Source organism: Dama dama, chromosome 11, assembly GCF_033118175.1.
Source record: "Dama dama isolate Ldn47 chromosome 11, ASM3311817v1, whole genome shotgun sequence".
Taxonomy (NCBI): Eukaryota; Metazoa; Chordata; class Mammalia; order Artiodactyla; family Cervidae; genus Dama; species Dama dama.
In genome coordinates this window covers 84,139,260-84,715,975 of record NC_083691.1, presented here as the reverse complement: position 1 = coordinate 84,715,975, position 576,716 = coordinate 84,139,260, and the positions used below count along the sequence as shown (strand labels likewise).

General features: G+C 41.8%; 3 protein-coding genes across 5 annotated transcripts; 2 read left to right on the top strand and 1 right to left on the bottom strand.

Moving 5' to 3' along the window:
• Nucleotides 1-126,699: 126,699 nt before the first annotated feature.
• Nucleotides 126,700-329,667, top strand: CRIM1 (cysteine rich transmembrane BMP regulator 1). 2 transcript variants are annotated; one of them, XM_061155607.1, is made up of 17 exons: nt 126,700-127,045; nt 167,378-167,551; nt 219,978-220,220; nt 221,284-221,404; nt 243,720-243,841; nt 253,517-253,699; nt 256,368-256,565; nt 275,721-275,849; nt 284,043-284,199; nt 286,852-286,973; nt 287,478-287,687; nt 291,225-291,440; nt 294,997-295,218; nt 315,835-316,029; nt 323,044-323,163; nt 325,650-325,837; nt 327,212-329,667. In XM_061155607.1, the coding sequence occupies exons 1-17, from the start codon at nt 126,715-126,717 to the stop codon at nt 327,386-327,388; spliced, it is 3,108 nt and encodes a 1,035-aa protein (XP_061011590.1). In that variant the 5' UTR covers nt 126,700-126,714; the 3' UTR covers nt 327,389-329,667. The 2 variants fall into 2 exon arrangements, with proteins under 2 accessions (XP_061011590.1, XP_061011591.1); XM_061155608.1 differs by lacking the exon at nt 219,978-220,220.
• A 1,193-nt stretch (nt 329,668-330,860) lies between these two features.
• Nucleotides 330,861-374,852, bottom strand: FEZ2 (fasciculation and elongation protein zeta 2). Of its 2 annotated transcripts, XM_061155609.1 has the most exons (9): nt 374,574-374,852; nt 370,047-370,155; nt 363,846-363,962; nt 361,301-361,442; nt 359,969-360,237; nt 339,758-339,838; nt 337,507-337,582; nt 334,656-334,721; nt 330,861-331,800 (listed from the first exon to the last, which is right to left on the bottom strand). In XM_061155609.1, exons 1-9 carry the CDS (start codon nt 374,825-374,827, stop codon nt 331,784-331,786), a joined length of 1,131 nt encoding a protein of 376 aa, XP_061011592.1. In that variant the 5' UTR covers nt 374,828-374,852; the 3' UTR covers nt 330,861-331,783. The 2 variants fall into 2 exon arrangements, with proteins under 2 accessions (XP_061011592.1, XP_061011593.1); XM_061155610.1 differs by lacking the exon at nt 339,758-339,838.
• Nucleotides 374,853-457,738: 82,886 nt separating this feature from the next.
• Nucleotides 457,739-576,453, top strand: VIT (vitrin). Its single transcript, XM_061156308.1, has 15 exons — nt 457,739-457,939; nt 483,268-483,337; nt 495,761-495,826; nt 509,074-509,230; nt 515,398-515,531; nt 520,756-520,833; nt 526,601-526,792; nt 542,371-542,415; nt 543,746-543,778; nt 543,892-543,954; nt 551,079-551,226; nt 563,782-563,885; nt 567,865-568,091; nt 570,481-570,994; nt 574,555-576,453. Exons 2-15 carry the CDS (start codon nt 483,286-483,288, stop codon nt 574,731-574,733), a joined length of 1,992 nt encoding a protein of 663 aa, XP_061012291.1. The 5' UTR covers nt 457,739-457,939; nt 483,268-483,285; the 3' UTR covers nt 574,734-576,453.
• The last annotated feature ends 263 nt before the right edge of the window (nt 576,454-576,716 follow it).

The window sequence follows — 576,716 nt, the reverse complement described above, 5'->3', positions numbered from 1 at the left end:
TATCTTTTTTCTGATTCTCCTTGATATTTGATTCTATCTTCTTTGAGTATTATCCTTTGGACTGGTAAAATTCGTCCAACTTTTCTTGATTCTAATCTCTGACCTTGAGTCTCATTCCCCAAGGCTCTTGCTGGTACTAACCACAACCTCTCCCTGAATTCCCTTAGTGCTCCTAGCTCCTCCAGTGCATCTGCCCTTTAACTTGGCATTATGCTGAGTTACTCTTGGAAATTCCTTTTAATTAGTTATATTTGAATCTGACTTTATGTGAATATTCCCTTAGGTATCATACTGACTGACTCTTTTTTATGAGCCAAATTAATGAAAAAGTCCATTGATTTGATTTGCCTGTATTACTTAGCGAGCCACCCAGTATCAAATGAGGTCCCAGTCAAAGCCACATAGTTTCAAATCACTGGGCTTCTTCACAACGATTCTTTTTTTCCTTCACTCAACCACTATATTCCATTCTTTCCCCAAAATTTAAACAGCAAGGATGTCACTCTATCCTGTCAGTTAAAACCTTAAAAGAAAATTAGGAAAGAAGCTGCAATTTAAGTAAACCCAGTAACAAATATTTAAACTAAAGACTAAGAAAATGTGTAGGTGCTATTGACTATACCAAAATTTTCACTCTCAGAGTTCTCTGGATCCTCCCTCCTCTACTTTCCATAGCTTACTTTTTTAATCGCTGGATTGTGACCATAAAGGGTTTAGAGTTATGTGCTCATGGGGTTTTAGTGAAACTAGGACACAAAGATAGCCAACTCCAAGCTTAGTCAAGTCAAGCAGTGAAAAAAAAGAATTCAGGTCCAGCCACATGTTGACCTGGGAAATCTGGTCTTTCGGATCTGAGGCAGAGCTGATGTAGCAGCTTCAAGATGAGTATAGGAATCCTATCCTAGAAGTCTGGCTCATGTCACCAAGTCTAAGTCACAAGTACAGGATGAAATCAAGGAATTAAGGGAAAACTCCAGGTCCAGCATCAGAAAGAAGTTAAAATTGGAGAATCAAACCGACTACAGACAGGGTACCTGAGGGTCTCAAAACTTATTGTGCTTCTGGTGGGTGTCTTTTCAGCCATATACTTGCAATCAGGCTAAAACCTAGTATCCTTGGAGTCCTTGCAAAAACAAGAACTTCCTGAGGCTGACTGTATTAATATTTAGCTTTACAAATAAGGGTTTATATTTTTGTATATGAATTTACATGAAACATTTATGAATCAGTTCCCTGTTTTTGTGTGGGGGAGGTTTACATGAAATGATAAAGATCTGATGGAAACTGGCACTCAAAATAAATTTTCACAAGAAATAGTGGGAAATAATGTCAGTAAAATGATAAGAGATTGGAGATCTTCTAAACAGGGTTTTTAGGTAGGCGTTTTTGTTAAACAGTTTAAGTTTTAGAAAAATCCATAACATTTGAGACAATGTTTTAAATCAAATAATTTTTAAAACACTGTATTTTTTACTGAATGATATTTTATAATCAAAATTTGGAACTTATAATTACATTCCAAAGTCAGGAGTACCCAGTTTTTCTAAATGTACATTAATATTTAAGCTAAAGAGCCAAGCTTTGTCAAATGCCTAAAATGTACCACACAGATGTACCAGCAAACCAAAGCACCCAAGAGGGCCTGATGTTATACGGTTCCTAAACCATCATGTATATCCCCATTTATGAAGTCACAAAGTTCTTGGTTACTTCATTGTTCCTTCAAGTTACTATAATGATACAGTCTTTAAGACTCTAGTTAGAAAATATATGAATTCTGGTTTTTACATGTCTGTTGGCATTAATAGTTTCCAAGAAACCTGTATGCAGGTCAGGAAGCATCAGTTAGAACTGGACATGGAACAGCAGACTGGTTCCAAATAGGAAAAGGAGTATGTCAAAGCTGTATATTGTCACCCTGCTTATTTAACTTGTATGCAGAGTACGTCATGAGAAACGCTGGGCTGGATGAAGCACAAGCTGGAATCCAGATTGCCGGGAGAAATATCAATAACCTCAGATATGCCGATGACACCACCCTTATGGCAGAAAGTGAAGAAGAACTAAACAGCCTCTTGATGAAAGTGAAAGAGGGGAGTGAAAAAGTTGGTTTAAAGCTCAACATTCAGAAAACTATGATCATGGCATCCGGTCCCATCACTTCATGGCAAATAGATGGGGAAACAATGGCTGACTTTATTTTGGGGGGGGGGGCTCCAAAATCACTGCAGATGGTGACTGCAGCCATGAAATTAAAAGATGATTACTCCTTGGAAGGAAAGTTATGACCAACCTAGATAACATATTAAAAAGCAGAGACATTACTTTACCAACAAGTTCCGTCTAGTCAAGGCTATGGTTTTTCCAGTAATGTATGGATGTGAGAGTTGGACTATAAAGAAAGCTGAGTGCCGAAGAATTGATGCTTTTGAACTGTGGTGCTGGAGAAGACTCTTGAGAGTCCCTTGGACTGCAAGGAGATCCAACCAGTCCATCCTAAGGGAGATCAGTCCTGGGTGTTCATTGGAAGGACTGATGCTGAAGCTGAAACTCCAGTACTTTGGCCACCCGATACAAAGAGCTGACTCATTTGAAAAGACCCTGATACTGGGAAAGATTGAGGTCAGGAGGAGAAGGGGATGACAGAGGATGAGATGATTGGATGGCATCACCGACTCAATGGACATGGGTTTGGGTAAACTCCGGGAGTTGGTGATGGACAGGGAGGCCTGGCGTGCTGTGATTCATGGGGTCGCAAGGAGTCGGACACGACTGAGTGAACTGAACTGAAAGGGTATTTTATAAGCAGATACAGAACATCAATGAATTAAAACTTAGAGGAAAAATACACCAAATCGTTCAAGTTATGGAAATTACAAAATAAAACTTTCCCACTCTAGAGATGACATTGCCAGCCTGTATTTTTAGTCATAAGCAAGTCTCATTTTAGCTTTTCACACAAATCTCCATTGTTGTTGTTCAGTCACCCAGCTGTGTCCAACTCTTTGCGACCCCATGGACTGCAGCACACCAGGCCTCCCTGTCCCTCAAAATCTCCCAAAATTAGCCCAAGTTCATGTCCATTGCATTGGTGATGCCATCCTGCCATTTCATCCTCTGACCCCTCTTCTCCTTCTGCCCTCAATCTTTCCCAGCATCTGGGACTTTTCCAATGAGTCAGCTGTTTGTATCAGATGACCAAAATACTGGCACTTCAGCTTCAGCATCAGTCCTTCCAACGAGAATTCAAGGTTGATTTCCCTTGAGATGGACTGGTTTGATCTCCTTGCTGTCCAAGGGACTTTCAGGAGTCTTCTCTAGCACCATAGTTTGAAGGCATCTATTCTTTAGTATTCTGCCTTCTTTACGGTCCAACTCTCACAACTGTACCTGATCACTGGGAAGACTATAATCACCCTTTTTTTCATAGGACAGAATTGGTCTGCCTTCCCTTTCACGGGAATGTCCCTAAGAGGTCTACTGTGGTTAGGTACTTGTCAGGAAAACAAGTACCCCAGGTGTCAGTCATGAGCAAAGCATCAGGGGAGGTGGAACCAAGGATCACATGTCAAAGACACTGCCATTTTCTACCAAGCCCACCGAAACACACAAGTCAGCACATCCCTTGTTCACTCCATGACTAAGACCACAACTGCTTCAAGGAAATTCTACCAGGTGATCAGGTTTGTCCCAGACTACCTTAGAGAAACTGAAGAAGAGCAAAATAAATAGACCACGTGGACAAGAGAAATTACCATTTCCATGACCATTTCTGGCCCAAAGGGTTGAATTTTTCTTGGTAAGTAGGGATATAATATATTTAGTAATGAGATACTGTGTTCATTTAAAAATACTTGGTCTACCTCTTTTCCCACAGCCTCGTGCTTATCAACACTCTTTAGCCACCAAGTGATAATATTAACAGTGGTAGGATTGCAGAAATATTCTCAGATCTCAGTATCAAAGTATGTTTCTTGGGCATGTACATGGCAGACTGTCAGTTTTACTTATCTGCACCTCCAGCTTTGGTTAGGAAGTTGTTCATTCTTAAAACAGACCCTGAATGGCCCCATGCTACCTTGCAGCAGACATCAGCTCTGTCTCAGGAATTTTTCTTGTTTTCAGTGTAACTTCAATGAGACATTATTTTTAAGTAATTCACATATTTTGAAGCAGTTTTCACTTCACCACTGTGTGAAAATTTAAAGGGCTTCTATTACTAAAAGTAACTTGAAGTCATGAGGTATCAAAAAAGGGTATGGCCCATTTATCCTAACCTGACTCTGTCTGTTTCTCACTGGCCTTTCTTCTTATACACATTTGCTTTACTATCTATGGAGCAGACGTAATGAACAAGTTCCCATGAGCCAGCTTCAGGCAACCTGATGTTATGCAGGCAATGAGAAGCAGAAAGTCTCTCTAAATTCCATTCAGCAAGAATCCACTGAGAACATCATTTCCCTACTCTATGCTAAGTATCTTGAGGCAAATAAATTCCTAAAAAAAAAAGATTCTTTGACTTCAAGTTGCTTATAATCTTGTTTCCGTAATTCATACATCAACCGGCAAACAACAGAGGTAGAATATGATTGATATAACTAAGAAGTCCCCCTACACACACACATGCTCCAGCTTCTGGAATGTGAAAGAATGCCAACACTGTGAATTCCATCTTCCCTCTCTTCTTCCAAAAATGGCCCTATGCTTTCAAAATATACTGGTCCTTCAAAGTCTTAAGGAAAAATGCTTAACATTCCAAAGAATTACCCCCACTTTTCCCTCACATCATTGGGCAGTTGGCATTCTTCTTCATATATGGAGGAATCAGGAGGAGACTAGAAATGGGGTCAGTGTCATGGAGTTCAAGTGAAAGGACTTTGAGAAGCATGAATTCTATGAAAGTACTGTAAGAAACTGTTGGAGAACTGACTGAGGCAAAAACATGAGAACACCAGAAGGCTCATTTTCCTGCTCAGAAAAAAATCAAAAGAGCACGTATCTGATGAGACCGCACTGGAGAATTGGCCCATGGAGTTATAAGGTTGGTAAAACAACAATTATGAAAAAAAACTCACCTCACCTATCAACCATTCTACTTGAGCCAGCATAAGCATAGCTAATTGTGTAAAAGGATTAAACATAATTATCATTTAATCTGTAATAGTGCTTTTCATTTTACTTAGTGGATAACCATAGTACACATGAACACATTATCAACTTAAATTATTACGTACATAAATGCAGTAGAGAACATATCTAGCGTCCTGATTTTTAATTCAAAAAAATAGTATCCATACGGAACCCTCTCCATAAGCTACATCACACCATTATGAACTTTCGTTGAGGGGAATTAATCAACAACTAGCATTTTTAAATCGCCAGAACCAGAATTTGGTTAATTGAGATGTTATGTTCAGGCTAACCTTCCAAATAACATGTACTATGAATCTATCACATAGATAATAGCTATGTGGGTAACTTAAGTATTTCATGGCAGCTTTAAAACCTGATTCAGTAGAGAAGGGATATAGACGGGACAGTGGAAGAGAGGACTACTAACCCATAGGTTTAGTATATAGTAAGAGGTTTCTAAAACTTAACTTCCTTGTACTCATCCAGGGCCCTGAATCCATCCACATACATCACAAGACATGTGACGTCCACACAGAGAGCAGTAGGTTCCTGGGCTTCCCCAGTGGCTCAGACAGTAAGGAATCTGCCCTCAATGCAGGAGACCCAATTTAATCCCTGGGTCGGGAAGATCCCCTGGAGAAGGGGACGGCAACCCACTCCAGTATTCTTGCCTGGAGAATTCCATGGACAGAGGAGCCTGGTGGGCTACAATCCATGGGGTCGGACACATCTGAGCCACTAACACTTTCACTTTCTTTCAGCAATAGATTCATTTTCCAAAATGTCAGCAACTACCAGGAACTGAACACACTGTAGGCTTAGTTTACAAACACTAAGCCGAATCTCAAAGCCTATAACAGGCTTTGTTGTTGTACTCATTTTATAAATAGTAGAGACTGAGAAGAGTTAAATGAGCTGCCCAAGGTCACACAGCTAGTAAATGATCAAGACAGGCCTGGGATGTAGACCCAAGCATAAAGGATATGCACTCCAGCCATGAACACACGCTATACGGCAGGTTGTATTGTTGTTTAGTCTCTAAGTCGTGTCCAACACTTTGCGACCCCGCGGACTATAACCCTCCAGGCTCCTCTGTCCATGGATTTTTCCAGGTAAGAATATTGGGAGTGGGTTGCCATTTCCTTCTCCAGGGGATCTTCCTGACTCAGGGATCAAATTCATGTCTCCTGCATTGGCAGGCAGATTGTTTACCACTGAGCCACCAGGGAAGCCCAGTACAGCAGGTAACAGAGAACAAAAGGATACAGAAGTAAGATTCATCTCTAGGCCAATCTGTCCTGGATGACAAACTCCTAGAGGGCAGGGAAGCACCTGTTCTCACCTGCTTCTTACACAGCTGTGAGCTATGTCAGTAGGTCCTATGGGAATTCACTTTGGTAATGAGAACAAAGAGGCAGCAAGAATGCAGATGACAGAAGAGCCTAATTCTCCGTTTTGCCTCTGAATCTATAAATGGTCTTATGAATGATTTGCAGGGAACAGAAATATATAATCTCTGAGCCTTAGGGACAACATACAACATTCCATGCATCTATCTGTCTACGCTGCTCCATTAATGGACAGATGTCTAAACAAAGGAGGCATCAAATCATTCCAAGAGACCACTTGTTGCACATTTCACTGTATTGTAGGAAGAGAAAGGGTAAACTTCTAAGTGTCCCACCTTCCTCAAACCCAGTGCTCCTCTGCAGTTCAGACATTATTAATCTTAGCATTTTCTGTGGAGCAAAAACCAAAGGTAAAATAAATGCCAAACAGCTATTGCTGTCACTGCCTTCCCTGTAGTCACTTCGCTATCAGCTGTTGGCAGAGCAGACCGTGTAGGATGACGCGATCGCAGGAAGGATGAGGGATTAGGTGTCAAGTCAGGGAACGAGGCTGCCCATACCAAGTGGCTCTGACACATGCAACAGACAGTGCCCATCAGCGCACTGCATCATACACAGATAGCCAACGAACAAACCTAACTGCAGCAGCAGAAAGGAAGAGAAAGCGGAGTTCAAGAAATGATCAGCACACCTCCTTCCAAGCCTCCCCTCCCTCTCTAGCCCCAGACACACATCCCTCAGTATGAACAGCACCAGAAATTGCAGCAGTGATCAAGTTGTCAGGCCAAATATTCCTTTCCAAAGAAGATCCTGGTGGGCTAGCAGCCCCCTAGGCACTCCCCTCACTGTCTACCTGGTCAGAAAATTCTCCAAGGTCAGCAGCCTTGCAGCAATGTCTTACCCTTAAGAAGTGGGAGTGGCATTTCCAGTTTCCCAGAAAAGCAACAGCACATCGTGGGACTTTTCAAAGTATGAATACACACACACACACACACATTCAAAAGAGATAACTAGGCCTAGTCTATGATGTAGGGGACATTCCCTTATTCCTCTTGCTTGAAGCCCTATGCCTGCTACCTCAGCCTTGTTTACCATGACCGTCTACACAAGCACTTAATCACACCATCATATCCTTGACATGGTTAACATCAGTTTTGATGTCAGAGAAATATGTGTCCAGGCTATATTGAAAGAGCTTGAATTCCTAACCTATTCTCAATGAGTTGTTTGTTTGCTGCATAAGGAGTCATTTATCCCATCCTTGGAGAAATATGACTACCACCCACTCCCACCAGTCCACTTCCCAGGTTAGGATTGAAACATTTCCCCAGGAGTCAGAGACAAAGAGTTCCTTCTGAAGATTGATCCATCCTAACCCTAAGGTGAAGAAAAATAAATATTATCATATTAAAATGTGAAGCCCAATCTACTGTCTATTGAAATTCTTCCTGATGAGTCTTCCAGGGCTGCCATGGACAAAAGGAAAGAAAAATATTTTCAAGCTAGTGGACAAGTGTAGGTAGGACTGGAGGACAATAAATGAAAAATACTTGCTCAGATTCTAAGATCATTAATATCACTGGATCATGATCAGAAGAGCTATTTAGCCCCAGAGATTTGCAGTTCTGGGTCCAGGAGTGCCAGGGTCAGGGCCCAAGGACTGAGAGAAGATTGCTGCCAGTGATACCACGTGATGGTCCAGGACGAACCAGGGGTCTGGGCAGCCATTCAAGGTTGTTAAGTCTAACTGTCAGTACCCAATACTTCTGCATTGAGAGCCCTGGGGATGGCAAACCTCCTCTATGACCGCAGATTCAAACAAGGCACCAGAGGCAGGCATTTTTAATAGAGAAAGAGGGCTGGAAACCATTCAGAACCTTGAACACATTCTTCTCTATTTCCTACTCTACTAAAAATAAGAGGAGACTCATGTTTCCACAGCAGTGGGCTTTGTTAACAGGGAAAAACATGTAATTCTCAGAAATTTTGGCTGGAAGTAGCCTTATACATTTTCTATTCCAGGGGCTTTCAAATTTAACCTGCAATAGAGTCACCTGGATGCTTGTTAAACCACAGATTGCAGGGCTTCCATAGGTCTAGGGTGGGGCTGAGCAATTTGCATTTGTAACAAGTTCTTTCAGCTTGTGTTCAGTTGACTCTTTGCAACCCCATGGACTGTAGCCCTCCAGGCAAGTTTCCAGGTGATGGTAATTATTATAGTCTAAGGGATTCCACTGTACATTTTTTTAAAGGAGACAACTAAATTTAACAAATATTAAGTACCTACTACGAGTGAGATTTTAGACCAAATATTAGAGACAAAAAGAATTTTACTTACTAATTCCAGATTGATTAAAGATTTAAATGTTTTTAAAAGTTTATGAAACTGCAAGACTATAATTCCAGAATTACTTTTAGGAAATGACAGCAAAGGTAGACACAATAAAAGAGTATTATAAAATAAAACTAAAAGGGAATTTTTTCTATATAAAATTACTAAATGTCTTGTTGTTGTTCAGTCGCCCAGTCACGTCTGACTCTGCAATCCCATGGACTGCAGCACGCCAGGCCTCCCTGTCCTTCACCATCTCCTGGAGTTTGCCCAAGTTCATGTTCATTGCAATGGTGGTTAAATGTCTAAGCACCAAAAAAATTAAAATTATGATAAAATTTTAAATTGTGAAAAAGAATTTGCAATTCATATGACAGATAAAATTCTATATTCTTAAAATGCAAAGAATCATCAGGAAATACAAACCTCTTCAGAGACATATTAACAGAGAAACAATTGGGCAATTTACAAAAAATAAATACAAATGGCAAATTAGTACATAAATATATCACTATTTACTACAGTAAGAAAGAAAATCAAACATTGCTTTTCAGTAGTGAACTGACACATAAAAATATAAAATGCTGGCATGGTGGTGGGGTTCTAAACTGACTGGTGGGTGGCAAGGCCTGAGAAGTCAGAAATGTCCCAAACAAGGTGCACTGCAAGAGAAAAATCCTAATACCAGTTATGAATTCATTCATGAATCAAGAACGGAGTAACCATATCAGAGGTTAGAGAGAAACCAACATTATCAGGAACACTGGACCACTAGGTTCTCACTCTAAGTATATGAAATACCTGGGTTAGAATGTAAGACTAGTATGGGGGCTTCTAATAATTATTCATGCACTAAGCTATTATTGTGTGCCTACAGCATGCTGGGTTCTGTGATCATTACTGGCAATGCAAAGATGAATAGGGTACAACCTTTAAGTAATTTACCATGTCTATTGGGAGACACATTGAAGAGCCAATGCACTAGGAATTCAGTAAGGAATTCTTCCTAAAAGGAATGAGAGTCTTAACTAAATTTTGGAGGGCCAGGGTGCCTACAGTCAGCAGAAACTGACAACAACTTCTTTTCAAATCTTCCTAAAGTCTACCCTACTCTGAATATAATTCTCTATTTTTTAAAAATTGGGAAACTTTAAAGGAAATGTGAATGAGTAATTGTATTACACAAGTCAACCCCACAAACAGCAATATAAACATAAAAATATATCCTAAATAACCAAGCCCATCTGCATTTATTTTGTTTCCTCCAATAGCACATCACAACTCTATCCCATGGTTCAAAAATGGCAAGTCAATCTGGTCAAGTCAGTCAAATAAAAGTCAAATAAGTTTTGAAAAAAGACACAATTGGAATATTTGATATTTTCATCCTATTATAGGCATAGCCTAAAAACTTGATATTTTTTCTGTTCATTAGCTGTTTGTTTTAATACTGATTCCCAAATCCCTTTCCACCACTATTTTATAAAATGCACAACTTTGCCTGAGTTAAATTGTGTACAGTATCTTACTACATCATCTTCCAATCATTAATTTTCATCAGAGAATGTCAGCAGGGAATTATGTCAGATTACTTGGGCCTGATATCTTCTCATAAATCCATTCTAACCTCTATATACCCTTTCATTCTATCAGACATTTTCCATCTCTCTTGGAAGCTTCTTAAATTTTTTTTCTTGAAATTAAAGCTGGCCTTATCCAAACTGTTCCCATCTTTATTTTTAACAAAGGCTTACTAAGTTCCAATTATTTGAAAAACACTGACTAAAATGTTAAGAGTTAGGGACAAATATTGTCTCTAATTTATAGGTAAAGTGGGATTTTTCTGTGTTATTCTGGACAAAAGGCAAAAGTTATCCCCTGCTGACAAGGAGCTGTCCTCAGCTGGAGCTGGAGCCAGCCACCTCACTGCAGGACTTGTTAAGAGGCACAGTGCAAAGTTTTCACCAAGTGGTCAACCCCCCACTCACTAATCCTCGTATCCTGAAAGAAGAGAGGGGAGCCATATGAGATGGGTGTTGCAGTATTTGTGAAGAAAAGATAGTGGAATCAGGGATGTTCCTCTCTGAAAAGCCAAGGTTATCATTCATGAAGACTGGAGTTTCCAGAAAAAGTTAAAGACATCTAGTTCTCTGGTTGGAGGGTAGCTGAACCAGAGTCCTCAGGCCCTTGCTGGTGATGTCCTGAGAAGGAGCATCATACTAAGGGATTCTTGAAGGAGAGTTCTTTGGAGAACTCTAAAGGTTTGCTTCCCCTACTGTGGAGAGGAGGAGGTAGGTACCTCACCGATTTAAAGTTTAGAGCTTAACCTCGAACATCAAGAATGATGCCTCCTTCTGGTTTAGAGATCCGAATGATGGAGACCCCTGGAGCAGCCCATGCCATGGGAGTTTAAGGGTTTGGTGTTTTAGACACCTTGTCCCAGCTCCCCACAACCCTCAGAGAAGGAAGATAAACATCTCAGCTCCACAGAAAAGGGCAGAGATGGGTTGAGAATGCCCAGGCAGTTGCTGAACCAATAGATGGGATGTCCAATCCAAAGAAGTGGTTGAGGTAGCTACTGCTGGAGAAGAAAAGATGAGACACATCGGCTTCTCTAGGGGATCCTTCAGTGACAGAGAGAGCGGGGATAAAGGTAAATGCCACTCAAAACCAAGCACATCATCTGGATGGAAATATTTATGCCACCAGGTATCAGCTAGAACCTGACTAAGCCTAAGGGAGGACACTGATCTACCTCCAATCTGACACATGGGCACAACAAAAGATTTATGCCTGCCACAGGCTTCCTTCTTGTCCGCAACACCAGAGAAATCGGACTGGTGGGAAGAAAAGACTCAGAGCTGGGTGTCAACCTGCGCCTCCTCCACATCCATCTGCCAAAGCCACAACTGTGGAGAAGATGAGATCCCATCAAGAGTAAGAGAAAAACTTTAAAGTAAATATGTAAGTCTCCAACTGGAAGCCATTATTCAATAAAATAAAACGATTTATTTTATAGGTCAGTGAGGCAATACACACAGAAACTTTAACATTTGCATCAAATATCTAGTTACTTCTACACATTTACAGAGTTGGCATTTCCTACCCCCTCATTAAATTGTTCATCACCATCCCCATTAACCAGTAAATACAACTTGTAACTCAGAAAAGAGCATATAGCATATTTTGCAATTGTTGTTGCTGTTTAGTCGCTAAGTCTTGTCCAACTCTTGTGACCACATGGACTGTAGCCTGCCAGGCTCCTTTGTCCATGGAATTTCCCAGGCAAGAATACTGGAGTGGGCTGCCATTTGCTTCTCCAAGGGGTCTTCCCAACCCAGGGGCTGGACCCACATCTGCTGCATTGGCAGGCAGATTCTTTACCACTGAGCCACCAGGGAAGCCCATATTGGAATTACTAAAAATAAAAACTGATCTTAGAAAATTGATATGGATCAAAGTATTCAAATGTATTTTGCCTGCAGTTTTCCAAAATTTTATGTGTCTAATGTATCCTTTAAAATTATTCACACTAATAATAAATGTTGTATATCAGGAAAAATGTATTTGCTGTAGAAGTAAAATGAAGCAATGAAATAAAAAATGTGAAAAATATTGCTTCTTGAATGCATCCCTGCAAAAATTATTTGTGTTTAAGTAAAACAGATTACTCTAGTATGGCTTAGTTTGGCTGCAAAAAGAAGAAACAAAATTGCAAGTAAAGTGAAATGTACTTTAAAAATACAGTAAGTATCTTGAATCTCAGGACTGATGGTGTATTTTCAAGAGGTTTCCAGATACTAAAAGCGGAGAAGACCTACAGTCTCTCCCTTAGGGCATCTCATCTTCTCTGTGGATGCTCACTCCATTCCCAGCTCTTCACTAAAGAGAAGCCTCATGGTTTGTACTGATTCATACGTTTGCTCCAACTCTCAGGAGCCTCACTCTTGACCTCAGGTTTCACCAGTAACTGGAAACTTCCCTTTATATTTCTCAACTCACATAAACAAGTGAGAAAAGGCTATTGGTTAGTGTTTTTGTCCCAAACCTTGTGATAATAGCCAAAGCATACATGGGCTATCTTTCGGTCCCCATCCACCAGTCTCTTCCAGCAAGAGGGGGAGATGTAGTACTTAAAGAAACTAAGTTTCCAGTGACATCTGGGTTCCCGTGAGATATCCAACATAAAGGATTCTGATTCTTTTAGTATATGATGCGTGGTTTTATTTTTCACTGAATTTTTTACAGGTAAATCAGCCTTTTAAAAATCTTGTAAGCTCACTTTGAGACAGTCTTTTTTTTTTTTTAAGAAAACATTTTCATTCATATATTGGACCATGGCATCATTCTCATTAAAGATCTCAAAGACCCCACAGACCCCATCTGTTCTCATTTGCTAGTTCCCCCAATTTTACCATGGTTCTAAATTTTTTAAATTACAAGTAAATCAGTTATCCAGGCTGTGCTCTGCTCAGTTGCTCAGTCCTGTCTCTTTCAGACCCCATGGACTATAGCCCCCGCCAGGCCCCTGTGTCCATGGAATTCCCCAGGCAAGGATACTGGAGTGGGTTGCCATTTCCTCCTCCAGGGGATCTTCCTGACTCAGGGATCAAACCCATGTCTCCTAATTGGCAGGCAGATTCTTTACCGCTGAGCCAGCTGGGAAACTCATGTATCCACAGTAGAACCCAGATTACAGACACTATCATATATTACTGATAAAACAGCACTTAGGTCACCTGAAGAAAGTGCTCATGGCTCTACATGCTGAAAACCACTTCCCTCATGGAAAAGAGAGCTCAAAAACCACAAAAGAAATCCCAGTCAGAAGGAAACTTTCTGTCATCTAACCTAACCACATCCCCTCATTCTTTACTCAGAGAGAAATAATCTTTCTTGAATGCGTTAAAAAAAGCAACATCCCCTTTCTTACATAGCCATCAGTTACTGAGTGCATACTGAGGTCAAATGTCTTTTGTTAAATATTGCTGGATTTGATTCAAATTGTAGAGGTCCTCTTGAGCTCAATTCTTCCTTATCTTAAACAGTGCTCAAGATCAACTACTAGATTCCCATTAGGAGAATCCAAAGAGCCCGCCCTTTTGGATATAACACTTCTGTTTCATGTAGCATTGTTGACTTAACCTCATGAAACAACTCTTAATAGGAAGGCAAGAATCAGTGGCCTCCAAACTTAAATGTAAGTTTGGGGTTTTTTGTTGTTGTTTTTTTCCATATGATTAACCTGATTGTAACAGATCAACCAAAATAGAAGAATGTGTTTTTATTCCTTCTAACTTTTGAGGGGGAAATGACCAAACTACGAACTATATTTAATTAACAATGCCATATTTATTTCATAATGGTATTTACCAACTGACACACAAAATGAATACACGTCAAGAGAATATTAAAGATGATTTACTTGCAATCTGTTTGCAGTAATAAGGCTCAGCAGCAAAAAGACTGAGGGAATGAATAACACACATTATAGAATTTCTCTACCAATAGGTAGTGGTCTCCAAGGGAAGAAAAGACTGATGGAGAGGACCACATTAAAGAGTTGGGTAGGTTCTAGAGAAAGACCAGAAGCCAATAACCTACCTGAAGGTCACTGACTCAGTTTTAATCAATTGTAAATGAGATAAACCTAAAGGACAGATCGATCCAAGGAAAAAGTTGATTTAAAAAAGTGAGAAAGATCCTGTATTCTTCACATTTATAAGAGAGATACATTACTTTTCATGACTAAAATAAATGTTTTTAAAGAAAATTATCTTCATTCTTGTTTTCCCTGGGGATACCGTTTAATTCCAAAAGAGTATTCAGACTGTACACCAGAAAGCATTTCTGAGGCATTTCCTTCCAAGTTTAAACATCTGTGACTTTTGCGGCCTTTCACCTGGAGAAATCATATAGCTGATTCAGCATTTCCACTTCCTATGACACCTGGCCATGTCTCAGATTTAAGCCAAGCTTGGGCTTCAACTCTTCTGAGTGATTTCTGGTCTTATATCAATGTTACCCCTTATCCAGCCATTCTTAAGTCAAAGGTAAAGTTCTATAAATGTGAGAGTCAGGCCAGCATTTCAGAAAATCAAAGACAAGAAAGCCCAGGTGGGCACATTCCTTCCCTGTGTAACCAACTGTGCTGTCCTGTTAATATTCCCTGCTATCACCTTCTCCAACTCTGCTTCACCTCCCTTCTTAGGTCTAATACACCCTCTCAGTATTGTTTGGATTAAGCAATCACTCATAAAAAGAAGAATATGATCTCTTCTCTGAATAAGAAAAAATATTACTATATATAGCTCTCCTCATTAAAAAAAAAAACAAAAATATTGCTCTACAGTTTTTAGATGTGCCTACTTTTTTATTCAGAAAAATTGCAGCTAGGAAAACATAGAGGTCAGAAAGTTAGACTGCTACCAGGTTGCCAAACATTGCTCTATAATCTCAGGATAAACTGTATTCATGCACAGAGGCCCAGCCTACTACATCTATGGCAGTGGCTAGTCCAGGAAGCAAACAGGAAACACTTTATGTATCAGTCTCCTTGACCTCCATCTGAATAAACAGAGAACCTAAGCAAAAACCAAACCCTTTCTGCACAAACACATCTTCAGCAGAGTATTCTAGGCCCTCATTCAAACCATACTGCTGCTGCACCTAAACTCTATCCACATAAAAATCACGGAGCACTTGTGGCTTGTCCATCCCAAGGGCATGAGAATGTCTTTCTTCAGAGCTAAAGGATCAAAAGACCATAAGAAAACAAAAGGGGTAGGATGAACCAGAGCCAGTAATCTAGACAATCAGGTCACCCAAAGAAGCAGAGTCTGAGGCAGTCCTGAAAAATGAGACCATAGTTTCAAGTGATACAACAGCCAAGGAAATAAAAAGATGATGGCAAGTCTAGTGAGTAATCTGAAGCCAGTCTAGGTGACTAAAAACCACAGGATCTTATCCAATACATGGTTTTGATCTGCTCTCAAGGGCAGGATGCCCAGGTGAGGGACTTCTCTGGTGGTCCAGTGGTTAAGAATCCACCTTGCAATGCAGAAGATGCAAGTTCAATCCCTGGTTGGGGAACTATGATCTCACATGCCAGACAGCAACTAAGGTCACACACGGCAACCACTGAGCCCCCAGCCACGAGTCCCTGTGCTGCAACAGAAGATCTCGTGCCCCGCAACTAAGACCCAACACAGCCAAAAAAATAAATAATCAAAAAACAAAGAGAGCCAAGTGATCCAATTGCATTTGGAGGACTGTGGTTGATGCAGAGATTATCTGATTTATCTCACTATTAATTTATAGACACAGTTGTTGCTTAGTTGCTAAGTCGTGTCCAACTCTTTTGCAGTTCCATGGACTGCAGCCTGCCAGGCTCCCCTGTCCCAGGATTTCCCCGGGAAGAATACTGGAATGGGTTGCCATTTCCTTCTCCAGGGGACCTTCCTGACCCAGGGATCGAAACCTCATCTCCTGCTTGGCAGGTGGATTCTTTACCACTGAGCCACCTGGAAAGCCCAGTAATTGGTCTAATTCTCAAATATTAAGAATGCATCTACTCCTGCATTTATCCATAAGCTTTTGTGTGACACTGGTAGCTGTCTATCCAAATCCTTTCCACCATCTAACCTGACAAAATGCCAAAATAAAAATACTCCCTTTCTTGTACTTGCATGCAATTCTAAATGGCTGCATGACATTATTCAGTGACTGATATTCAAACTGAGGATTTCTGTTATTGGAAAGAAATGATTCCCAACTCCATACAAGCCACACAACACTGTTTCCTCTTCATACTGCCTGGAACGCTGAAGTGAGAGTCACTTAGAGACCATACATCAAAAAGCGTGATAGTAAAGCCTATACACCAAAGAGGTGCATAAGGAAAAGAACCAGGACTCTGCTGGCATCATGAGGGACCATCCCTGGACTTCTTGGTACCAGAGGCAAATAAATCATGTGTTTAATCCAGTTTCCAGGGGATCTCTGTTGCTTGCAGCAGAACACATTTCTCACTGGTTGTAATTAGATAACCACTGTTTCAGTAATGGCTATGATCTTTGAAATTGCAGAAAGTTCCATACTCAGCCTTTACCATTCTACCTGTGTCCTGTGAATGGCTAAGAAAACACATTTCACTCAACCAAAGCACAGGAGTGCAAATATGATCCTAGAGATACATAGATCCTTAGTACAAGAAAAAAATCTGGAAGTTGTAGTTTAAAAATGACCCAGAATCTCATCTGACTGAGGCTGCCAACAGTGCTTTCAAGAAACAAACTGCCGACCTGTGGAACTGTCTTTGTCCAATATCAAGTGTTTATTAGATCCTGTGAGAGTAAAATATGTTTCTTAATCATAATACCAAAAGGAAAAAGAAGATATAAAAAATAGCATTAAGTCAAGAGCAAAATTCAGACAACTAAAGCAATCTGCTCTTGCCTGGCTGAATTCTTCCAGGACTTTGGCCCATCTTGCCTCATTCCATTTCACTTCCAATATCTCTGCCAGCTCTCATCCCCCTATGTTAGCTACCTTTGCTCCTCGAATTCCTTTCTGCATCGACATTTCTGTCTCCTGCTTTTGATCCCTCATTGCTACTGAGGCCTCAATTTTGGAATCTTCCTTCTCTTCAGATTCAGTTTCTAGTTCTTAGAGTATAATAGTTTCTCTGCCCTCATCCTTAGCGATCACCTCAGATTCTGGGTGATTTTTTGGGCCCAGAGGCCAAAATGAGGGTTCTACTTCAGGCGCTGCCTCCCTGCAAGCCCTCCAGCCTGAAGCCTGCAATTCTGTTTACACACAATCCCATCAAGGGAATTAAAATCCGTTGCAAGCCCCTAACCCAGCTTCTCTTCACCTGCCCAACCACTGGCTACATAGCAGGCTCTGACTTTACTTTTTGCTAAATAAAGAAAACAAATGCACTACAAAATTTAGGCAGAAGTTACAGTGTAATTACAACTATGCAGAGTAAAACAAACGGGGGAGTCAAGTCACAGTCTGTATCCCCCCTGTTCAGAATTAAGCTTTTAATTTTTTATTGCATTATTAAAGGCAGATTTAGAGTTCCACAGAAGCTCTCACATAGTTGAGTAATATATCTGCAAGGTATTTCTTTGAAAAATTTGTAGAATTTTGTGGCGACTTAAAGGCCTCCCACTCTATATCCACTGCTGAACTAATCCAAAAGGCAAGTGGTCAAAAATTTGGTGTCTTCCACTTAGTTCCTTGTGGTCAGTCACATCTGACTTTTTATGACCCCGTGGACTGACTGTAGCCTCCTAGGCTCCTCTGTCCATGGGATTTCCCAGACAAGAATGCTGCAGAAGGTTACCATTGCCTACTGCAGGGGATCTTCCTGACCCAGGGTTCAAATCTGTGTTTCTTAAGTCTCCTGTGTTGGCAGGCAGATTCTTTATCACTGCACCACTCAGTAAATCCAATTAGTTCCCTGCCTGTCTCTAAAAATGAGGGCCTACAATCTTGCAGCAGTTTCTGGAGTGGTAGCAAAATTTATATTGGATTATTCTTTCTTGCAAGAGTGATTTTTTTAAAAGCCACCAAGTGAAGAATCAGCATCATTTAAGAGTCCCCTGTGTGGAAGAATTTGTCCTAGTTTATGTCTGTTGATTTGAAAGGGTGCTTGAGAAAGAATGGGAAAATGAGAACAGGAGATCAATATTCTGAACAATTAACCTACAAACAAATAAATAACACAGTATATGGGCTACTTAATGTCACATCTCTATAGACAGACAACAATAAGTTTGTAGGTGAGGTTGACATGATGGATATCACTAGTTTAGCAACACACTTGGCCAAATTCAGAAACAAAAGCACATGCATTCTTGTTCATTGTCCCAATTGTAATCGATGCCCTCTGCCTTCCCCACTCTTTAATCCCCTGACACTGATCTTCATCAATAATTTATATTTATTCTCAAAGGAACAGCATATAATAACCATGTGAATGAAATGGCAAGGACAAACTTAACCACTGTGGCATCAGAGTTCAAGTCATCTCCTAGCACTCCAGGGGATACACCAAAAAATTTAAAAAATGATGTCAAAAAGTTGAGGTTTGCCTGGTGCCATGAAGATGTTTTCACACCTGTGTGTATATCCACAGTTTATCAATCTGATGAAAAATCAATGGTTCACAGTTCCAACTGCATGTTAGAGTCAACTTAGAAATTTTCTAAAATACTCACTCCTTGCCACCTCCCCCAAAGCTAACCAAAATTAAATTTCTGAGAGTTAAGCTCTGGCATCTTATTTTCTGATGTGCTCATGGGGGAAGGTGAGCTCAGGGTCCTCCTACACCACCATCCTGATCCTCCCTCCTGGCATCTGTAGTTTTTATTTAACTCTCCAGATGGTTCTGAGGCACGGGGACAGTTGACAGCAACTACTCTAAATAAATCATTTTTTTTGTTATTTTGGTCCACACACTACATCAACAAGGTCAAAATATTACAAGTCATTAATAGTACCCTTTCCTGTCTGCTGCAAAAGTCTTAACAAAAGTAATATAATTTGGTTGGATCCTAGAAAGGTACAGAGTCAACAAGATATCCAATTATGCCACAAGCAAAAGCTATCATTAAAACTAGAATAGAAAACCTCACTGACCAAAAATTGCAGATAACACATTGAGCTGATGTCTCCTAGAGATAACTCCATTGCTATTTTAAAAATAGATATTTTTTATATTTTAGGAAATATAGTCTAATATTATTACCACCTAAATACTTAGGGCTAAGAATCATATCAATATAGATTTAAGGCATTTATATAAAATTTGAAATCTTACACAATTGTCTTGAATAAAAAGAGAAGAAATACAATAGGTGAAATGGTGTTTTCTTCCTCGCTTATGATCTTTCTCCATTCCTTATGATATTTTCCTTTCCTACGGGTGGTAGGAATTCACAAAATTGAATTCATTGTTTTCAACAAAAAACAAATCTTAGAAGAGGGTGACATTGCTTTTTAAATAACAAAGACTAGATTAATTATTACAGAGAAATCTAAAGAAATTTACAAGAGATATTTCAAGCAAAATAGCTATCTGTTCTTTGAAGGAAAGAAAAGGTGGAGCATATTCTTTATCCACTAGTTTCTCCTCTGGGGTAAAACAGAGGTGAGTGCTTTGACAATATTTACACGAGCAGGATAAAATAAAGGAGACAATGCCAGCTGCCGACAAGATCAAATTCAAGGAAAAGAAAAATACAAGTAGTAGGTTTGGGGGAAAAAAGAAAGACATTAAAAATTAAAAGCCAGATATTAAATGCAGGAGAGAATTTTACATCCGAAAAGACTTTTGAACTACAAATAGTACTAACAGTGGAAGATGCATCTAGGGAAAGTAAAGTAAGAGAAAGCCATCTAAAAGTAGAATGAAGAGTGAAAAAGAAAAGAAAATAGCAGAATAAAAATTACCTCATCCAGTTTTATCATTTTAATGAACATAAGCCAAAGAGTAAGGTCACAGACAAAAGTTTTTTTCATCTCTGTTCTTTCATCAATTCTCAAGTCAACAAATATTTGGGCAGACAATAAGAAAACCTTTAAACCTAGAAATAGAAATGAGAAGAAAACTAAATGCATATGTTGTTGCCAACATTTTTAACCTTTACTTTCAGATCTACTTCTAAATATTTGCTTCTGGCACCTAGTGTCCTAAGCTATAATATATTTTGACTCTACAATCAATGGACCACATTTTTATCCAGGCTTATCCTCAACTTCTTCAGTTCCTTGAGGCAAGGGGACCATTTGGAGTATCGTTCCTTGTGAAGGAAAGTCCAACCCAGCAAACCTTACTCTTGCTTTCCAGGCTGCCTTGGGAAGGGGAAGATGGTGGGGGAGTGGGAGATGGGGGGAAGATTGTGGGGGAGTAGTGGGGGGAGCCTGTTAATGAAAAGAATAGAGTCATCAGTGGGGACCTCCATAATCTGCAAATCAATATTATAGTAAAACTCTGCCTTTAGATAAAGTTGTTGCTAAAATAAAATGATGCTAATAAATAATATTAGCATCATATGGGAATTTTTCAGAAATGTAAATTCTTGCATCCTATCCCAGACTTACTCAGTTAGCAATCTGGTGGTAGAACCGACCAATCTGTAGTTTAATAATCCCTACAGATGAGTCTAATAGAGGCCAAATTTGAGAACCACTGCATTAACCCAAGCACTATGACACAACCAGCATACTATGGATAACTACTGATGTGTTCTTAACTCCCTAGGAGCTAGTTCCTGGTGAAGAAAAGTGCTCTAGTGTTCTTGAAGAGGCAATTTTTGAGACGTGAAAGGTAAGGCAGGTGAAATGGAGGTTCCAGGAAAAAGCAACAGCATAAAGATCTATAAAAATTGTTTTGCACAGACGTTTTAAATGTTAGATACTATTTAAACATTTTTTTTAAACTACATCCTTAAATCAGTTAATTTTTCAACTCCAAGGCCTAAAACAACTTATACTAGGTCTGTAGTTGTTGCTCAAGGGATATATCCTATATGGCAGAAGGGCAAAATTCCACTAAGTTGCCTCCATGCCTTTTGCTCAGTGGACAGCTTATCTGGGGCTGAGAACACTTCTAACTAATAAAAAGTTTGTCATGATCTACATGCCACCGATATGCAAGCATTATACGTCTGTTATTCTCATATTTGGCTTCTGTCTTCAGAAAAAAAATAATCGATGGTAAAGGACCTCAGAATATCTGTTTTTATAGCATACTAAGTGCTCAAGTGTTAAAAGCAGTATTCAGCCGAAGCCAAGGTTGATGCCAGATATCTTATCATAGCCCTTGGATTTGAGAATAAATCTTGAACTCAATAAAAAAAAATTACTAGTACAACTTTATTATTAACAGCTTAGGAATCAAAACACTTGATACAGTGCATGAATAATCATTTTTAAGCCTTGTCAACTGCTGAATGTATTTGTGGTCATAGTATTGGGAATTTATGATACCGATACTTAATTTCAACTGAGATAAGTAGAAGAACAAGGGATCTCTTTTTTCGCTAGCACTTTCTTCTTTTATTCACACTCTTTATATTCTTTACTATTCTGGATCAAAGATGATTTATTATAGATGTTGCATCAGATTTTGAAGATTTCTTCCTTCATAAAATATTGAGATGGCAAAGTTGACATTCTGCTTTAATTCAATCTCAGATGATGTGAAAAATAATCAAATAGAACTTTTTCTTAAAAGACTCAAGACTACTTTACACAGTGACAAAGCAACAAGAGAGCAGAAGTTGGTTGCCCTCACTGATGTTCCCTCCCACTTCCCAGGTGGTGCAGTGGTAAGAGAATCTGCCTGCCAATGCAGGAGACTCAGGTTTGAGCCCTGGGTGGGGAAGAGCCCCTGGAGAAGGAAATGACAACCCACTCCTGTATTCTTGTCTGGGAAATCCCATGGACAGAGGAGACTGGTGGGCTACAGTCCATGGGGTCACAAAGAGTCAGACATGACTGAGCACAAACAGATGTTCCAAAGTATGTAGAAAGTGACTTGAGCACAGAGTAAGTGCTCAAGGTATATTACTAGAATAAAAAGATGATTAAATAGATTTTAATAACTATAAACTAAAAATAATTCTTAAAGATTATTTTGCTCAATGTCATAGTTACAAGTATACCAAATGTTTCTACAAGCATTCAAATCATGGTATACAGCCATGAGAACTCTGAAAGAGAAGAGGATGAAAACAGACCTCATTTCAAGCATAATCTAGAGCCACAATAATTAAAACCATGAAATAGTAGAAGATTATGTGGACAGACCAATATAACAGACTAGAAAAGCTAAGATTAGCTCCAAACATATGGGATTTTGATGTCTAATAAAGATTGAATCTCAATCAATGGAAGTAAAGATGGACTTTTTAATAAGCAGAGTTAGAGCCTCTAGGTACCTATCTGGCCATTCACATACCAGGCCAAACCCCAATGGATCAAAAATATACTTGAAGAAAACATCAAATCCCTTATGATCTTGGAATGGAGAAGACATTTTAACTGACTTAAAATCCATAAGCTATAAATAAATTATAAATTCAAATGCATAGATGATTTAAAAGAAAAACCTCTAAATGGCAAAAAAATTGAAGCTGGAAAATGAATAAGAAAATACATATATTTAAGATATATTTAAAGTACATATCACAGTCAAGAGTTCATCTTCCCAATATATAAAAAGTTCCTAAAAATCTAAAAGAAAGGTATCAAAAATCTAATAGAAAAATGGGTAAAGATAGGCTCAGAAACCTCACAGAATAAAAAAAAAAAAAACACAAATCAGTCTCAACCATAAGAGACATCATTTTTTTTTTAAGAGATATCATTTTTCATCCACTACATTGGCAAAAATTCAAAAATTTGACAACACATTCTGTTGATAAGGCTTTAGGGTAACAGGAACTCACATGTCCACATATCTTGGCCAGTGGGAATGCAGCATTGTACAATCTCTAGAGAGGGAAATTTGACAGTGCACATAAAATTTACAAAAACTTTGACCAGGCAATCAGTTCAGGGAATTTATCCTGTAGGTATTCCTGAACATATATGAAACATATAAGCTCATAGCATTATCTACTTTTGAAAGTTAGGTAAAAGTTCAAGTGTCTATCAAAAGAAAACTGTTTAAATAAGCAATGAAACACCATCCAACCATAAATAATGAGAAAGCTCTCTTACACTGATGTGGAAAGACTTCTAAGTTATATTGTTTAGCAAAGAAAGTAAGTATGAAAAAGTCTTTACAGTATGCTACCATCTGAGTAACAAATTTAGGGAAGTTAGGTATATATTTGCATTTGCTAATATCTGCAATAATAAATACTGAAAGTATATGCAAAAAAAATATAAGGATAGGGAATAAACTAAACAAGCACAGGAGTAATGACATCACAAATTTGAGTCATGAACTTATTCTTTTTTCCTTTTTTTCTTTGAACTATATAGTTGACAAATCTAGATACTGTGTTGAAAAACAGAGACATTGCTCTGCCAACAAAGGCCCATATAGTCAAGGCTATGTTCTTCCCAGTGGTCACACAGGATTGTGAGACTAGGACCTTAAAGAAGGCAGAATGCCAAAGAATTGATGCCTTCGAATTGTGGTGCTGGAGAAGATTCCTGAAAGTCCCTTGGAAAGCAAGGAGATCAAACCAGTCAATCTCAAGGGAGATCAACCCTGACTATTCACTAGAAGGACTGATGCTGAAGCTGAAGCTTCAGTATTTTGGTCATCTGATGTGAACAGACGACTTTTTGGAAAAGCCACTGTTACTGGGAAAGATCAAGGGCAGAAGAAGAGGGCATCAGAGAATGAGATGGCTGGACAGTGTCACCAATGCAATGGACATGAACTTGGGCAAACTCCAGGAGATGGTGAGAGACAGGGAGGCCTGCTGTGCGGCAGTCCATGGGATCTCAGAGAGTCAGACAGGACCGGGCGACTGAACAACAATAGTTGATTTACAATGTATATAGCAAGGTGATTTGGTTATATGCTTAGTCACTCAGTCATGTCTGAGTCTTTGCAACCCCATGGACTATAGCCTGCCAGGATCTTCTGTCCCTGAGGATTCTCCAGGCAAGAATATTGATTGGAGTAGGTTGCCATCTCCTCCTCCAAGGGATCTTCCCAACCCAGGGTTCAAACCCAGGTCTTTCACATTGTAGGAGGATTCTTTACTGTCTGAGCCACCAGGAAACCCTGATTTGGTTATACATAAATATATGTACATAAATATATATCTGTATGTATGTATATAAAATATATATATGTGTATATTCTGGAAGTCAAGTAGTCCTTAGCTTACTTGACTTCTCAATAGCATTTGGCAGAATTGATCTCTCCTTCCTCCTTGAAACTTTTTTCGTTAGGTTTCAGAATACACTCCCTTCCAAAATATATATATATATTTTGTTCAGATTCTTTTCCATTATAGGTTATTATAAGATATTGAATATAGTTCCCTGTACTATACAGTAGGTCCTTGTTGTTGATACAAATTTATTCTTTGCACATAAAGAACTATAAACAATAAAAAGAATTATGATCTAATCTATATAATTCTGCTTTGTACTATTACTTAATACAGATGTTTGTTTCCAAACATCTGTTGGCTCAAAATGACAGCTTTTCTTAAAGTTATCCTGCTAATACACTCCCTTTAATATGTCTTAACCATGATTTCCTCGATTTCAACTCTAAAACAAAAATCCTTTCATAGTCATTATTAAGACTGTAGTGTTTATACTACAATGACCACTATGTCAATGACCCCTATGACCCGCCTTTAGTCCTTAGCTTACTTTACTTCTCAATAACCTTTGGCAGAATTGATCTCTCCTTTCTCCTTGAAACTCTTTTTTCATTAGGTTTCCAGAATATACTCCTTTTGTTTTCTTCTTACTTCACTAGTGGTTCCTCATATTCTTTCTTTTACTTAATTGGAGTATAAGTGCTTTACAATATTGTGTTAATACAATGTAAGTCATCCATATGTATACATATATCCTCTCCCTCTTGAGTCTCCGTCCCACTCTCCCCACCCCTCTAGAAAAATGGTACTGATGAACCTATTGGCAGGGCGGTAATAAAGACGCAGAAGTAGAGAATGGACTTGTGGACACAACAGGAGGAGAGTGGGACAAATTGAGGGAGCAGCACTGACATACATATACACTGCTGCTAAGTCTCTTCAGTCGTGTCTGACTCTACGACCCCATAGACGGCAGCCCACCAGGCTCCCCCGTCCCTGGGATTCTCCAGGCAAGAACACTGGAGTGGGTTGCCATTTCCTTCTCCAATGCAGAAAAGTGAAAGTGAAAGTGAAGTCGCCCAGTCGTGTCCGACTCTTCGCGACCCCATGGACTGCAGCCTACCAGGCTCCTCCATCCATGGGATTTTCCAGGCAAGAGTACTGGAGTGGGGTGCCATTGCCTTCTCTGACATATAAACTACCATGTGTGAAATAGCTAGCTAGTGGGAAGCTGCCGTATAGCACAGGCTCCCCATATTCTTTGCTGATTCCACCTCTTCTGCCCAACCTCACAATGCTGGGACATCTATCCTCACTCCTTTTGTGATTTCATCAGGTCTTATGGCTTTAAATACTCCTTATATGCCAATGGCTCCCAAGTTTAAAACTGTGGCCCTAACCCCTTCTAAACTATAGATTTGTATTCCTCACTGCCTAGTTGAAGTCTCCAATTAGATATCTGACATCTCAAATTTAAGCTCTCCAAAACTGACCACCTAATCCTCCTTCGCAAACTGATCGCCCACAGCTTTTATCATTTTAATTGATGAGGAATTATCTTTGACTCCAGTCTTTCAAATTCCATCAAGTACTGTTGGGAAATTCAGACCACTCCACTCTAAATTTCAGCCTCCGGTTCACCACCTTCACAATGACACTCATTCAAGCCACCACCATCTCTGATCTGCATGATAATAATCTCACTCAGAAGCCACAGTCCAAATGTTCTACAAGGCCCTGTATGATGTGGCTTTCCATTATTCACCTAACTTCATCTCCTATTATTCTTCTCTCATTCCTCAATCCAACTACACTGACCTTAAACACTCCAGATGTCTGCTTGGCTAACTCCCTCTTCTTTAAATATGTTCCCAGAAGTCACCTTCTCAATGAAATCCGTCCTAATGATCCTATATAAAACTGTAGCACTCCTCATCTCCAGTGGTCCAAACACTGTTTGTCTTGCTCATTTTTTCTAAACCACTTATTGTCTTCCATATAATTTGTTTACTATATTTATTGTAAATTTTCTGTCTCCCTTCTCTATAACATAAGATCCTTGAGGGAAGGAATATTGTATGCAAGCACCTCAAGCACTGCCTACCATGTGGTAAGTTCACAGTATAACACGTTAAATGAATATATAAATTCATTTTAAGAATAGAGCAGACAGGTATGCTGCTTGGAAAGGGGAGAGTTAATTATCATATAGAAGAAGTTATTATTTGTTGTTAAATTTAATTAACTCACAAAACTAATACCAAAGGGGTAAATATGGGAAAAATTTAAATTGAGTTTTAAAATAGTATTATTAGGAAATATTTATTAGCAGGCTTCTATTGGTAGACATTTATGTTCAGTCAGTTCAGTCGCTCAGTCATGTCCGACTCTTTGCGACCCCAAGAACGGCAGCATACCAGGCCTCCCTGTTCATCACCAACTACCAGAGTTTACTCAAACTCATGTCCATCTAGTCGGTGGTGCCATCCAGCCATCTCACCCTCTGTCGTCCCCTTCTCCTCCTGCCCCCAATCCCTCCCAGCATCAGGGTCTTTTCAAATGAGTCAGCTCTTCACATCAGGTGGTCAAAGTATTGGAATTTCAGCTTCAGCATCAGTCCTTCCAATGAACACCCAGGATTGATCTCCTTTAGGATGGACTGGTTGGATCTCCTTGCAGTCCAAGGGACTGTCAAGAGTCTTCTCCAACACCACAGATCAAAAGCATCAATTTTTTGGTGCTCAGCTTTCTTCACAGTCCAACTCTCACATCCATACATGACCACTGGAAAAACCATAGCCTTGACTAGATGGACCTTTGTTGACAATAATACCCTCTAATTCCTACAATAAAATAAATACCTGCACATAGAAACCATGTCATTTTAATTACTGGTACTTTTACAAAATATTTCAATAAAGTATAAACACAGTGTCCAAAAAGGAAGTGAAAATTGAATGATGACTGATGACTGATTTAATTAATTAAAAATTAATTAATAGCTAGATGGATTAACAGATGAATGGATGGATGCACTGGACAGATGAATGAATGGATGGATGGATGGATACTGAGTGAGTAGATATCTGGCAAGAAATGTTTAAGAGAAGCAAATGAGAAAACAAGGTTAGTGGTTCTATAGAATGATCAAGGCACCAACAGGAAAGTAACTCAGCTTTGACAGTAAAAAAAAAAAAAAAAAAAATTCAGGGAGACAATTGGAAATCATATTTTGTTTCTCTTCTAATTAATTTGATGAGAATAAAAATAAAAAGTTTTCTTCCTGCAAAACAAAACACTCATGATGGCTTCAATAAAATAAGCATCTGTGTGAGGCTGGCTGGGAATAAGATGGTATGTTTCTGAAATTAAATTGTAAACTATATTCTAACTTCACACCTCCAAGCATAGTTAGGACAGAGTAACTTGGAAGATCTGAGCATGAAAAGTAATCTCTAATCTTCAGCATACTGTACTCACAGCAGCCCAAGGAGGGACTTTGGCGAATGGTGTGTACATCCCTGACCTGTCTGAAGATGTATCTGCTGCCTTGGAGGATATGCAAAATCAAGTGAAAGCCATGTCTAATGAACTGTTGTTATAGTAATCTTGATCATACTGCTTTGTGGACCCTGCTTCCTACAATGCCTTGTGAATTTTGTAACCCAGAGGTTGATAGCATTCTCTCATGTGGGTGGCAGGAGGGCTAAGGTACAACATATCTCAATAAATGATGCTCGTTATGGAAACTAAGAGCATCAAGAGGGGGGAATGAAGAAGGAATTCATAGGGCCTGGACTCCATCTCAGGCCTGTCTGTGCTGATCGTGCGCGACCACCTCTCCAGTGGACTCTGAACTCTGTGCTTAGCGCCTGTGGGAATGACAATGGAAGGATAAGACCCCCCTCTGGGCAGGGGAATCTTGAAGAACAGACACTAATCACCCCTGCCTCCAGACACTATCTATCAGAATGTAAGCACAGGCTTATCAGTTATTAACTATTTGGAATGTAACTGCGGGCTTATTGATTATTGACTGTTTGAACACATAACACGTGAATGATGGGGTTATTGTAGTTGTATTTACCCTTCCTTTGTTTATGTAAGTCTCAAGGGAATTGGGGTAGTGGGTTTGGACACATGGGGTATAAAAGATTTTCACAAATGCTGGTCGGGGTCCTTGGCTAAGAGGAGACTCTGCCTTGGGCCCGCCGGCGTAATAAACTGCACTCCACTAAAAAAAAAAAAAAAAAAAAGAGTGGGAATGTGTCCATAGACATCAAGGATGATGTTTCGAGTCCATAACTCACTCTAGAACACAGCAGAATCCTCCCACACTAACTGGTCACTCACCACTGGCACATCTCAGAGTCCTTCTCCTTCCCAGAAAATCTGATTCCTGGTCTAGGGTATTCTGACCGTGTACTAACTTCTTAAGGGTATATGACAATATAAAGTCCTTTTTTGTTTCTGTTGTTTCTGTAAAAGCCCCAGTTCTTTCTTTTCTTAATCAGCATCAGTAATCTGAGGTAATTAAGAAGGACTTTCGTGAGTCACTTGAACAGTATATATCTTAAGAGAATTATAAGAGAATATTTCCTATGCATTTGTTAGAAAATTTTCATGGAATTATGCATGGCTGGTAGGGTGCTTGCATGCTCAGTCACTTCAGTCTTGTCTGACTCTTGGTGACCCTATGAACGGTAGCCTGTCAGGCTCCTCTGTCCATCATATTCTCCAGGCAAGAATACTGGACTGGGTTGCCATTTCCTTCTCCAAGCTGGTAGGGTAGGTAGGGATAAAATGAACATTCGTTTTGAAGTCACAGAGATTTGAGTTTGAATATTGACTCTGCTCTTTCTAGCTTAATGACCTTAGCATCACTAGCCCTCTGGTTCTTCCTCTTTAAATGGAAATAATAATACTTATATTGATGGGTTATAGATTAAGCTAGTCTGTAGAAGCACCAATTACCATGCATTATAGCCAACACTTTTTGAATAATGGTCTTCAAGATAAAACATAAAGGGAAAGATAAACAGGCCTGTGCAATCTGCCATTGTATATTGATTATTGATTTAAGGAGTTGAATAATTTGTAATTTACTCAAAGAAATTTAATGGTCAAGGAAGCAAAGTACTTATATCAGTTGTTGCATACGCCGAGAGCATTTAGGTGTTCTTTCACTGATAGGGAAGTGCAGGGTATCTTCTAAATTTATGAAACATCTGTTAAAGCAGCTGGTTCTTCATTAAATAAAAATAAAAATGTACACTTTTCCTTGGCAATGCTGATAAATGAGAACAGGTGGTGAACCAAGATGAGATTATGATTATAAATGAACCTATTGAAATTCTTTGGTATTTGTATAGAGGCAACAAAATAAAAATATATGAGAAATGAAAATAGACTTCATGGAGCCCCTGAAATACACTGGGGACCACAGGAGAAGAATGGCTTTCTCATGCCCTAGTCAACTTATATTCCACATTCTAAATGGAAATTCAATAGGATCAAAACTGATACTTTCTGCTGGACTCCCTAAATCTACTACCTGAAATTTCCCAGTTAATAACAATAGAATAATGTCTAAGATTCAAATTCCGATCACAACTATACAAAAAGAAAAGGCAATGTTCCCTGAAAGCTATGTTGAATAGTCTGCCTTTAACCAGTGGGCACCAAGCAATAATTTAGGATACCTTATCCTCATAACTCCTCTGTGAGATAGGAAGGATTACGCTAATTTAATAGATGAGAAAACAGATTGATTAACCTGTAATTCTACTCGTGCTTGTGCTAGGTCATGTCCGACTCTTTGCCACCCCGTGGACTGTAACCCATCCTCTGTCCATGGGATTTTTCAGGCAAGAATACTGGAGTTGGTTTCCATTTCCTCCTCCAGGGGATCTTCCTGACCAGGGATCAAACCTGTATCTCCTTCACTGCAGGTAGATTCTTCACCACTGAGCCACTTGGGAAGCCTGTAGCTCTACTAAGCATTTATTTTAAAAATTATCATATTTAGCTAAAGACTCACGATTCAACCTCCAGCTTTCCATCAGTCAATGCTTTTTTATTAAAAGATACATTAGAAATAAGAAAACAGGTCAGGTCATCTGAAGTTGGCAGTGAAACAGCTGAGAGATGCTTTTGACTTTGTTCCCTATTCTTCTCCTTACGCAAATGACCAACACACTTTTCCAAAGCACACCACTTTCTGAGCAGGTTCCCACCATAATCACAAAACTCAAAAATCCCAAAGCCCCAGAGGGTAAAGCAAGGCCAAGAAAAGTGACAACACTCTCATTGTGAGCCTGGCTCAACAGAGTTGCCTTTAGAATTTAGGAGGGAGACATGCTCAACTTGTTATGAGTTGCTGTGATGATGCATAATTAGCTGGTGATTTAACACAGAGCCAAGAAAAAAAAAAAAATGACAGTAATCATGGGGGGAAGGAAGAAAAGCAGTTAAACGAGCCTAAGTGCCTGGCATTTTTGTGATGTGTATCGGTTAGTAATTTGTCAGATGGTAACAATAGAGGTAATTTCACAAATAACAGGGGTTCATCAATTCACAATAGCAGTCCCTCGTATTTAAGATGGAAGAAAAGGAACTGTATTTGGCTTATCAACTTTAAAGAAATAGTTATCAGATTTAGACATAGCATAGCCATTACAAAGTGAAATGGAGAACTGGTTGTTGATCAGGAAGATTCAAAGCTGCACAAGTCTGACTTTTGATGACTTCTAAGGTAGACAATTGCTTGGGAGAGATTTCACAAAATTAAAAAAAGGTTAATAATGGTTTTTAATGGATAGAACAGAAAGACATAAGAGACATGGGTTTTATCCCTGGGTCAGGAAGATCTCCTGAAGGAGGAAATGGCAACCTACTCCAGCATTCTTGCCTGGAAAATCCCCATGGATAGAGGAGCCTGGTGGGCTACAGTCCACAGAATCGCCAAGAGTCAGACACGACTGAAGCGACTTAGCACACACGCACATTGCTTCCCATCACCTTTGAACTTTCTTTGGCTGCTATATTTCTCTCTGGTTTTACCTGCCACCCCTCAGAGGCATCTGAAGTTTTAGCCAGGGGAAGCCCACACATTATCCCCAAGGAGCTTATCTCTTCCGCACCTGTGCACGATTCTTCCTAACTGAAATACCCTATCTCTTTTTTCCACGCTTCCCACAGGACACTCACCTGACTTGTCTCCTCAAACCCTACAAGGCTCACACACCGTTGCCCGGTATTCCATTCCACGCCAATATACTAATCACTCTCTATTGTAATAACTGGTTTGCATACAAGGTTTTGCTTGGTTTTGCTACAAGGGCAAGGTTTGCATTTCTTTGCTCTTTACCCCTTCCTATAAACATCACAGATATTCAACAAATGTTGATAAATGAATAACTGAATGAACAGTACATGTAAAGCATGATCTGTAAGAAAGATATATACTGAATCTCCTTTCCTCAGTACCTATGAAATCCACAAAATAGGAGAGTCTATAAATTTCTCCTAGTCCAAGCATTGCTTCTAACTCAAGGAATAATTTTAAAAAACTAAGAGAATATTGATTCAAAATATCCCTGCAACAACAATGAACGAAAAATAGGAGAGTGAGAGAAACATATGAAATATGACTTATTTAAATCTGGCATTCGAAAATATTCAGATGGTACCCCAAGATAAAATGAGAGTAGCAAAGTAATCCTAGCTAGTGTTTTCCTTTTTTCTTTGTTATTCAGCTGTATGACAATATATCATATGTGTCCAATTAAGAGTTGCTATAATTTAGGGGAAAAAAAATCTCAAATGGCTTAAAACACATAAATGAGACTTTCACTGTTCTATTTTTCTAAACCTCAAGACATTTTTTTTATCTCTTTGTTGATTCACAAACCTGGACAGTCTTGCAGGTGAAATCTGAAACTAGCCCCCATACAAGGAGGGCAAGGAGAGATGAAAAAGACAGAGCACTTCAGATTGGTAGATGGCAGTATTAATAAACAAGGGAATTTACATAGGAGGCTTGTCTTGGGAGACAGCAAGATAAGTAGATCATTGAACCTGCCCACCAGAATCTCAAAGGTTAGAGGCCTTAACTGGGCTCAGTCACATATACTGTTCAGACAATCTCAACAATACAGTACTCTCAAGGCTGCATCCTTGAAAACAATTCCCACTGCAGGAAAAATGTGGATTCTAAGGAGAGGAGGTAGAGAGCTCCCAGTTATCTGGGTCCAGATCAAGAATCAATGGGTACTCACATCTTCTGGATGATAATTTCAATATTCCTGTAAACCAACACCACCTTGAGTTTCTCGAGGAAAATATAATGAGATGGAAACATAAGAACATATGTAAATAAAAATCAAAATACAAAGTAATATAAGTAATCTTCTTACCTTTTAAAAAGTCATAAACGAGTATGTTTACTTGAAGAAGAAAGGATATCTTATGGTGCCACTATCCTTCCTTCACTATAGGAAGTACAACTTACAATTTATCCATATGGGCCATACAGAAAGATAAACAGTCCTACACTGATGCAAAAGGATTATGCAAATAGATAAACTTTTATATTATTGACTAAAATCTTTCAACATAAGATAATTGGCTTTTCCCCTTTGCCTAAGTCATCTACACATAAGTAATTGTGTTTAAGTTTTTTCATCTTAGTCATAACCTGTTTATCATTTCAGGTTCCTTTTTAAGTATCACCATACTCTTTATACTCATTAACCCCAGTGGAATGATGGGATGATTACCCAGGTGAATCAGTTTTGGATCAAAGAAATAATTTAACACTTCTTACAGTAAAGTGAGCAAGATTCTAGAGGATGGGGTGAGAGAGAATACAGATTGCTCAAATAAGAAGCTGAAACTCCGGGGGATCGTTATACACACAATGGGAAGTACATAAAATTCATAGTCTCATAGAATAAACTGAGGGTCTGGTGCAGTAAAATGGCATTATACCACATTTACTATAACCAAGTTTCTTTTTTTTTAATAAGGACAGAAAGCTACAGAAGGGAAATTATAACGTAGAAAGATAAAATGTTTTATGTGCCATTTAGTTCTAAAAGGTCTTATAGGTCTTCATAGAACCGTACAACTTCAGCTTCTTCAGCGTTACTGGTTGGGGCATAGGCTTGGATCACCGTGATACTGAATGATTTGCCTTGGAAATGAACAGAGATCATTCTGTCATTTTTGAGACTGCATCCAAGGACTGCATTTCAAACTCTTTTGTTGACCATGATGGCTACTCAATTTCTTCTAAGGGATTCCTGCCCTCAGTAGTAGATATAATGGTCATCTGAGTTAAATTCACCCATTCCTTTCATTTTAGTTTGCTGACTCCTAGAATGTCGACATTCACTCTTGCCATCTCCTGTTTGACCACTTCCAATTTGCCTTGATTCATGGACCTAACATTCCAGGTTCCAATGCTATATTGCTCTTTACAGCATCGGACCTTGCTTCTATCACCAGTCACATCCACAACTGGGTATTGTTTTTGCTTTGGCTCCATCTCTTCACTCTTTCTGGAGTTATTTCTCCACTGATCTCCAGTAGCATATTGGGCACCTTCCGACCTGGGGAGTTCCTCTTTCAGTATCCTATCATTTTGCCTTTTCATACTGTTCATGAAACAACATAAGACAACATAAAACAACATGCTCAAGAGGAGCAAGCCATGTCCAAAGAGCGGCAGCTGCGCGGGCGCAGGAGGACCGAGATGAGCTACCCCACGTTCAAGGTCAGGAGGGGCGGCCGTGAGGAGATACCCCTCGTCCAAGGTAAGGAGCAATGGCTGCGCTTTGCGGGAGCAGCCGTGAAGAGATACCCCAAGTCCAAGGTAAGAGAAACTCAAGTAAGACGGTAGGTGTTGCAAGAGGGCATCAAAGGGCATCCACACTGAAACCATAATCACAGAAAACTAGCCAATCTGATCACAGGACCACAGCCTTGTCTAACTCAATGAGACTAAGTCATGCGTGTGGGGCCACCCAAGACGGACGGGTCATGGTGGAGAGGTCTGACAGAGTGTGGTCCACTGGAGAAGGAATGGCAAACCACTCCAGTATTCTTGCCTTGAGAACCCCATGAACAGTATGAACAGTATGAAATGGTACAGCCACTATTAAGAAAGAGTATGGAGGTTCCTCAAAAAGTTAAAAAGAGAACTCACACATGAGTCAGAAATTCCACCTCTGGGTGTATATTCACAAGAACTGAAACAAGTTCTTTCAAAAGATAACCTGCACTCTCATGTCTATTGTAGCGTATTCACAACAGCCAAGATAGTTCAGTCAGTTCAGTCGCTCAGTCGTGTCCAACTCGTTACAACCCCATGAACCGCAGATGAACTCCCTGTCCATCTCCAAATCCCGGAGTTTACCCAAAGTCATGTTCATGGAGTCGGTGATGCCATCCAGCCATCTCATCCTCTGTCATCCCCTTCTCCTCCTGCCCTCAATCTTTCCCAGCATCAGGGTCTTTTCAAATGAATCAGCTCTTCACATCAAGTGGCCAGAGTATTGGAGTTTCAGCTTCAACATCAGTCTTACCAATGAACACCCAAGACTGATGCCCCTTAGGATGGACTGGTTGGATCTCCTTGCAGTCCAAGGGACTCTCAAGAGTCTTCTCCAACACCACAGTTCAAAAGCATCAATTCTTCTGCACTCAGCTTTCTTTATAGTCCAACTCTCACATCCATACATGACCACTGGAAAAACCATAGCCTTGACTAGACGGACCTTTGTTGGCAGAGTAATGTCTCTGCTTTTTAATATGCTGTCTATGTTGGTTATAACTTTCCTTCCAAGGAGTAAGCATCTTTTAATTTCTTGGCTGCAGTCACCATCTGCAGTGATTTTGGAGCCCAAAAAAATAAAGTCTGTCACTGTTTCCACAGTTTCCCCATCTATTTGCCATGAAGTGATGGGACCGGATGCCATGATCTTAGTTTTCTGAATGTTGAGCTTTAAGCCAACTTTTCCACTCTGCTCTTTCACTTTCATCAAGAGGCTCTTTAGTTCTTCTTCACTTTCTGCCATAAGGGTGGTGTCATCTGCATATCTGAGGTGATTGATATTTCTCCCTGCAATCTTGAATCCAGCTTGTGCTTCCTCCAGCCCAGCATTTCTCATGATCTACTCTGCATATAAGTTAAATAATCAGGGTGAAATATACAGCCTTGATGTACTCCTTTTCCTATTTGGAACCAGTCTGTTGTTCCATGTCCAGTTCTAACTGTTGCTTCCTGACCTGCATACAGATTTCTCAAGAGGCAGGTCAGGTGGTCTGATATTCCCATCTCTTTCAGAATTATCCATAGTTTATTGTGATCCACACAGTCAAAGGCTTTGGCATAGTCAATAAAGCAGATAGGAAATATCCTAAATGTCTGACAATCGGTAAGAGGAGAAAGAAACTGTGGTATATTTATACAATGGAATATTATTCAGCCTTTAAAAGGAGGAAATTCTTCCACACAGAACAACTTAGCTAACCCTGGAAGACATTATAGTGAAAAAAATGAAAAAAGCCAATCACGTAAGGATAAATACTACATGATTTCACTTAACAAAGAGTCAGATTCTCGGAAGCAGAGAGTAGAATGGTGAGTTGCCACGGAAAGGGGTGGGGGGATGGGAAACAGCTGTTCAACAGGTATAAAGTTTCACTTGTGCAAGATGAATCAGTTCTAGCAAGCTGCTCCACAATAGAGGGCCTATAACCAACAATAACATATTGTAAACTTTAAAACTTAAGAAGATACGTTTCATGCTCAATGTTCTGAACCCCAGTTTAAAAAAAAAGAAAGAAAAGAAAGAAATTTAAGGATAAGTTCAAGAACTGGGAGGGAAAAAATAAGATAAAGCCAATTTAATCTCAACGGGCATTTACTGAATACAGGCGCACTTGAGTTTGTTTGTTTTTTTTTTTTTTTTCAAGGACTTTAAGAGAGCTGAGACTGAAGTTCACCAAAAGATGGAGAGACACTTGTATAAAGAAGAGCCTTCAGACCTCAAAAAAAGAGTGAAGTAGAAATGTCTGTCTATTCCCACTCATGGCTCCAAACAACAGCAAGTTAAATCACCCATCTTGAACCTTGGCATTGGGTGAAGAAGAACAAAGAAAAATTTCCTGGAAAATTCTCAACCAAAATCAGCCTTTGTATGAGTTCCTAGCCTAAATCCATTCTTCCTGGATAATCCAAAACTCCTCAAGCCAAGAATTTAAATTCAAGTGGTATCAGACTTGAGGCTTTTAAACAGCATAGAATATAAAGTAATTGTGCTTAATATATCTAAGGAAATTTTTTGTTTTGAAAGTACGAACAAAAAACAAAAGAAATAAACAACGAGATTTTAAAATAAATAAATTTCAATAAAAGAAAAATTCAGTAACTGAAATCTAAAACAATGGATAATGGATAGGTTTTAATAACATATTTGACATAGCTGGAGAGATAGTTACTGCTTTGGGAGATGAGTAATAATACACAAATAATGTTTAAATACTTGCTTACTATTCCAAATACTTTAAAAATCTTAATTCATTTAATCCTCAAAACAATCCTACAAGATGGGCACCATTAATTTTCACATTTTCAGATAAAAAAGAGGCATAGGTTAAATAAAGTAGCTGATATCACAAAATTAATGTCTAGAAGAGCCACCACTCAAACAAGTATAAAAGATTCCAGATAAATCATTTAACCTACCTTCAAAATTATTACCTTAAACCCTTAGATTAATTGATAAGAATTAGCTTGTAAGTCTGTTTTATATTTTAAATCATATTCTAAAAGAATAGCTTGGGTATAATTATTCATTGTTTTTAAATTTACAATTATCAATTAGGTTATTTTTCTAGATAAGGAAAAACTTGAATGGCATTAGAGAGATCTGATCATTGAGACCTTAAGGCTATAACCCATTCATCATCTTATCTTATGCATATATATGTTAAAATTTATTCATAAAAAAGATATGAAATAAAATCAAAATATTAACATATCAATAAAAATGTCAAGACCAAGAAAATCTAAATTAGAGTAAAAGTTCAAGTCTCGAGAGAGGTAGAAGCTTCTAGGCTTCTAGGAGGAGTCACTTTGAACAGAGTCTTGGAGAATTCGTGGACCAGTGTAGCCACATTACCAGAACGAACAGAGTAAACACTGTAAAACCCCCTCTTAATCATATATGCCAGTGTGTTATGGGGGTTGTTTTTAGTCTCATTTAGATTTTTTTCCAAACTTTTTGATGCCATTTTTAAGTTGTTTCTCATTGACCACTGATAGCTGGTTTCCCCATTTTAAGCTTCAGACTGGTTACATCAAGTTTGCTTTTCTGAGAGTCTTTATGCAATCAATTATGACAATATCATTTCTCTGATTTAATATGCTTCTCAAAAATATGTTTTTCTGTATTTTTAGTACATTTCACCATTGTTTATTATCCAGGGGAAAACCAATTCTAAAGTTATTTTATACAAAATTGTCTGGTTTTTGAAACTCAATACATTTTATAGTGCTTGAAACATTTCATTGTCCACCATGGTCATTTTGCTTTCCTCAAAAATAAATTTATATTGATTCATGATGTACCACACTTTCCCATTATTCTAGCTAGACACATTTTTAGATTATTTCTCCAAAGTTTACTCTTTACAAAAGTATTAAATATAGCATAAGATGGGGTTTTATGATTTCATCAAAAAAAAAGTTTTCATCTAAAGATGCAGTTTTGGGTTTTACTACAGTTAACATTCTAAATATTATATTTGTAGATTTATGTCAAATTTCCCTATGGATTTTTTTTTAGAAATATGTTACACACAAATGTTGTCAACTTGCAATTCTAAAATTGTAAAAAATGTTTCTGAAGAAAAGATGTATGTGTCACCTTACATCACCCTTAAATGGGGACTTGATAAAAATATACCCATTGGTGAATTAAGCTTTAAACTTAAAGATGAAGAACAAAGTGACAAGAATAAGAAAGAAACTATTTCTTTCCCGGGAAATTAATTTGACTTTAGGTCAGCCTTTTGGAACAGTCAGGAAAACCAGAATAAGAAATGAGATGCAACTGGCAGGAAGACAAAAAAGACAGTAAAAAAAAAAATGGCTCAGTGACTCCAGAGTAAGAAGAGGATAAAGGAACACATTGCCCCTTTATTACATGGAGAGACAAGTAATAACAGAAGATACCAAAAAGCCACAGGTTTAAAATTGTTTTGTTGAGGATATTATTTTTTTCCAAATTGAGTCAAAACTTCACAGCTGAGGAGATTAGAATGGCTAGCACATTGAAGAAACTCTCAAAATGCTTTCAATACTGTGACTTTCTATCATATTTGTCATCTAAACACCATATTTTAAAGCATAACCATATACTATGCTATATTTATCTGATTGTCTCATGTACAAACACACATACACACAAACACCTATTTATTAGGATATTCTAATTAGACTGCAAACTCCTTGAGTGGAGAAACTCTTACACTTACTTCATAAGGCCAGTTTCTAGCTTAGAATAAAGCAAATAATATAGTCTAAAAATATTTGTTACATTGAATTAGGATTAGTAAAATATCTGATGAAATTTATCAAAAGTGTTTTTCAAGGGGAATTGACTTTCAGAAAAGTAAAATAAAATACACAGTGGCAGCGTGAATTTAATCTTGATTATTTAGATGATGCCTGAGGTATTTATTTTCATTATGCTATGTGCTTCAGGTTTTAATTTTTATCAATGTTAGGAAAAATGCAGAAATAGTAACAGAAATGTCTTTAATCAAAACATTATAGACAATCCAGTTTGGATGGTCTGCATTATTTTAAAATCTACATTCATTGTGTAGCTCACACAATTCGTGGACATTAAATGATTGAAAAGCATGTATGTTAGTCACTCAGTTGTGTCCAACTCTTTCCGACCCCAAGGACTGTAGCCCATCAGGCGCTTCTGTCCATGGGGCTTTCACAATCCATGAACATAAAACAATTGAAGCACAGAAACAAAAGTTGCTATATGCAAACAAAGATTTTGGCTGCATTCCACAAGTGTTGTGATGGCAACCATTTATTTTCAGCTTTTGTCCAACCTAGGAGATCCTCTCCCCTCATCACATCCTCCCCAACCCCACCCCAGGCAGGCAGAATGTTGACCAGAAGGAACTCGAGGACAGCCACCAGGGAGCTCAGATACAGAGAGAGATCTTTAGGATCTTGAAACCCAAAAAGAAGTCACTAGCAGAGTGGTAAGTGCTGGAGGCCAGGAGATAACAGGAAGAAAGCATAGGAAAGAAAAAAACGGCATCCCTTCAACAGGTTAGTAAGCAGTATATTTACATTGTGAAATTTCAAGCTATTCCAGACCTAGAGAGTGGTCATTTGTTTGCAGTTAGAAATGAGGGCCCTGATATAGGGAAAGGAGAGCCCCATGAAATAAGACAATGAAGACAATCCTTAAGGTTACCTAAAACAAAGACACAAATTTGAACCCAAATTTGAACCTCAAAAGAGATGAATCATACATATAAAGTGAAGTGGGGGTAGAATAAACTGAGCAAATACTTGTCTCAGATCCTGGTATTTTCTGCATATTTGATCCTGGAAACAGGAAACTAACCACTCTGAATCTCAGTAGCGCTTACTTGACACGTTGTGAAAATGGCCACACCAAGCAACTCACAGGATCTTTTGTTCCCGGACCAGGGATTGAACCCAGGCCCTCAGCAACAAAAGTGGGTAGTCCTAACCACTGGACCACCAGGGAATTCCTGAGATTATTTTAAAAGTCCATGCTCTGGCAGTTCAAGTAGCATCTATTTTTACTATTTCTTTCTTTTGTTGTTCTGGTTCTTTTTAAAAAAAAAAATGAATATAGGACACTTTCATGATTCTCACTCTGTAGAGTCATTTCAATTATTTTCAAATAATGCTATGTTTACGTATCCAGAGTTAAAGAAACTCCTTCAGTCAAGGTCATGAATCAAAATGGATAAATAATGTCAGCTCTAGAAAGGAGGCCTTAAAAAGTCAGTGTTTGGTTGGGTTTCTCAGGGAACAGGGCTGTAAAAAATAGTGACAGGGGCTTTCACTATTTTTAAAACTTGTATTTTGATAATTATGAGTTCAGGAGGCAAGAGATGGTTGTGTTGCAAGGTAGCAAAAGTACTATTCTTTCACCACAATTTTTAGATCTGAGGGCACTGGGCACCAAAAGATCTTTAACATTTACCCGGAGGGTTCAACATAAAGTATGTAGACACGCTGTGTACATAGTACATGCTATTTTGTCTTTAAAAGCAAAGGGAAAATACCATAGCTTTACCAATTTCACATAATTGCATGTTAATTATTAAATGAAATCAGGTACTTGTTCTTCTTCAGATGCTACTGAGTGAAGCTAAACCCGGACTCTAAGGACAACAGTATAATATGAATTACAGCAAAGCATTTAGGATCAGGATTTAACACTTTTAAGTCTCTCCCTGACATACCATCATCTAATACATGAAATTGCTGAATTGTTACTTTCCTTGACCCAGTGCTACTTCAGAAGACACGATTACCAGGAACCCAGTGTCTCTATCACCAAGTATGAATGATTCACTTCTTAGAAAAAGGAGAGCTGGAGGATCTGCAGTAGCAATGACAATCAGCATCGCTGAACTCCTTCCCCACCTCCACTCTATCCTCACCTGCTTCAACCTCATCCTCTGCCAGGAAGGAGTGATGTTGCTGCAATGAGTCATTGGGTTCAGGGCAGCAGCAACCCTAAATTCCAGGAAGAGGTTTTGTCCTCTTGATTCATTTGGACCAATATGTCTATCAAAAATAAAACCAAAAAATAAATTAACATAAGTTCCAAGAATTAAGACTAGACCACAGCTATATTAAAGAAGAGTTCTGTTTTCCACTGTGTGTGCATGGACGTGTTTCTTATTGGTGGTTTCACTGCTCTATCTCTGAGTACTATTCATTCAGACTAGCACAAGGCATTCTACTCTGAGTTCAAATTTGTTTATACACAAAACACATATGTTCAGATTTATTTGTGATGTACTTCAATAAGCTTCATCAAAATGATCAGCTAAGTGCCAGTTGTGTGATCACTTACAGCCTAGTTACTCATAAGTCCAGCTATCTTTATGTTCCTCAAAATAGAGTTGGTTACATTTTTATAATGTACCTACTTACAAAAACAAAGAGTATTTCTTTACCATACCAAGTGTGATTTATTAGAAAAAATAACCCTTGGTTTCAGAATTTCTCAAATCTAGCAACAGTATCCATGAAACCCTCCTAATGACTGGATTAAGAGCAAAACTTCATACAAAAACAGAACTAAAATAACTAACGTCCACACTTTCCACAGATTTTTTGCAGAATTTTGAACCAAGATTTTCCCTGAAAATTATTCACTTGAGAAAGTTTAAACAATTGAGTGGACACAACAATTGACAGAATGTTTTCTTCAAAATAAGTAATTGCCACCTGTAGCTCAGTGTCATTCACATGGAAAGGCTTCAATAAATGCCCACTGATGGGTGTGTAGGTTTCATGTACACACCTCATTAGCATTACTGACCCACATTCTTTGTACTATGACGCTTTAGTTAAATATAAAGTGCCAGTGTTTATAATTGTAGTTTAAGTTTCAGTCAGTCAGCAAGTCAACAAACATTTATTAAGTTCCTGCTATTCATTCATTTATTTATTCATTCATTTAACAGACTGTACTCAATGCTGACAATATGCCACATACGGGGCCTTATCTTGGGATATTCAACAGTGAATCCAACTGATAATTTCCTTTTCTTCCAGACAGTTGCAGACCACTGACGAGAGAGGGAAAATAAACAGGGAAGCAAATAAATATGTAAGTAAGTAAGACTGGTGCTAAGCGCTTAAAATGGGGTAATGGGATGGACAGAGTTTGACTTAAAGGAGAGAGAAGACTTATTTAGCAAACCAAAGAAAGACTGGCTACTGAAATAAATGTAGCCATTCAAATAGCCAAAGAAAGAAATATCCAGGCAAACAGAAGAGTTAAAGCACAGAAATGGGAGTGAATTTAGTCATTTTGAGGAACAAAAACTGATGTGATTGAAACAAGAATAAATATTTTGATTTTATCTTAATTGTAATGAGAAGACATTTGGGCAGTTTTTAAAACCAGATGTATTGAAGAATAATTAATTCAAACAATTTGTGTGAAAAAATTTGCTCATTTTAAGGATGTATTTCAATAAATTTGTCAGAAGTGTATAATCATATAACCATCACCCTACCAACATCATTAAGATATAAAAGAGTTCCATCACTCCATAAGGTTACCTTGTAGTCAATCCCATTCCCCACCACAAGCCCCTGGGAATCATCATAACTTTGTCATATAAATGAAATCACACAGTATACAGTGTGCAGCCTTTTGCTTCTGACATCTTCCACTTAGCACAATGCTTTTGAGATCCATTCACAACGTTGCATGCTGATTTGAAATCCCAAATATCTGAGAAGCAATGTTGACTCAACAGTTAGATATACAAGCCTAGACTCAGGGAAAAGATCAGATCTAGTGTCTCACAATCTAGATGATATTTAAAAGCATGAGATTAGATGTATCACCCAATAGGAGGATGAGGGAGTGACACCTGGGGCCCCGCAATGTGGGAAAGTGGCAAGGAAGCCAATAAATTACAAAGAGAGATCTAGTGAAATAGGAAGAAAATAAGTGATTATCCCAGAAGCCAAACAAAGGTATTTCAAGAAGAGAATGGTCAATTGTGTCAAATGTTAAGTAAGAGGAGGTCTTATCATGGATTTGAAATTGTTGATTACCTTGATAAGAGCTCTGTTAGTGGCTCTGTGCCAGACGTTGAAAATGCTTGGTATGACACAGTGAACAAAGCAGAAGTGATGTTCTCTCTTAGAATTTACTGACTATTATGTGTGCGTTCAGTTTGGTTCTTTTATATAGCTTGCTATTAATATATAGCTAGCTATTTAACAGAAGAGTTTAGAACTTAGAAGAAAATTGGAATTCTTTGATTCTTATTATTTGTTCTCTCAACAAAATTTTGATACAACTAAAGAAGAATAAAACAGTATAATGTTAATGCTAATCATGAGGGAAGGATATCATTTCTTTATCTTATATAAAGGAAGAGATTTACTCCTTTGTAAATTAATAATTCAGGAAATGTTTGAAGACACAACAATTAGCTGCAGTAATTTGCATTTTATGCGCTTTCATTAGTTTCCTAAGTCCTTTTCTGCTGTTTCCGTAATGAAAATGCCATCTTTCAAAGGTGAATGACTTTTTTTTTTTTGTATTTGCTTGGTAATGAGCTTTCTTTAATTAGCGATTGACTAATTTCACAGATTTCAAAGTAAACATAGCTGTTGCTGTTGAAAGACTAGCAAACTCATATAATATTAAGCTTGTTTCTTTAACTTGGTGCACAAATTATTTCTCAACTACTGTTGCAGAAACCAGTAATCAAGCAACCAAACACCACACTCAGAGAACTGGAGAACTCAGGTTTATTACGCTGGCAGGCCCAGAGAAGTTAACACGCCAAGCTCTGAGCCCAAAACAAAAGGGTTACAGTTTTTATACATGGACAGGAATGATTAAGCGGGTTTGCGGGTTTTCAGGGGCTGGGCAAATAAAAAGAGCATCCTTGCATTTGCACCCTTGGGAGTGCAGACCCGCTCTCCGGGTGAGTGAGATAAGCTCCAGTTCCCAGTATTGTAAGTCTCCACTTTCTGAGACTATGTGACCTACGTGATCCAGACTTTGCAAGGAGCAAGCTGAGTTACAGAGGCAGGAGGAGGAGGAGGTTATGTAAAATTTTAATTTTTCCTCTTCATCGCCCCCTCTTGATGCTTCTATCACGCATTGTAGAAAGCATCATCTCATGTTTTGGTAGGACAGTCAGAGCTCCCCATCGTTTAGGGGGCTATAATGAGCTATTACCATTTGTAACTTTATGGATTCATTCTGAGAGGTTATGAACTGGGTAACCGCACTGAGGATACAAAGGCCAAACAAGAGCGCCACGGAGACCATGAAGAGAGGACCTGCTAAAGGGAGAAGCCACGACGCCCAGCTCCAGATGTTGTTCCAATTATCCCAGGAATTAGCTAGTTCTTCTCTCCTTTTTATGATTTGTTCCCCTACCTGTTGGGCCATGTCCCTGACTATTCCTGATTGGTTTACATAAAAGCAGCATTCTTCATTCAAGAAGAGGCAGAGTCCTCTCTTTTCAGCTGTCAGTAAGTCTAGCCCTCTCCTATTCTGTAAAACCACCTCAGCTAGGGAATCTAGTCGGTCCTGTAAGGCCACTAAAGATTTGGCTACTCTCTCAATGTCGTCTGTGAAGTCCTTGGATAATGTATAGTAGAAGGTGGTTGATGAAGCAATTCCTTCTATTCCCATACCTATCTCAGCCATAATTCCCAGACCAGCTAGTTGAGGTATAAACTGGATGACTCTTTTTGACTGTGTATGTGTTGTCAGTGGTACAGTGAGACTCTGGCTGTTAGGGACAGTATTCATCAGGGAGTGAGGAAAACTAAGGTGTGGATACCCATCCCATTGACTGGTAGACATAAGTAAGCATCTGTCCCACAAACAAAGAAAAGGCCTTGATGGGGACAGCACCATATTGTGTTTGTGGGAGGATGAGTGGGCCACTCACTGTTTAAAGTTTGATTACATTCATCCCTGGCTAAATTGCCTAAGGTTCAGTTCCTCCATCATTTGTAAAGCATTCTGGAGCCTTTTGAGTTAACTCAAAATATCCTTAAGACTGGCCCTTGTAAGGGTGGATCTATAGGAGTTCCCATGGCTGTTGCATTATTTAATGGTACTGGTGTAGCTAAGAAGCATGGAGCTCCCAAGGATAAGCAGAGCCAGCAATCCCTGGCCAGCTGGGGGTTGGTGTCTTTAAGAAGGTGACGAGTTGTGTTGAAAGCCTGGTACAGATGAGGGTCTAAGGGGGGAGTTAACTCTGTAACCTGGGTCACACTGCCAACAGGCAGAGCCTGATTTTTTAGGGCAAAGTTGGTCCTTGATTTCATTTGTCTGCATTACCATCCCTGTCCAGTAGGTTTTTCCATTTATTTGGCAGACAGACACCTGTTCTGGCTGTAACATCTCCGTGGCATTTGGGGTAGATGGAGGCACAGGGGCACGATGGCAATGCCATGGTGTTGGGATACCACCCGGGGTTTGGATCCTCTGGTGGGGAAGGGTAGCAGCAGCAGGGGGCATGACTGGAAGACATTTTTGGCACCCCGGCCCCTGGATATACATCGCATGCTTATGAAGGCAGTAGGTGATTGGCCTATAGGATTGGCTGTCTACACGTTGTTCTAGCTGATGGTTAAGTAAGCGATTTTAAGGGTTGACTGTAATGTTGACAGGGGCTTGATGGATAAGGAACAGCACAATCTGTTACAGCAAGGGCACCATCTGTTACAGCAAGGGCACCTTAAGGCTGCAAAGCCGCCTGCACATAACAGGTAACTGAACTCGAGCAAAAGGTTTTCTCCCCGTCTTTGGGTCGTCACGGCTACAGCAACTGAGACCATCATGAAGAAGGGTCAGCTATACGGGGAGCGATTTAGTTAGCAGGGAGAATCGATCATAAGAGACATCTAATAAGAATGAGGCTTCCCACTACAGTGAGATAACATAGCTAACCGCAGCTTCTGACCCAAATCCCAGTCCTGGCATGTGACCGAAGCTCGTTCTGTAGTGAAGAGCATAGCAATAATACCAATCAGGGATAGAAGCCAGGGCTGACTATGAAAATCCATTGATATTTTGATAGCCAGATCCTCAAGCTTCCGCCGTGTGTTGACCAGCCAGCTGCTGGAGCGAGGCTGGAGCAAGGCTGAAGAATCCTCTAGCTTCTGCTATGCATGGACTAGTCAGCTTCCAGAGTGACTCGAGCAGGGCTCAGCGTCCTTCGTGGGTGAGGGCTGTTGTTTTTGGAACCAGACCTTGAGGGGATTTTTGGGGTCCCAAACTGCTTTCCAGGTGTCCTCATCACAGGAAGCCACTGCCTTCTTGACTCTGGTGTGGTGGATCCAAGGGATGACGCCTGTAGCTTTAACAGCAGTAGGGGTTGCCAGGACGACCATGTGAGGACATGTCCAAACTGGCTGAAGTGGTTCTTTTTTCCAGTCTTTAACCCATACCTTGTCTCCTGGCTGATAGGGATGAACCCAACTGCCCAAAGGAATGGGTGTCCTTTCTAAGGTTTCTCAGGCAATATGGGAAAAGACTTTTCCAGAGCCTGGAGGTGTCAGGCCATCTCTAGGTCAGTTAGTTGCTGGTGGTCTCCCTTGAGCCTTTTTTATCACTGGGGTGGTCCCCCATGTAAGATCTCAAAGGGAGAATAGCCCGAGGACCTCAGGGTGCATTTACGGAGGGAGATGAGAGTTCACAGGATGAAAAGGCAGCTTGTTCTAGCATTGTCTGGGTGTTGGCCAGGGATATTCTTGTACTACTACTTGGAGAAACAAACAAGAAAGTTAAAGGTATATGGCCCAAAGATTAATAGACATAGGAAAGCTGCTGAGGGGCTAGCCAGGAAAACATTGATTCGGGACATTAGTGTTTCTCTAAGTATGAGAAGATGCAAGAATTTGGATGCATAAAAATCTTTACCTGAAAACATCTGACTATCTGAAGGCCTGTGTTTTATTTGTTTGTTTGTTTTTCCCAGAGCACAGAGTGCCTTATTTTTTGTATCCATCCTGAACTCCTTTCAAGGGGGTGTTGAAGGCCAGCATCTTGTAGTGGTCATGATTTAATGTTTGTAGAGGCAGCTGGCAAGAGCCAACTTTCAGTCAGCAGGGCCCCTTCATAGCCACATATTTGACCATGTTTTGGGGGCATTTCATGGTCATTGTGTCCCACTGGGCTGGGAAGGCTCATTCCCAGGTCTAACAAAGATTCCATTGATAGGCCACTCAATGTGTTGTCACTAGACCAGGCCTTGTAAGAAGCAAAAGTCTCTGGACCATACCTGTCTTACTAGCCTCTTGGTCCAGGAAAATATTTCCTCTTGTTGCTTCTTTCCATACCTAGAGTTACATTATTACAATTATTGATCTCATATGGAACTGCATATCAGCATTTTATCACAGGCTCAGTCACACATTTGGTAATGTAAGAAATAATTTTCTGAAACAAGATACATAGAAGATAATATAGCTAGGAATCATTAGTAAGGTCACAAGCAAGAATTTAAGTCAAGAGTGTTCATTGGGTATAGCCCAGTGTAACCCAGGTCATCTGATTCAGTTAAATGATTATAGCCAAGTGGTCATCTCCTGGTTGTACATCATGGAGCATCTGACCTTTATCCAAAGATTGGTTAATGAGATAAGCTTGAGAAACAATCTTATGATGTCCTTTTTAATAACTTAATTAAACCTTTTAGCAATATAACATTACAAGGAACTATCAGAAGTGAGTCTTGGTAAACACAGACCTTAATTAACAAAACTAGAACTTAATATTCAGTGAAACATAATTTTTTTTTTTTTCCTTTTTGGAGAACTCATTGTGAGTGCATTAGCACTGTAGCCAGGGAAGGCTTTAACCCATCAAATAAAAATGAGGTCTGTCAGGGAGCTGGGAAAAGCCAAGCGGCCATCTTGGATTTCCCATAGCCCTGGCTCTTTGATTTTCAGCTGTTGCTTATCCATTTTTAATTTCCTAATTTAGGAGCAGACTATTGCCATGTTTTCAGGACATCGGGATAGCAAAAGTCTAACCATGAGGGGTTATTGTTTTGTTGTTGAAGCAGAATGAACTTGTCTACATGTACCATAATCTTAAATAATGTTTATTTACTTTACCAAAGTAACAAAAATATTTTAAAAACAAACGTAAATCACTTAAAGGCAAAGAAATTCATAATCTGTTATCAAAAGCTGCATTCTAAGAAAACTTTATTCTCCAAACAGGGAAAAGACCAAATTCCAGTCTGGTACCAACTTACTGTTAATAACAAAAGTTGCTTATCTGCTTAATCTTAGAAAGTCTTTTCCATAAATTTTGAAGAAATTTAGAAGAATTAGTATTCTTCTAAAAGCATGAAAGTAAAACCATAGAAGGCATGTTTAAAATCTGATTCTATTGTAATTGACAAAGAAACCTGGTCATAACACTTTAATACAACAACTAAAATTATAATTGACCATATTTTATCAGGGAATATCAAATCTATATGAATTTTACATAATTCTAGGATATCTATATTAGTAACATCAACCCTACAGTATAACCTGAAAAGATTTATCACCCCTTCAACATTACTTCTAATGTAAATTAACATGTCCAATGAACCCAGGTGGCTTAACAGCTTTTGGGGATGCCTCAGGGGCCTTCTGAAGCATCCCAAAGTTAGCTAGAGGTCAAGTTATTTAGGAAGTTTTGTCAATAAATGTCAAAGGGTTTAGAACACTCAGTCAGGTAGGATCATATAAGTTACTGTGAAATAATTATTCACTTAGCCAAAGTTAACAAAAGATTTCAAAGGTAAATATAGAACAGATCAATTAAGAGGTAAAGAAACTTAAATCTATTATTAAAAGCAGTTCAGCATCTGAAGAAAGTATGTCCTCTTAATAGAGAGAAAGGCCAAATTGCACCAGCTTACTTTAAACTCATCTAGGTAAACTTAACTAAGTTTATTTTAAATTTAGTCAGTCCTAACCATGCACAAGTTTTTTTCAGGGTCCACTTTCCACAAACTTTTTAATCCCTTTCTGTAACAGCCCCCTGTAATTCAGACCTACTTTCTTTTTCCTTTATAAGATGTAACTTTATTTTTTATATCTTTATTAAAAATATACATCCTATTTCCTTACTAGATTAGCAAACAAACATTAGTACTAGATATTTAATATTGAATGTTTCCCAGTTTACATGAACCTGAAATTTATTTAGGTTAATTTTTCTTGTATTTAGAATTGTTTAATTTGTAAGTCTTTACTTTTTTAGGCCAATTAAATTAGAATTAATTTAAAACTTCAAGAATATTATCAGAAAAAAAAAAAAAAAAAAGACATACACTGAGACAGACATAAATCCAGACAGACAGAGAGAGAGAGATCATACAGTTTTCTGTTTGAGATTTAAAATATCTCTTTGACATCCACCCCCCCCTTTTTTTTTTTGCTTGAAATTCTAATTTGCCCAAGGCTGAGGTCTCAGGTGAAGTTGGCTGTGTATTTCAAGGACATGGAAAGGGTTAATTTCAAGCTTTTCCCTAGACAAGCCTTTTAACAAGCTAGTTGTTTTTAATTGCATATGCAAAAAAGAATTGGTTTTACAGTTTCCAAAAAGAAAAAAATTTTTTTCACTCTGTTCAATCAGCAATCATACACTCACAATCATTCAGAGGCTATCACAATGCCTCCCTTCTCCTGAGTCCCCAGTTTCCTTAACTGTTGCTCCCTTCCTGGGAGCTCCAACGAGGTTATCAGTCACAATGCCTTGCTTCTCCCAAGTCCCCAGTTTTCCCTATCTGATGCTCCCTTCCAGGGAGCCCAAGGAGGTGATCAGTCTCCTCTTCTACCCGCTGGGGTAGGTCCTGACTGGGGACCAGCCTCAGGGCCTTACGGTATCCTGTGGCCATGCCTGGTGAATTGGCCCATCCCTCCAACGAGTCCGGTCGGGGCTTGGCTGTCCGGAGAGTCAGAACACCAGTCAGAAAGAGAACCCGGGATACCGGCAGGTGGCACTTCTCCTTGTTCATCCCGGGGCTCCTTCACTCCAGCCTGGCCGAGCCACCAGTCCGGCGGCTCAAGGGGCTGGCATGGTTGGAATCTGACTGGGGCCTCCAGAAATGTTGCAGAAACCAGTAATCGAGAAACCAAACACCACACTCGGAGAGTTGGAGAACTCAGGTTTATTAAGCTGGTGGGCCCAGAGGAGTTAACACTCCAAGTTCTGAGCCCCAGACAAAGGGGTTACAGAATTTTTATACACGGACAGGCATGATTAAGCAGGTCTGCAGGTTTGCAGGGGCTGGGCAAATGCAAAGAGCAGGACAAGGGTGAGTGAGATAAGCTCCAGTTCCTAGTATTGTGAGTCCCCACTTTCTGAGACTATGTGACCTACAAGATCCAGACTTTGCAAGGAGCAAGCTGAGTTACAGAGGCAGAAGGAACAGGAGATTATATAAATTTTAACTTTTCCTCTTCACTACAAATGTATTGGGTAACTTTTTGTTTCTATAGTTTGTTGTTGTTATTTATTTTACTGTTTTTGCAGAATACTTTATATGAATTTGATTCAGACCAATATTCACCAAACATAAAACTCCACAAAGTACTGTATATTTGACTTGTTTAATCTAAATCTCAGTGGTATATGCCCCCCACAACATTATAGGAAGACAAATAACAAATGAACATAAGACACCACACAAGTTAAAAATTATCATAAATTATTTCTTCCTCCAAACACATACAAATTTTTATTCTCAGGCCTAACCCACCAAGGGCAAAAAGGACTGAGACAGATGTGTCCGGTATATTTTAAATCTAACTGACAAGCTTTAAAAATATAAATCCAACATTATCATTAAGTCATCATAAAGTCCACTTTATTTAGTGGACTACCAAGCACAATATCCAAAGTTGTGTCCTCTCCATCATCTTTCAGGGCTGCCTTCGAATGGGGTTGTAGCGTACCAACAGCAGATAAGGACATTCACAGCAGTCACAAGTGACATTCACAGATAGGCCAGACCAACCCATTCATGAACAATGCTTGGATTTTTTTTTTTTTCCTCCTCTGCTATCTAGTTACAAGGAGCCCCAGCCCACCCCATAAGACCTAGGTGTGAGCAAAATTCAGGGTACTGGCACAACTACAATCGGTGATGCGGGAACTGGAGCATCTGCTCCTGTAGTTTACCTGTGTCCTCTATACCTGCTCAAGCCCACTCCCGGATATACTACTTCAAGACCCACCAAGTTAGATTACCGATGGATCCAATTAGGTGGATATGACAGCATCTAGTTTATGATGGGCAGTTAGCAACCATCACATTAAGTCTGTTGGGGTAGTATCATGGCAGGATCTGATGTTCAAACACTATCTAGCTCTTTGCTGTAGATGGCATATACTTACTCCAGGAATTTATTCCCAGGCTCTCCTATTGTGACTTAGCACAGCCTCCATGGCAACATTCTTCTCTCCCACTGATAATCTCTAGTCCTATGGGATTTACCAATATCATCAGGTCCAAGCCACAAGACTGCTTGTGTAAGTCTAGATATGCTACAGAGTACTTTCTGGGTCTCTCTCAAAATTAACAGTATTTTAAACACAACATTACTCAGCAAATGATTGGAGCACTATTTCCAGGTGCAAAGTGTGCTGCCCCTCAAACCTTAAGGAGGTTTACCAAGAATCTATAAGAGTTTATCTCCTAAATCCAGGACCTCACATCTCTTAGGAAAGCTTTCAGAGTACTTGCCACTTGGAGCTCCTCACATGGGATTTATCAAAATAAAATGACGTTGACATAAAATATTGATGTTGATATGGAAAAAAATATTGATGTAATCAATTTAAAAGAGCACTGTGATATTAACACATATATATGGGATTTAGAAAAATGGTAACAATGACCCTATATGCAAGACAGCAAAAGAGGCACAGATATAAAGAACAGACTTTTGGACTCCGTGGGAGGTGAGGGTGGGATGATTTGAGAGAATAGCATTGAAACATCTATATTACCATATACATGATGACCAGTCCAGTGAAATAGCTGACCAGTCCAAGTTCGATGCATGAGTCACGACACTCAGGGCTGGTGCACTGGGATGACCCTGAGGGATGGGATGGGGAGGGAAGTGGGAGGGGCTTCAGGATGGGGGACAGGTATACACCCATGACTGATTCATGTCAGTGTATGGCAAAAACCACTACAATATTGTAATTAGCCTCCAATTAAAATAAATGAATTATTTTTTAATTTAATAAATAAATAAAAGAGCACTGTGATGTCTCACAGAATAGCTAAATGTTCCAGGTCCTTTTCGACCATATTATGACAGGAGAATTCATAGCCCCAGGGCAGTATTCTGATGGTATAATGTCATTATACATGGGAACTGCTTCTAGTAATTCTTCCTGATTAACAGGAAAACACATTTGACGGGTCAGTAATCAGATGCCACATACCCATGGTTGTGTTAATTTGCTCCATCAAAGAGACCACCTGCAGGCACTTCCTGGCAGTCCAGTGGTTAAGAATCTGCCCTGCAATGCAGGAGTCACAGGTTTGACCCCTGGTCCGGGAACTAAGATCCCAAACGCCACGGAGCAGCTAAGCTCGCCTGCCACAGCTCGCCTCCACTAGCTCCAAAGCCCAGGCGCCACAACTAGTGAGCCCACGAGCTGCAATGAAAGATCCCGGGTGACGCCAAAACCCAGCATGCTGCAACTAAGGCCCAACGCAGCCAAATAAAAAGTCAGGATAGCGACACAAGATGGCGGAGGAGAAAGGACCTCTGCTCTCAGGAGCACACCAGAACCACAACTCTCTGCAGAACAATCACCTGTGAAAAAGACCGAAACCCAGCAGAAAAGATCTTCTACCAAAGATCTACTGGAGACAGAAAGACGGGTGGGTGGGGCAGACTCGTGGTACAGTGGAGTCCAAACCCCCCCGGATGGGCAACCCACTGCCTGGAGAATAACTATGTGCAGGGCTTCTCCCACCGGACCAGCGTTCTGAGCCCCACATAGGCTCCCCAGGTGAGGGTCCCGCACCGGGGAAACCAGCTCCGCAGTGTTTGGCTTTGCAGGCCATGGGGCTTAATTTCCGGAGTCCCCAACGGACTGCGGGAAATAGACTTTACTCTTAAAGGCACACCCGGTCGTCAAGCGCACAGAGACACACGGAAAAGTCGTCCTTTGATAAGATCCTGGGCCAGACCTACCTGCCGGCCTTGGAGAGTCCCCTGGAGTGGCGGGGAGGGGGCTGCAGCTCCTGTGGGGCCACAGTATTCGGGAGCTCATGCTATCTCAGGAAGCCGCACGAAGCCGGTACCAGCGGGCGCCGCCTGGGGGCTCCTCCCTCTCACTCTTGACGCCCAGACCCGCCCCGCCCAAAACTGCAGCAGCTGGGGCTGGGGCCGCAGGCCAAAGAGCTAAGGAGCAGGGCCGCAGGCCCACTCAGTTCAGTTCAGTCGCTCAGTCATGTCCGACTCTTTGGGGCTTCATGGACTTCATCATGCCAGGCTTCCCTGTCCATCACCACCTCCCGGAGCTTGCTCAAACTCATGTCCATTCAGTCGGTGATGCGATCCAACCATCTCATCCTCTGTCAGCCCCTTCTCCTCCTGCCTTCCATCTTTCCCAGCATCAGGGTCTTTTCTAATGAGTCAGTTCTTTGAATCAGGTGGCCCAAGTATTGGAGCTTCAGCTTTCAGCATCAGTCCTCCAGTGAATATTCAGAACTGATTTCCTTTAGGATTGACTGGTTTGATTTCCTTGCAGTCCAAGGGACTCTCAAGAGTCTTCTTCAACACCACAGTCCAAAAGCATCGATTCTTCCGTGCTCAGCTTTCTTTATACTCCAACTCTCACATCCATACATGACTACTGGAAAAACCATAGCTTTGACTAGATGGACCTTTGTTAGCAAAGTTACGTCTCTGCTTTTTAATATGCTGTCTAGGTTGGTCATAGCTTTTCTTCCAAGGAGCAAGCATCTTTTAGTTTCATGGCTGCAGTCACCATCTGAAATGATATGGGAGCCCAAGAAAATAAAGTTTGTCACTGTTTCCATTGGTTCCCATCGATTTGCCATGAAATCATGGGACCAGATGCCATGATCTTCGGTTTTTGAATGTTGAGTTTTAAGCCAACTTTTTCATTCTCCTTTTTCACTTTCATCAAGAGGCTGGCTCTTAGCTCCTCTTCAATTTCTGCCATAAGGGTCATGTCATCTGCATATCTGAGGTTATTGATATTTCTCCTGGAAATCTTGACTCCTTCTTCCAGCCCAGCATTTTGCATGATGTTCTCTGCCTATCAGTTAAATAATCAGGATGACAATATACAGCCTTGACGTACTCCTTTCCCAATTTAGAATCAGTCCATTGTTCCATGTCCGGTTCTAACTGTTGCCTCTTGACCTGCCTACAGAGTTCTCAGGAGGCATACCAGAGGTTGTCTGGTATTCCCATCGCTTTAAGAATTTTCCACAGTTTGTTGTGAGCCACACAGTCAAAGCCTTCGACGTAGTCAATAAAACAGAAGTATATGTTTTTCTGGAACTCTCAGTCCCACTCAGGAGGCCTAAAGACTTCCTGAGCCCATGGCCTCCAGATCCTAGGGTTGCCCCTAGATGAACCACTATGCACAGCCCTGCCTACCTCACCAGAGGCCCAGGACCCAGCTCCAGCCACCAGAGGGCAGACAACAGACCCAAGAAGACCACAGTTCCACAGCAGGCCAGACCCTGCCCACCAGCAGGCCAACACAAGCTTTGGATTACCCCAAACCCCATACCCAACTGTGTTGGAAACTCACACATACACACCAGCAATCTGACACCAGCTCTCAGATGCATGGGCACTGTGGATTACAGGACCCAGCCCTGTCTACCAGTAGTCCAGCACTAGCCCCATGACCTGGCTGCAGTCAGCAGTGCAGAGGTAATAGCCCCAGAGTCTTCTGGACCCCGACTCCACCCACCAGTGAGCAAGTATTACCCCGCAGTCCTTTGAGTTCTGCAGACAGCCACCTAGGCACCACCAACCAGCAACTAGCCCATTTACACAAGAAAGGGCCTGGCAGCCAACCAAACTAGCCAACCAAGCCTATGAGATCGCCCACGCAGTCAGCCAGTCACAACAGAAGGACCACGCAGCCTTCTTAGGGGAAACCCCTAGAATATTATAGCTTGAGTGACAAAAGATGAGTGCGCTGCTGCGATGCATAGGACATGAACTACAGAAGGCCACTTCTCCGGCGTCAAGAAACATAACTAATCTGTCACATACATAAAAATTCACATAGCAACTTGGATAAATTGAGGCAGCAGAACATGTTCTAGATGAAGGAACAAGATAAAACCCCAGAAGAAGAACTAAGTGAAGTGGAGTTAGGCAATCTACCATGAAAGAGTTAAGAGTAATGATCTTAAAGATGATGAAAGAACTTGGGAGGAGAATGGATACACGGAGAGAGAAGTTAGAAGTCTGCAAAGAGTTCGAAAATATAAAGAACAACCAAGTAGAGATGAAATTTGTTTTTTTTTCAGATGAAACTTTTTATCAACCTTTCTGTCCAAGAATTATCCAACAGAAAATTCTATCTGCATGACTATATGTACAAAATTAACTTCATTTTCTACTCAAACTTCACTTCCCTGAAGGTCCAGAGCTGTGTGGATAACACCTCTGCCCTTGCGATAACCCACACTCTAATCTCAAGCATCTCTTTTGACTCCTCAAGAAGTAAAATTCTATCTTGCAATTTTACACTTCCATGACTGCCATTCTTAATTCCTCACTTTCGATTTTGCAATTCCTCATTGTCATCCTCACTTTAATCACCCCATCACTCTAAGCTATGTTCCCTGTTACGGATTTTAACCTCCTAACTGCTCTCCCTGCCTCTCAACAACCTTTATATCCATCTTGTACATGGCTATCAGATTAGCTTCCCTGCAGCCCACCTATGTCATACGCTGAGGCATTTCAAAAACTGTTAATCATAAAAAGTAAAGTACCATCCCTTTAAATATCTTCTCAGTGTTCTCCACGGCCTGATTCTTACCTAACATAACATAGCCTTCCCTTTTACTGTTTGTGATTACTTCTCTTCATGTGCCAGCCACCCTGTGCCCTCCTTGTCCTTTCCTGAGGCTGTCTCTCTGCATGTTCTTCTAGCTCCATGTAAGGAACCACTCCCATCCATCCTTCCTGGCCCAGGCTGGTAAATAGAGCTGTGGTTAAATGATTAGCCTCTAAAGTCAAACTTCAGGCCACTTGCTAGCAGGTCATTTAATCTCTATGACTTGGTTTCTTTTCCTGGAAAATACGGGGTTGGACTATGGGGGCAGTTTGCATCTACCTCATAAAGCTGTTATGAGCATTAAATAAGTTAATATATGCTTAAGGCCTGGTACCTGGTTGGCGATTAAAAGAGGTTAGCTATTAGTAGTTATCGGGCTTCCCTGGTGGCTCAGTGGTAAAGAATCTGCCTGCCAGTGCAGGAGATGCAGGTTCCATCCCTGGGTTGGGAAGATCCCCTGGAGAAGGAAATGGCAACCCACTTCAGTATTCTTGCCTGGGAATCCCATGGGCAGAAGGGCCTGTTGGGCTCTAGTCCATGGGGTTGCAAAGAGTCAGACATGACTTAGCAACTAAAATAACAACATTAATAGTTATTATCACCTTCTTCAGACTCCCCTGATTCCTCCAGTGAAAATAACCTGTTTCTCCTCTCAAATGTCATGATGTTATCTCTGTCCTTCCCTAATGACTTCTATCATCTCCCACCACAGGATATTTATTTGTATAGATATCTTATATTCTCTACAGATTATAAGCTTCAGTTGATCATTATTTATCCCAACTCAGTATGTTTTATATATTTAACATTACATTTAACTAGTGAATGCTTGGTTGTCAGACCGACTATAGTTATAGTGAGAGCGGTAGGGTTTTTTTCACTCCTTTTTAGAGATTATCATCACTGTCACAACCTGGAGAAAATATCAATAAAATCATGGAGTATCTGCATGCCCCACCTCTGCCTACATCCTCGTTTTTGCATTGATTATTATTTCTCACCAAAAATGAGCTGTTTGTACCAAATGGCAGTGATAATGAACCACTGTAATGTGACTGACAAACTCTCTCTCTGGTTCCACCTCCCCATAAACCACAGCAGAAAAAAAAAGGCAAATCTCAACCAGGATCCAAAGAGGAGAGGCTTCTGTGGTTGTCTTCTCCTTTTTATAAATTCTTGTCATGGATTATAATCTCAATAATGTTACTTTTATTCTGCCTCATATTGTAGACATTTTCATGCAGTTTTTATCATGCTCATTCCTTTGCCATTAAATGGAACCTCATAAGATTAGAGGCCTTGGCTCATGTAATTTTGTATCCTCTACAGTACCTTATACTGTGCCACAAGTAGGATGGCCAATATTTTATATTTAGAATACAGAAAAAGGAATCTTGATTTGTGCAGAGACTGAACAATGCTGAAATTTCCTGAGAGTGTAGGAAGAATAGTATTGTCTGGCAAGACAGCCAGATAATATAAAAACAGTATTGGCTTCTACATGAAATAATCCTGCACTCAATAGGCAAAGTTCTTAGTCACCATAGCCTACTGAAGGAGCATGGAATTTATAGTTGAACTGAATTAGTTGCAAGTTTGGGTGTGTACCACTCAGTAGATGTTTAACTTTGACAACAGCATTTAAATTTTTTGAGTTTCAGAATCTCCAATTGTAAAAGGAAGTAATATCAACCTTATGGGCTTGAGACAAGAATTAAATGAAGTAACATATGTGAGGTTTGCTGAACAGCGCTCAGTATACAGAGCATATATAGTAAATGCTTGATAATGGCAGTTACGTTGAGTATGACTTGATATGTCCTAGAATGTCAAAAAGTGAACAATAAAAGGCTAACGATACTTTCAGGAATAGCCAAAAGAGATGACATCAGCTATTAATTGAACAAAAGAACACAAGATAAATGGTATAAGTCATAATAAGCCTGTGCCTTTGTGAGTATGGGGGAAGCCCAGACTTGTGTGTGTTAGATATGATACAATGCTTTTTAGCCTATTCTTCTAGGCTGTACAAAACATTTGAGATATAAAATGGAAATAAATTTTATCAAATCAGTTTGCAGAATACATGAGCCAGCAAATACCTGTTTTACTTTTGCAGAGATATTTTTTATAATGTTCATAGCTGAAATCACTGCAGAAGGTGATTGCAGCCATGAAATTAAAAGACACTTACTTCTCAGAAGGAAAGTTATAACCAACCTAGACAGCATATTAAAAAGCAGAGACATTACTTTGCCAACAAAGGTCCGTCTAGTCAAGGCTATGGTTTTTCCAGTGGTCATGTATGGATGTGAGAGTTGGACTATAAAGAAAGCTGAGTGCCAAAGAATTGATGTTTTTGAACTGTGGTGTTGGAGAAGGCTCTTGAGAGTCCCTTGGACTGCAAGGAGATCCAACCAGTCCATCCTGAAGGAGATCAGTCCTGGGTGTTCATTGGAGAACTGATGCTGAAGCTGAAACTCCAATACTTTGGCCACCTATTGTGAAGAGCTGACTCATTTGAAAAGACCCTGATGCTGGGAAAGATTGAGGGCAGGAGGAGAAGGGGATGACAGAGAATGAGACGATTGGATGGCATCACCGACTCAATGGACATGGGTTTGGGTGGACTCCGGGAGTTGGTGATAGACAGGGAGGCCTGGCATGCTGCGGCTCATGGGGTCGCAAAGAGTTGGACATGACTGAGCAATTGAACTGAACTTAACTGAATTTAAACAATGTAAATTTCTATTATGGATTATAATCCTAATAACGGTACTTTTATTCTGCCTCATATTCTCTTCCATGAGAGTTCCTCATGGAAAGAATAACCACCAACATAAAATTTTTATCTATAACCACAGAAGGGGAGATTGGAAGAGGAGTGAGTATCCATTCACATTAGTAATATCAAGGCAGTTATTAAAAAAAAAAAAAAGAATTCCTGGGACTTCCCTGGCAGTCCAGTGGTTAAGACTCTACTCTTCCAATGCAGGGGGGGTGGGTTTGAGCCCTGGCCAGGGAATTAAGATCCTACATGCCTCATGTCAAGGCCAAAAACTAAGAAAAAAAATTCCTGAGTGCCTCCAGCACAGTAGGAGTGCAAATAGAACACAGGGAAGACTCACATTTCTATGTATTCCCTTAGCTTACCCCCTTCCTGCCTTACATCCCTATCTTTTAATTCTTGGACTGCTCTGGTCATGAAAACTGGGGGCTTCATCCAAAAAAGTGCTTGTTGTCAGGAAATCACAGACACTACATTTTCACAGTTTGAGTGGTCTAACCACCCAGATTCCACTGACACACCTCACTTACCTTGCCTGACTCCATCCCATGCTACTCTCCCGCCTACCCAGATGTGACTGCTACAGCAGAGAGAGCCAGACCTCAGAAACCACTGGTTTTCCAATTGCTTGTTGGTGCTACTGCCAAAGTCCAAAAATCATAGACCAAGAGATTTTTTTTTTCAATGAAAGCCTACCAGTTCAGTTCAGTCAGTTGTGTCCAACTCTTTGTGACCCCATGGACTGCAGCACGCCAGACTTCCCTGTCCATCACCAGCTCCTGGATCCTACTCAAACTCATGTCCATCCAGTCAGCGATGCCATCCAACCATCTCATCCTCTGTCGTCCCCTTCTCCTCCTGCCTTCAGTCTTACCCAGCATCAGGATCTTTTCCAGTGAGTCACTTCTTCACATCAGGTGGACAAAGTATTGGAGTTTCAGCTTCAGCATCAGTCCTTCCAATGAACACCCAGGACTGATCTCCTTTAAGATGGACTGGTTGGATCTTCTTTCAGTCCAAGGGACTCTCAAGAGTCTTCTCCAACACTACAGTTCAAAAGCATCAATTCTTCGGCGCTCAGCTTTCTTTATAGTCCAGCTCTCACATTCATACATGACAACTGGAAAAACCATAGTTTTGACTAGACAGACCTTCTCTGGCAAAGTAGGGCCTCTGCTTTTTAATATGCTGCCTAGGTTGGTCATAGCTTTTCTTCCAAGGAGTAAGTGTCTTTTAATTTCATGGCTGCAGTCACCATCTGCAGTGATTTTGGAGCCCCAAAAAATAAAGTCTGTCACTGTTTCCACTGTTTCCCCATCTATTTGCCATGAAGTGATGGGATCTGAAGCCATGATCTTAGTTTTCTGAATGTTGAGTTTTAAGCCAGCTTTTTCACTCTCCTCTTTCACTTTCATCAAGAGGCTCTTTAGTTCTTCTTCGCTTTCTGCCATAAGGGTGGTGTCATCTGCATATCTGAGGTTATTGATATTTCTCCCAGCAGTCTTGACTCCAGCTTGTGCTTCATCCAGCCCTGAATTTCACATGATGTACTCCGTGTATATGTTAAATAAGCAGGGTAACAATATACAGCCTTGATGTTCTCCTTTCCTGATTTGGAACCAATCTGTTGTTCCATGTCCAGTTCTAACTGTTGCTTCTTGACCGGCATACAGAGTTCTTAGGAGGCAGGTCAGGTGGTCTGGTATTCCCATCTCTTTAAGAATTTTCCACAGTTTTTTTGTGATCCACACAGTCAAAGGCTTTGGCATATTCAATAAAGCAAATTAGGTGTTTTTTCTGGAATGCTCTTCCTTTTTCTATGATCCAGCGAATGTTGACAATTTGATCTCTAGTTCCTCTGCCTTTTCTAAATCCAGCTTGAACATCTGGAAGTTCATGGTTCACGTACTGTTGAAGCCTGGCTTGGAGAATTTTGAGCATTAATTTGCTAGTGTGTGAAATGAGTACAATTGTGCAGTAGTTTGAGCATTCTTTGGCATTGCCTTTCTTTGAGTTTGGAATGAAAACTGACCTTTTCCAGTCCTGTGGCCACTGCTGAGTTTTCCAGATTTGCTGTCATATTGAGTGCAGCACTTTCACAGCATCATCTTTTAGGATTTGAAATAGCTCAACTTGAATTCCATTACCTCCACTAGCTTTGTTCATAGTGATGCTTCCTAAAGCCCACTTGACTTCGCATTTCAGAGTGTCTGACTCTAGGTGAGTAATCACACCATTGTGGTTATCTGGGTCATGAAGATCTTTTTTGTGTAGTTCTTCTGTGTATTCTTGCCACCTCTTCTTAATATCTTCTGCTTCTGTTAGGTCAATACCATTTCTGAAAGCCTATAAATAAATATAAAAAATACTAGAAACACTATTTAAACGATGCCAAATGAAACTTGTTATCTTGTACTATTCTCTTTATTGCTTTAGACAATATTTATTCTAGCAGGATGACTTAAAATATAAGGGGGTGTCTTTGATTTTATTAAACATGTCCTTCATACATTTACTTTTAATATCCAGTAAATCCCTAATCAGTGTATAAGATATGCTTATTCCAAAATTCAAATATTTGTTGGTTAAATTTATTAGGTAGGCAACATAATCTTTACTTCATGCAATAATTACAACATGTAGTAAGAGATTTATTCAGGTATAGTTCAGAACTTTAGTTTTGAACTTTAGTTCAGAAAATAGTTTCAATTTTGTTTGATTTTATTCTATTTTTAGTTAATATTTACTGGATGCTCACTCTGTGGTAGGCACTTCATATGCCTTATCCCACTTATTATTGGAAATCTCTCTCAGGGGTTGGTAATAAAATTACCTCCATTTGACTAATGAGGAAACTGAGGCACTTAGGTAGCTTGCCCAAAGTCATGCACTAGTAAATGGCAGAGTCAGGACTGAAGTAAAGACAGTCTGACTGTAGAGACGCCCCCCCCTCCCGCCCAATCCCGCCAATGCTCCCTCTGCTGGATTGAGTCAGAAAGGCTGGGCTATCCTCAAGTAACACTATCTCAGTTAAGTGTTTCCCCTACATCAGAGCATTATTTCTGTATATTAAACTGTTAAATGAGTTGTATAATATTCAAGAACATTTATGAAATCCAAACAGTTTCATCTCTTAGTGCCTGGCTAATGGCTTGTAATTAAAGCACAATCTGTTAAGCCAAACAAACAAAAAATTAGCTTATTGGTTTGGAATGTAAATAGAGAATTCATTAACTGACTACAGTCTTTTCCTGCTGCTATATTTGGTCTTTTGTTAACACATGGAGTGTATAGCAGGAGGAGGGTAGATTGGTTTTCCTGATAGGAAAACGTACCATACTTTCGACTGTGACCATTATTAAATCCTCCAAATCTCTGATATCCGTGTCAGGTTGAGAAAATGGGTTCATTCCTTCTTAGGAGCTGAAACCTGGCTCTTTTCCTTGACCACAAAAATACCAGAAGATCTTGGCTATCTTTTTTTGTAAATGTCTGCTACTGATTATTAGTAAAATGAGAAAAGAAGCTATGAGTGACATTGCCCAAATACATCAAGACTAATGGAAAAACACTCAGAATGCATGTCAAGCCTAATGGTGGGTTAGTAATAACATTTTGCACACAAACAGCAGAGAGTTATTGTTTGACTTTTCGTTCATTGATGACATTATAGGAAGCCACTAGATATGTGTGAAAATAAATATTTGCTCTCATCTACAGTCATTTCTTCTCCCTTTTGACTGCATTCTCTTCTAACATCTGTTTCTCAAACAAGGGTGGGTTTTAGAATTATAATACAAATACTTAACAGAAATCCATTCCTCAGAGAAAAACAAAAATAAAGCCTGAGGGTTCCGATTAGCATTATTAAAATATCTGGAAATAGGACTGCATTACTGGAAAAACACTTTGAGTTACTGCTCTTTGAAACAGAATTATTAGTATTTGAAAGAAGAGAACCATGCTGTCCTTTTAAATATGCACTACAGAAATTTGCAGAAAATTGTAAGACCCAAACTCTGCTGTCTTCACTGTGATGCAAGGTTGTGAGTTCAAATATAGTGCTCAATTTGGAAATGAACAACAGTGGTGGACAAACTCTTGGACATTAAACTCCAGCTAGACATAAGTCTCATAAGATTGATCTCCATTCAGTAATTTCCTTATCTATCTCGTCATGATCATCTTTATGGTCAGTGGCAAAGATATCCCCCTCCTGCTTTTAGGAACAATATCCTAAAGTTGACACATCCTAGCCAGGAAGCTTGTCAAACTTCAGAAATGCCTCTACAGGTGCAGTAACGGGATTCAAAAATTAAACACAAACTGCAATCCTTAACTTGCCTAAAACAGCACTAACACACTGTGTTTTATGAACATTTATTCCACATGGCAACACCACCAGGCTCACTTGCTTGGATAGACAAACTGCCCCTCTCTGAGTTTGCTAAGACATCCTCTCTGGTGCACCAACTGGACCAGTCTTGGTATCAGCAAAGGAGGGAGCTGACTGCGTGTTTTGTGGGCTCCACTTTCTCTCCTGCCTTGTCCTGAAATCTCCACTATTAAAGTAAATTGAAAGACTCATACAGAAGAGGAATGGCAACAATAAGCTCCAAGGGACTCTAGTGCAATCAACCTGGGATACATTAAGTTAGCACTAGGTCCTAGAGGGGTGTCTCAGGGGAAGGTTGGGACAAGGACCCTTCTCAGAGTCGGGAAATCCATTTCAGGAACCTGAGAGCTGGGTGCTAGAAGGAAAAGATCTAGGAAAATAGTTTAATTCACAGAGTAGCTTTCATGCTATCAGGAAATTCACAAACATGATGCCCTTGAAATGGAATTGCCAGACATAACAACTTAAAATGCAGTATACACAGGCACTCCAGTTAATTTAAATTTCAGATAAGCAATAAATAATTTTTAAGTCTGTCCCATGCAATATTTGGGATGTACATTTAAAAAATTATTTGTTTATCTGAAATTCATATTTAACTGAGAAATTTTACTTTATCTGGTGATCCCTCCCCCCTTTACATGACCTATGTTTCAGCCTGAATTATGTCATTAAGCCTGAGAGCTTTAAGTTACCAGAGAACAGTTCACAAAGTGTGATCCCTGCATCAGCAGCCTCAGCTGCACCTGGAAAGTTGTTCAAAATGCAAATTCTCCTCCCTCCCCTGCAGACCTCTGCTTCCCTGGTGGCTCATTGGTAAGCAATTGGCCTGCAGTGCAGGAGACCAGGGTTCAATCCCGAGGTCAGGAAGATCCCCTGGAGAAGGACATGGCAACCCCCGCCAGTACTCTTGCCTGGAAATCCCAGGGACAGAGGAGCCTGGCCTGCTACAGTCCCTGAGGCTGCAGAGTCGGATACAACTTAGCGACTAAACAGCAACAACATCTGCAGACCTGCTCCATCCCGGAAATTATTAACCGGGACTGCCAGGAGATTCTGCCACATACTCAAGGTGGAAAACCAATTCCCACAGCATCTGAAGGCTGAGGGACAGTCGAGGTTTGGTAAGATAATGGATAAAGGAGGAGAACTTGATGTGGGGAATCGATGAGAAAGAGACAGAAACAATTCCAGGTACATCAACTGTATTGAAGACCCTGAGATTCTTGACCCCTTTGCATTGTGACTGGCTCGTGAGATCTAGTCACTACCATTTCCTAGTCCTGTTACAGAAAGTGGGGTCTGGCTGCTCATGGCTCAAAATCCAATAAAGAGGCCAAGTTGGTGAAAGGAAAATTTGCTTTATTTTGGATGCTGGCAACTGGGAAATATGGGTGGGGGCAGGTGAGAAGGGAGAAAAGCTTATCCAAAGGCCATCTCCACCCCTACCCCCGCCCCCAACAATCAGTTGGCAAGGGCTTTTACAGGCTGATGGGAGGGGCTACGTGTAGAACAAACATAGCTCTGACAGTCATCTCGTAATTTGTCATGCACTGGTCTGACCAGCGTCATCTTGATTGTTTTAAAAACAAACTTCAGTTCCACGGTCAATTTGTTCCCATTTCCCTGGGACCAGTTCTCGGAAATGTGGCAGCTTATGTCATGGCTATCGTCTGCTCATCATGTAGTTAACTTCTTCTACCTGGTGGGGGTTCCAATATCTATAAGACGGCTCACAGGATATGGCTCAGAATATTATCTATAGCCCTTGAAAAGGACTAAAGGTCCTTGACTTTGCGCATTGACTAAACTATTATTATTTGGTCTCATTTGTCTGTTTTCCTTTGTTTCTGCATTTTCTCACTTCTCTGATTAAACTTATTCATTGGCTAAAGTTTTTCCACAGAAAAAAGGCAGGTTGAGGACATGGGAGGGGGGAGGACCATAGGGTGCTGCTCCGTTTCTGCTCCTTTTATTGATTATCAATAACAAGGGGTATAATGAAAGCAGTTGGTGTGTTTCAGGAACACTGAAGCTGGAAACAGCCACCATTTTTTAAATTGAAGTGTAGTTGATTTACAATATTATATTCATTTCAGATGTACAACATAGTGATTCAATATTTTTATAGATTTAGATTGTGCTTCATTTGAAGTTATTGCAAAATAATGGATATATTTCTCTGTGCTATATAATGTATTCGTAATGTCCATCATTTTTGAAGGGAAAGTCATGTAATAGGGGGGGAAAGGGAGTTTTCGGCCCTGAGGCTTCCAAGAAATGGCCCCCAAAGCAAGAGAAATGAGCTGTGGGGGAATTCCAAACAGGAAATTCCATGTGCTTCCTGACAGGAGTATAGTGCTGAGCCTGGGAGACTAGTTTCCCTCAGCTCACAGTCATGCTCTTAGGAGCTAACCACAGCACAGATCTGCTTTCCCCAGGATTCCCACAACACGCCAGCATGTTACAGTGTGATCGGAGAGGGCCTCCGACCACCGTCCAGTACAAACGACCTAATGACACTGTTCCAGGACTATGTGCTGTTTGCCGGGCCTCTCTCCGTCCTCAGCACTCATCTTCCCAGAGGCCAGCCTGGCTCCAGACCTGCCCTTTCCTCCCAATTAGCAGGAGGCTCACTTGAGCCTCATTTTAGTTGAAGTGGTAAAGCCATCTCGCTTCAGCTCCTCTTTGTACTCAATGGTGGTGCCAAAGTGTTCTCCCTGTAAAATCTAGATAATTATAATGGCTATCTGTGAGTATTGCTCTGGGGATTAAAGAGTTAATGTATTTAACGTTTAGAACAAGTCCTGGCTCACAGAAAGGGCTCAGTAAACATTGTTATTAATACTGTTGGTAGTGGTACTACCGCTAGGACTGTTGCTACTAGAAATCATAATTCCAGAGCTCAGTGTTTGGGTTGGAAGGAAGAAAAGAGTAATATAACATCAAGACATCAATTGTGTCCTGCAAGCAGTGCTTTCCCAAAGTTGGTCTATGAACAAACGCTTCCCTGGCCTCCTAAAAATCAACTCAGGAGCGTATTGTATGTTCTGATTCTTCACCCCCAAGGTCTGATCTGGCAAGCAGAGAAAGGAGCTCTTGAATCAACCTGAATAACAAGCACCCTGAGAGTTTCTGGTGGTTTCTGAGGTTTAGGGAACCTCTGCTCAGGAAAACAGCACCCCTCAAGCCACCACTGCCCCACAGCTTTAAGAAAGGCCTTTCTGAAGTGACTCATCCATTCAATCAATTGCTTCCTTCTACTTCAAGTAACTCCTTCAAAGTTAATTGATGGCAAGTGTTAAACGATTTATAATGAGACTCAGTTCTCTTGACGTCAGGTGAAGCTATTTCTTCACGGGGATGCATGAGTAATAATAGCAACTATTACAATTGGTTTACAATTTGCCAGGACCACAATAGGTGGTTTTTATACATGATGTCTAATCTTTCCAGGAAAATACTATTATTCTTGTTTTACAGATGAGGAAGCCAGAACACCAAGAAGTTAAGCATCTGCCTAAGGTCATACTGTTACAAAACAATAGCGTCAAGGTTCAGGTCTGACAGACGGTGAAATTTAGGCCTTTTTCTCTACTCCAGTAGCTCTCAAATATTTGTGAGGGAGGGAAGTGGAAACAGCAGCAAGAGCAACAACAAAGAAAACAACTTTAAAAAATCAATTTTAAAATTTTCTAAACATTTCGACTTCTGGGCCCCAGAAATACAAAGACAAATTTTTAAGGCAGTTTCAGGTTCATAGCAAAAGTGAGAGGAAGGTACTGAGATTTCCTATATCCCCTGCCAACCCCTGACACACAGGTGTAGCCTCCAGCATCAACATCTCCCACCAGAGGGATATATTTATTATAACTGGTGAACCTGCCTTGACACATCGTTATCCCCCAAAGTCCATAGTTTATTTTAGGGTTTATTCTTGGTGTTGTACATTCTAAGGATTATACACAAAGGTACAATGACATATTTGTTATTGTTGTTTAGTCGTTAAGTCATGTCTAACTCTTTGTGACCCCATGGATTGCAGCACACCAGGCTCCCCTGTCCTCCACTATCTCTTGCAGTGTGCTCACATTCACACCCATTGAGTTAGTGATGCTATCTAACCATCTCATCCTCTGCCACCCCCTTCTCTTTTTGCCTTCAGTATTTCCCAGCATCAGGGTCTTGTCCAATAGTGACATATATCTCCCATTATAGTACCACACAGAGTATTTTCACTCCCCTAAAATTTCTCTGTGCTCTTAACACCTTGATTTTAAAATCTCTTCAGCCCCACTGAATATTAAGAGGTTTGAATATGTCCCAAATATTTTCTAAAAGGATAGCTTTGTGTTGATTTTTAAACATCTGAATAAACGTTGTGTGATTAGCACTTGCTGCAAGGAAATCTTAACCCTAGTTGTCACCTCAGATGGCAGCAGATAAACAGCCAAAGTTTCTTTGGATTATGTCTCCAATAGAGACACTCTTCCAAAGAAGATTGTTTTTTAAAAGTGCTAACCCTAACCCTGCACCTCGTTTCCTAACCCTGCACCTAGATGGAATATACTTCCTTTTACGTCATCTGAAAAGTGAAAATTATATTCCGGTTCCTGAATAGAAGACAGACTTTCCCTTTTTTTTTTTTTTTTTTTAAATTCTAAAATAAATAGCAAAATCCTTTAACTATTTGCAGTGCAGACAAATAGAAAATTATTATATGTATGACACAGCATACAATGATATCAATAAAGAAATGCATGTATGGAACCAGAAAAACAATGACTTTTGTTTAACCTCATAGTTCAGACCTGATCTTGACACAACTCCCTTGTACATGGTGATAGTGGGTAGGAGCTTCAGGGTACTAAACATGAATTCTCTTTCTAGAAATCACAGGCCATGGTCTGACCCATATCCCGAGGAAGGAAGAGGAGGTCCTGGCCACAAATCTGCTGAGTGAGGAAAGAACTTGAGGTGTGACCAATGGTCAAATAGAGGAATGTCAAAATATCTCCGAAGGTGAATGCCAAGAGATAGTCCTCTTCTGTATGCTGTTACTACTGTATAATTGCAAAAGCACCAAACTGGGCAGGCTGGCCAGACAGACAGAAAGAGGAAAGACCTAAGTCAAATCTCTTCATCTTTCTCAGCCTCAGTTTCTTCATAAGTAAATTTGGGCAGGGAATTTCCTTCCTCATAGAGTTGTTAAAAGAATTGAATGAGATCATTTTTATGGAGTCCTTAACACACCACCTGGGACAATGGGGTGGAAAAATACTTTAAAATTTTGCCATTATTATCCCTCCAACAATAAATTTTAAAAAACACTGAAAAGGCTACCGGGCACAGTAAAAAGGAAAGGGAAATTGTTAACTAGTGTTCTCTGGAAACCTTTTTACAGCCACTACATGGCCCACATTATCAAAGTGCCTGCCTTTAAAATCAATAGGTGCACAATATGATCAGATAGAAGTACTAAGGTCATTTATACAGGAAGCAGTCTGATGAGTGTACCTTTCATTAATGTTTCAGGCAACAAATTTTACCTAAATACAGATGAGTTCACATCAAGCTCATCCAAACTGCCAACATTCTCTGCTACAGGAAAGCTAAGAAAATCTGTTTATGTTTTTGTGTTGTTTTTTTTTTTAATAGCAAACACCCGGCAATCAAAAGTAAAAGACTCTTCATGGCCCTGCTTCCCAGGTACAAAGCACTATTGCTGGGATTAATGACCCAGGTATCTGCAAGAACCGCAGTGTCAACATTCCCTGGTTCTAACAGGCAGCTACCTCTGCCCAGGTGTTAAACCTATGCCCTCATCCTGGGGGGCATTTGGTAATTAGCAGTGCCAGCGGGTGTTGCATTTGCCACTGTTTCTGGTAGTTGAGCATATGTGTCAGGTCCCTGTTGGAGGGAAGAAAGAGGGTGAAATAAAGGCTTCACCCCAGTTCCAGCAAGGTCAACTTCTTAAAGGGAGAAAAACCTAACTTTCTGTCTCAGTATCAAGCTCTATCCTTGTCCATCTGCTGAAACCTCAGCTAATTTGAAGTCACTTTGGCACTTTCTCCTGCTCCCATTTAACAATACTTCCTCATGTTGGCGGTCTCCAAATACCTCCTAGGAATTCTCTGTACTCTGGGTCTTTATGACCTGATTTTCTGCAGCTGAAACCTCCCTGTCCTGAATCCCACCACATTTTCTCTGACTTTACTTCCTGACTTTCAAGGGAATGCTTAGCTAGGCTGATAAAGTAACTGCTGAAGTATAATGAGTGTCCAAGTGGTGACTTAAAAGAAGAAGAGAATGACCCGGCAGCTCAAAAGAAAGATGGAATATTTCCAGCTTGAGGGAAGAATTGGGCTGCCAAGGCTGCCAGATAAAGCATAGGAGCCGCAGTTAAATTTAAATCCCAGTTAACCCAAACATACTTTTCTTGGCCTAAGTTATAAACATGACCACTGAAGGGGCTGGGTTTTATAGAGCACGTAGGGTCTAAATCACTCTGGAGCCTGGGGACAATGCATTCCAGGCAGAATGGGAAATACAGTTCATTTTTTAGTTTAAATATCACCTTTTCAGAAAGGTGTTTCTTACTGTTTTGTTTAAAATTGCAACTGACCATTCCTAAAGGATTTTTCTCCATAGCACTTATCACCATATGGCATATCGTGCGTTTATTTGTTTTTCTCCCCCTTCTAGAATGCTACGTCGGGAAATTTTGTGCTCACTACTATATCCCTATGTCTACAACAATGGATGGCATGAAATAGATGCTTAATGCATACATGTTGACTGAACTAAAGACAAATTAACTTTAAAATGGATAACCAACAAAGACCTACTGTATAGCACAGAGAACTCTGCTCAATACTATATGCCAACAGAAATGGGAAAAGAATTTGAAAAAGAATAGATACGTGTATATGTATACCTGAATCATCTGCTACACACCTGGACCTAATGTGTGTGATCAACACATTGTTAATCAACTATGCGTGCCAAGTTGTTTCAATCATGTCCAACTCTTTGCAACCCAGTGGACTATAGCCTGCCAGGCTCTTCCATCCATGGAGTTCTCCAGGCAAGAATACTGGAGTGGGTTGCCTTTTCTTCTCCAGGGGATCTTCCCAACCCAGGAATTGAACCCAAGTCTCCCTCATTGCAGGCAGACGCTTTAACCTCTGAGCTACCTGGGAAGCACCTGGGTAGTCAGGGATTATTGGTTGTGTTCTCAGAATCAATCAGTGCTGCAAATCATGTCCATGTCCCGCCCCCCCCCCCCCCCCCCCCGCCATCCCCGACCCACCTCAGGAGAGGCTATACAATAGCAACATCGCCATTAAAGTCAGACCTGGTCCCCATATTACATGTTTTCTGTGAAGAAAGATGCATGTGTCTGTAGATGCTAATTGACAGCCTGGTACCTCAGTGGTAAAGAATCCACCGGCCAATGCTGGAGATGAGGGTTCCACCACTGGTCTGGGAAGATCCCACATACCACAGAGCAACTAAGCCTGTGCACTGCAACGACTGAGCCTGTGCTCTGGAGCCCAGGAGCCACAACTTCAGAGCCCACCCACCAAAACTGCTAAAGCCCACATGCCCTAGAGCCCGTCTCCACAACAAGAGAAGCCGCCACAATGAGTAGCTCACATACGCTGGAACTACAGAGAAACCCCCGCTTGCCTCAAGTAGAGAAAAAGCCTGCACAGCAATGAAGACCCAGCACAGCCATAAATAAATAAATCTTTAAAACAAACAAACAAGAAAGATTCCGAAACTGCATTGTAGGAATCTGTTGAGACTCTCACTTGCTTTTCCTTTCTCTTTGTCGATGAAAATAATAACTTTTATCTGAACATTCAACTTTCATGTACTCCACCTTTCAGGGTTATAAAGTTAAAATAAAATACTGTTCATGAAATATTTCCTGAGTGTCTCCTCTGTGCCCGATGTGGGGCAAGGCCCTGAGGACTCAGAAATGAATAAGATACAAACCTTTCCCCCTGGGACTTCCCAGCGAGGACAAGAATTCACATCCACTATCTACAGACCAGTTGAACATGAATCCAGGGCTATCACTTCTCCTTTCGGAACATTCCACATGACAAATTAGGAAGGGATTTTCTGTAATTTATGGAATCTCCAACCCAGAAGCTTAGTTTTGGACTAGGAGCTCAAAAGACAACTAGATAAACTTAAACATATCAGTTGGCCGTATTACCTAAGGGTTGCCAGTCAATGGACTAGAGAAGTATAAAAAAATTTCCTGGTAGAAATGTAAGCTTTTCCAGGCCTCTTAAATCTATGGGTGCAGATGGCGTCACCAATGCAGCAATAATGCACATCTCATTGGAAAGGGATAAATCCTCCTGTGCTTGTATCTGGAAATGCCCAAGTGTCTCTTGGGATCAGGAACCTGTCAGTGAAGTACATACCTTGCCACGTTCTTCTTATCTTCTGCCCTCCACTTGATGTCCACTTCATCGAGCGTGTCTCTTCTATCAGTGGTACTGGTCCTCTCATGTGAATACCCATGTCCATGACACCTGTGCCCTCCCAAAGATGCCAGCCCTTGAGACTCCAGAATGACCTTGGGAGCAATGAGATGATCATCTCTCATCCACTTATGTCATAGATCATATGTGTCCACGTAACTCACAGAGTCCTCATGGAAAGTAATCCTTCACTTTCTGTCTACCTTTCATCATAGTGCTCCACACAGGAGGTGTGGAGACCATATTTTCATTCCTCTTCCTCCCATGCACATTAACTCAGTAAAATAAATGTAGATTCCAGTGTACTTTCCACCCTCCAAAAAAAGAAGTCCAGATGTGTCTGAACCTGGCAACCGACATAACCCGGGTTTAAAATGGAGGCCTTGATGAAGGTGAATTCTGGACTTCCGTGAGTCACTGAATTTAAATTTGGCTCATTTATTCTTTGAATAATACAGAACACATTAGGTATTGGATACTGGGAATACATTGACAAAATTTTTCTGAAGATATACTTAGGGACTTCCCTGGTGGCAAAGTGGATAAGAATCCACCTGCCAATGCAGGAGACAAGAATTCGTTGCCTGGTCCAGAAAGGTTCCACATGCCACAGAACAAGTAATTCCACATGCTGTGGAACAAGTAAGCCTCAAACAACTACTGAGCCGGCACTCTAGAGCCCATGCTCCACAATAAGAGAAGCCACTGCAATGAGAAGCCCACACACCCCACAAGGAATAGCCCCCACGAGCCACAGCTATAGGAAGCCCATTCAAAGCAACAAAGACCCAGCACAGTTAAAAATTAAATAAATAAATAACAACTGGCATTAAAATTATTAATAAAAAAGATATCCTTGGTCCTGTGCTTATAGAACAAGTAAATCAACAAATAAATTTATAATTGTTAAGGCAAAGGGTTATGAAGGAAGTGAACTGTAAGGGAGAGGAGATTTTCATAGCCTTCTAAAACACAGCCAACACCCTGGAGCCAGTTTGAGAGATAACGCTTTATGGTCTATTGTGTGACAGCTAACGCAAAGCTGTTGAGTTGGAACAAAATGTCAACCAGGTAACTTACAGCTCAACAGTTTCTACAGAATGCAGCACCCTGTACTTTCTGCAATGACAAGCCACAGACTACTGCTATATCGTTGAAGAGGATTTGGAACTGCTCTCAAGCTCATTGACTCAAAAGATTACACTGTGCTCTTTATGTGTGAGTTTTGAGGTGTTAAGCCCTTCCATCCTGATTCTGTCTGCAAACTTGATGATGCTCATAATTGCATTATCCAGGTTGGAGATTAAAAAAATAACATACTAATTTAGTGTCATCTACTGACAGTATCAACCCAGGTGGATAGATAGTGAGTACTACTTAAAAAAAAAAAAAAAAAACACTTCTTGTTGATGTTAATGCCATGAGGAATGGAAATGAAACCCTTCAAGATCCAACTATGCTGTCTGTATTGCCTTCTTCCTAGGTACACTCCCCAAGGGAAACTGAAGCCTTCTCACACGATCAACAATTCCCAGAATGATTGGGATGGCCATGAAGTATTTTCAGGCCTTACCCATACTTACCAATTCAAGTATTTCCTCATTTATGATCCCTCATGACAGGCACATAGTTTTACTTCTGCCTTTTTGAGTCAAACTCTGTATGAATCAGTTTACTGCAGGCTGTTTTCACATTTAACAACACTGTAGCCTTGGTTCTGCATTATATTGCATTCAATATTTTGCTGAGACTTTATGTAAATCAATTCCTTTAAAAACTAATAACATATCCCAATGACTCAATTATAATTTCCAAGAATGTTTCCCAGTGGGACTATGCTGGCCACAACACATATAACCTTCACATTTAGAAAGCAGCCTTTCTTTACCAGTATATGATCTATATGCATTTAGTGGCCTGCTCTATAATATGTTAGGCAAATGGACAAATCAACTTATATGGTCATTAGTCATCAATTGATAGTTCATTTGTTATAATGTGTCACATTAAATCAGTACTGCATTAGATGCTCTCACTGATCTGGAAAACCTGAGTGTTTAAGAAATCACAAAGTTCAGGCTATTCTAGATATTTTATACCACCCAAAACTCTCTTGGCTGAATAAATGTTCTTTTAAGCAATGCTCAGAGTATGCAACAAGATGTTACTGAGCATTTTAGTGCAATTATGCAGTTATTTTTAAATTGTTAAATATTAATTGACCATTTATTTACTGATTGATGAACTTCATGATCAAATTAAATTTCTAATAAAGTGTACTGATGAGTATGTTTCCATCTGGAAACAGCAACTGTTTAACCAAAAAAAAAAAAAAAACAACCACATTTAAAGGAGCACACAATGGATATGGAAGTTAAACATGTAAACAAAAATATAAGTATTGCACATATAATGTGAAACTTACTGATGAAATATTGATTAATCATGGTGAGAAAAAAATACAACCAGAAATAAAATTAGCACTTTATCAGATTATATATTGTCACAGGGGTTGCTGTATTCCCTTCTCCAGGGGCAGATGGAAGAAAAGCCCACGAAGATGAATACACAAACACATACACACACACACCTGCATGCAGAAGAGCTACATGTTGTAAGTTCAGGACAGGAAACTCTCTAGTAGCAGATTTTGAATAAGCACCTTTCAATACTGTTCAGATCCCTCTTTTAGTACAAGTTCATTCCAAGAAGAAAAAAAAAAGGATTCACAAGCTGATAAAGGAACCGGCTCTGAAAATTCTGCTCCGTGTATTCTTGAAATGAACAAAGTAGGCAGTGATTTTTTGCAGGCTAACAATACCCCGTTGTTCACCTAAAAAATTCTTACTCATCCTCAACACTCCAGCCCCTCACTACCTCTTCGGTGATACCTTCAGTGTCCTTGATCTGTAGCCCCAGCAAAAACGAACATTTTATACACATTTTACTTAAATTCCTATTACTCCTTGTAAAATATCCTACCTCCCTCACTGCTCTTAAGAGACTGCATTGGGCTTGCTTATAAATCTGTCTCCCCACTGCTTCAAGAGCCCATTAGGACTATGAATTGTATCCATGTATATCCAACTTCTGTCTCCAGCACCTCTCACAACACCTGGCATGGAATAGACAAGCATTCAATAAGTATTTGTTGAATTTGATAAATAGATAAATTAAATTAAAATTGATTAGAGCCTCATTTCTCACCTCTGCCAGAGAGAATCGAATGGAATTGATCAAATACTTCCACCCTTGACTTCCCTGAGTTGTTCTATATTTCTGTTATAGTTCTCAATTATTTTTGAATACTTCCCTTGCCATTACCATGACATAATCATGCATATTTTTTATGAAAGTGTATTCTCTCTCATCTGTATGGATGAAGTGGAGTGAAATGAAGAGTTGGGGATAGTATCACTGCATGGCAATAGGAATGCAAAATGCAGGCCAAAGGACATCTTTCAAGCCTTGGTATCTGAATATTCACAGGCAGGTCATTTAAGTTCTGTGATCCTCAGTTTCCTGATTTGTAAACTGAGGATGAGAATACTTCCCTTTGGGTGTGGTCGTGGGAATCAGCGCTATTATATAAAAAGCCATGACAGAGCCCCTGATATATAAGAGGTGCTCCATAAATCACAGAACTATAATATACATAAAAGTACTTTGTAAGGTGTAGAGCTTAGTTAGTTACTAAGTTAGTTACTAAGATGTTAGTTACAGTGTTACCCCTCATCCTGGTACTTCAGTGTTCTCCAGCCTCATCACATTGTAAGATAGAGAAAAGTATCCAGGAAGCAGCCATAGTAACGCTCGGTCCCACTGTCATAGTAACCAAAGAAGGGAAGACAGAAAAGAGCACAGTGCATTTCGATCACTTTTTGTTACGTTCATGTCCTTTGTGGATGATCAAAAGCCTCCTCCCCTTTACCACCTAAATGAGTCCTGCTTTAACGCTTTAACAAGTCTTTATATCACTAGAAGTCCCAAGTAATTGTCTCATTCTGCTTCTGCAATGGCCATCACTTTGAAGCAGAGACTCTTCTGCATTTTATCTCCATGCACACAATCACCCTGACTAGCATCTGTCAGTCCTTTCCACTCCTCAGTCCTCCTCCATCAGCCAGAATTGGAGCTTCACTTAGGACACTTTGGGGTGCAAACTACCAAACCCAACTCCAGCTAGTGTCTCAGGAAAGCAGTCAAGCCTCCAGACAGGAGTGGAACCAGAAACTGGAAATTCTTCGGGAATCTGAAGAAGTATCGTCTTTATCAACTCTGCTTGCCTTTCTTGCCTGATTTGTTCATTCTTCCTTCTCCATGACCTGCTTTCTCTGTGTCTCAATTCAGTTGCCAACCTCCCTTCCCACCCTATACCTCTCTGTCTTACCAGTGCTCAATTTTCTCACGTCTCTTCGTTCTCGCCAGAGAGAAATTAACCAGCTTAACTGAATCGGGCATACACTCTGTTCTCATTAAAGTGGAGGAAGGATGGGAGAGTTTCACATGCTATGAACATGGCAGTCAGGCCAGCCCCTATGGATGGCAGTTCTCACAATTCTCACAAGTCATGATGATAACATAGGAAATTCATGTGTACCCAGAGAGTGTGATTCACACAGGACAGCACATCTGAGGGTCCAGAGCATAGGCAACTAAGTGATATCAGAATCATTCAATTTAAGTTATGTAAATTTTAGTATCTTTAACTACCACTCCATTTCCCTGACCAATGGCAGCTCAGTAAGTTGTAGGACAGGCACCCTCTGGCTTTATTCTTTTTAGACACTATCTGTGTGCTGCTAAGTCACACAGATAGACCTGCTTCTGATCTATGGAGGAAGACTGTACAGTCCAATCCTGCATCTGAGTTCTGATTCCACGACCTGAGTAAGTCTCACTGCTCCTCAAAGCTTCAAGGTACACACTAATTTGATGGGATGATAACATCTGCCCTGCCTATGCTTAGAATTGTTAGGGTAGTGTCTACAAATAGGTGTTTAGAAAACTACTAGATACAAAATTGATAACTAGTAAGGACCTACTGTACACACAGGGAACTCTACCCAGTACCCTGTAATGGCCTATACGGGAAAAGAATTTAAAAAGAGTGGATATATGTGTATATACAACTGACTCACTTTGCCATACACCTGAAACTAACACAACATTGTAAGTCCACTATACTCCAATAAAAACTATTTTAAGATACAATCTCTTTCTTTTTTAATTTTATGTATTATTTTTTGCTGAGCTGGGTCTTCGTTGCTGCGTGCAGACTTTCTCTAATTGTGGTGAGTGGAGGCTACTCTCTTGTTGCAGAGCACAGTCTCTAGAGCATGGACTCATTAGCTGTGGTGCATGATGGCTTAGTTGCTTGATGGCACGTGGGATCTTTCCAGACCAGGTATCAAATCCTTGTCTCCTGCATTGGCAGGCAGATTCTTAACCACTGGACCACTAGTGAAGTCCCAATAAAAATTAAAAAGCAAGAACAAAACTTTGAAAAGTACGAAGCATTTTATGAATGTCAGGAAGCACTGAGGCTAGAATACTGCCTCTGGGGTCCCTCCGACCTGAATTTAAATCCTGGCTCTACCATTTTTTAATGTGTCACTTTGAACAAGCTGTCATAGCCCTCGGAGCCTCAGTTTCTTTATCCACAAAATTGGTATTTAAAAAATACTATCTCATAGGTTTATTATGAGTTAAATGTGATGATGTGAATAAAGCACTTCCAAGCCAAGAGGATGCTTGCAGACAGGAGGGCGGGGTCATCATCTGTTGCCAACACTAGAGAGTCAAGTAACACATGAGATCTTTCCATTGTACAGAGCCTGTGATCATCTAAAGGAAAACCTTGATCAGACCCCTTCCAACAACTTACAAAGATAAGCCCTCTCTTGTTTACATACACACATATCAGAGTCGAAGTGAGATCCTGGAAATACAGAGAGTGGTTGAGGTGTCGGGGGGAAGAGTGTCTGTGGCCTGTCTTGGTGAGATTTTTGCTCACGACAAAACAGTGATTAAAACATACCCCTCTTACATGGACATTAACTTAATAATCCTGCTAATATACAATTACAAACTGAGATAAGTGCTCTGAAGAAAAGAAATTTTGAGAGCACTTAAGAAAGAGATGTGACCTAAAGTGGAAGGTCAGGAATGGGTTCCCCTGAGGAAATGACATTTAAGCTTAATTTTCAATCAGAAGTGGCAGTTAATTAGATGAAGAGAGTGGGGAAAATGCATGGCAATAGCCCATGATGTGTTCTAAAACCTGGATAAAGGTCAGTGTGTGTGCAGAGGACAAGGGATACTGACATAGAGTGAAGCTGGGAGGATAATTCAAACCATGCATGAACTAGTAAGAATGTTGGTCATTGGCCCAGGAAAGATGGGAAGTCACTGAAAGAATTTGAGTGGTAGAAAGATCACTCTGGTTGTAACATGGAAAATGAATGAAGAGGCACCACAGTGAAAGCAAGGAGGCTATTGCAGAAATCCAATCAAGAGATAACAGGCAGAATAGCTATAATCCCCACTTTCTATAGATACTTTCGTTATTATTGTTCATGTAATTAATATTTTTGGGACCGTAGCATTTTATTTTAAGTATATATTTATTTGGCTGCACCAGGTCTTAGTTGTGTGGGATCTTCGATCTTCATTGTGACATATGGTATCTTTAGGTGCGGCAATTGAACTCTTAGCTGCTGCAGCATGTCGGGTCTGGTTCCCTGACTAGGGCTCCAACCTGGGCCCCCTGAACTGGGAGTGCAGTTTCTTAAGCCACTGGACCACCAGGGAAGTCCCAGGACCTTTTCATTTTAATTTTGCCCAATATTACTCTCCTTAAAAAAAAAAACAATCTCAGAATTTCTGGGTTGGTGAGCATGTGGAGGTTCTAGGAGGGCAGTGAGCCTGCAGATAGCATCAGAGCCTCCCAGCCCTTCCCCCATACCTTGCCCTATGCATTTTTTCCACTTAACTGTTCCTGAGTCGTATTCTTTTACAATAAACCAATAATCTGGTTTCAGAGTGACGTTTAATAGGTATTAAAATATCAAAGGGTTTCCCAGGTGGCGCTAGCGGTAAAGAACCCACCTGCCAGTGCAGGAGACATAAGAGATGCGGGTTCAATCCCTGGGTGGTGAAGACCCCCTGGAGAAGGAAATGGCAATCTGCTGCAATATTCTGGCCTGGAAAATACCAAAGCTATTTTCAGAAACATAAAGGTTTAAGTTGAATTGTAGATTTCCTCAAGATCTATCCTGAGGGCTTCTGTCATTCCAGATGCAGTAGTAGCTGAACTGGGAGGAGCTAGTACCAACAAAGGGAAGCATGGAGGGGCAGTTTAATTAACTTTGCTTCTTAGATTTGCCATTGATACAAACCAACCAGCACAGAATCAGCTGCCCAAGAATGGGCCACACCAGCCCTCTGGTACCCAAGTACCTTTCCTGCCCGCCAAGGAAATCAGTTGTTCCCCAGCATCCAAAACTATTATTGTCAATGGCAGCTAAATGTGCCTATTAATACTTTTCAAATCTCATTCTATCTCTGTATTTATAACAACCATCTTGGATTTTGAAATACATACTAAAGGAATATAACACCCAAGGATTACTTACCAACATGTCTGACCCCATCTTATTCTAGGTGATTTCACCTTCTTCTCAATCTCTTATTCTTAGAGAATTATGCTTGGTTTTGAGTCCTAAACTTTGAGGATTATTAGAAAACAAGGTGTCCAGAGGATAATGACCAAGACAGGTTCAAACTATGACACAGAAGATTCTGAAAACTGAAAATGGTTTTTCCTTACAAAGGGAAACTTTTGGAATTGACATAACAGAAGCCTTTCAAATGGCATCACTGTAAATAAGCAGTAATTTTTTTCCTGTGTCACCCAAAAAGTCAGAAATAGGACTGATAGGAGGATTCCAAATAGGTGCAGATATCTGCATAAATAGAGCAAAAGTTAAATCTTTATACTGTATTATCTATGGGTAGAAGAGGCAATATTTAATCCTTGGAAATATTGAAACAATCTGGACAGACAAAGTTGGGGAGAATAAAGCACCAGATGGAGGATGGAGCTTGATGATCTTCTAGGTCCATATTGAACTTTCCCCTCTAGCCTACCTATTGCCCCAGCAGCAACACGAATGTGGGAGAGGATAAAGGTGGGCATGATTCCCAGGCTCAAATGGCAGAGAGGAGATTACACCCCTGAGAGAGGCAGGCTGGTGTTTGCATACTGTGAGTCTGCATTTCAAAAATATGTCTACTTTTTTTTTAAACCATTGGTTTGTTATCTAAATCTTAGTCCCTTCCACTATCATGGATTGTCATTTAACTATAAGACATATTCCCTGCTGCTGATTTGTGTAAGAAGCTACACTTAAATCAGTTCTTTGGTGCTCAGCCTTCTTTGTGGGCCGAAGAATTGATGCTCTGGTGGTGCTAGAGAAGACTCTTGAGAGTCCTTTGGACTGCACAGAGATTGAACCAGTCCATCCTAAAGGAAATCAACCCTGAATATTCACTGGAAAGACTGATGCTGAAGCTGAAGCTCCAATACTTTGGCCACTTGATGCAAAGAACTGACTCATTGGGAAAAACCCTGATGCTGGGAAAGATTGAGGGTGGAAGGAAAATAGGGCAACAGAGGATGAGATAGTTGGATGGCATCACCAACTCAATCGACATGACTTGAGCAAACTCCAGGACACAGTGAAGGACAGGGAAGCCTGGTGTGCTGCAGTTCATGAGGTCACAAAGAGTTGGACGTGACTTAGTGACTGGACAACAAGAACAACACTTAAATCAGTCATAATTCGTAAAAGTGAAATTGCTATTTTTCCATTCATTTTTCAAACAAAATTTGTCAGGGAAAACCCATAGAGACCTTAATTTCTTTTAAAAACCTATGTTTTATGTGCTTCAGATAAGCAGATTTGGTAATAGCTATTTAAACCTGGCATGCTTAGCAATTAAAACATAATATTTGATGATGAGGAGATTCTAGTTACAAGTTTCTTTTCCAACATCCGAACCATTTAGTTTAAAGGAAAAAAGCAAAGAAGAACTTGGTCATGTTGACATGACCCAAGTCATTGACATGACTAATGCTTAATTCAGTCATTGTATTCTACCTTTTCCTCACCTCCCCAAGCCGAAAGAATAGTACTAATTATTGCTCTTTAGATATGGTAAATCTCCAATGCTGCTTCTATATATGGAAATGGCCTTAGCAACCGGATGAAGCAGAAGTTGGTCAGTCGTCCTACCTCCCTTATCACTCCACACATACATGCAAGCTCATATTAAGAATCTCTTTCCTCATCTCCTAGCCTTACTTCCTTCACTTCCAATCAACATTTTAAGAAAAAAAGAAATCCCCCTGTTATTACATGTCATTTTTGTTCTCTTTTCACTTTCATTTCTTAGCCTCTCTTCCTTCCCTCTTTGTGTGTGTGTGCGTGTGTAAGATGTGTACACACACATACATACACAAGCCTGTTTCCTTGATACTTGGGTGCAATACTTCAAATGTCTCTTTTCACAATGCTATTTTTCTTTCACAATCAGAGGAGAAGCAAGTAGAGAACAACAAACATAAATGGACCCAAAGATATCCAAACAATAACCTAGCTTTTAAATTTGGGTAAAGTAATGTCTGGAACTTTGGAGTATTTGTATTTTTCATCTGTAAAAACATTACCTTTGAATGTTTTCAAAACTTGGATGACTAAGATATCATTTAAACATAATAAGAACATGAACTTTGGAGATAATAAATGGGTTTTAGAGTAATATGACAATTATACAGTCAGATAAAAAGAACTGGGAAGAACCATCCTGCAGTGTTTTGAACATGCTATGTGATATAGCCATTCCAGGATCAATCGGGCAGTACCTAGTGAAAATAATTACAATATTACACATAGCCCAGCAATCCCACTCCTGCACATATACCCCACATGCCCACATTCCATGTTGTGATATTTACACAGATATTCATCAAGACATCCTTGCAATAGCAGAGAGGTGGAGGCAACTTGGGTGTCCATTACTGGTGAAAGATTATGTAAAGTACAGTGCACTCATATCATAGAATACTAGTCAGCAGAAAGAAACTGAACTCATACAACAACACAAATAGATATTATAAACCTTACCTCCTGGAAGTCCTTAACTTAGACACCTACTTCAACAAGATACAAGAAGTATCTCTAGTTCCAGTTTGCTAACAAAGTTATATTTAATGTATCTTAATCAAATATAATCATGAGAATGACATCCCATCACATCTGCCATAGACTACTGGTTAAAACCCAGTCACAGGTCCTGTCTACAATCAAGGGGAAAGAGATTACACAAAGATGTGAATGCTGGAAGAAGAATAATTAGGGGGTCACCTTGGGGTCTGTCACCACACCAGGATGTTCTAGATAATGAGATTACATCAGTGAACAAAAGAGAAAAAAGTCTGTCTTCAGAGAGAGTACAATTGTGTGTGTGCACCCTCTTTTTAAAACCAGTAGGATATTGTATATAATCCTTTGTGTCTTGCCTTTTATTTTATAACCTAGCTTGGAAATTTTTTCCTTCAAGTACTTATAAGATCAGGTTATTCCTTATAACAGGGGCATAATGTATTCAACCATTTTCCTACTCATGGACTCTGAGGTTGTTTATAGTTTTTCCATTTAACAATGCTACCAAAAATGCCCTCGTACATGTATCACTAGATTCTTATGCAGCTTTATCCAGTTTATTTCCTTAAGGTCAAATAAAGTTTCTACTATGTTCTAGCCTTGGCTCTGCTTCATCTAGCTATGGGAACTTGGGAAAATTACTTAAGACTTTGTATTTAATTTTCTTACTCTTTTGTGGAAGGATAACTGAAATGCACTCGTGTTCAAAATGCACAAAACAGGCACCCAGAGCATGGTAGACAATTTATATATTATTCTGCTTTTTTTGATTACTATGTCAACTACTTTATGAAATATAGCCCAAATCTTTTGTATCTTCCAAATTAGACAAGAGAAAATGGGTGTTCATAGAATGGGTGATAAAGAGAAAAACTGACCAGGGTGATGGAGTGTCTTTTTTATAATAAGGTGACTGGGAGCCTCTAGATAGCTTCAAGAAGGGGGTTGTTTCCCCAAAAGACCAAAATGTGATTAGACAATTGAAACTTTCAGTCTCCCTTGACCCTGGACCTCAGGGGAAGGGGGAAGGGCTGGAAATTGAGTTAATCAACTGTGGCCAATGATGTAATCAATCACAACTGTGTAATGTGAAAGTCACTCAGCTGGGTCCAACTCTTTGCAACCCCATGGACTATACAGTCCATGGAATTCTCCAGGCCAGAATACTGGAGTGGGTAGCTGTTCCCTTCTCCAAGGGATCTTCCAAACCCGGGAATTGAACCAGAGTCTCCTGCATTGCAGGTGGATTATTTACCAACTGAGCTATCAGGGAAGCCCCAAATGAAGATTCCATAAAAACTCTAAATGACAGGGTTCAGAGAGCTCACAGGCTGGTGGGCATGTCGAAGTGCTAGGAGAGCGGTGCTCCTGGAAAGGGCACGGAAGTTCTGCATGCCACCGCCAAATGTTGCTCTATGTGTCTCTCCCATCTGGCAGTCCCTGAGTTGTATCTTAAATGTAGTTTTTATTTTATTTATTTATTTTTGTCCTCACCACATGAAGTAGGGATCTTAGCTCCCCAACCAGGAGTCAAACCTGCACATCCTACTGGAAGCATGAAGTCTTAACCGCTGGACTACAAGGAAGAATCCCTGAGTTGTGAAAAGGTGAGGGGGAAAAAAAGAGAGGGAGAAAGAGAGAAGTAACTTTGAAACAAGGATAGATAATGTCCTTCTATGCTCCCTCATCAACTTGGCCTTGATATTTGCTATGGTCCAGGCCTGTCCAATTTAATTGTCTTAATCAAGACCTATCCCTCCTCCCTTTTTCTTTATTATTTGAAACATATGCCTTCAACTATATATTCTCTGTGCCTTTCTAAAGGACGTGTAGAGTTTAACTTTAACAATATACTTACATAATTTAAAGCTAGTATGCTTGAGAGGGCACCATAAAATGCATGTACATATAAATAACAGTGTTCTTTACTTATTACAATGTGCCCAGCCCAGGGGTGAGATTTCACTGGTGCAGACTTCACTCCAGATAGGAAGGACTCACCAATGAAGTGAATATTTGAGGAAGGGGAAATGCTTGCTGTCATAGCTTCAAATCACACCACAAGAGTGGTCGCCTCTCTTAAATCTTGCTCTGTCCATGATGGCTGATGCATCTGAGGAAATGTTTCACTATATGACCCTCCAAAGGAAGACCTTCACAATGCTCATATAACACGTGATTCTTTAGCCTTCAACATGTGTTTCTTCTTCTTCTTTTTTTTTTTTTTTTTTTAAGGCTTTTCCTTAGCTTTAAACTCAAGAGGGGGGAAAAAAAAGATTGACTTGAGGGGACAGGACTCAAGAAAGTTTTCCTTCAAGATCCAAATAAAAGATAAAGACTTCCCTTGATTAGAAAGGGGCATTAACTCATCGTGCCCAGAATCTTTTCTCTGTCTCCTAAAGAAAAGGAGAGTTTTACCAAGGAATCAAGTTCTTTCTTACCTTTGCATCTGCAAGTGTAGGGATCTGTACAGAGTGACACCTAGTGGCCTCCAGATTGCCTTTAGCAGCAAGAGTCATGAAGACTATAAATGTGTGTGGATTGAGCCTTAGCAGAAGAGCCTTTTCCTTCCCCTCATATCCATAAACTGAACAGACTGAGTTGTTAATTGGTTTTGATTCTAATACCACTACTTTCTGGCCACATATCCATGTACTGTTAAATCATAGGGAAAAATTAATATTTAATATTTGAGGATTGGGTAGAAGTCAGAGAGTAGAAAGGAATAGTGATTCCAACGTGCAAAAGAAAAAAAAAAAAAAATGACTTGTCTACATCTCAAATCTGCAAGGCAGCAACGAAGCACAGTATCCAAACCAATAGATGTCAAAGGAACAATGGCTTTTGCAGTTATATTCTTCTGAGTTCATGCCAGAGTTTATTCCCACATGGTTCCCACTCTGCCATTAAAATCTCACCTGGGTGGACCTCTCCAATTGCCCATCTGTATTCCAGATTGGACTGGGGGATTTAGGGAATGAAGATATTTCAGCTTATCCTGATGATATGTTGCTATTCAGGAAACATTTAAAACTCCTCCTTGGTGCTGTGAAAAAGGAATTTCTACTTTCTCCTCTTATCAATAGATTATCTCTCAAGCAGGTGCAGAAAATTTTGGATTTGGATTCTTATGGCTTGAATTAACAAGGACTTCTTTTTATAGAACCTGCCAAATAAAAATTGAGGAAAGCCATTTAGAACTTATCAAATTTAAATCTTCTTAAAACTCCATTTTTACATATATATGTATGACTGAGTCCCTTTGCTGTTCCCTTGAAACTATCACAACACTGTTAGTTAATCGGTTATACCCCAATACAAAATAAAATTTTTTAAAAAACCAAAACAAAAAACAACCTTCCATTTTGAGAATTTTAAAAGGTGATATATAATAGATATGACTTAATTTGGCCACCAAAACAGATAATGATAGAACATTCTGGGAAATAATAACTGAGGGAAAGAATTTAGTGGGAGAAATTTGAGTAGCTCAAATTCTAATAAAACCTTAGATAACTGGTTTTCCCAACTTGTAAACAAAGGTTAATTGGCCCCAAAATTTGCAGATCCCAGGCTACTTTTTTTTATCTGGGACAAGGGATCATTTCATTATACTTTCTCGTTGATTTTTAAAAACTATTTCCAAAGAGGATCCACAGAATATTTTCAACCACAAAACAGGATGATGGACCCTATCGATTTGCAAATGTGTTTCCCTTTGTAATTTCCACAGGTATGACTCTACCTAATTGGACTTGAACTATGCCTCTCCTAACCCATTACTTTACAAGTTGTCCAACCCCAGTTACATTAGTTTCCTTCTTGATGAGCGTCAAACTCAAGAGAGCAGGCAAGCTTTAGGCACATTTCTTCCTCTACTATCTACATTTTGTGTTTTCTGACACCTTAAAGTAAAATCTCTTTAAAACAGCCTACAATTTTGTCTGTAGAGCACTTCTGACTCTAAAATCAGCCAGTTATGGCCTATGCTGCTTTACCTCAATAGAGAGTCCCCATTTTAGAAACTAACACAGGCACTACGGCAGTCCTGTGGTTAAGACTTCACCTTCCAATGTAGGGAGTGCAGGTTCCACTCCTGGTAAGGGAGCCAAGATCCCACATGACTCATGACCAAAAAAGCCAAAACATAAAGCAGAAACAATATTATAACAAATTCAATAAAGACTTTAAAAAAAATCATTCAAAAAACTAATATGGACCCTGTATTTGATCACGTGGTTAGGGATATAGTTGCTGGCAAAATCTTTTTAAAGAAATAACAGTTTCAAATAGGGTAAAATAAGAACATATCTGAACTTCCTCATTTTTAATCAGTAAGTTAATAAGGTTTTTTAAAATGACCTGGGTGCATACATTCTTTCACCCCCATTCTCAAGTTAATTAATTAAATAATAAAGACAAGAATTTTCACATAGTAGATGGCTTCATTTTATTGTCATGCATTCAGTGGTCTTAAGAAACAGTTGGCCTTACTTTCTACACCAAAAGTTTACAGTCAAACACAAGCCTAGTCATCATTTTTGAAAGAGGTCCACAGCACCAACTTTCACTGGCTTAAGGTTATAAACCTGAAACATCATCATCCATTCAAGTATGTAGGTATACACTTTGTAGGTAATACTTAGATTGCCAACACAATACATTCTTTGGTGTTCCACTGAATTCTTTTGTGTCCCATATGGGGCATTTGAATACACCTCCTATAAAATATTTCTAGACCATTGTGGCTGTAATTAGAGACCAAAGTTTTAGGGTCTTGAATATCCTTCTTTAATAAACTAGAAGGAACCCAAAAATTGCTTCTTGGGGGGAGTTCTGGCCTTTTCAAGGGACACTGTCTCTCCTTATCTTGATGCCTAGCGAAGGCACCTAGGGAGGAATGGTCTTTTACTCTGGCCTTTCTCAGGTTCTTCTACTTTCCTCGGAGGGCATAAACCCTACACCCAACTCTGCCCAGTATAACAGTACACAATTCCCTTCTCCAGCAATATATGCTGGAGAAGGCAACGGCACCCCACTCCGGTACTCTTGCCTGGAAAATCCCATGGGCGGAGGAGCCTGGTGGGCTGCAGTCCATGGGGTCGCGAAGAGTCGGACACGACTGAGCGACTTCACTTTCACTCTTCACTTTCATGCATTGGAGAAGGAAATGGCAACCCACTCCAGTGTTCTTGCCTCGAAAATCCCAGGGACGGGGAGCCTGGTGGGCTGCCTTCTATGGGGTCGCACAGAGTCGGACATGACTGAGGCGACTTAGCAGCCGCAGCAGCAGCAATATATACAAAAAAAGAAACTGAAGAATGTGGTTAGAATGAGGATTAAACATTACATTAAACTACATTTGAAAACGTTGCAAAAAAACCCTAAATCTTCTACCTTTTCACACTAAAGATAAACAATTTGATCTCAAAGCTACTCAATATTTATCAAAAGTTTGGTTGAGGACAATAATACTAACAGGAAAATCCTTAGTAAACTTATGGTCCACTTCTTGAATCAAGAAAGTAAGTTAGAAAAAATGAAACTGAATGAATATAGTAAGTACAATTTTAGAAGGGGGATTAAAAATATAAATCAATATAAGAAAAGTTTAAATATATTCCTAAAATTTTTTACCAGAAATTTTGGGGATACATCTCTAATATTCTGAGAAATAAAATCATGAAAGATAAGCATAAGTACATATCCATGAGAAAAATCATATCTTTCATAGGCCATATTCATCTCACATATTCATGTGCCATTGACAGGTAAAGAATCTTAGTGTGCCTGGAAAATATCAGATCCTGGAAGACAAGTGTCCTAATTTCCCATATTGACATGCACTGGCCTCTTTAGGAATATTAAGCTCAAGGTTCCAAGGTAACTGAACACACATAAGTTCAAACAGCCTTATAGCTTCGTGCACTATAGCTTCCTTCATTTATCCATGGATGTTACAATACTGTGTTCCATATATTTTAATAGAGAGTATAATTCTGTCTTCCACTCCACCCACCTCCCTGATTCTTTGCTCCAACCTGTCTAATTCAAACAGAGAACTGATTGGTGCTTACCTGGAAACTTGTCTAATTGTTGACTAACACTTTCCTAAATGTTCCTTAGGGAGACACAGAACAGAAAAACAGGCTGTTTAAAGGACAATGGGGTGTGTGTGTGAGTGCTCACACATACGGTCATGAATATTTGTGTGTCTGGGGAATGAGCATTTCCTGATGTTCTTTAACTCTTAAGATTCCTAAATCACCAGGCCACCAAATACATGCATGAACAAAGCCTGACAGAATTGAACAGAAAATACACAATTTATTAAGAATAGTTAGAGACTTTAATACCTTACTTCTAATCGAGGAAAGAACAAGACAAAAGATGAACAAGGAAGCAGAAGACTTGGAGAATTCGGTAAACCAACTAGAACTAGCAGGCATCTTAGAACACTCCATCCAGCAACAGTAGAATCTATTTTCTTCTTAATTGTACATGGGACATTCTTCAGGGTAAACCATATGTTAGACCATAACATAATCTCAATAAATCCAAAAGGAGAGAAACATTACAAAGTACAGCCTTCAGCCATGATGGAATGAAACTAGAAATCAAAGAAAACTGGGAAATTAGCAAACATGTGGAAATTAAATAACATAATACAAATGTGCATACGTAATAAATACATACACTAATGATAATCGTGAGCCAAAAAGAATTCACAAGAAAAATTAGAAAATACAGTATATTGAAATGATTAAAATGGAAATACCAGCATTCTAAAATTATGGGAAGCAGTGAAAGTAGCATTTAGATGGTTATTTATAGTTCCTCTGTCCATGGAATTCTCCAGGCAAGAATACTGGAGTGGGTTGCCATTCCCCTCTCCAGGGGATTTTCCCAACCCAGGGATCAAACCTGGGTCTCCTGCATTACAGGCAGATTCTTTACTGTCTTATTTATAGCTATGAAGTTCTATATTTTAAAAGAACGTCAATAACTTAGTCTTCAATCATGAGAAAGTAGAAAAGGACAGCAAATTAAAACAAAAGAAGGGAGGAAATAATAGAGATTGAACTGAAAATTAATGAAATAAATAACAGAAAAATAACAGAGAAAATAGAATTAAAATTCAGCTCCTTGAAAAGAGTAACACAATTAACAAATGTTTATCTAGACTGGACCAAGAAAAAAGCAAGAAGACTCAAATTACTAAAATCATAAATGACATAGGCAGTAGTACTATCAACCTTACAGAAATAAAAAACAGTGGTTATACAAAAATATTTATATACCAGTAAATTAGATAGCCAGATAAAATGGACAAATTCCTAGAAAGACATGAAGTACCAAACTGATTCAAGAAGAATTAGAATATCTGAATAGACCTGTAAGAAGTAAAGAGATTGACTCAGTAATAATATATACATACCTACATACACCTTCCTACAAAGGATTCCCAAGATGAGGTGTCTTCATTGGTGAATTCTACCAAATGTTGAAAGAAGATTGAACACAGGTCCTTCACATGCTTCCACAAAATAGAAGAAGAGGGAATATTGCCTACCTTGCTCTATGAGGCCAGCATTACTGACACAAAACTAGACAAAGACATCACAAGAAAGGAAACAACAGACCAATATTTCTTAGGAATATAAGTGCAAAAATCCTCAACAGAACAAAGGCAAAGTGAATCCAGTAACATATAAAAAGTACACCACAACCAAGGGAGATTTATCCTAGGAATGTAAGGTTGGTTCAGTATATAATAATCAACCATGTAATGTACCATATCAATAGAAAGAATATTGAATAAAACCCACATGATCATCTCAATAGACATAAAAAAGGTACTTGGCAAAATCAATCACCATTTCAAGAATGAAAAGTGTCAACAAGTTAGGAATAACAGCGAACTTCCTCAACCTGATAAGGATCATTTATGAAAAATCCATGGTTAACATTATACTCAATGAAAAAAGAAGGAAAGCTTCCCACCTAAATCAAGAAAGAGGGAATTCCCTCACAGTCCAGTGGTTAGGACTCCAAGCTTTCACTGCTGAGGGCCAGAGTTCAAACCCTGGTTGGGGAACTAAGATCCTGCAAGCTGCTCAGCATGACCAAAAATTTTAAAAAATGAAATAAGATAAAGATATCTATTCTCTACACTTATATTGAACATTCTGCTGGAGGTCCTAGCCAGGACAAGTAAACAAGAAAGGAAATAACAGGCATACAAAAAAGAAAGACATAAAACTATCTTTATTTGCAGATGTCATCATTTTGTACATAGAAAATCCTAAGGAATCCATATTAAAAAAAATTAGAACTAATAAATTCAGCATTTGTAAAATACAAGAGAAATACATAAAAGTCAGTTGTATTTTTATACACTAGCAATAAATACTCTGAAAATGAAATTAAGGAAACAGTTTCACTTACAACAGTATCAAAAACAATAAAATACCTAGAAATAAATTTAGTTTTAAAAAAAAGTGCAAAATACTATTGAAAGATATTGAGAATATCTAAGCAAACAGAAAGAAACCCCATGATCATGAATTGGAAAGCTTAAAATTATTAAAATTATTCTCCAAATTGACCTACAGATTAAATGAAATCCCAGCTGACTATTTTGCAGAAATTGACAAGCTGATCCTAAAATTTATGTATAAATGGGAGAGATCCAAAATAGGAAAGAATAACTTGAAAAAGAGCAACATAACTGAAGAATTCAAATCAAATTTCCTGATTTCAAAACTTATTATAAGTCTTCAGTAATCAAGACAATGTGGTACTGGCATAAAGTGGACAAACATCATGGAATACATTTCAGAGTCCAGAAATAAACCTTACATTATGGTCAGTTTATTCTGAGAATTCAGCTGAGAATAGGGAACTCCATAGAGACATAAAAGAGACTAGTGGTTGTCAGGTGCTAGAGAAATGGAGCGGGGGAAGAGGGTAAGAGCAAATGGTCTTCATGGCTCTTTTCTTTCTCTCTTTAGTTGCTGAGTCGTGTCCAACTGTTGCAACACCATGGATTGTAGCCTGCCAGGCTCCTCTGTCCCTGGGATTCTCCAGGCAAGAATACTGGAATGGATTGCCATTTCCTTCTCTAGGGGATCTTCCCGACCCAGGAGTCGAATCCAGGTCTCCTGCATTGTAGGCAGATTCTTTTTTTTTTTTTTTTCCATTTATTTTTATTAGTTGGAGGCTAGTTACTTTACAATATTGTAGTGGTTTTTGCCATACATTGACATGAATCAGCCATGGATTTACATGTATTCCCCATCCCAATCCCCCCTCCCACCTCCCTCCCCACCCCATCCCTCTGGGTCTTCCCAGTGCACCAGGCCCGAGCACTTGTCTCATGCATCCAACCTGGGCTGGTGATCTGTTTCACCCTTGATAATATACATGTTTCGATGCTGTTCTCTCTAAACATCCCACCCTCGCCTTCTCCCACAGAGTCCAAAAGTCTGTTCTGTATTTCTGTGTCTCTTTTTCTGTTTTGCATATAGGGTTATCGTTACCATCTTTCTAAATTCCATATATATGTGTTAGTATACTGTATTGGTCTTTATCTTTCTGGCTTCCTTCACTCTGTATAATGGGCTCCAGTTTCATCCATCTCATTAGAACTGATTCAAATGAATTCTTTTTAATGGCTGAGTAACATTCCATGGTGTATATGTACCACAGCTTCCTTATCCATTCGTCTGCTGATGGGCATCTAGGTTGCTTCCATGTGTAGGCAGATTCTTTACCGACGGAGCTATGAGGGAACTGGGCTCCTTTTTGAATGCTAAAAATGTTCTGGAAATACATAGTGGTGATGGTTGCACTGTTATAAAAATATACTAAAATTCACTGAACTGCACACTAAGAAATGAATGGAATGGATGGATTAAAACTTTAAATCATTCTTATATTTCTGGACTTTTAAAAAAAAAATTGTCCTATTAGATAATTATTCCTGAACATACATATTCTCCCCATACAGACTGTGTGATTCTTCAGAACAGGAATTTCATAGTATTCACTTCTGTACCAAGCAAAACATTTGTACATATTAGGAGATCAATAAACTCTTTTTAAATAAATTGTTGTCCTCAACACTTCAAGCTTTGCAACTTTTCCCTCGGAGCTTGGGAAGGAGCTATCTCCTTGGAGCTATCTATTTGGAACAAGATAGACTCCAAAACTTCCAATGCAGCTTCTCCCACTCACCTTTGAGATTTGCAGCTATTGTTTGTCCAATAGTTAGAACCAAGCGCTTCTTTATATCAATGCTGATAGTATTCTGTTTCTCATCTGAAGAGCTACTTTGCTAGAATGTTTCTCATCAGAAGTTCAGTCATTCAAATCTCTGTTGTGTTGACCTTCCTGGCCTCCCATGCCTTCCTGACAAGTATATACAGTCTTTCCTGTCCGCCCTCCCTTCCTGCCCCCTCTACCTCTCCTACCCTTCTGCATCTCCTGCTTCCTAAACTGGGAGCTCTGTAGGCAGACAATGGACACTTCCTAGTGCCAGACTGCCAGTTACCTCCACTTTCTGCCTTGGCCATCATTCATGCTCATATTTGTTCAATAAATACATATGGGAGAAGAAAATAGCAGTCCACTCTGGTATTCTTGCCAGGGAAGTCCCATGGACAGAGGAGCCTGGCAGGCTGTAGTCCATGGGGTCTCGAAAGAGTTGGACACAACTAAGCAACTAAACAACAACCCCCTAGTACATACCCTGGATAGTTCTAGTTGCTGTCGCTCTGATTATTTTTTTGTATTTATTTATTTTGGCTGTGCCAGGTCTAAATTGTGGCATGTGGGCTCTAGTTCCCTAACCAGGAATTGAACCCAGGCCCCCTGCCTTGGGAGTGTGGAGTCTTAGCCACTGGACCACCGGGGAAGTCCCACTTTGATTATTTTTCGTCTATTCAACCACACAGAAGTAAGGTGTTTGCTTACACAACTAAAGGAATTTATGCTGCATAGGTAGGAACGTTAGAGGGATTTGTGTTTATAGTGCTAATACCTAGAGATAAACTAGCTGACTCACTGAGTAATAATTTCCATATTTGAAGGATCTTGGGAAATGAATCAACTCCTTTTCATCTACTATAGGCGCTAGTATTTTCATCAGTTCCAATTTCAAATCCATCTTGCAATTTAAGCAAATTACCATCTGCTGCTTGGGCTGTACTGGATATGGCTTCAGTGCTACTGTTACCTTCACAGCTTAAGTCAGGAAAGAAAGAAAATTCTTGAGCATTAACATCTTGCTTATATATGTATTCATGCCGTGTGATTACTGGCAACTCTCTAGAAAATTTGGCCTAGTTTCTGAAAGTCTCTTCAGTCTGTCATATTAAACGATGCACCATAACTTAATCAAGTCAAGAATATGATTATCTGCATCTAATATTTTTTCTTCTTAATAGTGCAACAAAATCCTTCATTCCTGTTTTAAGAATTCCTCAGGGAAGTCAGGGGAAGGACTTCAGAATAAGGTGAGTTCGATCAGCCCAGAAGGGCCCATGTGTTCCCAGTGTGGGACTGCTAGAGTAGAGAAGGATTAGAAAAGCAGGACCCCCAGCTCCCAGGCTGACAGATTCAGTTTCCAAAGAGACAACCTCTGTGTAGTGCTTGCGTTGGCCTGACTTTTTCTCTCACTTTTCCTTAAACCACCATTAGTCCCATTTAATAGCAACTGCCTACAGAGAGAAGGCAATGGCACCCCACTCCAGTACTCTTGCCTGGAAAATCCCATGGATGGAGGAGCCTGGTAGGCTGCAGTCCATGGTGTCGCTAAGAGTCGGACACGACTGAGCGACTTCACTTTCACTTTTTACTTTCATGCATTGGAGAAGGAAATGGTGACCCACTCCAGTGTTCTTGCCTGGAGAATCCCAGGGACGGCGGAGCCTGGTGGGCTACCGTCTATGGGGTCGCACAGAGTCGGACACAATTGAAGTGACTTAGCAGCAGCAGCAGCAGCATACAGAGAAGAGGAACTAAAAAAAAATTTTTTTTTAATCTAGTCTCATTTGGTCTTGATGCACAGCTGCCAACTTTGCTGTGGTGACCCTCAAGTTGAATGTTTGGTCTGTCAGGAAGTGGACTGTGTCCACCTACTCAGACTTCTCTCCAGTCTGGTAGCTGAATGTCTTCCTCTGAAGGTTCAGAGGTTTTTAAAGTCCCAAAAACAATTCAGGTAATCTTAAAACTGGAAGTCCCCTTAGAGTCTTGTTCCTCAAAATTTAGTCCATGGACCAGGAGTAACAGCATCCCATGGGTACTAGTAGAGATGGCAGATTATTGGATCCTACTGCAGATGTTTATAGAATCAGAACTTCTTGGGGTGGGGCCCGGGAGTCTGGACTGTAACAAGCTGTCTGGGTGATTCTGATGCACACCAAATTTTCTGAAGCCCTGGCATTTTATTATCTGGTGCCATTTTAAAAATCAGACCTCTTGCCTAAACCCTGTTCATTCCTCTTCAAGACCCTCTGGTTTGGATGCCTGTTCCATTGTTTCTTGTCTCTCTCATTTTTCTTTTCTCCTGGGTTAGGTTCTTGACTCTACTCTCCATTGACCTCTCTGGACCAGACTCCATTCCTGCATACTGCTTTCTGTCTTTACTCACTTGGCTGGGCTTAATCGCTGGCCTGTTTACTTATGATAGCCACCATCATATTTCCTTTCTAACCTACCTTCCTGCCTACAGTGACTCCTGACCTGACTGCAGAGGGCAAAATCTACACATGAAACCTTTAGGCGTGGTGCCCGTTAGCGCAGGTCTCCACACTGTTTTCTGTGTCATCTGTCTTTCCCTCTTGCTGCCTGTCTTCCACACAGCAGCCACTTATTTTCCTAAAGAACAAAACTGATATTATCCTCTGCTTGATAACTCTGGGAGACTTCCAGTTTTCTGCAGGATAAAGTCTAAACTTCTGAGCCTGACATTCAAAGTCCACCATGGGCTGAAATAATCTATATCCTGAATTTCATCAATGCTGTCCCCCTCAACCCTAGTCTTACTCTTCTGCCAATTTGCTTGTTGACCTTGCACCTGCTATTTCCTCTGCCTGAATCACTCCTCTCCCTACTTCTCCAGCAGGTAAATGTCAATTAGTCTTTTAAGACTCAATCCAGCTACTTCCATGCCTCAATAAGGCTCTTTCTGCCTCCTTCAGCCTGAGTTATCTTTACTTTCCTTTAGGTACTTCTTCACAACTCTTATTTCATCACTTGTGATGTTGTATTAGACTTGTCAGTTTATGCATCTTCTTCACAAACCAATAACTGTTTGTGGGCAGAGATGGTGTCTCATCTTAAAAGAAACACCCAAATCCTAACATAGTGAGGGGCACATTGTAGAAATGAAATAAATATTGTCAAATTATTGTCAATGAATATTCAGATGCTCAAGAAGTATGCCCCAAGGAATATTACAAACCAAGCCCTTTTATCACTGTATTAAGGTATAAAATAAATCCTTTTGTAGGAGTCTAATTTTCTATTGTAAAGAATTGTTTTGTCTTAGCAGCTTGGGCTTGCACCAAAGACAAAGTGGCTTAGACAACAGACATATTTTTTCTGGAGCCTGGGAAGTCTAGAATCCAGGTGGCTGCAGATCTCATTCTTGGTGGGGTCTCTCTCCCTAGCTTGCAGAGAGCATCCTTCTCACTGTGACGTCACATGGCAAAGGGAGATCTCTGGTCTCTCTTCCTCTTTACAAAGGCACCAATTCCATAATAAGGGCCCCACCCTCATGACCTCATTTAAGCCTAATTACCTCCCAAAGGCCTCATCTCCAAACACTATCACATTGGGAGTTGCGGCTTCAGCATATGAACTGGTGGGGGTAGGGGGAGTCAAACATTCATCTACCACACTTTGTAATATCAAATGATCAACCCCTTTTTTTTCCTCTATGAAATGTTTTCATATATCTAATTGTCCTAATAAGGTAATTTGCACATTATTTTTTAAAGAATATCTGAATTTTTGTTGTCTTTCTAATTCAGGAAGTTCTTTGCCAAAATCTTCTGAGTACCACAGGATTGTTTTATTATGACTTTTGATAGAATAGGGTGTCTTAGAAAAAATCAAGAGGTGATATGTGGTTGTGAGTTTGTAGGTATGTGGAATTTTTAACTTTTTAAAAAAATCTTTAATAAATGTAATAAATAATATATGAAATAAAACTTTGTAGGCTTTTGTAAAGAAAAATATCTTCTAAATATTTTAAAGTACTACCCAATTAAAATTATTTAAAGAAAAACACCATGTTGCCTAAAATATATTTATATCTTCACATGTGATTTTACTTGAGGCAGCCAGCAAGGTTGTGGTTTCTAGGAAATGGATGAAGAGTGCCAGAGTCTTTGTGACCATGTGCTGTCTAGGGCTGTGCAATGCACAACCTGTGCAACCATTCTTGACAGTCTTGTTGCAAAATAAAGGGTCTATCCTTTTGCACAGAAAGACCCTTCCTACTTAGGCTTCCTCCATACTGATGATTTAATCCTGGCTGCACATTAGATCAATTAAGCAGACTGTTTGGGGTGGGACTTAAATACCAGTTTTTCTAAATTTATGGGTATCATTTTTGTGGCTATAATGATTGTAAGAATGTGTTGCTCTTGGCATTCAGTAGGCTGGGCCTAGGGATGGTATGTCTCCTATACTTCATGCACCAATCCCTTAAACAAGCAATTGTCTTGTGTCTTGCATTATTTTTTAATGTCTGATTGGATTTTTCATGTTGCTAAAAAGAGTTGTTTATTAAAGATCTCATCCTGGAAACTAAATCTGTATTACATATGCTGCTGCTGGGGCTGCTAAGTCGCTTCAGTCGTGTCCGACTCTGTGCGACCCCATAGAAGGCAGCCCACCAGGCTCCACCATCCCTGGGATTCTCCAGGCAAGAACACTGGGGTGGGTTGCCATTTCCTTCTCCAATGCATGAAAGTGAACAGTGAAAGTGAAGTCGCTCAGTCGTGTCCAACTCTTAGCAACCCCATGGACTGCAGCCCACCAGACTCCTCCTTCCATGGGATTTTCCAGGCAAGTCTACTGGAATGGGATGCCATTGCCTTCTCCGGTATTATATATAAACATATGTAAATATATGTAAAAATATAAAAGCATTTTCATAGTTTTAATATATATTGAGTTTTTTAGGAAGCAGCCATTCATTAATTAGAAGACTTCTCTTTTAAGTTCAGAACTTTACCAAGAGCTCTTAGACATTTTAGGAAAACAAATTAATTTACTCAAAACAATGCTATTCCTGGAATTTAAGTCACCAAAATAGAACATCTGTATCAACCTACATTTGTATCTAAATTCACAAAGGATCTTAGGTATATGTCTATTTTACTGTCTTCTAACGTAATTGTGTCTGTGCATGTGTGTTAGTCACTCAGTCATATCTGACTCTTTGCAACCCCATGGACTATAACCAACCAGGCTCCTCTCTCCATGGAATTCTCTAGGCAAGAATACCTGACTGGGTTGCCATGCCCTTCTCCAGGGTATCTTCCTGACCCAGGGATCAAACCCAGGTCTCCCGCATTGCAGGCAGATTCTTTGGGCTTCCTGGGTAGCTCAGATTGAGCCCCAGAGAGCTCAAATTGTGTCTAAGCCCTAACTAAGTGAAATACATAATATCACATTGTTTTCTTCTAATTACTCCTTGTATTTTAGTTAGAGAATTTACTCAGTTTTTAAATTATGTGTATATGCACTTTATAATTTACCCACGAAGAAAATAGAGCCTTACAAATTATTTCTTATTAAGAGGGGCACTGGGATCTGAAATGTTTGACAATGATTGCCATTGGTTGCACTTTCTCTCTTGAAATTGTTGTCTCATAAGAAATGATTTTTAAAAAGCCCCACCTTCACTGGTTCAAACTCATACCCTTTTCAACGAATTGAAATTAAACCCCAAACATTATTCCCAATTCTTTTTTGATGCTGAACTACAAAGATCCTGAAGACAGTAGCTACAAATTTGAACGAGGGTTTGTTTGCTGCCTATCATTATAGAGTATATCACTGTGTGATATAAGTATTCTAAAAGTATATACCTTTTAGAAGTTCTTAGTTGACTGTTCTAAATGAGTTTTTTGTTCATCTTTCTAAATTTTTTCTTAATAGATATTGGGCAACCAATTCAGTTTTAATAACTTCTTTGAAGTAAATGATCTATTTCTCCAACCCCTCTTCAACCACTCATTGTCATGTCATCCCCTTGACCTTGTCATCACTACAGCTTCTATGAAATCTTAAGTTCAAGAATTCTATTCTCTGCTCACAACCTTCTATCCTTATAGTCACCTGCTCTAGAACACCCATCCCAACAGTTCATTGAGACCTCTAATCCATTAAACTTGTTCTGGCCTCACTATATTCGATTTTCCCATTTTTTCCTGCATTCATCTACCCATCCCCCCACAATGCCCTCGAGTCTTCTCAGCTTAGGAACTGACAGTAGCTATTTCTTCTGCCAGAAATACTTTTATGTCTCATACTTGAATGACTCACTTGGAGTCATTCATAGTTCAGCCTAAAGATCACCTGTTCAAAGAGATCTTCTCTAACTATCCCATCTAAAGCAGCCACTTGGTCTAACTGAGATGACCATCATATCATCTGTTTTAAGTCTCTGTAAAGCACTTACTACCAATAAGAACTTTTCTTGCTGATTTATGATCTGTTTCCATTCATTTCAGTATATACTACATAAAAGCAGAGAGCGTGTCTGTCTTATTCACTGAGAAATTGTGCTTGACAACAAAGTAGGTATTCTATAGATGTATAAAGACATAGGAAGGAAGGATGGAAGGAAGTGCAAAATGAAAGGAGGGAGGTTAGAAGGAAAGAGAGGAAGATAGGAAAAATAAAACAAGTGTTAATAAAGAATTATTCCCTTTTTAAAAGGTGAACACATGAGGACTACATGAAAACAAAAACAAACAAAAAAACATAAAAGTAATAATGATGACAGTAAGACAAGCTTTGACTTCCCTCATCCCCGTTCAGGAAAGCTGATCATCTCGCCTTTGCACCATGACAGTGCTTTTTTGCAAGTCCATATAATAGCACTTCTCATCTTGTGTTATAATTATTTATTGACGTTGCTGTCTCCCCCAATAAAATGTGATCTCCTTGTGGGCAAAGAATGTGCCTGATTCATATTTATAGCCCTACTGGCTGACACAGGAAAATAGTAGAAGCTTAATAAATACTGAGAGAACAAATGGGTGAAGGAAAGAGAGAGAAGAAAACACTAGAATTATAATGTAAAGGATAGAAATTATAACAAATTTCTCTCTTTTGGATGCCATATCTCCTCTAAGTCATTGAAAATGAATGCAGGAAAGCATACTCTTAAAAGATGCACACTTGCAGGACAGCATGGCATGGAGGTTAAGAGCATGGATTCTAGATCCAGTCTGGGATTCAGATCCCAGTGCAACTACTTCTCAGCTAAGTGAGTTTGGACAAAGTATTTAACCTTCCTGGACCTGAATTTCCTCATCTACAGAATAAAGATAAAGATGAAATCCACCTCACAGTATTGTATGAGAAGTAAAGATGTTTTATACATATATATATATATATATATATATATATATATATATGTATTGGTTAGCTCTTGATGCATTAAAACTGACCCAAAACATAAATCTTTATAACAATAATTATTAGCTCATGATTCCTTAGGTTGACAATTTGCACTGGGCTTAGCTAAGCAGTTCTGCCGGTGCCCCCCAGGCACCCAGCTGGCAGTCGGCTGGGGCTGGTTGGCCTCACTTGCATGTCTTATACTTGACTTGGACAACTCAGTTGTGTATCTCTAGCATGTAGCAGGCTGGCCTGGGCCTCTTCATGTGGCAGCTGAGTTCTAAGGCTGGAAACGTGAGATCACACACAAGTACCCAAGCACTCTCTAAACCTTTTCTTGTGTCGTATTTGCTGGTATCTCTTAGGCCAAACAACCCATGTGGCCAAGTCCAGAATTAAGATGTAAAGAAATAGTCTACTTCCTAAAGAGAGGAGCTTCAACATATTGTGGCCTGTTTTGAAAAATATACAAAAAAAAAAAAACAAAACACAGAAAAACACTTCGGACAGCAAGCAGTATGTGAGTACTAGTTAACAGTATATATGGCAATACTTGTTCAGATACTTTAGAACCCTGCTGCTATAGCACTTTAAGTAAAAATGAAAGGGAATTACAAAATTAGAAGTAGAGACAGGAAACAGAACCAGAATATGAAATAGTCTCAACCAGTTTTATCTTATGGAAAATAAAATGGAAATTCTACAAAACTTCCGAAACCTAACTCCACTTCCAAGAGACTGTTTAGTATGGCTTAGGAAGGCAGTATCCTGAGTTCTGGGAACAAATTGCCTACTTCCTGGCTGGCTAACTACCCTAAGCCTCAATGTCAGCATCGGTAGCATTGGGGAAATGTTTAAGTTTTAACTCCTACAGTCCTTGTGAGGATTTCATGAGCCAAAATATGTGAAGTACTTCTGGCACTTGATGAACATGGAATAAAAGTTAGTTATTATCTTTCTTATTATTTTAGAATAAAAATTATCTAGTAGTGCTTAGAGATTTCCAAACACAGTAACACAACGGAATTACCCAGGGAGCATAAAACAACTAACATCTGTCTCACTCCAGAGATCCTGATGTAAATAATCTGGAGGGAGACCCAAGTAGTTCTAATGTGCAACCAAGATTGAGTGCCACGGGTCTACTGGAGAGGATGTTAGAGATGATCCAGAGCAAACACTTTACTGCACAAATGAGAAAACTGAGACCCAACAGAGGTGATAGGAATTGTTTAATGACCCCAGGTAGTTGGTGAGAAAACTGGAAACCAGTATCCATAGACTCCTATCCATGGCTATTTTTTATCTGGTCACTGTGTGGACAGGTTAGCCAGGTCAGCAGGGAAAGAGGACGCTGGTCCCCTGTTAAGGCTACCCAGTGCCAAATTCAAGGCTCCAAAACTAACTCCAAGGCTGATTTGTTCTCCCTTGATCATATAATCTTCTCCCGGCACTTTCAGGTCTGATTCAATAACATTCAGATTCTGCTTTTGGCTGTTGGAATTAGACTTTTATTTCATTTATTAGTGAAGAAATTCCACTGTATTAATAAATACACATTCATGCAAGCTCAGAGCTATATTTCAGAGAGGGCAAGTGAAGGTGTTAGTTCAGTCGTGGCCGACTCTTTGCGACCACATGGACTGTAGCCTGCCAGGCTCCTCTGTCCATGGAATTCTCCAGGCAAGAATACTGGTGTGTGTAACCATTCGCTTCTGCAGGAGATCTTTCCGACCCAGGGATCGAAGCCGGGTCTCCTACATTACAGGCAAATTCTTTACCTTTTGAGCTGCCAGGGAAGCCCATTTCAGGGAGGGGGGCAGACTTCTCTTCATTTCTGTTTTTCTTCTTTCTTTCCACCCTCCCTTCTCTCTCTTCCTCTTCCTCCCCTCTTTCCATTCCTCCCCCAGCTCCACCCTACAAAGGACATTTGTCTCAGATTACTACCTTCCTCAATCCTTGCAAATTATCTTTACTGTAGAGAATTTTCTCCTCCTTTTAAATTGTTTGTGGAAATAGGAATGCCCCTCAGGTCATAATAGTGATTCAGCTGAAATGCCAATAATTCTCAGAATCAGAGGACCAGCCTCCTTGCATTGTCAGGAAAGATGGGGGGAATTCTGTGACTATTCCCTTGGTAAAAGGCTGACACATGAGGGCTGAAAGAAATAGATGGATAGCTGGTGGTGTCAGGAATTCCTAAGGATCAGAGTATTCAAAAAAAAAAAATTATTTTTCTTTTTTCCTCTCCAGCTTTAGCATATACAAACAGTAACCCTTTGTCCTTTTCTTAGAGTTCTTAATTACTAAGATTGAAGGGAACAAATTCAGTGAGCAAGAAAAAGGTGGGTACAGAGCAAGATTCTCAGAATCGTGGCCTTTAAAAAAAAGAAGTATGCTTACATTAATAAAGTTGGATAAAAAATTGAATATACAATATGATCTAATTTTTCATTTATTATACATATATATGTATATATGATTATATTTACCACAGAATGATGGGATTGTAAAGAATTTTTTTATCATTGCTGACCTGAAGCTTCTGATTCTTTTATGATGAATATGTATTACCATGTATCAGAAAAGCAATAAAATAATTATTTTAAAAACAAAACAAATGCTAAACATTGATCTTAGAATGAAACCCTGCAGTCTTTTTTTTTTTAATATTCATTATTCCCAAACTGTTTTCTTATGATGTCAGGATCTTAGGAGAGTCATAAAATTAACTGATTTCTTTAATTGCATATTGATTCATGTGTGTGTATGTGTGTGCATGCATGCTCAGGTCTGTTGTATTTTTGGCCTTTCTTCCAACCCCCGCTTATCACTTTAGGCCAATTCGTATCATTTCCCAGGCCTTCTCAGCATTTGTGACATTTCCAATTCCATCTGCAGATTTAATTAACGTGCTGCTTCTTCATTCTTTCACATCACTGATAACAAGAGACATAAAACTGGACCCAGCACTGAATACTATGCCACCTCACTACCTCCCACAACTGGACACATCCTTCTAGTTTACCTAGTTTTGGAGCCAAGCTGATTGAAACTGATTTTGCAAGTAAGATTCACTCAGACATTGCATCAAATGATTTATGAAGTCCATGCAGCCATGTGGTGTCCCATTAATCACAGACACTACAATAATCTATTTGTGTGCAGCAGTCCTCATAAATTGGAATAAAATAAATTCCACAAGTGCATCTTCAGCTTTTGCGACAGGGCACATGGTATTATTCAGGGCGCAATCCGCATAATGCAATGTTAGCAGAGTTGCAGATTCCTGAGCTTGGTCAAGCAAGTAAAAATATGCATTCATTTACCAGTGCATGCCAAAGCTAAAGAAATTACAGCTTGTTTATCCACTGTGTGAGACAATTTCTTCAGGGCTCAACTCTCTCAAAATTTTCATGAAAACTGATGTAAATAAACAGAGTATAAGAGGCACAACAATAGAAGTGGTGAGATGATTTTGTTAACAAGCAATCCAGAATTATATCTTCAAATAGATGTTGAGGATTTAAATGTCACCACCATTTGGAGACTTATTTCAATGATATTATGAAACAATTCTGTAAATTCTCCCTTGAAATTGATCTGTGCTTCACATAACAAAAGAATGTCTTTAGCTGAGACAAGCTCACTTTATCTGTGAGTGTATTTCTTGTCTTGAATACAGTCCAAAATTATTGAATATCATGTTTGGAAAAGATGCTGAATGACCCAGCTAGGTAATAGTAAATTTTCTTCAAAACATAGACAAATAAATTTTTCACAGAACTAGAACAAAAAATTTCACAATTCATATGAAAACACAAAAGACCCCAAACAGCCAAAGCAGTCCTGAGAAAGGAGAACAGGGCTGGAACAATCAACCTTCCTGACTTCAGATTATACTACAAAGCTACAGTCATCAAGACAGTGTGGTACTGGCACAAAAACAGAAATATAGACCAATGGAACAAGATAGAAAACCCAGAAATAAACCCATGCACCCATGGGTACCTTATTTTGGACAAAGGAGGCAAGAATATACAATGGGGCAAAGACAGCCTCTTCAATAAATGGTGCTGTGAAAACTGGACAGTTACATGTAAAAGAATGAAATTAGAACACTTCCTAACACCATACACAAAGATAAACTCAAAATGGATTAAAGACCTAAATGTAAGACCAGAAACTATAAAAGTCTTAGAGGAACATAGGCAGAACACTCAATGACATAAATCAAAGCAAGATCCTCTATGCCCCACCTCCTAGAGTAACTGAAATAAAGACAAAAGTAAACAAGTGGGACCTGATTAAACTTAAAAGCTTTTGCACAGCAAAGGAAACTATAAGCAAGGTGAAAAGACAACCCTCAGGATGGGAGAAAATAATAGCAAATGAAACAACTGACAAAGGATTAATTTCCAAAATATACAAGCAGCTCATACAACTCAATGCCAGAAAAACAAACAACCCAATCAAAAAGTGGGAAAAAGAGTTAAGTCATTTCTCCAAAGAAGACATACAGATGGCTAACAAACACATGAAAAGATGCTCAACATTGCTCATTATTAGAGAAATGCAAATCACAACTACGATGAGATATCACCTCACACCAGTCAGAATGACCATCATCAAAAAGTCTACAAACAATAAATGCTGGAGAGGATGTGGAGAAAAAGGAATGCTCTTGCACTCTTGGTGGGGATGTAAACTGATACAGCCACTGTGGAAGACGGCATGGAGATTCCTTAAAAAACTAGGAATAAAACCACCATATGACCCAGCAGTCCCACTCCTAGGCATATACCCTGAGGAAACCAAAATTGAAGAAGACACATGTATCCAATTGTTCATTGCAGCACTATTTACAATAGCTAGAACATGGAAGTATCCTAGATGTCCATCGACAGATGAATGGATAAAGAAGCTGTGGTGCATAAACACAATGGAATATCACTCAGCCATAAAAAGGAACCCATTTGAGTCAGTTCTGATGAGGTTGCTGAACCTGGAACCTATTATACAGAGTGAAGTGAGTCAGAAAGAGAAAGATAAATATCATCTTCTAATGCATATATATGGAATCTAGAAAAATGGTACTGAAGAATTTATTTACAGGACAGCAATGGAGAAACAGACATAGAGAATAGGCTTATAGGCATGGGGAGAAGGGAGGAGAGGGTGAGATGTATGGAAACAGTAGCATAGAAACTTACATTACCATATGTAAAATAGATAGCCAACTGGAATTTGCTGTATGGCTCAAGAAACTCAAACAGGGGCTCTGTGTCAACCTAGAGGGGTGGGATGGGGAGGGAGACGGGAGGGAGGTTCAAAAGGGAGGGGATATATGTATACCTATGGCTGATCCATGTTGAGGTTTGACAGAAAACAACAAAATTCTGTAAAGCAATTGTCCTTCAATAAAAAAATAAATTTAAAAAATATATATAAAAAATGTGGACAAATCAATTTTTTCCTAATTATATGAAGAGAATGTTATAAAATTAAAATATAACAATATAAATACATTGCATTACATAATAATTAAACAAAAAAGAACTGCATAAAATCCTAACACACGAAGATAATCACTCTTAACATATTAATAAATAGCTTTTCTAAAATATTATCTGTATGTGTGTTTGTGTCTTGATAGATGGACATGGAGATATAGAGGTAAACAAAACAAGGTAAGATGAGATTCCACCATAATTGTTATATTATTATTTGCTTTAAAATAATCAACACATTATGGATATCTCTCCAATACAGTAAATATAGAACTACACAATCATTTTAATAACTATAATTTTCCATTACGTAGGTTTATTTAATCAGCACTCCATTCAAGGACATTTAGTTTATTTTCAATATTTCAACTATGAATAACACTATGATGGACATCCTGGTTGTTAGATATTTGTATATTTGACCTTAGTCTCTTCTTAGAAAAAGAGTTCTTGGAATAATAAATTTTCTCAGAATAAGAATTATTTTCTTAGAATAAACTCTTGAAATTGTGATATCTGTATCAGGGATATGCCCAGCTAATATTTTGTAGTGTACTGTTAAACTGCCTTCCAGAAAAATTATACCAAGTTATGCTATCACCAATAATTCATGAAAGTTATTTCTTTATCCCATCCTTGTTAATCTTGGATATTGTCAATCTTTAAAAATGTTTGTCAATCTGATAGATGGAATGTATTTTCTCACTATTTTGATTTTCATATATTTGACTATATTTAATTGAACATCTTTTCATATGTTTATTGATCATTTATGTTTCTTCTTTGGGAGTTACCTGTCACATATTTCCATCTGAGAGGCAATGTTCATCAATTTTACTGATTTATGGTGTGATTTTTTTATATTAAAGGTAAGACTACTTTTAATCAAAACCAAGATGTGAGCCTAATGAATCTAGTCTCCTTATAGACTTGTAACTGGATCAGAGGTCAGTTTCAAAAGTATTTTGAGAATTGAAAACATTCTTAGAAATTGGGTTTATTTTCCCAACATGACAGCAAGAGTGCATTTAAAAACAATACTCCTCTGTATATCTGACTTATGTATATTTGTTGAAGAAAAATATAATCCTTAGGCTTGCCTAAATGCCTGTGCTCTGGAATCAGATTGCCTGTCCTCAAATTCTGACTCTTTCATTCAGAATCTGGGTGACCAGTCATGTTATCTAACTATTCTGTGCCTTGGTTTCCTCATCTATAACATGAAGATAATAATAGTCCCTACTGCATAAAGTTGTTGGGAATTTAATGAGAATATGTGTGTGAGGCATTTAGAATTGAACTGAGAACATTTTAAGTGCTCAATACATACTAGCTATTATTAAGTGCAATGATACTGTTTGGTTTCATGACCTGCTCAAACTTATTCTACTTTAAAACATTTCCACTATTCTACTTTAAAACATTTTTTAAACATATGTTTTATTGTTCTCTTTGCAGGTAAGCCATCCTGATGATCTCCTTAGACTCCTCACATTTCAATTTAGGAACTTAAAAGAGAGTTTTAGGGACTTCCTTGTTATTCCGGGGGTTAAGAATCTGCCTAGCAATGCAAGGGACACAGGGTCAATCCCTGGTCGAGGATTCTGAATGATCCAGCTAGGTAATAGTAATTTTTACCTAGATTTAATCTATTACCTAACTGTATTTAATCTATTACCTAAATAGATTTCGCATGCCACAGAGATACTGAGCCCGCGCACTCTGGAGCCCACGAGCCACAACTAGAGAGCCCACGGGCCACAACTGGGATCCGATGTAGCCAAATAAATAAATAAATTAGAGTTCTAGAGTAAAAAACAAATAAGAAACCACAGGAAACTCTCTTCTTGGTTCTCTAGTGGCTTTTAGGATATCACAACATGAGACTAAGGAAAGACTTTCAAATCCTTGCACAGGTCTGAATGACATATACAGTTTGGGCATCACCTAAGTGGGATTTATATAGCTGGGGGGCAGGACCAGCGTGGGCTTTCCAGGTGACACTAGTGGTAAAGAACCCATTTCCAATGCAGGAGATATAAGAGATGCAGGTTCAATCTCTGGGTCAGAAAGATCCCCTGGGGGAGGGAATGGCAACCTACTCCAGTATTCTTGCCTGGATAATCCCATGGACAGAGAAGCCTGGAGGGCTACAGTCCACAGGGTCGAATAGAGTAGGATACAACTGAAGTGACTTGGCATGCATGCAGGACCGGGGTGAGTTGGTTGCAGAGGTGGTGGGAAAGACGTCGAAGGCAGGTTTGAAGGCTTGGGTAAACTCATGGTTCTCAGTAGGTAAATGGCCACTGCTCTAATCTGCGAGTAAGGACATGGAAGCACCAAGCAGCCTAGCGAAGAGGTTCTGATCCCAAAATAAGTCAAGCGGAACAGATGCAACATGTTGTGTGGTAAGTTGGTACTGGATAGAGGGTACGTATAGCATCATGGGCTTCCCGGATAAAGAATCCACCTGCAATGCAGGAGATCCCAGTTCGATTCCTGGGTCAGGAAGACCCCCTGGAGAAGGGATAGGCTACCCACTCCAGTATTCTTGCCTGGAGAATCCCCATGGACAGAGGAGCCTGGTGAGCTGCAGTCCACAGGCTTGCAAAGAGTTGGACAGAATTGAGCAACTAGGCACAGCACAGCACACAGCATAGCATCATAGTGATGCAGGAAGGAAGTCACTGAGACCCAGATCTAAATCCTGACTCAGGCACATAGCTTATGTCCTTGGTATAGTTAGGTAATTTCTCTTAGCTTCAGTTCCTTTTCTGTAAAAATATGTTTGATCATACCCTATAATGAGATTGCTATAAGGATTAAAGTTAAGATATCAAAAGCATGTAGCATCTACTCAATTCCATGTGCTCCATTAATGGAACCTAGCAAGGAAGCAGAGCAGATGTTAAAAATGTTTAGGATCTAAACTGTGTGAACACTGAATAATCAGAACAAACGCCTGAGCAATGAAGCCAATGAAAAGGGATCTCCAGTGAATAGAAAAGCTGGCCCAACCAAAAAGAAAGGATGCAGGTCCACACATATCACTGGTGTTTTATAGGTTCCTTAAAGATGAGAAAGTGGTTTTCATACTAAGTAAGAACTTCCGAGTTTGGAGCTTGGAAAAGGAGTAAATATTCAACAGGTCTGCTTGGCCAATAATCTATAGTCAGATGGAGGAATAAAACAAAAGTTGTGGGGAGTTCTGTTTTCTAGAGACTGTACTTTGGGACTAGGTAAAGTGCCTCAGGGTGGGAGCAACTGGTTTGCATAAAAGCAGGTGGTGCCCACCAGAAGCTCAGACACCATATGCCCAGGCAACAGAGACATCTTTACTCATCGACAGAGGTTAAGAGGCAGACAGCCAAGTATTTAAACAAAAGAGATAAGATTGCAACTGTACCCTGAGTCAGGAAGAAGAGAGGGGGAACTGATAAGAAATTTATTGGCTCTAAGTTGTGGCAGTTGGAGGATGTCCTTTGGTACTGCCTGCTCCGTAGTAGAACTGGAGTCAGAGTAAGAGCAGAGGTAAACAAATAAATGGCTGGGGTCAAGGAGCATGGTGGAGGGTTCCATGCCAGACTCACCATGTAGGAAATGGCAAAGAGCCAGACAATTTAAGATCCTTAGCAGCCAGGACCTCATTTTCCTCATATATAAAGTGAAGGAGTTGTACCTCAGGATCTCTGAGGCCTCTTCCAGTATTATAAGCTTCCTTTATTTCTGTTAGAAATCTCAAGGGGCCTCTAGTTTGAATGGTCTTGTACCTTCCTCACAAAATGCTGTTGCCTGGTAGATGCTGAGTAATACTATTTATACTTGTTATTCATCTGAGAAAATATGGTTTTAATGAAAAGCTAGAAGCTTGTTCTCAGGTTCTAACCAAGTGGCAAATAACAAAATGGAAAACTGAAAGCTAAGTCTAACCCATTAAACTTAGGAACTGCTCCTTTATTTTGGAATTTCAAAATCTACTGTGGCATGTTTGGTTTTGTGTCACAGCTCATTATCACACAGCTCTGCTGTTTGCTGCATCTCCTGACCAGTTTTCTTGCTTCCATTCATTGTTCCTCTCTTACTCTGATGCTATAATGTCAACTTTTTATTAAATATAAGGTGCCATCACTTGTAAGCAATCACATTATTTTATATATTTTTGAGAAAGAAAATAAACAACTGCCAATTAATCTATGACACACCATCAGTTGTGGGATGCTTCTGAGTTTCAGAGTTATTAAACTGTTTCTAAAGTGTTCATTGGAAGGACTGATGCTGAAGCTGAAACTCCCATACTTTGGCCACCTCACGTGAAGACTTGACTCATTGGAAAAGACCCTGATGCTGGAAGGGATTGGGGGCAGGAGGAGAAGGGGACGACAGAGGATGAGATGGCTGGATGGCATCACCGACTCGATGGACATGAGTTTGAGTAAACTCCGGGAGTTGGTGATGGACAGGGAGGCCTGGCGTGCTGCGATTCATGGGGTTGCAAAGAGTCGGACACGACTGAGCGACTGAACTGAACTGAAAGTGTGTCTTGAAATCAATAGTAAATAGTATGTCTATAAAATAGGAATCAACTAAGGTCCCTTGGCTCGGAAGCTTCCAAACAACTGCCCATAGGATGAACTCAGAACTCTTCAACAGATTTGGGGCCTTCACTATCCTACCTACCCAACCTTATTGGACTTGTCTCCTAACACATGCCACCAGCTATCAAGTTGCCTCCAACCATTTTGTAACTTTTCATTTTGTATTGAAGTATGGCCAACTAACAATGCTGTGATAGTGTCAAGTGAACAGCAAAGGGATTCAGCCGTACATACAGATGTATGCATTCTCACCCAAACTCCCCTCCCATCCAGGCTACCACATAACATTGAGCAGAGTTCCCTGTGGTATACAGTAAGTCCTTGTTGGTTATCTGTTTTAAATATAGCAGTGTATACATGTCGATCCCAAACTCTCTAACTATTGCTGCCCCTATTTTCCCCCCTAACAACCTTGAGATCTTTCTCTAAGTCTGTGAGCCTGTTCCTGTTTGGTAAATAAGTTCATTTATATCATTTCTTATAACTGCAAAATCACATGTTCTCTTCCTTCCTTCTACATTTACTAAACACCTACTATATACCAAGTCCTATTTTAAGTATATCACTGTTTTCTTTGTTTTGAATCTCCCTCTCTCAACCCCTAAACCAGATATCTATTTCTCCTTCAAGATTCAAACCAACCATCTTCTCATTCATGAAAAAGTTTTGTGAAACTTTCTCCAGTTTTCCTCATGTAGACTTAACTTTGTAAGCTTCTGTTACACTGTGTTGAAACAGTTAACACACCAGTTGCCCATCCTAGACAGTGGTCCCCTCAAGCACACAAAAAAGTGACATTTATTTTTGTAATCAGGTTAGGGATTAAGAATGTGGAATCCTGCTTCCTGGCTTCAAAGTCCCTTTCCTGCCTAGTGGGAAATCATGCACCCTAAGTGGGGAGACAGACATGAAAAGTGACATTTTTGGACTCTTCTCCAGTAGACCAGTGGTTAAGGCTCTACACTTCCACTGCAAGGGGCACTGGTTCAATCGCTGGTCAGGGAAGTTTTGCATGCTGTGCCCTATGGCAAAAGAAGTAAGTGACATTTTCGAGGAAGTACAGACTGCTGGGGAGTACAGTCACTATGAGATGAAGTTCTTAGGTTTGAACTTCATACAGACCAGAAGTACTATGAACCACAGACTATATAACCCATCTCACAAGTTTTGCAAGTAGCAAACCTTCAGTGAATATCTGAACTTATTACAGGTTAAGAAAAAAAAAATCCCATCCTTAAAAACACTAGAAGATTTATTAAGTACTTATTATATGCACTGAATCCTGCAGATGCTAGCTTCCTGAGTGACTGGTGAGAAAAATGAAACTCTTATTAAATCACATATTCAAAGTCACACAGACAGTGTTAAACACAATCTGAATTTGATCCCAGGTCAATCTGATTACCAAGATCAAACTTTCCATTAGAGTACTTTATGGCATAGTACCTCATCATCACTGAGGAGATTCCTCATTTGGCTAATAATTTGTCAAGGGAAAAAATGGATAGTCTTCTTCAATCACCTGTGATTGGTGTTAATTTATTCTCCCTGGCAAATCTAAAAGGAAATATGACATGATTTTTGGCAATAATCAGTTGATGATGAAGACACTCTTGGCATCTCTGTCCTGTATTTTCTTCCTGCAAGGTTTCATGCCTTATCTTAATCTTCCAATTTTCTTGCTAATCTCAGACCAGTATTCATTTACACAGTCACAGCCTACTGGTAACTAGCAATTGGTCAATGAACTTGATTTCTCCCATGAACTTTAGTTGGAGTTTGAAAAATCTAGTGAAGAACAAATAATGTAGGCAGTAAGATGATCAAGATCTCTAGTTGGAGTTCCAAACAGAATAAACCGAAGGTGAAACACCCCAAGACACATGTTAATCAAGCTAACAAAGATCAAACACAAAGAACAAATATTAAAAAGTAGCAAGGGAAAAGCAACAAATAGCACACAAGGGGATCCCCGTAAGAATAACAGCTGATCTTTCAGTAGAAACTCTTCAGGCCAGTAGGGAATGGCAGGACATACTTAAAGGGATGAGAAAGAAAAACCTACAACCCAGATTTCTATACCCAGGAAGGATCTCATTAAAATATAAAGGAGAAATCAAAAGCTTTACAGACAAGCAAAAGCTGAGAGAATTCAGCACCACCAAAACAGCTCTTCAACAAATGCTAAAGGAGCTTCTTTAGACAGGAAACACAGAAAAGGTTTATAAACTCAAACCCAAAGCAACAAAGTAAATGGCAACAGGATCACACTTACCAGTAATTACCTCAAATGTAAATGGGTTGAATGTCCCAACCAAAAGACAAAGACTGGCTGAATTGATATGAAATCAAGACCCCTGTATATGCTATCTACAAGAGACCCACCTCAAACCAAGGGATACATACAGACTTAAAGTGAAGGGCTGGAAAAATATATTTCATGCAAATGGAGGCCAAAACAAAGCAGGAGTAGCAATATCCATATCAGATAAAATAGACTTTGAAATAAAGACTGTGAAAAGAGACAAAGAAGGACACTACATAATGATCAAAGGATCAATCAAAATACAAGAAGATATAACACTTATAAATATATATCCACCCAACATAGGAGCATCTTAAAACATAAGGCAAAAGCTAACAAGCACAAAAGGCAAAAGCTAACAAGCAGCTTGTTACTGCTAACAAGCAGTAACACAACAATAGTGGGAGACTTTAATACCCCACTCACACCTGTGGATAGATCAACCAAGCAGAAAATTATCAAGGAAACACAAACTTTAAATGATACAATGGATCAGTTAGACCTAATTGATATCTATAGGACATTTCACCCCGAAACAATGAATTACACCTTTTTCTCTCATGCACATGGAACATTCTCCAAGATACATCACATCCTGGGCCATAAATCTAGCCTTGGTAAATTCAAAAAAATTGAAATCATTTCAAGCATCTTTTCTGATTATAATGCAGTCAGATTAGATGTCAACTACAAGAAAAAAACTACTAAAAATACAAACATATGGGGGCTAAACAACACCCTTCTGAATAACCAACAAATCATGGAAGAAATCAAAAAGGAAATCAAAATATGCATAGAAACAAATGAAAATTAAAGCACAACAACCCCAAACCTATGGGATTCAGTAAAAGCAGTGCTAAGGGGAAGATTCATAGCAATACAAGCTTACCTCAAGAAACAAGAGAAAAATCAAATAAACAACCTAACTTTATACCTAAAGCAACTAGAAAAAGAAGAAATGAAGAACCCCAGGGTGAGTACAAGGAAAGAAATCATAAAAATTACAGCATAAATAAATGAGAAAGAAACAAAGGAGACTATAGCAAAAATCAACAAAACTAAAGCCTGGTTCTTTGATAAGATAATTAAAATAGACAAACGATTAGCCAGACTCATCAAGAAAAGAAGGGAGAAGAATCAAATCAACAAAATTAGAAATGAAAATGGAGAAATCACAACAGACAACACAGAAATACAAAGAATCATAAGAGACTACTGTCAGCAACTATGTGCCAATAAAATGGAAAACTTGGAAGAAATGGATGAATTCTTAGAAAAGTATAACCTTCCAAAACTTAACCAGGAAGAGATAGAAAATCTTAGCAGACCCATCACAAGCATGGAAATAGAAACTGTAATGAAAAATCTTCCAACAAACAAAAGCCCAGGACCAGATGGCTTCACAGGTGAATTCTACCAAAAATTTAGATAAAAGCTAATACCTATCCTACTCAAACTCTTCCATAAAATTGCAAAGGAAGGTAAATTCTCAAACTTATTCTAAGAGGCCATCATCACCCTAATGCCAAAACCAGACAAAGATGCCACAAAAAAAGAAAACTACAGGCCAGTATCACTGCTGAACATAGATGCAAAAATCCTCAACAAAATTCTAGCAAACAGAATCCAACAACATACTAAAAAGATCATACATCATGACCAAGTGGGCTTCATCCCAGGGGTGCAAGGATACATCAATATTTGCAAATCAATCAATGTGATACACCACATTAACAAATTGAAAGATTAAAAACCACGTGATTATCTCCATAGATGCAGATAAAGCCTGTGACAAAATTCTACATCCATTTAGATAAAAATCCTCCAGAAAGCAAGCATAGAAGGAACATACCTCAACATAATAAATGCTATATGTGATAAACCCATAGCAAACATTATCCTCAATGGTGAAAAATTGAAAGCATTTCCCCTAAAGTCAGGAACAAGACAAGGATGGCCACTCTCACCACTAATAGTCAACATAGTTTTGGAAGTTTTAGCCACAGCAATCAGAGAAGAAAAAGAAATGACTCCAGATAGGAAAAGAAGAAGTAAAACTCTCACTGTTCGCAGATGACATGATCCTCTACATAGAAAAACCTAAAGACACCACCAGAAAATTACTAGAGCTAATAAATGAATATAGTAAAGTTGCAGGATATAAAATTAATACACAGAAATCCCTTGCATTCCTATATACTAACAATGAGAAAACAGAGAAATTAAGGAAACAATCCCATTCACCACTGTGACAAAAAGAATAAAATATTTAGGAATAAATCTGCCTAAAGAAACAAAAGACCTGTATATATAAAACTATAAAACACGGATGAAAGAAAACAAAGATGACACAAATAGATGGAGAAATATACCATGTTCATGGATTGGAAGAATCAATATAGTGAAAATGAGTATATTACCCAAAGCAATCTGCAGATTCAAAGCAATCCTTATCAAACTACCAATGGTATTTTGCAGAGAACTAAAACAAATAATTTCACAATTTGTATAGAAATTAAAAAAAAAAAAAGAAACACCTCAAAAAGCCAAAGCAATCTTGAGAAAGAAGAATGGAACTGGAGGAATCAACCTGCCTGACATCTGACTATCCTACAAAGCTACAGTCACCAAGACAGTATGGTACTGGTGCAAAGACAGAAATATAGATCAATGAAACAAAATAGAAAGCCCAGAGATAAATCCATGCACCTATAGACACCTTATCTTTGACAAAGGAGGCAAAAATATACAATGGATAAAAGACAATCTCTTTAACAAGTGGCACTGGGAAAACTGGTCAATCACGTGTAAAAGAATGAAACTAGAACACTTTTTAACACCATACACAAAAATAATTTCAAAATGGATTAAAGATCTAAATGTAAGACCAGAAACTATAAAACTCCTAGTGGAAAACATAGGCAGAACACTCTCTGACATAAATCACAGCAAGATCCTCTATGACACACCTCCCAGAGTAATAGAAACAAAAGCAAAAATAAACAAATGGGACCTAATTAAACTTAAAAGCTTTTGCACAACAAAGGAAACTATGAGCAAGGTGAAAAGACAGCTTTCAGAATGGGAGAAAATAATAACAAACAAAGCAACTGACAAAGAATTAATCTCAAAGATATACAAGAAGCTCATGCAGCTCAACACCAGAAAAATAAACAACCCAATCAAAAAATGAGCCAAAGAACGAAACAGACATTTCTCCAAAGAAGACATACAGATGGCTAACAAAAACATGAAAAGAAGCTCAACATCACTCATTATCAGAGAAATGCAAATCAAAACCACAATGAGGTACCATCTTATGCCAGTCAGGATGGCTGCTATCAAAAAGTCTACAAACAATAAATGTTGGAGAGGGTGTGGAGAAAAGGGAACCCTCTTACACTGTTGGTGGGAATGCAAACTAGTACAGCCACTATGGAGAACAGTGTGGAGATTCCTCAAAAAACTGGAAATAGAACTGTCATATGACCCAGCAATCTCACTGCTGGGCATATGCACCAAGGAAACCAGAATTGAAAGAGACACATGTACCCCAAGGCTCATTGCAGCACTGTTTATAATAGCCAGGACATGGAAGCAACCTAGATGACCATCAGCGATGAATGGATAAGAAAGCTGTGGTACATATACATGATGGAATATTACTCAGGTATTAAAAAGGACACATTTGAATCAATCAGTTCTAATGAGGTAGATGAAATTGGAGCCTGTTATACAGAGTGAAGTAAGTCAGAAAGAAAAACACTAATATAGTATATTAACACATATATATGGAATTTAGAAAGATGGTAACGACAACCCTAAACATGAGACAGCAAAAGAAACACAGATATAAAGAACAGACTTTTGGATTCTGTGGGAGAAGGCGTGGGTGAGATGATTTGAGAGAATAGCATCGAAACATTTATATTACCATATATGAAATAGATGACCAGTCCAAGTTCAGTGCATGAAACAGGGCACTCAAAGCTGGTACATGGGGACAACCCAAAGGGATGGGATGGGGAGAGAGGTGGAAGGGGGCTTTGGGATGGGGGACACATGTACACCCATGGCTGATTCATGTCAGTGTATGGCAAAAACCACCACAATATTGTAAAGTAATTAGCCTCCAATTAAAATAAATAATCTAAAATAAAGATCTCTAGTCATTTCTATTCTATTGTTTTCCTCTATTTCTTTGCATTGTTCACTTAAAAATCTTACATTTCCTTGCTATTCTTTGGAACACTGCATTCAGTCAGGTATATCTTTCCCTTTCTCCTTTTCCTTTTGCCTCTCTTCTTTTTTCAGTTATTTGTAAGCCCTCCTCAGACAACCACTTTGCCCTGTTGCATTTTTTTTTTCCCTTGGGGATAGATTTGGTCACCTCTTCCTGTTCAGTATTATGAACTTCTGTATATAGTTCTTAGGCACTCTATCAGATCTAATCCTTTGAATCTAATTGTCACCTCTATAGTGAATAGTCGATAGTCAATCTATTTGTCACTGTATAATCATAAGGGATATGATGTAGGTCGTACCTATATTGTCTAGTGGTTTTCCCTACTTTCTTCAATTTAAGCCTGAATTTTGCAACAAGGAGCTCATGATCTACGCCATAGTCAGCTCTAGGTCTTGTTTTTGCTGACTTCTGACAAAGAGCTTCTCCAACTTTGGCTACAAATAATATAATCAATCTGATTTCAGTATTGACCATCTGGTGGTCAATAACCTCAGATATGCAGATGATACCACTCTAATAGCAGAAGGTGAAGAGGAACTAAAGAGCTTCTTGATGAGGGTGAAAGAGGAAAGTGAAAAAAAACTGGCTTAAAACTAACATTCCAAAAACTAAGATCATTGCATCCAGTCCCATCACTTCATGGCAAATAGATGGGGAAACAATGGAAACACTGACAGATTTTATTTTCTTGGGCTCCAAAATCAATGCAGACAGTGACTGCAGCTATGAAGTTAAAAGACACTTGCTTCTTGGAAGAAAAGTTATGACAAACCTAAACAGCATATTAAAAAGCAGAGACAGCTGACATACGTCCATATAGTCAAAGCTATGGTTTTTCCAGTAGTCATGTATGGATGTGAGGGTTGGACCATTAAGAAGGCTGAGAGCCAAAGAATTGATGCTTTCGACTGTGGTGCTGGAGAAGATGCTTAAGAATCCCTTGAACTGCAAGGAGATCAAACCAGTCAATTCTGAAGGAAATCAACCCTGAATATTCATTGGAAGGACTGATGTTGAAGCTCCAATACTTTGGCCACCTGATTCAAAGAGCTGCATCATTAGAAAAGATTCTGATGCTGGGAAAGATTAAGGGCAGGAGGAGAAGGGGGCAACAGTTGGATTGGAGGGCATCATTGACTCAAGGGACATGAGTTTGAGCAAACTCCAGAAAATAGTGAAGGAAAGGGGAACCTGGTGTGCTGCAGTTCTTGGGATCACCGAGTCAGACCCAACCTAGCAACTGAACAACAACAACAAGATGATCAAGATGCATTAAGCTATCAAAGATAATTAATGACAGAGGATATATATATGATGTCAATATATTAAATATAAAACAAAAATAATAAAATATGCCTTAAGATCCACTGAGAAATCAGAGAAGGTGCTGATTTAAAGTCTGTGGATGTAATGAGGTTGATGCTAGTAGGAAAGCTTCAAAGAGGAGCACACATAGGCAGTCTTGCCAAAGAGGTTTGGAGAGGAAGTAGTATATTCTGAAGGACTTGGAAAAAAGAAGGAAAATGAGGATTTGAAAAGCCTCATTCTTTAACGAGTTGCACAGGACCCAGGATCTTGGTGACCCACAATAAGGTCATGAGTAGAGACTGTCTAAGCCTGTGGAAGCTCAGGAAATAAAACTCACTGGGCAAACATAATATATTTAGATGGCCATCCTCTCATTTGAGTTAGTGGAAAGTTTTGATATTACTTATTTTATTGCCACTAATCAGTACTAACAAAAAGCTAAGGTCTTCTTGGAACACCATAATATTTAAAATATTTTAAATGCCAGGATTGGTAACCTAGTCATTATATATTCATTATACAGTCTACAGACAAATGCAAGTTAGTAATAAGTGCATGTCAAAATTGCATCTTGTCTGAAAATGTATAATAATAGCAAATGTAAGAATAAATGGTTAATGTTATTTCTGTTAAAGCTAAAATAACAGGTTAGGCTAACTGCTATAACAGATAAGCCCCAAATCTCAGTGACTTATCACAGTAAAGATTCATTTCTCATTCAAATTACAGACTCCTGAGATTCCATGAAGTAGGTATATGTGAATATGTCTGTGTATAGGAGGTCTGCTTCATGCAGTCATGCAGGCACCCAGGATCTACCACTTAATGGTTTGAGATTCTTCCAGGGCTTCAGGATCCCCGGTGGTATGCTCAGCAGCCAGCTAGCTGAGAGAGAAGGAAAAAATACACAGGATTGTGGAAAATACACAGGAATAAAGGCAAGCAAGCCTGGACAAGGTCCCCACCACATCGATTTATATTCCAGGTGCCCATCTACTGAAAAGAAAGTGCTAAGTGTTGTCTAGCTGTGTCCCGAATGAAAGAAGGAATATGGATATTGGTAAGCACTATCACTATCCCCAGAAAATAGGTAATAAATTTTCATTTCAGTAACAAAACAGCTGCATGATATATAGCTTATGAATATTAAAAAAAAATCAGGATTCTGATGAACATTATCATATCAGAATTTACATTGAGATAAGTGATGTCTCCTTTCTGCTGTTACTTGGGAAAGCTGTATGTTTATTCCATGAAAGCCACTGATGACTCTCACTTTTTTAAAAATTGTGATATAATTGACATATAACATTATATAATTTACAGGTGTACAACATAATGATTCAATATTTGTATATGTTGTGGAGTTATCACTATATTTTAAACTCTTTTTAAAAAAGATTTTCTCTGGAATATATGTTGGTTCTTTTAAACATTCACAACAAATATCCATTCTTAGAAGATGAATTTGATACCATAAAAACTAAGTTACAATAAGTCGGGTCAGATACAAAGATTAAACAATGAGTTTTATTTTTTCATGAGATTCACGAGGCAATTCCAAAATAAACACTTTCAGGATGCATTGAGTAATGATATTACTGTTGAAAAAAATATAGCTGTATTTCTTAACATAGATACCATTTGTTGTTGTTTAGTCACTAAATTGTGTCTGACTCTTTTGTGACCCTATGGACTATAGTCCGCCAGGCTCCTCTGTCCATGGGATTTCCCAGGCAAGGTTACTGGAGTGGATTGCCATTTCCTTCCCCAGGCACTTCTTCCCAACCTGGCTATCGAACCTGAGTCTCCTGCTTTAGCAGGTGGATTCTTCACCACTGAGCAACCAGGGAAGCCCAGATGCCACTTAGATTTGGAGAAAGGCATCTGCAATTCAGATCTATGAACCTTCAGGCTGTTCAAACCAGGAAACAGAACAGGCGGCTAGGCAGTCAAGAGAATATGGGGAGGTGGGTAGCACTGCAGGAGTGAAAATCTCTCTTTGTCGCCATAGGTCAAGAGTCTCTCCTCAATTTTCTCACTCTTGTTTTTTTCCAGACATTGAGAAGAACGCTCATAAGTAGAGAATATCAACTAAAATAGCTTTACCTTTTGGATGGATCTCAATCATTTATTCCCTTTTGGTTTTGTAAAAAGTCCTTTCTTGGGAGAAAATTTTTAATGAAGGACATAACAATGTCCTTTAAAATCCTACTGCATACAGTTTATCAGGCTACATGATTTGGTAATATGTAATATTAACATATTTGATGATTCATAGTTAAAGCCTCCAAATATTGAACATTTTAAAGCGTCTAATAAAACAATGGATGCAAACGAAAAAGAAAAAAAATTTTTTTTAAGTTAAAAAAAAAGTTTTGCAATGTAATGTACTTTCCAAGCAACAGGGAAAGGTTTTTAACAAGGCCCTCTACCCTGGGGAGATGAGCACTTTCACTAAATGATGGAGGGAATGTGTGCGATAAGAGTTTGTAGGAGGCAATCTGGCAATGCATGTAAAAAGTAGCCCGCTTTTGGACCCACAATTATCAATTCCAATTTAGGAAACGCCCAAAGAAAATCACTAGACAGTTTGTAAATTTGGCTAAATGGGAACCCATTGCAGCTTTGTTTATGACAGTGAAAATGTAAAATAAACAAACAAAAAGTCCTAACAGTATATTATGTCATGATTAAATATAACACAGTATACCCACTCAATGAAATGATATTCAGTGATAAAAAGGATGCAGTTATTGACCCTAAAGATCAATATGCTATGTATATGGATATGTAAAAAAGCAATTATAAATTAGGATGACTAGTCCATCTTTCATTTTATACTGTATAGGGGAAAAGAAGCCTTCAAGATGTATAACAAATGTTATTATAGTGGTTTATGGGTAGTGTTATTTTTTTCCTTTAAAAAAAACCTTATACTTTCTCAACCTCCCCCTCAATGGGTACATATTTGTAAAAAATATATACTAGGAGTAGTATTGCATAATGTGGATTCTGGAGCCATATTGCCTGGTTTTGCATCCCATTTTTTCCTTTTATATAAATATTCTATTGAGCATATCATTTCACCTTTCTGTGTCTCTGGTTTCTCACTGCAAAATGCAAGTAATTCTGTACCTACCTCACCAGGCTGGAGTGAAGATTAGAAGTGGTAATATGCTGTGTTGTGCTAAGTCACTTCAGTCATGTCTGACTCTTTGTGATCATGTGGACTGTAGCCTGCTAGGCTCCTCTGTTCATGGGATTCTCCAGGCAAGAATACTGGAGTGAATTGCCATGCCCTCCTCCAGGGGATCTTCCTGACCCAGGGACTGAACCCGTGTCTCCTGCATTGGCAGGCAGGCTCTTTACCACTGGTGCCACCAGGGAAGCCCCAGAAGTGGTAATATACCCAGGTAATTAGTCAATATGCATAAAGCAAACACTATATATATATAGTAATTCAGTAATTAGGAAAATAATGGAGCTATTTCCATTTTTAGAAAAATACAAATCACTATTTTCATATGCAAATTAGTGAAGAAAGCCAGATACCCTCACAGATACAAACAATTTTAAAGTAGTTTCACAAAAAACAATAAAACTGCAAAGGAAAGCAACCTGCCACTCCTCAAATTACTGCATGAGGCAGTTAAGTACACTAGGTTCCAAACAAGAAAGTCACAAACACAGTTCTGAGCCCTTGCAAATCACACAACCTCCTGTGCCTCCGATTCCTCAGTTATGAAGTGGAGACCACAGAGGTATTGGAGATTCTATAAGGCAATGGCCTTATAGGGCTATTCTCTAGATTCCTTAAAATAAGCCCTGTGAAACGCTTATTAGCAAGCACTCTGTAAAGGTTAGCTATTATTATTATCATTATTATTAGTGACTATCCTTGAAAATAAGTCTTTGACTGGAATGGGTCCAAGAAAATATCACAAACACCCTGAGATTAGACAGAGTGCCAAAGTGGGACCAAACGACTGATCAGAAGAAGAAGAAAAGCGAATTTCTGGTCTGGCAGATGTTGCATAGGAAAAGGTGCTGAGATATCACAGAGCAGGGATCCCAGCTTAAGCATAAAACCCAAGGAGACTCTCAAGTGGAAGGACTCTAAAAATAACAATAGAAAAAGAGAACAGCCATTTTATCCACACTGTACCCTGGGTGACTGGTCCTCTACATTCCGGTCCCCCTTTTACAGAGGAGGAAACAGATTCAGAAAAGATGAATACTTTGTTCAGAATGGTGTGTAAACAGCAAAGAGAGGTGTGTGTGGAGGTGGTGGTAGACAAGATCCTAGGCTAAACCTTAAAGAGAATCTGTGCTCTGTGCACATCCTTGCCAACTCTGGAGCAGCGGTCATAAAAGGGCAGGACACATAAGACAGGGACCACTTCCTCCCTTGGTAAAAATGAGTCCAAGTACCAAGTTCAGAGTTCAATATCAGACGCTTAGCCCCCAGTCTAGGGATCCTCCTGTGTCACTGAAACGGCCCAAGCCTAGTAGACTGAGAACCCACGTATAGTGAGTGAATCCAAGCTGAGGGGGAGAAGAGAGATGGGGGAAGAAGGTGAAAGGAGCTAGGCTGCTTGTCCTGCTTTTGTCCTATCTTTCTTGTATGTATGCAGCATTTTTATAAAATGAGACTTTCCACAACTCAATTCTAAGAGTCTGTGTGTCTGACTCAAAAGATAACTTCTACATTTCTATTTTCGTCTCAAGAACAGAAAATCCGCACAGCAGCTTCCCAGAACTGACTACAGTAGAGAGGCTAGGCTAGATAGACACTGTATCTAGGGAGGAGGGCCCTAACACTAGGTCTGGCTATTACCATTCTCATTTCCACTTGCTGTTAGGCCCCCAAATGGGCACTTGGATTCTCAGTCATTTTCAACGATGTAGCAAACCCCTCCCCTCCAACCCCCGCATCGGCCAATAGAGGGCGGACTGTCTCTTCTTCCAGAAGTCTATCAGCCGCATACTCTTGACTCTTCCTTTCAGACCTGTTCGGTTCAAAACCCACCCCACCCCGGTTTAGAAGACTCTCTCCTTCCCCACCAGCCCTTTCAAGTGCTTTCTGTAAAGAGGCATTTCCTAAAATCTAGAGAGAAGGGTGACAGATGGAAAAGTTCAAACACACTTTTGTCTGTAATTCTTCCATTCCTCTTCCACCCCTGTACGCATGCGTTCTTAGAAGTTCTGGCCTCTCCAATGAGTGACAATCTAATGGGGGTGAATCAGAACTGTCTAGAGAAAGGTTTATATTACAACATATTTATTTACATATTTTATCTATATATATAACATGATAAATGTAAGCAGAGGCGATTACAAAATGCTATAGAACAGCTAAGGGAATAAGCTCAAGACTCTTCCCAGGAGGCATTAAATCATATTCCATGTACACTTCTAACTCTTATATTTGTACATGCCTGTCAGGGTCTCTATAATCCCCGCCAGTTCCCTCTCTCCCTTGACCCCCAGTTGTCACCACGTTGGGCCCACCTAATCTCTCTTCTGAATCCTTAGTCTGGTTTCTGAAGATGAGGGAATCCTTTTGTGTCTGAGCCCCAATCTCATCACCTTGGCTTCTGGCCACCTACTGTCTCTCCTGGATCCCAGAGAGGAAATGGCTATTTCATAACTGAGCTCCTACTTTACACCCTGTTTCAGATAAGCTGCCGGGCCCTTGCAGGTTTCTTATTTGCCACTAGTTACAGGCTTTAAGGAACTATGCTTGTTTTCTCTTTTGTTTCTCTATTAAAGCTAGGGTAAAGGACCATGTGTAAGGAATTTTCTCAGCTGTTACACCCAAATTAGTGTACATTTGACTTCAATGCCTATGAGGAGTCAGACTATCACCTGTGTTGATCTACCTTCCAGAAGGTTCTACCTCTGGAATCCCAGGAACAATGTCCCTTGCTTGTGTTCAATCTCTAGGTTTCTCTAACTTTAATATATTGCCTTTAAAAATAAACAAACATAAAAGCAAGACCATGGCAATGATTCTCTTTTCTTTCAACTACAGTAGCTTTCTCACTTCTGTATTTTTTTTCCATCACCTGACCTTGGCTTTTCCTCTTAAGTCCTACAATGTTATCTGCTACATTTTAATAACGTCTTTATACTTGCATTTGAACAGAAATATAGATAACCTCCTCTGCAAGAGTGGAAAGGGCCTTTTAACACAGCTCAATGATGACAGCTTGTTGGCAAATCCCACGGTGGAGTACTGGTGCCTTGTTGGGGTCCAAGAAACAATCATGTTTAACAGCGTTGTATGTTTTATTGTTCTTGAATTTTGCTAATGGAATATCAAGCATACCTGAAATGATTTTACCACTTAATACTTATAATTATAGAACGTTAGGGTATGAGGTCCTTTGGAGATCATCTAACCTGACCTCCTACACAAGGAAGGAACTGTCTCTACAACATCCCTGGAAAGGAGTCATCTCAACAGCTCTTTAAATGCTTTCAGAAAATGGTATGCTCACTCCCCACTTTCCACTGCTGATAATCAGTGATAATTAATGAGCCTCTTCCCCTTCTCAGGACAAAGAACTATGATTGGAGAAATGTTTCATTTTCTGATTCCAGTGACTGGGGAATATTCCACTGGTACCTTTGGCTTTTCCATTCAGGATTAGAGTGGTTAAATCAAAATGTTTATAAGAAGTATAAATTTGTTCCGCAAACAGAAGATTTCAAAGGCATCTTTGTTTCTTCTCTCCTTACACTGCCCTGCTATAACTTTGGGTTCATTAGTCAGGATTTTCAGATCCACTTGGCTGCCACCTTCCTGCAGCCAGACCATCTTGGATCAAAAGGTCGGCAGGCCATTCCCATCTCACACTGGCCACAAGATCTGATTTTTCTTTTCCCCCACACTGATCCTAGTCACTTTCTGTTAATTCACTAATTTCATTGACCCTGTAACACACCCTGTGAATGGTGGGCCATTACAGAGCCTATCACTTCGAGATGCTGTTTCTGACAGCTACAGATGAGAAACAACCCCCAGACGATGCATTCTGCACCACTTCAGCTGCTTCTTTACCTGGCTTAACACAAAGAACATCTTGTTTATTAGCACATTCACAGAAAATGAAAAAATTAAAAACCACTTCTGTCCACCACCTTGGAGAAAAGGGGGCAATGACAGATGACATTAATGATGCATGAGATATGCAGGTCCAGTCATGTCAAGGGGCTTCAGTAATCCAATTCGGCCTTACTCAAGGGAGGAAAATTCACCTCTACTTTCCATCCGCCCCCTCCTTTAAAGAAGCACTTCGGCACAGACGGCAGAGCGACAAAATACACCAGGATGTGGACAGCTAAAACGCACTCGAGCTACAGCGGCCCCCAACAGTCTTCCCTCCTATCCTCCGGAATATTTACCTAGACCTTTTAAAGCACTTAATTAATTCACCAGCAGCTTCGCTGGAGGCGTCTCGAGCGTTCCGAGACTCCATTACATAATATCTTTTACAAAGTCTATTCCCAGCTCGAGTGGAAGATGGATTCTCATCTAGTCTTGCAGAGGTTCCATGCGTTTTGCTTCCCTTTCCCGGGTCTCGATCCGGCGGGCGCCCCAGCCAAGGGCTGCAGCCTTCCCCTCCGCCCCGAGCTCCAGGTTCCCCGCCACTCTCCGAGCTCAAAGCGTTTCCCGGAGGTGCAGCTGCTTCGCCCTCGGGACTCCCAAGTCAGCCACGGCGGCCCCGAAGGCTGGCGGGCTCTCGGGGACGCCGCGACTCTCGTAGCTCGCCGGTGCGCCCGAGCCGCAGCGCGCCGGCGGTGCCGGAGCGGGAGAGGCGCGCGAAGACTCGGCCGCAGGGCCGGCTCGGTGCGCCGGGCTCGGTGAGGCGGAGTGGGAGGAGGGGGAGGAGGAGGAGGCGTGCGAGGGAGGAAGGGCCCGGCCGCCGGGGAGGGAGGGCGGAGGAGGGGGAGGGGGCCGGCCGGGCCAGGGGGTGGGGGGGCAGCCAATGAGCGGCGCGCGGCGCGGGGCGGGGGGGGCGCGGGTTGGGGGATGAGGTAGGATGGGGGAGGGCGCAGCCCGAGCGGCGGAGGCTCGAGCCATAAACAAGCGCCCGGAGGAGCGGCGCAGGAGTGAGGCGAGCCGGGCGCGCGGAGCGGACGCCGCGGACCTTCTGCTGCGCCACCGCGCCCACTCGGCGGCTCGGGAGGCGGGGACCGGCCCGGAGGCTGCGCCGCTGCCGCCGCCACAACCACCGCCGCCGCGGGGTCGGCCGACGCGGAGGAGGAGAGAGGGAGGAGGCGCCGCCAGCCGGGGCTGGAGCCGAGCGCAGCCGCCGCCGCCGCCAGAAGTTTGGGTTGAACCGGAGCTGCCGGGAGGAAACTTTTTTTCTTTTTTCCCCCTCCCTCCCGGGAGGAGGAGGAGGAGGGGAAGCCACTGCTGGCGCCAACGCTAGTGGGCTCCGGGTCGGCGCGGCCCGCAGGGGGAGCGGGGGCCTCGCCCCGCGAGGGGAGGCGCGCCCCGGGGGCCCCGAGGGGGGCGGCGAGGACCGCGGGCTGCGGGTGCGGCGGCGGCGGCGGCGCGTGTGCCCCGCGCAGGGGAGGGCGCCCGCCCCGCTCCCGGCCCGGCTGCGAGAAGGAGGCGGCGGCGGCGCAGGAGGATGTACTTGGTGGCGGGGGGCAGGGGGCTGGCCGGCTGCGGGCACCTCCTGGTCTCGCTGCTGGGGCTGTTGCTGCTGCTGGCGCGCTCCGGCACCCGGGCGCTGGTCTGCCTGCCCTGCGACGAGTCCAAGTGCGAAGAGCCCAAGAGCTGCCCCGGGAGCATCGTGCAGGGCTTCTGCGGCTGCTGCTACATGTGCGCCCGCCAGAGAAACGAGAGCTGCGGCGGCGCCTACGGGCTCCATGGAGCCTGCGACCGGGGGCTGCGCTGTGTCATCCGCCCCCCGCTCAATGGCGACTCCATCACCGAGTACGAAGTGGGCGTCTGCGAAGGTACGGCCGCCCGCCGCGGGCCCCCTCCCACCTGGCCCGCGCCGGCCCCTCGGCGATGGTGGCGCCGAACAAAGTTTGGCCGAGACTTTCCCGAGGAGAGAGGGCTCTTCGGAAAGGAGGGGCGCCCGCCACCCCCCGGAGTGAGCCCCGCTTCCCTGGGTTCCCAGCTCGCTGCTTCCCCCGGATGCCTGGCCAGCCGCGGGAGAGGTTGGGCTGCGTGGGTGGGGGCCGGCTAGTGGGAGATCGTCCCCGGCCGCGCACAGACGCGCACACGTGTGGCCCATCGGGTTGGGGTTGGGTGGAGTGGCCGGGCTGTGCGCCCGGAGGTGGGGGCGCCGCGGGCAGGGGGCACTGCGGAGGCTCTGGCGAGCCCCTCGGGGAGTAGGGCCCCTGCCGCCCTCCCCGCATAGCGCAGCGTGGAAGCGAGTGCTGCACCGCGTCCACTCAAGTCCATTTTCTGCTGGCGGAGACGTGTCTCCAGCTCACACTCCCTGTGTGACTCTTGTATTATTTTTTCCTTGCGCTTTTCCTTCACCCCCTTCCTCCTCCTGCGCATATAAATCAGTTTCAGCTCCGGAATATGTCAGCCCAGGGGAAGTTACAGACGCTGGTTACTCATTTATTTGCCTATTGAAAGCGGTCAAAGGCTTTCTCTCTTGAATGAAGGGGGGACGGGGGGCGGGCGGGGGGCTTGCACCTAGGAGTGAAAAGTTGTTTCTCTACTATTAGTGGCTGCTTTTTAAGATCAGATATCCGCGTCTTTCCAGTCGTGTTGCTTGTTCTTTTTGTGTGTTTAATAACGGGAATTGTTCTGCTGGTTTCTCCAGTGAAGTATTGTGCACCATGGTGTCTGATGGAAGGAGAAGGATTGGGTTAGCGGAGCCCTCCTCCTTGGGAGAATCACTGTTCATGGGTGTTGGCCTTCAGCCCTGCCCGCCGGCCTCGGGGTGCCTGGTCAGGTTTGGGGTCTAGAGAGATGCAGTGAGTTCTTTTTATTTGGCTAATGCCAAATAGTGAGCACCAGTGAAACGTGGGGTCCCTGCTCGGGCTGGCGTTGGGGCGGTGATGCGGTTCTGGGGCATCCTGGTGTGCGAGCAGCGCGCAGCAGCCTTACTCTGGAGGGGCGGAGGAGGGACAGGCGCCGCTGCTCCTGTCTTCCTCAATACTCACAGCCTGCGCGCCCGAGACCAGGGAGGGGTTTATTCTGAAGCATCTTTCTTTGTGTCTGTTTATTGTGCTAGGAAACTGAGAAAGGGAGTAAATGCCTTAAGGGTCTGTTGAAAGGCTTTCCATTCTGTGATTCTCTTTACATACATGCATGCTTGTTGATTATTGTTGTTTAGTGACTCAGTCCTGCCCCACTTTTTTGAGACCCCATGGGCTATAGCCCGCCAGGCGCCTCTGTCCATGGGATTTCCCAGGCAAGAATTCTGAAGTGGCTTGCCATTTCCTCCTCCAGGGGATCTTCCCGACCCAGGGATGGAACCTGCGTCTCCTGCATTGGCCGGCGGGTTCTTTACCACTGAGCCACCAGGCAGGTTTTCAAGTTTGGACAGTTTTGGAAAATCAGGATGGTCTTTCTGGTTTGGAAGCTAGTGGGCAGTAATGAGTGAAGGGAACTCGTGCGGGGAAGTGCATCGATGCACCCTGAGGACATTGGGTTATAAAGAGTTTGTTTACCTCAAGTACAAAAGCCTCTCACCTGGTGTTAAGTCCCACTGTATAACTTGTTTTTATTTCTCACAAGAAAAATGGCCAGGAGATTAACTTCTGATACAGTTTTATGTGTTTGACTTTGGGAATTCTGAATGAGTTGGACCAAAAGATGTAGCTTTGAACCCTGCTACTTGGAGTGTGTAATTTACTTAAGCCAGCCTCCCATAAATCTGAAAAGAACAAGCACCCTGAAACAAGGTTAAATGTGGTGGAAACTGCTGTGCTCTGAGAAGGACTTGGGAAGGTTCTAAAGATTCTAACCTTTGTTTTGTTACTTCATGATGGATTTCTGGTGAAGGAAATGTGGAGTTCAGGGAACATTCACGCTAATCAAGTGCTTTGGCACCAGTATCCTGGTGTCATAGTATAGAGTTATTTTGGCAGTTTGTTGGTGAGCCTTTTATTCCTCTGAAATGAGGTGATCCCTCAATAGCTTCGTTTCTTCTGTTAACACTCTACACACTTGGTATTAGTCTTGAAAATGCTTGGAAGTATTTATTGGCATGATGATATCACATTGAGTGTTCTTTAACAACACTTTCCATCTAGCCAGCCTGTTTTTAGCTACCAAAATGGTGTGCTCAGGGCATTTTTTTTACTTTATTTTTTTATAGAACTCTAAAAGCAGCAATTAGGTTGCAATCTATGAACCCAAAGGAGAAAGGACAGTGTTACCTAGCATGATGAATGTATTTAGACAGCTATTTCAATAGGGTGTCTAAAATTTCAAGAATTTTCACGTGATTACAAGATTTATGGAAAACAAGATAAGTGAGTGGCCTTTTTTCTTCCTCCTTTTTAAGAATTAGAGGAGTCATTCTATGGCAGTAATTACCCTAGACGATGCTGACATTCTCTTGTTTTTCTCTTAGTTGGCAAAAAATTTCTCAATGGCCAGTGTTTCCCTCAGTTTCCATTTTTATTCGGAAATTTGCGCATAATTATCATAACTAACAAATAGAAATTGATATATTTTGTTCATGAGGAAGTCTTTTGCTGCAATTTTTGCGCTAAAATGACCCCTACTGGTTGTATCTGTTAATGAAAACTCTTTTGAAACTTGTTTAACTGACTATACTGAGGGAAACATATTGCATAGTATAGAAATGTTATCATGACTAACCTGTTTTCGATGACATAATTTAAATACAAATTACATCGCTCTATCTGGCAACTTGCAGTAATTTTTATTTATATCACTCCCCATATTGGCTTTATGAGAGGAAAAAAAATCAGGTTTTTAACTTCAGTTCACAAAGTGAGTAGATAAAGTAGGGTCTGAAATGGACCCCTTCCAAATTGTGGCTCCCTGCCTTAGGTTTTTAAGGCATACTGGCTCATAGTAGGCTCTCAGTGAATGTGCATTGTGAGTACATGGAAGAACAGTTTTTTCCATAGAAAGAACACTGAGGGAAAAATATTTTCTGAAAAGACTAAATGATGCGAAGAGTGAATCATGTGACACATACACCTGGACTTCTTTTCAGCATCATTTAGACTGTTAACTAAGTAAATCCTGACATACTTGTTCCTTTAAAAAAAAAAAAATCTTTGGCTATGTCTATATTTAAAGTTGAGCAGAGAGCCAGATACCTCCATTTTTCTCTACTCTGTGCTTTCTGGCTCCTGGGAAGATCCCCTTCCCATTTCCACTGACTCAGTGAGTCTTCTTGTTGCCCTTTGCAGCTTCCTAAGTGGCCTGCTCCTTGGTTAGGGTGCCTGCCTCTAGGTAAATTGCCTAGAAGCCATAGAAATAAGTTTGTAGTCTGAACTCCTGAGGGAGGGGTGGGAGACCTCTTTGGGAGATGAAAGACAGTTTTGAAAAAATATTCAAATGAGATTTTCTAGGAAGAATGTTTCGATTGGCCAGTGAGGTGTATGTTTCAGACAAGGGGTGAGGTCCGTTTTTCCTCTTCTGTGGACCCGTATTGTATGCTTCTGTAAGGAAGGGGTGGGTGGGGAGCATGGGGAGCATGACCAGCCTTCTCTAAGTAAGGAAACGGCAGCGATGGCTTAGGATCGACGGTCGTGAGGGCAGAGTGCTGAGGAACCTAGGGGACGCAGTAGATTGCTTTGCTCTGAGAACTTTGCATTAGAGCCAGGCGATCCCCGTCACAGAGAAGCACTCTTTTCCCACCTGGTGACTATTTACTCAGTGGTTCGTGTTTATGGAATGGAACTGTGTTTTCACCTCTGCCATGTAAGAACTGTCTCTTTCAAAACTCAATCCTCCTTTGATTTCCCCCAGGTATTTTAACTTTTCTTTCCACCCACTTCTCACGGGGCAGTAAGTAAAACCAAGGATGTGGGGTGGGTATTCCCAGCAGAGAATGGAATGTTTTCTGAAACTGTTGACGTTAGGTTATGGTTTCTTTTCACTCACTGGAGATGACGACTCCTTGGAAGAAAGTTTGTGGAGGATCTGAGGTGAGGCCTAGGCAACAGGCTCTAGGAGGCCAGGGAACAAATCAAACCAGTTGGTTGTACACCAGCCATAGATCTCCTCTCATCCATCTGTAATGTAGGAGTCACAGTTAGAGAGTCCATGGATTTGGGTTTTTACCAGTTAAATAGAAGAGGGGATGGGCAGAGTTAATATTCTTGTACCGATGTTAGAAAAATGAAAACACCCATAGCTCCTTGTTTTTGAGGAAGGTGTTTCAGTTTCCATCCAAAAGTCTTTAGGTAAGGTTCTTAGATGCCAGAGATAGAAGCAATCAGAGGGCCTATGAAATCACCTTAATACGGCATGGGAAGAGGAACCAATGTAAGTAAACAAGGAAATAATTAGTTCCTCCCAGAGTAAATATTGACAAAATGTGGAGAGTCTATTCACTGCACATATTGCAATGACAGGACTTCATGACTTTGATTTTGACTGTCAAGCTTACAGAACCCTCACTGTCGTCGAGGAGTTCAGTCACACAAAACACTTGGCAAGGGGCAGATGAGTGGCATAGCCCTGGAAGGGCAAAAATAGCAGGTCTGGGGATCTTGCTGCCATTAACATGCATTTACTCTACAAGTGCCATGATGAACATACAGGTAAATTTACTGTAATATTATTAATTTATGAAGAAAACCATCTGAATAATTCTTAGAATTTGGGCGTTACAACCAGTTGTGGGAGTTACTGGGCTTCCCTTGTGGTTCAGCTGGTAAAGAATCCGCCTGCAATGCATTCCGCTTGCAATCTGAACTGCAAGACCTGGGTTTGATCCCTGGGTTTGGAAAATCCCCTGGAGAAGGGAAAGGCTACCCACTCCAGTATTCTGGCCTGGAGAACTAGCAATGTGGTACAGGTTTCTGTGTTTATGGCTTAAAATGTGATGATCTGGATGAACAGGGGGATGCTTCAGGGAAGCATGGGGCAGGAATTACAAAGTTGGGGGAAAACAGATAAAACAGATGGCCCCAAAAGATAATGGAGTGGGAGGACTAAAGAATGACAAATGGGAGAAGGGAAAAATACCGAATTCATCTTAGGGCAACTATGTCATCCTTTGAAGAATAATCCAAAGCACATTCCAGACATTAATTGTGAAATTCCTGAAAAATGTGGGTGTGTTTAACGTCGTTCAGGCTAACATGCACCAGCTAACAGGAGAGATGGCATTAACATGAGAGATGGCAGTGCTGCTTTCGTGTGTAAATACCATTAGGTAGATGATGGTAAAATGAGTGGAAGGTAAATACATTTGAAGCAGGTTCCTGTGACACTGTGTACCACAGGGCACATGCAGGATGAGGGTTTTGGAGACACCCCAGCAAAGCTCAATTAATTATCTGAGGAAGAAACAGTGGACTAGCCAAGCATGAATGAATAACAAACTGAAATCCTTCCTTCTCAGAGATTGAATTCTCCAAAGCTGAATTTTTAAAGTTCTGGCTTGTCTCTGCATAGAAATCAATCACTCATTCATTGATTTACTCTGTACAAGGCTTTCTCCTGGGGCGGCAGGGGAGGAGGGGGAGCTGGGAAGCCTGGGGACCTCTCAGACCTGATCCCTACTCTAGCCCCTCTTATAATCAAGATAAAGAATGAGGCAAGACCTTCAAAAGTCTACTTCATAAATAAGTTCAAGCCAAGTAGAAGTGATTTCTCGGGTCAGTATATGATTAGTTGGTGAGTGAGATGTGTGGTTAAAATTTGTTGTAGGAGTCGCAGGATCTGAGGTGATCTTTTCAGGCTCAGGTGGCAAAGCTGAAAAGGAGAATTCAAGGTCCAATAAGGTATGGAAGCCTGAGTAAGAAATCTGTTTCGGTGGGGAATGGGGAAGGGGTCCTACCCATTGTCAGAGTTCTTGTGATGGGTATCAAGAGTGCCTCCCAGCATGTTTGAGAATGAGGCTGCATTCTTAACGCTCTACCAGCTGTTGTTCAAAGTGGCACTTTGTTTTGGGAGCACTTCTCTCTTTGTTCTAGCTTGTTCTGCTAGGCAGGTGAGTGTCGGCAATGAACTGAGAACTGTCTATTTATCAGCATCTCCTGATTTCACCACTCTCTGCTGCTTGTCCTGGCCAGTTAGTCTGATCAAATCATGGAAAACCTCCAAGTTTGGATAAGACCTCATTGGTTTTCCGGACAGGGCAGAGATGTGGTGAACTATTCTTAAGAATGCCCTCAAGGTAAACAGTGGTTCATTTGGGGCCCACATTAAAAAATAAAAATAAAGAGGTTCCTTTTTCTTCTGTAGTTACTAAGTGAACAGGGTTCAATTCCTTATCTCCCTCTCCCAAGCCCAATTAATTCCTTGTGAGAAATACTTATATCTTGATCCAAGAGTGTAACGGTTAGAAACTTGGTTTCTGGGGTCAAATCTACACTCTGCTTCTGTGCGTCTACATTTTCTCCTCTGTTTAGTGGGGTTAACAATAGGGTTTCTGTAAGGACTCAGGGAACCCTGTGAAGCACTTAAAACAACGGCTGCACATGGTAAACCTTAAGGACTACAAAGCTACTAAGCAGTAGAAGTAAAATAATCTGATACGGGCTCATTCTCTTGTTCTGTTTAACCCTCAGCCATCTGAGTATTTCATCACTGGTGGTTAAGGAGTTTGGACTCTTAGAAAGGGAGCAGATTATTATTGAATTCAGGTCCCCTCGTATCCCGACACCATAAATTCATGGAGTTAAAAAACTTAAAAGGCCTCTGAAGCTATTTGCTACCTTTCCTCCTGATGCCCATTTATTATACTTGGTCTAAATAGTTTCTGTAAAAATTGTATATTTGGAGTAAAAATAGAGAAGGGAGGGTTCTGACCCTAATGGACTGTAGCCCTCCAGGCTCCTCTGTCCATGGGATTCCCCAGGCAAGAATACTGCAGTGGGTTGCCGTGCTCTCCTCCAGGGGACCTTCCCAACCCAGAGGATTGAACCTACGTCTCCTGTGTCCCCTGCATTGGCAGGCGGTTCTTTGCCACTAGGTGCCACAGGTTGTAGGAACCATAAATTTAACCATTTGTCTGTGGACTAATATTTGGGGAAGGGGGAACACCTGAACTCACGCTTACTAGCAGTGTGCATCTTCCGTCACATCGTATTCTGGAAGAAGATTTTGCTCCTAGCTCCTGCGGTGTCCACACTGGCGGTCAACATGGGGTTTGGCCTGGCTTGAGCAGAAGAAACAGCTTGTAGAGCTGCAGCTCACCTGCAAAGGGGCCACAGTCTCACTTGTCCCCGAAGTAGGTGCAAATGAGGCAAAACCAGAGGTCAGGCATTCGGCCAGGCCATTCCTCCATTCTTTTTGCAGCCCAGGCCATTCCTCCATTCTTTTTGCAGCCCCACCTGTTTCCAGGCTCTCCTCTGCCCGTAAGTATTTACTGAGCAGCTGCTGAAGCTCTGGTCTTCGTGATACCACTTACTGTCTCTAAGCTTGAGTTTCCCCGGCTGTTAATAGTGACAAGAACCACCTATATTTGCTCTAAGGATTAAATGAGATAAAACTGTGCCTTTGAAACGCTAATGTGCACACAAATCACCTAGGGACCTCATTAAGCATGCAGGTTCCGATGCAGTAGGTCTGGATAGGGCCAGACAGTCCGCAGTTCTAATAAACTCCCAGGTGATGCCAATGCTGCTGGTCTCAGGACTACACTTGAAATAGAAAGATAGTGCATGTAAAGTATATAGCATGAGTATGGATATAATAGTAAGACCTGTGTAATAATTAGTTTTCAACCAAAATAAATGAGATAGGGGCCCGACTTTCACAAAGCTGTGGTCTGAAGGTAGACAGCAAAAACTGGGACCATCTGTTTAGCCCAAGACAATAATTTACAGCTAGTAAGGCCTGAGCTAGGAAGTGCTGGGCATCTCAGGGGCAGCTAAGAGGGGCCCCAACTCCACCTTTGACTACTTAGAAGGATTTAGGGGGGTGCAGCAGCAAGCCAGGCCTGAGGGGATCTCTTCCCCTCCATCCACCTCCTCACTCATCTGTGCAATGTGTGGTAGGGGAAGAGTAGGCCTTGAGGCCAGGCAGACCTGTGTTTAGATCAGCTGTGTTCAACTGTAAGCCACCAGTTTGCTCAACTGTTTTGAGTTTCAGTTTCCTTACCTGTGAAAATGGAATAGTAATAGCTTTTATCAAGTAATTACAGTGAGGGTTGGAGAGAATTATTACATGTATTAAATATATATATGATTACATGTATGTATGTTATGTATATACATGCATAGACACACAAAAATATGTGTAATGGCCAGTAGAGTACCTGGTACTGAAAAAGATAGTTAATATTCCAATTTCCATTCTATTTTTTGTCTTCTCTCTCTCTCTCTAATTTGTTAGCTTTTTCTCTGTATAAGTTAAAAGAAAATTTCTGCTTTGTGGATTGACTACACTTAACTAAATCTCTTTAACAGGGGATTCCGACAATTATGGTCTCTTGATGTTTGTCAGAGAGAAAGGGACAGTGAATCCCCAAGAACGAGGGGTATGAGTTGAGGGTCTCTGTACCAAAAGCACCTTTATAGGTTTGATCCAGTATGATTGTAATTCTCAGTTCCTTTAGTGCTTCAGAGAATGTGGTCATCTGCTCTGTTTTGTGGTTTGAATGCTTACTTCCACATAGCTATTTCAAATTAGTATTTTTTTAAAAAGGTGACCTATGTTAATATGGATGGCATATGGACTCATGGAAGTGCATTAAATGGTATTTTATTGTTAGAAGTTCTCTGTGGGTTTCCAGACATAGCTGGAGACCTCAGAGCCCCCAGGATTATTGCCAAGGCAAGATAGGGTCTCTGGGGTTCCAGAAGAAAGAGCAGCAGGCCTGCTGGCTCAGAGACCAGGGCAGGCGTGGGGATGAGCAGGAGGTGGTGCCCAGGGCACGTTTGCGTTGCTCTGATTGGTCCGACGTGCTCCATCCATCTTCCACGTGGACTGATGCTGCAGCTTTACTGTGGATTTGTGTTGTGGTTTCTCTGGAGAGTCTGTGCTGCAGTGGAAGGCTAGAAAAGAACACCTAGAATTAAAACACCTGGCATTCTTATCTCTGGTTCCTAGTATAGGTGAGGTCTCACTTTGGAAAGACAGAACTGTGACTTTTTTCTTTAAGTCCTCTGTTTATCTGTTTATCTAGTAAATATGGGCTGAGAACTTATAAGGCAAATGCCTTACATTGGCTATTATGCAACATGGAGAAGGAAACACAATGATGATACAGTCCTTAAAATCAGTAGTTTACAACTCTTTGTTTTCTTCATGACAGCCAAAACATATTACACAGTCAAAATTGATTTTTTCTTTTTCCTGAGACTCTCTAGTACCTATCATTGTAGTGCTTCTTTCATCACAAATGTGGATATTCAAATATGCAGCCTACAGGCAAGGTGAGCAACTTCCACATTTCAGAGTTCTGCTTAAGTATATGTTTATCAGATCCAAAAGAACACCTTCATTTTGAAATATCCTGGGAATATTTGTTTTATGAATGTTTACGAAAGAAAGCTAAGGGTTCATTGTGTTTTCGGGTGTTTTACATTTCAAGTCCCTGAGAAGAGAATCACAAGAGTCTGCCCTTTGGAAATTTCAGCTGAGTCCTTAGCAACCAGCCACTCTGGCTGTGGCAAGGTAAAAAAAAAAAAAGTATAGGCTGTAACTAGAGACTGTGCCTATCTGATTTAGCATTTCAAAACAAAAACCATAAACAAACATCTCAGATTCAAAACAGAAAGGAATTTCTGGCAGGGCACAGTGAAACCGGAGCCCGCAAAATCTCAGTCTATAAGTAACTTAGCATCTTATCCAAAGGCCACAAGCGAAACTGTTCACAACCGATAAAACAAAAGGCATCTCAGTATTGGAGACTTGTGATACCTCTTCTTTTTTTCTTAAAAGACTCCAAGAGACCTGCCAAGATAAGGCAAAACTGTCTTGAGAAAGTGTGGCCTGAACTGGACTTTCAATATTGAGGCTTGGTTGGACTACTTGAGCCCTGTAAGTGTGAGGAATCCAGTACAGAGTGTGTGGGCTCGGTCCCCTCAGAGTGTGTGTTTATGACTCCGCAGAGGAAGGACACTCCATCATCTTGTCAGATGCACATCTTGGAAAAACTCCCCTTACTTTCCATAGTTGGAAGCTTTGCCTCTTTTCAAGGAAAGGGCATTTACATTCTGAGGGAGGAAAAAGGGATAGATTTTTAGACAGTTTTCTCGCTGAAGGCCAGAGTCTTTTAAGGATTGTTAAATGATTTGAGAAAGATTGGGTGTGCTGTGTGTTCAGAAATACTGAGTTCTTAGGTTTCAGACAGATTTTAGGAAAATTTGTTACCGTGTCCATTAAATTTAAACATTAAAATGAAAGGCCATATACATGTCCATATTTTAATCAAAAGAGTGAGTGGATTTGTATAGATTCTCATGTGTTGCCAGTAGGATTTAGGGCTCTCAGAAAAGTAGACTTTGCAAGATCCTTGTACATGAATCTAGTATGATTAAGGAGAAAAAATGTAGCCCTGGCTTCCAGGTCTTCCTCCATCCTCTAATCGCCAGTAACTGAAATAAAACCTTCTCAGCTTCCCTTGACTTGACTTTGCCTTGATTTGTTCAAAGAGAATTAAATAGTTACCTACCTGAAGGCAGGGGGACTGAACCAGATGATATCTTAAGGCCCTTCTGGTCATAAGATCAATGTTTTTATAACCTAGAAGTCCTGGACAAGAGTCAACTATTACCTTGTGTCTGCAAAGCCAGAGAAGGAAAAAGCAGTAGTGTCTACATGACTGTATGCCAAATGCCATAGACGGAAGGACTTGGAGGAAGAGATCAGGAGGTCTCCTGTAGTTATATTTATTGTGAGGCGACAGAGACGGCAAAACACAGTTATTGGGAAGTCAGTGACATCTTTTAAACGCTGGTGATCTTTAAGCCACATTAACTGTGGTCTAATCTGGATCCGAGATAGAATTTACACCTCTTTTATGTCTGCATTGGTCTGCTGCCTTCACTCTTTCTCCATTTTCTCATTTACTTCATTAGTTATTATGGCTGTGAGGTGGGTAGGTGACAAATACTGCAAAGGCAGAAGCTTGAGCAAAGACAGGCCAAAACTTGCCCAAATGCACATGCTCGTTTCTGCCTCTGACACTCGGAGAGAGTTGAGTAATTGCTGTTCTTCCTAACACTGCAGGCAGCAGCCAAATTCTCAGCATTCTTTTACCTTTGCTGCTGTTTTCACTTGCCAGGGAGTTTCCTTAAGCAGCAGCTGAATTTAAAGAAGCATAACAGTGATCATGCACAAAAGGAGGGGCCCGGGCTGCACGGGCACGTGGGCGCCTCGTATTGGGAGGGTGAAGTGAAGGAGGCTCTGCGGAGGGCCCCGCCGCCCCCACAGCCCTGGGAAGCTCTCTGCACGTGTGCCAGACGGCAAGTCTTCAGTGACGATGTCTCCCGTCCAGGTCAGCCGTGAAGCTTGGAAAGCTGCCTCCTGGGGTCTGGAAGCTTCGCCCTTACTTTGCACGTTGTCCAGCGACAGGGCATTTTGCTGCTGGTGGCGTGGCCCTGTGGCTCTTAAACTTGATGTGATACGTGTGGTTCTAAAGAACGCGATGCTCAGCCCAGCCCGTGGTGTACACCAGTAGTCAGCCGGCTGTGCCTTGTGAATATTACATTTTTGCCAAGAGCAGCCTTCCAGAATAAGGTACTAGTTAATTCCAGTTGGGCATTTATTCGTTAATAAGTCTGCTGAGTGCTAAATACTCCATTTGGGAGTATGCAACAGGAGAAAACTCAGCAAGGATTATGTAGATCTCTTCCATGAAGCAATGTCAACTTATCTAAGTTCTGGTTTTCTATGACATTCTGCTTTATACACCCAAAGATGATTTTTTTTCTTTCTTTGCTCTAATCTGTAAAACTTTTGTAAGTTTATTAATAACTGAATAGACATTTTATGTTGTTAAATGGAGAACACTTCTAGTGAAGTACTATGGCTTGCTCTGTTTTTCCTCCTTTTCTTTTTTAAAGATAATATTAAAAGTTAAATCCTGTTCCGGCTCTTATCCTCTCTCTTTCAGGGTAGATTTCTGGATAGCTAGTAGTGGTGGCATCTGAAATAGCCATTGAGGGGTGGGTGGTATTCATTTAGTAACCTGAGCTTTTGCCTGAAGAGCTTCTGCTTAACTCTTCTTTGCTGTTTCAATAGGTCTTCATTTGGTTTTCTTCCTGCTTGGTTGATGCATATTAGCTTAAGAACTTTTAAATTGTGGGGGCAGTAAAAAAAACTGAATGCCTGGGGCCCTCCACTTCTCTCTTAGAAGCAGCCAGAGGGTTTAGTGTGTATCTGTTAGCAGGAGAGTCTTCTAGAAGGTCCGTTTGGTACTTCTCACACCCACAGCTTTGTGCTGTGGCTTGGCCCTCCTCCTCTCCTAATGAATCCATGCCATGACCCAGTGTAGCTGAATCTCATGTGCTCTGAAAGCCACTGGAAAGGCATGTGTTCCAGCATCTTCCCATTTGCCTCTACCTCCTCCCCAGCATGGTTGCATGCAGCTCTTTCTCTGTGTACCTTTGAAGAGAAGTTGGTGCCAAGGGTCGCATCCTCGGTGAGGACCCTTCCAATAATGGTGTCCGGGCTAGCAGACTGGCAGAAGAGTCTGTAGAAATGTTTGGAGGGAAAGCAGTGTTTGCCAGTACATAGGACTCGTTTGACACTGTGGAATATGATACCGTGGATTAGAAAGTGCTAAAAAACATAAGAATCTTTATGAAATTGCGGTAGCCTTGCTGGCTTCAGAAGGTGTCCAGGATGATAAAATGTATCTGTAGCATCAGCAGCTGGCCCCTGGTCCAGTGACAGATGTGACTTTGAGAGACAGGAAGTTGTGATAATTCCTTCGTTATGACTTTGCGTATAGAGTGTGTGCATGTGCGTGTGTGTGTTTGGGTGCTGTGGCACAACATGAAGAATACTTTGCATTGTATTATGGACATGCTGAGAACAGCGTCCATGCTTGAAGCAAATTAAGTGGACTGTCTACTCTGTACATCAGCAAACTGAAAATGACTGCTTAATAAATAAAGATGGTGCATAGTTTTATGACATTAAAAAAACAATTTTAATTAAAGTGCTTGGCCTTTAAACTGCCTGGTTAATTGGGATAGCTATCTGGACAAATGGAGCTCAGGAAAATGACTGACTTCATTTCTTGGTGATTGGGACCAAAGTTTTACTATCCTTAAGGCAGTGTGGGCTGATTTATAGTAGATAAACATAACATCACTAAACATAACTTCTGGCCTTATGTGGGAATTTTACATGTGATAGGAAAAGTAGAAATTTAGGGGGAGAATTGGAACACCTCTGGGGGCGGTGGGGGGTTGCGCAGAAAGGGAGAGGTACAAGAAGCCAGAGGCGCGTTTTGTTGGAAAGAGATAAATAATTTCCAAAGACTGTGCTGGGAAAAGGTGAGCCCTTAGCAGGCATTGTTTATTGACTATCTCTTAAGGAAATTGTATTTGATGGTTTGGAAAGAGAAAGGAAAAAGACTCTCTGCCAATAGAGTTCTGGAAAACTTGAGGGAGATAAAGTATTTACATGCTTTATTAACATAAAACATGTCCAAAAGAAATATATAATTACAGCTGCATTTGGCACTGAAGATAGTCCATGTATTATATTTTCTAAACTGTGTGTGAATATGTGAACCTGTGCTTTTGCATCAGAAGTACTATTTCTTGAGAAAATGGAAAAGTAGAAGGTGTCAAGGGTTGCAGAGAGAGAAACAGGAAGAATCATGACCAGGAAGGAAGGAACTGGGAGCTTTATTTTTTTCTTGTCCTATGCATAATGATCCCAACTTTACTTTTTAAAATAATCTTAGTGTAATAAGCATTTAACTTAGAGCCTTAGGAATTTGCATGTTATTACTAAAAGCCCACAGGTAAAGGAAAATCAGACTCCTAAATTCATTCAGTACCTGACTATGATTTATTTCAAGATTATCTTGGACAAACACCCTTTGAGAACTCCGAAAATTAGGAGGTGTGTTTGACAGATACTTCCTGATATCTGTTGCCCTTAAAGGTGTGGAGGCAGAGTAACCCCTGGAAAATCAATGTGGTGCTGACTTTCAGATTCCCCAGAGTTATCTTCACGTAGCCTTCAAAATATATTCTCATCCTCAGCCTCCACAGTTTTTTGCTGCTTCCTTTGTGAAGCCTTCCTGCCCTACTGGAAAAAAATAATGCCATCCTCCGGGTCCTCCCCCTGCCCATAGATAGCACTTTCTCCTTCCCTTGTTATAGCACTTTTCACACTGTGTTAGAGTTCACATTTCAGTCTTTTGGCCTCATTGTGATCCCCTTGAGTGCCAGGATAGTGTGTTATTCTAGAGCTTGGCACACAGGAAGAACTCAACGAGCATTTGTTGACTAAATCTCGATTCAAGGTCATCCAAGATATCCTACAAAAACTTTTCCATCTGAACAGTTTGGTCTGTATTGTGGAAACTAAAATAGATGACACTTACCTGTAAAGAGAATCCTAGGGAGAAGTCTTATATTATTGGCAGAAGACAACTTGAGACTGTCTCATGTCCTCTCCTACCCCTTTTCCCCCAAATCATTCTTTTTCTAAATGTTTATTTTTAAATTAATTAGTTAATCTGGCTACGCTGGGTCTTAGTTGCAGCGTGTGGAATCTTTAGTTGAAGCATGCAGACTCTTAGTTGCCACATACAGGCTGTAGTTCTCAGAGCAGGGATCGAACCTGCCTCCCCCCCACCCCCACCCCTTCATTGGGAGTCTCAGCCACTGGACCACCAGAGAAGTCTCCCCCAAATCATTCTTAGAATTAATTTTTTAAAAGTTTGCTGCAGTGAGTCAGTTTCAGCTGTATTTATTTGGTAAATGTTTAAAGGCAATTTTTATTTGTGGGGACTTTTCTTCTTGCCAGTTTGTCATACACGTGTCATCTTTCATTCACCAAGCCTTCATCCACTGGTAAGAATAATCCTTGTGGGTGGCTGTTCATAAGGTCTTTATCACCCAGGGATGTTGTGTGTGTAGCAGTGGAGATGCTTTGGTGATGCTTGTAACAACTGATGCTTGTAAACAACTGATAAACAAGTGTGAATTAGTTCCAGGTGACCATATGAATAATCGATGATGATAAAACTTCTGGAGTCTCAGCAAATCCAAGACTGGGTCTAAGACAGAATGTTGCACATGAGGAGGGAGTTTAACATGTGTGCACTGAATAGTCTGAGTGCTGTGCCAGCAAATGACACAGCCTGTTTACTGCCCCCAGGTGATCTGCACGTGTCCTCAGGAATTTAACTGTACGGCTTCTTTGAGGAAGGAACAGGAGGGTGGAAGTGTATGACTGTGAATAATAAAAACGCTGCACAATGGTTTTCACAGGAAGTTCATAGGAATGCAATATAAGGAATTTAAAAAGCAAAATCCCATTTGGATTTACTCCAAGCCCTATGACTTCAGAGATGGAGGAATTCTTGATGACTCATGGCTAGAGTCCCAACTTGTTATTGACCAGTGTGGAGTTGTTTTTTCTTTCACCGTTAGCCCTGAACCCATTGCTTGCTTGTTTGTTGGTTTGTTTTTCTGATGATCTGAAAGCGGTTTGCAGATTCAGACAGTGCAACTTGAGACACTTAAGGACACAACAGCAAATTACCATCTTTGGGTCATACATTTGGCGCTAAGCTTTTCAACTGGGAGAGGAAAGAGATTTGGTCAAGATCAAGTATACAGGTTCCTAGACAACATAGAACTATCCTGGGTATAAGCTCGGGCACACAAACCCTTTTATCACTCTAGAGAATGTGCCCAGAAAGCTCCATTGTCTTAGGCTAAGTTTAAGGGCAAGTTTAATTTTGATGTCACCGCTGTAGCGTGTCCCTTCAACTTTCCCGCCTTAAAGAGACTCATCTCGCAACCTGACGGTAATTGTTCATAGTGTGGGTGTTGTGAATTGGTGGCCTTCCAGTAACTCACTTTAGAGCCTTTTATTCTTCAAACTGGTTGTTATACAATGGTGGGAGGAGGGCAAGCTGGAACTGATTGCTAAGTGAAGTTATAAATATAATGCTTAGCTGGCAATGAAAGGTGAAGGTTCTAAGTGAGATAATTTTTGAGAGTCCATTTGATGTTCCTCTAACTCTTTAAAAATACTCTAACTTTCCTGTGGCTTCCTCACTGTTGAAAGTTTAAAGTCTGCTCTCAGACCCTGGGGGCAAGCGTGTTCTCATCAAGTGTGGTCTTGTCTTCCTCTTTATCAGCAGGGGGAGTATTTGACTTAAATGGTGGAGGCTGCTCAACTCAGAGACGTGTGCCCCTGACACCTGGGCTTCCTCGGTTTATTTGAGGTGATGGGTGAAGGTCCAGAGCTGTTCTTGCTGCCGGAACAGCACATTTTATCCTGAGACTTTAATAAAATAAATGAATGGAGGCAGAGGACTGGGAAACACACTTGAAGGAGGGAGGTGCCCCTCAGGTCAGAAGCCAAGGTAAACAGTCCTTGTAACTGACAAGTAGGCTTCCTGGAAGCCACGGACCAGCAGGAGAGGGTGTGAAGTGTGACCCACAAGTACCGTTTCCAGCTGGATAGCTAGCCGTGTTGCTCTGAGTCCGGAAAAGGGACCTCACAGAGCTGTGAAAAATCGGTTTCTTGAACCGGACTCTTACTGGCTGTCCTGCCTACAGCCACACGCAGTGACAGCACTTGGGGGGAAGTTTCATTCTGGTGCCAGAGAAAGCAGGCAGGTGGGGCTCTCTGAGGAGTGGAGACTGACTCGTCAGTGACCTAGGGAAGCCTTGCAGGGGAACCAGTAGACTGGCAGCGGGCAGTGGCAGGCTACACATGTGCCTGTAATTTAGGGTTAATGGAAGCTCAGACCTGTCTTTTGTTCCAGTAGAAAACTGTCATTGCGGTGGACGGCTGTGCACACATTGCAAATGATATGTGCATACACATCCACACATGCAATGCACAGACGTGTAAAAAGATTCCTCCTGGGGTCGGTGTTCTTGTCCTGGTAGTCTGTCTCTTATGTCCATTTCTCTGTGATGATAGCGTTTTCTTCTAATTGGAGTGTTAGGTTCTGTTAATTGTAACAGAAAAAAATTCTGTGTGTGACCATTATTAATCTATACAGATAAACACATGTAGATTGACTCCTAAGCAACTTACATAGAGCTGTGGGCATCTCGCTTCTGTGCCCTGTCTTCTGCAGTTAATAAGGTCCTCATCAGATCTGTGGTGGCTAATGTCCTACCCTTGCCCTGTGTCGAAAAGGTTAGACCATCAAAAGGACTGATACGGAAATTCCCTAGAAATTGTCATACTCAGAGATTCTTGGAGCTTAGTTACATGTGGGAAAAGGCCTTGCCTTGTAAAAAGAGACCCAAATCCCTTTAATGATCAAAAGTGTTACCTAAATTTCCTCTCTGTAGTTGGTATTTCTTGAACATCTTATTTCCCATAACTAAGTATTCTCCCTGAGGCCAAATACTAGGTGCTCTCCCTTCTTTTTAAGAAAACTATTATAAAGGTGACATAACTTTACTAGACAGTTTGGAAAACAGAAGAGAAACAGTGACCCAAAATGCTCATATTCCAAGGACAATCAGTTGTGTGTTTTTATATATATATCTTGTATAGTCTTCCTTTATATGCATATATTTTTGTATCCTACACCTTACATCTTGCTTCTTTCCACTTAAAACTGGTCTCTCTCTCTCTCTCTACACACACACACACACACACACACACACACACATCACATATCTTCTCTCCACTTAAAGTTACACCAAATGCATCTTCCTGTGTTGCTACATAGTCTCTATTGTTATGTCAGCAGATTAATCCAGATGTATGGACTGCAGCTTTCTACTTCACTGCCTCTCCCCAGGACAGTGTAAGAGGCAAGAAGGGAAAAATAAATCGGCATTCAAGATGAATTTACAGGAAAATTCTGTGTAGTCTTAATTTGTTTTCCTGAGTGCCTGGGCTCTCCAATCAGATGCCCATGATTGTCCCCTGTCCCCTTACTAATGATCTGACCTCTTGTGTCTGGGACTTGTGGTGTGAGTTCTGTGGCCCTTCATTGTTCTGTCTTAGATCTTTGCTGCCACCAGAACTGTACTGACTCTGAGGACACTGAAGCTCTGTAATGACTTGTAGGGTTTGTGCAAATAACCAGCCCACTGGGTAGAGACATTTTAATTCTGTTGCTTTTTGGTAGTGCATTATTGGATTACAAATGTTTACTTAGTATGAAAAATGGATATAATTAACTATGCCCTAAATAGGGACTAGATATTTACTCCAAAATTAATTTACAGCCTTTGTGCTTTGCATGCATGTGACATATGTTCTTGTTACCAATGTTACCAGTGATTCTAAGGATTTGAAATAGTTGCCTTCTTCCACCAGAAGACTAGGAGTTAACCAGCAAGGCACACACATAACACTTCAAAAAACTTGGATCATTTTTGCATTTAAGTTTGTTGAAATTTTATCAGGGAAACAGACTTTTTTCCCTTGTATTATTATTGATGATACAATATTAAAAATGGTTTTTACAATTCAGATGCCAGTTTTACATTCAAAAGGGACAGATATTAATGTTTCAGATTCATTTCTGTAATTTTTTAAATTAAAACACAGGTTCTCAGTTGTGCAGACTGTGCAGAATCAAATCACCGGGCTTCAGATAGATTTTATATAAATTCCAAGTGCTTCTTAGATTATCAAAAGGAAGACCTAAATTGTATTACCTCTTTAATATTACAGTTTCTGAATCATAAATCTTTGAAAGTTTGTGACTCTTCATGATGTCTACCAGTCAACATACTTCAGTCCAGAGAGCACTGGACTTAGCTCACCTGACTTCTTGTCGGTTGGAGAAAGTACCTGTTCAGTCTTCTTTAAGCCATAGCATACAGCAAAGCAGTGCATGTACACAAGTAGAATTTAATAAATACTTTTTGTATTGGCATACTGATTTAAAATAAGAGTACACCTTGTATTGAAAAAGTAGTTTGAGGGTGAAATCGCATCACATGTAATAGTTTAACCTTGAATATTTGTGGAATTTTAGTTCTTTCATGAGACAGTAACATTAAAGCCAACAAGTGTGTTGTTAAGGTTTTTTCAAATTAAAGCTCAAAGTTTAATAGATACTTACATTCAACAATAATAAGCAAATAATTTGACATCTGCTACCACCACCAACATATGTGTATTGAAACTGTGTCTCCAGGATGAATATAATGAGGTGTGGGAAGGCGACCGCTCTTTGGAAAAAAGTGTGAGACGGGGGAGGGTCAGTAGCTCCTGTTGTAATCAATTTATAAAACTTTATTTGAAAGTGGGAATCAATAGATTGCCTCCAGTGCTGAACAGTTAATCATTAATCAGTTGATCTTTATTATGAACCCAAACTGCTTATATTTTCTTTTCAGAACTTTCCTAATAATGTGATTGCAAATGTTTAAATCAATGGATAATGAAATTGACGAGTGTGTCCCTGGTCCCATGGTAGAGAGTAGGCCTCTGTGTTCGGAGGAATGTTCCAGCAGCGGCTGCGGGCAGGCGCAGCGTCGCTGGGCTGTGCTTCCCTGCTCACTGGGCCCTGGAGCTTGGCCAGCTTGGGTGAGGGGGAGGACGAGGAAAGGTTTGGGTTTGAGAGCCTTGAGTTTATTTCTGGCTGTTGAGATGTGAGACTGTGGGAGCTGTCATAAATAGAGTTTGAGGGAGGTTGTAGACTCGGAGGTTCTCGCCAGGGTAAGTGCTGGATGGGTCTGTTTTTAGCGGCTTCACGCTTTCACCTTGGTGCTTCCAAGGGGTGAAGCTCAGTGTCTGGATCCCATTGGTATGGGTGTCTCAAAAGTCTTCCCTTCCGTGTACCAATCATGGCCACTGCGTTCCCTTTCTTTCTGCAGTTGCAGTGAAGTAACTTCCTGACCTGTCATGAGACTTTTTAATTTTTTTAAATAATGAATTCCAAGCGCCGCATGCATCGCATTGGGGCAGGAGTGGGGCGGGGTGTGTATGCGAGGCTTTCTGGCTCTGTGTGTATCTGGGTGTATGTTACCGTGTACAGGGGCACCCTGCGCTCCCCCGGATCTTTGGTCTCCTTGTGATCACCGCCTCCTCCGGTGCAGGCTCTGAATCCTTTTCCACCGCTTCCACCCATGTGGGTTCGGGAAGCCTCACTCACGCCCAGGGCCTGCCCTGGGCCAGCCCCGTCCGGCGCACAGGTGCTCCCTGCTGCCGCGAGCTCGGGGACACTGCCCCGCCCGCCCGACCACAGCCCTCCTCATCCTGGGGCAGCTCGCCTGCCTGCGGTGGTGGCCCTGGCCCGGCTCCCGGCGCCGGCCCTGCCTCCTCGGCTCTGTTGCTTGCTCACCAGACCGTGAATCACCCTGGACTTGGGGCATTTTACCCGCCTGAAGGGCTCACAGGCATTGCCAGGCTGCTTTAGGGCTGCGGTCTTCAACACTGCCCAGAGGAAATGACTTCTCAGGAGAAATGTAGATAATAAGCTCCTTAAGGAGAAGCCATGTTTTATTAATGAGAGGCAGTATTGTATACTAGAGGGTGTCCTCCTGGCTCTGAAGTCAGTTCATTGTCCCGCCCAGCGACTTGCCTGGTGCATTATCCTGGCCAAGCCACTTGACCTCTGTGTGCAGTTTCCATCTGTAAAATAGGATTGTTCTGAGGAATCCGCAGGGTGTTAGGGGGAATGACTTAAGTTGACTCATTTGTGTAAAGCACTTGAAGAGTGGCTTATACATAGTAAGTGCATGCTAAATGTCATTTTCTCTGAACACCGTGGTTTATACATAATAGGTGCTCATTAAAGATTTTGTTGAATAGTTGTAACATTCAGAAGATGGAAAAATTATTTCCTCATCTCTTGCCTTGAAAGTAGTAATATTTGGTTGCAACAAAACATTGTAGGCATGGAGACATTTATCCTATGGTTGGGGATAGGGTAGCAGAATATTCCAGATTCATTATCAGTAACCGTGTGCCTATGATTTGTTCATCAGACCTAACATACTCAGTATGGCAGAAGTTTGATTGCTGTTCATAGGCTCCCAAGGTAATTTTGAAAGGGCAAAACAGCTTAATCAGGTGATTTGTTTCCAGTGAGCATTGTTATTGGAAGGTTTCAGACTCCAGCATATTTGATAGCTATATTGAAACAAGGCTGTGTTCTCTCTTTATGGGTTCACCTCTACATTCTAACGTATGTTTGCTTTTGAGGTGGAGATGGGTAGCACGGTGCCCTTTCATTGAATAGGTTCTTGCTTCTTTGTAGCCCACCCAGCGCCTAGCGTGGGGCCTTGAAAGCGGCAGTTGCTCAGTAAATAATGTTTTCAGTTAATAAGTAAATCATGGGACATTCTTCTCTCCGTTACATCACACCAGTGCCTGGAAGGTTCCTTTTAGGAGGCTTTGTTTATGATTTTACCCTTAGGCAGTTGCTACCTGATATGAGTGTTTCTGTCTTGCTGTTGGGGTATTGAATTGAGGGCTTTTCTCAGAGTTACTGCTCATCCACCATGAGAGGAATGAATGGTCTCCACATAAAACCTCGATGAACTGGTGGGAAGAAGGGCACCGTCACTCATCTTTGATGAGGCGTCTGGGCCTTACTCAGGATGAAGATCACAGCTCTAATAGAAAGAGGTGAGTCATGGTGTTTTAAGTTAAGAAAGTTGGTTTTAAAAGTTTATGCTGATAATATTTGCTATGGTAAGAACTGAAGAATATATATCCTTGTGTTCTCTTTGTAGGGACAGTGATCACAAGGACAAGAGCTTTTGACCCAGGACCTAGAGATTACAGTTTGGAAAAGATGATTTCAAAATACCAATCATACCCATAAAGGTGACAAGAACATAATCCTGAAGTCCATTGTCAGTGGTTTATGAGTGCTTATTTCATTCTAAAACTATTTATGGATTCAAAAAACGATTTATGCAACAGGATTGCAACAGCCCTTTTTCTTTATGAAGAAATTGGAAGAGCTTTAAACAAACATACTCACATACTCATTCAAACCAAAAAGCTTGCCCTGCCTTTTAAAAATGCCATTTCTGTTGTCTGTCATCATTTTTTAATCATGGTCCCTCTCCCCATTTTTTTTTTTTAATGTCTCATTGTATTCCAAAAAAAATTTTTTTTAACTGTTGAATTCTCCCCTGGTACCCAACTTCAAAAAAATAAATTTATTCCAATGTAGATGCATGTAGTATGGTTCTTGTATGGCAGGATTATTTCACAGGTGAATCATCTGGATTCATGGTTTTTATAAAAAGAACAGGAGTGTGTGATTGCCTTCCCTCTTTCTCTCTGTCACCCATATTGACGCGGCCCGTTTAAAACCTGGTCTTCATGAAAGGATGCGCTGTGTGGGCCTCCTGACTGCTTCTGCGGCAGCTCCCCCCGTGTTCCTGTGTGGCCGGCAGCCCGGGGAGCACGGGGAGCGCCGTGACGCGCGGCTTGTACTGAGCAGAACTCTGAACTATTTTCCTATGAAAGGTAGTACCTTCGTGGGGGGGAAAGTCCAGGTTCTGGTTAGTTCCAGATGATTTCCCACACAGAATGCGTACTCTCTCACTAGTGCTTGGGTCTTAGTAAATAAAGGGAGTGTTCTGTGTTGACTCCTGGCTTGACCAGAAGACATTGATCAGGCAATCTGTTTTTTCTTTTTCATTTTTTTAACTAAAAGTGATTGCTTAGAGTGAGATGCGTCTACATCAGGATACCTTTTCACAGGTTTGTTTTTATCATCTTATCCACAGAGTTAGTCTTTGCTGTCAGACTTTACTCATAGGGATTTATTAAAAACTGCTTGGTTTAAAAGGAAAAAAAAACAAAAAACGGGGAAAGGTAGACAGTTGGTTGAAGTAGTTGGTAGATTTTGACCACGTGGGAGTGTGTTTTCCACAGAGCATATTTTAGAGGCCGAACCCGGCTAACAAAAGCTGTTTATGACTTTGTCTATCACGTGAATGGAAGCCCTCAGTGGAACCTTCTCCACTGATTTCTCCTCCCCACTCTCCTCAGCCCCACATCTTACTTACCTTCCCTTTCGAATTCTGTTCCCATCTGTCGGGTCGCTGATGAGCAGGCTGGCTCCTGACCTGAGGAGGCTGCATGCCAGCCCTGCACGCCCCAGGAGAGGAAGTCACCCTGACCGTCCCCGGGAGGGTTAGGCGTCCCCAGGCCCAGACTGGACCCGGCTGGTTTCCTCCATTCACACAGCAACCGCGCTGGCCCGCGGCACCTCGCTCCTCCTGGCCCTGACTGTGCGGTGGAGCTTCTGTGTCCGAGGCCCGCAGCAGCACCGGGCCCCAGGCTTCCCGGTGCCCCCGGCGCGGGTGGCGTCGGGTCCCAGCACGCTGTGGCCTGGGATGCAGAGGGTGACCTCGGTGGATGCACATCCAGGAGCCTGGTTTCTCCCTCGGCTCTGCAGAAGTGGGGAAGCCTTTAAGGCAGGGCTTGAGGGCTTGAGTTGAAACCCAAGGGGCCCAGAGATCACAAGAAGGACACGGAGTGACTCTGGGAGATGCGGAGTTGGAGGCCGAGGAATCCAGTATTGCCAGAGGAGAGTTTTGCTTTGGGAGGTTAAAGAGGTTTGGTTGCCCTCTGAATGAGGATGGCATTCTATTTGTAGCTGGAAGTACATCAGACTTTGAAATGTCTGAGGCCAGAGAACCGTTGCTGTAGCAGGGATCAGAATCACAGGCTTGGAAGGGCCCTTGGAAAAGCGTCTCTAGGCCAGCCCCTTCATTTTGCAGATTAAGGAACTGAGGCCCAGCTTTTTATGTTCTCTGACTGCGTTTTACCGTTTCTGCTACTCCTGCCTCTTTCAAGCCCAGCGAGGTTGAGGGGCTCTTTCTTGCCCACTCTGGAGGGAGCTGTGGTACTCCTGTTGCCCTTCCCACCCCCAACCTTGGCCTCAGGGTAACGGGCACAGCAGCCGAGTCAGCCTCTGCGGAACAGTTCTCTCCCCGCCCGCCGCCCTGCCCCACCCCTACCCCCCATGCAGGGATCCCAGCCCTCCCTGTGGGGGTGTGAAGCCACTGGAATGTGGCATTCTGACCCCTGGCAGTGAGTGTCCTGGATGGACCTGGCCTGGGAAACAGGAAAGACTCAGGGGAGGGGTAGCCTGCCCCTTGGCCTTGGGGTGGGACGGAGGGAAAGGAAGTGCTGGCCAGCATTGCCTCCCCACGTAGACCCAGCGGGCTCCCCAGCGCGGGAGAGCAGGTGGCGGGGCGCCGTGTGGAACTGAACCGGCGGGCTTCCTGAGTGCTGGACCAGGGCTGCGCTGCCGGAGCACGTGGGGCCAGGAGGAAGGGGTCTGAGGGAGAAGGGAGGGGCAGACCAGAATGCAGAGGAGACTCGTAGGAGCCGGTGGACGTGAGGGTGGCAGACGGAAGGAAGGGACGTCCAGTCTCCGTTCAGACCAGACACAGTCTCACTTTAGAAACCAAGTATGTCAGAAGGTGGGAAAGACCCCTCTGAAGAAGTCGCCGCCTCATTTGGAGACCCTGGAGCTTTTTCACATGCTCTCTTTTTGCAAGACAGAGTTGGTAAACTGGGGAGGGGGGGATGCTGTCCGTCCAGGTGTGAGATTGATTGGCACTTAGTCATCCCTTTCTGGTTCATGTCAGTAGTGATGGATGCGTGCCTCCCCTCTCCCCCACCCCCCTCCTTTGCACACACTCTGGTCCGTTACCACCTTCGAAGAGATTTTCAGAACCACGAGGCCGAGCTGCAGTGATGGTGTCTGCACGAGCTCCTTGACTGGCTCTGGGATAAGGGCACCTCACACCCTCCACTCCCTCCCTATTAAAGCGCTGTGCGGGATGCGCAGCAAGGGCTTGCGATGCCCCGTGTGGGCCCTTGTGAAACCAGGAGCGTTGCACTGTTGCCAGACTGCTCATGAGCTCTGCCAGGATGGCAGGCCAGTTTTTCATGGGCGGGGGGCAGTGTTTGCAATTAAATTCCATGCTCACGGGAAAAGAATAGAATTGAGAGGTGGCCAAGTGTCTCTGCAACACCCGTTTAAGAAGAGAACCCTCCTGACTGCCGCCATACCTGAAGGGGTTGGGTTTCCTTTGCAGCTGGAATCTCTCCAGGCTGAGTCAGTTCGTTCTTCCCACGCCCAGGGTTGTCTTGAATGATAATTAGTGTTCTGTGGTCCCACACCTCCTGCTGAAATGAGGGCGCTTGTGTGGGCTTTCTCAGGTGACATTGTCCAGAGTCCTGGGAGTCGTGGCCCTGAGGCTAAGTGGAGGTGTCTTGGTTTTCAGACTCACTGGTCCTGCAAAGCCCAGGGTATGTGGCACCTTTCCTCCACCTGACTGATACCAGCCGCCAGGTGAGACCCATGGCATGCTGCAGGCAGTGCAGCGGGTAAGCAGGCCAGTGCCTCACTACTCTCTAGGTGTGCATCTTAGGACTTCTCTGAGAACGCAGCAGTCCTCTAAACTTGAAAGTTTAAAGCAACAGAATTATTAAAGAACATGTTAAGTGCTTGTGTGTAAGTTCAAAGCTATGTATCTCTGTATATTCTAATCCTTTGAAAATTGATGATCCTTGTTAAATAGGATATGGATTTGAGCAGAGCATCCTTTGGGAATGGTCAACATTTAAAGTTTCCTTTCTATCCTAATAACCATTGGTTCTTGAAAGGTATCTTGAACCTAATAAAATAGACAATATATTTTAACCTTTCAGGTAGGAGTTAAGGTAGATATATTTCCATCTATTCCAAGAAATTATGAGTTTTATCATTTGAACATTTTTTTGATGCTTCTTTTACTCTATAAAGACTAACTTTGAATAGAATAACATTACAGAATCGAGATCTTGCAAAATCCACCTACTTAACTGCATGTGGGAATACATGCTGTTGTAGCATGTGGAAAAAGGACTGGGTGATTCATGTGGGTTTTATTTATGTTTCATTTTGGTAGCAAATTAGTTATTCTCTATATGTGTATGTTTATGCATGCATGTGTTTAAATTTGAAATGCAGAAAGAAATTTATCAACTTTTTTTTGACTTTGAAAGAAAGTTAGTTTCTTTGCAATATTTTAAAAGACCAAAATGGTACTTGCTTCCTAAGCCTCTGGTAGTTGTAAATTATTATAAAGCTTATTCTTTTGCAGTTAAAACATTCCAGAAAGATATGAAATATAAGTGCATAAGGATCGAAGAATATAAGTAAACCTGAATCTTACATACCCACAGAACATCTTTAAAGCTGCTACTTCCCACCCTACCGCCCCCTCTCCCCCCATGGGATATTGTTAATAGAGTAGTCCACTAGTCCAGTCTCCCATTCACTTTCACCATTTATCAAGTAAGGATTGGGATCCTACTCAGCATAAAGTGGCTATAGAAATAAGAAAGACACAGTCCCCCACTCCCCCAGCAGCTCAGAATCCAGCTGCAAACACACAGCTGCAGTGTCTTTGGGTAAGTGAAGTGGGAGGGAGAAAATCAAGTTAACTTCAAGGAGAAGATGTTTAAGCCACACAGAGGAGGATGGTAGCAGATTTCCAGCTAGTGTAAGAAAGCTGTGCCTCGCAGAGGGGATGGAAACAGAATACTCAGAATTGATTTAGTAGGTATTTATGGAGGACCTACTGTGATAAGACCTGTTCTAGGTATGGACAACAGAGCTGTGACCAAAAGAGACAAAAATTTCTATCAATCTTGAGCTTTCTGGTAGAGAGGGACAAAATGAACAATATTATAAATAGTGCGTAGGATATGTACTGTGCCAGAGGGATATTAGTCTGTGCAGGAAAATAAAGCCGAGAAGGGGAACAGCTGTGCAGAGGTTTGCAGTTTGAATGGAGTGGTCATGGAACTTCTTGGCAAGTAGTTGAGTTTGATTGGAATCCTGAAGTGGTGGAAGAGTGAATGGGCATGGAAGGGGCAGGGGACATTCTGGGTGGAGGGGACACAGGTCCCCAGGCCCTGAGGCTTCAGTGCTGGAGGTAAGAGGTGCTGGCCACTCAATAGGGGGTAGGTTACTGGGAGGTTAGTTTGGCCCAGGCCCAGGCCCCATTTGTCAGTGTGAGGGGTTAGGCTTGATTCTGGAATCAAATGGGAGCCATTGAAGATGGTGGGGTAGTGTTGATGTCATTGCCAAGACCCCCAGGTCTCAGAACTTGGCATCCATGAGGTGTAGAGGTTCGATCACTACACAGAGGAAACTCCAGTGTTGAGGGAAATGTGAAAATATATTTTTCAAACATGTTCTTAAAATTGCTTAGTTTTTTTTTTTTTTAACTGGTCTTGCTATATTTGCTCATATGGTCTATTTCACGTGAATCTTAGGGATAAAATCATTGCTATATAAAACATAGACCTTCCAAGTGATTAATGTTCATTTTTTGACATACCCTAAGGTAAGAGTCTTAACCCGCCCTTCCCCACCCCCACATACACTGCACAGCCTGTGGGATCTTAGTTCCCCAGTCTAACCCATGCTCTCTGCATTGAAAGTGCAGAGTCTTCACCACTGGACAACTAGGGAAGTCCAAGAGTCCTGTTTTTCATTGCCCCCTTATCTGCATTTTCTTCTAAGAGGAGAGTTCCAGGGTAGATTTCAAAGACTTGATGACCTTAAGAATTAGTGTATCAAAGAGGCCCTGTGTGGTGTGAGATTTCTTAATAGTCCACAGTTGTCACTCTGATTCTCGTTTTTTTTTTTTTTTTTAACCACACCCTACATCTTATGGGATCTTAGTTCCTCAATCGGGGATTGAACCCAGGCCCCTGCAGTGAAAGTGCCCAGCCCTAACCGCTGGACCACCAGAGACTTCTCTGATTCTCATGACTAATTTCGAATACTTCTTCCCATATAAGCATACAGTAGCAATGTGGATTTTAATATTTTTTTAAGAGAAAAGAGATCTCTTACATCAAACATCAAACATTCACTTACAATGAAACGAGGCACATTAAAACAAAAAAAGAAAAGAAAAAAGTGTTCATTGAATATTGCCAGCAAATTGTGTTTTGTTGCCAGGACCAGGTAGTTGGAGATCCAGGGAGTTTGTAGGGATGAATAAGATCACACGTAGAAACTTGCCTCACAGAAAAATTTAAGGTTTGGGTGCGTGATATTCAGGGATGATATTTCTTTGTAGAATAGTATTGGGAGTTAGTGGTAAGGATCAGTTAGAAATATAATTGTTGGAATCAAAGGTGATCACTCTTTGACTTATCATTTTCTACTTGGTTTACTTTGAAAAATTACTAGGTTGAAGTTCACAGCAGTGCCCAAGTTGATTTATAAAGACATTTCTTTCAAAACAGTTGCTAACTGGTTTCACTAATTCATTATCCTGAAAGGATTCCTTAATGCTACTTACAGATCATTACACCTCTGAGAAATCATTACTTTCGCCTCAGGAGTATTGCTTTATGTGGAGGCATTATTCCTTTCACAAGGAAACCCTTGTTTCCTGGATGATAGAATAGTTGAGATCACGTTCATGCTGTCGGGTTTCCAGATGTTTCCAAAGGCACCAGCGACACCATCATCCTGGCTGAGAAGGTGTCGGAGGCTCTGCTGGCCCTCGGGAATGACCATCGGCCACGGACCGTCATGTTCACTTGAGATGGGCTACTCCAGTGTGAGATGAAAGACTAACAGTGTTCCTCCTTTTCTCTGGGGCTTCCCTTGTGGCTCAGCAGGTAGAGAATCTGCCTGCAGTACGGGAGGCCTGGGTTTGATCCCTGGGTTGGGACGATCCCCTGGAGAAGGGAAAGGTTACGCACTCCAGTATTCTGGCCTGGAGAATTCCATGGACTGTATAGTCCACGGGGTCGCAGAGAGTCGGACACGACTGAGGACTTTCACTTGCCTTTCTTTTCCCTGGACTCTTGGGCTTGACATTTTGCCAGCCCTTGCCCACCTCCCTTCCATTTTCTTCAGTTCCTCCTGTTGTCTGCTTGTGTGGAAGTCTGTGGAAAGCACCTCCTAAGGCCCTGGGCTCAGGAAATGTTAGCTGTTACCAGATTTGACTGAAGGGGTGGGACGTGTTGCAAGATGTGTTTCGTTATCTGTGACAGGTGTTCATCTAGTATAATAAAACATTTGTAGCCCTCAGAGTGCTTATTTTCATGCTCATTTTGTTGTTCTTGTTTGAAATTCTGGTCACATTTCTTCTTTTCCCTGTTGTGCTTTATACTTTTGGGTGAGTACAGTCGAGTAAAAATGGCATTCCCATATCTAGTCTTCTGTTTGATTCTTGATCATTTGACTAACAGATTTTAGGTTGGAGCATACATTAATATTTATAAAGTGGTACTGTGTATCATTCATACCCACAAGTACCTGACAAGAAACGTTAACTTGTGTCATATTATCTAATATGGTCATGATAGACAAAAGTGGTAGGAAGGGGGATAACAAGAGTTTATTATTATTTAAGTTATTATTTATCCGATGTTGATTGAGGAATATTACATTCGTTCACCGTTCAACCGTTCACCGTTTACCTTTCAACACGTCACAAATATTTATTGATATTTGGAAGTATTGAGTAATAACATGTTGAGGCTGAAAGAAAACTTGAGTCAGTCTTAATGTTTCACAGGAAATGTTTTCAGTATTAATGTTTCAGCAGAAAAACTGGGATAAAAAGGTGTTTCTCAGTTATTTTTGAATAATTGTCTCTCTTTCCTACCACCAAACTTACTTTCCAAAAACGTTTGGCACTTTGTTGAAATTCAGGTCCTCCTGTTCCTGTTTATTCCTTCTGCAAATATTTATTTTGCTAAGCTACTATTTGCAAGCCCCGTAATAGCCCAACGACAAAAAGAACCTACTTTTTCTGGTGGAGATGAGCAATTTCATTATACTGCCATAGATGAAATAATTCTAATGGATCTGTAATAGAACTCCTACAGAGGAGATAATTCTTGATTTAGTCCCTATAGAGCAGATGAAACCTGGAGAAAGTATTAAAGATTAAATAGGAGCTTTCAAAGCAGGTAAAGAGAAACAGCTTTCTTAGCCAGAGAGAATGGCTTTGCATAAGCCAGGGAGTCACTAACAGTATGGGTCCTTTGGGAACATGCCATTCTAAAGTATTGCTGCAGTGATGGGGAAGAGTGGGAGCAATGATGGTGAAGAGGTGGCCTGCGATTAAATCTAAACAAGGCTTTGTATTCCATGCCAGAGACTTGAATGGCCAGATGTTGGACTTTATTTGGAAATTGCTGTTTCTGGAGTCCACATCCTTAAGAAGTTTGATAGGGCAGTTCTTATAAACACCCTTACTAGGTGTTATTTATACCAAAGCGCTTCTGTAGGAGAATAAAACACTGTGACCCAGGTGCCCAAGGGATAGCTAATCATCTGGCTTAAAGGATGACTTTTAGAGAATTGAGATGAAGAGAGGAAATGTGAAAGAATTAAATACTTCCCCAGGATAATTTTTCCCTCAACTAAGATATATTCATTTGTAAGTAACAGTGCATTAATTAACAGTACCAATATTCTTTAAAGCTGGTTAAACAAGGAAGTTGCATGTTTTAGTGGACATTCACGCTCAGAGAAGCCTGTGTGGCTTAATAATGGCATGTGCCTGACCAGAAGGTCTAACACCGCACAACCATGGGCTAGTGGAGAAGGCCTAAAGAGTTCCTTTAAAAATACTGAGATTCAGTCTCAAAGTAGAAGAAATGTCAGGGGTTGAGTTCTACACCATTGGGTTCAGTCAGACTAGTTGTAGCTAGGGAAGAGTTTCCTTGAGTAATGAAGTATCTTGTTTTGATTATTTAAAAAAATTTCAAAAATGTAACCATTTAATGTCTGACTTTGAGTAACTTCCTGGTAAAACCACCGAAGAGAAACCGATTAAAAAAAGTATTATTATATGTCCAAGTACCTACCTGGATGAGGTAACATGCATAGATGGGACTGTTAGTCATAAACCATTTATGAGATATTGTAATAATCTTTCTGAAGAATCAGTTTTTATTATGTTAATCACCCCTGTTGCTTTTATCTCTATTGCATTTTCTCCATATATTATCTTTGTCTCTTTTGATTTGCTTTATTGCTCTTTTTCTAATTTCAATTGAATGCTTAGTTCATTTTTTTTTACCTTATTTCCTGTGAAATTTCCCTTTAAACACTGCCATAACTGTGTCCCATCAATATCAACATGTGCCATTTCTATTGCTCTTCATTTTAAGTATATGATGAATTTTCCTATAGTCTCTTCCCATTAAATAACATTTTTATCATAGAAATTTCCAAATGTATACGAAGTTGAGGCAACTGTGTAGTAACACAGTGCTTTAGTAGTTATCAATTCAAGTCCAATTCTGTTTTAATCTGTTGAGACCTTAGCCAGTAAATCCTCTAGGACTAGATGTGCTGGAAAGGTCCTGCAAAGTGATATTTGTTATATTAAAAGCATCCTTGGCTTGCCTTATGAGGCATAGTGATTGGTTTCCAAACCTTAAACTGGTCTGATAAATGGGAAATTATTTTAAATTTAAATTATGACCACTATAAGCATGTGGTTCTCTGACACTGTGTCCAGTAAATTGAATTGTACAATTTCAACAAAGTTGCCAGAATTGAGGAAACACAAGGATGAAGTCTAAAGGGACCTCATGGATTATCCATTACACTTCCATATTACTGATGAAATGAATTGGAACCAAGAGGACTAACTGCCTTGCTCAGAGTCAGTCTAATGACAGAACTAAGGTTGTGATTCCCTCTCCATGAGGACAGACCTCTGGGCTATCTGCTTTTCCACTTTCAATTGAGGGTAGACAGTCCCAGCTTTAGGCAGGATTGTGAAACAGAGTTGTGTTCTGCAGCCTCGAGCTCTCTTTTCCTCATCTTGTTTCATGAATTCCTTGTCTAAAGATACTGCTTATCTTCTCTTAAGTTCTTCTCTGTCTCCACCAGCTTTCTATTATCAAAAAGGAAATTATCCTTTCCTTAATCTTTTTCTCTGTCTCAGGATTCCTAGGAACATTTTATTCACATACTTGGTATGATTTTGCTTAGAGTGGTGGGAAACTGTACTGTAAACTCCTCTTTCCTAGTGTTTTAAATTCTTAGTACCTTCCTTGTTCAGTTCTTGATTTTTAATAGAATACCAATAACTGTTTGAGGAATGAATATTTGAAAGGAAGGATGAATGAATGAATGACTTTATAGGGCTATAGTTCCTTATCTGATAGTTGTATTGCTGTGGTGTCTGACAAAAGTTACAGCAATGGAATGTTCACTTTTCATTCACAAATGTTTTACTATAAATTGATTTAGTCAATTGAACCAGCATTGTTTTTCGAAGACTTCCGTACTTGAACATAATATGAATCAATGGTCATGTTTGCTTGTTACATATTTATAGAAGTTTGCATTGGTTTAAGAATCTTTCAGAAAAAAATTGTGTGCATATTTTAATATTTCCATTGTTTTAGATTCAGACTTTGTCCACTCTGGTACATAGCTACATATGCCTAACATAGTTTTATTCTGTGAAAATGCCTGTAAAACAAATGTTTATAGCGTGAGTCGTTTCTGTTGATAACCATAATTTTGCCCTTCCTGCTTTGCGCCGATTGCAGCATGCAGAAGAGGGAGAGGGAAGCACCAGCATTTGGAACAGAACGCCGTAGGCTGGAAGGAGAGAGAATGAAAGCTCGCTGTGTTAGATTCCTCCTCAAGCAGAACAGAATGCCTGATAACAGCCAGCCAGGAGCTGGGGGAGTTAAGAACAGCAATTTTACGTTACAACAGAGTTTCTAGGCTGGCATGGAAAGAGATGCCAGTATTAGCTATTTGCATCTTACTGTAGCCACAGGGATATGTGAACAGCTGGAGAATTAATCTGATATATATTCCCGGCAGCCTCTCTTCTGCCAACAGAATTCCATTACTGTGAGCTTCTGAGGGTGTACTATGAATTTGTGTCTTGCTTTTTAATAGCTGCTATAGCGTGTTTCTGGCAAGTGGAATACCACATAATGGGGTGCAGTTGTATCTGGGTCTGGAGTAAACTACGGTACCCTAAGCTCTCATGAGGGGGGAAAGGTAAGGCTCTGAGTCTTGGACATTTCAGATGAACACGCAGTACTTTGTCCAATATGTGCAGTCATACCTGAAACATTTTTTTCCATGTTAGTGGAATTTCAGACTCCAACAAGCAGATGGAAAGATATTTTGAAGAGTAGAGAAGTGGAATCTAGGTCCAGTTAGGCCAGGGTTGCCATGGCTGGTTCCTGAGCATAGAGTGGATATAACCCCCGAGGCAGGCCGCAGTCCATGGGGTCACAACAGAGTTGGACACGACTTAGTGACTAAACAACAACTGCTGCTTCCCAGATCTGGGGCTGGAGGAGTCTCCGTACATCTTCCAAGATTCCTCCTCTTTCACATCCTTTTCCCCTCCCCTATCCTGAGGATCACAGCTCCTTTCTCACTAGCCTTTGCACTTGGAATCTGTTATATCAACTGCGGGAAGAAGGAATTTCAGGCATCATCAAGAATGTTGGAAAGTAGTCCGTGAAGCAGAAACGCCAAGTCCAGAATAAGACTGAGGGTGGCTGTTGGACGTACAGGTGTTTTAAGTGTTTCTGATTGGGCACCCCATGTACACTCTTAAATTTTTTTTTTTTTTTTTGTAAAATCATTGATTAAACTACAGAGAGCTGTTGGGGACAATAGGGATGGCAGGTTATGCAAAACCTATGGAACTGCATACACAGAGGATAAATATAAACAATAAAAATCCAAATAAAGATCCGGACTCAATTAAGCCACCCTTTACATTTGCATCTGGGCTCTGGCAGCCCATCTCTGCAGCCTCACACGCTCCTGAGTTCATGCTGCTTCCTCTAGGGGGTGGGGCCTCGCAGATACTTACTCTGAATGGAGACTGGTTTCATCAGAATTAAAGATCCAGGGGTAGTTTCTTCATCATGATTTTCAAACACAGGGGAGAATATCTCTAGCTTTTTCATTCACAACCTCCCCAGACAGTTGAATGTAGTGAAAAGTTCAGCCACTGGAGCAGCCATTTTTTGCACTAGAGGAAGAAATTTAAATGAGATTATAAGATTTTCTTAACATATTCATTAACTACAGCCTTTTCCTTTTATTGTGAGAGAACTTGCTCCTGATCTTTTTATAACATTAATGTAGCATTAAAATCACAAACGAACAGCCCACCTTCTGCTTTATACTGACATCATTTTGTTCCAAATTATAAAAGTCACATTAGAGAAACGTGTTTTTATGATTCAGTAGTAGCTTTTAGGAGAAGAGGTACGCGATGTCCTTTTGTTAGTTCTTAAACCTGGCTCCTGTGCTGTCTTGGCCTAAGTGTCCCAGTGAGGCATGCTTTTTAGACCACCAGTTCTCGAAGTGCGGCCTACAGACCCCTGGGGGCACCCCAAGAGGCCTTTTGAGGTAGTGCATGAGGTCAGAGTTATTTTCACAGTAATACTAACATATTATTTGCTTTTATTCTGTGTGTCAGCATTTGCACTGTGGTACAAAAGCAATGCTGGTGAAACTGCGGACATCTTAGCAGGAGCAGAGGCTGTGACCTCAAACTGTTAGTCAGTTCCTACCATGCAGTTGCAGTAAATTAAGACTAATAACCAAGGGAAAAAATCAGTCTCCCTTAACAATGCCCTTTATTGAAGTAGTACAAGTTATTAACTTTATTAAGTCTCTTTTTAAAATATTTTTATTTTTAAATTATTTTTGGTTGCACTGGGTCTTTGTTGCTGCGAGGGGGCTTTTGCTAGTTCGAGTGAGTGGGGGCTACCCCCTAGCTGTAATGCATGGACTTCTCATTGTGTGGCTTCTCTTGTTGCCGAGCACAGGCTCTAGGCTTGCGGGCTCAGCAGTTGTGGCACACAGGCTTAGTTGCCCCATGGCACGTGGAATCCTCCCAGATCAGGGATCGAACCTGTGTCCCATGCATTGGCAGACAGATTCCTAATCACTGGACCACAAGGGAAGTCCTAATTTTCCTAAATTTCAATTGTTGGTTGCACTTCTTATGAATATTCTGTGGAATGAAATGGAAAGTACACATGAAATAACCCTGCCTACTGAAATCCCACAGTTCTCTCGAGGAAAAGTATCACATTGTCTTATTAAACATCCCAGTTGGAGATGTCAGATTAGCCATAGTTACAACTGACTGTTCGCTAGAGTACTCAAATATTTAGTTATATTTGAACATGCATGTATTTTAATCATACATGAAATTATAAAATTTCTCTCATTTTGTATTTAGAAAAAATAGCATTCGGATTTGATGTCTTGCAGAAGTTACAATCTTAAAAATACATTTGCCAGAGGTATCTCAGATATCTTGACCTTTCGGTCTCAAAGACTACTTTTTATCACATGGAGAGCACCAGAGAAAAACTACTTGATATAAATAAAGGGCAGTATTCCTGTTATTCAGTTCAGTTCAGTCGCTCAGTTGTGTCCGACTCTTTGTGACCCCGTGGACTGCAGCACGCCAGGCTTTTCCGTCCATTACCAACTCCCAGAACTTGCTCAAATTCATGTCCGTTGCATCGGTGGTGCCATCCAGCCATCTCATCCTTTGTCGTGCCCTTCTCCTTCTACCTTTAATCTTTCCCAGAAGCAGGATATTTTCCAGTGAGTGGGCTCTTCACATAAGGTGGCCAAAGAATTGTATCTTCAGCTTGAGCATCAGTCTTTCCAATGAATATTCAGGACTGATTTTCTTTAGGACGGACTGGTTGAATCTCCTTGCAGTCCAAGGGACTCAAGAGTCTTCTCAACACCACGGTTCAAAAGCATCGATTCTTCTGCGCTCAGCTTTCTTTATGGTCCGGTTCTCACATTCATACATGACTGCTGGAAAAACCATAGCTTTGACTAGATAGAACTTTGTCAGCAAAGTAATGTCTCTGTTTTTTAATATGCTGTCCAGGTTTGTCATAGCAATTCCTGTTATTAACTCCTTTTTTTTTTCTCCCTTCTTACCCTTGACCAGTCCAAGGAGAAATGAAAAACTATATCAGAATCAGAACCTTGATCCTTGTGCTGTATACATAGATTTACTTAAGAAAAGAGATTTTAAAACATCAAATTTGCCAAGTGCTGTCAGCAGCACTGTTGGGCTCAGATTTGATTTCTGTATAATCAAACCTCACTGAATTTTTGCTTTTCAGTCCCTGTTGGTTGGCTGGTAAATTATTTTAAAGTATAATGTTCTGTAATAGAAAAACACAAAAGCATTTGTCTCGAGCATGTTGTACTTGATCCTATGAAGCAGCGGTTGCTAAGGGAACTATTTGCCAAGAAGAAAAGCAAAGTATTGATTAAGATGGGGGCATAGAATTGAAAGGGTTTCCCCTCAAGAAAGAAAAGAAAAGCATGTAAGACGTTTTTGGCTTTAGAGTCAGATGCCTCCTGACTGGACACAGTGGCCGTGGCATTTCCTGAGGGGGTGGCCAGGCTTACCTGTGCACCATTAGATGCAGCCTGTCATTGCTGCCAAGAGGCTTCTGCTGAGAACAGTAAGGAGCTGGGGCGGGTATTAAGGGAAGTTGCCTTTTAATTCTGACTCCACACTCAGGGAAAATGGTCTTCCTGTGGGGAGGCCAGAGAAAAACATCTGGCAGTGAAAACAAATTGGCCTGAGATGAACTCCTTGCAAGTGCCCTTGATGCCAGGCAGGTGATAAGAGGCTGAAGTCTAGAGCTGACCTGGGAGAGAGATAATGGCAGATGATACCTAAAGGGACCAAAGTATGTCTGAAAATTTCAAAATGCCTGCCTCATTAACACTTTACTAATGAGCTTCTTGAATAAGATTTTTATTGTGTAAACAAGTTCGTTATAATGAAACATAGTTTCCCTTGATATATATCTATATATTTTTTAACAAGACATTTTCTGTTAGTTTGTTTTTTTTTTTAAAAGCATAGACAACAGCATTAACCATACCAGTGACATGAAAAATATGATTATTGAATGTTGTACTAAGTCATGGTGTTAAGGATGGTCAGAGTTGGATAAGACCTGGCTCTTGTGCATGAGGACTCTGTCTAATGGGGAAGTTTGACTTACATGAAGCCATTACTGGAAAGGATAAGAGGTGTGCACAGGTATTTATAGGAACATGGAGGATAGAGCAGCTCAGAGCTGGAGAAGACTTCTCGAAGAAGTGACATTTGACTTGGGTGTGGTTTTTTTTTAATTTTTAAAAAATTTTTATTGGAGTACAGTTGCTTTATAACATTGTGTTAATTTCTGCCGTACAGCAAAGTGAAGCAGCTATGCATATCCCCACTTTTTTGGATTCCCCTCCCGTTTAGGTCACCACAGAGCATTGGGTAGAGGTCCCTGTGCTGCACGGTAGATTTTCGTTAGTTATCTGTTTTACACATAATAGTGTATATAGGTCCATGCAGTCTCCCAACTCATCCCACCCCTTGACTTGGGTCTTGGAATGAATAGGCGTTATCAAGAGGAAGGGGAGAAGGAGGTGTTTTAGGCAGATGATACTCTGTGAGCAAAGGCATGGGAGTGTTTCTTGAGGGTTTGTGGTGAGAATCTGTGTACTTCTGGCACATTAGGTTGTGTGAGGGATTGGTGCACAGTGAGTCTATACAAATAGGTACAAGCTGTATCATGACGAATCGTATCTACAATAAGAAGTTTGGACTTTTTCTTGTTGGCAAGAGAGAGCCAGTGAGCAAGTCTGTCTTTTGAGGAAGATGATTCTGCTGACAGAGTGAGTTAACGGGGTAACGCAAGGAGACAGGTGAGAGGATGCTGCAGTGGTTCAGAAGAGTGATGTGTCAGGGAACTCCAGTTATAATGGAGGGAGGGGTGTTTATTGTGAGGGGAAAATCTGCATCAGAATCCCCTCAACACACTGGTGATATAGTAACGATACATATTTAAAATGATTGTGATAAAAATTTCTTCTTGGAATGAGATAGGAAAGAGGAGAAATACAGATTTTCAGTGGTTTGGATGTTAACTTGAGTTTCTTGCTAGCTTTTACATTCCTAGGGTTGAACTAACTTTTGAATTCCAAATTTGAATATTCAGTCAAAAAATTTCTTCATGGTAAATTTCACAGAACTGGATGAGGCTGGTGGTACTAATAACACGTCAGCAATTAAATATAGAGATAAATTATCTACATGAGCCATTGCATCATGTATTATAACTGAATCACCTATTTTACCTTGTTGAGTTGTTTCAGTGTATTTTTCTGGTTTTCCATCTTGAAGATAGGAGTGTCCCTTTGTGTGTGTACACATTACGTACATGTTATTTCTAAGGGCCAAATACAGACTAAATAGGAAAACAGATCTTCAAACAGGTAACTTTTGTTTTTGTTTAAACTTCTAAAATCATTTTACTGAGAGCTGAAGTTTTGATCAAATAAGAGAACCTGGTCTTCTGAAATCAAAACACAGGGGATTTTCTCTTCTCCCTTTTCAAAGAATCACCCTGAAGCTCTCTGTTTTGTAAATGATATCCTTCTAAAGACACCTTGACAAGAAAATTATTTATTTCAGTGAGGGAAAACAGTCTTTTCCTGACTTAGTAAGTCAACAGTGTCACCAGAAGGAAAAGTTAGCCTTATAAAAATCGTACCCATTTTGTTTGCACTGTCTTCTGCAATAACACATTCTTAAGATGGCTTTATATCTGCCTTACTTTGAGGAACAGGTTTAAGTACCTTAAATTCAAGCACTTTAAAAATATTCTCTCAAGATATGGTTATCAGAAACATGTTTACTATTTAATAGTCAGTACCCAGTTAAGGTGTGATAAAGTATCTATTAAAGATAATGTTAAGAGAGGAGAAAACTAATATAACATACCAGAGACTCAGAGAAATAGTCTGGTTTCCTAAACAGGTGTTTCCACTATGAGGAATTCAATTAAGGATTGAGTCTGCCTGTAGTTCTGTCATGTTTGTTTCATTTTTCTGAGCTGGGTCCCATGAAAGTTGGTTTTAAAATCTATTTTAGGGTCTTCCCTGGTGGCTCAGCTGGTAAAGAATCCGCCTGCAATGTGGGAGACCTGGGTGTGATCCCTGGGTTGGGAAGATCCTCTAAAGAAGGGAAAGGCTACCCACTCCAGTATTCTGGCCTGGAGAATTCCATGGACTGTATAGTCCATGGGGTTGCAAAGAGTCGGACACAACTGAGCGACTTTCACACTGGTGGCTCACTTGGTAAAGATTCTGCCTGCAGTGCCAGAGACCTGACTTCAGTCCCTGGTTTGGGAAGATCTCCTGAAGAAGGAAATGGCAACCCACTCCAGTATTCTTGCCTGGGGAATCCCATGGACAGAGGAGCCTGGTGGGCTACAGTCCACGGGGTCGCAAAGAGTCAGACACGACTGAGTGACTAGCACTTTCACTTTATTTCTTACAGTCAACCCTATTCCTTGACCCGGACATTGATTTGGTCTCAGCTTCAGAATTTGACGACTTCAGCCTCTCCCTAGGCTGTAGCCATTAGTTTTGTTTGTTTTTCCTGTTTTTCCTGACGTTGGTTGTGGGCAGTAATGGACCTTAGCATCTGAACTGAAGTGCATTCATTGGAGGGTGGTGTCTGTTTGCATTTATTAGCACTGCCTTGATGTATGAAGTTTCAGAACTATTTTAAACCCGAAACTAGTCTCTATCAGATGCAGTAAAAAAAAAAAAAAAAAAAAAACGAGTTTTTTGGAATAATTTCGTAGATTGACAGATGCAGCTCCTATAGTTTTATTGAACATGGGAAAATCTTGGAATCTTTGTTTAAAATTAAAAACTTTAAAGGAATCTCAATTGTTACTGTAATAACACATCAGAAGAGTAGTAGTTTTTGATTAGAAATGATTGTAAATATAGCTAACTAATGTTGATGCGACTAGCTGTATTTCAGTCTTCTCGTTTATTAGGTTGGGTTTCATTCATTTGTAAAGTGCAGCCAGACTGCCTTTCCTGAATTGAGGTTCAAAACTGGATGTTAATCTTGACACCTTTGCACATTAATGCTTTCAGACAGGCCTTTGAGTGAAGCTAACAAGCAAACATTATGTGGTTGTTAATTGTTTTCCAGATGAGAACTGGGATGATGACCAACTGCTTGGTTTTGAACCTTGCAATGAAAACCTTGTCTCTGGCTGCAATCTAATCAATGGGAAATGTGAGTGTGACACCATTCGAACCTGTAACAATCCCTTCGAGTTTCCAAGGAAGGATATGTGCCTTTCAGCTTTAAAGAGGATTGAAGGTGAGTACTCATTTTCGGTTGCAAGCCTTATGTCACATAACTCTGAGCACTGATGGTATTTGAGCTGGAAAAGGCAAAGACGAGCTTACAGAGATGAGTAGGAGCTTTGATCTCAAACAAGATTCCAAAAGTTGACCAGGTGCGAATGTGATGGAGTATGCATGCGTGTGTGTCTGCGCACACGTGTGTGTTTCTTAAAAGCTGCGGGATGGTGACGCTGGGGCAGTACAGGCAAAGTAGTTTGCGCCTGCCTGCCTGGGTCACCTGTGTTTAATGGATGATGTCACACGAGGCATGCCTGAGATCAGCATCTGTTGTCCCCATGTCCATTCTGCTTGATTTACCATAGGATGGTGCTCCAGGAGGAGTGCCGATTAGAAATGCAGTCTGGCAAGAACATGCAGTTTAGAGGAGGTGGGGGTGGGAGCTTTGTGCAGTGACTGTTGGAGGCTGAGGTGGGCTTTGCCATGGGGCAAAACCACATAGGTGTGGACAGGTCATTGGGTGTTTCCCTTTTGGAATGAAGTCAGAAATCACATTAAAATAACAAGAAAATTATACTAACGTGGCCCATAACTTTTGTACATTCATGCATAAAACCTAGATAAGAGTTGGAGGACTTGAAAGTATGATTGATGACCGCAGTAATCAGGAGTGACATAGCCAGAGCTGGGTGCCGCGGCTCGTCGCCGGAATTAACAGAGGGTGTGGCCTGGGCTTTGGACTCAGCTCTGCCCCTGGGCAGCAGTGAACTGTCTCAGAGCCCCTGGTTCCACTCGGGGGGAAAGAGGGCTGAATGAGATATTCTTGGTTTGATTGTTTTCTGTAATTCTTTTTGTTGGTGTTCACTTGATTTGCAGTGTTGTGTTCGTTTCTTCTATGCAGCAAAGTGAACCAGTTATACACATGCGTACAGCCACTCTTTTAGATTCTCTTCCCACATAGTTCATTAGAGTACTGAATAGAGTTCCCCGTGCTATGCAGGAGGTTCTCAGTAGTTATCTATTTTATATACAGTAGTGTATATATGTCAACCCTACTCTCCCAGCTTATCACCCCCTTTTCCTCTCTTGGTAACCATGAGTTTTCTACATCAGTGACTCTATTTCTGTTTTGTTAATAAGTTCATTTGTTCCATTTTTTCAGATTTCACATGTAAGTGATGTCACATGATATTTGTCTTTCTCTGACTTCAATCAGTATGACAGTCTCTTGGTTTATCCATGTCACTGCAAAATACACTTTTATATCTCTATAGTGATGGAGAAGCTGGTAATATAGTTTGGAATACCAAGTCCAAAATCAAGCTCATAAAGGCAGTAGAGCAGTACTGAAGTTTTTGAATTGCATTGTTTCCAAGACATATTAAATGGTTGTAAAGAATAAGAAGTGTATATTAAAGTGAAAGTCGCTCATTTGTGTCCAACTCTTTGTGACCCCATGGACTATAGCCTGCCAGGCTCCTCTGACCATGAATTCTCCAGGCCAGAATACTAGAGTGGGTAATCATTCTCTTCTCCGAGAGATCTTCCAAGCCCAGGGATTGAACCCGGGTCTCCCGCATTGCGGGATAATTCTTTACCGTCCAAATCACCAGGGAAGCCCGAGAATCCTGGAGTGAATAGCCCCTCCCTTCTCCAGTGGATCTTCCTAACCCAGGAGTTGAACCGGGGTCCCCTGCATTGCAGGTGGGTTCTTTAGCAGCTGAGCTACTAGGGAAGCCCATTAAGAAATGCATGCTGCTGCTGCTGCTAAGTCGCTTCAGTCGTGTCCAACTCTCTGCGACCCCAAAGACGGCAGCCCACCAGGCTCCCCCGTCCCTGGGATTCTCCAGGCAAGAACACTGGAGTGGGTTGCCATTTCCTTCTCCATAAGAAATGCATAGTAGCCTCTAAAATAGCATTTCTGTTTGTATTTTCCAGTGCTGCTGGATCATTAAGACTATTGAGTAGAAAACAAAAGAAATAAAGTTTTAGAACCTCAGGACTTTTAGATAGCATTTAGTTCAGTCCTTCAGTTTGAAAATTGAAAACTTCAGCTATACACAGTGGATGACTGACAGGCCCGTAAAGTCTTTTCTGAATCATATTATGCCATTGACAGCAGTTAACCAAGCTCGTTTGTATTGTCTTGAGGCCCTTTGCTCACCCCTGTCCTCACCTCTGTTGCCTGCTTTTCAGTATTTTTGCCAACTTCAGTGTATAAATTTTCAGGGGCATAGATGAAGCGGTCAAATATCTATTCAATTCATTTAATTATTCATGCATATTTTAAGTCACATCATATAATATAGCAGTTTAGAGGATTACTTTTTGCTCTTCTTATATTTCACTTAACTGTTTTAGTCACATCTCAAATGCATCTCTGTCACTGTCATTGTCTTTGCTGGAGCTGTTTTCTGTGTCATTTAACACCCATTTCTGAGCACACATTCCTCATTGCCGTCTAAGTTGTTGGAGATAGAGCCGATTTAGAATCCAGGTTAACACAAGTTTTGTTCCAAACAGGGTGTCTTTGCACTTAAAACTAGGACAGTTACAATTTTAATTAGTGAGGTGTATATTTATGATCTTTACAATGTGGCGATTCACTGCATTGATTTTTAAAGTGTTTCTGAAAAGGCTGTTTACAAGATCCAGCACTTCCAATTTTGAGATCATTCCCTCAGGAATAATTACTGTGGCTGATTAAATTTCTTTATGCTCCCCCCCCCCTTTTTTTCCAAACAGATTCTGTCTGATGGCCTCTGTATAAAAAATCCAAAAGTAGGACTGGTAGAGGTCATTCAAGGTTAATGTGTCTTCCACAAATTGTGTGTGCACGCTCAGTTGCTCAGTCGTGTCCAGCTCTTTGCGACCCCGTGGACTGTAGCCCTCCAAGTTCCTCTGTCCATGGAATTTTCCAGGCAGGAATACTGAAGTAGGTTGCCATTTCCTACTCGAGGGGATCTTGTTTGTTTTTTTGTTTTAATTTTTACTGGAGTGTAGTTGACAATGTTGTGTTAGCTTCAGGTGTTCAACAAAGTGACTCAGTTATACATAAACATATGTGAATGTGTACGTATCTCTTTTTTCAGATCCTTTTCCTTCATAGGCCACTATAGAGCATGGAGTAGAGTTCCCTATGCTATACAGCCCATTCTTATTACCTACCTGCTTTATGTATGGTAAGCAGATATGTCAGTCCCAGTCCCCATCCCCTGGTCATCATAAGTTTGTTTTCTATATCCAAATACTCTACTTCTGTTTTGTAAGTAAGCTCATTTGTACCCTTTTTTAGATTCCACATATAAGTGATATTATATGATATTTGTCTTTCTGTGTTGAGACTTCACTCAGTTTGACAATCTCAAAAATGAAATTATTTTATTCTTTTTTTATTGCTGAGTAATATTTTGTTGTGTATATGTACCCACATATTCTTTATCCATTCCTCTGTTGATAGACAATTTAGGTTGCTACCATGTCCTGGCTATTGTAAAGTAGTACTGCAGTGAACATTGGGATGCATGTATCTTTTCAAATTATTGAATTATGGCTTTCTTTGGGTATATGGCCAGAAGTCGAAATGCTGAGTTAATATGGTAGTTCTGTTCTCAGTTTTTTAAAGAACCTCCATACTGTTCTCCATGGCTTCCCAGGTGCCTCAGTGGTAAAGAATCTACCTGCCAGTCTTACAGGAAAACTTAGGCAGAACACTCGATGACATAAATCAAAGCAAGTTCCTCTATGACTCACCTCCTAGAGTAATGGAAATAAAATCAGAAGTAAACAAGTGGGACCTGATTAAACTTAAAAGCTTTTGCACAACAAAGGAAACTATAAGCAAGGTGAAAAGACAGCCCTCAGAATGGGAGAAAATAATAGCAAATGAAACAGCTGACAAAGGATTAATTTCCAAAATATACAAGCAGCTTATACAACTCAATGCCAGAAAAACAAACAACCTAATCAAAAACTGGTAAAAAGACCTAAACAGACATTTCTCCAAAGACAACGTACAGATGTCTAATAAACACATGAAAAGATGCTCAACATTGCTCATTATTAGAAAATGCAAATCAGAACTACAATGAGATATCACCTCACACTGGTCAAAATGGCCATCATCAAAAAGTCTACAAACAATAAATGCTGGAGAGGGTGTGGAGAAAAGGGAACACTCTTGCACTGTTGGTAGGGATGTAAATTGACACAGCCACTATGGAAGATGGTATGGAGACTCCTTAAAAAACTAGGAATAAAACCACCATACGACCCAGCAATCCCACTCCTAGGCATATACCCTGAGGAAACCAAGGTTGAAAAACACACATGTATCCCATTGTTCATTGCAGCACTATTTACAATAGCTAGAACATGGAAGCAACGTAGATGTCCATCAGCAGCTGAATGGGTAAAGAAGTTGCGAAAATATACACAATGGAATATCACTCAGCCATAAAAAGGAACCCATTTGAGTCAGTCCTGATGAGGTGGATGAACCTAGAACCTATTATACAGAGTGAAGTGAGTCAGAAAGAGAAAGATAAATATCATATTCTAATGCACATATACAGAATATAAAAAAATGGCACTGAAGAACTTATTTACAGGGCAGTAGTGGAGAAACAGACATAGAGAATAGGCTTATGGAGATGGGGAGGGGGGAGGAGAGGGTGAGATGTATGGAAAGAGTAGCATAGAAACTTACATTACCGTATGTAAAATAGATAGCCAACTGGAATTTTCTGTATTGCTCAGGAAACTCAAACAGGGGCTCTGTGTCAACCTAGAGGGGTGGGATGGGGAGGGAGACGGGAGGGAGGTTCAAAAGGGAGGGGATATATGTATACCTATGGCTGATCCATGTTGAGATTTGATAGAAAACAGCAAAATTCTGTAAAGCAATTGTCCTTCAATAAGAAAATAAATTAACAAAAAAAAGAAAAAGAATCCACCTGCCAATGCAGGAGACACAGGGAAAGCAGATTTGATCCCTGGGTCGGGAAGATCTCCTGGAGAAGGAAATGGCAACCCATTCCAGTATTTGTGCCTGGGAAATCCCATAGACAGAGAAACTTGGCGGTCTGCAGTCCATGGGGTCACAAAAAATCCGACACGACTGAGCATACACACATGCAATACTGCTCTGCATAGTGGCTGTACAAATTTACATTCCCACCAATAATGTAGGAGGGTTCCCTTTTCTCCACACTCTCTCCAGCATTTAATTGTTTGTAGATTTTTTGCTGATGGTCATTCTAACTGATGTAGGGTGATACCTCATTGTAGTTGTGATTTGCATTTTTCTAATAATTAGTGATGCTGAACATCTTTTCATGTGCTTTTTGGCCATCCGTGTGTCTTCTTTGGAGAAATGTCTGTTTAGATCTGTACTTTTTTAAAAAAAAAAATAAAGCACTCTGTAATATTTGAGGTCATGTAAGAAGTCAGTACTGTGGGGTTTCCTTTCCTGAGAGACAATGTTGAAGAAAAAACTCTATATTCAAGTATATTGCAAATGAAAAAGTTAGTGATGGTGTATCACTGCATATAATTAAATCATTAATAGCATTGAGGACTTGGAATGCTATAAGAACTTAGGACCAAAAAAATGTTACCGGGAATTATATGATAAAGTATTGTGGAGGAGTTGGAGTCTGAACAATTTAGAATTTGGATGGTGATGCATTCCAGGCAGAATGATGTGGACAAAAGAATGAAGTGACCAAGTGAGATTTGCATGACTTACGTGTAAGATACTTGGGAAATGAATGTAGGAGAGCAAGTTTTTATGTCTATAGGTAAATAGGAACTAAAGATGAGGAGTCAGGACAGGACCAGGTGATGAAATACCTTTCATATGGTGCAGGGAACTCAGGCCCAGTGATAGGAGCTATCAAAAGTCACTGTAGGTTTATGAGTGAAGAGCAGCAGAGCATGAAGAAATCAGTGTTAGGCAGATTGGAGTTGTGGGGGTTATGTAATGAATTAGCAGGGAGAGATTCTGCAGTTGAGGCTTGTAGGAGAGCTCTTTACATTATTTAGATGTAGTGCCATAGAGACGGGTCTAGGGGATGGCAAGGGAAAAGCAAGGAAGAGCAATGTCATTTTGATGGAAGAACATGAAGCATCTGCTTATAGGTAAGGGAGGGATGAAAATATACAAAGGTGATTCTCGTTTCCTAACCTGAAATAGTAGAAGAATGATGGTACAAGTAACAGCAATGGGAAAACATCTCAAAACTTGAAACCAACAAGTGAAGTGGTTGTGAAGAAAGTTGAGCGCCAAAAAATTGATGCTTTTGAACTGTGATGTTGGAGAAGACTCTTGAGAGTCCTCCCTTGGACTGCAAGGAGATCCAACCAGTCCATCCTAAAGGAAATCAGTCCTGGGTGTTCATTGGAAGGACTGATGCTGAAGCTGAAACTCCAATACTTTGGCCACCTGATGTGAAGAGTTGACTCATTGGAAAAGACCCTGATGCTGGGAGGGATTGGGGGCAGGAGGAGAAGGGGATGACAGAGAATGAGATGGCTGGATGGCATCACCGACTCGATGGACATGAGTTTGAGTAAACTCTGAGAGTTGGTGATGGACAGGGAGGCCTGGCGTGCTGCAGTTCAGGGGGTCACAAAGAGTCGGACATGACTGAGCGACTGTACTGAACTGAAAGTCAAAAAGGACTTTAAAAATATGGCAAATGTTACAGCATGTTTGGTGACAAGAATGATCTAGTAAAAAGGGAGAAACTAATAGGGTAAGAATGGTGATGATTATAGAATCAAAGGCATTGAGGAGGGAGAGGAGCAAAATTGTTCCTATTTCTCAGAGGTTATAAAACAAGGTCATCAGCTAACATTGAGGTGGAAGAAGGGTGTGAAAAATTGAGGAGGGAGAGGAAATGGAAAATAGAGAAGTCAGAGAGAGGAGGAGTGAATTAAGTAGGGAAGTGTATTAGGGTCGTCTGCTAGTGTTGACAGCATGCTTGAGGTTAGCGGCTATAAATTTGAAGGAAGAACAGCCAGCACAATTGTGTGCTTTTCTCTGACTCTGGCACATGCAGCAGAGGTGGAAAGGTGGATTTAACTAGCGTAAGGGTTTTTCATAGTGAGTCCTCTAGAAAGCGAAGGGCCCTGCGATTGAGTTAGGCAGGAGAGTACTTAGACAGTGACCAGCCAGGCCATCACTGCTGGCAGGAAGGAAGCAGCAGTGAACAGGGAATGAACAAGAGGCAGAAATTCTGCAAGAAGATAATGCACCACTTGTATGGAGGTGGGGCAGGATCTGATTGCATGTGCTTCATGCAAACAAGGTATTTTTTTTTTAAGGAGAAAAGGAAGAATGATCTGAAAGTAGTGATGAAAACCAAGAAGACCCCTCCCCCACCCTCAGGATTTATGGCATGTGGAAGGTGAAGCCATCCCCACTTGGGAGGATTTCACGGGGCAGAGTGCAGTCAGGGAGGACGCAGGTGTTCATTGGAGCACAGAGGTGAAGGAGCATCTGGAGGGGAGAAGGACAGCAAAAGGGATGTTGGTGATGACAGTCTGAGTTCTACAAGGCCCAGTAGAAGTATTCAGGGGGGAGGGTTGTGCAGAGCATGGGTGAGTTTGCAGAGCCAAGTGAGATTAAGTCCCAAGATGATGCATGACCTGATAAATTTAGACTTGGTTTTTGTGGTTTCTTGTGAGAAGGTGACTAGTTAATGAAAGCCTTCCTTTAAGCACCGTTCTCTGGGGCATTCTGTAGTGTGAAGATATATATGTATTTAGGGATAAGGTAGAAGGTCTAGTGTTCTTGCCAGAGCATCATGCTGAAAATCATGGGTCTTCATTTCTATGTTTTGTGAGTGAATTCTGAACATAAATTGAATTTTAAGCATAAATGCAGCAACATTTTTTTAAAAATGCATGAAAGTCATTTTAGTCAATAAAGATTTATGAAGAATAATGACGATTCAGGGTATTTTTTAAAAAAGGTTCCTGGGTATTTTATTTGTTTAAAAGGGAGGTCATTGGTCCTGGATTTTAGTGAATACAACATCATAAAGTTTGTTTGTCACAAATTTAGAGGAAATACCATACTGGATAACAGCCAGTCATGCCTTATGTACGAAATGGTTTGTCTGAATCATTTGTATTTTTCTGAGGAAGGAGAGACAGGGAATGACCTGCAAGTCATCCCACCTTGATCTTAACAAAGCTTGTAGTTTTATGCCATTGCTACCTATTTTTCATTGTCTTGGTGCATGCTGTCCTGAGCTCCCCAAAAGTTAAATTGATAGACCATCAGAAGAGGGGACCACATTAACAAAGACCATCAGAAGAGGGGACCACATTAACAAAGACCATCAGAAGAGGAGACCACATTAATAAGAGCAGTATTAGCCTCTGCAGCTGCCCCAAAGGTTTTCTGGAGGGGCCTCTCTGGGCTTAGTAATGGAAGCTGAAGTTGTTATGAAAGACTTCCATGATACGGTGAATAAGTTGGACTTTAAAGCTTGCATATGACTCCAGATTGGGGTAAGTAGCTTTTATTTTCCAAAAAAAAAAAAATTTACTATAATTCAGAGTGGTTGAAATACATTTGAGAAGTAATCAGGAACATGAAATCATTTCCAATTCAGAGAAGGATGTCAACCACGCTAGAAAACATTCGTCTGCATTGTTCCATCCAGCAGATACTCACTGAGTGCCAAGTGTGTGCTAGTCATAGTTCAGCTGCTGAGGACACAACTCCTGTGGAGCTCACACGCAGAAAGGGAGGGGTGACAGTAGATCAGAAGTGAGAGGGAAGCATCACAAGTGTGATAAGAGCTATGAAGAGTAATCGCCAGGATGATATGGTGGAGAATTACCGGGCCGACTGAGGAAGTTGTTTGAGATATGGACGTCAGTGTCAGGGAAGTTCTCCTTGAAGGAAGAGCATTTGACCTGAAATCCGACTGTAAGAAGGAGCCGAACTGGTAATGATCTGAAGGGAGAGAGGTCCATGCACAGGACACTGCCAGTGTGGAAGCGCTCAGTGAGGGCAAGCTTGGTGTGTGGAAAGAATGTCACGAGAAAGCAGGAAAGGTCAGGGTGCCCGGAAGGTCATGAGAGAGAGTGAGACAGGAGTGAGGGCCAGGTCATGCGCTGCCTTGTAGATGACGCTAAGTATTTTGTGATGAGTTCGTAGGAAAGTGGCTAAAGGATTGTGAACAAGAGTGTCATGTGATTTGATGCATGTTCTCAAACATGAATATGGTGGAGAATTAAGACTTGTGGGGAGACTGGGAAGATGCAAGAATGGGAAAGAGTCCACAGATAGTGGTTCAGATAAGAGATAACAGGAACTCAGACCTGAGAGCTGGAGATGGAGAAGAGGTGTGGATGGGAGGTGATTTGGTACTAGGCTTGTTGATGGATTACATGTAGGGCTGAGAAAAAGAGGAATCCAGGAAAACTCTTAGATTTGGAGTTTAAGCAAATTGTAGTACTTTTTACTAGGTGCCAGAGCAGATTTAAGGGGGAACTCAGGAGCTTTGTTTCAGATAAATTGAACTTGACATCCAAGTAGAGCTATTTGTCATTTAGATAATTTTTGGTGTAATTAACTCATTAGCATTCATACATGCGTATCTTCATGATAAGTATGTTAAGGACTACAAAGATAGACACACATCCTTGAGGAAAAATCTGCCCTTTCTACATGGAGATCTAGCCTTGTGGGGAGCTTCTAGAGAAAAATAAAAACCCAGTTCACACTGATTTATCACCAGGCAGAGTCTAGGCAAAGGGCTATCTGTGTGGGGTCCATAAGATGTGTTCTTAAGTTTACATGTTTGGCACTGCTGTATCATGCGTCACGTGGCTTACTGGAATAGTATGGGTTCTGTGAAACTCATTCCTGTTTGGAGCTACACAATGAATATTTTGCCAAAGGAGGAAGACTCTTGGAACTTAAGAATGTCCTCCTTTGTTTTAGCTGAAAGCCCTTAGAGGTAACGTTTAAAGTTTTTTAATTTTAGCCTATATTATTTTTTTCTCTGTAAGATGTTTTAAGGAAAAGATAGTCAAAAATTGTCTTGAGATACTTTATATCATTGTGTTATGCAGGGTGGACAAATAAGAACTGCTTTAGGGAGGGGTAAAGCCAGGAAGGCATTGTGGAGGAATTGGGGATGGAGTCCAACTCAGAGAGGCATGTCAAGCAGCTCAACAGAAGGGAAAGGAGAATTTAAGAAGAGCCTTGGAGTAGCAAAGAGAGAACGGACAGAGGGGGCCAGGTGGGAAGGATAAAGTGGCAAGTCAGTGGGCTTTAGCAGCTGACTTTGGAGAATGAGGAAGAGAAAGACTCCCAGAATTGGAAGTGAGGGGTGATTGTTTAGCTCCTTGGGGCGGGCACAGTGGTCAGGCTATATAGTGGTGTCATGTACTAGGATGTGGAATATAAGGAGGGCAGCTTTATGGGAGGTAAGATGAGGTAGATATTGAGTCTGCATTGTTATGTTTGAGCTATCTGTGGAGGTTTGTTGTTGTTTAGTCGCTTGGTTGTGTCTGACTCTTTTGCTTCTCTGTCCATGGGATTTCCCAGGCAAGAATACTGGGGTGGGTTGCCATTTCCTTCTCCAGGGGACCTTCCTGACCCAGGGATCGAACTTGCATCTCCTGAATTGGCAGGTGAGTTCTTTACCACTGAGCCAGCTGGGAAGCATCGATGGAAGATCAAGGGAAAAATGGGAGTTATGAGTCTGGAACTCAGAGATCTGGACTGGAGATAAGGAATTTGTGAGCCATCCTCCCAGAGAATATGGTGCTGTCAGTGACCTTGGAGTTTACAAGTAATGGGAGGAGTATGAGCATTTGTAGGAAGACTAATATGACAGTAATATGCAGAATGGGAGAAAAAGAGTGACTATCAGTGTTAACACACCAAAAGTGAGATGAGATGACCGGTGTATTGATGATGGTGCAGGAAGCATTTGGGTGCTCTGTTAGTGTGGTGGAAGAAAGCCTCGGGCCACTGGTGTCAACTGACATCAGGTAACATAGAACACGGATGTTGGCCCCCGTGATAGGGAAGGTATAAAACAGAATATATCATTTTAATTAATGGATTGGTTAATTCGTTTGTTTGTATCCCCTTGTTTGAAGAAGGTTTTAAAGTGTCTGAGTCTGAGAGAGCTGGTCAGATGCAGCTGAGGTTAGAGCCACTCAGAGTAGGAGCACTAAGATTAAATAATGGGATAGAAGGATGAAGAGATGGCAGTGTAGTTGTAGACTCTGAGCCCAGAGCAATCCCTTCCTCAGATTCTTTTCAGGCGCCCTCTGAGGCTGCCACTTTCACTTCAGAGCAACCTTAATTCTTCATTCATTCTTGTGTACGTTAGTTGCTCAGTCGTGTCTCTGTGACTTCCTGGACTGTAGCCCACCTGGCTCCTCTGTCCATAGAATTCTCCAGGCAAGAATCCTGGAGTGGGTTGCCATTTCATTTCTCCAGGGGATCTTCCTGACCCAGGGATCAAACCTGGGTCTCTTGCATTGCAGGCAGATTCTTTACTGTCTGAGGCACCAGGGAAGCCCACATTCATTCCTTTGTTTACTCAAAAGGTAAATATTAATATTTAGCACATGCTTTGTGTCACTGCACATCAGATGCTACTAGTGTGACTTTGTCTTGCCTTTGACTGAGGGACCATTGTCTAAATGGCCTGAAAGATGCAGGATGCATAATTGACACACATTTTAGATCCACTATGGAATTTTGACTTTTTTTAAAAGATATTTTATAGGTGTCTTAAATGATATTTTGAAGTATTTGTCTATCTCCAAAACTTACGTTGCATGATATATATGCTTTGTTGTTGTTCAGCCACTAAGTCATGTCCAACTCCGTGTGACCCCATGGACTGCAGCATGCCAGGCTGCCCTGTCCTTCACTATCTCCTGGAGTTTGCTCAGAGTCATGTCCATTAAGTTGATGATGCTATCCAACCATCTCATCCTGTCACCCACTTCTTCTTTTGCCTTCAGTCTTTCCTAGCATCGAGGTCTTTTTCCAGTGAGTCAGCTCTTTGCCTCAGGTGGCCAAAGCGTTGGAGCTTCAGCATCAGTTCTTATATGCTTAGGCAAAAATTAAAGGTTAGAAAGAATATGTAGGCTTTCATAGCTGTGTTTTCTCTGCTGCTTAAAGCAAAGGGAAGTTTGATTTTTTTACATTGTAAGTCTATATCCTCTGAAGCTAAACTAATTTTGATACAGACAAATGGCTTCTGATTAATAGACTTTTCTTGCAGTTTTTAAAAATCCAAATAGCAGGTGTTTCAGAGCCCTAAGTTTTATTAATTATTCTGTGCCCTAAATTCACTGTCTCAATCCTACCTAGGGAAATGTTAATGTTACGTGAGCATCTTACTCCACTTTTAGTTTTCTACATTACACTTACTTTTTTTCACACAAGTAAAGTGTAAGTGCTAAATGTTATTCTTGGTTGGTGTCTTTTTCTTGGTCTGAAGCTTGCAGTACAACCTGTGCTGTGTGACCCAATCAGATATTCTAGCTCTTGAAGCCATCTGTAATGTTTGTCAGTAGACACACATTTCATTAGTATTTAGATAGAATTGTGATGCCATTCACTTTTATTCACAGAATTTTTTTACTCAGAAGTTCTTGGGTTTTTTGGTGGGAGTAGTAGGATGCTCACAAAAAAACACCCCAAGAAAATGTGATCCAACAGAACTCAGCATGTTATTTAATATCCATTCCATTTTTGAGAAAGTGCAGTGGAGTTTCCTCCTGACCCTCTTCCCACTGGAACAGTGCTGGATGGAGACACTCATCTTCGGCAAGAAGACTGAGGCCATCCCGTAATATAAAAAGAAATAATAATTGCACCCAACTCTGTGCCAGCCTGAGTTTCCACACGGTGTTTGAGGTCCATGGCAAGCCCTGGGTATCATGCAGAGGAAATCGCAGAGGTTTCTTTTTTAAAAAGTAATTTATTTTGGTTGTGCTGGGTCTTGGTTGCTGTGCATGGGCTTTCTCTAGTTGTGGAGAGCGGGGGCTACTCTTGATTGTGGTGTGCGGGCTTCTCACTGTGGTGGCGTTTCTTGTTGCAGAGCACAGGCTCTAGGCTCTAGGCTGTAGCACGCGGGCTTAGTAATTGCAGACAGACTTCGTTGCTCTGTGGCATGTGGAATCTTCCCGGAGCAGGGCTCGAACCCTTGCCTCCCGTGTTGACAGGCGGTTCTGTCCACTGTACCACCAGGGAAGCCCCATGTAGGTTTCTTAACTTTGAGAGAGCTTGACCGTCACACAGATACTCTCATTTACGAGGAGTGGACCAGGGCAGAGGACTCTGCATTTCCAGTCAACCCTCAGGAGGAGCTATTAGTGCTGGCTTTTTACCACACTTTTGAGTAGCAGAGTCATAGAGGGTTTTATATGAATCTGTGTCCCTGGATTTGCTGTGCTGGTGTAAGAGAATATCTTGTCTTTAATTAATCACTAGACTTACTTTCTAATACTTTTTGTTTTTAAAAACAGAGTCTGTATATGAATTACTTTACTTCAAGTATTAATACATGGTAATAGTTTCATTATATGACTTTAAAAGTTTTTTTCCAATTAGTATTAATAAAGATTAAAACCCCACTGAGACATTTCATGGTGCCTGTGTAGGATCACATAGTGAGGAACAAGCAAATCCCCAAATGTGGTTGCTGGGCAAATTGTTTTGTTTTTAGTAGAGATGATCCTCTGTGTAATTTTACCTGTTTGATCTTTGCTAAACTTTAGAAGTATGTTTAGGCCCTTATGTTTATGGATTTTCATACAGTTGTATTGATCTGCATGGTATTAAATATCATCGCAAAATCCTTCATAATACAGTATTGACCATAGTAGAAATGATCCAGTGTAACTATTGACTCACAGACTCAGGCATACAAGAGTCAAATTACATGTTGTCTCAAAATATAACTGCCATGCATTGTAAGATTATGATAGAGCAGCGTTAAATTTATAAGATCCTTACAACTAACCAGTATAATAATTCTCTTAGAAGGAGGATTGAAATGGGAGTGGCTGTTGTACATTTTATGAGGTTGATGAAGTTCAGGGAACTTTGGGAAGCACTTGGCCTTTCAAAACTGCTGTTACATAATCCTTTATAATAAAATATATGTACTGAATTATCAAAAAAAAAAAAAAAAAAGAGAGAGCCTCTCCAACTCTGGTTCTTATTCTGAAGCCAAGGGTTCTGTGTTTAGAGACTCTGTGGTCTCTCTTCCAGACCTTCAGATGTACCGATTCACAGTTTTTAACTTAGTTGTTTACTTCATTAAAATTACTCATCACAGATTCTATTTTTCTTAGGCTAGGTATATCTGAAATCAGTGTTATGTTTGTGAATATATTGCTTTAGCTCATCTAAATTGTTTTTAAAATATATTTTTGAGGAATTCAGTTGACATTGCTTACCAAGTTTGGAAGCACGAACTCTCCCCTTGACCAGATAAACATATTTAACCTTACCTCCCAGGTGGATAAGGTACCTCCTTAGGAGTCGGACATGACTGAGCGACTTCACTTTCACTTTTCACTTTTATGCATTGGAGAAGGAAATGGCAACCCACTTCAGTATTCTTGCCTGGAGAATCCCAGGGATGGGGTCGCACAGAGTCGGACACGACTGAAGTGACTTAGCAGTAGCAGTAGATCTCCCTGATTTTGATTTTTGCTGAGGCTGCCCTAGTGCCATTAAGAATACTTGTTTGATTAAGGCAGTAAGGCTTTTAGGCAACTATAAGTCTGTACTGCTGTTGCCCTCTGTAAAAGCAATCCCAAGTTGATAATGTGATATGTCTTTCTTTTTTGGGTTCATTTATGTAAAATGATTTTGAAATCTAAATACATGTGTTTCACTTTAAATTCCAGCAGTGTCCTGGGGAAAGAAAGTGTAGACAGTTATTTATTTTCATAAGTATTTTTATTTAGGTTGACAACTAAGTCAGTATTTTATAATTTTATGTTTTAGGTACAAGCTGTTGTTCTGATGTCTTGATAATTGGCACAGGGGCGGGGGAGGGAGAAGAAAAACCAAAACAGCTACCAAGAGGTGGAAGCCAGTTTCGAATATCTGGGAAATCAAAACAGGAAACTTGGGGAACTTGGCATAAACCCAGGTGGAGAGGAGCAGTTGGCTGAATATTTATACCTGCATTTTAACTGTTGGAAGTTATACAGTGACCTTCTGGTTGGTGTGATTTCTTGTGCCCAGCAGACAAAAAAGTCATGATAAACATGTTACATCCTTTTGCTAAGAGAGGAGTGTGTGTGTGTTTAGAGGGACATTTCATTCAACCACATTGGGGTTACTATAAACGGTGTAAAAATTTTTCTCAGGCTAACCCTCAGAAGGATGCTTGTGTGCAGTTGTACGTAGCCAGTAGTACTTCGTTCATTTATTCACATCCTTCCCCATTCTTTGTTTTAGCTCTTTATGTGAACTTTCAGTCCATCTCTTCTGTCCCAGGTTGTGTTTAGCTCGGCCATCTGTCTGTCCTATACCTTCTCCCAGGTTAGTGACAGGAGTCCCAGAAATTATAGGTGAACAGTTTTTACTACAACCGTACGCTTGTTTCAAGATTAAATACCATATGCTCAGTAATACTGTTTAAAACACACACACACACACATTTCTTGTTAAAAGACAAAAAAAGCAACCTGACACCTTCAGCCAGAGAAATGCTGTTTTTGGGGGGCCATGCTGAAAACTTTGTATTTCCACCTACCAAGGATGCTTAAGAAGCGTTGGTCTAATGCCGGCCTTCAGCAGGTTAATGTTTGAGCTTCTGGGTAGCGCTGAGCAGTCCCTTGCGGATTTGTGGTTTCCGAGTTGGCTGTAGGTGGCCTCTCAGTTATTCCCAGGGTTTGGCGTGAGCTCCATCCCACTGAGCTGCTGAGTTGCTGCTTTGCCCAGCTGTGTCCATCTGACTGCTGGCCTCCGCAAAGGCTCTTCCTGATGTGAGCGAAGGGTCTGGAATCCTGGACCAGGAGGCCTTCGAGCTTCTACAAAGGGAGCCGGGTGGGGACTACTCCCCAAATCAGGGCCTCTCCCTCTGCAGGGAGCTGGAGCTGCCCCTTCTGTGTCCTGCGGCCCCAGGCCAGCTGTCTCCATCAGCTTTGCAGAGGGTGTGGACCATCAGGAGTTGTCATTCCCAAACTCACGCCATTAAAACCTCATTAATTAGTGTAATCAGTTTTCCCAAACCGTAATCTGGGGTTCTGTACAACTGGGGCAAGCTCGGTGGTTTGCATTAGTTCTGCTCATGGAAAAAAAGAATCTGTTCAAAGGGAAGTTCAAGAAATAGTTTTGGGAGCATAATCACTTTAGCAGGAATTTGCATTCCATCAAAAAGTGATTATTTCAGATGTTCTTAGAATTTTATCAATATAGATAAGGATTTTCTGATAGATGGTGTGTTTTTTTCCATTTTCCAGCCCTGGCAGTATTTACCTAGTACCTTCATTAAGAGATCCTCAGGCAAAAAACAACAGTAAAAAAACTTTTTTGAGTAAAACGAGTTTTAATTTTTAAATACTTTATTGATGGATTACACTCTAGAATGTTGCTTCATCGAGCATTCATTCACATTTCCTTTCTAATTGTGGAATTCCTACTGAAGGGGTTCAGCCCAGAAGGAGGAGAGCTCTTTAGGCTGGAGCAAGGATCCCTAGTGTTAATCCTGCCCCTTTCTGACCATGTCCTGCACACTTGGGGAGCATGGACCGGGTCCAGGACCAGGGCATTCAAGGGGACACGGACAGGACATCACCTCCAGTGGGAGAGATAAGGTGGGCACACAGGCAGTTGTAAGCAGAGCAGAGTGGCCATTCCCAGTCTGAACAGTTGTACGTGGTAGGCAGTCAGTTTACATGCTGTTTGGTGATGCATAAACATGCCATGTTTACTTCCAGAGCTGGGCTGCATTTTTTCTGAAATGGATAGCTTTCTCAAGAAAGGTATTTAAGAGCACTAGCAGTCAGTATTTTTTTTAAAATAGAAATGCTGTAATAAAAATAAAACCTGATTCATTCCCTCATTCGTATTGACCACTGAGATACTGTTCTGAGCATTTGAATAATTTATTTTGAAACTTATGAGACCTTTGTTCTACTGGCACATGGTCTCTGAAACAAGGATAGTGAATTCACATTGGTTGTTGAAACATCGAAAGCTGGGGAAAACACCCTTTTATAGGGTGACTTCCCGCTTTGGGTTTGCGGTCTCTGTTGCTAAGTGTTCTTTGCATCAGGAGGAAGTAGCAGTATAAGTGCCTGTAAAGTTGGAAGGGGGAAGGAATTAACACGTGATGAGTTAATATTTGTGTGGTTTTTTTAGAGACTGGAATGTTCCTTTAAATTGTGAATGTGTTTTTCCTTTCTGGCTGACAACTTCCTGCTTTTCCTACACTTCATTATTCTATTCTCTGTCACTGGGATTTTTTTTTTAAATTTCCCGAAAAGCAAGTAAAGTGCCTTCTCCTTATCAGTAGCCTTTCTTTTTCCTGTTGCAATAACAAAAGAACAATACAGGAATTTAATAATGTTAAAAATTGATACCCCCTTTTCTGAATATATCCATGTATTTGTCTGTAGATAAAATCCAAGTTTTATAGACATAGATAAAAACTGCATGTCAGTAAAATGAGATCATATTTTATCAAGTCCTTCTTAGTCCCTCCCTGCCCCCTCCCTGCCCTTTTATGCAGTTTGAAACATGAAATAAGGGATTTTTTCTTTTTCCTTTTTAAAATCTGTTCCCATGGTTTGTTGTTAAGAGTCGAAGTCCTGAAAATTAGAAAGATAAGTAAGACCAGTTGTCCCCTTAATAGAAGGACATTTTTCAAAGTTGTCTAGAATACATTCTGATCTTATTTATTTATCTGTTTTATAGAAAAAATTGCTATTTACTGTTTCTGCTGTTTTGGCACAAATCAAGTCCAACTGCTTCATAGAGCTTTGTTAAACATCATGGGTGTGTTTTTGCAACAGTGGCCGTGAAGGATGCTTGTGTCAGTGTTTTGATGCAGTTTGAGTTCATGGCAAAGGTGGGTTTACAGTGACTTCCTTAAGTATCCTTGAAACCACACTGAGCAAGGGCACTGGTGACCTGTCATGTGGGGATCCTGCCGTGGCATTAGAGGACCTGGCTGGCTTCCTTTCTAAGGCATGAAACGAATCTAACCATCTCTATTGTGTCTGACCCAGATTGGGGCAATTAGTTTGTTAAAGTGAAATTTTATCTCTGTGGCAGTAAAGGGGAAAGTATGATCCCATTTATATGTCCCTGGTGCCCTTTGACGTTTGGGTTCCTAATCACAGTGGAACCTTCTGAATGTTTCTGATCGAGAGCCGGCTTGTTTCTGTTTCCAGTAGGAATTCTTCAGACCAGTTAGGCTGTGGGGTCACACCTCAGTGCAACATGGAACTCCCAAAAATGTTATCTTTGTGTTCTTGCATGCCTCCTGGCCTGGCTTTGTGTCTCCCTAAATTCAGGGCTTATTATGGTGTTTTCCTTGAGGGTCCTTTAGATACAGCAATAACTAAGCAAACATCTTTAATCCAGAGAGTATATCCTATATGGATTATAAAAGTGTGTGTTCGTGTGCATAGGAAATATGGTTTGCCTATGAAAAAAATACACATCACATGTGCATTTGTGTATTTTCTATGCCAGAAAGTGTAATCTATATGCATAACATCCCATGTGCATGTACAAATCTATAACTTGATGTAGGTAAGCACATGTACAGGCATGGTGGCATTATAATTAATCCATGGAAATAAATGCAGTAATAAATCATAGTAATAATAAATTATCTTTCCTGATACATATATGTCTATATTTACTTATGTTAGTAAATATGACAGTGCCAATAACAGTGGTGCATTCTCTCATTAAGAGTTTTCTGAAAACTTTGTTCATCTTTGATGGTAGAAATTAGTCATACAATCTGAACCCTAGCTCTGCATTCCAACAATTCTTCTTAAGAATTGGTGTAATATTATGCACTTTGTGAATAGCTTATAAAGGAAAAGGCAAGACTCTTCAGATAAATATTATTCAAACTCCTTCCACTTTCATTTCCCTTATCACCATAACAACCACACCCAACTTTGCTATTACACCGTGTTGTCTATCTGCTTCCCACACGCTAGCAAACCTGACCCTTTGAACAGCAGAGGAAATATGAGCGATAACGTTGAAAACTGTCTTCCTTTTGTTGACATTTCTAGAGCAACAAGTCAGAAAGCTTGTCTCCCTCTGGGTAGACAAGAGGCTACAGGTCATGATTAGATGGTATGTCCATTAGTAACTCTGATGACTCCCAACAGAATTATTTAAAACATTCCAATGAATAGCTCAGAATTCTGGTAAACAAAAGGGGAGTGGTTGTTAACTGACAAATGGTTTCAATTTCCTATATATGGGAAGGAGACTGCTAGGGAAGAAGGTAAGGATCAACAGAAAATAGAAGCCTCCACATTTCTGAGGTTAGCTCATTCTGGATCAGCCCAAGTGAAATAGTGTTTTTCCAGAGCCTCCATATATGGCCATTCAGAGCTCTTTCGTGCGTTTTAGTGCTCTGTTGGTTAATGTGAAACCCTTAGACCATCCTTGCCACATCTTACAGTTGCATCACTGCTCAGTTCAGAGAGATTTTAATTAAATCACATACTGAGTTGATGCTTCAAGGTTTTTGAGTTATCCATCTATTCCTCAATCATATTAACCTTTCCATCAAGTTTTGTGTGTGTGTGTGTGTGTTTTGCCAACTTCTAAAAGAATTCCTTTCTTTCAGATATGCTTTGAAGACTTTGACTGGTATGAGTCATATCACCAAATGAGGTGGCCCGTTTGATATATGTTTTCCCAAACATGATAAAACATGGTTGATTTTGTTATATTTCCCATGGGCTGTGATACTGTTTTCTATGACCAGAAAACACATTTGAAGTCTTTATAAAATCTGATGTCAGGTACCTCCTGAGAAAGAAAATGATTATATCTTGCATTATTTACTATTATCTGTAGCATCGAAAATAAATGTCCCCAGAAGAAGGGGTTATGAAATTAAAGCCCATAGACATATGAAAGGATTAGGAGGTAGCAAATGTGGACTGGGCTTTAAAAATGACTTTATTCACTTAGTGGCATTTTGGAAAAACTCAGGCTGTCAGGGAAATGAACCAATCTGTATTAATATAAAGCATTAGAAATTTAAATGAATCGTGTTTGAGAGCAATACCAGGATTTCCCTTGAATGCTGCTGAATAAATTCTGCTTGTTAAATGTCAGTTAAATGTGTGTGGCTGGCACGCAGAAACTGAGAGGGCCACAAAAATACCCACTTGGGGCTTTAAAATATTGAAGTCCTTTCATGTTCCTTTGACCTTCAGTTAAAGGACATAGTCACATAGCAGAGGAAATGCCTCAAATTCTAGCATCTGGGTTTTGTTTCTTTATACTTTCTTGGCACAGTTACAACAGTAGGGCTTTTCTTTCCTTCAAGTTTTTTCACGGTACAGTCAACACAGGCTTCTCACACAAGCGGCAAAGGACAGTGGTGAGGCCAGAAGCAATATGTTTCTGCTCGGCGTTCCACGGCAGGGCCTCACTGAAAGGCTTGTTGTTTCAGAGGGAGCCTAGGACCAGAAAGCAGACAAACAGAATCCCACATAAATATAAATTTTGTATAAAATTAGATACCTACTCAAGACTTAATATGAACAGTCAGTGGCCTATATATCTTTTGAGCTTCTGGAGTCGTTGCCACTGTGTTCAAGGTATTTCATCTGTATCTGGTTTGAGGCTCTTCATCTGCATTTTTAGCTGCTTGAAGCTGTTCTTTCCAAAGTTTCTTCTGTAGCTTGAGAAGAGAACCTAGTTTAATAGAAGAGCATATAAAGTGTGTGTGTTTTCACATGGATACTTTCTTTCAGCTCTATTAGTATTTCAGTCATGTAGAAAGGTCCCTTAGAGCTTCAGGAAATGATTCTGTGGCATCTGATTAGCCATTAATTTAATACTCCATCAAAACAGGCAGGAGCATCTTCATGTTTTCTCAGCTTTACATCCAATAAGCTCCTGTGTGTGTGAGCTTTTCTTGAGATCTTGAATAATATGGAGCAGCGTTCTCCAAGGTGCTCTTTTTTCAGAGGCATTGAGTTTGGTAGCCTGTGTCTTTCTTTACAGTGGTCACTGTAGCCACTCACTGCTACAGACCTTCAAGCTTTGACATCACCCGTTCTTATGGGCCGTTTGTGTAGTTCTCTGAGATGGAGAAGTTAGGAAGCAATACTATTATGCAGAGATGTTAACAGACTTAAAAGTAGCCTTAAAAGTAGTTTTCAAAGCCATCTGACTCATAAAAACTTATTTTATCTGAAGTTTATGTATTGAATATATTTACCCTGTAAACTCAAGTTGAAGGGGATAGTCATCTGCCCTTAGCAGCTGCCTCTGTAGTTTTCCCTAATTCATTCATTCATGCATTCATTTTACAAATATGTGTGGAACCCTCGCTGTGCCACTGTGGTAGATACAGAGCGAACAAGATGGATAAGGTCCCAGTCCCCTCAAGCTTCCAGTCATATGGGGAAAAAGAAAAAAGCCATAAATAAAGTATAATAAAGGGCTTCCCTGGTGGCTCAGAAGGTAAAAGAATCTGTCTACAATGCTGGAACATGCATGCTAAGTCACTTCAGTCATGTCTGACTCTTTGTGATCCCATGGACTGTAGCCCACCAGGCTCCTCTGTCCATGGAATTCTCCAGGCAAGAATACTGGAGTGGGTTGCCATTCCCTTCTCCAGGGATCTTCATAACCCAGAGATGGAACCCGAGTCTCCTGCATTGCAGGTGGATTCTTTACTACTTGAGCCACCACTGAAGCTCACAATGCAGGAGACCTGGGTTCAATTCCTGGGTCGGGAAGATCCCCTGGAGAAGGGAATGGCAACCCACTCCAGTATTCTTGCCTGGAGAATTCCATGGACAGAGGAGCCTGGTAGGCTACATTCCATTGGGAATCAGACACAACTGAGCCACTAACACTTTGACTGTCTAAAGTATAAGAGCAGTTGGATAACAGAATGCCAAGACCAAGATAGGATGGGCTGAGAAAGTCTCTCTGAAGAGATGATGTTTAAGTGGTACTGAAAGTTAAGAAGGAATTAGCTCTGCACGGAGCCTGAGGAAGCACATTCGAGGCAGGTGAACCAGTATTCAGCAACCTCAGTGAGGGATCAGCTTCGTGTGCTGGGAATGAAAGGTTTAGGGGCTGTAGTGGAGTGAGAGGTGGGGAGAAGAAGTGAGAGATGTCGGGAGGGATTAAATCCCAGAGAGTCTAAGGTAAGGAGTTTGGATTTTGTTCCGAGTGTGATCAGAAGCCATCACACGGTTCTGAGCTTCAAGTGGAGATGAGTGGATGCCCTCTGACGGTGATAGGATGGATGAGCTCTGACTGCTCTGAGGAAAGGGTCTTGTCCCAGGAGGGAGGGTCGAACAGGGGGCTGGTGAGGGTCCTGAGAGCCAGGACAGGAGTTTTGGCAGAGGACTTGGAGACAAAGGTGTGGGTTCTGTGTGTCATTTAGAGGTACGGTTAAGAAGCCTCAAGACTTCTCTGGCAGTTTAGTGGCTAAGACTCTAGACTGCTAATGCAGGGGTACAGGTTCCATCCCTGGTCTGGGAACTAAGAGCCCACATGCCATGTGGTGCTACCGTAAAGGCCATAAAGTTAAAAAAAAAAAGAAAAAAGTCTCCAATTGATTGGATTTGAAGATCAGGTTAGGAGGTGGGCTCTAGACCGACACCACACTGCTGGCTTCAACAGTGGGTGCTCTTTGCTGAGATGGGAGAAGGCTGGGCAACAAGTGGGTGGAGTCAGAGTTCCTCTGAAATGGAACAAATATACCAAAGTAGAGGTGATTCTGAATCCTTCTCTTTACTTAGTGATGATGTTTGGAAGTGAAGTCATTAAAGTGTATCACTGTCTGCAACACAGGAGCAAAATTCTAAGACTCCAGCTTGGTTACAGGTCCTCGGCTTGGTATACCACTGTCTCATCCTCTCCCTCTGCCACAGGCAGTGTTTCTCTATGATCTTTGGTGGATGCTTCTATACCTTCCCCAGGAACGTCAGCAGAACCCACACCCAGTTTGCTTAGCTTTTCTTTACAATTGTTCACAGGTTCTCTAGGTTTCTGACAACATGCATCTCCTGTCTCAGGCACGATTTATCCCACATGATTTATCTAGGGGGAACCAGGGCTTCTTAGGGAAATGCAAGTGCATATGTGTTCCTTCTCTTACACACTGCTGAACTTAACAAGGTGGCCTTATATTGTTTAAATCATTTTCTCCTGATCCCCTGTCCAAGGATCTGTGTTTGAATGTGGTTCATTTCAGTCACTCAGTTGTGTCCGACTCTTTGCAACCTCATGGACTGCAGCACACCAGTCTTCCCGGTCCATCACCAACTCCCAGAGCTTGCTCAAACTCATGTCCATTGAGTTGGTGATGCCATCTAACCGTCTCATCCTCTGTTGTCCTCTTCTCCTCCTGCCCTCAGTCCTGCTCAGCATCAGGGTCTTTTCCAATGAGTCAGTTCTTCACAATAAGTAGCTAAAGTATTGGAGCTTCAGCATCAGTCCTTCCAATGAATATTTCAGGACTGATTTCCTTTAGGATTGACTGCTTTGATCTGCTGTCCAAGTGACTCTCAAGAGTCTTTTCCAACACCACAGTTCAAAAGCATTAGTTCTTCGGTGCTCAGCCTTCTCTATGGTCCAACTCTCACATCCATACATGACTACTGGAAAAACCATAGCTTTGACTATACAGGCCTTGGTCAGCAAAATAATGTCTCTGCCTTTTAATATGCTGTCTAGGTTGATCGTAACTTTTCCTCCAAGGAGCAAGCATCTTTTAATTTCATGGCTGCAGTCACCATCTGCAGTGATTTTGGAGCCCTGAAAAATAAAGTCTGTCACTAGTTCCATTGTTTCCCCACCTATTTGCCATGAAGTGATGGACTGGATGCCATGATCTTAGTTTTTTGAATGTTAAGTTTTAAGCCAGCTTTTTCATTCTTCTCTTTTACTTTCATCAAGAGGCTCTTTAGTTTCTCTTCACTTTCTGCCAGAAGGGTGGTGTCATCTGCATATCTGAGGTTATTGATATTTCTCCCGGGAATCTTGATTCCAGCTTGTACTTCATCCAGCCCAACGTTTCTCATGATGTACTCTGCGTATAAGTTAAATAAGCAGGATGACAATATACAGCCTTGACGTATTCCTTTCCTGATTTGGAACCAGTCTGTTGTTCCATGTCCAGTTCTAGCTGTTGCTTCTTGACCTGCATACAGATTTCTCAGGAGGCAGGTCAAGTGGTCTGGTATTCCCATCTCTTGAAGAATTTTCCACAGTTTGTTGTGGTCCACACAGTAAGGGCTTTGGCGTAATCAGTAAAGCAGAAGTAGATGTTTTTCTGGAACTCTCTAGCTTTTTCTGTGATCCAGTGGATGTTGGCAGTTTGATCTCTGGTTCCTCTGCCTTTTCTAAATCCAACATGAACAACTGGAAGTTCACAGTTCACATACTGTTGAAGCCTGGTTTGGAGAATTTTGAGCATTACTTTGCTAGCATGTGAGATGAATGTGGATCTTGAATGTGGTATACTTGGTATACTTTCTCAGGCTGTGTACTTGTACCATATCTTGCTTTCCTTCCTGCCTGACCCTGTCCCCTGAAGGCAAAAACATTGCTTTGCACCTAGGGGGTAATTAATATCTGATGATTCTGAAAACATGGATTAAAACTAATTTATAAAACATCACTCATGATATACTTTAAAAAGTTGAACTTGAGCTTGTAGCCAGGTTGCACAGTCGACTGAAATATAAAAGGAGGAGACTATGGATCCATTGCAGACTTGTAAGAAGAAGGGTTAAGAATAGAACGTCAATAAAGAGATGGTATAAACAGGGTGTGTATCAGAAGGTATCCTCAACTGTAAAAACATATTCAGAATTTAGAAAAATTCAAGGTTGTGATCGTGAATATTGTCATTGACCTGATAAGGAGAGAAGTATGTAATTATTGGAGATTTCCAGGTGATGGCAGACAGGACACCGACTCAACATTGTCATACTCTTATTTGTCCTCTGAAAGGAAGAGACATACAGGTTTAGTATTTTTTTTTTTTCACCCACTTGATTTTACTGATGCCTGATTTCATTGAAGCTTATTACCCTTTTGGCCCTGGTCACATTTCTTTTTGGTATTATTGCTGCCAATTTTTTCAGATACAAAGGCAAAATTATGCTTGCTGTATGCAGTTGGAAGAAACCCTGGCATAGATCCTGCAGAAACCAAGGAGAGAAATTATTAGCAATATCCAAACCAGTAGCTGACTGGCTCGGATTCTTCCTCCCATGACCATTCCTGATTAATGGGAGAATCTGTTCTGTAGCTGAAAAGCCTCTTTCCTGAGCCCAGTCTGTCCTGGCTCCAGAGTGTGGCCAGCTGCACAGCAGACCATTGCCAGGCCTCTGCTTCTGATTCCATCCTCAGCGCCGCAGACATTGGGGTTGAGAACTGGGAGAGCAGAAAGGTGGGAAGAGCAGCCAGATCACTTTAGACATTTCAGCTGATAACAGAAGCACAGCAGCCTCTAATCAAGATCCCTTTACTCACATTGGACACCGTGTCCCCTGCAGAAGCATGTTGTTCTCCTCTGTGTAGATGTTGTAATTCTTCCTTTGTTCTTTTGTTCTTGACTCCTATCCAGGCCACTTAGCTCCTATGTCTTCAGTGATTAATTTGCTCTGTAACTTTTCCTGACATCCTTTTCCTCACCCATCTTCTTTCTTCCTTTATCATCTCTTCCTCCATACTTCTAATTCATTTCCCATCTCTCCCCCCACCATTGCATTTCCCCCAATACGAAGGGGTTGCCTTGTATGGCGGCCTAGTTCCAGCAATGTTAATGCATCTCATTTTTTTTTACCAACTTAAAATATTTGCTCATTTAATAAAGTTAGTGCAGTTTATGGAAGCATTGGTAGCCTGAAATAATAAAATTCTCTTACAGCAGATCATATATTTTATTTACCTTTCTCTCTTGTTTTCATTGTTCTGGATTCCATCTGTTTTATTTCAGGAGATTATTATTTTAGTTGTTGAAGTTTGGGATCCTTCTAAGGTCTTCAGAGGTAAACAGTATCCACTGTATCTGTGATATCTTAAAAACAGTAATAGAAAGATCCAAAATAAATTTGTCACAGTTAAGTTCTTACCAAGATTTTACTGCATTCAATAAACATTCACATATACAACAGTGAATAATGCTCAAGGTGCTTCTGGTTTTCTTGGGGAGGCAGACATGAAAACAATCCAGTAGAATGAAATAAGTTCTTTTGTAATTTAAAGGTACAAGAAAAAGTCTACAAGGATGCTGAGAAAAGAGCAATATTCTGATTGGAAAAGTCTCTTTCCCAGAGAAAGTAGCGTTTTATTTGAACCTTGAAGGGTGGATGGGATTTCAATAGATGAAGAAGGACAAAGGGCCCTCCAGACGTAGGAGATAGGGTGGAGGGTGTAGACAAGCACCCCTCGTGTGCAGGGGGAGTGTGGATGTTCCCGTGGGGCTCACTTGGCTTGCCATAAGTGAGTGCTGATTCTTACTTTCTAAATGGTGAGGAAAGAAACAGGAGCAGCTTAGAATTGTTGCCTTGAAGGTATTATAAGGTCTAAAACAAAATTGTTTTCTAACTTTCTAAATTTTAGAAATTTGAGCATGCTTATAAACAGAAGGGGAAGAGCCAGCAAAGGGGGAGGAAGTCAAGGCACAAAACAAGAGTATAAGGCCCCAGATGCACAGCACTCTCCTTGAAGTACTGATTTTTAGGTGTTGGCTCTTGTTCTGCTGTGTCCCGGCTCCCTTGACAGTGCAAAGTGGGTGAAGCCACTAAGCCAAGGTATCAGCCCCCCAAATGAGGTAAAGTTGTTCAGTAACGTCCGACTCTTTGCCATCCCGTGGACCGCAGCGCGCCAGGCTTCCCTGTCCTCCACTACCTCCCAGAGTTTGCTCAGGTCCACGTCCACTGAGTCAGTGATGCTATCCAACCATCTCATCCTCAGCTGCCCTCTTCTCCTTTTGCCTTCTCTAAATGGGAAAGTTAACCATCTCTAAATAGGCACATCTACAACTGTGTTGGCAGGATTCAGAAAACCAAGGCATGGTTGTCTTGATTGAAAGTTTTATTAGTTTTATTTCTTTTGGGTGCTCGTCCTGAGGTCCTCGTGGATTTGTGACTTGGGCCACAAGTTGACCCTCTTGAAGCCTGTCTTGGCTTTATCTGTTAAAGCAAGATGGTGATCCTGGACTTGTATCCTAGGCCACCACTGTTTAAAGTTGGATGCAAACCCAAGCTCTAGCCTTTCCACCTCATCTCTTCTCCTCACTTCTGTTCCCTCTCCTGCTGTAATTATTAACCTGATTTATCTTGTGATAAATATAAGTGGATGTTTCTGATTCAACACTCACATATTTAAAGAAATTTTCTAACAGTTTAGCAAAATGGCTTGAAGTGTTTAAGCAGAAATTATCCTAAAGTTGAAAACAAAAGTTCCAGGCATACAAATACCTTTTTATTATTTGGACGACATTATAATTTTGTGGACTTAAGAGGACTTAATTGACTCTTTGTACCATTAAAATGTACGTATACTTTAGTTAGATTCATTAGTAGCCTTGTCCTTTTTATTTACATCGAGCACTTGTTTGGAAAGTTGAAACTGCATCAGGGCACACACATGGTTCAATAAAAATCACAGTTTCTTGAAGTACTTGATGTTAGAGTCCCCTATTTGCATTATTAACAAGAGTATTTTATTGCCACTTGAAATGGACTCACTGGCATCCCAGACTGGGTAGTTTTGATGTTGGCAACTTGGTAAAGCTGTACCCAGGGCACTGACGTTCCATGTTCTCTGTAATGTGCCAGCTTCTTTGTTATTTATCACATGGAAGAGATTGAATGCACTTATTTTAAGATAGAGGTCTCTGGCCAGTGGAGCTGTTAGCTTTTTCAGTGTTACTTTTCTTACTCCTGACGCTTAGGTTAGAATCTGAGCATAAGGTTTCATTTTATTTTATCTGGAGCCAATTATTATTTAAAGATGAGAAATGCATGAGTAAATAAATCAAAGAAGGACTTCTGGAAACATTCTGATGTGGGTGCTCTGCACAGCACATTTAAAATACCTGAGATGTGGTCATATACAATGGTTGTATCTGGTGCTGAGATTAAGAAATGATGACAGCCCATAAATAAACTCATACCAAATTGATAGCATTAAGGCCCAATGAGGTGATTGTTTTCTTTGTTCTACTGACCCTGCAACTTTAAAATCCTGTTCCGATCTCTGCTCATTTTCAGTGTTCATCACTTACTTTTGACTCTTATTTCCTCTGTCTCATTGTTCTGTCTTTGTATTTGTTTGAGGCCTTAATTCACACATGTTTAATTCTCTCTCCAACTTCCTGCCCTCTTTCTCCTTATATCTTGTCTTTCAGATCTTTCATGGTTAAAATGTTCTCTTACCTATTTGTTTAAGAATAAGCCTCTTATATCTGAGAATGGGACTGTGATGTAATAATAACTAACATTTCTGGCATGCTTACCATGTTCTTACCATGTACTGGCTGTCACCAGACACTTTTTATGGCTTATTTATTTAATATGCACAAGAACCCCATGAAGTAAGTTAAAGAAGAGAAGTAACGTGCCCATGGTCACACAACCTACCCAGTGGGATCATTCTGGATCCCATGTTCTTAATTGTTGTTACTTTGTCGCAACTGTTAAGTCTGTCGAGATTTAGCAATCACCAGTGAGATTCAGCGATCACCAGTGATGTCACTGTACCGTTCTAAACACATAGACACTAGAACTGTAGCGAAGACCCCCCTCCTCTTACAGGACTGGGTCCTAAGTGTCACTCGAGAGGCAAGTGTGGCTACTTCACTTGTAAGATTAATACAGAGATGTTTTCCAAAGAAGTTTTTATGTAAGCTTAAATGTATGGCTTTTATGCAATTGTGGTTTGTTTCCCAATTAAATTTAAAACATTTTGGAGAAATTATGCATTTAAGTGATGCTATGAAGAAGCGTCTGGACTTCCCTGGCAGCTCAGACAGTAAAGCATCTGCCTACAACGCGGGAGACCCGGGTTCGATCTCGGTCGGGAAGATCCCCTGGGGAAGGAAATGGCAACCCACTCCAGTACTCTTGCCTGGAGAATCCCATGGATGGAGGAGCCTGGTGGGCTAAAGTCCATGGGGTCACAAAGAGTCGGACATGACTGAGCGACTTCACAAAGAGCTATAATCAATACATTTAAAATGCTGATTCTGCATCTGTGTTTAAATGTATAACCTTCATAAAGCTAACAACATATTTCTTGATGGCAGTTTTTTCAAAAAACATTTTTGTTAGTCGTGGTTTGTTTTTTTTTTTTGGTCTTAAAATGATTAGATATGAAACTAGTTGGTTTTTTTTTTCTTTCCCATTTAAAACCCATTCTCTTCTGCTTTCAGTTAGAAAACTGAAGGAAGATAAACATTTCAATCAGGATGCAAAAGTATTGCCTTAGCTTATTCAGGGAAAGAATTTCCTACTGGCCAAAAGAGTAGAATAAAATGTAGTAAGATATACCTCATATTAAGCTTCTTAGGTGGGGACTATTTGAATCAAATTCCAAACATGCTTTGAAATCTAGAAGATGTTCACAGTCAGTACCTTGGAAGCCCATGTGAGTCTGCCTTTGCACAAGGATGATGTCTTCTCTCCTTCCTCTCTTCCTTTTCTCCTTTTCTCCCTTCTGTCTTTTTTTGTTTTGTTTTGTTTTTAGTTGCTTTCAACATTTGTAGCTTTTTTCTTTTGAATGCCTTTGGTAGTGCAACTTTGATCCTTTGTAAGTTGGATTTTTATTTGGGGAAATAATCAAAAGGCATATGGAGTAATTCCTGATTAATAAAATAGGTGAACACTTTGGGGAATTCTATTTTTGTTAAAGTATAAGGTAGAACTATTAACAGTGAAGCTGATCTTGTTGTAATAAATCTCATGAACTGCCTTTAAAGAAAATGTCAAAAGGAACTCTACAGAGAAGTGTGGAGAAATGGCAGAATTGGAATAACTATATAACTCCATAAAGGTGACTTTGCAGAATAACATGATTTGAATGTGTAAGTCCTATTATTTTGTTTCTTGGGGGCTTTATCCCTTTTTTTGCTGTCATACCTTGTACATTAAATATTATATCTTTTAATTCAAAAAGAATATTAATTAGTATATTACTGTATATGTGTGGATATACTTGCACCAGATGGCAGAGGTTTCAGCAGATAGAACTAATAGAATGTGATACGGCAAAACTTTTTTCCCCTGTGTAATTGAATGGTTGTATCACTTGAAACTTTGATTATCCCCAAAACATTGTTTCTGAGAATCTGAGAAGCTTGGCTATCAGTAACTACCAGGGTTTATTCTATACAACTTATTTTACCACTAATTCATCCTCCAGCTCACCCTTAATATAAGTAGTTAACCTCCCCATCTGGAAAGGGGTAAGCTTCTGTAGCTGAAAAGTGTGGTTTTTCAGTGACCATGATGTAATACTATAATAAGTGAAGTGAAAGTCGCTCAGTCGTGTCCGACTCTTTGTGACCCGATGAACTGCAGTCCATGGAATTCTCCAGGCCAGAATATGGGAGTGGGTAGCCTTTCCCTTCTCCAGGGGACAGATTTTTAAATAATGAGGTATTTGTCAGCTTCTTGAATTAGATTATCCGTTGTCTCTCATGTCTCCTCCCCCCAGATTTAATGATGCCAGTTTCGTCTTTGTCACGTTCTCATTGCAGCTCCCCAAATGCTCCATTTAATCCCTCCAGAATGGTTGTTCTCACTGGGATCTGTCATCTTGTGACTGTTGAGTCAATGCTGGTTCTGGGGCTAAAGTTTGTTTTCTTGATTCTTGTTCATTGTCTCCTCTTGTCATATTTTCTCAGCTGCCTTAAATATGTCAGACCCAAGGACTAGTTACAAAAGTACCACAATGTGTTATCCAGACTAAGCCTTTTTTCTTTCAAATGAGCTTTCAAGCATATTAATAGTATATGTAATAGAAACAATATTTAGAATCCTTGGGTGAGAAAGGAATTACTTCCATGCTAGAGTTATTTTACAACTCTGACCGTGGAATCTCTTAATTGTATAGTTCAGAGACTTTTGAGTACTTTAGAATTCAGTTCAATGCACTGTAGCCTTCTAAAAATTGTGAATAAATTTAGGTGTTTGTTTTCAGAACTGATTTTGAGAATTTTATTGTATTTCTCAGGGTAACTAGTGTCATATTCAGTTCAGTTCAGTCGCTCAGTCGAGTCCGACTTTGCGACCCCATGAATTGCAGCACGCCAGGCCTCCCTGTCCATCACCAACTCCCGGAGTCTACCCAAATGCATGCTCATCGAGTCAGTGATGCCATCCAGCCATCTCATCCTCTGTCATCCCCTTCTCCTCCTGCCCCCAATCCCTCCCAGCATCAGGGTCTTTTCCAGTGAGTCAGCTCTTCACATCAGGTGGCCAAAGTATGGGAGTTTCAGCTTTAGCATCAGTCCTTCCAATGAACACCCAGGACTGATCTCCTTTAGGATGGACTGGTTGGATCTCTTTGCAGTCCAAGGGACTCTGAAGAGTCTTCTCCGACACCACAGTTCAAAAGCATCAATTCTTTGGCGCTCAGCTTTCTTCACAGTCCAACTGTCACATCCATACATGACCACTGGAAAAACCATAGCCTTGACTAGACAGACCTTTGTTGGCAAAGTAATGTCTCTGCTTTTTAATATGCTGTCTAGGTTGGTCATAACTTTCCTTCCAAGGAGTAAGCGTCTTTTAATTTCATGGCTGCAGTCACCATCTGCAGTGATTCTGGAGCCCCCAAAATAAAGTCTGACATTGTTTCCACTGTCTCCCCATCTATTTCCCATGAGGTGATGGGACTAGATGCCACGATCTTAGTTTTCTGAATGTTAAGCTTTAAGCCAACTTTTTCACACTCATCTTTCACTTTCATCAAGAGGCTTTTTAGTTCCTCTTCACTTTCTGCCATAAGGGTGGTGTCATCTGCATATCTGAGGTTATTGATATTTCTCCTGGCAATCTTGATTCCAGCTTGTGCTTCATCCAGCCCAGCGTTTCTCATGATGTACTCTGCGTATAAGTTAAATAAGCAGGGTGACAATATACAGCCTTGAGGTACTCCTTTTCCTATTTGGAACCAGTCTGTTGTTCCATGTCCAGTTAGGGGCCTCTAAGCTAAATTCGCCGAAGACACTGAATTGCATGTCTGTGTGAGGCTTTTGTTAGAGCATGTTTTTAACACTTTAAAATAATTATCAGGCTGGATCTGGAGACCTTTGAAAAGTCCTTAAAGTTAATTACATCTTGAGACAGAGCCTCTGTTCAGTCACTTAATTAAGCACTGTATCAATTTTACAGGATTCCTTTGTTAACAAAAATCAATGTGGCTGAAGTACAGTATTCTGGTAATGTGTAGTTCATTGTATGCAGACATTTCTAAAGGAAGATAATAGTAGTAACTACATAGTTATTAAAAAGACCAGGCCTTTTGCTATTGTATAGCTAAGATTGGAAAGCTTGTGCTTTGGGTTGGTGCCACCAACTATTGTGCTAAATTATTTGAGTCCTTTGCCCTTGTATCATTTGATGCTTTGACTTTAATGATTTGGTCCCATGTCTTCTAAAAAGATCCCAGAACCTTTTGTACTTATTTTAAGGCCAGCAGCTAACAAGTGGGTGCTTCTAATACTTATGTGCCAGGTATTAGTGTAAGCTCTTGACATATGTTCCTTATAGCTCTCAACAAACCAGTGAGGTAGAAACTTTTATTATCCTCATTTTACAGATGTGGAAACCAAAGCCATGAGAGATTACCCAGGGCCATACACTAGTAGTAAGGAGTAGAACTCCGTAAGTATAGGTAGGTAGGCAGTAGATAGACAGCTGAAAGAAGTAAAGGCACTAGAAGTAGTAGGGCACATTAATGAGAGAGGTGAGAGTTCATTGGCTATCTGCTGTGGTCCCGGCATTATTTTAGGCAATAGGAAAACAAAGAAGTACAAGACTCAAGTCCAGCCCTCCTGGAAATCACAGTTGGTCATAGAATGCCAAGATTTAAGTAATTAACAATGCAATGTGAAAATTAATATATTATAATTGATACCCATACAGAGTCTGTAAAAATAGAGGAAGGAATCAGACTTGTTGGGGGAAACAGAGGTGAAGGGCTGTTTCACAGAGGAGGTGACTTTTGCTTGAAAATGACCGGGTGCTCTGGGAGAACAGGGACTGTGTATTTTCACGATATAACTCTGAATCCCTAGCAAAGTATGAAGGATGTAGTGAGTGCTCAGTGAGCGTTGGATGGACAGATGGTAGCATCTGGCTAGCGGTGAGCCTGGGGAAGGAACATTGGAGGGTCTGGCTGCCCCAGGTGAGAAAACAGGGCAGGTAAGGGCCCTGCTCTTCGAGCGGGGCTGTGGATGTGTCACAGGGAAGTAAGCGGATGGAGTGTGGTTGGCAGCTACATCAACACCACGGTCCCTTCTCCCTGACCGTGGCCTCTCGGGCCAGCAGTGGTCCCTGTGCCCCACACCCCCCAAACACCCGCATTCCGTCCTATCCATATTTCAGGGCTTTGTTTAAAAAGTGACACTTCCTCGAGGAAGCTTTCTCCACAACTCTCAGGAGCAGTAGCTCTTCCATCTCTTAAATCACAGCCCATTTTGTCTGCAGCACTTATGCACACTTTATAATGTATTGCCTTGGGTCATCTCTTTAATTACAGTTTAATTAGTTTTGTGTTGCTTTTTAAACTTCTCCTGTATTGTTCGCTGCTTCTTGGAGTGGAAAGAACCTTGGAAATTATCTGTTAACCTTCCCATTGATGGAGGAGGAACTGGGAAGCCCAGAGAGAGGCAAAAAGTTATATGAGACCCTGTAAGCAGTCAGTGACTGGCTCAAGTCTGTGGCCAGAGCCAGATCTGGGCTTGTTTTCTCCCATACCCCGTTGAATTTTTGGAGATGAGGAACCGTGTATCACACTGACTGGCGGTCACACAGTTGCTCTAGAAGCTTTCATAAGTGAAAGAGTGAATACCACTTTGGCACTCTTGCTGAAGTGAGGATGGTGTGGTTCGCAGCTTAAAAATATGGCATCTATCTAGTACACTAAACACATAGAGAATGAGGCCTCAACTGTAAGCTATGTTCATTCAGCATTAGTTTCAGAGGAGCAGCTGCCGGCTGGGATTTTTGTTGTTGTTAATTTCACCAGGATACTCTGAAATGTGGCTATTTGATTCATTACTTAAAACTCACTTGAGTGGCTCAGCCAGCTTTCTTTATTTCTGTCAGTTTAAACTTAGTTATGTTTCAGTTGTGATTGTAAGTTAGTCTTATTTTCCAGTACTAGAAAAGCAATTTTCTTAATTTAATAATATTTGCTTCCTATCGACATAATTAAGGATGGAAATTAGACCTCACAGTGCCCTTGAAATTGCTAAGTGAGTAATTCTTCTGTGACTGGAAAGGAGGCTTACTGGTGACAAATTCTATTGTCCTCAACAGTAGAGGCTCAGATGAGGAGTAGCCTTCTGAATGCTTTCTTAAGTGGTTATTGGGGAGGGGGGAGCTAGGTACAAGGTTATTGCTAAATAGAAACAACCCCGACTTATGCAAGATTCATTACACAGAAAGCAACACAGCAGATTCATTGACTTCTCATTCACGAATTTAATTATTTATGAAACAATGACCCAGAAGATCCGTGACATACAGTAATTTGCAGTTTGAATCAGGTGTGCTTGGAATACCTATGCAAGGGCAGATCATTTAGCTGGTGACGAGCTGACTGTCCAGGTGTTTTTAGCTCATTATCATGTATGTAGGAAGTCTTGAACTGGTCAAATTTTCTTTTTTCTTTATAAAACAAAGCCAGTTGGTAGGGCTTGTGGTAAAGACTGAAGAGGAGTGAAGAGGTCCTAGAAGTGAGTTTTTTTAACCAGAAAACAAGCAGAAATCTGGGACAGATTTATAAGCTAGTGTGCTGTGGCTGGCAGTAGATTGAATCTCTGAAATGTATGATTCAAAAATAAGAGCAATTTCTAGGTATATCTCAGGGAGTGCACTGGCCAGAGTGTAAGGTTGCACTTTCTGGGACACCTGTAATCTGTGGCATCCATCGTGCACCCATTAGTGTTTGTGAAGACCTTGGGAATTCTCTTGTGGAATTCTGACTGTAATATATTTCCATCTCTTTTTTTTTTTTTTTATGGAGGTCGAGTAGTGATATGGTGACTGAATAACCTTTTAAAATTACACCATTAATCTTGTAGGTCAGCTAAGACGTCTTTAATCTCTTGTTGTTGAAGTCTTTAAGATCAGGTAAAATTCCTAGCATATATTAGTAGCCACTTGTATTAAACATCTGGCTATGTTTTCCAAAAAGAATATCTGGCTGATCAGGTTCTGCCAGCCTCCTAGGAGGAAATCCTCCTGAAGAGAGAGGGCAGTGAAACAGTGTGTCTCCAAGTAGAACTGGAGATTGGGTCAGTCAGTTCAGTCGTTCAGTCGTGTCCGACTCTTTGCGACCCCATGAATCACAGCATGCCAGGCCTCCCTGTCCATCACCAACTCCCGGAGTTTACTCAAACTCATGTCCATCGAGTTAGTGATGCCATTCAGCCATCTCATCCTCTGTCATCCCCTTCTCCTCCTGCCCCCAATCCCTCCCAGCATCAGGGTCTTTTCCAGTGAGTCAGCTCTTCACATCAGGTGGCCAAAGTATGGGAGTTTCACCTTCAGCATCAGTCCTTCCAATGAACATCCAGGACTGATCTCCTTTAGGATGGACTGCTTGGATCTCCTTGCAGTCCAAGGGACTCTCAAGAATCATCTCCGACACCACAGTTCAAAAGCATCAATTTTTTGGTGCTAAGCTTTCTTCACAGTCCAACTCTCACATCCATACGCGACCACTAGAAAAACCATAGCCTTGACTAGACGGACCTTTGTTGGCAAAGTAATGTCTTTGCTTTTTAATATGCTGTCTAGATGTGTCATAACTTTCCTTCCAAGGAGTAAGCGTCTTTTAATTTCATGGCTGCTGCATCACCATCTGCAGTGATTTTGGAGCCCAGAAAAATAAAGTCAGCCACTGTTTCCCCATCTATTTCCCATGAAGTGACGGGACCAGATGCCATGATCTTAGTTTTCTGAATGTTGAGCTTTAAGCCAACTTTTTCACTCTCCTCTTTCACTTTCATCAAGAGGCTTTTTAGTTCCTCTTCACTTTCTGCCATAAGGGTGGTGTCATCTGCATATCTGAGGTTATTGATATTTCTCCCGGCAGTCTGGATTCCAGCTTGTGCTTCTTCCAGCCCAGCGTTTCTCATGATGTACTCTGCATATAAATTAAATAAGCAGGGTGACAATATACAGCCTTGAGGTACTCTTTTTCCTATTTGGAACCAGTCTGTTGTTCCATGTCCAGTTCTAACTGTTGCTTCCTGACCTGCATACAGGTTTCTCAAAAGGCAGGTCAGGTGGTCTGGTATTCCCATCTCTTGAAGAATTTTCCACAGTTTATTGTGATCCACACAGTCAAAGGCTTATCTTCCCTAAATCCTGGAGGTCTGAGATTCGGCATTAGATCAGGGAGATAGGTGGCCTCTTACTCTGTTGTTGAAAAGTGCTTAGAATAGAAATTCACGTACAGCAAGCCATCAGGCTCCCAGTATCACTATCACTTGTGGGATTACCTTCACCCCCCACCCCACCTAGTTCATATCTAGTTTCCTTCCAAGGCAAGTTTTTAAACTCCCAGTTATAACATGGACAAAAGATAGTATTGACATAAATAAACCCTGAGTTTTAAAGAGTGGCTTTCCTGAGGATAAGGATAGCTATGATTTTTAAACAGGACACTAGTAAGGAAAAGAGGAGAAAAAGGCAGGGAGTAGAGCAGCTGGCTGTCTTCTCGTTGCTGGATAAGGAACCCACAGTGCTCTGACGAGACTGAGCAGGCAGAAGCATACACTCAGTATGAAGACTGAGTCTCTGTACTTATGCACATCCGTAGGGTTTCACTGGGAGCGGATGTACAGGTAAGTCTGTGAGTGCACAGCGTGCTTAGTCGCTCAGCCGTGTGCAGCCCTATGGGCTATAGCCCGCCAGGCTTCTCTGACCATGGGGTTTCTCCAGGCAAGAATCACTGGAGTGGGTTGCCATGCCCTCCTCCAGGGGATCTTCCCAACCCAGGGATCGAACCCAGGTCTCCCACACTGGAGGTGGATTCTTTACCATCTGAGCCACCAGGGAAGCCCGTTCTACCATAGAACCAAGGAGCAGAACTAGAGCAGAGAGCGGTCTGTAGCTTCCACATGAAGCTTTCTACCATCTTCAATGCTGAAAGACCCTGTCTGGTATGATCAGCTCTTCTGGTCTTAGTTTCCACTTTTCTTCTAGCTGGACCTCATATTCTGAACAGGCTGGGGAAATTGCCAGAGCTCTAAATTTCCTGGGGATTGAATTGTTACAGAGAAGTCCCCATGGTATGAAGGCACTAGAGTGTTCCTCACGGGAGTCGTCTCCCTTCACGGCCCAGTCCCAGGGCCTTTGCTGTGCACACAGATGCCCCTGTAGTCCGTCTTGGCAGGCCTGCCATCCCTCCCATTCCCAGCATATTTGTTCTCTGTGTCTCAGAGGGTGAGGCTCTGCGTGTGTGGGTGTGTAGCCTCTCAGCACCTGGGCGGTGGATGGCACCCCAGCCACCCTGTGACCAGAGGTTGCTCTTCTGACCTTTCTGAGCCATTCTCCTTAAAGGTTATTTTTGGTTTGGTTTGGTTTGTATATTTAGCTGATGTCATGATAAAGTTTTATGATCAGATATTTATTAAGCTAGAATCTAAGCAGTTTTTACTATTAAGGAAGAGACGACTCGCAGACTTGAGACTGGAAGATCAGAAAGTTAGGATGATAATGGTGCGTCTTGGTGGAGCCACTGTGGGCTTCCTCAGGAGACCTGGCTTTTGGCCCTTCTAGGTCCAGTGATCTGGGCAAGTCCCCTGGCTTCTCTAGGCCACTGTCTTCTCTACTTATAAGAATTTCTGATGAAGAAAACTTTTTTCCTCCTTCAGCAAGTAAGTCCTATGGATAGAAACATTCCCACATTTTTATGTAAGAACAAGTATATTATTTCCTCTACTCTTTTGCAATTAAACCTTCAAATCTCCAGTCCATCCTTTTTTTTAATACTTTAGTTATAGAAAAGATTAGGTTGATTTGTTGAAAATGGTGAGTTACAGAACATTTCAAAAAAGCCCAGGCTTTCTGCTTGAAGTTTATATGTGTAAAAAATCTAGGCTCACTGATAGCTAAGGGTTTATTAAAATATATAACTTATTACCATGTCTCATTCATGGTAATTGATTATTAAATATTTGTGGAGTTGTTGAATGAATAAGCATCTTCCAGGTACTTTTAACATCTAGATGTGGATCTTTGGTATGAAGCACATGTATTGCTTATTTGAGTGTTTCCCAGGTGATTTTTCAGAATGCTTTTTGTACTTCCATTCCTCAAAGGGCAAGCAAGATACTTCCCTTATTTATACAGTTGACTTTCCTAGGAAACTTACTGTCAAGGTTTCTCCTCCTCATACCCACATGTCCATTCCCCTGTTCTCCCATAGATATACAGTTTTAACTAGAGAGATGGCCACCCAGAATAAAGATGACATTTCCAGACTCCCTCGCAGGTAGGCGTGGCTGTGCGGCTTAGTCCTGGCTACGTAAAGAGAGAAGCAGCAATGGTGTAACTTTTCACATTACACCCTTGAGAGTGGTGCCTTGCTTCCACTCTTCTCCCTTCCCACTGGTTAGAAGACTCTGTGAACACGGGCTAACACAGCAGGGTTTGTTTTTTTTTATCCTTCACCATTACAATTTTTTTTTACTTTTCTGACCACACAGCCTGTGGGATCCTAGTTCCCATGTCAGGAGTTGAACCCCCTGCAGTGGAAGCACAGTCTCAACCATTGGACTGCCGGAGCAGTCCTCTAACACAGCAGGTTTTGAAGAGCCAAAAAATAAAGGAACTTAGGTCCCAAGCAACTTCATGGAGCCGATAATACACATGAAGTTAAATTTCATGGCACTCTTATTCCAAATTGCCACAAATTCCCAATTAGTAGGGTATGCATTTGTGAGAATTGCTTCATCGTAAACTGCTCTGTCCCCTTTAATTTGTTCTGCTTAGACTTATTAATGGAATCATTATGTCCTTTGTTGTATTTGAAAATATTTGGAAATAAGCTGTGTGCCTGAAGTGGGGGAGCAGCTCCAGCACTAAGCATGGTGTTCATTGGCAGCAACACAGCCCTCTCTTGCCGTCCAGCATCCAGGCCTGAACAGAGTGCCTGCTCTCTCCATGAGCCGCTCTCTGAACCCTCGCTCTGGCCTGAGATGGTTGCTCCATGCGGGTTGCTGTTTAATTTGAAACTTGGTGAGACTGGCTGGGACCTCTGTTGTTCAGTTTCATCAAGTTCATCCCGCATGCCTTACTGTCCTCTTGTACCTGAAGCAGGCTCTACCACATCCTTTAGAGGCGGAAACAAAGGTAGAGGACAGCTTTGCCTGGGGCAGGGGAGAGGCTGGCTGAGCTTTGCTGCTGTTGAGCTGCTGAGTCCTGTCCAACTCTTTTGCAACCCCATGGACTGTAGCCCGCCAGGCTCCTCTGTCCATGGGATTTCCCAGGCAGGAATACTGGAGTGGGTTGCCATGCCCTTCTCTAGGGGATCTTCCTGACCCAGGGATCAAACCTGAGTCTCCTGATTGGCAGACGATTTCTTTACCAGTGAGCCACCTGGGAAACCTGGCTGAGCTTACAAGAGGGGAACAACAGATATGGTCCACAGCAGTGGTCCTCAAAGCTTGGTACTCAGACAGCAGCATCAGTAACCTGTGGATTTGTCAGAAATGCATGTTCTCAGGCCCAAACCCAGCAGAACTCAGTCAACAGCTCTGGAGGTGAGGCTCAGAGCCTGCGTTTCTGAAGCCCTCCACCATGTTTAGATGAGACTCTAATGAACGTGGAAGAGCTGAGAGTGTTGGTTACAATGGCTGTATCCTGATGAGAGTTACTGGTCCAGAAAAACTGCAGCTAGAGAAAAAGGACCAGGTGGGGAATGCAGTGAGGAAACATCCTCTTCAGAGAGAGGAGGGAAAGTAAGCTGGGATTCATATGCTGCTCCTAAAGCGGCTCTAAATACTGTACCTCCTGAATGTGGCCACCTGTTTCCACATCTGTCCTCAGCCACTTGTGCAGACGTGCCTTTGTGTCACCCCGTGTACAGACTTTGCTCCTTACCATTGCAAGTACTTTTAAAGTGGCAAAAAGTGCTGTAGCCCCTTGCTGACTGCAAATGAAGAGGGAAGGCTCTTCAGCCACTTACCTCTCAGCCTGGCAGGCTGAGTCCAGTGTTAGTCTGGAAGAGGGTTTTGAGCCAGGAGCCAAGCCCTTTCATGGCTATGAAGAAAAAAAAAGTGGAATTTCCATGTAAGGGCTACCAAGAATATAAGTGCCTATTTAATAAATTATTTTTTTGAGATGCCTTTTCCATTTTGGTAGTTGAAGTTTGAAAAATGTTTGGAGTACTATAATTATCATTTCTGGGAAAAAATACACATTGCAGTATTTTTGTTTTTGCTGCAGGTCAAGTTGTAGTTCAGGATGGAAAGTAAACACATCCCTTTGCTCAGCTGCAGCTCGCATATTTGTAGTCTCCGGGTCCCTTCGTGGTGGACGAGGGTTTACGCCGTGGGTACACAGAGGATACAAAGATGGCATAGAAACGGGGGGCCTTTCAGGGGCTCAGCCCGGTGCACGTCTGATCAGAAAGCTGGAGCTGGAGCCAAAGGAACGGTCAGAGAGAGGTGGAGAAGTCTTCACAGAAAGTCCTGGGAAGGGAGCGAGGCTGTTCTGAGAGGTACTGACCACCAAAGGTGGTCTGCAGTGAAGAGGTGGTCTCTCCCACTGGGAGAGCCTTCCTTCAGGGCACAGGGGTAAATGTCAGGAGGCCTTTGTGTGGGGGAGTCACTTGTTACCGTATATGCCGTCTTGTCAGTCGGGTCTCTGGAAGCAGGGCCCATCCACAATCCTGAATGCAGAAATAGCTGGGGAAGACTCTCCAGGGAACACTACGTGAATAAGTCAGCTGCCTGTCTTCTCTCCAGAGTGAGGAACTAGGCTTTATAAGTAACCTTTACAAAAAAAAAAAAAGAGGAATGAATAAAGTAGTGGAAGCTGACAGAGGAGCAGCACTTGAGCACAACTTTTAGCGTAGTAAGATGACGATGTGTGTTGGGCATGCTACAGTATGTATGTGTGGGGGTGACATATAGCATATTTATGTGCATAATGGTCATCTTTACCTTTGTCTTTCCTGAGCTTCCCTAGTGGCTCAGATGATAAGGAATCTGTCTGTAGTGCAGGAGACCTGAGTTCAATCCCTGGGTCAGGAAGATCCCGTGGAGAAGGGAAAGGCAACCCATTCCTGTATCCTTTCCTGGAGAATTCCATGGATAGAGAAACCTGGTGGGCTACAGTCCATGGGGTCGCAGAGAGTTGGAAACGACTGAGTGACTAACACTTACCTTTGTCATTGAGAGCAAACATTTAATGATCTTATCTGTGTTCATTATGCCCAGGCATCATGTTGGGCGTTAGGTTTAAAACAAAGTGAGACAGAAAGTGGGCTAATCAGAGAGCCTACAAGTGTTGTGTGTGTGTTTTTACACATACATATGCATACATATAAAATATATGAAATACTTTTATATTTATATAATATTTTATATTTGAAAGAATGTGTATATTCTTTTAGTCTCTAAGAAGTTTTGCAAGTTGTTTTTTTTTTTTTGTTCCTTATTATTTTGTATTGGAATATAGCTGATTGACAATGTTGTGGTAGGTTCAGGGGACAGCAAAGGTACTTAGCCATACATACACCTGTATCCATTCTCCCCCAGACTCCCCTCTCATCCAGCTGCCACATAACATTGAGCAGAGTTCCCTGTGCTGTCTTACGGTTTCACAAGAGTCCTTGTGGAACAGGTATTTTTATGCCCTGTTCAGTACACGGATGTATTGAGTATTCTGAGGCCTAATGCAAAGCTGAGACTTTTCCTGATAATTAACAATGGGGATGATAAGAACTACTATTAGTTGGGCACATAGATGTGCCAGGCATAGGCCTACTTGCAATATTTATCTCCTTGACATAACAACCCTGAGGAAATTATGACCCAGAGAGATCACACAGCTAGTTGTAGAAGAGTCAAGATTTGAACATAGTTCTTTCTGGCTCTCAAACAATAGTGGTAGACCCATAGCTTAACTGACTCCCATGTAAGGAAAATTAAAAAGTAACCACTGTTAAATGACAAATAAGTGATACAGACAAGTAGTTTATCTTCAGTAAAACAGAAGTAAGAAAAGTAGGAAGAGGAAGGAAAATATAAATGGCCAAAATATTTTTTCAAAACTGTTTCTATATTTTTAGCCGCATGTGTTTTTTTTCCCCAGAATGTGCAAAGCCTCATGAGAACTACCAGTTGAGCAGTAAGAGAGCTTGCTGTTCTTTATTTGCCTGCTGTCGTCAGCGGAGACAGAGCAGCAGCAGTGTTCTGTAGACTCCACTGTCCTTTATTCATCTGCCTTTTGTGGTTGATTTATCATTTTAACCACATAAATATAGTCCCTTTGAGGAACCTCTGAAGATGTTAGGTTGGCACGTAATATTCTTTGGAGTCCTTCTGAAGATGTTTGAGATCCATATACCACCTCTGGGACTCAGGAAGGTATTGACAGAGCCCTTGGTTTACGGTTCTTTTGGTTTTTAAAATCACATAAGATCACATTTCCTACTATACTGCAAAAGCTCTACAGTGATAACAAATATTAGAGTTCTTAAAAAAAAAAAAAAAGACTGTCCCCTCCTTTAATCCAACATTTAGTTATTTGTTGGTCTTCCTTAAACAAACAGAGGCCAAGAGCCCCTGGAACCTGATTGCATCAGAAGGGCTCACAGGGCTTCTGGTTGGAGTAGGTTCATTAGGCGCCCACAAAGGCCAGTGCCTCGTTTTACAGATGGGACGCCCCAGACAGATCCTTCATTTCACCTTTTAAACATCTGGCGTTTTAGTCTGTTTTCTCAAATCCATGTCACATTTACACAAAGTAACAACCAAGTTAGTAGCAGCATCCTTTTCCTCTGGAGGAAAATTTGAAGTATGGAAAGTGACCCACCCAAAAGTCTCAGAACCACTCAGCACAATAGAGGCTTTGTTTGTGTTTGATAATGGATGTTGCCTTCCATTTACGCCACCCTGGAGAGTTCTTCATTTCTAATGTTTATGCCTGTGTGACATTTTCAAGCTGTTATGAAGATTCCTCTTAAGATGTTGCTGAACTGACTGTACAAATTAAGTTCATTTAAGTCTTTCCTCATTAGTCATTTGTCTCATTCTCTAATAATTTTCATTCATTTTTTGTGGGCTCATGTATATGGCAAGAAGGGGACAAGAAGTATTCAGAAAAGGCTATATAGTTTATTAGGTAAAATTAATCTTTTTGAAACCAATCTTCAGTTCTTTTACATTTATCCAGGCTCTCCTTAGGCCTTATTTTATTGCCAGGATTTTGAAAAAATTAATTCATTGTTATATTTTGAAAACTTGTTTTATATATATATATATATGTGTGTGTGTGTGTGTGTGTGTGTGTGTGTGTGTGTGTGAATATATGAATGTCATTATTTAAATGACAAATCCCTCTGGGAGTAAATTGAATATATGTTCCTGGTGTGAATTAACAGATGATGAAATAAAATGTCTCTGGACTCAACAGTTCTAATACACTTCCATAAACTATGATTTAAAACCCTGGCAGTGCACCAGCCCTGAGCACTTGTCTCATGCATCCAACCTGGGCTGGTGATCTGTTTCACCCTTGATAGTATACTTGTTTCAATGCTATTCTCTCAGAACATCCCACCAAAAACCACTACAATATTGTAAAGTAATTAGCCTCCAACTAATTAAAAAAAAGAAAAAAGAACTTAAAAAATAAAACCCTGGCGGATGCATATGCGGCCCATTTGGGGTCTCTCTCTCCCACTCCCTGCTTCCTTTCCCCAGCACCTACTACCTGACACCGATCCTGGAAACCCCTCCAAGCTTTTTTCATTCCTCCCAGGAAGCTCTGACCTCTTTCAGGAAGATTCCAGAAAAATTGTTGATTCACATTTCCTAAGATTGAAAGCAGCTTTGGATCTCCTGGGAGAAGAGGGGATGGGAGTGCTGTGTGTGTGCTAGTTAAAAAGAAGAAAATGTTGGTCACTCCGTCGTGTCCGACTCTTTGTGAGCCCACTGTAGCCCGCCAGGCTCCTCTGTCCGTGGAGCAGGGGACGGGAGTGGTGTGTGCCTGTGCTAGAGCAGTGAATAAATCCTTACTGTACAGTGAGTCACCAGGGAGACTTTTAAAAATGACTGATACTGGGGTCCCACTAATAGTGATTCTGACTTAAGTGGTTTGGGATGTATCCTGAGCTTTTGAACCTTTAAAAAATTCCACAGGGGATTCTGATGTTGAGAATCAGGATTCTAGCACTGCGGTTCTCAAAGGATAGCACGCATGAGAATCCCCTGGAGGGTTTGTTCAGACAGACTTTGTTCAGCAGAGGGTTTTTGTTCAGGCCGCATGATCAGAGTTTCTGATTCTGCTGGTCGGATGTGGGCCTTAGAATTGCCTCTCTAGCGTAAAGTTCTCGGGAAAAGCTGATGTGCTGGTCCATGGACCACTGTTAGAGAACCACCCATCCAGAGCACTTTGTCGCATCTGGGCATCTTGCTCCAATGGAGATTCAGACACAGTAGGCCTGGCATGAGCGGGCTCTGCGCTTCTGTAGTTCTCACAAGCTCCCAGCTGATACTGTTGCAGGTGCTGCAGGCCTAGCCAGGCTCTAATTGAAAGCATTGTTTACAATTCAGCTCAGTAATATCCTGCTTAGAAAAGATGTGTGGTCTGGAAGACTCATGGAGGTACCAGGGGCTCAGCATATAGCCTGGACCACGCAGTGGCAGGCAGACATCTGGAGGGTTTCGTGCTGCTTTGGCGTTTGGCCAGCTGCCATTTGCCAGGATGTTTGAATGTGCCCCCGGTAAAGCTCTGTTGTCAATAGAGAACTCCACTGTAAAGATTCTCATTTTGCTGGAAGAAGTAACACAGTGGTTCTCAACCCTAATCACAGGATAGACTCACCCAGGGAGCTATTGAAACAAATAGGAATTCCCAGGTTCCTCCCCCAGAAATTCTGATGTAATTGATTTGAGATGGGCTCTAAGACAGTGGCATACTTTAAAAAAAGCTTTGTAAGTGAGCCTAATGCACAGCCAGGGTTGAGAACCACTGAGTAAGAATCACATGTTGTGGTCTTACAGATCATTTAATTATTGTTCTTTATATTGGACTAGTTTATATTCCACTCTGGTACAACTTTATTAGGTATTTGAAAACAATTTAACATGGCAGGCTTAACAAACCACCAAGCAAAGCCTCTACGTGGGTTCCATCGCTGTTAAATTCTAAAAGAAAATGCTGGGAAAGTGCAGCTGGTGTTTCCGAATGAGCTGAAATATGAAATATTTCTGGGACTGTATCAACAAGCCTAATTTTTTCCCCTTGGGGTTATGATTGTGTGGAACAAGTCTTCACTGCAGAGCTTGCCAAAAAAGGTTATGATAAAATCATGGAATGTGAATGAAAAGAATTCACAGTGTAACTTTAAAGGAGTCGGTCTCTAAATTTAAAAACGTAAGGATGACATGTCTCTTGCATTTGTAATAGAAGCCTTCAGAACAAAACAATGCTGGATGTAAGAAAGCCCCTCCTTTATGTCTGTTCGGCCAAGGAGCAAATGAGATGGGGAGAATGGCCAACCAGAAAGTGACGAGGACACAGCCGAAGACCCTGAACCTCTTTTATCTTTGCAAGTGACCTTCGCATTCTGTGTGTGAGCAAAACTGTAGCCATTGACTAAACATGCACATACCGGGAAAGTTGAAGTTTCTCTTGCTTTTCGCATCGTGCACCAGTGTGAAGATTGTGCTTGGGAGGCTCTGCCACTTACTGCGTGACCTCCGCCAAGTTTCTTCGTCTTTCTGTGCCTGTCTCCTCGTCTGCCAAGGAGCGATGCCGAAGTCATCTCCCTCACATGGGAGGGTGAAGGGGTGTGAGCACGAGGGGGCACAGTGCCCCCTCCCCCGGAGAAGGGGTCCAACGGGTAGATGCTGCTTTCAGTGCTCTAGCCTGGTAGTGAGAATTAAATCCTTAATAAGAACTGTCACTCATCAAAATATTTTTCTGGTATTTTCTACTTTTGAATTGTACTAATTCAGATTTCTTCTTAACTATCATGAGATAAATATTTTCTACATGGAGAGTAAGCTTGTTCTTGCCTTGGAACCTTTATTCTTGCTGTTTCCCATATCTGGGACACCACCCCTCCTTCCCGACCCTACTTTTGCCCACCTTCCTCCACCTTTTATCCGGGTCTTCGTGCAGGTGCCATGTCCTCAAGAGAGACCTGACTTCACCTACCTGGCCAGTACTTTATACCCAGATGGCCAACTCTGCTTCCAAGAATTTGTTGCTATCTGGCATGATGCTGCGTAGTTCTTTGTTTATTATGTAACTCCTCTGGAATGGTAAATCCAGGAAGGCAAGCAAGGACTTTGTTTTATTGCCTGCTCAAAGCCCTCTGCCTAGAATCCCTGGTGCATGGAAGTCACTCAGTAAATATGTGTTGAATGAATGGATTAAAAAAGGATTCATGGATTGCCTCTCAACTGGTACCAAGATGTGTCTCCCAGGACCACCTAGTGGCCCCTGTGGTACCCTCCATCAATGCCATAGCTACTCTGGGACTTTGGATTATAAAGGAATTGAGGTTATGATAAAGGAAGGAGATTACCAGTGAGGTGTGGGGAAAACAGTGATCCCAGACTCTTCCCTTCTTAATACCATGCTCTACCTACTACATTAGTTCTAATCCAAATTTGGGTCCCTTGAAATAACTCCATAGTTAGGAATGCCCAAGGATTGTCTCAGAATGACGGTGGGTTCCCTGTGTGCATGTATGCTGTATATATGAGAAGCAGGATAGACTTCAGCAAAGCAGAGTGCCCGGAAGCACTGGCTTTGCAGTTGCCGGTCTCAATTTACTAGTCCATTTTACGTGGCCTTGGGCTTCCCTGGTGGGTCAGATGGTAAAGAATATGCCTACAGTGCAGGAGACCCGGGTTCCATCCCTGGGTTGGGAAGATCCCTGGGGAAGGAAATGGCAACCCACTCCAGTATTCTTGTCTGAAGAATTCCATGGACAGAGGAGCCTGGTGGGCTACAATCCATGGGGTCGCAAAGAGTCGGACACAACTGAGCAACTTTCACTCACTCACGTGGCCTGTTTTCCATTAATAAGTATACAGAGTATCTGCTGTTATTTTTAAGTGACCATTTTAAGAGATTTTGAAAAAGGAAGAAGGTTTCAGTGTCAGATGTGTGAGACTCTACAAAAATTAAATAGAATGAGGATCTGGCAGTAAAATATTTCTTTTTCTATTTAGTCAGTTTTCTTTTGGCTTTGGTTTTATTTAAATCTGTGCTTAAAGCAAAAAAATAAAAAAATAAAACCTTGAATGCGTTTGCTACTTGTAGATCATGATTGTACTTTTCCTCTTGACATATGGACCTGGAGAAAGTCTACACATAGCCAAGATGTAGGCACATGGGTTAAAGTGATGAGGATTGATAGAAACTTGCCATTATTATTGTAATGTCAGTTTAATACTGGGTGACTCTCAGCATTTTGAAGACTCACCTCTTAAAGGAAGATTATTAATATGGTGTTAATGTGATGAAACCAGCTTATTTCCCTTAATTATCTCTGTTGTAAGTGATACTGTCACTTTAGTCTTTCTATATCTGGGGCAGTTTTCTTTTCTTTTTTTTTTAAGATACCAGTTGCGAAGTGTTGCCAGGGGAACCAGCTTGTTAATTAAGTTAAGTATTATATATTGATTTGTTAGACACCATAGGGAAAGAGTTAGGAGAGGCTTCTGTTCAAATGGATAAAACTCAAAATTCAGAGGTAATGTCATAGCAGCTTTCTAAATGATAGAAAAATACATAGTGGGTCTGTAGTTTTCGCCTTATTTTCTCCATGAAAGAGAGATGGAGGAGAGACAAATGAATAAATGAAATCTACTACAGGAATTATTTAGAAACAGGCTGAGAAAGAAGGTATTAGAAAATCAATTCCTGTGTAAATCCATGGCTGATTCATATCAATGTATGACAAAACCCACTGAAATGTTGTGAAGTAATTAGCCTCCAACTAATAAAAAAATTAAAAAAAAAAAAAAGAAAATCAATTCCTGGTGCTATGGTAACCATAGTTTGGGTTTAAGTGACAGATGACTGGTTGCAGGAAGGGAAGAATGCTGGATGAGTAAGTGTTCTAGGTAATCTATTGAAAGGTGAATAGATGGTAGAAGAAAAGAATAAAGCTAAGAACGTTGATGATTACAAAATTTAAAAAATTAATCTTAGAGAAATCTAAATTCCTTGAAAGCATCATCACTTTACAGTTTGCCAAGTCAGTATAACATGCTTGAATCTTATGCCTGCTAGTCATGAAGTTATCAACACAGCCTTGAAGAATTAAAAACTGTTAGAAATACAAGGAGAATTGCTGGTTCATAGTGGGAGATTTTTATAGATACTTCTTGGAAATCAGGTAAAAAGTGTAAGATCTGGGTAAGCGGAGGGTCATAATTAAGCTTGATTTAATAGGTTTGCAGGTTTGTATTCAATAAACAGAATATATGTCCTTTATGAATACTCATGTGTTTTAAAGTTGGCCATTGGCCATGTAAACATACCCCCATGCCAAAAAAAACAAAAAAGGATAAACTCAAGAAATTAACAGAAGTAGAAGATTGTATAGCCTAAATTCTCTGACAATAGGGCAGTGAAACTATAAATTAAACTCAAAAAGAAAGCCAAAGAAAATCTACCCATGCTGAAATTTGGTAATACTGATCTTAAATGTCTTTAAAGAGAAGATCAAATTGAATTAGAAATGATGAGTTATGTTAAAGTAGTACATATCAGAAATTAGAACAAAAACAGCATCTGGCTAAAGTATTAAAATCGTAATTAAAATTATTCACAGTTCTGAGAAAATAAAAGAGAAAGTGAACTAAACATTGGTCTTTAAATTTAGAGGAAAGCCAGTTAAACATTCTGAAAAACAAAGAAGGAATAGATTTGAAAACTTGAAAGAACCCTTGAACATATAAATAAAGAAAGCTTGGTCTGTAAAGCCTGAAGTGAATTAGAAAATCTAGGTGAATGAGATATTTCTTCACTAATATATGTTAGTACAGATAATTCTAAAAGAGGTGGAACACCTGAATAATCTAGTAACCAAAGAAGAAATCTGTTCTTTCCTTCTTTTTAAAAAAAAAAAAAAAAAACTACGGAGTTCAGGTAGTTTCATAAGTGAGTTGTATGAAAACATCAAAGAATAGGTAAATCTTGGGTTACTTGAACTGCCATATAGCCGAGAAAGAGGTAGAATGATAAACATTTCATTAAGAAAGTTCTAAAACTGAGACTGGATGAGGCCAGTGTGCGTGCACACATACACACACACAGAGAGCTCCAGGCTAGTATTACAAACTTATTGATCTAAAATTCTCAAAATGTTAGGAAGTCAAATCCAGCTGGGTCTTTAGAAAGAGGGTTTATCCTCAGACTGGTTTGAAATCTACTAATTGATCATATTAGTAAATTAAAAGGAAAGCCAATATGAATCTTGACAAAAGTTGAAAAAGCATTTAGTAAGATTTAATCCTTATTTTTAACATTCTTAAGTCATTTCAGACTGTGTTTCAGACAGTGTTTGTGGTGGCCTACCTTAATCCCACCTGTGTGACTAAGGCAGGTCTTCAGTAAATCTCTCAAAGCTTGAGCTACAAAATGTACACCAGTAGGTGACAATGTTGGAACTGTTAAAAGAAACTTAAAAGAGCAGAATAAATAGGAAGATCTAATGTGGTGGGTTGTATTGAAGCATATGTTTGAGAAATCTGATCATACATAACAGATATTTTGCGTGATTAGAATGTAGTAGAATGTGATACAGAATAAGTCGATGACAACACATTAACAGGAGTAGAAATTAAGTGCTAGTTGCAGTTAAAGTCATAGCCCTCTTATCAATTATGAGACCATGTGTTTGTATTTGCCAGATCATCCATCAATGTACTTTACATGCTTCGTCTCCCATACAGCTTTCTCCTCCTCAGCTCTTTGATCTGTTCTGCCCACACTGATGGGGATCCAGAACGGAATTCCTTTTAATTATGTTCTCTTCTCAAGGCAGTTGCTCAGGGTTGTGATGTGAAATCGGGTATATGCGCCCCCTGTACATCCTGTTGCTGCCACGCTGGCCTCTTGCTCTTCTTGGGACTCGCAGAAATGCTGTAGCGGTGCCCTCTGCTGGGACGTGCTTCTCTGTGGCCCACCCTTCGCTTCTGTAAACCTGTTCAGACATCAGCTTCCCCGTGATGCCTATTCCGACCAAATTGTAACTGGACCCCCTCGCCCCCGCCACTTCTTCCATGCCCTCTGATTCCCCCTTGCTCTGGTCTGCTCCCCGCCCCCACAGCCAGCACTTACCACCTGCTCCCGCTATAGAGTTTGCTTATTTATTGTACCGATTATTTTATACCACTCTCCTGCATTGTAAACTATGTGAGGGCAGGGATCTGTGTTTTCCTTGTGGAAACAAGGGTGCTGGGACAGCAGGCACTCGGGAAATATCTTTGCATGAATTTGCTAGAACTGTGAGTATGAAGGCTCACCTATGCTGTCTTTTGATTAGACAAGAAATAGTTAGACAAGGGAAATGGACGGTGAAATGAAGGATACAGTGATCAAGGTTGAAAATGACCTGAGGGACACTTAGATTTTGTAAATAGACCTACTTTTGTAATATAAAGAGCTAAGTGGACTAGAAGTGAGGAGGCCTGGATTCTTGCTTTGTTTTTACCACTAACCTTAGATAGATCACTTGAATGCTTGGGCTTTAGGCTCTTTATCTGCAAAACAGACTACAGGTTTTCACTTGGAAGGATAAACTGGGAGACCTCTTGCACCTTACCCAGCTTTGTGATTCTTTGTGGGTCGCTCTAGGAAAGACAGTTTATGAACATACCCCAGTACCACATGGTGTGTTTTCCCCCAACAAGTCCCATACTCTTTTCCCCCAGAGGTCACGGGGCTATGATGATGTGCTTTTGGTTTATTTCAGGGTTTTTCTCCAGGGCCTAATGTAGCTGTAGGTTTCTTGAAAGCTTAAACCAAGAAACTGAGCTGTGGACTGGGGCTTCGTAAACTCGGTCTGTCTTTGCTTGATTTATTTATTTACTCTCTAAAACGGAAGTGCAGCAGTAGGTTGGTGGCACAATACTGGAGAAAGGAGAACGAGATACATCTGATGGACCTCTGCTAGGGACGGAAGCACTCTAGCTGTCATTTAGGGAAAGAACATGGGAATTGGGCTCAATATCCATCTTGCTGAAGCTTTCATATCATCTTAGTACTTCATCGCCTCAAATTTCAGAGCGGGGAGGTCAACTTCCTCCATGCTGACTGCCATGCACCTTGTCTCCAGACCCCAAAATAGCCATTAGGTATTTGTGGGTCTGTTTTTGGTGTTTAAAATGTACACTGTTCACAAAGAACAGCCCTTAAAACTCCTTTCAAACTAAAGATCTTTTCGTTGGTCGGCGACTCAGTCCCATTTTCAGAGTCTCCATGGCACATTCGTATCTTCCCTTGGTCTTTCTTCATCTGGTCCATGTATTAGACATGGATTGTTCAGCACAAGGAAAGGGGATGGGATGATGAGAGAGGCAGTGTCCACCTCTCACTCTGGTGTCATGAGCAGATCTCCGGAGAGAGTCCCACGAGAGGCTCAGCTGCATTTGAGGTTCTTGCTGGGTATCTGTCTCCTCCTCTTGGCTAGTTAGATCATAAAGACTGCCTGCGCTTCTGGGGAAAGTGCTTCACGCTGCCCCCCTGGGCCTGTGCTAAACTCTTTCTCTCCCATTCAGAAGAGAAGCCAGATTGCTCCAAGGCCCGCTGTGAAGTCCAGTTCTCTCCACGTTGTCCTGAAGACTCCGTTCTGATCGAGGGCTACGCGCCCCCCGGGGAGTGCTGCCCCCTCCCCAGCCGCTGTGTGTGTGACCCCGCGGGCTGCCTGCGGAAAGTCTGCCAGCCAGGATACCTGAACATCCTTGTGTCCAAAGCCTCAGGGAAGCCGGGAGAGTGCTGTGACCTCTATGAGTGCAAACCAGGTATGCACAGGTGTGGTCCCAGCAGCCTCGCTGCTTTGCATCAGAGGGTAGCAGCAGCCCACCACCACCTCCCCTGCCCTCCCCCACCCCCCACGCACACGCTCTGCTGATGGGCTCTGCAGCCCGGCTACTTTGAGCTACTGGCAGTCTGACTTCTGCCCTCCAGTCAGAGGACCAGATAATCAACTGGTACATAAGCACCTTCGGAGAGGGATCCTGACTTTTTCTCTCTTCTTTTTTTTTCCTCCTTCAAAGCTTGATAGGGGCAGTAGGGTTAAAATTTATGGTCCTATGGCCGCCTCCTTCATTTCCCCAGAGAAGGGCATCATCCTCATTTGCAGATATATCTGTCATTTTAAAGTACTACATTTAAAACAATCATCATACATAAAACAGAAAATTATTTTTAGATAAATAGATGCATCAAAGTGCCAGCCATCTTACAGTGAGATGCTCAGCCCCTGTCTTTCTTCTTGCCCGCTCCCCACCATTGCTCGGCTGACTTTATAGCATGTACTAAGTCATCTTTGACTATTTACTCAACTTCTCTGCCACATTTGTTCTGTTGTCATGTCCCAGCTGTTCCTTGCTCTGTGGCATTTCTAACATCCTTGTTCTTGTGGCTGCATTGTGGTCTGTGAATAGGTTTGGACTGGAGTGATTGCCTCTTCGAAAGTTTCTAACCATCGGTCAGATTTTTTTTTTTTTAAACTGTTAGTTAAATGCTCAAGCCCCGCCATCCCTTGCTCATCTCTTGAACTGTTTCATCTGAAATACCTCTGGCTGATCGTCACCATCTACAGAACCACCACTGGTCTAACTCTTTGTCTCTCTCTGTGTCTGCATCTTAACTCTTCCGTGTCTTGTTCCCTTCTTTTCTTGAACAGAAAGTTTGGGTCATATTATAGTTCTCTCACATTGACTGAAATGAAAATGCCAGTGCCAAGACAGGGTTTTCAGGAAACAAGGAAACTGCAAAAATGCAAAGAGCCAGGGTTTTCATCTGGGGACTCTTAAGTGCAAGCAAATGTAGCAGTGACCCGTGCCTCTGTTTGCCCCCCAGTTTTCAGTGTGGACTGCAGCACCGTGGAGTGCCCCTCCTTTCAGCAAACCGTGTGCCCCCTGGACAGCTACGAGACCCAGGTCAGACTCACCGCGGACGGCTGCTGCACTCTTCCAACAAGGTTGGTCTGCTGTCTGTTCATCACGCCTTCTCCTCTGTCCAGTGTGGTTGCATCTAAAAATCAGTTTCAAGCATGCAGTTTGCTTTTCCCAAGTGCCAGGGAACCCTAAGATCCTCCTCTTTGTGTGGAGAAGTCACTGATCTGTTCCTGTGACTTGGTAGTTCCACCTATGGGTCAAAGGCAGGTGTCCTCAGGATAAGTCCCTGATCCTTAGAGGGTCCTCAGGCTGGGGCGCCTGGGCACTTTCTAGGCGGGGTCCTGAAAAGGAAGCGTGTCCCTCAGTATCTAGTCAGGTAGGCAGCGAGGTGTGGATCCATGGTAGGCATGTCGTTTGATCCTCCACAGTGAATCTTAAGGTGTTTAACTGTTGTGTCCAATGGGACGAAGCACTGCATGCGTCAGAGAATTGCTCCTCAGGGATCCTTGACGTTTGTTATTACACATCTACCCAGACCCATAACTTGCCTAGGCCACAATGAGTTTAGATTTCTATAATGCTTTCTGGAGTAACAAACAAATCTCTCTTTGGCTTGATAGAGGAAAAACTGCTGTCATTTTAGTCTTAGTAGCATGACGTCTTTTTAACCCTATGGGACTAGGCTTACTCTAGAACTCAGGGGTGCCCAGACCCCATCCTTGCTGGGATTGCCATAGAGCTGGCACTTTGTGCTTTGCTTCTGGAAAGACTGAGCTTGGAAACTTGGGGGTTTCCATGCTGTCTCCCCTGCGGAGTTGCCCTCCCCTCTTCCCTGCCAGGTCCTCCGCTCCAGCTTCCCCAGGTCACTCAGGCATGATTTTGACAAAGTCATCTCATTTCTTTCAGCTGCTGGTCCACAGTTAATATCCAGGGTTAACATGGTGCCTTCCTTAACCCCACTTCAAGCCTCTTTCTCCCCTAGCCCCAGTGCCAAGCACTTAGCACCTAGATCTGTTGCATGAGTAATTGTGATGATACAAATGGTTTGCTAAGATAGGAATCTGTATGGTCTCTAGTTAAGGTAAGTATCAGTGATTTGTCCGTGATTGGAGTAGACATCCAGAATTGATTCTTATTACTGGTTTCTTCTTTCTGCTCTTAAAATGCTTTAATTCTTTGGCATTTCCTAATCATTGTCCCGAGAGAAACCATAGGATTCTCTCAGACATATTTTACAGGACTTGCCCAGTCCTTTATAGTGTATCATAAAACACGTGCAAAGATTTTTATGACACTAACCTACAGTGGCACAGCCCTTTCTTATGACATTACAATGTGTTAATTTATGTGAAATGCTTGGAAAGGGTTGAAGTATCATGCAAACATATTTACTTATCAGTAAAGGAAGAAAATGGAGCATTGCTACCAGCGACAGATGTCCTTTCAAGGTCTTCATGAAAAGAGAGGTGGCACATGATATTAGACCACTTAATCAAAACTGAGCCAGCTGTAGATTCATAACACCTGTAGAGAGGAAAAGGGACAAGTCTCAGTGCACTGTTATGAACATAATGTAGCACCATCTGCATGTAGGAGGCCCAGTAGGCTATTTTTTCAGTCACGCTAGGGAGTCAAAATGGATGGAAGCCACAGGAAGACATATTTAATCTCAATTTAAGGAAAAAATAATTTTTCACAACTAATGATGTACAGTCATGAATTGGGCTGTTTCTGGAGATAAACTGAGCTCCGTGTAGCTGGAGAGCCTTCTCTCCCTCTGGGTGGCCACCTTCCAGAGATGCTTAGAAAGAACATCACTTTGGAAAGGAGGTTCGAGCAGAGGCCTTCCGTTTTATCCCCATGCTTCTGTGAGTCCTGTAAACATAAACCTTGGTATGGTTATTATATGTTGACATAATCTTTACATGGCTTTAATGTAGAAGTTGGAAATAGGGAGAAGGAAGCCATTCAGAAATCCCACGGTAAATTATTTGCAGGGAGGGAGTTCTCACAGCTCTTCGGTTTCCTGTATTTTAAATAGTCAGTGACCCTTGCTCCCGTGCTGCCCCCTGTCCATCTGCATCCTGTGTTCCCACCTGAAACGGCCCCTCTACCTCCCCCGCACCCCGCCCCCCCCCCCCCCCCCCCCCCATCATGCTCTCAGGCTTTGGGCCCTTGCATTTGCCTTCCCCTTCTACAGGCTTCTCCTTTTTCAGGACTACATTTCCTTCTCTTTGAAGTGTTTTTCAGTCTTCAGCCCCTAAAGATGACAGGTGTCTCTTCTCTACTCTTAATGTATTAATAATAATTCCCATGTATCTCTTTATCATAGCAGTTTTCATAATACTTTGAGCTCAGTGATTTTGGGGGGGCAGTCTCTTAAACTCTGTGTGCTTCTCAAGGGATGGGAGTATTTTATAGCTTTCCATATGGTATAAAATATGAACCTACATTTATGAATGAATGAATGAACAGGCCCACTATTGGCCATGATGACTTATATATTGCAGAAGAGAAACATTTTCTTTCTGCCGTTAGGTAGTAATACTCCTCCTTGTCTCACTATAAAACCCTTGCAGTTTTCCCCCACTCCCTTCTTTATGGCCATTACTGCAGGAATCCTCTGCTCCAAGCACAGGGCTCACCTCTCAGTTAAATTCCACTTTATCCACAAGGCCTTTGTTCTGCAGCCAACACCCAGCTCGCTCCCTAGGTACTCCCAACATATCCTGTCCATGTTGCCGATTAATCATATACTTCCTTGCATTGTTATATAACTGTTAACATGGATAAAGCCTTGTCTCACCAGCTAAAGGGCATTTCTACAGGTCAGGAATTGTGTCCTTTCTTTTCCTCTGCATATGCATTAATTTCAAATGAATCAGTAAATGCAGAATGGACTCAGACCATGACTTGACTTGAGCATATTGAGGTTCCTGCTTATTAAGGAGGATGGCGTTTAGGTCATTCTTTGTCAGAAGAATAAAAACCCAAACAATCACATGAAAATGGAAATAGAAAGCCTAATATGTTGTAATAGTGATAGTATTTTAAGGGGAAAAAAGGCTACATAATAATTTTATCCTTGTGTGTGATCCACATCAAAAGTTTTCTCTTTGAGACCATGATTAGATATAAAGAAGATCATTTTAGAATATGCAAAACCCTGTCATGATGACTTGACCTTTACCAGCATATTTATAAAGAGCATTGCTAAGAAGTTAAAGCCATTTGAGATCAGAACTGTGTATATGGAGAATTCTGGGGGAGAAGCCTTTTACAGTCAGGATGGAGTATAAAGTATTGGAAGCTTTAGCAGAAGAGGTCTACCTTAGGTAGAAGTCACAGACCCCTTTTCTGTAGGATTTATTGTACTTGCGTAGACTAGAAAAGGAGTCTGTGGACACGTTTCCCCTTATCTTGAAGAATAAATCCCTCCCACCTTCATTCCCATCCGAATGGAATTGCCACTCTCAGTGAGACTGTCGCCCATTCAGGCCACTGACTGCCCTATTTCAGTACTTGCTCACTTTGTGAACCTTCTTTTGAGTTGCCTATTTTCAGTTCATTTTTTTCACTCAGTTGTCCGTTCACTCATGGAACTCGAGCTGAGCTGGGCTCTTGCAGGTGACAAGACACTCCCTTCCAGGTGTCCTTATCATGCATGGGTGTCCCTTCCCACTTCCATGCCCGCCAACACTGGTTCTCCCACCCGTCCCCGCCCTTTCCAAGGACAGGTGAGCCCTGCTCTCCTTGCTCCATCTCTGCACGCACTTAATCCCCATTCTCCACTGTCGCCTCTTTCTCTGTCTTTTCTCTTGAACTTCATTCTATTTAGGGCTTTCTTGGTGGCTCAGGCAGTAAAGGATGCCTGCCATGCAGGAGACCTGGGTTTGATCCCTTGGTTGGGAACATCTTCTGAAGGGAACAGCTACCCACTCAGTATTCTGGCCTGGAGAATTCCATGGACTGTATAGTACATGGGGTCGCAAAGAGTCAGACGCAGCTAAGCAACTTTCACTTTCATCCTGTTTAGACACTGTTCTTCTGTGTGATATAATTATCATGGTTAATTCTTCCTTCCCTCAGCTTGGTTTAGGCTTCAAGCACCTTGCTGGTACTTTTCATCCTTTTCTGTTCTATTGGAGCTTGACTACATTGTGAGGTAAATGGCAGCTCATCATACCTTTCAGGAGATAGTGGGAAGGAATGAGTCTTAGTGGCTCTGGTCCTGAACCCTGCATGATTATAAAAAGGAAAAATGGGACTATCTGTGGAGCAACCAACATTTCATGGTTCATAAAGCCGTTTGTAGGTGTGCGCAGATATACTTGCCAGTGCCTCCATGAGAAAGAAAACTTAAAAAGAGAAAGCCATGTCAGATGCATTGATCAAATGATGTCTTTGCAAGGAAGAAAAAGCAGGAAGTCTTTAAGTAACATCTAGGTGCAATAATAATGATAGCTTAACTTAAAATGTGCCTTGCCGTTTACAAAGCTTTCTTTGTTTTTTGTTTTTTTTTTAACTTTTGTTGTCCTCATTTTGTCTTTGTGACTCCATGAAGAATTTACAGATATGAAAACAGAGGTCGAGAGACTAAGTGACTTGTGCAAGATCACACGCGTTGTTTGGTACAGGGGACAAAGTAGGTCCAAGTCTTTAGCCCGAGTTCTTTGATTTAAAGGCCTGTACTCTCCACTGCATTTAAAACAAACAATGCTTTGTTGTCTTAAAGCTCAGGAAACACATCAATGAATATGAGTTTGTATCTCAACCATCATATTTGTTTATAACAGTATAGTACATATTAACACAATATACATATGTTTCAGTTACTCACTGCTGTGTAACAAGACACCCTCAAAAGTAATTGCTTAAAACAGTGAAGATTTATTATTTCTCATGCCTCGGTGTGTTACCGGGGCGGTTCCTCTCCAGCTCGCTGGTGGCTCGTCTGGGACTGGATGCTCCAAGGTCATGTCACTCACATGTGTGGGCTGGAAGGGCGAGTCGCCCGCTGTGTGGTCCTTCATCCTGGCGCCTTCATATGATGGCAGGAACAAGGGGGAGGAAGTAGCAAAGGTTTAAAAAGAGACCAGCACGGAAGTCACACAGCACGACCTCCACTACATTCTGCTAATATAAGCAATTCAGAGGGTGAGCCTTGGTCCAAAGGATGGGGCGGTGGATTCCGCCTCTAACTGCAAGAAACTGCAAGGAATTTGAGGCCAATTTTAAGTCACCATAACATACATGTCCCCAAAATAGGGACTCCTTTAGTTTTCCTTTTCTGACGGTGGAGAGCTGGTGGACTGCTACAGCTCTGTGATTTTCTTTTCCAAAGACCAGTGTCCTTCTGGCCCGGGGCTCATGGCCTCCTTTCTCCCAGCCACTCCCTTCCTGTTTCTTCCTTCCCTGGCCAGTCAGCAATTTACCTGGGAGTAGATACAAGATTTAGAAGCCTCTGAGCACTGCCTAAACTTTAAGCATCATTTAGCTGATCATTATTTTTAACTCCTCTCCTTCCGGAATGTTGTAACTACCTAGTTAAACTTAGTTTTGCCCCATCACACAATAGGAAATACCATTTTTGGACATGACAAGATCTGCCTGATAAGACCAGGTCAATTTTTAAAACATCTTACATCTAACAGAAAAATCTGAAAGAATTTTTTGACCAACCCAATACATAGTAATTCCCTTCTAGACTGGTTGATTATAGAATGATTGTCTGAGAGAATTGGACCTACCAGGTGTGGTTGGAGTGTGGAGCCAGCCTGGCCTGTGCCTCTGTGCATCCCATGTCTTCCTGTCAGCCAGCTTAGAATGTCTTAAGGGGAAGGCTCCTAGATCATGATTTTTTTTTCTCTGTGCTCCGTATTCTTTGCTGTCCCCAGTGTACATGCCTCATTTTACAGTTTTTCCTTTGCCCCTGTAATTTTTCACCAGGATTTTTAGGTACAGATTCACAGGAGAGAAGTTAACTAGTTAAAAATCTAAAAAATAATACCTCTCCTGTCTTTCCTTTTTCTGTACTGTGTGTTAAGTGAGTTTTTTTTTTTAATATCATTGTGCCTTTTCTGCTGTGTTATGTGACTCTTCTTATGTTTTTATTAAGAAGATGAATGAATGTAATATGTTATTTACAGTCAGCCATTCTAAATTTATTTTAATGAGATTTGTCCCAAACTGTTTGTTCTGAAACGTTCTGTTATCAATTTCTGTCTTTAAGTATGCATTCTAATAGTTATTGAGAAAAATCCAGTCCAGTTATTTTGAGGTGGAAATAAATGAAGTCATTGTTTATAATGTTCAAAAACTTAAAATAGAGTTTCTCCTGGGTTGTGTGCAGTGTATCACGCCAGGTTCCCAAGCTTCCTCCTGGCTCCAGCCTCTCTCTGACTAAAGGGTCTGATCCTCTTCCAGAGCCTATATCCGGAACATTTATATCACTTGCTTTCTGAGACTCTATACTGAAAATCCTCTTTTATTTTTAAATCAAGATTTGGAAGCATTGGACTAAGCATTACTTAGTCCAAAGTAATTAAAGATTTTAGATTATCTGTTAGTTACAATGTTGACTAATATGTGACTTTGGTTTTCACTATAAAGCTTAACAGAATGTCTTGAGCACATTAGATTCTGAGTACAGTTCCAGAGAAAATGCAGCTGAGCCTGAATCCCAGTGTTCCCCCACCCACCCAGGAGACAGGCTGTGTGGCTGTTTGCTTTCAGGCAGGGTCCTGCTTGCTGAGTGGCAGAGCTCAGCTTTGTGAGCGTGAGTCACAGGGCAGCGCTGACCCCAGTGGCCCTGCGTTCGCTCCCCTCCAGCCCCACCACTCAGGAGACCTGATGTCCCGTGACCCACACTTTGCTTTACGTTGTGGTCTATGAGTAGACAGCTAAAGAACACTCCTCCACACATGACCTGGTGCCGTGCAGAGAGAGCCCGTGTCTAGATCTGAGTTCTAGAATCCATGTCCACTTATGCATGAGTCTGGATAAGCCTCCCACCTCATCTGGGTCTGTTTTCTTACCCGAGAGAGGAGGAGACGAGGAGGGATTTGGTGATCTCAAAAGTAACTTCTACCTTTAAACTCTTGGACTTCTCCCAAACTCTTTAGAATGGGGGTGGGGTGGTGGGGAGAAACCCAACCTGCTGGTGATCAGAGACTTCTGGGAAAGAAGACAAGGAAAATTTTTGGAAAATCCCAAGACTCAGAAGACAATGAGAGAGTGAAAGAGATGGTTTTCATCATGACAGGAAGAGGGTAAAGTCCAAAGGAAGTCATGAAAGAATTACAGTTACTTTTTTTTTTTTTTTCATAAAAAAATTAGGTAAGGCAAAATGAACTAAATTAAAATGCTGTAGACTAATCATTTAAACCAGGATAATCAGAACTGGTTGAATTGTGAATGCTGAATCCAACAAAAGAGATTGCCTGTTGGTTAATGGCTAGCTGAATATCACTAGTTGCTTTTTCTTTTTTTACATCTATAAATAGATAGCCACTTATATAGCAGGAACAGAGACTGTCTGGCCAAAGGCTGAATCCGTAAGATAAGGATTTACTCTATTAAACTGCTTTCTAATAGAATGTGGATATCTCTGCCTGTCAGCCTGCCTTGATGGGTGCATTGTGAGGAGGGTGATGTGTGTAGCATCGTTATAGCCCTGCACACTCACCGGTGTGAGCTCCATCAACCTGTACATGGCTGCCGACTGGCTCCCACAGCCATATTTGTACCTGTCTGTCCCCAGCTATTGCTGCCCCACTTTCTTTAAGGTAAAGTCTGTCTTTGTCTCTCTTCCCTGTCACACCTCTTTATCCGGGTTCTCCATATTTTTATGGCATTTTTCTTTATTTCACACTAAGTTGTGTATACACACACACACACAGAGCATTATATTTGTGGAAGAGTTTTAGATTCTCTAACTTTATGATTAGACCACTTTTTTCTATGTCTCTTCAAGTAAAAAATGGTCTATTGAGTTACAGTCCCTTGTCTTTGAGCCTCAGTTTTATTTCTGTCTCATAAGACACTGACCTTAGAAGATAGTTTCTCACTCATACCCTGTCGTACCATAAAGCTCCGAACACTATAATTCCAGGAAGGGAAATAAGATAAAAAGAAGGATGCCCAACCCTGTTGTATAAGAAAGATACATCAGCTATGCAGCCCATGGCCAGAATAAAGGTCATGAATTTTACTACAGAATCTAAATAGTCATATGCGGCTGCTTCAGGGTGAAAATCCAGGATGCTTAGTTCCCTTTGCTCTATCCTGATCTCTTTGGACTCTCAAGAAAATTTGCCTTGTTGGTACTGTATTGTATTGTGATAATAGAGGCTTGGAGATTGCTGCACATTGGTTTTTGTGACTGGTTGTAGATATTTAGAAAAGAAGCTTTCTGGGGTTTCAGAATTTACAGCCTGAAATTGACTCATCCTGGATGAAGCCAGCAGAGTGGAATCTTTGGCAGGCTGTCCTTTCCTTTCAGAAGCACTTGAGTTACATCAAAATTAATCTAGCCACAAAGCTGCAGTGAGCGAAAACAAGGTGTAGTTTGGGAAGTGCTCGGCTAAATAGCGAAGACTCACTGGGAATCTCGTGGAAGACAGAGAACACTGGGCTTGGTTTGGGGTGTGGTGATGAAGAAGATAAGGCTTAGGCTTGAAGAAACTCAGCACCTCACAAATACCACCTCCACCAGTCTCAGAAGAGTTTCAGACCTTTGGAGGGTAATAAGAAAGGAACACACACAGAGGTAATCTGCCTTCCAGAAAAGAGTCAAATTATAGACTGGATTTCTACCAAATAATGAAAACTGCATTTAAGAAAAAGCAATAAAGCAACCAGCAAGCTTTAAATCCAGACTAAGCAAGCCTTAAATCCAAACCACGAAATCAAGGACCTCAAAAAGCATACACACAGACAGAATCACTGATGATCTTTTTTCATATCCCTCCATATTTGCCTGTAGTTGCAAAGCTTGGAATCTACAGGTCCCAGCTGATAGAGAAGTCACATCTCACTCCTCTGCATCATTTAACATCTATCCACTTTTGCGTAACTGGAGAAGGAAATGGCAACCCACTCCAGTATTCTTGCCTGGAAAACCCCATAGACAGAGGAGCCTGGCAGGCTACAGTTCATAGAGTCGCAAAGAGTCGGACACAGCTGAGCACTTTTGCATAATGGTCTTAAAGGGTCAGTGTCAGAAATACCTTAACTTTCTCTTGGTTCCTACACATGCACTTGGGTGGTTCAGTTTTCTAGAGCTCCCCAGTCAAGTCTTGACTGTAGAACCTCAGCCTGTCTTCAACTGGATGGTGCCTTTCAGAGGGTGCTGGGGACCAGTGGGTAGGCGGGATAATTAATTACACAAGGGTCAGAAACATGGAGGACAGGTCTCATCACGGGCACATCAGCCCAACCAGACAGGGAAGTCAAAGCCAGAAACTTCCTGCAGGTGGCTCAGAAAAACCAGAGCCCCTCTGAGTCCTCTGAGACAGTGTTAAGTTTTAGATCACCCAATAACAGTTTCTGTAGATCCCTGCGCTCCTAACAGTGTGCTGGGTAATTAAGGTGCTTGTATGATGCTTACTGAAACTAACCAGTGAGAATTACCCCTGAATATTCATTTTCAAAAGGACTTGATCAAATTAAAGCCCTGTAATTAATTATAATGTCCATCTGTTCCCAAGACCTTGTCTTGAAGAAGATGGCACTTAATAACAGTTTGGTTTTTTTTTAGACTAATCTGTTAGTAGACAAATTTCTCTAATTCAGTTCATATTTTGGTTGTTCCCTTTCATTTGAATAATTTATCTAGCTGCTTTGGGGATAAATAAAATTAACTTACACAGTATGTAAAATATGCATTAGCATAGAGCAGATTCAAAACATTCCTGACTCTTGACACGCTATCATGCAGCATTCTCTCTGTTTTTAAATACATGCAGAAAAATTTGGAAATATATTTGAAGCCCTTCTTTCTCAACTAAGAAAAGAACTTCTATTCTGTTGCCCTCTGTCACAGTAATTTTTGGCCCAAAGGAGCAAGTCAACTCATGACTAAAAAAGCCAGAGTCTATATTAAACTCTGATGTTTGTAAAACAAAATAATTGTAGGAATTCCATGTTATTATTGGACTTGTCCCCAGAATGAAGAAAATATGCTTTCCTAGAAGTAAAACCCTTGCCCATTGGAGATGAACTATCTCCCTAATAGAGAGTTTAATTTGTCAATAATTCACTTCAGATGTGTAACCCCGCACTTCCTATACTAGTGTCTTACGCTGTTTGTGTTGCATCTGACCAGTGTCTGTTCTTATTTGGTCCTTGTTTTACTCCTGAGACAAAAAGCTTCAGGCTGTCACTCGGGGGCTTTCAGTTTGACATGAGGGAGACTGGCCATCACCAGATGATAAATACGTGGCCCTCTGTCACTGAAAGAACGTCCCTCAGCTGAATTCCATAAGACTTTCATTAAAAATGGAAAACAGAATCCACAGCCTGGATGATATGGCATCTCAGAGGGCTTCACCCACCCACCCTCATTTGATATCGTCATCATCATCATCATGACTCAACCTGTTGGAAGAATAGCTCCAGACAGTGCTACAGAAATGTTTTGTGAAGTTACTTGTGAAACCAACAGGCAAATCTAACCCGTTAAAACCCTCCCTCTTCTAGAAATGCCAAAAGCAACACCCAGTGCTGTGGGCTGTATTTTACTCTTCATTGCCACCTTACGCGGGCTATAGGTGATAAGACTCATCATTGTGGAGACACAGTTTGCAGAGGGTTGAGAGTTATATGAGCTTAGCAGACATTTAACTGTTTGACTGCAACCCTGAAGGTAGAGACGACTGGTTTCTTTCGGACTTTTGCTCCGTCTGTTGTGAATGTATTATCACACAGACAAGTACATTTTAAATGGTCCTTTCCGGTGCCTTTGTTTGTATGCTATGGCTCTTGTGATAAGAGGATGGAGTACTTTGATCTCCATCAACTAGATCATGGATTCTTGAAGACTTTTATGACACTTTCTAAGATGTTAGATTGTGTACTTTTTTGAGGACAAGGATGCACCTGGTAAGTCTCAATCTCATCATTGTCTGTCACAGGTAAATACTCAGCATACTCTTTTAGTTAAATTTATAGGTAGTTAAGCTATAGTAAGCCCTAGCATCAGAATCCCATAATGTTTTTAGTCTGTGTGGAGAACAAATATTTGAGTGTTTATCATGTGCTGGATGTTTTGCTAACCTTGTAGGAATAAGAAGTAGAGACTGATGTCAAGGAGCTTACAGTCTAAAGGGAAGACAGATGTAGATAATTGGAGCAATTTAAAGTGCTACATGCTTTAGAAGTAGAATTGTACAAAAAAACAGTAAGCTTATAAAGAGATACTGATTTCGATTTGGAATTTGACTGTTGGATTTGACTTTTGAGCTCAGTCTTTAAGAATGAGTCAGAGTTCACCAGATGGAGAAAGAGGAAAGGGCATTCTAGGCTATTGTGGTCATCGATTTTTATATTTTTAATGTGTCTTACAACTTAAAAAACACCAATACAGTGTATTAACACATATATATGGAATTTAGAAAGACAGTGACAACAATTCTATATGCAGGGCAGCAAAAGAGATACAGATGTAAAGAACAGACTTGGGACTCTGTGGGAGGAGGCGAGGGTGGGATGATGTGAGAGAATAGCACCGAAACACGTATACTACTGTATGGAAGATAAATGACCAGTGCAAGTTCAGTGCGTGAAGCAGGACTCTCAAAGCCGGTGCTCTGGGACAGGGAGGGTCAGGATGGGGAGACACATGTGCACCCATGGCTGATTCATGTCGATGTATGGCAAAAACCACATCAATATTGTAATTATTCTCAAAGTAATTATTTTTTAAAAATTAGCACTAATCCCACCCATGCGGGTAGTGCTGCTGCTGCTGCTAGTGCAGGAGATGCAAAGAGATGCAGGCTCGATCCCTGGGTCAGGAAGATCCCCTGAAGTAAGAAATGGCAACCTACCTTAATATTCTTGTCCGGAGAATTCCACAGACAGAGGAGCCTGGCGGGCTACAGTCCATGGGGTCGCAAAGAGTCGGACATCAGTGAGCTACTGAGCACACAGCACACGTGATGATTCAAGAAAAATGGAATTCATGCCCATGTTGTTTTTTCTTTTTTCCTTTGGTAATCATCCCTTTTACAAAACTACATCACTAGATCTAAATATTATTTAGTTTCTTACTGCTTTCAATAAATGGTACTTCTTAGTATGGTACACCAGGCCCCTTATTACCCAGCTCTGGCCTATCTCACTAGTTCATGTCTCCCACAAGTTTCCCCCACAATATCCCCCAGTTCCCCAGCCCAGCATATAATATCCTCCTGGTGACTTGAACCATGTACTCCAGCCTAAACACGCTATTCTTTCTTGCCTCTAAATGTGAGTAGTTTCTTCCCCCTTCCAGGAATGTCTTTCCCTCCACCCTCTCTTCCCCATGTGGGATGAACACTTCCCACCTGTGTCCGCTCTCACTACCCTGGTCATACACACACAGACACACAGCATTGGCTCTCTGTGCCTGCAGTTGGAAGAATGATCCTAAGGGTTGAACGGAGGTCTTCAGATGCATGAGGGACTCCAGTGTTGAAGATGTAGAACAGCTACTGCCGGAAGTGTGATTTTTTTTTTTTTTTCCCCTCCACCACCCATCAACAGCTTGGGTATTAAAGGAAGTCACTGGTTTGAATTCCAGTTTGCAGCTGGCTGCCTTGGAGCTGAATTTGACCCCAAGATATGTTTTCTTGACATTGCCTTTTTTTTTTTTTTTTTTTTTGTCCATCTTTAAATTAGTCATCAACATTTAAAACCTGGGATTCTTCATGGAAAAATCTGGTATCTCTTGAGCAGTTGGAAGGTATAGCAACACTGACTATACATTTCTGCATGGAGTGAATAGTGAAGTCCCTTCAGAGGGCACAGACCCTCTAGAGTTGTCCACAGCTTTAGGATGATTACCCTTCCAACCTTTGAAAAAAGACAGTCACGTTTGCCATTTCAGGGTGTATCTGACTTGGGGTTGATGTCAAGGGACAAGATTAAAGGGGCCGGGAATTTAGAGGTATCATGAAGCTGGTGGCTCAGGTAAAATGCCATGGGTTTGGGGGCTGTTTTTTGTGAAGGAGATACCATCAAATGAGGCCCAGGCTTAGAAGAAAAGTGAACCATTTGGGAATAGAAGTCTCAATAAGGTTGAGGAGTCAGTGTGGTGGGAGCCTGGGCCTGAGACAGCTGGAAGGAAAAATGAACCATTATTCTGAAAATTCCAAAATCAACCCCCAATATTGTGGACTATAGGAAGTCTGATTTGACGTTTGAGAGAAGTGTGGCTGGTGAAAGCAGATGGCTGAAGTAGAGGGGCAGCAAGGGTCACTGGAGTCCAAAAGATCAGGTGAGGGGGTCAGGATGGTGAAAAGGCTTCCTCCATATAGACCTGGAAGCTTCCAAATGATAGTGATATGAAGTAGTTCACAGGAGTTCAGTGATTCTATGTTCCACACACTGTGTTGGTTACATCAGTGTATTGAATCCACGTCGCAGTCCCATGAGATAGGGAATCTTGAATCTTCCTTGTCCTACATGCAGAACAGGCGAGCTTGAGAGAGCTGATGGGGTGCCCAAGGTCATACAGCTCCCATGTGGCCAGAACTCACACCTAAGATTCCCACATGTCAGAGCACTCTCTCAGAACCTCCACCCCCCTGTAGGAAATGGGCAGGAGATAAAGCCCCAGGGGGCTAGGGGGGGCTTGCATGGAGGCTTGAGGGAGGCAAGCAGCAGTGAGGGCTGGCCTGTAGTCACTGTGAAGAACAAGCCCAGGGGAAAGGTGAGTGTGGGGACGTTCATGGTCTCACCTTAAGGAAGTAATATTTTCAAGTGAGCCAGGTAAGGGCTAGAACAGATTTGATGGTGCACTTTGTGATGATAATCAGATTCTGGGAGAGGAAAGGGTGGGGGAGGCCGAGCAGTGGGCACGAAAGGATGAGTCCCTGGGAAGCAGGGTGGTCTCTGAGGATGTACATTCCCTTGAGGATGGAAGACCAGAGGACCTTGCACTTTACACTGATGACAAGGATGAGAGGTCTGGGAATCAGCAGCCCCAAGGGATCCAGGGGACGCGTGCTCAAAGTCAGCTCTTTCAGTGCCAGCTCAGGTCGCAAGCAGCTCCGAGGACCTACAGAAGCGTCAGCAGCCCCAGCGGTGGAGGGTCTGTCCACATTTCCAGATAGTCCAGATGTTGGAGTTTGTTCTTCCCGTGATCTAGGGAGGAGACAGAATGGTCCCCATCAGCTTGTGCTCTGGTTTGTTTATATGTATCCGATACCTCCTTAAACCAGACGTCTTGAACCAAGCACCTGTGTATCCCGAGCCCACCCCGCTGAGTGCCTGCTGCGCGCACATACTCGGCAGAGAGTTCCAGGGTCACTGCGTGTTCACCAGCAAGCTGCTCCCACGTCGTGACGCATCCATTCCTAAGGCAGTCGGCGAATCCAGCCCTGAACTGGGAACACCTGATGTTGCTTTGTTGGAACATACTGTCCCCACCAGACCCACTCCTCCTCCTCCCCAGAGTGCAGCGTGCTGGTGTCCCTTCCTCCTGCCTCTCCTGCCTGGGTCTCCACGCACCTCTCACTCCTGTCCCTGCTCTGCAGCTGTCCTGCCCACCATGGAAGCACACACCAGTGTCTTGCCCCGGGCCTGGGGAGGTGAAGGCAGAGAGCTTCTTGTCCTGGGTTGTGGTAGTTATCAGGTTGTTGGGCCGCGCTGAGTTCAGTTCAGGACCCCCACCAGATCCGAGGTCTCGGTGTTTCAACAGGGGCCTGGGCCCTGGGGGTGCTTCCCAGCTGTGTGTCTGTGCCTCTGGTTCCCCCGCTGCCAGGAGGAGTCTCTTGGGAACAGTCCCAACTCTTCTTGTTTAAACAGTCACGTGGGATAGAGGACCTATGCAATGTACACTGGCTTTCTCCTGACCTGACCTGCTTACTGTGGGGCTTGGCTCCGGAGGGTGATTTCTAGGAATGGTGTGAGCCCACAGCTCCTATTGTCTTATGATTTATACCACTTTTCTCTCCAACTTAGCACCTACAGTTAAGTTCCTTGAGCCACAGGCCAGCATTGAGAATCCAGCCATAATCATCCGCCCCTTGATAAAGCTAGGAAGAGGATGGTCATAATGCCTGTGTCATTAAGGGCTTACGGTGGACCTTCCTGTTAGTACCGTGTAGCAGGAAATGCAGAGGACTGTTTTCTCCGTTTGCCCTCTGTTGATGCTGCCCCTTTACTGAAGCATGTCCTTCCGCTGCTCCCCACAGAAACATGCAAAACACAACAGCGACCAAAAGCAGAGTGATTTTACTGTTGTCTTTGAAGGGAAAGTGATGCAGAACATGGGGTTTCTGGCTTTACAGGTGAAAAGAGGAGAGAGGAGGCCCCTGGGAGGAGGCGTGTGGTCCTTGGAGCCAGGCCCTGTGCCTGCTGGTGCAGCTGAGGCACGTGCTGAACTGCCTGGGTGGGGAAATGAAGGAGATGGTGGATGAATGGGCTGGGGATGGCGTAGGGTGGGGGTGTTACTTAGTAGTAAATCTGGCAGATGAAGCAGGAGAAACATGGTAAGATACATAGGGAGGGCAGTTTTCTACCAGGTTAGGCAGGCCCTCAGCTGGGAAACACATTTCTTTTTGGAGGTTTTATTTGCAGTCTTCTTAAAAAACAAAACATAACACAGAACTTACACATAGCTAGAAAGAGGTTAGAAATTTAATCAGTAGAAAGATAGTAGATAGGTCAGATTTAATTAAAATTGAAACTACTTTTTATAGGCTAGGAATATGTTTTATGTGTCATTATAACTTCCGTTACTGACAGTTATTTTATTTTTATGATGTGTGGAATCCTAGTAGTACACGTGCTTTGCCCTTTTAATTCCACGTTTATTCTTGTTTCCTGTGTAAAGAGAGCACTGCCTCCCACCTAAATAGAGTCATTTTTTATTTATAGACAGTGATTTTCTCCTTGCCAAGGGCCCAGGACTCAGTTTGGATGTGGAATGCATCCAGGGTTGGGAGACATGTTTTCAGGGGCCTCAATCAGTGGTGTTTCCTCCACAAACAGGTAGGAATGAGGATCTGCTAGGGGACAATGAGGAGTCTGATAGTTTGCTGCTTTGTTGAGTGGTGGGAGGAAGGCCAAGAGGATTCTTCTCCCCACAGCGTCTTCTGCCATCTCCCTGTGGTTTAGCATCCTTTACGGTTTCTGTCATCATTGTGGTGAAACAGACTGTTGATTCTTCAATGTAGTTATGAAGATGTGCCTGGTAATATGGAGATGCCAGTATTGAGTGTATCATTCCTTTTCCTGCATTCTCCTTGGGGGAAAAAGAAAGAGACAAGGCCCATCATGAGCCAGGTCTGGAGGTTGAGGGGCTTGAAGGGAGAGACTGTGATGTGCTTCGAGGATGAGGTGCAGACAAGGAGAAGCTGCAGACAGGGATGAGCCAAGATCAGACTGTGATGGGAATGACAGTGTTGGAATCCTGGGATTTTATAGTTCGAAGAAAACTCATGAAGGTCCAACCATCTCGTTTTAAGAAGGAGAAAGCTGAGCATCCCACAGTTTAAGTGGCTTGCTAGCAGTCACCATCTTTTGATGGGTTGATGGTATTGGATAGTGAATTCAGTTATTATTTTCTTCATTCTACGTCTCTTAACTTGTAGGCTAGCTGTGTTCAGGCAGGAAGGAGGCTTAGTAAACGATCTAGAGCAAGGGCTGCTGATCAAAATACACTACTCAGTAAAATGACAAAACTAGCTGTACATGGCTTTTGCCGCTGGGAAGTGCAACCTACTTTATTGAAACACGGTACCTTTGTTGTTGTTCAGTCACTTGGTCTTGTCTGACTCTTTGCCACTGAGTGGACTGCAGCACGCCAGGCTTCCCTGTCCTTCACCATCTCCCAGAGCTTGCTCAAACTCATGTCCATAGAGTCGGTGATGCCATCCAACCATCTCATCCTCTGTCGTCCCCTTCTCCTCCTGCCTTCAATCTTTCCCAGCATCAGGGTCTTTTCCAGTGAGTCAGCTCTTCGGCATCAGGTGGCTTCAACTTCAGCATCACTTCCTTTAGGAGCTTTAGGAGCAAATTGTTCAGAAAGTGGGCCCCAGATTCCCAGTGGAATCTCCTGGAGATCTTATCATCCAGGCAGCTTCTAGAGCCCTGCCCCAGACGCTCAGAGAAACAGTCCTTGACAATGGTACCCTGGAATCTGCATTCTAAACAAATCCCATAGTCTTTCCCTCCACATGCTGGTTTTGAAAAGCACGGCACTGAGGAGCTCTGTGTCTAAAATTTATTAAAAATAAAAATTTTAAAAACAATGCATGGTCGAACCTCTGACTTACTAGCCACGAAAAAAAAAAAATCTTATTCCAGATTACTGTTTGGATGTCTTTATATCATTCATTTTTTTCATTACAAGACAAATAAGACATGTCCCTGCACGAGGGGAATTCACAGGAGAAACGGTAGGATTTTGATTTTGTACAAGGAGCAGCTCTATACCAGGAGAGAGAACTAACTAATCCTGGTTGCTTATTTGATGAGAGAAGGCCTTGTGGAGCGAGCGGGTGGCCTTCAGGCTGCATGGAATTTGCCTGGGGAGTAAGAGAGGCAGGCATGGGAGACCGGGTGGATGGCTGAGCCGTGGCACTGAGGAATGGGGTGGGGAGGGAGGATTCAGTGAATCGCAGATTGCCATTGTCACATATGTCCATACACTGTGTCAGCACATGTGGGCAGACACATCTGCTGTCTCCTCCACACGTCACAGAATATGGAAGCTAGAAGATAACTAGAGACTTGGGAGCACCTCGAAAGTTGTTCTGGGACCCCGGCCTGCCTGGGAGTGTCTGTGTAGATCAGGAGGTAAATGACACAAAGGGGAGACTGGCCTGTGCACTGCCTTTCAGCCCAGAGAGCCAGCCCATGCAGGCCTCCGAAGGAGGGGAGTGCCCTCTAGGGGCTTAGATGATTTTTCTGAGTGCTGTTCATCTTTGTGCTTGCCACTAAGCTGGATCCATTACCTACTGGAGAGGGCAAAAAGACAGCTTCACTCACCTACCTGGCTGCAGCTGTGATTACATTATGCAAACATTATTAATGTGGGACCTTGATTGATGATTATCTTAATACCAAGGATAACATTAAAGGCTTGATTTTGCAGGCAGATTGCAAATACAAGTTGCTTCTTGTTGGAGGTTAAAAAGCCCTTAGCCTGTGATTCCTTTTATATGAGCTGACCAGAATAGGAAGATCCATGGAGAAAGAATAAAGACTCGTGATTGCCAGGGGCTGGGAGAAAAGAAATGGGAGGTACAGGGCTTCTTATGAGATGATGAAAATGTTCTAAATTTAGGTAGTGGTAATGGTAGCCCAACCCTGTGAATATAAATACCATCAAATTGTATACTCTACAGGGGTGAATTTTATAGGATGTGAATTGTGTCCCGATAAAGCTGTTGTTTTATTTATTGGTTTTCTTTAAAAAGCCCTTAGCTCTTCTGCTCCAGGTGTCCTAAGAGAAGTGTGGTGTTTAGGGCTGCAGAGAGGAGTTATTATCTAAAGGAATCTAGAAAGACAGATGGTATCTAGACAGACAGCGGGAGATGAAGGCTAGATAAGGAATGTTCAGCAGGGAGTAGAGTAGGCTGCGCGGAGACAGCAGAGGGAGGGCTTGTTTGGAGAAGGTGGCTAGCATCAAGAGAATGAAGAGAAGTACTGCATGGGAATAAAGAGATGCGGAGGACTTGAAAGTGTTGAATGCTAGGCTGACAAGTTTATCAGTTAAATGAAGAGTAACTGAAGGCTTGTGACTACGGAAGTGCAGGAACTGAACCATAGGACGGGTGTGGCATGAATTGGGAGAAGGAGAGATCTAGGTGAGGGGAGACCAGGTCGGAACCTGGAAGTTGGAGGATGGAAGGTTCTAGAAGTCAGGGGTAAGTGTGGACATCGATTTACTTATAGGTTAGTCTGTTTTCTCAGCCACAAACCCGCATGTTTTCCCATTCCATTGCTTGTTCTTTATCCAGGCTTTGGGGTAAAGGGCAAGAAGGAGATTGGGAGGAGGGACCAAAAAAAGAATAAGAATGAAGAGAAAAGGTGATAAGGGCAAGATTCCGCTTGCGTGCTTCAGTTGCTCTGTAATTTAGCATTTCCTCCCCATGACTCACTATAAATAACAGGATAGGAAACCTTACTTGATTTCAGATCAGTTGATGAGGCTGCCTGCCTCACTGTTCCCATCTGTGGAAGGGAACACTCCCCACCTCCAGTGTAGGTAAACCAGAGAATCTAGAGAATTTTGATCAAGCTGCCTTGGACTCAACATTACTTATAATGTAATATATTTCCTTGGGAAAAAGGTTCCTGATCGGCCCTCATTTGTTACCTGAGACAGTACAGACTTTATCCGTCAAAAGAGAACTCACACAAGTTGTCTTTTGTTGAACTGTGTAAAATTGCCGTTTGACTATTTTTGATCTGCAAAGAAGGAAGTTTTGTAAAGCCTCAACCTAATAGATCCTTGCTCAGTAGATATCTGATATGAGCCCAGATTTTTCCCTGTTGGTTTCCTTCATAGGTTCCTTCTTTTTTAAGGTGCTAGTGGTCTTGAACATGTGCTAGTTTCAGGTTCTGAGGACTCAAAGGTGGCAGTAACTACGGAGGGCTTGCCCAAGGGCTGGTCAAGAAGGGGAAGGGAGCAGGAACAAGCCCACCAGCCAAAACCAGGGCGTCAGAATCCTTGGTTCTGTGTTGTGCAGTCCTTCTGGGTTTAGAAATAAAAATTCAGCCTAAAGGGTTTTCCTTTCCCCAGTGGGTTACTAGGCAGTTGTGCAGTTTTAGATCTTCTGCAGCTTGCCAGAGACAACCCATGTGGGTCTCTAAGAAAATCAGAGAGGTATTTTAAAAAGTGGGAAATAGGTTAAATGTAAAAGTGGGAACAGATCAAATGTAAAAGTGGGGGAAGCAGGCTTCCCTGGTGGCTCTGTGGTGAAGAATCCGCATGCAGTGCAGGAGACACAGGTTCCATCCCTGGGTCTGGATGATCCCCTGGAGAAGGAAACGGCAGTCCACTCCAGTATTCTCATCTTGGAAATTCCACAGACAGAGGAGCCTGGCTGGCTACAGTCCATGGGTCACAAGAGTCAGATAAGACTTAGCAACAGACAACAACAAAGTGGGGAGAATAGACTTAAGGTGAACTTAGTTATGTTTTTCAAGTTGATGTGATTTCTGATAGCCTGGCACAAAGCCTGGCACACAAGTGCACATGCATGTTCAGTAAAGATCTCTGAAAGGTCCAAAGACATCACATGAGGTGTTTATTGGTCGGTCGTACACTCCCTGCTGTTTAGCTTAGAGTGATTTCCTAGAACCCAGGAGTGGGAGAGAAGATACCCAATCCCCAAAGACGTGGAAGGGTGGTCAGCTGTTCTTGGAGGATGCTTTCATTGTCATTACATCCAGATACTGGAATCAGGGCGGGTCCTCTCAATGCTCTTTCCCCATTAGTCTGTGAACTCTGAAAAGTTAAAGCTGTACAGAGTGTCAAGTGCAGTAAATGTAAAGGATATATTGTTACTATAATGTCACAGGAATATGATCATCCGTTTAAAACTGCAGTGGCCATGCACATAAAAATGAGAGACTGTCGCATAACCTTTCCAGGGACTGAAAGCTCAGTTCATGTTTACTCAGCCATGGAAGGTGATTGTCCTGTAGGAAAAGAGATTATGAATCGAGAGCTCCTCACGCTGCTCACACCAAACAGCCAAACATTTATTCTAAATCACAGAAATACCATTGCAGCAAAACCTTAATCACCTAACACCCTCAACTCCACCATAAAGCATATATAGCCGTCTCCCCACAAGAACGAGGCCTCAGAGGGGTCACGCACACCTTTCCAGTGGCTTTAATGATCTTTGGTGCAGATTTTATCTGAATTCGTTTCTACTTTAGTTCTACACTTAACTAAATGTCATTAAATCTCTGGGTCTGATTATGGAAGTACTTGTGGAAGACAGACATTTTATTTTAGAAAAAATCTGAAGAAAAATAAGAGAACAAAACAAATAAGAAGAGGGAAAAAACAGAATTAATGAATTGATGTGTTAATAGTTCTTCCCTCCTGGGAATGTTACCCTCCCCGAATCTTGACCTCTCTGGTACATAAATACCCACATGCTTCTGGCAAGGATGTCTCTGTTTAGGAGGCCTTCCCTTCACTCCTGTCAACTGGGAACTTCCTTGGTCATCCTCTCCACCTCTGACCCACACTTCCATTGCCAGGGGAGTCCAGGGCAGAGCCTGGCTGCTCCTCCCTTGTGTTACATTTACATCCTGATGCCCTGCTGCATTGGGCTTCTCATTTCCTGCCTCCGATTTCATTCTGACATCAGGCAGTTGACAACATCTTTTTCTCCCCCTTTTTTTTTTTAACCTGCCTCTTATTTTCTTGCGGTCAAGCAAATTTTGCAGGAGAATTGAAGTTAAGGGTGAGAGCCAACAGAGGTAGTTTGCATTCAGAGGAATGTACACATGCAGCTTAGAAAACCTAAAACATTAAAACTTTCAGCATCCAGATAGCGGTCACAAGATCCATTTGCTACAGCTTATACCCTTTATTTGTCAAGAGTTCCTCGGTCTTCAATCAGAATCTGTTTTTTTATTATATAATTTTAAATTAATGTAGCTCCAAAGGAGGGTGCTACTAGGCACAATTCCACTGAGTAAAAAAAAAAAAAAGCTGAAAAACTAATGACCTATTCGTTGAAAGAAGAGTCAGAAACATTCCTGAGAAACACCTAAAGGTCAACAGCAGCAAAGCAGCATCACAGAATCATTAGAAAATGCAGGAGCACCGTTCTGTGTCAGCCCGTCCAAGCATCACTGATGTCTGGAGAGACAGGATAATGTATGCATAAAAAGATGGCCCTGAGTCATCAAGAAAGTGTCTGTTATGCTCAATACCAGTCTGGTTAAGTAAGAAATGAAGTAATGCATTTTAGGAATTTTTCTGTCCAAATGGTTAATGTTAAATATCTGGGCGTACACTCAGGAGATGAGCCTTAGTTATTTGGAATGCCAATTGCGTTAGGACCCACTCCCCGTGCCCCGGTGACACCAGCTGCACAGGGCAGCGTCCTGGAGAGGGGTGAGGAGTGTGCCGCAGCCGCTTTGTGTGTGGTCTCCCAACTTCTGTGTTGTTGTTTATTCACGGGGTTTTCCTTCCCTTTTCTCTGGTTTCAGATGCGAGTGTCTCTCTGGCTTATGTGGTTTCCCCGTGTGTGAGGTGGGATCCACTCCCCGCATAGTCTCTCGTGGAGATGGGACACCTGGAAAGTGCTGTGATGTCTTTGAATGTGTTAATGGTACGTGGGGTTTCTCTTGTTCTCAGCGAGTGTACATTTGTGGAGGAGGAGGAGGAGGGAGGGTCCAACCTAGCTGCTTCTGTCTTTTAAAAGGCAGACAACATGCTCAGGGCGCTGACGAAACTCAGAATAGTTGCTCAAGATCCCACCATGCAGTAGGGAAAGTTAGGAAGGGACTCCTCATTCCCTCTTTTAGAGAAGGCATTTTTGAAAAGGTCATCGCAGACTGCATATGACCGTCATATTCTGCTGTGTGTCAGTAGTTGAGAAATTCTAGGATTACAGGAAAAGGACCACAGAAAGTGTGGCCGTGTTCTTCCAGTCAGAAGACCTCATCCCGTTGCTCTTGGAAGTAGTCTGTGTAAGTGATGCCACGCTGGAGTGACCACAGTTTGAAAGAGAAAAGACCGTGTTCCTCTAGTTCATCCTTTTTCTGCTTAGAGGAAACGCCTCTGGCCAGCCCCAGTCAGTATTATTGGCCTCATTAAAGCTGGAACCTTGTGGACCAAAAAAGCCATTCTTCAGTCCCAGGATTCCTTCACAGAAAATCCACCTCTCTCCCTCTCACCTCTCAGCAGAGGGTTTGGGGTGTGACAACCTGGTGTTTATTGAATTTAGATGCTAGAAGGGAGGAGAGCCTAAATCATGCCCCTCCAATCAGAATTTTCAGAAGAAAAGCAAAGAATAAACTCAAGCAAGTGAAATGTCAGTGATTTTTAGAGAGCATTATTTAGTCAGTATTTAGACACACAAGGAAAATGACTTTGGATGTGGACAAATATGACAAAATTATACAGGTAGAAGCGTCCATTTTAACCGCTGCCTATAAGAATTCAGGGTTCAGAAGATTTTCTGCCTGTCTCCCAAGCTGCCCCTCCCCAAAAAGAAAGGTTATATAAAAAGTCCAGATTTGTTTCACTGAGTCCTGTAGGTTTTAGGCCAGAGGCTACACGTTTTGTTTTGTTTTTTCCCCACTTTGAAGAAGCACTGGCAGTATGGCTCTGTGGTTAAAAGAGAGCATCGAGTGGAACTGCATGACTTCAGTGTGAAGACCAGCTCCTCCACTTGGTGGCTGTGTGGCTTTGGTCATCCCCGTGGCCTCCCTGAGTCTCAGGTGCCACATGTGTCAGATGGAGAGAATCACAGTAATGAAGTGAGGTTTTGTATGTGAGGCACTAGAAATTGTGCTTCGAGAGCAAACAGTCTCTATGATTCTGTGTGCCTCCTTCCTGTTCACGGTCCTGGGCATTGCAGGACGCTGCTTCTTGACTTCAAGCACGCAGGGAGAGGTGCAGGGCAGGCTCCATGCACATAGATCTTTTCTCGGTGTTTCTCCCCACCTGCAATATCCAGCCGGTAGCAATGTCTGTTCACCACCAGCAAATGACCAAGCCTCTGGTACTTCCTGCTGAAGCTCATTGACTGTAAGTGATATTCTGTGAATATTTAACTCGTACCATTGGGACCAAAATAGTTGGTCCTTGTCCTGAGCTCCCAGCGTCTCAGATGTGCTTCCTTCTGGTACCCACCCCTCTGCATGCCTCTCTCTCACCCTAGAATCTGAACTGCCAGAAAACAGGGAATCTATCCTTGTGTCTGTGACATTAGCACATCACCTGTTTCTTGAGGGGCACCTGGGTTCTGACGCATGGCTGGGTGAGCAAGCAAGTGATCTGATTCATATCATCTTAGTTCCCTCTAGAGTGGCTGTTAATTGTCAGCCCATAGAGGAGTTACTTTGTGAGAATCCGCTATCTTTTACTGCCCCACACTTTAATCTGAAGTCTCTCATACCCTGGAAATAACACCTCTAGTAATACAACTTGCTGTTGTATCCGCTGGGTGAGAAAGTGGAGTATCTTTCTTCTTTCTTTGCTTCTTAATTATAGAAAACCAAGTGTCAGGCCTTCTCATCAGGACATTCACTTTACATCTCACCCCAATGTGATGCAGTTTGGGCAGCTGATTACTGCCCCTGCTTGACCTCAGTGGCCTTGGATAAATCTCCAGGGCCTGCTCCCAGTTTTAGAGCCCTGACTTCAGGAACAGGCCTACTGTGAGAAAATGTTGAGACGACAAAGCAGTAACAGGATTTCAGGTGTTTGCCTCTTTATTGCCACCATAAATTAGTAGGGTGATCTTTGCTTTACTTCTCGTCCTGCTGTAGTTTGTCTATTACTGTATTAGTCATTAATTGTAGGTGAGGCTAGAAACTACAATACTCTGAAGATTTAATTCCACAGGATACTATTTATGGAATTCTACCTCAAAGTCTGTATTTCACTTTTTTTTGGCATACATACACACACTTCCCTCCATACACATGTTTGTATGTGTGTATGTATATTTGATTATTTGGCACCCAGTGCCTTGGGGAAGTCTTACTATTGTCAGAAGATCCCCATTAGAGGGTATCACCTATCAAAAATTCATTATTATTGCCCGGAAGAGCAGGGGTCTATTTTATGTATACATATGTTTAAAAACCTTATATGTGTGTGTGTGTGTGTATATATATATATATATATATATATATATATATATATATAGCCTTACTTATCCACAGAGGACTTGAGGCAAATTTACACTAAGAGCAGACACAATAAAATAGTGGTAAAATATTAATGAGTAAAGAGAGTCAGACTGTAGAGGTGTACGTGAAAGTTGAAAAGGAAAAAGGAAGTGCCCACAGGTATGCAGGCCATAGCATCTGTCTATGTAATTGCTGGAGTTAAATGTCAGGTTAGGCCCCCGGCATCCTGGCCATCAAAATGGAAAGGGAGATAGAATCAGAGCCACAATTCTTATTTTTAGAGACAAGAAACCTGTCAGACAGGGCAGCGCTCCCCTCGTGTGGAAACTTTTGAAGAGAGAGCGCTGGCTGATGCAGTGAATTGTGTCCTAGTTGCTTTACCCCCAGTTTCCTCTGGCTGCTCTTCTTAATAAAAAGTAAAAGCAAAATATTAAAATACACCTCCACGAAAGCAGTTCTCAAGGGTGAGTTGAACACCCATCTGGAACCTGGATGCCCGAAGATCTGTTTGTTGATTTTGAGAACACCACCCAGCCCCCTAGCCCCCACCACCACCGTGCCCCCACAACGTTGTAGGAAGGTATTGGAGTAGATTGGGAACCCCCGTTCAGGAGACAGTGGGTTGCTGTCTAACCCCACGTCAAGAAATGGGGATTACCTGCCAGCACTCAGTTCCCTAGCTGTCATCCAGGTGATCCATATGCTTACATTATTTTTTTTTTAAGATAAGCATTATAGTGAAAACAGAAGATTGAAAACAGAGAATTCAAGAACTCCTGAGTTTTGAAAACATTGGCCTAGATGGATAGATGGAAAGAACATTCTCCATAAATGTTACTCCTCTTTTCTGTTGGGTTTGGTTTTATACTGCTGGGAGGACGACTGAGCTGCCCGTCAGACTGTGCCAGTCTGTGACTGAGGGCCGAGCGGAGGACCGGCACGGTGGTAGTTCAATGAGAACCCTGTTGTGTAGAAACCAAATGAGCAGGTGCTGAGCTGGTGCTCCTTTCGTGTGAACTTGTGAGACATCAGTAGCATCACCTAGAAGGATGACCTCCACAGCAGTGTTGAATAACCCCACATCTTCTTCAGGAAATAGTTCTGTGTCTACTCTGGCTCAAAAACAAGTTTTTTCATCCATCACCAGGGGTTGAGTGATGGCCTCTCTTTAGATGGACATGTGTCCTCTTCCATTTGGTAACAGTGCATCTTACTGCCTTACACTGGCCCGGCTCACTCATTTCTAGAGGCATTTGGGTTTGAATAGGGAAGTCATCCATGCTCAGAGTATAGAAGCAATCATTTGGTTGCTTAGATATGATCAGGTCTCCAACATACAAAAATGCACAGAAATCCAGACTGGAACATTGTGGTTTGAGTGTCACAGCCACTGACTCTTCTGGCATCAGACACTAACATGTAAAATCAATCAATCATAGGAGAGCCAGACCCAGAGTCAGCTTCTCCTTGTGCAAAATCTGGGCCTGGAAAACTCAGACCTTGGGTTTCCCTTGTGGTCCAGTGGGTAAGAATCCGCCTGCCAATGCAGGGGACATGGGTTCAAACCCTGTTCCAGGAAGATTCCACACGCCTCAGAGCCCCTGAGCCTGTGCGCCACAGCTACTGAGCCTGTGCTCTGGAGCCAGGAGCCACAACTACTGAAGCCGAGTGCCCTAGAGCCTCTGCTCCACAAGAGAATCCACCGCAGTGAGAGCCTGACCACTGCCGTCAGAGAGGAGCCCCGCTCGCTGCAACTAGGGAAAGCCGGTACGCAGCAAGGAAGATCTACCACAGCCAAAAAAATAAATGAATCTTTGAGAAAAGAAAAAACTCAGACCTTCAGTTTGTTAATAAAAAAGTTAGTATGAAAACATGTTGAGAACCAGTTGTGTAGCAGTGATGCGCAATAATGTTTCTAGGGATCTAAGGTCTCCTTCTACAGTAATGGAGAGAATATGGCACCTTGAAAGGAATATTTCACACAATGTGCATTTATTGAGCTTCCATGTTGTCCTGGGGGCCTTACCAAGCTGACTTTGCTTAAGAGTGATACAGTGTTTTGCAGTCCTGTTTTGTAAGTACTGTTCCCCTTCTCTTATCCTGAGGTACCCTCTATCCGGTATGCTCCGGCACACACACCCGGTTTCCCCCACACTGAAAAGGTGGTTTCTTCTTTCACGTATCGAGAAGCTCATGTAACCTGCCTTTGTGATTCTATCAGTTTGTTGCTGGTTTATGGAGAAATTGTCAGACATTGCTCATTTGTCATGCAGTTATCTCTTTTTGACTTACTACGTCTGCCCACTTTCTTCCTGTACCACTCACCCCAGAGAAAGGAGACCAGAGGCAAGACATCAGCCATTTTTCACTGAGCTATTAAAGAGAAAAAGCAACAGAAGTATACTTATTTGGACTTTTCCCCTCCATTTTCACATTTGATGTGAAGTTCTACATTTTAATCTTTTCCTTTGCTAAAATTATATATCTATCACCATCTGCCAATCAGCGTGATTTGGCAAGGCAATAGTACTTACTAGCAATCTATACTATAAAATTCCTTTTCAGGAGTTCTGGAATATATTATAGAGGGAAGAGAAGATTCCAGAGCTGAGAAACATAAAATTTAGTTGGGAAGACACAAAAAACGTGCAAAAATCTTTAAAAAGACACTTGTGCATCTCAGTGCATATGCACTTTTATGCATTGAGAAGTACAAGTTGCATAGTAAGGTATTCTATTTGTAATGTTATTCTTTTCTCCATCCATGGAAAATGTCCTCTTACAGAGGTCGTGGTACCCTCCCTATGGTCCTGAGATTCATCTCTATCCCCAGCAGGTGAAGAAGTAATTGGTCATTGCTCCTCAAAGAGCACTGCCAGCCATTTTTATTGTGCACTTTTCTGAAGAGCTTCTCTAAATCTGTCTCAGCATCAAACAAGGATTTCATTATATCATGTGATTTTTTTTTTTTTTTTTTAATCCTAAAGAATCGATTGTGTTTTCAAGGCTGTGTTTGCTGGGACTCGCCATCTCTCTCAGTTCTGCTCCCTTGCTCTCTGCCTGTGCTAGTGAAACGTAACTGCCCCAGCCTTCTTGTCAGTCTCGTCTCCTCCCACTCAGGCTTCCGCACAACCCGCCATAAAAGCGAGTTCATCTGGAGCCACTTTGTTCATAACCACAACCTTTCCTCCTCACTTCTTCAAATCTCACACCGAGATTTGTGGCTTCACCCAGATGGCCGTTGTGGTTGATGAAGGCAAATAGGTAATTAATACTGATTGGTTTCTTAAAAAATGTTCTTCTTCAATTTGAATGGAAGCTCAGCATTTTGATAGAATGCAGTATTTTGCCTCCTTCCACAGCATGAACATTTGATTGGTGAAAAGTGCTTCATTTCCTACACTTTCAAACTTGGGGTCTAACTGCCCAGTTCCTTCCAATCCCAGCTCAGTTTAGTATGTTAGATAAAAGCATATAGACTTCTGAGCTGTAATAAGATGATTCTTTCTGACATGAGTTTTCTGGGGGGAAGAAAATAGTATATCCAGCCAGTACTAGGGAAGAGGTTCAGACATGCACATTTACTGCCTTTGTGAAAATACATGCACACAGATCATCTCACACTAATGATGTGACTTTAGGCAAGCTGCCTGATTGCTTTAAATTTCATTTTCCTCACTGAAGAAGTAGATGTTAATATTTGTTCTCTATTCTCAACAGCATTGTTATAAAGTCAAATTAGAAAACACTAGTTTGTCCAAGTACAAAACAAATGTAAGTATACTCAAAATGCAGTGGAAGTCTCATGTATTCCAAACATGCAAGGTGACACATGGAGAAAAGATGTTAGGACAGAGAAGCCCATGACTTATGTATGTCATAATCCAGTTTTTCCTACCTTATTAAATAGGTTGCATTAGCTCAGGAGAACTTTTTTTTTTTTTTAACCTTGGAATTACTTTTATTTTCCCAGCTTTACAGAGACACATACCATGCAATTCACCAAGTAAAGTTGCACAGTTCCATGATTTTTAATGTATTCACAGTTGTGTGATTGTCATCACAATTTTAGAACACTGTCAATCCCCCCCAGAATTCCCAAGCTCTTAAGTCACCCCACATGTTCCCAAGACTTTCCAGCACTCAGTTCAGTTCAGTTCAGTTCAGTCGCTCAGTCATGTCCAGCACGCCAGGCCTCCCTGTCCATCACCAACTCCCAGAATCCACTCAAACCCATGCCCATCGAGTGGGTGATGCCATCCAGCCATCTCATCCCCTGTCGTCCCCTTCTCCTCCCGGCCCCAGTCCCTCCCAGCATCAGGATCTTTTCCAGTGAGTCAACTCTTCGCATAAGGTGGCCAAAGTACTGGAGTTGCAGCTTCAGCATCAGTCCTTCCAATGAACAGCACTAGGAAACCACTAATCTACTTCCTGTCTCTGTAGATGTGCCTATCATGGGCCTTTCACATAAATAAAATCCTGTATGACATGTGGTATATTTTGACTGACTTCTTTTGCTTAGCATAATGTTCCCCAGGTTCGTTTATGTTGTAGTATATATCAGAACTTCATTCCTTTTTATGGCCAAGCAATATTCCATTGCATGGATATACCACATTTTGTGTATCATACGTCAGTTGGTTGATGTTTAGACTCTTTCCATTTTTTGGCTGCTGCAAATAACAGTAGCCATTGCTGTGAACATTTGTGTACAGGTTTTATGTGGGTAGATGTTTCCATTTCTCCTGGGTGTGTATCTGAGAGTAGAATCGCTGGACCCTCTGGTAATTCTGTTTCATATTCTGAGGAACTGCCAAACAGTTTTTTCAAGACATCCGCACTCACCAAGATGTATGAGAGTCTCCCTTTCTCCATGTCCTCATCAACATTTGTTATTATCTGTATCTTTTTCATGATAGCCACCCTCAGATGTGAACTGATGTCTCATTGTGGCTTTGATTTGTATTCCCTTAATAAGGAATGATGTTAAGCATCTTTTCAGTGCTCATTGGTCATTTCTGTATCTTATTTGGATAAATCTCTGTTCAAATATTTTCTCATTTTTCAGTTGGGTTATTTTTATTCTTCTTTCTGGATGCAAGTTCTTATATATCTCAAATGTCAGATTGTACCCTTGTTAAAGGTCACTAAATATGAGAGTTTATTTGTAAACTCTTAATCAGTTCCGTTGAACTCTGTATTTATCCTGATGCAAGCACTACATTGTCTTGATACTGTGGCTTTGTAGTAAGTCTTAAAATCAGAAAGTGTGAATCCTCTAGCTTTGTTCTTCTTTTCAAGTTTGTCTTGGCAATTCTGGGTTCCTTGAATTTCTTACTGATTTTAGGAGTCACTTAGCAGTTTTTTACAAAAGAAAAAAACTAGAATTTTGATAGAGATTGAATGAATGTGTACATCAGTTGGGGGAATGTTTCCATCTTGCCAGTATTATCTTTCAGTCCATGAACATGGAATATATTTTCATTTACTTAGAGCTTCTGTACCTTCTTTGAACAATGTTTTTTAGTTTTCAGAGTACAAGTTTTGTACTTTATGTTTAGACTTATTATTAAATATTTTTTTCTTTTTCATGCTACTGTGAATGGAATTTTTTAACTTTATTTTCAGATCATTTATTGCTAGTGTGTAGATATACAATTTATTGGAGTTTCAGTTTTACTCTGAAATCTTGCTAAACTTTTTGTTCTAATAGAGTTTTAGTAGATTCTTTAGAATCTTTTTACATTCAAAATCACGTTATTGACAATTAGAGTTTTCATTCTTTCTAATGTGGGTGCTCTTTATGTCAATTTCTTGCCTGATTACCCTGACTGGAGCTTCCAGTACAAAGTTGAGTCAAAGTGGTTACAGTGGACATCATTGTCTTAATCCTGAGCTAAAGGAAAAAGCATTCGGCTTTCACTATTAAGTATGTTGTGCTAATATCATAGATGCTGTTTATCAAGTTGCTGTCTAACACCTCTACTGCTAAGTTGTTGAATGTTTTTATCATGAAAGGGTGTTGAACTCTGTCAGATGTTTTCTCTGCGTCTGTTGAGATGATCCTATGGTCTTGTCCTTTATTCTATAGACATTACATTACATTATAGTCAATTAATTACATTAATTGATTTTTGGATATTAAACCAACCTTGCATTCTTGGTATATGATATTTTTTATATGCTGCTGGATTCAGTCTGGTAGTACTTTTTTGAGTATTTTTATGTTTATATTTATAAAAACTGTAGATCTGTAGTTTTCCTTTTCTTGTGATGTCTTTATCTGGATGGAGTTCTTTTAAGTCAACCAAAATTAGAGTTAAGGAGTGGATTTAGGGGAGAATGTTTTCGTGCAGAGAAAAATTTTAAATCATTGGTATATCATTATCATTCTAAATGCAGGGTTTTGAGTCCTTAGCAGAAAACATAGTCTTGAAACACAGTGGGAGGAGTACCAGGTTTTAGTTGAAGAGCTACTGTTTTGGCTTCTATCATTTGCTAAATGTGTAACTTTGCACAAATTATCTAGGATTTCCTCGCTTCTACACTCAGGATAAGTATTTCTACATCAGACCTTTGTTTTGGGGATTAAGTGAAGTAATGTATGTAGAAAGTGTTTTTTAAAGACCAAGCACTATTATAATTATAGATTATTAACTAAATAGAAAAAAGAATTTCAGAGAAAACACTCGAGAAACATAAACATAACCTAAGAGGCCTAAATAAGTTTTCTGAGGCAGAACAAAATCTAATGTGGATTCAGGATCGTTTACTTGAAATAGACAGTGATTTAACAAAGGAAACATTCTGTTTAACAAAACTAAATCTTTTTAAAGCACATATCAGAAATGTCAGATTCATGGTCAAATGATGACTTTTATTTGGGATAAAGAGAAGCCAGTATAGATTTTACTAAGGGGAATTTTGGTTCCTTGTTATAATGAGGATAATGTGTGTTGTTTATTTTATTGTACTTTACATAGCTTTATTGCGTCTGTTGTAAAAAAAAATTATATTGAGTCTAGTAAAGTTCCATTAAATTTTAACCTTGTGCAGTATTTTCTAGAGGCTGTTTGAGAAACATGAAAGGACACCACTCAGAAATGACTTTGAATGTGCTTTGCTTGTTTTAACTCCTCTAGAAACAAAGCCAGCCTGCGTGTTCAACAACGTGGAGTACAGTGATGGAGACATGTTTCGAATGGACAACTGTCGATTCTGTCGATGCCAAGGGGGCGTTTCCATCTGCTTCACTGCCCAGTGTGGTGAGCTGAGCTGTGAGAGGTACTACATGCCCGAAGGGGAGTGCTGCCCTGTGTGTGAAGGTAAGGAAAGCTGCCAATTAGGGAATAATAAGAACAGGCTTCCCAGCTGGCTCAGTGGTAAAGAATCTGCCTGCCAGTACAGGAGACCCAGGACACATGGGTTCAGTCCCCGGGTTGGGAAAATCCCCTGGAGGAGGGCATGGCAACTCACTCCAGTTTTCTTGCCTGGAGAATTCCGTGGACAGAGGAGCCTGGGGGGCTACAGTCCGTGGTGTCACAGAGTCGGACATGACTGAGCGACTAAACAACAGAGCATAGACATGGTTTAGAGTGTCAACATCAAAACTGACGCAATTCAGTCTCATTCAAAAATAGAGGAAGATTGAAGACCCCGTTTTTGTCACGTTTTACCTTTTAGGTAATGCCAGGTAGACGATGTGGAAACACTTCCCTGAGGGAAATTATCCCCTGGGTGTAGACAGCGGTCGTGTTTCCACAGGTCGACATGAGGTCTCCCGGAGGCACTCTCTTCCTCCTCTGCAGTTCCAGCAGTTTCTTGGCAGGTCCCGGGACTCTCTCTTCATCCTGACAGTAGAATCCCACCCACTCTGCTCCCCTCAGAGCGGGTGGGGAGAGGAGGACAGGTGACTGACAGCCTCAACCAGCCCGCTCAGAGGGGACCCGACCTGCCTCCTTTCTGATACCCGTGCCCCTCCAAGTGAGAGCAGGGCTCCTTGGCCTTTGCACGTGTGTGCCGGGGCGAGTGGGGCCGTGGTGTGGCACCAGTCAAAGCCCAGACAGGTGTCCAGGGTAGCCCTGGGCAGAAGGATGCCCGAGGTCTGCTCTTTTTTTTTATTCCCCTTTTCCCTCCAAGAAATAATAAGTCCATGTTCCTCCAATAGGCTTGACCCTCCTGTCTCTGCTCTCCAGAAATAATAGACATTTCAGAATAATAACTGAATATCACATACTACATCCCACACATTTTAAGGATATAAGGATAGTCAGAAAAGTGGTCACTTCTCTCTTGAGTTTCCGGTAAAGCCAGGAACAGTGCCCAGCTGTGTCTCTGGTCTAACCACACTACAGTTTCCCCAGAAAGGAGGGTCTTGTGAGCATTTCTTCTCTGCCTGGGCCACAGACCTCCAGTCTAGAGTCAGGCATGTACACCTCACGTCTGACGCTCACACCACCCTTAACCTCCGCACGTGAAATGAGAGAACAGAATTTCATGTCATGTCCTATAACTTGCTCTGTTTTCAGAATCCCATTTCTTTCCAGTATATGAGCTTTATTTACCACAGAATCTGAAGATCTGAAATTGCTTAGATTATACAAACTATTGTACATTCGTAACAGCGAACAATTCTACATTTCTAACAGGGAGGCCCGCTCACCTGTTAGAAATTATTTTTGCTAACATAGGAGAAAGGTGGTTCACTTTTTAGGTGTCATAGGGGATTTAAGAAAGTCACATCAAGCTTTTAACCTTCCCAATTGATTTGTCCCCTCACTACTGCCAGTGTATAATAGTCCCTGAAATTGGTGACAGTTGGTGGTATAAAAGGATAGATGTGAACCTCTGTGTAATAATTATAATGAGTTGTCTGACCACAAATCCAGTTATGTCTCACTTCCTGGAATTCAGATCCAGGCTCAAAGTAGAAATGAAGTATGCAATGTAATATTTTTTTTTTAACAAAGAAATTTTATGAAGTCTTATCTAACTCAGGTCTCTTGGCTGCTTCCGTGGCTGACAGACTGCCTTTCTGAAGCTGTGACTGCACGGCCGTCAGTTCTGGCCTTCTGACTCTCTTGTAACTAAACTTTCTTCCTTTTCGAAAGAAAGAGGACCAAACTCACAACTGCCTGGACTTTCCTCCCAGCACAGCAGCACTTGCTTCTCTTGAGGCCAGATTTTATGTGTCTGAAAAAAGAACGTTGAGTGATTTATCTAGTTACTTTGATGTATAAGGATATTTGGGGATTTTGTATTTATGCGCTTGTCAACAACCTCAGAAAACTCTTTCCCAGTAGCCTTGGTTAACTACGTCCCCCAGCCTCAGTTGCTGCTTGACCGCTCAGCTCAGGTGGAGAGAAAGCTGTGTAGGTTCATGGCATTCCCTCCAGGGCACAAGCAGTGCTGTGGTGTATGGTTTAGACAAGGTCTCTCTGCCCTGTCCGGAATAAGCCCCTCAGGGGCCTGCCTACGCCTCACTGTTATCTCAGGGACCTCCAGGCGTCATGAGATAGACTCCAGTTAGCCCTAGAAATAGTAGGCTCACTGTAAGTTAGATGGAGTGGTACTCTTTCTACTTTACAGGGGGCTGAAATTGAGGTATAATAAATTTGTAAATTGACAACTCAGAAGGCATCTGCAGAGCCTAAAATGGATCTGCCTTTTTTTTTTTCCCCCTGATTGCCACCCCACAGCTCTATCCACGAAGTTTTGCACCTTTATGAAACAGCAGCGCCTGCACCCTGGCTTGTATGCCTCAGGTCCCCTGCCCTGTGAACCATATCAGGATGGGTAGGCATAAATTCTGCGTGATGGCTGCCTTTGCATAGCCCCCCTAGAGACACCTCCTGCAGTCCCGAGTTTCTGCTGAGCGCAGCTGGGAAAGAACTGCTGATGAGGAGAACCTGGGGGAAAAAATGTCTCTAGATGCAGGCAGAAATAACATGTAGAATGCCCTCAGTCTTACTTGGAACTCACGTTTTAATTTAGATCCTGTGTATCCTTTGAACAATCCCGCTGGCTGCTATGCCAATGGCCAGATCCACGCCCACGGGGACCGGTGGCGGGAAGATGACTGCACGTTCTGCCAGTGCATCAATGGGGAGCCCCACTGCGTGGCGACGGCCTGTGGACAGAGCTGCATGAACCCCGTCAAAGTGCCTGGGGAGTGCTGCCCCGTATGCGAAGGTAAACCTTGGGGATCCTAGTGAGCCTCTGGTGAATGTCTCGTGTCAGATCAACTTCCACCAGTGTGTGCTTGCTTGTGTTTTATTTCCTCAGGTGTAGTGTCTGCTTCCTGCTGTTAGTTGCAGGTGATTTGATGATACAGCCCAGACTGATCATTTGGAGGAGATGCTGCAGATTTATAGCGAGAGCAGTGTGGCCTTTATTTTACCACTGCAGATAATGCTTAACTGAATACTTTACACTCAGAGAATATATGCATTTGAATTCAGTTCACCGCAAGCCTAATTAACACCTAAAGGTCAAAACAGGGAAATGAAATTGGAAATAAGACCCATACTCAAAGTATAGTTTGTTCAATTTATAATGCTTCTATAAGCCCAAGAGTCCTGGCAGCTAGAAGAAAGACCTGGAACCATCAAAGGCAGTTTTCACTGCCCAGAGTCCTCCCTCTGAGTGTCCATTGTTTCTAATATCATGATGGCTGTGGCTTTGCAGTTCCTCACAGGCTTTCACTTATGTCTTGGTTACCTACATTCGTGACCTTTCTTTCTTTTCAGTGAACAGGCGCCTGAGATATCCTGGACTCGTCTTTCCACTCAACCCCTAAGCCAGGCCATTTTCACCATCCTGGGAAGATTCTTTGCACATTTTTTCAAGCCAGCCTTAATCCCCAGTCCATATCTGTTAATACAAGAGATTGACTATGTGTGCTGATAGGTCTAATAGAGAGTATCCATCACTAAGAAACACGTTTGCATAGTGAAATGAACTAAAGTGGGTCGGAAATTAATCCTTGTGAAGATGGATCCTTCTAGAATTTTTAAAAACAGCTGTTAAGGAAATGACCAGTTTTTTTAGAAATTCAGTCAAGTAGACTGAGTCCTCTGTGGAGAAGGCTTTTGCTTCTACCTCAATTTTAATCAACTCAGTCTTCAGAGTTTCCCTGACTAGCTTCATTAACCTCTGAGGGGTTGGAGTTATTAAAGATCTTAAAAGTCATATAAAAATTTAAACTGGAGGATTCTGGTTCTATTGACATCACCAATTCCCTCACCATTACTCTACTTACAATGCAGCTGCCATACTCCAAAACTTTATAGCTTCCAGATGACCAATTTTATGGAAATCACGCACCCCCCACCCCTCGCAATATACTCCTCCTATCCCCTAAAGGCAGCGTTTCAGTGCTGGAAATGGAGTGCACAGTAGTATGTATGATGGTGTATAGTCAGCTTTACAAGGAAGGATGCCTTGCTGGTGCAGATTAAAATGGGACTATCTATTCCTAAGAATTAGGGACAGTCTGTTGTTGATTTGCAATGTTTAAGTATATATGTATGCATGCTAATGAAGAATTTTTTTTAATTTTAAAAAGTATAAATATATAACCCAATAAGCACTGACCTTTTAACTTCAGGAGTCTTGAATCATAGATTGAAAATAAGACTTAAAAAAAAAACTTGTAAAAAAAAAAAATAGGGCTTCATAGTAAAGAAGGCATGTCGTTTTGCATTCATCTTTTGCAGTCATTAGCAATTCCATGCTGGTGAGCAGAGAAGGGAAGCAGGTGGTGAATAGAAGAAAAAAAAAGTCTATATGAGAAAACTGATTTATTCTTATGTAGATGTTTGGGTAGGAAGGAGATGTTAGTCTGATCACTTAGAGTTTGGTCTCTGCAACATTTGAGTCAGATTGTAATCTTATCTTCCACTGTTTGAGAAAAGTGACAGTTTGAACCAGTTATTAATTCCAAAAAATGTACTAACCACCTTCCGTAATCCAGATACCACATTGGACACAAAGATAAATAAAGTACATCTCCTAGTAAACGTCAAAGAAACTGTTTTGGCTGTTTTAAATTAATCCAGGAAAAAAAAGGAATGTCTACATTCAGATGCTGTGGGATAAGTGCTTTTTATGTGTACCTGATTTCGTTAAACCTCACATCACCACTGTGCTGTAGGCCTTATGATCCCATTTTAGAGATGAGAAAATTAGGTTTTGGAGAGATTCAGGTAAATTCTTGCAAGGTCAGTTGCCAACATGTGGCTGAGCTGGGGCCAACTGCAGTCTGTCAGATTCAGCTACGTCTGTGTCTGTTTTCCTTGCTCCCAGAGGTCATCTCACTGTCCTCATGCCCCTATTTCTAGCTCCCTTATATCTCTCCATCTCTGGCTTTTGGCCATGTGTTGGAGACCTGGAAGTCAGTTGACAGGGAGGAAGGCATTTGCAGTTTGACAGCTGTTCCCTGTGATCTCCCGAATCTGAGGACCTTGCGGGAAGGACACCTTTGAGACTCAGCCTCAATTTGCCTCTCAGACCTCACGTCCAGGCCGTCCCCTCCACCAGACTTGGCATCTTTACTCCAAGCTGTTGGGCTCTGCGGATCTCAGTTCCTTTCTGTCCATCTTGTGCCCCAGCCTTTCAGAAGTTTCCATCGTCTAGTTCTTGGAGAACTACTTTGCCTTCTGTTTCTTGTTTTTGTCTTAAAGTCAGTTAAGTAGTGGGTTTCGTATAAGATTGTGTTTACTCTTGAGTAACGTTCTGATTTTAAGATGTTTTCAGAAGACCGGAAGATTCTTTTGGTCGTGGTTGTTCAGCTGCTAAGCCGTGTTTGACTCTTTGCGACCCCGTGGACTGTATCCCACCAGGTTGTTCTGTCCTCCAGTGTCTCCCAGTTTGCTCAGATTCGTGTCCATGGTGTCGGTGATGCTCTTCTTTTGGTATGGGATCAAAAAAACAGTGCACAGCTTAGGATAATGATCGTAAAAGTTTATTGTTTATGAATAATAGTAAGCTTATTTACTAAAAACAATAAACTTACAAAATTATGCAAGGCAAATAAATCTTACTACTTAGTTTTTAGGATCCAAGAAAGACCCTGAAACTATTTGAAAATATTTTTCTCAGCAGTTATTCAATAGCCTATTTAAATAGAATTTTAAGTGATTTCAGAAGAGCCAAAGGACTAGACAAAATAAGAAAAAATCAAGGTGTTGTTGTTTAATGAATAATCAGCCAGAATTATTTGGAGGAAGACAGAAACAGTGGTATTTATTCAATTTATACACAGTAAATTCCTCGGTGCACAATTGCATAACAAGGTTGACCCTCACCCTTATTAGCTGCAATCCCAAGGTACATAGTCAGGGTCTGAAATTTGATGAAAGGGATCCCACACAAGGATTGTGGGTTTAAATTCTTCCTAAATAAATTACTGCATCAACAAATAGGGTGTGTTAGGTCCTGTAGGGAGGAAAAAACCTTGTTGTGACTGCTGATGTTATTAGAGATACATACCTTCCAAATGACAACATAATGTGCCTGGCTACTGCTGGAGGACTGGGGATGTGAACTTGGGGGCGCTTAAAGACTAGGCTGTTAACTTGACAGCTACCTCAATTCACAAGTACCTAAGTGCTTTTTAAATTGGCACTTAAGTACTCTCATGATTAAGTCTTAGCAAATTAGTGTCAACAGCCAGTTCAGGTACACAGATAAGCCATCTTATTCTGTAAGTGATTGTGTTCTTAGGTTTTGTTCTCTTGGCTCTCTGTTTCTTCTCTTATTCATCAATCACATTATTTCTGTTTTTTGGCCTTTGTAAAAAACCAGAGTGGAAATACACAGAAGAACATGTAGTTTGCAGTTTAAGCGTCCACGTGGGAGATATGTCCATATTGTCTTAAAAACAAACAAGAAATGATAAAGAAGGGCAGCAGAATTGAGTCTTCCTCAGCGTCTAGCACCATTTGCAGTGTCTTATTGTAGCCCTTAATGAGAGCAGCTGCTACCTCTTGCACACTGACTGAGCCAGACCTCAGTGCTTTAAGAGCATCAGCCCATTTGATACTCACACCTTCCCTCTGTGGCAGATTCTGCCATCCCAACTTGTGATTGCAGAACCCAAAATTCAAAAGTTGTGTGACTTGCCCAAGTTCCTACAGCTTGAAAGTTGCAGAGCAGTATCTCCAGAGCCTTGACTGTGGACCCCGCAGGAATACAGTCCCTGAGACAGAATGCTCTACGTCCTCTGGGTTGACCAGTAACCTGAAAGAGGCCACGCCCCCCCCCCCCCCCCCCACCATGACCATGAGCTAGGATTTTACCATATGCTTTTGAATCCCTAAAATGGCACCTGACATGTAAAGTAGGTGCTGAAAAGTAGTTAATTAATGGCTGATGAATGAATGAGTGAGGAAAAGACTGGAGTAAGGCAGCAGACCCTGATCTGGGGTTTCCTTAACCAATGCTGTTAAAGAGGTCAGATGCTGACGAAAGAATAATGTTTAAATGCTTATATTTGACAGTGTGCTCTGAGGACAGAAACCAGAGTGCTGTATGAAGTATGTTTGGCACACACAGGGTCCAGATGGCTGCAGGTGGGCTGACCAGTTAGCTCAGGTTGGCCGCTCACCCTCATGATGAGCACTTAGCTCTCCATCCCCTCCCAGGGACAGCCTTCCAAGCCTGGTTTGTAAACTGCAGTTCATCCTCTCTCAGTTCATCCCCTGCAGTCCAGAATCACAGAGTTCAGGTGGGCCTTCTCCACACCCTCCAAGGCTAATGCTCACTGTCACGTTTTACATGCTGCTTTTCGACCTGCTTTTGAGAATGTATGGGGGCCGCTATCTTGTTTTCAGCTAGACTTTTTAATATCACTTTTCGGTATTGAGAATAATTTGCTTGTTTATTTCCCAGTAATGCAAGGTATAAATGCTGTCTTGGTTGATTCTTAACATCAGAGATACCCTAAGGACAGAGTGCCATTTTCTATCAAAAAAACGAAAAACAAAACTGTTTGTTTTATAATTAAAGTTAAGATAAGGTGTTGGGGAGGGGAATTTGGCTGCGTGATGTAATGGCATGACCTGATGACTCAACAGAAAAATGCAGGCTATGTGGACAACTGTGAGGCCAGCTTGGCTGTGACACCTGATGCAGGAGATAAGGATTTCATCATCCTTGGCGAGCCTTGATGTCAGATCTCATCTGCTGTCTCATCTTGGGCTGTGGCTGGACCCCGCCCCGGTGGCCGTTGTGACCTGAGTGCACCTTAGGTCCGGTGTGTGCAGTCTTCCTGCTGGGAGGAGTTGACGATTTCCATGATCCTGGGGATTTCAGAGCCAATGCCAAGAGTCTCACTTTTCAAGAACTAGAAACAACATAGGTAATAGTTTACTAGGTAGCATTCAGTCTTAGGCTTTGAGTTGCTAGTAAATGAATTCCCTGCTTGTGGTTGGGTACTTTCCAATCACAGTGGGTACTTTCCTTTCTACTATTTCTGTTTCTCTGAAACAAAAGCAAAATCCGTTTCCATATTCACTCCGGAAATCAAATAGTCATAGATTGCTGTGGCTGAGTAGTGGATGTGTGAGGGTCCGTCATGTTATTCTACCTACCTCGGTATTTGAAAGGTTTTTCTGTCATTGAAAACTTTAAATGAATGTTATTTGCAGAATTATTGTCTGAAACTGAACTGAGTTTCAAACAGGCCTTGTAATTTTGCTAACCTCGACTTAACCAACTCTTGAAGTGGGAGAATAGGATTGATTCCCTGCCCGTCGATTCTTTCTAATTCTCAGGACTTAGGATGGAACCAGGCAATGGCTTTCTTCCTGCTTACCTGGCTTTCTTGAATCCCTTATTTTGGAAATCCTTGTCCTACTTGGGACAGTTTTAAAACAAGGACATTAGGCATTCCTTGACCTTGTTGTGGATTTAGTAAGCCACTTCAGCATCAGCACACTGGATAGATCACATGCTGGACTCTTCTAAAGAGCTGGAGGTTTTTGAACTGTCAAATAGACTGTCTTCCTCATCATCAATCCTAATTTTATGGGCGCACTATATTCTTTCCTATAAATCCTGATGATATAGTTTGAATCAAGCCACCCTTCAAATGCGATTTCTACTGGCCTGCCAGAAAAGTCTGTACCAGGCACATATCTGGGTGGGAATTCCTTGAAATAAGAAAAAATGTTTCCAACCCTGCCCATAATACTTCCTCACCAAACAGTATCTCAAATGATTAAGCTACTGCTTCTGTGGCAAGGAATCAGACATAGTTTGGCTGACCCCAGAGTCTGTGAAGTCAAAGATGCCACAGGTCACATGATATTAATGTTCTGGTACACAACAGGGATCAAAACTCAGTTGATGGGTGATATTGCTTCAGTGCCGTATACTCAGCTATTATTAGCAGGCCAAGAATAATAAAATAGTCGTAATATCTGAAAGACTCTTAGGCATGTTCTTTCATCCTTTAACTCTAAGTGTCCTGGAAGCTAGTTCCATAAATGGAGATTAAAATATAGCACTGTGTGTTTTTTGGCTTGTCCAAATAAGGTCATATGTGGGGTAACAAATGCATAGCAGATGACCTTGTGTCAACATCACTGGCCTTGAACCTAAGCATCCGAAATTGTTCATGAATGAATATCATAGTATTTTGATTTTTTTCTGGGAGTTTAAAAAAGCTTTTGGTATTTCAAGTAACTTTAGAATGTTATGGTTCAGAACTGATTCTGAAACACTCGATTAGAAACCTCTGTCTCTGATTGTCCAGCCTTCAGCAGTTCCTGCTCTTAAGTATTTCCCTGTAGCAATGGTCTTGGAAGGGGCTCGTTCCTCTCTGCTTCTTCTGCTGTTCACTTCCCATCCCTAAAAGGGCATTATTGCCAGAAGTCTCATAATTTTCCTACTAAGATAATCATCGAATCTAATAGTTCAGACTTGGGCCTGCTAATTTTCATCTAATCAACAGAGGCAGGAAAACATAGTCTGGAATGCCAGCTATGTGAATGAAAAATATTTAGTCATTCTTGAAATGATAGGAATGTTTTTCCAACAAGCTTAAATAAACACAATCTCTACTGAGACTGTGTTAAACTTTTTTTGGAAAAGAGACAACTCTTAGCCCAAACAGAAGTTAATGAAGGTTATTAAGAGACATGCCCTTCAGAAAAGGCCTGTGGACATTAAAAAGAAAGATTCTGTTTTCTTCATGGTACAGCCATTGACCACAAGTAGCAGAATTGCTTTCCTTTCTGCTTTTGTCAGCCTAACAGAATTTAATATTTTAACTGGTGATCACATTGTCTGCCTTTCCGAGAGATGTCCTGCTTTACTAGCCATGGCTGATTAGACTGTCTTAGGTTACCATCCTCATCTTCATCTTCTTTCACTGTTTGCCTCAGTTCTAAGGAATAGATCAGTCTCAGCACATCTGTATTTAAAGCCCTGACAGCACTTTTTATAGGAAGCTCATTTATTTGTTTCCAGTCATACAAGGTCCAACCATAAAGTAATAAAATTATTTTTAAACATAATGACATTTTAAAACAAACCAAGGTTTACATATCCAAGTGAAGTGTTTCTCCTTTCAAGATAGATATATGGGGAAATTGTACAGCTACTGCAGGGGTGTAGTCATTCAGAGTATTTTGGGTGCTTCTCTGTTGAAACTGACGTTACAGCTTGCAACACATCCTTTTGAGTATCTTTAGCTTTGTAAACCCCTGACTTCAGAGGTTTTATTAGGCCCTTAGAAACAGCCAAAGACATTCACACCTAAGCCTGATGGAAAGGCTGGGTAATCTAGCTGGGAAAAACTGTTCAGAGGAAGCAAAAAGTGACAGGAAAATACAAGCACTCTGTCTTCTATGACAGAGTAATCTCCTCTGACAGCAACTCCGAAGAGAAATTTCAAATAGAATTTTAGCATGAGCAGCATTTTAGTACAAGCATATGACCCCTAAAAGTGAGCATTTTTAGCAATAACACTTATTTGTAAGTACAATCCCTGGTGTGTTTATTGGAAAAAAGAATCAATCCACTTACCACATAGTATTTATATGACTTCTGGGGGCTAGAGGCATATATTTAAATGGTGATCTATTCAGCTTTTTGTGGGATTGCAAGTGCTCCATTCAGACTTATTTTCAAATAAATTATTAGACTAATTCCCTATATATATTGTGCCATTTTAAACTGTCTCATGGTATAGTCTTAACCTTAAAATGAGCAAAGTGATTTCCATCATTTAATACATGAGGGTTAGAGATGGTGAGCTACCCAATGAACTGTTTATAGAGACCCTATTGAAGTATTTGCTGTGTCTGTCCGATTGTTGAGGATAAAATATCTGCTGCAGTATTGCTATAAAACAGCAAAGCAGACGAAAGGAATGAAGCTGTCTGTCAAAGAGCATCCCTTGCCCATTGATGGATCTCCCATCACAGGTGGTTGCTGAGGTGACAGGGAGCTGGATCACACCCACCTGTCACCCTCTCCATTTGAGACTCCTGACATGCTCACTCTCCATCATCGTGCAGACTGGGACAGCTGTTACCAGGGGACTTGGCAACATCAGATCTTGATCGAGGGGTCATAACCATCAGTTTGACCCAAGTTTGATATGAGATAAGCAATAAGGAACCATTAGTGCTTTTTTGAAATTTATTAGAAACATGAGAGGATGGTGATGCATTGCACATTATACATTTTTCAATTTGATATGAATTATTAGCAGTTTGACCAGATTTTCACTTGCCATGTATATTTACAGGATGCCTATTTACCAATCAAGTGAATTTTATTTTCATATCTAAGAGTTTAGCTGGATTTATCACACTTGCCTGAAACAGAGCCCAGTTTAAGGGTCCAGACCACTGGAGACCACAGAATTTAATACTTGCTGTGAGTCAAAAATAAGATTTGATTCAAGGCTCCAGCTTTTACTTTGCAGCATCTTGAACCGAGACTAAGAATCCCCAAGAACCTTTTAAGACCAACAGGGGGACCCTGAGAGTCACGTGGTGCTCTGGGTCTGATTTTCCACCTTGGTTACTAGGGCAGACTGAGTGTGAAGTCTGGGAGCCCCCTCCCCAGCCAGGCAGGACGTCACGGCACGTGCTCAGGGCCTCATCCCTGGCTGCAGTGTCTTCTCTCTACTTAAAAGTTACCTTGGTCTTCGTTTTCTCACTTTAATTACATATACATATATGATAAGGGCTTCCCTGGTGGCTCAGTGGTAGAGAACCTGCCTGCCAATGCAGAAGACGTGGGTTTGATCCCTGGGTCGGAAAGATTCCCTGGAGAAGGAAATGGAAACTCACTCCAGTATTCTTGCCTGGGGAATCCCATGGACAGAGGAGTCTGGAGGGCTACAGTCCATGGGGTCACAAAAGAGTCTGACACAACATAGCAATTAAACAGTGTCATCGATGATATAATTTGAGACTGTCTTGGGTCTGCTTTGGGATCCAGCAGAGTAGATCTAATGCTTGTTTATGTGCTCGGTGCCCACCATTGCCTATGCCCACACCTTGCACTGTGGTCCTGCCACCCATAGTTTGGGTATCTGTAGGAAGACATGGAATAGTATTCTTTTTTACCTTAATTGGAAAGTTATATGTGTTAGTCGCTCAGTCATGTCCAAGTCTTTGTGACACCATGGACTGTAGCCCACCAGGCTTCTCTGTCCATGGAAGTCTCCAGGCAAGAATACTGGAGTGGGTAGCCATCCCCTTCTCTAGGGGATCATCCCAACCAAGAGATCGAACCCGGTCTCCTGCATTGCAGGCAGATTCTTCGTCATCTGAGCCACCAGGGAAGCCCCAAGTTGGAAAGCTATTGCCCTGAAAATCAGCTTACATTTAAAGCAATTCAGGGGTGTTTATTTTATTAGTGAAGCTTAAAAAATATTCAGAGATAATAAACTGTCAGCTGGGGCTAGCCTCAGGCCTTGCATGTTAAGAGAGGACAGCAAGCTTAGATCTTTGCAAAACTATGACTCTCATGCTTTTTGGGAACCAAGTTTTAAAAAGATTCCAGGGAAATTTTAGGTCATAGGAATTCAATAGGGGTGTTCCACATTGCTGTGACAGACACTGAGAACATTATTATTTGAAACACAACTACCTCCCCTCCCCCCCCAACTATTACTAAGAAAGTACTGGTTAAATTGTCTCTTAATATTGATATATTTCGTATCACTGACTTACTGAAACTAAAATTTGCTGATCAAAGACATCTTTTAGAGTTGGGACTTACATACCCTCTTTCAACTTGAGAATGGCAGGACTACTGGCAAAGCTATACCAAAATAGTATACATTGTCCTCTGATGAATTTGCCCTCATCCCCTAAGATCCAGCAAGGCCCCCATCATGAGAGAGGAAGTGCGGGGTCAGCCAGGCACACAGGAGCATTGTCTCAGCTCACACTGGATAAACTGATTATGAAGAGATTTCTCTTCTCTTCGAGACACCATGGACACAGTCAAAAGTCGAAACAATGATGTTCAGACTGCAGCTCAGCAAATGTGAAAGGCGCCAGTGGCCGGTCACTAACACGCTCCAAAGCTTACCAGACCATATGAAAGGATGTCATGGACCCACCCACGACCCAGATGCTTTTCATGTTATCAGTGGAGATAGAAATGATGCTTAAGTTACAATGGACAGTGTTCAGAATGCCAAGCCAGTTGTCAGACCATTTATCAGCTGAACATTTGAGGCCCGCAAAAGGGCTCGTAATTCATCTACCAAGCCATCATCTGAGACCATTTCTGACTCTGAGCTGGCAGGATAGTCATTTCAACAATAATTATAGCAACAGGTAATATTTTTGTCACCCTTTGAGTTTACAGAATAGTCCCCTCTTTACGATGTTATTGGGGTCTTATAATGATCTTGTGAGGTAGAAATAGGGGAAATTCCTACTTTATAGAAGTCCAGAGAGGTTCATCATCACATGTAAGGTAATGAATGAACAGAGACTCACGCTGAGCCTTCTAACCCAAAGCCCATGTCTTTGGTATTGCTTCTCTTGAGACCCAGATCGTAAAGAGGAAAAGAAGTCAGTGGACATGGAAGTACTTGATTGTCATGGCTCAGATTCAAAACCTCTTTGCTCCTGGCTCCGTTCTCATTGCTGAGACCCAGTTGCTGTTATTTTGACCTTTTGTGACCTACCTTTGATCTGGGTTCTTTTCCTGAACCTCCATCTGGAATTTTGACCTTGCCTTTAGACCTCTTGGAAAGCCTGCTCCCCCAGTAGGTTCCTGCCTCTCCCACTTGGGGAAGCGGCTTTTCCCACCCCCTGCAAGCGCTGAGTTGTCTCCCCAGATGTCTTTATCCTCATGCTTGCCACGGGCCCAGCCTCATTCACACCTGCCAGGCTGAAGGCCCTGAGCAGTGATGCTCAAGTCTCCACTGAGTGTGCCCGGCACCGAGATACTACCCTCAACACTTGTGCATCCTGACCTGCCCGCTTCCCTTATCTCCCTCTAATTCCTGGCCAACTATGCTTAATCAGGAGGCAGATTGGCTGAGCCTTCAGCACGAGCGCCCGTCCTTCATGCAGGATGAAATGAGCCGCGGGGTTGAGCGAGTGCCCAGCTATTTTTGAGACTATGTTAATAACACTTTATTCATTTGGCACCATCAAGGAATGAGGTCGTCACAGAGTGAATTCCCCAGATGAGTGAAATTTGGGGTGTCAAGTTTTATGTTCAGCATTTTGAAGGCAGGCCTTCTATAGTGCTCCGTGTACCATTGGGCCTTGTTAGGTCAAAGGTGCGGATCATAATTTAAACATTTCATAGGCTTAAGATGCTTAAGATACTCATAAGCTACTGAGTATCTCATTTGGGACTGTTTGGGTTTGGGGATGTGCATTTAGTTTTCATTGTTATTAGTGTATTGGGTTGACAGCAGACTTCTGATCTAGCTTGCTACTTCAGCAGAGCTCATTTATTGAGTATCTACTGTGTGCAAGAGATCCGGCCATGATGAGGATCCTAAGGAACGTACTGTCCAATCCTGCAAAAGTTAGGAAATAAGAGATTCGGCCGGTAGAGGACAATATTGAATAAGGCTCTTTCTCAGAACATGTGTCCCGACTTTCAGTTGTCAGATGCCTTTTTGTCCTCTTTGTTCATTCATTAAGCGCTCCAGTGGACCAAGCACTGTGTTAAATGCTGAAGTTGTAAACACTGAATAAACCATTGCCCCTAATGGCAAGATCCTACCCCCCTGGACCTCAGCTATTTCCCAGAGGGTTGGGGTGAGATACCAGAATTCTGACACATCTGACACCCCCTCCCAGCTCAATATAGCTATTAAAATATACAGACACACATATACACATGTCCTTATAAATATGGCACATTCTTTCCAGTTAAAACTTACCAAGATATAGTCTCCATGAAAATGAACAGTAAAAATATATATAAAGATAAAATATAAGACAAGAATAAAAGATTATTCTTGGAATCCAATCACTTTGTGAATTCTCTCAAGCTGAATTCCTAGAAAAAGATATCCCATTCTCAATTAGAGGTTTTTTTTACTTTTTTCTTCTTGTGGTCTTTTAATAATCACATAATCATAGTACTGTCTTTTCCTATTAAATGTGAGATTGGTAAAGAAAGAAAAACATGACTGACAGCCAAGATTCCTTGGAAAAAGAATACAAAGTTAATAAATAGGCCTAAAGTAAATATAATGCTTCCCTATCTGCCCATAAAATAATACAAGTCTTGGGAACATTTTCACACCATTCATTTTTAAAATAAAGAAACTGCTCTGAGATAAGTACTTTAGAAATTACAAGGATGTAGGTGTTGTTATGAGAAATATATACAAAGGAAAAAAGGATAACTAAATGTGCGGTGGCTGAAAGAATTTGAAAACTCCGACTGTAGGAGATTTTTTTCCATGACTTAATGAGACTTTCTTAAATACACACCCGTACCCCATGGAAATTCCCACTTCCAGATTAGGGAATTTTTGTATCCTCAGTTTTTTTTTTTTTTTCTTTCATCATCTACATTAATAGAGTTTTCCCCTCTAACTTCATTTGGAAATATTTCATCTTTATTATACCTCTTCCCAGGCTGCAATTATGTTAACAATTTGCTGATTTATTTGAATGGTTTTCTGACTAGTTATGGTCACATTTGAAAAGCAGCTGTGGTAACAGAATGACATACGATGACACAGTAAACCAGATTAGCTGTTGTAAACAGCTCCTTCGGTTCTGACTTGGCCAGCTTTATCTCCAGTTTTATGATCCCGGACAGGCTACCAGTAATTGGTGGACTATAAGGAGGACTGATATATATGGCCGTATAAACCAAGTGAAGCTTTGGAATTTTCCCATTTATTAGATGTTCACATGGCTTAACCAAGTCCAGCCACCACCACCCCTCCACCCCACCACACCCCGGCAAAAAATCTTAAGGAAGAAAATGCCTGAATTAGGTCTGAAAAGACAACATCATTAGTCATCTTTGTCTCCCACAATCAAATAAGCAGGCTTGTGTATTGATATGGAAGAGCTCCATAAGGTAGGCACATCATTAGTAAATCCTCAAAGGAGAAGTAATGAGACAGATAAGAATTAGCTTTGTTTATCTTACCACTTCTATATGAAATTTTTTAACTCATAAAAGAAATATGGGAACATATCTGCCGTAGAGGACTCCTTTACCTATAGTGAGATTTTTCCTGGGAAGACTTCTCTTGGCATGTGTCTGTCTGTGTGCGTGTGTGTGTGCACTTGTATGGATTTGTAGGAATCCAGGACATCGCTACCCCTGGCAGGCCTTCCAGACCTGCCGCTCGCCCGGAGCGCACCTCAGGGAGGGATCAGCGCACCTGGAGACAGTTGGGATCTGGAACCTAAGCTAACTTTTATCCTCCTGATAGAGTCAGTGCTGCATACGGTCCTAAGCACGCTGGCTCTGTATGCTTTACACGAGTGTATTTTTCCAGGATCACCCACTCATCCTCAAGAGCAACTAATGGGCTGTCAGCCTTCCCAGGGTTGCTAATCAGAAAGAGTGCTTCCCACATTTCTCAGTGGAGATAATTAGTATTATTTGCAAGATAAACAGCTCGTAGTAATCAAGGTAATGAGAAGAACCTTGTGTTTATTCAAAACCAGGCACTCAGTGGAGTAACACAGTTTAGACACCAAGTTAAAAAGGATCGATGAACATTTTCACTTATATCTATGTGAAATTTAAAGACCAGTGATTATATACATTGTTCCAGAAGCAAATTCACATTATCATTGCACATTTTTAATTAACTGGTAGTCAAAATACATTCCCTTTTGTTCTGTTGTCATTCCAAACATGTTGAACTATCCAATATGATGATGATAAGACTGATATTAAAACTTTAAATCAAGACCTTAAAAGGTTGGATTGGAGTTTCAACTTAATTCCCTTTCCTTTTTTTGGAAATTTTTCCTTAAAATAAGAAGCAAGAAAGTTTAGAGCTTAGATTTACTCAACACAATTATACCTCCTGAATAATGAAATGTATGTTACTTTATGGTCTAGTGCTGTGGCCTTGGAGTTAAAAATAATGATTTTATTTCAACTTTATACCCTTAACCAAATTCATTGCAATCACAGTGCCTTAATATCTTTACTGAGTGGATTAAATTGCTTCTAGGAAATACCTGAACTTCAGTGCAGAATAGTGGTGGCATTCTTCAGAAACAGTGTCTGTGGCTAAGTCTTGAAAAATGTGATTATTTTCCTGGAAATGTTTTTACTGATAAGAGGTTTGTTGGACTTCTAGGATATGAAGGAAATTTTAATAATCTGTAAAATGAAGAACCGATATGTGTTTGCTTATGTTACTGCATGCTATAATAATTTTTTTCCCAGCATTTTTGTTTTCTGAGATTTGGGATAAGAATTGGTAGCTAAACATCTGCACTCCTGACACAGTCCCAAGGGTTCTTGTGAAAAATAGCTCTTCTGGACAGTGTTAGGTATAGGTACTTGGAAAGTCTTTAAAAATCGTTCAGGAAAAGGACAAGTCGAGGAAAGTAGAGATTCCCACTCAGATGCAGGGTAGGAAACAGCAAATGGATATAGACATAACAAACACCCATTTTTGTTCTTTATTGCTTCTAGGCTCAGAAAATATTTCTAGAGTTCTTCTCCACAAAGAAGCGGTTCCAGGGTTCCCTTTAGAAATAGTTGTAGCCAAAGACAATGAATTCCTGCTGTTTCAAGCCTTCTTCCTTTGGAGGACTTTAAGGTATTTCTTTAATTCCTCAGCTGATTCAATACAAGATGAGATGGAATTTCAGGGTGATCCTGTAAGCAGTACTTGATTGAATTTCTCCTTGCCAAATCCATCTTTGTGCAAGCATTTTCCCATTCTCCTAAATAAGGAGATCCAAGAGCATTTCTTGCCTCTGAAAGAGGCCCACTAAAGACATCTCTGCCCAACCAATTTAAAGGAACACCATTTTATTTGCTTCACACAACAGGCAGATGCATTAATGTCTCCAGAAGTCTTAGTCTTTGTTCAACTGATACCCTCCAAGGACACGGCATCACCATCATCCTTCTAGAAAGGCATATGCTCTCTGGCATTTCATGTCAGTATTTTATCCCCATGGTTGGATGGCATCATTGACTCAATGGACATGAGTTTAAGCAAACTCAGGGAGATGGTGAAGGACAGGCAAGCCTGGCGTGCTGCAGTCTCTGGGGTCACAAAGAGTCAGACAGGACTGAGCAACTAAACAACAACAACGACCATCTAAGAGCCTGGTGGGCTGCCGTCTATGGGGTCGCACAGAGTCGGACATGACTGAAGTGACTTAGCAGTTACCTGTATGCATCTGTTGAAAATGTTAGTCACTCAGTCATGTCCAACTCTTTGAGACCCCATGGACTGCAGCCTGTCAGGCTTCTCTGTCCATGGAATTTTCCAGGCAAGAATACTGGAATGGTTAGCCATTCTCCTCTCCAGGACATCTTCCCGACCCAGGGATTGAACCCCAGTCTCCCGCATTGCAGGCAAATTCTTTACCATTTGAGCCACCAGGGAAGCGGGCATGTGTGTGTGTTACAAATCCGCAGTTACTCCAGTGACAAAGGACAGCAGCAGTAAGTACCCAAAAAACATGCACCTCCACCCTCATAAGGCTTTTAAAATTTGTTCCACTTTGTATTTGAAAACAAAAACCGTAATTATTTGTTTAATGTAATAAAATGAAATGACTAGTGTTAAAATGCTTCTTAAAAATAATTTAGACATCTGCCTGTATTTAACATATCACAGTGAGTATTGTGTTCAGTCTAATCTGTTGAGGGGCAGTTGAATAGTTTTAGAGTAAATAAGTTCTGTTGAATAAATGGTTTTGTTGAGTTTTTCTGTGTTTTCATAGTATATGTTGAGGGAGTCAGAATTTGAGAGCTCTGTGCTTCACAGTTTCTGCCCTCTGATGTACATCACTGATGAATGGGGAAATATTAATTTTAGGCACAAAATCATGTTTTGCTTCTTTACATTCTACCACATTGTCAAAATCTGGAAGACACTCAGCAGGACTTGTTTTGTCTAAAATATTTACAGTGCAGCATTGTTGAACCAGCACCTACTTAAATAGCCCTTCTATGCTTTTTTTTTTTTTTTTTCATTTGGTAAACTGAGCTGAAGTTGTTATCCTGCATGTTATAGGGAGGCATGTTGAATGTATTTCGTCCTAGAGAAATGTGTGCTTGATATACACCTGAGACCTGACTACCTAGCAGATGCAGCCATTGGATAAAGTGTGGGACTGTTAGAGTCAATGTTGTAGTTCTCATCCTCAATGCCGCGGTTTGTTTTGTTTTTTTTTTCTTTTACTTTCTAGCCACAGATCACAATCCTCATCTCATCCATTAGTCAGGTTATGTATCAAAAATAAGATGCACATCACCAATGATACACTTGTACATCACCATTTTTCTTAACAAATCCCTAAAACTCATTGAAAGTAAAACCCCATACTGCCCTGGGATTATTCTGCATTTTCAGTGTCAGTGTCATCTGCCCAGGTATATATTTTTCCATCATACACTTTCTGAAGGCAGAAGTTTCTCATAAACTTAAATATCAGTAAAGAATACAAGCTTTGGGTCTGTGTGGATGTACCCAAGACATTTCTTTACCCATAAGCCATTCACTGAAGCAATAGACAAAGAGTTTAGAACCCACCCCTGATCCTTAACTCTCTGGAATGTAGACCTGACTTGTCTTTCAATGGGATTATCTGTGATGTGGTTTACTCAGATGCGACCCTGGTCCCCTGCTCTGTCTTATATTTGTGGTTAGAATAATTTTGACAAAACCTCAGCAGTCTCATGGCTAAAGGCTGATATAGAGTTATCTTGGATGAGTAGGAATAGTAGTGGTAAAGGAAAGCCTGTAGGTTTAAAAACTGAAGGTGTGGGACTTCGCTGGTGGTCCAGAGGTTAAGAAATCTGTGTTCCTAATGCAGGGGCACAGATTCGATCCCTAGTCATGGAACTGAGGTCACCACAATGCCACAAGGGGCGACATAGATAGATAGATAAAGCGACTGGTCAGCAGTGTTTACAGGAAATTTAAGAGAGGAAAGCAACACTACTGTATTTAATCCACTAATTCTTAAAACTCGCCTGAAAATTAAACCACTTTTTGATATTTATAGTTGCCCATCAAAACAGATACTTTAAGTCATTGAAGAAAATTAGAAATTTTACAGCAGTGGAAATTAGATAAAAATTTCAGGGAGATGTTCTTCAACTGTGCTGTAATAAAAATAGAGAATATGCTACACTGTCTTCATATGTATTTTTGCTGGGAGAATGCTGATGAAAGCATCTCTGTAACAAAGTCCTAGTGCTCACCACCTGTGAAGAGTTGAATCACTGGCCTCTTTTAGCAGGTGGATAAAAACGTAGAACTCTTGATCTTAGCAGTGGCAGCTAAAACACTTATTTTTGGCCTCTCTTCCATGGTAACTGGAGATGAAACTTGAGAAGACAGTGTGGACTAATGGATAGACTGTTGGACAGGAGGTCAGGAACCTCTGTTCTGTTCTATTCACAGCCTGCTGCCGGGTTGCTATGTAAACTCAGATAAGCCACTTACCCTCTCTGCACCTCATATTTTCCGTTTGTGAAAACATAGGTTAGAGACATTCTGTATTTAGCGCTTCCCAAAGATATTGTGAAAACTAGTTTACTCTGAAGAAGTTCATAGCATCTTTGGGTTGAAAAGAGGCCACGTAAATATGTCATTGTCCCCGTTCCCTTGGACAGCACTCTTGCCATGGACTGAGGTTGTATAAACCGTCTATTATCCGTCACTGCAAAACAGGTACCCTTGTGAGGCGCTTTGTATCACTCAGAAGCTGACTGTGTGCCCCTACAGCCAGAACAACTGGATTTGAATCTGGGATCCACCACTTACTAACTCCATGACCTTGGGCAAGTTAGGATGCTAGATTTCCTCATCTGTTAAAATAGGGATAATAGTAACACCCATCTCATTGGACTGTGATCTAAAATGCAAAAGCATTTATGAAGAGCACCTTGGACATTATGTAGATAGGTAATGCACTTGTATATCAGTGTGTGATTACCGCTGTCACCCAGAGCAGTTCTTCATTGTTAGCACAGCAGGGCAAGTCAGGCTCGCCTCTGGCCTTGGTTTCTTCTGGGCATCTCACCCCAGGATGGTTGCACTCTCTTCCTCCTGAATGTGTGTGTCTCACTCCCACTCCCATAAGCCCTGGGCCCTGAGTATAAACTCCCATAGCTGATGTTATCTGCTCTGTCATCTGTAATAATTGACGGAGTGTCACATAACAGATCAAAGAAATCTAAATGTTTTAGAGTGTCAGAAACATCTCTGATTTAGTAACTTGAAAAAAAAAAAAAAAACTCAAATAGATGTCAGAAGTATTGTAGAATGGAGAGTGAGATAATTGACAGTTGGAAGCTGTGTCCTGACTATTATTTAAAAAACTAAGAAAACATCAGGAGGAGATAGAAGAACAGTTAAAAGCTTAAATTCATTTTAACCTTTCTTGCCAGCTTTCTATAGAAGGTACCCAATGTATAAATTGCTCAAACACAAAGAACTAGAGGGTCAGATTTTCAAAAATCTAAATAAAAATATTTCTTTTTCAGGGGTTAACAATATTTATGAAGGTATAAACATTTAGGATCTGATGAAAATTATTGATTAGGTTTTTTCCTATAACTTACCATAGTGTGGGATTTCAAAGATTGAATAGCATTTAAGAGGTAATCATATGTTTCATTGATTTTTTTTTTTTCTCTCTCTCTCTCTGTTGTTAGAACCAACCTACATCACAATTGATCCACCTGCATGTGGGGAGTTATCAAACTGTACCCTGACAGAGAAGGACTGCATTTATGGTTTCAAACTCGATCACAATGGTTGTCGAACTTGTCAGTGCAAAAACAGTGAGTACATGGAAGACTGTGTTTTTTCAGAGCCTAATATGATATTGTCAAAGCACATTATGTGATTGAATTACCTTTTCATTCCTGTTCATGTCATTGCCTTAGCAACCTGAAAGACGGGAAAAAAAGTGTACTTAATGTAAACACACAGTCAGTTGCAGAAGAAGAGCTGCCCTTTATTCTGCTTTTCACCTTCATTTCATTATACATCAGGATACGCCTTATTGTCCAGCTGCTTCGTGGGTGCAGCCTTGGGAGCTCTGGAGCACATGATTCCAAACACTCCGGGCGCTCTCAGTACCACCCTTGTCTGGGTCAGCCGGTGACAAGGAGGTCACTCACACAGAAGTGTCACATTCCACACGTGGGCACCATAATCTTTAGAATGCGCTCCCCTTTTTTGACCCCAACTTTCCTCCATGTAGATTCCAGTCGTGTCTCCACCATGATCTCTGAAACAAGATAGGGTATATTGCATTTCTTCCTGGGGGAAAAAAAATTGCCCTTCATGTTTAAAATGATTTTGAATTCCTCTAAATCTTCTACGAGAATAAACATTTTAGTCATTCTCCAGGTGACATAATTTCTAGAATTCTGTTGGGTCTTTCCATCTTTTGATACACTTAAAATATGTCATGGTTTTTATGTAAATGTATGGCCTAGAAACAAACAGAATACTCCAGAATTTGGTCTGATCACTGCCCTGCTATTGTGTGGCCTAAGTGGGTGTTAGCTCTTTGGATTATACACTATCAGCTAACACTGAGTTTATAAGGATCTAGAACCAGTTGATGCTTTTTGCATTAGCTGCTCTCTTAGGTGGTTCTCATCTGTTCTGTACTTAGACATTTGATTTTTTTTTTTTTTTTTTAATGACACAAATGCAAGGTCGGATTGGACAAGAAATTACCCTGAGCATTTTCAACCGTTTACAAGCTAGTTGGGATATTTTTGAATCTTGTTGATGTGACCTCATACTTTATCTGTGTCTCTCAGTTTATATTAAATAAGCGTAACTTACATGTCCTCATCTAAATCACTGCCCTAGAATAAATTGTACAGAACCAAGGACAGGGCCTTGTTAGCACCAAAGACCTACCTGTGAAATGACTTTGAACACAGTCTTCAGTTTTTCTTTGGAGTTACTCAACTAACATCATATCAGCTCCATCTCCACAAGGAAATATTGAAATTCTTGGCCTGTACCTTATCTAAGATCAAAATACATTCTATTTGCAACATTTCTTTGCTGGAAACCCTACTGTAAATATGATGAAGTTGGTAGGGTATAGATTGTTTTTCAGGAACCTATACTGCCTTGTGGCTCAACTAGTAAAGAATCCGCCTGCAATGCGGGAGACCTGGGTTCGATCCCTGGGTTAAGAAGATACCCCGGAGAAGGGAACTGCTACCCACTCCAATATTCTGGCCTAGAGAATTCCATGGACTTATAGTCCATCGGATTGCAGAGTCGGTCAAGACTGAGCGACTTTCACTTTCACCATATTACCTTCTGGTAGTCATTGGTTTCTTTCCTAAATGTCGAAAATCTCATGTTTAAACGTTCATTTTGCAGAATTTTCAATTGTCAGTATCAAGTTTAGTTTCTGTAGTGTTAGAATCCTTTGTTCCTTTTGAATCGACATTTGGCCTCTTTTAGTTTTCTGAACTCTCTTTCTTTTCTCTCGATGTCTCTAAATATGGACAGTGCTTCTTTAATCAGCAGGTCCTCTGTGAGCCTCTAGGTATAATTACCCTAGGCACAGAGAGTTGGAATCAATTAATGTAGAGAGATGATCACCTTCTGATTTATCAGTTTCCTTGGACTCTGTATTCCCCTTCTCCTTAATTATTCAACACTTTTTTTGGTAAGGATATTTTTGATAAAGACAGATACTTAGTAGAAGTTGCATAATTCAGTTTTCTCAGTTACTTGTTACCATCATACTGTCTGCCAGATGGAGTTAGTGCTGCAAGGGAGATTATCAAACTACTGTGATGCTGGTTGTTCCTACCTTTAAAATTCCCATGAGCCTCCACCAATCGGACTGTCTGCCTTCCTACGCTTGTTTCTGTTCAGAGGAGGGCAGGTCCCTGTCATACACCTATCTGCCTTTTATACCTCCCTTTGGAAGGCCAGGTTCACTAGGCGGCTGCTTTGGCAGCTGTATCTGTTGGCTTAAATAGTCCGCTTGGGTTTTTTGACCCCAAGATAATTGGTGATTATATATAACAAAGAGTTTATATTTTAATCTTTCTCTTGTATCTCTTGAGCTATACACCCATTTTGATCATGGGAGCATACCTAATATTTTTCCCTGAATTTTTTGAAGTCTAAAAATTCATGTTTCATTGTGCCTAATCACCCCACCCACAGTCTTCACCTGGGCTTTGGTGTTGCGAACTTGTGGACACGGGCACACTTACATAAGAATGCAGCTGATTCACAGTGAGCCCTTTGTAAGTTAAATCCAAAGAAGCAATTTCCCTCAGTTGTCAGTGGAGCCAGTCAAAAGCATCTGACTGGCTTTCGCAAGTTGAGGCTCTGAGAACTCTGCTCTGCCTGGCTTTGTCAAAGGAGCAGCCCCACGTCCTGCTTGCTGTGTGCCTTCATTTCATTAACACGTAGGAGGAAAGAAGTACAGGAGAGCGTTGCATTTTGTGTCAACTGGGATTTGTCATTTTGTCTGTATCAAACAAGCGAAAGGACAGGGAACGTGCATGACAAAGCCATAGAGCCTTCCTGCCGTTAGCAGTCCTGACACCGTTTGATAGGTAAGCCAGATTAAACCAAGCTGCCACACCCTCGGTGTCAGAGTCTTGTGAGTGTTTGGGCCCAGCTCCCCACCAAGCCTCTGGCATCAGACTGACTTGTCTCTGGGTGATTGGGTAGATTGCTTTATTTCCCAGAGCCTCTGTGTCTGCATCTATAAAGGGCAGGTAATAATACCAAATTAATGGGTTATTTTGAGGACAACTAATTAATGAATGCAAAGCTAGCTTTAGTACCTGACATATGGTAATTGTTTACTCTACACAATAGCTGTTTTATAACATGCTTTTCTGAGTCAGCTGGAGCTGGCTGACTGGAAAGCCCCCAGCTTCCCCTCCTTTGTTCCGACACCAACCTGCCTCCGGTTCTTTCTGTCCTCTGAGGGCACACACGCAAACAGCTTTCCTTTTGCCTTTTCATTTTAACCCTCGAACATTCTCAGTCTCTTTCACCTGGTTTTAGAAAAACGAAAGTCCCTTGTACTGAAGGATGGCTAAATATGTTCTTTTGCCCATTGCAGCTACATGTTAAGTATGGATTTTATCTAAATCTCTCCTTCACATTATTTTTCTGCATCCCACCGAAGCCTGTTTCACATGCATTGGTCATAACCATCTATACCCAAGTTTTCCCTTAGGAGTTAGACTATATGTACAGACCACTGGTGTCAAGATTTCTTTCTCAAAATTAAGACCAGCACCAAATAACTTCTCCTTTGTGGCTGGTTTGTTGTTTGCTTGTTCATTTCTTTCATTCTTCTAGCATTTATTGAGTGCCTACTATATGCCAAACACTAGGAGTACGAAAAAGATAAAAATGGACCTTATCCCTGACTAGTATTGGTAATATGTTGGTAATATTGGTTATATGCTATTAGGTTGTAGTGCTATTACATTATAGTCAAGTATATCATAGATAGTCACTGAAGATTGAAATCAAAATCCAGTAGAAACACATCCTTAAAAAGAAGGTGGAGGGACTACCTAGTGGTCCAGTGAACCTTCCAATGCAGGGGGTTGCAGGTTCAATCCCTGGTCAGGGAGTTGAGACCCCAAATGCCTCAGGGTCAAAAAACCAAAAAGATAGAAGCAATATTGTAACAAAGTCAATAAGAGCTTCAAAAAATGGTTCACATCAAAAAAAAAAAAAAATCTTTAAAAATAACCTGAAAGATATATGACAAAGGATGATTTTATTTGAACATGTTGTAACTTTGCTTTTTTAACCTGTAACAAATAACATTTCTTATAACACTGCCAAGCAAAGTAATGCATCAGGGGCATACAGACAATTTAAATTGTCCCTGACTCATTTTTTCAAAGACATATTTAGAATAAAGAAAAGAAACATGGTGGAAAACGTTTAAGAATGCTCAATAGAAACAGAGGTCAAAATCATTTGGACAAGCTACTAAAGATAACTTTATTGATACCAAGCTGTTAGTAGCATTACTTTAACCAAAATGTTTGCCGTCATATATTATGCATTTCTGCTTACTATGGGTACTGTATATAGTAAATGACATCCATATGAATTAAATGGTATTGATCATTTAGCATCTTATTTACATTTTAAAATCAAGTGGATTTCATCAAATTATTTGTAACTTCTCTTCCAGTTTTTAACATTCTGTAATTCTAGGGATTAATAATGCTTTTATCTAGAAACTAATGCAGACATAGAAAGCTAATGGTAGCAGGAAGAGGAAAAGCTTTCATAGTTTTCATGAAATATATATCTGAAGCAAGCATCTAATAGAATGGAAGCTTGCAGCTTCAAATGCACAGAGGCAGGCTCCTGTTTTTATGTCATTGTTACTCTGAACAAACACTTATCAAAGGCAAAATTGGGACCACTGTTTGCAGTGTTAACTTCTTTACTTAACAGCCTTAGGAACTTTATTTGTGGTGTCCGTAACTGCTTGCAGACTGGCGGGAACTGCCAGAACCCCAGAGCGTGAAGCCCTGCAGGAGAAGCACGGCACAGCTCCAGGCACCTCCACGCCGTGTTCGGTGTGCGGTCCCCGTGGTGTCCGCTCAGAGCAAAGCACGGACAGTGCTCCCCGCGGCTGGGGCCACACTGTGCCCCTGCGAGCAAAGGCATCTTTTTTTCTCCCAAATAAACAAAATTTACTGCATAGCTGCTGTCAACCAGCCATATCATACAGGCTCTGTAGTTTGCCATTATTTAGCACTTCTCTTCAATGGGAAATTTCCCCTCTGGATTAGAAGGCATTTTTGGATCACAGTGAAGTCACACCATTGAAAAATTATAAACTTAAAGACTTCCTGGTGGCTTAGAGAGTAAAAGCATCTGCCTATAATGCAGGAGACCTGGGTTCAATCCCTGGGTCAGGAAGATCCCCTGGAGAAGGAAATGGCAACCCACTCCAGTACTCTGGCCTGGAAAATTCCATGGATGGGGGAGCCTGGTGGGCTACAGTCCATGGGGTCGCAAAGAGTCAAGACAGGACTGAGCAACTTCATTTTCACTTTCACCATTCTTTCTACCGACACTTTTGAAACAAACCTATAAACCCCACCCATCTATGAATAAGATGTTTCTAATGTATCTGTTCTACTCTTTTTGTAAAATGTTTGCCTTAAAGTTATACTTCTCTGAAGAAAAGTTCATAATTGATACATGGATCTAGGAATACTTTGAAATCTTTAATGTTCCCTATTTCTGAGTTAGCAGATGATATTTGGAGACATTTAGCAAGTTCCAGTATCATTAAACTTTTTTTGATACTAAGTTTTTTCATCCCATTATTTTCTTTTTTTGTTGTTTGTTTTTTTAATTTATTTTTTATTTTTAATTAATTTATTTATTTTACTTTACAACATTGTATTGGTTTTGCCATACTTTGACTTGAATCGCCATGGGTGTACATGTATTCCCCAAGTATTTTCTATGAGCATGTCAGTCTTGATGAGAGTGGAGGAGTAAATAGCAAGAATTTTGACAGGTTCATTCCCTTAGCAAGTCCTTGCTGAGTGCTCGCTCCATGCTGAGCACCATGATAGCATCTGGACTATAAGTGGATCCCTGCCCTAGAGCTCCCTTCTTCTAGGGAGGGAAATGAGATAGCAGGCTGATGAGCTGTCCCAAGTCAGGGCAGCACAGTGGCAACCTGCTCAAGAAGTCACAGCGAGTCTGAAGACCATGAATGTGCTCTATTTTCATTTAAACGCAGCAGCCTTTGCTTGAAGTTCCTGTCTGCTGCAAAGCAGAGGTAAAGACAGACTTAGTTTCTTTCAAAATTTTTAAGCTTAGTGATGCAACAGCTTTTATTCAGGATGAAAGCCCATTCTACTGGGTTGGCCAGAAAGTTTGTTCAGGTCTTTCTGGTTAAACCTGAACACATTTTTTGGCCAACCCAATAAATTTAAGATCTATGGGAAAACTCCTTGACTTTACAGGACCACCAGAAAAATGAAAGCACAGAGGTGCTCAGACTCAGAGTTTCAAGGAATTCGGTCCCCAGGGATGTTCTCAGAGTGGTTTTAATTCATGGATTTCCCACATAATGTACTTGATATCAAGACTTAAAATTTCTGTAATAAGAAAAAATGGATTCACAACTTAGATCTTGGTGTCAGAGAAAGAAGTGTGGCTATGAAAGTCTTCTCCCTCCTTCATCATCTCTGTAATAATGGGGAAGCAATGATGACCTTTCAAGTCATATAATTATAAAATTTCAAATGAGCCATTTAGAATATTGCTTTTAAGGATGCAAATTAGTAATCAGTTGCTTCACTGTGTGATACAGACCCATGAGGTTACATTAAATATGTGTAATGAAAGGTTTATGATGATGACAAACTAGAAAATTATACCATAAATCACATTATCCTTTTTAAAAGATAGCATATTAAATATCAAGTGTTGTCAGCTAAGATTCACAAAAGATGCTCTCTTAAAATATTTATGTAAAACATGAACCCATTTCAACTATTTAATTGTAGTTAAGGTTTAAATCTGGGGGCTTCCCTGGTGGCTCAGTGGTAAAGAATCTGCCTGCAATGCAGGAGACCCAGGTTCAATGCCTGGGTCGGGAATATCCCCTGGAGGAGGGCATGGCAACCCACTCTAGTTCTCCTGCCTAGTGAATCCCACGGACAGAGGAGCCTGGCGGGCTGCAGTCCATAGGGTCGCACAAGTCGGACACGACTGAAGCAACTAAGCAGCAACAAGGTTTAAATTTAGATTAAAAGATTTGTGTGTAGAAGGGACATGTGTTCTGTTTTTCCCAATAACGTGTACATTATTTACAGTGTTTATGCTCAAAGGATATCCACATAAATGCATTTATTATTCCAACAAAAGTAGTCTCTTCCCATTTTACCAGTCCACACAGAACACTGATTAAACATTGCCACACTTTCGCCAGCATCATATCTGCTTCTTTAAATTTGATTCTCTTTCAAATTCTACATTTAATTTAGACAAATCTCAACTTTCTTTAGTTACATCACCAAGCATGCTTTTCTTATTTACTTTAACATGTTTATTGCTTGTGTTACTCTTGTAATCCCTGTGTCATACCTTTTACATTTCTTTAGAAGATTTCCATTAAGCTAATAGAAGTTTCTTGTGCCAGCCACTATTTCTTCTTCCCTCTTTTCCCCTCTTCTACAGTGAGTTATGACTGACTCAGAGGACAGTTAGCCATCACTCCAGGTTCTGCCAACAGGGGAGAGTTTGAACATTTCAAATAGTGGATAAACATTAATCTAGATATTTCTTTGGCACATACACTTTTTGTCAATTAGCCAAGTGTATCTAAATAGCTGAATATTTTTCAGCAGTGGGGAAAAAGTATCTAGTTGAAACACTGATTGTTTCACTTTGTATTAGTTATTAGAAATATACCTCTTAAGGAAAAGGTAAGCAGTCCTTTATGCTCCATACAGTATACAGTATTATACAGTAACGTCTAAAACTCATAAAAGTAAACATATGTGAATGTGCTTCTCATGGCATGTATTAGGAACAAAATGCATAATGAATTTTGAGGTGTAAGCTTCCAGTTCTCACGTTTGAATGATAAATAGTAATCAGTGGTTTGAAGTGACCAATAAGAACAAATTTCATGAGAAAGCGCACTCCGTTTTATCCACATCTTAAATAGTAGTTGCCAGCCTGCTTTTCAGCCCTAGATTGGAGTAACATCAGAAACTATTATTCAAGAGCTGAACTTTATTCTGTGTATTAGTACCAAAGCGTGAAGCTGCATTCCGATAACCATGATAAACACGAAATGGCACCATCTGTAGTTTTTAACCATTGCTGATGCTGTGGCAGACCTGAGAACCTCACATCTGTGGAGGACTGGACGGTCGGGGGATCTTGAAGCGTCGGATGTGTTCTGGTCCCTTCATCCTTGGGAGAAACGTGCTGTCCATGTGTCTTCACAGGGGAGGAGCTCTGCATGGGCCTCAAACGAGGCTGCACCCTGAACTGCCCCTTCGGCTTCCTAACAGACGCCTATGGCTGTGAGATCTGTCAGTGCCGCCCGCGCCCCAGGAAGTGCAGACCCGTAGTCTGTGAAAAGCATTGTCCATTTGGATATCTGTACGTATTTCTTAATCAGAAGAGCTCTTCTCCGTTGTCTGTAACTTGACGAAGTGTGTTACCTATTTTTGGAGGCTGTTTTTGTGTGTTTGTGAACAAATCAGTGATGTACTGAAGTCCGAAGTATCTATGCTTGTTTTGTTAGAGGAATCAGAAAGTGGGAAAAGGAGGTATGTCCAAGGGTAAGAATCAGGTTTTACTCTTCTTTGAAGACGGGCCAGAGCCTTGTTATGACACTGCCCTTGGGCCTGTTGGGTGAGATTCCCTATAGGCAGGGCCTTCGGACACTGCTGAAGGGAGTGGACCTGTCATGAGGCCCCAGAGATGTAAACTCTTCGACTCTGCACAGCTGTCCCAGCGACTCTTTTGTAATAACCTATTTAGTCCATACTTTAGGATGCCAAGCTGCTGATTTGCAATATGGAGCATCCTTACCTGCCTCCCTATCTTACCTTGATGTTTGTCTACAGTTTACACTATCCTTTTTTTTCAGTAGCAGTAGATTTTATGAATTTCCTTGGAGATAAGAATTATGACTTATATTTTCAAATATTCTTGATTGACTCAAACCCCATGAACACTCAGATTATTCTCGGGGGAAAATAGATATTTCACATTTGTTACTTTGCTGTCTGTCTTAGCATCTCCTTCTGCATGTGTCAAGTTGGTTCCTTAAAAATAGCCTTTCAGAATTTTTCTTTCTCATTCCTGCCTTGGTTCCTTCCATTTTAGTCTCTCTCCCTTTCCAATATGATATGTTTATATAATGCTAGTAGTATAAGGGACTTGGAGCCATCATCTCTTGCCCAGCACCTTAAAGGCACTGTTTTTATTCTTCCCCCTGGAAATTCATGTTTAACAGGGAGAAGGGAACCTTAATTTTAATTGGATAATTAAAGTTGGGAGACATTATTCTTTAAAATTCCCCAAGTTAACTAATAAATCATCATTTTTCTTAATCCTAAAATATGAATGCAAAACTAATAAAAGTAGAGTTATTTCTTAGCTTACTTGCTAATGTAGAATAAAGGATTATTATCATAATAGTACCTACAACCTCTTCCTGCAGCATTATAACAGTTTAGAACCCAGGCTGCACTCAAGTCCAAGCTTCATTTTGGAGAGGACTCTCTAGAAGATTGTAGATTCCACTTGATATTCCTGTCATTAAGCACATTCAAGGAGGACCAAGTTGAATGGCTAGCACATGTGTTTCAAGGACAGCCTCTGAAGGAGAAATCCTGGCCAGACACCACATGGGAGTATTAGGTTAATGCTCATGTATACCTGCTGGGTGGATCATTACTGTGTCTGTGCAGCAAATGCTCACACAAGGGAGGGGGGTGGAGAGAAGGAATGGATAGGTGAATAAATGAGTGTACAAACAAACCCATTAAAGACTTGTTAGGGCTCAAAAATGGCAGAGTCTATGGCATGAGTATGAACCATCCATTTAATCCGTTGTTTTCATTATATTGATGTAAACATGTAAACTCTGGTGTTGGTTCTCATTTCACTTAGCAGATAATAGTTTGTCACTGGGCAGGTATATACCAACATTTCCCACAGGGCTGTTTTCTTTTAGAACCTCTTAATTTGCCCAACATAAGAAAAAACAGGGTTTATTTATTTATTTATTTTTAGTTGAGCACACCGTTGCCTTTTAGGGCTCCCTGGGATGAAACCTGAAGGTAGCTAGACTTAACCCCTCCTTCTCTGCTGCCCAGGAAGCCCAGCTAGGGCAAAGCGTGTGGAGGAGATGTTAAGTCTAAGAGAGGACCCGGAGCTGCAGATAGTGAACAGAAGGAAGAGGAGAGCAGATGAACACCTTTTGTAGCAGAGAAGATCATTCTCCTTTTAGAGAAAACAAGGAATTGTTGCTAAGAATTTTTTTGTCCACTTGAACCATGGTGATATTTTAATAAGCACGTAATTATTTAATATCATCTTCCTGGTCAGCGCAAAATTTAGGCACCCTGGTTTATTAAAGGGAAAAAAAAATTATTCATCCAGCCATTTTCCTTTATTCTCTGTGCCTCAGTCATGCCCCATAGTTTTTCAATTGGTATTCTTTACTGGTTAATGAAATAACTATTGGACATTGAGTATAGAACTTCTCAGATGTTTTATTCTTCATCATGTCTGTGTGTCCTTTAGCTCTGTCTATCTACTACAAGATTCTATAGATATCTCAATAAAATGTTTACTGATGTCTGAAATTTCTTAAGAGAATGTGGTCATGTGAGGAAGGCAGTGGCCCTAACAAAAGAAGGACTTCTGCCTTTAATGCTGGCCTCCAACATTGACCAGCCATCTGTCCTTCACCTTCTTATTCATGAAGTTGCACGTTCATCTTCTTTTGTACTTGGTACCACTTTTCCTAATCAAATCAACAGTCATATCATTGAGATTCTGATAGTCATATCCTAGACTCCTCATTGCTTGGACAATTCTAACCCTTGGCCATGGGTGGATGGTGGTCATGGCCCCAGGGAGCTAATTACACGTCGCTCCAGAGGGTCGTGAGAGAAGAAGGTCAAGTCATTCTGCTTAATGACAACAATACCACTTCCGTGACCCTGGGGGTGAGCACTGGGGCGTCATTTGAGACTTTCGGATTTTCTGACCTCTGACAAAATTTTAATTACTCAGGAAGAATAAGCACGGCTGTGACATCTGTCGCTGTAAGAAATGCCCAGAGCTCCGGTGCAGTAAGATCTGCTCCCTGGGTTTCCAGAAGGACAGTCATGGCTGTCTCATCTGCAAGTGCAAAGGTAAGTGCCAGTGCATGCCCTTTCCCCAGGAACCAAGAAAAAGACAGCCTGTCAATGAAACAGTTTCACTGGTCATTGTCCGCTCTGACAACACCATCACTCTCTAGGGGACCATCTCTTGCCACTCCGTGGACTGTAGCCCCCACTGCCCACCCCACTTGGTTTTAGAGAACCCCATGGATAGAGGAGCCTGGCGGGCTACGGTCCATGGGGTCTCAAACAGTTGGACAGACAGCACATAAGACAAAGTAGAGCGAAAGGAGGAAAATTCAGTTATAAGCCTGCCAGTAGGAGAGACACGGATTTGTAAGGGTTTTTTCCTTCCATTTTTCAAAATTGAGGGCATATTTACATGAATTATTTTCACGGTCCTGTCCCGTATCACGAACCGTGCTATGTAGACGGGATTTTTGGTGACTGAGTAGCGTTGCCTGTCCAGACACTGCAGGCTGTTTCTCCTGTGTAGTAGCTGCTGCTTCACCAGCCTGCCTTCTGTCTGTCCAGAGGTCTCTGCCTCCGCCGGGCCACCCGTCCTATCCGGCACATGTCTGTCCATGGATGGCCATCACCATAAAAATGAGGAGAGCTGGCATGATGGGTGTCGGGAATGCTACTGTCACAGCGGACGGGAGATGTGCGCTCTGATCACCTGCCCCGTGCCTGCCTGTGGCAACCCCACCATTCACCCGGGACGCTGCTGCCCATCGTGTTCAGGTAAAGGCTGGCTGACGGCCCGTTTGCTCCCTGAGCAAGCGACTTCCGCCTGCTAGCGCCTCATCACGTCTCTCACTCGGGGGGGAGTGCAGGGGACGACCCCTGGAACACACTTCACCTCTCTGGTTTTCATCAGCAGTAGCCACAAGCGTCAACAGGGCATGATAAATGATTAGCCAGAAACCACTAGACTATTCTAGAGCTCTAAAAGCACTCTCCTAAGTTTTGAAGATTTGAACTCCCTAATATTGGTCTTTGAACTCCATTTGTATAAAGGTTTGTGGTCTTACGTACTTAAAACTCCAGCTCTCCACTTTATGGATAGTGTATTGAGGCTGAGTGTGTTAGTTTATTGGAGGGGCTTGGTGCTGATCTTATTCCATGAAAGCTTTTTATTTATAAAGTAGTAATCGAGAGGGAGAGAATTACTAAAGTCTGTGGCTATTGCTTTTTTTTATTCCTAATTAATAGACATATGGCAGTCTTGCCAAATGGAGATGTTTAGAGTGACCACATATCCAAAACATTTAAAATCATAATAATGCTCATCAAGATAAGTTAGTAGAAGAACAGATTTATAATTCACAGTGCTCCAAATTATGGTTGTCCATAACAGTAATTATTACGATAATACCTCATCTAGTACCTTACATGCAAAGAGCTCAGCACGGTTTTATATTTATTATTTCTTCCACTAAGTGGAGGCCACTGAGTTAGGGAAAAATAAACTCAGGCAGATTTTCATTTGGAAAACAGACACAGAGATTAACTCTCTTAACCAAAGTAAAATAGTGCGTCAGCTGGCAGGCCAGAGAGACGTGAAGTCTCCTGAGTCTTGCATCAGATTTCTTTTACAGTTGAAATGTACTGTCTGAGTTTGGAGTAGTGAAGGTATTTCCCCTGGTCAGTCCTGGTTCTGTATCTCCCTCTGCCTGTGCAACAGGTACACTCAAGAACCTGAGACCTGGGCCTTTGGCAGCAAGGCAGGCTCCGCCTGGGAGGGAAGGCGCCACACACTAGCACCTGGGTCTGCACCTGCTTTGCCTGCCAGGGTGGGAGTGGGCAGAGGGGCACTGGAAGTCCTTCTCAGCCCTGAGAGTCTGCGTACCTCGATACCTAAGGAAAGTGCCAGGCAGCCTCCATGCCCCTATGATAGTGGCCAGATTGGTTCTGTTTCCCCTGGTTAAGCCAGATGCGCTCTGTATCAGAACTGTTTCCTGGTTCATGTTTTGCTAGTTAAATATGAAAAACCACCAGTGTCTACCGAAACAGAAGATAAATGAACAAATGTAATGAGACAGAACTGATTTGACTCTTAGGGGAAAGAAAAATCATTTATTCCAGTGAAGACCCCCGTGCTTTAATTATGAGCATGAAAGTGTAGAGTGTGGCCTGCATCTGGGTCTTTGCTAAACTTGGTACTCAGTGAAGAACTCTAACTGGTGGAAATGCAAAGATATTACTGAGAATAGATGACTGACTTGAGTATTGAAAGTCAGTGAAACCAAATGTAGTTTTCTCTATTACAGAGATATGAAAAGTTCTTACATGAACACACACAGAATTAGCGGTGTGTAATTGTGGATGAGTGACTATCTAGATAACACATACAAAAACATATAGGTATTAACATATATAGATATGTAGGTATGTTTTCTTCCAGAAATCTTTAGTGAGTTGCCATGTATGGAACTTTCTGAATAGATACCCCTGCACTGATACATTCATGGACTCCTACTCCTACTTTAAAGAGTATTTTCTTCTGTCTTCTATTCAAAGATCAGCTATTTTTCCTTCTGAGATAAGTAAGCAACTCTGAACTCTTCTGATAGACGATTCATTAGATGATATGGTTTCTCAGATTTTTTTCCCCTATCTCTCTTACCTTCTACCTTTTACTTTTTCTACCTTTCAGTTTTTCTGTCACATCTGATCACTCATGTTTTGCCTTGAGGTACATGGATGTATATAGCAAAGGAAATCAGAGGGTAAGGCACCTGCAGACACATGTCATTTTTCTTCTGACCATTTTCCCGAGTCATCCACATTTAAAAGGGCAGCAATTCTCAACCCTCTGCAAGTCCTTTCCAAAGGGAGCCTCTTTCCAACATTAGTGCACTGATACTGTTTGGAACAATTTTATCTTTTCCTGTAAGCCATGAGAAATGTACTTTATCTCATACCAGCCCAATTTTTATTCTAATTATCTTCCTCTCTACTTCCCTCATATACTAGAATGTCTGGCCCAGTTGCTTATGCACATAAGTGTTGGCTGATGTCAGTTTTCTGTGGTATGTACACTTGGTCAAAGTTCCAGTCTTTACTAGCTCCCTGGAGACAAAGCTGTCTTAAAAGTTACCTTCTTAGCTGGACCTGGGCCCACACCACTGTATCTCCTCAGTATTGCTAACTCTCAGGCTGAACACTACTTTGAAAGACATAGCCCATGAGTTCTTAGGAGATGTCAGCTCCGAGCATCTCTGCACAAACAGCGTAGTTCTTCTGGGGCCCGATCTCCGCTGAGCTCCAGGCTTGAGCCCGCCGCAGTGTCTGCAGACGGCTGCTCTTCAGGGTTCCCCCCTGTCAGCACCTTCTGGAAACGCCTGTTGTGTTTGGATGATACGAACATGGTTAATATCTTCATATTTCTCATTTCCTCAGCACAACTTCAGGGCAACTCCCAGTGCCTCTTCAGACATTTCCAGCATTAAATTCACTATCATTATCATCTCACCAGGAGCTCCAAATCACCCCTCCACTGGGGAAAAAGACCTCATACTTACTGTCAACCTCTAAGCGTTTACCTCTCTTGATCGTATCTCCGAATGTTTAGTCTCAGGTGAGGTTTCACACTGTAGATTCTGAAAAAGCATTCCTGCTCACTGGGCTGACAGCTGGTCTATAGTGGGGTGTGTCCCGCTTAACAGTAGGACTTATTTCTGAGCCTAAAAGGACTCAGGGCCCCAAAGATAATGAAGAGGATGAAGCACAAATCAGTTGGCAGTTCTGTTTAATCTATAGGCACGTTCATGATGCAAAGAAGCATAGACTTAGGTTCAAATCCCTTGTCTCCCCTCAATATTCTGAGTTCTCAGTTTCGTCATAAGTAAAATAGGATAACGCTACCTGTTCACACAGCTGGTGTAAGGAATAAACGAAGTACCATATGTAAAGTACTAAACATGGAAACCGGACCATAGTGAACATTCAGTTAGTGAGAGATCTTTATTCTAGACAGTCCTACACATTCACAGACATCCCCTAAGAGGCTCCTGTTTCCTTCCACAGTGAGAGTCCCTGTAATTTAATTGTCTCAACAGATTCTGTCATTCCATGTTGACAGACTCGAACCATTTCCTGAAAAAATAGCTCTTCTGCCTTTATTTCTGTGCATGGAACGTTTTCTTCCTGTCCTCGGGGTAGGAGCCACCAGCTCGTCTCCTCTGTCCCTCAAAGCCCACAGCGCCGGGTTCTTCACCAGCTGGTGAGACTGCAGCCGGATCATTTCCTGTGTTTGGATCTTCTCTCGTTCCCCAGATGACTTCGAGGTGCAGAAGCCGGAGCTCAGCACGCCCTCCGTCTGCCACGCCCCCGGGGGCGAGTACTTTGTGGAGGGGGAGACGTGGCACATTGACGCGTGCACCCAGTGCGCGTGCCACGGCGGCCGGGTGCTGTGTGAGACGGAGGTGTGCCCGCCGCTGCTCTGCCAGGACCCCGCCCGCACCCAGGACTCCTGCTGCCCGCAGTGCCCAGGTAACGGGCGCGCGCCTCGGGAGGCTGGGCCTCGGGGAGGCGCGGGGCGGGCAGCGCGGGGGCCGCAGCCCGAGCCTCGTCCTCCTGCAAGACCAGGGGGCCGGGTGGAGCCCCATGTGGGAGCGTGCCAGGCCCAGTCACCAGTATCCCGGGCGGGAGCGACCCGGGCAGCCGGCTTCCTAAATCCACTCCCTTCTGTCGGTCACATGTTTATGCCATCAGTATGCTTTGCACCAGAGATGACTTTGAACAATAACAGAAAATTGTTTCTGTCTTTTTTTTCTCTTAACCGTAAATCTGAGACTCAAGAGAGAGTCCTGCTGCACCAAATTATTCCAAATGATTTTGCTATTGTGAAAAGTCATCTTTGTCATTGCAAAATGTGAAGAGCAGTAATTGATAAAGAATGTAACTTAAATTCTTTGAAAAATGTAAGATATATGTGTTTGATGAAGAGCCTTTGTTAAACAGAAGAATTGCTAAAATATGCATAACACCCACATTTTCAAATCTGCAGTGCTTAAGATCCAAAAGTATTAAGTGACCAGCACTGCATATGTACAAAGAACACTACTGTTGTCTTTTTTTTTCCAGTCCTCAGATAATCTGGCCTTAGCAGATGAATTTATAGTCATGTAACAAATACAATGAAATTTTGTCAGACTTTTAAACATAAGTTGCTGATCTTGCAACTAAAGTAGCAATTCTAATACTAGAATATATAACTTTTTTCCAGAATATACTTAATTTGTACATTTATCATTACCAAGTAGATAGCACACTAGTGTTGTTTTGCTGTTGCTTAGTCTTTTATCTTTTCAACTTAAATCATTTATTTTCTAAATGTATATTCTTAAAGCATTTCTGCTCAGTAAAACAAAAACCCTTGCATTTGATTAGTTTCTTTACATTGGATTGTCTAGTCAACCAACTGGAATCTCTTATTCTGTCATTATATAACCAGCATAGTTGATGTCCAAAATCTTCCTGGGTTCACATTGATGATATTTTAAATTGCATCAGGTGAAATTGTAGGGATAGCCACATTTTTGCTGTTATCATCATGCCCTGCTGCTCAGGTATTATCTTAGTACAGAGTCTTTGGTGTAATTTTCAACCATGTTAGTCTGAAAAGCTTAGTTAGTGTGACATCTTTTCTAATATAAGTAATCATTCAGATGTGTTATGTTATTAGGATATACCCTGGAAATGACAGAGCTAGTCACTTAGTCATGTCTGACTCTTTGCGACCCCCATGGACTGTAGCCCACCATGCTCCTCTCTCCATGGGATTCTCCAGGCAAGAATACTGGAGTGGGGTTGCCATACCCTCCTCCAGGGGATCTTCCCCACTCAAGAGATCAAACCTCGTCTCTAACGTCTCCTGCATTGGCAAGTGGATTCTTTACCACTAGTGCCACCTGGGAAGCCCGATCTTAGGATACTTGTATTATAATATTGTCCCAAAATGATATATAGGCAATAAAACCAGAAGAATTGCGTCCCTTGTAGTGATTGTGTCTCCTCGGATGCTTTGTCAGTCCCTCTCTCCTTAACTTACACTCTCATCTGGCCTGGTTTAGAACAAGGTCTAGAAGTGGACTCATGAAGAAAGATTGAGCATCCCTGTAGGTGAAGATAAAGGGAGAAAATAGAAGAGCACTTCTTTCTTTTCCACACTTTTAAAATTCTCATTCATTTTTGATATTTTAAAGTTGGAGAGAAGCATAGCACAGAAGAAAGAGGGGGCTGGAATAGAAATAAAAAGAATGAATGAACGCCAGTGAAAGAACTGGTAAAAAACAGAATAAGTTAGTTAACACACTATTGACCGGGGGATTTTTGTAGAAACTAATGCCTATGACCGGCAATTTATTATGTAAGTGAACATTGAAACATCTCTAGTCAATAATGTTTGGGTCACAGAAAACATACTTATATGTTTCTAGTCAGTAACTTGTTAATATTTGGAATCAGAGGTATAAAGAGGGGTTCTCCTTTCTTCCTAAAAATGGAAAGAGGCCCAACGAAGGAAGATACCATGGGCAAGATACCAGATGACACCTTCATCAGGGTTCAGTTAGTCTGCTGCCCTTGGGGCAGACGCTGCATCTCAGCTGCAGCTCTCACTCCAACTCTGCTGGCCCTCCCCTGAGGTCCCCTCCAGACTCAGGGGACCTCACTAAGAGGTGTGTGAGATATTCGTTTCAGCTGCTAGTTCATGATTTCATCGCTGCTTCCTCTTGTGAGTTTTCAGACACCAGGTTGGGTGTTGCTTGCAAGAGCTAAGCTGTCATAACCCACAGAAACCTCGTGCCAGTTTGCAGAACCTCATGTAGACTAGTGTGAGTTGCCCTGATTGCCAGCCACATCAAAAGTTAACGTCAGTCAGTCTCTTAAAAAGAACTTAGCCCTCAACATGGATGACCCAGAAAAGGTCCCTGAGAAAGCAGTCCCGTCTTCCCATCTTTAACTCACATGCATGTGATCCAGTTTTCCTAAAACTGAGCCTGGAGCACTTTTGGAGCAGTGGAAACCAGTGGCTGTTCTTTCTCTGTCGCTGCCTTCAGGACTGGCAGTAGGAGATACAGTTACACAATTTGGTCTCTCAGCCCCAAAACAAAGCAGCTACCCCACTTCTCATAGACACTCTCCTTGTCCAGTCAAACTTGTTGCTGGGGGGTGTACTCATGAGGGAAACAGAAAGTGAAGCACTGAGAGCTTCTGCAGGACTGTGATAACTACATGTTTATTAAAGAGGAGACTTTATGAAGTTGATTCTGAGAAGAACAGATGATACTTCTGTCCCTGTGTCCATTGAGAAAATGGGATTCTCTTCAAGAATTGCACCTTCTAGACTCAAGTGCAGAGGTGGTTAGAAGAGCTCTCTTGTCGGTGACATTGCTCAACCAGGAACCTCACCCACTTGTACTTTGCTTTGTTATATCCCATCAGCTTTCTGCTTGAGTTAACAGTTCTCAAGTCACTTCAGTGAATGCCAAGACCCAGAGAGAGATCCGGGGTTTTCTGGCAACGTTCTTTTCTGTTAAGTTGTTGCAAGATCTCAAGACCCTCTGGTCTGTCTATACGTAGGAAAAACATACAAGACTTGCAGCTAGTTTCTCTGTAGGTACATCCTCAGGAGTTACTACATTCCCCATTCACCTTTTAGCCATTAATGTGAATACCTAAACATTGAAGTGTCACATGCGGTTTAGAAGTCTGTTTGGGTGTTGGTTGGTTAGGACTGCATGGGGCTGCAAATAGGAGAAAACTCAGCTCAGTTTTTAAACAAGTAGAGGTTTCTTTTCCATGCATTATGGGAAGCTTGGAGCCAGATGTTGACCACATTAATTTAATATCTTAGTGATAGCAAGGGCTCTCTTTTACAGATATGAGAAGGATATTACAGCTACAGGCCACAGGCTCATATTCAAGGCTGGAAGGTTAGTGAGCGAGCACACTTTGTGTGGGGCAGAGTGAAGCTCACTGTGTTACACGGTGGGTACCCTGCAGCGTCGTCTTTCCCCTGCTGACCTTCTGTTCTCTTTTGCAGATGAACCTCTCCAGCCTTCCTCATCCCACAATGACAGTGTGCCTAGTTACTGCAAAAACGATGAAGGGGATATATTCCTGGCAGCTGAGTCCTGGAAACCCGACGTGTGTACCAGCTGCGTGTGCATGGACAGCGTCATTAGCTGTTACTCTGAGTCTTGCCCTTCTGTATCCTGTGAAAGACCTGTGTTGAGAAAAGGCCAGTGTTGTCCCTACTGCATAGGTAAGACCAAGAAAAAAAATCCTTTCTCTTGCCCAGCGACCACTAATTCTCTATTGACAGCTATATGCCTAGATCAGTTAGTAATTTTGAAATCCGTTTTTCTGGTTGACATACCACACAGACCCAGTGTAGGTCACAACAGGAGGAGCAAAGATGTGAAAGGTGTATTCCCGAGGTAAAACATGTTGAGAGTACAGAAATGCTTTCTGAGGATGTCATAATGTTATAATGCCATCAGGTTCTACTGGGCTCCTTTGGCATTTGGGCATTTTCAGTATTAGAGTCAGAACACTCTTCCTTCACCCTGTTATTGACTGTTATGCCCACACAGAACCACCATGTCTCGTATCAGAGTACACTTAGGGCTTGAAGCTTGCCACTGCCTTGAGATCCGCCAGATACCAGATACTGATTTAATCTCCCCGTTCTTCCTCTGTCTGCTAACACTTAATTGATTCTGTTTAGACCATGCAGTTGTCCGTGTTGAGGGCTTAGGGACACAGAGGGAGGCCTGTGTCACTGACGGAGCCCTCTCCTTCATGTGACCCACGGGGATGCGTCTTACAATCAGAGGACATACGTATATTAGCCCCTGACAGCTATACCAAAACTAGTCCTATGCACACAAGCCAGATACTGTTCTGGAGTCCGAAAGGTGAGGCTCAGACAGCTGGCAGCTCTGATACAAGCACAGTCCCTACTCCCAAGGTTCTCACTCTCTCTGATTGCTTCTGTCTCAAGTAAAACTCATAAAGTCAAGTGAAAGACAATGACGTATCTCAGTCCAGTTGTGAACCTATAATCAGAGTTAGCAGGTGAAAAATTAGGCAAGCTGCATTAATGGCAGGCATCATGCATTTATTGTTGAAGATATTTGCATGCTTTCTAGATGCAAGTCAGTGCATATATTTGGAATAAATGCGTGATGAGGAGGAGAAATCCTCTGGCCACAGGACTTTGTAGCAGCCTGTGTAGATGAATCAGTAAATGGCGCTCAGGTGCCCATTGGCCACCACTCAAGCTTCTCAGGATAGCTCCTTTGGCCACTCTCTGGGGTCACTCCGTCTGAACACTTATTCTGCACGTTAGTATACAAGAGAGAGAAAGATTTTAAAACACAGTTTCTGGTCTCAGGAATTTTACAGAGCTTTATTTTCTCAGTGTCATGGTTAGGGAATATTAAAAATTATGTGTGAAAATGGATTCTCTTCTTTTCATAGAGTGTCTGTCCAATTTATTCTTTAAACTGTGCTTTTGTGAGTGAAGTGGGGACTGTTCATAATTTTGGTGGGACCGTGGCTCTATACCAGGGGCGTCCCAAGCCAGTGGGGACCTGTGGCTGCCCACCTCTTAGTGACAGGGATGGTAGATCTGCTGTAATACCTGTAAGCTTTGTAGCTTATAAGCAGAGCCAAAAATGTATCAAGGCATCTGTCCCGCTTACTGCTACATATCTTCTCAGAGAGTTGACTGGCATTCATCTTGTTAAAAATGGCATAGCCTTTGATGAGATCTGAATGAAAAATGTAACCAGGTCACTATTTCAGACCAGGGCATTGATAGAGGGGGCAGAAATGTACAGCCAGGACCAGCATATTGAAATACCAAAACTACTGTCCTAAAGGAGACAATTTATAAATCAACCAGGAGTACTTGGATCACAGTTGGAAACCAGGGCCCAGGAAACCTGAGAATTCTGTAACCTTCAGAGGAAAAACCCAGCTGTGAATTTCTCATGTGTTGAAACTCTCTGATTTTTTTTTTAAGATAAAAAAGTTCCTGTTGTGTTTTGCTACTTAATTGGTAAATATGTGATTAGTAAGTTGCTCAACTAATTAATGTGTCCATGTGATAATAGTAAATCACTTTACTATCTCACAAAACCAGTTTAACAAATTGATACTTATGGAAAGAAACCTGCATATCATAGTATTCTGTGTTGTCTTTTTTTTTTTTTTTTGCTTTTGCTTTCATATTTTCCTATTCCAATTCTGGCATCTAGACTGTACATTCTTCTTTAGTGTAGGGAGGAAAATACCAGTTTGGCCTCAATTTGTGATTTTGATTTCAAGTTAGATTATAAGCACTTTCACTAAATTGAGGTTCACAGAAACTCATAATGACAGAGTAGAAATTTTAATTCTGTTACAACAATCCCCACCCCCTCCCCACCCCCCACTGCCCTGGCCACATTGATGCAGGTATAACTGTATTATATAAACCTATGAAGTTTCTTCTGCTGAACGTACTGGGGATCTTTAGCAGTTGATGAGTAATACTGTGTGCTGTTATCCTCACATTCACCTTAATTGCTTCATACCTGTTTTATTTCTGAAATAGTCATTGTTGTTATCATTTAGTTGCCGAGTCATGTCCAACTCTCTGCAACCCTATGGACTGTAGCCCGCCAGGCTCCTCTGTCCATGGGATTCCAACAGGCAAGAATACTGGGGTGGGTTACCATTTTCTACTTCTCCAACCCAGGGATGGAACCCAGTTCTCCTGCTTGTTAATCCAAGCAGATTCTTTACCACTGAGTCACCTGGGAAGCCCTGAAATAGTCATTAGGAGCCTCTGTATGCATGATGCTGCTGCTGCTGCTGCTAAGTCGCTTCAGTCATGTCTGACTCTGTGCGACCCCACAGACGGCAGCCCACCAGGCTCCCCCATCCCTGGGATTCTCCAGGCAAGAACACTGGAGTGGGTTGCCATTGCCTTCTCCAGTGCATGAAAGTGAAAAGTGAAAGTGAAATCGCTCAGTTGTGTCCGACCCTCAGCCATGGACCGCAGCGTTCCAGGCTCCTCCGTCCATGGGATTTTCCAGGCAGGAGTACTGGAGTGGGGTACTATTGCCTTCTCTGCTATATGCGTCATACTTTCTTGCAATTAGCCTTTCAGATTGGGCTTCATTCTTTCTCCCAGCTAATATTCAAGCATATGAAGTCAAATTCAGTCCATGACTGTGATATGAGGATTTTCTTAACCTCCAGTTTGCTCCCTTCTCCTCTCTGGACTTCTTCTCTTGTCAGCTTCCCATCAGCGTGGTCGCTCTGTAAGGGCACCAGGCCTGGGCAGCAGTAGCACACCTGTGGGCAGATGTCAGCTCTGCCCCACTGACGAAGTCTGCTTCCCCATCCATGTCATCGAGCAAAGGGAAGAAGTGGGAAGGCCATCATTCTGCATGTCATAAAGCTCCCAATGGCTTCTCAGCAGGCTCCAAGGACCAGTGCTTCACTGTCTCCATTCTAGGCTTTCTCAGTGTGAACCCAGCTCCTTGTTAACCCAGGCAGTCTGTTCCCAGGGTCACGTGTACCTCCGCCAAGCCTACAGCACTAACCTTACCATAGCTGCAGATCTCCTCCCTGGGTGCATTTTCTTCCAAATCAATCAAATATAGATTTCTAAAAACCAGATACCTACCTTTAATCTGACTTCTTTTTTTAGTGATAAAACCTCTGAAGAAAAGTGTTCCTGCTTTCATCTTGTAAAGCCATCTTTTTTCTTACCACAAGAGAATTGAAAAGGGTAATCCTGCTAAACATAGTATTATTACAAATGTTTGGTGTTCCTTTCAGATAAATTATCAAGTCACTAAAGTGCAATGATAATGCTTCTCTCTAATGTGTGAAGGCCTCATATTATGTGTGCTAATTTAATAGAATGTGTAATACAGACATAATTAATAGGATTGATGATTAATTTTGAAAAGTGAACAGCTTTGTCTAATTACTTATAATACCCATCATTAAGGAATTCATCTTTGTACTGGAAAGAAGCTAGGTAGTAATTACCCAATCATTTTAATGGAACATCTTCAGATTCTTGAATTTTTTCTATTCCAGCTTCCTACACAAATACATACAAACTTAGATTTTATTCTCATAGGCTTTTTGACTGTCATGATGGCTTAAAGAAAGGAGAGAGATGACTTGGATGTAGCTCAGGTGGGGATAAAAGGCCTGGTAGGAATTTTAATGTGTGATGGCAGATTTGACACATGGTTCCTTAGAAACAGCAGATGCCTTCTCCATGTCAGACGTGCAAGGTAGCATCTGGGGTCTTATCACTGACTACATGCTACATGCCTTTTTGGAAACTTCCTAAAGAAAAAACTTATTTCAGTGCTTCAGTGATATCTTTATCCCATCGCTGCTAAAGGGCAGCAGGTGGTACCAGCAGCACTTCTGTGCCTGAGGGGACGCTTGTCCTGACGCATCACCATTGCTCTGATGTCTGTGTCGGTGATGCGTCTGCCAAGGGCCAAACTAGCGTCTTCTCTCAGCAGTCCAGCAGATCTGCACCATGTCCAGGAGCACAGTCATTCCCGAATGTTATATTCACAACTGTTATCTTTATATTAGGTAATATAAAACATTATAAAACTGTTAGTATCTATTACTATAGATATCTGTAACATTATAAAATATTATAAAGAAAGGGCACTACACTGATCATAAAGATGCTTCTTCATTTAATGTTTGGGGTCTTCAAGCCCATATCACTGCTGCATCATCCCTGATGACTTTGGAATGTAGATGTTCAGGTGTCCCCCCGACCCCCCACCAGGTGAGGAGCTGAATAAGCAGCCCTTGTGTTGGCCAAGGCATAAGTATGACTCAGTGCATAGAATGCAGTAAGTCCCCAGCATGTGAACCTTGGAGCTGCAAACTTCAAAGATGAAAACATGCGCTCACATGTCCAGTCACGTCAGTTAGTTTGCATGTCTGGCGTACGTTGTCACATTCATGGACCCTCTACGAGTGGCTGTGTTCTTATGTACCTTACTGCATAGGACTGAATAGAGTACAGTAGTACAGTGTCTTTATTTCAAGCCCGAGATGTCCAAAAACAAGCATAAAAGCAGCAGTGATGTAGCTGGCGTTGTATTGTACTTGCCAAGGTAGTGTCCTATAAGGTTAAAAATGTTTTCTCTGTTTCTTTGTGTCTGTTTTTTATGTATTATTTGTGTAAAAAGTATTATAAACCCATTACGGTATAGTACTATATGCATGCTTAGTTGCTCAGTCGAGTCTGGCTCTTATGCCGCTGCATGGACTGTAACCCACCAGACTCCTTTGTCCAAGGGATTTCCCAGGCAAGAATAATGAAGTGGGCTGCCATTTCCTTCTTCAGAGAATCTTCCTGACCCAGGGATCAAACCCGAGTCTCCTGTGTCTCCTGCATTGCATATGGATTCTTTACCTGCTGAGCCATCCAGGAAGGCTGTTTAGCCAATTGTGTTAGTTGGGTACCTGGGCTAACTTTGTTGGACTTCTGAACAAATTAGACTTACAGATGTGCTCTCGGAATGGAACTCGTCCGTATGTATGGGACTTGCTGAATTGTCTTGAAACTTAGCATTTGGCAAGCATTTTTATTTCTTTGTAGCTGTGTGTTATTTTATAAAATGTCTGAGGTCAGATATTTAGAGCCAGGTTTGTTGGCTGGAAATCCCTGAGTCACTGCATCTTTCTCATTTAAGTTTTTGTCAAAGGCTTAGTTGTTTTGGGAGGATAGTCATATTTCTTTTGTGTGTTTGTCTACACATACACATGTATTTCATAATTTGATGTGAACAAAATTATACTCCTGATTACATGTCTTCAAGTCATCAGTATCTTTTAAGTGTCTTCAAGTATCTCATATCTTTAAGGATCTGTGAAAATGAGTTCTAGTATAGATGGTACATGAAAAAGTGGTTTTCTTATGGGTTGTATCAAAATATCTGTCTGTTTAGAGATAAGCTACTTTTATGTTTTTATATGTCTTATATTAACATTTGAGTTGGAGCTTTCAAGTGGAGTCCAGCTGTTTTAGCACTCAATTGTACTGGTGTCTTTATATTTCCTCTCCACAGTGATCTTTAACTAGCAAATGATTAATAATATTTCTCCTTGGTTAGGAGACTTACCAAGACTTACAACTTGGTAATGACTACGCTTTATATCAATCTATCATACTACATTTGTTTTTGCCTAGATTTACGTTTATTTGTTTAGGTATTTTTTCTTAGAGATGAATATAAATACTGTCTCTTTGGAACATCTGTTGATTATTGTGTATTTAACTCAGCCCAAGAATCAAACAGGAAATAGTTAATACAGCATCCCTAAGATATACAATCCATAGGACTAAATGTTGTCCATTTTTAAGCCATCATGTTATAATACTAGCATCTTCATTGGAACACTTTTCACAGCTATTTCTCCAATATGTTTTCCTAAAATTAAAACTTCTGTGTGTTGGGAAGAGAATGTACTTTAGAGCCAAGTTGTTATGACCCGATCTCTGGCACATTCTACCTGTAGGTCCTGGTGATAAGACATAACTGTAGCTCAGTTTTCTCATCTGTAAGATGAGAATAATATTGTTCTGTACTTCACTAAAGTTCTATGAAAATTAAGTGACATACATATGTGCATGCATGCTTAGTCACTCCATCGTGTCTGTAGCTCATCAGGCTCCTCTGTCCATGGGATTTTCCAGGCAAGAATAATGGTGTGGGTAAGCCATTCCCTTCCCAGGGAATCTTCCACATCCAAGAATCGAACCTGGGTCTCCTGCACTGCAGGCAGATTCTTTACTGTCTGAGCCACCGTATTTATGAAAAGTCCATACATATGTGAAGTCTGTTTGTTGCTCAGTCATGTCCATCTCTTTGTGACCCCATGGACTGTAGCCTGCCAGGCTCCTCTGTCCATGGAATTCTTCAGGCAAGAATACTGGAGTGGTTAGCCATTCCCTTCCCTAGGGGATCTTCCCAACCCAGGGATCAAACTCAGATCTTCTGCATTGCAGGCAGATTCTTTACCACTTGAGTCACCAGGGAAGCCCAGTATGTGAAAGCTCCTTAAGATGGTAAATGAGTGAGTGAGTGAAGTCGCTCAGTCGTGTCCAACTCTTTGCGACCCCATGGACTGTAGACTACCAGGCTTCTCTGTCCATGGGATTCTCCAGACAAGAATACTGGAGCGTTGCCATTTCCTTCTCCAGGGGATCTTCCCAACCCAGGGATCGAACCCAGGTCTCCCGCATTGCAGGCAGACGCTTTACCCTCTGAGCCACCAGGGAAGCCCTAAAATGGTAAATAGGATATGAATATGTACTGGCTCAGAGTTACAGCTCTTGAACACATGGTGCACCTGACCTAGGTGACAGACACCACATGGACTCTTCATATCTCACTTTATGTACAGCACCCACCTTTCTGCAAGAGAAACTGGATATCACATCCCAGTGATGAATTTTTGAAGGATGCAACTATCTGAGAAAACACTTTGGTGATATACTTCATCCTGCACACTTCTAGCTTAAATAAATAGCCCATGATGCCCTCAGTCACCTTATCATGACCCCAGTGGAAGCCACGTGCTATCTGCAGGTTTGTTTTGCAGCTGGGTGGTAGCAGTGCCTGGCCCCCAGGCCTCAGAGCTTCACTTTCCTTCCATGCCTCTGGACATCACACAGAAGAGAGAAGGAGCTCCTTTGTCTTTCTGCTTGTGTTGAGAGGCTAGTCCCATTTGAGGAGTCCGTGGACTCATTGTATAGGGTCCGCTGTGATTCCTCGAAGCAGAGGATGTGGTGTTTACTATCAGGGGAGGCACCTGAATGCTTCCTGCATGTTCTTCAGAGCTCTAGCTCCCTTGGGGTCCCTGCTCTGCAACCCCATGGTCACAGACAGTGCCAAGTGATTTGAGCAAAAGGAAAGAAGGATGCTTTTCTGTGTATTGTTTGGAGGGTGTAAGACGGACAACATTCGGTTGTCATGCACTATACTAACTTTGGAACTGGTCTAAAGTTGTCCTGACAAAAATAAACAGGGTTTGATTTCAGTTTGTTTAGATCGCGCCCGCCACCCTAGGAAGCATCTCATCTTACTTATCCCATAGGCAGCTTTCCCCTCTCACTTCTGTATCCTTTCCAGGCCCCTGGCTGTGTAAACAGAAATTCAAGTTGTTCTGGTTAACTTGGGGGAAACTTCTGAGTGGCCTGTCTTTATTTGAGCTTCGGCTCTGTGTTCTTACTTTAAAGATGTCTGTTACACAGAAGGGAGACTGGCACCGGTGCTTACGGAGTATTAGCAGGTGCCTTTTGCCTCTGATTTCTGCCCAGGGGGGCCAGCCCTGATTGTGCACCCTCTAATGAGCAGGGAGGACCCCTTTAGCAGGATTACATTTCAGTGACAAAATGCAATCAGACCTGAAGTCAGTCTGCAGACTGACCAAGCTCGGGCTCTAATGGGATGAAGCACCTCCTGTAAGTACAGAAACTCCTCTGGTGCAGAAACTGGCCACCCTGGGAAGCCCGCTGACTTCTACTTCAGAGTTTTCTTAAATTAGAGAAGAGTCAATCTTTATACTCTTTAAAGTTCGAAATAGAATGTTTCCTTGAACTTCTATCCAGGAAGTGTTTAATCAACCCTTAACATGCTTATACAAGGATGAATAAGTTCTATCGCTGAGAAAGTCCCTCCTCTTTGCATGCAGCAGGAATCGGAGATCACTGCATTTATCAGTTTGGTAGGATTTCTCTTGGTGGAACTCAGGAAAGTTTATAATTTCTCTCTTAACTTGGAACCCTATGTCAGCACCTATTCTTTCCAATATGTTGAAGAAACCCGAAAGGCTCTTTTGGCCTTTATAAAGAGACCTGGACTCCCATCCCAAGAAATAGAATAAAAGCAGAAATGGGCCTTTCAGGGAAAGTCTTAAAACCAGGAGCAGATCTGTCTTTTCAGCAGTGAAGACATTATAAAGATTGGGAGCTTTGAGCGCAAGCCACCATTCTCCTTGCCATAACCCTTCTCTGCCTACCCCCCCACCCGCCGCCAAAAAAAAAAAAAAAAAAACAGTATATGGAGGTGAGAGTCAGCCTGCATGGCTGTGACCACTTGTCTCAGCTTTTTCTTCCTATGTAAGTGAATTAAGAGCAAGTCTTTTGTTAGAAGCTAAAAGTTGTAAGCTACAATACTCAGTTTTTGAGATTAACCAATCAGTTTTATTTTTGCATTTTTAGCCAAAAACTTTATCATTTGCTGATGGAATAACTGTGTTAGATCTCCTCACTGAAATTGTCTAGGCTACTTGCACCTACTTTTAGTAAGACTTCATTGAGTTCTGCTTTTGTGTTCTTTGTCAGTCTTTGGAGGTCCAGCAGACCAGCATGTTCAAAACCAGTCTTCATCTTCTGTGCCTACAAATCTCTCCATTTCTTAGTGACCTGCTCATTTGCTCAGATTCCTTTTTCGTTATGATTTCTGTTTATCTCCACTTTATGTAAAAGAAAAAAAAAGTAAAGCTAGTTTCTCCAACAGGAGGCACCCGCATTCCATTGATTTTCCCTCTTTGAGTGTGCCCAGCTTGGGATATAAAAATGCAGAGTATATCACAGGGCAGGGATCACAGTGTCCTGTCAGTTAAAGTAAAATATAAGGTACTTATAAAGTAGGTTCTCAATGCTTTGTGAAAGTTAGCCAACAGTTTAAAAACCACCTCCTCTGTACTTTCCTAATTCAGCCATGTCAATGGAAATACTTGCTGACTTTTCCACTCTCACTTCAAAGTCTTACACTACCCATAGTGTAACTGGTACCTTTCTCCACCTGCCTAAATGATTGCACTAAAGTTTCCTTTAAATTCCCTGAACCTTAATCTTAAGAAACCAATTTGAAGTATATTATTATTATTAGCAGGGCCTGGAGTTCGCAGTTTTTTTTTAAGTCATTTGGCACGTCTGTTTGGACCTGAAATCACACAAAGCTGCTAAGATCCTTTGGATCCAGGAATCTCCCAGAGGGTAGAAACACCCCTCTCCGCACCTCCCCAACCCCGCGCGCCGCTGTGTCCCCGTCCCCGGCATTTAGAGGTGTGGGGAGAGCGAGCACCCACTGCGCAACTGGGCTGGGTTGTTCTGCAATGGGACTCGCTCCAGGAATGAGAGCTGCATTTAGCTTCTTGGCCACTAGGATCCCAGGGTAAATTACTTCTCAGGTCTCTAAATAGTACACTGGAGATTCGAAAGAACTGATGCCATTTCTAAAGCCGCCCAACTTCCTCCCAGGAAGTTACTCCCACGCTGAGACTCTGACTTCATGACCTACCACAACCAGATTTAGGACCTGAACCATCTATGTAGGAAAGTTATCTCCTGGCAGAAATGGAAATGTCCAACTGTCATACAGTTTCTAGCAGATTTTAGTTTTTATAACCTTTGCCAGAGGAAAGGAAGTAGGGAGTCTGAAAATCCTTTCTTTTCATCATGGTCAGATTCAGAGCAGCACCTGAACCGCTGCACCCGTGACGCCTGAAAGACTAAATTGGACTTGTAGAGAGGAGGAAAATGACATGGTTTTAGTATCTAGGTTTCTCCCCAGTTGTTAATTAGCTTTATGGTGTAATTAGTAAAATAGCTCAAGAGGAGAAGCAAAATCCAACTTTTAATGGCCTGGTAAGCCTTTTTTCTTATCTTAAAAAGAAGTGAAATAGCAAGGTTCAGGCAGTGGAAGAGGTCAGTTCAAAAGGAGTTAACATTTCAAAATCTCATCACTTCTTCCTCCTCTCTTTTCATATAACCAGAATCAAGAAAAAAGGGAAAAAAGAAAATCCACACCGAATTTTCCAAACTCCATCACTGAAAGAGATCACATATTTTTATTGTAGTCAGACAGAATGCAAGATAATGTTGCTTCTGTTTGAATCCAAAAATATAAGATGTTTGTCTGATCGCTCCATGAGTTAAACACCTAGCCTGTGACTCACAATGCTGATACTGATGCAGAATAACCCTTCATCCTCTAGCAGGGAGGGACCTTTCTTTCTGATAGAGGCTAAAAGTCATTTCAAACCAATCTGATGGATAAGATCGAGGCCAGACCTGAGGAAACCAAATACCAAAGCTGACCTCAACCAAGGAGTGGCCATAAAATAGTAACCGTCTTCCTCGCTTGTTTCAAAATTTGACTCTGGATGTCCTTGCAGGAGAAAACTTCCAGAGCCATATGGAGCAAGGGCAGTACTGCTGGAGTGTGTTTGTAGCCCTTAACAATGACTGTTTTAGAAGGGGATCATTTGGGTATATAGCTCCTAATGTGTTTGCTTAAAAAATAAGCCTTATGATATTAGTGTCCTACCTCACGTTTTCCTTGGAACATTTTTCTCTGATCCTCTTCCTTGAGAGAGAGAGGAGTGTTAAATAGAAATTATCCTGAGAAGAACCAGAGTCCTTAGTAGCCACTGTATCTCCAGTCCTGTCAGGACCATGCCGATGTCTGATAGTCGGTTGAAGGGTAATCTACCTTTGAAGCCAAAGACATATGTGCATGCTCAGTCAACTCTTTGCGACCCCATGGACTGTAGCCCACCAGGCTCCTCTGTCCATGGGATTTTCCAGACAAGAATACTGGAATAGGTTGCCATTTCCAGTATTTCCTCCTCCAGGGGAATTTCCCAATCTAGATATCGAACCTGTGTCTCCTGCATTGCAGGTGAATTCTTTACCCGCTGAGCCATCAAGGAAGTGTTATAAAGACCTTCAGCCTCATCACATGTTGGGGCAAGAAGCAAGTGCCCATTCTCCAGAGTCATGAGCAGTAGCCACTTTTGTTTGTGTGGCCCAGATCCCTGCCCAGGAGCATGCCCCACCCCACCCCCGAGGGTTATCCCACTGGGGACACGGCAGGCAGACGGTGTGCAGCTATGGAGATGCGTGTGGTTCCCCTTCTGGCCCTGCCACTTCCTAGCCATGCGTTCTGCACAAGTTACTTATTTTTTCTGTGCCTAGGTTTTCTGCAGAATTCCAGTATATCCTGTTCCATTGGGTTGTGGAAAGCATGTGAAATTGACTCATAAAAAATGCTCCATTAGGGAATTCCCTGGTGGTCCAGCGGTTAGGACTCTGTACTCTCACTGCTGAGGGCCTGGGTTCAGTTCCTGGGGAATCAGGGAACTAGGATGCCCACAGGCCTTGCAGCACAGCCAAATGAACAAAAAACAAAAAGCTTGGTTAGCACCGTGCCCAGGACAGAGTAGGTAGTCAATAAGTGGAGGTTATGATTATTATTAGGTATGGAAGAATAAACCTAATGTCACTGTCAGCGTAAGCAACTATTTGGAGTGATGAATACAACAGAATGAAATGGCACAACCCACTCGATAACCAAATATAAACCATTCAGATGCTTTTAGTTGGATAGGTCCCATGTCTCTATTTCTATATCCCTCTTCAATCTTAAAACTTAAAGTGCTTTTATATGGACTTTAAATTAGGCTATGTTGTTTTCCCCAAAAAAGTACAATGACTTTATTGATTATTTATAACCTCAAATCGGGTAAATTAGCCACCATATCTCCCTGTAAATCAAGTCGTTTCTAAAATTTTTTGACAGAGCTTTTCTCACATTGACCCAAAGGTGCCATGGGAGGACGTGATCCATCCAAGAAAAGAAGTGAGCATGTGAGAAATAGGGGCATTTGCAGCAACGTGGAGGGACCTAGAGATTATCATACTAAGTGAAGTCAGACAGAGAAAGACAAATGCCACATGCTATTACTTTTATGTAGTATCTAAACTCTGACACAGATGGACCTGTCTATGAAACAGAAGCACACTCACAGACGTAAAGGTCAGACTTGTGGTTCCCAAGGGGGTAGGGGCTGGGAGGGAGTTGGACTAGAATTTGCAGTTGGTAGATGCAGACTATTACATTTAGAATGGATAAACAACAAGCTCCTACTGTATAACACAGGGAATTAAATCCAATCTCCTGGGATAAACCATAATGGAAAAAACTATTTTTAAAAATGAATGTATGTATATGTAAAACTTAGTCACTTTGCTCTACGGCCGAGATTGACACAACATTGTAAATCAGCTATACTTCAATTAAAAAAAAAATAGCACTGGGACCCATCAGTCAACTGACATTCACAACATACTTTCAGGCCTCTGTTTAGATCATTGGCTTTTCAGATGAAATTTGCTCTAAAGAAAAGATGTTTCTATAAAGCCTCATTAACCAAAATCCTAATTAACTAAAATCTAATCTAGTCTAATCCGGGCCACACAGCAGCCACCCTGGAAAAAATTAGTCAAGGCTTTTTCAAAAACAGGAGTCCTCATTTATTTCACATGAAAATTCCAATTTGTTTTAAAGCATGTTTGAAAAATCAAACTGTACTATTATGAAATACGTTGATTTTGTAACTCAAACTGATCAGATTTGAGGATATCACAGAAAACCACCCCCTGCAAGCATCAGGGGCAGCTTTTTTCTTTTGAAAAAAGAAAACGGGGCTGGCCCTGGACTGAAGTCTGCATCCTCAAGCCGGCCAGCCCTGATGTAAACTGTCCACTGCTAACCATGGCTCACCCCGGGTCAGCACATTGGATTCAGCTTGACCTCCACCTTAAAAAGCTGGAGAGCCCAAAAGCCATCCACTGTTCCAGAGAGGCCCAGGCATAGTCAAGACCCCCCCCAGGAAGAGGGCTCTGTGTGTTCCTGGGAGGGTAAGAGAGGGAGCTGTTAGGCAGAGCTCCCAGGTGGCTCAGCGGTAAAGAAACTGCGTGCCAATGCAGGAGACCCAGGAGACGTGGGTTCAACCCCTGGGCTGGGAAGATCCCCTGGAGGAGGAAATGACAACCCACTCCAACCCTCTTGCCTGGAAAATCTCATGATCAGAGGAGCCTGGTGGCTATAGTCCATGGAGTCACAGAGTCAGACACGGCTGAGCATGCATGTAGACAGGGCAGAGAAAGTGGTTTGCTTTGCAGTCAGATGGAGGCAGAAGTAGATTCAGGCTCCACAGCCTGCTGCTTGGTTACATTAGATTCCTTCCTCTTGCTGAACCTGAGGGACTCTGGAGCACAGCACCTGGGTTCCACAGATGCCCAGCAGTTCTTTTCTTCAGTGCTTGGCCCTCAATCCTTCTTTCAAAACCCTCTCTCTCGTCTCTGCCATTTGTACCCTCGGACTTGCAGTCTGTAAGGAGATCAGCTGTGAGAGGGCTGGGCATATGGATCTCAGATCTTGCTGTGTGGCCCAGCTGAGTCCTGCACAGAAGCCCAAACACAGGTTTTAGACTTCTGGGCAAACCTTGAGACATCTTGTTCCTGCAGTCAAGTCCCTCTACAAGATCTTTTTTGGATCCGTGTGTGCGTGCTCAGTCGCTCCGTTGTGTCCTCCTCTTCGTGGCTCTATGGACTCACCCTCCAGCTTCTCTGTCCATGGGACTTTCGAGGCAAAAATACTGGTGTGGGTTGCATTTCCTTCTCTAGGGGATCTTCCCAACCCAGGGATTGAACCGGGGTCTCCTGCGTTGGCAGGTGGATTCTTCACCACTGCATCACCTGGCAAGCCCCAGCGAGAGATGGGAAAGCTCCCGCTTTCCACCAGCAGTTGACTGGCATCTGCCTCCCAGCTCTGCCACCCCTCGCCTACACCCGTTGTTTGAACCTAATAAGAGAGCTTCCTGATCTCAAGTCAAAGTTAATTCTGTTGAAAATGAACTGAAGTTGAAGGTCAGATGTTTCCAAGACAATGTGCTGAGAACTTGAATGGAATTGAGAGAGATTGGTAGAAGCAACTGGGTATTGGGTCCATGGTAGTCAGCTACCTCCCTGGAGGGGAAGAGCTTCATTATGACCCCTGAAACTCTTGGGGCTTCACCAGCCTGACTCTGCCTTAGCACCTGTGCATGAAGCCTGCTGTAGCTTCAGTGTGTCGGGTCCCAGTTAATGGCTTTCACTGTTTCGTTGTCATCATATTGCTGCTGTGAACTCTTCATCTTCCTTGAATTTAGAAAAAGACTTATTTTTGTAACAAAATCAAATGAGAAAGTTTAGTTTCATCTAATATGTAGTCAAAGTTCTTCATTCAACCTACTGCCTTCCAAGACAGCCAGAGTAGTTTCTCTCCTTCTTTTATCATTTTATGAATACTCTTTGGGACAGTGATATCATACAGTAAGTTACTGATTGAGTAGTTACAGAGACACCAAGTTATGCTGCAGCTCAGCATTTGATCTCTAGCATGTCTTCCATGGTTTCATTTCTTTTCTTGCAGTCCACTGAAATTCCTCAGAGTGGGTCAGCAGCCTTCAGAAAGCGTGACCATATTCTTTAGAACCAGGCTTAGACTAAGCTGTTTCCTTCAGAGTGTGTGTGTGTGTGTGTGTGTGTGTGTGTGTGTGTGTGTGTGTTGGGGTGGGAGGGTCAGTATTGGAGGGGGCAGGTGGGTAATGCATGGACATGTCTGTTTGAGATAATTTAATATTTTTGCCTTTATAAAGAGTAACTCATATTCATTGCAGAAAAAAAAACAGAAAAATTCACCCTTGGTTCTAACAGGTACTTACTGTTAACATTTTCATTTCTTTCTAGACAATTCTAAATTTTTCTCTTTATATGATTGATCTTATACTACAAATGATGCATTTTAATAGCTGCACAGTATTCTTTCATATATGATTGTACCATGAGTCATTTCAGTAGTCTCAAGTTGTTGGACACAGGTTTTTTTCCCCCCTAATTTCTTGCTATTATAAATAATATTGTGATGGACATCTATGTGACAACCTGTTTGAGGTCTTTTCTGATTATTTCTTTGGGACAGCTGACTGAAAATAGAATTATTTGGTCAAGGAAGTTTGTTTGCAAAGATACATGAGGGATACTGCCAGCTTTGCCTGTTATCCCACATCTTCACCACTGGGGACTAAAACGGGTCCCCTTTTACTTCAGGTCAGTTCAGTCACTTAGTCATGTCCAACTCTTTGCGACCCCATGGACTGCAGCATGCCAGGCTTCCCTGTCCATCACCGGCTCCAGGAGCTTGTTTAAACTCATGTCCATTGAGTCGGTGATGCCATCCAACCATCTCATTCTCTGTTGTCACCTTCTTCTCCTGCCTTCAGTCTTTCCCAGCATCAGGGTCTTTTCCAATGAGTCATCCCTTCACATCAGGTGGCCAAAATATTAGAGCTTCAGCTTCAGCATTAGTCCTTCCAATTCAGGACTGATATCCTTTAGGATTGACTGATTTCATCTCCTTGCAGTCCAAAGGACTCTCAAGAGTCTTCTCCAACACCACAGTTCAAAAGCATCAATTCTTTGGTGCTCAGCTTTCTTCATGGTCCAACTGTCACATCCATACATGACCACTGGAAAAACCAGAGCTTTGACTAGACGGACATTTGTCAGTACCCTTTTTACTTGTTGAGCCCCAAATCATTTCTGCCCTAGAGGCAGCTTCGTGGTTGCGTTCATACAGAAAAGCAAAGAGTTTGAAGGTCAACCGCTGCACTGCGCTGATTGACCCACTGGAATATCTGGTTTGATAAGGCTTGACCAGGTCCTTGACAGGCTCACCAGCTATTTATTTCTTAAAGCGGAAAAGTGACTCATACATTGGAATTACTTCTGTATCACCTCCCATTCAGGAAACAGAGTCGTCCTTCATGCCTCTGTGCCCCCACCATCTATATCCTGACTGCTGTTTCTCAGAAATCACTCTAAACCTCACCTTGCCTCTCCATCTCCATCACCACATCACCATCTCCATCACCACATTACTCCAGGCCCATAGCACATCCCTGTCAACAGCATTCCCATCTTCCTAATCCCATTTAGGCTTCCATACTGTCATATTCCTGGAGAAGGCAATGGCAACCCACTCCAGTACTCTTGCCTGGAAAATCCCATGGATGGAGGAGCCTGGCAGGTTGCAGTCCATGGGGTCGAGAAGAGTCAGACATGACTGAGTGACTTCACTTTCACTTTTCACTTTTACGCATTGGAGAAGGAAATGGCAACCCACTCCAGTGTTCTTGCCTGGAGAATCCCAGGGACGGGGGAGCCTGGTGGGCTGCCATCTATGGGGTCGCACAGAGTCGGACACGACTGAAGCGACTTAGCAGCAGCAGCAGCAACTATCATATTCCAGAGTTCTCTTCTTGAAGACAAAACTGATTAAGGCCCATTCCCAGCACTACAGGAAGGATCTAAATCTGTCATTGTTCTTCATGGCCCTTTACGATCTGACCCCAGCTTCATCTCCAGCCATCCTGCCTGCAGCCCTGACACCTCCCACTGCCCTTCTAGTGGGGCAGGCTGTTGGACACACCACTGTCTGCTTTCAGTAGCCTTCCTTTCCAGCTTCTTCATCTTCTCCTACTCATCTCTCAAAATAAAACTAGAACGTCAAATCCTGGGCAAAGCCTCTCCCAATTTCCCCAGCAGAGTTAGTTGCTCCGCCCTCCAAGTTGTGTTGTCCAGCTCCGCGTTGAATTCACGAAACAGTGGCTGCTGCGTGGCACCTGGTGAGGAGTCCCAGTCAACACAGCCTTTCTCCCCTACTTTTGCTCAGTCCTCTGGGTCAGGTCCTCCAGGTCCTGCCTTTTTTCCCATTGATGATAAATGTTTGTAGAATAAACGATTGAATGTCTTTATGATGTTTACCACATAATAACTATTTTAATATCTTAATATTATAGATAATTTTAACCTGACTTGTATTAGCATTGATTAGTTAAATGTCTTAAGATGTAATGGGTGTTTTTGCCTCAATCTTAAAATACAGACCAGTGCTTGGCCTTGAGATGAACTTCTTTCATTAAAATGACTCCTCATCCTTTCTGTGGCTCTTTCTCATTGTCTTCTGCCTCTTCTCTAAGAAGAGAACTGGCAAAATAACTCTAGGAGGAAAAACACAAAGTAGATAAAGTGATAGACGAGATGAAGTGAGCATTATAACCTTCTCCTCCAAGGTCCTTGCACCGTAATGCATTACTCAAATTTTATGCAGTGATATTAGTCCATCATGTGAGCTGTTGAAAGGTGTATGGAAAATGTAATCAGTAATATTGCTTTATGAAGAAATGCTTCCTTTCATAAAGAATCCTCTGCATAATAGACTCTAGATTTGATGGCAAATTTAATGTCCTCAATGAAGTGTTGGCTCGAGGTCAGTGTATTACTTGAATTAAGTTCATTAAGTGATTCTGCTCAGCCATTCACTATGTAGATTTTGGGTATCTTAATAAAATCACCTCTTCTAAGGATTTCAGATTAGCAAAAACTTCTGAGATGAGTTTGATATGAAAGCCTCCAAATGAATTTTTAAGCTTACTGGTCCATGCACCAGAGCCCTTTCTATAGAGTATTCCCAGATACAGTGAAATACATTTTTAAAGAGATATTGGAAAAGAATTTCTGCTTACAACTAGAACTTTTTTTTTTTCACACAACAGCGGGATACAAATTCTATTCAAGTTCCCAGACTGTAAACTAGGAGATACTGGAACATATTCAGGGATTAAAACAAAGGTGCAAAAATTTCATGGTCTAAAGGTATTGAAATCATACAGAGTCTCTTCTCTTATTGCTGTGGAATTTTTACAAATAGAACTTAACTGTCTCCCTTACTGAACCTCAGGCAACAGTAATGACAGAAATAGTGAAAAAGCATTGGGAAGCAGAGAGATGATGCATTTAAATACTTGACAGACTCATTTCCATGATTACTTATCACACTCTATTATGGACCGAGACTTCCGTCTTTGGCAACACAAAATATTAGAGTCATGAGACATTATTGGTGCCCTCCATCAGGGGCATATGCTTGAGTGATTGGTAAGAAGAGAGTATGGATTCCAAAGACATATTTCTGCCTGTGACCCTTCTCTGGAAAACCTCCATGGGAAGCCTCATACTGGCTCTTCACAGAGTGGTTCCAGCCGCCCGGGAACACTTGACTGCAAAGGGTGTGGGCCTGGTACCCTGCACAGAAATGTCCCTCCTTGCTCCTCAAGCATTGTGAGTTCTGTCCTTTGTATCTGGGCAGCGAACACCGCTCTGGCCAGACCTTCCTACGTGCCTTCCAGGGAGAAACTGAGCTCCCCACCCCACTTCTTCCCTAAGGAACTTTCCTTCCAGATGCCTTTATAATTTTTCATTAACTAGTGACCAGTGGTGAGTGGGCTTCCCAGGTGGCGCTAGTGGTAAAGAACCTGCCTGCCAATGCAGGAGATATAAGAGAGGCAAGTTTGATCCCTGGGTCAGGAAGATCCCTTGGAGGAGGATATGGCAACCCACTCCAATATTCTTGCCTGGAAAATCCCATGGACTGAGGAGCCTGGAGGACTACAGTCCATAGGGTCACAAAGAGTCGGACATGACTGAAGCAGTTAGCATGCCTGCAGTGGCAAGTGGAGGTGCTGGTAGAAGCTGAGCATAGGATTTCCCCAGGTTAGTGTAAGTCGTCCCATTATCAGCCTGGCCAGTGACAAGGAGGGGCTGCCCCACCCCCACCCTGTGTCTCTCCATTGATTGACCCCACCTCTGCTTTGCTGGTCATTGGGCCTCACTCTGAGTTCTGGAGGGAATGTGACCACTAGTAATAAGTTCAGATAAACCAGGAGAAGGGGATGAATCAAAGAAAGAAACTTTCAAGGTAAAGGTTGGGGGAGGGAGGGTATAAGGACAGCCTGGAAGGACAGAGGAAAAAGAGCAGAATGTGTTACACTGTAAATTCCTGCATCAACCTGGTGGCTCAGATGGTAAAGAACCTGCCTGTAGTGCAGGAGACCTGGGTTCAGTCCCTGGGTCGGGAAGATGCTCTGGAGAAGGGAAAGGCAACCCACTCCAGTGTTCTTGCCTGGAGAGTCCCCATGAACAGAGGCGTCACAAACAGTTGGGTTGGGAAGATGCTCTGGAGAAGGGAAAGGCAACCCACTCCAGTGTTCTTGCCTGGAGAGTCCCCATGAACAGAGGCGTCGCAAACAGTTGGGTTGGGAAGATGCTCTGGAGAAGGGAATGGCAACCCGCTCCAGTATTCTTGCCTGGAGAATCCCCATGAACAGAGGCATTGCAAACAGTTGGACACAACTGAGCCAATTTTGTGTAAATTATTATATACAAAAACGGGCTCATAAAAAATGTGTTGTTTTCACAAACCATACTTTGCTGGAAATAATAGGTTGAAATGAGGTTGTTTTTGAAGTAGGTATGTCCTGGTTGATGAGAAGGAAATGCATTCAGCATTCCTGTAAAATGAAGGAAATGGTTATCTCAGTCCAAGTTCCCTGTGGGCATGCACATGAAACCTGCCGGCTCCCTGGGAGAGGCCATCGTCACTCCCTGCCCCCCCCCCCGCATCATCTCATTACAGAGAGTAACTAGAGATGGGAGTTGTTCCTACAAGGATACTCAGCTGGACTTTTTAATCTCTTTACACATGGAACAAAACCTCTGAACACGTCTCCCTACCTATTTGTGTTTTAGTTTTTTCACGTGGCATGTTCAATAGCCATACAATGATTGAGTTTATATATTTTGCGATGACCGTCCAGTGACCCTTGGCCAGCGAGTACGTTTCCTGGCTGGTTGCTATAATTACCACCCTGTGTCAGCCTTGATGGCCCTTGAGCAGGTTCAGGCCACAGGATGAGTGTTCCGATGAGTCTGCTGAGCCAGCGGACTGGGGAAGCGGAACTTTCACCCAATGCTGGGCATCCCAGAGCATGCCATGATTGCGCAGTGCTGTCCCCGTTTACGCCTCAACTATGTTGAAAAATTGTGCTTGTCACATGGAGTGACTCCACCGTTTGTCCTCTTCTTCCCTAGAGGACACAATCCCAAAGAAGGTGGTGTGCCACTTCAGCGGGAAGGCCTACGCTGACGAGGAGCGCTGGGACATCGACAGCTGCACGCACTGCTACTGCCTGCAGGGCCAGACCCTCTGCTCCACCGTCAGCTGCCCGCCGCTGCCCTGCGTCGAGCCCATCAACGTGGAAGGCAGCTGCTGCCCCATGTGCCCAGGTATCTTAGGCTGCCACCCTGCCACTTTTCATCCTGTGATGTTGATTTTAAGAGCAAATTAGAGCAGACTCAGAGCCTCCTGGACCCAGCCCTATGGAACTAATTCCTTTGGCCCAGAGAGAGACATGGAGGGTAGCTTGAGAGACTGTGACCTCCAGATGAGCACCTGATTTTGGTTCCATGCCGAAATTGCTCTGGTCCTTCTGATTGGCGTTCTCTGTCAGTGGCGGGTCTGATGGGTATACCCTCATGGGTATTAATGACATCTGCCGTATCTGAGCAGCACAGTTTGTGGGCAGTGGTGGCTGAGCCTAATGACAAAGGTCCATGATCAAACACAGTAGGGGATACACTTGGCATCTCTTCTAAGGTAACTATCTACCAAAACCAACATGGAAGACTGCCTTTAAAGAATACGATCCTGACCCAGTCTGTTAGTGCGTCAGTTCTGGTTGTCCCAGGCTGTCCTCCCTGAACTTTCCCTCTCTTCCCACCGAGGACAGGAGCCTCAGGGCACACCCCCAGCTGGCTGTTGCAGATAGACCACTTGTCTGCATCTATTTCCACATCCCACCGTTCACATCAGCCCAGTAATCCGCCTCCCATTTTAAACCTAAGCACCCCCCTCAGCTGCCCAGATCCTCCCCCAGGCCTTCTGGGTTCCCTGTCCGTGTCTCCTGCCAAAACAGCTCCTTTGTTTTCTGCCCCTCATCCCAGCAACGCAGGGCCTGAGCCCTTGTCAAGACAGCCTCTGGGCAGTGTTCCAGATCGAAAGCCCTGGATACGCAGACCTCGCAGGCAGTCCAGACCACACAGACCGAAGAGAGGGCTCACTCTAGGAGCCCAGGGAGCTCCTTAGCGAGGCGAGAGCCCCTGCATCTTCACCCCGCTTCTGTGTTTCCTTGTAGCACTGCATTAGAGACTCTGGCTCCATGCAGCACAGTGGGCTAGAGGTCACAGCAGCTGAGAAGGGCATCCACGCCATGCACTTGTAAAATGGGACAATCAGTTAAATCTCAAGGGTTTCATTGAGCACAGCACAGGTTTGCCTTTTGTTTAGGTGCCATATAAGCAAGACAATTCTAAAAATGTCCATTTATCCCCTAAAAAGAAGGGGATACTTAAAAAGGGTCAGGCGACTGAGCCCTTTTCAGATCCCTCCGTTGGGTGCTTTTCATGGTTTAGTCTCCTTGGCCTTGTTTAAGATGTAGACCAAGAGTCAGAAGGCCACTTCCGTGTATCAATAAGTGCGCACATTGGAGAAACAGAATCTCTAAGTGTTCTGCATGAAAAGTATGAGGAGAAACATGTATTTCCCATCCAAGTTGCTTTATCTAATATGTTTCACCTGTTTCCCAAGTTTCATACCAGTTTTCCTAGTAATATGCTTTTAATGATCTAAATAGTAAAACTTGATCTTATTTATTCAACCAAGATTCATTTCATGCCTACTCAAGTAAGCACTGCTTGAGGCCTGGGGAAGACAGTGAATCCAGCAAGTGCCCATCCACACAGAACTGATGTTTTCTTAGGGAGACACAGGCAGCAAACAAATAAACAGAACACAAGATGAGGATCGGGCCACAGAGAGAGACACATAGCCAGTCCAGGGTGGGAGAGGAAGGGGCTGGACCGAAGAGGGGACAGGATGTTTTGATGATCCAGGAACACCTCACATTTTGGATGACATTTATAAGGGACCCAGAAGAATGGCAGGAATCATGGATTAGGAGAGAACCTGTGCATATAAGCAGGATGAGAGCCCGGTGGGTGGGAATATGCCGTGGATGCTCGGAGAGAAACAGGGAGGCTGTGTGGATGGGACTCCTTGAGCAGGGAGGGTAACCAGAAGGAGGCAGAGAAGTAGCCATGCACCAAAATATGAGATCTCGTGAACGATTTTAGAATTCTATTGAGATAAGATGGAAACTCTGGAGGGCTTTGAGTAGAGCAACAATGGAATGTTACTTGCAGAAGTGGAAGCTGAATACGTGTAACTCTATGGCTGATTCATATCAATGTATGACAAAACCCACTGAAATGTTGTAAAGTAATTAGCCTCCAACAAATTAAAAAAAATTTAAAAAAAAAAAAAAGAAGAAGTGGAAGCTGAGACCAGGGCAGTAGATGTGAGGTGGGAGGTTCTGATTCTAGTAAAAGGGTAGATTTGATCGGATTTGAACATGATGTGAGGAGTGGGAGGAAGAGGAGAGACTCCATGAACAACTGTAATGTTTTTGACTAAAACATGGAGTTGCAACTCTGGTGTAAAATCAATTTTATTGAGACATTTTTTTAGTTGGAAATCTCCATTGGACATCTGAGTGGAGGCAGTGAATAGACAGTGAATATCTAGAGCTCAGGAGAGAGATAGGAAAGGTTTCTGTAAACTTGAACGTTGTCATAGATGGGTGGTTTTTAAGCCTTGAGACTGGACGAGGTCACCCAAGAAGTGAGTGGAGATAGAGAAGAAAAGGGAGTCTGGAACTGAGCTCAAGAACCCTCCACTTTTGGGATCTGGGCAGGTCGGGGATAGAAAACAGAAAAGGAGCCCATGCCACAGGGGAAGACAGCAAGAGCTGTGACCTGGAGCCGCCTGGAGCAAGGGTGGGAGAAGTGCTGGTGGGTGACATCGGGTGGGAAGTAGGGACTGACCATCGTGCATCTGGTGGCATCCAAGTCATTTTGACAAGCCATTTCCCTACAGTGGTGGCAGCAAAGTCTGCTTAGACGGTTTCAGAAAGAAGGGGTGGGTGGTGAATTGGAGACAACCGTGACACATCTCAGCTACAGACCAAGGTGCTCAATTCACAGACAGGGTTTTCCTGCGGAGTAGAGGGGTCTGTCTGGGTGGCTTTTACTCGAAGAAGGACTGAGCTGGGCCTTGAAGGACAGGCGGGTTCTCTTCATTGGAGTGAAAGAGTCATCTGACCAAAGACCCTGAGACAGAAGCCAGATGCCCCTGGAATAGGGAGTTCTAGTAGCAGGAGGTAAGAACAGAGAAGACAGCTTTGGTCAAGATGTTTAGGGCTTTAATATTCCAAGAGAGGTGGATTTTGTCCTTTATCCTTCTCGGGAGGCTCCTTTTTAAACAGATGAAACACAAGATCATGGAGGTGCTCTGGGGAGGCTCACGGGGTCTGCAGGAGGGGCTGAAGCCGGGAGAGACCCGGGGCCAGGACAGCTGTGACCTGCCTTATAGACGTCCGAGGTGTGTGATGACAGGACCCGAGTTCAGGTGATGCTGGCTGGAAGAGGTGGATCCACTCTCCTCAACTGCGAGTGTGATAGAAGAGGGAATGCAGGTTTCACTGGCATCTGTTCACGACTAGAGATTTCTCCAGTGACTTCTCTGTCAGCGTGCACCGTTGGATTGGAACTTAATTTCTGTTAACTCCCCTTTCTGCTTCTGATGTATTATTGACGAATCATTTTTCCATTTTATCTCCACACATTCTGTAGTCAGTTGAGCTCTGCCACTTCATGTTTGACTAAGTGTGGCCTGCCAGGAAGCCTGGGCTCCTGTCCCATTTTCTCGTGGTCTCTCTGTGAAGTTTCAGGTGGCTGCTTCTCCCCCGGATGGTTCAGGCTACTTGGTTCTGCCCCCTGCACACATCCACTGACATTCTGAATAGCCCTGCCCTTACCAAGCATGTCCTCCTTTTGCCACCTCTGGATATGAGTAAAAGACTTGTGAACTGGTTTGCTGGTCAATACTCGTCCCATTTTATAGAAAACTGAAGGTCAGAAAAGTTAAGTGAATGATCCAAAGCCACGCAGCTCGTTAGCAGAAGACCTGGGAGTCTTGGACCTAGCTTGACCTGGAGTACCATCCCCCCAAAAATGGTGTCCGCACCTTGCAAGTCCCAAGCACCCCGCCCCATATTGCAGAAACAGACATTTTAAGGAAGGTCAGTCCTACAATGGGCCAGGTCAGTGCATCTGAATTTAAAATATGTCGCCACTAAGTTGTCTCCGGTTCCTCTGCAGTTCAGATCAAACTGGACCCCAGTTGTAGTTAACTGACCGAGTGCCCGTGATCTGTGCCTCCGGGCCAGGTGACGTCGTGTGTCACTCCTGTGTCATCGACAAGGCCAGCAGCTTTATAAAGGGCTCTCGCAGTAAATGTCAGAAGGGTTCTGTGTGAGAGTTGGGGTTGTTGCCGTTTCTGGCCATGGCAGGCCTTGGTCTCGGCGTGGAAACTCAGCAGCACCCACACTTTTTGTTTCTCCAAGCATTTTTTTTTTTTGAAAGATTTATCCTTTTTGGCCAAAGTGCTCAGAGGTGGCTTCCCTCTTAAGTTCGCATTAAAGAGAAATGACCCTCTCCTCTTAGACCCAAGAGCTCTGAACTGAGCTTTGAATATTTGGTGATAAAGGAGGTGGTATGGGTGAACTTTAATCAGAGCTGAACTGAGTTTAGCAGAGCAAATTGATCCAGAGGACAGGCTGTGAGCTGCCCAATGGGGAGATGGAACTCACCACGGGAGGCCCATAAGGGCAGAACTGGTCTTGATCATAACTGTGTGCCCCAGACTTAGCCCGGTGCCTGCCATGAAGGAAGTATTGATGAAATGTTGGTTGAACGATGGTGATTAAGTAACCACTGAGTAAGACAGTCCTCCTCCATCCTGGGCAGATCCTTCCAATTTCCCCAGCCGTCGCCAGGTAGAGCATTTCTAAGCACCTGTGGGAAGAGAACGCACACTGTCGAGCCTGTGTGGTGTGGAAGGTTTCACTGAAATCTACCTCCAGGCAGGAATGAGGCACAGGAATTTCAAAGTTGCTTCTCTTCTGCTGCTATCCCAGGAAGACCCTGAGCTGACCCCAGCCCTGGGGGGCTCTGTAGAAGTCTTTGCTACTTAGCTGCTGACATTCACGGGTTTTCCACCTGGGTCTCATGTTAGCCTTTTCTCCTGAGGCAGCTGCAGGGCAATGGCAGGTCAGCCCCTGGGGTGATAAGGCAGCTCAAGGCTGTGTGTTGGACCAGGGAGGGCAGGGGCTCAAGACAGCATAGCACTGAAAGAGGTCATGTAAATGTCAAGGGGTTTTCTTCCCAGATTCCTCCCGGAAATTCATATTGCATATCAAGATGTCTCAGTGGGCAAGCTAAACACCATCCCCACACACAGCCTAGAACCACCTAGCCCAGACCCACCAAATCAGGATCTGTGAGCAGGTTTTATAAGGGCCTCAGGTGACTCAGATATGATAGAAAAGTTGGGAATCACTAGTTGATACTCAGGCCCGTGCTTCTGTAAATGAAAATGTTTTCAGTAAACTCTCTTTTTGATGTCAGAGAGTTGTTGAACCTTTCAAAACTCAGGAGCGTCTGGTTCTTGCCATGTCTGAGTGCATGCGTGCTCAGTTGCTTCAGTCATGTCTGACACTTTGTGACCCACGGACTGTAGCCTGCTCTGCCCAAGGGATTTTTTAGGCAAGAACACTGGAGTGAGTTGCCATGCCCCCCTCCAGGGGATCTTCCCAAGCCAGGGACCAAACCCGTGGCTCCTGTGGCTCCTGCATTGCCCGCAGATTCTTTATCACTGAGCTCCTGGGAGAGGTCTTGAAATTTAACTAAGAAAGCTAAAGCCAAAATGGCTTTATTCCTGGGGACAGTAGGAAGACCTGGGCTTTGGATTCAGAGGACTGCATCTGAAGCCTGGCTCTGCCGTTCCTGGGTGCATAACCTTGGGCAGTTAATACACAGTGGAAGCTGAGTTCACACTCTCTTCCCTATCACTTTTCACTTCTCTCAAATCTGTCTTTTTTAAGGTCCACTTCTTGAAAGACTGGTAACTTTGGGATAGCGATCAATCACTCTGAGCAGAGAGGAATATTCTAACTTATACAAACATATTTCATGTATTTTATTTTGGTCTAATAAGGCTGTTTGTTGGGCTTCCCTGGTGGCTCAGATGGTAAAGAATCTGCCTACGATGCCGGAGACTTGGGTTCAATCCGTGGGTTGGGAAGATCCCCTGAGGAGAGCATGGCAACCTGCTCTAGTATTCTTGCCTGGAGAATTCCGTGGACAGAGGAGCCTGGCAGGCTACAGCCCATGGGGTCCCAGAAAGTCAGACACAAGACTGAGCAACTAAGTGGAGCATAGCACGAGGCTGTTTACTAGTATTTAGTATTGCCGACGTTGGGTAACCTTATTATAAAAATCAGTTAGTAACATGGCAGGACTTGGCCAAGGAACGTGCTAGATGCAGACTCCTGTTGTCATGTGTTAGAAAAAGAGGTTCTTAAGAATTACGTCTTTAAAAAGTTGGCTAATTATTGTTAGCCAGATGAAGTTAGGAATATATTCCTGATATTTGGGGTTAACAGATGTGTCATTTTTCTCAGTTTTGTTTCATGTTGTAGTATCTTGTTGATCAAAGTGTCTGTCTGATTGAGTTAGATAATATAAACATATTTACTCAAGTTCAGTTTCCAGACTGCATGGTCCCAGGGGGAACAGAGCAGACATGTAAAACTTAACTCAGGCAGCGCCTCATGAGGTCTGCTGACGTCCATTCCTTTTGAGGGAAACAGTGAAGGGGAAATGAATACAGAATGAAGGTGCTTTAACTTTTTCACTTCCTGTGACATATTTAATATAAATGATTCAGCACTCATGGATTGAAGAGCAACAGTTATTAAAGTATAATTTAGCTGATGGAAAGTAAAAGAAATCCTTTCATTTCAGCCAGTGCCCATCAGCTTGCACAAATCTGTAGTCAGCAGCATTTGTTATGAAAAAGCAGAGCTTTTGAGTTTGGTGGAGGAGTAAACTTCTCCTCCCCCTTTTAAATGGCTGTAAGACATGTTTCCCACCCCTGCAAAGGTAGTGACTCTCGAGCATTAATGATGTCAGGGCAGAAACTGGATCTTTTGTGTCCCAGGACATGTTGTATTGTGTTGTATTGAACCGAATGCACCGTCTACCTGGGTTGAGGAGACAGAAATAAATAAGGTACTCCCCCCAATCATCTCTTATAAAAAAAAAATGTTCCCTTCTTTTTAGAAATGTATGTCCCAGAACCAACCAATGTACCCATTGAGAAGACAAATCATCGAGAGATTGACATGGAGGTCCCCCTGTGGCCCACACCTAGTGAAAACGACATTATCCACCTCCCCAGAGGTAAGTGCCAAAGTCAGCAGATATCAAGAGTTTATTTCACTGAGGTGCTCAGTTAACGCACAGTGGAAGCGGAGTTCATACTCTTGTCACTTTTCACTTCTCTCAAATCTGTCATGTGTGGTTTACTTTTTTTTTTTTTTAATTTTCAAAAGTTCTTTTGAGCAACCTATTAAATCACATGTCCAAGTAATCTCAAACAGCCAGTCCAGGAAAGACCTGCTTGGCTGTAACATATTTAACAGCCTGGGATGATGAAGTAAGTCTGCAGATAAAATGCCTCTTTTCCGGCCCCACAAGCTCAGAGACTTAGTGATGATGGAAAGAAATATGTTCCTGGTCATAAAAGCTTGGTATCTGGAATTTCTAAGCCATCTCTCAAATGTATGTATGTGAATAAACTTTGTAAGCAAAGTAATAATAAATTGTTCACCTATCCCTGTGGATCCTGTATCAAGCATTTATGCATTAAGATTACCCTCTACCACAGGTAGTTTTCACTCTGTGGGAGTCCAATTTATTACTGATATGTTGATTTTCCCACTCATCAGGCTTTTCCATGCTTTTTTTTCTTGCTCTGTCCTTTATTTGTGTGCAATAGAGATATTCTGCCTCTCAGCAGCTAAGAGGCAAAGCAGGGCCAAGTTCCTGTCAATCTTAACCTATCTAGAAGTAGGCCTCTTGATCAAAATAGTGTAAGCTTGCTCTTAGCCGTGGCTCAGTACTGCCTCCTGTCTACTCCAAGGACATTTTCAAAATCATTGTTAAGACAGTTTTTGTTATTTCTTTTGGAAGAAATTAATTCATTGCTTGAGAGATTAATGGTCCCTTACTTTAGATGTTGTGTAAGTGTTATGCTTGGATCAAGCCAGATGACCAGAGAGCCAAATTCCTGGACCCGTGTTTTGGCTCCTTATGTGATTGCTGACTGAATGGCACTTTCCCATTTTGTGTGCAGTCACTCAGTCAGTAAATATTAGTGCCTGCTCGGCGCCACATACTGCTCTGGGTGCTGAGTTTTGGCCACAAGAATAGCCCTTATTTATTATGTTGAGGACTCTGAATTACATAGTAGTTGTGTTTGTTATAAAGACCCTTAGGAGAAATCTCTTGTGTTGGTACCAAGGAAATCCATGATTCTCCTAAGCAGCTGCTTTGTTTTCATCTTAAAGACAATGTGAATCTTATTGATGATGCTTGTTTCCATTTTTGCTTTGGCTGCTAGAAAGCTTAAAGCTAAATTTTATGGCCTGCTTTTAGGCCGTAAAACAATTTAAAGACTAAATTTTTTTTTTTTTTAACTGATCTCAATTGAAGCTTCATTTTTCTTTCCCCAAGCCTCAATTTACTTTATAATCTTCTTATATGTCATATATTCCTAAAAACACTTCCAATATCATTTATATTGTGGGAAGTTAAACATTCATTCTTCATTGTATATTTGCACCCTGAATTCATCAATAGGGTATTTTATCTTCTTTGTATTTTTTTTGATGCTGATAAATACATTTACTTTTTTTCCACCTTCTATAAAGTAAAGTATTACCATCTATGGTGGCTAAAATGACTAGGAGGGTCCCTTCTTTGCATCCCCCCACAAACACATAGAAGTATATTAATAAAAATATGAGTTTTAAATTAAAGACAGTATTAACATCACAAAGCTGTGCTGCTTCATGAGCTGAGTCTTCAAAACAGTTCAAAATCAGGTCCTTTTCACTGTATGTGTTCTGCAACTTTCACTAACCTGATCCTGACTACAGAGGTTTACTTGAAACAAAATAAGGACATTTTCAGAGTGCTCCTGATTGCTGTATATTTACCTTTGTTGAAGAATGGTGATTTAAAAGAACAAAAAGACCCATCATTTATAAGAGCAAAATTAAATGTCCCTTATACAGGAAAACGATCTAACCTGCCCAATGAATTTTCATTAAGTTTATGAAAAGTAAGGCATTTTTGCTCAGAGCTCAGTAAACTGAAATGTCAACCAGCAGGCCAAGCCTTTGGTCCTGGCTTGGTTTTCACAAGCGCACTACTAGTTAGTCTTATCTATCACACTACTAAGTAGAAGCATGCGCTCTGCCCTCACCTCCTGTTTGCTAGTATAAATTAGCAGGGAGGAAAGCTGATGTTTCTGTTTCAGAATCTTAGGAGGACCATAAAGGTTAACATTAATCAAAATATTTTTTAGTCATTTTTAAAGTCTACATAAGAATCTTATTTTCGTGACTAGCTAGAATCAGCATCATCCTGTCCAGTTATTAAACCTTCTCACTCTGATATTTCCTTGTTTACATCCATCCTAAGAGCTCTGCCCTTTCATGAGAGCTCTTTGGATCCACATTAGACTTTAATCATGTTTTAGCCTTAAAGTACTGGGAAGCAATAAAACCAATCCACCGATCTCTATTTGTAGGGTAATTAAGATAATCCTTAAAAATTCTGGTTTAGGTAATAAATGCTTGTAATTTTTTTCTCTCTCCTAGACATGGGTCACCCCCAGATAGATTACAGAGATAATACCAGGCTGAACTCAGAAGATGCTTCAGTGGACTCCATTGCCTCGGTTGTGGTTCCTATAGTAATAGGCCTCTCTATCATAATAGCATTCCTGTTCATCAATCAGAAGAAACAGTGGATACCACTGCTTTGCTGGTATCGAACACCAACTAAGGTATTGTCCTGACAAAGTTTCAGCCTCTTCAGTCAAACTAGGAAAGCCTCCATGCTTGTATTTCCTTAATTGCTGGATATCTGCTCTACCAGCCGAATTTTACTTTGCTCTTCATGGCCTCAAATGTACATCAGGCTGTAGTGATCAGATACATAGTACTTGCCTGGGGCTAGATCAGTCACTGAATGAATTCTCCATCTTCCATCGGTTAACGAACCCAACCTTTTTCACAGGTCCAATTACCTGAATTTAAAGTTTTCAAATAGGAATCAATCCAGGGGTATTTGTTTAAGTCATTGTTGTTTATATTAGAAATTAAAACTTGATCACTTGGTATTTCTCAGTCATCTATCAACATAGAATTGGGAGAGGAAAAAAAAAATCACAAGGGTAGAAGATAACACTCAAAAGAGGGAAAGAGGAGAGCTGAAAGCTTATGAAGATGTACAGAAGTCCTAAGGACAGGGAAACATGTCAAAGGCAAGCAGAGAGGAAAAGGGAGCAATAGACGGAGGGATTGTGTGAAATAACACCAGACAGGGTGGAGAAAGGCAGAAAGAACATGTATTTGCTGTCAACACAAAGGGCTTCAATCTGCCTGTTTTAAAAAGTAGGAAGTAATTCATTTACTCAAGAATTGAAAACAGCCATTTTATCATCCAGATAACCCTTTCACAAAATTTATCAGATGGAATAGCCTGCCTCTGATTTTCTCTGACAAATACGTGAATTGCCTCTGGGCTGGGCATGTGCTGGGTTGGGATACAGGAATGTAGAGGACAGTCCCCGCCTGCAGAGCTGGGGAAAGCCTGTGGCTGGAGACGGAGGGACTGGCCCAAACTGGCATGCTCATTCTACAGCCTGAGTGATTGGAAATGGTCCATTTATCTTAACAGCTGCCGACCTGGTACCTTCCATTCATCCTTCAACTCTCTTAAGAACTGATCTGTACTTCAAGTATTTGAAAATAATTATCACTTCAGTATTTTCTCAGTTCTTTTATCTCCCCCTTGTTTGACATCATTTATTGGCATTTTACCTTTAAAACACGGTTTTTCAGTATCCCAGTATAGTTGGTAGGAAGGACTTCCCCAGCAGTTCAGTGGTTAAAGTTCTCTGTTTCCACTACAGGAGGCATAGGTTCGATCCCTGATCAGGGAACTAATTAGATCCCGTGTGCCATGCAGTGTGGCCCCCCACCCCCCAAAAAAGTGTAGTTGGCTCTGGAACAGGCTGTTAGCCCATGCAGTCCGCTCATCCATGTGCTGCGATGCTGTTATCTCACTCGAATGAGGCCTAGATAACTGCTGATTCAAGATACATAAAGCAGCTAATTCTTTATGGTTTTCTTTCCCCCCTCCTCCTATGAAATAGCCTTCCTCTTTAAATAATCAGCTGGTATCTGTGGACTGCAAGAAAGGAACCCGGGTCCAGGTGGACGGTTCCCAGAGAATGCTGAGAATCGCGGAACCAGACGCGAGATTCAGTGGCTTCTACAGCATGCAGAAACAGAACCACCTACAGGCTGACAATTTCTACCAAACGGTGTGAAGACAGGTGGCGCCAGCGAGGTTCTGAAAGACAGAAAAACGACTCAGTCTGCTTTTAAAAAAGTAAACTCGAACTCGTGCACTTGCTTAGTGGATTGTATTGGACTGTGACTTGATGTACAGCGCTGAGGAATTCCTGGGCTGGGCTCTGTCGGCAGCGGCATGCAGAGCAAGCATTCCCACTCCTCCTCAAGATCACTGACCAAGTGGTGTCTTAGAACCAAAGGTTTCAAAGTTGCTAAGATGTATGTGCTTGTAATATAGCTGTAGAGAAACTTGGGGGCGGGGACAGTGAGTTTGGTTGGGGAGAATGTGTGGGAGGGGGGTGGTGGTGGAAAGACACAGTTGGTCAGCGCGGCTGGGGGAGCAGTCCAGTCCAGTGGCCCAGAGGATGTCTTTTCCTGTTGCTCGGAAGACTGCACTGGTTGCTGCACAGCTCAGGCCTGAGCGAGCAGGAAAACAGGCCCTGCGATCCTTCTGCCTGTAACCACCTTAGACCACAGACAAGGGCACCAGACCCTATTGATAGCCACCCCAGGCCTCCAGCCACACGCTTCTTTTCTATAGTCACAGCTGCAGTAGGCGGTGAGGAAGCAGGAGACATGGGGTAGCCACGTTTCTCTAAAGCGGGTGATTAAGGATCTACACAGTTATACTTTTTGCTGCTTTCTTTTTTCTTCCGAGCCAATCAGCCAGTTCCCAGCAGAGTCAGCAGGTGATCAGGACCCGAGTCGTTTCTCGATGTGAGCACTGGAGCTTTTCTGATGGCCGCGTGGCCGGAAGGAGGAGAGGGTGAGGTCACCAGGCATTTATTTCCAGGGCTACACTTCCTTTGTTGTCGCTTTCTTCTGTTCTGTTGTTGGTTGTTTATAGTTTTCATTGAAGCTCTAGCTTAAAAAGAAACTTTTTTTAAAAAAAAAGACTGTTTGGGGATATTTTTTTTTCCTTATTATATACTGAATCTACAAAATAGAAACTACTTCATTTTAATTGTATATTATTCAAGCACCTTGGTTGAAGCTCAAAAAAAAAAAAATTATGCCTCTTTAAACTCTAGCAATTATAGGAATATTTATGTAACTCTTATGCTTCAGAAAAACAAAAGTATTTGTGTGCGTGTGTATATAATATATATATGCATATATATTTATACACATACAATTTTATGTTTTCCTGTTGAATGTATTTTTATGAGATTTTAACCAGAACAAAAACAAACAGGCATTCCATCACAAATTTTTGATTAACACAAAATCTCATTCTACCTGCAGTTTAATTGGGAAGAGAAATGTGTGTGTGAGTGTGAGTGTATGTGTGTGTATGCACACGCCTTGAGCAGTCAGCCCCATACCTGCCATGGAGAAGGTATTCCTTTATTAAATTCTTCATTTGGATTTGCTTTCGGTTTTCAATTCGCTCACTGGCCAGAGACATCGATGGCAGTTTTAGCTGCATCACTAATCAGCTCCTGGATTTTTTTTTTTTTTTCTTTCAAACAACTGTTTGAAACAACTACTGGAATATTGTCCATAATAAGCTGGAAGTTTGTCGTAGTTTGCCTCAGATGTAACTGACTGTATACTATAGTGTTAAACTTTTCAAACAGCTCTTAGCACTTTTATACTAATTACCCATTTGTTGCATTGATTTTTTTTCTTTTAAAAATGCTTGTTGTGAAAGACACAGATACCCAGTATGCTTAATGTGAAAAGAAAACGTGTTCTGTTTTGTAAAGGAACTTTCAAGTATTGTTGTAAATACTTGGACAGAGGTTGCTGAACTTTAAAAAAAATTAATTTATTATTATAATGACCTAATTTATTAATCTGAAGATTAACCATTTCTTTTGTCTTAGAATATCAAAAAAAAAAAAGGAAAAGAAAAAGGTGTTCTAGCTGTTTGCATCAAAGAAAAAAAAAGATTTATTATCAAGGGGCAATATTTTTATCTATCTCCAAAATAAATTTGTTAATGATATGCTACCAAAATAGATTTACATCAGCCTGATTAGTATAAATTTTTGTTGACAATTAACCATTCCTGGCATAAAAAGTCTATCAAAAAATTGTAAATGCTTGCTTTTTGTTTTTTTCAATCATGGCCATATTATGAAAATACTAACAGGATATAGGACAAGGTGTAAATTTTTTTTATTATTATTTTAAAGATTTGATTTATCCTGAGTGCTGTATCTATTACTCTTTTACTTTGGTTCCTGTTGTGCTCTGTAAAAGAAAAATATAATTTCCTGAAGAATAAAATAGATATATGGCACTTGGAGTGCACTGTAGTTCTACAGTTTGTTTTCTTCAAAAAACAAGGCTGTAAGAGGATTACCTGCAACTTGATTCTTGGCAACAAATAAACACTTTGAATCCAAATCACATGATGTCCCTTTCAGAAAGATTCTGTCTGCGATGTGAAAGATGACTCATCCTTTTATGTTAAGGTTGACAGTTCCGTGAATCTCCAGCATCACACCCCAGTGCTTTGCTCAGAAGGCAGGCCTTTCCCAAGGAATCCTTGTGAGACAAAAAAGGGGCCCCTGCCACCCCAGTGCCCACTGCAAGTGTACAGCCCAGAGAGGCTGCTGTGAGGGAAATTTAAAATCTACCTGGTTGTCAGTCACCAATCAAATATGCCCATCTCATCATTAGTGTCATTCATCATGTGTAGGAAAGGGGCTGCAGTGGGAAGCCCTGGGGTTTACTGCTGAAGAATAATGAGGTTACCAAGCAAAATCAGGGAACCCTCATTAAAAAGGGACTTTGAGTTGATCAGAAAAAATAGCATTTTTTTCATACAGTTCAGATGCATCAACTTAAGAAGGAACTATAAACAGACTATTGTTGAGTGGCTTCAGAAGACAATTCTTTTGCTTTTTAGTATGCCCTCTTGTATAAGACAATTTTTACAAATTCAGATTAGCTTCAATTAACATTCTTATATTGGTAAGATTCTTCATCAGTTCAAGAGCATGGGACAAATTGTTCACATATTCACTATCAAGACATGAATAAAACAAGGAACCATCTCCATTCCCACGTGCCCTAGAGAAAGGCTGAAATGCAACGCTGCATCAAACTCCAAACTGGCCTGCTGCCATCTTCACGTCCCTTACTGAGCAGAGTGAGGAACACAGTGGGCTCTGGACACTCAACAGATGTTTTCAGTGGGACCTGAAAAGTCCGATGGCTAATTAGACTCTACTTACATTCATGTTGGTGATGGGAGGAGGCTGTCGGGAATGTTTCACAGACCCAGGAAAAGACGAGACTTCTGACATTCCACAGTAGCTTATCACTATCTGAAAAATGCTCCTCTCCCCCCCCATTCCCCGACTTAGCATGAGGCTAATCAAGATTTCACCAGCTCATGCTCTGTAATAAGACAGTGTGTGGAATAGCAAGGGGTGGAATCCAGCATGGTTAAGAGAATTTAAAAAAAAAAAAAAAAAGCTCTCAAACGTATGCTACTTTTTTTCAACATTTATTAAATTGACTTGATTGGAACTGGCAAAGGTGTTTCATGACTAGGGATGGATCCATGAGCTGTTCCAGAATTAGTGCTTCAGGAAAACACAGGCATGAATAAAGCACAATAATAACAGGGAACGGGCACTGCTGCAGCATACGGTTTAAGCACCTTAAAAGATACCAATTCCTTTTAAGGACACTTCTTCACAGACATGGGAAATGAAACATGGAAACATCTAAAGTTAAACAATACAAGATTCTGAAAGTGAATGTCATCTTAATGGTTAAAACTTGAACAATGGTGAGACACACAGCAAGCCCTAAAATAGACCATCTCCGGGTGTTTTGATTTTGACAAAGTATTAAGCCAAGATAATGTATATTCTGGTTTCCCTTCTTCCAAAAACCCCAAGTTTCAGTCTCTCTGGACAATACTGGTAGGTAATGTTTATACTGACAGTTCTCTTATTTAAAAAAAAATCAGTGTTGGTACTTGCCATCACTGAAGAACAACTATAGCATAAATCTCACAATGCTTTAATCTAGTTCTTGAGTGAGTGCAGTTTAGATCTAGAAAGCCGTAAAAACTCAGACGTACTGTCCGTCAATGAAAAATATAGCTGCATGTGCTCAGTGAACATCACTCCCCCTTACTCTACACAGTTGCAGAAGAGTTCATAATTGTTAGTATTAACAAAAAAAAAAACTCTAGAATTCAAAATAGTGCCATGGTTCTCTCAGTTCAAGATACAAAGAATTAGAGAAGGCATGATCTAGTAATACTGAATCACAAACCCAAGTTCAAGTGTCCTGAGTTTCCAATAGCAGGAAGGTAATAGTAGCCAGCTTTCAGAATAATGCTATAGGAATTGTAGCTTGTTGCCCACGAAGGATAAAGCTGTTCCTGAAGTGATGCTGCCCTATGTAGGACACAGAACTAGAGGAAGAAAAAAAAAATTTTTTGAATAGAAATGTATATTTTGTATATATTTACATAAGATGTATATATATATTTATATACATTTGTATATGCATTTTATATACATTCTATATGTATATAAAAATGCCATTAAACAATGAAAACTATAATACGGATCTATAGTAGCATTTTTGTTGTGTATACCCAACAACGAAAAGTTTTCTCAAGACACACTGAATTGTCCAGAAATGAGATGCCAAGAGGTCATGTCTCTCAGGGTACCACTTAGAGATACAAACCTATAACAGCCTTGCTGAAGGCTTGTAACCCAGCAGACGGCTCACTGGTGAAGTCAAAGAAGGAAGCGAGTTTCTGCACACCACTTTCTTCCTATCTTGGATCAGCACAGTGGCAGCCAGAGCTACACCAGCCTCTGGTACAAAGTTGAGCACTGGGATAGAGCAGGCTGAGTGGAGCGATGAAGCAGTGGTGGGAAAGAGAAGCTTAGTAGCCCATACAGCATCCACCCCATCTTGGGTCAGATGAGGCCACTTTTCTGCCTTCTTTCACTTCTCACCTTCACATTGAAATTAAGGTGGTATATGTAGGCAGCCAGGCTTCCCAGGTGGCTATGGGTAGAGAACCAACCTGCCAATGCAGGGGACATAAGAGACGTGGGTTTGATCCCTGGGTCAGGAAGATCCCCTGGAGGAGGGCATGGCAACCCACTCCAGTATTCTAGCCTGGAGAATCCCCATGGACAGAGGAGCCTGGTGGGCTACAGTCCATGGGGTCACAAAGAGTCAGACACAACGAAGCGACTAACACGCACGCACGCACATGCACACACACAACCCACAGTCACCAGCATTAAAAACAAGGAGAAAGTCCCACCAAGAAAGGGGATGAAGAGTTCACCCTTAGACATGACCAAGCAACTAACACACACACACACGCAACCCATAGTCACCGGCGTTAAAAACAAGGAGAAAGTCCCGCCAAGAAAGGGGATGAAGAGTTCTCCGTTGAACAATACCCCCTTCCCAGGTAAAGTGTTCTACTGATCCCCAAGGAAGAGAAATTAAGTGGCTGTGGATTTCCAGAATGGGTGGAAAAGAGCAGTTTGAATCGCCTTCTATCCTCACCTTCCCAAGCATGTCCACACCTCTGAGTGTGTTACCCTCCCCTCTTCATTTTCTTGGACTATAGAGTCACTCCTTAGTCTGAACCCCAGCTGCTTTTCCACCCAGTCCTTACAATACAAAGCCAAGACCAGACCACAGCACATGCACACAGGCAGCTTGTCAGCGGCTGGCACCGTTTACCTAGAGGTGGACTGGCAGGTGGGGCGGGAACTGGGTCACCAGGACAGGAGGCAGTGGGGCAGAGGGGAGCTTGAGGCAGGGCAGGGTCACAGTGACACTCCTGGGTTTTCAGGGGAAAAAGTAAAAATCACTTCCCCCCAGAGCACTCTGCTCTCCGGGTCACACAATTCTCCCATGAAGTCTGACGATAAAAGAGCTCGAGAGTGTCTGGGAAGCTCGCTCTATCCCTGGCTCTCACAGCAGTACCCCAGTAACCCACGCCAATTGAAACTTAAGACATGTTCTTTATGTGCATCTCATTCCTGATTCACGTCTATAAAGAACAAACCTCAGAACAATCCAGCTTTCAAACCAGTGCTAGCACAACACAAAAGCAAACAGAGATGTCAGGTTTTTGTTTTCAGAAAGTTGAGAATGTAACAGGAAGAGACAGCCCTCCATCAGAAAACACAGCTTATTTAAAAAAAACGATCATGTCAATTTAGTCTTTCCTAACCCCCTCCCCGTTAACCCTTTCGTGGCCAGCCCCACGTCTGGCCTTGCAGGTGATACTCTGTACTGTTCACTTCATGCCAGTTCCTCCTATATCAAGCTATGATTGAGGAACAGTCCCATCTGAGTTCCTGAACTTCTCACAAATCCCAAACTTCTGTTCAGTTAGCAACTCCTGGTGGAGAAGAGTGAGAACTCAAAGAAGAACAGTGTGGCCAGAGGAGAGGACTGCTCTCCAGCTTGGACCAAGCACTACAGGATGCATCCTATGATGCCCTGAAAATCTGCCACCTGAAAAACTGGTACTTTCAAAGAAATAATTTCATTTAAAAGTATTAGCTTTGCCTGGAATTAAGTAAGATCTTCAGTCCCTCTATTATCCAAATTTTGTTCTTTCCTCAGCAAAGCAGGTGATGTCATTAAAGTCTCACACAATCTTCTTTGCCTCATCACCGTTCCCATCCTGTGTGATCCTGATCTCACTCCTAAGATCTGCAGCTCATTCTCCACTGCCCTGGCTCTGTGTGCATCCATTCTTTTTCTCTTTCTCCCTACCTTCCCTGTCCCTTACCCAATCCCATCCACAGTCCCTTTGAGATGGTTAACTGATCTGAATGTTCCTGCTTTCATCTGTCCTTCTCCTTCTATTGTCCTCAAGACGGCAGAGGCCACCTTTCTCAAATCCTCCCAGTGTCAAGACCCAAGACTCACATAATTATGGCAATATCTCCATAGTATATCCTCCACTGCCTTCCTTGATGTTTATAATCTGGCTGTGAAAATTATTTCCAGCCCAGGACCTCAAATAAAAACTAAATTTTATATAACCATGCTTTATTATGTTGGGAGCATAAGTAAGTTACATATCTATCCTCATGCTGCAAAATACAATAAAGAAAAGTTGTACATTTAGAAGTTACTTTTTAATCTATTAGCAAGATGATGCATTTATTGACTAATAAAAACTTCCCAACTACTGCACATACACTATTCTAAAACTTACCTTTTTACCCCAATACGAAACAAAAAGCTTAAAAAAAGAAAAAAAAACCTCACCTTTTAGTATATAGTCTGTTAACAAGCTTGGAACTTTTTCACTATCCTCTTTCATGGCACGAAGAACTGTAAAATAAAAGGAGAAGGAAAACAATGATTTCAAATTCAGACAATCTCTATCATTCTAGCCTTAGTCTTAATTACACAGTATAAACAATTCATGCAAATTGATTATCTTCTGGATGAAAGACTACAACTGGACAAGAATTTATTACAGCTGAATAAGTCCTCACTCAGGTAAGAATATTAAGCTACCTGAGAGCTATTTCCTTGATTTAAAATTTCTAAACAGTGAGGCAGGAAAGAGGAACTGGGTTTATTACACAGAGGCTCAGTTTTGTCTGCATAAATACTGGCAAGCAAGTTACCAAAATGTGCACTTCTATGAGCTCTGGGAAGGAGAACCTCAGTGCTGAGGTCTCATGAGCTGGAGAAACTCTTAGAAAAATGAAGAGCTAGCTGCACTCTCCAAGGAGCATTATCTGTCAGCCTTCTCAGAAACTTTTAAAAGAAAAGAATAAAATGAAGAACAGACTTCCATAAAGCCAGCACCCTGCCAGGCTGCCTGCTCCTTAAAATGGCAGAGGGACCTGGGTGAGTCAGCCTCATTCTAAAGAGAATCGTTGACAATTTGATCGCTAAGCAAAGACAGAATAGAAGACACAGATACTATTATAGAGGTTTAAAAACATCTAGACCACTTGGGTTCAGATAAACCCACAAAGAATACTGCCCTTTCACAGTTGACTGCCAACTCAAACTCTCTGGAGCATCCTCACTGTTCTCCCCCGGACGTATGACAAGACAGCCTAGTTTAAAGCCTGACTCAGCCACTTCTAGTAGTGGGACTGTGACCAAGTTACTTAACCACCCAGTTCCTCATCTGTGAGGTGAGAATAATAATTAGACTTGTCTCACAGGGTTATCCTGAGTATGAAGTTACCAATTTAGACGTGAAGGACTTCAGGTAGCGTCTGGCACATAATACACACTATGTAAGCATTACCATCATTACCATCATAACTAACAGTGTTCTAATTCTTATTACAACTATTATTGCACCTCCAATAGCTTTTATGAGGAAGGCTACATATCTAAACACTGACTGTCTCCAGAGCTTCCCCTGCAGTATATCTACAGGTAGGAATGGCAGAGGCTCAGATTCTCCCCAAAATTTTCAAGAGACAAATTTTTTAAGTTTTCTTTTAAACTTTCATACTATCTTGATATAGTATATTAACTTGGATACTCATTCACACACTGTACATACGCGCGCTTACCCCAAATTCCAAGTTGTGTCAGTCTACAAAGACATCATCTAAGACTCTGTGCCTAGGGCATTTTGATGTGGGAATTATGAGGACTTTGGTTTGGCCAAGTATGTGCTTGTTCTTGATCTGAGAAGCTCAGATTTCTCAGTAGGTCCTGGCTTCTAGGCAGTATTTCTGTTCCCTTCTTAGAGAAATACTTATGTTCAGTATTTCTGTTTTCAATCATATTTTAGATTTGTTTTCAGCTCTACATAAGATCACACACCAAAAGCCAGCATTATTAAAAAGCACAGTGGACTGGGAATTACAAGAGGTGGCTCTGTAATTAGCCACTCTCCTAGTGGAAGCACAGAGTCTTAACCACTGGACCACCAGGGAATCCCTGTTATGCGGCCTTGGACACTCGTAACTTCCTCCTGAAACACAGAGGACTGGCCGCCCACCTGATCTGTGAATTCTTTTAGACAGACTGTCATCACATAACCTTGAAATGTTTTAAAGTTTTGTTCAAAGGAAAGAAGATGTCAATCCTAAAATTCCAATAAAAAATTAATTAATTCTTAAAAAGAAAAAAAAACCTTCAAGTTAGCAGGCAGGCTGCTTGCAAATAACACACTTCTTTCCTCAAGCTTCCTCTACCTATGCCTCCATAGCCCCAAGTTCCAAAATCCAGATCATCATTAACAACCACTCATGTGATGTTCTCTCATATGGCTCCCTCTTTAATTTACAGTTACTGCAAACATTTATGATTAGAGGGAACCTAATAGATGAGCAAATTCAATCCTTTCAAGAAAAACAAAGCCAAGTGATTGACCTGTACCAAATTATACATACATTAATCTATTTACTATGAGATAAATAGAGCAAATATGTTAATCCTAATTTTTCACTGTGACCAACAGAAATGCCTGTAAATAACAGGGACAGAACCAGAATTTAGGGCTCATTTATAGATATTATAGACACACATTATATTGAATGTCTCTTAAGTCTAACAAATTATTTTAAAATGCAAGCCCACTGAAGGTGGAGTATTTTTGTCTGCTTTGTTCACTGAAGTACCCAAGTGCCCAGAACAGCGTGGCCCAGGGTAGGCCTTCAATAAACACTTGCTTAATGAATAAGTACTTAAAATATTATTATCAATTTATTTTCTACCTGTAACTACCTACCTTCATCTCTGCATTCCTAAGAAAGGAGTGTTTTAGGCTGCACTTCTAAGTCTTTCCTATCGAGATACTGACAGTCATATTAAGATCCATGAAGCACTTATTTTACTGAATATTCTTAAATATACAATAGGTGATGGAAAATTAAGTTCCATTTTTTCCCCAAAAGTTCAGCTTGTAAATGTTTCAAAAGGTAAGAAAAACAGGAAAAATACAAATCAGCTCTAGAGTGAGAGTTGGATTTGATGTCACAGCCATTTATGTTTTCCTTCTCGAAAGAATAAATGATGAGATCCATCATAGGCTACCCTAAATTGACAAAATAAAACAACAGCAGCAACAATTAAAATAAGTGTTCGGAATCAGCAAAAGTAAATAAGGTAACAGTTTAATTTCATCTTTGCTTACTTTTTGTTAATATCTGAAGATCTTCAACAGATGGCGGTCCATTTTTTTTCTCATAAGGAATGACTGTTGTCAAGTACTGCCAAGTTAAAAAAAAAAAGTCACTTGAATCTGCATTCCCTTCTCTGTAAAAATGTGATATAGTTACTAGAAGGTTTGTTTTATAACATGAAACATGAGCCACTTTAACAATGAACACAGGTATCTTACTATCTCAGCCAGAGCTCATTTTTTTTGCCCAGCTCTATTTCATACAAGCCCATTGTTTACATAAATATCGACTTTTTCTCCTTTCAGTTACTGAAAATTTCACAGAAGGAGGTGTAGGAGGGTGATCTGCCCAATTTGTTCATTGTTAAAGTGAAGTCTTATCTAACATTCTCCTTGCATATTTCAACACACTTTTGAAATGGTAATTTAAACGCAAATACATAACCATTCTGCATAACAAAATAGTTCCCAGCAGTTAAATGATTCTGTTTCAGACCATTTTTTTCCTGGTTGAAAAATATAGTCACATGGGTAACTTGACAATTTTAAAAACGCATTCCAGTTTTCTCCAAAAACTAAAAAAGAAAAACTCAAGTAATTTTAGAGATGTATTACTGTTATTTTAAATTATTGTATAAGTAGTTATAAATGCATAAAGGTATTAAAGGAAAAGAGAAAAGTGAAAGGAGAGATGGGCCTAATGAATAATGAAAATTCATGTTTGATATTGAGACAAACTATCTGGTTCACTACTATAAGGCTCACAAGTATCACTAATATTCTATAACTATGTCCCATGAAAGCATAATCTAAAAATCATTGTCCAGATTCTCTTCTGACCACTCCACCAAAAAAATGTACAGCTCAATGTATTCTGCATGTGTTTATCTAGAGATCTACGCGTTTGTTTTTTTTAACTTGAAATCTCCAGGTGCACCCATTATTTAGCCCCAGTCCTAACTCTCAGCTCTATTCCTAATCCTCTTTGAGCAATTTTATGCCATGCATAATCAAAAAACAAAACAGACTTGCTTAACAGTAACTGCTTACAATGAATTAGTCAATATTTAAGAAACTTAATTTCCACCATCTTTTTGGTGTAGGCCTCTCCAAGGTGATGCCCAGTTGTATAACCGAAAACGTTTCTTTGTAAAGAATACACAGGAAGCCAGAAACATGTCTTCCTGGGGCATCACTAACAGCATGCATGTCAGGCCACTTGAAGGAGGACCAGGAAGCCACATGTTGGCACGCATGCTGTCTGACCACACTTTCAGGCCTTCCTGCCCCACTCCCACACGCTGGGTCAGTTTGGAAGGTATTCTGCCATTTTGTGGGTTTGAGAAAGGTGAGAGGCATTAGAATTTAAAAAAAAAAAAAAAAATCAACCATCCCTTAATGGAGCCCACTTCTGAGGTGCAAATGTCAGCGTGAAGAAGTCGATTATTTCTCTTCCTGAGCAAAACAGAACTATCTGCAGTAAAAGCCTAGGCTCAGATGCCTCACTCTGATAAACTGCCTACAAGCTACGCTCCGCACACTTTCCCAATCTTCACTTAGAAGGAAAGAAGAGTTCTCTCTTTAATGTGAAGGTTTCAATTGTAAAAGGTAATACTAAGCACACTCAATATAGATGTATTTCCTATGCTCGTAACATTCCTTAAGTCATTATATTTTTAAAAAGTTAATATAACTAACACTATAAATAACATATCTATATCCATGTGTGATTTTATACTAATAATCTCTCATGCCTCATTCAGGGAACAGTGGGGTTGACTGGCCACATGATACATCTTAAAAACACATAAATTTCATTTAAAAGTAGGTAATTCTAGACAGTTTGACCTAGAACTATAGTCTAAATGATACCAACATCTGGCTTTCTTTCCCTCCAGATGAGATCTTGTTTCTTAAATATTCACAATTACAGTAGTATATTCTAGTTTAGTTATTTTCACAACTATATATTCTATGCATGCAATTCATTAAATCAATACATTCATATCTACTTATTTAAAAGTAAGAGTGAAAAATAGAGCTATAAAACATGTATTAAGAATGCATTTATTGTCCAATTTGAAAAACGCTTTTTCCTAAAGGGAAATACTATGCTTTATCAAGGCTGTAAATATAATGAACTTTCATTTCTCTCTTTTAAGCAGTAGTCTTAGTAAATTAGTAAGGCTGCCAGCTTTCAGGACCTTAACTTACACAGTGAATGAAAAAGCAAAGAATGAGGAAAATAAGGATAACCGAGCACCTGTTTCTCTCCACCTGAATTTCCAAAGGTGTGGCGGAGGCCATTCTGAATGACATTTGAGATCCCTTCCATGCTGAAGCGCTAAAGGCAGCGATAAACGGCCCGGAAGAAAAGGACAGGGAAAGAAGTTCAGAGACTATTAGTAAGAACGTACCATGATGACTTATGCGCCCGAGAGGCAAGCAGTTAGAAAATGCCACCAACTCATTCAGACAAAGCAGACAAAATCATGCTGTTTTAAAATGCTTTTGCATCCATTTCTTTGGAAGTCAAATGCAAAAGCAACTATGTTTATGCTACTATATGTATGAAGATATGTCTTGAAGTAGCTGATCAGTAAATTTGCTCCTATACAAACTCTGTAAGTTGTACAGGTATTTGTTTTATGCAAAATTTGCCACATGACTTTAAAGATACCTTTTGATATTGTTTACCTATATTTTTTCAAAAGTCTGAAAACTTAACACTAACAGTATGCATATTTTTCAATCTAAGTTTGCATATTTCTACTGTAGGCCTGGAGAACAGTAACATAATATTTGGCAAATGGAAATGCTGTTACTCAGAGCGTTGGTTATGGCTTCCCACTCACTCTGCAAGCCACCTGCCACTGCCTTGCTGCAGAAAATGAGAACTGGAGGGACGCATATGCTCTCTTCCTGGAGAGCAGAGTGGATCCCACGTGCCAGCACAGCCCCCTAAGATTTCCACCGACTTTTCCATTCTGCTTCTAGAAAACAATTCTCGCTTCTTTCTCCCAGCAACCTCCAAGACTTCCTAGAACTTGCTGTGCTGAAAAGGGAATATTGTTCCCCTACACTGCTCATCTTGATGTGTAACCAGTCTACAAATTCGTCAAGGCAGTGGGAAGAGTCCGGGGCACCTCTGCGGCTGCTGAGTTAAAAGGACCGTGATGGATCCTCTTAGAGCATGACTAATCAAGGGGAAAGGCATTCTGAAGCAGAAGCTCAGTCCTGATTCACCAGATGGTTCCTTCCCCTGGAATTTTATAGGGGTGAGTTGTGTCAGTAAATACATCTGAGGTGTCAACATAAAGAATATTTTACTAGGCCCTAAGGAGCAGAAAAAAAGAAAACCAAGGCAATGGTCTCTACCCTCAAGAAACGCAAAGTGTGGCTCAGTGATTCCTAAGACATGGTCCAGGGCCAAACCCACCTCCATCCCAGGAAGCCTGAAACCCTTTCAGGGGTCAAAGAGCTCAAAATAATTTTCTTAGAAATACTAAGATATAATTCTTACTCTCTCTCTCATGATTTAAAGTATTTCAAATGACAGACTGGATGCAGAAGCAGATTTGAGAATCTAGCTGTCTTTGATTAAATCAGGTATTAATGAGACTGGAAAAAATGCATAGCAATGCCATTTTTCTTAATCTTTTTACATAGTTATTTCTCATAAAAAATAAGCTATTTACATAAGCATGAATAATTTTCTTATTGATATTTTCCCCATTTTCCTATTGTTTTTTTACATGGATTTTTAAAAGTCAGCTATGTGTATACACATATCCTCTCCCTAATGGACCTCCCTCCACTCCCTAAACCCCACCCCACCCCTGTAGGTCATCACAAAGCACCCAGTTGAGCTCCCCTTATTGGTATTTTTAAATGAGTTAACATGTTAAAATTTTCAGTTTTAACTTCTAATACAGTAAAAATCAATATAATCTTTATAAACAAAAGGTCTTTAGAGTCTTCAGTGAATTTTAAGAGTATAAACAAGTCCACACAACAAAAAGCTGAAAAATACCAAAAGGTTTCATCTTTGAAGAAGCTCACTGCCTTTGTATCAATCACATACTCGATGCTGTTTCTGAAAATCCAAGTACCTTGTGTGAGTTTGTCCAACTACACCTCTCCTCCTGAAGCATCCTTCCCCACCCTGTCCTTCCAGGATCTACATTTCACTTTGTCTCAGTAAGAATCAAATGTCTGGTTAAGACACCTCCACTAAACATGCTGTTAACTTTGCTGGCAGCATTAACTCTTCCTTTTGATGAATTAGGTTAGTGTTAAAGTGAAAGTCGCTCAGTCGTGTCTGACTCTTTGCAACCCCATGGATTAAACAGTCCATGGAATTCTCTAGGCCAGAATACTGGAGTGGGTAGCCGTTCCCTTCTCCAGGGAATCTTCCCAATCCAGGGATCAAACCCAGGTCTCCTCACTGTAGGCAGATTCTTTACCAGCTGAGCCACAAGGGAAGCCCAAGAATACTGGAGTGGGTAGCCTATCCCTTATCCAGCAGATCTTCCCAACCCAGGAATTGAACAGGGGTCTCCCGCATTGCAGGCAGATTCTTTACCAGCTCAGCTATCAGGGAAGGTTAGTATTAACACCTCCAGATAACCATGCCTGTAGATTTCTCACACTATCATATAATTTGTTCACATTTTTTAAAACAGATTATCAAAAGAAAGAACTTCTTAGGATCCAGCGTCTATGATAAAACTCTTTTCAAATAAATCATGTCTATCAAATGTAGACATATGTTCAAATGTTCCTTTCAAAAGCAACAAAGAGAAAAAAACTACTTAAATTTTCTGGATTAGTTCATTCTATTACCTATAGGCATGTTAAAGTCAGATGGAAATTCAGAAAACCTCAAGCAAGATAAAACATTTTAGAATCAATGTATCAGAATACTAAGGTATACTTCACATTTGAACAGAGCATTCTAAAAACACCGTCTTGGGACTTCCCTAGTGGTCCAGTGGTTAAGGATACGCCTGCCAAGGCAGGCAACATGAGTTCGATCTCGGGCCCTGGAACTAAGATTTCACATACCACAGGACAACTAAGCCTGCATGCCCTAGAGCCCATGCTCCGCAACAAGAGAAGCCACTAGAATAAAACTGCTCTTCACAACTAGAGAAAGCCCGCGTGCAGCAACAAAGACCCAACATAGCCCAAAATAAATAAATAAATGAAATTTAAAAATAAAAACACAGTCTTTACTTTTCCAATTGGAAACCTAATTTCCATCCCTTGGTAGGAGGTGGATGGGAGAAGTTAGTTTATGCAAATTTTTAAATTCTTAAACTAAGTTAAATCTATTAAATGTCCAGTTTTGGATATTACTGACCATTTCAACTGCCAACAGCCTGCGTTATCTATGAAAGATAGTTTTCCTGCAACCAGGTTGAGGAAGTGAATGAAAGTGCAACCACGTGAAGTCACAGTAACTTAAGAAAATACAAAAATAACAGCTGATCCTGGCCAAAGAAGTTTAAAGAAACTCCCCGTAGAACCTTTGCCCTCGTGGCTGATGGCAGCTGAGTCAGTAACTGTGGGCCGTTAGGCCCCAGCAGATCCTGACCAAGCAGGCAACATTGCGGCCAGTAAGGTTCTACTGGGAAAATGACAGAATGAGAAAAATCAGAACATTCAGGGGAAGCACAAAGAAACCATCTAAAAGATACGCTTCCCCAACTCCAGCTGCCATCAACCCTCACCTCCCCAGGAGCCACTGAGGAACAATCTCTCCCTTGACCGCATGTTCAGACTCCACCTCTCCACAAGCCCTTTCCCGCTGCTGTGCACGCCTGCTCCCTTGGGCCGGACCCTTTGTGACCCCGTGGACTGCGGCCCACCAGGCTCCTCTGCCCATGGGATTCTCCAGGCGAGAATACTGGAGTGGGTTGCCATTCCCTTCTCCAGGGGATCTTCCTGACCCAGGGATCAAACTGGAATTTCCAGCGTCTACTCCATTAGTAGGTGGATCCCCACTATTACCACCTTTAAATTCTCAAACCCTCAACCTCTCCTTCCCTGGGGTTTCCAGAAACAACTCTCCCCAACATCATTTCTTTGATGCCGAAGGCTGCAGACACCCTTCAGATCCCTCGGAGACATTCAGTAATTTCTCTTCCTTCCCTGGGTTTCTAGATACCATGCTCTCCCAGGGTCCCCCTGTCTCCGGGTTGCTGCTTCTGAGAGAAGCCTCTTTCTCTGCTCACCTCTTATTCACTGGCGTCTCCCCAGACCTGTGTCCCTGTCTTTTCTTCTCACGCACACTCTGCTTTTCCCACTTCAACTTCTGCCTCTGTAGATCCACCGCTCCACTATACCAAGTGCTTAGAACACAGTCTGGCACTAAGGAAGGACTCGAGAAACACCAGCTGCCTTTATTATGATCTCCTTCCTGGGTTTATGTTTAGTGGCCTATTGGACATCTGTACTTAAACATTCCAAAAAAACGCATCATACCCAAGACCAAATTCATCTTCCTCTCCCCCACCAAAAAATGTTTTTACTAAGAGCCTATTTCTCCCTCAGCATTCTATACCTCTCTCCTTCATTTATTCATTCTTTCAAAAAATATAGGGAGCCACATATTATTCCACATGTTAAGGATTCAAAGTGAACACATCAGACAAGGTCCCTCGCCCCCTTGTGACCTGACATTCCAGGCTAAGAGGAGCAGGAAAAATTAACACAATAAAGGAACCAGATGATGGCAGATAATGCACACCCTGCCAATAGCTACAAGAATTAAAAACTGGATGCCTACTTTATACTGAGAGCTCAGAGAAAAGTTTTCCTAGGAGGTGACATGTGAGCTGAGACATGAATTATACACCCAGAGATGAGCTACAAAGGACAATGGACAGGAGAGCCTATCAAAGCCAAACCAAAAGGGGTCCTGTTACCCTCTCCAGCAGGATGTGAAACTGTGGCTACTGAGTGTTTCCACTCTCCCTTCCTTCCATAAGAAGGTGTTACTGCACTGGCTCTGTCCTCTCTCCATCCATGTGTGCTGGAGGTGCTGGAAGGGGAGGCTCCCTCTTTGTACCCCAAGCGGCTGCACCATCCAGAGCCACCAGGAAGGACAGACATCGCCCAAGGGCTCTGCCTGCTGCAGTTACTGTTGAAGAGACCTGCATGTCTCCCTTCAGGGAAGATAAAACATGTGTCCATGCCACCGCAAGGCAGAAATCAATGACCCAATCCTCCCTTCCCAGTGTCCCGATAGATCCGAGCCCCTTAAGATCTCTGAAATTCAGCTATTCTCCCATCTCTGTCACTTCCTTGACTCACTTCTTACTCGATGACAGCAACAGCCCCCAAATCAGCTCCGTAGCTCTAGCTGTCTCCCTCCAATCAATGCTCCTTGAAACACTGAAGTCACCCTTCCAAGAGACAAATCTGAACATGAAACCAGCAACTTACAACCTCCCCTGGGCTTCCTATAGCCTCTAAATAAGGACTAAATGCTGTAGTGTAGCATTCAAAGCCCTCCATTCTTTGGCTTCCACTTTGCTATTCCTCTTTTTCTTGATTCACCTCTCCCTCAACTTCTAGCCGTAATGAACAAGCTTCAGTCCCCAGGGGCTCCTGTCACCTCCTCCAGGGCGTGGTCCACACCGCCCCTCTGCCCAGTCTGCCTGCCCTTCCTCCCCTCCCCTGTCCTCGGGACTCAGCTCAGACCTCTAACCCCAACGACGAGTGACGATAAAGCACACCGCCTGGACCGCAGGGCAGCACCGGGCACAGGAGGCACTAGAAACGTGGACGCTGCTTTGAACACAGCAGTCGGCTCCCTATCCCTGGGTTCTCCCCCTTGACACTGCTGACACTAGGCTCAGATATGTGATTCTTTGCCGTGAGAGCGGTCCTGTGGACTGCAGGATATTGAGTGGCATCTCTGGCCTCTATGCAGCAGGATGCCCCAGGACACCACCCCCCATCCCTCCAAGCTGTGACAATGACAAACGTTTTCAGACTTGCCTGATGTCTCCAGGTTGGGTGGGTCGGGGGGGGGGGGGGGGCCGCACCCAAACTGGCCTGGTTGAGAAACACTGCATGCGCATTGGATGGTTTGTCATCAGATCCCCAGCCCAGAGGCAGCATGCCCCTAGAGGCCAGGGTTCACTCTGCATCCTTAATACCCATGCCTGGCACATAATTAGAGATCAATATGCTGCTGCTAAGTTGCCTCAGTCATGCCCGACTCTGTGAGATCCCATAGATGGCAGCCCACCAGGCTCCTCTGTTCCTGGGATTCTCCAGGCAAGAATACTGGAGTGGGTTGCCATTTCCTTCTCCAAAATGGGGTCAATAGAATCTAATCACCCATGACAAAACAGCCCACTGACCAACTCTCTGATGCAAGATCAATGCAACCTCAACATTTCATGGAGTTTCATGGTGACCAGCTATCCAAACTCTTAGGTTTTAGTAGGATTCAAAATCCTTTTTCTCTTAGCTATCTCTCTTTTTGCTCATTCTCGTTTGCACACATTTGCCCAACTTTGGTTGGTTGTTGGGGTCCAGTGGAAGAATTCCCATTCTGCCTTGTAGCTTCTCCTTTAGGGACTTGGAAAAGGAAAGTAGTGCAGTTCTTTCTGGCCATCTGCCAGGCATGGGACCCCAGCCTTCTTGGGGTAAGTTCGACTGGCAATTTTAAAGAACTCTTCCGCAGCATCAAGTGCAATGAGATGGTCCATAACAAAGAGATATCTCTCCGAGAGCTCCCAACTGGTTGGGAAAATACTGGTCTCTTCAGCCAGTCTCAACAGTATTTCCTGAGTTCTCCTTGTGTTTTTAGAATCACTGATGGTGCTCAGTTTTGTCACTGACAGCCAAGAGTCTGCTTCTCTTTGAAAACCTAAATCTTCCAAAATGCATTTCCATCTACTTCTCACTTCACTTCGAATCTGTCGCGGGATGCAGATAATATATGTTTGTCTAATAGCCCTAAATGAAAAGATAAAAGTTTTATTTGCCACTCAGATGAACCTTGAAGGAATTATGCTAAGTGAAGTCAGTCTTTCTCTAAGACAAATACTATATGATCTCACCTATAAAGGAATCTTAAAAATAAAAACCTGAACGCACAGAAAAAGAGATCAGACCTGTGATTACAGAGATGGAGGGCGAGGGGAGAGGGGACTGGAGAAAAGTGGTCAATAGGTATAAACTTCCAGCTGTGAGATAACAAAAGCACTAGTGATGTAATTCACAACATGGTGATGTTACTTAACACTGTCATAGGATATATGAGAGTAAATCCTAGCAAAAATGAAAACTTTTCTCTTTTCTCTCCCTTTACTGTATCTATATGACAAGATAGATGTTAGCTAATCTTATTGTAATCATTTCACCACAAACATAAATCAGACCTTCATGCTGTATACCTTAGCCTTACACAGCAATGTATGGCATTTATTTCTCAATTAAAGAAAAAAAATTATTTTTTAAAAAGTGGGGATGAGGCACAAGCTCTAAAGAAGAAAAGAGTGCAGAAAGAAAAAAGAAAGTTTTGGTCAGGTTAAGTTTTCATAAATTCACTCCATGTCACAGTCTTTAAGTAGAGAAACAGTATCAGAGACACCTTCATGCCCACGAAGCACAAGGCCATCCTCCCGCACGCAGGGGCACCTGATGGACCTTCACTGGCTTCAACTGCAAAATTTTCAGCGATTACTCTACCAGTGAAATACTTCCAGGTTTTATTTTTTTATGGAACCAGGAATCACACCTTCGTCAAAAGTATTTAGAATCAGAAAATTTTTCAACAGTCTTCTTGGATAGAAAAATGTTGGACTAGAAATCAAAGATCAAAGCTGCCCAGCTTTGCCACTAACTGTGTGATGTGACAGCAGTCCTTGAGCCTACAAAGGCCCATCTCCTCATCTGTGAAATGGAGGATTAAAGATGTCATTTTTAAAGGTCTTATTTGTAACTTCCAAGAATCTACAAGTTAACTCGACCAAGAAGATACATGATTTTTTAAGAAGGCAAGTCAAAGCCATGCACATGCACATACGCATGGACACCGAACAGTACAAGACTAAAAGTCACACGAGGCTGTGATGTAAGCACTCCCAATGACAGAACTGCCCAGCCAGATGGCACATTCAGAACCATCAACTCCAATGGCTTCCTTTTTCTTCTGCAGACACGAGTACATTTTGGAGATAAAGACTAGGTCTTTAGGTTCTGTATTCCCATGATATGTCCCACGCCTGTGTCATGGCAAGCATTTATAAACGTCTGCTAAGCCGAAGATGCAACACCTAAGACCACTCTTAGAGCCTTGGATAACCATAGCAGGAGGCCTCTTGATTTCTAGCAGGAGAAAAACTTTTTTTTAAACAAGTTAAAGGCAAAAGTAATCTAAGGGTGAACAGAAGAAAGACGATATGACAAGATATAAGGTTATTTGTCAAAGGAGTGAACCGTGGCGTTCTGAAGAGCCTGAGAGATCAACGTGAGATCAATAAGTAAGATAAATCATCCTGTTGGCACGGTTTGTAAAACAGTGGAGTGACGAACAAATCCGAAACCCCTCGGATAATGAAAGAGTAGCAAGTAGAAGATTAATGAACGGGAATGGAGAGACTACTGCCAAGACAAGAAGGAAGAGGGAAAGAGCCCCCGCAGAGCGCAAAACACACTCTGCTTTACTGCTGCCCGATAAATTCCAAAAACAATACACCCTCTTGGAAGGCAAAATGAATTTTGAAAAAGATAAGACCTCAGAGGCAGATTAAATTTACTTTTGAGTAAAACATCACCTCATTTAGGAACACTGCATTCATATGCTTAAGAGCAGATGGGGTGTTATTAGGTACTTACGGTACTTAACTGGGCCGGTGAGAAGACTTTCTCTATGCTTAAATTTTAAAAGTAGGAAGAGGGAGGAGGAGAAAGATGGAAGGAAGGAGGAAGTGAAATGAAAAGAGGGAAGAAGAGAGGCATTTCTCTGTTGAACATTTCTCAGATGAAAGTGCAAGAGCCACGTCAAAGTATGACAGAAGTAAGTCTCAAGGTTACACATGTTTGGTGAAACAAAGGACATTCAATAAAGGGCTGTTACCATTTAATTAAAATAAACAACAGCAGTGTTAAGTACGTCAAAAATGCCTCCATGTAATCCACCATTTCGAGATTGGAAGGACCCGAACTTTCAAATTCAAAGTGAAGAAGCTGGTGAAGGTTCTGTGAGTCTAAAATTATTTTGTAATCGATCCACCACATCTTAATGAAGGTGTTAATAGTTCTGTAAAAGGCCCTTCTCAGAATGGAAATTTTGACGGGAGCCCATTTATAAGCAGGAAAATGATTAAGCGTTACAGTATTCACTTTATTGTTCCCCTCACCGCTGACAAAGTGCCAAAGTGACAAGGCAAGGACGGGAGAAGGGCTTTACGGAGTTCAGGGCCTCGGTCACACGGTTTACCCTGAGAACACTCACGACGGCCTCGTGACTGCTTCCTTCCTTGGCATGAGTATGTACTAAAGTTTCAAAGTCAGTCATTCTCTGGAAATTTTTCTCAGACGAAAACAGGAGCAACAAAGTGTAAACAAGACATAGATTTTTGTTTTTTTAATCTGTAAAAATCTAAAAGACAAAGAAATGAGCCAAGCCCTCCAGGCCCATCCATATCACCCTGCACAGCTCAGAACTGGAGAACCCAGGGCCACAGGAGCCCACCTCTGTACAACATGTACATCTGCCCTCCAACGCACATGGGTTCTGTGAGCCGAGGCCTCTGCTGAGCTTTCGTTTACCCATTTAAGAAAGGGCAGCAATGCCGCTCAAGAATCCATCTGCAATGCTAGAGGCGTGGGTTTGATCCTGGGTCTGGGAAGATCCCCTGAAAGAGGAAAGAGTAAGCCTCTCCAGTACTCTTGCCTGGAGAATCCCATGGACAGAGGAGCTAGCAGGCTACAGTCCACGGAGCCACAAGAGAGGCCGGCATGACTGAGCACATCACAGCACAATAATATCTACTTTACAGGGTTGTTGTGAGGAGTAAATAAAATACTCCATGGGAAGCACTTAGCGTGTTCAGCAAATATAAATGTTCAAATATGTTTGGGCTGTATTCCCCTTTAAAGGCTAGAAAATTTAGGGAAGAAAGAAAAAAAAGGCTAGAACAACATATGGGAAATAACTCCCAAAGAGAAATAACCATACATTTCTACTTTCTTTCTACTGGCCTCCCAAACAGTAAACAAGAGTATTTCAAGTTCTCCTCATATAAATAAAATGGCAATAGAAATAACCACCCTGATTATAGTCTCCAGCTTAAAAAGGACTGAAGACAACACAGAGAACAGATACTACTGTCTGAGACTGAATCAGCCAGAAAACTTGAACAGAAAACAAGTAACACTTTTAGGTAATTCAAGGTCTTTCTGAACAATAAAAACAGCTAGATGCCACCACATAAACTGAAAAGCAACATGGAATCAGATACAGCACTGTGGTCTGTTAATTCTTTTCCAGAGTCTTAAACCAGCTCATTCTCCCCACAGTATATCACCAGCTTAACTCATTTCACAAAAAGCAGGATCCAAGACAGAGAAAAACCAAACTAACCCAGAGGTCAGGAAATTCAGACTATTCCTGCTACCAAATTTTCTTAGCTTTTCTCTTAAGCTGACACCTCACCTGACACCCAGTGGCACAGAACTCTATATCAGGAAAGCCTTAAAAATCTAAATATCAAAGCTCAATAACAGGAAAAAAGTTTGGGAGAAGCAATTAAGAAATGCTTTTCACCTATTTCTGACTCTTATTCTAATCCATGCTCTAAGTCCATTAATATTCTTTATACTCAAAGTTCAGAAGAAAGTGAAATTAAAACATAATTACTGTTCTTTATAAATCACATCATTTGTAATAGCTTAAGTGACATGATTTTCAAATATTAATTTACAGAACAGTAGTTAATTTTTTAGTTCAAATTCTCAAAAAAATCAAAATACAAGACACGAGAAAAGCATAGAATTGAAAGCAACAGTTAAATGTTAAAAAAAAAAAAAAGTAAGAATATGCAAATGATTAGTAAGCTATTACCTAAGATGTAAAAATTGATCTTGCTTGTTTTGACACTTCCTCAAATCAAATAATTTTAATGTGATTATAAATCAGTTATAAATGCAAACTCTACCCAAAAATAATTTTTTAAAGATCCAAGTTAGAAAATGAGTTACACCAAAGCAGATAAATATTTAAATATATCTTAAATATTGAACTACTATTTTATAAATTCACTCTCAAAGCAGAAAGATGGGATATGAATAGGAGTAAATGGACTAGCATCAATTTAATTGCTTGTATTTGAAGATCTTTTAAAAATTTTATGTAATTTAATCTTAATATGGTAATTAAGTATTGGCAAGCATTTTCAAAGCTACTAAGCTAAAGTAAAATAATTAACCCTGGCAGATTTATGAACTCTTTTCTGATACTTCTGGATACTCTAAATATATAGTAAGTTCACAGTTTCCTGGCATATTATGGCTTTTACTTGAATTTGTATTATGTTAACAATCATAAACCTCTCCAAGACATAAAGGGGTCAAGAACAGAATCCTGAGAAAAGCATGATCCAAAAGGATATATGCACCCCAATGTTCACTGTGGCACTGTTTACAACAGCCAGGGCATGTAAGCAACGTAAATGTCCATCGACAGAGGAATGGATAAAGAAGATGTAGTACAATGGAATATTACTCAGCCATTAAAAAGACTGAAATAATGCCATCTGCAGCAACATGGATGGACCAAGAGTGTCATACTGACATTTAGAAGTGACTTCATTCACACGCATTGGGGTGCATATATCCTTTTGGATCACATTTATATAAATGAACTTACCTACCAAACAAAAATCAGACTCACGGAACAAGCTTATGGTTGCCAGGGCAAAGGATGGGGGGAAGGGACAGTTAGGGAGTTTAAGATGGACATGTATACACTGCTATATTTCAAATGGATAACCAACAAAGACTTACTGTATAGCTCAAGGAACTCTGCTCAATTTCATATGGCAGCCTGGATAAGGGGGGAATTTGGGGGAGAATGGAAACATGTGTATGTATGACTGAATCCCTTCACAGTTCACCTGAAACTATCACAACATTGTTTATTAATCAGCTATACTCCAATACAAAATAAAAAGTTTAAAATAAATAAAAACAAATAGACTCCTGATTTTTACTACAGTAACTGCTAAATCATGAAAGTTCACTATTACAGTCAGACACCAAAAAACCACTGCAGAAAACAAATAGTACATAATAGTAAGATAGCGAAAACTATCTCTAGATAACATTTCTCCAGGCAATAAAAGTGAAAGAAAAAGTCTCTTAGTTGCATCCGACTCTTTGTGACCCCATAGGCTATATGGTCCATGGAATTCTCTAGGCCAGAATACTGGAATGGGTAGCAGTTCCCTTCTCCAGGGGATCTTCCCGACCCAGGGATAGAACCCAAGCCTCCAACATTGTAGAAGGATTCTTTACCAGCCAAGCCACCAGGGAATACTGCCTTCCAAAATACAAATTTGTTCTATATCTAAAATAGTTTTTAATCCATAGATGTGAATTATTAAAATAATAAACATGACATTGACTAAGTTTCTCTCCACCCTATAATGACTTTCCATCTTATGCCTAATGCCAATTTTTAGGAATATTCTTTGCAATATATAAATGCAGAGAAGTACTATAAAATATCACCAACAAACTATTTTTGAAAATGTGTTAATATTTACCTTCAAGTATGTGTATAGAGCTGACTTTATCCTCTCAACTACCATTACTTGGAGAAGAAACAGCCCTTTCACGCCTTCTCTACTACTCTCTTTTAACTACCTTTTATCACTGTGTATAAACACAGTGTGCTCAACAAACTCTCAGTATTTTTTTTTTTCATTTGTCCCCTAGTCTGGAGACAACTGGTTTACTTGCTGGCTCTCTTCACTTAGTTAATGGGAAACTGTGATCAAACCAGTCAATCTTAAAGGAAAATCAACCCTGAATATTCATTGGAAGGACTGATACTGAAGCTGAAGCTCCTATACTTTGGCCACCTGATGTGAAAAGCCGACTCACTGGAAAAGACCCTGATGCTGTGAAAGATTGAGGGCAGGAGGAGAAGGGGAAGACAGAGGATGAGATGGCTGGATGGCATCACCGACTCAGTGGACATGAGTGTGAGCAAACTCTGAGAAACAGTGAAGGACAGGGAAGCCTGGTGTGCTGCAGCCCCTGGGGACACAGAGTCGGACACAACTAAGCAACTGAACAACTGGCAATCTGACACACGCAGCACAAAGGTCTGTTACTAGGTGGGGACCCACGGCAAGTGACTCGGAGATGGACAGGATCACCATCTGTGGGCATAACTCAGGCTGCTGGAGGGGCCCTGAGGAAAGGAATAACTCAACACACTCTGAGATTAAAATAAGGCTATGTCTTATAGTAAATTTTAGTCACAATACAGTGATCTTTTATCTACACAAACTCACTTAAAAGGAGCTTACATTATTTTTCTTCTAATTTTTAATTTTATCAAATTTCAATCTAAATCAGGGGTTGGCAAACTTTTCCATAAAGGGCTAGATAGTATATATTTTGGACTTGCAGCCCATACAGTCTCTGTCACAACTATTCAACTCTGTACTTATAACACCAAAGAAGTCATAGACCACGTGTAAATGAAAGAACGCAGATGTGTTCCAATAAAACTTTATTTATAAAACAGGCAGAGGGTTGATTTGGCCCTCAGCCAATAGTTTGCTTTGCCAATCCCTGGGCTAAACTACCTTAGCAAATGTAAAATTTTAAAATTCCAAATTAAAAAGGAACAACAGAAACAGGGGTCCTTGTTATTTAAAGAGCACCAAATTCAAGTAGTTATGCCAGAACAATTCCTTCTAGGCTTTATTGCTTGCACAAATTAGTAAAACTTCAGAATAATATAATAGTAGCTGTCTGATGAAAGTGAAAGAAGAGTGAAAAAGTTGGCTTAAAACTCAACATTCAGAAAACTAAGATCATGGCATGTGGTCCCATCACTTCATGGCAAATAGATGGGGAAACAGTGGAAACAGTGTTAGACTTTATTTTGGGGGGCTCCAAAACCACTGCAGATGGTGATTGCAGCCATGAAATTAAAAGATGCTTACTCCTTGGAAGGAAAGTTATGACCAACCTAGACAGCATATTAAAAAGCAGAGACATTACTTTGCCAACAAAGGTCCATCTAGTCAAGGCTATGGTTTTTCCAGTGGTCATGTATGGATGTGAGAGTTGGACTGTGAAGAAAGTTGAGTGCCGAAAAATGTATGCTTTTGAACTGTGGTGTTGGAGAAGACTCTTGAGAGTCCCTTGGACTGCAAGGAGATCCAACCAGTCCATCCTAAAGGAGATCAGTCCTGGGTGTTCATTGGAAGGACTGATGCTGAAGCTGAAACTCCAGTACTTTGGCCACCTGATGCGAAGAGTTGACTCATTGGAAAAGACCCTGATGATGGGAGGAATTGGGGGCAGGAGGAGAAGGGGACGACAGAGGATGAGATGGCTGGATGGCATCACCAACTCAATGGACATGAGTTTGAGTAAACTCCGGGAGTTGGTGATAGACAGGGCGGTCTGGCGTGCTGCGATTCATGGGGTCACAAAGAGTTGGACACGACTGAGCGACTGAACTGAAATTAAAATAAATTTCTCTTAAAGTCAGTTTTGGTCAAGATTAAATGAAAAACTAATACTGGGGCATTTCTGCATGTAAAAGAGAAATAAAATCGATTGACTGTTAGTCAAAATATGAGCTAAGTGAGTCATACAGACAGATGGAGCAATGCATCTGTGAAACAAAAATATACACAAAAAAGAGTATCTATCATCCAAGCCCTAGCTCCTCCTCAACCTTAAGCAGTTTTCTCTCCAACACCAAAAGCAATAAATTAGGGTAATGTGATTCCTTTTACAATGGAGTCACTGATTACTAATATCCCAGAAACTTTCAGAATAAACTTCTTTGGGATAGACTAAAGCAATTACATTGGGTTGGGCAAAGAGTCTGTCTTACAGAAAACCCTGAATGAACTCTCTGGACAACCCAATACATTTTTGCTGGTGGTGAGAGCAACACACTAGAACTCTCAAAAGTTCAATGCAATATGGACAACAGAAAAGATACTATATACATTCCCATCTTCTCAGACCTAGACTTTGAATAAGAAACCTTACACATGACCTGTAATTGACAAACACTGGATTCTGAAGGAGGAAGAACATCCATTTTAGGCAGGTAAACACTAATGTCTTTACAACTTCAGACACCTCCAGATGACAACCGCTACTAAATTAATCTCTTAAATTACTAATGTAAAGACAGCTGGTGTACTTCAACCTGTTCTTGTACTCCTGTAAACAGCCACTGAAATTCAATGACCTGTGAATCTACTTGATACAAGCAGAAGACTGGCCCCCCAAAAATCCCTGACAGAACAATAATTCAAAGCACAAATCCAAATCCTGAGATTCCATCCTCTTTATTGTGAAGTTTCAACTTAACAAATATGTATTAAGTGACAAATTAGGTGCATTGCTAGGGAAACAATGTGAGTGAGTCTTCGCAAAGACTGCACTCCTTCCTAACGAAAGACTTAAGCAACTGATTACCCCAGAGTATGGTACTAGGACAGCAGAAGTATGTGTACCCTCAACTCAAATGGGACACAAGAGGCAACTTACAAAGGAATACAAACAGTCAATAAATCAAACCATTATTTGCCTACTGGATCAGTATATATGAGAAGGCTAATAACCGTCATACGGTTGGGGTTTGAGGAAATGGCCACTCAACTTATGCTGTTACTGGGTAACACTTACGTAGGACAATTTGAAAAGATGGTTGCTTAAAACTGTGTATTTTTGACCTAAAAATTGCACTCGTTTTGGTGAATGGGGAGACTATAGTTTCGCTATAGTCAAAAGAAATATATAAGGAATAAGTTCACCTTTAGGAAAAACAGTGAGTTCAGTCTGATAAGATAAATTCCTGATGCCCACAAGATATTCAGGGAGAAATGTCTAGTAAACAGTTGGACATATAACAACTACCATTTACTCAGGATATATGCTACTTTTACACACATCATAATTTCACTTAATTCTTCCAAAATTCAAAGGGGTATGTACCCAGGGGCAGGATCAGGATTCAAACAGAGCTCTTAACCCAAAGTTCTTAACCAATATGCTATTCAGCCTCAATGTTTGGTACCTGGAAGAAAGATCCAAGGCAGAAATACAGATTTGCAACAACAACAAAAAAATTTTTTTTTTTTTTTTTTTACTATTTATTCATCAGAAATTTATTGAGGACCTAATGTGGGACCTAGGAATATATTAGATAAAGTTACATTTTCTATCCACAGGGAACCATAACAGAGACAGACATGAAAACAAAAAATTACAATATGGCATCACAGTACTAACAGCAACAGTTAAGAGGAATAATACTAACTCCAGAAGGAAAGGACTGTCAATTTTGCATTGGAGGAAGAGTCATCAAGTAAAGGTCTAAGAAAGGAAGACAATGCCTGACCATGATTTTGAATAATGAGTTAGAAAAAAAAAGAGAGAAGAAGAGAAATCTCCCAAGAGGACAGTGGAAGCAGTAAAGGAAGGAAGGTTACTCCAGAAAAAGGCAGTGGCATAAATGGTCACGCCACAGCCCAACACAACATAGTCAGTTCAAAGAAATGCACGTGGGCCACCAAACCCATTAACAGTGCCCTTCAACCATTCCAATCTCTACTCCCCACTCCTGCTTTTCCAGATGTTGAATAGGATAAAGGAAATAAAATCTCTGACTCTATTAAGTGATGCTCTAGAATTGATGCTTTTGAACTGAGGTGTTGGAGAAGACTCTTGAGAGTCCCTTGGACTGCAAGGAGATCCAGCCAGTCCATCCTAAAGGAGATCAGTCCTGGGTGTTCACTGGAAGGCCTGATGTTGAAGCTGAAGCTCCAATACTTTGGCCACCTGATGCACAGAACTGACTCACTGAAAAAGACCCTGATGCTGGGAAAGATTGAAGGCAAGAGGAGAGGGGGACAACAGAGGATGAGATGGTTGGATGGCATCACCAACTCAATGGACATGAGTTTGAGCAAGCTTCAGGAGTTGGTGATGGACAGGGAAGGCTGGTGTGTTGCAGTCCATGGGGTTGCAAAGAGTCGGACACAACTGAGCAACTGAACTGAACTGACTCTATCAAATCTCATTAGCCAAGAAGAAGATGTACTCTTCCAACATCTCCTCTAAACAGAGAGCTCAAGAGGGACAGGACAGCCTGCCCAGCCCACCAGAAGGAGCAAGAGGCATGGTGACTACCACATCAGAAACAGCTCCCCACAGCACTGCTAGCAACTGCCTCAACCAAGCTTTTCCTCTTCTTGGTGGAATCTGTTACTACCTGAAGTTACAAGGTCTAGTCATGCTTTTCTGTGTGTAGTGCCTGTCTCCCTTGTTAGAATATAAGCTCCAAGAGGCCAGAGGCCTTATCTGTCTTATTCACCACTGTATCTTTAACAGCGCCTGGCACAAGAAAGATACTCTGCAAATGTTTACTGAATGAATAGTTTTATCTTATTCAACATGTAACAGATTAACTTTAAAAACTAAATCAACATTTCACTTTCTGAAGATACTCAGAAATTTCTTAATATGTATGAATAGCATCTCTAAGCCCACTAATTTTTTTTTTCACTGTAGCAAATGTTTCAAACAAAGCATGCATCCAAAATGAAAACCTAAACTCTGCTCTGTCACACTCACATTTCACTACAGTCTCTCTGGACCAAAAGGAGCAAGTTGGCAATTACGGATAAAGTACTACAAATTGATGCTCTGTTTCAATGAAATGTGCTTAAGGGAAAATGGCAGGAAACTATTCCACATTTAATGAAGAAGTCCAAGTCTTTGATAGATATAAAACATATCTAAGGTAAAAAGAAAAAAAGTGGCCAATGTCATTAGAAAACAAGTAATGCATGATATCTATAAAAGGGTCACCAATCCCTGGTGAGTCAGTTGGTAAAGAATCCATCTACATTGCAGGAGACTGCCTGCAATGCAAGAGACGCAGGCTCGATCCCTGGATCAGGAAGATCCCCTAGAGAAGGAAATGACAATCCACTCCAGGGAAATATACTTGCTAGGGAAATCCCATGGACAGAGGAGCCCAGCGGGCTACAGTCCATGGGGTCACAAAAGAGCTGGACACGAATGAACAACTAAACCACCGAATGTGATAGCCAATCCACAGAGATCAGGCCTTGCCAAAACTGCATGTTATATAAAAGGGCTGGAAAGGCAGTATCCTGGAATCTGTTTCGCCACTGGCCATTTCACTTTAAAGTTCCTTTGGGCCACCGATCACTATTTTCAGAATCCTTGATAGGTTTCAGGCTCCTGGTGTCACAAATGGAATGGCTTTTTGCCATCCTTTTAAGCTTCACAATGATGGAGGGAACTAGTACCACAAGCTTAGTGATGCCATTATTAGCCTAATTAAAGGTTTTGACACAAATAGCAGATCAGGACTCAAGAAGTAACTTTACATGTCCAAATATTGGGGGGGGGGGGGGGGGGGAGGGCAGGAATTACTGTTCCTGTGAATCTATTTCAAGGCTAATAAAGGTTCAAATAAGACCTAAACGTTGCCTTGTCAAATCCATTTCTCAACATAAATAGCACGTAAAATCACACAATGAATCCACTCAAACCCTTTTTAAATGGGAGTTAGAAAAAGAAGCATTTAAACTACTCCTAGGGATACATTTATTTTCCTCACCTAAATGTTAACACAAATAAATGGAGGAATTACATGCAATCCCTAAAATTAGATAAGCAGAAATTACCAACCATGCCATGACTTTTTAACTAAGCATTTTATTTAATCACACCTGCATAAAAGGACAATTTAAAGGGTACAATTTATTTTTTAATTTGAGATACAAAATACTGTTCCTAATATTTTAAAGCAAACTTTATCCAGGGCTGTATACTCAAACAAACGTTCTGGTTTGGGGAACGTCTTGGTGGGGATTTTTTGTTTGGTGGGTGCTGTTTTCTTCAGAGTTGTCTCTAGAAGTCACTAAACACTTTAACCAATATCACCATTTCTAAAAAATATTTTGTTCCACATATCTGGCAACTTTTGCAAAATCTGTTTATAAACTATGTCTTTTCTGTGTACAAATAACATTAAACTAAGAAAATGTGCATATACTCATAGGCCAAAGACAGTATAATGAATGGGCTAAATAGTAAGATTCTTTTTGGTTTGTATTAACTCTCATTGGTGGTTCCACATCCCAGAACTGCCATGCTCTTTCCTGGATTCTATCAGAGTCTGATCAATGAGATCTATTTCTCTGATAAGCATCCTTTAGAAAGAATAAATCAGACTTAGTCAAAGACATAATTTTTATAACTGCAAGCCGTAACAGCCAGTTTGATATAATTTGCATTATCATGTTATCACTATTGTGAATTTAAAAGGTACAATCCATTTAGAAAATGAATCCCTTTGTCCAACCATTCAAGTTTAAAATAAAACCAACACTTCTTCACATGCAAACATAAACGTGACAAGATACAAGGTCTCAACTTATCAAGGAAAAATGAAATGCTCATAAGACCAACAGGAAATGTATCTCAAATACTTAATAGTTAACATTTACAATGAAGTTTAATCAAGTGAAATTAACAGCACCACTTATGGAAAATGAAAAGCAGAAAACAAAAAGCTTTGTACCAAAAGTCAAAGATTCAAATATCCTCAAGTTGTTTTCACCAGTCAGTAATAGTCTCGTCTGCCAAATACTAGGCCAAATGGGTGATGTCATGGAATTGCCTGCAACATCCTCTCATTCCAACTTCACTCATAAATCAGGAGAAAATGATTTAAATGTCAACCTCTGCTTTTAGGCTCCATATAGTTCAACTACCTCTAAAAGCACCCCATTTCTTACCATATAACTCACAAGGGCTAAGCAAAAACAAGAAAGCAGTATCATTCAGTTGCCCACCAGCCAAATATAAAAAACCCCTATTAACATTTTCATGTACTGAAATGGTCACCTGCCAAAGCTTTTCCTTCAAACATTCTGTTTTATTCCCCCTCGCTTCCTTCTCTTTACCTCCCTCCTCCTACACATTTCAGCACTGAGTTATCCAGATAACCACCATACCCTCACCACAAGAAAACACCTTTTGGAAGGAGCAGAGTACACTGGTAGTCTAGAACACGACCCTTCAGCTCTCCGGTGAGGACCCCCCATGCCCTGCTCCTGCGCACTGGGTCCTGCCCGCCTCTGCTGGCCTCACGGAGGCCGCTTCCAGCGTGTCGCGCTGCCCACACACCACCACTTACCGTGCCGGGCATGTGGCTTCTCTCATTCTTCCCGTTCTGAGAGCTGCCGTTCTTGAGTTTCTTTTTCTTTTTGGCTGTTTCTTTGTGCTCTTTCTGCTTGTTTTGCACTTCGATGAGAACAGAAATAAAGCTGTTCTTCACTTCTTTCTCAAACTCCAGTTCGTCTCGCAGGGCCAGCTGCTGCACCAGCTCTTCGGAGTACTCCTTGATGGCCGTCTCAATTTCTTCCAGCAGCTCATTTAATTCAGATACCGACAGCCTTTTCACCCCTGTGACCCAAAAGCAAAGCAGAGCGGACACTGAGACCGAAATGTTTCAAGGCAGCACAGCAAAGTGTTTCTCGCCAAAGAGGAAAAACATCATATTCTGAGCAATTAAACTGTTTGTAATTGTCTCAGACTCCTCAGACTCCTGGTGGGCAGGTCTGAGTAGAGGTAGGTGGGGGAAGTTGCTTCTCAAATGGCTGAGAAGTGTAACAAAATTTTTTACTCGTCTAAAATCAACAGTTCCATGAACAGTACTTCAGTCAAGACTTAAGAAGCTTGTGCAAGGAAAAGAACACGAAAGCAGAGAGTGAGTACGGGAAATCACTGTACTGAAAAGAAATCACAGACCATTGAGCAGGGCTCTGGGGCACTTCTGAAGACAGGAAAAGTCTATTTGAAAGAATTAAGCTAAATACACACTTAAACACACATGCCCCAGTGTGTGAATTTTACTGAGAATTGGAAAGATGAAGGGCAGACGATTCCCTGAAGACCCTTTTCAGGTTTTTCTCAGCACTTCCCTTTATTCTAAGGAAATACTAGAGAAATAGGACATTGTTGAAGCCTTAACCCCAGCACCTCAGAATATGACTATACTTGGAGATAGCATCTTTAAAGAGATAATGAAGTTAAAATTAAGCCATTAGGGTGGGCCCTAATCCAATGTGACGGATTGCCCTTCAAAATGAGATGAGGACACAGATACACCACAGGGAAGTCCACGTGAGGACAGAGGAAAAGGCCTCAGAAGAAATCAGACCTGCTAACACCTCAGTCTCAGACTTCTAGCCTCCAGAACTAGCAAGAAGCAAATTTCTGTGGTTTAGGCCACCCAGCCCGTGGTATTTTGCTACAGCAGCCCAAGCAGACAAATACAGGATTCAAAGGTAAATATGACACTGTCCCTGAGCAAACAAACAAATGCCCTGAGTACCACTGGGGGGAGTAAGGAGGGGAAGAGTATGCGACCCAGCCTGTGAGAACCAGAGGTTCCCGAAGGTGGCCCCGCTATACGGCTGAGGTACACGAAGGCACAGGCAGCACTAACTCAGCTGAGCGTTCTTACTCTCTTCATAGCTGCTTGTGCTAGACCTCTTAAGAGTTTGAATTTCCTGCGAAAGCATTGAAAGCCGATCTGACTGGGTAGGCGTTTCATCATCTTCTGGGTCTGGTGACTCCTGCATCATTTCTTCAATTTCTTCAATCACCTTCCAAAATATACAAACCATTGTTAGTCAAATACACACAGGTAAAACGGTCCATCTGTAACACAGTGCTCGTCTGCAGCAACCAGAGTAGAAGCCCCCCAATTCCATATTAACCAGCAGTGTGCAGGAGTCAGTGTTCTGAATAATCAAAGGTTTGTAAGAGTACACGAGGTTTATAAAAAAAATTACAATATACTAAACACAAAAGTAAACAGCACATGATTGAAGACACTCAGCCCACATGAGTTGGCCCTATCAGATCTTGTAATCTCTTGAGAGGTGCTGCTAAAAATACGTGCATAGGACCTCCCTGGTGGTTCTGTGGTTAAGAATCCACCTGCCAATGCAAAGGACATGTGTTCAATCCCTGGTCTGGGAAGATCCCACATGATGAAGGGCCACCGAGCCCATACACCACCACTTCTGAGCCTGAACTCCAGAGTCTGTGATCCTCAGCAAGAGAAGTCAGTACAACGAGCAGCCCGAGTGCCACAGCCCGGGAGTAACCCCCACTCGCCACAGCTAGAGAAGGTCAGCACAGCAACGAAGACCCAGAGCAGCCACGGGTAAGGAAATATTAAACACACACACACACGCATAATCTACTTGAGACATGCCAGAACTGGATCACAGTTATAGTGAAAAGAAAGCCAAGTGACAGAGAATTTACCGTATGCCACATCCAACTACTCAATCTAAAGCTATTTAATAAAACTGACATAAAATTTATGAAATGCAACAATGTAAAAACCTTTACACATAAAGCAAGAAACTCTGGCTTTGGCAGGAAAGTTTTCCTTTAGCAACAGAAAAAGAATTTCATATATTTAATTCAAGGGAAGATAAAGGGATATTTAGGGACTTCTCTGATGGCCTAGTGGTTAGAACTCCATGCTTCCACTGCAAGGGGCAAGGGTTCAATCCCTGGTGAAGGAGCTAAGATCCTACATGCCACGTGGCCAAAAAAAAAAGTTTGCCATAAAAAAAAAAAAAACAAAAAAAAGCAAACTTATGGTTACCAGGAGGAAGGGGAGGTAGGATAAATTAATAGTATGGAATTAACAGATGCACACTATCATATATATAAACAAGATAAAGATTCACTGTATAGCACGGGGAACTATATTCAATATATATATACACTATGATAAGTTATAAGAAATCTAAACAATAAAGATATATACATACATTATGCATAAACAAATCACTCTGCTGTATATCTGAAACTAGCACAATACTGTAAATCAACTAGACTTCAATAAAAATAACTTTAAAAAAAATAGACTTAAGAGTTTTTAAAAAACACTATTAGGGAAAAAGTACAATATGAAGCAAGTTTAACCCTTTCAGCACCATGGAAAAATAGAAGCAAACCTGAAGGAGTGGGGATTACACTAATTTAGTAAGAAGAGTTTCCAAAACAGGCATTTCTAAACACAAAAACAAAAAAAACCAACACAAAAAAAATAAACACAAAAACAAGACACCTTTTGAAAGAGCCAAAGAATCTGTTTCTGTCAGTCAAAAGCAGGGACAGCTTGGTTTTCAGGCACAGAACCGAGCAGGCGATGAACTCTCAGGGTCACACCTCTCCCCAGAGTATCAAGGTCTTCCTGCACTCAGTCGTCTGACTTACCATCCTGCTTTTTAGGCACCACACTCCCTTCAAGCCTAGGATGATCCAACCACAAATATGATGAAGGAGCGTCAAGATGACACATGTTTAATGTACCCCTCCCAATCTTGTCATCATACATCTCTTTACTGACCTCATCTTTCCAACCTAAAAATACAGAACTCACAGTTTCAGTAGGCGTGGAACATGATTTCAGGAAGAAGTTCTTACACCACAGTTTGACAATACAGCAGAAGTGGGAGGAGTATTCAGAAAATGAGAAAGCTGATTCAACAGGTTTTAAATGAATACAGGGTTGACATTATTAGAGCATTCCACAGGAATAATGCTCACTTCTTTCCTGGGTATACAATAAGGACTTCTAGTAAGTGCTAATGACTTCTCCATAGGTTTTAGAGAAACTAGGTAATTTCTGCACAGATGTAGTTTTCCCATGTCTGCTCAAATCTAACGAAAGAGGAAAAATTATAGTATTTTTTCTGATTCCAGTGGAAGCAACAGCCTTCTTTTAAAGTAACCTGCTATACTGTTTTAACAAAGCTTATCTTGGAAAACTGCATATATTGAAAGACGTTCCCAACTAACATAATCCTTCTGCTTCAGATTACATATACTTTCTTCTTTCCTCAGAAGCTGTTAAGCCTATATTACCAGAAAACATAGGGAAAATAAGTCAGTTTCAACAACCTGTCACTTAATGGCCACACTAAGAAATGGTTTTGCAGCCGAGGTTCCCTTTCCTTGATGGGGGGGACTCTCCTTTGTACCTGGTCTGCAGTGAAGAGGGGCTCGTCGCTGACGCAGGAGACGATGATTGAATGCATATCCAGCTGTTCTCTCAGCTCCTCATCATCTGAGGTATCAAAGAGCAAGCTGTCACTCATCTAAAGACAAAAACGACCCACTGTTAAAAGCAGGGCCTTCTGATCACAACAAAGTCAAAGTGTCTGGGTCCAGAGGGCTGCCAAGGGAAGCATCTGCTGAGAGGTTCAAAAGGCAGACCTCGTTACAGTTACTCTGTACCAGGCAGTATGTGAGGTACATTGCGCAGCCACCTCAGACAGAAAGGAGAGGAATGCAGAACAAACATGAAACTGCTAGGGGGCTGCATACATTCCCTTTTGCCCTAACGGACATATACTTTGTTGTTTATTTCACAGGGAAGAGGGTCCAGTAAGTATGAAAATATCTGGTATTCTACAGCAATTTGTAGAGAATTACAGCAAACGGGGGTGGGGGGGACAGACAGGGTTAGTAGCAAATGTTATTTAATTAATGATCTAATAGGAAGATTGGTATATGTCAAAATTCCACAGAAAACAAAAGTTTGTTACTTGCAGACTAACTTCTAATACAGTGAAAGACAAGCAATCAAATTCTTGGCAGAAGGGAACTGTCTACAAGGGTCATACTTAGCCCTTTCAGTAGAACACTGACCTCTATGGACTACATCAAAGGGTACCCTTGACTTTCGATTTCCTAGTGGCCTAACACACTAGCAGATACTAGCAGGAGCTAGAAGGTGGGGCAAGGGTGGGGGGAGAAGTCTGGGCATATATTCTGCTGTCTGTCCCCTCCAGACTCCAAAGGCTGCAGCACCTGTCGAGCTGACCTCGCCTGCATGGCTTCTCTCCACAGGTCCTGGTAGCTTGTTCCCCTCCTGACCTCTCTTCATGCCTAAGACTCATGCTAAAGAGCTGCTTGCTGTTGGCATCCCCAGGGTGTCTCACCTGTCTAGCTCATATGGTGTCCTCTAACCTGCCCGTGCCAACATCAACAGTTCCTATAATAATGGCCTCGAGTTCACTAACTGTAAAGGCCTAACGTGGAAAACCCAGCAGCTTAAAATGGACAAGCGATCATCTAGCTATCCTCTATCCATCATGACATGACCATCCAGACGATGAATAAAACTGAAATTAGAACTCTATTCGTCAGACAGAGTGAAAACTGAGTTCTCAGAGAAGAGATGGGCAAGGAATTACGTAAGAAGCAACTGTGTATTTTTTATTATTATTTACTTTCGGCTACCCTGGGTCTTCATGGCTGCACACAGGCTTTCTCCAGGTGCAGCGAGCAGGGACTGCTCTCTAGTTGCGGTGTGTGGGCTTCTCAAGGCTGTGGCTTCTCTTGTTACAGAGCACAAGCTCTAGAGAGAGGGTTACCATAGTTGCGGAGAATGGGCTCAGCTGGTCCACAGCATGTGGAATCTTCCCAGACCAGGGATCAAACCTGTGGCCATTGCATTGGCAGGCAGATTCTTAACCATTGGACCGCCAGGGAAGTCCATGATCATGTATTTCTAACAGACAGCATATGATTTAAAAAGATAGTATTTTACTTGGGAATATCATTTACATATATATATACACATAAGTATATACATATGCATATATATATAATTGTATATATGTGTGTATATATATATATACTGTATATATATATAAAATTGAAGACACAATTGGATGGATGTAGGTCCCTACTACCTTGGTAGTTTCTCACAGGTCTCACATTTAATGGAAAACACACACCACAGAGTTAAAAAAAAAAACCTGCTGGTGAGAAATTCCAGGGAAAAAAACCCCAGTGCGCGGCCTCTGACAACATCAGGCCGGGGGAGGAGCCACAGCAGCCCTCGCGCCCTATCTACCACCACATGCAGCGAGGCCGCGCTGCACCGCAGTGAGGACACACCTCCTCGTCGGATTTCTCACCGAACCATCAGGCTGGGACGTTCTCAGGGAATTTACCTCTCATGTAACCCTTCTCAGAAAGCTACTCCAGAATATGCTCCATTAAAACCAGGAGGAAAACCAAAAAGGAAGCAGACACTGGATCTAACCCAAGAAAGAGGTGGAGGGGATTCTTGTAACAACAGTGAAGTAAAGATCCCAGAATGATGGCTACAGAGCTAAACTAGACAGTAACCAGTTCAGATTAGAATTGTTACTGCAGAAGGAATCAAGAAAAACACAGGGGAAAGAAAAGAGAGACTGACAGGTTGCCCAGTGTGTTTCATTTACTAAAGTGAGCTTTATGGCTCTACTGAGGTTGAATTAATGAGTTGATGATAACCTAAATTAACCACAAAAAGGCAATTATTATGACCCGAAGGAAAAAAATTACAAGAGTAAACGCCATCATAAAACGTACTTAAATGTTTAAATGTGAACATTTAAATAGTCAATACAAATGATGAAGCTGCAACAAAATAGTCTGACATAATTATATTGGGACAATGAGGGAAAACCAAAGTTTTTGTGAGGGTTATGGTTGGAGAGAGGGATGACTCTGAGACTGCTAAACCCTCATCCTCTGGGTTGAAAGTCAATGAATAAAGTCTAAAGTTGAAGAATAAAATTAAGTAAAATGACAGGAGAATGTTATCTGCTAGAAGAAACAGTTGAAGTAGCTGAAAGTGGTTGCTATAGGTAAGTGGAAATCAAGGATGATAAGGTAAGTAGGGGAGAGACTGCTTTTTCATGTTAAGTTCTGTAGCTTTAGTTTACTTTTTTAAACTAAGTTATCCTGTTAATAAGAAAGGAGAAAGGTCAAGAGATCTGGCTCTTGATGAGAAAGGATGTTTAATTTCAAGACTGTAGAAGCAGAGACGAAACGGGCCACGTAAGGATGGATGATGACGTAGAGTAACCCTAAGAATTACACTCACTGACCCTAAAACTTCAGCACTCTCCTCCCCTCAAATTACAGTTCTGTGCTGTAACTTGAGGACCGCAGTTCTGTCTTATTTTTTTCCCCTTAATAGACAAGTGAAAGTTTTAAAATTACTCCTAAGGAACACATTTATTATCTTCTATTTCTACTCTTGAATATACAAAGATGCATTCAATAAAGTCCCGGTTTCTAAAGAAACACGCATGGTAGGAGGAAGAATATGGCTCAGGAGATGTTCCTAAGGCAAAACAATTCAGAAGCATCCTATCACTTAAGCATGATCAAGAATGGCACTGGATTTAGAACAGGTTTGCAGCTACTGCCAAAAAACGAGTGATACCAATAAGCCATTAGAATAAATTTCCATGACAACAGAAATAATAATCCCAGACCATCTTTCCAGAGAGGGAGCCAAGCCCATTCCCCACAGAGATGGCATATGCTAAGGGCTGGAATCCCTTTCGGGCTTTGAAAACTAACCTTGGCTGTCATGGGTATCATTCTTCACGCTCCCATTAGGCATCAATGTGCCTTGTCTTTGCCAAGCATTCCCATCACTCCTTTCTGTGCCAGGTTTAGATACAGAGCCGTGGTTCTGTTTTCCTGTACGGAACAGAAGCTGCCTCAAATGGAAAAAATGTGCCCCTATAAGAATTTGGAACGTACCAGTTGCCTTCCTCTAGAAAAGACCTATCACATTTAGAAGTGTCCCATCTTGAACATCAATTTAAAAAAAAAAATTAAAAACTGAAATCTAGGGAGCTTAGTTTCTTGTTTGTCTCATCCTAATGCAAAATAAATCTCTTCCCCTTTGTCAAAAAAAATTTCATACAAACCCTGTTTTACAGTTGAAATAATCTAAAAAATGGTTTCAAAAGATAAATTTTGCATAATTCAGTTATGGAAATAATAGGGGACACAGTTGGCAACTTCCCAGGTTAAAAAAATTAATTATATGCTACCTAATAGAATAACATGGTTCCTTCCTGCATATTCCTTGCTGTGCATTTGTTCTTCAGGAAATTAACATGTGCTACTCATTCCCAAGAACTAGACATCTCATCTTAGTTGTATTCATCACCTGCGTAATCATGTGAAGATAGACAGATGTTAAGACTTCCCTGGTGGCCCAATGGTTAAGAATCTGACTGCCAACGCAGAAGACACAGGTTCAATCCTTGGTCTTGGAAGATGCGACACGCCATGGGGCAACTAAGCCCAAGGGCCCTAGGGCCTGTGTTCCGCAACAAGAAAAGCCACCGCAATGAGAAGTCCTCGAGCTGCAACTAGAAAACAGTCCCCACTTGCTGCAACTAGAGAAAGCCCGCTGTCAGAAACAAAGACCCAGTGCAGACAAAAACAAATAAAATTAATTTTAAAAAAAGATACTCAGATGTGAGACAATCATTTGTCCATTTTAACCTACTGGGTTCTCCAGGTGAGCTTTTACAATGAGCATGAGTACTAAATTCCAGGTCACTACTAATCACTATCTTTGGTTATGCCATTGCTCTGGCATCGAAAACAGTCAAAAGGCAGATAAAGGGAGTGACATCCCAAGAGGTAACCAAAGAAAAATATTCAGTAGAACTGGATTAGATGTCCTGTTCATGTGAATAAAGTACTTCTCTTTGAAACTATGAAAAGATCTCCTCTACCATTTTTATCATGTCAAACAAAAAAGTACTCACCGGCTGGCTATTGTGGATACAGAACTATGTAGTAACATAAAAAACAGTTTTAAAAACTTTCCACCATGGTCTCTGATCCTATAGTCTTACTGATGAGATTATTCATTTGTTCACTCAACAAACACTTGTCTTAGTTCTCACTATGTGCCAGGCACCGTGATAGTTACTGAGAAGACACATACAAAGATATCTACCAGGAAGTTACAATCTAATGACAGATTCACAAACATAATTATTAAGAGACACCAATGATGATTTAAGACACAGATCAAGTGCTGTGAGAACCAGCACCCAGGAGACTTGGGGGTCAAGCTCTGCGGGACATGTAAGTCCTTTACGATTTTCACACCCCGACAAGTGTGACGATTCCCACAGAGAAGAGTGCATTTTCCTTCCTTGCTGGGATTTAGTATGTGGCTGAATGACCATCTGTCAGAGACGCTGTAAATGGGGAATCCCCCCCAAGTGAGAGGTTGGATTAAGTGTCCTTTAAAGTCCCTTCCAACTTTAAAATTATATAATTCCATGAGATCAGCAAAAGCTAAAACAGTAATAGGCAGCTTCAGAGAGGAAAGGAAACTTGAACTAAGCCCAGAATGATAGCTAAGATCCAAATAAACAGAAGACAGAGGATAAGATATTTTGCTTTATTCCTGCCCCTAAATGTATGTCAGGTCAGCCTGCAAAACAGCTTAAGGAGATTAATAACTGGAACAAATAAATCCTGTATGTACTAGAATACAAAGAAATATAGTCAGAATCCTATATTTTACTAGAAATAGTAGGCAGCAAGCTTTTCTGAGTCACACTTTTAAGAAAATCGTTTCAGAAAACATTAACAGTGCTATTTAAAATACAGTCCTACTGCATTATACTCCCAGAAATTACACAAATACACTTAATGAAATAAGGAGCATGCCAAAAGACCTGGCATGATGAAGAATTTAAATAGTCCGGCCCTGAAACTTCCATTTGGCCTCCTTTCTCATCAGCGTTAAACCACACTGTGATTTTCCACTTAAAGCAGTTCTCTTCCCTTTTCTGTCTCCTTTGCTGTCCTTCCAGCTGTGCTCACACTCCTTACTCAAGGTGTCTTCACTTTACAATTCCAAGACATACATAGCAGCCTCCAACAGTTAGCCAAGAACACATCAAAACACCAAGACTTGAATTGTCTTTTAAAGGTTCTCCGATACTCAAACATGTTACATCCAGCATTAAATTCATCAGAAAGTTAACTCTCTGTAGACACTCTAGGAGCCTCCATATATTAAGCCTAAGGTTCTTACTGAGTATTCACAACGTATCAAAGCTATGTTATTTAAGCTAGGGAAAAAAAGTGCTGATCATTGCTGTTCATACACAGGTGATAAAATTTTAGCTAAACATAAAAAGCTGAGGGTGTGCTAGGGAAGAACTGGAGGGAAATGTTAGCAAGTGGACAGTAGCAAAAACCAAGATGGCAAAAGAAGACCACTTCACTTGCCATAAGCTTGGAAATAAGAAGCAACTCAATGAATTGCGGTTAGATAGAAACACTACTTTTTAGTTCCATTATCAGAATCAGTTATTCAGAAGCTATTGGTGCAAATCCTAACTTACCCCTTTTTCTGAGAGATTCAGAGTAAGCAAATGCAACGTCCTAGTATGAGATGACTTCCAGTCTACAGGCATTACATTTCCGTAATTATCTGTCAGGGCATTCCAAATCCTTAAAAAAAAAAAAAAAAAAAACTACAATCAATGAAAGTTAACATTCTGTCTATCATTATTAAACAGGTATCTAGTACTACAGTGAAAGAGAGAACAAAAAATATCACAGCAAAAAAAAACAAAAAAACAGGAGGTCTACTGTTTCTCAGAAAAGCAACAACAAACCAGAGCCTCCTGAATAAGACTAAAGGAAAACCCAACCATCGGGCTGACAAGTCCTGAGGGAAGACAACATGGAACAGAAAACTCACAAAGTCAACGGCTAACATTTTCACTGTATGGTGTGACAGGTACGACCTAAACCGTTTACACACATTCTAAGCAGTTTACTTACATTAGCTCATTCAGTTCTTAAAAGGAGTACCATGAAGAACCATTATTATCCCCATTTTACAGATTAGGAAATGAAAGCACAGGAAAGTTAAGTCGTGTTTCCCAAGCCAAAAGAGGTAGTAAATACACAGTGCTTTATAAATATTTTTCTTTCGTAACTTCCAAACATATAGACTATTCCACAGAGTGAATAATCTCTCTTTAACCAATGAGAAAGAATTTCCAGAAGGAATTCAGCCTCAAAATGAGACTAGGGCTTAATATCTAATTTATAGTGTAAGACTAAGATAAGATGAAAAGGGAAAGAAAGGGAGTTCACAATAAAATACACAGATTATACCCAATGCAATTACTCTTCCTTGTTAACAAACAGAATTTGGGGGAGGCAACAGAGTAAAATGGAAAGAGCACTTGACTAAATTCAGAAAATAGACTCTTATCTCCATTCATCCTCAATCAGTCTCTGACCATGTACTTTAACTTCTGCAGGTATTGGCTGCTCTTTTTAAAACAAGCTTGGATTAGGATGGCTGACATTTCTTCCAGTGCTATTACTCGAAGCATTCATTCAAATGAGTTACATTGATGAAAGTTCCAAACCACACCAAAATAAGGACTGCAAACCAATTTCATGACCAAAGTTCAGTTTCAGTCCTAAAGTAATAACCGGCATTTTTTTAAAAGGCATTATATGAAAAAAAAGAATTCAGAAATATAAATGAAATTAAATTTAATTAGTGTAAGTAAAGTTAAACATTACACAAATAAGCTATTTAATGGGCAGAGATACACACATACAAGTCATAAAAAAAAAGGTAACATTTTTAACAAGTATCTAATTGTGAATAAGCCACTAAAAAATTGGGTGGGTTTTTTTCTAAGTGTGTAAGATACTAGGATACAAAAATAAGACCACTGGGATTATAAAAATAAGAATGCAAGCTTCAAAACAGAGAAACAACACACTGATTTAATGAACTGGAATTTGGTGCTAAAGAGAAGCAATGGGACCACAACTGCCAAAAACAGAAAATCCCCAAATGACATTTGGCTGTTGAATGCATATTAGCCTCCATGAATATGTGAACACAAAAATCTCAAGAAAACTGGCTCATTTACCCAGCAAATCTCTCATATGCATGGTTCATTCCTATCCTCCTCTCTGCTGGAATGCTCATTTCCTCTAATGCCAATATACTCAAATTGGAAACACTGTGGGTTGCTAAACTTGCTGGCCCACCTCGTCCTGGGTAGAAAATTTTCAAATACTAAATGGCTGACCATACACCTAACCCTGGTCAGGAACCACGAGAATATTCTAGTAGGTGAAGACGGTCCAGAGTTTTTGAGGTTTGTTTTGTCCGCTGTTTTTTCCTTCTTAATTGAGGCCATAATAAAAGGACAAGTGGGGCGGAAGATTTCATGTAGAATCATTGACTGTGGGTGAATTTGATCTCCCAAGAAAATGAAGGACAAGTCACAGTCCTCTATCTTCACCAAGGCCAGAACATTTGTGGTTGAAAGGACACAAGACCGGATTAACTGAAAGATTTCTAGAATACTCCAATCAAGACAGAAACTGCCTTCATCCTTATCATAAAGCATTACAGCCAGTCATAAACAACTAGCAGGGCGGCTCTTTTCCAAGGGAGGTCAAAGTCTCACTGACATTCAGTCCCTCACTAGACCCTTCTAAAGTAAAACTTTAGCCAATAAGCACAATCTGTATGTAACCAAAACTAAAACTGGGACTCAGAAAAGAATAAAGTGCTCTAAGGCAGGGCCCTATCTGAGTGAAAGAATTCTCAACTCTCTCTAGTGAAAGGAACAGGAATGAACTCTATCAAGCAATGGAGAGCATGTTTATGCAACAGAACCGGGACCATGAGAGTGGTAGGCAACTCCTGCTTAGAAAAGATTGATTTCTTATGCATTCCCAAATCAAGCAACATGCAGTACCACCAATGTAATATCTACGAAGTCATTATCAAGAGTAATAAAAGTTTTGTATCAACCTAAGATTTAAGCAAAGGCTAAAATACACTCCTTTTCAGACAGTACAGGTGAATGAAAAATAGGGAATCTTATCTGTGTACAAACCACTAATTCGTTTTGATAAGCTACTCTTGATAAACCCAAATATATAATAAATGATTTTAAAATCCAGAGTACGTCCTGAGTCTAGTGATTCTGAGTATATAAATCTATGCATAACACTATCTTCTCTTTGGGAACAGACTGCTTAAAATGTCTTTTGCCACTGACTGCAGACTCAGTCGTGTCCAACTCTTTGTGATCCTATGGAGAGTAGCCCACCAGGCTCCTCTGTCCATGGGATTCTTCAGGCAAGAATATTGGAATGGGTTGCCATTTCCTACTCCAGGGGATCTTCCCAACACAGGGATCAAACCTGTGTCTCTTGCGCTGGCAGGGGATTCTTCACCACTGTGAGGCACCTGGGAAGCTTGCGTATCTGTGTATATAATATCCAATCATAAACTCTTCCTTCTATGCTGGGGCAGAACACTGTACAGAGGGACCAATGAAAAGACATGATCTCTAAACAGAGCTGGCCCTGAACCACTGCTAGCTAAGCCACTAGTTTCCATTCCCAGCTCCCTCCTCCTGATAAATCTTCTGATTCACAGATGAAAGAAAACCATCAAATGACAAGCCCCTTCCTTTGCCCATGTAGCCTTCTTCTCAAGCATTCTTTGTTGTTGCTCAATCGCTCAGTCTGACTCTTTGTGAGCCCATGGTTTGCAGCACACCAGGCTTTCCTGTCCTTCACCATCTCCCAGAGTTTCCTCAAACTCATGTCCCTTGAATCTGTGATGCCATCCAACTATCTCATCCCTTTTCCTCCTGCCTTCAATCTTTTCCAGCATCAGGGTCTTTTCCAGTGAGTCGGCTCTTCGCATCAGGTGGCCAAAGTATTGGAGCTTCAGCCGAAGCATTCTTCCCTAACCTCTATTCTATCCATCCCATCAATGCTCTGAAAATCCATCCCTACCCACAACCTCAGTGTTTACTCTGTAATTTTACTCTCAGGCTCTCCAGAGCTCCTCTCCCCCTACATTACAATATTGTCAAATCCCTCACTCTCATTCCTTTCAGTATCTTTTGGAGAAAACTATGGTGCATAACAACCCTTATTTAACTAAATTATAACTGGGGTTCTGGGAGGTTAAATAACCCTCCATTCTCCTAGTTCTCATAAATCCCGGTAAATTTCTGACCATTGCCCTGCAATAATTACCTGTTTATGCACTGATCTCCCTACCAGACTAGGTGATCCTTCCTATTAATAACCAGATCTTTTCCTTTTTGCCTCTGTGGGGACTCGCACTCAACCTGAGCTCTCAAATGAAGCCAATAATCTCCTGTGGCATAAAGGCTGCTTCAACGTCAGTACCTTTGCATGCACTGTATCCCTGAGCTAGAATACTAGTAACCTTTCTTCATCTGCCAGGCAAACTCCCACTCGTCCATCAGGATCCAGTTTTCTCTATGAAGTCTTTCTTCACACACACATGCACAAAATCTCCTGTATTTTGCACATGTATCAGTGCGTTTGTAACATCCATAAAATGTTTGCTTACAAACCTAGCTTCCACCCTGGGCTGCGCTCTGCTTGACAGCGGCAATGTCCAGTCACCTTGGTATTCCCAGTGCGAAGCAGCACGTAGGAGGCGCTTAATAAATTCTAGTTGAGCGAATGAATGACTACACATGTGCCCGAGGAAGTACTATCTGCAACTATGAGGCTCAGTACAAGAAGACTCCTCTCTAAACCAGAAGTTGGCTTCCAGGAAGCAGGAGGAGGCGTAAGGGCTCGTAGAGGGGCAGGAGAACACGAGATTTAAATTCCCAGGCGCTCAGAGGCCGAAAGCCTCAAGGAAGGAGGTGGGAGAACTAGGAGGGGCGGGACTCCAGAGTTGGAGGCGGAAGGAGAGAGCGGGGAGGAGCCTGCGGTCGGAGTCCCGCCGAGGCTGCTGACCCCGGGCCAGTGGGCAGGGCGAGAGGGGCTGGACGAGGCGCAGGGGAGGCTCCCGCCCGCTCCCGGCCTGGGCCCGCACTCACTCGTCCCCTTGCAGGAGGCTGCGCTCGGTGATGGGCCGCACAGCCGCCCTCGGGGGCTCGGCACCCGGACCCGAGGGGCGGAAACACAGGCTCAGCTTCTCCTCCAAGTGGCAGGCCAGCGCTGGGAAGCCGTCGCCACCCCCGCCCGGCGCTGCTGCGGCCTCGGGGCTCGCGTTACAGTTCTCTTGGTCCTGGAGGCTCCGGGCCGGCTCCTGGAACTCATAAAAATCCTGCCAGTCCCCGTCCGCCGCCATCGCCGCCCGGTGCCGTCGCGCGCCCCGCCCAGGCCCCGGCCCCGGCCCCGCCCCGCCGTCGGGCCCCGCCCCCGGAGCACCGCCCCGCCCGCTCTTGGCGCTCGCACCTGGCCTGTTGCCTTCTAGCCGGAACGTCTTCCCTTTTCCCCAGTCTTAGATTTCTGAGTAGAGCGCGGGTCTGGGCAGAAAGGAAAACATTAACTGCTTTGAATCACTTCTTATAGCCTTTGCAATCCCATGGACTGCAGCATGCCAAGCTTCCCTGTCCATCACCAACTCCCGGAACTTGTTCAAACTCATGTCCATCGAGTCGGTGATGCCATCCAACTATCTCATCCTCTGTCGTCCTTTTCTCCTCCTGCCTTCAATCTTTCCCAGCATCAGGGTCTTTTCCAATGAGTTGGTTCTTCACATCAGGTGGCCAAAGTATTGGAGTTTCAGCTTCAGCATCAGTCCTTCCAATGAATATTCAGGGCTGATGTCCTTTAGGATGGACTGGTTGGATCGCCTTGCAGTCCAAGGGACTCTCAAGAGTCTTCTCCAACACCATAGTTCAAAAGCATCAATTTTTCTGGCCTAAATATGACTAAAATAATTTCTTTAAACTTGCACCCAGTGTCAGATTATTCCCCAGATCAATTTCCCCAAGGTAACTTTCCAACCAGAAGAACAGCCACAGTCACTTGGAAATGCTTAAATGGTACCGAAATTCATTCCACAAATATTTCATGTGTCCCACATGCAAACCACATGCTAGACCCTCTGCAACATACAAAGATGAATAATTATGCAAGTTAATATTTGCAAAGCACTTGGAACAGGGACTGACAGTAAGTAACAAATGTGTCTGTTATGTAACTAATACATAACTGCTCCCTATAGGGGCTTACAGTGTAGTTAGAGTGATAAAACTGGAGAGCATTCATACCAAAAAGTATAACTAGGAGTAAAGAGTTACTGTTTAATGTGTATTGAGTTTGTTTTGCAAGAGGAAGAGTACTGGCGATGGTTGCTCAAGAATATAAACGTACTTAATACCACTGAACTGTATACTTAACATGGTTAAGATGGTAGTTTCATGCTATGTATATTTTACCACAAAAAAATTTAGGAGAAAAGGTATAATTTTAAGGTAGCATGAATATATAGAGAATATTTAGACAATAAATACCTAGGAGTTGATAGAAGCTATCTTTGGACTGTAGTCATCAAATAACTTCATTTAGGAACATAATTGGATCATAAAAGATGAATTCCTATTCTGAAAAATAAATACAAAGTTAATAATAGAAAATAAGATTTTCCCAGTATGCTCTGTTCATTTCTTGACAACATGGAAACCTACCCTGAAGAAAACATGTTAATATCAAAATTTCCTATTTACCTTTCCAGTGGATTTTGTCTCATATTTCAATGATTTGTCTCATATTTAACAAGATACTTTTATGAATCCAGCCTAAGGAACTGTTGATAAAGGCAATATCACTACCTTCCCATTCCCTTTGAAACCGTGAAGGGAGCAGATATTGAGCTCTACATAGCCAAGAGCTAGAACTGATTACTCAATAGTTTACAGCTTTGGGGTTAATAAGAAAACATTAGCTCAGCTGACATTCATCTATCTGACTACTACTCAGAAGTGATGCACTAAATGTAAAAATCGGTCGTTCTCTAGGTATTGGGCTACTCAGTTATGAGAAACTATGGACTTGACTCAAACTCTCCTAATTATGTATATAACTAAGGCAAAAAAATAGGTTTTTTTTTCTTGACCTGTATCTCCATTTGCCTGTGTGGCCTGTATATATGTTAGTGGAAATAAAATTTACTTAGGACCCAAAGGTAACACACAAATTTTTCATATGCTTACAAATAAACTGCTACTAGGTTAGCTTTAATAGTCTCAATTTTAGTCAAAATTTCCACATATGAAGCTTTTTACTTTTAATTACATGCAAATTACCTACTATCACCCCAGACTCTAAATGTGCTCAGTCGCTCAGTTGTGTCCAACTCTTTGCAACCCCATGCATGCACTGTATAGCCCAACAGGCTCCTCTGTCCATGGCAGAAACAAGATTTGAATCAGTTTTCTTAATTAATTTATATTAGCATATCTATAGTATATTGTCACCCTGCTTATTTAACTTATATGCAGAGTACATCATGCAAAATGCCAGGCTGGATGAAGCACAAGCTGGAATCAAGAGTGCTGGGAGAAATATCAGTAACCTCAGATACGCATATGATACCACCCTTATGGCAGAAAGCAAAGAACTAAAGAGCCTCTTGATGAAAGTGAAAGAAGAGAGTGAAAAAGTTGGCTTAAAACTCAACATTTCAGAAAACTAAGATCATGGCATCCAGTCCCATCACTTCATGCAAATAGATGGGGAAACAATGGAAACAGTGACAGACTTTTTTGGGGGGGACTCCAAAATCACTGCAGATGGTGATTGCAGCCATGAAATTAAAAGATGCTTTCTCATTGGAAGAAAAACTATGACCAACCTAGACAACATATTAAAAAGCAGAGACATTTCTTTACCAGCAAAGGTCCGCAGTAGTCATGCATAGATGTAAGAGTTGGACTATAAAGAAAGCCGAGCACCAAAGAATTGATGCTTTTGAACTGTGGTGTTGGAGAAGACTCTTGAGAGTCCCTTGGACTGCAAGGAGATCCAACCAGTCCATCCTAAAGGAAATCAGCCCTGAATACTCATTGGAAGGACTGATGCTGAAGCTGAAACTCCAATACTTTGGCCACCTGATGCAAAGAACCGACTCATTGGAAAAGCCTCTGATGCTGGGAAAAATTGAAGGCAGGGGGAGAAGGGGACGACAGAGGATGAGATGGTCGGATGGCATCAGCAACTCTATGGACATGAGTTTGAGCAAGCTCTGGGAGTTGGTGATGGACAGGGAAGCCTGGCGTGCTGCAGTCCATGGGGTCACAAAGAGCGGATACGACTGAGTGACTGAACTAACTGACATAGTAATCTCTTGGTACTCAACACACTGTATAAAGGTGCTTCCCAAAAATGTGCCTAGGAGAAAACTGTGCTATTTAATAGGGAAAGCAATGAGACAAGAAAGAAACTATGGTGTGAAACAAAATGTGAATCTTGTTGCTTCTGAAGATTTTACATAATGACTCTACACATGAAAGAGTAACAGCAGAAACGTTTAAATGGTGAAATGTTCACAGCCAGGTAAAAGGATAAAGTAGCAACGTCTTCCACACACCTCTCTCCCTCTGGGCACTTGGGGGCCGCACAGAGCCCCACAGCCTCAGGACATCCAGCAGGAGCCTGCACTCCGCCCTGTTGCGGCCTCCTTGCCTCACGCCCGCTCTCTCCTCTAGTCGGGCTTACAGAACCAGGTTTGTTTCGCCTGATGGGCAGCAAGCGAAATCTCTGAGACGGCAGGAAACAAAGAATTTACTCACAAAGCAGTCAGAGCAGACAGAGAACCAGTTCAAACCCTCTTCCTGAAGGCAAGGGGCTCTGGGTGTTAATGACATAGAGACTACGGGAGCAGGTGGTCTGAGGTGTGGAGAGTGTGATTGAAAAAGGATGTGGTAAATCTGCACAGCTGTAAGTAAGCTACGGGCCTTGGCACGTAGAAACGCAGAGGCGCTTAGTACTGTCTGAGGATGGAGGTTTTAGCCCTCCATCGCATCAAAAGGTCACCCAGCAGACTCGGCATGCCTACGTGGATGGTCCTATCCAGTCTAAACCAGCTCAGCTTGAGCTAGACACACCTGATACCAATTCCTAGAAAACTACTTGGACAAACATCTTACTGTTTGGGCTACATACAGCTCAGAGAACCTGCGCGTCTTTTGAACAATAAGTAAAATGACCAAAGGCATGGAGAAGGCAAAGGCACCCCACTCCAGTACTCTTGCCTGGAAAATCCCATGGACGGAGGAGCCTGGTAGGCTGCAGTCCATGGGGTTGCTAAGAGTTGGACACAAATGAGCGACTTCGCTTTCACTTTTCACTTTCATGCATTGGAGAAGGAAATGGCAACCCACTCCAATGTTCTTGCCTGGAGAATCCCAGGGATGGCGGAGCCTGGTGGGCTGCCGTCTATGGGGTCGCACAGAGTCGGACACAACTGAAGCGACTTAGCAGCAGCGGCAGAGGCAGGTTACAGGTGAAATGGATTTAACTATGATTACCCAGTTTCACCATTCCCTAAACCTCCCCACTTAATAATTCCTGAGAGTAACCTTAGTCCATTTTCCAGCAATTCTTCTTCCACCAGCTAGAATTTATTTAGCTTCCCAGCACAGACACAGATCTGGGAAAAACCACAGGCTTCCTGCCAGTCTCACCAGTTAGTTCACGCCAACAACACTCAAAGGTTTCCAATTAAGAAGAACCCTGCCCCCCACAACCCGATTCATTGTCTCTCACATGACCTAATTCTACTCATTTGTCCACTTAAATCTATTTCAGGCTTTTATTGTCTATAAAGCAGATGAATACCAATATGTGTAAACATTGTTGCTCACTCCATGTATTAAGAACAGTTAGCCTATAGAATTAATTTTCAACACTTGATGCAAAATTAGATGATACAGAGTAACTTTTAAAGAGAGTTTCATGGCATGAGTATTACACTCAGGTTAATCATTCAAGATGGAAAAAGTTACTTCTCTTGCTTGACAACGTATTTACATTTTTCACAGGTACATCACAATGAAAAGTAAAGAAAAATGGAAAAGAAGATTATTCAAAATAGAGACCACCTAAGGGTATAATTAATCAGAGAACATAAGGACTGCAAAAGAAACATGATTTAACACAGGATCAGAAAATACCTTGTTAAAGTTTCACATGCAGCAAATGCTGAAGGCATTATAAAGCAAGAGTAAGATAAGGAGAATGGACATGAATGAAAATTTCTTGAGAAAAGCTAAGCTAATTGTTAAGTTTATCCAATAACAGGTTAAAAAAGAAAACAGAGCTGATGGAACAAAAGAATTGAGAAATCCATATGTTGACTCAAGAATTTTTTTTGACATTCATGTTTTTTTTAATATAAATTTCTTTATTTTAATTGGAGGCTAATTACTTTACAATACTGTAGTGGTTTTGCCATACATTGACATGAATCCACCATGGGTGTACGTACATGTGTACCGCATCTGAACCCCCCGTCCCACCTCCCTCCCCATCCCATCCCTCAGGGTCATCCCAGTGCACCAGCCCTGAGCGCCCTGTCTCATGCATCGAACGTGGACTGGTGATCCATTTCACATGTGATAATATACATGTTTCAATGCCATTCTCCCAAATCATCCCACCCTCACCCTCTCCAACAGAGTCCAAAAGACTGTTCTATACATCTGTGTCTCTTTTGCTGTCTCACATTATAGGGTTATCGCTACCATCTTTCTAAATTCCATATATATATGCGTTAGTATACTGTATTGGTGTTTTTCTTTCTGGCTTACTTCACGCTGTCTAATAGGCTCCAGTTTCATCCACCTCATTAGAACTGATTCAAATGTATTTGACTCAAGAATTTAAGGAAATCTTGCTTGCGTGCCAAAAAAGGAAAGGGTGGGTTATTTCCACTTTGTCTCTATTAAAAAAAAAAAATCAAGAAACTTTTGAGTAACCAATATTTGCAATGTAGGGTTTATTAGTAAAAAAATATTTAATTCTAGTTGCTCATGTTTATTAGTAATGAATCTTCAATTTTAATGATCAGATTAGAGTCTTGATCAGGCAGCACCTGATCAGGGGTCCACAGAAGCAGCGCTACATCACCAAGAGAAGGAGCCCAGGTGACTGGCCATGGCCACACTCTTACAAGGTTATCAAAATAACTGAATAGGAAAGACATTGCCAAGTATGCATCTGGTTGTGTTCTGGGTAATCAAATACTGGCCTCAGGCAATTAATGGAACCACCTATTAGTTGTGGTTATTTAGCTAGCATGACAGTTCTAGGGCCTTCCCAGATGGCGCTGTGGTAAAGAATCCACCTGCCAATGCAGGAGATGTAAGAGACACAGCCTGGATCCCTGGGTCAGGAAGGTCCCCTGGAGTAGGAATTGGCAACCCACTCCAGTATTCTCGCCTGGAAAATTCCATGGACAGAGGAGCCTGGGCAGGCTATACAGTCCATGGGGTGGCGAAGAGTCAGACACGACCTGAAACAGCACACAACACGGCACATGTCAGTTCTAACAAAGCACCCCGTGGACATTCTAAACCGCCCGAATTCTCTGCTTTGAAAGATTTAATTTTCTCATCTGAGGTTAAGACCATGCAGAGTTGAATATACCACATTTTATCTAACATTTTTTTGTAATTTTGTGGACTAACTGTACTCTGTGCACAGAGGCGTCAGGCCGGTGCAGCCCTCTCTGTTAGCCATTTTTTATGACTGTCAGTGCTCTGGATCCTCACTACCTGTCTTAGGATGGAACAAAGAATGAGGGGGAAACTCTTCCTCCCACGAACAAGAGGAAGAGGCTGCACATGGGACATAAATTTCTAGAAGAATATTCTTGCCTCCTCTAGGACACTGAGTAATAAAAAATATGAACAGAAGAACTATAACAAAGAGGACATAATATATTCCCTATATTTCCTCTCTTTCAGAAAACTGTGATCTTGGTTTTTCCGCATCAACATTCATCTGTAACTTTCCCATAGGAAAGTCGGCCCTAACCTTGATCAATCAAGGCGACACGTTTGTGCACTGGCCGCAGCGTGGTACCTGCGTCACTGGGGTCCTGGTGTGTATTCCAATACCTTTGTCTCCCAGGGCCTATCTCACCTGTATTTAGTGAGCCGTTTATTCTGAATTCTTTGTCTCATTACTAACCAAGATCTCTCAGGCCTAAAAAGGTCTCAAAACTAATCCTCTGTGGCAGAAAGCAGATGGGTGGTGCCCAAGGCATGGGATGGTTTGGGGTCGGAGAATTAACCGCAGAAGGACAGGAGAAAAACTTCCAGAGTAAAGGAAATATTCTATAACTTCTGGAGTAATGGAAATACTCTATAACTTGATGATCATGGTGACTATGTAGGCGTGTACATTTATCAACAGTAAGCTTAAAACAAGTCCATTTTACTGCATGTAAATTATAACTCTGTAAATATGTGTTAAGGTGTGGCTTTATAGCCAAAAAATGGAAACAGCCTAAATGTGCATGGACAGATGAATGGATAAGCAAAAACACATACATAACGGAATATTATTCAGTTTTAAAAAGGAATGTAGTTCTGACACATGCTACAACACGGATGAATATTGACAACATTATACTAAGTGAAGCCAGACACAAAAGGATAAATACCATGTGCATTTAAATGAAGTACTTAGAGAAGTCAAAATCATGAAGTTGGAGAGTAGAGTGGTGGTTGCTAGGGGCTGAGAGGAGGGGGAGATGGGGAGTGAGTATTTCTCGGATACAGAGTTTCCATTTGGGATGATGAAAAAATTCTGGATTGTGGATGGAGAGTAGTGATGACTGCACATAATGTGAATGTACTTAATGCCACAGCATACCTTAAAATGTTGAGATGATCATTTTTATGCTATGTATATTTAACCACAATTTTTTCTAAAATGAGTGGCCATATTGAATCAAATGTTAGAATTCCCCTATACAGATATGCCCTGTTTATTCAACATCTGGTCTTGTTAAAGTGATTCAAGTCATACACTTAAAATTAGTTCATCCACTGTATGGATTAATTGTTGATGGACTGCTAACTCGTTAATTATCTGTTCTAATCTACATTTTGATTCAAATTGTATTATTTTATACTGTAATTTTATACATTGACTTCACTGGAAAGTAATGCAAGAATGATAAAATTGACTTTGTTGTCACTTGAAGATTTGAATTTGAGGGGCTAATTTTGAGGAGAAGAAATTCAGTGGAGATGGAAATCTCTCTGATCCAACAGAGTGAATCAAAGAGGAAAGAGTAAAAGCTTCCTTCAAGAAAACAGACCAACTCCACTTCCTATTGAATTGGAGGGAGGGAGCTAAAAAATAAAAATAAGAAAGCGCTATCAAGTGCAACAACAGACCGTCAGAAAGTGATACTGGGGAAGACAGCACATTCATTCAGGGGACCATCCATAGAGGCTCTGCCAGATATATAGTAAGACATAGATGCAGACAATTCAGAGGAGTTTGCAACTGAAGAGAAACCTAGAAACTTGGATCACATTTAGATGAGATAAATGGATTCTGTAAATGATTATATTTTCTGTATGATCCAGATCACACATTTTATGTTCATCATGTGCATTATGTTCTATTTTCTGATATACTTATTAATATAAATTAAGAACCCACCTGCCAATGCAGGAGACATGAAAGACATGTGTTCAATCCCTAGAGGAGGATATGGCAACCCACTCCAGTATTCTTGCCTGGAGAATCCCATGGACACAGGAGCCTGGCAGGCTACAGTCCATGGGTCACAAAGAGTCAGACATGACTGAAGTGACTTAGCACAAGAGTATTAGGAATGGGAACCACAGAATCCAGAAATACTCCACAAAATTAGCTGGAGGAGTCCTCCAAAATTTGACCAATGAGGGTATTATAAGAATGAGTATTAAAACTGAAGTATCCTTCTCCTTTGAACTATTATTTTCTGTCTTTGTTCTTCATTTTTTCCCTTCAAAATTTTGTTTCCGGAGATGCTGACATTTCTTTTGCTACCTTTAGAGAAGGGAAATTTCACTGTGAATAGGATCAGGATGGGGTCAGACTAAGAGTGTCGAGTTCTGTTTACATATAACGTTATAATATTTTTTTAAGTTTAACAGGGTTCTTCTGTTTCTGTTTTCTTTTTAAAGTGTAGTCAAAATGCCTTGACATCTAAGGAGCTGCACAAATGCTGGGGCATCAAAATGGTCTCATCAAAATGTTATGGATCTAAATATTAATAAATAAACCACCTAAGTCAGATGGGGTGGCTCAGATGGTAAAGCGTCTGCCTGCAATGAGGGACACCTGGGTTCGATCCCTGGGTTGGGAAGATAACCTGGAGAAGGAAATGGCAACCCACTCCAGTTCTCTTACCTGGAAAATCCCATGGACGGAGGAGCTTGGTAGGCTACAGCCCACGGGGTCGCAGAGTTGGACACGACTGAGTGACTTCACTAAGTCAGATAGGGCTTCGGTCTACAAAAGCAAAGCAAAGTGGTCTATTAAGATCATTGTTTATATAATACAAATTGTATAATTTGTATTATAAATTGTATAATACAAATACAAATATGCAAATACATAATTGCACAATCTTATGCTTGATTTGACTACAGTAGACACAGAAGTGAGCTAATTGTTTCTAATCTGGTATAAGACGCTTGAGATTTGGCATCTTGGGAATTCTGTGTTGTTTTTTAGAGAATGAAAGGTTATTTTTATTCCACATTGTAGAGAGAGAGAGTAGCTTTGTTATTGTGAAGGACTGATTAGCCCTTTGGAAGACTGAATGAACATATACCCTGAATGTTCCAAGACTCACCAGACTGGGCATCATCCCCACCCTATAACTCAAGGTTCCAGGCACTGTGGCTGTCTAAAGTCAACAGGTGAGTGCATTGGAGAGGACAGGTATGCTCAGGGCTGTGTCTACCCAGAGGGACCAGCTAACCCCCACCTCAGCCTTCTCCTCCTGTCATGGAATGAATTGTGTTCCCTCTAAATTCACATTGAGGGGTTTCCCTGGAGTTCCTGTGGCTAAGACTCCACACTCTCAATGCACGGGGCCCTGGTTCAATCCCTGGTCAGAGAACTAGATCCCATAGGCCACAACTAAGAGTTCACAAGCTGAGCCAAGGATATCGGCATGGTCAATCAAGACCCCGCACAGCCTAAATAAATGAATAAATACATTGTTTAAAGATTCATGTTGAAGTCTCAACCCCTAGTACCTCAGAATGTTTTGGCACAGACTGTCCCCAACTTACACCTCTGGACTTTATAATGGCACACAAGCGATACATATTCGGTCAAAACTGTAGTTCAGATTTTGAATTTCGATTTTTTCCCGAGCTAGTGATGTGTGGTCTTACACTCTCTCATGATGCTGGCCAGAGGCAGTGGGCTGCAGCTGCCGGTCAGCCATGTGATCACAAGGGTGAACAATCAATACATTTATAACCATGCTGGATCCACACAACCACAACCATTCTGCTTTTTACTTTCAGTACAGTATTCAATGAATTACATGAGATACTTAACATTTCATTATAAAATAGACTTTGCGTTAGATGGTTTTGCCCAACTGCAGGCTAATGTATTAATAAATAATCTGAGCATATTTAAGGTTAAAGCTAAGTAATGATGTTTGGTAGGTTAGGTGAATTAAATGCATCTTATAATTAATATTTTCAACTTACAACGGGCTTAGCAGAATGTAACCCCATTGTAAGTCAAGTTAGCAATGTATTTGAACATAAGATTTTTAAAGAGGTGATTAAGTTAAAATGAGGTAGCCGGAGTAGCACCGTAATCCCATATGACTGGTATCCCCACAAGAAGAGATACTCAGACCACACAGTGAAGTCGATGTGAAGACACAGCAAGATGGCAGACATCTGCAAGCCAAGGAGAGAGGCTCAGAAGAAACCACCCTGCTGACACCTTATCTTTGACTTCTAGCCTCCAAAACTGTGAGGAGATAAATTTCTTTTGTATAAGCCACCCAATCCTTGGCATTTTCTTATGGTAACCCTAGCAAACAAATACAACTCCCCAGGTCGTATCAGTGGTTTCTGGGAGTCCCTGTGGGGTACCCCACTTGAGCTCAGTACTGAAATGATTCTGTTCCTACTTCCAAGTATTGGTCTCTCCTAGAAATAACAGTAACAGAATGTTAAATGGGTGACTTACTAATAAAGAGCGGAGCCACACCTTTCCCATTTCCCATTATCCATCCAGAGGAGAGAAGACTAAAAAGCCTAAGGGATGAGAGTCATTGAGATGCAGAGCTGCCAGCCATCGAGTTAGGATGCTGCCCATTCAAGCCAAATGAGAGCGCTGCCCAAGAACCAGAGTGGTTAGAGTTTGCACTAAGGGAGAACACCATCTTTCTCTCCAGCAAGATGGTTACTGAGATTCGGGATCCAGACCCCAGTGCTCCCATGGGCCCAGAGTGGGACACCATGAGTTCTTGGGAGGAAACTTATAAACTAGAGATAGCTCTTTCCTGGAGAATTCTGACGGCAGGAGGCTGGAGGAGCTGCCCATGATGACAGGGAAAGCGAGGGGAAGGAGGAGAGGGAGCAGCCACATGCATACTGTTTGTTGGGCAAAGGTCAGGATTTCCCCCTCTGGGCCAAGTGGACACCCCAGAAGGTAGCTAGACTCAAGTCACCTTGCACAGTCCCCCCAAATATGAGCAGGGTTAAGGAGACTCTAGCAGGAGCCCTCAACCTACAAAGACGGGAGGATACAGAGCAAAAAGGGATGTGATGGAGACAGAGTGAAAGGACAACCCAAAACTTCTCCCTGCTGGCTCCCAGATCAGCCCTGAGTAGGGAAGGGTGGACATTTTGACATGAGCATATGATGAAAATGGTTGTTTACATTGAACCATATTTTTTTCTACTTGAAAATGAGGCTGTTCTGATTTATGAAAGTGATGGGAAATCCACAGATCTGATCAAGATGCCAGTCAAAGGTGGGGAGGAGAAATTAGACAGAGCATGTTGGACAAAGACTGAGATGGGAGAAGAAAGAGAGACTTTTCCTCATTGTACTCTACCAAATTCAACCCATATCTTATCTTAGCACGTGACACTCAACAACTGTAGCTCTAGCCTCATTGGACAGACACCATGCCACCCTCTGTATTCTCATCTCTCTGAGCTAGTCCCCAATCCTTGTAGCCCATGCACAAAGCCCTCCTGTTGTCTTTCAGAAACAATGTCCCAATAAATAGTAACTTACATTAACACAAATGCTTGAGGCATTTGCTAACCCAGTACAGTCTAACTCAGCTTCCACTGAGATCACCCAGCACCACTCTGTGGGTAATTAGTCTATATTTAAACCACCAAATAAAGACAATACCATGTAGAAGCAGGATGAAGTACAGATGGGTGCCATCTAAGTGAAAAGTCCCCCAGAATTCCAAGCTGCAGTCAGGATGCCATGCAGTTGCTTAAAGGGGTCACAGATCAGGGGAAAAATCTATGAAATCTCTGGTCCCATCATAAAAGAATGATGGATGGGAGGCATCAACTGCTGGAAATCACAGAGGACCAAAGACACTAATTCTGTGGAATAAAGGAAGTTTGCAAGAAAATGTAGTTTCAGGTGAAAATGACAAGGTTACCTTTTGCTGTGAGATGTTCTGACTTGACTCAGAACATGCATCCATCATCCTTACCTCAAAGTTTAGGGTGTTAGTAGTTGACAAGTAAGGACCCTTTCTGCTTTGCTGAATGCCTGGTTTAATGCCCATATATCATCATTTTTGTCAAAAACGTATGTCATTTCCTCTCCTTGGTTACTCGAGTTTGCTTTGTCACAAGCCTCAACTTCCAGCCCTTCAAACAGAGTTGCCTGTGTACAGATTCATGGAAAATGTTCATAGAAATGAAAACATAGTATGTCAGAAGATTCTAAAACCTCTCACTCCTCAGAAGACTTCACAAACTGGGTAAAGAGAGCCAAAATTTAAGAAGCCATCTTCTTTGTCATTAGCACCTGAGAAATGTTTTAGGCGACAAAGAACTGAAAATCTCTCTCCAATTCTCCCAGGAAAATGTATAGAGTCACAGTTGCACATGGACAGATTCTTGTATTTGAACAAGTAGAGACTATGGTGTATGCTGTACTTAGTTGCTCAGTCATGTCCAACTCTTTGCTACCCATGGACTGTAGCCCGCCAGGCTACTCTGTCAATGGGGATTCTCCAGGCAAGAATACTGGAATGGTTTTCCATATCCTCCTCCAGAGACCATAAGCCACTATTATTAGGGGAAGTGTCCTACCTAAGGATTTGTTTCTATGAATTGCTTTGAAGATGGTTTCTATATTTTTTCTCCATTTAAAATTGGTGTAAAGATAGTCTCCCAGAAACAAAGGGTGACACAGCCAAAAGCTTCACTTTAATACTTCCTGAAGCAAGTAGTGATTTTATATGTATTTACTAATAAATATTGAATGATGCAGCAAGTAGAGATCCATTCACAGTATCTAATAAAATAAACAATATTTAGTTCTTTGAAATTAAATTCTTTAATCAAAGATCAGCTATAAGGAGATATGGCACTTACACCTTCTAAAAATGTCAGAAGAGCAAAGAAGGATGACCAAATTACTAATTTTTCCTACATATTTTATTTGCAAATAATGGTAGTTATATGTGCATCAAGCTAATTTTGAAAAAAGAAACATACTTGTTATTGGTTTCATAGAATCATAATATTTTCATTTATCTCCTTGAATTTTAAATTAGGCTTTGAAGTTCTTTGAATCATAAAAAGTACTTTCTTGTGGTTGGTGATTGCATTATTATATGCCTTATTTTAACAGTGAATATATCTGGTTTTAAAATAAATAGTGAGTGAGACACACCACTAGATGCTGTTAATGATTATGATTTTTTTTTTTTTTTTTTTTTTTTTGCTGTACTGTGTTTTTGTTGCTCTTTGCAGAGTTTCTTTACTTTCAGCAAGTGGGGGCCACTCTCTTCTCATTGGGGTGGCCTCTCTTGTTGCAGAGCACAGGCTCTAGAGCATGCCGGCTTTAGTAGTTGTGGTGCACAAGCCCAGCTGCCCCAAGACATGTGAAATCTTCCCAGACAGAGATTAAACCTATGTGCCTAGAGTCCCAACCACTGAACCACCCTAGAAGTCCTGTTGTATGATTTTTAAGTCCCCATATTCCCTCATTAAGCTCAACTACAGCCTTCAATTAATATTCTTTACCCAAAGCCCCTATAAACATACCTTATTCTACCCTTCTCCTTAAAATTTTTCTGTTCCATTTGTCCCCTTCTTAATCTATAATTAAGTGTTTCTACTTTCCCATCTATTTCTCCATTCTTTCACTCTCTTATTTGCTCTCAATGACTTTCTCCACCTTACCCTAAATTAATGAGGCTTTACTCAAGTCATTCATGTGTTCAGAACAATAGCCTTGCCCCAATTTCTCCAATATTTTTATTATCATTCAGAAAGATTTTTGGACCCCTCCTATCCAAATGGTCTTTACTGGCTAAATCAAGCCTGATCCTAAGTAACCCATCCACTAGCTCCCCACCTTCCCCATCCCTTCTCACAGTCATATCCAGTGATCAGGCAGGTCAGGGCCTGGCCAACCAATTCTAACAGGATGGACTCACTGTGAGAACAGTGGGCCTGCGGCTAGACCGGCCACTGGAATTGGAACAGCCTGGGGCAGCGAGGTGGGGGGACATGCCCTGCTGCAATGCTGAGGCTACAACCAAGTTTTTAACAGAACAAAGTATTATTAACAGAACCAACAGTGCTGGACTCCATAGTGACCTACATCCACTTCACCAGGCTTTCTTTATATTGTCACAGTTGAGCAAAGCATGGTGATGAGTGATTCAGGAGCCAGGAATATCCAGAGATTCAGCCAGGGAGAAAATGGTTAAGCTTAGAGTAGTCTTCAAGAAAACAGCCAGGTCTCTCCAGGTCATCACTGGTCTTAGAAAAATGAGAAAAGAGCCATGCCTGTGGGACCTGGCAGAGAGGTGGATTTACCAAGAAGCTAAGGATGCTTAAGTTTCAGGGATGCTTACTTGCACCAGATCCTTATAAGCCCAGCAGAAGCCCTACCAATGCAATCAAAGAGTGCTACAAGTTCGTGGAACATTAAACATCAGCCTATTTGCATTGCCCTGAAACTTAGAGCTTAATTTTCTCAAGAAACATGAGGAAAAAATTTCCAAATTTGACAATAATCTAACACGTTTATCTGACAATATTACTTACAAGTCATAAACCTGAAACTTTTCTAAACTGTCAACAATAGAGAAAAATATTTTGATAAATTATGTAAAGATTGAATTTTTCTTTGTTGTCTATGGAAAATTATGTTACAACATTGCAGTCAATGAGAGGCAAATCAAGAATAACAGCGAAAATGTAAGAGAAGGGTATTAGAGGTATGTGTTAGAAAGTTACTTCTTTTAGGGACCGCTCCTACACGGTTGGTGGGAATGCAAGTTGGTGCAGCCACTATGGAACACAAGTAGAGATATTCCTCAAAAAAATAAAAATAGAGTTGCCATATGATCCAGCAAATCAAATTCTTGGGTATATATCCAGACAATACTATGATTCAAAAAGATACATGTACAGCAACCCCAAGTCCAAGGAGCGGCTGCTGCGGGGCACAGGCGGGCTGAGAGGAGCTATTCCACGTTCAAGGTCAGGAGGGGCGGCCGTGAGGAGATACCCCTCATCCAAGGTAAGGAGCAACAGCTGCTCTTTGCGGGAGCAGCCGTGAAGAGATACCCCGTGTCCAAGGTAAGAGAAACTCAAGTAAGACGGTAGGTGTTGCAAGAGGGCATCAAAGGGCATCCACACTGAAACCGTAATCACAGAAAACTAGCCAATCTGATCACAGGACCACAGTCTTGTCTAACTCAGTGAGACTAAGCCATGCCGTGTGGGGCCACCCAAGACGGACGGGTCATGGTGGAGAGCTCTGACAGATTGTGGCCCACTGGAGAAGGAATGGCAAACCACTTCAGTATTCCTGCCTTGAGAACCCCATGAACAGTATGAAAAGGCAAAATGATAGGATACTGAAAGAGGAACTCCCCAGGTCGGTAGGTGCCCAATATGCTATTGGAGATCAGTGGAGAAGTAGCTCCAGAAAGAATGAAGGGATGGAGCCAAAGCAAAAACAATACCTAGCTGTGGATGTGACTGGTGATAGAAACAAGGTCCGATGCTGTAAAGAGCAACATTGCATAGGAACGTGGAATGTTAGGTCCATGAATCAAGGCAAATTGGAAGTGGTCAGACAGGAGATGGCAAGAGTGAATGTCGACATTCTAGGAATCAGCAAACTAAAATGGACAGGAATGGGTGGATTTAAATCAGATGACCGTTATATCTTCTATTGTGGGCAGGAATACCTTAGAAGAAATGGAGTAGCCATCATGGTCAACAAAAGAGTCTGAAATGCAGTACTTGGATGCAATCTCAAAAGTGACAGAATGATCTCTGTTCGTTTCCAAGGCAAACCATTCAATATCACGGTAATCCAAGCCTATGCCCCAACCAGTAATGCTGAAGAAGCTGAAGTTGAACGGTTCTATGAAGACCTACAAGACCTTTTAGAACTAACACCCAAAAAAGATGTCCTTTTCATTATAGGGGACTGGAATGCAAAAGTAGGAAGTCAAGAAACACTTGGAGTAACAGGCAAATTTGGCCTTGGAGTATGGAATGAAGCAGGGCAAATATTAATAGAGTTTTGCCAAGAGAACTCACTGGTCATAGCAAACACACTCTTCCAACAACACAAGAGAAGACTCTACACATGGACATCATCAGATGGTCAACACTGAAATCAGATTGATTATATTCTTTGCAGCCAATATGGAGAAGCTCTATACAGTCAGCAAAAACAAGACCAGGAGCTGACTGTGGCTCAGATCATAAACTCCTTATTGCCAAAATTCAGACTTAAATTGAAGAAAGTGGGGAAAACCACTAGGCCATTCAGGTATGACCTAAATCAAATCCCTTATGACTATACAGTAGAAGTGAAAAATAGACTTAAGGGACTAGATCTGATAGAGTGCCTGATGAACTATGGACGGAGGTTCGTGACATTGTACAGGAGACAGGGATCAAAACCATCCCCATGGAAAAGAAATGCAAAAAGGCAAAATGGTTGTCTGAGGAGGACTTACAAGTAGCTGTGAAAATAAGAGAAGCGAAAAGCAAAGGAGAAAAGGAGAGATATTCCCATTTGAATGCAGAGTTCCAAAGAATAGCAAGGAGAGATAAGAAAGACTTCCTCAGCAACTGTACAAAAAAGATCTTCACGACCCAGATAATCACGATGGTGTGATCACTCACCTAGAGCCAGACATCCTGGAATGTGAAGTCAAGTGGACCTTAGAAAGCATCACCATGAACAAAGCGAGTGGAATTGATGGAATTCCAGTTGAGCTATTTCAAATCCTGAAAGATGATGCTGTGAAAGTGCTGCACTCAACATGCCGGCAAATTTGGAAAACTCAGCGGTGGCCACAGGACTGGAAAAGGTCAGTTTTCATTCCAATTCTAAAGAAAGGCAATCCCAAGAAATGCTCAAACTACTGCACAATTGCACTCATCTCACACGCTAGTAAAGTAATGTTCAAAATTCTCCAAGTCAGGCTTCAGCAATACGTGAACAGTGAACTTCCATATGTTCAAGCTAGTTTTAGAAAAGGCAGAGGAACCAGAGATCAAATTGCCAACATCCGATGGATCATTGAAAAAGCAAGAAAGTTCCAGAAAAACATCTATTTCTGCTTTATTGACTGTGCCAAAGCCTTTGACTGTGTAGATCACAATAAACTGTGGAAAATTCTTAAAGAGATGGGAATACCAGACCACCTGACCTGCCTCTTGAGAAACCTATATGCAGGTCAGGAAGCAACAGTTAGAACTGGACATGGAACGACAGGCTGGTTCCAAATAGGAAAAAGAGTGTGTCAAGGCTGTATATTGTCACTCTGCTTATTTAACTTATATGCAGAGTACATCATGAGAAATGCTGGGCTGGAAGAAGAACAAGCTGGAATCAAGATTGCCAGGAGAAATATCAATAACCTCAGATATGCAGATGACACCACCCTTATGGCAGAAAGTGAAGAGGAACTAAAAAGCCTCTTGATGAAAGTGAAAGAGGAGAGTGAAAAAGTTGGCTTAAAGCTCAACATTCAGAAAACTAAGATCATGGCATCTGGTCTCATCACTTCATGAGAAATAGAAGGGGGAAACAGTGGAAACAGTGGCTGACTTTATTTTGGGGGGCTCCAAAATCACTGCAGATGGTGATTGCAGCCATGAAATTAAAAGATGCTTACTCCTTGGAAGGAAAGTTATGACATATCTAGACAGCATATTAAAAAGCAGAGACATTACTTTGCCAACAAAGGTCCATCTAGTCAAGGCTATGGTTTTTCCAGTGGTCATGTATGGATGCGAAAGTTGGACTGTGAAGAAAGTTGAGCAACGAAGAATTGATGCTTTTGAACTGTGGTGTTGGAGAAGACTCTTGAGAGTCCCTTGGACTGCAAGGAGATCCAACTGGTCCATCCTAGAGGAGATCAGTCCTGGGTGTTCATTGGAAGGACTGATGCTGAAGCTGAAACTCCAGTACTTTGGCCACCTCATGTGAAGAGTTGACTCATTGGAAAAGACCCTGATGATGGGAGGAATTGGGGGCAGGAGGAGAAGGGGACGACAGAAGATGAGATGGTTGGATGGCATTACTGACTCGATGGACATGAGTTTGAGTAAACTCCAGGAGTTGGTGGTGGGCAGGGAGGCCTGGCCTGCTGAGATTCGTGTGGTTGCAAAGAGTTGGACACGACTGAGTGACTGAACTGAACTGATGTTTATAGCAGCCATATCTATAGCATCCAGGACATGGAAACAATCTATATATGTTCACTGATAGACGAATGGATAAAGATGTGGTATACACACACACACACACACACACACACACACAATGGAATATTACTAAGCCATAAAAAAGAATGAAATAGTGCCATTTAGAGCAATATGGATGGACCTAGAGATTAGCATATTAAGTGAAGTAAGTCAAAAAGAGAAAGACAAATATCATATGATATCACTTAATGTGGAATCTAAAATATGACACAAATGAACTCATCTATGAAACAGAAACAGACTCAAAGATACAGAGGACAGACTTGTGGTTACCAAGGAGCAGGGGGTGAGGATGGGAAAGGCATGGATTGGAAGTTTAAGACTAGCAGATACAAACTATTATATAAAGAATGGGCAAAGAACAAGGTCCTACTGTATAGCACAGGGAACTATATTCAACATCCTGTAATAAACCATGATAGAAAAGAATAGGAAAAAGAACATACATGCACACACACACAGACACACACACACACACACACACACACATATATATATATATAAAACTGAATCACTTTGCTGTACAGAAGAAATTAATACAACATTTAAATCAACTCTACTTCAATAAAATAAATTTTTAAAAAAGAAGTTTACTTCTTTTATAACATGCTGTTTTTCTGGATTTTATGTTTGTGATATTTGCCACCTTTTGGGGAAATGTTGTTTGCTGTAAATTGTTTCTCATTCTAAATAAACATTTAGTTTGTAGCTAATTTTGTACTTTATTTTCCTTAAGCAGATTCCACCAAATTATACAAGCTTCAGGACCCATAGTATTATAATGGGTTCCCCTGGTAGCTTAGAGGGTAAAAAACACTCCTGCAGTGAGGGAGACCTGGGTTCCCTCCCTGGGTTGGGAAGATCCCCTGGAGAAGGGAACAGCTACCCACTCCTGTATTCTTGCCTGGGAAATCCCATGGACAGGGGAGCCTTGCAAGCTACAGTCCATGGGATCACAAAGAGTCAGACAAGACAGAGTGAGTTTCACTTTCAGGATCCATAAAATCTGCATCTGCCCCTAATCAAGAGGCCTCTACTAAGGAGGTGGGTGGAGTCAGCCAGGTGTGGCCTGACATTTATCTCACTTGCAAGTAGTTAAATAGGGATGATGGAGAAGGAAATGGCAACCCACTCCAGTACCCTTGCCTGGAGAATCCCAGGGACTGGGGAGCCTGGTGGGCTACCGTCAAATAGCAAATAGGCATGAATATACAATTTTTAAATCTTTAGTTAAAACTGCAAAAGACTGGACTATACTTCAGTATGTACAACGTGTGTCTTGCAGTGAGATCTTATTAAAGCCAAACAGGGAGGATATCTATGTTAGACACTGCTAGCCTATATCCTACCAGATTCCTCGTCTTCTGGGACAAACATAGGACTACATTTCCCAGGCTCCCTTGCGGTTGTGTATGGTAGTCATGTGACTGCATTCTAGCCAATGGAATGTGGATGGGAGAGACACATCCCTTCTTGACTTAGCCCATGAAAACCTCCCATGGAAAAACCACCACTTCTTCCCTCTCTGTTGGTTTAAGGCACATAAGCACAATATCCTTGCAAATTACAGTAGCAGGTAATAGAGCCTCTAGGGCTTCCCTCGTAGCTCAGTAGAAGTCTCTGTGTACTAACAAAAAAATCACATTTCGAGCCTGGGGTCTAGAATATGCAGTTGAGAGTCCTGGCTGCACTGACCCAGAGGAAGATCAGACAGCTAATTCTTGAGGTCAGACCTTCTGGGCATTACTTCTCATACCACAGTGATACCCACAGGAGAGCAGTTCCATGGACCACTTTTCAATGGAATTACGAGTGGATTCATTGGCCAGTGATAGTAGAGATGCTGTGATTCTGGGGGGAGCATCTCACTTCACTGTGAAGTGGCTGAGTACCGTCATCCTCTTTGCCCTCTGTACATCCCTCTGTTATCCAGACAAGAAGAGTTAGCAAGAAGGAGAAACAAGAAAACGATCTTAAGCCATGAATTTCTAATTGTGTTATCTGTTAGACCATTACAGATAATTGGTTAAAACTATGCTTCATGAAGGAAATTTTAACAACCTTAATTAAGCCTTGAAAGACCAATCCCAAAGCAGAAATCATATAGTAAAAACTAGCAGAATTGACTTAATTTAAAAGAATTAATTTCCTTATAAAAGACCATAAACAGAATCAAAAAGCAAATGACAACCAGGGATTATATTTGAAACATAAACAAGAGACAATGAAAGTCCTTATTAGATACTGATCTTTTAAAATCAGTGAAAAATAGAGATAGCCCTAAAATAAGTGAAGATCACAAATGGTCAATTTATGAAAGAATACAAATTCTTGTGTTTATTCTAATAAACAGTCTCAATCATAAATAAGGAAATGCTAATTTAAATATGATAATTAGTGCCTATAAAATTAGAAGGTTATATTTAAAGAATAATATCAAGTGTATTCTTTATGGTGAAGGTTAAAGGAAAGAGGTCCTTTCAAATATTTTGGGAAAGAGTATAAACTGGAACAAACTTCGGACTTCCCTTGTGGTCCAGTGGTTAAGAATCCACCTTGCAAAGTAGGGGATGCAGGTTCGATCCCTGGTCAGGGAACTAAGATCCCACATGCCGTGGGGCAGCTAAGCGTGTGTGCCGCAGCTACTGAGCACACATACTCTGGAGCCTATGCACCACAACTAGAGAGTCTGTGTGCCGCAACAAAAAGATCCTGCGTGATGCAAGGAAGATTCTGCATGCTGTAACTAAGACCCAACACAACCAAATAAATAAATAAATTTTTAAAACCGGAACAAACTTTCTGGAGGGCAATTTATAATACACATTAGAGCAGTTGTTGTCAAAGCCAGGCATTTAAACATAGGAAATTTAATACAGGGGTTCATCAGATAATAGTTAAAAGGGCCAGAGAAACCAAAGGGGAAGATGATGCTACTTGGAGACCATTAACTTCAGAACTAAACCACCCCTCAAGCTTGAGAAGCAAAATGAAAAAGGTGATGTTACCAGGGTCCATAATCACCACCACAGGCCCTGAGCAGAAAGTCAACATTGGTCTTTCTGGACTTGTTGCTGCTGGAGCCTGTAGTCACCTGCAATTGGCTCCCAAGGACTCTGATGAAACCAAAAGCAGGAAAAAACATGGCTTCTACCCAGCAGGCAACAGAGAAGGCAATGGCACCCCACTCCAGTACTCTTGCCTGGAAAATCCCATGGACAGAGGAGCCTGGTAGGCTGCAGTCCATGGGGTCGCAAAGAGTGGGACACAACTGAGTGACTTCACTTTCACGCATTGAAGGAAATGGCAACCCACTCCAGTGTTCTTGCCTGGAGAATCCCAGGGACGGCAGAGCCTGGTGGGCTGCCGTCTATGGGGTCGCACAGAGTCGGACACGACTGAAGCGACTTAGCAGCAGCAGCAGCAGCTACCCGACAGGCAAAGGAGCCTGGGAAATGTAGTTTACAGGCTCCCAGTCACCTGTACACAAGAGAGTATTAAAGGGCAAGTATGGGTCTGAGCGCCAACATTTAAAACTCCAGTGCATGCATCGGTAGCATAAAAATGTTTATGTGAGATGTGGGTTTGATGCTTGTGTCAAGAAGATCCCCTGGAGAAGGAAATGGCAACCCACTCCAGTATTCTTCCCTGGGAAATCCCATGGACAGAGGAGCCTGGTAGGCTATAGTCTCTGGGGTCTCAAAGAGTTGGGACGACTTAACAACTAAACAACAACTATCAATTATAATTTTCCTGTATAAATGTTTAAGGAAATAAGTAACGAAACACAAAAAGATGTATGACAAGGACATTTGTAATGGTGTCACACTCAGTAAGATGTGCCATATCTGGTTGTTTTTCCCTTCCTGTATTCTTCATGTTGCAACCGGATTTGACCCACGAGTTCAGAAGTGGCATGTGTCACTTCCAGGATGCATTTCATCTCGCCCGTGAACTGCTCCAGAGTTACCTTTTTCCTCTGGCACAGTGACCAGTGACATTCGAGATGGCACTGCAGTTATACTAGGTCCCTATGTGACTATGATGTGCAGAGGTCCCTTGCTAACCCTGTACAAGAGTGAAAAATAAATCTCTGTTATTTTAAGCAATGGAGAGTTACTTGTTATAACAACATAGACTAGACAAGTTTGACTTGAACACATGGAATGATTTATGAGAGCAGAGAATTACAACCAATGTGTTCAATAGTACGGGAAAGTGAAATAAATGACTATATATCCACATCATGGACTATATTGTTGCCAGTGGAGAGTGCTTTTGGAAAATATCGAAAGAGATGAGAAAATCTTCACTATCAAAAATTAAGTGGAAAAAATAGAATATAAAACAATATATATTAAATGAGACTCATACATGAGATTATACAGTAAGTCCCCTACATAAGAACCTTCAAGTTGCAGACTTTCAAAGATGCAAACATTCGTTCGCATGTCCAATCAGGTAAGTTAATTCACGTGTCTGGCATACATTGTCCTATGTATGCGTCCTCTACAAGGGTTGTGTTTTTATGCACTTTACTATACAGTACTGGATCAAGTGCAGGAATACAGTGTCTCTATTTCAAGCCCAGGATGTCCAGAAGCAAGTGTAAAATCAGTGGTATATAGCCTAGTTAGGTACCTAGGCTAACTCTGCTGAACTTACGAACAAACTGGACTTACGAGTGCACCCTCGGAATGGAACTCATTCGTATGTAGCGGACTTACTGTACATAAAATGTTCTGTGCAGTGAGTGCTGAGATGGTATGTTATCGCTGTGTAACCAGAAACATGTAAATGACACAGTACAGGCTCAGTGGCTGGGCCACCCCCGATTCGGACACACGCTTGACATTCTGGCTGAGATGGCCCTAAGCAGTGGTGTGTATTCCTCCTGTGGTGGGAGCATCAGGCAATGCTGCGGTCCCTCGTGACACTCGTGGGCATGACCAGCCAGCGTCATTCCGGGACTTCCCTCTTGCTGCTGAGATATGAGATGCTGTGGGCTCCAGGCTAAATGATGGCATGAAACCCAATGGACACCCATCCAGTGGGGCCTCTGAGGTTGCATGGTGCTGGCAAAGATATGGGGCATGCTGCCGACACATGTCTACACTTCGACGTGCCCTGAGGACGTGTCGACACTCTGGCTTGCCCTGAGGACGTGTCGACACTCCCATTTACCCTGAGGACTGTGCCTTACGCTGCAGATGCCACAGCTGCCATCTTGGACCCAGCCTCCCAGGCAGACAGCTTAGAGGGAGTGACACCCTGCAGAGCAAGCTTTGTTCAATGGAAATGGAAGTTGGTGGATTACACCCCCGGGATGGAGCTGTCACAGCTCCACAGCAGGTTTCTGAAGACATCCTACAGGAATGAGCAATCAACAGCACTTGCCACCACTTCATAACCTGCCCTCCTCCTTCCTCTGCCTCCCTCTCGCTTCCTGGGATTGGGCTCCCCAGTGAAGTGTTTTAAGATTTAGCCTTAGCACTGTTTTCTAGGGATTGGCCTCAGACAGTTACTTACGCTTCCATACATATTTCATGGTTCCAAGTATACAAGCAATGCTTCTCGCAGAGCTTATACAACCCTTCCCCACCTATCCCGTAGTAGCACATAGCCATGTCTCCCACAGACTTCCCCTCCCAGTCTCCGTAAGGAAGACACAGAGGCGAGGATAAGACAGAGACACGACATGCAATGGAGGCTTTAGCGCCATAACTGCTCGCAACTCAACAAGCTGTATGAATTTTAGATATTTGATTCCTTTAGAAATGCCAAGAAAAGAACACAGCAACATTTCATTTCCCAAGGGATGACAGTGGAGGCAGGGTCACTAATACAAGCGTGTATAACTCTTCTAACACCTTGCTGTGGAAGGATTCCATCAGAGTGTGTTGTAACTACCACAGAAAGCTTGTTTCTTCTTTCTTCCTATATCAGACCTGACTTTCCACGGCCTCATTCACCTACGTGTACCTGGAGGATCGAGACAAGCTCTTCTGTGATTGGCTTCTGGCCTGGAGCAGCTCAGAAACAGCTATTAGCCAGGTCCCTCTGACACAGAGGTGCACTTTGGTCTCCCTGGGCCCCTGGTTGGCCACCTTGAATTTCACAGCTTCAGAGCTTGCCTTGGCCTGAGCCTTCCTGTGTCAGGAGCCAGGCTCCTGGCTTCCTCTTAACTCCCGACATCTGGGTGTCCTGTTACCTGTGAGTCATCTCGCTCATTGACTCTTGGCCCGCTTTCACTTCCTGACATCAGAGCTGGTGCTGGTACCACTCACCTTTCAAGCACTGACCCTTGGCATATGGCAGACCCTGCTGGCCCCAACATTTGCCTTGGCTAATTATCCCCCGCCTCCCACATCTTGCAGCATAAAATATGATCACTCATTTTTAAATACAAACTGTCTCTTGTTCACACTAAATAGTACTAGGTGCTTACCAATGGTCTCCAACTTGATGAAAGCAGAGGCCAAAAGGAGTTATTTAACTAAGATCATGAAAGCTAAGAGAGGATTCTTTAATGAGAACAAATACTCTTTTTTTTTTTTTTAATTAGTTGGAGGCTAATTACTTCACAACATTTCAGTGGGTTTTGTCATACATTGATATGAATCAGCCATGGATTTACACGTATTTCCCCATCCCGATCCCCGCTCCCACCTCCCTCTCCACCCGATTCCTCTGGGTCTTCCCAGTGCACCAGGCCTGAGCACTTGTCTCATGCATCCAGCCTGGGCTGGTGATCTGTTTCACCATAGATAGTATACATGCTGTTCTTTTGAAATATCCCACCCTCACATTCTCCCACAAAGTTCAAAAGTCTGTTCTGTATTTCTGTGTCTCTTTTTCTGTTTTGCATATAGGGTTATCGTTACCATCTTTCTAAATTCCATATATATGTGTTAGTATGCTGTAATGTTCTTTATCTTTCTGGCTTACTTCACTCTGTATAAGGGGCTCCAGCTTCATCCATCTCATTAGGACTGGTTCAAATGAATTCTTTTTAATGGCTGAGTAATATTCCATGGTGTATATGTACCACAGCTTCCTTATCCATTCATCTGCTGATGGGCATCTAGGTTGCTTCCATGTCCTGGCTATTATAAACAGAGCTGCGATGAACATTGGGGTGCACGTGTCTCTTTCAGATCTGGTTTCCTCAGTGTGTATGCCCAGAAGTGGGATTGCTGGGTCATATGGCAGATCTATTTCCAGTTTTTTAAGAAATCTCCACACTGTTTTCCATAGCGGCTGTACTAGTTTGCATTCCCACCAACAGTGTAAGAGGGTTCCCTTTTCTCCACACCCTCTCCAGCATTTATTGCTTGTAGACTTTTGGATAGCAGCCATCCTGACTGGCGTGTAATGGTACCTCATTAAGGTTTTGATTTGCATTTCTCTGATAATGAGTGATGTTGAGCATCTTTTCATGTGTTTGTTAGCCATCTGTATGTCTTCTTTGGAGAAATGTCTGTTTAGTTCTTTGGCCCATTTTTTGATTGGGTCATTTATTTTTCTGGAATTGAGCTGCAGGAGTTGCTTGTATATTTTTGAGATTAATCCTTTGTCTGTTTCTTCATTTGCTATTATTTTCTCCCAATCTGAGGGCTGTCTTTTCACCTTACTTATAGTTTCCTTTGTAGTGCAAAACCTTTTAAGTTTCATTAGGTCCCATTTGTTTAGTTTTGCTTTTATTTCCAATATTCTGGGAGGTGGGTCATAGAGGATCTTGCTGTGATTTATGTCGGAGAGTGTTTTGCCTATGTTCTCCTCTAGGAGTTTTATAGTTTCTGGTCTTACATTTAGATCTTCAATCCATTTTAAGTTTATTTTTGTGTATGGTGTTAGAAAGTGTTCTAGTTTCATTCTTTTACAAGTGGTTGACCAGTTTTCCCAGCACCACTTGTTAAAGAGGTTGTCTTTTTTCCATTGTATATCCTTGCCTCCTTTGTCAAAGATAAGGTGTCCATAAGTTCGTGGATTTATCTCTGGGCTTTCTATTCTGTTCCACTGATCTATATTTCTGTCTTTGTGCCAGTACCATACTGTCTTGATGACTGTGGCTTTGTAGTAGAGTCTGAAGTCAGGCAGGTTGATTCCTCCGAGAACAAATACTCTTTATAGAAATATCAGTAATACTTTGTTGAGTACCTACTAGCTGTCAGGTACTAATCGAAGGAATTTTACAGCTATTAGCTCACTAAATCAACACAAAAGCCCTATGAGGTAAGTCCTCTGGTTGCCATTTTATAAAAAGGTGAAGAGTACACCTTCTATTTCATTACTTCTCCATGTTGTAAAATAGTTGATCAGTACCTTGAAATCTTTCACCAGTCTTTTAAAAAAATATTTATTTATTTATTTGGCTGCACTGGCCTTAGTTGTAGCATGTGGGATCTTTAAGTTGTGGAGTATGGGATCTAGTTCTCTGACCAGGGATCAAACCTGGGTCCCCTGCTTTAAGAACATGGTCCTATACACTGGATCACCAGGGAATTTCCTCTCCCCAGTCTTAACGTATCTCTCATAACAAAAATAATGACTTAATAATAGATTTGCTGTTGTTGTTCAGTCACTAAGTCATGTTTGACTCTTTGTGACCCCATGGACTGCAGCACAGCAGGCTTCCCTGTCCTTCACTATTTCTCAGAATTTGCTCAAGTTTGCTCTGTTGATAACAGATATCAATTTTAATGTGGCCTCAATATCTTAAATTTCTATTACTCTTATTGGTTATCTTCCAAGCAACCATAACAAACATATAGTACAATTTAGCATTATGCATCAAAATTTAAAATAGCCTTTCCTAACAAACACATGAAAAGATGCTCAACATCACTCATTATCAGAGAAATGCAAATCAAAACCTTAATGAGGTACCATTACATGCCAGTCAGGATGGCTGCTATCCAAAGTCTACAAGCAATAAATGCTGGAGAGGGTGTGGAGAAAAGGGAACCCTCTTACACTGTTGGTGGGAATGCAAACTAGTACAGCCGCTATGGAGAACAGTGTGGAGATTCCTTTAAAAACTGGAAATAGAACTGCCATATGACCCAGCAATCCCACTTCTGGGCATACACACTGAGGAAACCAGATCTGAAAGAGACACGTGCATCCCAATGTTCATCGCAGCACTGTTTACAATAGCCAGGACATGGAAGCAACCTAGATGCCCATCAGCAGATGAATGGATAAGAAAGCTGTGGTACATATACACCATGGAATATTAGCCATTAAAAAGAATTCATTTGAATCAGTTCTAATGAGATGGATGAAACTGGAGTCCATTTTACAGAGTGAAGTAAGCCAGAAAGATAAACACCAATACAGTATACTAATGCATATATATGGAATTTAGAAAGATGGTAACGATAACCCTATATGCAAAACAGAAAAAGAGACACAGATGTATAGAACAGACTTTTGGACTCTGTGGGAGAAGGCGAGGGTGGGATGATCTGAGAGAACAGCATTGAAACATGTATATTATCAAGTGTGAAACAGATCGCCAGTCCAGGTTGGATGCATGAGACAAGAGCTCGGGGCTGGTGCACTGGGATGACCCAGAGGGATGGGAATGGGGAGGGAGGTGGGAGGGGGGTGCAGGATGGGGAACACATGTAAATCCATGGCTGATTCATGTCAATGTATGGCAAAAACCACTACAATATTGTAAAGTAATTAGCCTCCAACTAATAAAAATAAATGAAAAATAAATAAATAAAATAAGCTTTCCTTTTCATCTTAAAATTTCACATATAAAAAAAAATATAAGTTCTCCTGGTAGATAAATATATGTAAAAGAGTATTTACCACAGTGCAGTTTATAGTATCAAAAAACTGGGAATAAATTGACTTTTCATCAGCAGATTCATTCACTTAATTAAGGCATATTCATACAATAGCCTGCTATATACTATTGATCCATTTAAAAGGAGAAGGGTACATCTATGTGAACTAACATGGAAACATGTCCAAGATATGGTGTCAAGTGAAAAAAGATAAGACTACATACTCTATTAATGCAAAAAAAGTATACTTATAAATTATACAATTTATAAATTTATAATAATACATAAAATACATTTATATGTCTGAAACACTAAGTTATTAATATTAGTGATTTTTCTGTAGCATTAGATTAGTTATGGAGGTAGCAGTGGGGTCTTCATTTTCTATCTTATATGCAATTATATTTTTTACATTTGAAACTTGTATGTTTTTTATAAGAAAAAACATTTCATATACCAATTTCTATTCTGAAACTAAAATTTTCATGGAAGGCAAAGATTCTATGTAGTTATTTTTATACCAGTGATCAGAGGACTGACTGTCTTCATGAAAACTTCAGGTCTTATCTTCACGGGAAATGAGCAAAAATCCTCTCTTCTTATTCTATGCTCGTCTGTTGCCAAAGTAGTGTTAGATAAGTTCAATCTTTTTACACAAGTCAATATTTAACAATTCTAACAGGTTGTAAGTTACATATTTCTTTTTTTACTTCCTTCTGTTTTATTATATAGCTTTATTTTTATACCAGGGTGACGTGTTTGGAAATCATCGTGATGTTCGTATTACATAAACAGAAGCATATTGAATTCCATGGATTATCTCACATTAACTCGGTTAGATCGGATGCTAGTGTCTGTGCCCACAAGAGATTTCTTAAAAATCTTTAATGTATTTTAAGATAATGGATTCCTCATTCCTTATACAGACTTGCTAAGTAAGGAAGATTCAAATGCAGAAAATTTTAAGTAAAAAACAAAAATGCATACCCTATGAATTCAGTTGTGTTACCCAACTTGTAATTACTCAAAGGTTTCCGAAGAATCAGTAATTGAAATTTAATTCACATCTGGGTTCCAAGTTTATATAAGAAACTAAGTTATCTAGAGTTTGGGCTTATCAACTGAATAAACTATGCCTAGTGTTTCTAGCCTTAGTGTTCTAGTCTTGCTTTAGGGAAACCACCTCTGCCTTCTAAGATATAAACCTCTCACTATAAAAATAGTAGGGAAGGACTTCTGGTGTAGTTCAGTGGTTAAGAATCCATGCTTCCGTTGCAAAGGGCAAAGGTTTGATCTCCGGCTAGGGAACTAAGATCCCACATGCCATGTGGTATGGCAGAAAAATAAATAGTAGTGAATAGTAGCAGTAGTAGTATTGAACACATTTTCCTAATAACTTAGATTTATTAAGTGCTTTCACAGGTATAGACAATTTCAAAGCTGGTAGTGAGGCAAAGGGAAAATCTCCAGGATAGTTAAGACTTAAAAACACTCTATGTTTCCCTGGTGGTTCAGTTGGTAATGAATCTGCCTGCAACGCAGGAGACCCGGGTTTGATCCCTGGGTTGGGAAGATCCTCTAGAGTAAGAAGTGGCAACCCACTCCGGTATTCTGCCTGTAAAATTCCACCCACAAAGGAGCCTGGGGGCTACAGTCCATGAGGCTGCAGAGTTGGACATGATTGAGCAATTGAGCACATATCCACTAGAATGGATAACACTTTAAAAGATGGACAACACAAAAATTGGTAAGGAATGTGGAGAAATCAGCACTCTTATGCAGTGAAAATGTGGTTATAAAATGGTACAACCAGTTGGGAAGTGGTCTCAAAATTTCTTATAAATTAAACATACCCCTATGTCATACCCTACGATTAATTCTGCTCCTGGGTACTGACCAAAGAGAAATTTTTAAGCAATCCCAAAAACATGTGTACCCTAACGTTCATAGAAGCTTTACTCCTAATAGCCCCAAACTGGACACAAAGTATGTTAATAACAGAATATACAACAAACTGCCATATGTTCTTAAAATGAACTACCACTGAGCGACAAATAGGAATAAATCACTGATACAGGCAGCAGCATGGGTGTGTCTCAAAGACTTTATGCATGTCTTTGAGTCTGAATAAAATGAATATCTGAGTGAAAGAACTCTTACTCAGTGAGTATGTACTGTATAATTCTATTTCTGTGATGTTTTTAAACCAGTGAAACTAATTTATGGTGGAAAAAGATTAGAAGTTTGCCTTTGGGAGGTGAGTGGGACTTAACTGGGAAGGAGCATGAGGGAAATCTGGGGGGTGGGAGAGGTGGATAATGGTAACCTTTTATATTTTGTTAGGGGTTGGGTTACACAGGTGCATGTCATTTTCAAAACTTGCAGAGGTATACTTAAGATCTGGGTGCTTTAGAGCATTCAAATTCTACATCAAAAGAAAAAACATGTTAAACAAATATTAAACTCTAGTTAACAATATGTATGCTGAGATAGTTAAAAGTAAATGTACTAATGTCTACAGATTACTTTGAAATGCATGAAAAAAATGAGATGGATTGATGGATGGCTAGCTGGACACATATTGATAAAGTAAAGAAATATGTTAATTATCTGGATAGTGGGCACATGAGTGTTCACTGTAAAAATCTTTCGACCTCACTGTAAGTTTGGAAATTTTCATAATACAATTTTGGAGGACAAAAGGAGGGAGAGAATGGGGTAAGTAGAATAACATTAACTGCATCATGAGCAACAAGAGGGGTCATAGGCTATAATTTAATGATGACAAACAGAACTGTAGACACCTAAGAATACAAAGATAAACACTAAGAAAGATAATATTATTGACTAAAATTGGAAAGCAAACAAGAGATAAGAGAGGATGCAAACTAATTTTATTTTGCTCAGAATGTGAAACCAGTGCTCAGGAGAGACACTCATAGTGTTTATAATACGTCTTTAAAAATGAAAGAAATGAGATCAAACATAGAGGTTATACCGATAAAGTTAGCTATCCTAGGATAAAAGTAGAACTCAGCTCTGTGCTGTATATTAAAGACTTGCCTAAAATGAAAGTAATTCAGAAGGGCTAGAAATAAAAGGCTATGCAAAGTTGTGCCAGTCAAAAGCAAACAGAAAGTAGGAGTCAAGGCTCTGATATCAGATAAGGTAGAATTCAAGCCAAAAATGTATTAATCAAGACAAAGAAGATACTATATAACCATGCTGTCCACTTCAGTAGCCATGAGCAACATATAGTAAAGTGACCAAGGAAATGAATCTTTAATTTTAGTTCATTCATTAATTTATTTAGTGCAGAAACCATTCCCATAATCACAAGGAAGTTCTGTTGGGTAGAACCACTTTATAATATTAAAGACTCCAAGTTACAATGAGGATATGACATACCTCATATAGGACATGAGGATATCATCATAGGATACCAAATAACATAGCATCTACTTTAAAAAAGCAGAAATGATGAAAAGATGCATATTTGTTACAAGAAAAGACTTTAAAATCAAATTTCTCCATTCAAGACAAACAAGTGAAAATATCTAGAGCTTAAGTATTGAAACTGAAATATACACACTGCAGGAAGACTTAATGAGCTGATTGTTATTTAAGTTCTCAGAATCTCTCTAAACACTCTCTTCTCCCAGCATATGGTTTGCATTTGCAGCCCTTGAAAACATTTGGTGATTTCTTAATAAATTTTCAGTGTTTCTAATGAATATGCATGGCTATAAAAGGAATTATGGGAACACATGTAACTGCCCTAAAAACATATTTGCATCATAAGTGTACTAACCTTCAGGGTTGTGCTGTGAATACAATTTGTGGGAATTTTTGAAGTGTTCTGAATTTTTAGGAAGAAAGTCACTGCATAAGCATTTCTGTTTTGGCTTTTTAACTGAGTACATGGGTCCCCAAGGAAAAACCATTTTTGTCCTGCTTCAACTATTCACTCCAATTAAATCCTACAACAGTAGGGGCCATTTGAGGAACAATGTACCTGACTCAGCTGACATTTCCTCTGATAATAAGCTATTTGAAAAACATTTCTTGACTTCCTTTCTTAAGCCTACAGCCTGGTGACTGGTGGAATATTCTAAACTTTGGTACTGTTACTGGAGTCCAGGCAGAAGGGAGAGTCACGCTGGGCTTTTCTTCTCTTTTTTTTTGGGCCATGCAGCTTGGGGGATCTTAGTTCCCTGACCAGAGATTGAATGCTGGCCTTCAGCAGTGAGAGTATGGAGTCCTTACCACTGGGCCACCAGGGAATTTCCTCTGGTCTTGTTTTTAAATTGACGACCCATCAATGGCCCACCCACTTCAGCTTCCCAACAAACACAGGGCAGACTTGTTCACCAGGGGAAGAGGTATAGAACAAGATATAAACCCACAAAGCCCACCTCTGCTTCCTTCTCTAATAATGACAGTGCCCCTCACAAACGGTGACCCAACACTCTAAGGCCATAGAACAGTTTTCTCCAATAGGTAGGTGTTATGGTAACAGAGGACTGCCCATGCCTATTACAATTGCCTTTAAGGCTGCACAGGGTCAAGGATTACTTCTAGAAAAAGGCTTCTTTCATCCTTATATCCTTTCTAGGAGTCATAAACTAAGATCTTTATTTTTAAAGGCTTGATGAGAAGGGGTTTTATCTGGTCTGCCAATATGATCTCACAGGTTAGCTGTGTAGCAGCAGGTCGAGCTGGGTCATCAGAAGACCTGGTCAAATACGTGCATGGACTAGCTTGTGTTGCAGATGCTATTTCTCATTTCAGTTACTTATCATCTTTCCTTTGAACCCCTGTATCACAGGACAGCATAAAGATAGGAACATCCAGGGCTGAAGCTGAGGGCACTGAAAATGTTCCCATGGGCTGGAAGTGCTTGTCCATCCTTTTTCCCAGAAGCAGCGTGTTGCCATTAGTCAACCATGTGTGACCGATGTGGATGTGCCAGCTTAAGATGGTCACTTTTTTTTATTTTGACCAGCCCAGTTTAGCTGTAGATGATGATGATAAAGTTGCTCTCTCTGGATGAGAAATGAAACACCATATCCACTTTGAGGTGCTTCATCATGAACAATGTATTTGCCAACATCCAGGGGAACTTATACTCTGATATAACTTGATCGTCTTCCTGTGACGTATATCAGAGGAGAAGGTCACCTTCAGTTCATCTTTGGCATGACTCCTAAAGTGGTGTGAAATATCAGAAGTGGTGAGTGTTGGGAAGACAAACATACCATCTGGGAAGGTGACCACAGCAGTGAAGGCAGCATGAACTCACAGGGCCTCGCTGGGGACTCTATCAAGCCTTAGAGACAACATCTAGGAGTCAGGAGAGGTAGCAGTTCTGTATAAGGCAGCCTTGGGGGAAGGCTTTTGGTCACACATGTAAGTTGGTGACGGGAGGACTGCTTCACCAGGGACTCAAACTGTTTCTTTGTTTTTAGTATCTGTTTATTTATTCGGTTGCACGGGGTCTTAGTTGCAGCACATGGGATCATTGATCTTTGCTGTGGCATGCAGGATCTTTAGTGGTGGCATGTAGGAGCTGGTTCCCAAGTGTGTATGTGTTAGTCTCTCAGGCATGTCCGACTCTACCAGGGGTCAAACTCAGGCCCTCTGCTTTGGGAGCTCGGAGTCTTAGCCACTGGACCACCAGGGAAGTCCCCACACTGAAACTGTTTGGCTTAAAGAAATGAAGCAAACGCCTAAAGACGTTTAGCTGTCCAGCTCTGTGATAGCAGCGATGAAGCAGTCTGTTTTTGCAGGGGAGGTAAACTCCATAAACATCCAGGGAAACTTCAGCCTAAAGGAAGCCTCACACACCCAGTCTGAAGGGTGAGTTAGCCTTGATAATGGTGGGTTGGATGAACCCAGTGGAGGCAGGCCCTGTTTGGATTCACTGTATTTACATATATGGGCATTTGGGTCTAGTCTTTCTCCCAGAGGGGCTACTTCACTGACTTTACTAGTGAATCCTCAACAGAGTTCTCACAATATACAGGGTTTGGAGGATTCCTTTTTACACTTCTGAATTACAGAAGTCCAGTCTTCTGGAATCTTACCCTCTTTCTTATCAGTCTTGGGTGGAGCAGAGAATTTGCTTAGCAGCTCATGTTCTGGAATCCAGGCCATGGTCCAAAGGCAGGCTCCTTTCACTCAGACTCCAAGATTGTAGACCATGGGACTGGCCAACATATAGTAGAGGTCTCAGAATCAGAGCCTAGACACATGGCCCCACTGCATCAGCCAATCCAAGTGACTGTTTGGAGAAGCCCAGAGAATCTATTTTTTTCTTCATTCATTTAAGAAATATTCATTGATAGTCAAATAAATGTCAGGTACTTGTTCAAGAAGGTAGGGGTTTGTCTATGAACAACAACAAAATATATATCCCTCCTTTGGGCTCCTTACATTTGGTAGGGAAGAAGACAATGATGAAGGAAGACAGAAGTGGGCAATAGATGCAAACTGGAAGGTGTCCCAGAATCAGAGGCAGGTATCTGCAGGTTCATCCACCAGCCTGCATGGACCTGAGAGGTGCTTTCCTGGAGCCTGAAGCTGGGCAATGAAGCCAGTCGATGGAGAGCCTCTCTCCATTCCTGTTTTCTTCCACTTGTAAAACTGGGATTATGATATCTGTTTGCAGATGCTTTGAATTCCAGGTGTGAAAAATGATCCCTCATGTGAATGCAAAGTTATTCTCACTCCAGCATGAAAGTTCTCTGGGCTTTTCCATCTTGTCACATTTTGAAAGCCATGTGCTCCAGTAGAATGGCCCCTGGACTGCCCTCAGGGTACCCGGTTCTGGTCCAGCTCTGCCATCAGAAGATGTGTAACCTTAGGCAAAGAGCTTAATCTCTTCGAATCCTAGTCTCTCCACCTATAATATGACTGTATTGGGCCAGGAGATTGGTAAGCTCAAATTTTTTCTAATCTCTGATGTACTTCAGAGAAATATAATCACCTGAACCAGTCTTACCAGTACAAATGGTGCTCATGACTTAGGAAAATTCCCTTGTTGTAGCTTATGGCCTGAAATAACTTTCTTTCATGTAAAGCAACAATCTTATTCTTCTTGTTTCCTAGACCAAAATTGTGTGTTTTTCATACTTTTCGCTTCTCTCCTGAGCATTTAATTAGCAATTTCAACATCTCTTCCAATAGTTTTGCCATCATATTTAGCTTTTTGCTTGCTCTTATGAGCTTTTTTTCTGGTTTTTCTTACTTCAAATCAATGTTCTTGTTGTTACTTACACACACAACCGTGGCATGTTAGCAATATATAGTAGCAGCTAAACATCAAGTACTTACTATAAGCAAGCACACAACATCTCATATAATCATCACAGTAACATTAAGGGAAACACTATCATCATCTTTGTTTTGTAACAGAAGAAAAGATGCATGGAGGGGTAGGAGGTTTCCTAGAGTTACATAGCTAGTGAGAGCCCAGCTTGGATTATCTGACTCTAGAGTTCAAAGTCCAGACCTCTACTCCAAAGGGACTCAGTTGGCATCTAAAGAGAGGAGAGCACAGAGAGATAAAGAGGAAGGGAGAGAGAGGGAAAGGAAGGAAGGAGGAGAGAAGAAGAAAGGGGGGAGAAAAAGAGAGAGAAGGAGGAAGAAAAGAAGGAGGGAGGGGAAAGGGAGGGAAAGGAGAAGAGAGGGAGGGAAAAAAAGAGAAGGAAAGGGAAAAAGAAAGAAAAGCAAAAAAATTAAAGAAAAATCATTTAAAATGCTCACACTATTTTTTCATTCTAAGTAAAAAGTTTTATTATACATTTTCATTGCAAGGAAAATGTATAATACTACAGTTTAGATTATCTGCTGTATTGAAAATGAGCATAACCGTATCTGCTGTATTGAAAATGAGCAAATGAGAAAAATAAGACTTCTTATTTTAGCCATTTCAGTGCTGTTATCCGGGGCTATTTAGGAAGCAGCAAAATGGGGGCAGCTTTCTAACCTTTGACTCTGAAATTAGATCCTGGGCCTGACAGCAAGGACAGAGCAGGCAGCATGTGGCCCAAGGTCAAAGACTGCCCAAGACCAACCCTGCTCATGCCCTGATAGAGGTTAAAACGAATTCGCAAATCCCATAACAATAAATAGGGACTCTTTCTGAGCCTCTGAATAACCCATTCTATTTGCAAATAAGGTCAACTCAGGAAGCTGAGGTTAGAACAACTAAGGGCCAAGAATATCCCACCGCTGGAAAGCCTGCCCTTCATCACCAGTTGTGTGCCTGTGATGCTCTCCGGCTTACCTACATTCATGACCATTTGGGGAAAGTTATGATATCTCACTAAAGCCTCAGCTTTGCTCCTAAAGGTCCAGTGCCCACAGCAGAGAGGCAGGCAGTGGTTCCTGCCCACAGAGGTAGCGTTCTGTTCCACTGTAGGGTAGGGCCTCCAGCACCAGCAGAGCTGTTGTCAAGAGGTCCTTACACTCCATCATGTCTATTGACAACCTGCAACCAGCTAGGTCAAGGACTTAAAGCTTCACTACTGTTATTTATGAGTCACTGTAACTTCAAGGTTTTTTGTTTCATGCAAAGATCAGAAATACAAAAGTAGATCAATTTAATCAAAGAGCTAGAGAGTATGCGTCTTGAACTTGTAAATTCTTAATCTTTACAGACCAGTAATCACCCCTCACTGCCTTTTAAAAATTATTTATGTAAGTTTATTCAAGGATCTTATTTTCCCTCAAACGATTCATATTGGTTTAACAAGGGAGCAGGGAAGCCATTGGAGCAAATACATTTATATTCTACAAAAATTTATAAAACATGTAAATCTAATAGAGACCAGTCTGCCTCTTATTTTGTTAAGATGTGTTTGCCTGAAACCAGAGAGGAGTATTTTTCAATCAAAGCTATAAGGTTTCTTAAAAAATAACATCTACCTTTTTCTGTTTAATAACATCTATCTTTTTTTGTTTACCATCTTAACCATTTTTAAATGTACAATGCAGTAGTATTAACCTTAAGCATATTATTTTGCAATTTTTTTCATACCGCAAAACTGAAACTCTATATCCATTGAACAACAATTTGCCTTTCCCCCATCTCTCCCTAGCCTCTGGCAACCACCTATTACTTGCTGTCTCTGTGATTTTGACTATTTTAAGTACATTATGTAAGGTGTTATCATGCTTCATCTTTTTCTGACTGGCTTATTTCACTTAGCATAATATTCTCCAGTTTCATCCAAGTTGTAGCACTTGACAGGATTTCCTTCCTCTTTAAGGCTCAGTTATATTCCAATATGTGTACATACAACTTTTTCTTGATTCATTAGTCTGCCCATGAATATCTTGGTTACTTCTTCCTCTAGGCTATTATGAATACTGCTGCAATGAGCATGTAAATATCTCCTTGAAATCCTGTTTTCCATTCTTTAGGGTATACCTCCAGAAATAGGATTTCTGAATCCTATGGTAGTTCTGGAAGAAAAGCTATGACCAACCTAGACAGCATATTCAAAAGCAGAGACATTACTTTACCAACAAAGGTCCATCTAGTCAAAGCTATGGTTTTTCCAGTAGTCATGTATGGGTGTGAAATTTGGACTATAAAGAAAGCTGAGCACTGAAGAATTAATACTTTTGAACTGTGGTGTTGGAGAAGACTTGAAAGTCCCTTGGACTGCAAGGAGACCCAACCAGTCCATCCTAAAGGAGATCAGTCCTGAACATTCATTGGAAGGACTGATGCTGAAGCTGAAACTCCAATACTGTGGCCACTTGATGCAAAGAACTGACTCACTGGAAAAGACCCTGATGCTGGGAAAGATTGAGGGCAGGAGGAGAAGAGGACGACAGAGGGTGAGTTGGTTGGATGGCATCACTGACTCAATGGACACGAGTTTGAGTAAGCTCCGGGAGTTGGTGATGGACAGCGAAGCCAGGCATGCTGCAGTCCATGGGGTTGCAAAGAGTTGGACACAACTGAGCGACTGAACTGATGGTAGTTCTACTTTTAATTTTTTGAGGAACCTCCATACGGTTTTTCATAGCAGTTACACCATTTTACGTTGCCACCGATACACAAAGCTTCCAATTTCTCCACATTCCTACCAACACTTGCTACTTTCTGGTTTTGTTTTTTTTTTTTATAGTGGTAATCCTAATGATGATATCTAATGATGAGGTGCTATCTCATTGTGGTTCCTCTCTGCATTTTATAAAAAGAAAAGTAACAACGAAGCAAACAGTTTCAAGTAGTTCAATTAAGCACTCTATTCAATTATTCCTACAACACTCAGACACTACTGTCTGGCTCTAATCTATTCTTTGTCCACTGATAAAAAGCACTGTTTGGTGCAAAAAGTAGTCAGCCTACATAAATCCTCTGACTCAGCACTCCACCTCCAGGTACAGAGTCAACATAAGTGAGCATGCATGCCCACTATCAGACATGTATAAAAATGTTCATAGTAACTTTATTCATAATAGCCCAAACCTGGAGATGGCCAAAGTCCATCAACAGTACAATGGAAAAACAAACTATCTATGTTGACACAGTGGAATAATAAACAGCAGTGAAAAAAATGATCTTCTACATGTGACAACTTGGATGAATTTCACATTCATAATATAGAGTAAAAGAAATAAGGTTCAAAAGAACATGTACTATATGATTTCATTTGTATGAAGCTCAAAAAAAGGCAAAACTATGGAGATAGAGGGCTGACTATCACTTCCATTGGTGGAGTACTGACTAGTAGGATACACAGGGATTATTTGGGATTTTGTAAATATATCTTAATTAGGTACTAGTTATATGAATAAATCTATATATGAAAATTTATTGTTGTATAGTTTACTTAAATCTGTATACTTTCCTTTATATAAGTTACAGCTATCTAAAAAATTAAAATAAGAAAGATTAATCTTAGCAAGAGGATGCATTTGCAGTGATAAGATACCCTCCCTTTGTAATTTTTTTTTGAGAGACTACTACCCAAAACTAGTAAATGTGTTGGAGGAATGTGGGAAAGGAAAAAAAAAATGCCAAACTCAGCATTGCAGTGAACTTCAAAAAATGGAAGAGAAATGAAGGTAGAGATGAAATAATAAGCTTCATTTACCTTGCAGCTAAGACACTTCTTAGAAAAATAAATTATAGAAAAAATATATACACTTCTAGAAAAAATAAATTAACTTGGAGGGTATTCATAGCCTTCTAATTTACTATGGTATCCTCAGCACTTGAATGTGTTAATTTTTAAATGCTAAAATCCATCACTCAGTTGTCATTCACAACAATTAATTGTGAATCCACTGTGAGCTTAGCTTTGTTTATATGCAGTTGTTGCCTTGCATTGTTAGGCATAGAGTTACATTTGTTTGTGTTCATTCCTTATTGCCACAGAGCAATCCAGTGATGTAAAAAGAGGGTTGAAAATCAAGCCATTGCTGGAAGATTAGTGCTCTACATAACTCAGCTCTAAATAGAGTTCCATTAGCTCTTCAATATTAAAGGAAGCACTGCCTCATGAAGTCATCCTAATTTATAGCCAGGACTCTTTATTAGTAATAATAACATGGCAATGTCTAGATTTTGAGATATAAAAGTAAACCATATAATAAATTCCAGTTTAATTAGTCTGTGTTTTCCACTGAAACAGGTCTTGGCTAGCAACACCTATACTGGGATGGACAATTAGATGCTACTGGATCCCTCCAGGATTAGAAGTATATTTAACTCAAGACAAACCTGCTTCTTATGTGCCGTGCCACATGAAAACAGTTACAGTTCCTACAAACACCCAGTGCAAGCACTGTCATCTCACCTGCACTATATAACCGCATCCCACCCAGTCTCTGCTTCCATCTGCCCCTAGTCTACTCTCTGCACAACACCCGGAGTGGTCCTTTTAACACCTAAGTCAGATCAAAACGCTTCTTTGATTAAAACCCTCCGAAGTCCTTGCAATGATGACAAGGTCTTACACTGTCTGGCTTCTGTAAGTCCTCTGACCTTCTTTACAACACACTCCCCTTTCACGCTCTACTCTCCAGCCAGCTGGCCCCTTGCTGATCATGAAAGCGCCTTTGCATCTGTTTCCTGGATACCTGCAGAGCTTGCTCTCTGGTGGCTTTCTGGACTTAGTTCAGCTCTCACCTCAGCTAAGAGACCACTGACGGCTCGACGGCTCTAAGACAGCCCCTTCAAACAACATCTATTTCTCTTCCTTCACAGCCGTTGTCGGCACCCTACTTGTTTGAAATGCACTTGCTTATTGGACCATTGTCCCTGTCTCTCCTCTTGTACGTGAGCTCCCCCTGCTGGAGTGTAGGGACTTCGTTCACTGTTGTTTTCCCAGAATCTAGTACAGTGCCTGGTAATGTGATAGGTGTTCAGTAAATACTTGCTGATTAATTATATAATGTATGATTGAATGCATATTCAGAGAGAATCTGTAGGCGTTTTTAAGTTCAGAACTAGAGAATAATTTCTAAGCTGCATACTGTCTAAGTTATTAGGTATCATCAGCGTTCTTCTAACACAGGCATGTATAGATGTGTTGTTTATAACATTTAAAAAGACACTGATGTATATGACAAACTGCACCACTCATCCCAGTGACATGATATAAATCGAGCAGAAAACTTCATGATGCTGACTGTATCATAATTTTTGGCCATCATACTCTGTCTAGCAGCAAATAAATCTATATCAGGGTTACAAAGAGCAAGAAATTTCTTATAGTCCCTTGATATATACCATCTGGTGCAGGAATACTGTAACTTCCACTCCTTCATTGTTCAAGAGAAATATACAGACACGCATGACCACTCATTTCTCTACAAGAGTAAGCTGACTATGGCCTGTTCACCAAATATAGGCCAGCAGTCTGTTTTTGTACTATATGAAAGCTAACAATAATTTTTATATTTTAAAGAGTTGTAAAATAAATAAAAAAGGATGCAACCAAGACCCTATGTGGCCAAGAAAGCCTAAAACATTTGCTTTACAGGAAAAGTTCACTGATTCCTGCTCTACAAAATCAGGTTAATGGACATGATTTTTGAATTCTCAGGAAAAAGGGTCTTGGAAAAAAAATACCTGGAACATGGATGGTGCTGAAACATCTGGTTTGGCTTATTGAATCAGTCCGTATTCCAAAGGCAATGCATTTCCTAAGAGAAAATGGAGTGAATAAGACTGAGGAAAGTGATACTGATCAGAAAAGCATACACTGCCCTGTGAACTTTTAATCTTGAGTTTCAGAAGGGGAAAAATCTAGGTAAAACTAAATTTAAAAACTAGTATAAGGCAAAACATGAATGAAGGGGAAAAAAATAAGCTCAGTGACATTAGGGCCAAGTTCCTCTTTGGATTCCAATATGTCCATAAACAACCATTCTCCCATCTTTTAAGAATGGAACTTCCAAATTTGAGCTTGGAAGAAGTCTGTCCAACTAAAGACTGTATTTCCCAATCTCCCTTGCAGCTAGGCATGGCCATGCTCTGGTCAGTGAAATATGAACAGAAAAAGATGCATGTCATGACCATGGGGCTAGCTCCTAGGTTTCCAAAGAATAAGACATCCTATGTTTCCATTCCCCTCCCCTTCCCATTGGCTGGGAGATGGAAGATGCAAGTTAAGGGCTGCAGAGTCATCCTACCAACCTTAAACTGCTTAGCTAGGTAATTTTTTTTAAGAGCAAAGTAAGCTCCTATCTTGTTTAAGTTTTTGACATTGAAAGATGAGGGACAGTAATGTTGCTAAGAGCATGAGGTTTTCATACACATCAATGCAAAAAATATGTCTGTTAGTAGCTCAGTCATGTCTGACTCTTTGCAATTGCATGGACTGGAGCCCACCAGGCTCCCCTGTTCATGGAATTCTCCAGGCAAGAATACTGGAGTGGGTTGTCATTTCCATCTCCAGGGGATCTTCCTGACAGAGGGATCAAACCCAGATCTCTTGCATTGAAGGTAGATTCTTTACCATCTGAGCTACAGGAAAAAAATATACTTCTAACAAAATTTTAGCGTAAAAGTAATTTTGTCACTATCAAGAATGGTATTCATGTATTAGCTCATAAGATATATAAAAAACATTGGTGTTTCCTTTATGAAATGTTATAGTTCTACAATTTAAATTTAAAACTTTTATCAACCTTAAATTTATTTTTTTTTCCTTAAATTTATTTTTGCATAAAAAGTTAGTGGTTTTTTTTGTTGTTGTTCTAACCAAACATTATTTCAATAACCTCACTGTTCTGAAAGCCTACCTTTATTAATTATTTATGCATGCATTCCTTCTTTCAACAAACATCAGTTGAATGTCTAGGGTGGCAGGTACTGTGCTAGAATCTGGAAGGCCAGTGATGAACAAAGCCTAATTCCTCCCATAGGGTGCCATACACTGGAGCTTGCAGTATGGTGGAGGGATAATAATAAGCAGGTAAACAATAACAACTTGAAAAAAGGAAACAAATACAGTGCAGAGAGAGAATGATGGGGCAGAGGGTAGGGCAGCTTCCTCTTATAGACTGCTTGAAGGAGGTCCCATTGAATTTAAGTTGGAGCTCAAAACATGAGAGGGAGCCAGCTCACGAAGAGCCTGGAGACAAGAATGCCATGTGGAGAAAGCAGTGCATGCACAGGCTCCAAAGGAAAAAGACTCTCTTTGGAGGAAAAGAAAACTGGCCAGTGTGGCTGAGACCTTCTGAGCGTGGAGAAATGTGCTGAGAAATTAGGTTAGCAGGACTAGTGGATCCCGGGATTCAGGGTAGGAATATGGATTTAATTTCAATTGCATGGAAAACAGTCAAAAGGTTTAAGCCAAAGGTTTATGTAACTCTATTATGTTTTGAGGCCATAACTCTGGATGTTTTGAGGAGAAAGGCTAGAAGGAGGCTAATAAAAGGAGGAGGAGGACTATAATAAAGAAAATTGGGAAATTACTGCAGTAAATTTGGGAAAACAAAACTTCTGTGTACCTTGGAGTCTATTTCAGACCTCAGCTCTGTTCCACTGATCAGATTATTTATTCCCACACCAGTAGCACACTGCAAACATCTTTATAGCCTCATAACACATTTTATAACATAAATTGTTATATTATATAAATTTTAGCTTCATCATTTATTTGTGGTAGAGCAAGTTTTCTAATCCCTTCCAACTCAGAATTTCCTAAATATCCCAACATGTTTATTCTCCCATCTGATCTTTGAGATCACATCAAATTTCACAAATAATCATGATGCAATTTTATTAGGATTGAATGAACTTTACAAATGAATTTTGGGGGAATTAGCTTCTTTGGAATATAAAGTCTTCCTGTCATCCAACTGAAAGTCATCTCTCTACATTTATTCTTCTTACCTCAGTAGTTATTTCTACAATAACTTTCTATAGGTTAATCCTATACATTTGTTTTGAAGTTAATTTCTTGATAATCTTTGTTACTGTTGCAGTTGTCATTGGGATCTTTCTCTTGCTGTATTTCTTAATATAACTTAAAAACATATAACATATGTTATAACACAACATATAACTTGTGTCATACGTCCTCATATCTGCAGTGGAAAGAGGAAAAGATATGAGGGAGAGCTGAGGTGACTGCATCTTTTTTCTCTGATCCCTTAGTCTCCCACCTGGGTTATAGTTTTTGAAATTAAAAATAAAGAATTTACAGCCTTTGTTATCTGGCTCCACCCTGACAGCCTCCCAGGAAGCACAGGAGGTCCTGTCTCTTGACCCATGTGAGGAAAGGTGACAGGAGTAAAAAGAAGTATAGGGAGACAACATTCGTCAATTAATACTTCACAATACCATCCCATTATAGTATACGTAGGTGATACATGTTTCCATGGAAACAGAATGTTGCGTGGGACTTTTACATGGCCTCATAGTCTGCTCCTCTCACAGACAAAGACAATGGTACAGCCACTTAGAGGTTCAAAGCATGTTCTCAGAACACACACACACATAAACACAGACATATACACAAAGACACACACAGACGCACAAACACATCCCACAAGGCAAAACACAATCCTCTGAGGGAACCAAGTATAAATTGTTGGGCTTTTTTTTTGGTCAGTACTCTTTCTGTATTTTCCAAATTTTTGTCAATGAATCAATTTTACTTTTATGATCAGGGGAAAAGTTGTCTGCAACCTGAGAGAATTTAAAATAAATCTGAGAAAAGAGGGGGAAGATTCCATGCTTAGTTACATATTCTCAAAGAGTATGTGGCTTGAAAGTAATACCTGCATCTAAAAACTGAGATCAGACAATAAGACCCTCTGTAATTCCAAAAGGACTGAAGGACTGAAGTGAGGAAAGAAAGAGAAGCAGATAAAAGGGAGAGAAATAGAAAAATACGAAGTATGACTCTACAGAGAACTCTTTGAAGACTGGGAGAAGCCAGCCCTATGGGGACTCTGTGTGATTGCTTGTTCTTTAGTTCAGTTCAGTCGCTCAGTCGTGTCCGATTCTTTGCGACCCCGTGGACTGCAGCACACCAGGCTTCCCTGTTCATCACCAACTCCCGGAGCTTGCTCAAACTCATGTCCATTGAGTCAGTGATGCATCCAACCAACTCACCCTCTGTTGTCCCTTTCTCCTCCAACCTTTAATCTTTCCCAGCGTCAGGGTCTTTTCAAATGAGTCAGTTCTTTGCATCAGGTGGCCACAGTATTGGAGTTTCAGCTTCGGCATCAGTCCTTCCAATGAATATTCAGGACTGATTGCCTTTAGGATGGGCTGGTTGGATCTCCTTGCAGTCCAAGGGACTCTCAAGAGTCTTCTCCAACACCACAGTTCAAAAGCACCAATTCTTCGGCACTCAGATTTCATGATAGTCCAACTCTCACATTTATACATGAGTACTGGAAAAATCAAAGCTTTGACTAGATGGACCTTTGTTGGCAAAGTAATGTCTGCTTTTTAATATGCTGTCTAGGTTGGTCATAATGTTTCTTCCAAGGAGCAAGCGTCTTTTAATTTCATGGCTGCAGTCACCATCTGCAGTGATTTTGGAGCCCCCAAAATGAAAGTCTGCCACTGTTTCCCCATCTATTTGCCATGAAGTGATGGGACCACATGCCATGATCTTAGTTTTCTGAATGTTGAGCTTTAAGCCAACTTTTTCACTCTCCTCTTTCATTTTCATCAAGAGGCTCTTTAGTTCTTCTTTGCTTTCTGCCATAAGGGTGGTGTCATCTGAGTATATGAGGTTATTAATATTTCTCCCAGCAATCTTCATTCCAACTTGTGCTTCATCCAGTCCAGCTTCATCCAGAGTACATTCTCATGATGTACTCTGCATATAAGTTAAATAAGCAGGGTGACAATATGCAGCCTTGATGTACTCCTTTTCTGATTTGGAACCAGTCTGTTGTTCCATATTCAGTTCTGTTGCTTCTTGACCTGCATACAGATTTCTCAGGAGGCAGGTCAGGTGGTCTGGTACTCCCATCTCTTAAAGAATTTTCCACAGTTTGTTGTGATCCACACAGTCAAATGCTTTGGCATAGTCAATAAAGCAGAAAATGTTTTTCTGGAACTCTCTTGCTTTTTCGATGATCCAACAGATGTTGGCATTTTGATCTCTGGTTCCTCTGCCTTTTCTAAATCCAGCTTGAACATCTGGAAGTTCACGGTTCACTTATTGTTGAAACCTGTTCTTCAGTAAATGGATTCTTTTTCAAAATGCAAAACACGCCCTCCACAGGCAGAAGGAGGTAACGCACCAAATGAATTGATTGCAGGCTCAAAAGACCAGAGTGCAGAAGAAATCCATCAGTGTTCACAGCAAAACCACGTGAGGTAAGAGTTAGCAGATCACAGACACTGGGAGGAATGTCTGAGGCCACAGACAGACAGGCAGCCTGAAATTCAAAGAGGAGAACAAAAGGTTGCACAGAAGCAACAGACAGATGAGCTTGATAGTAATTCCAGGAAAAGTCTAGTTTGATTATTAAAAATTGGCCTTAATCTTTTAAAAGTGCTAGCATTTCAGTTTTTAAATCCCTGAAAGAAAAAACACTGGCTCTCTTTCTACTCATTAAATTAGCTCTGCTTGGCATATGCATGTGATGGTCTTTAAGGAATGCTCCATTGTGCTCAGGTGAGAAGAGTGAGATAGCTATGACAGAGAGGCTGGAATTACAAGCTGTTCCAATCCCCGGAAATATTAATGCAGCAACCAACATTTCCTCAGGGGCTATCATTTTCCAAGCATTGTGCCAGGGATATAATAACTAAGGCACCATCCTGTCTTCCAGGAGGTAGCATTTTAGAGGGTAGATAAATGGTGAGTGCTATTGCACCTATGGGCTTCCCAGGTGGTGCTAGTGGTTAAGAACCCACCTGCCAATGCAGGAGACTTAAGAGATGCGGGTTCAATCCCTGGGTCAGAAAAATCCCTAAAGAAGGAAATGGTAATCTGCTCCATGGACAGAGGAGCCTGATGGAGTACAGTCCATAAGGTCACCAAGAGTCAGGCATGACTGAGCGTGCACACACACACACACACACACATTACAGCTACGATGGCACTCAGAGATCAGCGTATCTCATCCCTTTTGAAGCCAAAGGGATAAGACCTTTGAGAATCCACTGTTTAAAGTGGTTGCCTTGGCAGGCAAAGCATCGTCCTTCCCTGGGTGAAGCAAGTAGGAGCCAAATGACTTTCCTTTTGGGATGCAAGTTTGCATCAGATATCCTATGAAACTCGCCATTTTGCTAAATACCATACTCTGTAAGCTCAGTAAGGAGTGGAGGAAAACACGCTTTGCATAACACATTTGTTTTTCCCCTATCTTTTCAAAATTGCTTTTATGCAATAGAGCTATTTCATCTAAAAGAAAAAAATATATCATTAAGAAAAATACATGCCTAAATATATTAACAATGACAAAAGACCAATCTTAAAAGAAAATAGAACCCCAAATTAATCATTCAGTCTACATACACAGTGCTAAACAATCTTCACCAAATTACCTAAACTCACAGGTTATTGATATATCATATCATCTCAACTGAAAATTGGTACACAGCATTATATTTGAAAAGACTCAAAGTTGATGGGGTTTTAGGGCCTTTGGAATACTTAACAATAATCTAGTAACTGAAATAATTCACAAAAGCAAAACCTAGAAGAGAAATTTACCTTTAGCACACCATTTGCAAATTCTAAATTTTCCCTGTGCTTGTTCACATTTCCAGAGAATTCTGGCACAACTGATACCTTGTAACAAGAGACTGTGGCACTTCCAAGCAAGTTTACACAAGTATATACTCTTTGATGAGGACTTCTTATCGTCACTTAAGAAAAATACATAATACATAATTCATTTATGGGAAACCAAAGCATTACCTTTTAGATGATCATTTATATCAAGGTTCCATTTCTGCCCATTGAAAGGGCAACTTACAAAACTCAATAGTGCCCCATTGTGGAACTTTAGGACAACTGACATCTGATCAGGGTTTTGCTATTTTCCTTTCTGCTTTGTTTTGTTATGCTTTCTTACAAGGGTTTCTCTTTACAAGAGAAACTTTCTCTAGTTTAGAAACTAGAACCAAATTTCTTTAGGAGTTGACAAAAACAAAGAATGGGTCATATTCATGTGCATTAACATACATATTATAAATGAATTTATAATTCTTAGAAACAAAGTACCCTCCATATTTTCTAACCTGCATACTTCAACATCCAATCCAAAGAGAAAATAAACGCTGCTTGTCCAGTGTTGTCTTATTCTTCCGCACACGAAGCTCCAAAGGTAAGAACATTTAAATCACAAAAGGAACCTTAGAAACATCACAGAAAATTCTTTCCCAAAAAAGCAAAAATGGACCTCAAATATAATGGCACCCTATTTCCAAGCTTCATCTCATAATTAAACCAGTTAAATTCCAAGAGAACAGGTCATATAATTCACACACTTAATTTTTTCTCCCTACTATGGAATGTGTCTAGTGCAGGTTGAAAAGGAAGCAAAATTTTGATCTGGGCTTGAAACCCATGCAAGATTCCTCAAACCCTACTGACAAAAAGCACCCCACCTGCAATGATAGACCTATTTATTGCATGATTCTAATTAACATTGTCTTCTGCACAGTGAAGCTAGAACTTCTTTCTTGATTATTCACTCTCTTATTATTCTGATATTTGGGGACCACCCTTCTGTCTTTCCTGGGCTCTCGGAGCTTTTTGTGTTCTTTTTAAATATTTTTAATTATTTAATTTAATTCATTTATTTGGCTGTGCTGGGTCTTAGTTGCAGCATGTGGAATCTTTAATTGTCACATGCACACTCTTAGCTGTGGCATGTGGGATCTAGTTCCCTGACCAGGGATTGAATCCAGGCTCCCTGCATTGGGAGTGCAGGGTGTAAACTCTTGGACCACCAGGGACGTCCGGGTTCTCGGTTTTTCAGATGGACCGTCTCCAGGACCTTAAACACTCTCTCACAAGACATCATTTTCCAGCTTCTCATTCCCCTTGCTGCCACCTGGGGGACTACTATGGTGGAGGACACCACCTCCAAACTAGAACTTCAACTCAAAAGTAAAATCATCTGAAAGAACAAAAACAAGACTATCCAGCCAAATGAGTTTTTAAAGCAACGGACAAGTCTTCAACTAAAAATAGAGTTTCTATTAAAATATGTTACACTCTCCTGAAGAAGTACACGTTAGCAAAGACCTAGAATGGAAAATTCCAAAAGCAGTAGTAGTCTTGTCACAACAATAACAAGTCAGGGATGAAATGCACTAACTCCTTTAAAAAATGATGGTGGTTAAAGCAGGATGTGCTATGATACTCGAAGAAGGTGCAACATTTTAAAATACTAACAGAAAGCATAGATGGAGCCAGTAAAAAGTTGAGAGGTGCTACAAAGAATTCCAGATATACTGGTGGGTGTTTACAAACCCAAACTGCCAGGCAATTAGTCAAATAAAAGATGCTGATAAAAAAAAATAGGAGGACATTGTAAGACAGGAAATATAGCCAATATACTATAATAACTCTAAATGGAGTGTAATCTTTAAAAAAATTATGAATCATTATATTGTACACCTGTAACTTATATAATATCAACTATACCTCAATTCAAAAAAAATAGGAGAACCTATAACTACAAACAATGGGATAATCATAAAATGCTTCTGAACCTGGTGATTCTAAGAAATTAAAAAAAAAAAAAAATTCCTACCTTGGGCTCCTCTAGAACTCAGTATAATTTGGACCCCAAATCCATATGAATTACAAGTCCATGATTATAAATTTTTAAAGCGAACTTATTTTTTCAACCCAGAGACTGTCTAAAATGAGAGCGCTCCATGTGACTTATGCTGCTGAATGGGATTTTGCCTTAATCCACTTTCTTGAGGTTGTAGTCCTTCAAGGCATCTGCCTTTACATTGGGCAGTCAGGTCTCTATGTGAATGTTCCTACAACACTAAACTAACAGTGCCTCCACTCTGACCCTTTCTCCTCAGGCCTGCTACAAACTCACCTGTTTATCACTCTGGTTTTCATTTCCTTTTTTTTTTTTTTCCGGCTCTTGGAGATTTCTCATACTTTCTGAATGGGTTATATATATATATATATATATATATTCTCATATATATTTTTAAAAATCATTTTAAATGAATGCATAATTATTGTATGGATATATGGCAATTTATTCACCCACCTATTGAGCTGTTTGATTTTTCACAATTAGAAATAACGTTTGGGTAAACAGTCATGTATCTAAATTTTGTGGAAATGTGTATTTACTTCCTTGGGATAGATTTCTAGTAGTGGTTTGCTGAGTCAAATGGTAAGCCCATTTTGAAGGCTTTCCATTCTCCCATAGACAGCACTTTAATGCTTTTCTCATGATATTTAGCTAATTCTTCCTTATTTTATACTTATTGATGGACTTGTATATTAGATGTCAAGTCTGAGGGTAAGTCCATAATATTCCACTAGTTTAAGCATAAATACCTTGAACACTTAAAGTCTATTAGCTTGAATTAAATTAAAATTAGTCATTTTAATAGTTCAGAATCAATAGTAACAAATTCATCCTTGGGTTTCTGTGAGAAAGACTTTCAGCATGAAAAAATTCTCTCTAGATGCAGGTCCTGCCTACCCTGATTTTGTGCTAGATCTTTAAAGAAGAGAGGATGGAATTTGCCCATAATGAATGGATAATGAATGAATGAATGTGTGTGACAAGAGAGACAGGAAAAATGGCTAATAGGTACATGAAAAGATGCTTCATTAGTCATTATAGAAATTCCAATCAAAGTGACAATGAAGTGTCATTTCACATCCAATAGGACGGTTACAATCCAACGACAGACAATAGCAAGCATTGGTGAGGACGTGAAGAAATTGGGACTTTGATGCCTTGCCAGTAGAAATGTAAAATAGGGAAATCACTTTGAATAACAGTTAGGCAGTTCCTCAAAATGTTAAACAGAGATGCCACATGACTTAGCAATTTTCATTCCTGGGTATCTATCTAGAAGAAATGAAAACATCTGTTCACACAAAAACTTGTAGCTGAATGTTCATAGCAGCATTATATTGCAGGCAGATTCTTTACTGCTGAGCCACCGGGAAACCTATATTCAACTTGCATAATAGCCAAAAAGTGAAAACAGCCCAAATGCCCATTAATTGATGACAGGATAAACAAGAAGTGGTTTATCCACACAATGGACTATGATTTGATCATTAAGGGATTCATTCCACTGATACATGCCACAACATGTAAAGGTTACACTTAGCGAAAAAAGCCAGCCACAAAAGACCATATATTGTATGAAATGCCCCACATAGGCAAATCTGGAGATCAAAGGTACACAAATGGTTGCCAACGGCTGGGAGGAGGAGGAGTGACTGCTAACTGGTACTGGGGTTTCTTTGGGGTATGATAAAAATGTTGTAAACTTAGATTATGGTAATGTTTGCACAACTCTATAAAAATCACTGGATTGTACACTTTAAACGAGTAGGTTTTTTTTAGTGGAGTGTAAATGCTTTACAATGTTGTGTTAGCTTCTGCTGTACATTGAAGTGAATCAGATGGTACATAAATTATAAAGTTGTGCAGAAAAAAAGAAGAGCTAAAAGAAAAGAGATCTGAACTCCAGCTTACTTGCTTCAACTTTCTTGTAAGACTCCCACACTTCAGTAATTGTCATTCTTAGTCACAGCCGTTTGTCTCATTGTCTCAATGATTGTTAGACACCTTCCCCCGATGACCAGAGCTCATCATGAGTTCAGTGCCTACTAACTTTTCTCCTTACTTTCTTCTTTTTCTTCTTCTTTTTTTTCACTGCTGTTGACTTCAGCATTGCTTTACCCATTCTCCATCTTACTCATTATCCTGTTTTCTGGTTGGGCACTATTTGCTCTCCAGAGGAATTTATTGCAATTGCCCCTTAGACTTTCATTGTTTAATGACCTCTTTCTTTATGCCTCCTGCCTCTTTACAAAAGTCTTTGCAAGCAACAGAGGGAAGTTTTTACTCTCATATAGTGTATTAACGTGCCTTCACATAGAGCTCAAAGGGTATTACCTCGCAGATTGTGTCTGTAATATACAAAACCTAAATGATAAACTGATGTGACCGGTTGTTTTGGAGACAATGTTGCATGATCTTACTTTTGAAACGACCTCTCCCTCCTTTATTCACCCCCAAACCCACCTCTGCAACTGGGAAATAGGCATAATGGAGACATTCTACAGAATATGGCATAAAACTGCTAGCAATCTCGTGGTGATTCATAATCATAACTCTTCTAAACTTGGTAGTTTCTATGTATGCGCGTTGCTGAGGGAATTTCTAGAGTATTTTCTAGGCATTTGGGCAGATGTGGTGGGGGGGCGGGGAGAATTTCTCCTTTGCTCAGGAGGGCAGAGTGGCAGTTGCGGGCAATGAATGAGGGAGACTTCGCTGAAGAAGTCCTCTAGACAAAAGGAGTGATTTAAGGATTAGACCAATTGTCCAAAGACACAAAGAGTTAGTAGCAACCTGAATTCTTCAGAGACTGGGGAGCTTGACGGAGAAAGCCCATTTAAAAAAAATTCTTACCAACTTATTCTTAGAGATGCTAAAAATTCATCTGGCATGAGAACTAAATAGATCGGTTTACTTTTTTTCTCAGTAAGTTCTCACACAGCCCTCTCTTCTATTTTTATGATACTATGCACGTGCCTTGATATTTTTCTACTTCTTTCCTCCCTTTTCTCTCAAGAGCCTACTCTTAAGCACGAAGTGTAATGACAAGAAACATACATTCGTTCGAGATAGTATAAGAAATGGTTTACATTTTTGCTTCACTTTGCCCAAAGGGGAGTTATTTTTCCTTTTAAGGTGTTTCCAACTACAAAATTAGGGAAAGAAGGAGGGCAGGCCACACACAGAGATTCTGCACTCTGGTTGACTTGAGCTCACTTTTAAATTTAGAGCCAGGAGGCTTGAAACTAAAACAAACTGCAGTATATTTGGCTATGTGTGGTAGGAAATGAGTTTTCTCAAGCTGAAATCATAAAATGATTTACCATAAGAAATATTTTTAATGATACATAGAAATCTTCTCAAATCATATATATGTGTGTGTGTGTATACATATATTTTGGTCTCAAGTCAGATCTTAATTTGCTAACCAGTCAGGATAGTAATGGTTATGGTCAAGGGGAAAAGAGTGCACTGCAAATCTACCACCCACTCTGACACTGGCATCAGAAATCTAGTGCTTGGGGTTAGAGACTCTCATGTGCAGAAGAAAAGCTATTGGCATACTAGTGAAGGGAAAGTCATGGGAGTTAATGGATCACTTAGGGGGAGAGTAAAATAGAGAAAAGAGACCAGGACTAAGCCCTGAGGACACAAGTAGGGGGGAAACAAAGGAGGACACGCCAGCAAAGGAGATGAGGAGGAGTCAGTGAGGTGGGGAAAACCAGGGAGGGTGCCATCATGCCATCCGAGTAGCCATGAGAAGAGAAGGTTTCAAGAAAGAGGACCTGTCAATGCACTAAAAGGTCAAGGAAAATGTGAACAGAAAAGTGGCCCTTGCACTTGACTTTGTGCAGGTAACAGGTGACCTTGGCAGGAGTAGTTTCAGGAGTACTGAGGACCAAATCCCATTAGAAAAGGAGAGAGAGTGCAGAAAGTGGGGACTGGGAACATGGGAACATGAACAACTTTAAAAAAGTTGGTGTGTGAAGGAAGCAAAAATCTGAGACAGTAACTAGATGGGAATATGAAGTCATGGAAAAAAGTTTTTCCCATCTGTTTTTCAAGATGGAAGATTTTAGAATATATCAGAAGGCTGTTAAGAATGTTCCAGAAGAGGAAAAATTTCTGTTTACAAGACAAAGAAGGTACTGTTCCATAACCGGAGTATCTGAGATAGTGAGCGGGGCATGGTAGAGAGGCAGATGGACTTTCTGAAACAGAAAGGAAAGGTGAGGCTATATGTGCAGATTATTTTGTAGACATGGCTGTGGAAAGATGATGTGTTCCTGCTGGACTGGTTCTTTTTTTCTGTGGAAAATGTGAGGCAATATCTCCAGGTGATAGTGGAGGTTATAGGAGAGACTGATATGGACAGTGAGAAGAGAGGGGCAGGTGTGAGATAGTCTTTTAAAGAGTGAGAGAGCAAAAACACAAGAGGGCAGAATGAAGCAGTAGGTGGTGTGGGCTGCCTGTGAGACTTATGGCCATGAATTTCATAGGACACAATTTAGAATAGTATGTGTTCTTTGCAGACAGCCTTCAGCAGCTCAGGTACAGGTGAGGATGAAGTGGGTAGCCGGGGTTGAATTCCATGGTCGGAATCCTGCCTGACAGTTATGACGGAGGAAGTGTCAAGGAGTTTAGGAATGTATGGCCGTAGAACCATAAGGACAGAAATGCAGAACTGAGGGTGGTGGGAAATGAAAAAAAGTTAGGGTCATTGAGATTGAAAATCTCAGTGATTCCTTTGTGGGGTTTTCTGGGGAGGGGGGGGGATTGGTTAGTTTTTTGGTTGTTTTGGCTAGTTTGTTTTGTTTTGAGGGGGCACACCATGCATGGTTTGTGGGATCTTAGTTCCCTGACCAGGGATTGAACTCTGGCCCTTGGTAGTGAAAACATGGAGTCCCAACCACTGGGCCACCAGCAAATTCCCCCAAAATCTCAGTGATTCTTTAAAAATTGTTAGAGCAGAGGCATTAGGGCAGGTAAGATGGAAGGACAGGAAAAGTTATGAAATTTAATGGAAGAGAATAAAATTGTGTTGATATTTTGGAAATCATACTGAGAATCGTGAGATTAAGCTGTAGAATGACCTTGGAAATGGACCTCTGAGGTTTTCTTGATTTCATACTAAATGTCTCCTTTCCCTGTCTCGCCTTAATGCCACTGTATTGGGTTCCTTTTGTTCACTCAGTTCTCAGCTCAAATGACTAAATTAGCCCCATCAAATCCATGGCCTCTGCCACTGTTCACTGTTCACATCATCTTTGTATTTTCATTCCCCTCTCAAGATCCACATTACAATATTTATTTTTTCCTTGTCTAAAGCTCTGATAAAAACATAAACTCAACAAAGAGAGAAAATTGTGCCTTTCTAGTTTGCCATGGTATTCTCAGCAACTAGGACAGTGTCTGGTGTATAGTAGATACTCAATTAATACTTGTGTGAATGAATGAAAGGGTCAAGTGAAAATTCAGCAGAAAATGCATCATATCTCCAGCACTAAATACTGAAAATCAAGCTAAAAATGTCATCCCTTCACATTAGAGCTTCTGTTTCTGTTAAAATGAAGCTGCCATGTGATACCCCCAAAGGGACTCAACTTCATCTACCCATGTAGTACTTAAGCTGAGAATGAATAATCTGAACCTAATCAGGCAGACATAAAATGAGGAAGTTTCTATTAAAATAAAAATGAAGAGGTACTGTATTCTTCAAAAATGTTAATGTCATACATGAATGGACCTAGAGCCTATTATACAGAATGAAGTAAGTCAGAAAGAGAAAAAAATACCATATAATATTACTTACATGTGGAATCTAGAAAAATGGTACAAATGAATTTATTTACAAAGCAGAAATAGAGACACGATGTAGAGAACAGGCTTGTAGATATCAAGGGGGGAAGTGGGGTGGAATGAACTGGGAGATTGGGATTGGCATATGTACACTACTATGTGTAAAATAGATTACTGATGAGAACCTAATAGATAGCACAGGGAACTCTACTCAATGCTCTGTGCCAAATGGGAAGGAAATTTTTAAAAAGTGGGGAGACATACATGTGTACATAGAACTGATTCACTTCTCTGTACAGCAGAAAGTAACACAACATTGTAAAGCAACTGTACTCCAGTAAAAATTATTTTTCTTAAAAAGTTAATGTCTTAAAAAACAAAGAAAGACTGGAAATGTTCCAAATTAAAGAAGGTTCCAAATTGAAGAGACATGGTAATTAAATGCAGTGCCTGCTCCTAGACCGAATCCTGCACTGAAGGGAAGTTAAATGCTTTAAAGGACATTATATATGGAGAATAGACTAGATTAAAATATTATATCAATATAAACTTATCAAGTTGATAACTGTAATGTGGTTATGTAAGAAAAGGTCCCTCCTCCTAGGAAATACACACTAAAGTACTTCGGGATAAAGGATCATGATGTGTTTATAATTTATCCTCAAGTAGTATGGAAAAGTCCATGTAAATAAATATAATTATAGCTATATAGACACAGATGCCCCAAACGATAAAGCAAATGTAATAAATGTCAACAAAAAAAAATTTAGATAAAAGGAGGGTATGTGGATTCTTGTACTACATTCATTTCTGCAACTTTGTAAGTTTGATATTACTGTCAAATAAAAAGTTAATTAAAAACTAGAACACCTGGAAATAGCTTAATCACGTAATTATGGTATTTGAGGACAGAAAGGTTTTTAGAGATCAAATCATCTGAATTTTCCTGTTACAGAAAAGAAGAATAAGGCCAGAAAAGTGTCATGGGTTTCCAGCAGGAGCAGAAACTGACAAGAGGTCAATGGCCAAGCGGTCAGTTTCAGTTTGGGACATTAGACATACACCTGCCTTGTTGTTCAGTTGCCCAGACGTGTCCAACTCTTTGCAACCCCATGGACTGCAGCACGCCAGGCCTCCCTTACAACCTAGCAATTCCACTCTTGGGTATTTACTGATACAAATTAAAAATCTATGTCCACAAAACACTTATGTGGCAGGGCTCATAACAGCTTTAAATCATTATATATTCATATAAGAGAATGATAAAGATTGAAATACAAGTATACATCACAACATGAATATCTCCAAAACAGTGGGGAGTGATCCCTCTTTCTCTGTTTGGAAGAGTTTGTGTAATACTGATCTTATTTCTTTCTTAAAGGTTTTACAGAATTCACTAGTAAAAATATGTGTGCTTGGATTTTACTTTATGGAAAATTTTTTGTTTGTTTTCAGTGTTTTTTATTTTTAATTGTGGTCCAAACACTATAGATGATACATTTTAGAAGCTCTGGATCCTGTTATCTTCCTCTAAAAGCATTACTATTTGTTCTAAATTATGAATGAATCATCTATCTATTGAAGGCCTGGTTTAGGTTCTGTTCAGGTCTCCTATAGAGTTCTGCCATTAATCTTAGGATGGGTTTCTTAATCCTTAGATGTTGTCTTTATTCCTAAGGCATAGCCCTTATATCAATTCAATGGACAGGCTGAGGTTATTTACCAATCTCATCTAACTTAGTAGGATAAGAACGCCAATTTCCCGTCCCCCTGGCAGTGGACATCTGCAAAAGTCTCTGGTTAACTTTTTCAGCCTCTCAGATGATGTTTTTCATTGGGGTGTCTTGAAAATCTCATCAATGCATGCCCAATTCCATATCTACCAATAATTTGTGGGGAGTTTTCATGTAGATTTTGGATTCCCTGCTCTGTAGATCTCTTTTATACAGTTTCTCTTTTTAATATCCAGCTGCTTTGGTATTCCCAGACTCCACCTTTGACTTCTCAGTTCCATCAGACAGTCACCTGGAGCCTGAGTTTTGTCCCCCAGGGGTGCACACACTGAGAGTGCTCTCAAGCAGTGTGGTTTTCTTTCAAAGGACAAATCCCTGCACTGTTTTCCGTCTCTGGGTCACTCTCCAGAGCCTCCAAAAAGTAAATTTAAAAAACAACAACAACCAGATGTTAATATTTAGAGAAGTTTTGGGGGCTTCCCTGGTGGCTCAGATGGTAAAGAATCTGCCTGCAAGGCAGGAGACCCAGGTTCAATCCCTGGGTTGGGAAGATCCCCTGGAAAAGGGAAATGGCAACCCACTCTACTATTCTTGCCTAGGAAATCTGAGGCATAGAGGAGCCTGGCAGGCTACTGTTCATGGGGTCACAAAGAGTCAGATACAACTGAGCAACTAACACAATTGCAGTTTAGGTTAACAACAAAATGAAGCAGAAGGTATAGACCATTCCCATATACTTCCTATCTTCTCCACATGCACATCCTCACTATCAATATTTCACACCAAAGTGGTACAATTAATACAAGTGATGAATCTACGCTGACACTCTGTTATCACTGCAGTTTACATTAGACTTCACTCTTTTTTAAAAATCGGAGTATGATTTCTCTACAATGTTGTGTTAGATTCTGTGGTACAATGGATTGAATAAGCTACGTATATACATATATTCCCTCCCTCTTGTACCTCTCTCCAACACCTCCCCATCCCATCCCTCTAGGTCATCACAGAGCACCTAGTTGAGCTCCTGGTGCTATACAGTAGATCCCATTAGCTATCCATTTAACACACAGAAGTATATATATGTCAATCCTCATCTCCCAATTCGTCCCACCCCCTCTTCCCCCATTGTATCCACATGTCCATTCTCTATGTCTGTGTCTTTATTCCTGCCCTGCAAATAGGTTCATCTGGACCATTTTTTCCCTAGATTCCACATTTATGCATTAATATACAATATTTTTTTTTCTCTTTCTGACTTACTTCATTCTGTATGACAGACTCTAGGTCCATCCACATTTCTACAAATGACCCAGTTTTGTCCTTTTTTATGTCTCAGTAATATTTCATTATACATATGTGCCACATCTTCTTTATCCATTCACTCCTGGTGTTAAATCTATGGGTTTTGACAAATATACAATGACATGTGTCTATCATTATAGTATCATACAGAGTAGTTTCACTGTCCTAAAATCCTTCTGTGCTCTGCCCCCTTCCCCTCTAACTCTTGGCAGCCACTAATCTTTTTATTGTCTTCATAGTTTTGCCCTTTCCAGAATGTCATAGGGACTTACCTGGTGGCTCAGATGATAAAGAACCCACCTGCAGTGCGGGAGACCTGGGTTCAATCCCTGGGATGGGAAGTTCCCCGGAGGAGGGCATGGCAACCCACTCCAGTATTCTTGCCTAGAGAATCCCCATGACAAAGGAGCCTGACAGGCTACAGTCCAAGGGGTCATGAAAAGTCGGACACAACTGAGTGACTAAGCACAGAATGTCATGTGGTTGGACTCATATAGTATGTAATCTTTTCTGATTAGTTTCTTTCACTTAGGAATAAGAATTTAAGTTTCCTTCATGTCTTTTCATGGCTTGATAGCTCACTTATTTTTAGTGCTGGATAGATAATACTTCATTGTCTGGATGTACCACATTTTATTCATTCATTCATTCCCCTATTGTAGGACATCTTGGTTGTTTCCAAGTTCTGGCAATTGCAATTATGAATCAAGCTTTTATAAGCATATGTGTGCATTTGTTTGTGTGGATATAAGCTTTCAACTAGCTTGGGTAAATACCAAAGAGTGTGACTGCTGGATTGTATGTTAAGAGTATGCTTACTTTTATAAGACAAGATGTCTTCTAAAGTGGCTTTACCAGTTTTTATTCCCACCAGTAATATATGAGAGTTTCTGACATTCTGCATCCTCACCAGCATTTGTTATCAGCATTTTGGATTTTAGCCCTTCTAAGAGGTGTGTAGAAATAGCTCATTGTTGCTTTAATGTGCAATTCCCTTAGGACATATGATGTGGAACATCTTTTCATGTTTATTTCACATCTGTATATTTTGTTTGTTGAAGTTTCTATTCAGGTCTTTTGCTCATTTTTTAATTAGGTTGTTCATTTCCTTATTGCTAGGTTTAAATGTTCTTTGTATGTCTTCCACAACAGTCCTTTATCAAATATTTCTTCTGCAAATATCCTCGGCCAGGCTGTACCTTGTCTTCTTATTTTCTTGACAGTGTCTTTTTTTTTTTTTTCTGACAGTGTCTTTTGAGAGCAGGAGTTTTTAATCTTAATGAAATTCAGTGTATCAGTGATTTTTTCACAAGTTTTGCCATGGTGTTGTATTTTAAAAGTCATTGCTATTTTGAAATAGTACATCTTAAAGTCAAGTAGTGCCTGACTTGTCCTCTCCTTCTGGCTTTTGTTCTTCTCCTTCAAGACTGTGTGATACTATTCTGGATCTTTTTGCCTCCCCAGATAATTAGGACCAGTTTGTCAATATCTACAAAATAATTTGCCAGGAATTTGACTGGGACAAAGTAATTTTTGATATTTTATCACTGCAATCAGTAGGAATGCTAGTCCAAAACCAGTATCATAGAGCCTTGCCCAGTACTGACTGATTTTGCTATAAAGTGAAAAGTCTAAATGCCCAGACCCTGCTTTCGGTATTCTTAAAATCCAATTGGGAAGAAAAGGTTAACACGGGAAATAACTATAAAACAAAAAGAGAGATGTGTGACTTCATATTACTTGGGTAATAAAACCAATCAATGCACTAAGAGTTCAGAGAACAAAAGGATTCAATCAAGTATATTTTTATAGATTAATATAAGGCTCTGTGCATCATCCAAACGTTCCTTAAAAATTTGGTCTGGCATAGAGTTTGTGCAAGGCCATGTTTTTTCAGAAACTGAGTGTCCCTGCTATCTCTCAGGCACCAGAGGTGTAGGATTCTGAGATGGCCTAATGGTAACTTGTGAGGCAATAAAGAACTTAATAATGTATATGAAGCCTTGCCCTTAGCTGTGAGGCTGTCACGGCTAACGCCATGGCAGGCAGCCTAGATTAGGAGTAGGCCTGGTTTCCCAGGGTAACATAATTATCAGGCCTCCTGGAGCCAGCCAATCAACATATGCCTAGCCAGAAAAAAGGGAACCTATCAGGGGAAAGCTGAAAGCCCCACGTTGGGCCAACAAAAATTACCTTGCAACTGTGTAACCAATCAGCTTGCGCCAACTACCCACTGTGTAACCAATCCGATTGCGCCAACTACCTGCTGCTTATTTTGACCTAATAAATACCGGAGAGAACTGGGGCTCGGGGCCTTTCGTCCTCACACACCTGGTGAGGGCGGGAGGCCCTGGCTCGAGTCAGTAATAAATTCCCCTATTGCAAGTTGCATTGTTTCGAGGAGTCTTCTTTCCCGACCGGGGACTCGGACTACGGGCAGAACATTAGCCAGGACACTGGAAGCAAGGTTCTTTATAGAAATTCATTATCCTTCTTTCTGCTTATGAGCATTCAGCTTCCACAGATCCACCCTGGATTGCCCTGGGGAGGGAAGTGGACAGATATTTGTAGGTATTTACTAATCAGAATCTGAATTCTAAGAGTCCAACTAGCTAATTCAAGTAATTTTCCAATGAGAGAAGGGGAAAGGCAGAGAGGGAGAGAGAAAAAAATATTCAGGCAGCTTACCCATTTGATTTTGACTAACGCAGGAGGAGAGAAGATGAATTCACCGAGCCCGGTCTGCTGCACATGTAACAGCTGTGATCTGCCTTTGAACATGCACACCTTGTAAACCTGTGCGCCAAGTCAATGAACTTTTACAGTTTCATCTCCGATTAAGAATTGCAAAAGGGCATTCTCATACCGTTGTTATGAGTTAGACAGAGCAAGGACTCCTCAAAACTGAAATCTTTTAAAAATCTTCATTTCAGTTCAGTCACTCAGTCATGTCCGACTCTTTGCGACCCCATGGACTGCAGCATGACAGGCCTCCCTGTCAAGCTCATGCCCATCGCGTCGGTGATGCCATCCGACCGTCTCACCCTCTGTCGTCCCCTTCTCCCCCCATCTTCAATCTTTCCCAGCATCAGGGTCTTTTCTAATGAGTCAGTTCTTTGTGTCAGATTGCCAAAGTATTGGAGTTTCAGCTTCAACATGAATCCTTCCAATGAACATTCAGGATTGAATTCCTTTAGGATGGACTAGTCAAATCTGCTTGCAGTCCAAGGGACTCTCAAGAGTCTTCTCCAACACCACGGTTCAAAAGCATCAATTCTTCAACACTTGGCTTTCTTTATAGTCCAACTCTCACATTCATACATGACTACTGGCAAAACCAGTAATTTTGACTAGATAGACCTTTGTACTATCTTTGACTAGATGGACCTTTGTTGGCAAAGTAATGCCTCTGCTTTTTAATATGCTGTCTAGATTGGTCACAGCTTTTCTTCCAAGGAGCAAGCATCTTTTAATTTTATGGCTGCAGTCACCATCTGCAGTGATTTTGGACCCCCCAAAATCACTATTTCCATTGTTTTCCCATCTATTTGCCATGAAGTGATGGGACCAGATACTATGATCTTAGTTTTCTGAATGTTGAGTTTTAAGCCAATTTTTCACTCTCCTCTTTCACTTTCATCAAAAGACTCTTTAGTTCTTTTTCGATTTCCGCCATAAGGGTGATGTCATCTACATATCTGAGGTTACTGATATTTCTCCTGGCAACCTTGATTCCAGCTTGTGCTTCATCCAGCCTGGCATTTTGCATGATGTACTCTGCATATAAGTTAAATAAGCAGGGTGACAATATACAGCCTTGACATACTCCTTTCCCGATTTGGAACCAGTCCGTTGTTCCATGTCCAGTTCTAACTGTTGCTTCTTGACCTGTATACAGATTTCCTAGGGGGCAGCTCAGGTGGTCTGGTATTCCCATCTCTTTCAGAATTTTCCACAGTTTATTGTGATCCACGCAGTCAAAGACTTTGGCATAGTCAATAAAGGAAAAGTAGATGTTTTTCTGGAACTCTCTTCCTTTTTCAATGATCCAACGGATGTTGGCAATTTGATTTCTGGTTCCTCTGCCTTTTCTAAATCCAGCTTGAACATCTGGCAGTTCACAGTTTATGTACTGTTGAAGCCTGGCTTGGAGAATTTTGAGCATTACTTTGCTAGCATGTGAGATGAGTGCAATTGTGAGCTGGTTTAAGCATTCTTTGGCATTGCCTTTCTTTGGGCTTGGAATGAAAACGAAACTTTTCCAGTCCTGTGGCCACTGCTGAGTTTTCCAAATTTGCTGGTATACAGATTACAGCACTTTCACAGCATCATCTTTCAGGATTTGAACTCGCTCAACTGGAATTCCATCACTTCCACTAGTTTTGTTCATAGTGATGCTTCCTAAGGTCCACTTGACTTCACCTCCCAGGATGTCTGGCTCTAGGTGAGTGATCACACCATTGTGATTATCTGGGTCGCGAAGATCTTTTTTGTACAGTTCTTCTGTGTATTCTTGCCACCTCTTCTTAATATCCTCTGCTTCTGTTAGGTCCATACCATTTCTGTCCTTCATTGTGTCCATCTTTGCATGAAATGTTCCCCTGGTATCTCTAATTTTCTTGAAGACATCTCTAGTCTTTCCCATTCTATTGTTTTCCTCTATTTCTTTGCACTGATCACTGAGGATGGCTTTCTTATCTCTCCTTGCTAGTCTTTGGAACTCTGCATTCAAATGGGTATATCTTTCCTCTTCTCCTTTGCCTTTTGCTTCTCTTCTTTCCTCAGCTATTTGTAAGGCCTCCTCAGACAACCATTTTGCCTTTTTACATTTCTTTTTTTGGGGATGATCTTGATCACTGCCTCCTGTACAATGTCACGAACCGCCGTCCATAGTTCTTCAGGCACTCTGTCTATCAGAGCTAATCCCTTGAATCTATTTCTCACTTCCACTGTATAATCATGAGGGATTTGATTTAGATCATACCTGAATGGTCTAGTGGTTTTCCCTACTTTCTCTTCAATTTAAGTCTGAATTTGGCAATAAGGAGTTCATGATCTGAGCCACAGTCAGCTCCCAGTTTTGTTTTTGCTGACTGTATAGAGCTTCTCCATCTTTGGCTGCAAAGAATGTAATTAATCTGATTTCAGTATTGACCATCTGGTGATGTCCATGTGTAGAGTCTTCTCCTGTGTTATTGGAAGAGGGTGTTTTCTATGACCAGTGCATTCTCTTGGCAAAACTCTGTTAGCCTTTGCCCTGCTTCATTCCGTATTCCAAGGCCAAATTTGCCTGTTACTCCAGGTGTTTCTTGACTTCCTACTTTTGCATTCCAGTCCCCTATAATGAAGAAGTAAAAAAACTATCAAATGCAAACCATGGGATTAATGTCAATAATCAGAACAAGGTAGAGTGCTGATCAATTCAGCAAGAGCTAACCATGCACTTCCAAAAAAGAGGAAATTCTATTGGGCTTCTTGGATTTAGTATATGGAACAGAGCTCTTTGATACCTCCATTTATTGATCATGCCTTTAGTTACTACAAGAATTTCATGATCAAAATTCATTGTACAAGGACTTCCCTGATAGTTCAGTGGCTAAGACTGCATGCTCCCAATGGAGGGAGCCTGGATTCAATCCCTGGTCAGGGAACTAGATTCCATATGCAGCAGCTAAAGATCCTACATGCCACAACAAAGATCAAAGATCCCAACATGCTGCAACTAAGACTAGCACAAATAAAAAAAATTTTTTTTAACTCGTTGTACCCGGTAGGAATACACTTTGCACACTGAAATACAAAAGCAGATTCTTCTAATGAACCAGTTATTTACTGAGATCCTTAAGCTACTAGTGTCATCATGAAACAGAGTAGTCAGCAATTTTCTAGTGAATTTTTGATAAATAAATTAAGCCAATCCCAGACAATAAAATTTCTATTAGTTTTAATAGTAACTTTGCTTCTACTTTTCCTGGAATAGTCTGATATTTAGTAACCCAGATTATTACCCCTGTGCTCAAAATTATTCACACTGTTTATGAGTTTGTAAGCTACGATCAGTCCTGGGTGTTCATTGGAAGGACTGATGCTGAAGCTGAAACTCCAGTACTTTGGCCACATCATGTAAAGAGTTGACTCATTGGAAAAGACCCTGATGCTGGGAGGGATTGAGGGCAGGAGGAGAAGGGGACGACAGAGGATGAGATGGCTGGATGGCATCACCGACTCGATGGACATGGGTTTGAGTAGACTCCGGGAGTTGGTGATGGACAGGGAGGCCTGGCGTTCTGTGAGTCATGGGGTCACAAAGAGTCAGACACGACTGAGCGACTGAAATGAACTAAACTGAATAGGATTATTTAAAATATTATGCTGCTTTCTATCTCCAAGCATTTATTTATTTAACAAACAGTTATCAACTTCTGCCTGTATTCCAGCCTCTGTACCAGGCCCCAAGGACAAAGTGAGAAGCAAAACTGAGCTCCTGCATTTAAGTTCACAGATATTCACAAATAATTATAGCAAGGGATACAAACCCTAACAGAAACTGTCAAGTCGATTAACTTTTATAAGGTCAATGTAAGGAAGGAAACTTTCCTTGATGTCCCATGGATAAAAACGTAAGAGATGACATAAGAAGAGAAAGGTGAGAAGGCGTGTGCTTGGCAGAGTTTATGAGGACGGACACTCCTGGCAGAGAAGCTGCACCTGCAAAGAGAAGAGGTCACCCCACATAGAACAGACGGAGTAGGTGGTGCCTCTTGCTGTGCCCGGGAAACAAGAGCAGAAGGGTGGGAGAGAAGCTGGATAGTCAATGGGAGCCCCCTAGAACTGTACACCGTGGTCAGGAGTTTAGATTTCCTTCTGCAAGGAGCAAGGAGCCACCAAAAGATTTGAAGCAGGATCTAATCAGATCATGCTTACAGATTCCTCTGGAAACAGCAGAGAATGGACTAAAGAGGGTAGGACTAGAAGCACAGGAACAAGTTGGGAGTTTATACAATTGTCCATTCAAGAAACAATGAGCACTATCGAACATTTAGCCATTGAAAAGAATTAAAGTACCATACTTGCTTCAACAGGGATGAACCTCAAAACATTTTGCTAAGTGACAGGAGTCAATCACAAAAGGCCACCCATTGTATAATTCCATTCATATGAAATGTACAGAATTGGCCAAACTATAAAGGTAGAAAGTAGATTAGTAGTTGCCAGAGGCTGAGAGGAGGAGGGATTGGGAGAATAGCTAAGGGGTGCTGTTGTGAGGTGATGAAACATGTTCTAGAATTGACTAGAACTAGGTCACAGCTGCACAACTCTGACTATAGTAAAAGCTACTGATTTATATACTTTAAAGGTAAGTTTTATGATATGTGAATTATATATCTCAATAAAAACTGTTTCTGGAAAAACAATGAGGTGGGAATGAGAGCAGTGACAATTCTCTAATTCTGATTGGATGAGCTGGGTGGATGGGGCCACCACAAAGCAGGACAGGGAATTCAGAAGGATGACAGGCTCTTTTATGAACAGTTTGGTTTGAAATGCCTGTGAAGTATCAAGATGGTGATAAATAATAGCCAGGGGAACTTACGACAGAGGGTCCAGGGGAAAAGATTTGAAGTAATTCAGCACATAGTTTCTATTTATGTCTACGGGAGTGAATACAAGAAACTAAGGGGGGCATGTGAGATGAAAAGAGACCAGAGCTAGCCCTGTAAGGAACGCCATATTTAAGGAACAGACAGAAGAGGTGCCCTCAAAGGAGGGTGAGAGGAAGCTATCAGAGCACAAAGAGGTAAATAAATAGTCTAACAGCTGCTGAGCCTAGTCATGTCACTAACAGTGTTTCAAAATACTTGGGGGCATCTCCAAACGTGATTTTGTTTAATCAGGGAATGTGGATGTCAAGTGCACCCATGTGGGACCCTGCAAGACTGCCATTGCTCTGTGACTCAGCCCACTAGCTGGGTACCAAACACCAGGCTTCTGTGCTGTTCTGAGACCTAGCCTACCTGCTTGTGCTCACCTGTCATGTGATAGGGAACATACTTTTTTTTGGAACATACGTTTTTATTTTCCCTGTTCTGCTAATGAAGTGGTTACGTTCAGCTTTCATCATAATTAGCATTCATTTGGTTCAAGTGCTTTGTAATTAATCTTTTATGCTAATTAATCCTTTTATACATTAATACATCAAAAACATGTGAAAGAAAACTTTTTTTTAACTTGCAAACTAAATTAAGCTTCTTCACCCAAAAAGCAGAGTGAAAGGAAATATAACTAGACAAATCAGACCACAGAACCTCTGTTTGCTGAAAAACAGACACTGTGGCCTGCATTAAATTTTGCATTCAGAGAACTGGAAAAATGAGCTCAGCCAAACCATACCTTGTCCGTTCTTCCCAGTTAGCAAGACATCCCTTCTCAACTAGCTTATAGTTTTAAAAAATAAAGAGATTTTTCAATATTCCTTTTTATTCTTAATTCAAATTTTAAATGTGGAATTATCAGCAAATGCTGCCAAGGTAGGTACTCCAGATTACCTTCCAAGCGATAAATAGGCCCGCCTTTGGTGTGTCCTGCTTTATGATTTTATATAATCTCTTTCAGATATTTTTTCTGCCTTGATCCTCACAGTAACCTGGGGTGGAGATAGCATGGTCAGGAGAGAGGCTGCTTGGGTTTAAACTCTGACTCCAGTTCCCCAGTTAAGTGGCCCTGGGCAGGTCACTCTCTGTCCCATTTTCTCATTTCTAAAATGATTGCTACTCATTGGGGCTGCTGTTTAGAAGTGTGCCTGGTATACCATAAATGCTCAATAAATATTACAGTTGACATCTGAACAACTTGGGTGAGTTTAAGGAGAGTGATCACCCTCCCACCTCTGAAGTAAAAAATCTGCACAGAACTTTTGACTTCAAAACACTCTTAACTGCTGATCATCTATTGCGGATCAGAAACCTCCCCAAAACATAGTCGATTAACACATATTTTGTATGTTATATGTATTGTAGTTGTTGTTAAGTTGCTCAGCTGTGTCCAGCTTCTTTGCGACAACCCCCCCACCCGCCTCCAGGCTCCTCTGTCCATGGGATTTCCCAGGCAAGAGTATTGGAGTGGGTGGCCATTTCCTTTTCCAATGTTACATGTATAAGTGAAGGTCGCTCAGTTGTGCCCGACTCTTTGAGACCCCATGGACTGTATAGTCCATGGAATTCTCCAGGCCAGAATACTGGAGTGGGTAGCCATTCCCTCCTCCCAACCAGGGAGGAGGGTATCTTCCCAACCCAGGGCATCTTTCCGACCCAGGGATCGAACCCAGGTCTCCTGCATTGCAGGCGGATTCTTTACCAGCTGAGCCACCAGGAAAGCCCAAAAGTTGCTCAGTCTTATCTGACTCTTTGCGATCCCGTGGACTATACAATTCATGGAATTCTCCAGGCCAGAATACTGGAGTGGGTAGTCTTTCCCTTCTCCAGGGGATCTTTCCAACCCAGGGATCGAACCCAGGTCTCCCACATTGCAGATGGATTCTTCTCCAGCTGAACCACAAGGGAAGCCTGTTATATGTATACCTACATATATTTTACACATTCATGATGTACCTTTTTCTTACTTTTTCACTACTCCTAGGCTGCAAGATTCATCTGTGTTTTTTCAAGTTGCCACAAATCCCAAAAAGTTTTTTCAATATACTTATTGAAAAAAAATCTGCATATAAGGGGACTTGTGCAATTAAAACTTGTGTTGTTCAAGTGTTTACTATATTAACACTGTAGTTACCACTCTTATCAATGGTCCTGAGACCAGAGGCATAGAAACACAAATAACACAGAGCAGAACTCTAGCCCCTACCCATCAGGAGTTCAACCCAGCAGCTCAGTGAATAGCCCCAGGGGATGCGTGTTGGTGCTGAACCAAGGAGGCCTCCAGGATCAGTGCTGGAAAGGCCCATCCACATGCCTATCCATGACAGCCAGGCTCTTGACTGGGTAACCTCCAGCTCAGGGATACAGCATAAACTATGTTGATTATTTGTCCATCCAGAAGAGAGTCACCAAACGACACATTTCCAAATGGTAATCTGCCATCTTTTTCTACATTAAGACTAAAACATATGACAAACATGTTAGTCTGTGTGGCCCAGGATTTGTGCATATATTCCTGGGGTCCCTTCCATAAGGAGATCCAGGCCCTTTATCTGTATCTGTTAAAAGTATTCCAAAACCTTTCTTTATGCATGTGGCAGGAATTTGGTTTATCCTCAGGTGTATCACCTTGCCTTGCTACCCATCAAGGCCTGGTTTTCAGCCCCAATAGCTCAGGGGTAGGGAATCCACCTGCAATGCAGAAGACTCAGGAGACACAGGTTCGATCCCCAGGTAGAGAAGATCCCCTGGAGGAGGAAATGGCACCCCCACTTCAGTATTCTTGCCTGGAAAATCCCATGGATAGCCCATGGGGTTGCAAAAGAGTCAGACACAACTTAGCAACTAAACAACAACCACCACAAGTACAGCAATTTATAGATTAAAGGGCTTTATAAAAAAAATCAATTTTACCTTATTTGATACTCAAAATGGTCAGACAAATTATATTCCTCATTTTACAAATAAAGAATCTGAGTGTTCAAGTGCTTTCCATCCATCTTGTGCTCAGTCATGTCTGACTCTTCCATGACCCGATGGACTGTAGTCCTCCAGGATCCTCTGTCCATGGGATTTTCCAGGCAAGAATACTGGAGTGGGTTGCCATTTCCTCCTTCAGGGAATCTTCACAACCCAGGCATCAAACTTTCATCTCCTGGGAGAACCAGGAGACACTGCAGGTGGATTCTTCGTAGGTGCCTAGTTTAAGGCTAAAGAGCCAAAAGACTTGAATAAGCTTTCCTGATATAAATCTGACGCTATTTCTATGAAAACTTGCTATCTCTTTCTAGGTATGAAAGATACTCCAGTTATGAATTTTCCATTTGCTACATCATCTTTTTTCCTTTTTGAAGATTTATTTTATAATAAAATAATTTCAGATTTATGAAAATGTAAAAATAGTACAATGAATTTTTGCATACAGTTACCCTCTCTATCCATGGGTTCTGTATCCACAAATTCAACCAAGTGCAGATGGAAAATAGTCAGAAAAAAATTCCAGAAAATTCCAAAAATCAAGACTTAAAATTGCTGAGCACCAGCAACTATTTATATAACATTAACATCACATTAGCTACCTTGAGTAATCTAGAGATGCTTTAAAATATACAGGAAGATGTGCATAGGTTATATGTAAAGACTACACCATTGTAATAAGGGACTTGAGCATTCACAGATTTTAGCATCTGCAGGGATTCCTGGAATCAACTTCTGAGGATATGGAAGGATGATGATACTCTTCAGCCAGCTTCCCCCAAATACTAATATTTCACATGTCTACCATACAATTATCAGAATCAGAAAGTTAGCATTGATACAGCATCATTATCTAATAATTTAGACCATTCAAATTTCACCAATTTCCCATTAACATCCTCTTTCTGGCCCAAGATCAAATCTAAAAATCACATGTTGCATCAACTATGATACCTTCTTAGTCTTCTTCTGTCAAAAGCAGTTTTTCAGTCTTTGCCTCTGACAGCCTTGGCACTCTGGAAAAGTACTAGCCAGTTCATGTGTAGATGGTTCCTCTACTTGAGTATGTGATGCATTCTCATTATTAAAGTCTGCTGTGCATTTTAAGAAAGAATTCCACAGAAGTGACATGTTCTTCCCAGTGTGTCATATTAGGAGGCACAAGATGTCAATCAGTCTAGTTACTGATAATGTGAACTGTAATCACAAAGTTAAGTGGCATCTTCCAGGCTTCTCCACTGTAAAGATATTTTCCCCTACTAAATTAATAAATATCGTCTAGAGAGATACTTTAATATTACAAAAGTATTCTGTTTTTCATCATCTTTTCACCCACTACTTATACACTGAACAGCAATTTTCTATTTGGGGCTTCCCTGATAGCTCAGTTGGTAAAGAATCTCCCTGCAATGCAGGAGACCCTGGTTCAATTGGGGTTGGGAAGATCCACAATCTTCCTGGGTTGGGAAGATCCGCTGGAGAAGGGAAAAAGCTACTCACTCCAGTATTCTGGCCTGGAGAACTAGTCCATGGGGTCACAAACAGTCAGATAGCACTGAGCAAATTTCACCTTCATTAGGCTTCCCTGGTGGCTCAGATGGTAAAGAATCTGCCTGCAATGTAGGAGACCTGGGTTTGATCCCTGGGTTGGGAAGATCCCCTGGAGAAGGAAATGGCAACCCACTCCAGTACTCTTGCCTGGAAAATTCCATGGATGGACTTCATTCTTGCTTCATTCATTAGCTGGAATTATTTTTTAAAGAAAAGCTATTCCTCTCCCTATTTATTTTTTATATAGAAACCCAAATATTATTCCTTTATTGTATATGCTTTAATTCATTAATATTTCTATTTGATTTGTTGTTCAAATTCCCCAGATTAGGCCACTGAGAGCTCCTTCAAGTTGGTTTCTGTATCCATTTGCCAGATTATCATCATTTTTCTCACTAGCTCTAAAATATTCCAGATACATCATGTATTTTCCCATCCCCAGCCCTAAAATCAGGTATTTTATGAGTGCATACAATTTTGTTTACTGATAATTATTTTTTGAAACCAAGCTTTTATTCTACATATACTCACTAGTCATTGGGCTCCATTGCTTCTAGGCATTCTCAGCAAGCAAAGCTAAGGCAAACATATACACATGGATATCAATTTCTATACTGGTAAATAGAGATAGTGTTACTCTTTACTAACTTTTATTTTTAATAGATTTCTCTTGTTGAATTGCACTGGCTAACATCTCTAGTACAATCGTGAATAGTAATAGAGATAGTAGGTATCCTTGCTGAGTTTCTTATCTTAGTGGAAATGCCTCTAGAATTTCATATTTAAGTAAAATGATGAATTTAGGACTATGGTATATATATTTTATGTTAAGTACCCATCAATTCTTATTTTCTTGAATCTTTTTATCAGCAAGAAGAAATCTGAATCCAAACAGAAGGAATAGGAAGAGAGACACAATGGCAAATATGGGCACTGATAAAATATGCCTTCCTAGTAAAATAAAAATCTTCACACTTCTCTTCATCTACCATTGCCATGGCCTTTCACTGGGCAGAGTCTCATTCCACACCCCTTGACTTTGGGGCTAGTCATGAAATAATTTTGGCCAATGAAATAGCTAAAAGGGAATGGCAGTGTGCCAGTTCTAAGACTAAATGTTAAGATCCCTCACATATTTCCTATTGGGCACCAATGACTTTGCCATTGCCAAGAGAAGAAGCTCTTCCACTTACAACTGTTGCCCTGTAGCATGGGGACCAAAACACATACATATAGAACAGAGGTTCCCTAGCCAACCACAGACCTGTACTGGGATCTGTACAACACAGCTTAGATCAGCAGGGCCCCAGCTGACAAGTGTTCAGTGAACCAATCATTTATTTTAGATTCCATTTGCTTACTTGGCATAAAAGAGAGCTAGAAGGCCTATAATCTCTTGCCAACCATTTTGAGCCCTTGTTTTGAATAAGCTACTTTTGTGTTTTGCTAATCTGCCAGACCAGCAGCCTATTTTTAATGCTAGGATCTACGTTATAGCCTCTAGCTCCCCATACCGTTTTTAGGTCTTTGAATCTCTTTTATGCTATTGCAATCACAGTGATTTATCTGCATTTATTTTTTGTCAGTTTGGCCTAGACTATTGTGGGTGATGTCCAAAATTTGATACAGTGGTTCCAGCTCATTTCTTTCAGGGAAGGATTTGGGAGTAGTAATCTTCTTAACATTTTTTTTTCCAAGCCCAAGAAAGAAGATGAATTCTATTGATCCACTATTTCCTGTGGACCACTAAGTTGACCTTTTGAATCACAGTCAATAATATCTATCTAATCTCTAATCAATTTTCCTCTGATTTATTCTTAAGAACTCTTCCTTCTAACTTTGGAGGCTTTGACATTCTTTGGCAAAAATCTCTTTTGACTTCCTATAGTCTACTGTTTGTAGGTTATTTGTGCTCCCAATTTGGCTCCTTCAGTTTTCTGAAAGACATATTTTCCCTGTAATAACCTCTTTGCTTCTGGCAGATAGTGATAACATAAATTTAACAAAAGTTAATTATGTTAACAAATTCTCCATTCACATTGACACTACAGAAAACATGTGTACTAAGCAGTGCTACTCAACAGTGTCCAGGAAACTGAAATAACATCTGGTCATTGCAGTAAGGTTCCACTACAGTGCAGGGAGAAAAAGTCCCCAGATTGCTGTAAAGGAGTTCAAGCCAAATCATATTTCTATGAAAAATTGATGTAGCATCAAGCATGATATAGCCTTAGACATTTCAGTGAGCTCATGTTATGAAAAGTGTAACTCTTGTGTTTTATATCTGCACGCAGTAAAAGTATCAGAAGTATCTGAAAAGACTCTCTCATTACTTTGACTCTTAAACTGCCATCCTGGATTTTTAAAAGTCCCATAAAAGAATGAACTTGTGATATGAAGATTACGTTGATTTCTCCGAGTTCTATCTCCAGAGTGGAAAAAAAAAAAAAATGAGGCACTATTTTAAAGAGTCATCAAGTTCAATGTTTACGACAATAATAAAAACTTTCAATAGAGAATGTTCTAAAAGAGATTTGAGTTTTTATATTGGCTATAGTACCAGACTGGGACACCAAGTTTATGTAGTGACAAATAGGTATTTAGGAAAGAACTGATGCTTTCAAGCAACTATAGGTAATTTACAAGCAAAACAGAATCTCAAATAGTAAAGCAGGAAAAACTGAACACCACAATTTCTGTTCTCAGCTACAAATAACTAGAAGTTCTGTTAATGCCAAGTAACAAGCTCAAGGCCACTTACCAGGAAGTTATGATCTTGTTTTAGTTAAAGAACCTCAAAGATTTCACTGAGGCTTGACTATTTTGTAAACTTTTGTAAACTTGACTATCTTGTAAACATGGTGTTGCTGCCAGCCTTGGGTGTGGAGGGCTGACTCAGTTCTTGGCATCATCATCACTGGTCCACACAAGGCTCCAGGACTTTTGTTTTTATGTTTTTTATCCTATTTTATCCCAAATCTCCACTCCCATTCTCTTTCCCCATAAGCAAGCATTCTAGTGTATTTGTAATTATTCATTTAGCTAATACTTATTGTATGTATGCCTATTACATGTCAGTTCAAAGGGTTAGGAACACATCAGTGATCAAAATAGAATAATATTAAAAAAAAAAAACTTGTCTTCTGGGAGCCTACATTCAGTGAGGGATGTGCAATGAAAAATTAAGTAGCAACTGGTATTAAAGGGTAATAATTACTATGGAGAAAATAAAACAAAGAAGAGGAAGAGGGATATGTGGAACACTTTTCAAGATTTTTCTCACAAATTCTTAAAAAGCTATAATCCAGGATTATGGTATAATGAGACATACGGTTACATGTATTCCTTTAAAAAACTGAAGTGCCTGTGTAGACCTAAGAAGTGGCTGTACATTTATGATGTAATAAAGACTTCTAAAGAGGGCAAAAGAAGAAGAGGAAATGCTGGGGGTAGGGCTATTTTAAATAGGGTAACCAAGCAAACCTTATTTAGAAGGTAACATCTGAATAAAGATGTGAAGAAGGTGAACATGTGAGCCATGCAGATGTCCAAAAGAAGCCCTTGGGAACAGGCTGTAAAAGTCTCTGAAGTACCATGGATCTAGTGAGTATACATTCACTTATACATGTTCTTACAAAATGTATATTGTTGCTTTAGGTGTATATATGTTAATTTTCATAATTCCATTTGTAATAGTCTGGATTCTCCAGAGAAATAGAACCAATAGGAGGTATACATAGAAAGAGAATTAAAGATATAGATATATAGATATGTTTAGATATTTAGATTTAGATATACTGTAAGAGCCTGGAGGAGGACATGGCAACCCACTCCAGTATTCGTGCCTGGAGAATCCCATGGACAGAGGAGCCTGGTGGGCTACAGTCCATGGGGTGGCAAAGAGTTGGACATGACTGAAGCAACTTACCATGCATGCATGCATGCAATAAGAGATTGGCCAACATGATTTTGAAGGCTGAGAAGGCCAAGATCTTCCATCAGAAAACTTGAGACTCTGGAGTTCTGAGACCTGGATGGTGTAGTTCAGTCCAAGACCTACTCCAAAGGTAGGTGAAGACCAAATTCCCAACTTGAAGACAGAGGCTGAGAGAAACAATTCTTTCTTACTCAGCTTTTTATTCTATTCAGGCTTTCAGTAGATTGGACGAGGCCCACCCACACTGGGGAGAGCAATCTGCTTTACTCAGTCTACTGATTCAATTATTAATCTTATCCAGAAGCATGCTCACAGGCATGGTCAGAAATAATGTTTAATCTAATATCTGGCTTGGGGCATAGACTTGTATTACTGTGATACTGAATGGTTTGCCTTGGAAATGAACAGAGACCATTCTTTCGTTTTTGAGATTGCATTCAAGTAATGCATTTCAGACTCTTGTTGACTATGATGGCTACTCCATTTCTTCTAAGGGATTCTTGCCCACAATAGTAGATAGAATGGTCATCTGAGTTAAATTCACCCATTCTAGTCCATTTTAATTCACTGATTGCTAAAATGTCAACGTTCACTCTTGCCATCTCCTGTTTGACCACTTCCAAGTTGCTTTGATTCATGGACCTAACATTCCAGGTTCCTATGCAATATTGCTCTTTAGGGCATCAGACTTTACTTCCGTCACCAGTCACATCCACAACTGGGTGTTGCTTTTGCTTTGGCTCCATCTCTTCATTCTTTCTGGAGTTCTTTCTCCACTGATCTCCAGTAGCATATTGGGCACCTACTGAGCTGGGGAGTTCATCTTTCAGTGTCCTATCTTTTTGCCTTTTCATACTGTTCATGGGGTTCTCAAGGCAAGAATACTGAAGTGGTTTTCCATTCCCTTCTCCAGTGGACCACGTTTTATCAGAACTCTCCACCATGACCATCTATCTTGGGAACGACAGAATGATCTCTGTTCATTTTCAAGGCAAACCATTCAATATCACAGTAATCCAGGTCTATGCCTCGACCAGTAATGCTTAAGAAGCTGAAGTTGAATGGTTCTATGAAGACCTACAAGACCTTCCATAATTAACACCCAAAAAAGATGTCTTTTTCATTATAGGGGACTGGAATGCAAAAGTAGGAAATCAAGAAACACCTGGAGGCAAATTTGACCTTGGAGTACAGAATGAAGCAGGGCAAAGGCTAACAGAATTTTGCCAAGAGAATTCACTGGTCATAGGAAACATCCTCTTCCAAAAACACACGAGGACTCTACATATGGACATCATCTGATGGTCAATACTGAAATCAGATTGATTATATTCTTTGCAGCCAAAGATGGAGAAGCTCTATATAGTCAGCAAAAACAAGACCGGGAGCTGACTGTGGTTCAGATCATGAACACCTTATTGCCAAATTCAGACTTAAATTGAAAAAAGTAGGGAAAACCACTAGACCATTCAGGTATGACCAAAATCAAATCCCTTATGATTATACAGTGGAAGTGACAAACAGATTCAAGGGATTAGCTCTGATTGACAGAGTGCCTTAAGAACTATATAGAGAGATTCATGACATTGTACAGGAGACAGGGAGCAAGACCATCTCTAAGAAAAAGAAATGAAAAAAAGCAAAATGGCTGTCTGATGAGGCCTTACAAATAGCTGTGAAAAGAAAAGAAGCGAAAAGCAAAAGAGAGAAGGAACGACATACCCATTTGAATGCAGAGTTCCAAAGACTAGCAGGGAGAGATAAGAAAGCCTTCCTCAGTGATCAGTGCAAAGAAATAGAGGAAAACAATAGGATGGGAAGGACTAGAGAACTCTTCAAGAAAATTAGAGATATCAAGGGAACATTTCATGCAAAGATGAGCACAATGAAGGACAGAAATGGTATGAACCTAACAGAAGCAGAAGATATTAAGAAGAGGTGGCAGGAATACACAGAAGAACTATACAAAAAAGAACTTCACGACCCAAATAATCACGATGGTGTGATCACTCACCTAGAGCCAGACTTCCTAGAATGTGAAGTCAAGAGGGCCTTAGGAAGCATCACTACGAACAAAGCTAGTGGAGGTGATGGAATTCCAGTTGAGCTAGTTCAAATCCTAAAAGATGACCCTGTGAAAGTGCTGTACTCAATATGCCAGCAAATTTGGAAAACTCAGCAGTGGCCACAGGACTGGAAAAGTTTCGTTTTCATTCCAAGCCCAAAGAAAGGCAATGCCAAAGAATGCTCAAACTACTGCAAAATTGCACTCATCTCACACACTAATAAAGTAATGCTCAAAATTCCCCAAGCCAGGCTTCAACAGTACATAAACTGTAAACCTCCAGATGTTCAAGGTGGATTTAGAAAAGGCAGAGGAACCAGAAATCAAATTGCCAACACCCGTTGGATCATCAAAAAAGGAAGAGAGTTTCAGAAAAACATCTATTTCTGCTTTGCTGACTAATCCAAAGCCTTTGACTGTGTGGATCACAATAAACTGTGGAAAATTCTTAAAGAGATGGGAATACCAGACCACCTGAGCTGCCTCCTAGGAAATCTGTATGTAGGTCAGGAAGCAACAGTTAGAACTGGACATGGAACAACAGACTGGTTCCAAATCAGGAAAGGAGTACATCAAGGTTGCATATTGTCACCCTGCTTATTTAACTTATATGCAGAGTACATCATGCAAAATGCGGGACTGGATGAAGCACAAGCTGGAATCAAGACTGCCACGAGAAATATCAGCAGCCTCTGATATGCAGATGACAGCACCCTTATGGCAGAAAGCAAAGGAGAACTAAAGAGCCTCTTGATGAAAGTGAAAGAGGAGAGTGAAAAAGTTGGCTTAAAACTCAACATTCAGAAAACTAAGATCATGGTATCTGGTCCCATCACTTCATGGCAAATAGATGGGAAAACAGTGGAAACAGTGGCAGACTTTATTTTGGGGGGCTCCAAAATCACTGCAGATGGTGATTGCAGCCATGAAATTAAAAGATGCTTGCTCCTTGGAAGAAAAGTTATGATCAACCTAGACAGCATATTAAAAAGCAAAGACATTACTTTGCCAACAAATTTCCATCTAATCAAAGCTATGGTTTTTCCAGTAGTCATGTATGGATGTGAGAGTTGGACTATAAAGAAAGCTGAGCGCTGATGAATTGATGCCTTTGAACTGTGGTGTTGGAGAAGACTCTTGAGAGTCCCTTGGACTGCAAGGAGATCCAACCAGTCCATCCTAAAGGCAATCAGTCCTGAATATTCATTGGAAGGACTGATGCTGAAGCTGAAACTCCAATACTTTGGCTACCTGATGCGAAGAACTGACTCATTTGAAAAGACCCTGATGCTGGGAAAGATTGAAGGCAGGAGGTGAAGGGGACAACAGAGGGTGAGATGGTTGGATGGCATCAGCAACGTGATGGACATGAGTTTGAGTAGGCTCCAGGAGTTGGTGATGGACAGCGAAGCCTTGCATGCTGCAGTCCATGGGGTTGCAAAGAGTTGGACATGGCTGAGTGACTGAACTGACCTGAATATCTGGGTACCTGCTGGCCTAGTCAAGTTGACACATAAAATTAACCATCCCAGTGAAAAGTGAAAGTGTTAGTTGCTCGGTTGTGTCCAACTCATTACAACCCCATGGACTGTAGCCCACCAAGTTCCTCTGTCCATGGGATTTCCCAGGCAAGAATACTGGAGTGGGTAGCTATTCCCTTCTCCAGGGGATCTTCCTGACCCAGGGATTGAACCCAGGTTTCCTGAATTGCTGGCAGATTCTTTACCGTCTGAGCCATCCCAGTACTATATTATATTTCTCAATCTGTTTCTTACTTTTACTAAGAAGAATGTGTTTTAAGATTAACAGTTGTGGTAGGCAGAATTCCAAGATGCCCCCCACCCCAATCTCTGCCCCTGGGGCGTGATGATATTATGTTGCCTGACAAAGCAAGATTGTGGATATAATTATAGTTACTAATCAATTGACATTAAGATAAGACAATTATCCCAGTTGGCTTAACCTAATCACATGAGCTCTTTAGAAATTGTTTTCTCCAGCTTCTTGTAAAAGAAGAACTCAGGGAGAACTCAGGCATGAAAATGATTCAACACACCATGACTCGTTTGAGGATGAAAGGAGCCATGTGATGAGGAGTGGGGTGACCTCTAGCAGTTAAGAGCAGACCCTGGCTGACAGCTAGCAAGAACACAGCAACCTCAGTCCTACAACTGCAAGGACCTGAATTCTACCAACAACCTGATTTGGTGGAGTCTTTCCCAGAGCTTCTAGATAAGAATCAGTCCCACCAACACTTTGATTTTAGCCTCGTTGGCTAAAATCAGTGTTGCTGTCCATTTTATTTATTTAAAAAACACAAATAGTAGTATTTTTTCTTTCACATGAGGCAAGATCCCAAGAACTCTACAAGTATTAGTTCTTTTAATTGTCATAACTTGGAGATACATGTTTTATTATTATTTTTTTTCCCATTTTACAGATGAAGAAACTGAAAAACAAGAGAAGTTAGGTTACTTACCAAATGACAGGTGCCAAAACCAACAAGCAGACCTAGGTGATCTGGTGTGGGGAATCATTGTTCAAATCCCACATCTGGCTCTTTGCTTCTAGCAGCTACTAAATATTTCAGACTGTGTATCTCCCATACTTAACTCTTAACTTTTTAGGGATGGATTTCTCATGATTCTGTGCAAGAAGCTCACCAAAGACTATCCCACAAGGAGTTTCATGAGTCCTAGGATACATATGTAATGTGAGTAAGTACGTCTAGATGGCTCTGTAGAATAACCACATTTGTCCACAGCACAGACAGCACATCAGGGTCACCATATGTCTGCCATAGGCATTTACCAGCTTTCCAATTCTAGGCAATCTGATGAAAAGTGGTATATCAAATGGATGGAAGATCTAAATAGACATTTATCCGAAGAAGACATTGCTGCTATTGTTTAGTTGCCAAGTTTTGTCTAACTCTTTTGCGACGCCATGGACTATAGCCTTCTAGGCTCCTCTGTCCATAGGATTTCCCAGGCAAGAATACTGGAGTGGGTTGCCATTTCCTTCTCCAAAGGGGATCCTTCTCAAAGGGGATCAAACCGGCATCTCTTGTATTGGCAGGTGGATTCTTATCATTGAGCCACCAGAGATGGCCAAAAAGGACATGAAAAGATGCTTAACATCACCAATTATTAGCATAATACAAATCAAAACTAAAATGAGGTATCCTCACATTGGTCAGAATGGCCATCATGAAAAAGTCTATATTGCTAGAGAGGGTTTGAGAAAAGGGAAACCTCCTACACTGTTGGTGGGAATGCAAATGTATACAGCCACTACAGAGAAAAGTATGGAGGATTCTTAAAAAACTAAAAGTAGAACTACCATATCCCTCTTCTAGGCATATATCCAAAGAAAACCATAATTTGAAAAGATACGTGCACCTCAGTGTTAATTGCAGCACTATTTATAATAATCAGGACATGGAAGCAACCTAAATGTCCATTGACAGAGGAATGGATAAAGAAGATGTGGTACAGTGAAGCAGATCGCCAGTCCAGGTTGGATGCATGAGACAAGTGCTCTGGTGCACTGGGATGACCCAGAGGGATGGGATGGGGAGGGAGGTGGGAGGGGGATTCAGGATGGGGAACACATGTAAATCCATGGCTGATTCATGTCAATGTATGGCCAAAACCACTACAATATTGTAAAGCAATTAGCCTCCAACTAATAAAAATAATTGGGAAAAAAATTTAAAAAAACAAAAAAAGATGTGGTACATATATACAATGGAATATTAGTCATTAAAAAGAATGAAATAATGCCATTTGCAGCAACATGCATGTATCTAGAGATTGACATGCTGAGTAAAGAAAGTCAGATAGAGAAAGATAATATTATATGATGTCACTTATATGTGTAAGCTAAAAAATGGTACAAATGAACTTATTCGCAAAACGGAAATAGAGTCACAGATATAGAAACCAAACTTATGCTCACCGGGGAGAAGCAGGGAGAGATAAACTGGGAGAGTGGGACTGACATATACATACTACTACGGGAGTTGGTGATGGACAGGGAGGCCTGTCGTGCTGCGATTCACGGGGTCGCAAAGAGTCGGACACGACCGAGCAACTGAACTGAACTGAACTGAATATATATAAAGTATGTAATTAATAAGGACCTACTATCCAGCACAGAGGACTCTGCTCAGCACTCTGCAATGGCCTATGTGGGAAAAGAACCTAAGAGAGGATGCAGGTATATATAAAAGTGATTCAATTTGCTGTACATCTGAAACTAACACAACACTGTACCTCAACTATACTTCAATTAAATTTTTAAAAAAACAGATACAAATTTTTAAAAATAAGAGAACTGAATCTCTGGGAAATGAAAAGAATTTCCTGAGCTCTTGGAGACATTTAAAAAATAATCAAAATTATTTAATCAACATTAAAAAGTGATATTTCATTGCTTATCTTAAAGGAGAATTTCTCTCTTTTTTAATACTGTTTATTATTGTGGCAAATATGTACAACAAAAATTTTGCCATTTTGCTAATTATTTCATTAGCATTAATTATACACATAGCGAAGTACAACCATCACTATGTATTTCCAAATCTTTCTATCACCACAAACATTGTTTTTCAATTTCCACTTCACTTTGAGCATCTCTTCTTATGCTTTCAGTACGTTTACATTTGATTCCGCCTTATTCACCATAAGAAAACAAGTTAAACAAATGAAAGAAAAGAAGCTCTCAGCCCTAACACAGCACATTGCCTAAGGGTGAGCCAACTTTGAATTTGAACCTCAGTTCTTACCTTTCCAGCCAGCTGAACCTGGGAAAGTCAATCAATCTCTTTGAGCCTCCCTTCTCTTATCTGTAGTGTGAAAGTAATGGTAACAACCCCTGTAGGTTGTTCTATCTATTAAATGAGTTGATATATGTAGAGGATTTATCACCATTCCCAGCATAAGTATTGCATAAATGGTAATTAGCACTATTAACACTAATAGAAATAGTATCAATATTAATTATATTTGGACTGCCCTTTCATCCAAACCTTCCCTCAAAGGATGGGACAGGGCATCTTCCATGTGGCAATACCATCCTTACCACCAATGGACCTAGGATTTTAAGGAAGAAATAGAATCGAGTTTTTTTTTTTAATGTTTTGGCTGTGTTGTGCAGCATACGGGATCTTAGTTTCCTGACCAGGGATGAAAGCCATGCCCCTTGCAGTGGAAGGGCAGAGTCTTAGCCACTGGGTCGCCAGGGAAGTCTCCAGGGTTGAGAAAATGCAGAACCAAACAAGGGAAAAGGTTCAAACCGGAGCAACCCCCAGGGGTCCTTCGTGGGGAAGATTCTCCTCCTTGGGCTGGGCTGGGTGAGTGCATAGTCCCAGGCAGGCAGAGGACCGGCCCAGGGCTCCCTCCCACCCTAGCTGAAGAGAAGAAGCTGTCAGACTGATAAACATCTGAATCTCCAGGAGTGTCAGATGTACTTTTTTATGGTCTGTTTTTAAGATGTTGTGATATGCTCATGTATGTTTTGGGCCTGAATCCCTTCAGTTTAATTGATGGCACTAATATGTAAATAAATAAAATCCTGCAGATTGCACTTACGTTGTGAGCTATCCATCATTTGTTTTTTTGAAACACGAGTCAGGTTTTGCTTCCCACTGTTATTATCTTCTGTCCTGTTCCCAGCAGCATAGACTACAGTCATTTTGTTAAACTTGCCAAAATGCAAAAAGGACCAAAGTGAACTAAACCAAAAAACAGCTTTAACATGTAGGAAAATTATTTCTACTCCAAAAGTGAGAGTCCAATAGAACCAGCTCAGTAGTGTTTGTACAGTTTTATTTCTTTATACAATCTAATCCAGCTGTTTGCCAGCATTTGAAAAAAGAAAGAGAAAATATAATTGCCCTGCTTAAGACAATTTTAAAGTATACTTAAAATTTTTCCATCTTATCTAGGTGCTTCTCTGCTACTTTTTAGAATTTCTAATTGTAGAATTTGCTTGCTGGAAATGTGTGCTTTGGGCTAGAAAGAATATTTAGAAATCCTTACCCCAAAAGAAAAAAAAAAAAGTGGGAGTGGAAATTTAAAAGAGGACCGCCTAATTCAGTACTAAAACCAGTGTGAGAAGCAGTGTGTGTGAGTGTGAGTGTGTGTGTGTGTGTGTGTGTGTATGTAGTGTAAAATGTGCTTTTCAAAGTGCTGAGAGTTTGATAGGAATGTTTGATTAGCTCCTCTCAGAAAAGAAAAGGTGCTTGGACCTCTTCTTGTTTCTTCTTTAGAATAATTTGGATGGGATCTGTGATGCAGAAAAGCTTAAGGAAAAAGGGATATCCGTTCTCTGTGGTGGAAAAGTTTTGAAAAAAATTTGCTTTCTTCAAACAAGGTATGTTCTAATGAATTGCTACGTTATTTAGATAGTTTGCTTTCCATTTCTTGTTATAAAAACATGAAAATATTTTTATCATTAAGAAACTAGAATACATCCCTTGACCAAGTAATCAGTCTATACAAATTTCAGTCTCAGGAGAATTGAATGGTAATTGACATCTTTGGAAACAACTAATATACATATATCAACTCTAAATAAATTGTGCTGAGGTAAGATTAGAACAAGATTTTCACTGTATCTTTTAAACCAACTTAATTGTGGTTAAAATAAGTTGAAAAGTATAATGTTTGTGCAGAACTTTAAAGTACGTTTAAATCTATTATTACCCCATATTATACCTTACTTCCTATGTGGAATATAATAGCAGCAGAACAAATTGCTTATAACAATGAAGGAAAAGCAGATACGGGCATTTTGATGCTAAGTTAAAAGAGAAATTATTTAGAGTAGATCTATACTTCTCTGTAATTCAGACAGATCTTGGAGGAATGTGGCTACATGTGTGATTTTGTATCTTGTTTACACTGGAAGTATTTTGTTAGGTTGAATGTTTCTTTAACTGATAAGCCCAAGAAACAGCCGGCATTGTTAAGTCTTCTATTGTAGCCCAACTTTACACAGGGAAACAGGATACGAAATCTCTTTCAAGCATGATTTGTGTTAAACCAGTATAAACATGAAATAAATGCCTCAAGCTCAGGTTAAACAGAGAGGATAAGATTGAATAATTAGACGCGATGGTTTGCTCTGAACAACCCACGGCATCTTTGCCATCCCCAGCTTTGAGAGTGGAATTCAAGATTTTCTTTGGGTTTATTGTAAATATAAAACCAGGCATTTTTGGCCATGGTGGTTATTCAAAAATATGAGCACTAAGAAAATAGCATTTTGCCATTACGTTGTGTTGCAATAAATTTGGAAGTTTTGGTGGTAAGTTTCTAAGGTTGTTTTTCCTTCGGTCTCTTGAAAGATGAAAATCGCCTGTAGCCAAGAAAAAATCAAATACTATTTGTTTGTGTATTTTCTCTGTTGTGCGTGTACGAACTGCAAGCAGTAGCTACTCCACCCATAGGAAAGCTGGAAGTGCCTGTCTTTTATTTATTGAATTAAAATACCCTCTTTTGTTGAAGGACTTTAGACAAAGAATTGCAAGGCTACAAGGGCTGCATTTTTAATTGCAATATGCTGGTTTCCCAGACTAAGCTTCATTTAAATATATCTTATACCTCACCCCTGAAAGGAAATACGGTAGGAACTTTGAAAGTGCTTAATATCTATCCTGACATAGCATTTACTTTATGAATAGCGGTTAGACGATCTAATTATCTTTTTTGCCAAGTTGTTGATCACATGAAGAATAGTTTCTTTCAGTGAAAATACACTGGGTTTGAGAATGGTTTATGAATAGCATCAGGAGAACAAAAATGCTTGTGCTGTTCCCATCTGTAATTCCTGTAAGACATACTGCTAGACAGGAAAGTGGCGTGGTTCCGTGCCATGTCCCAAGCCAGGAGCCCTAAATTACAGTCACAGCTCTGTCACTGTTTGGTGGTGTTATCTTGAGAAAGGTGTGTAACAGTTTTTGACTTTTGTTTCTCCGTCTGAAAAATACAAAAAGCAATGCCTGCATACAACCCTTCTTCCCAGGATGGCTAGGGGGTTCAATATGGATTCTCCGTTTAAAAGGGTTTTGAAATGTGAAAAGTTCTAAAGAAATGGAACCATTCTTCCCAGATATTAAAAAAAAAAGAAAAAAAGAATGCATGGGAAGGAGTCACTGGTTGTGAAATAAACATTTCGTGGCCTCTAGGATGTTGCTACAACAATGCCCACATGTGCGGCTTAGCCTCTCCTGGCTAGTTTGGAGGCACGAGCCAGCGATCAAGAGCAGTGGGTGCAGGACAGAGCTCACTGCTCGGTCAGTGGAGGGCTTTCTAGCTGTGTGACCCTGGGGAGGTTACTCAACATCTCTGTGTCTCCATTTCCTCACAAAAGAAGTGACGAAATTGCCTTCCTAATCCTATGGTTCTATTCACTGGAATATCTTCAATGTTAAGCCATGGCCAGAACAATTTCACTGTTGAGACTCTCTGTATACTATTGATACAAAATCAAAACAGGGTAATGGAACCTACAATATATTGAAAATGTCTGTGCTCACCTAACTAAAGACTTCAGCACACTCAAAAATGAAAAGTAATATAACTTTATGCTAAATGAAATATAATCCAGTGTGTATACATGTATGTGTGTATGTATAATCCTGTGTATAAATAAATATATGTAGATGTATATTTACACTTATCTTTCCATAGAGGACAGTGTGGTTCTGACTTCTTTTAGTTCTCTGGTGCATTTCTATGACTGTATGACCTCATGTGGCGATAATGTCAAATATCTAAATTTAGGTAAAGTAAAAAGCCAGGTGGCCCTCCTACGCTATGGATCCTGTAAGGGGCTTGTCAGGCAGGAGGTTCTGACACTTCTTAAATGTGTTACCTTTGGCAAATTTTGTAAACCTTCTGGGCCTCAGTTTTCTCATCTGTAAAAAGAGTCTACTATTAGTGGTTACCTCATAGGGCTGTGGCAAAAAAAAAAACTTCAACTTGTAGCTGGTACAAGTTGTTATAGCTTGGTCAGTACCCAAATGTTAGCAAGTAATTTTTTATGGTATGGGACTGGAATGAAGAACTTAAATCAGCTGTTAAAGAAATCATTTGCAATCCTCTTCAAACTTTTAAACATTAACTCTTTGGATGTAGTAAGCAAATAGATACATGGAACTATGTGATCTTAATATAATTAATAGAAATTTGGGACTTCCCTGGTGGTCCAGCAGTTAAGATTCTGTGCTTCCAATGCAGGGGGTGCAGGTTTGATCCCTGATTGGGGAACTAAAATCCCAAATGCCATGTGATACAGCCCCAAAATTTTTTTTTCAATTATTAGAAAATTCTTGCTATCTTGCAGGAGATCTGAACTAATCAATATTTCAACAAATATTAAATCAAGAGAGGCACAGCTATTCTGTGATGTCTGTATTTTGAGAATCTCCAAAGGTCCCCTTCTGGCTGCCAAAACTTGTGTTTCCCTGTGGCTTGCAAAAGGTGGTAAAATTCCTGGCTCCCTGAACACATATACGCTGAGAGAGAGAAGTGCACAGAGAATTTGCTAGTTTCTACAGACGTGAACATTCCCTGTGCAGGTGGCAGTGAGCAGCTTCTGCTCAGGCAGAGAATGGGGCAAGAAACGAGTGAGAGACCAGGGCCAGTCGTGGCTCCCCATCGGAAATGGCTTTCTGATAGTGCCAGCTCTTAAAGTTTCATTAAGGCACAGGACTGCACAAGACAGCCAGGGCCTGATTCCTACATTGGCCTGGACTGTGGGGTTCTCCTGCAACTAGTTCCTCCAGCTCTGTACCTGTGCCCCCCAGCCCAACTTCCATCACCAGATTGTGCTGCTGTGTACACCCCATGGGGAGATCCTGCAGCGACAGGGGTGTTTGCTGACAGCCAGGGGCCCTGACCCTTGCTACCAACCCTGGCTCTCAACCCTACAGACAGCTGACCCTGCAACCCAGTGTATGCACACTCCTGGCTCAAGCCACTGCTACTGCCTACACTGATCCCCAGCCTCTAAAGGCATCACTGAGGACTCCCACAGCCCTTGCAGCCACTGTGGATCCTCTGCCCTCCTCTCCAGGGACCACGATGTTGTTGATGCTGTGGCCTGAGCTGTCAAGCTATCACATCTCCTCACAACCCCCATACTTAGAGCCCTGCACCATTAGACGGGTCACAGTACACTCTGGTGTGCCCCTTCTCGCAGGTGAAGGTCTTTCCTTACAGAAGTCAGTCCATGAAGTTGGAAAGAGATGATTACTTCTTCAAATGTATAGATATCCACACAAGGCTATGGGCATCATGAAGCATCAGAGAAACACACTGCCTCCAAAGAAACACAGTAAACCTCCGGTAACTGACACCGAAGAAATGGAGATACATGAACTGCCTGACAAAGAATGCAAAATAATTCTCCTAAAGATGCTCAGAGAGCTACAAGAAAATACAGATAAATAATTTAACCAAATCAGGAGAACAAAATAAGAAGCTCAGCAAAGGGACAGAGAAGATTGAAAAAGAACCCAATGGGAATTTTAACTAAAACACACACACACACACCTAAATTGAAGTTAATCTGAGACCATCTAGGTGAGTTCTTTACAGACCAGGAGGTGAAGGGCCAAAATTGTATTCTCAATAGAGCAAAGACTATTTCAGTCTTGTTGACTGCATTTTCCTATGGTTACCACAAAACACACAGTTGTGGAAACTGGATTCAGAACTTGTTTTTAATCAACTAGAAAACTTTTCCACTTAACAGGCTGCAAGTTTTAAAGAAACCCTGAGAGATCGCCCATCAGAAATGCTCCAGGCTGCCTAGAAAATGCACGCAGCAGGCACCAGGCGATGCTTGGAGTTGAGACCCATAAAAGCGGCACATCATGTGGCAACCTGCAAAGAGCAAATCCCCCACTGGCAGATGTTGTGACTGGAATCCACTCTCGCATTCCTCTGGTGCTTATACCCTGAGGGAGAAAGGGGAACTGAGATGCCAGAATCCTTCCTGAGTCAAATTCACAAGCCAGGGTCTTGAAACAAAGCAGAGCAAAAATGCATTTGATTTAGATTCAGCTTAGAGAATATTTTGCTGTGTTTGATTTTGGTCTTATAGCTTAAAAAAATATTTAGGCCCATGTCTGCATCAATGTCGGGGCTTCCCAGGTGGCGCTAGTTGAAGAACCTACCTGCCAATGCAGGAGACATAAGAGATGCAGGTTCGATCCTTGGGTTGGGAAGATCTGGAGGAGGGCATGGCAATCCACTCCAGTACTCTTGTCTGGAGAATCCCATGGACAGAGGAGTCTGGCAGGCTACAGTGCATAGGGTTGCAAAGAATCAGACATGACAGAAGTGACTGAGCATGCACACACTGCTTCACTGTCACTTTGCAAGATGCTTTTTTCAATTCTTTTTAGGAACGCTACTTAACATTCCCTAGCTGTTCAATTGAGCCTATTGTCTGGCTGTCATCTAGAAGATTTTCATGAGAATGGGCTAAAGATCCCTATAAATCTCTGAGCAGAGAAAGCAGGGACAAAACTACAGAACTGTCCCCTGTCTGGGGCTCAAGGAGAACTCAGCCCAATTATGGTCACAGTTCCTTCACCAAGGATCCTAAAATCAAACCTTGGCAGCCCCTTCATGGAACACAGTCTTGTGGTGAAGAGGCTTGCATAACCCAATGAAGCTATGAGCCATGCCATGCAGGGCCATCCAAGACAGATGGGTCATAGTGGAGAGTTCTGACAAACCGTGTTCCACTGGAGGAGGGAATGGCAGACCGCTCCAGTATTCTTGCCATGAGAACCCCATGAACAGTATGATAAGACAAAAAGCTATGATACCAGAAGATGAGCCCTCCCCAGGTTGGAAGATGTCCACTATGCTACTGGGAAAGATCAGAGGGCAACTACTAATAGCTCCAGAAAGAGTGAGACAGTTGGGCCAAAGTCTGGTAAAAGCAAAGTACAAAGATGCAAAGAACAATACTGCATAGGAATCTAGAATGTTAGGTCCATGAATCAAGGTAAATTAGATGTGGTCGAGCAGAAGATGGCAAGAGTGAACACTGACATCTTAGAAATCAGTGAACTAAAATGAATGGGAATGGGTGAATTTATTTCAGATGACCATTATATCTACTACTGTGGGCAAGAATCCTTTAGAAGAAATGGAGTATTCCTCTTGTCAACAAAAGAGTTCAAAATGCAGTACTTGGGTACAATTTCAAAAATGACAGAATGATCCCTGTTCGTTTCCAAGGCAAACCATTCAACATCACAGTAATCCAAGTCTATGCCCCAACCACCGATGCCAAAGAAGCTGAAGCTGAACAGTTCTATAAAGACCTACAAGCCCTTCTAGAACTAACATAAAAAAAAAAAAAAAAAAAGATATCCTTTTCATCATAGGGGACTGGAATGCAAAAATAGGAAGTCAAGAGATACCTAGAGTAACAGGCAAGTTTGGCCTTGGAGTATATAAAATGAAGCAGGGCAAAGTCTAACAGAGTTTTGTCAAGAGGATACACTGGTCATAGCAAACACCCTTTTCCAACAACACAACTCTAAACATAGACATCACCAAATGGTCAATACGAAAATCAGATTGACTGTATTTTTTGCAGCAGAAGATGGAGAAACTCTTTCAAAAACAAGACCTGGAGCTGACTGTGGCTCAGATCATCAGCTCCTTTTTGCAAAATTTAGGTTTAAATTGAAGAAAGTAGGGAAAATCACTAGGCCATACCAGGAAGGCACGACCTAAATCAAATCACTTATGATGACACAGTAGAGGTGATGAATAGGTTCAAGGGATTAGATCTAGTAGACAGAGTGCCTGAAGAACTATGGACAGAGGTTCATAACATTGTACTGGAGGCAGTGACCAAAACCATCCCCAAGAAAAAGAAATGTAAGAAGGCAAATTGGTTGTCCAAAGAGGCTTCACACATGGCTGAGGAAAGAAGAGCAAAAAGCAAGGGAGAAAAGGAAAGATATACCCAACTTAATGCAGAGCTCCAGAGAGGAGCAAGAAAAGAAGGCCTTCTTATATGAACAGTGTAAAGAAGTAGAGGGAAAAATTAGAATGGGAAAGACTAGAGATCTCTTCAAGAAAATTGGAGAGATGAAAGGAATATTTCACGTAAGGATGGGCACGATGAAAAACAGAAATGGTAAGGACCTAATAGAAGCAGAAGAAATTAAAAAGAGGTGGCAAGAATACATAGCAGAACTATTCAAAAAAGGTATTTACAACCCAGATAATCATGATGGTGTGATCACTCACCTAGAGCCTGATATCCTGGAGTCTGAAGTCAAATGAGCCTTAGGGAGCATTACTACAAACAAGCGTAGTGGAGGCAATAAATTCTAGCTGAGCTATTTAAAATCCTAAAAGATGATGCTGTGAACATGCTGCATTCAATATGCCAGCAAATTTGGAAAATTCAGCAGTGGCCACAGGACTGGAAAAGGTCAGTTTTCATCCCATCCCAAAGAAGGGCAATGCCAAAGAATGTTCAAACTCCCATATAATTATGCTCATTTCACTAGTAAGGTTATGCTCAAAATCCTTCAAGCTAGGCTTCAGCAGTGCATGAACAGAGAACTTCTAGATGTACAAGCTGGGTTTAGAAAAGGCAGAGAAACCAGAGACCAACATTCGTTGGATCATAGCGAAAGCAAGAGAATTCCAGGAAAAGCATCTACTTCTGCTTTATTCACTATGTAAAAGCCTTTGACAGTGTAGATCTAAACAAACTCTAGAAAATTCTTAAAGAGATGGGAATACCAGACCACCTTACTTGCCTCCTGAGAAACCTGTATGCAGATCAAGAAGCAACAGTTAGAACTGGACATGGAACAACTGATTGGTTCAAAATTGGGAAAGGAGTATGACAAGGCTATATATTGTCACGCTGTTTCTTTAACTTAAATGCAAAGTACATCATGCAATATGCCAGGCTGGATGAATCACAAGCTTGAATCAAGATTGCCAGGGGAAATATCAATAACCTCAGATATGTAGATGATACCACTCTATTGGCAGAAGAGGAACTACGGAGTCTGTTGATGAGGATGAAAGAGGAGAGTGAAAAAACTGGCTTAAAACTCAATATTCAAAAACCTAAGATAATGACATCAAGTCCCATCACTTCATGGCAAATAGATGGGGAAAAAGTGGAAACAGTGAAAAACTTTATTTTCTTGGGCTCCAAAATCACTGTGGACGGTGACTACAGCCATGAAATTAAAAGACACTTGCTCCTTGGAAGGAAAGCTTTGACAAACCTAGACAGTATATTAAAAAGCAGAGATATCACTCTGTCAACAAAGGTCTGTATAGTCAAAGCTATGGTCTTTCCAGTAGTCATGTATGGGAGAGTTGGACCATAAAGAAGGCTAAGCACCGAATTGATGCTTTCGAATTGTAGTGCTGGAGAAGACTCTTGAGAGTCCCTTGGACATCAAGGAGATCAAACCAGTCAATCCTAAAGGAAATCAACCCTGAATATTCATTGGAAGGATTGATGCTGAAGTTGAAGCCCCAATACTTTGGCCACCTGATGTGAAGAGACGACTCATTGGAAAAGACCCTGATGTTGAGAAAGACTGAAGGCAAAAGGAGAAGAGGATGGCAGAGGATGAGATGGTTAGATAGCATCATCAACTCAGTGGACATGAATCTGAGCAAACTCTGGGATAGTGAAGGACAGGGGAGCCTGGCATGCTGCAGTGCGTGGGGTCGCAAAGAGTCAGATACAACTTAGCAACTGAACAACAACAAATCCTGGCAGAATCTTACTGGAGAGATTCAACTTGTGGCTTTACCTCTGCTAAATCCTAAAGCCTGAATGGGCCATGTTTTGTAGGAGGATGGTTATGAGAATGTTGATGATAATAGTAATCATGATTAACCATCACCCTAACAACAGTAAATACGCCAACACTTAGAGAGTTAGTTTTATGTACCAGGCACTGTTCTAAGCCCTTTTCATCTGTCAACTCATTTAATCCTAAAAGCTACCATAGGAGATAGGTGATCATGATTCCCATTATACAGATCAGAAAACTAAGCACTGAGAAGTAAGTTGTCCAGTGTCACACAGCCGGTGATGCTCAACTCCAAACCCAAGCATTCTAGTTTCAGAGCTCACATCATCAGTCTACCAGGTAACAATTATACATGGTCTTGGTTCTTTTATTGCTGCACCAAATTAATTTTGCCATCCCTAAAAATACAATTTTCAAGCCAAGTCAAATTTCTAAGAAAATCATTCCTCTTTGCAAACATAGACTTCCCAGTAATATTGATGGAATGGAGTGGAGGTCAGGAAGTCACAGGGGAAAGCTGTTAGGAAGAGAGGGTTTTTATTTCTGTCACTCTTGAATAATTTTCTGACTTAAGAATCACTTTTCTGGTGTGTTGGGAAGACTCTCAGGGGCAAGGCCAAGGAGCAGGGCCTCATTATCAAGTTCTTTGAGTAGCCAGTTCCCAAAAGTTATCCTTTATCTCCATTCTAGGGTTAAACTGGTAATTAGTCACAGAAAGAATCAAAGTACTAATTATTAACACACATATGTGTAATCTAGAAAAACAGCATAGGTGATCTTATTTGCAAAACAAATAGAGACACAGAGAATAAACATATGGACACCAGAAGGCAAAGGCAGGGGGAATGAATTGGGAGATTGGGGTCGGTATATATGCACGTCTACTTATAAAATAGATAACTAAAGAGAACTTATAGTATAGCACAGGGAACTCGATTCGGGGATCTGTAGTGACCTAAATGGGAAGGAAATCTGAAAAAGAGGGGAGATGTATACATATGGCTGCTTCACTTCACTGTACAGTGGAAACTGACATCGCCGTGTAAAGCAACTATACTCCAATTTTTTTTTTTAAATCAATATCAAGAAAGAATCGTACTGCCTTACAATTCAGGCGGCTTCAGAAAATCATTTTCCCTGATAAGGGTCTCTACCTTGACAAGACTCTAGTAAAAATTGCTCAAATTCTTTCCCATAGTGAGAGAAAGGCTAACGTTTTGTGTGGACATGTGGTAAAAATTCATAAAAATCACCCTTCAGGCTATGGGGAGAAGGAATTCTATGTCTGCATTTTTTCTTCTCAGAAATAAAAAGGAGGGGAACTATTCCTTTGGGGGCACCCAATGTACAGTTTCCAAGGGATCAGGTCACTGGCATCTCAGTGAGAAGTGAATCTGTCCCTCTGGGCCCCTTTATAGCCCAGACAGAGAAAACATGCTTGGGACATAAAGGTACAAGTCAACTTGCCCAGACCAGATTCACTTTTAGAATATGGTGAATAGATCTGTACTCTGAACAATAAAAGGAATCTGGGGAAGCAGAGCTATTCAATGACAGCAAAACAAATATTTATTGGATTACTGCCATGTACCATCTACAATTCGATGTGCTTGGGAACAGTGAACAAAATAGTCTCCATTCTCCTAGAGCTGCCAGCCTGGGCAAACAGACATAAGAGGTCTAAGTCTGGTGGTGATATGGGCTGTGAAAAAAACTTCAGGAAGTGGGATAAGGGGGCTGGACAGAGCAGTGATGATTTGCAATGTGTGGTTCAATAAATGTCTGATAAAGGGACATTTAAACTGAGAAAGAGGTGAAGGAAGCCAGGGAGCAACCTTTCTGGATTCTTAGGGGGGAAGAGTAAGTGCAAAGGCCCTGAGGTTGGACCACACTTGGGAGCAGGCTGGGGGAGGAAGAAAAGAGGTGAGATCCAGGGTGTCCTTTGGAAAGCAGACACAGAGGGTACCATCCTAATGCTCCCAGATTTTACCCAGACACCCCCAAATGTCCACTCACACACTGGCTATGGACAGTTCCTGCTTCTGCCCTGGAAGAAATCTGAGTAGGTCCCATGCTCAGAGTGTTTTAAAAGAGCTTGCTCACATTACACCTGCCAACAATCTCAGTTCAGTCATTAATGTGGAAGTGATACTTAGGTAATTCTTAAAAACTTGCAAATGGCATTCACAATTTCATCCCCCATTCCAGGCTTGCTTTCTGCAATGGGAAAAGGCAGGCTTGCATTTTCCTTCTCTGCATTGCATCTTTACCACTCTTCCCCTTAACTGCTAATGGTAGCTTTTTCAGTTCCAGAGTTGAAGAGGCAGAGAGGAAAGATAAAGGTGACAGAGGGCCTCACTGGTTGGCACTGTTCTGAGTTGGCATCCAGGTTCCCTGGGCTTGGCAGGCATATACCACTGTTTCTTGTCCCCATGGGAGCACGTCTATGGGTTCTTTGAAAATGCCCCTGACTTTGCTAGTGACGCCTTGCCTGTGGTTCCCAGATGTTATTTCATTTGAGTTTGCTCTGGCTGGGGGGCTTACAGTTCCTCCCCCAGCCACTGGGCAGCTGGTGAGCAATGTCCAGTGGCTTTCTGCTGCCCTTTGCTGAGCCCTCCCTGGGCCCAGCTTGGGAGGCACCGGGAGCCACCCCTGGCTGACTCTGACACAGGTAGTCTTGTTTGCCAGGAACTATTCCCTCTTTGTCTTAATCAGGAGTCCACTGTGCCCTCAAGTCCATGGACACAGGTACTCAGTCATTTCAGCTGGTCACTGGGCATCCAAGCTGGCCTTCCAAAGGACGTAACCAAAAACCAGGACCCTGGCTATCCGTCCCGCTCCAGATACAACACAGGTGGTTGTAGAAGCCAAGAGGGTAGCTGGAGATTAGAGAGCAGGGTTTCTTCAGAAATAGTTGTTGGCATGTTCCCTCCTCCTCTGCCTCCCCAGATGCAGAAAGGGAGCCAGTGGTCTCCCCACTTCCACCCGCTCAGGCAATGGTGAGAGAAGCTGCAAGGAGACCACTTAGGAGCAGGGAAGTAGTTGGCACTTGGTTTCAGCTGAAACTTAGACAAAGGCTCATCCCATTTTAACATCCCATTACACAGCCAATGACAATACTCTCAAATGTTTATTTAGATGGGTGTGTTATGCCTGGTTAAACTTAAAAATAGGCCTGGTGCATCACTTTACTCTAAATAACATTTGTGAGAAGGAGAAAGCTGTGTGTGAGTTCAGGTTCAAATATGACTCTCAAACAACAAAAAAAATCTCTTAATCCTCATAACTAAGACTATTTTGTCACATATCTATGTATTTCACAGTATGCCTCTAAGCTATTGTCCACAGAACATTTTCAAAAAGCCTAGGATAGATGCATCAAGACAAAAAGGAAGGGAAAACCATCTTTTGATGGTAACATGGTAGTGAGTGGGGTTAAGTGTTTGAGGCCTGGATTCTATTACATACCTATTCCATAACTTAATTACAGCTTACTAAAGTTTGATTGCTTGCTAAAGTTTTCTGAGCCTCAATTTCCTACCCTGAAAAATGGGTACAATAGTAGTGACCTGATGGGATCACCATAATAAATAAAATCACACCGGTGCAATGTATAACATATGGTGAGCATTCAACAAATGATGTGATTGTTATTATTTGAGTGGACTATAAGCTTCCAAAATTTTCCTTCAAGAGGAACAAAGGACCAATCCCACATCCAGGCCACCAGACAGCTCAGCCACAGTGGACAGAGCTGGGAATGGGCCCAGGGGACCTCTGGAGCATGAGGCCACATGGCTCCCATTGGAGATCTGGGTCTCCTGCTTCTAAACGACTCTCTTTCTTCTGCTGGTCCCCACCAATTTCTGGGACTTAATCCTTCAGAGCCATCAATAGCTCAGCCTCAGTTTCAGTCCTTCTCCACAAGCCCCACTCTCCCCAAGCCTCTGGTTGCTGGTCCCAGGAATTCCAGCGGGTCCCAGGAATGCACTGGGACCCGCAGCCCCATGCCTGCCTCATGGTCGCAGCCAGAGAGCTGGACCCTGTCATCTGAGACTAACCTACTCTTTACCAAGAGGCCGACAGCAAAACACTACGGACCTTGCAGACACACCCTCATCTTCCTAGCTCAGCTGGAAGGCTGTGCCAGACCCAAAAATGTTTTTCTGGGCCTCAGAATTGAAGGCAGACCAAAAAAGCACAGAGCATTTGGGCCAATTAAAGCCCTGGGGATCCCGGTTGGACTGAACCAAATACCCAGCTCCAGATTCAACAGTGGACGGCCCCTTGGCAACCACAAACCTCAGAGCCCAGGGGAGAGAACTTGCTGGGAGGAAGAAAGCTAAGCCAGTGTCAAATGTATTAGGTAAAGATGCTGCTGATGAGAGAAACTCGTCTTCCAGAGCTTCCATGAGAACCATTTAAAGTGAGAACGGTTTCCAGAGTAACTACAAAGAGCAGTCATGGTCCACCTGGCCTTTTACTGAGGCCCTCTGCCTGTCCCCCTCCAGATTTACTGCTCTTCCTGCCCCCTTCCATTACGGAGGATAAATAACTCTTGGAAGGAGTTCTTTAGAGCTCATTTGGGGGCATGCCTGGAAGCTAGTATTTTTTCCCACTGGCAATATAAGATCTAAACTACCACTTCAGAAACATAATTACTGTTTGCAACCTCACTGGAAATCACTATTGGTCGAAGCCTTTGTGGATGTGGTAAGCATTACCATATGTCAGGTTCTTAACGAGGTACAAAATGATGCTCTGAAACACACACACCAGGATGGGCTTTCCTTTTTTGGTTCTGTGACATGTAGAAACATGCCACATGGATCAATGAATCTCATGGCATAGGCCTATATCAATTATCGAACACATGCATAAGAGCCTTTTAATCCACTCAGCTTCCCAGGGGTGAATATCGTTGCTTTAGGATTTTCCCTTAATGATATAGTGATCAAAAATGATCTCGGAAAAGGGATCTTGAGTAGTATACACTTTAACCATCAAAAAAAAATTACCTATAATATTTATGGAAAATTCCTAGATTGGAACATCAGTAAGATTCTGATACATACACTGAAAAAATGAACGTTCTCTTAAATCAGAGTTTCTCAACCCTGACACTATAGTTGCAGCTCATGGGCTTAGTTGCTCTGCGGCATGTAGGATCTTAGTTCTCCAACCAGGGATCAAACCTGCATCTCCTGCGTTGCAAAGTGAATTCTTAACCACTGGACCACCTATGAAGTCCCTGAACAATTCTTTGTTGTGGACGTTGTCCTGTATGCTGTAGGTTCTTTAGCAGCATCCCTGGTCTCTACCTGCTAGATGCCAATAGCATCTCCACCCCAGGTTGTGACAACCAGAAATGTCTTCAAACTTTGACAAGTCTTCCTTGGGGGGCAAAATCACCCCTTGTCATGAACCATGGTCACAAGTACATCAAGAACTCCACAGGGACATTCTGACAGCATGATTTCTGGGTCTCCTTCTCCCATTTTTCTACCCAGAGCATCCCAGGCATGCAGATCATGTTTTTCTTTCTCAGTGGCTGCCACGGTTCTTAGATATAAGCTGTGTGATCTCAGGCAAGTCACTTCACTGCTCTGAATTATAAGAATGATAATGTAGATAATATCTACATCTGCCTCCAGAGGATCTTAGGTGGTTTGGATGAGAGAATTGTTGAGAAAACACTCTGCAGATTCTGATATAAACCCATATCATTACAGTCTTCCCTAGTTGAATTCACTGGATGGCCAGGCACGGTGAGTTAGAAAGCAGTCAGGGATAATCTTTCAGCCGTAAGCCCCCCAAAAAGGGAAATTTGTTATCTCACAGAATAGGTAGTCCAGGGGTAGCCCCAGCCTCCAAGCATGAGACAATCAGAGATCCAGCTTCATTTCTCTGATTCATTTGGCTGCCTGCCTCCTTTTTGTGCTGGCTTTATCCTCAGTCTAACTTGCCTCATGGTCACAACATGGCTGCCAGCATACTGGTAACAACCCACCCCCTTATTCATGTCCAACAGGAGAACCTTATCCTGAAAAACAAAGAATTTAAGTTTTCCCTTTCTATTGGTCTGATTCAACTTGGGACACAGCCCGCCCCTTGAGTAGTCATGGTCAACTGGCGAGGGCCCTGTGCTGATGGGCTCAAGCTTACAGTCCTGAAGCAACCACCAGCAAGGTGGAATATATACATATATGGAATCATCCTTGGCATAGACTTGGAGTCAGATCCACAACAGAAGCTGGGATGGACCCGCTTCCTTGGAGCCCTCTGGTGGCATTCACTCCCTTCAACAAGTTGGGGTTGTGTTAGGAAGGAGGACGCCAGCTAGCAGGTACTCTGCCAGGCAATAACAGTGTCCAGTCCAGACAGCTTGACTCAGATTCTAAGCATATCTTCAAGGAGTCTGGTGTATTCTTAGGAGCCTTGATATTGAGAAAAAGCAAAATTTTCCCTGCCTTCCTTGCCTGATTGACTTGCACTTTTCTTTAGGCATTTCCTTGAGATAAAAGAATGAAAGAACTGGAACAAGAAGGGAAATAAGAAAAACCACTATCCTCTCTGGCTCATTCTCTTTCTTCGCAGAATCCTCGGGTTTGTAACAGTGACCACTGATGTCATGGCAACAGGAAATGCAGTGTTATGGGCTTAGTCCAAAGGAATACGATCTGTATAAACTTTTACATGCAGGCTGAGGCCACCTCCCCATTGTAAAGGCCCCTCTTAGTGCCAGCCTTCCTTTTTCCATCCTCACCAGATCAACCCACATCACTGACAAATGGCTGAGGCTTTATATCAGGCAGAGGTGGAGCAAGCAAGGCTACAGATGTGGCCTCCCCCATTCAGAGATGTCTGTCCTCGAGGGATTTTTGGCATTTTGAAAATATAGCACAAGCCTCTCATAACTACTAAATGTTTCCAAATGAACACTGGTTCTTTCTGCCTTGTGGACAAAGGGCATTGTTAGGTGCTCCCCCACGTAGCACCATAGCTCAGACAAACACTAGCCTTACATAAATCCTACATATCCACTAGGGTAGATTTTCTTCAAGTGAGTGGCTCGTGAAAGCCTCAAGGGGGCTTATTAAAAATGATGAATGCAAAAATAATTTTTAAGCCTTCCATGTCTCCCTATTGCTTAAAGGATCAATTCCACATTCTTCAGGCATGACATTCAAGACTGACATGGCCCCTTCTTTCCTCTCTAACAGTCTGACTCCTCTCCCACCCTGGCCCAGCAGCTCCCAGTTCCTGAAGCTCCTCTGTCTCTTATGTCCTGTCCTTCCCTCACCCCTCGTTGTTTTCCAATCTCCAGTTAAGCTAATTGAAGCCTCTTCCAATCCTCATACCCCAGGACTATTTAATCATCTACCCTTTATGCCATCACCACATCCCCAACAGCAAAAGTTCTGAATTCTGGTTGCACAGCGGAGTCACCTGGGGAACTTTAAAACAATATTGATTTCAACTCAGACCAACCAAATCAGAATGTAGATGAGGGAAGCGCACTTGCTTATTATGAAATATCTATGCCAAGTAGTGAAATGAAATACTGGACCTCTGCACTCAGAATACCTGGTTTGAATTCCAACTCCTCCTCTTTCCAGGTTATGACCTTGGGCAAAGCACTTAACTTCTGCATGCTTTCAATTCCTTACCTTTCAAATTAAGGCAAGAAATAGCCCCCACTTTGTTGGGTTGTTGTGAAGATTAAATGAGTTAATACATTACTGGCACTTAGTATGTGCTCAATTAATGCTAGTTATGATGAATGCAGCAGTTTGTTTCTAGAAGACCTAAAGCAACTTGATAAAACCTGACCCTTCTTCCTCTCTGCTGAACATAGGGTACACAGATGATTTTTTTTAAATGATTAAATGCATGCATGAATGAAGATGAATTATGATTTCAGGAGATTGGGAAGATTTAAATAGAAGTGGCCCATGAGCAAACCGTGAAAAACAGACAGGCTTGAGAGGCAGATGAGGGATGGTAACATATTCCAAAAAGAACAGTAATAAGAGCATGAGCTAAGACTCCAATGTGCAAGGTGTAGAGAAAGGACCAAAGGTCTGAGGTGTGCTAGGGTCAAAGGAGAGGACTATAGAAGCGACCTGCAGTGAGACGGTTTGCAAAGTATTATAAGTTGGGCCATTTCATGAAAAGTTCATTCAGGAATTTGGGCTTTATTCTGCAGAGGATGAATGGACTGTGAAGAATTTGGAGGAGGTGAATGCATAGTCAGAGCTGTGTTTTAGGAAGGTGATCATTTCCAACCAGAGGGAAAGGTGATCTGGAGCAAAAAAAAAAAGCAAGGGGAGGATTCGGAGGTTACTGTAGCTTCTCATTGGTATCAACACTGTCTGTCTATGTTAAGTCTTCCCAAGAGAGATCATTTTATCAATTTGTTTTATTAACATATGTGCACAGGTTAAAGATTTGAATGGAAGAAAACTGTAAAATGCGCTCCTATCTCTGATCACCATTTGCCCAGTTCTCTTTCCCTGAAGCAACCACTGCTACTGAAATTAAAAAGATCAGAGGGGTGGGATGGGGAGGGAGGTGGGAGAGATGCTCAAGTGGGAGGGGACTTGGGTAAACTTGATTCATGTTGATGTTTGGTAGAAACCAACACAATACTGTAAAGCAATTATCTTTCATTTAAAAATAAATACAGCAAAAATATTATGAGAGAGTCCTATGAATAACAGGACTTACCTGGTGGCTCAGATGGTAAAAAATCCACCTACAAGGTAGGAGACTCAGGTTCAATCCCTGGGTCAGGAAGATCCCCTGGAAAAGGGAATGGCTATCCACTCCAGTATTCTTGCCTGGAGAATTTCATGGCCAGAAATTCCCTAAAGGGCTACAGTCCATGGGGTCACAAGGAGTCGAAAAACAACTGAGCAACTAACACTTTAACCTTTTTCATGAGTAACTGTACACCAACAAATTGGATAATCTAGATGAAATGAACAAATTCCTAAAAACACAAAACCTACTGAGACTAAACTATGAATAGAAAATCTGAATAGTTCTATAACTAGTAAGGAGAATGAATCGGTAATCAAAAATCTTACAACAAAGAAAAGCTTTGGACCTGATGCTTTCACTAGTGAGTTCTACTAAACATTTAAAGAAGAACTAATATCAATTCTTCTCAAGCTTTTTCTAAAAACTGAAAATTATGGGACACTTTTTAATTCATCCTATGAGACCAGCATTACATAGATACCAAAACAAAGATGCTACAAGAAAAGGAAAGCACAGTTTCCCATATTGATACAATATCTCTTATGAACACCGATTGCAAAAAATCCTCAACAAAATATTAACAAATTGAATTCACTAGCATATTAAGATAATTACACACCATGACCAAATTGGATTTATTCCTATAATGCAAGGATGGTTACATACACAAGAATCAATTAATATAATATGCCATGTTAACAGAATGAAGGAGAAAAATATCACACAATCATCTCAATTGAAGCAGAAAAAACACCTGACAAAATTCAACACCATTTCATGATAAAAATGCTCAAAAAACTAGATAGAGGAGAAAGCAAAATCACCCTAATAAAAGCCATACATGAAAAATCCACAACAAATGCTATACTCAATGGTGAAAGATTGAACGTGTTCCCTCTAAGATAAGGAAAAAGGCAAAGATGCCTGCTCTCACCACTTCTGTTCAACACAGTACTGGGAGTTCTAGCCAGAGCAATTAGGCAAGAAAAATAAGTAAAAATACAGTCCACTTCAACCTATGCACATGGAAAGGAAGAAATAAAATTGCCTCTGTTTGCAGATAATGTGATCTTCTATGTAGAAAACCCTAAGGATTCCACAACAGAACTATAGAACTAATAAATGAATTCAGCAAAGTAGTAGGATCCAACATCAATACACAAAAGTCAGTTGCATTTCTATACACTAACAATGAACAATCGGAAAAAGAAATTTTGGAAACAATTCCATTTACAGTAGTAACAAAAAGAATAAAATACTTAGGAATTAATCTTAACCAAGGAAGTAAAAGACTTGTATAATGAAAACTATAGAACATTAATTACTGAAAGAAACTAAAGAAGGTATAAACAAGTGGGAACATCACATGTTCATGAATTGGAAGACTTAGCATTGTTAAGATATCAATTCTATCCAAAGCAATCTACATATTCAGTGCACTATCAAAACCCCAATGACACTTTTTGCTGAAATGAAGAAAAAAATACAAAAATGTATATGGAATATTGAAGGACCCTGAATAGCTAAAGCAATCTTGAAAAAGAAGAGAAGCGTTGTAGGACTAGCATAGATACAGACATACACACCAATGGAACAGAATAGAGAGCCCCCAAATTAACGCTTATATATATATGGTTAAATGGTTTTCTTGCCAAGACCATTCAGTGGGGAAAAGGCAGTCTCTCCAACAAATGGTGCCAGGAAAAGTGGATATCCACACACAAAAGAAAAAAGTTGGACCCTTACCAAATACCATATACAAAAATTAACTCAAGTGGATCAAAGATCTAAATGTAAGACCTAAAACTATTAAACTCTTAAAAGAAAACATAGGACAAGAGCATCACAACGTTGGGTTTGGTAATGATTTCTTGAATATGGCACCCAAAAGCATAGACAACAAAAGAACAAAATAAGCAAATTGAACTTCATGAAAATTTAAACATTTTCTGCACCAAATAATACTATTCAAAAGAATAAAAAGACAACCCTATCAAATGGGAAAAAATATTTGCAGATCATATATCTGGTAAGGGATTAGTATCCAGAAAGTATAGAGAAACTTCTAAAATTCAACAACAATCAAAACACAATCTAATAAAAAACTGGGCAAAGGACTCCAACTGACATTTCTCCAAAGAAGATGTACAAATGGCCAATAAGCACATGAAAAAGATGTTCAACATCACTAATCATTAGGGAAATGCAAATCAAAACTACAATGAGATACCACCTCACACCAATTAGGATGACCTCCCTGTCGCTCATATAGTAAAGAATCTGCCTGCAATACAGGAGACCTGGATTCGATCCCTGGGTCAGAAAGATCCTCTGAAGAAGGGAATGGCAACCCACTCCAGTATTCTTGCCTGGAGAATCCCATAGACAGAGGAACCTGGTGGGCTACAGTCCGTGGGGTTACAAAGAGTCAGACACAACTAAGCAACCAACACTACCACTGCTACTATCAAAAGAAACAGAAAATAATAAGTGCTGGGAAAATGTAGAAACACTAGAACCTTTGTCCACATGTTAGTGGGAACGTAAGGTACTACAGCCACTCTGGAAAACAGTATGGAGTTTCCATAAAAAAAAATTAAAAATATAATTACCATATGATCCAACAATTTCATTTCTGGGTATAGACACAAAAGAATTGAAGACAGGGTCTCAAATATTCTTACACCCGTGTACATAGCAGCTTTATTCACAATAACTAAAACACAAAAGCAACCCATGTGTCCATCAGTGGATAAATAGATGAGGAAAATATGGTATATACCTACAATGGAATTATTCAGCCGAAAAAAAGGAAAGAAATTCTGACATATGCTACAATATGAGTGAGCCTTAAGAACATTATGCTATTTGAAATAGGCTAGTCACAAAAAGAAAATACTGTATATGAAGTACTTAGAATAGTCAAAATTATAGAGCCAGAAACTAGAATGGCAGTTTCTAGGAGCTGGGGAAAGGGGAAGAATGGGGAGTTACTGTTTAATGGATCTGGAGTTTCAATTTTACAGACAAGAAGAATTCTTGAGATGGATAATGGTGATGATAGTATTTTATGGATGTATTTAATATTGCTGAAGTGTACACTTAAATATGGTTAAGATAAATTTTACATTTTTGTATTTTATCATACTTTTTAAAAAATGGGAGAAAAACACTGAAGAACCACACAAAATAAGGTGGCATTATTATTTATTACCAATGATGGGCTCTTTTCCAATTCTGGGCAGCAAGAGATTTAATTAAAGTGGCTGGCTACTCTATTTATGCATACTTTTATCTCACAATCAGCCTTCCTTTACCTTACCAGAACTTCATATTCAGAACTCTATATTACACCTCACAATTTATAAATCTATGAATCAGTAACTCATTCTTTTGGAAACCTCTATTCTGTTTTTGCTAGAAACCTGGTGAGCACATGAGATAGTAAGTTTCCAACATCGCTGTGTATCCCACAGCTCCTTGACATTGAACTGCCTGCAGAAACTGTTGAACAATACTGGTGGTCATCCTTATCTCATTTCTGTAAAGGCTAAGAAAGGGTTTGAATTTTTTTCACACATTTCAAAAGGCATATTTACACTTGAAATGTGGGAATAAATGAGCCAAGCAAAGAGAGAAAATGCAGTGGTAAGAAAGAAACCTCAGAACATTCTGATTCTAAGAAACCAAAGTGATTCTGGTTGCGGTCCATCACTGATGAGTCAGCACTTGTGGGATATTTCCTCTGGGGTTAGTATGTTTCCTGGAATCCTGTTGTTTTTTATCCATCCACTCCTTTGTGTGAAGGTCAGGTCTACCATGCCTTCTTAAGTTGTAGGACAGATCTGAGAGCCCTTTTCTCTGCAATTCCATCTTCCCTTTGTTGACTATTCATAATGCTTATTGAAATACAATCCACGTCATAAAATACACCTCTGGAAGTATACAATTCAGTAGCTTTTAGAGTATTCATAGATTGTCTTCATTTTGTTTCCTTTCTTAATTTCCTCGGGAAAAGAAAGAGCCCTAACTACTCACTCATGGATTCAATATATTTATCAAGCCCATAAAAGATCAAATAAAAATTTCTGCCTTCATGGAGCTTGCATTCCAGTGGAGAACACAAACAATAAATAAATACAATAAGCAAAGTACAGAGTATGTTAGAGGTGGTAAGTGACTGGAAAAAAAAAAAAAGATAATAGGGAAAGGATGATGCTTGGTGGTACTCAGTCATGTCCAACTCTTGGGGCCCCATGGACTATAGCCTGCCAGGTTCCTCTGTCCATGGGATTTTTCCAGCCAAGAGTACTGGAGTGGGTTGCCATTTCCTTCTCCAGGGGATCTTCCCAACTCACGGGTTGAACTTGCGTCTCTTGCATTGGCTAGTGAATTCTTTAGCACCTGCACCACTTGGTAGGGTGTGCCAATTGATGGTGGGTGGGAGAGGGATTGCAATTTTAAGCTGAGTGATTAGGGGAAATCTCAGGAGAAGATAACATTCAGCAAAGACCTGAAAGAAATGAGGGAGTAAACCCTGTTCTGATCTGGGGGAAGGCCACCCAGGTAGAGTTAACAGTAAGTGCAGAGACCCTGCAGAGAAGGCAATGGCACCCCACTCCAGTACTCTTGCCTGGAAAACCCCATGGACGGAGGAGCCTGGTGGGCTGCAATCCACGGGGTCACTAAGAGTCTGGCACGACTGAGCGACTTCACTTTCACTTTTCACTTTCATGCATTGGAGAAGGAAATGACAACCCACTCCAGTGTTCTTGCCTGGAGAATCCCAGGGACAAAGGAGCCTTTGGGCTGCCATCTATGGGGTCACACAGTCAGACATGATTGAAGTGACTTAGCAGCAGCAGCAGAGACCCTGAAGGGAGAAGTGTGTCCAGAGCTTAGTAAGTGAGAAGGAGAATGGAGGGAAGAGAGGTCAGAGGGCCAAAGGTGGCCAAATCTCATGGAGTCCTGAGCCACTTGCCAGGATTTTGGCTTTTCTTCTAAGATAGAGAACCACGGAAGTTTTGATCTGAGGAATGCCGTGAACTGATTTGCTTTGAAGAGGACCACAGTGGCGGCTGTGTGGACTTCAGTTTGCAGGGGAAGAAGGAGACAGCCTAGTTAGGAGGTTAATTGCTTTAATCCAGGTGAGAGGGGGCATGGCCTGGACCAGATGGGAATGGTAAAGATAGGATGAAGTGGTCAGAGTCTGGATAAATTATGAACGTAGAGTCAACAGTCTTGGTTGATGGAAAAGATGTGCAGGACAAGAGAAAGAGAAATCTAGAATGACTCACAGACAAAGCAACCTAGATGTACATTGACAGATATGAATGGACAAAGACGTTGTGGTACATATACACAATGGAATATTACTTAGCTATAAAAAGGAATACACTTGAATCAGTTCTAATGAGGTGAATGAACCTAGAGCCTATTACACAAAGTGAAGTCAAAAAGAGAAAAACAAATATTGTATATTAATACATATATATGGAATCCAGGAAGATGGTACTGATGAACCCATTTGCAGAGCAGCAGTGGAAACGCAGACATAGAGAACAGACTGTGGACACACTGTGGGAAGGAGAGGGTGGGACAAATGGACAAAGTAGCATGGAAACATATAAATTATCATATGTGAAATCGATAGCCAGTGGGACTTTGCTGAATGAGTCAGGGAGTTCAAACCAGTGCTCTGTGACAACCTAGAGGAGTGGGATGGGGTAGGAGGTGGGAAGGAGATTCAAGTGGGAGCGGAAGGGGGCATATGTATATCTTGGCTGATTCATGGTGGATGTATGGCAGTAACCAACACAATATTGTAAAGCAATTATCCTTCAATGAAAAAATTAATTAATAAAAAATATTTTTAAAGTCCAGTGCCAGATGGCAACAGCCAATTGGTGAAGCTAGTTAGGTGGGTCAGGAAGCAGATTAATATACTGCATTTATCCCAACAGGAGAGTTAGAATTTTAAGCCTGAAAACATGTGAGCTGATCTGCATCTTCTCAAACTAGTAAAAGACAAAAAAAAAATTTTACTTGTTATCACATTATTTCCAAAATACAACTCAGCTAATTAAGTATCAAACTGCCGATCATATACAGGGTATGGTTATTTCTATTTTGAAGGAAAAAAACATTTTCCTTTTACTTAGCTAGTGGTCAACTACCTTAATTGGGAAATCTAACACATTACAGCTGTCGCTGGAAATTAGCAAAGGGACAGTTCTGCTTGAGGTTACTCTTCCTGCCTAAATTTGTTTGTAATAAAGCCTTTCAGCTACCATTTTTATTTAAGTTGATAGTATCAAGTGCTTGTATTACTACACTAGCTATAATCTAATAACTGCTTTTTGTTAATAAACTCTGCACAGAATTGCATCTATTTATTAATTATATGCTTGCTCTAGACTTAGCTAGTACCAGATTGTGTTTCTCTTTCCAAATCTCCAGGCAGTGACATCACTTTGGTGACTTCAGAATCACCCATGGTGGGAGGATTTATGCCATAGATATTGACAAATGCTTTAAATCAGAACTTCTTTTCCAGACAGCAGGTTTCCTAGCACACCAGTGGACATAGCAGGGGGTAGAGTTATGAATGCCAGCTAAAACCTAAAAGCCACTCAGCAGTGGCAGGCGGGAGGTGAGGGGGTGGGGAGTGAATACAGTGGGGGCCATCTGCCCAGAGAGGAGGAGAGCTTTATCACTGACATTGTTTAGAATTGCTAGTTTAAAAGGATAATAAAGAGCAGACCAACTTTAAGTCTTTAAATTCTCTATAGACCATATTCTTCCATATGGCCTAAGCCCAGGGTAGATCCTTCCCACCGACTGCCACCTCCATTCTAATCCTACTCACTGCCTGGTTACCATATGTGTAACCTCTAATTTACCTTTGTAAGCCTTTGTTTCCTCATTTGTTCAACGGGGATCATAAAATCTGCTACTTTGCTTGCTGTGCAGATTCTAGACAATATAGTATGCACAGTTTTCATTCAATTAATGGTGGTATGAATAACCTAAGGTTTCCTCATAGTCTTAGGAGAAGTTGGAACCTCTATGGATCAACAGCATCTTTGTATCCACTGTGCTTTCCAACCTCTGAGCATCTTTAAATGCTGTTCACCTCAACTTGGAGCCACTTCATCTCCTATTTTCATCTCTCAGAGTTAACCCAATTGCTGCCACCTTCACGAGACTTTCTCTTACTCCCACAGCTGACATAATCTCTCTTTCCTCTAAAATTCTTGGGGACTTCTTGACAGCTCTCTGGATTAGAATCTGAATTTTAACAGGATCCCCAGATATGTACATTAAGTTTTAGGAAGCCTTGTTCTAAATCACTCAAACTTGGCTGTACATTGGAATTACCTATGGAGTTTTGAAAAAGCCTGATGCCTAGATAGATCCCACTCTCGAGATTCTGATTCATTTAGTCTGAGATGCAGCCCGGGCATCAGGGCCTTCCAAAACTCCCAGATGATACTAATATGTGGCTAAGTTTGAGAGCTACTGGTCCATAAACTCCCCTTATTCTCCCTTTTGGGGCCTGCACACTCTCTAATGTTAGGGTCATTTTTGTCCACATACATTTTCTCACTTCTATCAAGCTGTGTCTTTTAAGAGCAGAACTATTTATTAATTCAACTTTTATAAACTCATCACTAGGCATATAATAGGAGTTTGGTAAATGTTTATTGAAAAAACAGTGAATGAATTGCTTTTGTAATCTAGAACAGTTTGTAATCTAAAAGTGTTCTGTAAATGCCATAAGTGTGACTTTTGTCCTAATTGGAAGACTGGTTGAACGTATCCAGGAAATTGTGGAATTATTTCCTCTTTAGTCTAAGACCACATCTCTGAAGAAGAGGAGGCTGGCGGCTAGAATGGGTTTTCTGAGAAGAGCCTCTCTCGGTACCACGACAGCTGACCTCCGCCATCTCCATGCGTTGTTTACAGAGAGCCACAGCTTGAAATCTTAAGACTCCAGAGGGCAATGCAAAAGGAGGCCGCCCCTCCCTACACTCTGCGCATGCAATTCAGAACTGCTGGCTGAAACACGATGATGTTATTGTTTCTTCCTCTCTAGGGTGCCATTTTGATATTTATGGGGATTGTTGTCCTCACTATGAAGGCATCTGTTATTGAAATGTTCCTTGGTAAGTACTTTTATATGTGTATCTGGATACGCTTTTAACATTCTCCTAATGTCCAAAGACTCTTGCCAAGAGGTTTAATCCAAGACAGAGCATATAAACAGTTCAGTGTATCTTTTTAGGATAAACATTTTGGAGAGATGTTTAACTGAGAATGTTAAATGTAGATTACATTTAGGATGTATGTCTATATTTTTTTTACATAAAGCAAGTATATATTGCAGATGTATGTCTACATATTAGATATTAAGAATACATACATAAACACATATTTGTGTGTGTGTATATTATTCAGCAACTGGCAAGTAGTTCAGATAAAGTATATTGACAGATTCTGAATTTAGGAACCTTATTTCTTAATTTCTCAAAAAAAAAAAATAATTCTTATCTCTGACGTGACCTTGTTGTTGTTGTTCAGATGCTGAGTCTGACTTTTTGTGAACCCATGGACTGCAGCAGGCCAGGGTTCCCTGTCCTTCACTATCTCCCAGAGTTTGCTCAAACTCATGTCCATTGAGTTGGTGACACCAACCAATCATCATATCCTCTGTCATTCCCTTGTCCTCTTTGCCTTCAGTTTTTCCCATCATCAGGGTCTTTTCCTTATGGCTCAGCTGGTAAAGAATCTGCCTGCAATGTGGGAGACCTGAGTTCGATCCCTGGGTTGGGAAGATCTCCTGGAGAAGGGGAAGGCTAACCACTCCAGTATTCTGGCCTGGAGAATTCCATGAACTGTATAGTCCATGGTGTCGCAAAGAGTCAGACATGACTGAGCAACTTACACACACACACACACACACACACACACACACACACACACAGGGTCTCTTTCAATGAGTCAGCTCTTCGCATCCGGTGACCAAAACATTGGAGCTTCAGCTTCAGCATCAGTCCTTCCAGTGAATATTCAGGGCTGATTTCCTTTAGGATTGACTAGTTTGATCTCCTTGCTGTCCAAGGGACTCTCAAGAGTCTTTTCCAACACCACAGTTCAAAAGCACCAATTCTTCAGTGCTCAGCCTTCTTTATGGTCCAACTCTCACATCCATACATGACTACCGGAAAAACCATAGCTTTGACTATACAGACCTTTGTCGAAAAAGTAATGTCTCTGCTTTGCAATTTGCTATCTAGGTGTACCATTGGCAACGCATACTTTAGGAGATGAAATCCTTTAAACTTATCACCAGAGAACACAATTTGGGGTAGGCCCTTAAGGAGCAACAAGTAAGCCTGCTGAAAGAAAGAAAAGTGATGATGGGTTTGGCACTCAGCCCAAGAGTAATCTTCTGTTAATCTTGGCCGTATAGGACTGTGACCACTCTGTGTCAGGCAGAGTGATCTTATAGGCCATTGTGATGCTGTTACCAGGGAAGGGTGCAAAGGCCTTTTAGACAGTATTAGTTTGCTAGAGCTGCCATAACAAAATACCACAAACTCGGTGTCTTAGAACAATGAAATTTTATTCTTTCACAATTCTAGAGGCTAGAAGTCCAAAATCAAGGTGTCAGCAGGGCCAATTCCCTTAGAAGGAAATATGTTCTATGCCTCTCTTCTAGCTGCTGGTAGTTTGCTGGCAATCTTTGGCATTCCCAATCTATGCCTTCACCTTTACATGGCGTTATCCCTCTGAGTGTGTCTGTATCTATATCCAAATCTCCTCCTTTATAACCCCAGTCTTATTGGATTAGGAGCCCAGTATTACCTCATCTTTGGGCTTCCCCGTGACTCAGTGGTAAGGAATCTACCTGCCAATGCTCGTGTCAGGGGTTCAATCCCTGGGTTAGGAAGATCCCCTGGAGAAGAAAATAGCAACCCACTCCATTTTCCTCCCCAGAAAATTCCATGGACAGAGGAGCATGGCAGGCTATAGTCCATGGAGTCAGAAAGAGTCAGACACGACTGAGCCCACACATGACTTCATCCTAACTTAACTAATTACAGCTGCAACCACTCTATCTACAATCAAGGTCACATTCTGAGGTTGTGGGGGCTAGGACTTCAACATGAAGTCCAACATGAATGTAGGAGTCCTATGAATGTAGTAAGTAGGGAAGGGACACAATTCAACCCATAATACACTCAGAATGCACAAGGTCTGTGCAGAGGGAGTCTACACAGCAGAACTGAGTACTGGAGGAGAAAAAGGTGACACAGCTGGAAAGGTAAGGGGATTCCTGGCATGCTGGTAGGAGACTGGGCTAGGATGCTAGGGGAATCTTGTCCTGACTCCACCACTAACTTAGCAAGGAATATTCACATTAAGAGCACAGGGTCCTTTGTTCCCACCTTGCCCTTCTGAGAGGCATCTGTGTCCCCTGTACTAACCTGTAGGTTAGGAGAGGTGGACATGGTGGGATGGAGGTAGGGCAGGAGGTCAGGAATAGGAAGGATTTAGCCACAGTAAAACAAACAGAACAAAACAGAAACCCTGAGGCCAGTTCCCATTTGCCATGTCCCCCACATTGTGGACCAAGAAGAACTTGACTGTCCTTCTTTGACCTGCCCTTCTGCAAAATCCATTTCTGCTCAGGGTTGGCTCATCCCAAAAGTAAGAAATCAAAGTGGAAAAAGGAGATTCCTATTACAAAGTTCTTTCTCTATGTCCTTACATGCCCCACTCCCTACCATCTTTTTATGCATCTGCTTGTCTCCATCCCAGGACCATTTCTCTCAAGTTCCCCATAACCCCCTTCAGTACCGTGACAGCCTCCCTGTCCCACATCCTTATCCAACTCATTCTCCACCACACCCCGATTAATCTCCCTAAAGCCCGTATCTGATTCCACTCTCCTGATTTAACACTCAATGTTTTCCTTTTGTCTTTACGGTGGAGCCCAGGCCTCTTAAAGCACTTTGCTTGCTGACAAGGCCTCTCTGATATGGCTCTTTCCATCCTTTCCTGTTCTCCTCTCAATCACAGAGTTCAATCCTGGCTTCCAGGGACCTGGAATGTGCTGATCCTCTCATTCCCCTGAAAGTTGAGTCATTTACTTCCCGGACTTTGACTATGTGGTTCCCTGTCCTAGAATATTCTTCCTCTCACCCCCACACATCCTAACAGTCTTCCAGGAAGCTTCCTCTGCCCTCCAATTGATAAGACCATCTTCCTGCGAGCTTCCCTGGAGCCCTGTATTGATTATAAGCTCATCATATTGTATTCACCTCATCAGGAGTCTGCTACCCTGACACTCACTGAGCATCACCAAGCGCAGGAGCTGTGTCTTGCTCATTGTTGCATTTTAAGTCCTCAGCACATCTTACAGGCACTCAAGAAACATTGCCAAATAAAGTATTCTCTCAGGGATGTTGGATATTTCAGGTTTCAGAGTCTGAGTCTGAGTCTGAGTCTGAGTCTGCACACCACAATTCCTCTCTGTGAGTTTTTCCCCCACACCAAGTGATTCCTCAACACCAGCTGGGTGTCCGACAACTCAGTTCAATTCTGACACCATCCACCTGGAGATAGCATCAGATTCCACAGGGAAAGGCTCAGTCTCTCTCACATACACATACACATACACACACACACACACACACACACACACACACACACACACTCCAGATGCCAACTGCAAGTCAGGTTCTCACTTGCTCTTCTGACAGATTGGCCACAAATCAGAGGTTCCCGTGACCTGCTCCTTGGGTTTGATTAATTTTCTGGAGCAGCTCACAGACCTCAGGAAACTAGTTTATTCACTAGATTACCAATTTATTACAAAGATATTAAAGGATACAAATCAATAGCCAGATAAAAGAGACACATAGGGCAAGGTACTGAACAAAGGAGCTTCTGTCCGCATGGAATTTGGGCCCAGCACAGTGGCACATGGAAGAGCTCTGGTTTCTCAACATGGAAACCCTTTGAACCCCCCTCTTTTGGGATTTTCATGGAGGCTTCATTACATAGACATGATTGATTAACTCACTGGCCATTGGTGATTGATTCAACCTGCAGCCCCTCTTTCCTCCTGGGAAATCAGGAGATGGGAATAAATTCCAACCCTCTATTCTGGGTTGGTTCCCCTGGCAACCAGCTCCATCATCTTCAGGGATTTTCAAAAGCCACCTCATTAACATAAACAGTTGTAACTGAAAGGGGCTTGTTATGAGTAACAAGACATCCATTTCACCTTTATGACTCTGATTTCAGGAACTGAGGACAAGAAATCAAATATTATAACAAAAGATGCTTCCATTGCTCTTATCACTGAGGATATTCCAGGTGTTTAGGGAGCTGTTAGCCAGGAACTTGGCCAAAAGGCCAAAATGTGTATTTATAATAAATTACCATATCACACAGAACCATCCAGTGATCCCCCAAAAGCCCTCTAAATTAATGTCAATTAAGTGTTTAACAGATATATATCAGAGCTAGCATGTTTGCTCTAAATATGTGTAAATTTATGACGTAGCAGAATTTAATGCTGCCAACTGTCATCAGAGCACCACGTAAATCAACAGCTGCACTGATGGGGAGAAAGGAGCCTAAAAAGCCTAAGGCTGCACCAGAAACGTGCATTCTGGCTCCAACTTCTGTCCCCACCACCTCCAAAACAGCAGATTTAGCCAAGATATCAATCTTGACCTTGGTTTCTTTTCTATAAAATAAAAAAAATGACCTCCAAAGCTCCTCCCAGCTTCAATATTCAGTGATCTGAAGCATAGTTTATTGACTTATGTGATTATAGAGAATAAGTTGTCCTGTTTCTGCCCTGGAGCTCTGATGTATTTGATAGTAGATGTTTCATTGAATATGCAACTCCAAAACGAAACATAGGGGAAATTTGAGCTGATTTAAAATGATCTGCATTATAAATCAGTTTTTAGGAAGGCACTGTGAACTCTGTTAAAGAGAACCAGATCTGGACAGTATTTAAAGCAGTAAAAACAGATTTTAATCAGAAACCACCGCGAGAGGGGAAAGGAGAGACAGTGTTATACGAGGCTCAACTCCGAATACAACAAGGAAAAATGGGGATTTATAGCCAAGGAGCAGGTTGCAGAGGTCAGGGAATGGAAAAGGCTGAGAGGATAACAAGAGAATAGGGAGATTCTTGCAAAACTGACTAGACAGGGTTCTTGCTAAAGGTAGACCAGAATGATCAGATATCAAGAGTGGAAGATTCTCTCTGAACAAGATTCTTGCTAAAACCACATGATGGAGGCCCTACAAGGACAGACACAGCCCAAGGTCAAAGCATCATTGAGAAGAGGGCTTAGAGGAGCCTGATAAAATTGGTCAAGGAGAGAGTCCTTGTTAACACCACCTGAGTTAGTATCCTGAGTGGCACTAAGGGATCGAACAGGAAGTTGGTGGGCTAGAATGGGTCATTCTTATAAAAGTTCTAGATACATATTAAGCATTCAATACCAGTAACGCTGAAGAAGCTGAAGTTGAACGGTTCTATGAAGACCTACAAGACCTTCTAGAACTAACACCCAAAAAGACGTCCTTTTCATTATAGTTGACTGGAATGCAAAAGTAGGAAGTCAAGAAACACCTGGAGTGACAGGCAAATTTGGCCTTGGAGTACAAAATGGAGCAGGGCAAATACTAATACAGTTTTGCCAAGAGAACGCACTGGTCATAGCAAACACCCTCTTCCAACAACAAAAGAGAAGACTCTACACATGGACATCACCAGATGGTCAACACCGAAATCAGATTGATTATATTCTTTGCAGCCAAAGATGGAGAAGCTCTATACAGTCAGCAAAACAAGACTGGGAGCTGACTGTGGTTCAGATCATGAACACCTTATTGCCAAATTCAGACTTAAATTGAAAAAAGTAGGGAAAACCACTAGACCATTCAGGTATGACCAAAATCAAATCCCTTATGATTATACAGTGGAAGTGAGAAATAGATTTAAGGGACTAGATCTGATAGAGTGCCTGATGAACTATGGACGGACGGAGGTTCGTGACATTGTACAGGAGACAGGGATCAAGACCATTCCCATGGAAAAGAAATGCAAAAAAAGCAAAATGGCTGTCTGAGGAGGCCTTACAAATAGCTGTGAAAAGAAGAGAAGTGAAAAGCAAAGGAAAAAAGGAAAGATTCCCATTTGAATGCAGAGTTCCAAAGAATAGCCAGGAGAGATAAGCAATCCTTCCTCAGCGATCAATGCAAAGAAATAGAGGAAAACAACAGAATGGGAAAGACTAGAGATCTCTTCAAGAAAATTAGAGATACCAAGGGAACATTTCATGCAAAGATGGGCTCGATAAAGGACAGAAATGGTATGGACCTAACAGAAGCAGAAGATATTACGAAGAGGTGGCAAGAATACACAGAACTGTACAAAAAAGATCTTCACGACCCAGATAATCACGATGGTGTGATCACTCACCTAGAGCCAGACATCCTGGAATGTGAAGTCAAGTTGGCCTTAGAAAGCATCAGTACAAACAAAGCTAGTGGAGGTGATGGAATTCAAGTTGAGCTATTTCAAATCCTGAAAAATGATGCTGTGAAAGTGCTGCACTCAATATGCCAGCAAATTTGGAAAACTCAGCAGCAGCAACTGGAAAAGGTCAGTTTTCATTCCAATCCCAAAGAAAGGCAATGCCAAAGAATGCTCAAACTACCACACAAGTGCACTCATCTCACATGCTAGTAAAGTAATGCTCAAAATTCTCCAAGCCAGGCTTCAGCAATACCTGAACCATGAACTTCCAGATGTTCAAGCTGGTTTTAGAAAAGGCAGAGGAACCAGAAAGCAACTTGTCAACATCCACTGGATCATTGAAAGAGCAAGAGAGTTCCAGAAAAACATCTATTTCTGCTTTATTGACTATGCCAAAGCCTTTGACTGTGTGGATCACAATAAACTGTGGAAAATTCTGAAAGAGATGGGAATACCAGACCACCTGACCTGCCTCTTGAGAAACCTATATACAGGTCAGGAAGCAACAGTTAGAACTGGACGTAGAAAAACAGACTGGTTACAGACAGGAAAAAGAGTATGTCAAGGCTGTATATTGTCACTCTGCTTATTTAACTTATATGCAGAGTACATCATGAGAAAAGCTGAGCTGGAAGAAGCACAAGCTGGAATCAAGATTGCCAGGAGAGATATCAATAACCTCAGATATGCAGATGACACCACCATTATGGTAGAAAGTGAAGAGGAACTAAAAAGCTTCTTGATGAAAGTAAAAGAGTAGAGTGAAAAAGTTGGCTTAAAGCTCAACATTCAGAAAACTAAGATCATGACATCTCTGGCCACATCACTTCATGGGAAATAGATGGGGAAACAGTGGAAACAGTGACAGACTTTATTTTGGGGGGCTCCAAAATCACTACAGATGGTGATTGCAGCCATGAAATTAAAAGACGCTTACTCCTTGGAAGGAAAGTTATGACCAACCTAGACAGCATATTAAAAAGTAGAGACACTACTTTGTCAACAAAGTTTCGTCTAGTCAAGGCTATGGTTTTTCCCAGTGGTCATGTATGGATGTGAGAGTTGGACTGTGAAGAAAGCTGAGCACCAAAGAACTGATGCTTTTGAACTGTGGTGTTGGGGAGGACTCTTGAGAGTCCCTTGGACTGCAAGGAGATCTAACCAGTTCATCCTAAAGGAGATCAGTCCTGGGTGTTCATTGGAAGGATTGATGCTGAAGCTGAAACTCCAGTACTTTGGCCACCTGATGCGAAGAGTTGACCCATTGGAAAAGACCCTGATTCTGGGAGTAATTGGGGGCAGGAGGAGAAGGGGACGACAGAGGATGAGATGGCTGGATGGCATCACTGACTCGATGGACATGAATTTGGGTAAACTCCGGGAGTTGGTGATGGACAGAGGCCCGGCGCGCTGCGATTCATGGGGTCGCAAAAAGAGTCGGACATGACTGAGCGACTGAACTGAACTGAACTGAAGTATTTGCTAATTTGATCACTGGCTAGATGTTATGGCATTTCATGTCTTTCCTTGAATGTAAATGGATTCTGATTATAATTTATTACCAACAGGAAAAGAGGAACACAAGTGCCTATTAACCGTGCTAATGTTTTAGAAAGCATTTTTCATTATTACATCAATATGATATCAATATGACCAAATTAAAGAACCATTGTCTTTTTCTAATGAGAAAAGAAACATTCTACAAAAAATATAGAATATACATATATATGTGTGTGTGTGTATATATATGTGTAAGAAATATACTTTAAAATGGGAAAAACACAGAAAATATAAAATAGGAATTATAATTTCACCATTATTAACATTTTGGGATATTTTTGTTCCAGGTATTTCTCTCTGTATATGTTCTAATTTTGTCAGAATCAAGCTTACGATTAGAGCTTTCCAGGTCATTTAATCTTCTGCTACACATCATTCATAATAAATGCTTTGCTTGTTGTAGTCGCTAAGTCATGTCAGACTCTTTGTGCCATGCACTGTACGGAGCCCATGGAGCCCACCAGGCTCCTCTGCCCATGGAATTTCCCAGCCAAGAATACTGAAGCAGGTTGCTATTTCCATCTCCAGGGAAATTTCCCAACTCAGAGATCAAACCACTTCTTCTGCTTGGCAGGCAGAATCTTTACCACTGAACCACCTGTGAAGCCCTGATAAATACTTCGGTTCATTCAGTTCAGTCGCTCAGTCGTGTCCGACTCTTTGCAACCCCGTGAATCGCAGCACGCCAGGCCTCCCTGTCCACCACAAACTCCCCGAGTTTACTCAGACTCACGCCCATTGAGTCGCTGATGCCATCCAGCCATCTCATCCTCTGTTGTCCCCTTCTCCTCCTGCCCCCAATCCCTCCCAGTATCAGAGTCTTTTCCAACGAGTCAACTCTTCGCATGAGGTGGCCAAAGTACTGGAGTGTCAGCTTCAGCATCTTAGGATTCCCCTACTGTTGGGACATGCTCAACCTTTCATCACTCCCAGATTGCTATTAGAAACAGTGCTCTGGTACCTCCTTTGTGGGCCAGCCGTTTAGGCTCACTGTTTCCACTGCAGTAGGCACAGGTTCTATCCCTAGTAGGAGAACTAAGACCCTGCATGCAGTGTGGTGCAGCTGAGAAAAAAAAAAGATAGAAAGGAAAAGAAATAATGCTGTAATGAACATCTTTTACATAAATTTAAATCCTTGTCTATAGTTCTGATTCAGTTCAGTTCAGTCGCTCAGTCGTGTCCAACTCTTTGCAACCCCATGGACTGCAGCACGCCAGGCCTCCCTGTTCATCACCAACTCCCAGAGTTTACTCAAACTCATGTCCATTGAGTCAGTGATGCCATCCAACTATCTCATCCTCTGTCGTCCCCTTCTCTTCCCGCTTTCAATCTTGCCCAGCATTAGGGTCTTTTCAAATGAGTCAGCTCTTTGTATCAAGTGGCCTAAGTATTGGAGTTTCAGCTTCAACATCAGTCCTTCCATTGAATATTCAGGACTGATTTCCTTTAGGATGGACTAGTTGGATCCTAGTTGGATATTTCTGGCAATAACTTGGGATATATTACCTGGTATATATATTTTTAGGACAAAAAATAGAAATGTTTTTAAGGCTACTGAAATGTACTGCCCATGGCTTTCCAGGATGACTCTACCTGCTCAGAATTTACTAACCATGTACTAGACTGCCCTAATCCCAAATCCACACCAGGAATAACTATAATCCTGATTTCAATATTCAGCACACAATATGAGAAAATATAATGTCATTTTGCTTTAGCCTGCATTTTTTAATCATTAATGAGATTTAACATTGTTTCAAGCTAATTCATTTGTGTTTTCTCTATAAATTATCTGGATGATAATGTATTTAAACTGTTGAAGTTTTAAGCAATTGCACCTCAGACATCTTAACCATCCTGATGGCCACATTAGAGAGAAAGAGAAGTAGAGGAAAAATTTTATTTGAAAAAATAATTTTAAATATTTACTTTGTTTTGAAATGTCAAGCATGACTAGTGAAAGGTGAGAACTTTTCATGTTAATCAAAATTGGAACACTGAATTTTTTAAAACTGAGAAGTACTGTTGCAGAGTTGGTAAATCATGATTGCCCTAGAACTTCAGACTCTAGACTTGATCTCCTCAAAGCCTCTAGATTCTAATGGCCTCAGTGGCCAGATAACTAACTACTCCCAGGCAAGTGCTTTCAGACCTGTGTCCTGCTTTGACTTTGAAGTGAGCATCAGACATCCATCTCTGTGCTCTGTCTGTTCCTATGAACAGGAATACAAGACAGATTTTCCTCTCACCCCAATTCTACATGCAATAGAATTCCATTGCAATTCCAAGGTACCAAGAAGGGCCCTAATGATGAGTAATGAAGACTTGCTTCAGGGCACAAGCATTTTCACTACCTTACTGACCAGCCCATCCCTTGAGGAGTGGTTTCTGGGCAGCTTTAATTAACAAGCATCTATGCTGAGGGGAGGGCCTCTGTCTACCACTGAAAATAATGACTTTATTAACCACTGCTGTAAAACCGAACCCAGCTCTGCATGTTTTCAGCCTGGAGGGTCTTGGGTGAGCAAAAGCGGGTGATGGGGTGGTCTTACTGAAATATTTATAGTCCTAATGATACTGAGACTTATAAACCACTCGCCACAGGCACACAGCCCCAGAAGGACAGAACTTGGTTTTCCACCAAGAACTGATAACCAAATTTATTACTATTTAGCTCTTTCTACTTAACTTGCATCATTTTTTCTATATATTTATTATCCTTTTTTTTTTAATTCTGGAATTCTAGCTATTTATTTTTGTGTATAAAATGAAGATGCGGTCTTTGGATAAGTTAAATGACACAGAGGCTACTATAAAAATCAGACCTCCAGGACACTCACACCCACCCAAACCCCAGAAGTAAATAACACCTAAAAAATGTCTGCCTTCATTCTGCTTGGCTAGACTTTTGGTTTTCACTCAGTTCTCTTTTATGGTTCTGTTCTTGCAGGACATGGTATGTCAACTGTCCAGGCCTCAACGAGTGCTAAACAGTCAGAACTGGGGATAATTCATGAGGTACATCACTGGCACAGCCTAGCTAGAGAATCATAAGATATATAAAATTTTTCTTAATCAACACTTGGTGACATTGCCACTTTTTCCTTCAAAGATAGTTGCCAATTAAAGAATTCCTAAGTCCTGATTTATGCCTTAATCAAGCATCTATGTTCTGTTACATAAAAGTTTTAAAAAGCACATAAAGTAGGAAGTAAAATGCCTGTTTTAATTATTCTACTGACTCATGTTCACCTCCAGAATCCCAACTCCACCCAGAAAATGGGTTTCTCAAAAGAGTGACTAAAATGGAAGCAAGTTACAGCAGTACCATCTTTGGGTAGGTAAGGTAGAAGAATTCCTGGAGAGGAAGGAATAAGAATAGAGACTGAGTAGCCTTTTGAAAGAAAAAATGTGCTTTTCTGTTTACCAGTACAATTAGCATAGGTACAGAGGAATGAGAATTTTCAGACATTATTAATAAAAAATTGCTCTGAGAAATTTTCATAATATATGTCAAAAATTTAAGTGGGCTTATCTTTCAGACAAGAAATTGTATTTGGAATGTTATTTTAAGGAAATAACAGGAAATCCACACAAAGAGGAAGCTATTTATATTAAATAAGGGGTTGGCTAAATTATGATACATCCGTGCACTGCAATATTTTGCAAGCAGTTAAGATTATTATGGGAGGAACATTGAATGACCGGGGAAAAAAAGGTCTCTACATATCTTTAAGTAGAAATATTGGGTTGGACAAAAAGTTCATGTGGATTTTTCCATAAGATGGTATCAAGAACGCCAATGAATTCTTTGGCCAAACCAGTATGTTCATGACACCTTGTAAACAGTATAAGCATCATCAAAAGTTTGTTTAAAAGTACCCATATGAATACACACATACAGAAAAAGCCTGAAAATATTGCACTTTTGCTTTCATCTATATTTTCTGTAGTATTGTTTTTGTGCGTTTTTTTATGCTCTTCTACCAGCAATACCTATTATTTCAGTAATAAGGAAAAAACAGTCTATGTTATATTTTAAAAACCCAAGGCTCAAAGGAAACTTAGTGTGGAACAGAAGAAAGACCACAGGAAAGGCCTGGGTGCTCATCTCGCCTCTATCACTCATTCCTGGGTCCAAGCAAATCAGCCGACTTCTCTAGACCTAGGTTCCTGTCTTTGGAAAGTAAATATGGTGGAGTTGGTGTGGTGAAATTTAGAGACAGCAAAACAAAGGACAGACATCCAAGAGGTATTTTGGAAAGGCCCTTTCAGCAGAGGCTAAGAAAAGCACACATGATACATCTTCTTTCCTCAAGCATAAAATAAAGGGAAATTAGTTTTATTAATGAGACGATTTCAACATGTGATTGAAACAAGTATAAAGGTCAAAAGAGAGGAAGTATTTCGTGAAATAATACTGATTAGATTTTTTTGCATTTTCTTCATTTAGTTTTGCTGGTGACTGGAATACACTCAAATCAAGAAATGATGAAGAAAATGAAAAGGCCCAAATTCAGTAAGTAAAGCTGCAGTTCCTCACTAGTACAAGACTTGTGTCTCCTATGTGGAAGACTGTCACACTTGTCTCAGTTAATTTGGAAAGTTTGGGGTTTTTTTTTTTTTTGTTTTGGGGTTGGGTTTTATTTTCTTATCTCAATTACTTTGCACTCAGACTAATTAGTGATGATTTGTAGTATCCTTTTGACTGTAGCTCACCAGGCTCCTCTGTCCATTGGATTTTTCAGGCAAGAATACTGAAGTGGGTTGCCATTTCCTTCTCCAGAGGTTCTTCCTGATCCAGGAATTGAACCCATGTCTCCTGTGTCTCCTGCATTAGCAGGTGGTTTCTTTACCATCTGAACCATCAGAGAAGTCCATTATTTGTTATCTATTTTTTCCAAAAAGTGTTTGAAATACAAGTTCTTGTTTTAGGATAGATATGTTTCACTATATTAGAAAAATTCAAAATGTACATACAAAGCCAGGCAACACTGTGTCTCTATGACTAATCTGAAGTAGGCATTTTTCTGCCATGGAAATACTGTCTCAACTCCCCATATCAGAAAATTCAATCTGGCTAATGCAAAGCTGCCTATCTTCCAGCATGCCCTGGGATCAGTGGGTAATCTCACAAAAAATTTCACACCCCATCAGTGAAAAGAGGAATAATTAATTTCATTTTTGGCTTCTAGTTAAGATTAGACAACAGAAAATCCAAAACAACCATAGATTTAATAAGACTGAAGTTCCTTTCTCTCTCCTATGAACATAATCTAGGCTTTTATGGAAGCTTCACAATCTTCAGGGACCCACACTCCTTCTATTCTGCCATTCTGCTTTTCCCAACATGGTTCTCAACTCACTGTCCAAAATAGCTACCCCAGCTCCATCCAGCATGACCACATTCCAGTCAGTAGGAAGGGATGAAGAAGGTTACATATTTACTCCCTTTAAAGATAAGTCCAGGAAGTCAAATACACCACTTTGACTTAAATACCATTGACCAGCATTCAGGGAGAATAGAAATGTCTTGATTTCAAGAATCTACATGCCTCCTAAATGCAAGGTGTTCTATTATTAGGAAAGAAGAGAAAATAGATGTTGGGGCAGGGGAAACTAGCAGGATGGGACATAAATGGAAAATCTCAAATATTCTGAGCACACTGAACTACCTGGATGTGAATCTGTAGACTTGATGGAGGCTTGGATTAAGGTATATTTATGAAGGACCATAAAAAAAAGACTTTAGGTACATCCAATGTTCTGTGTTCTCTACAACAGAAACTTCTGTTTAGGCATTAGATTTAGGTGCCTTGAAATCAGCAACATTAAAATTCTGAAATAGAAGAAGAGATGTTTCACGAAGCATTTTTTTTTTCTGTTCTTTTAAGCTGTTTGTACACGACTTCCTGTTGAAAGGAGACCAAAAGGGCAGCCATCCACAGCCTCCTAGACTGAAATAGGAAAAAGGAATTAGTTGTTTATTTATTCCTGTCAAGGCTGAGAGCCAAGAGAATTGGCCCAGGGGCAGATGTGTGTTCAGAACAGTGATTGGGCTAATATGGAGACAAATGCACACCCAAGTATGAATTCCTTTGGGTTGTTTCCAGTATCTTCATTGACTCATATACGAAAATCATGAAAGATTCCATGATTACCATGACAACAGTTCTTAGTAACTATAAAAGTCTGTGCTAAACGACCCAAGGGCAAACCTCTTAGAGAGATCTCAAGTGGATTGAATTTCTGATATGCTAAATTCTAACCTTATTCACAAAACCTCCCTTAGTGATACAGCACTTTTGAGTCAATATATGCATGAAGTTTTTTCTCTAATTAGAAACTCTGTCACAGTCATTAAAAAGGGGGGGAAGATAGATACAATGAAAGTAACAGGATATTCCCAAAGTCTGGTGATATCTGATTCTTTACCTCAGGAGTATTTCCAAATTGTAGTCTATAGCTTGAGGCCAAAGTAATTTTCATTTTTTCTATTCAACGTTGTTAATCTGCCACTGGGGCAGGTGACTGATAGCAAGGGAGGCACATCATTCATTCATTTAACAAGTATTGATTTGGTGCCAGCCAAGTACCAGGTACTGTTAAACACTCAGATACATCAGTGATTCAGACTCAAACTTTGCCCTCACAGAGCTCAAAATCTAGAGAGGAAGAAAGACAAGTTACCAGGCAACTGTGATGTCTTATATAAATGCTAGGCCTTGGGAACTAAAGGTGCTCCAAGAATATAGAGAAAAACGTTACATATCTGGGAGGGTTTCCTGGAGGAAGTGACATACCAACACTGATATCTGAAGGTCAAATAGGGATTGATCAGGCAAACATGAAGAGAAAAGAGTGTTATAAACAGAAAGAAAAAAGCATCTCCAAGGCCTAAAGAACAGAAAGAGCTAAAAAATTAGTTTAGTATGACTGAGGTTTGGAGCGGGAGGCAAATGTGTTGAGATGAGAGATGGAGGGGTAAGCAGGCATCAGATCACAAAGAGCTTTGTTACTATGCCCAGCAATCTGCAGTTCATCGTGAGGGCAATGGGGACTGTTTCAGTGCAGGTTATTTAGGCTCAATTAGCAGAAATCCAAGGGCAATTTACGTAAGCAAAAAAAGGAGATTTTGGCAGGACGGGAAGTATCTCGCAGAACCCAAGGCTGGAAGGGCAGATGGAACTCACTGGGACTGTACCCCAGGCAGAAAGACCTCAAGAATTGCTGCTTCTAATCCTCTCTATATATCTGCCTCACTGTCCAAGCCCCCACCTCTTCCACCCCCTCCGCCCCCCGCCCCCCCGCCAACTCTGCTTCATGCAGACCATGTCTCTCAGTCCTGATTGTAAATTCCTGGGAGAGAAACTCTAACTGCAGCAGTGTGGGCTGGGAGGGTGGTTTTCAAAGAAGAGTAGAATGGTTAGGGTTGTGTTAGGGAGGTAAAACAATCCCGCCAGGGAAAAGCAACTAAATCCCTTTGTCCAAATATATGAAGAGAGAAGAGAGAGAACAAAATATATTAGTGAGTTAGTATTACAAATAGACACGTGTTTACAGATAGGATGAAAGTAGCTACCAAGTCTTGACAGAATTTCACATCAACTTATACAGTGAAGTGGAAGACAGAACAATTATAACTTCTCTTAACTCCAGGAAAGATAAGTGCATGTAGCTGCTGAATGTCTTTTGTATACCCAGAGAGCCCTAAGCTCCTTCTGAAGGTAAGTATCCAAGAATCAGAAGTCTGGAGACCTTCCACTCTGATGCCTGGTGAAATTTGAGAACTGCTGGACTAGACTACATAAGATCAGGGCTGCTTACAGATGTAAATGTGAAACCATGGGTTCTTTCAGGGACCTCTATTTCTTTCCTAGCCCACCCTCAATTCTCCCCAGTGTTTATTCAGGACTAAAAGTCTTCACCATCCAGAGGGCTGAAGGTAAAATAACAAGGGGGAGGTCATTTGAGAGTTTTGCTCAATGGATAGTGTACTGACACCTACTCTGAATGTAGAACTACTTTTAGCTCCTGAAGATCCAGTGATCAGACATGGTGCCATGATTGGCAGAGCCAGATCTGAAATTCAGGTCTCTGTGAGGCTCAAGCCCAGATGCCTTCCCAGTGCCTTGTCCCAGACTAGCCAGAATTTAGGAATGAAGTATCTGGTTGACCAAAAAGTTCATTTGGGTTTTTCTGTACCATCTTATGGAAAAACCCAAATGACTTTTTTTGGTTAACCCAATATCTGTTGTCTAGAAGCAGATGAGGTGCTAAGATAATCAAGGGCTGACCAAATAGGAAATAAAAGAGAAGAGATGTGGCACAATAGAGGAAATGCGGGAAAACAGAAAAAAGGAGTTTCTTCCTTTGACTTGGCCTGAGACCTTGGGCCACATCTGTGTATCTCTTCTGTCTCTGCGGAGGGTTACTATTACTTTAGGTAACTGTCACTTTCTCTCCTCCTTACTTCCTCTGCTTTCTCATTTCTTTTTCTTCTCAATTCTTTTTCCTTCTATTTCTTTGGTCTACCCATCGCCTCCCAGGGACCGCTTTGGATGTTGCTCAGCTTCATTGGCAGACCTTTGGACCAAGAAGGTAGTACATGTTGAAAATAATCTCACATGGGGGTTTTACAAAAGGGAAAGCAAAGATAAAAACACTGGAACTAGTTCTTACTAGTTCTGCTCCTCCCACTCATATACAACTATTCACTCGAGGCCAGTATTTTGATGTCATGTACAGAGTTGTATTGGGTACAATTTTCTTCTGTCACTTGGCTTATCACATGACCTCATTTTATAAATCAAATCAAGTCTGACTTCAAACTGCCAGTTGCCAAGGGCTGAAATATTAAAATTCCCTCCTTAGTGGGCTTCCTCCCTCCCAGCTCCAGTCCTCAGGAGCCTTGTACAATCTATAACATTCAGGGAGAACCCCTGCACTGTTCAGTGTCCAAACCCATGTTATTCCTAGAAGCTGAATAGCTCCCCTGTTTCATAAATGGTGGGATCTTGGAAATGTGGGGAAGCCTCACGCTTAAGGTTCTACCCAGAGGGGCACCACCCCAGGTATAGTCCCAAAGTGATGCTCACCCAAGGCAACTGTTAGGGAACAGAGACATTTCCCTTACTGGGACCTACCCACTCACTCCCATCTTCCCAGTCTTTGAAGGTCATTTTTTCTCCATCACTCTTTGGACTGGCCAAGCCCAATCCCCTCAAACAAGGAGGATTTAGAGTACCTAATTCCCAAAGCCTTGAGGGAGGCTTGCCAGGTAACCCCTGCCCTCTCCCTTGCAACCCTGAGCCCCAAACAGGAGAACACAAAAATCTGACTACCTTCTTGGAACAGTAAGAGGGGAAAATACAATAAAAATAAGCATAAGTTAGTATGAAGAAGGAAATGGCAACTTACTACAGTAGTCTTGCCTGGGAAATCCCATGGACAAAGGAGCCTGGCTGGCTATAGTCCATGAGGTTGCAGAGTCAGACATGACTGAGCACACGCACACAAATGACTTAGTAAATTAACGTGCTGTATGGTGCAGAGTAAAGTTTACCGTACTGTATAAAATGAGAGTTTTATCACGTTTTTTTACACAGGTGACTTTTTCAAGGCTCTCATTTTCCTGCTATGTTTTGGAGCCACAGGTCCGACCTTACCCACAGGCATGTCACTGATATATTTAGTCAGCATAAACCTATTCACACAGTTTATAACAAATGGCCAAAATGCGGTTGCATTTTTCTTGATCATTGAAGACTACAAATAAAGGTTGAAGGATTTAGTTGTGTTCATGAAACTCTTCTCCTAAAGTAGTCAAGATATCTTATGGATTTTAAGGATAAACTTCATTTATGTGTAGATTCCACATTCAAAAAAGTCTTTCTCGTCAACTCATGAGCTTTTCAGCCCATACTGTAATAAACACTTCATACTTTTCCCCATAAGTTATGGGGAACAACTCTAGCAAAGTCCCTGACTGGCAGAGTTCCTATGCTAGAGAGAGAAAAGCTTTTAAGTTGCAAAATCTCTTTAGCATTTCTACATGTAAGGAAGCCCCAGGAGAACTCCAGAAGCAATGGACTTAGTCTAAAGTGGGGTCAGATGAGATAGTGTTACCCAGGTAAGAGCTGCAGTGATTAACTCCAACACATTATTGCCTGCCCATTCTGCAAAGTCTCTGACTTCACTGAGCACTTGATCAGTGAATAAATAAATCAGGGTAAAATAAAATTATGCACAGGAAAGCCTTCCTGGACCCAACAGCCACTGCCAACACACCAAAAACCAGTTTACATGGCTCCAGGGTACGCTACACTTCCTCTACTGTTGACTGTTGCACATTATTGTAAGAGCTTAATTAATATATATATACATATATATATTATATATAATCTGTCTTTTCAACTAGACCAAAATCACCATGAACACATAATTAGTGCTCATTAGGTATTTGCTGGATGAATGGACAAACAGCAGACTGAAATAGAACAGCAATGAAACAAAATACTATAAAATAAAGCAAAACATGGTAAATGCTACAAAAGAATAGCAAGGGGACTACAATAGGATTCAAAGGGCCTCCCAGGTGACACCAGTGGTAAAGAACTCACCTGCCAAGGCCGAAGACATCAAAGACTTGGGTTCGATCCCTGGGTCAGGAAGATCTCCTGGAGGAGGGCATGGCAATTCACCCCAGTATTCTTGCCTAGAGAATCCCATGGACAGAGGAGCTTGGTGGGCCACAGTCCATGGGGTCGCAGAGAGTCAGACACAACTGAAAAGACTTAGCATGCACATACAATAGGATTCATACTGGCTTCTTGAAGGAGTATTTGAGGTAGGACATGAAAAATCAGTGGAATTTTACAGGCAGAGATAGGTGGGAGGGCTTTCTAGTCTTTCCATATATTGTGAGTGAGATGACATCAGGAAATAGTGAGTGGCGTGATTTGGTTTAACTGTTGGGGCGTCATGGGAGATGCAGCTGGAAGATGGGTTAGGACTAGGTGATGTCAGTCTGAGAAGCTTTGTTCTTTGCCACTCTTTAGAGGGTAGGGACACCGAGAGTGTTCTGAGCAGGAAATCTACATGATGAAGACAACAGTCAGCAAGATAAACAATAGCAGGATATTCCCTGCAGGCAGTGAAACCACATTCTGAAATATTTCCACTGTATTGGAGTCTGTTGAAATAGTCTTAGCTTGGGGTGAAATGTATTACCTTTTATTCGCATAGTTCTCTCCAGTAAATTAATCTTAATACCATGTAAGGCACGGAAATATTTTAGCAATCGACCTTGAAAGGGTGGATAATTCCCAGAGGTACCACCTCAGTGTGAGGAGGTAACTGTTCTGGGACTTGGTTACTGATTGTATTGGAGCTATTGAAGACATACGGCTCTGTGCTTGTAGGACTGGGGTACAGCACACACACAGCTTCCTCACTGAGCTCATATGTTGTCAGCCGTAGCAACTGGTAAGTAACCCCCAGTGTTTCTTTGCTCTTTAGCTGCTGTACCAAGAACATACTTGGTTCCAGCACCAGTGTCTTCACACAGACTGGTGCATGTGCCCTCTCTCAAACCATGCAAAAGGAAGTGGATTAACTTCTAGTCCTCCTCCTGGTGTGTAGGTGAGAAAGAAGGCTGACTCTCTGCTGCAGACTTTTAGTTGAATTAATTCTACCATGGCAATCCTCAAAAATAATAGGCAAAGAATGCAAGGAAAATTGCACTAGAAGAGTTGCCTTGCAAGTGTTTGGGATAAATGCACAGATGTGTACAGATACACACAAATGCACACAAACACACCCACACAGACAACCTATTTACAAGACATTTCCTGCATTCACCCACTAGTGGTTGTCAATGATCTTTAAATTCAGAAAAGCCTTGCAGGATTAGGGCAGGGAGGGAACAATTTAGCTCCTTCTCTTCAGTAGTGGGAGAAGCAACCAAGTAGAGCTGGCAAAGCTATGTGCCTGGAGCCCCGGGGTGCAAGTTCAGGGCCTGGCTCTGCCACTTGGCACCTGAGCTTGAACAAGCAAACTTATCTCTCTGGAAAATAAGGACAATATGCCTCTCAGGGTTTTGTAAGAGTCAAGTGAAAATTATGTATTACAGTCCTTTCTAAATTAAAAGTGGGTTGCTTTTAGGGACATCCCTGGTGGTCCAGTGGTTAAGACTCCACACTCCACACTGCAGGCAACAGGTTCTATCCCTGGTCAGGGAACTAAGCTCTCATATGCCTGTGGTGCAGCCAAAAAACGTTTTTTAAAGAGTAGGTTATTTTTAGACATACGAATTTCTGCAATTGCCCAAAAGCTGTGTCACCACAGGCATATTAACCTCTGTCATTCAATTACTCTTTTATCTGTGGTGTATGGATGAAGGTGTTTTCTCAAGGCTGACAAAAACACTAGCTAGAAGGACAAATCTTTATAGGCTTTTTGACATGGTTAGAGCTGGAGCTTGGATTTATTTATTGAGGCAAGTGTCTGCTACTAGCTTTGTCTTTATAAACCCTTTCCATCACACATCCTAGGTTTCCCTCAACTGTTGCATCCTGAGAAATCTTTTATACACAAGGGAAAATACTTATTTAACCCCCAGTACTCCCCATGAAGGGGACTATGGAAAGGTCTTAAAGATTTTGGAATTTTTTCCTCAAGGCAGCAAAAAGGTACTAATAGCTTTTGACCAAGGATTCAACATGGTTATCTAGCAATCACACTCCTGGGTATATATCCGGACAAACTGTAATTCAAAATGATACATGCATCCCTGTGTTCATAGCAGCACTATTTACAATAACCAAAATATGCAAACAACCTAAATGTCCACCAATAGATGAATGGATAGGGAAAATGTGGTGTGTACCTATATATATAATGGAATACTACTTAGCCATAAAAAGAGTAAAATAATGCCATTTGCAGCAACATGAATGGATGTAGAGATTATCATCCTAAGTGAAGTAAGTCAGACAGAGAAAGACAGATATCATAGACATCACCCATATGTGGAATCTAAAATATGACACAAATGAACTTATCAGTGAAACAGAAACAGACTCACAGATACGGAGAACGGATTTGCGGTTGCCAAGAGGGGGGAGAAGGTGAGTGAGGGAAGGATTGGGCATTTGGAGTTAGCAGAGGCAAACTGTAATGTATAGGATGGGGGCTTCCCTGTTGGCTCACTGATAAAGAATCCATCTGCCAATGCAGGAGACATGGGCTTGATCTCTAGTCCGGGAAGGTCCCACATGCCTCAGGGCAACTAAGCATGTGCTCCACAACAAGAGAAGCAACCACAATGAGAAGCCTGAGTACCACAACTAGAGAGTAGCCCTCACTCACCACAACTAGAGAAAAGCCCAGGCAGCAACAAAGACCCAGGGCAGCCTGAATAAATAAATAAAAATAAAAAAAAAAACCAATTATGTATAGGATGGATAAATAGTAAGGTCCTCCCATATAGCACAGGGAACTATACTCAGTATCCTGTGGTAAATGATAATTGAAAAGAATATATATATGTATAACTGAATCACTTTGCTGTACAACAGAAATTAACATGACATTTTAAATCAACTCTACTTCAGTAACATAAATTTTTTAAAAAGATTCAACATGGTCAAAGACTGTTTAAGCAAAACGGAAAAGAATCTCTGCAAAAGAATATGCTGCCAAGGAAGAATTAACATGATCTGGTCACTGGTGTCAGGATCAAGGAGAAGGGAGCTTTCATCTTAAAATTTTATTTGGTGGTCATTTTGTTTCATTAACGTTTTTGCATGATTTTCTTAAAAATAGAATTTTACTCTAGTTGAAGATCACAATCCAACAAAATTAAGTTTCATATCAAAACTGCTTATGCATAAGTGCTTTTATGTTGTAATAATTCTTTCTCATTAACAGCCAGGAGGCAAGCTTATAACAGCCTTCTCTAATTGATGAGGAAATTTGTTTTCCCGAAGCGATGTGGTTTGCCTGGAAAACCACATTCACTGAAAAGATGAATGGAAAATAAGCAGGAGATTATACAGTTTGATTTGGCCTCTACATCATTGGCTTATTGTATGTGACATCACCCAATAATCACTCTATTACTAGGTCAGGCAGAAAACCCAACTTAGAGCAGAAATATCTGCAGTTGTGCCTCTAAGATCCCGATGTTGCATGAAAGTGGAGGCTCAGACAGTACCTGTCTTGTTTCTGAGATCAGTACAGCAGACCCATTGCCTCAGTGAACATCTAAAAGTTATCTTTAGTTCTTGCCATCTGGGTTGCAAATGGTTCTCTTTTCCCTGTGTCTAGTGCCAAGGTCCTCTGGGAAGAACAGATTCTGAGATGCCCTGATGTGAGTTCCATCAAGAAAATGATAACAGCCCTGAGAAGGCAAGGTAACCTTAAGGAATCATATGAGGTGGGAGCAGAGCAAATGGCCAGGAAACGGGTCTCTGAGCAGCTTCCACTTGAGTAGTCCTGGGCTCCCCCAGGAGCTCTGGAACTCAGCCCAGGGCTCTCTGACTTCCACTCACAAAAGTACACTCAGGAAGGAATGAAATCAAGCACATATAATCAAGCACATTGGAAGAACAGGGCGCAATGACAAAGCATGTCTAAATGTCAAATCTGTGTTCAATTTGTACAGAAAATTAAGCTGAAGAAAGTGAGCTAATTATAATTTCAGAGCAATGGCCAAACTCATTGGAAAGTGTAATATCTAAATCCAGTCAATAAGAAGCAGTCATTCGCATCTTTTTGACTGCTCTGAGTATATGGAAACCACGGTCTATTCCTTTACGGTATTTTCCCAGTTATTTGTGAAGTAGTCTGTTTTCTTGCAACCTTCTAAGAATCTTCCATCCAACCACTTAAGGCCCAAATGAAATGATTTATCTCTGGATTTCCTCTGCATACTTTTGAACTCTCCCACTTTACAGCTGATAGTTAGCAGATGCAAACTATTATGTATAGGATGGGGGCTTCCCTGGTGGTTCACTCGTAAAGAATCCCCCTGCCGATGCACGACACACAGGTTTCATCCCTCATCTGGGAAGATCCCACATGCCTTCCCAGAAGTGTTCCTTTTCTCTCTTTCTCCTCTGTTGTTTAGGTTCATTTTCATCTATCTTTGTGTTTCCTCTCAAAAATGCGGAGATAATCCTTCCTTCAGAGGAGAAGTCAAAATTAAGGCAGCTCAAGAAGTATCTGCCTCAGGTCTGAAGGGAGCAGGGAGGCACTGATTTGGCAAGTAAGGCTCCGGGGACAGTGAACGGTACACCTTCCAAAGTACACGAGTGTACATGCTTGATTTCATTTTATCCCCCCTCCCACTATCGTGAGGTGAATTAATTCACCAATTTATAATCCAACTAGATGCAGATAAAGCAGAAGATCTTATTGAAGGGACTGCCCAGGCCTTTGTGAAAGCAAGACAAAACAACAAACAAATTCCCCCCAAAGGAAGGAGCTAGTTGAGGGTGGGAATTGATGAGCAGGAAGCAAAATATTCCCATGTGACACTTTCCCCCTTGTCATTTTAAGCCAACTATTTCATGGAAACTTCTACTGCCTGTGCACCTGTCTTGCTGTAGGTTCGATCACTGTATGACATTCATGCAACAAGCTTCTCCACAGCACCCCATTTACAACTCCAGAAGAGTTGGGTTGGCCTACCAGGAGGTCCAAAACCTCAGGGTGCCAAGGTCACGCCCACATGGAATCCCAGGGCACAGAGCTGTTACTTCCTACTTCACACAACCAAGAGCCAAGAGGGAATGCTTTCATTTTCTTTGCATCCAAGGGAGGAGCTGCATTCAGGAATGGGGCAGTGATCTGCGGAAGGGAGGAGAGCTGAATGCATTTAGTTATACACCCAATGATCTGACAATTAACCAGTTTAAGGAGAGGCTACACAGGCATCTTCCATCCCCAAACTGTCTCTTTAAAACAGTACTCCAAGACTCAAAATAGTCCATGTAGCCTTGAGTATCGGGGTTTAAAAGAATGGAAGATAAAAAGAAAATAACTGGAGAGGAAGCAGCCCGTGGTGGGGAGAATGAAACCACAAAACCGTTTTAAGCGCGGCGCTCCCCTTCTCCATGGGGACCACAAATTGTTTTAGCCTGTGATCACACTCAGCCCCCGGGCTCCCAGGAGGACTTCCATGCTGGCCCGGCCCTGTGTGGCCAGGACTGTCTGGGAGGGGTGTTTAGGAAAAGAGCGGGAGCTCTAACTTCAGTCCTCTCTCCAGCCTGAAGGAAACACAGCTCCGATCCATTCAGGTACAAAAGAGTTAAAAAGAAAAAAAAAAAAAGTACATTTTGGATACAGCTGGAAACCATTAACAACTCTGAGAGCATCTCAGTAACCCAGTTAGAGGATGGGTGGCCTGGCAGAGATCCGGAATCTATGTTTGTAATCACTGACTCTCACCACTGGGCGGGACTTTCTTTCCACTTCCCACCCAATGGAGACATCCCATCTTCAACTGTTCAGTCCCTGCCTGCCCCTTCCTTCAAGGGCAACTTCATTTACTAGAAAGTTCTTTTGGCAAAGAAGAAAAGAAAAGAAAACCCCATAGAAACCTCCCCTTCAGTTCTTGCTCAGTCCTACTTGTGACTTGCCTCCAATGCTCGCCTTCTTATGTCCAAGCACCCCACCTCTGCCAGGCAGCCCTCGCGTCTGATGGCTTCCAGTTCCTTCCTGCTTACTCTTTGAACGGCTGTTTGTGCTTCAGAGTCTCTTCTAGAGAACACATTCCTAGCTCCCGGGCATCAGTATAGGATCCTCTAGGAGCCCTTTTCATTCAGGAGTTTTGGAGGAAGATTTTTTTCAGGGAAGACGCAGCCGCACCCCTCTTTTAGGTACTGCTGCTAGAGCATCTATATCATCTTATCCCTGAGCAAGCTTGGAGCTCCAGCAGCCTTGCTGATTGACTACTGCTAGGCAGGCTATGGCATCACGAGGCCCAAGAGGAGAGAGGACGAATGAATGGGCTTCCCCAGGATGCCCAGCAGGGCAGTCCCCAGCTTTCCACTGAGTGTTGAGGAAGAGGAGAAGGATGACTCCTACCTTGACCGTGGAGCTAGGACCCAGCCTCAGGACCAAGACAAAAGATCACTTTCATTATCTATCTCCCCAGTTCAAAAACCCTCCCACGAGTCCCACCTCGTTCACAGAACACAAGCACCAAGCTGCCTCCTCCTGGCCTGGCCCTGCCCACCCCAGTGCTCCCCCCAGGGTCCAGCTGGGGTCTTGGCTGCAGTAGGCCCACCTTTTCCTAGCCAGTCCTGACCCAAAGCCCATGCTCTCTAACTCGCCCTTCCCGAATACCTTTCCTTCCTCCTGCAAAGTTTTCTGAGCGTTTCCTCTTTTCTCGGGCTAGCTCCAGAGCATCTGAAAAAGCAGTATTCTCCAGCTGTGGACTCACACTGACATTTTTGGCCACTGGAGGTGGGTCTTTTCCCAGAGTTCTCTACTCCAATTAATTAATTGTTCGATTAAGCACAGGAATGAGCCTCTTGTTCTTGCTCTCAGCAGGTTAAATGCAACGGACAGTGATTGCTCTCTTGGCCTGAGGAATGTCCTAATTACCTCTCTGCTTTCATTATACAGAGGGGATCCAGGGTCAGTCCAGGCTCTGGCTTTTAGAGATGGAGTGAATGAATAGTTATAACCCAACAGTCACCCCATATATAAGCTGCTACCACAAGGTGTAATCTTGACTTCATTTTGCATTCCCAGCTGTTCCTCAGATCAGCTGTGATGTGAGAGCTGGGAAGATAACGAATGTCGAGTTCATTGTGAAGTGTCCGCCAGGATGCCAAGACCCTAGGTACCACGTTTACGGCACTGACGTCTACGCTTCCTATTCTAGCGTGTGCGGCGCTGCAGTTCACAGGTGGGCAACACTGAGTTACTTAAGAATGAGCGGTCAGGGTGTGGGCGGGGAGCCCCCGGCGCAGGGTTGCCTGATTAGCAAGCAAAAATGGGCAACTTTAAGTGAGCATCCTGTGTTTTATCTAGCAGCCCTATCCCAGAGGATAACCCAGAATCGGTGCACGACCCTGGATCTCCTTGCAAATCTCTCTAGAAAGGAGAACTGACTTCTCTTTACACATGAATGAGAGGGGAGGAGAATCCTACTCTTCTGTGTTCATGACGAAGAAACCAAAGTTCTTGATGATGTAAAAAAATATTTTCTACTTGTATGTGCTGAGCAAGGAAATAATAGGGACATGACTAAGGAAAGCCCAGAGGTTTAGAGAAGAAATGTCACAGCTCTGGTTGATGGCTGGAGACAAATGGGAACAGGAGACAGTGAGAAGGAGAGTGACAGGTGGTCCTGACCCGTCAGCTGTTGGTCTGGGATCCAGGAAGAAGGAAGCATGAGTATGTCCCTGCCTAAATGAGGCAAGCGTGACCGTCACAGAAGCCTCACACCTCTTTCACTTAGGCTTGGAGTCAAAACTCAGGGGAAGGTATGTTTACTGAATATGTTTGATAATAGGCTGATGGGTGGATGTCCAGCTCTCCACCTGTGTTGTCTAATTCAGCCCCCACAACTCCCCTGCGCGCTATCTACCACTGTTATCCACCTCTTAAAGGGAAAGAGAGGTTGAATAGCCTTTCTAAAGCCACACCATTGACAAATATCAGAGTAGGGATTCAAACTCAAATCAGTACTCCCGCTTCTATTCACTAGCCAGCACTGCTTTGAGATGCGGCTCTAAAGTTTGGGCTTGGCTGCCAGATACTGGCTGAAGTTTCTCACTTATTCAGGCCTCTGGCATCTTTTCACTTTTCTTTACTTGCAGGCCAGTCACTTGATCAGTCAGTTGTATCTCTGCCAGAGAGAGGGGGGACTAAAATTCATTCCCTTTCAAGGTGTCTAGGCAGTAGCCTCTCTGAAATCTGCAGAAGCAATGAAAAAAACCTCTGCCTAAAATAAGACTTAAGAGTTACTAATAGACTTTGTCAGCCATGCTCTTCCCCACTGGCACACAGAGGTGAAGAGCTGCCTGGTTTTTCAGTGGGAGGGGGAATACAAAAGCTCTACTAAGGATAAATAGAGGAACATCAAAGAAACAAACACCAAATTCTATTTCTTAACTCCAAACTATGGAATAAAAATATTTTGCTTTCACCCTGAAATCAATTTTGTGCAGCAAGGCAATATGCAAATCTACACGTGAATACGCACACACTTGTGCTTGCCCCCACAGGATCACTTGTTCACACACTCATGCCTCCTACCTGCGCTTGAACACACATGTGTGTGCTCACACACACCCTGACACATGTGTGCATGCACTCACAGCTCTGCCAACACCATCGGCACACTCTGGTTTGTGTTTGTGCAGACACTGACATCTTCTGCAGAGGCGGAGCCTATCCTAGGCCTGCTGTATTTTTCCAGGTCGACACTTGCTTCCTCTGGCATTTGCTGTCTGTCTCTTGCCTTTCCTTGTTTCCTGTGCAGTACAGAGCCACACGAGTTCATATGAGCTCACAAGATGTCTTCATGACAGTAACCCCTTACACATCCCTAGCATCGCCTCAGCCCTACGAGGCTGCTGTTAACATCCTCAGGAGGGGAAGAGTCAAAAGTGTCCGACTCTGCAACCCCATGGACTGTAGCCCACCAGGCTCCTCCATCCATGGGATTATCCAGGCAAGAGTACTGGAGTGGGTTGCCATTCTCTTCTCCAGGGGATTATCCCTACCCAGGGATCAAAACAGGGCCTCCTGTTTTGATTCTTTACCATCTGAGCTACCAGGGAAGCCTGTAGGGAGGCAGAGAGAGGTTAATTAAATTGTGAGTTACTTCCAGGATTAGAACTTGTGTCCCCTGGCTTCCAGCCCAGAGCCCAGGTGATACATTTAGGTAAGAACTGAGAGGTCCCAGCATTGCTTAATGTACAACATGAGGACATGATGAGGTTATAGACTTTGGAGCAGTTAGAGTTGGGAAAGGCTTTTTGATAGATGAACACGCCTCTAGGGAGAAAATAGGAATGGCATTGACAAGGACCAGGACTCAGCAACGTCAGCACTTGGGGTGGAGCCTAGGAACTTGCTGAGAAGAATATAGATGAGGGTAGAGGGACTGCGGAGAAGAGCTTGACTGTTTCAAAAAAGATTTGCTGCTAAAGCAACTGAATGCCTCGTGACTTCCTGGACCAATGGCTGATATAGTAGGAGACTGGAAAGAAGGAATCACTACCCATGAGGAGGATGTATAGAAGTCTTAAGGAAAAAGAGATAGGAATTTTGGATTATATCAGTTCTGTTTTTTACAAACAGAACAAGTCTCTCTTCAGAAGGCAGGATTGAAGACAGAGGATAAGAGTGGGAAATGCATAAGGGACCCTCCATCACTGTCCTGCCAGAGGCCCATGCAGTCAGAACTGGGAAACTGAAGAGAGCATACTTTGGTTTCGAAATTCAGATTTAGCTTAAAGGGTTTAAATTTCATATAAGGTATGATAATCAGATGCCGTATTATGAGTGATCCCCTTGATCTTTTCAAACCAAAGAGATAATGAACGCATTTGAGGCATCACATTCAGGCTCAGTCTTGGCCTGAACTAACTCCTGTGTTTAAAGTGGGACCAAAGCCTAGGAGAGGGGAAGAGTTCTGAGATGGGACAACAAAGAGGCCTTCTTCCTGCTGAGCATGGATTTCTGACCAGATGCCCATCTTGAGAATGGCAGCCAGCAAAACTGGCCTCGTGGTGGACAGCCCCTTTCCTCCAAGCCACGATGCTGACCCTCAGCTAATCCTAGTGTCCTGAAAGTCAGGGAGGAGGTGAACCTCAAGGCCATGTTCAGCATCATGCAGGATGTCTGAGGAATGCAAAGGAGTGGAACTGGTTTTGCTCTTTCAGAAAATGTGTATGAAGCATCTCCGCCTCAATGAGGATACAGGTGAGGTTTTATTTACATAAATTCTCCAAACTACCTTGGTTCTGAGCCCCTAAATGTGTCCTAAGAGCAACCACAGGCCTTCAGGCTCCCTGCCTCCTCTGGTATCTCCTGTGGTGGTCTAGTGTCCCATGCATTCCTCCCCTGGGACAGCTGTCACCTCCTCGAGTTGACAGACCACTCCCTGCCCCATGCCACCTCCAGAAGGATATCTGGAAATACATACATCCTGTAGTGAAGTCCACTCTCAAGATCTGTCACTTAAGACAACAGGAAAATCTATGAGAAGACAAGAATTCTGTGTCCATGCCTTTCGCAAAGTCTGGGTTTGGAGTCCTCTATAACCATCACAAGGGATCTCCACCTCCCAGCCCAGCCTAAGAACCCCCAGGCCTTCCCCCATTCCCTTTTTAAAAGCCTGAGCAAAGCGAAACTCAGCACCTCTTTCTCACTCTGAGTGGCAGCTACAGTGCTTCTGACTTTTAAAACAAGAATGACTGCTTGCACATTTCCTCAGTACAATGGAATATAAATCCAGGGACAGAAAAATTTCCCCCAGGAGAAAATAAAAAGATAAGAGCTATTTCTATTTCCTTTACTAGTTATGAATAAGGGACCATAGGATAATTGGGATAATTTTTTTTAAAATAATTTGAATTGTCAGCCCATGCCAGTGGTGTGCTGGTCAGTGTTTACCAATTAACCCTCTTAAAAGGAGGAGGGGGTAGAAGCTGATTTGTCAACATCTGTAGTGTAAATACTCCCACTGTGGCTGATTTCAAGCTACCGTTGTGACATGAACCCCTTGGCACCATCCCGAACCTAACAACCTGCTTTCATAAGTCAGCATGAGGGGCATCCACAAAGAGACAGGCTTTCAAACACAGAAGCAAAACTAGTGTCGTCCCATAAGAAGATTTCCATTCCAGTTGAGAGACAAAGTTAACTCAAGGAATTTTTATAAAATAAAATCAGAGTCATCATGGAAAGACAAGATTCAAAGGCACTGTTAGGAAGTGAAGTGAGTGAAAGCCACTCAGTAGTGACTGACTCTTTGCTACCCCTTGAACTGTAACCCGCAAGCATCACTCTGTCTACGGGATTCTCTAGGCAAGAAAACTGGAGTGGGCTGCCATGCCCTCCTCCAGGGGATCTTCCTAAAACCAGGGATCAAACCTATATCTCCGGCGTCTCCTGAATTGCAGGCAGATTCTTCACCATCTGAGCCATGGAAGTGGTGTAGCAACGTCATGGAGAAGGAGGTACTGGAGAGACTGCCAGGTTCTCCAGGGCAGAGAACAGCATGAACAGAAATGGGGGTGGGAATCCTGTGGGTTGTCAGCAGAGCTGGGACCAGCCTTGCTGCAGCTGGGATTGTGCGGGGCCCTGACTGAGAGTTCCCCGGAGAAGGGCGGGCAGGGTTGCAATGCAGTGAAGGAGAGATGAGGACTAGATGTGGGGAGATGCCTGTAGCTTTGGAACTCTGAGAGGCCACGTGGGGCAAACCCAAGGTTCCAGGCCGCTTAGACCTAGGCTCACATCCCTCCCTTGTAATTTAGAAGTCATAAAATTTGGAGTCACAGGATCCCTCAACCTGCCTAAGCCTATCTCAGTAGAGTGGGAATGACAGCATTCCCTCCGCTCCACAACCGGGTAGGTTTGCTGGGAGAACTCAGTAAGATACCATGAGTGGGAATGATTCAAAAGCAATTAAGGGTTTTATATGTCAAGTATTATTATCACCTTCTTTCCTTTTGAGCTGTTAGGAAGTTGAGTGTTGAAAGTTGTTGACTCACCATGGATGTGGGAGGGAAGGAAATAGCAGCACTCAATCCTGTAGAGAAGGAAGGGTGTTGATGGGAACAAATCTAAGGACTTTTTCAGTTCCCCCATGCAGTCAATTACAGATGCCCAAGGGAGCCGTGTTAGGCTCTGGGGCAAGGAAATGACTTACCGGAGCCCCTGCTTCAGTGGAAGCAAAGAGGTCGATATGTCAGTTACTGTCATATGAGGATCTAAAACCTTCAAAATCCTAGAAACTAAAGAAACAATTTCCAACCTTTGGGGACTCTTTTAAATGAGTTTAGTTTAGCTCACACACCTTCCTTGCCCCAAAATAAAAGGAAAACGTGCTTCTAAAAATACTGTACCACCCTTTGAAATAGTTGAAATCATTCTGTGGTGTCACAAAACCACACTGGAAATTGTCAGGAAAGAAGTTTTACTTCAGGGAGAACTAGTAGGAATCTAAAAAGAAATTGTACAAATGAACTTTTTTACAAAAAAACCTCACAGAAACAAGTCACAGATTTCAAAAACAAATTTATGGTTATCAAGGGGAAAACATGGGTGGGGGTGTATAAATTAGGAACTTGGGATTAATATACACACTACTGTATATAAAATAGATAACCAGCAAGAACCTACTGTTGGCTTCCCAGGTGGTGCTAGTGGTAAAGATCCTGCCTGCCAATGCAGAAGATGTAAGAGACATGGGTTCATCCCTGGGTCAGGAAAATCCCCTGGAGGAGGGCACAGCAACCCACTCCAGTATTCTTGCCTGGAGAATCGTATGGTCAGAAAAGCTTGGTGGGCTGTAGTCCAGTGGGTCGCAAAGAGTTGGACACAACTGAAGCGACTTAGCACTCAGGCACACACAATCACTTAGTCGTGTCTGACTCCTTGTGACCCCATGGACTGCAGCTCACCAGATTCCTCTGTCCTTGGGGATTCTCCAGACAAGAATACTGGAATGGGTGACCATGCCCTCCTCCAGGGGATCTTCCCAATCCAGGGATCAAACCCAGGCCTCCCATACGGCAGGCGAATTCTTTACCATCTGAGCCACCACCAGGGAAGGTCCCTGTATGGCACAGGGAAGTCTGTACTCGGTAATAACCTGTATAGGAAAAGAATGTGAAAAAGAATAAATACATATATATGAATAACTGAATGACTATGCTACACACCTGAAACTACCACAACATCGTAAATCAACAATACTTCAATTAAAAAAATTTTTAATGTATAACATGTAGAATAAGAAAAAAATTAAGATGGCAACTGGTTTCATAGTCTATTATATGTCAAACAATATTCTTCTCCTCTTTCTTCAAAAAAAGTTTTTTTCTCTCTTCACAGTGGTGTGCTTGATAATTCAGGAGGGAAAATACTTGTTCGGAAAGTGGCTGGACAGTCTGGCTATAAAGGGAGCTACTCCAACGGCGTCCGGTCATTATCCCTTCCACGATGGAGAGAATCCTTTGTGGTCTCAGGTACGTCTGCGCCCTGGAGAAGTGCTGCCCGGTAACCGACACCTGGGTTAAGTGACCTCAGGGGACGAAATGTGCCCTTTTCACTATGCTGTTAGCTTTATTTTATGGCCCACCTCATTACACAAAAATCTGAAGCATTAGTTCTTCTGATAATTAGGATCATGAAACAATGAATTCTAATTACAGTGATAAATCACTACCAAGTCTGGAAGTATTAAAAAGCCTCCAATTACTCATTTTAAACACACAGCAGCTATCAGTAAGTCCAATCAAACTTTTAATTAAGTGAATTACATTTAATAACTTGGGTTTTTGAGCTACTCCTTTAGTTATGCCAAATGTTCCCCATATCTAGATTATTCCTTGAGAAATCTGGTAAATGAATAGATAGGGACAGGCTTTTAGAGAACTGAGCTACAACTGTGTTTAAGATTTCTTTTTTAAGACTAATTGTTTCACTGTTAATCAGTTCTCACTATCTGGCTTCATAGGATTTTATAGATAATCATTTTCACTTCTTTTTTTTTTTTTGCCCTCTTCCAAAGAGGTAATGTCAATGACCTAATGGCTAGTATGACTTCACAGTAAAAAGATAACCAAGTATCTCTGTATTATCATGACCTGCCTGTTCCCCTCATTTTATTTTTGTGAATTTCCCCAACCTAACCTTTAATTTTGAAAACTTTTAAGTTTATGGAAAAATGAAAAGATAGTACAATGAATACCCATATTCCCTTCACCCAGACACACCAACTGGTAACATTTTGCTACACTTGCTTTATCTATCTATCTATATTTTGCTTGAACTGTGTGAAAGTAAGCCACCGGCATGATGACAACTATCCCTTAATACTTCAGCACACATCTGGTAAAAACAAAAGCATTTTCCAAAATAACCACAGTACCATGCCTAAAAAAAAATTAGCATTGCTACAATAATGTTAATGAATATTAATAAATAGGAAAAATAAGAAATAGTCTTATTCAATTATATCCAACTATACCCAAAATATTCTTCACAATAATTTCTTCTTCCTTTAGGGGGTGGATCTACAATCAAAGATCACATATTGTATTTACTTATCATGTCTATTTGGTTTCCTTTAATACGGACCTGTCTACCACCACACTTCCATTTTTGGTCATGAGTAGTGATGACATTTTTTTTTTATTTTATTTATTTTTGGCTGTGCTAGGCCTTCACTGCAGTGCATGGGATTCTCCCTGTGGTCGCTTCTCTTGTGGCAGACCACGGGCTCTAGGGCATGTGGGCTCAATAGTTGTGGCCCACGGGCCTAGCTGGTCTGTGGCATATGGAATCTCCCAGACCAGGGGTAAAACCCCAGTCCCCTGTATTGGCAGGTGGATTCTTAACCACTGGACCACCAGGGAAGTCCTGAGATGATATTTTTGAAGTCTCAGCCAGTAATCTAGTACTATGTTCCACAATCTGGACCATAAACAGGTCTGGCTATTGCCTCATGCTTGGATTCAGGTTAAATATTTTGGCAAAGATACTACATAGATAGTAACATAGCATATCCATTGTGTAGTATCATAAATGGTCATAAGGAGACACATAATGTTATTTTGTCCATTTGTTGGTGATGCTTAATTTGATAACTTGGATACTTTATAATATCTCCGCATGGTAAAAGATACTTTGTAATTAATAGCAATCTATAGGATGATACTTCAAAACAGCATGAATAGCTTGTCCCCCCACCCAAAATTCACCCAATGGTTTTAACATCCATCAGTGATCCTTGCCTCAGTAGCAAGAGTAAAGTCAGAAATTGAAAAATTATCCTTATTCTTCCACATTTATTAGCTAGTGTTCTTACAAAAAGAAATGAGCCCTCCCCCCCACACACACAACTATTTTTCCAAGTACCATGATGGACATACAGATTGTTTTTTAAAATACAACATGTTATAGCCTATTATCATCATTATTCTTTTTGATGCTCAAATTTTCCAGGTTTGGCCACCGGGAGCCCTTCCAGCCTTGACATGCCCCGTCAGCATTTGAGCACAAGACAGTGTTCTGTCTTCACCCTGTACTGTTGACTCTGCACTGGACCTTGAATCTCTCATTTTCTCCAAAGAGGCACTGCAGGATTTTAAATACGTTCTAGCAAACTTTTCTGGCATTCCCCACAAAATTAGGAGCCATGTAACTCTCCTGAGAAGGTACCACCTGTGGAAGGCCAGCTAAAGCAAAGAAGAGAGAAATGTCTCATAATATAGCAGGCCTTCCAATCTGGGTGGGATTTTTGCACCTTTAGATGCCCCATGTCCCAACCTCCTTTGATCATAATTTTAGTAGGACTACAATCAGATCTTCTAACTTGAGCAATCTCGGTTTCCTCTTACATACGGAATTCTGCACACCCAGGGTTCAAACTATACCAGTTTCTATGTCAGGTAGTGGGAGGTCATTAATCATAGTACTGTGAGCTTTACCCCATAACAAAACAGGGGCCATATGAAAATACTAAGGTCTAGAATACGAATTTGCCAATCTTAGAAGTACAGTCTCCACATTGGTGGTTACCAAGGAGCTCCTGGGGAAATAAGAGGGTTTCAGCAATCCAAGAATCCTAAGAGAGGTTTAAAAGAAAAATTAATTCCATGCGAGCAGAGATGTTTTGGATTTTTTAAATGAAAATCAATCTGATGTGTTATTCCCTATAAGTCTCAACTGCTGTGTCATCTCACGTCACCTAGTGACGTCTAACCAGAAACACTTTTTGCCATTGATAATAAGCACATGTGCTCTGCAATGACTACCAGTGAATGAGTTTGGAGAGCACAATGCCACGTGAGAGTCTCAGCTGACAGCGGCCACAGCTCGCTCATCTGCTGTCCAGTGGCTCACGGCCAGTGAGTTTTGCTGGATCATATCAGAGTCCTCTTCTGAAGGTTCAGATGTCTTCGTGACCTTTCTCTAGGCTTTTATTCCCAATTTTCACATGTTCCTATGCGCCTTTAATTAATTCATTCTGGCAGGCTGGGAGGGGGCAGGAGAGGGGTTATGTCTTTTTGTTCAGCATAGTCTTTCCACAGTTCAGAGATGGGAAAGGCCAGAGAGGGACTTCCTAATACTGCCTTTTGTCCTCTGATCCACATTTCAGAAAGCTGAGCTCAGGCTCCTTTTCCTTCTGAATAGAAACAGAGGGAACCACAGGGTTTTCGATGTGAGAAGAGTAGGAAACTGAGGAGCTGGTGTCCCTGTGGCGTTTGCAGTGGATAAAGGCACCCTCCTTGGGTCTGAAATAGCCCCACTCACTGTCCACCGGGGCTTCCCAGGTGGCGCTAGTGGTAAAGAACCCACCTGCCAACAGGGAAAAAGTAAGAGATACAAGAGACCCAGGTTTGATCCCTGGGTCGGAAAGATCCCCTGGAGGAGAGCATGGCACCCCACTCCAGTATTCTTGCCCAGAGAATCCCATGGACAGAGGAGCCTGGAGGGCTACAGCCCACGGGGTCGCAAAGAGTCGGACAAGACAGTGACGTAGCAGAGCACACGCTGTCTGCTTGGAGCAGGGCCGACCCGGGCTGCCCAGCCCTGCTCTGGGTGGGCGTTCATAAGATGAAGTACCTCCCTTGAGCCCAAACATTTGCCTCTTTCTCACCTTGAGTGACATTCATAGCTAACACCAGAATAACTTCTTTGCATCTCTATGGTGATATATGGTTCCAAAATATCTTAACTATTTTTTTCCTTCAGATCCCTACAACTTTGTCTAATAAGTTGGTCCATATCATCACCCATATTTTCTGAATTAAAAAAAAAAAAAACCAAGAGTCTTAGAGATCGAGGCAGTTAATCATTGGTAAAATAGAAACAGAAACCTAGATTTTCTTGCTCTCAATCCCAAACCCTTCCTGAGAGCCTGTTACCCATTCTACCTCATGACCCTTGCTGTTCCTTGTGCCAGAAGGACATTTGGTGAACTCAGGCACTAGATTCTGTTCCACTGCCCATCTCTATTTGACACTCCACACCGTCTCCTCTCCAAGCCCATCCTATAAAAATATTCCCTTGGGTTGAGAGTTAAAAATGCTTTCTTATCAGGTGGAAATATCACAGAACAGGTGAGACCCCTTCCAAGTGTATTTAAATTTTAACAGAGATCTAAGTGAAAGTGTTAGTCATTCAGTTACGTCTAACTCTTTGCGACCCCCATGAACTGCAGCCTACCAGGTTCCTCTGTCCATGGAATTCTCCAGGCAAGAATGCTGGAGTGGGTTGCCATTCGCTTCTCCAGGGGCTCTTCCCAACCCAAGGGTTAAACCTGGGTCTCCCGCATTCAGGACAGATTTCTTACTGTCTGAGCTACCAGGGAACAGAGATCTAAGCACTAAGGTAATTCCTCAGTTATACTCACTGAGCATCTACTACATTCCAGACACTGCTCCAGGCCCTGGGGATTTAACAGCCACTAAGTGAGACCAATTACCTGCCTCAGTGGGGCTTGTGTTCTTCTGACAGTTTCCATTTCCTTGGAATGAGGCTCCCTGGTGGAACTTCAGGCTAACTCCCTGGCAGAGGACCACCATGGGCAGCAGTCTTCACAGGCTTGTTTAGTCAGGCTTGAGACTTGCCTACTCAGCCCCAATCACTTTTCTTGTTTATGCCTCCATCATTTCCCTGATACACATTAGCATTTCTTCTCTAAACTTTCACTCCCTGGGTGGGCAACAAATGGCTATTTTCAAGGCTGATCTCTATTTACCTACTTTCAAGTTTCTCTAGTGCTGTGGAATTCAAATGGGTCCCACAGGGTCCATGAAAGTGAGAGGTAGTTGTTCATGCACAGCCAGTCAGCCACGAGAGCTCTCATGTCCAAGAGAGTGTAGGGAGGATTTTCATCTACTGACCTGGTTCAACATTCAGAGTCACATGTATGAAAACTTTGCTTCCAGGTCACATCTTCATGAGCAAATAAGGGCTGCTCATGTTAATTCTGAGTCATGAAGATGTTATGGCTTCCTTTCTAATATTAATAAAACACAGGCAATACAGAAAAACAGAATGCCACTTGACTTTCTCACTGTAATCAACAATTCAGCAAAGGATGGGAGGAGAGTGGAGACTGACTGATTTCATTAAACTCAAGAGAAACAAATCAGAAGGAGGGAATCAACTTATCAGGATGCAACCATCTAAAATCTCTAGCTCCAGAAGTAAATAGTTTTTTCTTTCCTTTTTTTGCAGAAGGTAAACCCCAAAAAGGTATAACCTACCCATCGTCTCTTACATATTCATCATCTAAAAGCCCAGCTGCCAAAGCAGGCAAGTGTCCACGTGTGATTTCATCTAAATCTTCTGATTTTGTAATCAGGCAATACTGTGTTTTAGAAGATAGGGTGGAAATTAGCATCTTAACCAGTCAAGCTCCACTGACTCCAGGAATATTTTAACAGATGCCAGGAATGCGGGCACAGAAATCAGTGGGCTGAAGAGTGAGGCTTTATTTTTTGTTTGTGCAATTCTGAGATTGTCTCCGTGTTTGTGTCATTTTTGTTCAGAATGACTGTTGCCTTGAATTTTATTGTATTGCTACTTTAGAAGATGACATGACATTCTGTGTGGAAATGTTCCCTGGTGGCTGAAAGGGAAAAGACTGTCTCTACTTAGGTATGAAATGAAGGGAAGCAAAGAAGGTGATGTGGCTTCTGTGACAATAGCAAGCTGCTAATCTCAACAATACCAGCCAAAACTGCACTGTCTGGGAGGCTGTGCCAACCCAGCTTCCTGTGAACCACTAAGGGGGTACAGAGAGCACTCAGGCTAGGAAAATACCTTTTTCTGGGTTTCTGTGTAAAAGCAATAACTGTGCTATGCATTCCTGTCCTTTCGCCGGGGGAGGGGGGCGTGGGGGGTGGGGTAATACTTTGATTTCTCATCAAAGAGAAAGCTGTGAGTTGTTTTATGGTGGGATTTAACATTACTTCCAGAAACTTGAAATAATGAGGAAACAGAAATGGTGAAGAATAGGAAAGCCTGGTGTGCTGCAGGAGTTGGACACTACTGAGGGACTGAACAACAACCACAAACTTGACAGGCTAGCTGACTTTGTTCATGTCCATAACGTGAATGTGGTTTTAAAATAGGCAATATAAGCTAGCTAGCATTTATGGAGCTTTTGTTGTGTGCCAGGCATTGTTCCAAGATCATTGGAACATTTACCTGATCTTTGTATTTGATCACCCCAGCAACACCACGGATATGTATTAATACTATTCTTAGCCCTAACTTAAGAGTTTGAGGAAACTGCAGCACCAGAGAAGTTTAATAACTTGCCCTTTGCCACACAGCAAGTAAGTAGCAGAGCTGAGAATCAAATCCAGTCAGTCTGGCTCCAAAAAGCCCTCTCTACGCTGTTATCCTATATTTTTTTCTGCCAATTACAGTGTACCTAAAGAATCCTGACTTGAGGCACTTAGCATTCAAATAGAGGATGTTTTTCATTCCCAGCCCCAGTTACTCTCCAATAATATCTTTAATGACTTCTTAATTATTCCAGTAATCTAGACCTGTTTTTGTTTGTTTAACTGCACAGAATCAAGTCTTCCTTAATACCTCCCACAAGCAGAGGGTGGCGCCCCATGGACCATTTCTGAGATGACACCTGTCCCCTTCTGCTGTGGGCCCCGGGAGAGGACAAAGCAGGAAGGGAGGGAGGGAACATCCTCTTAGCCTGCACACCGCTCTCCCCCGAGGTGGCCTCGGACCCCTCCCCTTCTTCGAGTCCTTCTGCTGAGGGGCCTGGGTCAGGTGGGGTCACCGACAGCACAGTTCTGCCAGCACGGCCCCAGCCGTGGGAAGTTCAGTGACACCTCTCCTCATGCAGAAAGCGGGGACAGAAAGCGGGGACTGGGGCCTTCTGGCTTCTGCACTGGGCCATGGCCAGAATCTGGACAGATTCCTGCACTCCTCCCTGTGACTGTGCCAGACACCTGTCCCACACAGCGACCCTGAGGCAGAGGGCCAGGACACCCCCATTTCAGATACGGCTCAGCACCTTCCCCAAGGGCGCCGCTCTAACGGGCCGATGGCGCTAGAGCTCCAGTGGCATCCCCCCATGTGGGTCAGGGAGAGGCGAGGGGCGGTGGGGGAGAGGAACCAGTCACAACCAGTGGTGTCTTAGATGAACGGAGCAGTGGGTTTCTGGGTCCTTCACAGCAGAGCCTAGTTCCAAAACTTCTCTATCTGCCCCTGCACCATGGCCCAGCTTAGCACTGCCCACCCCGCAGGCCTGACTCACTGACCACCAGGAGGAATGTGGAGGAGCTGGCTCCTTCTCACACTGTGCTGCTACGTACATATATATCTTTGGCCACACCACCCTGCTTGTGTGATCTTAGTTCCCCAGCTAGAGATTGAACCTGGATCCTGGGCAGTAAAAGCACCGAGTCCTAACCACTGGACAAGCAGAGAATTCCAATGCTGCTATGCACATTGAAAAGTAGCAAAAGCCATATCTCCCATCACCCGTCCCTTCTACCAAACCATCTCCACCTTCAGTGACACCATCTCCATTTCTCACTATCAGCCTTTTATCACAAGACCATCCAGAGTTGTCTGAGTCTGAAAAATTAAATTCACTCATTCAGTCATTCAGTTAACCATGTGCTGAGCACATCTGGTAGCAGACTCTGAGCTCAGCCGTAAGGATTCCAGCATAAAAGAGATACTAGGGTCTTATCCAGCCTCAAAATTAGAGGAACCTCTCTTTCAAGTGACAGTCCCACCATGCAGTGAGTCTCAACAATTCAAATAAAAAATCCAGTGAGAACAGTAAAAAGGGTGGCCCCCTTGGTTGCCACTCTTTCTTTGGTGGTAAAATTCCTTTAGAAACGGAAGGAGGAGGGAGAACTGGAGATGCGCAGGCCAGCAGCTGCTCAGGTCCCAACCTGCCCCTAACAAGGTGCTTCCTGATCTCACCTAGAATGTGAGTGAACAGATAAATCAGGTTAGGATGATCCCCTCAAGCATCGCAACCCTCCCCTGGGGGAGAGGCAGGTGTATCACGATGATGTCAGCTCCTGTCATTTATCAAAGGTCTACCATGTGACAAGCATTGTGTGGCCCCGTTATAGACATGATCTCTAACTGACAACAGCCCCCCAGCTAGGTCTGACCATCCCCACTTTACAGCAAAGGGAGCCAGGCTCAGAAGACTGGAGAGAGCCCCGTGGCCAGGCTGGTGAGGGCTGGAGCCAAAAGCCCAGCCGCCTGGCGCTGGCTATGCTTCTCCAATCAGATTTCCTGGGCGCCCCCTAGATCAGTGGATCAGAATCTCTGTGAAAAAAGCCCTGGATCACCCCCACTGCAATCCTAATGATGTCCAGGTATAGGCAGCTGGGGGACCCCTTGGTGCTGTTGAGTATGGAGCTATTCTTGACCTTGTCCAAAGAATAATATGTCAAGAGTCTGAGGGAAGGTTTGAAATGTTTTCCCATGAAAATCTTTTTAAAAAGCCCAAGCTTCCATATACCTGAAGTTGTACAAAGGAACTATTTTTTTAGTAGTTTTATTTCAAATTTCTCTAAAGGAACCTGGTCTCATGAAGAATTCACTTGGTGTCACACCAGGCATTATATTCAATAAGGAATTGGAACCATTTGGGGTATTTTCTCTATCTTCCTCTTAGAGACAGCTCTATTCCTTGAAGGAGAGCAGGCAAAAAGGACTAGGTCTTCCATGGAAGAGTGTGGAAGACCAAGGAGATGGCTCTGTTGGTTGAATTTATTTATGATTGAAAATATCTGTGTTCTAAGCAAGTAACATAAATGGCTGTCCACAGGATGCTTCATTTACTATCTAGCAAATCAATATTAGCAAAGGCAGACTGGCAGGGAAGCAGATTGGCAACCTCAGAATTAGCCAATGGTATGAGAAAAAGATAATCCAAATCCTTAGTATCTAATGAGTTTAAAGTGGCAAAAATATTCACTATTTTCAAGCAAGTTTTTCTTTTAATTTAACTAATTGTGTTTTAATTAATAATCTGCAAGTACAATGAACTGTCAGTTTATTTATAGATTTCTCTCCAAATTAGTAATATATCCTATTTCATAAAATATACGAGTGATTCTGTTAAATGACTTTTCCCTGTATGAACCGAGCTTCTGTCTCCCTAAAGAGGCATTAATGCCTGGTAGCATTTACCAGAGGGTATAACAGAGGAGTACTTTGGAGAAATTAGAAACTTCCCGAGGACTTGTTATGAAAGCTCAGTTCCTTTAGAGTAATGGAAACGTCATAAATCACTCAGGTTTAGTTTTGCCCAAGGATGGCGTGAAGACTGGCTGAACCCCTGAGGCCGCTGCCAGCTCTTTAGCAATTAGTCTGGCACAGTCTCCAGGCGGATTTAAAGACGACCAGCTGCTAGCAAGCATCAGGGTAAATGCGGGATCCGCTTCCTGCGCTGCCAGCCTAGCGCCTGCGAGAGCAGACAGGACGGCCAAACTCTAGCCCAGTTCCAGGATGTTCTGTGCTGACCTGTGCTCCCAGGTCAATGCTGTCTCCCACAGGCAGTGAGTGTCAAGGTGGGGAAACTGGCAAGGACCTGGGCTGGGCAGTGGGTCTGAACACCCGACCCCGCCTCACGTCTGGACAGGGCTGCAGTCTGACACGGCCCAGCACGCAGCACCATGTCCAAGAGGAGGCTGGGCGGCTCCCACAGAGTATAGAGCTTTCTAGCTCAGATGCTACCCCCTTGGCCTACTGTTCTGTGTACCCAAGATGCTTCATCCTTAAGCAGAGTTACGGCTAGAGCTGGGATGCTGTCATAGACTGAAAAAACAACCCCTGAAAAGATATCCGTATCCTAATCCTGGAATCTGCAGACGTTTTCTTACACAGCAAGAAAGAGGTAGGGGCAAAAAGGTTGGGCGGCTGGTGTGATTAAGTTAAGGATCTTTAGATGGCGGGGGGCGGGGGTGGTGGGCATGGTGGTGATCCTAGACTGTCTGAGAGCAGGGTTGTCAGGGAGACTCAATGCAATCACATGTATCCTCGTAAGAGGAGGGAGAGGGAGATTTAACACACACAGAAGAGAAGGTTGCATGAAAGTAGAGCAGAGAGAGAATTGAGGATGCCGGCCGTGGAGACTGGAGGGGTGTCAAGTCAAGGACTGCACTGCCACCAGAAAACAGAAGAGGCAAGAAGCAGATTCTCCCTGAGAGCTTCCGGGGGGAGGCCCGCCCCGTGATACTGATCCCAGCTTTCTGCCTGCAGAACGCTGGGGGACCACATTCCTGTTGTTTTAGGCCACTGAGTTTAAGGTAATTAGCTGTCGCATCCCCAGGAGACTGATACAGATGCACGGATGTAGAAGCTGGCACACCTGCCGTGGGGTCCAGCCGTGAGGGTGGCTGCTATCCCCTCCCAGGGCTGGGGTGCGGTTCACTCTGGGGGCCGTGTGGTCTTCCCTTCTGACGCAGACCCGTGGTTCTCTATACAACCCCAAGGTCCAGTGGGCCGCTTGCCCCCCATGCCCTCAACCTAATAAATTCAGATCATTTAAAATCTTGGAAGCAATCTAAATCATCACATGTGGATGAGGAGTAATGTTTAGAAGAAACGAGATGGTCTTTACCCTCTGATTAGTTCTGTTACCCCATTTTACAGATGCGGAAACTGGGACCTGGAGGAGTTAGTCGGCTAGTCGTGAACCCAGACCAAAACATCTAAGACAAGTTCTCTAAAACAATAAAAGCCCCGACAGCACCCCTTACCTCTAGGCCAACACGAACTGAAACAGCATATATATCCATGAAGCATTGCTTCTGGTGTATGGCAAATTAATTTGATGATTAATCCTGTTCAGCCTTGTTTATGTGGCTATTGTTTTGAGCTGCCTTTTAAATATTGTATCATTATTTCATCTTTGGTTCTTTCATCGACTTATTCCTCCATCCAGATTGTACATGCCTCCACAGCTGCTAGCACAGGACTTTGCTCATAGTTAGTGTTCAAGAACTACTTATTTCTGTCCTGAAGAGCCTACCAGCTATTCCGTAAGCCCCAGTGTAATTCCACTTTCTTACAGGTGAGACTGCAAGAGCAGATCAGAGCCCATCGGTTCCAGGGACAGCAGCACAGCCAGTCAGTGTGACGCAGGTCCCGGGGACCACCGCCATCGAGGCCACCCACACCATCTTGCCAAAGCCCTCCCCATCTGCAGGCTTTACCACCAGCAGCCTCCGACCACAGCCCGTGGGCCAGAGAAGCAAGGACCTGGGTCAGTAGGTAGACTGTATGTTGCCATGGGCTATTAAAGTGGGAGACTGGGTTTTTAGGGTCAACAGCTTGTATGAATGCCCGTGCATGGAGTTTTGAGCTGGGTAAGGGAAGAACTCCGGAGACCTGGGCCGGGGGTGTGCGCCGTGTCTTCCCATATTGAAGGGGTAAATTGAGCTCATGATAATTCAAAACTGAACTGAAAGCTAAGCAAACTATGTAGAAGGACTTAATACAGATTTGAAAATAGGACTGCTGTTAATCATACTTTGGAACGTAGAATATTATGTGAAACTTTCCCATTGCAAAATCTCCATTTCTCCAAAAGCTCAGCTGGAGGGCTAATAGACTCCTGTGTAAACACTGTTGGGTTCTAAGGGACAAACTGAATACTCCTGGAAGTCTTCAAATATCAGAAGCAAGCAACAACAAAAAAGAATCCCTTTAAGAAAAGTCAGCTCAAGTTTTTATTTCTTTTCTGACTGCTTTTTGTCCTACCACTTGTATCCATGTCTTAAATCGTGTTTTAGGTTTTACCAAAGTCCAGTTTATGGAATTAATCTTGGTATTACATCAAACACGACCTTGGGAGACCATTGGATAATCCAAACAACAGCTTTACACAGTCTTCGATGTTAGGCACCCTGGGCAATGAGCATCTATCTCATTTCTAAAAGTCCTCTGGCAAGAGGGTAAGAAATTCCACAGAGCGGGTGTCGCTGTGTCTAGGATACTTCTAAATATCTCCCACCTGGTATCACTTTTTGCTTCCAGGAGGAAGTGCCCAGGACTGGGTCTTTTCAGCCTCACCTCCAGCTTCCAAACATCGCTGCCACATAGCATGGCCCTTCCCTCTTCCCTGTCAGAGCCCAGCTCTCTAGTCATCTTTCTATTCAACAAGTCCAAACACGTTCAGTGTGCTAGACACTCTTCTAAGCCCCTGACAAATATTAGCCTATTAAATCCTCAAGACAACCCTATAAAGCAGATACAGTGCTTCTAATTTGATTAATTCACCGTATTGAGGAAGAAACTGGCCCGCAGTCACCCTGAAGGGAAGCCGCAGAGCCGGGCTCCAAGACCAGCAGCCCGCTCTCCCGTGACGCTGCCCCCGGCCCCGGCGACAGGAGCCATCTCCACCGTGAACAGACACCCAAGGCCCTCACCGTGTGGCGCAGAGGCTGAGGCCTGGCCTGCCTGGACACGGACAGGGTGACAAGGTCAGAGGGTCTAGACACAGCCAACTCCCGCTCTGATTAGTCATAAACAGTCACAGAATGCACAGCCCATTCTCTGCCTGTGCCAGGCACCCTGCACGCATTATTTTAATCTTCCCAACAGTTCTATGAAATAGGAATTATTATTATTCCATCCGATGCATGGCTCACGGAAGAAGCTATAACCTAAAGTCCCCAAATAAAAATACCACAAAAATCATTTCTGATCTATATTAACACACTACCCCATCCTCTTGATTCTTTTAAAGACTTGTGAGTAGCTGAGTGAGTTGCTTGCTCCTGGTGTCTCCTTAGAGGATGGCAATTTTTACATAACACATTTAATCAAGCCTGGGGCCTATTTACTTTGCTACACTGGGAGCTTGGAAATCCTGTTACAAGTTGGGCCTGTGCTTGTGGAAAACCTCAAGCAACTTGAAAAAGTGGCTCCCAGCCTGGCAAAGCCTCCTTATTCCTGGCTTGGGGACACAAGCTTTGGGCAGCGGCCTTGCAGCCCGTCAGCGTTTGCTCTTCATCCCGGTCCAGCACCCACGTCCGTGCTGCCCCACAGACTCCTAGACAAATATCCAGGGCAAGCGCTCTGTGTAGCCTGCGCCCTAATTGCTACGAGAGGAGCCAAACTGGGGAGGGAGACAGGAAGAGAGGACTTTTCAAAACATGAATAGTTTACTCAAAGGATTTTCTGTAGGAATGAAGAAGAGTGAAGATTCATGTTTGAATGCCTATGTCTTTTTTTTTTTTTTTTTTTAATAACAGCCTTCTTGAGATACTTTTTGTCTACCGTACAATTCACTCATTTAAAATATTCAGTTCAATGATTTTCAGTGTACTCAAAATAGTGCGACCATTACCACAGTCAGTTCTAAAACATTTTCATCACCTCAAAAAGAAACCCCACACTCACTGACAGTCAATCACCACGTTCCCCTAAAGGCCTCCCCCACTGGCCCTAGATAACCACCAATCTACTCTCATGAATGTCTATCCTAATGCTTGGCTGTAGATATTCGCTGTGATATTTTAGCCCAAGTGTACTAAATAATATTTAACATATAGATGGCTTATTTCTTCAAATAGCTGAAAATATTCTATTAAATTATGAGAGCAACTCTCCTGCTGATGGACAAGTAAGGTGCTACTGATGATTTAAGTGATTTTTTTTTTTCCTTTCATATATGTGACTGTAGTCAAAAGATTCTAGAAGTGACTGTAGATGGGGCGCTGAAACAAAACCTAATTCATGTATTCATTCAAAAGCATTCCTTGAGTGCCCATGTGTGTCAGGCGCCATTCCAGGGTCTTGGGCTATGTCAGTGAACATATCCTACCAAGAGCCCCCAAGACCCCTGCAGCAAGACACCTAAGAAGTGTGAGGCAGAACAGGAGCCGCCCGCTTTTGGGGGTCTCAGAGTCATCTTTGCTCTCCGTTGAGCTCAAGAGCTGCCTTTCAGACCAGACACAGGCATGGGAGGGAATCCAGGGGAGTCAAAACTTTGCAGGAAGAAAAGAAAGGGGCTCTCTCAGCTCATGAAGAGAAGCTGATGCACGTGGCAGGACTCCCAGGAAGATGGGGCTGGACACCAAGGTCACATCTCAGCCTCTTAACTGACCTGCAGTTGTGCAAACCTAACAAGACAGAGAAGAGTACAGAACAAGAGAAGCCTGGGGCTTCTTGGGGGAGCCAAGACCTAGAGTGACAGTGACTCAGAGCGGAGGCGAGACTGTTCATGGGAGAGGCCAGTGGGGTAGGAATGTGGCACCTAGTGGAGCCAGGCAGACTGCTGCTTCCCAGGACCAGAGGGGGCAGTCTGGAGACGGTTCAGCATTATGCTGAGGAAAGGGCTCTGGAAACAATGGACGATGCCTTAGGTCCAGCAGCAGGGTTCACTGAATCTACTGCAGTTTGGAAGGTGGAGTGTGGCTTCGCCCAGCATTGTTTTCTGGTCAGGTTTATCTCAAGAAGTGCCCGGGATGCCTCAGCCAATCTAATTACACAGCATCAAGATGTGTCCACACTAAAGGGTAAACACCAGAGGGGAGCAGAGCGCCACCTGGTGGAAGGGCTGGTGACACACCTTTCTACTCCAAGCCACCCCCTGACCACTGTCCCCTAAGGAAGAAGTGGTGAAACCTGGGACAGGAAGGAACCAGTATCTATAAAAAGCCCGACCCTTCCATGTGCAATTTCCCTTCTCACCTACATGTATCTCATCTCTGAATGTTTATCTTCCTTAAGGTATCAGGAGAAGATTTTTCTTAAAATCCAGTCTTATAAAACAGTAAGACAAACATTCCAAAAGAAAAATAGGTGAAGGTTATGACCAGGCAGGCCATGAAGGAAGAACTACAAATAGCCAATAAATATAACAGATGTTCACCAGGAATCAAATACACTCAAAGTAAACAGCAAGGTGTCAGTTTTCACCAAGTCACATGGGAAATTGATAAAACACGGTTTGGGCAACAGTGTAGAGAAATGACCCAGCATTTGCACTTACAGGAATATATCCTAAGATAATTATCAGTCAAAGTCAAAAGAAGCCTGGACATAGATGTTGTTCATGATAGGAAAATAAGTGGAGACAATTTAATTGTCGATTGTCAGAATGGTTAAAAAGTCACTATGCAGCTATTAAAATATGCATACTTACTGACAAGAGAAGATTGGAATGTGACAGGTTGTTAAGTCAAAGAAGCAGGCTACAAAACAGGATGGCTACCAATCTCATGTGTTATAATTATGTTTTGCACATGAGAATATGTGCATAGAAAAAGGAATAGAACACTGTATACCAAAATTGTAAACCAGCCACTGCTGGATAGAGGGATTGCAGATGATTCTTTACTATCCATAGTGGATATGGTGGTAGTGAGCACATGTTCACTTTATAATTAGAAAATAGAACTATTTTGAGTTTGTGTCCAAATAATTGGAACAAGAAAGCAGAGACATCACTTTGCCATATAGCCCAAGGTCCATATAGCCCAAGCTATGGTTTTTCTAGTAGCCATGTGGAAAAGGCAATGGCACCCCACTCCAGTACTCTTGCCTGGAAAATCCCATAGATGGAGGAGCCTGGTGGGCTGCAGTCCATGGGGTCGCTAAGAGTTGGACATGCCTGAGCGACTTCCCTTTTACTTTTCACTTTCATGCATTGGAGAAGGAAATGGCAACCCACTCCAGTGTTCTTGCCTGGAGAATCCCAGGGATGGGGGAGCCTGGTGGGCTGCCGTCTATGGGGTTACACAGAGTCGGACACGACTTAAGCGACTTAGCAGCAGCAGTAGCCATGTATGGATGTGAGCATTGGGCCATTAAGAAGGCTGAGGGCTGAAGAATTGACACCTTTAAACTGTGGTGCTTGAGAAGACTGTTAAGAGTCCTTTTGACAGCAAGGAGATCAAACCAGTCAATCCTAAAGGAAAATCAGTCCTGAATATTCATTGGAAGGACTGATGCTGAAGCTGAAACTCCAATACTTTGGCCACCTGATGCGAAGAACTGACTCATTGGAAAAGACCCTGATGCTGTGAAAGATAGAGGGTAAGAGGAGAAGGGGGCGACAGAGAATGAGATGGTTGGATGGCATCACCAACTCAATGGATGTGAGTTTGAGCAAACTCTGGGAGATAGTGAAGGACAGGGAAGACTGGCGTGCTGCAGTCCATGGGGGTCACAAAGTGTCAGACACAACTTAGCAACTGAACAATTAACAACAACAGTTGGAACAAAGACAAAAGGAATGAAAAGTTATGGTGGATAAACTCGATTCTAAGAAAAACTGATGTTTTCCCATGACCTCTTATCTCTCCCCTTCCATGAAACTTGGTTCTTTCCCTCAGTCAGTTTTTATGTGGTCCCTTTCCCCCAAAAACAGACTTTGCAGCTCTCCTCACAGAATCTCCCTTCTCCCTCTGCCCTTTTAAAAACCTTGCTTCAGAAAAATTGCCTGGTGAATAATGAATGCTGAAATGTATTCAATTCTCCCACAGAGTAATTAAGGATAACCCATTGTGTACCCTTAAAAATGACTGAAAGCTAATGCTATTTGCATCAATACCATGTTAATGCAGTTTAAGCAAACTGCTAAATGTTAAATGACATTTCTATTGAGGAATTACTGTAACCCCCTCAGGAGAGGCACAGCTGAATTATTATAAGAATAATGAAGTATAAAGAAATATGGCACTTTAGGAAAAGATGCTTTGACAGTTGTGGAGTGCAAGGGCTACTGTTACCTGGAATTTTCAGTCAGCGTTTTCAGTTAAATCCTTTTCTTCCCCTCATTTCAATGCCCCCTCCAGAGCAGGTTCAGGCCACCCAAGGACAAAGCTTTACTTTGGTTCTGACCTTGGTAATATCTTGCTAGGATGGATCATGGAAAGAATGAGAAGAGTTAAATTAAAATTCATGCTCTGGCCAGTCAAATATTATTACAGATCTCTGGTCCACCACCACCTACAAATCAAAAAACCTTTTCACTCAGTCATGTCCGACTCTTTTCGATTCCGTGAACTGTAGCCCATCAGGCTCTTCTGTCCCTGGAATTCTCCAGGCAAAAATACTGGAGTGGGTTGCCATTTCCTTCTCTCAGGGATCTTCCCAAGCCAGGGATCAAACCCAGGTCTCCTGCATTGCAGGCCACTACCTATATTAACAGCCAAAATAGCCCCCAAGCTAATCCAGGTGAGAACCTGAACTCACCTTTCTAGCTACTGGAGGAAGTTAAGCTTGTTTACATGGAGGTTGTCTTTCCAAATCCTTGTCATTTGACTCAGATTTGAACAGAAATCATTAAACCAGATATGTCAACAAAAGATACTGCTCAGGGGCCCAACTTGTAAGGAAGCCATTAAATAAGCAAAGCGCCACTCCCTTGAGGCAATTTTTTGGAGATTGTAATAGAAATTCCTAAGGATTCAGTGACTAGGCTCTTATAAACTTGAAAAGGGATACTCTCTGGGGTTTATCCTTGAGGAACTTGAGTCAAAGAAGCCTTTATCATTTCCCAGGAAAGGTCAGAGCCAATTTTGCTCGAGTACTTCTGTGACACGGGGAACAGAAATCATCCTTTCTCCTCCAGCAATTCTGCTATGAATCATGACACTCCCTGGCTCCCTTTTTTTCACTTCTGTGTGCATCCCTTCAAGGTTTTGTTGCAGGAAGGGGGGCCCCTTCCAGGGCCCGAAAATGGACTCTTGTCTAACACTCAGAAATGAATTGTCCGAGGAGACACATGTGCTGACAAAGCATAGATTTTATTGGGAAGGGCACCCGGGTGGAGAGCAGTGGGTAAGGGAATCCAGGGGAACTGCTCTGCTGCGTGGCTCGAAATCTTGGGTTTTATGGTGACGGGGTTAGTTTCCAGGTTGTCTTTGGCCAATCATCCTAATTCAGAGTCTTTCCTGGTGGCGCACGCATTGCTCAACCAAGATGGATGCTAGCTAGAGGGATTCTGGGAAGTGGAACGACATGCGGTGTCTCCTTTTGACCTTTCCCAAACTCTTCCGGTTGGTGATGGCTTATTAGTTCCACATTCCTTATCAGGATCTCCTGTCATAAAACAACTCATGCAAACGGTTACTATGGTGCCTGGCTGGGATGGGCAGTTTCAATCAACGTGCTTCCCCTAACAGTTTGGCCCAGGAAATGGGGATGCAGACACGTGAAACAAGTTCTTTTCTCTGAGAGGCTGTTGAGGCCTGCAGAGATGAGAAAGGAGAATCTAGCCTGGTTAGATGCTTTCCACAAACTCTGCCTGGGGCCTGGGCCATGAGCTGACAGACTTAACAGACAGTTGGCTTTATAGCCTCGGAACACAAGGAAGGAGAAGAGTCCAGGCCTTTCTCTTGCTAGAGGTACCTGTCCTCCACATGTTAAAAGATTCCTTGAGATTGCAGACTCTGTTTTGCTTTGATGCCAGATGGGAGCAGGGGCTCCAAGGAGTCCACTGGACAGACTGAGAGCTTCTATGCCTTCCCAATTGCCTGTTTGCCAAAGTACATGCTGAGGTTCAGGACAAAAGGCTTAAGAATTAGATCTCTGGGCAGGCCAAGGACTCCAAGGCCACTTTAGACCTTAACAGGCCCGGGGGACTAGTCATTCAGGCAGTCAAACATGGGGCACGGCTTCCTTTTGTGCTGTTGGCCTTCTCTGCAACCCCAAAGTACAGCCAACCGCAGACAGGAAGGCTGACTTCCAAGGAAAATCTGAATGAGGGGCACTTTCATCAGGGGGCAAAAAAAGAGAAGAAAACAGATTGCTGATTGCATGTTAATCAGCTGATCCTGTTTAATCCCACCCCCTGGGGTATCCAAAGGCAGGAATCTCTGAAGCCAGAAACCTGGCAAGGCTGCCGGCTGCTTCCCACCCTTGATCTGCTGCACCTACAAACACCGTCCCCTGCACAGTGCTGGCCCCTGCAGCTCACCTCCAGGTCATGCCCAGCTTTTAACCTCTAATAACCATCTCTTTGCTCTGTCCGATCTCAGTGTCCCTTCTCAGTGTCAGAGGTATATCTCTACCAGTCAGGATGCCCTGGGGCTCCCAGGGGCTTGGGACTGCTGGAGAGGTCCCTCATTTGGGCAGCCTAGGCCCCATCCTGCCATCCCAGGACCTGCCTCTGGGAAAAAGTGCAAATGCCCAGACACACCATGAGAATCAGACTTGGCTTGGGGGGTGATGGCAACGAGGCACTTATTCGACTTCTGGCTCCTGTTTCTTCCTGCCCAACAACCCAAGACTGCTTTTTAGCATTTGATCCCATTCCCTTTCCATAACCTTTTATAGCCTTACTGCCTGGGTCTCCAGCCCTGAGCCTCCCTTTCTCAACCGTTCTCTTTGTGCTCCTAGTAACTAAGACTCCATCCCACTGACCACACTGATGGTCCCAGCTCCTTTATCCCTCAAATTCTACTCTTTTCTGCTGCTCTTCCCACTCCACTGTCACCTCTGCAACTTTGCTCTGAGCACTCACACCCTCCCGTGGGCCAGAGCACCCTGCCTTGGGGCTTCTGCTTGCCCAAAGTACTTAGTTCAGTTCAGTTCAGTCCGACTCTTTGCAACCCCATGGACTGCAGCATGCCAGGCCTCCCTGTCCATCACCAACTCCCAGAATTTACTCAAACTCATGTCCATTGAGTCGGTGATGCCATTCAACCATCTCATCCTCTGTCATCCCCTTCTCCTCCCACCTTCAATCTTTCCCACCATCAGGATCTTTTCCAATGAGTCAGTTCTTCGCATTAGGTGGCCAAAGTATTGGAGTTTCAGCTTCAACATCAGTCCTTCGAATGAATATTTGGACTGATTTCCTTTAGGATGGACTGGTTGGATCTCCTTGCAGTCCCAGGGACTCTCAAGAGTCTTCTCCAACACCATAGTTCAAAAGCATCAATTCTTCAGTACTCAGCTTTCTTTATAGTCCAACTTTCACAACCATACATGACTACTGGAAAAACCATAGCTTTGACTAGACAGACATTTGTTGGCAAAGTAATGTCTCTGCTTTTTAATATGCTGTCTAGGTGGGTCATAGTTTTTCTTTCAAGGTGCAAGTGTCTTTTAATTTCATGGCTGCAGTCACCATCTGCACTGATTTTGGAGCCCAAAAGGATAAAATCTGTCACTGTTTCCACTGTTTCCCCCTCTATTTGCCATGAAGTGATGGGACCACATGCCATGATCTTAGTTTTCTGAATGTTGAGTTTTAAGCCAACTTTTTCACTCTCCTCTTTCACTTTCATCAAGAGGTTCTGGTGCTCAGGCCTGCACAAATCTCAAAGCCTGGAGCTAGCTCCTGCAGATAGGGGAGCCACTGGCACATGGGATCTTCACCTGACTCTCAATTCTGATAAAATCATCATGCATATCAGATAGTCAGCCAACTTCTCAGCTAGAAAATCATCAGATCATAGAACTGGGAAGAACTGTATAAAGCGCGTCTGGTCTGTATGTTTGCAACGAACAGCTCAGCAATGACTCTTTTGAACTGCAAGGTAGCTAGATCAGGGACTGTAACTCGCTCCAGTTTTCTCATCCTACCCATTTTCAGTCTTTTATGTGTTGGTGTTTCAGATTAGTTCAGAAGTCTTATTTTTAACCTTCTATGTACTTTCGTGACTTCTGTCCTGTAATCACAGCCCATTAAAATATTTACTCAATGCCACATTGAAAAAATAAAACGATGTGGATCTGATCTGATTTCCCACCAAACAAGTGAATCCCTTGTGATGTGGCAGACAGAGTCCTAGCCCTGTGTTTTTTTGTTGTTTAGTCACTCAGTCGTGTCTGACTCTTTTCGACCCCATGGACTATATCCCACCAGTCTTGTCTGTCCGTGTGATTTCCCAGGCAAGAATACTGGAGTGAGTTCCCATTTCCTTCTCCAGGGGATCTTCCCAATCCAAGAATCAAACCCATGTCTCCCACACTGGCAGGCAAATTCTTTACCACTGAGCCACCAGGGAAGCCTTTGCCCTGTGTAGGATAACTGTGCGTGGGGGGCCCAGAGTTCCCCAGGCCCATTGTTGGACGCACTATCTAGAACTTATTAAGTCTGGTTGCTCCTAAAGTGTCTAAACTACTACTTCTCATAATGTGGTCCAAGAACTTTGCTTTCAGGGCTTCTATGAGGCCCTCCCTTCTCTCCCTCTATAACTGAGGCCAGATTTTCTTCAAACTCTTCAACAAAAATGACATATCACCACAGATGAACTGAAGGAACTGACATCAGATTTGAGCTGTCTTCTATTATATCAGGCACTGGAGAAATCTGCCACTCTTCTCATTGAATTCTTTTGTTTTAGGAAGCAGTTATTTCCATTATAAAATGTTAAAACAAATAGGTTTATTGTTATTTTTAAGTGAATGAATAGTGAAATAAATGGATAGTCAGTCTGTTTTAAATGAGAGGATACACAGTTTTAATTTCTAATATGAGAAAAAGCAATAATAGATGTAACCAACACAAAGGCTCTAAGGGGATCTTCAGTATTTGTTAAGAGAATAAATTTGAGAGTCTTTCAAGTATATGAAAGTAGCCTTCATGTCCTCCTTTGCATCTCGTCTTTTCTGGGACAAATTTCCCTCAAACCTCCAACAGATCCTTACGTGACTCGGCAGCACACCCTCCGGCTGAACCTCAGTCTGTTGGTGGTGACTCAGAGCAGGACACGCTGCCTGGAGGGCTGAGCCAGGGAACTGCCTCTCTCACCCTAAATACTCTGGTTCCTTGAAAACATCCCAAGTTCCATGTGGGGGAGGCTTTGTCTCCTCATCAGCTCATCTCCTACTGAACTGGCAATTGCTCAGGTTCCCAGGGCTTTTTCTCACGTATTTCTAGAGAAGCAGGTCACCCCAACGCTGTCCTGGTGCAGCTGAGTTTTTGCACCCCACTTAGAATATCACACTTAACGCTATTAAACCCTCCCTTAGTTTAGTGGGCTGCAGTCTTCCTGAATCTTAATTCTGTCACTGAATGTACTAACTAGGCTTTCATCATCAACTAGCCTTCCTTCTCTGTCATCCACCAAATTGATTAATACACCACCTGTCTCCTCTCCAGTCACAGATAAAATTATATCACATGGGATGGAATCTCCCGAGCCCCACTAAATACCCCATCCGTGTTGAGGGCAATGCATTAACAGACACAGGCAGCTATGTACAGACCTAATATGGCTTTCAGCCTCAATATTTCATCCTCTCCTGCACAGGACTCTGAACGTAGGACCCTGAGTGAATCCTGCTTTCTCCTCTCACTATGCCTCTGCCCACAAATATAACTTGACATGTCCCCAGTTTAAGCCACCACCTCCATGGCAGGGGAACTGTTAATTAAAAAAAAAAAAATGTACTGAGACACTGTGCCATGTGTTAGAACTAAAAGATGACTCAAATGTTTTCAGATTCTAATATTCCGGGGCTGGAACTCCTGCCTTGGCAGGTCCCATACTCCCCACCTCCAGGCTCATCAGTGACGTCACCGCCTCCCCCCGCCCCCACAGGCATACCCTTAACCCCGACCAGGACCCTCTGAGCCCACCCTGGCTGGCCTGGCTGCTCCTGCTGTGCCCCCAGCAGAAGGAGGGGTGGAGCCCTCAGGAAGGTTGGGGCTAGAAATCAGGGACTTTTCCTTGGAGCCATCGGAGGTAGCTTCACGGTACCCTGAGCTCTGATAAGCTTCACTGGCCTGGAAACCTAACCACAGAGTTGATGTCTTTTCCCTGAGAAGAGGTTGCCAGCTCCCAAACAAATGTCCCACGCAGAGCTTTGGAGGGGAACCCATCTGTAAAAGCAGGGCTGCGGATGTTTTGCTGGCCTGATGCCCATGCCCAGGACCTCTGACTGTCCCCAGCCTTCTCCAGTCACCCTCAAAAGTGGAGCTGCAGGCACGAGGCCAGGCCCTGCGAGGGAGGTGTGCGGAGTCCCCGGGCTCCAGAGGCTGCTGCCCCCAGACTGACGCCTCCTGCTAAAAACTGCAGTGGAAGTCCCTGGGGAGAAGTCGGGGGCTGAGGGGCCACCTGTGGGTCTGTCCCCTAAAACCTGAGAGCCCTAAGGGCCATTGTCGTGACTCCTGTTGGATCCCAGGCTGGCAAACTCCAGATGTCCAGGGAACAGTAGGAGCCATAACCAGAGCAAAGGTTGCCATGGATTTTAAACCAGGGATGTTCTGGGCCCTCGTTCGTCATGGGACATTCCAGGCCTGGCTTCTCTGTGGTGCACCCCCCAACCCCAGAACTCTGAGATTCGGAAGCAACAATGATGCCTCCCGTCATAAAGAGGTAGTGGATCTCACAGGTAGAGCCTACCTGCCCGGGTTTAACACTCTGCTCTGCCATTCCCCGCGTGTCAGTTTTCTCACCTGTAAAGTGGGCTCATGGCTGTCCCTGACCCGCAGGGTTATTCTGATGTAACACTCACATGGGGCTTGGTCAGTGCCTGTTCAAGACCAACACCTCCCATAGACAATGACTGTATCTATAAGACGACGGAGTCAGGACTGTCACAAAAATATTTAGCTGTTTCTTTACAAGTGCCTTTTACCTTTTTCAGAGTGATTTTGTATATATTTGCCTTCATATGAAGGCTTCCCAGGTGGCTCAGTGGGGGAGAATCCAACCGTCAAGCAGAAGACCCAGGTTCAATCCCTGGGTCAGGAAGATCCCCTGAAGGAGGAAATGGCAACCCACTCCAGTGTTCTTGCCTGGGAAATCTCATGAACAGAGGAGCCTAGCAGGCTACAGTCCATGGGGTCGCAAACAGTCAGACACGACCTAGCAACTGAACAACAGCAATCTTCATGTGAGGTGGGGCAGAACAAGTCCTTGTGCCCTCAGGTTTACACAGGAGAAAGCTGAGGGTCAGGGAAGGTGGGCAAGCCCCTCAGGCCCCCAGCTAGTCTTTGGTAGACTCAGGATAGCCTTCTGTTTGCCCCACACCATGCCCTTGACCTCGACACCAGAACACAAACGTTCTCACAAATCTACTTCTCATCACCACCAAGCTCAAAGCACCAAGTCTGAGCGGTCCAAAAATATTTTTTCAGCCTTCAGCTTTTGGGTGAAAGTGATTTGGTTCAAACTTTTCCCAAACAAATTAAAGTGACACAGATCGAGGACAGGCCTCCAGGACAGAGTAAGAGACTTGGAAATCCTTCATGTCAGGTGAAAGAGGAGAGTGAAAAAGCTGACTTAAAACACTCAAAAAACTAAGATCATAGCATCCGGTCCCATTGCTTCATTACTTCATGTCAGAAAATTGTTCATCTCCTACTAAAGTAATAGAGCACCTGACATTCTAATCTTTCCTCACACCCAAGGGTGCTGAAAGCCTTAGACAATAACTGAGTGTCTCGAGCATGTTTTTTCTTTTTGTTTTTTTTTTTAAGGAAAAGGGCAAAGTGCATAGTTTTGCCGGTAGGTGGCGATAGAGCAATGAGGCTAAAGAAGCTGAATACTTAAACATATAGATCATAAATATTGTCAACTTGGAGATCATCCCACCCAAAGTGCTAATATCACTCAAAAAGAAATTGCCGTTCATGGAGGGTATGTGACTTGCACAAGGTCCTACACCTGGTTAATGGCTGAGTCAAATTAAACTCACTTTTCATCATGAACCCAGAATCTACAAGAGCACAGACTTGCCTTTCACAATAGCCTGGCATCACTGAATCATGTAAAGAAGAATATCACTTCATCTGAGTGTGCTAATTGAAGTGTGCTGGAAAGCTGATGGCCTTTAAGAAATTAAACAGTTGGTTACGCTCTCAGCCTTGTGAGCTGAAGGTGGGGGCAGGGGGGTGGGAAGGAGGAGAAAAATAGCCATGTGGGTGTCCTTATGAGGCTTCCTAACATGTTTTGCTGCCCCTAAGTCCCTTCCAGATATACTCTCCCCAAAATATCAGGGACTATTGGATAAGAATGTTCACTTCCTGACCACCCCTGCCACTGCATCGGCACTGGTGTGCAGTGAAGGGCATTTGCTGCTTTGATCCATTCTGCTTCAGGCATGTGGGGAGAAGCAGAGCCTCAGGAAATGAAGGGACTGTCCACTCCCTGAAGGGGCCAGATTTGTTCTGTGTGGTCCCAAGGAAAGAAATACAAATAGATGGATGAGGCAAATGTACCCGGAATGATAATGGACATATTTTGGGTGCATATTAAGTGTGATGGGGCTTCCCTGATGGCTCAGCAGTAAAGAAACTGCCTGCAATGCAGGAGATGTGAGTTTGATCCCTGGGTCAGGAAGATCCATGCAGGAGGAAATGGCAACCCACTCCAGTATTCTTGCCTGGAAAATTCCATGGACAGAGGATCCTGCCAGTCTATAGTCCATAGGGTCACAAAGAATGGACACAACTGAGTACACACACGTGATTAAGTGTGATGAAGGACAGATGGATGGATGGTGGATAAAAGTTTCAGATTGGAATAAGGAAAAGTTTTCTCAAAGTCTCAACAGTCCAAGAAGAAATGCTCTATTTTTGTTGTTGCTAAAGTAATGAGTTTCCTGTCTCTGGAGGTATTAAAGCACCTGCCAGCCACTCACTTGGTAGAGATATTATTGAAGCAGGTTAGTGGGTTGCATTGGAAGAATAGACTGGCTCAAAATTGGGAAAGGAGTACATCAAAGCTTTATATTGTCACCCTGCTTATTTAACTTATATGCAGAGTACATCATGAGAAATGCCAGGCTGGATGAAGCACAAGCTGGAATCAAGATTGCCAGGAGAAATATCAACAACCTCAGATATGCAGATGACACCACCCTTATGGCAGAAAGCAAAGAGGAAATAAACAGCCTGTTAATGAAGGTGAAAGAAGAGAGTGAGAAAGGTGGCTTAAAACTCAATATTCAAAAAACAAAGATCATGGCTCCAGTCCCATCACTTCATGGCAAATAGATGGGGAAACAATGGAAACAGTGAGAGACTTTATTTTCTTGGGCTCCAAAATCATTGCAAGATGGTGACTGTAGCCATGAAATTAAAAGATGCTTGGTCCTTGGAAGAAAAGCTATAACAAACCTAGACAGCGTATTAAGAAGCAGAGACATTAATTGGCCAACAAAAGTCCATACAGTCAAAGCTTTGGTTTTTCCAGTATTCATGTATGGATGTGAGAGTTGGACCATAAAGAAGGCTGAGAGCTGAAGAATTGATGCTTTTGAACTGTGGTGTTGGAGAAGACTCTTGAGAGTCCCTTGGACTGCAAGGAGATCCAACCAGTCAATCCTAAAGGAAATCAACCCTGAATATTCATTGGAGGGGCTGATGCTGAAGCTCCAATACTTTGGTCACCTGATGCGAAGAGCCTACCTATTGGAAAAAGATCCTGATGCTGGAAAAGATCGCCGGCAAGAGGAGAAGGGGATGGCAAAGGATGAGGTGGCTGGATGGCTTCATTGACTCAATGGACATGAGTTTGAGCAAGCTCCCGGGGATGGTGAAGGACAGGGAAGCCTGGGGTGCTGTAGTCCATGGGGTCACAAAGAGTTGGACACGACTGAGCAACTGAACAACAATGGGGGTTTCTTTGAATTTGCATGAGCTTTTAGTTCCCTTTGAACTTCAGGACTGCTATTATTCCATGGTTACTGACGCATAGTGAAAGGAGGAAAAGAGTAAAGATATTTTTGCCTCTGACTTTAAGAACTTTAAATAAGAAAATCACACAGATTTCAGGTTGCTTCATCCCAAAGTCTGGTCTTGGGTTTCTTTACTGAGCTTTCTGCCATAATTAGAAAATGTTATCAGCCTGGCAGTTTACTTGAGGGCTTCTGCTGGTTTCATCTAACTAATGAGTTTGTTTTTTTTCCTTTAATTTTGAAAACTAGGGGAACCTGCCTTGTGGAAACCTGAATCGGTCCTTCTCGATGCAGGTAATTATATACAGCCCATCCTTCTGGCCATGACTAGATCGAGATTCTTAGGATTACAGCAGATGGCAGAGAGGTCAAGCTCTGCTACAGAAGACTCCTCTGGTGTCACCTCCAACGTCAGATGTCTGGTGGCCAGGCAAAGGGCCCCCTGATACCCCCACGGGGAGGACTGGGTCAGGGATAAGACTGGATTCACAAAGAGGGGAGGAAATGTGAAGACAGGAGGCAGTGAGTTCCCAGCCCCCAAAATGGGTTAGACACTCACTTAACTTCCTTCTATTTCTTCTTCCTTCTTTGCAAATGGGATTCAGGTTTTTTCTTCACATGAATGAATGTTGTTCCCTATTTGCTACATTAAGTGTTTAAAGCTCCAACAGCAAACAGTCTTCAGACTCTTGGTGCAAGGGCAGATTTTGCTGGCTTGGGGGCAGGGGGATATGGAGGAGAGGACTCGGGCCTCTGGACATGTATTTCTTCCCCTCCCAGGACTCCTGGCTGAGAAATGCCATTAGTGAATTTTTTAAATGATTTGAGGAAGTGGGATGAGCAAGCTGACCTTTAATGGGAAGATGAAATCATGTGCTTTGCAAATTGGAAAAACTAACAAAGCCAGCAGAAAGCTCTCCCCAGCCAAGAGTGGAGTCCTGAGCACCTTCCTCCATGGAGGTGGGGGACTCTTGGCGGGAGTTCCCCAGCATCCCAGAAACAGGAGACTCACTTCCGGTGCTGCAATTACACTCTGCCCAGAAACTCATTGGCCTTTCTAAGCTTTAAAAGACTATTGTCTTTACTTCCTTATATGAGATATTTGTGACTGTGGCTCCCGGGTAAACAGCTCTAAAGAAAACCCTGAAGCCGAAATTCAGCTCACAAACACACACACCCTCTCAAAGCACTAAGTCCTTTTCTATGTGCATCTGGTCTCAGACGGCAGGAGGGGACAGGCTGCAGCGTAGACCCTCTTGTTTGTTGGAGTTGCTAGTATCTCCTCTCTTATCCTCCGGTCTATACCCAACCCTGTCCTTGGTCTCACTCATCTTTGTTCATCAACTCAGTCACTGAATATTGACTGAGGGCCACAGGGAAGGTTTATGCGATGGGTGAGTCTCAACCCCGACCTCAAGATTTTCAGAATTGTACGAGGGATAATTGACACTGGCAAAGTGCTTCATGCTTTCAGATAAGGAGGCTAAGGCTCAGATAGATTAAGCTAAGGGGCTGTAGGGGACAGATCTGAACTCACCTGACTTCAAATGCCCCTAAGTACCCAGAGGAGTGCTGTGTCTCTATTGCACTGTCCGTAATTATTCATTCCTTCTTATCTCCTCAGATGGGGGTGGTATGGAGAAGAGCACAGTTAGCAGTAAGCCCAGCCCCTGGAACTGAGTGTGAATATCCATTTTGTCCCCATCCCTGGGGTGAGGCCAGATGCTTCCTGTTCTTGTAAGTCACCAAAAGTTTTACTGCTCTTTCCAGGATTTGTTCCAAAAGAAGAATTAAGCACACAGTCTTTGGAGCCAGCATCCCAGGGAGATCCAAGTAAGTTAATTGACAACTAGAAACCCATAGTGGCTTTGACATCTGATCTGCTCTCTCTCCCTTCTGCCCACTCACTCCCACCCACACCCGCCTCTCTCCTACCCTGGATCTATTTATCTCTCTTCTGTCACTTTGTTCTAAAGGAAAAGGGAAGCTTCTGAAGGATTTAAACTATCTGTGTGCAAGAGGGGGAGAGGATCAGATGTTTAAAATGTCACTATGGCAACAGGGTGGATGGAGTGGGGAGACAAGAGTGGATGAAAGGAGGAGACGGGCTTGCCAGTGAGGATGGAGGTCTGCAGAGATGATGGTACCAAGCTAGGGTGGGAAGCATAAATGGAGAGAAACGGGCAAATCCACGAGACAGAGAAAGAAGAAACTAGAGAGGTGGAGGTGAAGACAGGGAACAATTAAAGATGAGCTGGAGCTCGTGGCAACTGGAGCCGCCATGAGGACCACTGGAGTTGGAACAGGTTGGGGCAGGAAAGCATTTCTATCATCTTCTGTAAGACATTCAGTCTAGCAGAGAGTTGGCTACCCTGACATACAGAAACAACAGTCCAGCCGGAAACTTAGAGTTGGAAGATGATGAGGACAAAACCAAGGTTTTGAGAACCGAAAGTGTGACCCAGGGAGACAGGTTATAGTAAGAAGAAATAGGGGGCTTAAACCTGAAGATCTTTGATACTGACTGGGTGGAAGAGAAGCCACCCAAGGATACAAGAAAGAGAGCAGAGAAAAAGAGGGAAACCAGGAGGCAGCTGTGTGTTGCAAGCATCTGCAAATTCCCCCAGAATGCCGTGACAAGTCAGCCACCAATAGGCTGCGAGTCTCAACTCACCTGTATGTGAGAATCACCTGCAGACATCTTCAAAAATGAAAGATACCAGTTCTTGCCTCATACCTATGGAACCTGTCTCCCTTGATTTTGCCACTCAGAGTGTGGTCTGAGGACCAGCAGCATCAGGCATCACCTGGGAGCTTGTTAGAGATGCACACTTTCAGGGTCCACCCCAGACCTACTGAATCAAGCAATTCCTTTGCACATTAACCCTTGAGAAGCACCGCCTGGAGTGATTCTCAGGCATCTTTATTTGTTGAAGCTGCATAAGGAACTCAGATATTTATCCAGGGTTAAAAAACACTGGCCTAATATATTGGTCAACACAAAGCATTCATCTATAAAATTGCACCACGTTGAAGAAAATCAAAGCAATTAAGAAAATTGGTAGATTGGTTCCTGCAGACACTCTGTCTTACCTTTCCTTCCTCCTCTTCCATCCTCAGTGAGCATAATAAATTGCTCATGCTGAACACTTCATAACCCAGTTCTGTCCCTTTGTATTGACACTGTCATCTTCACATCAGCATGTTTTCATCTTAATGTGAGAAAGCCACTAAGGTCTCAGTGAGCACATGCCTCGAGCATGAGCCATTGTCATTCGAACATTCTGGGATACAAATCACACTACAATGAGGTATCATCTTACACTCATCAGAATGGCCATCATCAAAAAATCTACAATCAATAAATGCTGGGGAGGGTGTAGAAAAAAGGGAACCCTCCTGCACTGCTGGGAATGTAAATTGATACAGCCACTATGGAAAACAGTATGGAGGTGCCTTTAAAAACTAAACAAAGGACTTCCATATGACCAAGCAAGCCTACTCCTGGGCATATATCCAGAGAAAACCATAATTGAAACAGATACATGCACCCCAGTGTCCATTGCAGTGCTATTTACAATAGCCAGGACACGGAAGCAACCTAAATCTCCATCAACAAAGGAATGGATAAAGAAGCTATAGTACATATATGCAATGGAATATCATTCAGCCATAAAAAGGAATGAAACTGTGCCATTTGCAGAGACATGGATGGACACAAAGACAGTCATACAGAGTGAAGTCAGAAAAACAAATATATTAATGCATATATTTGGAATCTAGAAAAATGGTATAGATCATCTTATTTGCAAAGCAGAAATAGAGACACAGACATATTGGAATTGACATATACAGATTATTGATACTATGTATTAAGTTGATAACTAATGAGCACCTGCTGCATAGTGCAGGGAATTCACTGCTTTGTGGCGACCTAAATAGGAAGGAAATCCAAAAAAAGAGGGGATATATGCAAATATATTGCTGATTCACTTTTCTGTTAGCAGAAACCAACACAACATTGTAAAGCAACTGTACTCCAATAAAAATGAATTTTAAAAAATTCTTGGGAAAGAGGAGTAAAGTTAACCCATTTCAGCCATTATGCTGAGTGAAGAGAATGGAGTAAATAGATAAACATTTCACTTCTTAAAACCTGTGAAATCAATTTATCAATCCTGAACATAGCACAAGATGTAAGAAATAAGGAGAAAAAAATGGTCTAGGAAGAACCAAAATAGATGCTACAAAATCCATATACTATTGTTTGGCCCTTACTCTAATTAAGTTTTTCTTTTCTCTAAATCTAAAAAAAAAAAAAAAAAGGATTTTCATTTAAAAAGGCATATTGAACTACGCTGCTGACATCTGAAAGAAAAACTTCTCTTCAGGAGTGCTTCTCAAACTTTAATGTGTACATCAATAACCTGGGGATCTTGCTAAACTGGGATCTATTCTATATGTCCAGGTGGAGCCCGGGCGTCCGCATTTCCAGCAAACTGTTGGTGCCGGTGGGCGGCAAGCCCCAAAGAGCACCACTGCCACCTGCTGGCGGCAATTCACATCACAAGCCTGGACCTAGGAAAGAGTGGGAATAGCCCTGTTTGGGAAACATGCCAAGCCATAGAGGAGTTCTGCTGTTCTTTTGCTTGATTCTTGACTTTCAGACAGTTCAGTTCAGTCGCTAAGTTGTGGTCGACTCGTTGTGACCCCGTGGACTGCAGCATGCCAGGCTTCCCTGTCCATCACCAACTCCCGGAGCTTACTCAAACTACTCTCCATCAAGTCAGTGATGCCATCCAACTGTCTCATCCTCTGTCGTCCCCTTCGCCTCCTGCCTTCAATCTTTCCCAGCATCAGGGTCTTTTCCAATGAGTCAGTTCTTCACTTCAGGTGGTCAAAGCATTAGAACTTCAGCTTCAGCATCCTTCCAATGAACACCCAGGACTGATCTCCTTTAGGATGGACTGGTTGGATCTCCTTGCAGTCCAAGGGACTCTCAAGAGTCTTCTCCAACACCACAGTTCAAAAGCATCAATTCTTTGGTGCTCAGCTTTCTTTATAGTCCAACTCTCACATCCATACATGACTGCTGGAAAAATCATAGCTTTAACTAGACGGACCTTTGTTGGCAAAGTAATGTCTCTCCTTTTTAATATGCTGCCTAGGTTGGTCATAGCTTTTCTTCCAAGGAGTGACTTTTAATTTCATGGCTGCAGTCATTATCTGCAGTGATTTTGGAGCCCAAGAAAATAAAGTCTGACACTGTTTCCACTGTTCCACCATCTATTTGCCATGAAGTAAAGGGCCTCAATGCCATGATCTTTGTTTTCTGAGTGTTGAGCTTTAAGCCAACTTTTTCACTCTCCTCTTTCATTTTCATCAAGAGGCTCTTTAGTTCTTCTTCGCTTTCTGCCATAAGGGTGGTGTCATCTGCATATCTGAGGTTGTTGATATTTCTCCTGGTAATCTTGATTCCAGCTTGTGCTTCATCCAGCCCAGCATTTCTCATGATATACTCTGCATATAAGTTAAATAAGCAGGGTGACAATATACAGTTTTGACGTACTCCTTTCCCGATTTGGAACCAATCTGTTGTTTCATGTCCAGTTCTAACTGTTGCTTCTTGACCTATATACAGATTTCTCAGGAGGCAGGTGAGGTAGTCTGGTATTCCCATCTCTTTAAGAATTTCCCATAGTTGGTTGTGATTCACACAGTCAAAGACTTTGGCATAGTCAATAAAACAGAAGTAGATGTTTTTCTGGAACTGTCTTGCTTTTTCAATGATCCAGTGGACGTTGGCAATTTGATCTCTGGTTCCTCTGCCTTTTCTAGATCCAGCTTGAACATCTGGAAGTTCTTGGTTCACATACTGTTGAAGACTTGCTTGGAGGATTTTGAGCATTACTTTGCTAGCATGTGAAATTAGTGCAATTGTGCAGTAGTTTGAACATTCTTTGGCATTGCCTTTCTTTGGGATTGGAATGAAAACGGACCTTTTCCAGTCCTGTGGCCACTGCTGAGTTTTCCAAATTCGCTGGCATATTGAGTGCAGCACTTTCACAGCATCATCCTTTAGGATTTGAAATAGCTCAACTGGAATTCCATCACCTCAACTATCTTTGTTTGTAGCGATGCTTCCTAAGGTCCACTTATCTTCACCTTCCATGATGTCTGGCTCTAGGTGAGTGATCACACCATCATGGTTATCTGGGTCATGAGGATCTTTTTTGTATAGTTCTTCTGGGTGTTGTTGCCACCTCTTCTTAATATCTTCTGCTTCTGCTGTAAGTCATATGTTATAAGTCATACGGTCATAGCAAACACCCTCTTCCAACAACACAAGAGAAGACTCTACACATGGACATCACCAGATGGTCAATACTGAAATCAGGTTGATTATATTCTTTGTAGCCAAAGATGGAGAAGCTCTATACAGTCAGCAAAAACAAGACCAGGAGCTGACTGTGGCTCAGAACATAAACTCCTTATTGCCAAATTCAGACTTAAAGAAACTAGGGAAAACCACTAAACCATTCAGGTATGACCTAAATCAAATACCTTACAATTATACAGTGGAAGTGACAAACAGATTCAAGGGATCAGATCTAATAGATAGAGTGCCTGAAGAACTGTGGATGGAGGTTCATGACATTGTACAGGAGGCAGTGATCAAGACCATCCCCAAGAAAAAGAAATGCAAAAAGGCAAAATGGGTTCTGAGGAGGCCTTACAAATAGCTGAGGAAAGAAGAGAAGTGAAAGGCAAAGGAGAAAAGGAAAGATAGAGCCATTTGAATGCAGAGTTCCAAAGAATAGCAAGGAGAGATAAGAAAGCTTCCTTGGTTGTCAATGCAAAGAAATAGAGGAAAACAACAGAATGGGAAAGACTAGAGATCTCTTCAAGAAAATTAGAGATACCAAGGGAACATTCTTGACTTTAGTGGCATCTTTAAACTTCACTTCTTGATTTCATTTGCTTCTTCCAATCTTCATCTCGAGGATCATGCTTGGGCATAGGCAGTTTGGAGGCAGCAAAGGACGGGGTAGCCAGCTGAATGAGAAGAGTTGGCAGGCCCCAACATCCTGGCAGACAGGATCTAAAAGCTTACAAGGTCTCCAGGGAGCCCAGGCACTGATTCCAGATGGAGTGAAGTCAGCCAGGCCCAGAGAGGTCCCTGTCATTACCTACTTCTCCGGTTTTGATTGCCATGCACCACAGCAAGAAAACAAGGCATTTTCTCAGAACCTTTTTCCTTCATGTCCAGTTCTGTAGTATCACTCTTTACTAAGTATTCCTCAACAATTCTGTTTAAAACTGTATCAACTCATGTCCATTTCTTGCTTTCATTAATGTATATATGTGCTATGTGCTCAGTCGCTCAGTCGTGTCCAACTCTTTTGAAATCCCATGGACTGTTGCCCGTCAGGCTCCTCTGTCCATGGGATTCTCCAGGCAGGAATACTGGAGGGGGTAGCCATTCCCTTCTCCAAGAAATCTTCCTGACCCAGGGATCAAACCTGTATCTCCTGCATTTCAGGCAGATTCTTTACAGTCTGAGTCCACACGTTTTCATATATATATACATATATTAGGGCTTGCAGGTGGCGCTAGTGGTAGGAAGTGACAACCCACTCCAGTATTTTTTTTTTCCATTTATTTTTATTAGTTGGAGGCTAATTACTTTACAATATTGTAGTGGTTTTTGCCATACACTGACATGAATCACCCACGGATTTACATGTGTTCCCCATCCCGATCCCCCCCTCCCGCCTCCCTCCCCATCCCATCCCTCTGGGTCTTCCCAGTGCACCAGCCCTGAGCACTTGTCTCATGCATCCAACCTGGGCTGGTGATCTGTTTCATCCTTGATAGTATACTTGTTTCAATGCTATTCTCTCAGAACATCCCACCCTCGCCTTCTCCCACAGAGTCCAAAAGTCTGTTCTATACATCTGTGTCTCTTTTTCTGCTTTGCATATAGGGTTATCATTACCATCTTTTTAAATTCCATATATATGCGTTAGTATACTGTATTGGTCTTTATCTTTCTGGCTTACTTCACTCTGTATAGTGGGCTCCAGTTTCATCCATCTCATTAGAACTGATTCAAATGAATTCTTTTTAATGGCTGAGTAATATTCCATTGTGTATATGTACCAGAGCTTCCTTATCCATTCGTCTGCTGATGGGCATCTAGGTTGCTTCCATGTCCTGGCTATTATAAACAGTGCTGCGATGAACATTGGGGTGCACGTGTCTCTTTCAGATCTGGTTTCCTCAGTGTGTATGCCCAGAAGTGGGATTGCTGGGTCATATGGCAGTTCTATTTCCAGTTTTTTAAGAAATCTCCACACTGTTCTCCATAGCGGTTGTACTAGTTCGCATTCCCACCAACAGTGTAAGAGGGTTCCCTTTTCTCCACACCCTCTCCAGCATTTATTGCTTGTAGACTTTTGGATAGCAGCCATCCTGACTGGAGTGTAATGATACCTTATTGTGGTTTTGATTTGCATTTCTCTGATAATGCCACTCCAGTGTCCTGCCTGGAGAATCCCATGGACAGAGGAGCCTGGCAGGCTCCAAAGGGGCCGCAAAGTGATCAATACAACTTAGCAACTGAACACAACAGCTGACACGGTCTGAGCTAGGAAACCATTCTGAGGGCCTTCTTAGACTTGACTTGGAGGTCTGGCTTTTGAAGTCTGTAACCGTGGCTAATACAGAGAATTCTACAACAACCATGGAAATAAGTACCAGCCCAAGTATCTGTGATCTTGGTGCCCAGTGAAAATCTGCTGTGAATATAAATAAATAAGTATATCTTGCATCTTGCTACTTTTTAAACTTTCTTTTCATTGCAATCTCAGGCAGCTCTGGCTGAGGAAGAGGGGAGTGGGCGGTGAGCGCAATGAGAGAGGAGCAGAATAACAGAGTCTTTTTCCGCTTCTCAGGCTGCAAAGTTGACTTGTCATTTTTAATTGATGGGAGCTCAAGCATCGGCAAACGTCGATTCCGAATCCAGAAGCAGTTTCTGACTGATGTTGCCCAGACTCTTGACATCGGCCCCGCCGGTCCTCTGATGGGTGTCGTTCAGTACGGGTAAGTGTGGCTCTGAATTCAGAAACCAGAGCATGACCCTCATTTCATTTTGTGCCAGAAAAGAAAAATATCCATACATCTAGAGCACAGCAGATTCATTCTCTTCCCTGATACAGATGTAGATGAGAGAAACTGAAGCAATCCAGATGCCAGTGAAGAAACCTGAGGCCTCCAGAAGGAGGAACAGGTTAATCAACACTTGAAAGTAAATGGCGTTTGCACTCCTGATTGGTAGAGAGAATATTTCTTTGGGGATTAAGAGAGCTGGGTTCAAGTTTTCCATTAGCCAATAGCAGGCTGTGTGGCCTTGGACTAAGGCCTTCATCTCTCTCTTAGGCAATTTCCCTTTCAACCCTGACTCCTCGAGTATTAGTTTGAGGGGCTCCTGTGTTACCCTAGAGGTGTGTGTGTGCTAAGTCATTTCAGTCGTGTCCAACTCTCTGTGACCGCATGGACTATAGCCCGCCAGGCTCCTCTGTCCAGTGGATTCTCCAGGCAAGGAGACCAAAGTGGGTAGCCATGCCCTCCTCCAGGGGATCTTCCCAACCCAGAGATTGAATCCAGGTTCTCTTATATCTCCTTCATTGGCAGGTGGGCTCTTTACCAGTAGCTGGGAAGACCAAAAACTCTGTAACAGAGGTCTCACTTATAGGTGAGATGCCCAGAAATCATGGTCCTCTAGGTTGAACTTTCTCCTTTCTCCCAATAACCTGAGGCCTCTGCAGTGGTGGTGGGAAAGCTCACCTGGCAATGGGGAGCACTGCGGGGGGAGGGGGGGTGCGATGGCCCCCAGCAGTCACCTAGCTGACTATCCCCAATTCATTCTACTCTTCTACATAGGATAGAAATTGAGGGCTCATACTGATGCCCACCCTCAACTTTTCTCTTATTGGGGATAATAAATCAATCTTGTTTCACATGCAATAGATTTCTCTGTAAAGCAGATTTACAGGTATCAACTGGAAATAAGTAATCAAAAGAGCAAACAAGCTCAAATCTCAAATAATATGTGGCCTTTTGATCAAGAACCATGAAGGGCAGGATAACTGTCTCCCTTTCCACAAAGGATCTCAGACACAGCCTTCCCCCTTCATCCCCCAGATCTGTAGCTCGGCCTTGGCCTTGGAAACTAACTTAGGCCTTGGTACCTCTTAATCAGAAGCCGCAGTCACAGCTTATTTGTGCTTCGTGACAAGTTTAAAAAAAAAACCTGACAACAGCCAGGTCTCCAAACCCTTCAAACATTTAGAGCAGCATTTTAACCAACGTGGTTATATCAAAGACACTAGGATATTTAGTTTTGCGATCTCCAAAGGAATAAAAATGCTTTGCTTTCACAAGAACCTATAACATTTGTATTTTTAGAATTAAATTCCAATAACATATATAGCACCACCTTCTATTTCTGTGAAGAAAAATCGCTGAGTTAAGTGGCACTTGTATACAGTCAGAGTCAAATATATAAAAATAACCACTTGCTACAAATGTTAATTCTCAGTGTCAGATGTTCTGGAGCATTTTATCTTGAAGTAGGAAAATACGTGGTTTTGGCCATTGTTTTCTTGTTTTTCAACACGTCAACCCATTTTCATTCCTGTTTTTCTTTTTTAAAGATAGCAAATGAATAGCGGGCTTCTCTGGGGAGGAAATATAAGTGTTTTAGTGCAGCTGTCCCTGGTCAGTTTATTGAGGGATTTAAAGCTTGGTGTGTCATCTTGCATTAAAAATAGCTGCTTTAAAAGCTGTGTATACCAAAGTTTATAGGATAATATGAAAATAAGGCAATAAATATGTCAAGGAAAAGAAAAATGGCAGGCAGACTGCTTGGTGTGCTGATGGGAACACGGATTAAAGAATAAATGTAGCAGGGTAGGAAGAACAATTCAATAAAGGCTCCTTCCTCTTAAAATAACATTTTCTCCCACTGTGTTCTTAACGTCATCACCATTTACAGGGAAGAGTTTACCTCCACGCTTTCCAATGTCACTTGCTAAAAATACCTTTGCTCTTTATCCTTTTTTCCACTCAGGGTCCTTATTAATTTAAAGCCCTTAAGGGAAATGTGTCTGTTTTCCTTCACTTTGTGCTCACACAAGCCTATCGATGGTTTTCGGCCTCAGGGTGGGGTGGAAAGCACAAGGGTGACAGGACATCTTGAATTCTAACCTTTGCGCCACTGGGTGACCTGAGGCAAGTCACTCAGCTTCTCCATGTAAGAGCTGCCGTCGGTGAAGTCCGGGGCAGGCGGAGCGGGTGATTTATTAGGGCTCTGCCAGCCCAGATGTTCTGTAATTCAGTGACTGGCTGTACTAAGAAGACAGCCAATCAATGAACACTGGGCAAACCCACTTGGAAGCGCTTCCTCTCCCTTCCAGCCTCGGGTTCTGAATAGGTGGGTGAGTGATGAGCAAGGAAACAAAGGCGGCACAGAGGTAATACGTCCGTCGGGGGAACAAAATCAGCTGGGGAAAAGCACTAGGAGGGTGTAATGAGGCTGAAGGGGAAATCCACGCACCCAGAAGTAAAAGCTGAAAATGCTTTTATATCTGCCCCGGCTCTCCCGTCCATTCTTTCTCCAGCAAAAGGTCTTAGTGTGCAGAGGGGGAGGGTGTGGGGCAGGGAATGGTGAGGGGCAGAGGTCGACGCGGATCTGAGGTCAGTGTTTCTGGAAGAGGGCTCACCAGTGCTTGGCTGGCTGGGAATCTGGTCCCGTTCCTGGTCCTTTGGGGTCTCACTGGTTTCTAGTGCCCACGTCACGACCCGTCACTGGGGATCAGCCCCCTTCTCTCAGAATCGCAGCGCAGTGGGGGTCCTAGAAACCTCATGCTTCCACCTCCTCATGTTACAGTCAGGAAACGGGCTCTAAAAGAAACGCCCACCCCGCCAAGAACAAGCTCCCAAGGCGAGGCGTAGGCTGGGAAGGAGCTGGCGGAGGCGGGAGGACTCGGAGCTCCCTAGCCTTCGCTCGGGCCTCTCACCCCCGGGGCGCTGGCCCGGGTCCACGTGAAAGATTCCCCCAGAACATTCTTTCGCTTGGTTTTCCGTAGAGCTGAGGCAGAACTTAGACTTTTGAATTTGGGATTTAGGAGCCTCATACTATGAACAGGAAATAGAAGGCAAATAAATAAGAAATAAAAATATGAGAATCAGAACAATGGCCTGATGCACAAAATGCAGAGCTTGTTTCGCCTGCTGGTCCCTAAGATACTTCCGGTACAGGAGACCGGAAACCAGCCCAGGCGGGCAGGTGAAAGGAGAGTGATGTCACAGGATTGGTGGGTCACTGGTCCCCTCCCTCCTTCTTTCCTGCATCTCCTCGGCTCTCTGCTTGTCCTCGCTGTCCTTCCCCCCAGTGGCCCAGCACATCCCCTGCCAGGCTCATGGCTTCTGCCCCTTTCTGTAACTTCCCCTTTCACTGGCTGGGTTCCTACTTCTGGTCCAGGCCAGGGGGGAGCTCTTCAACCCGGGTGGTGCCCACCTTCTCCGTCTCCCACATCCCCTCTGCACAGGCAGAGGCTTGGAACCCAAGATTGGGTTACCTTTCAGCAACCACAGCGTTCCTTCCACAGTCATCACGCACCTCCAGTAAGAGAGTCCACATCTGATACAGACCCAGAGAGGCTGAGTGACTTCCCTAAGAATACACAGTTAATGCTTGACCACTAGGGAGAGGATAGATATTAAATCTTGGGTTAATCTCTAAAATGTGAAACCAAATTGACTTTAAAGATTTTGCTTCTCTGCCAAGAGAGCTCCTGACGACTGAAGTTTTCCACCAAACTGAGGACTGAGGCCCTGTTGAAGAGAAGGCCAAGACCAAGCCCTCATTTTGCACACGTGGTCTCATTTTAGAATTAAGCAGCCAACAGGCTTGTGGTTGTGCTTAAGACCAATGGGAACACTAAGAGGCTAGATGAAAGAATGGCCAGACAAAGTAGCTATTCAGTGAACTCTAGCAAACAGAATGGTGAAGCCAAGCAGGTTACATTTTAGCTGCTGCCTGGATCCATGGGTGCTGAATGCCCTCTGGACCTTCAATATAATGTCTTCATCCCCAGTTTCAGTACAAATGGAACAGAATTGTACATGTTCTTCTGAACTTTGTAATCAACCCCAGGGTACTAACACTGGAAAACAAGCTATAGAATAAAGCAAAATATTGGTTGTTCTTCCTTTCAAAATGAAATCCTTTTCTTTGCTCATGGTTCTCTGACAGGTGCCCTGTGTTTTAGCTCAAAGTTAGGCTGCATTTCCTTACTTTACTTCTCAGCTCACCCAACTCAGCCCGGACTAAACACCCTCAGTCACATTCAGCTGAGCCTCCCTTCCTGCCCCCAAAAGCAGGAAGGATGCTCAGAGGCTCCCGTGGACCAGCTGAGCCGTCCGGTGTGGGGCAACCAGAGTCAGGGGAAGAAACCAGGTTTTGGGTGTGGTTGCGATGGGCGGAATAATGGCTGCAAAGCCGCCCATGTCTGACTCCCTAGAATCCATGGCTGTGATAACTCACTGAGGCAACAACCTTCCTGGCTGTGTGGAATGAATTGACTGGTTTCCCATGAAACAGCAAAAACTGGCTTCATCAGGAGACCTATCATTTCCAGCAACATATCAGAAGCAGAAATCCCTATTATAAGAAGCACTTTGGCCCTTTTTTCATGCAACTTAAGAGAGAAACAGAAATGTAAACAGAATGATCCTCACAACCAAGACCGACTGAGCAGACAGCTGCTGCGTGTTCAAAACCCGATGTTATACTTACTAGGTCCAGTGCGGAGCCCCCACCAAGATATTCCATCAGAGCTGGAGGGGCTTGGAGCTGTGATTAAAGTCAAGGACCCTGAGATGGGGAGACTGTCCTGGATGCCCAGGTGTCCCAGTCTAATCACTTGGGTGCTTAAAAGCAGAGAACCCTTCCCAGCTATTATCCGTTGAGGGAGATGTGACTACGGAAGAGGCTCAGAAAGAGCGACGGCTGGCTCTGAAGGTGGAGGAGAGGGACCCCAACCAAGAAACACGTGCTGGAAAAGACCAGGCAATGATGGTCTCCAAGAGCCTTTGAAAGGGAGCGTGGCTCTGCTGGGGAGAGCCCCGGCGGGCTGCTGACCTCCAGAGCTGTAAACTGGTAAGTGTGTTGGTTCGGCCACTAAGTTTGCAACAGAAATAGGCAACTGCTACACCTGGCAAGGAGGACCCTTCTGTCACGTTTTCTTGAGTTTGCAGCACACGAAGGAATGAGAGGGTTTGGGGCACGAGCCCCCGCAGGAGGGGGCCTGGGAGATGCTTGGCACCACAGGACCCCAGAGCAGGAAGGGGCTGCCTGGTCCCGACGTCACCAAGGGAGTTTTTAGAAATGCTGATGCCTGGGCAATATCCCAGGCCTATTAACCTGGAATTTGGCAAATACCCAGAAGCTAGTATGTTAATCTGTAGCCAAGGTGAGGATCACTAACCCCCAGAGAGGGGAAGAGATAGCTTGGCTTTCCTGGAAAGAGGGCGGCACCCGGCAGAGCTCGGGTCTCTCCAGCCCCTGCCCCGTCCACTCCTCGAGCCCTCCGTCCACACTGCCAGTAAAGGAAGTAACAGGACCCAGAACAGCTGCCTGTCTCCCTGGAAGGGCTCTCCAGGGCCTAAGGGCACGTGCAAAGACCTCTCGGCCCCTCTTCTTTCAAGGCAGGTGAACCCTTGAGCCACACTCCTCAGGGACACAGTCTCGAGGCTGAGTGAGCTGGGAATACAGTTTACACAAGGATCTGATGCTTTTCTGTTCCCACCACAAAGTTCTCCTGGGGGGACAGAGGAAACAGACTGCCCTTGTCTCCTGCCTTTTCTACTTGGACGGGTTCCCCTTGACCCTGTAGTGCACATCACCAGGGCTTCTCTGGGGGCCCCCCATCCATGCCATGCTGAGATCATTCTCCCTAGATCCCTGGACCATTCTGCTAGAGAAGCAGATGGCCGCTCTTGTGCACATTAGAACTACTTGGGGAACATTTGAAAATCCCAATGCCCAAACCAAACTGCGCTGTGCTGTTATCTGGTGACCCCTGTGCCCTGGGACCCTCCCATCTCCCCCCACGTCACCAGCCTAGGGCTTCAGGAGCCCCATTCTCCCTCCTCTCTGCCTTTCTTGCACCTTCTGCAGACTTATTTATTCTCCCCTCTTCCCCATATCACTGGCAGCCCCACTGCTTATGTTCTTGCTTCTTACAGCATTCTCTAAGACAGAGGTCCCCAATCTCTGGGCCATGGACCAGTACTTCCTGTCAGATCAGCGGTGGCATCAGATTAGAAATAAAGTATATAATAAATGTAATGTGCTTGAATCATCTCCAAGCCATTCTCCCCCTTCAAAGACACTGCCACTCAAACATGATACACAGTGCCATATGTATGAGACATAGCCTCTCATGAGGCCATGAGAAAGGCAGAACCTCAGACCTCACATCCAATCCACAGAATCTATATTTAAAAAAAATCCCAGGTGACCGGATGCACAACTGAGCTTGAGAAGCACCAAACACTGTCTGTTGTCAAGACATTCTATGTCCCTGCACTTATCAAGCCCTGCAGCATAACAGACAGCAAACTGGAGAGCCCCCTGGCTCCAGAGTAATTCCCAGATCAGCAGAGTACATGCCCATATTTCCTCCAGCAGGAAGATGCTTGCAGGTTAACTGTCTATTTTTTGGTGGCGGGTGGAATTATTGTCGCTAATTACCAAAAAAAAAAAAAAAAAAAAACTCCTCTAAATACAAAATTTGATTATAAGACTCTGCTCCAAATCTCTGATCCTAGGGAATGTGAGAAAGGCCAGTGTCCTTTCAGAAGGGGTAGTTGTGCTAAGTCCCTCAGCAGGTTGGCCTGGGCCCCTGCATTGACCATGGCTGCTCAGTCCTTTAAGGGGAGGGACAGAATCATTTCATTCTGAGCTGAGTAATGCCCTCAAGGGACAAGTCCGTCACCCAACCTGCCGCCTCCTTAGGCAACCAGAGGTACTCCAGAACATCCTCCTGAGTTCACAGGCATGGTTCAACTCAGTGACTAACTCCATAAATCATCACACTTTAGCATTATGAAAATTAAAAGGCTAAGGATAGTCCATAGAATGAGCTAGGCTCCCACAGTACGTGAACTGAGAAATTCCAGATGTTCAAGCTGGATTTAGAAAAAGCAGAGGAATCAGAGATCAAATCGCCAACATCTGTTGGATCATTGTAAAAGCAAGAGAATTCCAGAAAAACATCTACTTCTGCTTCATTGACTACACTAAAGCCTTTGACTGTGTGGATCACAACCAACTGTCAAAAATCTTAAAGAGATGGGAATACCAGACCACCTCACCTGCCTCCTGAGAAACCCGTATGCAGGTCAAGCAGCAACATTTAGAACTGGACATGGAACAATGGACTGATTCCAAATTGGGAAAGGAGTATGTCAAGGCTATATATTGTCACCCTGCTTATTTAACTTATATGCAGAGTATATCATGAGAAATGCTGGGCTGGAAGAAGCACAACCTGAAATCAAGATTGCCAGGAGAAATATCAATAACCTCAGATACACAGGTGGCACCACCCTTATCACAGAAAGCAAAGGGGAACTAAAGAACCTCTTGATGAAAGTGAAAGAGGAGAGTGAAAAAGCTGGCTTAAAACTCAACATTCAGAGAACGAAGATCATTGCCTCCAGTCCCATCACTTCATGGCAAATAGATGGGAAAACAATTGAAACAGTAAGAGACTTTATTTTGGGGGGGGGGGGGGCTCCAAAATCACTGCAGACGGTGATTGCAACTATGAAATTAAAAGACGCTTGCTGCTTGGAAGAAAAGCTATGACTAACCTAGACAGCATAATAAAAAGCAGAGACGTTACTTTGTCTAGTCAAAGCTATGGTTTTTCTGGTAGTCTTGTATGGATGTGAGAGATGGACCATAAAGAAAGCTGAGCACTGAAGAATTGATGCTTTTGAACTGTGGTGTTGGAGAAGACTCTTGAGAGTCCCTTGGACTGAAAGGAGATCCAACCAGTCCATCCTAAAGGAGATCAGTCCTGAATATTCATTGGCAGGACTGATGCTGAAGCTCCAATACTTTGGCCACCTGATGGGAAGAACTGACCCATTAGAAAAGACCCTGATGCTGGGAAAGATTGAAGGGAGGAGGAGAAGAGGAAGACAGAGGATGAGATGGCTGGATGGCATCACTGACTCAATGGACATGAGTTTGAGCAAGCTCTGGGAGTTGGTAATAGACAGGGAAGCCTGGCATTCTGCAGTCCATGGGGTTGCAAGGAGTCGGACATGACTGAGCAACTGAACTGAAGGGTAATCAAGTTATTCTGTTGTAACGTTACAGTGATGATGCCTTGGAGGAAACAGTTTTGAAAGGTTCTTTCTAAAGGGAATATGATTAGTTAATGTGTTTCTACTGGCATCAAAATTCATTTGAGAGGCTCACTCCATGTGACTGGGGTCCATCAATAGACTTTGGGACTTTAACCAAATGGGAACCTTAGGACTGAAAGGACCTCAGAAGTCCTCTAAAATCCAGGGCTCCCCAAACTTTCCCAAGGATGAGATTCACCTGGATCAGCTTGTTTAAAAAAATCCCCAGCCCAGACATACTGAGTCTCTGCCTCAGGGAGACCTGGTTAAACCTGTGGAGTTTAACAGGGTGCCTCAAGTGAGGCTTGTCATCAGGGAGGTCTGGGGACACTGATGCTCCATCCAGCGCTCCGCCTCCAGGCTTCAGCCTCCCTTGAAATCACTTGTGCCCACCTCCAATAGGCATTCATTCTTCTCACGCACTTGCAAGAGAGTCCTTTCCTATTGCATGAATTCGTCCTTTCTATGAACAGTCAAATGCTGGCTCCCTGTCATTTCTCTTTATTAGTCTTAACTCCTCTTTCCAACATAAAATAATTTGATGTTTTCTTCTTGAGTTATAAACCTCTTTGTTTATTTTCTTCTCTTACTTTCAAAGGAAATCCTTAAGACCCACTGAGGGAAAGAAATGTGTTTTCCCTTGATGAGATCTTCTAACAAAATTACAAATTAAAAGATTGCTTACATAAAAATATAGTGGCATATCTCTTTGAACTTTTTAAATAAACTTCAGCTCTGAAAAAGGAACCAGGTAAAGGTGTAGGGCCACCAGTCCCAAAAAAGTACGTATATACCCATGCGCTCTGATACTGAGAGTGGTCAGAGTCTGCAGGTTAGAGACTTATCATTCATTCCTATAATTTAATCACATTACATCTTAACAAAGATTTATTGAGTGTTTACCACACTCTAAACACTATGCCATTTGCAGGGGATACTAATGTAAAATTCATCTAAGTGGTTTGATTACATTTGCCTGTTAGTCCCTTGGTGGATGAGCTCTGCGGTTTTGCTCCTAGTGGTAATTTTAGCAATTGGAAAGAGTTTCAGCAGTCCTCTGGTCCAACCTTTCAATTCATTAAAAATAAATAAATAACCATGATAGAGATTCTGTTCTTTGGGACTTCACCAGCTAGTGAGGGAGGTGATATTTTTAACAGAAACAACATTAAATAAAATGAAAAGCATCTATTCATTGGGTATATGAATAGCTCATCTGTCTGCTTCTGAAGATAGATTCATCTACCCCCATGATGTAATAGGGGGAGAGAGTGATGAGTGTGGGGCTCAGAGGTGGGTGTTCATGTCTACCGAGGATGGTCTAAGAGAGGACATCTGAGGTTCCTCCCTCCTTCCCTCCTTTCCATAATTCTCTATTACTCCCTATATGCTAAGCACCAGGGAGAGGAGATACTGGAACGCAGCGCTTGTTCTCAAATAGATTATAGTCAATCTTCATGATTTGTGTGTTCCATATTTGCAAATTCACCTACTTGCTAAAATGTACCTGTATCTCCAAAATCAATACGCCTGGTACTTTGACAGTCGTCTGTGGATGTGCACTGAGGAAGGAGACGTATAACATCCCCAGCTGAGGTCAAACGAGGCAACGCTCGGCCTTGTTTCAACTCGCGCTGTAAACAAGTGTCCTTTTCACAGTCTATTTAGCACCACATTTTCCAGCTATTCATTGATGATTTCACAATTTTAATGGCCCCAAGTGTAGCACTGAAGTGCTATCCAGTGTTCTAAGCACAAGAAGGCTGTAACGTGCTTAAGGAGAAACCGCAAGTGTTAGATAAACTTCCTTCAGGCAACCAATGCTGCTGGTCATGAGTTCAATGTTAATGAATTGATGATCCAATATATTCAGCAAAAAAAAAGAAAAAGGAAATTCATTTATCTGTATGTGAATCTGCTCCAGAAACTGCTAAAATAACTAATGGAAAAATGGCTGAACTTATGAATTCATGAAATGATGACTACTTTTTTTTTAAGTACGGTGAATAGCCATTATGAAGCTGAGAGCCAAAACAAATCTACGCAGCATGACCCAGGGTCAGGAAAATGTTAAACCCTTTCAGCTAGTGTTTCATGATATAGAAAATGTGCATATAATTAATTATTGTAAGAAACATATATTAAATTGGGTACCTTGAAACAGAAACATACATAAAACAAGTTAATATGCTGACCTATTGATGAAAATATGACCAGAGGCCCACAGGAATCCAACCCCCTGTTTTCCCTAGGAACAATGTCTCAGAGACCTGCTAATGTGATGTTTGCAACAACTTTATAAAACATAACTACTGCAGGTAACAAGGCTTGACAGTAGATGTAGTATGGGAAATGGGTGATCACTCACTCTACAAAATTATCAACATTCAGACAGCCTTGTGAACAGGCTTCTGGAGGATCAGTATAGATATGATTAGGTGACTAGCTTCCACATTTAATCTTTTCTATGTAAAAACTTAAGAAAAATCTGTATTTTTGCTTTTGAAATTATTTGTCTACGAGCAACACAATTTATGGTCAGCTATGATTTCTTCACTATTGTCAGACACTCTCAGGAAGTCTTTCAAAATGAGAAAAATCTAGTCCCCCAATCATTTTCAAATGTTAGAGTTCTATGAATTAAAATTTTTATAGTTAATGGGGTGTCTAGGACATTATGTTTGGTAGACAAATACATAGTTATTATTGTCAATATCAATTTTGCAATTTTCTGTTTTGTCACTGATAATACTTTGTTGTTGTTTTATTATTATTTTTTTCAGTCCCTGAAAAGTTCATATTCTTTGGTTACCAAGGGTAGATCCAGGCTTTGGGGACTCTGAAGCTTATATAGTTTGGGGATTCTTTTTGGAAAAAGAACCCAAAATTACAAATATGAAGAGGTATTGTTAGCATGTAGGTTAATCCACCTCTGACAGGCTCTTAGCACCTGTGGGGTAAGACATACTCTGGACAGCCCACTGTGGCACAGGAAGACCAAGGAGGAGGCTGTAGTTCAGGAAAAAGATCAAAGTCCACACTCGAGGGGGGCGGGGGGAGGGATGCGAGAGTCACAAGAGATATTGGAGAGGTTGATCTGACAGGACCTGGTATTTGATGAGGACATTATCAGAGGGTATCAAGAATGCGTACTGTGGGGATGATCTGATGAGTCAGAAGAAGGACTGCAGAAGGGGATGTGGGTGGTTTGATGGAGCAGGTATGGAAGAGCATTGAAGCAAGCGCAGGCTCTTTTGGAGTTCAGGGCCCTGTGTGACCTTAAAGGTCACACCTGCATGAGGCCCTGCCAGTGACTGACTGACTGTGCTTCGGGAGATGTGATTTCACCACGCATCCCCACTTCATCCTGGGTGTGACCACACACATCCATCCCACAGAGCCCTCGTCCCTGCCGGCACACCGTCTCCGTGATCGTGAAAGATTCCACACTCCCTGCTCAGCTGCTCCCAAGCCTGTTACCCAAGGAAAAAGACTCCTTTCCAGAGAAGGGCTCTCATTCTGTTTCTCCACTGAATTCACTCTAACTCCTCTCCAGCTAACCTTTTTCAGGCTTTAGTAAAATAGATGTTGACCTTCTGGGTAAGATTTGAATATTCTCACCCAGTCACAGGAGTCGCAGAATGAGAAAGACAAAACCATGTGTTCTCCTTGCCATGACTGTTAAGATGCAGTTCCAGTGCTGGGGTACCAGGGTGGGGGGAGGGGGGGAGGGGCTACCAATTGAGACTCTCTTCCTGGAGAGGAGGGTCTGGGGCAGCCTGGGGACATCCTGACATTTGCAAAATCCCACTTGACAACAGTCCTGCTCTCTAGCATCATGAACGTGATGATCTTTATTTTTCTCTCTATGGGGAAACTGAGGCCCAGAGAAGTCACATGACTTCCCAAGGTCACGAAGCTAGGAGACAGCACAGTCAAAACCAGAACCCACACCTCGTGAGCCCTGAAACGAACCAGTTTTTTCTACACACCCTGCAGAGGACCCAGTCCTCCCGTCTCACCAACAGTTCTTCGGGGCATTGTGTAACACCAGCTTAAGGTTTTGAAGCAGCTCCCATTCTATTTGTATATAAAACAACTCTGATTTCTGCTTTGCTCCAAGGGTAAGAATTTTCCTGCTAATTTTTACTTCTTGTTCTGAATCTTCAGAGACAATCCTGCTACCCAATTTAATCTCAAGACTCACATGAATTCCCAGGACGTGAAGGCAGCCATAGAGAAGATTTCTCAGAGAGGAGGGTTGTCTAATGCAGGTACATGTCTAATATCTGTCTAATGTCTAATCCGGATTCAGATCTTCTTGTTACTATGGTTCTCCTTCTATGTGGACGTCTGCTAGCATCCTAGATAGAAAATGGAAAAATCCAAATAATCCATTAAGAAATGAGTCACAGAATATCTGTATCTTTCCTAAAGTATTACCGTGGATTGGGGGCAAAAATCATTATTGCACACATGCTGGAGAGTTCTTAACAGACCTGTTTCCTCAGGATAGCAGTTTTCTTTAGGACAAGTAGGACTACTGTTTCAACTACCATGACAAGTCTACAAGTTATCAACTATTTTTCTTTGTATCTTGTAAAAAAATTTTTTTTAATAAAAATAAAATTTGGGCTTCCCTGGTGGCTCAGTGGTAAAGAATGTGCCTTCTAATTCAGGAGACACAGGTTGAATCCACATGCTGTGGAACAACTGAGCCTGTGCCCTAGAGCCCATGCTCTGCAACCAGAGAACCCACTACAATGAGAAGCCGGAGCGCCGCAACTAGAGAACAGCCCCCACTTTGCACAACTAGAGAAAAGCCTCTGCAGCAGCGAAGACACAGCACAGCCAAAGAATAAATTAATAAATAAAATTTAAAAATAAATAAAATTTGTAACTGGCTCCATTCAGGGAGCCTCACAGTGCTCCTTGGGAATCTTTCTCTGATCAGCTCCTGTTACAGAGGTAACTGTGCAGACACATGGTCTTTGTTTCAAGCTGTGTCTCCTGTGATATCTGAGCCTTCCTGGTGGTGATGGGGCGGAGTGGGAGTGACCAAAATCCCAAGGTCAAAATCTAGCCTTCAGTGGGGCAGGTGCAGAAACTCCATTTTATCAGTTCCCCAGAGGCGACCAGGCGTTAGAAGTAGTTTCACACTGACTGAGTTCAAAGGTCACTAATGAGCCCATGCCAGTATACCAATTTATAAATGGTAGTCTGACTTTGGGCTTCCCTGGTGGCACAGAGGTAAAGAATCTGCCTGCAATGAGGGAGACCCGGGTTTGATTCCTGGGTGAGGAAGATCCCCTGGAGAAAGGAATGGCTAACCACTCCAGTATTCTTGCCTGGAGAATTCCATGGACAGAGGAGCCTGGTGGGCTACAGTCTGACTTTGGGGCACTGGAAGGACTGCCCACTCCTCAGGGACCCTGTCTGGACCATCACAATCCAGGGAAATGGAGATGTGAGCCATGTTGTTTGGCATGGAATGTGCACAGGGAATACAGCTATCTTTGAAGGAGCATCTTCAAAATTACAGTACATCTGATTTATTACTTCCCTCCCCACTTCAATGTACATCTATTTAGACCAGTACATTAGTATGTAGCAAATGAAGAGCCTTTGATCTCTGAACAATTCTAAATAAACCCCATCCAAGTCACTTGGATCCAAGACACCAAATCGGATATTGCCTCATCACAAACATGATAGAGTTGATGTCTGATTTGTTTTCAATTTGATACTTAGATCAGTGAAATTCCAGTAAGGTATCATGAGTAAAACTCTAAAACTTCAGAAGACATCCTATGTCCTTGATGGGATTAGAGAGGTGTCTTAATAAAATCAGTATATGTTTTTTTAGTAGGTAACATGTTCTATATCTGCCCTGTATTGATGGGGGTTTGAGTTTAGAGAACAGAACCCATTCCAGCTGATTTAAGCAAAAAGGGATTTATTTCAGGGTATGAAATGGTTTTGAGAATTACTGAAGAAACGTACTCTAGGCTAAGTTTTCAAAGATGGCTTCCAAAGGCTTCCTGCAGATCCAGGACCTCCGAGGAGCCATGCCTCTTCCAAGACCAGAAAATTGCTTTCTCGATTCTACCACTGCAGCGTCTTTAGGAATCTGCTTCAGCCAGGAAGCCATGCTGATTGGGAAACTTCTGCTACAACTGCCAGCTCCAAAAACATGCCTTGCCTGCTCCATTCACAGCCACAGAATACATGCTTTGCACCCTACCTTCTCAACACCAAGGAAGCTGGTCACCAATCATGGGCACCTCTGCTAACACTACCCTGGAAAAGTCAAACACTCTACAGACTTGGCTACAGAAATAGCAGAATCAAAAGTACCACCTCTACCCTATGTTTATCTTCTAAACTTCATGTGTGTATCATCTCATGAAACTAAAACACATCCAGAACTCTAGCTGCAAGGAAATCTCAACAATGCAATTTTCAGATTTCTAGCCTCTGCTTTCAAGACATGCTAGAAGTCTAATGGAACATGTATTGAGTGCAAATTGACTATGGCCTCCAGATTTAAAACTGGGTGAGGTCAAGGTGATCTTCTGAGGGCTCCCTGCACTCTGCCTACAGGCAGCTAACAGTAAACCAGAGGGGACTGCTGGGTGCCTTGGGCCTTGAGGGAAATCAGCTTTGGCTGTGAACACAGTTCCCTGAGGTTTCCACGCTGCCAGCTCACATGGGTTCTCCAAGACACTTCTCCAGCAACTGAGTATGTAACCATTTGATCCTTTCACTTGACAGATAAAATTGTACTAGTCAGTAATGCCAAGATGCTGGCCAAAACCAAAGAAGCCTTGAGTGTAATGTTATAACCCTAATGTCTTAAGAATGTAGCTAACTTTTATTTAGATGGAGGATCCCTTTGAAAGCCATGGCCTTTGTGCCCAAATAAATACTTATATACACAAAATACTGTGGATAAATTCAAGGGATTTGTGGATACTCACCCCCAGTGCCCAAGGGTCCACAGAGGCCAGGTTAAGAGCCCTGCCTCCGGGGTGATCAGTCATCCCAGTTTGCCCAAGGGCATATGGGACTTTCAGGGCTAAACCTCGGAAAATCCCAGAAAACTGGTATAGTTTCTCACCCTCCTTGATTCCAAAAGTCTCCTGAGGCCCGAGACAAGTGTTAAGTATATGCTTGAGAAAGGCATGCTGGGAAGCTGCGTCATCCCTCACAACTGCTGCGCCCAGTTGAGGCAGGCTGTCATCATGGAAACCTAGTCTGGAGCGACCTATCCAGGCCCACGTGGCCAGTAAAAAGTGCAACCAGGTTAGAACACATCCCTCAGTTCTTGGTGTGGTGCCCAAGGCCAGCCAGACCTGTGTCTCTAGTGGAAATGACACGAGAGTCCACTGAATCCAGAATACACCCTTCCACAGCTGGAGCGTCGAGCTCACTGCAAGCCCTCAAAGCCCAAGGAGAGGGCTGCCCCGCACTTTTGGAAATGGCTCCGGGGCTTAGTGAGGTCAGCTCCAGCACCCAGGCAAAGAACAGACACTATTGTGCCCATGGAAAGCTTTTCTCACCTGCATGCTGGTCTTGAAAACTTTTTAAAATTTTTTAATTTTTAAAATTGAAGTATTGTTTATTTACAGTATTATGTTAGGTTCAGGTATACAACAAAGTGATTTTTTTTCAGATTATTTTCCATTACGGGTTATTACAAGATATTGAATATTGTTCTCTGTGTTTTACAGTAAATCTTTGGTGTTATCTGTTTTATATATAGTAATTTGCATCTGTTAATCCAATATTCCTAATTTATTCCCCTCCTCCTTTCTTCCTTGGTAACCATGTGTTTGTTTTCTATGTGAGTCTGTTTCTATTTTGTATAGAGAGTCATTTATATTAATTTTCAGATTCCATGTAAGTGTTATCATAGACTATTTGTCTGTCTCTGTCAGACTTACTTCACTTAGTATGATAATTTCTAAGTCCATCCATGTGGCTTCAAATGGTATAAAACCTTTTCAAAACAAGAGAAAATCAGAAATTGAAGCTCAAAATGAAGCTGGGGAGGGAAATGGCTAGTGGTATAGGTTCCATAATATCGTGAATGTACTTAAAACCACTGAACTGTACACCCAAAACTAGTTAACATGATTCAAAAAGGAAACAAGCCAACAAAGGAGGGAATGGATAATTTTTCTGCACCTCTTTGTGCTGCTCTGATCTGTTCCACAATCACTCCAAGCATGAGTTTTCTTTCTCTTCCAGGCCGGGCCATCTCCTTTGTGACCAAGAACTTCTTTTCCAAAGTTAATGGAAACAGAGGCGGTGCTCCCAACGTGGCCGTGGTGATGGTGGATGGCTGGCCCACGGACAAGGTGGAGGAGGCCTCGAGGTTGGCGAGAGAGTCAGGAATCAACATTTTCTTCATCACCATTGAAGGTGCCTCTGAAAATGAGAAGCAGTACATGCTGGAGCCCAACTTTGCAAACAAGGTATGTTTGCAAACAAAGTACGCCTTCTATGTAAGGCATGTAAGTGGAAAACCCACCCAACGTAAGAACGCCTTAACTTTGCACGGCTGTAGCAGCCATCCAGGCTGGGTCTCGTGTTTTTCAAATGGATATTAAGTTTATTTCTAGGCAGGAGGGCCTCCAGTGAGAGACTAGGGAGTCTGGAACCTGGAGTTACCCTCTCAAAGCAAGGCCCCACAACCCACCACACACCTGGTGAACTGAGGCCTGGCATCGGCACCTTGGGAGGAGCAGGGTCCCCAAAGCCTCACATCAGAGGCTTCCCCGAGCGCCTCTCATAGCCCCAGGGGACCGCAGCTGGGCAGCCCAGCCAGTCCTCACACGAGCACACACATGAGCACACATGCACCACAAGTCAACTCATCTGATAAACAAGAAAAGGAAAGGTACTAAACCACACTAGGGAGCGCAGACTTTCAGACTCAGCTGCCCCTGAGTTCTGCGAAGATGCCCAACAGGACAAGGAGGCAGAACAGATGGGAATCTAGTCCTGTTCTCCCAGTGCAGCTCACTTTGTGTATGCTTTATACAGTAGACCCCACATAAACCTTTCTCCAAAGACAGGACCCCAGGTTTAAAAAGGAAAGGAGGAGGACAGGATGGGGGATAACCCCAGTGTTAGCATCCTGTCTCCAGATCTCCTGGGGCTCAGCTCCTGGCACAGACCCTGCACTTCATCATCATTCCTGTCTCCCTTAACCTCTAGGACACAGTGTGGCTCTTACTTCACTTGCTCCCTCCTCTTTTCCATCTTGTACCCAAAGCGTAGACTTCCTTGGCTCTCTCCTATGTTCTTACTAGTTTTTTTCCCTCCAGAATCTCTCCCAGGGCCACAGCTTCAGCCTTCACTCACAAGCAGGGACACATGTGTGTGTCTCCCGCCCTGCTTTCTCTGGAGCTCAGTAGCATCTGTTTCCATCTGATTGACTAGTCTCCACCCGATGACCTGAAGAACCTTAAATCCTACATGCAACATGCCAAGTGCATCATCTTTCCCACTCAAATTCCTTCTTCCTCTGGACTGTGCATTAGCCCCACAGCTGTCCCAGACACCCGGAGTCACCCCAGAACAACTTGTCAGCTCCCATGTCACGTAGCTCACATCTGCCCAATCTTTCCCACGCCCAGTGCCACCTCCCCAGTTCAAGCGAGTATTGATACTTTACATCTGTCCTTTCTCCCTTCTGGATCTCCCCAGTTTGTTTTAGATTTCACAGTAAATCTCGTGCTTTTTCCCAGTCCCACAGGGTCCTTGCTCCAAATCCTTCTCCACTTGCTGTTACTCCTGAGGTCTTCTGGAGGGTGGTCTTAACCCAGCTTCCTAGCGCCAGCCACCCGGTGTCCTGCCCATGCCAAGCACCACACTCTCTCCTGTTGTGACTGACTCAGACTGCCTGGTGGGGACCCCCGCCCCCCATCCATTGGCTAGAATTCAGCTCAGCCTCGACACCCTCTCATATGCCGCCTAAGCAATGGAAAGTTTTGTGAACCCCACTAGGTTTTTACAAACCAATTAAAGTACATTTCCCAGGACATTTTAAAGTCATTTCTTGTTTTCAAATAATGTTTTAATTATACACCTTCATCCAAAGCCAGCAGGTCTGTGATTCTCTCTGTGACCTCCGGAGAGGCAGTGGCAAGGGAAATGGTCACTTCCAGGAGCACACCAACCAGCTTGCTCAATGTTTATTTGCAGGCACCTTGAGTTTTTTCTGGACCATGCTTGGGCGCAAGTAAACATTCATTTGCCTGGAGGCAGGGTTGTCCAGGGGACAGAGCTGGGGTTCTGAGGGCAGAGAGATTTGAGTTGTGACCTAAAGGATGTCACTTCACAACTGGCCCTCAGTTTCTTCCTTCATGACAAGTGGGTTAGAATTCCACCCTGTAGGGTTAAGGTGGGCAGGGCGTGGGTAGTGAAATGATGTTAAGAACATCTAGTTGGGTACCAGACACAGGTGTAGAACCGCTTCTTGCTGGATGCAGGTCTGCTCTCTAACTGGTTCTTAAGCTTCATCTGCTGTGTGCCTTTTGTTTTCCCAATCAGAACAAAAGCTTTCTTTAATCCTCGTGGGCTGGTGCCCACCAATGCCAGCCTTATGGCTGGCTGCCAGTACAAACCAGCAGCCTGGAGAGGCATAATATGAAGCTGAAACCAGCAATTCCCCTCTCCCTGTGGACTTGCTTGACTGATGGTTCTCCATGAAAGCAGAGACCTGGCTGAGGGTGGGGGAGTGGGTCAGAGATAACCTGAGGGGCCTCCGCCCAGTGAGCACCTGACTGGGTGAACCAAGGTGGACAGAGGCCTTGGGTGAGACCCCTGACCTGGCGGGTGGCCGCCCCTGTCTTCCAGGCTGTGTGCAGAACCAACGGCTTCTACTCACTCACCGTGCAGAACTGGTTCAGCCTCCACAAGACCGTGCAGCCCCTGGTGAAGCGGGTCTGTGACACCGACCGACTGGCCTGCAGCAAGACCTGCTTAAACTCAGCTGACATCGGCTTCGTCATCGACGGCTCCAGCAGTGTGGGGACCAGCAACTTCCGCACGGTCCTCCAGTTTGTGGCCAACCTCAGCAGGGAGTTTGAGATTTCAGACACAGACACGCGGATCGGGGCCATGCAATACACCTACGAGCAGCGGCTGGAGTTTGGGTTCGATGAGTACAGCACCAAATCTGATGTCCTCAATGCCATCAAGAGGGTGGGGTACTGGAGTGGAGGGACCAGCACAGGGGCTGCCATCAACTATGCCCTGGAACTGCTCTTCAAGAAGTCCAAGCCCAATAAGAGGAAGCTAATGATACTCATCACCGACGGAAGGTCCTATGACGACATCCGAATACCAGCCATGCTCGCCCATCACAAGGGTGAGTGAGCTGGTCGTGCTGACCAGTGTGGGGCTGAGCAGACCTCTGGGGCTTGGTGGGTTGTCTCTCTGGGCACTGGTTCTGTCTAGTACCTACTAAAATGTTCACAACCCTAGGGCATTAGGGTGTAGTTCAACACCACAGGGCCGTGTGGGTAGTGAAGAAGGTTCAGGCAAGGACATGAGGGTAGTTTCCACAGCATCAAGGCCTGTGGATGCTACCCCTCTTCTTTACGTCCCACACTCTGAGGCTGCACACACCAACATGTGATACATCAAAGAGGAATTTGACTCCTCACTCTAATCTCTGCTGAAGACCACAAAATTGTGTTAGAAACTTGAAGAAAATGGACGTTTTAAAAGAGACGTATAATACTATCATAAAAGCAATTGCTAACCAGATATTGGAGGTCTGGGGAAGACCTCAAGGAAATTTTCATTCAAAATATTTAAAGAGATATTTCCATATGAAATTTGGAAGAGGATAACAGAAAGTTTAAAACCATGAAAAATGAGCAAAACGTTTTTTTGTAAATGTTCAAAAAATCAGTCATATGTAATGCCTTTTGGACAAAATCTATATATAATCCTTGTTTTGAAAAGTGCCATAAAATACAAGGAAAATACAAACAACCTGGAGAAAACCCCTAGTGACAGCAATACTAGTAATGACAATAAAAGTAAATGGAGTTGTCAGTGAACCAAAAACTTGTAGTAAGTACTAGTGAACAAGACTTAACCTATTGTGGGGGAAGTTTTTTTTTGTCTGTGTGTGCACATGTATGTGCATATGTGTGCGTGCACTAAGTCTCTGCCTCCGTTTAATTTGGGTTTGTTTGCAGGATTGCCCATATTCTTTAAAGCTGCTTTTAATCCTTCCTTAAACAAGCAGGGATATAAAAATAAGCCTTCAGGAACCAGTATTTCTGGCTTCTGGAAAAGTACCCAGACACCAGGTTCAGATAGTCTTCCCAGTGATTTACCCATAGGGAGCACGCATAATGGTGGGATGGCAGGTGGCCCATGTGCCAGCAGTCACAGGCCCCTTGGGCTCCTGTCAGCAGAGTGAAGATGGCTTATGGTTCAGAAGCAAACTGCCCAAAGTTCCAAAGTGAGTGGGCAGAGCCAGGTGGGGCAACTCTTGATGACAAGCCCAAGATCGTCCGTCCCCAGCTTGTGCTCAGCTCCTCTCACTCATTTTTCTCGATGCCTCTCCTTGAGCCTCACCCAGAGGGTATCCTTGACCCACTGGTCAGGAGAAAGTGAAGACCTAGGAAGATGTCCCAGGCATTGTGAGGGCTATCGTGTTCTGGGTATCTTTAAACAAGGACCAACAGATGCAAGTGACATGGAAGCCATGAGCACTGGGGTGTCCCTGAGGGTGTCCAAGCCAAGGCTGGGGGACCATCTATCAGAATTGCCAGTAGAAAGTTCTCTACAGTAAGGTTGGACTACAGGATGTGAAAAGCTAAATCTCTAATATTGGTCTTGTTGTCTTTACTTGGGTCGAGGGTGGGAGAGGGCAGCCCTTCCATCTTTGAATAGAAACGAGATTTTGGTGGGTCTAAGCCCTGTTCTGCAGCTAGACTCTTCCTGTGACCACTTGGCAGCATTTTTAAAGCCCAACCCTGACTTTGCCCAATGTAGATAATGTTCAGAGAAAAGACACTGGAAAGGTGAGAAAAGAACCTGGCAGCTTAATGAGCCACAATAGGAGAACAGCTTAGCCCAGAACCACCTGTGGTGTGGACGATGCTCCCATACACAGGAAAGGGAACCTGGAAGATGCTAGAGAAAGCCATGGCCCTGCGGGTGGCGGGGAGGTGGGGGAATGGAGCCTGGGCAGAAGCCCCTCCCCAGGCTCTGCCCGCCATCTCATGGCCATCTTGCTTATCTCACCCTGGTCAGCCTGGAGGGGGCATGGGAATAGGTCAGCACCTGCTCACCAGCTGCCCCAGTCAAGAACCACACTCCAGGCAGTCTGCCTCCCCACTAAGGACAGATGCCTGCTCTCTGAATTCCTCTTCTCCCTGAGGCATCTCAGTCCATGGTTATAGCCCAAACACTTTAATCCTACTATATTCATTCCCCTTTGTATCTAGACAAGCTCCAGTCCCTCCCTTCCTAAGGTGAAGTCACTCAGTCGTGTCTGACTCTTTGTGACCCCATGGACTCTAGCCTACCAGGCTCCTCCATCCATGGAATTTTCCAGGCAAGAGTACTGGAGTGGGGTGCCATTTCCTTCTCCAGGGGATCTTCCCGACCCAGGGTTGGAACCCAGGTCTCCCTTCCTAAAGAAGGAAATAATTCCCTTTGATCCCATGTTCTGGCTGTCTTTACAGCCACACGCCTACTGCCCCATATCTTCATTTTCTCTTTCAATCTCAACTCACAGCAATTCACTTGGTTTCTTTCTTTGGCTTTGACTCCCCGGACACTTCTCCTTCCAAGCTACCGGCATCTTATTCATGTTTCTTCTGAATTCAATGAATCCCTTTTCCCTTTCATCTCCAATGATCCCCCTGGAGCAGTCAGTGCTGTTAGCTCCTTCCTTATCTGTAAACACTTACTTTTCTGTGGTGATGGAGCAGATGCTGGCTCGCCAGCTCTCCAGGTCCTTGTGCAAGTTTTCCTGCTCCGGAAATCCTCACAGTTGGAGCTTATGGCTTGTAAAGTCACCCTCAAGCCTAAAGTGATTCAGCTCCACTGGTTTTGTTTTTTGTTTTTGTGTGTTTTTTGGCCAAGGTTTGCGCAAAGAGAGGGCTTATCCACAAGGCAGGCAGGAGAACCAGTCACAAGTCTACCTCCCCAAAGGCAAGCGGCTCAGGGCTTTACAGGATAGCAAAGGAGTGGGGCATCCAAGTTGTGGGGAGGAAAAGATACAGAATTGTCCTGCGCAGGCATAACTAGGCTACAGGCCTCTGCACGTGTTCTAAAGGCCACTAAGTGGGCATTCACGCATGCCAGGTTGAGGGGATAAGTGATCCTATCCAGTCTTAACCAGCGCAGCTGAACTAGACACAGCTGAGTCTCAGCTCAGCTGACTCCAAGTTTCTGGAGAACAACTCAGGCAAACATCTTATTGGTGAGGCTACAAGCCACTTGCAGGACATGCAAGTCTTAAAACAATCTTGATTAGTGAAGGCAGGTGGATTTGACTACCCATTGTTTCACTTACATTTAAAAGATTTTGAGGCAGTTAAGACTCAGTTTTGCATGACTTTACACATAGAGCAGGTGTGTGTCATGGGGTATAATCTGCAGGGCACCCAAGTTTTGCTTGTCCCAGATATCATTCTCTTGCTGCTCCTCATGAAATTCTTATCATGGGTTGACTCCATCCTTCTGTTGTTTTTTTTCTCAAAAGGATGGTAAACCCCTGAGAGAGAGCAACTGTATCAATTTCACTGCTGCTGGCATGCAGCACATGTTCATGCTTTGGGCACATTTCTGATTTTGGATTTGGTTGCGTTCAGTGGCCAAAAGGGTGGCAGGAAGGCAAGGGTGGATGTCACACTTTTCCTTGGGGACATTCACTTCATCCACCCTTTGTCCCCACAGGCGTGATCACCTATGCCATAGGCGTGGCCTGGGCTGCCCAGGACGAGCTGGACGTCATCGCCACTCACCCTGCCAGGGACCACGCCTTCTTCGTGGACGAGTTTGACAACCTCTACAAAATCGTCCCCAAGGTCATTCAGAACATCTGCACAGAGTTCAACTCACAGCCTAGGAACTGAGTTCAGAGCAGGCCAAGCACCAGCAAAAGCTACTCTCCCGACTGGCTCTGGGATGACCCCCGACACTTTACGGGGCACACGTGGGACAGCCAGGAAGGCAGGGCTTGCAAACCACGTCTTGTTATTTTTCTTTGCCAGGGTTTTTCATACTTGGAGTTAGAAAGATATCATTAATTTGTAGGATGAGCCAAAAAGATACCTTGCTTTGGGAATGCTGGGGATTTTACATTTTGAGAATTGTTTTTAAAATAAATATTGAAAATAGAACAAAGCACTTAGAACAGGCTTACCTAGAGCTTTTGTGAGGTTTTTAACATCTTCATCTCCAGTCAGAAATCTGTTAACTCCCCACAAGTTTCATTTTTGTCATGACAATATAGGAGTTGGTTAATTGCATGTTTGAAAGGATTTCATGCAATCACTCTGTGTTCTGGGGCATGCCCACAAGGTTGCGGCAGGGCCACCCTCTGTTCATGCCCCAGAGCACCTGCCGCGTGCCCTCTCCTGGCTCAAGGTGATGGCGCACCCACGTGAGTGCAGGGACAACGCGGCCGCCGCATGGCTGCTCCTGGCTTACCTCCGTCTTCTCTGTTACGGGAATCGTTGTGTTCCTGCAGGGAATGGCCCTGGAGGACCACACTGACCTGGCTTCTTCTCTTTTTTCCCCCATATTCTTTTTTTAATTGGAGTATCATTGCTTTACCATGCTGTGTTGGTTTCTGCTGCACAACAAAGTGAATCTGCTATGTGTATACATAAGTCCCCTCCATCTTGAGCCTCCCACCCTTCTAGTGACCTGGCTTTAGAGGCATCAGGCTGGTACAGCCGCTCTCAGCCCAAGCTGCTTGTTAGCATCGTTTTAGAGTAAAATGCTCATTCCCGGGTCCCATCCCAATCTATGAAAGCTGAGTCTTTGGGACGAAAACCGGATGGATCATCGGCAGGTCTGATGAGCTCTCTGATGATACTGATGATGTGCTGCCAGGATGGAGAACTACGAGCTGCCTCAGAGGGTCAGTGTTAGAGCTGTTATCTGGGAGAGTCCCCGTTTATAGGCCTGCTGTTCTGGGTCCCATTTAGTTTAACATCCATCTTGGATATTTCATTTGTTAACTAGATACTCCTATTAATAGTTCCATTCAAATAAGCTGGCCTGGGTTTGGTTGAACCCCACTTTTTACTTCCAAGGACTTATTCATTAGGATATGAAATTACATATGCAATAGGGAGCATTCAGGAGCATTCTAAATAGCTATACCCTACTTGACAAGTTATATTCTGTAAAAATGTATTTTGGAGAATGGTACTCTGAATACAAGCCAAAAGATAGTACCTGTATTAATACTTGGGGCGAAATATTTATGTAAGAAATTTTGAATCAAAAATAGTATCCATTTAGTAGAATTTGTGTAGAATTTACCAATCTCTCAATACCTGAGGGGTTATCGGCAATTAAAAATGTTGTGGCCTACCAAGAAAGGTGTCAGTGATTTCAAATTTATTAACCATAAATTTTACTTCAAAAGCAATTGCAAACAGATTTGTTCAAAAACTTCAAAATATGACAACTAGCTTCAAAAAGGAAATTCTTCATTAAGGTACCAGTGACAGATTTAGCTAGGAAACTAATTACAAGACATAAGTACTAGGGGCAATTATTCTGCCTATCATTTTGAATGTGCAGGTAATTGATATAAAGTTTTTTTCAATGTTGCTTCAATGTACACAAGTTAATTTTTTAAAGAAAAGTCTTATTTTGGAAAACAGCTTTGGAATATAATTATTTTACAGAGGCTTTAATATGAAAACCAATTTGTCATCAATAAGTAAATATTTCCAAAAATGATATAACTTAATTATTTTGGTGTTCTCTTTCATTTACTGTACCAGTTTGGAAAATAAGTTATATGGTCACCCTAGCTATAGGTGTCATAATTTTGAAGATAAATGAAACCTCTTCAGACATGTCCGTTGTTGATATGT

Coding starts and splice junctions, on each gene's coding strand:
- CRIM1 (XM_061155607.1), top strand. CDS start 126,715: ATGTACTTGGTGGCGGGGGGCAGGGGGCTGGCCGGCTGCGGGCACCTC. Junction 243,842..253,516: donor TGTCTTTGAATGTGTTAATG/GTACGTGGGGTT, acceptor TAACTCCTCTAG/AAACAAAGCCAGCCTGCGTG. Junction 287,688..291,224: donor CTGCTGCCCATCGTGTTCAG/GTAAAGGCTGGC, acceptor CTCGTTCCCCAG/ATGACTTCGAGGTGCAGAAG.
- FEZ2 (XM_061155609.1), bottom strand. CDS start 374,827: ATGGCGGCGGACGGGGACTGGCAGGATTTTTATGAGTTCCAGGAGCCG. Junction 361,443..363,845: donor CCCTCTTCACTGCAGACCAG/GTACAAAGGAGA, acceptor ATATTTTGGAAG/GTGATTGAAGAAATTGAAGA. Junction 334,722..337,506: donor TCTTCAGATATTAACAAAAA/GTAAGCAAAGAT, acceptor TTTATTTTACAG/TTCTTCGTGCCATGAAAGAG.
- VIT (XM_061156308.1), top strand. CDS start 483,286: ATGGGGATTGTTGTCCTCACTATGAAGGCATCTGTTATTGAAATGTTC. Junction 520,834..526,600: donor AAGCCCAGCTGCCAAAGCAG/GCAAGTGTCCAC, acceptor ACTTTCTTACAG/GTGAGACTGCAAGAGCAGAT. Junction 543,955..551,078: donor AGCATCCCAGGGAGATCCAA/GTAAGTTAATTG, acceptor TCCGCTTCTCAG/GCTGCAAAGTTGACTTGTCA.